The following is a 485,756-nucleotide window of genomic DNA, read 5'->3' as shown; positions in this document are numbered from 1 at the left end:
TCAACAACGAGGCGTGGCAAGTAAGTAGGCTTGCAATCTCTGCACGATCAATTAAACTATGAAAAACAAACTATTTTTAATCTCGTGGCTCTCTTTCATGGAAAATTACGAGAGTTATACAACAATTTGAAAATCTCATATTTTGACTTGAAAAGCTTTAATGTAAATTATATAAATGGAGTATTAATATTTAAAAATAGATTTAACATAACATAATCTTTACCAAATATAATTAATTCCATTTCTATTCTATATCTAGCGTAAAAAAAAAGAAGCAATAGGTGGAGCAAAGTAGTAACGTCCTGTCATTGTCAGACAATCCAAACGACTTTACCAGTAGTTACCGATCGTTATTAAACGGACGATGTTTCTAAAGCTCATTTTACATTTATTTTATTTGTATAAATTTAAATGATATCTTATTTCTTCGAAAGTCTGTTATGGTTTACAACTTTTTGTACTATTTTATTTTATTTAAAACATTTTTTTCGTGCTGTGTGTCTTAATGTAAGTATATATATCGTACATTTCGTTATATATATATATATTATTAATACTTTAATGTTTATTTGTATTTTGATTCTTCAGTTCTTTTGCGTACTGCTGATAAAATAATATAATTAAAATAATTAAAAAATTTGACAATAAAATTAGAAAAACGTTATAAAATTCTGAATTCCTAATTATAGACCATTCAAAATGGTTAACATTCAACTCATTTGGTGATTAAACAACTTCACTTTTTGTTGACCAATGATATTATCACGAAATGTTCGTATCTCACATTCAGTCACGATAAAAGAAATCGAGTAAAAATCGAGCGTGTAAAATTGCGTCGCCGTGGAAATTCTTGACTCATCGTATCTAATCCATTATTACATGTCGCAGTACGCGGAATTATCGCTCGATAGCACGCGAAATATTCAGGGAATTGCCGTCAGTATTTTGACGTGATACAATCAGTTGTTGGCCGCGCGAGTCGCACGAGGTAAAAGACCACTAGACGTCCACCTTCCACATTCGAGGTGACTCGTTCTCGCCGGCACGAGGAAAATGTCAAGGCTCCATTCCCGGAGCGAGATGCTCTTCTCCTTTGATGCGCAAACATCCGTGTATTTTGTCTCTTTTTCGTGAGTCCAAACAACAGAGTAGTCAAGAGAGAAAAGGTTCTTTTTTTTTAATTTAATTACACAAAAAAGGAATTTCCCCTCTAGAAACAAAAATTCATAGAAGTGAAACGTACAGTAGAAATATGATTCTGATAATTATAACGAACAAACCGTCAGTCATGTTACAAAGATTAGAATTTGATTTTATTAAAATCAAACGACTCGCATAATTCTTTCGCTGCGTAAAAAAGGTGTTCCGGATCGCAACGAAAGTGCCATGTTAGGCACGAATTACGTATTCATGTCGCGGCCTCATTGAATCATAATAACACACATCGGCCGCAATTCTTTATGTAAATCATATTTACGCACAAATATACGCAATTACCGTTGAAGTGTATAGTCATAGTGTATGAATCATGCAAAAAAGCGCAGGACGCGCCGCATAAACGTGCGTCTAAATGCGACGCGCGTTACCGCGCTGCTCTTTATTGGATATAAAAAAAAAAGACGAGCCGCGGCGAGTGCGCCATCCTCCCGTTTCGCGGAGATGGACAAGGCTGGTTGCGGATGACATTTATCTCTCTTTGTCCTGACATTCAAACCCGAGCTAGCGGAGAGCCTCTGGGCTTCCAGGACGTCGTAAACGGGTGAGGTGCCCGCTGCAAAAGTTATAAACAGGAAAAGAAAGGACGATATTTAGGAAATCGCGGCTTTCGCGTGTCGAGCTTTCTCTCAAAATAACATCTAATTTACGTGTCTGAAGGCGACTATCGTCAGAATTCGATTTTCAAGTCAAAATTCCATGTATGGCGCATTTAATTCCGTGTTTGCGGCGCGTTCACGCGTTGCATTCCAAGTCGACGCGAAATGCAGAATGAATGAATCGCCCCAACGTGTGTCGGCTTTTCGGCTGCGGCGAACGTCTCACACACACTCACACATACCTCACGGACGGTCCTTTTACCTCGAGAGAAGAGAAGATGCGATTTCCATCGGCGGACGAAGAACACACGCGGCCATCCTCTCCCGCTCTCTCGTCCGCGCGCGAAGATGATAAAAGCACGTCGGGCGGCGGCGGCGAGTCGTAGTCTTCCGTTCGGGATCGGGCCAGAAGGAACGTGAGGGATTTCAACGAACGACGTGAGAGACCACCAGGATGGCCTCGCGACCGATCCTCGTCCGTCTGCTGATCGCCTGCGGCGTCCTCGCCGCGACGACGTGTGAGTAAGAGTTTACCCCGCGGTGTTCTCCTCTTATCCGCGCGTTCGAGAAAGTGAAGAAACGGACAAGTCGGAAGGACCGTCGCATGCCGTGCTGTTTCCAGAAGCAGTGATGTGAGCTTCCCGAACGTTACAAGTGTGCGACGTTCTCTTGATTCTTGCGCGCATGGCCCCAAAAAAATCCCCTCGTGACATTCTCCATCATTTCCAAGCGCGACATAAATTTTGGACGTCAGTTCTTCTTCCTTTTGCCCGCTGATAATCGATCGTATCAAAAATATTCACGCGACACTTCGATTTAAACAGATCACGGTAAGAGAAAGGAAGGGTCAGAGCAGTTGATCTTTACATAACAAAAAGCATACGTAAGATTTTTGTACCGAGTTTAATTAACGCAAATTAGTTTCTAATAAACATCAAGATATTTGATTTGTAAATGATCGATTTAACTTAAGACGATTTATCAGACGCAGAATTCTACAGATTAAATTTCTATAGATTTGACATCTTACAAATGGAAATGCTAAGCAAAGGAATACCACGTGGTTTTCAATGTGTCGGTATTACGTAACATTATGTAATATTACGCAAGTAATTACGGTACGTAATACAGGGAGCTTAGCAAGGCCAGCTGAACTCCGGGACGCTTAGGAAATTTGTGTACATCCAATTTTATAAATGCAACGCGTCCTGAATAGCACAGCTCGCTGTCATATCACTATACGTATGCCGAGTCACGAGCGCATCGCGTGTGATTTGTATGCGATGCGCTCGCACGCTGTCGGGGAAATAAATTTTTAAGCTTAAAAACTTAGACGCGCGTGAATATTAAGCTTCCGCTATCGCATGCATCCGTATAGTTAGTTACTCGTAATGGCCTATACGCTAAGAGGATCCTAAAGTCAATCACCAATATTTATAATTAAAAATATTTTTAAATTGATTTTACAGAATTCCAAATCCTTTTAAATATCAAAATTTACACAGAAATGAAGACAGCAAAAGACAATCCATCTCAATATAAAGAACTTTTCTTAATTTTTAAGTGTTAAAATTAAAAAACAATTTTTTATTGACGCAAAATCACTTATTACTCTCTTCATTTTTCTGCGAACATTACGTAAAAAAATTTTCAATTCTATAAAGCCGAATCAAAGATATTTTTTTATGAAAGAGTATTTTGAAACTGTTTTGCTTTAATTTTGGGGAGAATTTTAATCTTACTTTCAATTGTACGATATTATTTGCATACGTTGTCCCTAGGGGTGTATGGTTTTACTTTGTAAATATATATCGTAAATGTATGTTAATTAAATGTAAAGTAACAGCAATTTTCGACTGTAACGTTCTAAAATAATTCTTTTTCGTTTTTTATATAAATTCGATCATTCTCTCTTACATTTTTGTTCGCTTCAATTCTATAAAAGACTTTTACAATTCTATAAAGCTAATTAAAATATTAGTCTAAATCAGGGAATCGGACGTTATAATTTAAAAGAGGAAGGGATGTTTTTGGGACTCCTTCGTTTTTGTTTCGAGAATAGCATGACGATTAAATGCACGGCGCGCATTTCAGTGTCTCTTAACCGCAGAAAGCGGTTCTTTCGACCTTCGAACAGAAGAGGGGACTCGCTGATAGGCCGGGATTAATGCTCGTCGGCCTAACGACGGATAATCGAGTTTGTAATCAGCAAAACTTTCCCTCTCATTGTTTACACGTATTACCTTGCGCAATTCCGCGAAAATGTTTTTGGAAAACCTCTCCGGAAATAAGAGCTGTCGATTTTCGAGCGCAGAATCATTGCCGTTGTCCTTCGGTGTTTCAACGTTTTCAAAGCTGACACCGGGTTTTTTTGGGGCCTCGCTCGATATCGGTTTTTGTCTCATTAATATTTGAGAAAGGATCGCATCGAAGAAAGTTTCTCGCACGATTTACTCTTGTTTGCAGCGCGATTATTTCTCACCTGTTTCTAGAAAAATTTGTTGGATTTCGTTTTGTCTCTTGATTAAGCGTCCTCATCAGGCCGCTGGCTGCGAATTGGTTACACGCGTTGCGTAAGCGATGCGCAGGTAACGTTAATGTATGCAGTATCTCTATAGAGGTCGAGTGATCGCCGAACTTTCGCCGTCGCGCGACGATAATCACGTACGTTGCGTTAACGCGACACACTGATACTCTCTGGACGGACTCGTTTGACGAGTTTCATGCGCAATATTAAATTAAAATCAGTGTCTCGGAATCGGCTTCCATTCCTCGAATTTTTGGTAGAAAAAGGCTCCCTTTATGCGCACAACACTTTACGCCCGCGCACGATCGTTCGATGAAAATATCTCGATTATTTGTGTTAAGCAACTGACAAGCTAATTTACTTTATACAATCTAATTTATGCTAATTGCTGGACATCTAAAACGCGAATATCTGCGCAATATACAATAAAAAAAAATGTACTTGAGCCAAGAATTTATTATAAGACAATTTATCGCTACCATTACAGCGCTCACTCAAAACAGCAGATTCTCGAATCAGCTGTTTGACAATCAGCTGAATCGCGGTCAATTCTCGCAACAGTACTCGCCGAAACGTGGCTCGTCTCCGTCGTGTCCGGAAAGAAACGGCCGCTACCCGATGCAGAATCAGTGCGACGGGTACATCGAGTGCATCGACGGGATCGCCGAGGAGAAGCTGTGTCCGGAGGGGTTGTTTTTCAATCCTGAAGCACGCTTCAATTATCCCTGCGGATATCCAATTGACATAGACTGCACGGGCAGGCCGAACTTGCGTGAGTCCTTTTTGCGATTATTATTAATTTTTATATTACAAATATATTTTGTCATCTCGAAAACTCTGAAGACAAAGATCTTAAATTGTTCGATTACTTTTTCATTATTTCAAAAATACGTACAATACATCTTTATAATAATTGTAATAAAGTTTTTTTGCGTTTATCTGAAGTTATTTAAAAAAATCTATATAACAAAAATGAAGAATTAATTGCATCGAAGCGCGATTGAATGGCGAAACATTGTCATTCAATTTTTTTTTTTTTTTCAGAGCCGGCAGCCCCGACCAACGATTGCCCCCATCAATACGGCTACTTCAAGATTGGCGATCATCAAAACTGCGGCCAATTCATGAACTGCGTGGACGGCAGGGGCTACGTGTTTGATTGTCCGGAGGGTCTGGCCTTCAATGCGCAGACCTATCGATGCGATTGGCCGGATCAGGTGCCGGATTGCGACGCCGAGACTTTCCTCGGCTTCCGTTGTCCGGAGGTGAAAAGCGGTTTCTTCTTGAATAACGAGATTAAGTTCTACCGTAGCCCCGCCGACTGCCACCATTTTTACATCTGCGTGAACGGCCGTCCGAGACTGCAGAATTGCGGCATCGGAAATGCCTTCAACGAGCTCATCGATGCCTGCGATGCCGCGGAAAATGTCACCGGCTGGTGAGTAATATTTTAAAAAACGTTCTTTATTTTTTGCAGAATGTACTTCTTTTATATATTATCGTTATATTGTTACAAATATACTTAAAAAAGTATCTCGAAAATATTTAAATAAGAAATAACTCATGAAAAATGAGAAATACTTTTTAATTATATAATAAATGAATTTGCTAATTATCACACACTTCAGGTATATTGTCTTTTTCTCGATATTACTTAATTTAAAAAATAAGAAAATATATTTAATTTAATTTAACTTTCTCTTTTAAGCGAACACGAAGCAATAGCGAGGACCACCCCATCATACCAACAGGCGAGGCTTTTTTAAATTCTGATACAGAATGAAACATAGATTGATAGCACAGTTCTGAAGTAATAGCGATCGGGAATTTCAGGAAGTTTCTGATATGCGGTATGACATATTTTCGACATGACAAAATTGCGTGGATGCAAATAATAATCCGCACAATGATAAAAATGCATTATGCTGGTAAGAAAAAAATAAAATTTCAATTGCCATATGTGCGTTCGATGCCATAATGTATATACTATTACTTAGAGTATATGTTTAATGTAAAACAACTGTAAAAAAAAACTTTTAATAAATAAAAGTGTAAAAATAAATATCTATCTCCAATGCTTTGCTGACGATTGTTTTTACAATTACAGCGATTACCAGTTTACTCGAGTAAATTTTATCCAATAATCAAATAAATGTGTTAACAAATTTGTTAAAAGTTTTTTTTAACGCAGAAAATTCTTATCAAAATTTTTTTTGCTAAATTTCCACGTAGCGGAACTTTAACGAAGCATTTAACAACTGCAGGTAAGAGTAAACTTGCATTTCGATCAATATTATTGCTCAACTTCATCAAAAGGTATCATTTCAAGACACATTTAGCAACTGTAGATAGTATGTCATAAGACTGGTAATTATTGTATTAGGTTGAATAATACATATATGTATTAATAAGAATTTTATATTTTTTAATTATCTATATATATATATATATATATATATATATATATGTATATAGGTAATAAAACAATATTTATATTACGCATTGTAAGAACAATAATATTAGTAAAATCACTTTAAGTATATTATTATATATTTTTTTGTGAGATTATTAATATGTGTGATTCCTATATAAACATCTTAAAAATTTGAAATTTTCGAATAATTTAAATTCAAATCATAGAGATTGAAATCAGAATCGAATCGAATTGGTTGAGATTTCATTCGTATTCGAATAGTTCGCACATTTCTAAGAGATAGCTTTAGGCAGAATAAATATATCACATGTGCATACAGAACATACAATTATTATTGACATAGTACAGTTGCTTAAAAAATATATAATAGATTTGGACATGCGTGTGTGTACACGCGCGTTGAAACGTGTACGCGCGACGTATATACACACACGCGGGAAATTATTATTAATAACGAGTTACCGGTTCATTTGGCGGCACGCGCGAGAATTTCCTATAGATTCTATCTAAACTAAATCTCTAAAGATGTACTCGAAGTGAGTTTGCAAAAAAAAAAATACATCTACACTTTGTCTACTGACTTAAAGACGCGCGCTCGTTTCCGCTCGTAATTGAAGCGCGCTAATTAGTAGTAGTAGGAAATTAAGAGCCTTTACAAGAGGTAAACGCGAATCGTCCGACCGGCATTACGTTCGGATGTGTCGCGAACGGAATGCGTGTAATAGAATATACGAATTATGCAAACTGTAAGCCGACGGTCTCTTCACCTTCGGCTTTCTCACATGTCGTTGCAACGCATCCGTTAAGTCGACTACACGTCTTGCAAGCTTCTTTACTTCGAGATATCTACATCATTTACCAAAGCTACCTTCGTATCTAAACGTTTGAGCAATTACATCTGATTGCACTTTTGATACCGCGACGTGAATTAATTCGACGAGTGCGATAAACGATGCGATTGTCTATGTGCATGCGATATTCAGTTCGACATACTCCAGTATGTACACGACAATATTAATATTATTTAAATCTGTAAAAAATATAATTTCATAGGACGCTTTATCAAAAATACCTTATACGAAATTCTAGGAAAGACTTCTCTATCAAAAATATTTTTACCACGCGCTGACGTGAGTGTAGTGAGTACAGTCGTAGATACTTTATTAAAAATATATATTCGACTTTATCTCAACAACAAATTGCTTCATTTTTTCTTCAGCTGATTCACAGACTGCTGATTTCGTTATCGCGCTGCGTACGAGCAGGGGACGCCAAGAGCACGCGGATAAACCACAGTTCCTTCGGCAATGTATTCGGCAACGTTCAGAAATTTAGCGCTTCGCGCTTCCGAACCATTCGTTCGACTGTCTTTACTTAATGTCTCTCGCGCCAACACATATTCTCGAGGATAACGTAGGAACCGATTACTTCGTTCTCTTAATTAAATGCTAGTGACAAACGCGACTTCTTTTCCTCGGGTGCACGAGACGCCACGCCGACGCGACGATGTGCCTCCTCGCTTCCCTCTCCGAGCCGACGATTGCGAGTCGATCGGAGATCGCATTGACTTTAATAAGTGTGAATCCAGCGCGAGGCGCTATGGCAATGGGCTTAGGAGAAGGAGGAAGCCCTCTTTCTTCTAACGGAATATTCTGCTGCATTAAAAAAAAAAAAAAGAAAGGAAAAAATATAAATACGCTAAAGAGTCCTAGAGGATTCACGAATTATCAAAATCAAATCGGAATCGAGGAAACACGGGATTCGGAGAAAACGAAATGGCGGAGGCTTTCACCACGAGCGGTTCCGACACTTCCGATTGCGCACTTCGTGACGACAGCTCTGCGTCAGCTCGTCGAACGCCGTGCCCTCCTCGCACACGAACCGGAAGTCCAGCACCTGTCGCGAAGTGAAACCGGGTGAGCAGTAGTGAAACAATCGGCAGTCCCTGAAATCGCCGTAGAAGCGATACATCTCTTTCTCAAGGCAATTGAAGCTCGGATGCTTCCGCGACTTCACGGGCTTCCGGCCGCTCGACCTGAGGATCGCGGCCTCCATAGACGCGACGGGATCGGCGTCGTCCGCCTTGGGCAGGATGGTTGTCAAGATCGAGACCGACGTCGCGCGTTCCGGAATCGTAGGCGCAACCGAGGGGACCGAGGACGAGATTTCCTGCTGATAGACTCTGGAGGTGGAAGCTGTCGTTGCGGTAGTCTCCGCTACTTCGTGGTACTTCTCCGTACTTGACGTGATCTCAGCGTACTCGGACGACTTTTCGGACGGCAACGTCGTCGTCGTCGAAACGCTCGTCACGAGAACGGCCTCTGTCGTTTCCTGCGGTTTGGAGTCCAACTCCGTTGTTCGTTCGGCGGAAGACGCGGGAGCGGACAGTGTGGACACGGGATAAGAAGTGAAAGTGGTCTTCGTGGTTCCCGTATCAGCGTCCTTCGAGGAGTTGGCTGGAGTACTCTGCTCGGACGAGCTCGGAAGTTGATCCTCCCTGTTATCCTCCGTCTGAGCGTTCCTCGTGGAAGGATCGAGGGACACATGTTCGTTCGCTTCCGTCAGTTTGCTCTCGAGGCCGTTCTCCTCGTTTCTGCTGGACTCCGCTGTCTCCGTAGCCGCTGTCGAAGTTGTCGCTGCCATCGTCGTCGTCGTCGTCGTCGCTGCTGTCGTAGTCGTCGCTGCCGTCGTCGTTTCTGCCGTCGCCATTACCATCGTTACAGGCTCCATCGTCATTTCCAGATTTTCCGTGTTCAATTTTTCTGTAGTAGTAGTAGTAGTAGTAGTAACAATAGTAGTAGTAGTAGTAGCTGCGGTGGTAGAAACAGGTTTTCGCGATAAAACGAGCTTCCTGATGACCGGCTTCGGCGCCAGTTCGTTATAAGTTTTAAATGGTTTTGCTGGCTTCGGGTTGAACAGACCAACTCTCGGCTTGATCACGACCGGATTCGGAGTCGTCGTAGGAGGACTGTAAGCGTAAATCCTCCTGTTCCCGGTGGGCTTGAAGAGTTTCGGTGGCGTGGAGGCACGAGGAGTCGTAGTTATCGGCCGACGGATGATGGTGCTCTTCGGGGTGGTGATGGTGGTGCTTGTCGCAATTGTCGCGTTCAATGCCGATGTGATCGACGCCGTCGTGGCCGATGCCGTTGCGGTCGACGCAGTCGTCGTGCTCAACAACGGTGTCGTGGTCACTGCTGTCGTCGACGAAATTGTAGTTAAAGTCCCAACTTCCCGGAGGTCAACCTTTGTGACACCCGTCGTTGCATACTCCGTCTGCGTTTCCGTCTCGGTACTGTCATCGATCCGTTGCGTCTCCACGTTCCCCGTACGATCGGGATCTTTCGCATCTTCCCTCTCCTCGTTTTTATTCTCCTCCTCGGAGTCGTTCGAGAGCGTCGTGGTGGCTTTCGTACCCCTGTAATTCTCCGGCTCGTAATTGTCGTCGACGTAATCGTGCGCGTCGTTATCGTCGGACGCAGAAGTCTCCGCGGACGTCTCCTCCGTCGCCTCCTCCGTCGCGTCTCCTCTGTCGTCCGACAGCGGTAGCTCGTCCGTGAATTTCAGTACACCCTCGGTACTGCCCTCGGCTTCCTCGGTCGAAGCCGCGAAGTCCTCCTGCGAATCGGTGTATTCCTCGGAAGTCGTGTAATCCGCGAGCGTGGTGGAATCCTCGGTACTCTCCGGCCCCCCGTAATCCTCTTGACTACTGCCCGCGGACAATTCCGTTGTATCTGTCGTATACTCGTTCGAATTCTCTTCGGAATTTATCTCCTCGCCGCTGAACGTCGATGAGGTTGGACTCTCTTCGTCCGAAACATCAGTGCTCGATCTCTTGCTTGCGTCCTCGTAAGACGATTCTTCTTGCTCCGAGTTGTCCTCGCGAGAACTCGTAATCTCGGTTTCTTCCTCGTTGGTAGTAGTACTCGTAGTATCACCTTCATCGTCGTTCGGAGTCTCATACTCCTTGGAAGAGGATTCCTCATCGGCAGATTTTTTCTCTTCGTAGACGCGCGTTGTGATCTCCGTCGTTTCCGCTTCTTCCGTGCTTCGCGGATTCTCGGTGAGGGTCGTGCTTTCCTCGCCAATACTCTGCGTGTTAGATTTCGTTTCACGTTTCTCTGCGAAGTCTTCCTTTGTTTTGTCGGTGCGTAGATCCGAACTTCTCATGCGATCCTCCACAATCTTAAGATCGAATGATCGCTCCAATTCCTTGTTCTTGCTGGCGTCACGACTCTTGTTGTCCTCCAAGTTGTTTGAGTACGTCGTGTCGTGTTGACCGATCGCCCTCGTATCAACTTCTTTGGAAGTTTGTGATTCCGACTCTCCGAAAATGTCGCTGTCAACTTGGTCCGCAACTGTCGTCTCAAAAGGTGCGACGGATGGAGTCACGGTTGTAGTAGCAAAAGTAGGAGTAGTAACATCAACAGCAGTAACAATAGTAGTAGTGTCAACAGTATTAGTTGTAGAAGTCGTTCTTTCCGTGTCTTCCTTCTGCTGAATTGCTTCCGTCACTTCGACGACATTTTTCGTTTTTTGCTGCCTTATTCTAGAAGATATACGTTTTCTCGAAGATCTCAAACGAGAAACCTTTCTTCTCGGGCCAGATTTTCGTTCTCCGCTTTGCTTGGTACCGTTTCGCTTCACCGTTGTCTCGCGCGGAACTATCTGTTGTCTACTCTCGTCGACAGAATCCGATCCCGATTCATTTTTTATTAAGTGTCCCGCGATTTGTCCCCTGTGCGCAACTTTCCCATCGATCTCCGATGCGTCGTGCGTGCCAGAATTCGTTTCCTCGATGGGTCCTTCGGGCTTCGCGAACGTGGTTTCCTCCTTGAAATCATTGTCGAGTATTATTACGTCTATAATGTCTCCCCGAGATTCATTTTTCTGCGAGCGAGCAGTTGTAGATTCAGTGTAAATCTCAAGTTCTAATTCTGACGTGTGCTTGGCATACTTGTCCCTATTAAGCGATTTTTCGGTATTAACTTTGACATTTAGAGACTTCTTTGAATCTTCTTCCTTATCTTCATCTTTATTTTTATTCAAATCCAAGTGTTTTGCGGCTTCTGTTTTCAAATCATCTAAGTAGTCTGCTTTTTTTATCGCATTGTATTCCACTTGCTTTACAGATGTCGTCTCGAAAGTATCATTATTTATCTCAACACGTTCGGTATTATTTTTAATTTCTTCATCAGTATCGTTACGAGGGATATTTTCGTTCGCTTCATCACTAAATAAAATGTCTCTAAATTTCATCAGACTCTCCTTAATGTCTCGAAAATCTTCAACGTTAATCTGGGTACGTGCGCTTTCTCTGGCTATCGCGTCATCTTCATTTCCACATGGCTCGTTCTTCTGTGTCACTTTGGCACCTTCATCTTGCCGACTGTCCACTCCGTAAACGAGGTGATAGGACTGCTCGAGCGATCGTTTCCCGCGCGAGACTCTCATCTTCTCCATCGCGTCCTGGCGACTTTTGCGAATTTTCGGGACGTCGCGGTAAAAGGGATCGAAGGACTCGTCGCCCTCCTTGTAGTCGTCGTAGCTGGCCGGTATAGTCGGCAGCGGCAGTGTCACCAGCTGCGTGGTGTTCAGGGGTCTGCCGGATTCGTCGCTCACGCTCGCTTTCGCCGTGACGATCACCCGGGACTGCGAGGGTAGCAAGGGCGACGGATTCTGCACGATTCTCTGGATGTCCGGCGGCGGTAGGTTTATAGTGATCTGATGGGATTTAAGCTGCGGCGATATGTGAATATGTTGAGTGACGTGAGTAACCGACGACTGCGAGGGCTTCGGCGAGGGCCTCGGCGTCGGATAGAACGATCGGACAGTCGTGGTCGGGGTCGGCAGGAAATTGCCCGATATTCTCTGTTGTTGCTGCTGCGACGTTTGGCTTGTCTTCGTCTGCACCGTTCGGGACGGCTCTTGCTGGTTTGGCACCGGAGATATTGTCAGCTTAGAAATCTAATAGATAAAGAAAGGTAAGTGAAAGATTTGAATAACATTTACATTAAAGTTGCTTGGATTTAAGGAGATTTTCCAATCTTTTCACATAACCACTGCTATTCTCACAAAATACTTTTAAGTAACGCGTTATCGTTTTTATTGCTTAAATTTAGTTCATTAATTTATTATGCTAAGAAATTTCTTCGTTGAATGATATAAATAAATAAAAATTATATAACTTAATTTTTTTTTTTACCAATTATCAAAATAATTTACTTTAGTTATCTTTAGCTGTGCTATTTTTATTATTAAGAAATTTTATGCCGTTAAATATGAAACCTTGCGCATACTTTGCCCTTATTCGCCGACTGTATTGCCTCCAGCGTCCTTATATCCTGCTCCTGATTGCCGTCGTCGCGATAGTCGGTGGTCTCGCGCGGATTGTTGCTGTGGACGGTAAACTGCTCGGTGGTGCTCGCGATCCCGTGATTGTGAAATATCGGGTTGATCAGGGCGGCCGGGCCGCCGTTCGCATTGCCGTTGAGCAGCGTCTGTATCGTCGCGGGGGATGTCGCGCCGCGGAACAGCGGCGTCACGGTGGACGGCGGCTCGCTGTGGAGGATCTGCGGTGGCGGACCTACCGTCGAGCTATACCTGATCTGATGGACCTGCGACGGGGGCGGGGGCGACGGCGTGGCACTCGTCGTCGAGCTCACGGCACCCTGGCTGCTGAACAGCTGATAGGATGTGGCCTGGTTGTTGCCCGTGCGCTCGCCGCTGCCTCCGCCGCCGCTGTGGAAGATGTACTGGTGATGGTAGCCGCCGTTCTTGTCGTCGTACAACGACTTGGACTGGCTGGTGTGCACCTGCGGGAACGGCGGCTGCGGCTGATAGTGCTGCGGATAGCCGGCCGGATGCTGATAGGAGCCGCTCGCGGCCGTGGTGGACGGTTTGCTGGGCCGGGACGTGGTGGTGCTGGTCGTGCTAGTAGTAACGGGCCGCGCCGAGGTGGTTCGCAACTGGTGTTCCTCTACCGGATCGATCGTCAGATCGTCCTCGTCCTCCCCGTTCTCGCCGTGCAAGCTGCGAGCAAGAAACGCAGGAGAACGGATGTATTAAGGGGATGCCAAAGTTGTCCCGTTTTACAGATCAATGTGATTATTCCAATTCACCGATCTTTTAAATGCCTTTACAGAATTACAAATACTTTTCCACAATTAAAGTGCAGACAGTACCACAATGCATACGTAACAATTTTATATAAAAAACAAAAAAAATTATAAATTTATAATTTTTTGTTTGATCTCCCTTAGGGGGATGTTAGATTGATAGTCAAACTTGATCGATTGGAATCGATAATGTAGAATATGTAATTAACAGGATTTTGTGTTTCTTGTCGTAGTAATACATATACTTTAATTCTGGTAACTGGACTTTATATCAAGAATGAAAAAATATCCAAATATGTAAAAAAACAAAAAAAAATACGTACAAATTCCCGTTACAAAAGTTATTGCTTAATTGGTAAAACAAACTGTCTCCCCTTAAAAGACATGTGTTAGGATAGGACGTTTTTCTTGATTATAGAGTTTTTGTATTAAGTTTACGAAACTATTAACAAATGTTACACCGGATAAATACTACGTATCGCTATTCGGTTAATTTATTAGGCTGCGATTCCGATACGACAGATCGACGAGAGTATCTTCATCCGTCTTTGCTGTCTCTGGCGAGCACGTCGCGTTCAAATTCTTGGGGAGAAAATCGTGGTCGCGCATTAGCGCGAATACTCCAGGATATCGCATTCCCGAGCGCGTCAGCGACTTGCGAGATAACCGCCCCGAGGTAACCGACCGTTAATCGTCGGACAACGCTGACGGATGATAATAACGTGTAAGGTGCAAGAGACGCGCGAGCGAGGCGAGGTCGGAGGGTCAGTCCTCCTCCCCGAGGGTGGTAAGATGAGCGGCGCGGGAAACGAGATTTACTGTCGGCCGAAAATAGAAGTCGTCTCGTTTCTCTCGGCGACTTCGCCGGCTCGCTCGTCGAACGGCGTATAAATTTCGCCCGTCGTGACAGTTAATCGTTATAATTTTCATCTGCATACACCCAGCGGCCGTGTAGAGGAGGGGGAGGGGGAAGGGAGGACACCGACATTCCTGGGGTAAAGAGTCGTTGAAATATTTATGGGTATATGTACGTGCGTGCGTGCGTACCTTTTACGTTTTGCACGACGGCTCTGAGGCACTAAGGTCTCCGAGTCTGCTGCACGCAAAATACGCACGCATCGTAGCGAACCGTAAAGCGAGGCGAGATCCGGAGGTAGGCAGGTAGGGTACATACGAGCTTGGAAACGCGAGCCCGCGAGATACCGCGCCGTTTTGTTTTCGCCGTGCGGACATTACGCGATCATATTTCCGAGAGCGTTGCCTTGAACATTGCGCAAACGGAACGAAGCCGGAAAAAAATGTGGCAATCCGCGAAATGCCAGCGAGAATTTCTGAAATGCGGCGATTTGATATTACCTCGTGTACGGGGTGTCCCGCGACGTTCGTTTCAGCGATCTTTTGGTGAGAATCTTCTCAACAAAAATTGACTTGAAATTGGGACTCCGTTCTTATGTCCCGGAAACTTTATCATTACGTCCAAGTTGGATTTTTTAAACACAAATTGAAGAAACAAATTTCATAAAACCTCTTAATTTTTTCATTCACATTCTACGGACTTCCGCTACCGATGAGTTCTATTCGATATTGTCTTTATTTATATTTACACGAAATTTCATGCGCGGAACGTAAATTACGTCGAACAGAAAAGGTATGCCCGGTATGTCTTCGGCCCTTACGAAACGTAAAAGTGAACGTCCGAGTTTGCACGTGAATTGCACGGCCGTATTCGACACCTTGTATATGACCGGCGAGGCAATCAGAGTGTGCAACAACTTCTTTTCATTCGTTAGCCAGTTTCTGCTCGCGGCGATTTGCATCGATGCGAAACCGGAAAATAGATTAGCGAGACCCGACTCGCCGTGTCATTAATGAAATTTCCAGAAGGTGGAAATTATCATTAACCCTTTGACAACCTATTTTCTTACGCCCATTAAACCACCGTGTTAATCGCTACCTTCTGTCTGCAGAAAGAAAACTGGATTACGATCGCGTTAGTAGATACAAAAAGGTAAGACGCCATTCGCGTCCCTACACTGAGAAAAGTGCCCTGATTGAATCGATGAAATGTATTTGGTGGAGTTCACGTTCTTGTAAGACTAAACAGAATTTCTAGTTATCACTAGACACAGAAAAAAATGTTTATTCTATTGCCAAGAAAAGCTATTACCCAATTGACATTTTTTCCCTTCTAATAAGTAACCGTTATCTTCAATAAAAAATATTGCCCTGATAATAGTTTTAAAACACTGATTCTAAATAAACTTATTATCATTAACAAGAAATTTTGATAGATTTAACTGAAAAGAATTGATTACATCATCTAGCAATTCCTACAATAATTCCGATTCGTTCGTTTTCCAACAGACATACTATGGTCGAGTCTAGCAGAATCCTAAATTATGCAAATTAGATTACTTTTCCCAGCGTAGAATTACCTGAGCGTCACAGCGTTGTTGCCGTAGAGCTCCAGATTCAAATTGTAGAATCGCTCGCTCTTGCTGCAGTCGACCTCGTCAACCCTCTCGCAGACTCTGGTCTCCTGGTCGAAGACGGTCCCGTTCAGACAGAGGAACTTTATGTCCATAATCTCGTCTGAAACCAAGTCTCACGGTGAAGAAGAGGGTCATTATTCGGGGATGCTCATGGGGCAGCGAGGTAGCGCAATAATTCCGTCTTCGCGCAGACGCTTCTCGCATATTTCGGAGGATACTTGCGCTCCACTCTCCGAAATTCCCGAGGAAGCCTGTTACACGCGTCTACCTCGATCCGATATAGTCCATAAAGTCTTGATTTTAACACGGGCGATTATGCAAATTGTTTTATATGTCAAGCGTTCGCGGCGAAGAAATCGGAGCCTGGTCGTTCGGGCATCCGGGATCGAGGGCCGGCGATTTGTCAGACGCGAATCCGGATTAAAGTTGAAATTAGAAGCGGTTAATTAACAGCGGCGCGAGCCTATTTAGGATCGGCACGTAAGTAGATCGTTTCGAAACGATCGAAGGCTGCCCATCGAAGGTTTTGTAATCGCTCGCGGGAGATCGCTCACGGCGAGAATGTCACGGTCGTCGAAGAACGTTTACTGACCTAAGTCGAGAGTCTAGCTTTGACTAGTCGCGAGGAATCGGCCTCCTCGTCTCGCGCGAATTCGATATGCAGAATATAATTCAATTTAATTCGTTAATTAGAATTTTCATTCGTGACTATTCTCTCGGGGGAAAAAAAAAATCAATTGAATAAAAAGCAATAAATATTGCTCTTATCATCGATCTGTTTGAAAGAATGAATCTTAATTAGCTTGCAATTTAATTAATGTCACATTAATATCATATGGGACGGCACAATTTTCAGTATGATTGAATTAACTTTCTCATTACACAATGTAATTGACTTTTTATCACTTACAATATATTATATGTTAATTTATCATTACTAAGATTTATTTCAATTAAAAAATAGTAGATACGTATTGAATTTGATTTGAAGCAACGTAATTTGTTTAAATTTGTCACGTCTCACGGTTTATTAAACAAATCTGGCGAGAATCAAGTCTTCTTAAAATTTTCTCTTGCGTTTTACGTCAGTACTTGGGAATTCCGCCTTCATAATGCAGAACTACCTTTCTGGCCGATGGTGCAGACGTGAAACATTTGACAGCCCGCCTCGACGTCCGCGTAGTATCCGCCGATCACCTTTCCTTGACACGAGAAATTCGTCTCCGGCAGGTTGTCAAAGTCCAGATACTTAAAATCAGAAATCGGCGCTTCAATGAAAAGAAAGTTCAGCTGCTCATTATATATTTGTTTAAAAAGCGTATTAATGTTTTCTATTAAATTTTCAATCAACTTTAGACACTTACGCCAGGTTCCCCCGCGCTGCATAACAAACGGCCATGACGAAAGTCGAGTATCGACACGAAAACTAAAAAAGAAGAAAAAATAAAGGAAGTAAAAAAACAGGAATTACATTTCGAATCGAATAAAATAAATAAAACAATGAAAAAAGTCTGCGGGATTAAAATGTAACTTGCGTCATTTCTATCGTCACATCTATACGGAGAAAATTTTATATCCAAAATCACTATGTACAAAAGTAGTCATGGACTATGGGAAGAAATTTCAAAAAATTATAAGTAGTGTAAATATATTATGTTTATGATATAATTTTGTAGTAAAAATGACTATAGTAAATAGTATTTTCCGTAGTAATTTTTATTATAAAATTTTCTCTTGTATCAAACAAATTCCAATTCACTGATAACTTTAAAAAAATTAAATACATTCTTAAAATTTTCTATAAAAAAAAATAACGTAATTATTCCTTCATTATTAGAAAAGTGTTTCCTTGACTTTCGCTCATACGCACGTATTTTTCAAATCGTGCATTCGACAGATACGTCGATGGGATAACGGAAGTTATCATCGCCGAAAGTTGGAAGGAAGAACAAAAAGAACATTTCTGCGGTCGCCACCAACTCATTCGGCGCATTCGGAGAGCCGTGTAATTTACGCGGAGATAATTTATGCGGTTTCACAATCGGGCCCGGGGTCCCCGGTGGACCCCGTTGCACCAGTTGCAGCTATAATTATGCACAACTATCGTCACGCACCGACGATAGGTTAATGCACCAAAGTGCTCCATAAATTCGAGTTTGCCAGTTCGATCTGCTACCGTTAATAAATACAACATAATTCGGCGTAACCGCGGTGTTACATAAACGCGGACAGAATGAAATGTCACTGAGCCAATCAGGGAGATTTAGAGAGCCGTTAGGATAAATGTTAATGAAATGAATCTAGAATTGGCACGAGAGCGTACGAAAGAAGAGGGTTGAAGAAATGGAAAATTATTCATACTTAAACGCATATTTTGCGCCTGTCAGGACGAGATGTATCTCTTGCCTCACCGAACGAAAGGCGCTTCGTGAAAAATCGGAAGGTACGATACGAAAAAGTAATGAGATATTGGAGTAGGCAACTTTCACCTCGCTTATCTAACACGTGCCAGACAGGTGTTAATTGTTACCGTCAGATTAAATTATATTCTTCGCTCCGGCTCCGTCTCGCGGTGGTTCGCGGCGGCATGCCGTAGCCCTCTGGGATTATATTCAAATTGCCAGGATCCATACTTTTTGCCGATAAAGATTTATGTAACGCGGTTGTAATTGATTTACAGTTTATCGTTTCAATGACCCGTCGACATGTTGAGATCTAATATTACAAACACGTATATATGAGCTTACATTTTTATATTCATTTATTAAGTCATACATCATACGTTCTGATAAATTGTATAAATTTTATTGTGTAATTGTATTTTATTTTTACAATGAAATTAAATGTTCAGCGATTGAATGTTAAACATCTAATATTCAAACGGCTCTATAAGCTCGCACATTTAAAATATTTAAATTCTTAAAATACCATTAGCATTCTTAGGCTTATTAATGATACGGCAATTAGTCTATTAATTACACTTCCGGCTGAGCACTTTTAGCGCTCCTTCGTGCAATTTGATTTTAGTCTCGCTATAAAACTAAATTTCAGTGCAATTAAATGCCAAACATTTAATGTATAAGCAGCTTTATAAGCCTGTACCTTTAAATCCTTAAAATACCGTCGACATTCTCGTGTTTATTGATGACATGGCAATTAGTCTATTAATTAAATTTCCGGCTTTTAGCGTCCGCTTTCATCCGTTGCATACCGCAGTTTGACCGTGAAGTGCCACCTTGCTAGCAATCGCACCTGCCCAACAATGTCGATCACGTTAACTCACAGCCGTTTCTGTAAAATGCGCGCCGAGGCTCTATCTCGAGACCTACGGACAACTTTTAATTCGCAACGCTCAAAGCCAAACGGGCCTTTCACCGCGTGTACACGTTCCACGTGTTCTCCTAGAGCGCAAGACCGCTCGCTCTCGATATATATAATTATGTAATTCCGATAAAAAGGCGAAGGAATAAACGAGAGAAAGAGAGAAAGAGAAAAAAGAGAGAGAGAGAGAGAGAGAGAGAGAGAACACGTCGAAACGACGTGGCGCAAGTCGGCGCGAAACAAAAAGCGGCGGCACGTCAGATACGCCCGTCATCGTTTTGGACGTTTCGCCGATTATTTTTTTTACATACGCTGACCTTTCGTCCGAAATGACACGGCCCGGCCGCGACGTCATGCGACGTTAGTTTCCATCAGTTTCACCGCGGGCGACGTTGTTATTAATGCTACGTAACTTTCTCGAGGTGAAAGAATATCCATCTTCATCGATTTCGTTCGGGGATACGAAAACAGATGCGGCAGATATTAAACATGACCACAATCATCTTTTGATATTATATCGATAATTAATTATTCAAAGAGAATTACCTTCATAAACAAGCTCTTTCAATTTTTACTTCACATAAACGCTCCCTTTTTGGCAGAAAAGTTAAAACAAAAAACAAAAAAAAAAAACAGTTAAAAAACTGAGTTCAAGTTACGTTAAGATTAAATTAACTCAAAGTAAAGGTTAATTTTGAAAAACATTATTTATATTAAATTAAAGTTAGATTACCAACACAATATAATATCGATGATCAAATATGTATGTTTGACGTTTTACCATATTTGTAAATTAATAAAAAATATTGTCTTTATGCAAGAATAACTACTTAAAATTAAAAATTAAATCGTTTAAATTAACTGAATTAATTTAAAAGTTACTAAGTTCATTAACTTTCAACTTTTTAATTAATTAACCTACTACCCAACCTTGCCAAAAAGTTAAACGTTCAGAAAAGAATTTCTCATCTTTAAACCGGTCATTCAATAAATGTGATAATTTATTCTGATCTAACTTTCTATCTAACAGATGTGCCGAGTAGTTTGGGTGCTTCATAGTTTCACGTCCATGAACTTGAGCAGCGATACTAAACTGCATGCAAATAATACGTGTTATAAAAGAAGGCGAAATACGATTAGGAAGGTGCGAAAGGGCTGTATGGGTCGGTGGAGCCACGTGAGCGCGTCTCGCGTACGAGTGGGTAAAAAGGGAAAGGAGGAAGAAATGGAAAGCGCGATCGTGGCATACGTCAGGATTCCGCGGTAGAAACCGAAATTTCATAAATAATTCCTCGCATACCGCGCTCGGCCGACTGTGACGAAGTTCCTTGAAACTCCTCGGCGTTCCTCTCTTGACTTTGTTCCGCGCTGATCCAGTTGCGGGACCATGGACTTTTGCCTTTATTAATCGCGGACGATTCGGTATCCCATTTTTCGCCACATGAAGCATTTCGTGGAGATTCCTCCCTTGCTCTATCCCGCATTCGAAACGCGATTCTCCAAGTTGAAATCGTTACGAGCACGTGGTTTCGTAATCGCGTTGTCGGGGAACATACGCGGGGTGTCAATTTAATGATTTATTTGAAAGAATTATGACAGAATCCGGAAGGAAAGAGACGTCGCAACCAATATTTCGATACTTTATTTACATCTCTTTTAACCTGTAAGAATCGCGGTTTGAAGTTACAAACAGTCCAGAGTTGCGAATGAACATTCATTCTATACGCGTGGGCACGTTAATCCGGCTTCAGAGTGTCAGATGTGACAGTCAAAGTAATTTGTTATGATTCATGTATGCAACACGTTATTTGCTGCATTAATTATCTACTTACTTACTTCCTCCGTCTCCTGACTCTCAACTAATTTATAACTTACATATTTTATTACAAAAGCCACTTTTTTTATTTTGTTTCCGCTGCTTTCTTTTTAGCCAAATTTTTCATTGTTTTCTTCTTTGCAGCTGGTTTCGGAGTCAAAACTCATTACCAAAATTTGTTGTTAGCCTAGTTTTAACTTCTATAAAATTTGGCTGGTTTGTACAATAAAAAAAAACATCCCCAAGTCGAAAAAAGATTCCGGCGAAAATTCGTTTAACGTTTCGAGGTCTAGGACCGACGGGACCCTCGCGATTTTCCCGGAGGTGCAAGATATCGTTGCCTCATCGGCGAACCCGGAATTCGCGGAACGTGCATTTTCGAATTCCTTCGCGCGCGGACGGGTGAAAAAATTGCAGACCCCTGCGACATGTTTATTCCGCGCCGTCTCGATCGTCGCGGTCGTTAATCATCGTCGCGATTATTTCCTGATATCGCGTCGCGCATGCACCTCTCCGGCCGGGGGAGCACGTGTCCGACGCATCATCACACGCGTTACTGCGCACGGCGCGGCGTAATGATCAATCCCTAACTTTCGTTTGTCGCAATTTTCGCTTAATGACGCGCTCGTGGGAGAGAGAGAGAGAGAGAGAGAGAGAGAGAGAGAGAGAGACGCGAGAGATTCCGCGTGTCGTGCTTTGCGTGTACGTATACTACACGCGTAACGGTCCAGATGTACACGATCGCCTCTCTTCGCGTCGCGACCGCAGAGGCGTATCCGAAGAAGAAGCCGTAGAAGCCGGTGATATAATCCCTTAACGCGTAACACCTGTGTGAATCCCGTGACATTTAGAGCTGCCAGCTCCGGCCGATCCGTCGGTCGTCTTCGCGCGCGCGCGCGCGATCTCCGATTTCGTCGATAAATTATCTCTTTTCCTCTCGGTATCGTCCTAGGTATCGTCCTGCTAAGCCCGCCTGTCCGCAGCATCCCGAACTCAATGAGTGGACCATTTCATAAGCGTGCGCGCGCGCGCGCGCGCGCGTTGTGAAAGCGTGCGGATCCTCCCACGCGGACGTCCTCGGCACGAGGCAAGATACTATCGATCTTTATGACGCTTTATTGCCGAGCGATCAGAAAGACTTACGTATAATTGGGTAATCTGTTAATTAGGCGAGATAGCGATCGTTCGAGAGTCCCGAAGACAAACGGTCGTTGGAAAAGCGGCGAGGGGGAGTTAAGTATGGGAGCGCGTCTCTTCCTTCTTCTGGTGAAAGAACGTTTTAACGTTCAACTACTATAATCTTCTCGTGAGATTTATCCTGAAAATTATAGTAATCGTGGGACAACAATGTGTCAAAAAATTCCGTATAACTTTCTCTGAAATCTATTATTAATATCCGTTACACGGTAAAATGTAAAATATGTTTGATATTATTTTTATTAAAATATCTTATTAATAAATTTCTCGATAATTTTGAGACGTGTTAAACAGTTTATGATTTTTTGTCGTTTTGAATAGATTAAATATAAGTAGCGAAAGATAATACCTTGTAAATTTTACAATGCAGCATTTTCAATTTGATTTAATTGCCGGTGATAATTCACGCTGAACAAACTAGCAAGTCGCGAAATGGCTTAATTAATATCGGTAATCGAATCGGCGAGAAATCGAAAGTAAGCGGGTAATTCGGACAATCGTTCAAAATGAAAATCGTGGTTCGATCGCGTATTGGGAAACGGTACCGCGATCGACGAGCGGACCAAACGAGCGTACCGAGGAGGAACGGCGCTTTTGTTCGCATCGATGAGTCCACGGGGACGGCAAATGGCGATTTACACTCTCTCGTTCGACCATACACGACTAATTAACTGTTAATCGCGTTAGTCCGCGAGCGAGTCCGACGATGAGAGATTCATTTCAACCCGCAGGCTTCCGCGATCCTCGAGGCAGGATAAATAATTAATTTCGCTCCCCGTCCTTTCGCGAATATTAATTGCACCTGGATGGAAACAAATCACGGATTTGCTCGGCGGCGAGCGTTGCCCAATCGGCCTTGTATACGTTAGTTTATAGGCCGTTCGCGTAAATGTTAATTGAAGTCAAAGCTCCCTTTTTTTAAACTTCTTCCACGCTTGGAGGGAGATGAAGAGGCACTTCGACTTCATCTAACTGGCGTTTCGCATGTGGACGCGCGGCCTTGCGGGAAGGAAACGATCGAATCTTACAAAGACTCGCGTGTAGACGCGGCAAAGGTAACCCGTCGCAAATTGCCCGTTTCCATTACAGTTAACAGCGACGGGCTTTTATTTTGTATCCTTTGCATAATGAAATTTTGATAGTTTTAATTTGCATTTACGTCTCTCGTCTCTTCGATTTCGCAATCGGCTCTGCCACGCTACAACTTTGTACATACTTTGCTCTCCGAATCCTCCCCCCCCCCATCCTCGCATTCCCTCTCTCTCTGTCTCTCTCTCTCTCTTTCTCTTTCTAGAACGAAGACGTCTCAAACTCCGATTATCGCAATCTAACCGTCACTACCATTACCGCGATATTACCGTTACAGTAGCGTCGCTACGACGGCGTTACTCCATCAGGCAGGAGTATTGCTCAATCGCCCCTCCGGCGGCTCATCTCGGGGAGCCAGTTTCCCCATCCTCCCCCTCGCGATCTCACGGCTGCACCATATACTTTTTACCCGCGCGAAACCCATTCTTTACGCTAATTACTGTGATCGAGAGCGAGAAGAAAATCAAATTATTGCCGGCGCGTCGAGATGCCGCGTCAATTACACGCGGCGGCGGCTATCCTGGTTCTCTTTTTATTCACGCTGTACCAGCGCAATATCGCTGTAACCTCTCGATATTACACGGGTATGATCAAGACACCTGCAAGTGGACGCCAGCTGATGTAGCCTGACTAATTAGCACCTCGCTATGATTAGTCTTAAGCATTCGGCCATCCTCGATCGTGCCGATCACGTTCCGCTCGAAATTATTGCATCATGATTCATTCAATAATATGTACTTGCAGCTTTATACATAAAGTATCCGTTTATATTATATTTCTTCGATTAAGTTAAAAACCGAGAAAAACAAGATGATGAATACACCAGCAATTTACAGAATTTTAAATAATGATAGTTGCATCTTAATTAAATAGAAAGCATAAGAATATTTATTTAATAATATATGCGTTTCAAACTTTTCACTGGTCCTGACGTAATTAATAATTAAAATTAGAGTCATCGGAACAAATAAATTATTAGGAAGAATTAGATAACAAATATTAAAATAACGAGAACTTTAAATATTATAAAACATTATTTGATAGTCATTAATAATTTATTCATTTAAATAAATTTTAAATATTAATTATGTTTAATATTTATTATACTGAAGAAAAACAAAATTCAAAATATATATTTTAATTATTAAATATTCTCGTTCTTTCCATCTAATTGAGACTCAATGTAGTTATGTTTTATCATCCTGTAAATTGTTGTATTGACCATTTTCTTACTTTGTTCGCTCTTGCCCATAGTTAGCTTATTGATTAAGCAATTAATTTTTGTACGCCAAGGAAAATTTTGTCGCCGAGGAAAGTTTTTTCTAAGCTCACAGATCGTTTGGCCATAATCTGCTCTCTCAGGTCATGGAAACGCGACAGACGATGTGTGAGCGCGTATCTGAGCGTCTTACGCGGATGGCACGTAACGAGGAAGAGCCGCGCGATACGTCTCCCACAATTTTACTATGGCCCGACAGGGCACGCCGGTGCGCATTGCGGAATCGCGTAAGAAGAGTACCTTTCACCTTCCGCGAGCTCGCATAGATCGTCTTTATGTCGATACGTCGGCGATTACCGGCGTAATTTACGACGTCCGCGGGTACTCGACGAGCATCGACGCACAAAAACAGATGTTCCCCCGTGTACACGGCGGTGAACTCCGATTGTCGAAGTTAATTAAACACCGATCGAATTCCTTGGGAGATTTACGTTAGACTTATCTTAAGATATACACATCGAGATTTACCTTGATTGAGTGAAATAGCGTTCTGCGATTTTGTCACCGAAATATTTTCTCGTCGAGAAAATTACAAACTCTCTAGAAGTTTTTGTAACCTTAATTTATTAGCATTTAATCATTTTTGAAGAATATCACAAAATACTCAATATGAATACAATTAAAGGGTTTCCTATAAAAACCAAATAAGTTAAAAAAATCAGATTTTCAGGGAACTAAAAACTATTTATCTTCATGCGCAAAAACCATTTGTTGAATAAATACAATAATAATTTTTCGCTAAACTTATAATAGTATAAGAGACATAAGAATGAACAAAGTTTAAGAATTAACAAGTTAATAAGTTTTGATTAATATTTTTATGACTTATCTAAAAGAAAAAAAAGAAAATACCTTTTAATTCTTGTTCAGTTTAAATTGAGGAAATTTATACTTACTCTATAAATATAATACTCTATAAATACCTGTTTTTATATTTTTATTTCCTGTTTTTTTGATTGGTTCTTGTCAGATTATAATTGTTTACAATAATTACATTACTGATAGAGAATGATTTATCACCATAATTTAAATTTGAAAAAATGGAACATTGTAGAAAATCTTTTAATTAAATTATGATTTTTGTTACACAGATAATTCATATTTTTAACTGATAAATCGCATTCTCTGATTTGACGTAATTTTGTTACGCCGAATCTCGGCATTAGTGTGGAACTGTTCGGCTACCTGTGCACGTTGCGATATTACGTCAATTCCATCGGTGATCCGCGATCCGCGCGATGAGCATAATCCATCACGAGAAAGTACTCTGAAAAACTAATCCGGGAAATCGGCCGATCGCAACGCGCGGATGCTACTTGAATAATTATACGCTAGAACAGCTAGTATTTACCGTGGATGAATGATCTTCCTGAAAATGATCGCCATTCGACGTGCATAATTCCGAAACACTCCAGATTTGAAAGATTATGAACATTTAGCTCGTAATACAGTAATACTTCATTTAGCTTTGTGTTCTAAATTTAGCTAAATTAGCTAAAGAAAGCGCAAGTTTTCATTAAAAATACAACATCCATGAAATATTTTGTTTAAATTAAATTAAAAATAATTTTGAAATGAAAATGCAATACATGTAACATTTTATAACGTTCTTTAGAAAATTATACTTATCTATATAAATAAAAATGTAAATGTTTGTTCGTCATCTAAGATCTCCGTAAGTTTTTCACTGATTGCTTAGAAATTTTGACACAACATTGCATGGTAAAGATAGGGAGAGACGGGGAGAGACGGGGAGAGACGGGGAGAGACCGGGAGAGACCGGGAGAGACCGGAAGAGACCGGGAGAGACGGGGAGAGACCGGGAGAGACGGGGAGAGACGGGTGAAACTGGGAGAGGTAAAGAATGTTTCTATTGTGTTTAAATTAAGGTAATAAGAAAAATAAAGATGGCTTTTATTTTATTGAAAAAAAGGAACTATTTAAAATAGTCTTTTGAATGGATTTCTATATCCATGGCAGCTTTTAGAAAAAAAAGTTAGAAGTACGTGAATAAATAAATATTAGATTTATTAAAGATAGATAAATGCTTATTCAAAAATAAAATAAAAAGAGCAACAGTAAAGCAAGGCTCTTGAAAGTTAAACAACGAAAGCAAAGAAAATTTGAAAAAAACGTAGTATAAGAATAGAGAGCCACAGCAACGCGTGGCAGGGCATAGCTAGTCAGATATAAAAATACAAGCGATGCAAATAGCGTTCTTAACCTGGATAAATTTCTGAAAATTAAACAAATCTTTTATTATTTTTTCCTTGCTGTATTTTGCATTTTTTTCTTTTAAGGTAATATTACCTTTAGTGTTTTCTACGTCAATAATTAAAAAAAATTTTTTACATTAAAAACTCTAATTAGTAAATAATAAAGCCGATAAAGTAATAAAGTCCGCTGTTATCATCATAGTAATATTTTTTAAATTTTTTGGAAAAAATAAAAGATACGAATTTTTTCCTTGATTTTATTTTTCTGAAATTAAAAACACACTAACTATAAATGATAAAAAAAATTATATTATAATGTTAGAATTCGCAATAATGCGTGCATGAAGGAAGTTCTTCGAGTCCGGAAGCTGCTGGAATTGGAAATCGCCGCGAAGGCGTTCCTAGACGAAATCGTTTATCCAATTAAGATGTTAATGAAGACTGTCAAAGATTGCTCCGTTTCCGCGTGTATTATTCATCAGCTGCCTTCCTTGTTTGCAAACCATACAGACCTTTCGCTTAAAACAAGCAATAACATGTCACATATTAAGTAAAACAAAAAATACTAAACAGAATAAATACGTATAAAAATAAAACAATTAAAGAGTTTCCTACAAAAATTAAGTCCATTTTTTAAATCTGGATTATAGCGCCAAATCATTTTCTCTCAAAATATTAATCAAGGCTTACTTTATTCTTATATTTATTATATATTCAGAGAAAAAGGATCATGTGACTAGTTTAAAGATAAATATTTTATTTCCTAAAAATATAGTTTTTCGGATTTCCCTCTTTTGTAAAAAAAAAGATGCCTACAGCTTCATTTATATTTGGCGCAAAGTAGCGCTTTGCAGGATGAGATTCATCCGCGGGTGGAATCTTTTCAGTCCGTTTGCTGAAAATGCTGTGCGAACCACGAGTCATTCACCGGGGCGTAAAAACGAGGAAAAAATACGGTAAAATTGACGAAAACGAAAGTGAAGGTGAGTAGAGCGACGATGAAGCGAACCGTTACAAAACCGAGGCGTGATAGTAAAAGGATGAGAAGGTCGCGGATCGGTTCACTTTCTAACTGTCATAACATCCTGAAATAGCATGGTAAGAGTAGTCCCAGCCAGTCCCCAAGCAGGTAGAAGACAACCCGTTGTCTTTCGTTTCTGAAATAACGAAATTCGTAATAAAGGTTGGCTCGTCGCGAAAGGTTACACAGTGCGAGAAGATATCATAAGATTATGAGGATGTGTGCGAGGTATATCCGATTTACAAAGTGATCTCTCTACCGGAGGATTCAAGGAGTATCGCCGTTTGCTTTACTCACCGAAAGAGAATTCGGGGGAATCAATGTTTTCAAAACTTTCGAATATCAAGATGAGCCTTTACTAATTGAAAAATATAACATTTTTATTATATTATTATATTTGGGAGTTAAAAAAATAAATTTCCCGAATTCAGTAGTTTTACCACGAGAAACTTAATATTAATAAAAAATTACTATTTTTTTCAAAAAAATTTTAATTTTGTTGACGTATTTGCCACAATCGTCGTATAATTTTCTTTTTCTTATAAAAAGACATCTCGTACAAATTTACTTGTACTATAAAATTTCCAAGTGTCTCTAAGTACACGTCATCGCATTGCGCCGCTTACAGTCGCCTAATGCAGCGAGGAAATGGCACGCAGGAAGAAAGACGGAGGAAGAAGAGAAGGTATAACAGTTAGTTTCTTTAGCGGGATGAACGAGCCGGTATTTAAGGTCGAAGGAAGAGAATAGCTCTTGCGCAACTGCACGTTTGTGTCAGTCAGTAGGTAGGAGGTCGCGTCCGACTGAGAAGCGATAAATAAGTTCCGTGATATAACGAGGTAGGATCGCGTCACGTGTCGTGTCTTCTCGAACTGTCGTATTTAAATTTCGAGAGACAATTATATTAAAAAGTAACAAAAAATTTTGTTATTACATATTATGATACATAACATGAAGAAAAAAGAACTTTTAATAAATAATAAGAAAATTATATTATTAAACAAAACATATGAAACTTGATAAAGTATATAAAATTAATAAAAAACTTATTTTAATATAGACTTTTAGCTTTAGGTAATTTCTCGCAATAATATTGAACTTTTTGTGTAAAACCTCATTTTTTATTGTATTACAATGCAAAAGAGCGCCGCGCTTCTCCAGCGTTTGTCCAGCCTGTACCTCCAATCTTTCTTTGCAGAATTTAAGCCTCTCGTCGCGAGAAGCAGCGACCGAGCAAACAAAGAGTAGATAGGAAGACAAGAAACGTCTCGTGTGTAAGAATTTAAATTGTTAAGCAAAGCCGTCGTCCCGCGTCGGCCGCACTCGAAATTCCCCGCGCGATCGTGATCGACGTCGCGCAAGTGACGAGCGGCGTTGCACACCAACAGAACCCAACGGTGCACGGATGCTCGAGGGTCGCGATTAACACGGTTAATCGCGATTCGCGTACTTCCGCCCCGCTGCGCCGTCTTCGCGGCCCGGCGTCGTATGACCTCCGCGCGGCTGCAAGAGAGCGCCGGGAGTATCATGTTCCCGGTGCAGACGGACAGCAGAATCGCATTACCTTATACCGTAATGTCAAGGTTCAATTATTTACAAGGCGAGCGTTAAGGCACGAATTAATAAGCCGTACCGTTGCACGCGCGCGCGGATTTATCGTCTCGGCCGCCGTACTCGAATTCGCATTAGCGCCGGATCTGGCACGCTCGCGCGTGCCGAGGCGTTCATTTATCTCGGTTGTCACGTCCTCGTTTAAAATATCATATGCCAATAGGAAAACGAGAGAAGGATACTTTTGTGACAGTTATATTATAGTTTTATTAGTAACTAGCATACAATAATTTAATTAGTGTATTCTAAAGATTAATTTAAAAAGTTGGTTTTTTTTTCGTCAGCACCCACATAGTTTTGTTATATATAATATTATATTATTATTGTAATTATATTAAAAAATTTTAATTAATAGAAAAATTATATTTAGCACCTGCTGCAGACCGAAATAACCGATCTTAACTTTAAGTTCAAAACATTGATCTATCGAATAATTAATTTACTATTATTGTATAATTTTATCGTCATAATCATAATCAGGACTTAAGAATATTATTAGAACACAGCCCTCTTTGATAATCCACAGAAATGCGCTATTAAACCGTATTTACTAAACAGTTTTAATCGCCTAAAGTGCGTTTTTATTTTCGCAATTAAAATATACAAGAAAATAGTCAGCGGGATTCCATAAGTTAATACAAGACTCCGTTAAGTGCCACTCGAGAGAAGTGCTCTCGTCGCGTTTTTAACTTGGAACGAGAATAAGACGCTATTAGCGGCGGGGAAAAGTGACGGCGTCGTAGAAACGGGTTCTCCGGACGGTGGTTTCGGGTGAATCAGCTTCTGGCATTTAGAGGAAGAATCAACTTTTACAGTTAGGAAGGGGGGGAGGGAAGAAGGAACGCGCGAACGCGAAGAGGAAAACCGGAGGTCATGGCGGTTCCAATTGGCTGCTTAAATATTTATGAGGACGTTCCCCATTCAAGACGCGAGAGCCTAAGCAGCACCACCCGAATTCTTGTCCTTTGTAAACTTTCTCCCGAACGCACTTCACGAAACGCGCTTCTTTATGCCGTCCACTTTTCTCCGTCGACGAGCAAATTAAGATGACGTCCCGAGACACATCAGTCTCGAGTGTTTCCTAAATTTTTTTATATGTGTGGGACGCATATTTAAATACACGGACGAAAATGCATTTCAAATATGTCCTAATGCCTAAGTAAAGTTGAATATTTAATACGATTGAAAGAATTCTTTCAAAAACTAAACAAGAAAACAAAAAGTTAAATTTTCAGAAAACAAAAGAATTTGTCTTCAACTTTATTGTACAAAGATAATTTTGCTCCAGATGTATAATATAAAAACAAATTTTAGACTCTAATTGATATTTTGTGAGAACCCATTAAAAAAATGTCTGCATTTGTTTCATTTTTATGAAAATTTTATATTTATTACTTTTTTATATTTTTCGTTCTCTGATTCTTGCTGGAACATAATGATTTACGATGTGATGCTACCCAGATTTAAAAAAATGGCTTTGTTTAATTATCGTGGGAAACCTTCCAATTACGTTAATATTTAATTTAATAAAACTTAAAAATTAACGATATATGAAGAACGTAATCCATTACTTAATATTAGGTAAAAAATGTTGTAAAATGCAAATTTAACAAACATGAAAGAGAGTGAATGTTAAATACATTTTAATACGTAATAAATTTTCATAAAACACGGCACGGCAACAGATATAATCCGTTACTTAATAAGAGAGTTTATCCTGCGAAAAACCAGCTGGAAGTGATTTGCATGCCGCAAGTTGCAGAATCGCATTATTTTTCCAAGACGTTCCTCTTAGATGTTCGGAGAGACGTTACGAGCAAGGAAAAAAAAACAAGTCCCAAATCACGTTCTTCTCTCTTTCAAGACATTGTCTTCTATAAATTAATAAGAGCTCGTTAGCATAATTATGCGTCCGGGCAATCAGGTTGGAATGCTCGTTGGACGCGGGGCTGCTGGCGATGTCAATCCAGGTCAAACGACGTTTATCTAGCGTAAATCTAGCGAAGAGATGAGCTTCTCCTCAAAAACGCACGTGACCACGAGGAAACGGCCACAGAGTCCTTTCCGCGCGCGGAATCGCGTAACGTCGGTTCGCAATGCGGCCGCTCGTACGCAGAGAGAAAGATTTCCCTAGATTTAATAAACAGTTTTGCTCGACTATTTTTTGGTTTTAATAAATTTTACACGGATTTCTTTAGATTTAATAAAATTTATTACACAGAAAAAAAGTAATATAGCCAATAACATATGTAATTGCGGGCTGCGAACATAAAATACTTAATACAATAATATTTGCTATTAATGCAAGTACAATGTTGATACTGCAATAGCATATATTATTGTATTGACTATATCTGTAGTTGGCAGCCCGCAACTACATATCTTATTGAATATATTACACTTTTTTCAGTGTAGAAACCAAAAAATATATACTTTGAAATAGTCGAACAAAACGACGGTTTATTAAATTCGAAGAAATCTTTCTCTCTGTGTATCGTCGATATTTTGCACAATGCACCGAGCGTACGTCCAGCGAATCGATATACGGCGGTCGGTCGCTCATTGATCTAGAATATCTAGATCCACGCGGGGATAATTAGCTCCGAGCCGCCGTAATCCATCATCCGCGGGTCTTACCTTCGTCCTTTCCCCCCCCCCCATTCCTATTGTACAATATTTCTCGCTCGACAGTCTCTACCGTCGAGGCGCGACTTCCGACTACGATTTGCAGCGAGAACCACGAGATATCGAACCTCTGAATTTCCTTTCCCCACGTACGTACAATCATCATTAGTTTCCTACGGCGGCGGCGTCGTTCGTTCGAGTCGAGCGAGGATCAATCAAGGCGAACGTGTTTACGGTAAACATTCTCACGATAAATCGCCCGCCGCGGCAATTATTTCGGGAAAGGGGGAGAGAAAAAAATCGCGGAAGGCGCGAGGGTAACCGACCGAATTGTCACGTCGCGCTCGCTCGCGGTGCGTGTCTTGCGTAAATCGAGAGAGAGAGAGAGAAAAAAAATAAAGAAGTAATAATTTTGCGATCCACAGCGAGAGGCGACGACAGGAGTCGACGTCGACCGGGAACAGGAGAGAAAAAAAAATAACGGCACTCCGCTTCCCGCTCGAGCTCGCCGAACGCCGCGGCGCGGCGGCGTATTGCACACGCCTCGCGTACATACACGTATCGTCGATTGCGCTAGTGCGAATCCTGCGTAACACTTTCTAGAGCCGACATTACACACCCGGCGATATATACCCGGACGTTATAAGAGCGCTCGAGACGTTGGAACAAATAGAACTTGCGCGAGCGCGCGCGCTCGAAATGTCCCGGCGCGGCGGTCACTCGCGCGCTACCGGCGTGTGACGGCGGCGCGGACTCGCGCGCGGTTCGTCCGGCTCTGTCACGGCGAATAGCGTATTTCCGCTATTTCCAGGTTCTATTCGTCGCGAATTAAAGCCGCGCCCATTGAGCTTTAATGATCCTCTCTCGTGGGACGCGTTATTATCGAAATTACGCATGTGCTCGAGGCATATTTCAAATTGCCTCATCTTTTGTTATTCAAAAGTTACAATGCAAAAATAATTGAACTTTCTATGAAAACCAAACAAGTGCGTATTTTTTTTTTAAGTCCAGGTGGCGCACTAAACTCTATTCCTCCTCAGTAGCATCGCCATTGCGTTTTGTTTCAGGTTAATAAATATAAAATTTCTGCAAGAATCGAAGAAGTCCATAGGTTTTTTTGTAAGTCCTGAAAATATTAATATATCAAAGTTTGTAACTGTTTCATAAATTACCTATTATATATTCAAAGAAAAATTACATTTGGTGAATGATTTAAAGATAAAAAATCATTTCGTTTCTTAAAAATTTAACTTGTTTGATTTTCGTAGGAAACTATTTAATTACTTTTTTTATAATTGGAAAAATTTGCCTCACGTTTTTATCGCCCGAGAGATTACCTTAAATGTTAGAAAAGAGACCGGATGTGTTTCGGGTTCCGCCCAAATTTCTGCGAGATGTACCGAATTTTTCGATTTGGATCCCCGATCCACGAAACGAGGCGGAATCCAGGCAGAGATCGCACGCACACGCACACGCGTAACTCTCGCGCGAGAACGCGAGAACAAAGTCATTGCTATTCGCGGGCCGCCACGGGAAACGGAAGTCCTCCATTATCCCCCGAGGCATCGGATACGCCCGTATCGCGGCATATTCCGTCTCATACGTCGGCGAGACGTCGGCGTCGAGCGCAAATTTCCCTTCTTCCGGACCTCCAAGCGAGAAACCACGTGACACACAGGCGCAAGGCACAAAGCGGCGACCGCAGCGCGAAAAACTCCTTGGAACGAATGGCTGACACAAATGACGCAAAATAATAATAATAGCCACGTAATAATAATAATAATAAATGTATGCGGAATTTCTACGTTCTCGAATCCCGCGCGGCAAATTAAATCTGATGCTAATCATTTATCTCAGACTGACCGCCAGGTGAAACAACGCTTCTTTCGCCGGTTTTGGCCGACAATATTAATGACGCACCGCCGGTTTGATTTGTTGCGCCTCCTTCAGCGGAGACAGCGGTGATTTATAATACAGTAACGCGAAAACTTTTCCGCGCCGCGACGACGAAAGGTAGATTCGCACCCTGAAGAAAAAGAGAGAGAGAGAGCGCACGCAAGAGATGAATAAGTCTCGCGGGGATGCGGCTCTCCCGAGAGAATCCATTCATCCGCTCATTCACCCGCGATAAACAATCGCGAAAATATACTCCGTATGCAAATTCCATTCGCGTCGTTCGCCGCGGCGCGGATAATCATTAATGACTGTTTTCGTTTCCTGCTGACTTTTATATGGACATCAATGATTTTTAACGGACACGATATAAACTAAAATTTACATCTCTAATATATTGGCGTTTTTTTAAGATTTTCAAGAAATAATGGCTCTAATTTCGAATTTAGAAAATCAGATTGAAAATTTACGCATTAACTGCCAACTGAAGATGGCCGAAAACAATGTGCCGATACGTCTGTACATTAAATTTATTTTTATTAAATTGTTATCGAGCAAAATCCAACCAGCTTTAGCTCTATTAGCGATTTATTTACCTTGGATATCTTTTCGTCCGAGAAAAATTCGCCCGATCGCTCGCGAGCTGGCCGCGGTCTTAATAGTGGAATCTCGAGAAGTCGCTCGGAAGTCGTTGATCGGCGACGGTAATAGGATTACGCGGCTTAGCGCCAGGCGTAATTCCGCTCAATGAGAAACGTGCTTATCGACGTCGGGGTCGCGGACAATTCGACTCGCTCGGATTAATCAGGAGCATCGGGATGAATCGTTCACGGCAACTGTTTTGGGATTGCTACAAGCTCCGAATTTCACGAGTACGCATTCTAATCCCCGGATTATGACTGTTTTGAAAAAAAGAAACAAATGTCAAATTAACATTGTTTTATATACATACGTAACAATATATAATTTTCTTAGAAGAATTTTAAAATCTTAAAGTCCAATAATATTATAGTCTTATTTCCATACTATAATTGTCACCTCAAGAATATAATACCTTTATAATTATAATCTTCGATTTGAACGTGTAGTATTTTCTATTCAACATTTTTTTCCCTTTTTATTCAAAAAAATGATTAAATAACAAGAATACCATTTTCAGGGTTAAACTATATAAAATCTTACAATAAATCTTTATTCAAGTAAATTTTTTTACTTGACACAATATAATTTTATTTCAAAATTTCCATTTTGAAAAATATTGTTAAAAATAACATTTTTTTCCTGTGTGCGCGCAAAACCTAAATTCACAGGAAAGACGAAAATACAGATCGAAATTGTTCGATAAAAAGTAAATAAAAAATAGGAATTCTTAGGTGTGCAACGTAACACAATACAAAATTAATATCTACATCATTCCCAGAGAATTGGAAAACAAGCAACTTGTGATCAGCCCTTATTTAACTTATACTGCCATAAATTATTAGTTTTAAAATATGCAACCTTCTCTTCTCTCTCCTGAACGTTTCACACATTTTCGAGTAGTACCGCCTTTCCTGGGGATGATGGAAACGGCAGGATACACGATGGACAAATCAATCCAGCATGGATCGAACTTAATAAACCAATGAGATTGAGGTTGACGAATGATCTGGCGAGCGAAATGCGCGCGAATGTCCATGGCGACGCGTGCGTTTCGCACACACGCAACTGCATGGTGCCCGATATTACCGGGCACGCGTGAAAGTCGGCGTGCGACGGCCCCTCTGTCCTCGGTCCGCTTTAATTACGAGAAGCTCGTGAAACCGATCGTTTCTGATGGCGAACGAGCCCGCGCGCGCAAAAGCCAGCCGCGACGGTTTATCGCACGGGAGGAAGTGGATTATTACAGCGGCTTACACTCACCCGGGCACTCCCTTTCGACGGAATGTCCTTCGCGTCGCGTCTGTCATTGTTCCCCGCGCTATTTCTTGACCGTTTATCTCCTCGGCCACCGCGAAACCACCGGCGGTGGTGGTAAGTACGCGCGTTGCGAGGGACCGATCGTTAAGCGCGATAGAACTGGAATTGGTAATAATGAGGAGAGGCAAGCGAACGCGAATGTTCATCCGTATCTGTTATTTCACATCATGCTTGTTTTATACTTATCTCAAATTTATTATATGTGCATTCAGAAATAAATTTATTTTTATGTGGGAGAGAGAGAGAGTTGCGGAATGCGCCCCGGTGGCCTAAAATTGCATATCATTGAGGTTTTACATTTGTACTTGATAAAAGCAACACTGAGTAACAGAAATTTTAAATAAATAAAAAATAAATATTAGATTTGCAAATTAATTCTCAGCCTCAAAATTTAATCAATGACAGCACTTATTCAAATAAAAATTTTTTCCCGTCCTGTGGTAGTTTAAAAGTACCAAGTCTAAGCTTCAAAATGCACTACAATAAATGGGAGTTCTGCTGACCTCAGAAAGCAGGTGTGAAAACGATGTCGTTCAACAAGCAGCATCTGAGGCACTGCCTTCTGTTTACCTTTCAATTGGAAAAAAATGCCGCAGAAGTTATATTTTAGTTAGGAAATGATTTGTTTGGTTTTGGGCGAAAATGCTGTTTCGTACAGTACGTGTAAAAAGTGATTCCAAAGATAGACAAAACTTTAATTAATAAGTTTCTTCTTGCTTCCTGCCTGTTAATAATAATTCAAAAATTAGGTATAACCTGCATTAATTTTTTCTTAAATTATTCAGCTAATAATAATGTAATCGTGCAATTTTATATTTTCTAGATTTTAATATTTTTATAAAAAAGGAATTCCCGTGTGGAAATTCTACCTAGGTTGTAATCAGGGCCAAGTTAGATTTCCTTACTTTTATTGAGGCCCAAGTTAGGACGCCTACCTTGGTTCAATATCGATTTGTCCCGCTTCTTAATCTAGAGCCTACATTGGTTTTCAAACTTGGACCAATATAAAAATTTAGCTTGAGCCAAACTAAAATTGTTTAGTATTATAATAAAATAAAAATTTTATTTTTACTATTTTTATTTTATTTTATTTTATTTTATTTTATTTTATTTTAATTTTAAATTAATTTAATTTAATTTAATTTAATTTTAATTTTATTTTATTTTATTTTATTTTATTTTATTTTATTTTATTTTATTTTATTTTATTTTATTTTATTTTATTTTATTTTATTTTATTTTATTTTATTTTATTTTATTTTATTTTATTTTAATGTATTTTAATTTAATTTATTTAATTTAATTCTTATTTAAAAATAATTTTATATTTATTTATAAAATTATTTTTCAAATAATTAAAAACTTGCCGCTGGTAGTTTTGAACCCGGGACCTTAGGATTACAAAACTTGTACTCTATCTACTGAGCCAATTGACTTATTGATATTGGGTACTTATTATTGTCTATATATACTTATTAGTACATTAAAATTAAAATTAGACTTTTGAGAAAAAATTGTAAGAGGCACTTTTATTGCAGATTCTTATTCGGAAAAATCATACAAACATATTAAACAAAAATTCATCTCAGAAAAAGTTGATAATTATTGTGTAAACAATGTTAATTAAAAATTAAAAAATTAAAAAATAATTAAATAAAAAATAGCTTTGTGTCAAAAGTTATGAATGTTTTGGGCTAAAATTTTCAAGACTTTTAGAGAATAGTAACCGCTACTATTTAAGCCTTATTACAAGAATTTGCCATCACTTGTCCATTTGTTATTAACAATTTAAAAAAAGGTAAATTTTGGCAGTTTTTAATTTTTTTCTCCTTAAAAAATAAACCAATTGGAACGTTCGACGGCTCATTTAATAGATATTTTTAATACCTATAAGCTTATATTTTTTGTTTTTTGCTAACAGTAATAAATTTTTTTTTATTGCCAAAAAACGAAAATTTTCACCATCTTTCATTGTTTACACAATAATTCCCAACTTTTTCGAGTTGAATTTTCGTTTAATATGTTTGTATGATTTTTCCGAATAAGAATCTGCAATAAAAGTGCCTCTTACAATTTTTTCTCGAAACAGTGGTTTCTGAGTCTAATTTCCCTGTACTGTATATGTTATAAACTGACGCAATTATATTATTTATAAAAGCAGTTAAATTTTGCAAAATATATTAAAAATAAATAGCATTAATTTATTTACCTATTAATTTCATTGTTAAATTTGTCTTTTTCCATAACCTTAATAATTTGATGGAAATTGCAATCTATTTAGCACTAATACTTTGAAGCGTTTAAATGGTTAATTATAGATGGTTAATTATATTTAAGTTGGGCTTATATATGTAAAATAAATTAGGCCAAAATTACAGGATATATCATTGCCCAATTTATTATATTTAATAAATAAATAAAAACAACAATTTTAAAATATATCAATTATTTATTATATTTTATGCATTATGTATTATACATATAATCGTATCGTTTAATCAATCGAAATAGATATCAGTATTTGTAATACAGAAATGGTATTTTTGTTTTTCTTTACAATCTATTTAAAAGCCAAACATAGAAGTTTATCATCAATCTTCCGCAATTCTTGCTATTACTCAATGTTAATAGCACAAATTTCAAGATACTACTAGAAATACATACTGTAATCTTTAATTCTGATTATGATAGGTTTGTTAAACACAAAATTTTCTTTTCCGTTTCTCTCTCCATTAACGCAGTGTAATCAGTGGGCTCACGGAAAGCGGAATTTATGACGAGATGGAATCTATTACAAGGGAATACGGTGATTTAGCGAAAGGTGAACATGCCTTTTACGGCACCCGATTCGTTCGAGAGAAAACGAGCGTATGCACACGTGGCACGGCGTACACGTGGTAGCGGGCACAATTTTCATTGTAATCCGTGCATCTTTTCTGCCTCTCCGCGCGCGGTTCGCGAACGGAGCGATGGCGACCGCGTTCCACAGATAGCCGAACCCTTCCACTGCACTAATCGCTAATGGACGCACAAATTGTTCCCGGGAAAACGGCGTGGAAAACGACGCGCCGCGGTCGACCGATGGCGAAATTTTCCTGAGATCACAATAATCGCCGCAATTAGCGTCGATCCGATGAAGTTTTCCACGCTACAGGGCGTTTCGCGATCGTGAGATAAGACGCGAAGACCGAGGAGAGGACTGTGAAAAGGAGAGCGGCTAACAATCGGCGGTTTTGAACAGGAAGCCCCCAACGTACCATTGTTTCTCTCTCTCTCTCTCTTTCGGGCGTCATGCATTAATTAGGATTGTTCCGGGCATCGGGGATATATTAATTAAGACCGTCTTCCTCCCGAGACCATCGACACGCCACGGTGGCGTACATTCCGCTCTTAATGACGCAGTATCGCGTGCACAATAAAAATTTGCATAGGATCCTATTGTTTACGCAAAACTCCCGAACGGAGTCTCACACGTGTGATTTACACTTCAGATCCGAGTGATGGATTTGTATGCATTTAGAAATCCGAGACATTTGAATACGCAAAAAAAAGACGTATTCTTGTTTTGAAAATATCTTCACTTTCGAAATGTTAATTATTAAAATGAGACTGAATATAATTTGTATGGTTTACATAATAATGTGTATGGTTTTATCAAAACAATTATATATATTGAGCTCTTTAGATGATTATTATATTGTAATATTGAAAATAATATTTTGCTAAAATATTATTAAAGTTTTTTAAAAAAGATTAAATTATTAAAAGCGAGATTATCATTCACGTGTAAGTAAGAATGCAATTTTTTTTACGTTTATATATAAAGATACATATATATGAACAATTAACTAATAGAATTATTGTTAGTTTTAATTTGATACTAATATTCTCAATACCATTTCTATATCTAAACTTGCTCATAAGAATCTTCAATCTCCTGTGGAGAAATAACATTTTTCTTGAAAGCAAAATTCATTATCGTGATAATAATAATAAATTAGAATTCTCTTACTCCAATCCTTATTCCTATCCTTTTGTTATTTACGTTTTCCCAAGCGTCGCAATCTATCGGTAAGTTAATGACGGAGTTTTCTCGAGATACAGAACGTAAAATGTAACACACATTAGTACATTACACACAGCGATCGTACTGAGTCATGAATAAGGATCGGCTAAAGGTAGAGAGAGAGATTTCCAGATCGCACGTAATAATTGAACTTTCGCGGTGATAATACGAGCGCGCCGGGGCGATTAGTCAGACGTACGAAGGAACGTTTCGGAATACCTTGCAGTGGCATAAATAACCGCCGTGGGATATTGCGAGGTGGCCGGAATGCAAAAATCACGAATTAATCTCGCGTCCGGTAAACGGCCCCGCGCAAGGACGCGTCAGGAGCAACTTTTCCCTGGGCTAACGAGAGCCCAGGAGAGACGGTAATGTTATTACGGCAAAATGGGAAAAAAAGAAGGAGGAGGAGGGAGAGCGAGAAACGGAACGTGGAAAGGAATCGCGCGCCTTTCCGTGGTCGCGCGCGTGCAAGTGCAAGTAATGATATGATGAAGTGCAATATCCGAATAGAGGGATAACGTCCCTCCCCCCTGCCCGCATTTTCCTTCTGTCCCTCTAGCCGCCGTACTTTAACTCCGGAACTCTTTGAAGTTGGATTGGCAAGAGATTTCAACGGTAACTCGTCGATAGCCCGTTTTCAAAGTGCTAAGGCGACTCAAAACTTCGCTCGATTTGAAATTTAATGACGGCGAAAGCGGAAAACTGCACGATTTGAGATGAATATATAGAAAGGATTTTAATATTTCTTTGAGTTGAAAGTTTCTTCTGTTGATTTTGTGATCGTTACGTTTTGCACGAGACGGGTGAAGCGACGAGAAATTTTAAATGAAAAGGCGGGTGAGGGAAAAGGTCGCCGTGCGAAGTTTGGAGATCTCCTCTAGTAAAAGAGGCCATTGTGTTGCCGTGTCGGAGGATATTAATTAGAATTAATGAGAGAAGACAAACGCGTTCGCGCGCGTCGTTTCCGTTTCTGCGGCTTCTTGCGCGACGCGCTCATCTCATGGATGGAAAACCGTTGAATATGATTTACTTTGGAATCTGAAAAAAAAGGTACAAACCTCCACTTTTCAATAAAAATCTTAGTTATTATAATTTCAACAATAATATATCATTTTCTTGGAAATTTCTTGAAACTCTTATTTTAGAATTTTATTCTAATGTTTTTTTGTTACAGTTTACATTGCCAGAAGAAAATTAATTAAATTATATTTATCTATATCTTTTTGCTCTGGAAAAAACTAATTTAGCAACGTTAAACATATATTTAATTTTTCACATAATTTTTAATTTTTTAAATTTTTGTGAGTAAATATTATGATAAAATATATAAGAGAATAAAAGTTTAAAGAAACTGCAGAGAAAAATCTATTTGAAATCATAAATTACCTATGTTTCGTCTTTTAATATTTGCACAAGCTGATGTAAATACCTGAAAGAAACGACAAGGCAACGATGTAACGCCAAAAATATTTTTCTCGCGAATTGAGAAACTCTCACCAAACTTCTTATCTGACAAAAGCCTAAACTTTGCTATTGCAATCTAAAAAACGCGTTTTATGTATTAACCTACATTTAAGAAAAGAAAGTACAAAAGTGTCAAGAAACATTTCGTTTATTTGTGCCTCTCACCCTCGTAACTTTGTTATGCATTCATTCATTATGTAAGACTGCTATTGATTTTTGTTCAATTATGCTTCCAGATAGTTTTCAGATATGAGTCATACAGATAAATTTTCTTCAATTATTTATAGGAATAGTTACTCCAAATAGACGGTGAGTTAGGAAAGCAAATTTTCGCGATTACTTTCCTCCCGTGAGCTTGCGAAAGTTTTCCGCACGTACGAGGAATGTTTCAACCTCGGGGAATTTCGATATTTCGTTTGGCACAACGTCCACGCGATTTCGATAGCGTGATATAACGATTACGTTAGTGCACCGCGTGATCGAAGTGCTGTTTTTCGCGAAGGCAAATACCGATTCGACTAAAACGTACACGTGCGAAACCGCAACGCGTCACTGACCTACGATACATATTTCCATCTCGCAATTTCGCGAATTTATAATAAGCAATGTTTAGTATTATATCTAGCAGATATCTCCAAAGATTATTATGTAGAAAAATATTTATCTAATAATTTATATTTGTTAACGAAACATATTTCATTCTTTTACATCAGAATTAATATTTGTTGCAAAACAATGTCATAATTTGAAAAGCTATTAATCCAATCAAAATATATATTTTGGAAAGAAATTTCTTAAATTAAGTAAAACGTCGGAAATTTTTCTGATGATTACGTTTCTTCGATATAAAATTTAATCTTTCGCACAAAGTAACATAATTATATAATAATCACTATTACGCTCTGAATCTAGATCGAACAATAAAGTATGAATTTATATCACTTTATTCCGGATGTATATTTAAATACACGCCTTGGACTTATCAATTTTCAATCTTCGAGATGTGTCTTTGCGTATCGCACTTTCGGCGAATAACAATTTCAACATCGTGATCTTGAGTATGAATTTAGGTTAACAAATTTAATGAGATTATACATAGATTTAACGAGAAGGAACAAAATTGTTGAAATCCAATTGCTCAATTGGTGATCGGCGCGGTTTGCAAATTCATTTACGTGGTATTGAGTAATCGCGTATCGTATGCGTATATATCCCAGTTAAACTCGCCGAACCGGAAGAATATAATTGCATTTCGCAAACGAACAAGACAAAATCCGCGAAGAAATGCGTTCGCGATCCCTCTCGTTTTCTGTCCTTTCGATTTTTTTTTTTTTTCAATTTCTAGACCCTGCCACGAGACAGAAAATCGCCAAAAGTGCGTGACGGCGATCGCCCGGCCACGTGAGAGTGAAATTAAGATCGTGACTGACTAATGCGCGTCTTACGTGACATCGGGAGAGAGACACGCGTCGAAAGGCGCATCCTTGTGCCGCGGTTACGCAGTTACGTAAGGAGAAAAGTAAGACACGCACGTACATATGCCAAGGAAGAGGAAGAGAAAGAAAGAGAGAGAGAGAGAAGGGAATAGAAAAGTCGAGGAAATGTGTATCGCCCGATCAAACGCCGGTAACGCTCGTATCGACTGTTATCACTCGCCGATTTTTGCAGAGCCGGTCACGAACCGGCGTCGTGTGTGTCGTTTGAAAAAGAGAAGTAGAAAGGGGAAAGAGACTGACCCGAAACGGGACTTACAACACGACTGTTATCTTCGAAACAGGCTGATCTACTCAATTTTTCAGATTTGCTCTACAGGAGAATAAAAATTGTTATAGCACGTACAAAATTTGCGATAGTTATGCAATGTATAATTAAATTTCATGGTTTATAATTAAAATTTCCTAATACCATAATGGATCTTTTTTTTTCGTGTGTTCGGTGTTTCTCCTGCGAACGATAATGACCTTTTTTCGGGTTTAACGAGACGATTGTACGACGGCCAAGAGTCCTAGAAATTATCCGCGAATTCCGCGCGAGTCATTTATCACCTGAATACGATGCTAATTCAGATACAACGAGAGTTCTGTTTGGGCCGAGCATCTGCTCGGAACAAATGTGAATTTTCTATTATCGCGCACGCGCGCAACGATCGACGCGCGCGGTCGATCGAACTCGCGGAGCGGAGTGAAAGCCAATTCGCATTGTGCACGAGATGAAAAGAGCATTGAGGATGGCGCGCGAAATTACGTAAAAGAAATTCATCTTTGCGCGTCGTCGAACTTACGAGCGCGCGGTCAGTTCGGTCCAGGGCACAGAAGCCGCAAGATTAATTGTTTTCTACCTTTTACCCAACTTCCACGCGATTGTGTAAGCGAACGAATGTTAATGAGAGGCAGCGGCCGGGTCTCCGAGAAACGCACGATCTTTTATTAAACAGCCTTTCATCGAACAATCGAGCTTTCGGTATGTCTTCAACTATGATTCCTCAGATATGTCGGTCGCTTGTGCAAAAAAGGAGTTACACCGTCAAAAATAACGTAAGAAATATCGTAAAAATAGAAGGTGAAATATTAACACTTAATGTGTTAAGGAAGTTTCTCGAAATTCCAAGAATAATTAAATTACGCTACATTTTATTTGTTTTTAAGATGAAATAGATTTTTGCTCTAGAAACTTAAAAGTATGTTTTAAAATTTTTAGAGATTTTCTGTACCACTTTCGTAAATGCACCGAGAAAAAGATTTCCTTAGATTTAATAAAATTAATTAAAAACAAAGAACTATTTCGAAATAGTCGAATACTAATTACTTAAACAAATGCAATTATTTATTAATAATATTTTTTTAATCGATAAACATAATGTTTCGTATAATACACATTATGTCATTAGAATAAAATAAATCAAGTAGATGCAAACAAATAAAAAAAGAGGTTCAAAGAAATCGTTCTCTCTGTGTAAAAAAAAAGAAATAGTCGAAAGGAAGAGGATGATACCAAAGAGACATCTCTTTTTTTTCATGATATCTTAATTATTGAAGCTGTACGGAACCTGCAAGGGTATTCCGGCAAGCTGATGGCAACATCAAAGATACAAGTCTTGCCGCGCGATGAGGACGTGGTGAATAGCGACGTAAATACCTCGCACGTTTGTCAGTTTACTCTCGCAAGTTACATGCTTCGCAGTCGCGCGCGGCGACTTTCTTCATGCTTCCCGACATCCCGACCCAGGCGTTAAACACGACGACCGGGCCGCGATGATCGATCCGCGTCCCCGACGTCTCTTCCCGGCGGCGACTCTGTTCGACTCGTCTTGATCGCGTAGCCGCGACTTTTTTATTTCCCGCGGCATCTTTCGCCGGTCGCAACTCGTGGGCCGGGAATGCGAAACGGCCTCTGCGAAACGAAACGTTTCTCGCACTTTCTTCCCCTGCCTCAGCTGTTCGCTTTTGCACGACGAGCTCTATTGCCGCGTTTATTGAGAGAAAAAAGTCGAAATATTGAGAATCAAGTAACTCTTCATCGATTATAAAAAAAATGTTATGATATACATTTCTACAAAATATATCTCATTTTTCTTATTAATTGGTTCATTCTTAGAACTATTTTTGATTTCTACACTGGAAAAAAAATTGAAGTATTTTGAACCAAATATTTCTTGTGACGTATTCTTTAATAAATATTAATAATGTAGACTCCGATTCCTTTCTATTATTTCGTTTCTTCTCTTTTATTCATTGTGTAAGTAAGAGAGTTTTTTCTTCATCGTCATTTCGTATATTTTCCAACTCAATTTTTGAATCTCATCGACGCAGTGTGTGGTTGAGACACACGAAGCGATCTTTTTGCTTCTTCCGCGGCGAAAGTTTGCATATCACAAACGCGCCGTTCTGATTACATTAGAAATTTCATTTCTTGGGTCAGTTGTAAGAGAGCTTGAGATTCACGTGGCGAACGCAAGAGTGCCGGAAGACACGCGGAAACGCGAGATCAGGCGAGGCGCGTACGTGTTAATTAAGGCAGACTTCGGATGAAAGTCACGGCTACATATAATGACGTGCTCAACTTCTGCGAATCTATCGCGTAACGCAATCGTATTACGGCGAACCGCGCGAGAGAAAGTAAACGAACAGAGTCCCTTTGCCTAAATTCCAGAAAAATTAACTTATAAATTGTATACAGGCTGTAGAATGAGATTATCTATATTTCACTGAATCTAGGAACAAGGACTGTTCAACTTTTTTGCAAAATATTTTAGCAAAAATCCATAGTAAAATCGGTATTACTTTATACAATGTTGTCAATGTTTGCCATTCTTTGAACTATACTATTGTCAATAATATCACAATAAAAATTACTTATTTTGTATCCTCAGAGATTTAATTATAATTATAATTTTACAGAGATGTATATAGAGTTTATTCTGTCTGGATTCCAGCTTGATTAAAAAGTTTGTCAGCATCGGTTAACGCAGTTTGAACTTTTTCTGTTTTCAGTCTTGATCTATGAGACCAGATCACATTCATTAAAGAAGTTACAATGGCAAATCATAATGACAGCCTTCCTGTCAATAATTTAAAGATAGACACACGAAATACAAATTCAGGGACATTTAGGAAAAAAAACGGAGGACATGCTCGAAGGCGCAAAGTTCAATTCCCGGAAAACGGGGGCTTCTGGTAAGCTTATTAAGATGCATTTTTGAGACAGATTAAAAAAGGGGGAAGGGGCGATGTGGGCCTCTCGGAAAAGAAGCGCCGCTTCTTTTATCGGCGACCGTTCAGCGGGATTAAAGCTGATTTACCGGCAAATTTGCGTGTCGGCGCGTACCTGGCGAACACGTCCTTGGCGAACGGAAGCTCGTAAAACGCGCCGAGGATAAATCCCGCGGGCGGGCGAGCCCCGCGATAAAACGCGCAAACGAGCGATGATGCTCGCGTCCCACGTGTCGCGACCGCGATGCATATTGCACGCGGCTTCTCTCGCGGATATCCCACGGAGACCGCATTCCGTGCCAATGGGCAGACGGTGCGTTGCTTTTTACATATGCGGAACGGAGTATAGAATCCGCAGATATGTCAGCCCGTACCAATGCGTCATCCGGCACCGCGCGGCGTGCGCAGTCCCGGGATCTCGATTATTATTTATTATTATTATCACGGCCCCGATTATTCGCGTCCCATATCCGCTAGCGCGAGAGATGCACGTGGGCGTGCGATTGCACCTTTTATTATATTTGTCTAGCGTCTCGAAGAGCGCCGCCGTTCGTTGCATGCAATCTTGATTGCGGCCCGTCCGGCGCGGCGCCGCCGCCGCCGCCGCCGGCTCGGTGATAAATTCAACGGCGCGAGAAATCGATAAGAATCTTCTCCCACATATATATATATATATACGATACACAGAAAACCGTACGTACGGCTAACGAATATAGGAATCCCGAAAGGAACTTCTTCCCTCACGTCAGGAAATTTCGTTCCCGCGCGCACCAACGGTGCAGATAAGCGGCTTTAAAATAACGCTCGGCAGTGTGGAAGCGCAGGACGATAAATCGCCAAGAAGAAGAACAAGAAGAAGGCGTTGCGTAAATTATCGCAAATTCAAAACACGCTTTGTTCCCTCTCTTTCTGCGCTTTCTTGAATCCTATCAATCGCTTGCGAAACCGCGCGCGGCGCAAGGCGAACCCATCATCCGGCCACCCTGTAAACGCGCCGTGCGTGTGCGTGCGTGCGTGCGAGAGAACTCGGGATTTAAATTTTATACCTCGCGAGATCGCGCAGCTGGTGGTCTGACGAGGCGCTTACGCGCGATTTGCACAGAATGCCCCGTATCGGCCTCTCTCTCTCTCGTTCCTCTCCGATTCCCGATTATCGCCGGCGACGATTACACGCACCCTGCCAGGTCGTCCTCGTCGCGCCAACGTCCGTCCGACCCTCGGTGAGATTATTTTCGCCTTTCAAGGGCCGCGCCGTAAACCGCCGCGCCGTCCGGTATCGCGCGGACTTGAAAATATATGACTTGTTGAATTTTTATCCCCTTGTCTTTGCCTCGCCAACATTGCTAATAACATCGCGGATTTTGTATCTCTCAAGTTTCATACATGCACGCTCCTCGCAATATCCCCTTTTCATTACTTGCGAATAAATTTGCCTTCCGTTAATTCGTCGGGTACGCATATATCTTATATACTTCATTTCTATTGCAAAAATAAATAATACGGATATTTTCAGGCGGAAACTTGTACCTAATAAACATTCGTCTCGCAAATTTTATTTAATATACAAAAATTTCATCTTTGTGCTTCCGAGTGTTTATTTGTGTTAAACGCCCGTGCATATATTGCAAAATGTTAAATTTGTGTACTTGTATCTGAATCTTCCCTCCCCCCCCCCCGAGTTTCCGTTTCGAGCTCTAACGCCGATTGCACCAGGCGATTCATTCGCGATTCTCGCGGCGTGTCGCGCTGCACGCTCGCGCGATTTATTTGCGATTCCTGAACCGTACCCAATCGCCACGCGCGTGTTTACATCCACGTAGGAAACACCTTGGTCTCGGCACGAAAACCCAGTTAGCGGGCGAGCTGAACCGAGCCGAGCCGAGCCGGGCGTTTCTCGAGGCCGTCCTCGAGATCTCTCTTAATCCTCGGAAACGCGAGAGGCCGGTGGAAGGGAAGGGGAGACGGGGAATTAATCGTTATCGTGGGATGCACTCTGAGTTTTATGCATCCTGCCGCGGAGGATGACCGAGGAAAAAGCGCAGCCGCGCTTGTGCATCGCACGGGGTGAGTCATTGAAACCGGGAGGCACCGCGTCTCTCCCGCGAATTAAGGATTAATGAGAGATAATTTAATTTAATTTCCTTTCCTAAGCGAAATTATTATCCCGTCGTACGATTACTTCTCGGAGTTCCATGTCCCATGAAATTTGAAGGAATACTATTATGAGAAGAGAAAGAGAGGAAAGAGCGGATCTTTCCCGTCCACCTTTCTGTTCTTCATTTCGTACTCTTCAAATTTCGTAGAAATAAAAACTCGCTCGAAAATTGCGCAAGCTTAATTTTCAATTCAGATTAAGTAGATTATAATTCAATTTACATTAATTTATATTTTATGTATAAAGTATGTAATAAATGAAGTTTCGTGCTCTGTACATATGCTTATTATATTTTCGAGTTTCAATTTGGGGACGCTCGTTACAATTTAATTAGCATATACGTTATATAAATTATACTTCGCCTGTCACTTCCAAAATAATGATCGAAATATGGAGAAACTTACCCTGCAGCAAAAATCCATGCAGCGCGAGGTTCATGGCTACGATATGATTGATTTCTTCAGCCTGAAAAAGACATCGTTGAAATCAGACGATTGTTGCAAAGCACAAACCAAATGTTAAATTTTATAATACATTAATTACATATAGTTAATTGCCTATGTAAGTCTGTATAGAATTTATTTAAATGTGTATGTGTTAATTGCCGCAAAAATACGTGCATTTTTTCCGCGGATAATAAAATTCTCACAAATGCAATTTAAAAAGCTCCTCATATATCGGAAACGCGACGTCAATGTCAAAAACGTTAATATTATTCTAACAATTTGCTTTCGGAGGATAATAACGTAATAACAAGCCACACAAATTGCTCCTAAATCGCCCGGAGGCGTAAAGGAATTAACCGAGGTAAATAAACTCGTCCCGCTGCGCCAGTCCATCGGTCTTTGTGTGCTCTTGCGAGCGGTCAGTAGCTTCAAAGAACGTGTGACATCTCTATCGTCAATGTCAATATTTGTCTGAAAGTCTCGGCACGAGAGGATGAGGAACAAACGCCGTCTAATACCACGGTGCCGCATTCAGCGCATGTCGATCTATCGAGCGCCCCGAGCAGCCAACTAATTGCCCGTCTAATTAAGCGTTAACTTGGGCAACTCCGCGAGCGAAAGTCCTTGATGTCAAGAACGCAATTTAAAGAGATTCAACCGGTATTCTGCGACTTCATAATTTCACCGCAATCCGAATGAAACATGAATTTCTTGTCACACCTTATTACCACTTTTTCTTTCTTTTCGTTTCACGTTACGCTTTTAGAATACTTCATGGACATTCATATTGCAACAAACTGTAAAGTGTTCATTGTTAATGTTAAGGACTTATAATAAAAAATAATTAATATGTAGATAATTTATTAATTCGTTAAAAATTTTTAATCCTAGTGTAAATTTAACATATGATTAGATTACTTAAATACTTTGTTAAATTGATGTTCAACATTTTTCTTAGTGTTAAAATAATACAATTTATAAGTAAACAAATAACATGGAAATAATTAAATTTTAAAATAAAATAGATAAAATGTATATATCAACATTATAAACGTTAAATTAATTTGACCAAAAAAATGTGCTTCTATAATTTGTGTCCAAATTGTCAGAGTGATACATTTTTCATTGTCAATTCTTAACATGATAATTGTAAATTACTTTCTGACATATTTATCTGGTGTTATTAAAACAAAAATTTAAGTTGACCATTTACGACATATGCAATGCGATTATGCGATACATATTAAATTTTGCAGTTGTAGAAATGAAGAATACAATAATTGTTTAAAATGATTCAGATAGCTTCAATAGAATGTACCATGTACATTCTTACTTATCTTATTGTTAGTTTGATGTCATTATCGAACCTACATGGCTGCGGCGCCACGTGTACCGATTTCGTACGTGCGAAAAATGATAAATAAGATCGCCTGTACATACGAAGAGAGGAGAGGAGAGAAGGGAAACGTTCGAAAGTCCATCGGGAACAATGACCGGACCGCGTTGCAAGCGAAAATAATTCAGGTCGTGCGAGTTAACGTTATAACGGCGTGTTCATCGACGAAGATGAACGGCCGATGAGTTTCGCGCCACCCGAATTATACTCGTCGAACGCGATAATTGCACGGTCAGAAAAATGGATCTGGTTCTGAGAAGATGAGAGAAAATTAATGTTAATCTCTGCCTCTTGGTTAGCGAAGAAAATTTACCCCTTGTTTGTAATTTCTTTTCAATGCCGAAATTTCTTAAACCCTATTAATATGTTCGTTTTTATTGTGTAACGTAACTTTCTCTTTGTTTCTCGCAATTCTTTACTTTTAAACTATCAGCAAAAGTTACTTTCATCGGGACTGTTAGACTTTGGCGTGTTGATTCAAAAGCAATAATCAATTATCGCGTAGAGATGTTTTAAACATGATTTGTTATCGTAACAGTTAATAAAATTATTTATTTAATTTCATATTTTATATTTCTCATTATTTATATTGTAGTTATTATGTCATCTTTCATCTAAGAAAAACAAAAAAGTAAAAAATAAAATAAAATAACTGTTTTATTTAAAAAAAAAATGTTATACTTATATTTTTATAAAATAATTAAAAAGTGATGTAATCATCCACTTTTTTGCGGAATAAAGTGCACGATCCAAAATTATTACATTTGATGATAATTACGCATCCGAGAATGCAGAAAGCCGAAACGGCCTAGGGGATTAGTCTGAGGAAACTCTGGTTTGCAGAACGAGCGGGGCAATATTTGGCAATCCCGGTTACAATTCGAATAGCTCCAAGGTCGCAGGTTGCACAGCTGCGGCAGCGGCTTGTGTGCACTTTATTATTGCGATGTAAAAGCGACGCGACGTTTATCGGATCTCGATTTATCATAACGAATCGTGGCTCGGCGCGCGATAAATGGCGGCGATAATAAAGCGCGCGGTCCCGCGCGCGATCGGCGGCGTTTCTTCGGTATACGTTTATGTGGCAGTTATGAATGATCAGCGCGATTCAATCATTCCCCCCATCCCCCGTATGCACGTCTTGCAACGCGCGGGGGCGTAATATCCATACGTCGCGGTATACGTCAGACCCCATCGCCGAGCCCGAGATATTCATTCCGCTGGAGGAAAAAAAAGACGAGATGGATATCTCCGCGTATTCGCGTATACACGTACGATCGTTAAGCCGAAGAGAAAAATCGTCGGAGCGATCTATCGGCGGCTCTTAACCCGACCGCGGTGGTTGCGCCCGTCACTCTGGAATGTATTTGTAAATCAACGTAACGATCATCGGGGGAGAAACGCCGTAACATACGCCGATTGACGATTTCAATAATGTACCAAGTTAATTTTAAGGTAAGTGCACAGAAGTTTATTTTAAGTAAATATTACACATTGAAAGAAACATACTTAAATTAAGTAAAGATAATTTCAAATATTTCATAAGTTCATATATATCACATATAATGAATCAGTAAATCTGTTATCAGTTTATCATCAAATTTATTCAAAACATAATCTGAAATCCTAATATAATTTAATACTTGCAGAATAAAAATTCTATTTGATTATTCTAATTTTTCTTCTATAACATCCTTTCGAAGAAGTATAAATCTTTTTTTCTTCGGTATATGATAATAAAGTTTTCTGAAATTTATGACGAGTATATTTTAAGACGGTTATCAAGAAAATAATCTTTGTTAAAGATGACCGTCACTAACTGAAAGAAAGAAACGAATTGAGTAACCGCTTTTCTTGGCAACAGGTTGATATTTTTTTTATGTGCCAGTAAATCAACTTTTATCGTGCGGTTTCTCCTCCGTCGTTTTCGTACCACGAAACCGAAATTGCTTCTGATATTCGTGTGCAAATGTTTTACTCGCGATGTTCGAGCGGTCTCGTTTCTTCAATATCCGGTATATTCATTCTCGCGAAGTGGTGTATTACGCGTGGCGACGTGCGTGCTGTTTACGTGCGCGCGATTCGCAAAGGCGTCTCCGCTCGTTTCGGCGCACTTTCCTCGCGCGCGCGTCTCTCGTGTACGGCGCTCCTATAAGAGACGATTTTCTCCTTACGTAAAACCGGCACATCGGCCCAGGCTCGTTTCCACGACGAACGACTTTCCCCCCTTCGATCCCGTAATCGCGCGCGATGCACGTACGATGCGCTTTACCGAAGACGACAGTGACCGCGCCCTGGACCGTGTCGAATATCTCGCGATCGAGCGACGGATTTTCAATCTCGCATTGATCTCCGCGAAAAGAAATGTTAGGTAAACGTCCCACCTTTATTAGAAATTGATTTCCATATCATCATTTTAACAATAAGATTTAAAAATGTTTCTCTTGTTTTTTTGTTATACTTTGTCATGATAATTGAGGTCATTAAAATCCTTCGGACGTTATTTGTAATTCGTGTATGTCTCGAGAGACAATTAGTTCGAGAGATGATAGATGAAATACATTGTAAGCGACTTCTGATGTTAGAACTGAACGCCGAGAAATCAGGAAGCCGGCTGTTTTCTCGTTTCTAATTAATAGTCTTCGACCCGTCAGCTCTAATTTTACGCGGAGGAAAGCGAATTCGAAATCGTCCGCGCCGGGGACGACGATCGCGCTCCGCATACATTAACGTCGCAGATTCCACCTTTCCTTCCGAAAGTAAGGAAATGCAAAGTTGTATGGTCAAACTGAACGACGTGTAAAAAATAAAACACCGACGATTTTTCGAATTTCCGACGAGGTTCGGAAATAAATGCAGAATAAATAATGTAATACATACAACAAGATTTCGCTAAAATATGCAAAATTAAATATATAGATCTGAAAATTTTATTAATTTATCAAAATAATTATGCACAATGTTCAAGTATAAAAAGCCATAATGCTGCAAAAAGTTTTGAAAAATTCTAGCCTCCAGCTTGTTACATAATTTATAAAATGATCCTACGAAGATTAAAAACAAGTTTAAAATTTAAATTTTCAGGAAACACATAACTTCTCAACTTCAAACTGTTCACTCTATAAATAGGAATTTTTTAATATGTAATACACTATAATAGATATCAGATTAAACTTGTGGCTTTGATTAATATTTTAAACCTATTCGACAAAAAAAAACTTCAGGACTTGTACAATCCTTATCGCACGATTTCGTCGTACTTGTATGATTAATAATCGTATAATTACATTAATTGTAGATTCTCGTGGTCGTGCACACTGCCGCATTCGCGCACCGCCATTTTTCAGAAATTTTATGTTTTCTTGAAATCACACATCCGGATTATTGAAAAATAAAACGGCTCGGATGTCACAAGATCGAGATAAATTATTTCTCACCGATTTCTCGCCGTAGCGAGGAGCTCGAGAAGCTAGAGAAATATCGAGCTCTGACGACACATATGTATGTGTGCGTGCGTATGTGCGTGGAGTCGTTCAAGCAATACTTTCTTTTTAATCTCTAATTACTGGATAGCATACAGATAGTAAACATACGTCACTTCTTTACGGTTGAATCTGGTAAACTTTCTAGGCTGAGAGAGATATTGATTTCACCGATACGTTATATTTATGACAAGCAAATTTTTGCATTGCGAACTTATCTTCCTCGTTTTGCACGTTCCGATAATTTGAGTGTGTATATATATATATATATATATATATATATATATATATATATATAACAAATATAATGATGTTCTCTAATCTCTAAAGATATATTAATGATCGCAAGATTACCAATAATTGATGGCTATGATTGTTAATTATGCTAACATGTATTTTGATTTAAAATCTTACATTTAATTACGTCTACTTGAATTTTCTAACAGGATATTTTTAATCCTTGCATTCTTTACTTCCTTAATTTATCTCGATGGAGCAGTCTAATAAAACGACTAATAAAAGCTGCTCTTCTGGATATTGAAATACGTTCTATATGATTAATAATCACTGACGTATTATCGTATTATCATATAGAACGTATTTCAATATCCAGAAGAGCAGCTTTTATTAGTCGTTTTATTAGACTGCTCCATCGAGATAAATTAAGGAAATAAAGAATGCAAGAATTAAAAAGATCCTGTTAGAAAATTCAAGTAGACGTAATTAAATGTAAAATTTTAAATCAAAATTCATGTTAGCATAATTAACTACAAGAGTTCATGCTGGTAATAAGATAAAAAGAGGAAGAACCATAGGTCTTTACATGTGTTGTAAATATCGGAATAATCTTATAATCTGCATATCGTGCAAATTACATGTTGTGATATGCAAGGCTCGCATGTAAAAGTTTCCTCAATGAGGAACGAAGTGCATTAATTCACGTCCTAATCGACGGGGCAATTGTCGTAGATCGATGCCTACTCTTCCATCAGTTCCATTATTATTATTACCCTACGATAGAGCCGCATCCTCATTACCCAGCTTCGATTGCAAGCCAAGCACGCGCGAGTCGGCCGTGCATACCTGCATACATTAGCATCTCGCGAAAAACAGTGATCGAAACTCGAACGATAATGACGATAATTCCGCGATTACATAAACGCCGCCGCGCCGCCGCCGTCGCGAGAGACAATGTGTACCTACGTACTCTCCTTTGCGATTCCGCCGTAGGATTTATTCTGGCCGTGACAGCTCGGAATTAAGACGGAGAGCTCTGAACGACCGCGGCGCGTTCGTGCGCGAGACGAATGCGAGAGAGCGAGAGAGAAAGAGAGAGAATGTGCCTCGTGAGCGCATCCTGAACTTTCTAAACCGATCCGCGGCGAATCCCCGGCGATCCGATCGTGCGACTTTGTTCTCTTTCGTGGCGGAGGAGTCACGAGCTGCCCGTTTCTTTCCTCTCGGGGAGCCCGCACGTATCGAAATAATTCGCGCGACGTCGACCCTCCGACGAGAAAATGCCGGAAAAAAGTCTCGTGCCGCCATCGTGAACGGATCGACGCGGAGGATTTGAATCTGTTAGGAATAAAGATGGTGCAGGGATGCTGCGCGCGAAAAAACTTACAATCGGAAAATTAGAGGAAAATTTAGAAAATCTTCCCCACGTACACGGTTTCGGTATCGAGCGTTTTAACTTGTCGGGCTCGATTAGATGAACTTATAGAATAAAAGTCCATCGATCTTTTACGCACATACGAATTAAACTGTTCCGGGACACGTTCCGATGAAAATGATTACATTGTCTTCTGGCGGTTCGCTCACGGGCGTCTTGACGTTACGTGGGATCGATCTCCAATTACGTCTCAGATTTCCGCGTTTCAGATAGGCCGGAAATTGATCGGTGGCTCGCGTGTTCTCGATCGTTCGGTGCCGACAATCTGGATCTCTCTGCTTCACCCCTTTCCTGAATCAGCAGGAAGTTACGAATTTCCTACGAGATAATCGAGGCTCTGGACTATATATATATATTTTTTTTTTAAGAAGCCACGTGCAGATCCCAAACAATTGTTCAAGCTCAAGTCTCAATACGAAGTATCTGCATTTAAATATGCAACTTCATATTTCACACAGATAAAATACTTTAAAATAATCAATTTAACAATATAAATTAATTTACACATTAATATTTAAATTGCCGAGCAATGTGCTAAGTAACATAATTAATGACACTCATTAACTATAATTTCCATCAATGTAGATCGACTTTGATTTAATCTCTGTTTAATTTACTCTTTTTCTTAGAACCAAAGAAAGAAAAAGAGTCAATTAAGTCGCGATCAAAGTTAATAAACGTTGAAATCAACATAAAATAATAATTCGATCGAGATAATCCCTCTCTCATTATTAAAATCCCGTTTAGTTCGGGATTAATTCGTCGTTTATTCCCATGTTGATTCACTTGTTGCGAAAGCAAGCATTTTGCGGCATTACTCGAGCCGCAACAACCGAAACTGCAGTACATAAAGTGGCCGATAAAGTACTCGCCGCGCGCGTCTTCCGCCTCCGCGGATTAATACAGAACTTTCCTACCGATCTCCTTACGTAAAGACCCAATTATCTGGACGATCGGCTCGTCAGCGTGGTTGAATAATGAGCGGCAGCGCGCGTTGGTAGGCCATGCGATCGCGTCGATAAATCACGTACGCCGAAAAACGCGCGCGTGAGATCGATACGCGACGAAATGGGAATAACATTTTCGATCTCAGTTCAGCTTCGTTTCCGCGATCACTTACTCTGCTTTTTTTTTTAACGGATCAAAGATCTTCGCGTGAGATCTACTCATGGATTCACGAATCAGTCGTGAAAATCGCAGCACAAATGAACAATCAATCCGTGGAAAATCTTTAAAGAAGAAAATCTATATTTTTATTTCACTTTTTATAATTCAATGTGTCTTTAAAAATGGTTTATTTTAATTTAATTGTATTAATCTCTAATGCAGTTTTGCATATAGATTCTTACGCAACTTTCTTTTAATACAGGATGTATACATGAATGTTTAAAAAACGTTCCCGGGATTTTTCGGTATTTTCAGGAGTTTTGTAAGTAAAATTCTATGTAAAATTAAAATTTCGAAATTAATTTATTTTGTTATTTTATTAAATTAAATTTATTTAATGTTCTTTAATCCTTTCCTTAATCGTACAAAAAATCATTCGAGTTTTGAATATTAAAGTAAATTAAATAAAATTCCAAAAATGTCTAAATTTCAATAAAATTTCATTTAAAGAAAAGAAACCTGCAGCCTTTCCCAATTTTTCCCGGTATACATCCTATAATAGTTTTTAAATAATCAGAAAATCATAATTAATAATAATTTCTTGCATTATTGCAAATAAAACAACAAAAAATCATATTCCTCAACTAGTCTCAGATAAATCTTATTCTAACAAGATTTGAATTCGCTTATAAAGACGTGTAACATCAAAGGCAGAAAAATAATTAAACTCGCGAGAAATATAATGACGAATGTTTACTCAAAATGCGTGACGAAAAGAAGGATTCCAAGTGTCGAGGCGCCACGCGAGGGGAGGGATCGTTTGCATTTCACGGTTGGCCGATCGGATCGGTTCTCCGGCGCTATGCCGCAGTGGAGCACCGGGTCAGTATATCGACAATGTACAACGATACAACGACCGCATGCGCGCGCGTTACATTACACGTAAGCTCGAGCAACGTACATTCTCTCTATCTAAACGCTCACCGTCCGGCTAACCGATTGCTATTTTGCTCCTTTTTGCGGCTTTCGCGCGCGCGGCCGCGTAACGAGCCGTGTCATTCGCCCGCTGAATGAAACCGCCCGTGTTGAAACGCGCGCGCGGTTTCGCCGGCGAAGGATATGTCACTCCTGTACGCGGCACAACGCGACGATAAACGGCGTGACATCGGTGGCATCCCTCCGCGTTGCCGCGCAGGTGCGAAACGCCGCCGCGCGTGTAACGCATCTTGAATGCACCTCGCATCTCGCGATAGCGCCTCGGGACCGGTCGAGATTGCGAAAGAGCGTATACGTCTCAATCGTTTACCGCTCGTGAACAAGCCGCAGAAAATGTCGAGAGGTCGCGTAATGGGCCCTTAATTGACAAGGTGACAGCCGATTAAAACGTACAACGTGCCCGTAAAGGCGCCCGTAATCGCATCGTCTTTTCCCTCATACGCATCGACGTATTTTTACCGGGAAGCTTTATTTACGCGACGCAAAGAGGAAATTATTCGGCAATTATTTTTGACACGATTGCGTTAATTTGACGAGTAAATTACAAGCTGTAAAGTGAAGGAGGGGGAGGGAAGAAAATGCTCTCTCAAATGTATAGGCGCGAATATACCGAGGAATGCAAGAAATCCACTTCGTTTCCATTGATATTCGAGCACTATCGTAATTCACACCACACTACCTGAAACCAGGAATGTCAATAGTTTCATTCTGCGGCTATAGCAAACGGAAGGTCAGTTTCGATATAAAATACACGTCTGTCTTTCTATCTCAACCTTTGAAACCACAAAAGAGAGAGAGAGGGACTGTTCCACCGCCGCCAAGTCGACGACGACGGTGGTTATCGTTACCAAGGTCCAATGATACTACAATATTTTAATTTGTATTTTTATTATACTTGTAAGTACCTATGTGAACTTGGCACCCGACTTTCATAAAAAAATTTTTTTAATACGCATTCGATTGTACCCGGTTTGTACTCGTTTGTACCACTTTTGTTTGGTTTGTACTTCAAAAGAGTAAAAGTTACAGGAATTTAAAAAATCATCAGCACCCTACTTTGAGATACAGTAATCTACCAAGTGCCATTCGATTAAGCATCGTTTGTACCTGTTTGTACCACTGCCGGTTTCGTTTGTACCCGTAAAGAGGTGATTGTATCGAATTTTTAAAATAGGGATTGTTTTTTTTTATTTCTGTATTTTTACGTTCGATTTTTTCTTATTATTTTTTTTTGTTTCACTTTGAATATTCCACATTGATAGATAAATCTATGGTATTTGTGACTATAATTGCATACAATAATTGTAATCAGAAATATTATTTTTATAATCAGTATTAAAATAATATTAGTAATAATAGCCATGTAATTATAGTAATCTCAGCTATGAAAAAAATGTACTACAAATTATACAGCTTTAAAATATAGCATACAGTTATTATTACTAATAATATCATAATAATAATTAATATTAACTATAAAAATGAAGACGGGGTGAGACGGGTAGAGATAGGGAAAGACGGAGAGAGACCGGGAGAGACCGGGAGAGACGGGAGAGACGGGGAGAGACGGGAGAGACCGGGAGAGACGGGAGAGACCGGGAGAGACGAGGAGAGACCGGGAGAGACGGGAGAGACCGGGAGAAACGAAGAATGTTTCTATTGTGTTTAAATTAAGGTAATAAGAAAAATAAAGATGGCTTTTATTTTATTGAAAAAAAAGGAACTTATTTAAAAGTCTTTTTGAATGAATTTCTAAATCCATGGTAGCTTTTAGAAAAAAAAGTTAGAAGTACGTGAATAAATGAATATTAGATTTGTTAAAGATATATAAATGCTTATTCAAAAATAAAATAAAAAGGGGCAACAGTAAAGCAAGGCTCTTGAAAGTTAAACAACGAAAGCAAAGAAAATTTGAAAAAAAAAACGTAGCATAAGAATAGAGAGCCACAGCAACGCGTGGCAGGGCATAGCTAGTATTAACTATAAAAATGATATTCCCGACTTATTTTACTATGCAATTATAGTCGCAAGTACATTTTTCTTTATAAATATAATAAAAGAGCAAGTAATCCGTGAAAAACTGTCAACGCGACATCGAAAATTATTACTCAAAAATTATGTTTGCTTTAAGAATTGACTGAACTCTTCGCCGCAATTGCGAAGCCTAAGCAGTTGGAGCAGTTCGGTTCAATTTTTGCGGAATAGATAAACGCGGGAAAGGCGATCTTCGCGAATCGCAGAATGCAAATGCCCTTCGCGACCGCACTTCGCAGCGATTCCGGCGAAAGGGTTGCCCGCTTCGCCTCCCCGCGAGTCCTCTTGTTACGTCATTACGCCCACGCTGTCGCGCGGGCCGTCGCGTAAGCGGCTATATCAATTTTCATTTTTCTCCCTCCTCCGTTTCTTTCTTCGCACGCTCCTCGGACTCCTTCGCTCGCGTTACTCGATTATACTCATTGGGAAATCGGCGGTGGAACAAACCTGTAATGAGGGCACGCGCGCAGGCCTCCCCTCACGTGGAAATAAAATCCGCGGACCACAAACAACGTGGGACGCGAACAAAGTGGAACGGATGAAGACGTCGCGTTATGCAAATTCCGCTAATGACGGTAATTACATTAGCGGCAATAATACGGCAATAAAATAAACTGCGCCTTTTGTGTCCGATGAATCGGCGTCGACTAATAGTCGTGCGACTAGTAGATAATCGTTGTTTCATCCCCCCCCCCCCCGAGACGAGAATCCAATTGAAAAGAAAGAGGAAAAAGCGTCTTAAGTCGACAGTGAGGATATTTCATAAATCTTCGCCGTCTTTTCAGTAGCGTCTAACATGTCGTTCAGGTAATTGAGCTGTCGGCTGGTATAATGAAGCAACGGCGGCGCTGTTATAACAAAGCTGTAATAGCACCATTTTGATGCTTTCATCCTTTCTGTTTACATCGCGCGCGCGATTATTAACGTTAATCGGATCCATCTGGCTCCACTTCGTCGACGTCGCTCGGCGAAAACGACCGGGCCATTATCCGGTAATCGGAAAGTCATCCCACGCGACGGCTCGCAGGTCGCGATCGGCCGTGAAAGTGAAAAAAAAAGAAAGAGCACGTCGTCGGCCGTCGTTTCGGCCAAGCGCAATTCGTGCGTCGCAACGGCTCGTTATCCTCATTAACCCTTGCAATTTATCGTCATCGCAAATCACCGGCGTAATTTGGGTTTCACGAGCACCGATTATTTAGCGGCCGATATTATTTTTCTGCTGATCTCTTAAGATCGGGTTCGCAATGAAAATTTATCTAATAAAGTCTACATCATTTTTATCCGAGAATAGGCACCTAGTTTTTTTTTACGTGAACGATCATCCATTTTACAACTTATTTCATATTATTATATGTATAAATATGAGAAATGAAAAAATAGATACGGATTCTCGATTAAAATTTTCTCCGTTATAGTTATATAACTTTGCTTATAAAGTTTTTCTTAAGCCTGCAGTTTTGAAATGATGTTGAGTGTAAAGCTTTGACAAGGTAAATTAGAGAAATACGTACAGCGTAGTGTATCGTATTTAAAGCTGATATAATAATACAATGGATAAAGTTACGTCGACGCGAAAGTCGAAACGTACGAAGAAAGCCTGGACGTGTTTAGCGTAGCTGTCTCCAGCATCAATAGCCGATCGACGTCTATCAGATTCGATCACGTCAATCGATCACGCGGAACGAGTGGCCTTTCGAAATTCAGTGAGAACGTTCGATCCAGGGGATACGCGTTGCGGAATTCAGCACAGTTATGTAGCCCTCAAGAGACGCGTTCCGCGATCCCTTATCTATTTGTCTAAGTCAATTGATTGGAATAAAGATCCAATCTCAAGACATTTACAGAAATGCAGCTCGATCAATCATGTCTTAATTTAATAGTGTAAATATCTTGACGTTATTAACAATTCCAAGTTTTTTAAAATTATTTTTAAACTATATTTAAATTATTAAGTTGGCAATACTGTATATTAAATTTCGGATTCTTAATTCTTTAATTTTATATAACACGTAGATATGTTTAAAAAATTAAAATCAATGAATTACAAAATTTTTAATTTTAAATCCTAATTTAAAACACAAATAAAATGTCATATACAATTGTTACAATAAAAGTTTAAGAAACCTTAAATCGTTATTAACATTATAATGCATATTTCGCAAAATTATATCCCGCAGCAATAACACCAGAGATAATAATCATCGATAGAATGAATGGTGCGTGGGTCTTGGTAACACGATACGTGTCCACTTCATGCAAATAGTGCGATAAGGCTGGATGGAGTGACAGTGGCGAGCTGGAAGGAAAATCGGAGCAGACGTCTATTCGCGCCCGACGATTTACGATGCTTCCGTAACACGACGTACTCCAGGGAAGGTTTAACAATGCATTTCGCGCGTGGGTCGTGTCGTAAAGGCGCTCTTGCGTAACGCGGTATCGATTATCGTTAGCGAGTTATCGATCGATGCACCTCGGGCGACAGAGAAACGATGATGAGGATCGGGAAAGGAGGTGAATGACGAAGAAAGAAAGGGGGAAAAAAGGAAAGCGCAAGGAACAGTCAAGTTTTTACGATCTGGAGAGATCGTCATAAGATCATTAACAAGAAAAGGATCGATCGCGAAAGAGGATTCTTTCCATTCTTGTACAATTGTTTCTTAAATTCTTCACGTTTCGACGCTGTCTTAATGCTTTTTCGTAGCTCGCTTCGTTGCAAGCGAATTGAATAGTGAAAAATAAAGTTAAAACAATAACTTAAGCGACGTTTAAAGTTCGCGATGATCGCCTTAATATTTTTCCCGCAAATCTCTGCGAACCTTTTATCGCGGGGCTTAGCGCAAAATGAGTTTTACACGCGAAATTATAAAACCGGACGTCTTGGTACGTATTACCGTCGCTTTCCCGGTACATTTTAATCGGATTCGCAATGCCGTTTCTCCGATCCTCTAAGCTTCAGCATTTTAAGCACGTATTATGTATAAGCCGCACAGAATATCGATCGATGTTATTATCTTTGAACGATGTTTGTAATCCAATCTTACACTTAAGACCAGTTTCTGATGTCAGTAGGTCTTAAGATTACATTCATTCAACAAAATAATCTACAAAAAAAAAGAGATTGGGTGATTCGACAAAGCTATAGCTTGCTGCGCGAGTTCAACTATAATTAATATTATAAAAGTTCAATAAAAAAACTGTATATGATAACAATAAATAAATTATAATTGATAATTTTATACTGTACTAAATTTTATAGCTGTACTAAAACTTTGCTATTGTATGAAGAAAAATTGGTATTCGTACATTACGATTACAGATCTACCGAATCAACAAGTTCGAACAACAAGTTATGAACAATCAATGAAGTTCATAATTGTTTTAACAAATACTTCTATTTTCTAAAAAAAAGAGAATTTGAGAAGAAAAAAAATTGAAAAAATAAATATTTATTGCGATAAGAAGACTCAGAATCTTTCGCAAGATTTGCGAGACTTTTAACTTAAAAAAAAAGGCGAAGAGAAGGATTACACTTTATATTTTTAAAGTGTAAAAGTTATTATGTAAAAATATTTAAAGAATATTTTTCAACCCTTTAAACATTTTCCCGCGTCGCTAAAAGAAAAGATTGAAAGTTAATCGGCTATGGTTAAAGGGTCAAATATCTCGTTGGAAATAGAGCGAATTAAAGTATCGGCCGGTACAAGTAGATACAACCAAAGGTGGTCAGCCGCCGCGTGGCGCAGGTCGCCGATGAAAAATCACAAGGTGATAGTCGCAACGTGCGACTGGCCGGCTTTCATTTAAGCGGTCTCTTAAAGACGCGAAGGAATTGCTCGAAAATGTTTGCCCTAATTACGCGTGGAGCCCGTTTCCCAGGAGCAAATAGAAAAATTGTTATCGCCGCTCGACCAACTGCGCCGCAAACGTGCCACTTGCGAGTCTCTCGCTGCAGAAAAAAAGTCGCGTAGGAGATGGGAAATTCATGAATGAAAGAAGAGGAATAAAAGCCTAATCGTTCTTGATGCTTTCGGTCAGTCCGACGAGAAATGTGCAAAGAAGACGAGGCGACGATTCTCACCTGTGCTTTCTAGCAATTATCACACAAGTGGATTACCGCGAGAAACTCTATCTCTGGATATCTATACACCTTTTCGACCTAGATCGTGAGACATCTATCCATGTGACACAGGAAGTCCTGTCTTTCTCCCTCTCTAAAACGCGTGCGTACACGCGGAAAAATATCTATCGCGCTAGTGTCCAGAAAAGCGCTCAATTTTATTTGTTTTCTTTTAAGTAACGGTTATCTTTACAAAAAAATATTTTTTCATTAATTAATTGTTTCAATAAACATTGCCAGTTGAGTCGGGCCTCAATAATCTAGTCTTTTGAATATTTTTTTTACTAAAAAGAAAAGGAATAAATTGGAGCAATCGTTTTTCTTAACATAATAGATTTTCCGTACCTCTCTTCGTCTGGAATCCGTCGTGGAAATTAATCGACCGGTTAACTTGACAAAGGTAGGAAGGAAAATAACAGTAACGCATAATAATAGTCTCGATCGCGATTGCACTTCAAACACAGCGCGCTTATATATTTATTTAATTTATTCCGTCCATTAATCGCATCGTTCCCGTTACAAATGCTTCCCCGCATCGCGCGTGGCTGAGATTCCTATCGTCAATGTGTCCCCCCCCCCCGTGTTCCTTTTTACTTTTTATGTAATGCGGCATTACACTTTTAGATCGCGACGCGAATATAATAAATGATTTCCCTTCTCGGAATCCGATGGCTGAAATTACACGCGCGGTTGCGCGCGGAGAGGAGATTTTCTCTATTAAAAATTCTATCGCGCGGGATCTCTCGCGCGGTGAAGTAGAAACTGCAGATGTGGCGTGCGGAGCGTGTCTTTCTTCGTGGGGCCGTATAATGCGTAGCACGTGTGCGAATGAAAGCGAGAGAGTTTCCCGCCGCGCGGCGCCTCGGGAAACGCCGGGATTCAATCAACCGTTCGACAAACGAGGCTAAAGTGAAGCGAGCGCAGAACGAGGAAGCGCGATTCTCGCGATCCCTCTCGCGCCTCTCGGCTAAAAGTTACCAAAATGAGTTTTCACGAGTCTTCAACCTATGAACAAATGCACCCGGTGCAATTACCTACGGCAAATTGAATAACTCAATCCTTTACATTACTTGATATTTCGCGTTACTCGAAGTGCCTCACGAAAGTCGCGGATATTTGTACATAACAACGAGAAAAGTATTATCAAGAAACAAATATTGAAAGCGAACAATTGCAATAATCGGCGCACGCTAATTAACAGACTTCCAAATACTAAGTTGAAATAAAAGCGAATATTAAGAATAAAATTGCGCTCAAACTTTGCGTAGCAAATATTCAAAAATAATAATAGGACAACCTGTGAAACTCGTGCATTTTCTAATGGCACACAAATTCTTAAAGTGAAAAAGGACAATTTGTATAGACATACGTACATACATTTTAACACGCGTGCATTCAAATTGAGATTCGCGTCGTTTACAGCGTCGTCGCTAAATTCCGATTGGCGTGCAACCGACTGCGGTTTCGCGAGGGACAGGTGTTGCCGGTGTCGCAAACGCGGACGCTCGTCTCGGCGAAGACGATTTTCGCGAACCGGAGCGAAAACTTCCGCGAGGAATTCACGACGGACCGCTAGGTGTTATCATTCCCGCCATTCGTTCGTGCAGTAATTGCGTGCTGCAACAAATAACACGCGAGTTTCTCGCGCCGTCGTCGATTTCCTTCCAGCTGCGACACTGAAAAAAGACCGGGCGTTTCTACCGCGGAAAATTGGCGCGCGCGCGCGAATACCGAGAAAACGGCGCGCCGCACAATGGCACGTTAATTTGCAACTTTCTTTAATCGCTCGGCCTTTTTTCAGCGGCATCCCAGACCGACTCGACTCATCGCAATCGTGGCAATTACACGGCGATTATCGTTCGTAGCGGAGTTGCACATTATTCTCTCATTGCGTTTTCTTGCTTTACGGATATTGATTAAGGTTTAATTGTTGGATTCGCGCTGTTGTGACCGCTTTCCCTCAGAAAGTACATTATTCGGTATTAACAATTAAATTAAAACCAAAAGTGATCGTCAGTTCTAACATCTGCTTCAAATAATGATTTTCAACGTGTAATTGAATAAAATTAAAGTTGTCTTCGGGTTCTTGCCTCTGGAAAAAGATGTAATTAAAGAGTTTCCTACGAAGACAAGTCTAATTTTTAAGAAACAAATTGTTTATTATATAAATATGAAATAAAAAAGGAAAAGAAAAGAAGAAAAAATATATATAAGCAAGAAATATTAATTTAAGTATAAAGTAACATTCTTTTTACTTTTACAAAATTCCGCAAAATATTTTTAACAGAAACCTTCATTATTTTTGTATAACTATGATAATTTTTCTCATACCATGTATAAGACAAACACTGATAGAGAAATATGTGATTTGCGACTATAATTACATAGTAGGAATATTATAGTCATACAAATACATTTTTCTATCGGTGAAGTTTTATAAACTTTGATTAATATTTTAAGGACTCACTAAAAGAATAAAATAGAAAATCTGTAAATTTGTTTGACGTTTTTACGGGCAATTCTTATATTTACTATCTATTTATACTTATTTATATCCTCGTTTTTAATTTGATTCTTGCAGAAACCAGATTTAAAAAATAAATTTGTTTAGTTTTTGTAGGAAACATTTCAATTGCACATCAGGAATAATATTATAAAAAGCATAGTTTTATTACATCTTTGTAAACCTAATTTTAAAAATTACTGGATAGAAGAAGCCAAAAAAATACCGAAGAGTCCCACGTACGTAAAACATAGATTGAGCGGAGAGCGAAACAACGGTAGGAAAATAAGGAAAGGATGCGAGTGAGTTTAAGTTGTTCGATCAGGAGACCTTTATATACCACGCGCAAGCATATAGTTGTATAGTGAAAGCCGGTATATCTCGAATCGGACAAAAATATCGGAGAAACTGGTTGAAATCAGTTTACGCATAGAGGCGGCAGTACAGCGATCGCGCGCATAATGTTGCATATGCAACCCGTTGTTACGTAATGTCGCGCGACAGTTAACTAAAAATATAAATTCTTCCGAGGTAAGTAAAAGCAATAAAACGAAAAAGAAAAGATTTCAATCGCCGAGACGAGTGTCAATCGAACCTTCGCGAGAGGAACGATCCGATATTTTCCGAGCTTTCCATCTGAATCTCGAACTTTCATTCTCTTCCTTCGCTTTTTCCCGAAATCAGGTCCCCACGCAATTACGCTGAAAATTCGCCAAACGCCTCCTACCGGCAGGCGAAAACTTTTACGGCACGGCCGAGATCCCGCGACAATTTCGGAGTCCTTCGGTAATCATCCAAGTCGAATGACAGAACCGGTCGGACCGCATTTCGTTAAATCCGCCGGCTTTTCCCTCCCGATACGACGATCCATTTAACTCACGCTATCCTCGGATAAGAGAAGAAATGCGCGAGAGCATGAACCAACCAAACCAACCTGTAGCTCACGTCTGCCGGCCAACAGCGGTTGTCCTCGTGATCTTCGCGGTCCACGATCTCCGTCCCTCCACGTTCGACGATCCTTGTGATCCTTTAGGGGTCTTCCCTCCCTCTCTTTTTCTCTTTTCCCGGGAACCGGACGTTATCACTTCAGGAGGATCCCACGGTACCCGCGAAAACGCGTGTCTTCGCGCATGTTAACGCACGCGGACGGTCCAAGGGTCATGCTGTCCCGCGAGGACGCGAGTCCTCTGTCATCGTCGTCGGGCGGGACGCCGATGACGGTCTATCATCGATCGGGTGTACGATCCACCGAGGGGGGAAAAAAGAAAACAACCGACGCAGAACGACGCACAGCGGTGAACTGGCACTTTCTCCCGCCGGGCAGCACACCACGCAGCACGGCACTTCGCGCCACGAAGTCGCGAATCGCACGTTTTCTTCCCTTCTACGTGAAAAACTCGAACCGCGCAACGCGGGGAATTTACTATGCAAATTCGGGGACTGTTATGTAAATTATCGCGGTACTAAAACGCCAGGGGGGGGACCAGCTACCTTCCGATCAGCCTTCGCGTTCCCGGAAACTGATTAACGATTTGCTTTTATGCCTCTCGGGGTTGTCAATTTTACAGGAGTGATTTCTATCTACATCGGCTGGTCACTCGCGTCTCGAAATTTGATTTCTCTCGAATTGAATTACGAGGCGGGAATGCCTAAAGGAATACTTTTACTTTTCACGCCAAAATTTCGGAGCACACAGTCCTTTTTTTTCTCTCTTTTTTTTTGCACCGATCACAACGCAAGGATCCAAATCACCGTGTGCTCGGACCGACGAATGATCCCGGATTAACGTCGGGCTCGGCCAACCTCGCTCCGTGGAAGCGATCGTCAGACTGAAGTCGTCGTACCGTTGGTAAGAGTACGTGCATGGGTTTCTTATCCCTTCTGTTAGCACGAGATCCCCTCTTTCTCTTTCTCCTTCGTCCGTCGGCGCCTTCTCTTGTTCTGGTACCGCTTGGAGCACCGAATCTACCGGGCAAATCGGCAATTCTCTAAAAGTGCGTGTGCACGATTCTTTATTGAAAAAAAAAAAAACAATTTAATCTCCCGATAAACAATTTGAGAAAATCAAATCTTTTCTCGAAGATAGTAACCTCGCCATAAACTTTATATGCATCTTTAAGAATTTATGTTATGTTAATTTATTTTGTTTCAATTTTTTTCTCCGTTCTATTTTCTTTTTCCGGTTCCGGAAAATTTTATTCGAGATTAGGCAAGAGCTTACTATGCCAAAAAACAATGACTTTTAATGCTGCTAATTTTTGAGAAGCTAAAACTGCACCCAAGATTGACAGATTAATTAAAGATAATTGCGATGTTTGAGAGTAAACTCTAAGGAATTTTATTTTTATGTAATTAATAATCACTTTAAAATTAGTTAGAAGATATTTTTAGTTTCTTTGTTAGCTTTAATTTATTTTTACTTTCAATATTACATATTTATATATATGTAATATTTAATAAGGCTAATAAGGCTATCAGGATTAAAACAACGTATTTCTATACATAAAAAATATATTTTATTCTTGTGAGCAATTAAAATAAAGACTTTATTCTCACTTAGTTTCAATAAATTTTTCCTCCCTCCCCCCATACACACACACATTAATAGAATTTTTAGAAAATAAAGTTAATTAAGTGGGCTTGTTCAGCTCAGGTATCTTGTTTCCCATCTTATTAATTCATTTCATTCCTCTATTCCTCATTCTCATTAAAAATCCACATGTGCACTTATAATCTCGCGTCTGACTATATTTAAGTTCTTTCCTTTCGTTATACATTATACGCTTTCTTGCGGTCGAATTATCTTTTGCTGTAACAGCATCATTGCCGGCGCCTAGAACTGCGCGAGACTTATCGGAATCGGATCTTGCACATGAACACTAAAGTTATTATTATTTATTATTATTATTATTATTATTATTATTATTACGCTCGTTACGCAACGGCAATTCTCACGCGTTTTTTCGTGAACGTTTCGTGCGCGCGTAACGCAGAACATAAATCACGAATCGTCGTTTACGAGAGCCGTCGCGGCGCGGTAATTACTCTAACGAAAGAAGACGAGGCCGCCGCGTTACATCCCGCAGTCTCCGTGGGGCAGAGTTCAGTTCACGGGGTTCGCTCGCGGGACACCGTGATTATTACGCTGTCACACTTTCGATGGATTGCCGAAATTGCGCGACTCGCTTTCGACGGTCTTAATCACCGTCCTGTCAACGCGTAGAAAAAACCCGGCACCGAGTCAGGCCGCCTAATCATTTTTTAATATCGCGGTTGCTAAATAATTCATCCGAAATACTTTCTTAAAAGGATCTTTAAGATAATCTCTCTGCCGCGCGTCTCACTATAATGTCCGCCGGCTGGATTTTCAGGAATTTTTACGTTTCGCGAGAAAGGTTCGGCTCTCCCGAGAAGGAGGATATAGTTTTCGGCCACGGCGGGCGTAATAATGACCGTGCGCGAATGCTTTTAATGTAACGTAAAAACGTGTAATGAGAAGATATGCACGTGAGCACATATTCGTAATGCTTTATTATGTTATATGGGAACCGCGCGTTGAAATTAACTGTGCCGCTTATGGGAACGGCGCGCGGTGCAGCGAGATGGAAGTGTAACAGACAGACAGACAGGCAGACGGTGTCGGGAGTAAGAGGTCCGAGAGCAAGCAGCCGAGAATCAGCCGAGAAAAGTGCGAGGGAAAAGTGAGCTGGGCGACCTTCGCGACAATTCACTCACCTACCTTCCGTCCGATCTCTCGAATCCAGTTCGTTCGCGGCAGTCGCCCGATTTTTCATGAATACTCCTTTTATGTCTGGCCCCCTCTGCGCGGGGTGAATACCTCCTGCGACCACCTGCGACCAAAAATAGCATCGTCATGTCTCATAATTGCAGATGGAAAGTCTAATTTTAAACAATAACGTTTATGTGGTATTTCTTTATCCAAATACAGAAGAGAGTTGCCGAATACGTATGAGTTATTTTTTTTTAATTATATTTCCTGTTTGATATTAATTTGTACGCGGGTAAAAATTGGAAATTGTAGCTTAATGCTGAAGTTAGCATCGCTGATTTTTTGAGTGTTAAATATAAAAACAGGCAAAAATTAAATCTGTAAAAATGAGTTTTTCATTTTTACTTCATATTTATGTTACTAAAAATGTTACTTACATTAAATAAAGATATAAAATATGGAAATACGGATTTAGGCGCGTTCGGCAACTCTTCCCTTCATAAAATAAATAAGATAACGAAGAACAGAAGAACAAAAATTTCTTTTTCCAATGTAAAATAGAGATTACTTTGAATATAATGAATTGTATTCAGAGGAGGAAGAAAGTAAGAGAAGAAATCTCACGAATATCTCTCCACCTCTAAACTTATCCATATTTGTCTTATTTAATTCATATTAAAATCATCTGTAGAGTTGTCTCCTCGTAAGATTTTCTCGCGAGTTTCCCTAATAAGAAAACGAGAAAAATCGGGTCTTCTCACATCCGCTTTCAAAGCACGTATTTATTCGAACGTTGGGTCTGGGTGGAGTGTTAACGAGAGAGAGAGAGAGAGAGACACGCGTTCACGAGTGTCTCGTGTGTCTCGGTCGCCATGCTGGCGGGATATTTCCTCCTCTTTTCTTTTCTTTTTTACTCCGCTTCTCAACGCGTACCTCTCAATAATCGCGCGTGTCCGCCGATCTTTCTCCGCGGCGGCGGCGGGCGCAGAAAATCGAGAGTGACCGCCGCATACGCGGCGGCGGTGCTCAGCGCTAAACCTGGCAGCCGCAGCTCGCAGAGAAAGGCGGCCACCCACCGGCTTACACAACTCCTTTGCTCCAGTTATTAGTATGTGACTCCTTTGCCGGTCGGGCGACCTGACGAACCGTGGCGTGCGACAGAATTGTCGGGTTCCCGTTTCTCCGTCTCTCTCTTTCTTCTTCTTTTCAGAGCGACACGCGATCGCTAAATTACGGCGGCAAAACCCCGAGACAGAACCGCGCGCGATCCTCGGCCCGGCTTTACGCGCTTTCGTAGCTCTTACGTTGCCAAGGCTGTTACGCTTACCGTCGCGCGGGCGAGCGATCGAAAGCGAGGCACTTGCATGAAACGCCGCGTCCCGTTAATTCGCCGCGAAGACAAACTCATTCTCGCGAAGTCCCATCTCGCGAATGGAACGGAAAGTAATCTGCGCCTATACAATGACGTCGCGAATCCATTACGCATTTTTCCATTTACAGCGGGGAAAAAGTGCGCGTTATATCGCGAATCCGCACGATTAATAAGCGAGCTCTCGCCGTTCCTCGCTCGGTCAAGCCCTATACAGAAAAAGAAAGTAATATAGCCAATAACATATGTGATTGCGGGCTGCCAACTATATAAAATACTCAATACAATAATATTTGCTATTAATGCGAGTACAATGTTGATATGCAATAGCATATATTATTGTATCTCTGTATATCTGTAGTTGGCAGCCCGCAATTACATATCTTATTGTATATATTACTTTTTTTTTCAGTGTATTACAAAAATATTGATCTACTGCAACTACGGTAAAAATTGTCTGTGCGAAAAAAAATTAACCGAGCTAGATAAATGATTAGCGAGTACTGTGAAATACATGGTTTACATCTAATCAATGTAACTGTCATAAAATTTACAAATTCTAGCAGATACAAAAATTTTGATTGTGCGACAGAAATTTGTCTGCCTTAACAAACATTTCTTGAGTGCACTCTTGCGTCTTCTTGGAAAAGCAACATTACGGTGACCTGGTAACACGAAACATTGGCGCAATATCGGGAAGTAATGCAAATGCAATATCCCCAATATTGGTCCAATATTGTACTCGCTTATTTAATCAATTCGTTCAAGCACTAATATCGATTCAATATTGGTTTTATACTAAATATTAATTGCATCTTAATTTGGTACCAATATTTTATGGTCAGTATTGGCGTTACATTGGCAAAACATCGGCACTCTTAATATAACCGATGTTCAGTCAATACTAGCCAATGTATTGTGTTACTAGGGGGCATTAAATAATAACGAATAGTCGATGAAGTTAACGCGCGTCACAATTTCGCTCGTTAAACTCCGATTTATCAACGATACGTATATACCGCACCGCGATACAACGAGACTGCTACTCGTCGCCCTCGCGGACCTGGAACCTGTTCCAGAAAACAATGTAAAGCGCAGCAGCGACGGATCCTTGAGCTCGACCCGCGCCCGATTGTGATCGGAATGATCTACAATGGCGCGTATTACGCCACACCACGCGTTGGCTGCCTCGCTACCGCGCGCGCGCGTTTCCGGTTAGCGCGAGATTGTCCGTCGCGCGTAACGATCTCCTTTCGAAACGACTCAATTCACCTCGTCTCGCGTCCTGTCGGCCCCGGTTGACGAGTCCGACTCTCAACTCAACGGGGATCTCTCGCGGGATCTCTGTCGATCGCGAACCGATCGCGGATTGATCGATGAGGAAGAGAGGGCTGCCGCGGAAGACGCGCGTTTACGGTGCGCGATGATCGTCGGCTCCTCTCCAGGAACTTTGCGAAATTCCGCCGGCGTTTACGGATCCTTCCATGCTCCGGGTTCGCGCGATGATCTACGACGTGAATCGCGCAACGTTGGGCAACCGACTCGCAACATATACGCTATACGCCGTATTATTACGTAAGAGCGTAATTGCTGTCTATCGTTGAGAGTGTAAAATATTGTGGGGCCGTTTTACGAGCGAATCCGAGGAAAGTCGACGGGCCCCGCGCAGGAATGTACGGAGGAAAGGAGAGAGAAAAAAAAACAAACGCCTTTCTTTGACTCCGTGAGAATCTAACGATTAATTGTCGCCAACTGCGACGAACAGCCCGACGGTTAAGCCGACGAACGTTCCACCTTTGCTGTTCAGCAGCGAATCGAAACACGAACGTTTTGCCGCGCGAGGAATAATTAGAGCACAAGGGCAGAACACTGCGCTAATTTGGCTAACTTTTTTCAGAATGTTCTCGTTTCGTACGAGCGAGAGGGGAAAAAATTTGCAGAAATTTTTTCGCGTCAAGTGTTTCAGCTTGTTACGTATGTTCCTTAATTGCACGAACCGCACGTGGAAAAATTTTTTAACGGAGGGATTAACGTCACAACCTCGCGTAACGGGTAGTCTCGGAGTTATTCATGGTCCAGCTAACAGCAGCACACGATTATCACCGAGGTCTCTTCTTCGAGCGTGGATTTCACCCGCAGATATAATATCTATGCAGGAACAGAACGCGTTCGTGTATTCTCCGTCGGGAAATTCAGGCACGCCCGAAATACGTGTTCGTACCGTTTTACGATGTGCAGTGATTGAATTCTCGCTCTCTATAAAATAATTGAGGTAAATAATTTACGCAATTAAAAAAAAATGTATTTTTCTAAATGTATTTATCTAAATTTGATGCAAATCCTAAATTTAATGCGAAAACACTGAACTTTCGATAAGCTGCAACAAATGTTAAATTTTGTACACGACGTGACATTGTGTGCAATGGCGACATCAAGTTATAATCTCTTCTTAGATAAATAATATTTGATTTTATATAATGTTTTAACGTAAACGTTCATATGTTTTAATAATTTTTAAAGTTCTTAAAAACTAATTATTAGAAATTTTGCAACTTTATATTTTAAAAAATATTTAACAGAAATTGCTGTACAAAAATAATATACTAAAATTTTCATTTATCCAAATTTGCGACAAATTAAAATGTTAGAAATTTAAAGAACTTTTATTTAAATTTATTAATTAAGTTAATTATATTTTTACTAAAATTTTGGCCAGCTTTTTTCAAGATTTCAATCACTGTTTTTTTATACATTTGTAAAACGCCTCACAAAAAAGAATGAGTGGACACTTTTGCTTCGATGTAAAAATTTAGGATTCTAAATTTAACGCATAAAAAAATTTAAGGAATGCAAGGACGTCGCGAACACAGCTTGAAGAAGGACTTCAAATTTCGTGAACAAACGGGACAAAGAATGCTGATGACAATCCGCTGATTCAAGTATACCAAATAATGGAAAAAGAAAGAACGTCTTCTCTCTCTCTCTCTCTCTCTCTCTCTCTCTCTCTCTCTCTCTCTCTCTCTCTCTCTCTCTCGTTTATTTCTAGGCACAAAAATTTAATATCAACACTCATTATCTCATATATAAGCAAGAATCTAAAATCTTTTCTAAAGAATTTAATAAACTTAAATTTCATTAAAATATTTTTATTTCCACATTATAATTCACCTGAAGAATATAATATGATTGATAATAATAATATATAATAAAATAATAAAAGATTATTTGTTATATTTTTTATCTAATATTATTTTTTCTCTCAATAAAAATTATTATTAATTACTGAGAATGTTTTTTCATAAAATTACATAAAATTCTTCAAGTGAGCAAGTTATGTCTGTTCAAGATTAACAAATTCATTAAAGAAAATTCAATATTCTTGTTTATATATAAACAATGATTGTTGAATTAAAGCTAATTTTCTTTTTGTATAAATTTTAATGAATGTATCGTTCATTTATCATATCTGCAATTTTCGTGAAACGTGTGTTTACGCTCGCGCATGTTTAGACATGTAATATCTACGTACGATCATTAGCGGAAGGAGAATTAAGGAAGACGATGAGTATCGCGCTTAAAGGATGTTAATCTTAAACGAGCGAATCGCAAAATCCATGTAATTTCGCTCGCTAATTAGTTGCATGCGACTGTTCTACGGGCGCCATCCGTTGTCTACGGATCTACGAACATTGAGCAAGTACCGCGACCATAGCTGTCCCTGATATTATCTGAATCATATATCACTGACGAAACGCCCGTCCGCCTGAGACACGTAATGACAGATACACGTAATTATCTAAACGTAGCCTCTAGGCGAAAATTGTCGAAAGGCCTTTTGGTGTGCCTCATCAAACTGCCCTCTTGCACCAGATTCCTCTTACATAAATTAGCACAAGGCCGATTTCCGAACATTCAGTTGATCTAAGGAAAGAAATGCTAAATATTTACGATAAAACATCGAGCAAGACAAAATAACTTTTCTTTTTCTAATAAAACGTGAAGAAAAGTTATCATGTTTTCTTCGTGATACTTTTTAATTTATGATATTAATTTTTTTATTCGTTATAAGAGTGTTTCAGAAATAGATACGTCGATTTTAATACTACAACAATCAAACTTGTATCCTTGGCCATGTATCATATACAGTACCGGCCAAAATTATATCACGTTTAGGTTTTTTAAGCCTAACGTGTTTTAAAGTGCACGGATCTTTACCATATCATAATATGTTTTGATAATAAGTATACCTTACTGAAGAAATAACTTTTTATCAATTCATTTGAAATCTCTGTATAAAATAAGAATTTGATCGCATCATAACAAGTACATACAAATGCTTTAAAAATAAACAAAAAATTCATAATTTATATTGTACAACTCTAGTACTTTGTAGCAAAACCTTTAGCATCGATTACAAAAATGTGCGATTTTCAGAAAATTATTGAACAATTTAGAAATCATGGTGTATTTTGTCAAACCTCATTACACTTTATGTACAAGATGCACCTGCTACTAGGTGTCTACTATAAAATTTTTAGCGTATTCGATGCACCTTGACAAAAGTTATACTTAAAAAGGGTGATATAATTCTGGTCTGTACTGCAAATTTCTTGAATCATAAATATACATATATAATTATATATAGGTAATCTTTTCTCATTTCTACTAAATTTTTTGTAAGAGAAACAATAAAGAAAAAATTGAATTAGTTTTAATTTCTTTAGTGTGACTATTATTGTTTTAACTGCAAACAACAATTTTTTAAAAATCTACTATAAAATATATATAAAATGTATATAAACATATTTCGTATATAATTATATGCATTTTTGTTCTCATATGAAAATTTACCGGATTACTCATTATATGACTTTTTCTCATCTTTACAGTGAACAGGTCTTAAACAAAGAAAAACCAATTTTTTAAATTAAATTTCTGTTAAAGTCCATGCATTCTATTCGTCCTTTATTTTACTTCCCGATTATTTCATTATAAAGTTCATTATAATGATTTCTAACTGAAGAATTAAAAGACCTCTCATCAGAAAAAATCACACACAATAAGATATTATTCCGCGAGAGAAACAGGATATATGTATACATTTATACATAAATACGTTTATATATTGTTATAATGTAAATATATTACAAATGTAAAACTCGTATGAGAACAACCTCTGTACAAACGGAATCAATTTTCTTTGATTTTGCAGACCAACAACGGTGGCAACGACGATTTACTTCAAGGTTTAGGAGGAAGAAAAAGAAACAAAAAAGAGAGAAAGAGAGAGGTAGAGAGAGAGAGAGAGCGCGCGCGCGCGCATTTACATAAGGAGAGCTCGTGATACGTCCAGAGAGACGGACTGGACAATTGGATTTGGAAATTGCGCGCACCACGCCTACGATTAATCAGGCCAGAGGGGCCACCTTGAACTCGAGCCACGTATATGATTAACGACGTAAAACCGCTCTAATTGGCCTGCACCGCTGGCGCGGCGCGGCGTTAACGACACATTTGGGACGCGCCAACCGTGTTCGCGCCTCGGCGTACAAGCGAATATTTGCGTGCGATTCGCGGTCGCGGAATGCAGCACGACGCTAAAAGTAATGAGCCGCAGTCGGTAAAGCAAAATGACGTAAGAGCGGAAGACGCGCGACCGCGAGGCGAACGCGTATTAAAACATAATTTCGTAATTAATTTAATTTTAATTTCAAACAACGAGTTACCGGCGTAACGAAATAGACCTCGAAACACAACTAATTTTGACGATATTACTTCCTGCGTTGCGTGCCGTTAACTTTTCCACTTTGTTAACTTTTAACATTTTAACTGCCCAATTATATTAGCATATTATAATTAATTTCAGTTTTAAAAAATCCATTAGTCCAGAAGTCGAGTTTTTAACCGGGAGCAGCCTTGGCAGACCTAAATATAACACGAGAACAATTACGGCTGTCGCATTCCTCAGTGACGCCCTGTGACAGGTTTCGATTGCATGGTAGCCTTCGCGCAACCGTAGGACGTCCGGGAGAAGGACAACGTAATTTTTTGCGACTCACGTTCTACCCCTCCCCCCGGGGGACGGAGGGAGGTTACCGGCGACGTCTCGTTCGCGCCCACGCCGCTTGTCATCGCGTTCCCGGCTTGTTCGCAGCAAACGCAGTAATCGCCACTTTCGGTCCACACGTCCGACAGCTGGGCTCCCCGCGAAGAGCAACAGGATGGATGATGACGATCAGCTCTGCCGACAGATCTCGGTGAAAACGGTCGATCGCGCGAATTCGCGGCTCTCTCACGCGCGACATTCCGGATATCGGATCGCGGAAGGCGGAAGTCGGCGCCGGTAGCCAATCAAATCTTGCGCCGCGCGGAAAATGTTTGTACGCCAATGCGACTTTGATTGGCTGCCGCGCGCGGTAAGCGGTTCCGCGTCCAATGAAATTTAAACGTCGAATGGACAAAGTGACATCGAAATTAACGTCACTTGACTTTGGAATTTTAAAATTGTCAAAGAAAAGAGAATTCAATACGCCTAACTAAAGAGTTAATTATACTTTTATTTCTCTACAATCAGTAGATCAAATTGTTATATCAAAACTGCATTTAAAAGTTAATCATGAAATTTTTAAGATTTCAAATATTCAAGCTGAAATTTTTTTTTATTATACTATTATTATAGCAAATGAGCGATAACTATAATTAAAAAAATGTTTTATTTTAAATGCTTCGCTTTTAATTTCAAATTTTCAAAGAAATTTATTCAAGATTCGTTTTAAAAAATGATTGACGACGTCATGGTTGGTTAAAATTACTAATTATGCCACAAAGATGTCATAAATGCAAAAATCCCGCTGTCGCAAGACGGGAACATTGGCTTCGTTATTGACTCTCGGTGTAAATTAACTTCGACGTCGTGTAATTACCTTCCGACGTTCCTTAACCATACGCGAAACGATCCGATCTGAATGCGCTCGACGGAAAGACGCGCAGCACGTTGCTGGACGTACAAATTGCTGAGTAACTTGAATGTCAACGTAATAACTCTGACCGACGAACAGCTCGTGACTCACTAAAATGGCTCACTTAACGATAGCAATCGCTGTCAATCACTTTGCATAAACCACGTCCAATCACGCGGCAGTAAATCTCTCTTCGACAATACTAAGTAAAAAAGTTAGGACACTAGAAAAAGTCGTAACGCCATGCCGATACAAGAAATTGTAACGACTGCTGTTAATTGCAATGTAGATCGGTAGTTGAGACATACTGTAACTATGCTTATATGCCATTTTTGTAAGTAATGTAAAATTTACAAAAGAAAGTTTTATTAACGATCTTAATGTTATATTAATACATTCTACTTATATAACATTTATTGCGCTTTTATAGAGCTATAAATGTAAAATCACATAATGGTATGCACTGCCAGCGTGCTTTTCTCGTCTTTAATGGACCATAGCATTATAAAATGCTCATTAAGAATTCATGCAATCTGATCACGTGTCCACTTTTGTTATCTCAGCTTCCTTATCCCTCATGTCAATAACAACCTGCGATTTTCATATGTACAACAATTATAGATACGTTTAATAAATAATTCTTTAATATACGAAATTATGTAAAGAATTTGTAAATCCTAATTCCTGCTTACTTTCCCTGGAAGTACATTTTCAGAAATGGATCGCAATGCGTCATTGACTTTGTGCATGCCGACGATCAAGGAATAAGACGGCGCGATGAGCCCTTCTTCGAGGAATTGTAGAACGTCGTCTCCTGCTTGGCTAATTTTAAAACGAGCGAAATAATAAAATGTTTACGAAGGCAAAAAAAGTTACAAATGTATACGATCGATATACCGATATACGTCAGGCTTCTTCTTTTTGTATTCCATGAGATTAAAGCCAGTGACGCTGAAGGAGCCTTTCTGAGTCTCCGAAGCACCCGTCATGGTTGTGCCAGCCACGATTACGCGCCCTTCATGACAGAGGCTACAAGTGAATGCACCGTCGAACGTTACGGGTACTTAAAAACGAAAATTATATACCTTCGCGCGACAAGTGATGCACTGCCACGGCGAAACTGTCATTGCGCAACAAGTCCCCTAACGTTGCGTCTTTGTAGATGTCGGTAAAGCTAAAAATATTACTACCGATGTACCTCCCATATCTTACTTGATCCCTGCTCATAGCTCTGAATATGTGCTAAAATTCTACTTAAATATCTGCTAAAAGTCTACTTAAAACTGACCAGCTCAACATCTTCTTGAAATGCGCTCCGTCCTCGTCCTCAAAGATGGCTTTAATGTCTCGCTCGGCCGCGATTTTCTCTATCTGCTTAATTAGCTTCTTATCTTTGTATTTGAGAGCCGCGAATGCCCCCATCTTCCGAGCTCGATCGGCCCAATCTTCTGAGGCGCAAACTCCAATGACCTTTGTAATTGCAATTACATTATATTTTCAGGATATATTATATTTAACTATACTCTTTTCACTCTTTATTTATCAATATTTTTAAAGTAAAAGATCATAATTCATTATAATATATAAATAAAAAGAATTATATTTTAAAAAATACCTGAGCTTTAAAAACATTTGTTGCAATATCCACTGCTGCCAGGCCAACGCCACTTACGCCAATGTTTATCAGAATCATGTCCTCTTCATTGAGACTGACTTTTCTTTCTAACGCAACTAGAGCAGTGATATAACTGTCTAAAGTACTCACAAGATCTGCAGAATTGGCTGATTTTGTAGAAGGTACCTTCCATATATCCTACATAAAAAAAAATTATTGTTAAAACTCTATCACATAGAGAAAAATATTATTCTAGTGCTAAAAGAAACAAATACTCAATTTATGTCTTTTTAAGTAAAAATTATCTTCACAAAGAAAATTTTCTATAATCATAATTATCTCAAAATTTAAAATAAATATTTGTTTATAATTTTTCTGTATCTATACACAAAAAAATTGAGTAATTGTTTTTTTTTTTAAGTAAAATTAATATTTTTCTTAAGCATTAAATATTTAAAAGAATCCAAATTCCAAACATATTCTACCCCAACTTCTGCCAGGCACTTCTCAGCCAAGCCTCCGTATCGTTCCTTATTAAGAGCAATAACTTTATCGCCAACCCTATAACCATTCTTCTCTGCCTCTGCACCAACCTCGATCAATTTTCCAACAACCTCATAACCGAGAATCATCGGTAATTTTGGTTTGATTGTATATAAATTCTGACTGAGAAGCGCATCAGAAATGTTCAAGGCACAATAGTGAACATCAATGAGAACCTAAAGAAATTACCCACATATCAAAATGCATTCTTCGTATATTATTGACATTTAAATGTAAGAAAGGAGAATATAGAAAAATTAATTGTAACTGTTATTGACACATATTTCTAATTTTACATAATTTTATACATAAATATTAATTCTTTGCATACATGCTTTTTTTCCACTATTTTTCACTATTTTTACACATTAAATCACAATACTTCTGAGCTATTTTTTATTATTTTTACATCTATGAAAACATTCTTCAATAACTTGTAAAAAGTATAGAATTATTCGTGTAAAATTATATGTATAGTTAATTATTAGACATTTAATTCTCTCCTACAAGACAAAATAATCAACATTAATGCCTACTTCAGTCTCCTGTGTTCTTTTAGGCGGCTCTAGATTCTCTATTACGAGAGGACTGGAGAACTCTTTTAGCAACGCGGCTTGGACTTTACCCGGCTGCGGAGCTGGAGCAGCATTCTTCTTTGCGGATTCTATGTTTTCCGCGGTGCTGCTAAACCACCTTGCGATAATAATCCGCGATGACAATCCGGTCGATCTACATTTACTTATTCTCGCGAGAATTCGGTAGCTCATCGTCAATGACATGTATGAATTTAATATTAAACTTATATATACTTTATAGATCTCATGTCTCATACACCCCTTGACAATAACATAACCTAAAAACATCCAGAATAAAACATATACAAACCATGAAACACAAACCGCGCCATCTGGCTTCAAACTTCACACGTTATCACGTTATTACGTGACTGAAATCATTCACGTGATAACGTTGCACGAAATTTAAATTTTTACGCGACATGCTTCATCGAGAGAATGCATTACCTTTATTTTCACAAATATATAAATATTTATACTTTTAAATAAATTATTATGTTTGTAACATTCTATTTTTTTATTTTGTTTCCACTAGAACATTTATACTTTTTATTAAAATACTTTTTCCTAAATTTTTTGGATCACTTTCAAAGGCAATATAAAACAATGTCTATAATATTTTTGTAATTATTTATCTTATTTTAACAATCGATGACATGACCTTAAAGAAAAAGCGAATGTTTGTTTTTTGTTAACTAAAAATTCAAAAACTCATGTTTTTTTTTCTAGCAGATTTATTGCTTATTCTACAAATACCTTTGTAACAAAATTCGCAGAATTTCTGTATGCTGTATAATCGCCAGCGTGACTTATGTAAAACTTACAAAAAAAAATAGAAAAAATACTAAACATTTTTATTTATCATTAAAAACGGTTTACTTATTTAAATGCCGCGAGTACGGATATGTACGAGATCGTCGTCGTTAGAATCTGTGAGAATCGGAAGACACGGATTAGTATTGATAATCTAAGTAACACCCAGAGGATCACATTCTGCAAAGCGCTTACCGTGGTGTAACAGGGAAAGGATAAGGTAAGGAACCTTCCTGCAGTAAGCTTGCAAGATATTCTCGTGCGCGTCACTATAATCGACAGATTAGAGTCCCGTGGGAAATGTTGCCATTCCAGATCATGCGCTATCTTTCCAATGTTTTCGCTCTTCGTCGACCGCCGCAAAAAATCGCGTTTTATGAAATCAAATTTATGTGTATTTATTAAATAGTATTAAATAATATAATACTTATTAAATTCTAAAAAATATAGAATTCTTATATTTTTTGTAATTTACCCTTTCGATGATGCATTCGCTAACATAGCAGTATATGAAAATATAGTACATGATTGTAACCATGTATAAAATACATGTAATAATACCTTGGATGTTACTGTGTTGAATGTGCTAGAACGATAAAGTTTCTTATTCGATATAACATATATTACTATATATGTCTTATTAACATTTATAACATCTTAGATATTTAATAATAAAGTTTATTAAAAAAATAAATAAAGATACATTACCAGAATAAGTTCGCGTCCGTATAAAATTAAACTGGCCCAGTATCCCAATAACTGTAAAAGAAGAAAGTCACGAAAGGACTTTTCTATGAGGTCTACGTAGCTGAAATTAATATTTAAAACTGTTGTCATCAAAGTTGAAGATGTAAAGAATTTTATATTCTACAAATAAAATAAAATAGAATAAAAAATAAAAAATTAAAATCGAAAATACTTAAAATTAGAATTGAGTAAAATCTCACAATTGAAATAAATTTAGACTTTAATTCTATGATCATTCTCCACAATATACGTGAAGTTCTCGCGGAAAAAAAATCTGTAGGAAAAATATGTATTTCTTATAAAATTACGTAGAAAAGTATAAAATATACTCAGGTTTTATAATCTTAATTTTTCTAATCTATTTCAATTTACTTTAGAATATGCACATGTCGCTTCACGATGCACACGAGACAAGCGCAATTGCGTGTGTTCTTGGCGTAATGATGCCTGATAGAACTGTCGTATCGTTTTAAGAGAGCGGCGAGTATGTCAAACTGTCCGCACACGTGGAACACGATGATGTACAGGAAGCATTCCACGGTGGCCAGTGCCGTGGCGCAAAGGAACGTCATGAGCAATTGCGCAACGTAGAGTATCTCGTAGATGGGCGATTTCTTGTTGTGAAAGGGATAAAGCCCTTCTTGAGGTAAAATCCTAGTCGTTACGTTCCAGAAACCACCGCTATACCACATATTCACAATCGGCGTTAACATAAACCCTAAAAACACAATGATTCATTTTTAAACCGAAATTTTGGAAATATTTCTTAGAAAAAATGGAAAACTAGAGTTTTCCTTTTACTTTATTTCTTTAGAAAATTAAGAACATTAATCATGTGATAAAGGAATAGATTGCTAATTATTCAAGCTTAGCAGGCTTTTGCAAATGCTGCAGCTAGATAACATGAGAAAGTTTAAAGAATCAAAGAATATATACTTATAATATAAATTAAAATATGTATATCAAGATAGATATATAAAATTAATGGAATTTTATCTCAAAACCAAAATGTAAACCATGGCTAAAGCAGACTCTGCACAGTAGATAGAATTGCAACTAGAGCTGAAATCTATATTGTAACATAAATCGCAGCTCGTCCAAGTTTAATTTTATAATAAATACTATTCGACTGTTCGTTTTTTCACCTATTAATACCAACGCCAAGAGTATGGTGCTAAGTATGCTGAACCGTCTGCCTCTTCTAGCATAGTGGACCATGATCCGTCGGTCCCGCTTTGTCAGGTAGCGATAATCCGTCCAATCGGCGGTCATCGCACAGAGAACGAGCCGGAAGTTCCTGGCCATCACCTTCATAAAAATGAATCTCGCCAGGAGCGGGATTGCCGGAACTGTTTCGAGGGCCTGGTGCATCACCTTGTCCCAATCTGTCACCGTGTACACTACGGTGTACGTTCGCAAAGCCGTGGGAAACGTGAAGAAGCCGATCAGCGCGAAGATCACGCCGCACCGTAGATCGCAGAGGAGCCGCGTGTCCTGCGGCCAAAAGCCCAGCAGCTGCATCCCGTAGCGGGTTATCGCGATAGCACGATCGAAGCTACCAGCCTCTCTCTTGTCGGGGTTGCCGATCTCATCGTTGGAGTCTGACGGTTTCGGAGTATGACGAATAGTCCGGATCATCGTTGATCTTCACAGTTGGCTTCGACCAGTAATCTCGATTGCCTTCGATAAATAATTGTGATTATTATTGATAATGAATAAATTATCATGTGTTGTTATTGACATGAAATAATATAATTATTTGGATAAATAGAATTTTTAGAATGTAAATAAAGAAAATATACTTGACAAAGCGATGCGTTACTGATTTTAAAAAAATAATATTTATATTATATCTTAGATTTAACTCTGTCATTCCTGCTAACGTACTGGCAATTTTGATTGATGTATATATACCGGCTTTTGTCGCTCGTTTTCTTGTTTGAAGAGAACTCATTGTTCATTAGCCTCTAAAGAGCTCTAATCAACCTGTAACAGAGAATCTTCTAAATTAGCTAATGTCTTAATTGTTCAGTGAATTGTCCATCGTATTTACCTATCATTTATTTAATTGTCGTTCAATCTAACTTACGATTAATAATAACTTCATAAAATGCGTGAATATTACTGTGCGGATAATCTATTGACAAGGATATTATCATTAATCACATGAACGCAGCTAAAAAATCAACTTCGACTATTAATAACGACTAATTAATCGTTGTTAATAGTCGAAAATCATTATTTCAAATATTTTAAAATGCAAATTCAACTATTATTTCTAAATCAACATTAATCATAATTATCAGCAATAATAATTTGGATTAAAAAATGGAGATGTAAATATGTATACAATTATAAAAAATTTTTTTTCCATATTTGGATTCTGGCAGGTAGCGTTGTGGGGGGAAAAAGGTTTCCCTTTCCTATTCCATGGAGGAAGTATCATCCACATGATTCACATCCAAAGAATGCTGACAGAACAGGGCAAGCAACCTAACCTGTTGGTGACTGCGTTTCAAATGTAAACAAGTTCACAATGCGTCCGCGTAAATTCAAGCTTCCATGTGATGTGGACAAGTAAGAAATTACCTGCAACAAGTAGCATTATTTTTATAAAGTTTGGCTTAAAAAATACTATCTGTTGATGTTGACTTGTTTTTTTTTTTTTTAGTTTTTCACAGCCCGACAAAAAGGTGGTGATCGTCTCGGTATTCGGCAAGTCTCAATATCGAGCGAAAGGATGCAAGACAGATATGCTGAGTTCCATACTCCAGCTGAACCTCCTGGATGAACCAGAGATAGATCAGCAATGTTGGGTAAGATATCTTCCTCAATTTTCTTTGCCATTTCCTGAACAAGTCCTGATATAATATCCTGATAAGTAACATTATTTTACATGTTTTTTTCAATAGTGCGAAATCGAGGGATATTATAATCCCAAAGAGAAGACAGTTTACCTGCACCTAAGAGGATTTCTGGATGCCCACACGCTTCTAACAGAGTATGACAAGTTCACGGAGAAGCAGAACTGCAAGGACTTTCTCAGTGTTTGGGCACATATGAAAGATAAATATGCAAGAGCACTTCTGGTGCTGTTTCACATATCTCATGTGATGGTGCTCACTCATCCAACACACACCTTTGACTATAGTTATGTGCATTTATTCCGCGCTATGGACATAGTCAGGTTAGTATTAGATTCATTTTAAGTCAAGTTAAACATCTGATTTATATCAAATAAACATAGAATTACATAAAGTTTTATATCAGATTTTTTGTCGACAAAATGATGTAATTACAATACAGTTACATTACAATAAAAAAGAATATTCTTGTTTTAAGAATGTCTTTATATTCTAATTTACTTAAATAAAGAAATTTTGTATAGTTTTATTTTTAAAAAAAGATCTTATTAGTCAACAATAATTTTCACAAGTTAAGAGGAAAAATATCGGAAGATAATATCCTCAAACCAAGAATTAGAATTTTTTATTATTATTAGAACATGTTTTTTTGGATAACAATTTATATAATTTCTTGCTTATATATATATGAAACAATGATTATTAAATAGAATATATAATTTAATTTATAATACTAATGTTTGATATTGTTCTTTTTGTGAATGCTTTTATAATAGGCAAAAGATATCTCCGCAACTTTCCGATGTGTTAAGCTGCATTCACAGTCTACCCAAGGATTGGATTTCAAACGCCAGGCCCTGCTCACCACGGGTGTTATTTTACTTCGAAACCTGTCCTGCGGTATTCAAGGATCCCGACAATGAGACGAATATCAAAAAGCTCGAACATTCCCTCGAGGATCAAATTTATCATGTGTTAAGGAAGAATAGAATTGTCACGAATATCAGGTATATAACATTAATAAAGTGATCTTTTTGAGCCAAATTCAAAACAAAATATTGAAAGCACTTTTCTTTGTAGTTCGAATTCCTTGTTTGCGATACCAGCTAATCAGGAATTTGTGTACGTGCATACCGGAAGTACAGACTCGAAGGACATGCTGGGCTACATGGCGGGAAAGTTAATACAGAGTTGCAAAGCCAGCTCGAGTGGTACAACGTCAAAAAGTCTCACCAGTATGGATTTAAGCAATATCACAATGGATGACACTGAGACTGGTAAAATTAAAATAAACAATAAAATTAAAATAAATGATAAAATAAAAGAGTATACACGTAAAATATTTTTTAGTAATTTTAGTAATTTTTGTGCATTTACAGAGACTCACTCGTTTAGATCGTTTTTGCAGCAGCATATAGATCTGGCGTTTGCAAAAGGATTCGATGATAATGTTAGTCGACACTCCATACCAGCCCATTTTGAGGTGCATAATCATGAAATATCATTATTTTAATGCCAAAGCATAATGATAAAATTTAATAATCAATGTTAAATGTTAAAAAAAAAAATAATTTCAATATTAAAGTAATTTTTCTTAAAGATGAGCAATACTTTCCAGGTACCTACTTTAAACATATTTTGCCAAGTGGCGAACAAGGTTTTCGACTATTTTATTCATGGAACAGACAAGGAATTGTCGACGCTACACAATTTATTAGATACCGACGTAAAATTCAGTAAGAGTCGATGCAGCAAGGTACTTCCGAGAGCTTTACAAGCATATCAGGAAAATTTGCCACAGCATTACACAAGGTAAAGCTATTTGAGATCACGATTTGTGTTCATGTAACATTTCAAGGAAAATGATGCTTTTTCAGAGCATATCACGAATCGAAACTAGCGCACGCAATGGCAGTCTTTGAGATGCACGCTCGCGGTCCATTATTCGAGGAATTCAGCGAAAAACTGCAAGCCGAATGCGACAAGCATTGGCGAGCCGGCAGGCAAATGTGCGAGGTGTTGTCGCTCACCGGCCATCCTTGCACGAATCCCGTTCACAGGGGAGGTAGCGAAGGCGCGGGAAGTAGAGAACAAACCGAACCCCGAGAAGACGACAGGCATGTTTTCTTTGTACATAATAGATTATCATGTATTCTTAAAAAATTATGTTTACAATGTGAATTACTTTTACTTTTATCCATAGTGAACTACCTGTCAGAGAGCATTGCAGTGGCGTGAGATATGTGTGCGCTTGCAATTGCGGCAGAGTCCAAGGATCAAGGGAAGATCCCTTCAGTCTTAGACAAGCAAACCACGACTACTTCCAGATGTTAGCGAAACAATGTGGTTGCGCGCAATTGGAGAGCATACAGTTTCCAGTGTTTCAACCTAGCACACATAACTACAGGTAAGAGTGTACTGTAAAAAATTTCTTCCTAACGAAGAAACAGATATTGATGTGTCTTCTTCGTTTTTCTACACAGAGCAGCGCAGTTATTTTCAGCAACAAAACGTCACGATTCCTTTAGTCGTAACGAATCTCCTATACCACAAGACATGCAAGAATGCAGTTTAGGAGCCGATACCTTGAATGGCAAGTAACAGCGGTAATAAGAGGAATGATCTTTACTAAGCATTTAACAATTTGGAAATATTGTAGATGAAAATACAGATTATGGTAGCGGTGGTCAATCGCAGGCAACAAACGATCCGATAGAGGGAAATATTCCAAGGCTGAGCAATAAGACGAGCCTGACGCCGAGCGATTCGCACAAAGTTGTTATAGAAGTCACTGAAAGCGACGCGGAAAACCCCAAAGGTGTGTTTTATCATTATAGAAATTTGAATCTACATATTTATATATAACGTATGCATTTTTACAGACAAATCTCTGGTCAGACAACCATCGACGACGGAATATTTACCTGGAATGTTGCATACCGAATCACCGGCCGGTTTGCTGCCGCAATTTTCCAGTTGGTCTTTAATATGTCTTGGACCGAGTAGTCTTTATTCCCACAATTTAGGACTGCAGCATCAGATTGGAGTATTTCCTACTTCTGCGTTTTTGTTGCCATGGGACGTGACTGTCAGGTAAGAAGAAAAGAAAAATCCTATATAGAAATAAAACTAATATTCTATTTATAATAATAATTGTTTCCTAATATAAACAAGAAATGATATTCTTGCTTAAAAAGCAATCATAATTTTGCTTATATATTTACTCTTTTTTAAATATAATTTGATATTTGATTCCAAAATATTGTTTTTTATTTTCTATGTGATATTTTTCCTTTCAATTTAAAATTATTGAATAATGAAAGTATATTTTTCTTCATGAAAAATTATATAAATTTTCTTTATTTAAGCAACTTATGTTTAACTATATAATCTCATTTCAATATTTAATATTTTGAGAATAAAAATATCAAAATAAGAATATTATTTTATTGTATACACGTATCGGTTATCGCTTTCAATATTTTTGAACGAAAAGAATTTCTTAAGAGAAACAAATACCTTTTTTACTTTTAAAATCCATCCCACAGATTAGAACATCAGAAGGAACGGAATCCACTATGGCCATTGATGGGCGATCACGGGGGGTATAGTTCGCGAGGAGGCAAGAATTTCCAAAACATAAACGCCATGCGCGGCCGTAAGTCGAAGGGAGGCAAAGAGTTTGTGGTGAAGATATTTGTCGGAGTAGAATACGAGTGTCCACGTGGGCACCGATTCATGGCGTCCGCGCCCGACAAGGTGCTAAAGGCGACTGGAAGCGGTATAGTGAAGGACAGCGGAAACAAAGTGACTTCCAGCACGGCCGACATGCCGCTCTACTTTTCTTGTCCCTGCAGGTTCGTAGAAAAGATTTTTTGATCAGACTCGACGAATAATTCACATGTATAAATCGATAAAAAATACTTATCTTCCTTTTTTTCATTTCTTTTAGGCAAACTAAACCTCTGATCGCGCAGTTGATGAGAATTCACGTCGTGACGCCTAAAGCGCCCGTCCACGTTACGTTAAATCCGCGAGTTCAACCTGGCCCTCCACCTTGCCCGATTTTTGTCACCGGATGTGAGGAGCCGATCAAACTTTCCCAGAGCGCATATTGGATATTAAGACTACCGTATCCTTTTCTATGTATATAGGAATAAAACTTATAGGAAAAAAAGTTAATTAAAGTTCATGTATTTTAAAATTAATTGAAGTTAAAAATTAATTTATTTAATTCAACATTAAAAATTAATTGAATAAGTTAAAAGTCAGTTTTATTTTTTAACTTTATTAAATTTGTATAATTTTTTAACTAGTTATGGCCCAAGCCTAAATGTAACGAATATGTTAATAATTATAAGTTATATGTAAACAGAGAAACAGCAAAAGAATTCTCCACTTTATTAATTGTTCGATATTTTTCCATAATTTTTCTTAACAAATCCTAAAGATATGTATACATGGGCGAGAAAGGGCCATACTTACCGCCGAAAGAACCGGTGCCACCGTCGCACGGGCGTTTGTTAGCCGGCATGTACGGCATCAGCGAGGTCGTTCCGGAGAAGAAATAAAAAGCACTGATTGAAGGAAAAAGAACTGTGATATAAAAAACAAAACTGTGAGATAAAATACCTTGTGTGACAAGTACGTGTTGTGCGTGCGTTTCGAAATAATTGTGCGCTAAGAAATAAAAGCAATTTGAAATTTGTGAATTCTCGGTTCGATTCCCCGCCAACCTCGACTCGCCGAACGCGATTGGTCGCTTTCGAAAGTTCGACGAGACATGCGGTCGTCGCGACTCGCGCCCGTGATTGGCTCACTCGAATGTGCAGAAAAACGTCAACGGCCACTACCGTTGTCGTGTACCTCGACAACCGCGAGGATCTCGTCCGTTCCAATCAAGGATAATCGTCGGAGCCCAAATTTTGCGCGGTGGTCGCGCGGACGAGAAAGAAGCTCGGGGATGAGAAGTTGAAAGGCAACACGACGGACGCACAACGCGACAGGTGGTGGCGCCATTTGCGCATTTTAAACGCCTCGACCGTTGGAGCGCGACGAAAACAACAAACATTATGAAGTGAAAAAGTACTTGTCATTGTGTGAAATTTTGAATCTACGACACACTGTGATAACCGTCGCCGAGTTGTCCTCTTGCCGCGCGAGAGAAATTTGCCGTCATCGTCGTCGTCGTCGATTAATTAATCTCCCTACGTCGTCGTGACGTTACGTGAAACTACGACAGTTGTCTATTTTTAGTGCGATTTTGTAACGTCGCTCTCCAACGAGAAGGTGCATCATATGTTCACTGTCCTCGTAATAAAGGTACTTAATCATCGTGCCGTTTCAGCATCGATTAATATTCTGTGTGCGTAATAGGGTTAGTCGTCTCCAGCGAATTTCTCTCTTTGAAAAAACTAAGAACATTCTAACTAGTAACATTTATATACAATTTTTTAAATAAACAAGCACGCAAATACTTTTTAAAGATGATAAAGTAGGTGCGCAGTTTTTTTACACTTGTAAAAGTAATTGATTGTATGTAAATAAGATACTCAAGCGAAATAAGAACAGTCGAAATAATTTTAAAATTAAAATTCACTCTTTTTTATCAGTTGTGATTAATTTTAACGTCAATTTGATTATCGTGATCTGTTTTGCTTAAGGTTAACATAATAGTTTTTTAAGTCGCTCTTCTTTCAGATTGATTAATTGAATGCAAAATGGAGTGCAAGCTTCTGTTAGTGACACTTATTCTGTCGCTCAATATTAGCGATGCCTCTATCCTGAATTGGTTAGGATGGGGAAGGAAGGTGGATGATGCAAATGTTCTGGTTGCCGATGGCGTACCCCTGATCTCAATTCCATATGAGTCGATGACTGAGGACGAGAAGTTTCTCCAGGAGGCCGCAAAGTTTATGACGGACATACAGGTCTCCTCGCCATTGGAGATATGTCAGCACAAGGTCATCATGAAGTTAAGGACCTCGTGCTCCGACATGACTGAGGAGGAGCTGGCCAAACTAAGCGTTAATCTTCTTAACTGTCAGTCTGCGGTTGAAGGCAGGAAGATGTTTCCTTGTACTGAAGAAATGGTGTGTGTGAAACAGGCCTTCTCTGCGCAAAAGACTTGTTAATTTTATTCTTTCATCTCTTTTACATTCCATTAAGGCTATTCTACAAATTTTCTTCAAACAGAATAAATATAATTGTAAATTATTGTAAGGCACAATTGTATGTCCATTTCTAACACAAATTAGCTTTTTCTAGTTTTAAAAATAAGGGAAGTCAAAATTGAAATTAATTTACATTATTGATTATACAACTGTTTACACTTGAAATTATGTTTAAACTGTTGTAGAGTGGCCTTGAATCTGATAAAGTTTATACAGAAATAATTGAATTATATCTATGAAATAGAAAGTACACTTTATTATATATTCTGCATTGTTTAATGAAAGCTCGCGGCTCTGGTATGTCTACCGACGTTTTATTTATTTAAACATCTATTTTTTATTCATGTTAATAACACAAGAGCATTAACTTACATTGTTGGTAGAACAGGATACACTATAGCGTGTCAGAACCCCTTGCAAATCAAGAGGGTAAATTCAGTGCATGTTCAAACATGCGCTTCCCCCTCCCTTTACTTTAGAGGACCTCCCCAAAGCTTCATGATTTCAGTTGCTTAGTATCGCATACGCTGTACTATCGCTCGAATTATTTTATCCGCAGATTTTTGTGCTGCATAACTTATTTTTAATTAAAAAGAATTTAAAATATATAAATAATTACTGAACAATGTAAAAAAACATGTGATCTTACGGAAATGTGTACATGTGACAAAATCACAGTCGTGTAACTTTGTTATGTAAGTATAAGAGTATGATTTCTGTCTTTTCTTTTTTAGTCTCTTAAACAATGCACAATTGACATGGATGCCGACATGTGGAATGCATATCATTTAATAAGTAACAGAGCGAGGGCGGTTTGTTACGCAGCTCGAAATACACAATTTCGTGCTCTTACAGAGTTGACTGTCAACAAGCTGATGCAATCCGCGCATTCTCAAATTGAGGCCCTCAACTCCTTGAAGGTAAGTTATACAGTGTTCGATTTTTGCTTTTTATTGTTAATATTAATTGTATTAAATATAGCAAGGCCAAGATCGTCTGGAAGAAAAAACAGAGGAAGCTGTGTCATCATTGACCGAAGGACACAAGGTACTTCTGACACAACAAGAGAACTTGAAGGACGCTCAAGTCACAGCTCAAAAACTTGTAACAACAAACCTGAGAGAGTTGTATAACGAAAAAGCATTAATACGATCTGGTCACGCTCAACTCGCTGCCATGACAGAAGAAATAAAAAATAAATTAGGTTGGTAATCTTTTTAGTTTATTATTTTTTAATATTATTATACGCAGAGATTGCGAGTACATTTAAGAATGCATATGTTATTATACAGCTAAAATATTTTTAATGTGCTTTCCAGAAAAAGCGCATTACGATCTTGAGCAACAGGCTATCGAACGTGGAGAAAATCATCAAGAGGTCCTGCAGGATTTGCTTAGCATACAAGAACAAGCGCGAATGATCTGGGAGAAAATTGAACATAGCACTAATCATATATTGGAACAACACGAGGAAACTATCCATCAATATGAACAAACAATGCAGATGCTCACCCAAATTAACGATACCATTCAGTATATTTGGAATCTTACTAATACTATGCGCGTGGAAGTCGACCAAAAATTGGGATGGATTACGGAATACATTGGCGATACCGGTACGTTCTTATATGAAAAAATATATTTGTCAAATGAGAGAACGCGATCCTATTTAATAATTGAATAAAAAGATAAATTTTATTAAATTAAGGCAATTCTTCAACAACTCTACTTTTTATTATATTATGTAATTACGTTGATTACGTTATGTCAAAGACAGATTTAGATTAATTGAGATGTTAATATACAAAATTATACTTACTATTTAGGTGAGCAGATGCAAAAAGCATATCGCATATTTTTACACATCATGTATTTATTAGTGGCGATGATAATCGCGGCGTTTTTACAAACACCGTTTTTAACCAGAGCTACCATTATGGGCGTTGTACCGGCGAATCTTTTTACGTACTTGAAACACGGCATGGAGGCCTCTCTAGATTTCACATCTGTGACGGTGTTAATATTCTTGATCACTGCAAGTGAGTATTATCACGCACATTGAAACACATAAAATATCTCTTAAAAAAATTAAAAGGCAGTAATTATGATATAAAATACGAATACTTAATGTAAAATTAATCGATTTATTTCTTTAATACAGTGCATTTTATAATGCTGGGAATACAACGTATAATTGGACCAAATACTTCAAAGGCGAAGATAGAGCTAATTAAGCTGATCCAGCAAAAAAATTTGAATGGAGTTGTTAATGACAATACAACGTTGTCGAATTCATCTGAATCCGTCCCGACAATGCAGCTACACAAGAGATTAGCAATAAAGATACAAGAACTCTATAACTCCATTGTTTCGCAAATAAATTACTACAGAGGTATTTTTCTACTTTATGATTAAAATTGTGCGAGAGAAATTGAATAACAGTCACTGTAATATCTAATAATTTTTTCAGGGAAATTGCAAATTTTGTTAGAATCAGTTTCTTCGTGGGGTGGACGCAATTTAAATGCGCACGAGGAGCTCTCTTGTTCATATCAACCGTCGAGGAAGATGCGCGAGGATATTGTTCATAACGGATTGCAGCACCCTAATTTCATGATGAAACGCTTGATAGAGTGTGATTCTTCTGATGATACACCAAAACTTATTAATGAAATGCAATACGAAGACAATTTCATAGATCATCATAATCATAACAGAACTGATTTTAACATCTCAGAGAAGTCGTTTGAGCCTGTTCGGCGCAACACGAACCTACCACGATCTAGAAGGTAAATAACTGCCACAAATCAGAAGATAAATTATTTAGTAGAAAGGGTAAATCGGGTAGAATAGCTAAGGAATACTTTTTAGCGGTACTCCCGTGTCGCTGAGATTTCCGTGTATGGGAATAACGAGAAATGGCAGGAGATGTCGAGCCCTTGTTTCACCTGGACAGAATTACTGCTATCATCATTCCACGGGCACATCTGTTAATAGTGTTCGTCTTAATTAATTGAAGAAGGATCAATAATTACGGATTAGTCATATTTATATATACATAATAATTACTCTAAAATTTACGACAGATATTTATTTTTTAGATATAATGTTTTTTAATTAGAAAATAATTCCAGAGGAATAAAAGAGCTCATAAGGGAAATAATTATTTCGGAAAGAAATCAATAATTAATTAAATGTAGTTAAATAATTTGCGAATAATTTTGTAAATATTTTCACGTTTGATAATGATACAATAATTTCAAGATATATCTTTGATCTTGATAATATTTTGAATATGTATACATATATGTTAAGTTAATTTATATATGACTTGTATTATTTGATCATTGTGATTTAAGTATATTTTTATATTAAGGCTATTAAAAACTATTAAGTATTTTTAATGTACAATTCGGATAATACGGATTTTAAGATTAAACTTTAAATGGTTCTGACCGTTCGAGCTTGAAAATGTATAAGTAATTTAATCTGTTAATTTGACTTCAAGTCTAAAAACACATTTTCTCTTTATGATAAATAATAATTTTCGCTCGAATTTCTCATAATGTTCGAATTATTCCAAGTTAAAGCTTTACAGTTAAAGCTTTGATTCAATTGAATTGATTAATCATTAGCTCCATTCGAACATTAGTATTTTTACTTTGAACTATTCGTACAATTCGATCTTATAATTTATTAAAAATCTTCTGTTTTAGCGTTAATAGAAATATACGTTTCTTCTCAATGATAAATATATATACAACACATACTTAAAAATACATATCTCTTATCGTTTCTGTAATAATGAATAATAATAATTAGTCTTGTGTTTAATGTAAGTAATATTTAATATTTATAATAAGCGGGCAGAATCTATTTTATAAGAATATATTAAAGTATATAAAGTTATGATATAAAATGATCTTGTAATTGTACGAAGCTCTGTAAATTAATTTAATATAAATATAAATTTTTATCATAAAATGTGTAAAAATCTTGTGGTTTTTCAAATGTAATTGTTCGGTTCTCACCGAAATATTACAGAAATATATATAAATTTTGGAAAATTAGCATATTCTATAAATATAATGCAATAAATGTATATACATTGTATTTATATAGTATTAAATTATTTTTTAATATTTTCAATTTTTATATATATGTATAAATATGCACAATTATATATATAATATAATAATAATATATGTATATATATAATTTACATTTATATATAAACTTTGAAATAAATTTATATAATTTATATATAAATTATGAAAAACCACAAGTAACAGTGGTGTGTCTTGTATTATCAACAGACTGCCATATTGAATTGCGTGCACACAGCATCACTTGTCAACTCCAGAAATTTTGCGTGTCTATCAAGACCTGCTCCCACTATCAAGTTGTGCAGATTGCAGTAATTTGCGCCGTAATCAAATATCATGAACCATTCGCTTGAAACAGAATCGGCCTATATATAAGTGATATTTTTGTTAGTCCAACGTTTTTTTCGGCAATTTAAACTTTAACGTTTTACATGTAATTATTGGAAAAATTTAATATCAAGTTTATCAAAGAATGCGTCGTTAAACGTTAGTGCGTGCATTTAATATACTTTTTAAATATCGTTTGTTTTATTATTTATTGCGGAATAATTTTCATGTTTAAATATAATTTTGTGGTATTGTTCTTTTCTTTAATTACTTTTTGCGGAATAATTTTCACATTTAAGTGTAATTTTGTAATATTATTTGTGTTTTTATTACATATTGCGGAATAATTTTTGTGTTTAAATGTAATTTTATAATATCGTTTATTCTTTCATTACAAATTGCAGAATAATTTTTATTTTTAAATGTAATTTTATTTTATCATTTGTGCATTTATATGCATATATGCAATCTACATATATCTATATATACATACACACATATAGCTACATATATATATATGTATATATACATACAAATATATATATCATATATATATAATAGATATATAATTTAATAAAATATAGATTCCCGAAATATGTGTTATTATTTATCTCTTACTTATTACCATCGTTAAATTCTTCAATCACCTTTTATAAGATTAAAACAAAACGGGATAAAAGTCGGGATTCAATCCGCAATTCACTGACTACAGGTCAGCTTCTTTCGCATGAAGCCACATGTATCAATCCTATTTTTATTATTTATTACAGAATCATTTTCATATTCAACTTACTTTAGCAAGACATGTATTGTTCACGTCTTGGAAGACAATTTCGATCCTCTCGAGTGAGTTCAGATTCAACGTTCTGTGCGTCGCTCTAATTACGTTATTCTCTACAGGTACATTAAGCTATAAGATCGTGAGAGTTACAAATCAGCGTTAATTAATGTAATGAGTAAAAGAAATGTTACTCTCACCGTATATAGACAAGTTCCGCTGCGACAAGCGTTCCAAGAAGACCAATTTGTTATTTGACGTTGGAATTTCTGCATTACATACGCGCAAGAATCGTCGAACTTCCTAAAATTAATGTAACTATCGTTTGAAAAAAGTGGTTATATAAGTCCATTCGATAAAAAAATATTTAAAAGTTTATAGGAAAATACATAAAAATCGCACATTATATTTTTTAGATCTAATTTTCTTATACACGATTGATTAAAATATCTTTTACTTAAAAATGTAATTACATTAAATTATTTTTGTTTATTAATCGGTGCAGTGACCCTACTTGATGTTAGCTTTAAAATATGCTCGAGAAGTGACCGAGAGTAATAAAATAACGAGCACGTCACGACGCGGCGGCGGTCTCCGTTCTCGTGGAGACGGAAAAGCGCGGATCGTATATTTTTCGGGCGGTGTCGTCTAGGCCGAAGCAAAATATACGGGCTCCACATTGCGCCGGCGATATTGAGTTTCTCTGTGTACATAACGCGTCGCGGGAGCGGTGGATACGTCGCTTCAAAAGAAACTTTTTGAAAGCTCTAGTCCTCGTAAAAACGACGCGACGATCATTCGCGTTAACTATAGCTGTAGGATGAAAGGGATCCGATCTCTCGGCGCTCGGGGGGGAAAAAAAGGAAATGATAATGGCAGCTATAGCAGAATGTGTAAATCCGTTCAAAAAGCTCTGAAATCTGTTCTATATCTTCCCTTAGAACTTTTCATACATGAATTCATATGTGACTTCTGAAATATTTTTAAGATTTTTCTTTCTATAATAAGAAAAAATATTTTTAATATTTTTAGGTTTCACAAAGATTTAAAAAGCTTGTTTAAATTTGAGAAGCGTGAATAATGAGTTACAGCTCTATTACTTTTTAAAGTAATTTGTCATTTCGATAAAGTGTTTGTGATGTCTTTATGTAATTACCATTTAACAATGCACGAAGCATGCAAGGGATATGGAAACAGCATCCCGCCGATTGCAAAACACAACAAGACTCCTAGTATCCCAGCAAGGCCGTAGGCGCAGTACTTGCATCTTCCCTTGGACGATGCAAGCGTTAAAGTTACCGAAGACTCATCGTCCGCTGTGCAAAACAATTAACAATAAACTCATCAAATGTATTATTAAAAAAAATTAAAGTACTATCTCACCAATACATAAAAGATAAACAAAGAAATTTTCAAGAAGAATATTCTCTTTTTACTAGTTTAATCTTTTATGATATAGAACAAAATTTTATTTATAAATAAATAATTTTTTATTTGAATACTAATTTATCTTGAATAATATTTTGTTTAAATCGAAATAAAATTCTATTTAAATGAAACATTATTCATGATATAAGAATATAAGTTTCATTCAAATATAATTTTATTCGTAGTAGATAAATTTGTATTCCAATAAAGAATTACTTTTAATTATAAGTAAAACTTTATTATTTATTATTTATTTCTTATTCGGAAAATTGCTCAACTCTGGACTTAAGAAAATTCAATTGAGACAAAATCTACAAAACGGCCGAGAAATATGAAGAAGAATACAATATTAATCTTTATTTGAAAACTCGATTTTGCATGAATCTTTACTCTAAAAATATTGATTGAAAAACCATTTGGCATGCATTGCGATCGAAGAGTTTTAAAGACAAGATAAACTAACCATTTTGTCCTGTGACATAATCGTCTTGCAATTTTGTCAATTTTCTGGTAGTTTGGCGAAAATAATATGGTGACGAACCGATCATCGCGTTATCTCCATGTGACGACATTTCGGTCCTCTTGACGCTCTTTGATGACCGGACCATATTACAGATCGATCATCTTTCATAAGAGGAGCGGAAAGAAAGAAAAAAACGTCCTTCTCCGAAATCTGTCCCTACACTAATGGCAGACGACTGTCGTTCCGCGTGTTTATTACTTGGATGCTATATAAATTATATTATAGTAATTACTTATAATAATTAATTAATAATATTGAAATCGACACAACAGTCTTTTTTATTATTCATTAGTTGGCCTTTATCCTGTTGTAAATAATAATATATTATTAAAAAATTAAACTATAATATATCTATATTTTGCCATCCTAATTTTCATATTAGTTGTAGTTGCTAATTATCAGAAAAACTAAAATTTCTTTTTTTTTATATATATAAATAATTTTCATAAAACTTTAATTTTTAAAATAAATTTTTACAAGTGTAATTTTAATCAGACAGGATTTTCATTTACATGTAACTTTGCAATTAAAAATGCAACAGCATATTACAACGGGATAACTAATAATAGCTCCAAACGAAAGTAGTTAACTTGTAGTCGGTAGATCTCAGATTTAATCCTGACTCTTATCCCATGTATGTCTTCGAAATATTTATCACTTATCTTATAAGACTCTATGTATAAGATCGAAGAAAGAAAATTGAGATTTTCTTAAATTGATAATCTTCTGCGTTTTTATTTTATCTGTTCATTCCTGATATTATTTGATTATATACTTGTATCACGGAGCATAATTTTAGACATTTTATTTTAATTTTAATTTTTTTAATTTTTTCAAACAAGAAAAAAATACACATGCCTTCTTATCATAGAATGGAAAAAAAAAGTTAAATCTATACATTGTATAACGTTTATAGACACACACGATACACTTTTGAAACAATGTCAACACATATTTATTTATCCGTTGGACGGTTAGAGAAATACTTTGAAAAGAGAAAAAATGTAAACACTTTTGTATGGCTCTCAAGATTTGATTGCTTTGAACGAACAGTGAAATAAACTCAGTAGATAGTATCAACTCACCCAGCAAACGAAAAACGATCGAAGTTCCGCACTCAGAAGATTTTACGAGAAGGAAATTGGAAAAAACCTACAATGGCGTTAAATTGTGTCGTTTTAGATCGTATGTATACTTATTTTGCAAGACGTATGTCATACATATTAAATATTAATTAAATCTCAAACAAAACGTTTTATAATCGTTTATTTACATAGAAATTCAAATTAATAACTTTATACATATGCACTTATATATGAGTACCTTTAAATATTAATAATTTTGTAAATCGTTCGCGTATATATGATATCATAAAAGTATTTTGATAATTTTATTTCAATTATTTATACAGTGGACAATGGAGAAACAATGACAAGTTCACACTTTATCGCCTGCCTAAAAATGATTGCTGAATGTAATGTTGCGGGACGTAAGGACGAAGGAATGCCTTCCATTATATTCACAAAATGTGATAAAGAGTCAATAAAGGTAATCGCTACTAATCTTTTTAATTATTTTACATCTTTCTCATACGCATACATACGTGTACATCTATACGCGCGTACGTGTTTATATACAATTACACACATATAAATTTATATAATTTATGTTACATATAGAGAAATTTAATTCGTGTAAGCGACAATAATGAATACAATATTATTATCGTGCGTAGCGATAAAACTTTAAATAATATTAAAGAGGCAATTAAAGAAATTGTTGATAATAGTATCTCTAATAAATTAAACGAATTGATATCAAGACTACAAGGAGAACCACCATTTACGCATTTTAAAGAGTAAAATCAGTAAACCTTTTTCCATTTATCCTGTTTATAATCTTCGAGCTTTTTTTATAATATTCACTTGTGTTCTCAGTTTTATATGTGGAATACGAAAACGGACATTCATCTTTAGTGCATGTAGCAATTCAAACAATGTTCATCATATTGTGTATTGCAAATATAAGATATTGCAAATAATGAACTGGATATACAAGCAAGAGGAAGCGACTATGATTGAGGCAAAGGACAATAAAAGCAACATTAGTTCTGCTGATGCATCAATTCACACATGCGCCCCTTCGTGTTCCAAATTCGTAGAAGAAACGGTAAAATATCTTTCACAATGAAACAAATTTCCCTGAGACTGCGTGATCGTAATCGATCCTCTTTACAGGAAAGAACCTCAATGGAGATAGAGATTCCTAAGAAATTAAGATCAAGTATTATGTTTTCCGTGGATATTGCATTAAATATAATGCGTAATGTAATACGTGAAGACGAAGTACGTACAGCAGATGTCAAGTTATCGGACAGCCACTGCAGGATACTGGCTGAAGACCTGTATTCCTCTACAAATGTGCCGTCTCGTAGAACTTCCGCTAAATATGGATATGCGGTGCTGGCCAGCGACGGGAAGGGCGTAAGGAAAGTACTACCATCTTCGGTAAGAATAACTTCAATCGGACACTGATTAACTTAAAGAGTAAACACGACTCGCGCGATTTCTCCAGCGTGGAGGAAATTATTAATTTTTCTACATTGTCTAACGCGTGACAAGGAATATTAGAGATCACGAATTGTGCGATAGAAATTTTGCAGAAGGCAATTTTGTCGATTAAATCAATTCTTGATTAAAGTTCAAGAACGCGTACAATTAATCTTCATGAGACATCACACTTTCTTTCAGTCCCCTGAAACTAGCGTTTTGACACCTGGCACATGCATGAGAATAAGAAGTGGAGCACCCATACCCGTTGGTAAGGATAACTGCAAATTACACGTATCTGGTTACGCGAAGAATTTAATTATGGGTTTTTTTTTCTGTGGTTGCAGGAGCAACGGCGGTCGTCAAACTTGAAAATACAAGGGTAACGGAAAAATACAAAAATAATGATCATAGTGATTATTTTAATAGAGATAATAAGGAATATGAGATTGAGGTCTTAACCGTCCCAGAAATAAACGAGAACATTAGGTACATGATATTACAAATAGTTTAATATTATTTGGCGTGTCTGTTAAAGGACTTGTTGTTTATGCTTTGTTCGCTGTACAAAACAATTTGTTTATTTTTCAAGAGATGCTGGATACCACATAAAGAGCAATCAGCTCGTTTTAGAAAAGTACAGCTATATTGGACCAATAGAAATGGGTATTTTAGACTTATGTAATTTCAAAACACTTCCAATGACAGCAGAACTATTGGTAGGTCTACTGTCGATCGGAGACGAGTTAAACGAATTAGAAAAACTCTACGAAAGCAGCAGTAAGATAATTCTACGTTCATTATTGGAAAAGAATTATTATGTTACAGACTACAAAATTTCGTCTTACGAGTAAGTGCAGCCGAAATTTAGTGTATCCTCTCTAATTGTAATAATTATTGCTCAGTTTGATATACAAATAATTAATCCCTTTTAATATAACGCTCATGTTCCCGCAGGTTGGAAGTTATGGTCGAGAAACTTCAGAAGGCTTTAAAAAAAATGTAATCGTGATAATAGGTCGAGTGAACGACAAAGAAATGTTGAAGACCATTTTAAAAGGACATTTTGAAGCTACCATACATTTTGGTTATTATCCTTCCTTCTTTTACAATGACTTAATCGTCAACGTGATATGCTAACGTGACACGATTTTCTTACACGACTATTTCTCTTTCTGCTTCAGGTCGCGTTAATATGAAACCAGGGAAATCGACGACGTTCGCCACGTGCATGCTCGAGGGCGAAAAGAAGTATATCCTGTGCATGTCGTCCAATCCGGCAACCGTACCCGTGGTCGCGCAAGTATTTCTTCTGCCACTTTTAAAGGAGTTACACTGTAATTTCGAAGAACCTATCAGCATAGAGACTCGCGTAAGACTCCCGTTTTCCTCTACATCCCGTAAGTGGACAGAGATGTGATCACTGACGCATTCCCGTCGTTTATCTTACAGATAAACTCGCAGCACGAGCTGCATTCGCGCCCGACATTTTCATGGGCCACCTTACATCAGACGGCAACAGGATTTTCAAAGGCTTACTGCTCGGAAAGTCAAAATCAGAACGTGATGAGAGTTGCAAAAACAAATGTGCTCCTAACGCTACCGCCACGCACGTTAAGAAAGCCGATGTTAAATGATGGAACTCTCGTACAAGCCACAGTTTCTGGCTTGAAATGATTTTCGTTAAGATATTCCTAATTTAATCAGTAAGAAGGCACGTTCATATACGACATTTGCGAGTTATTAATTTAATTATACTATATTTGATTATTATAGGACGGATGTTTAGGCTGCTTCACGATTGGCAATTTAGTGCCCATGTTATATCTATTACTTTTATATTATTGTTTAGATTCTCTATTGTTTTCTTTATTACTTATTGTTTAATCTCAGTTTATTAGAGAAAAAAAACCGAGAAAAACTTTTAGCATTACTTTTATTCTAAAATGTAATGTCTAATATATTATGTTATAAGCCTAAAACTAATTTTGGTAATTATTAATTCTGAATGTAATTGTTGAAACATATAGCAATTTTAGAGGAAAGAGATGTCTAAAATGAAATGCTTATATAATTGTAGTATTAGAGAAAATTATTTTAGTATAATTATTGTTGAAAACATTTTAAAAATTAATTAAAAAACTATTTTGTAATTATTGTAAAAACATTATAGCATAAAATTATATCATTAATATGTGTGAAACATATATACTTTAAATAAATAAGTTTACAAATTACAATAAAAAATTTCTTTGTTGCAAAATATAAGCATTTCTACAAAATATAATAATTATTGCGATAGTTTTTTATTCGGGGTATTAGTAACGCTAATTAATTTTCAAATTGGATATTTTCTTTCAGCCTATTGATGATATTGCTTTTTCAATGCGGCGGAATGTATAAAAGATTACGGAACGATATTTATTTGTTTAATAAACATATAAAATTGAATTTTACAGACTAATTATTTGTCAACCATATTATCAAATGTTTCCATTAATATATTATTTGTATTTTTAACGTAAATAAGATGTCACAAAACAGCTTTCCATGCGCTTAGATCGGTCGATCTTTTTTTCTTATCAACCTTTTTTACGATACTTCAATGACGCGCGATGGCCCTCCTTAATGAATACCCCGTTAAAACGCGTCCCATAAATGTACCGGCTTGGCTACTAGGCCTTTTTTTCATAAGTTCTCGATTCTAATTTCCTTCCCCCCGTTCGCCGCTCTCTCTTTCGATGTACGAATTATCACGCATCGACTGTGCAAAGATAATTAGTAAATTCTTAAATTATATAACAAGAATTTTAAAATAAATGTTTAATTTTAAAAATTAAGAACTCTTTCGTTACTTTTAGGACAACTGCAGATTTGATTTTTGCAGGAAGCTGTGTTTTGACTATGGCAAACTGTAACAGAAACGACGTTAGTTAGTTTAAAGCCTTACTTGTCCTGTCTCGCATGGGACACCGGCGGGGAAGACATCAGCGGTTGAGATAAGAGAAGACGACATGTCGGCCTGACAGCTGGCGGTGACGAGAGATCCGGTTCACACGACATTCCCGAATCGCCCTCCTTTCTCCCTCGTCTTCGCGAGAAGAAGCTGCGGGAGAAGCTTCGCGAAGAAACGTTGCGTTTTTCTTGCCGTTCTCCATTCTTCTTGTGCCTTTGTTTATCCGTCGCGCAAGTGCAAACAGTTACCCTCAGCTTCGAAACGCGGCTTTTTTCTCCCGCGAGAAACACTTCTGTATGCCTCTGTGTAATTGTGGCGTTCGCGGATACGAATCAGCACTGTTAATACAGTAAGAGCTGCAGAGCTAGTAAATAGAATGGAGACACTGCCTCCATTCATTCCTCTTCTTTGGTGACCCACATTCATGGAAGTATTATATGTCCTACCTCTTCTGCAGCTTTCCTTTTTCCTGTCGCGATCAGTCTTGTCATTAATCGTGTGCTCGTCACCTTTTATCATCAAGCATATTAAAACATTATTAACCATCTTATTTCTTCACTAAGCCATCAATTTTCAGTGGACTTTCAAATAAATTATTACATTATATTACGCGATAAAAAACAATAAATATAAATTAAATAAATTAAGAATCCCTTCAAAATCTTAAAATATTAGAAGAATATAATCGGCACATTGAAAGATTGCACCAGCCAAAATTTTCGAGCATTTCAATTTCAAGTGTCTTATTATTCTCTTCTTTTACTTATGTCACAAGCAGAAATATTGTATTTAATAATAGGCTGTAGACTGTAGACAATTTACAGTATGCTGTAACGTAAATTTCTGCATAACTCTTTCGCTTGCACAACTTTCGAATAAATTCCCCGTTGTCTCTCGTCGGTTCTTTCTCTCGCGAACCAATCGGCGCGCGAGTCAAGGAGGAAATAGACGATACGACGGTGACGACGAGCGACTCGACGCCTCGCGTCGACGTTAGATTCCATTTACCCTTCCGCCCGGGGGCCGTCGTCGTGGTGCTCCTTTTCGCGGCAAACCCGTCCGTCGCTCCCTCGTCCACGTGCAAGCTTGACAGCCATAAAGACGGACCGACATCTGGCCTGACGCGCGCACTTTGTAGTCTCCTACCTATGCGTAAAAGGAGTCTCACGTCATCGTCAGCCTTTGCCGACGCACGGGATTGACAGGGCGAATCGTTGACGTCCTTCCAGGAGTCCCCGCAAAAGATATACAGTGAGATCCCGAGACGTTACGCCCGCGCCGCACGGCGCTTGTCACGAGCCCTTCGACCCTGAGTTCGAGCTCGATTTTCCCCCGGGTAAGGATTTTTGCGAAACTTACTTATTGTTAGTACTTCTGGCGGAAAATTTTTCTCACGACATCTTAAAATATTTCTAAAAACTGTTAATACTTGAAATTTATAAAGATTTTTTTAAATACTAATTTATTATTTATATGTAATCAATTATTTTAAAAAACAATTAAAATTTAATTAAAGGACTCAAAAGAAATATAAAGTGAAAGAAAGCTCAAAATAGTTTTGTGAATGAACCTTTGATTTTAAAAGTCAACAAAATTTCGAAAAAAAAAACGAGCTTTTATCGATGTCATGCATGAATTTGTCTATTTCTTTATAAGGTTGAAGGACCGGTTGGCGAGAGCGGTTCTTTTGAGGTTTCCGATAAAATGGAATCAGACGCGTAGCGGAAGAAACGAAAGAAGGGATTCCCGCACACGGGACTCTCCCTAGAAATTTATAATTCGAACCGCCTGTCGGCAGCTAATTTCCTGTTCGGGGAGGCGTGTCTACGACCATAACGCTTTCTCGCAGTTAACCTGGACGGCTAAAGATGATTCGGTTGAGGGAGAAAAATGGAGAGAGGAAAGAAGCAGAGAGAGAGAGAGAGAGAGAGAGAGAGAAAGAGATGGAAAAGGAAAAGCTGTATGAACTCGAGACTTCGCCTCTCTTCTCTTCGCACTTTTTTCGGAAATGTTGGTCACAGCACTTCGTCGGTCGGAAAGCAGCTGCTCTAGCTGCTCCAAGCTGTACGAAGAAATGATAATGAAATGACGAACGTCGCCGCAGCCGTTAAGAAGAGCGGCACTTGGCGGCCCTTTTACTCTCGACTCTGCGTCCGCGCTTAACACGGCGGAGAGAAAGAACTTTAGTTAATAAAACACTTTAGTCTGATAATCAACAAAGTGCAATTAACTGAAGAAAAAAATGCTTAAAAATTTATTTATGGAATACACATTTATTTCGCTAAAATAAATCTTTATTTAATTATAGCGGGATAAAGTGTTATTCCTAGAAAAACCAATTAGCAGGAAAAATGAGGCGTAAACGAACATCCTGATGCGAGGTACAATTATAATAGGGACGTCTTAATTGAGGTACAGCCGTGATCTTTCAATTAGGTGAGAATGACACTCGCTAATTGGAGCGCGGGTTTGATAGAATTGAACATTCGGCTAGGTCAATTTATTTCACGAGCAACGCAAAAATAAACGTTCTCCACGTGGAGGAAAGGAGGTGGTCGCTCCTCTCTTCATTAACACGTACTTCATCGGCGACGCTTAATGAATCGGGCGTTCATATATCAGCTCGCAACAACTCGCGCGGTGTTTTTTCAAGAGGCTCGATTTATCTGCGTCAAAATGCGAGGGAGTTATGGAAAAAAGAGAGAGAAAGAGAGAGAACCAGTTCATGAGGGAACCATTTTCGGTATCCCAAATAGAAGGGTGTCATCCGCGACATTAACTGGCTCTCACGAGCCTTTCCGGGGAGCCAATCGCTAGTCGACGCCAGCGATAACCCTTTTTTTCCAATCAGTACCTTCCTTCTCCCACGAGGGGTGACTTTTTTCCGTGCTAGGAATCCGCAAAGAAAGAGTTTTCGACGTGCGACGTCCGTTTAGTCCCTCGCGTGCATCCCTAGCGCAAGAACGGGACTGGTCCTCTTCTTTTTCATCAGTCCAGATTCCCCTCGATCGTTCCTCTTCGGAAACGACGGATACGCAGTCGCGCACTGGGACAGGGCGGCGCGGCGTTTCGGTTGTCCAAACGAGCCGAGGATCCGTCGCCGTCATCGTCATCGTTGCGGTCCTCATACCGTACTTCCGGCGGAACGCTGAAGCGTACAATTTTTCGGAATATTTCCAACGCGTCGTAAACTGCCGGTCGTAAATTGTCTCCCCACGCGAGGGGAGCGCAGCACCCCAATTTATCCCGATCGCAAAGCGTAGCTCAATCGAGCGACATAACATTTCCAAAATCGAGACTTTTGTTTTATTAAAATGTTAGATATTATTTAAAAAAAAAATTAAACTTGTATATTAAATATATTTTTTTATCTTCTCACAATCTCTTGGAAATGATGATTTAATGAAGAAGCGATGCTCTCTTTGATACATATATTCTAAAATATTACTAAAAATTAACAGATTTTGCAATCGGAACATCTGATTTGCAAACTCACACGTAATTGCTGTATATATCTTTTTATTCGCGAGTATATTTGTCTTACGATCGCACGCGGCAATCCCGAACGAAGCTCATATTCAGCGAACGCGCGGTTCCGGTCCGTCGAGCGGGCCGATTTCTCGCGCGCTTCTCGTGTCCTTTTTGTTTCAACGAAAACGCGTGTAAGCTTTCCTTGGCACCGCCGGGCGTATCGGCGCTGACGACGGGACGCGTCGAGCGTGCCTATTAGTGGCCTTCGCGGTATCGTAAAGTAAATCCCACGGAAAAAGAAGTCGCGCGCGCGCGCTCTTTACGATCCCGTCGTTCCCATCGCGCGGCACGCCGATACGGACCGCGGATATGGCCGTGGAATTTACAGCTTCCACGTTCCGATCTATTTTAACGACACGACTTTATCCCCCTGTCATGCTCCATCCGCCAATTGGCCGGTGCGACTTGATCACAAAGTGAAAATATTTATCATTAAGTCTTGAAACGTTGGATGTAAAGAACGTCTTTGATCAATATTTTGAGCTTATTATTAAAGCTCCTCTCGATTTTTTCTGGTAAGCTTTGTCAATTTCTAAAGTTTACGTCTACAACTTACATTCAACTATAATCTATAAATCGTAAGAACATACGGATCGACGAAAGTGAAAACAATAAAAGAGCTTTATTCAGCTGGGGATCTTGGTACTAATATTTCTCGTATAATTTTATAAATATCATCACCTTATTTCAGGGATTGAATTGGCTGAGACGCCCGTTTCGGAAAATGGGGAGATTCAATTCCTATATAGGATGAGATAGCACGATATGGTTAACATCATTATATTAAATTGATTATCAATTAAATATTTCCATTCTTGTTCAACTTAGAACTGTGCCTCAATATCGCAAAATTTATTCGACTCACAGTTTAATGAACTTGAAATTGTAGGATCAAAAGCCACGACTAAAAAAAGATTCATCTTTAATTAGTTTGGGTGTGCATTTATAATTTGTATATTATGCACATCATGATATTTTAAAACTGGGCGGTTAATTAAGATAGTTCTTCGACGTAAATTGAAATGACAAGAGCGCAGGGCTGCCAAAGACTCGCGGTTGCGTTTGAGGAATTTTCATTCACGGATCGGTCGTCGGTCGGACCGGGCGGACGAGGGGCGTAACGGGGGTTGCTCGACACTTTTCTGGCAGGAAACGTAATATCCCGGGGTGGAGATGCGGGGAGATACGCTCGATTATGCGAGCTCTCTGCCGTGCCGGCGCCAGCGGGGCGAGGGCGACTCTCCTTCCCGAACGAATGCAGCTAAAATCATCCGTCGTGTGCCAAATTTCGAAAACCGAAAGGAACAGGCACCCGAGACAGTCTCTCTCGTTACACATCCGTGGCTACGGCGCATTTAGCGTGGCTGAAACAAAGTCGAAACGAGAGGCAGAAAACGGGAAACCGATGCGTTTACTTTGCGAAAGCTCGGCTTAAAATTGTATGTCCAACGCGTGATGATATGTGACATAGAAAGATCTATTTAAAAATTTTATCAAACGTAAATTTTACCGTAAGAAATGAAAACAGGGGTAGCCTAAAATCATAAAAGTATTAAAAATTTTCTTTTTATTTTTCTGTTAATTTTCTAAAATAATTATTTATATATAACTAAGAACGCGACGTAATATAATAATATAAGAAAGCAAATGTAATAGTGATAAAAAAAGCAATAATGTAAAAAATGTCGGAGCAGTTTTGCACACCTGGTTTATAGATTGCCCAAAAACTGACGTTTGTAGAGGACATTTTGGGACCGCGTGCTTCAAACATCGGCGGCAATTATAATATTCTGTATAAATTCGCACGCTCGAAGACGGAATGCGATATACGTTCGCTCGCGTCAACCGCCCTCTGTACCCCCGTTCCTATAAATTCTCGCAAATTATAATGGGCATGAGGCCACTTAGGCCGACACACGACGGCGGCCAACAGCTGTTTCGGTGTCGACGAGACGCGGCAGCCGGTAGCGCCTGTCTTCCTCGTGTGATCCTCTAGCTCTCTGTAACCCAGCCAGCGTCATGCACCAAATGTGCAAGTGCGGTGCGTGTCTCGTCGCCGGTGACACCTGCTTACAGATGTTCCAGATACCGTAAAACGATGCCGCGGCCGCCTCCCCGAACGCGGCGCGATCAACGCCGCATAATTCACGATCGTTCAGCACCTCCCCTGTAAATCTTCCTGGGCTCCATCGCCTGCCAACGCGAAAGGACGCCTTCGTGAAATATGTCATTCCCTGTAATTCAATCTGATATTACTTTGAAGTTGTACTTCAAAATATGTACTTTTTATAAATAAATAAAAATATTTTCTCACGATAAGAAAAAGTATAATAAGTTATTTACGTGTATTTTATGAAATACATCCTTTCTTATATATTATGATACTCACTTTTTAAGGATGCATGTGTCACATCAAAGCATTTTATCAAAAGTAGAAAAGTTTCAGTAAAATTTGAGAACAACGTTCTTATTAGCTTAATAGATATTTCTTATGCAAAATCGCGTTTTATAGTATTTCTTTGCATATTTGCACGTATTTGTGTATGTGTGTTAATAAATCAAACTCTCACAATTATATAATAAAAAATAGAAAGCTAGCAGCTTTTAAATTTTAATAACTTTTAATTGATGTTATATAGTTTATTAAATTTGTTTAACGTAATTATTTGGAATAAAACGCGCGTAATTCTATATAAAATGTATCGCAAAATTTTACATTTTTAAATAAACAAGAAAAAAGATGGAAGGTTCTCGAAGACACCATGGCTGAAGGCGGAGTTACAGGTAAACCGACAGGTAGGTCTGGCACCTGGCTGATCAGAATAAAGGAGGGAAGATACTAAAATGGCAGGAGTCGTCGAGCTCTCAAACGAATGAAATCCAGTCAGGTATAACTTTGGACGAATCGACAAGATTTCACCGCCATGCTTTCTCATCTCGAGATCACGATCCGAAATTTTCTTTCAACTTTTCGTTTGATCGACTATTATTACTTTTTTTTTTATTGCTCCACTTTCAGCATCCTGAAAAAGCAGAGATGAATCTTTCGTCGAGAAAAACTCCGGGATTCCTAATACGCTGGACCCGCCAGGGTTCCAGTAGCGAAAAGGGAAAAAAAAATAGGCACGCTTTCTCGTAAAACGTGGAAAAGTGTCGCGTGTCCTCCTCGCGTTCCAAGAATCCAGGATCATTTGCCGCTGGACAATTCGACCTCCGACCTGCGGGGAGCCGAAAATCCGGCTGCGCAAAGTCATCGGAGCACACACGCACGCACACCTCCAGAAAAAAAAAACCGTACATCGGTACGTCATTATCAGCTTTGAACCGTGCCGCCGATGCCTCTTCCTCCAGGCGGAGCTCGTTCAAGTTTTGAAGAACAGTTGGCGAATCTTTGCGACGACATCCGTGCCGTGATTTATGAACATCGAGATCGTGTTCGGAGGGACGACGACTGGCGAATTCGATCCCGAGCTCTGTCTCGGCACACGAGACGATATATCACGTGCTCCCTGGCACGACGTCATTTCCCTCGATCCTTAATCGCTGATGGTTCTCACGAGCTTGACATTACGCAGAGGATGTCGCGCTTCGTGAAACATCGCAAAAAGTTTCTAATCTTTCTCTACTCTTTACAACTACTTTTAGTTTTTCATTGGTATATGAGTCGTTCTGCGACGCATTCGCCCATAAACTTTTTAGTTTGTATGATCACGCGGAATTCACGTTAATAAATAATTAGCGGTTTCTTCGTTTTTGTTCCGCGCGAGATGAAACTCGGGCTCTCGCGTCGTATAGACCGCGGCCGGGGTGACGGCGAGCTTTTGGGCGCGGAGGGCTGAACCTTAGAAAAACGGGTTTGCCACACACCGAGCAGTAACGTCTATTAAGAGCCCGGCATCTTCGATCTGTTAGAGCAGAGGGCGGGCAAAAAGGGTCCCGCGGGATGTGATGCGATCCCGCCGCCATTTCTACCGTCGTGACCGCGATGGCGGGGAAGCCTCAAACACTTGAATTAACGCGTCTTCAAGGGGGTATGAGACCTACGTCAATGGGTCAGGGGGTTCCGTGGGCCGCGACGGTTACGATCGTCAACTGTTGACAAAAAAGGGGCCTCACGGGCAGTCCTATGGGCCCCATTAGACTCCCTCAGCTGGAGGTCCTATCCGCATGCGTTTCCAATCCTCCCATTTTCTCCCCCTCCCCTGTTAACTTCCATTACAAATCTTTCTTTATAGTTAAAAATTGGCGCGATAAATTCTTAATTTGCGGCCGCAAATCGAGCAGAATTTTTTCAATCGATTAGGGAAACATGTTCTAAAAATCTCATAAAATAAAATGTTATTCTAAAAGAATTTTTTATATGAAAATTGAGTTTGTATAATTTTCAAGCAATTTTTTTATTTTACGAGATTTAAAGAATACAATATAAATACAATATTATTTATTATTTAATATAATTACAACTTTATATATTATAGATTATTTTTAATATTAATCAATATTGATGTATTAGAATCTAATAATTAGATCAATCGTATAATTTTTCATACTTTATCTAAGTTTTTCTCTTGTTCCTAAAAAACGATGATCGTGTATGTGTGTGTGTATAACTATTTAATTTTAAAAGATAATTTGTAAATATTTATCGATTAATCTGTGTGTGCGATTTTGACTTTTTCTTTTTCGTTCGTCGATTTCTCTTCTTCTTTAGTTTGATTTTTCCTCGGGAAGAAACTCGTTCTGAGACGAAATATATCTGTGACCAGGTTTAAGCCGCAACATATGTTTATCTTCATCCTCTTATTATTTTTAGTTTCTAGAATTACTATTGTTCTTCCATTCTTTTTCCTAAGTCAGAACAAGTGTTGCCCGAGGGATGAAAGAAAGCAACCTGCCCATTATGTTTTTGTGCCTTTATCTGCAAATTCTAACTTTTGTAAGTTTGTTACTTATTAGATTAAAACAATTTTTTTTTACAGTAGAATTACGTTTCAAAAATTCATACGATTTGAGGAGAGATAACTTCAACAGACAGTTCAGAGGATACCGACACACCGAGAGAAACAGTATCAAATTACAACTGTCAAATTGTATTTAAAAATAATCGTTTTATGTACAAGCAAAAGAAAAGAAAAAAGATTTTATGTCATCGTCATGCGTAGAAATTTCGTTTGGTCCGTTTGATCAATTGTTTTGTGACGAATTCAATAACGACTAAAAATTTCGGCAGTTACGCTTCGTAATTCTTTATACCCCTTACAGAGCAGGATTTAATAAAATACAATTTTCTTCCCATGCACCTTCAGGAGACGCCTTCTGGCGAACACATGTCTGTCCGGATTTTATTCGATACGACAAAAACAAAGCGTAAGCTCCGCGTACGTCGTGTAACATTGGGACGATGGCGGAATCTAAACTTCTAAACGTTGCTAATCTTCCGTAGAACACGAAAGGCTGTAGAATCTTTTTAAAGACTGAGAAAACAGAGTGCTCTCCACGGAACGCGCAATAAACCAGTAAAACATATCGTGTTCTTCACGTACAACAATAAATTGACGCTAAGAATTCAATTAAGATTTTTTAGTGTAAAATAAAATAAAAATTTCTTTCAATTCGTATTCTGCAAAAAGCTGATAAAAATAATGTAAGTACATTCATGAAATTATTTATTTTTAAAATTTATGAGAGAAACTCAACTGGAAATAAAAATCCTTGCCAATGATACATTTCTATCAAAAGCAAACTGGGTTACACTGAAAAAATTCACTAATCTGTTATCAACAAAATCAGTTTGAAAGATGTTTAAATAAAATTAGGTGCAACAAAACGCCAATTCTATTTTATCTCTATCTTTGTTTTTACTTAAATCTGAAAATGTGTCTAAAGGATAAAATGGCTAAATAATATTTAAAAAAAAAATATATATATATATATAATTATAAAAACATAAGATATTGGGAGTTCATTTTCTAATAGTATGAATCAAAATCATATTTTTAATGAAATGTATTACTAGCAAAGATGTTTTACTTGAGTTTTGCCTAATAAATTATAATATTTGCATGTGTAATCTTTATAGTATTATATATTATATTACGTTATATAATATACTTATATATAATACATTAGGCCCAAATAATCAGCTGTGCGAAAATTTTATTTGCATAATCTCTGTCCGTAAATATTAATATTAACATCCGCTTTGAATGATATTTGCGAGAACGGAAGTGCGGAAAGACCGGGAGGTTCATTTGGTTCTCGAAGTTTATCTTTCCACCACCGTCATCCCTCATCATCGCCGTCACTGTCAACTCGTTCCTCGTCGTCGTGCGCGTTTATCAGGTCGAAGTACACGGTTTTCTAAGAGAGACCACCCTCGTCGCGCACATAAATATAATATTATTCGACGATATCCAGGGCAGCGTGATACTCCGAAGCCGTAAAGTCCATCGAGTCCCGAGGGAAAAGATCAAAAATAAGCTTTGTGATAACGCACAGCCGCGTGTTCTAATTTCCAAGTGATTATTTCTAGTACCGAAGAGTGTAGTGAGAAATGTTACATCAAACTGTCAATCAAATTTGGAATACAGTCACTATGAGCGAAATTTTTTACAATAAACATAAATATTTACGTAGAATTTATTTCATGTAATAAATTTTATACTCATTCATTTTTTATAGCAAAGATAAAATGTAATAATTAAGAAAGCAGTAAGTAAAAAGTATAACATAGGCAATAATAATACCTACAATTTTGAAAAAGATGAACGAAACATCGCAATGTATATGAAATAATCTAAAAGTTCTATTAATTTTTTAATATAAAAATTAACAATTTTTATAGAAAGTCTATACTAATTACCTGAGAAAAATGTTGTCACGTTTTGCATGCTACAATACGCTATTCAGAAAAATAAAAGTAAATTTATCATGTTCAGGTTGTCAGATTGTTTTAAGCAGGTTGCTATTATCATAAACCATAACAATAGCAGAAAAACATCTGGTGTACGTTTCTTTAAACAGATGTACGGCCACTGAACAATCTGGACAAAACTGGTCAGCAAATTTTTTTCGAATTTATACAATAGATAACTCGAACATATGTTTGCCATTAGGCAAACATTCCACTAAAATGTGAAAACTTTTGAAAAAATAGCTATGAATTATATTCTCGTGTATTAAAGAAATTATTATTTCGGCACACAAAGTGTATGCATTGTATTTAAGTTGCTTTTGTTCTTTTAATTTCAGGGACATCGTATTAATTGATCATGAAATATTTCTCATACCCTAAATATAAAGTCTGTTCTTGGTCGTTGCATCGCTGTACTGGTGCAATAAGTTAGAATGAGACAGATATATTTTTTCTTATTCTAACTTATTGCACCAATACAGCAATGCAGCTACTAAGAACAAACCCATATTTATCTCCGGCAAATTCGAAAAATTTGCTTTAACAAATCCCGCAAGTCTAATTCATTTCGCATTGTAGATGATTGAATTTCAGATGATTAAAATTATTTTAATACTGATTGTAATGTCACAATGATAAACATTAAGAAACCCAACGGGGCCTCCAAAATTCTAATATTCTAAATTCAAGAATTCTAATATTTTTATTTTTTATTTTATTTTTTCTATTTAATAAATCGTAAAAATCAAAAACAAAAAAAATGAATAAATTTGTAATATCATTTACCTTATATTTAAATTTAAAAAAGTGTAATATTTTTTAAATATAAATTTCCTTTTTTCTTATCTGTTCGCTTTTACCTGCAATGGCTACAGTGAATCGCTATCTTGCTATTCTTAAACGGCAAATATTATCACTAACATAAAAATATCAAATCTTATCATAATTATTTTTATTAGCTTTAGCTCTTTTAGTTTCTCCAAATCTTTTTAATTATTAATAACATCAGAAATATTAATGAACGCGTTGCAGCCACGTTTTCGAGATGGTGTAAAATGCGTAAGTAAGAAGCAAAAGTAAATTAACGATATTATTAATATTCATAATATTTTTGTAATAAAATATTATAACGTTATAAATATGTTAATTTATTTATTGTACATACAAATTATATATAATATTATTATTAAAATTTATTACTCTGATTCTTACGAGAACTTACGATTTACTTGTTATCAGAAATAATAGAAATAAAACATTTAAGAAAACGGAAACGCATCTTCTCCTCGCAAACATCTGGCCGGTGTCCGTTCACGGGCTAGTATTATTGTTGTCGTTTATGCAACATTATATAGCGAATGTTATACATCGGCTTTAGAGAGTCAGTGCGCATTATAAACGCTTCCTTTTACGAGTCGTGCTGGCAGATAGTCCCTACCTTTGCGACAAAGTATCTTCAACATATGTTGAACATCAGTTGCAATCTATTCTCGGAAGACAAAAGGAAATAGTCCATAGCGTTACAAAAGAACATTCGACCCTATCAGGTAGAGACGGCGACCACTTAGCGGCATATTTGATGAAAAAATATTGTTGAAAGTTATATTCAAAGAAGTAGGAGTCATTGTAAAATCGTTGTCTTTCGGAGTGTCGCCGCGCTGAAAATCCCGAAAATATTTCCCGCCGCTTCGAATGATTGCAAGCGGCTTCTATCTAAATAGAATTTTTTTTCTCCATTTATCGCTCACTTCATTATATTTCAATTCTTATCGCGTCGTTAAATCATTAAGAATTTTATTTCCGCGGATTTCGCTCGCCCTTTCTCCTTCGCCCCTTCGGCGATAAAATCGGAAAGTAAGTTGTTAAGAACGAGGACTTTATTCCCGCTAAACTAGCGCGTCGCTATTAACGCGAGTGCTTCCGTACGATCATTCGCTAGTGTCGATCGTCACCTTGCTGCTCGCTAACCGTGCGATAATGCCGGCCGGCACAAGGTGCACCACGTGCTCCATTCCCGGCTGGTGAATCTCTGAATTTATGAGTCAAGAATACATGCGCGTCGGTGCAACACATGTTCCCACATGTGGAACGTATGATACGAGTTACGCCATTTGGTGTAGGAAATAGGTGGTTCTCTCAAGGCCGAGTCATTGGAGGTCCGGTGGACGACCTCTTTTCTTTCCGGCGGAGCCGGAACGCAATTGATAAGCCGTATCTCCCCGTGGTCGCGACGACGGACCAGACGTATCCGCGGAAGACACGGCGTTATCTTCAAACGTCGCGGGGGGGAACGGAAGCGACAGGGACACTTGAACCTGCAACGGTGCACGACGCCCACAGGCAGAGCGCCGCTCCGCAGACGATTAAAGTTGCGCGCCGGCACGCGCAATTAAGACCACGTTAATATCGTCAAACGGTGCGTGCCCGGCGGTATCGCGAGCACGTGCGTGCGAAACGTAGCCGCGGAGAGGACTCGCGAGGATCGGGAGGTCTCCCCGTCGGGGGAGCGACCGAGTGCACCGAGAGACACAGTTAAAGTTTAACGAAAGTCGTGTTAGAAGATAAAATGTGTGCGTGATTAGAAATAGAAGGTTAATTTTAATTGTTAAATTAGAAATCTTAATTAAGGGAATCCTAAGGCCAATCGCCAACATTTTTCATTAGAAAATATCTTGGAGTTGGCTTCAGAATTTCAAATCCTTCTACATAAATTTTTTTTTACATAAAATCGCCCTTTGTTTCTTTAGCTTGAACTTTGAAAGAACCATAGATGTGTAAAAGAATAAACAAATTTCAATTCTACAAAACTGATTCAAAGATATTTTACACTGAAAAAAAAATTTACTAGATTGAAATATTTTTTCAAATAGTACCAAGCAGAAGTTTGGTATAAAAATAAATAAATATTTATTTCAAATAAGATAACATTTTCTATAATTTAAGAAATGTATAATCCATTTTATGAATGATAAAAAATATTATCTAGTAAATTTTTTTTCGGTGTATAAAAGAGTTTTTTGTGCTGCTTTGCTCTAACTTTTTGTAGGCTTTTACTCTTAGTTTCAATTTTACAATACTGTTTGTATATGTTGTCCCTAAAGCATGCTTGACCACACAGTTAAATTAAAGCTTTTGTTAGAAGCCTCCGCGATTTTCGCTTTTGATCGCCGCCGGATATTATTTTGGTGTTGTTGGCCGCGTTATTTATTGGCCCGTCTATTGGCAATCTGATTCGCGATTGGACCGTCGCCAAAACGGCAAACCTTACGGCTCTCCGACGCGGTTGTGTTTTACTATTTTCCGAGAAACGAGATCTGACGAGCGACGAATATCCATCCGCTAATACCGCTACGATACGACGATTGAGTCGTTCAAAGCTCACTATTAGTTTGGGGAAACAAATCGACCGGCTCGAAAGCCTCATTTTCCTCGCCTTCTTTTTAGCGTTTGCAAAGGTAAATCGCGTATAAAAATTAACTACCGGAAATTTGACAAGTGCAAGCCTTATTAATGTATATCCTTCCTGACTTTTTCTTTCAATTTAAAACAAAATTCTACATAACAAATTTTAATTGTAATCTTACGTGTTTAATTATAAATGTAATTTTATTATTATTCATATTTCTCACTTACTTTACATTTTGGTTACTAAATGGTTAGATTAAGTAAAACTATAAAATATTGAAAAAGCGCGATTTAGGTGACCGGCAGCATTCAGCAATTCTCCCCCCCCTATAATAATGTAATTACATGCGTAATTAATTTAAAATAGTCTGAGCATTTCGCGTATCAAATAAATTTGATCTTGATCTAATCAATCAAGATCAAAGACTATAATCGATCAAGATCAAAGACTGGCGAACAAAGACGCGCGGGCCCGTCTTCTCCCCGAAGTCACCACCTTCGTGACTAAATATTCCGTAGGCGTGGCACCGTGTCGAACGAAACGCTAAATTACGGGCGCGACGAGGGGAGGCACGCCAGAAAAGTTGGAGAAACGTCGGAATTTATAGACACACTCCAAAGGAGCTTTCGTCCGTCACAACAAACACGTCGCGGATCATCCAGCGCGGCCATCTATCACGCGCGCCTCCGAACGAGCGAGCTGTAGGATTAATTCGCATCGTGAAACCGTCGGCGCTAATTCAGCCCGCGAAAGAGAACGTCGTCGGCCCATGCGACGGGTCCACTACTGCGAGTTTAATCTCTCTCGCGGTATTTCGCGATGCGCAACCGTCAGAGTTGAATGCCAAGCGATTGAAACTCTCCCGCTGCGAAGCGAATTCCCGCGACTCGCACATTTTGGAAAAAATTAAAAAAAAAGAGGTCGCGTGCTTTTCTCTCTCTCTCTCTCTCTCTCTCGCTCATTTCGCTCTCCATGCCTCTATGCCTGTCTGCTTACCGAGGAATGTACTTTTTACCGCCGCTCGCGATGCGAGGGTTCCGCCTATTTCTGGCCGCGTCGTAACTTCGATCGCCGATTTTTCATCCTCGCCTCACGACTTCCGAGTTGCGAGGGCTCGAAAAATGTCGATACATCACGCACCCGACCAGTGCAGCGTTTTTCGTGTCGCGATTATTTTCGGCGTGTGGAATATACTTCCTTCCATGAGTTTCTTTTTAGTATTTATTTTTCCTAATATTTAAGTAGATACTTCCACTTATCGATAATTTATTTTAAATTCTTTGACTATCTTGTACAAGATGTTTCATAATTTTAACAATAAATTTGAAACATAAAAGAATAATCACTACACAGTAAAAAAACATGTTGTATTTATATTGGTCCTTGTTAAAATTTTCATGTTAAAATTTAACACATTTGCCTGTAATTTTAACATATTGCTATTGTTGTGTTATTTCAAGTAAAATGTTAAATTATTAGAATAACTGAGAAAAGTGTAAAAGTAATACAATGTGCACGTATTTTTTTATTTTACATAATAAATATGTTCCTTATTATCAGTGATAGAATTTATCTGTTAAAATTGACAGAAAAAAATATTGAATTTATTCTATTAAGAGTGACTGTTATTTCTCAACGTGATCTTGTGACGTATGTTACATTAACATATACTATAATATTGTCAGAATAACGTGTTACATGTTACTTTGACATAATTTTCTCATTAAATTGTTACATAAAAATTATGTCAAATTATAAAATTTACATTTACTTTTATGTCAAAATATAACATAATATTTATGCTACTGTTTAACATATGCTTAAAATTAATGGAAAAATTGTTATGGACCATTTTGAACATGCAATATGTGTTAAATTTAGCACAAATTTTTCAACTATATATAGATCAATTTGGCTTATTTATCGAGATATAGATAATTTAGTAGCTGTACAACAAGCGGAAAAAAAAATCAGAACTTTATAACTTTTATTAATAAATTGTATCTTATTCGGTAAATACTTACTAATAAAAGTTATAAATGTTCGATATTTTTTACCTATTACATATTAATAAAATTATAACATCAATTACATATTTTTGAGAACATATTTTTGCATACTTCTGATACGATTTAAGAGCTTGATGTATGTGTATATATTTCTTTTCCCTATGAAAACAATAAACAAAAGTTGCAACTCTCCAGATGTGTACCTGTTTGTGTCCAATATTTTCTTCTCCCTTGTCTTCTCAATTATTTATTATTAGCTTTTGTTAGATTAATGCGTTTACAACGTTTTTTTTTTCCTACGTATATCCCACTCGTATTCCTAGAAAAATAATAGGTATACGTTTCCCCCGAAACTGCTACTCTCTGTCAGTCATCAGCGTCGTCTCATTTCTTGCGCGCGCGGGATTCCCCCATCGCGCATGGAAGTCTTCCGTTTTCTCTCCCCCTGTGTATCCCTTCCCTCCGCGTCACCTGACCTATCTATTTTCTCGGCTCCGTCCTCCTCCTCTTCGTGGGTGGAGACAAAGTGATAGCCGGGGACCAGTCGTGCTCGCCTTCGAAGGCGGAGTTCCTCCGACACGATCGAGGCCTTCTTCTTCAGACGGATAGTAACATTCGGAGAAGATAGAATAAAGAGAGAGAGAGAGAGAGAGAGAGAGAGAGAGAGAGGGATGGAGAAGAAGGTGGGGGCTAGAGACGCCGCTGTTTCGACGTCGACCGCGACACAGGCAGATCTCGAGACGTTGCTCGGAAAGACACTCGACGACGTTCGAGCAGGTTCTCACCTACTCGAGATCCGGGAGTTGCCGCGCGCCCGCGAAAATTCAATTGGCAATCGAGTGATCGATTTTTCGCGCGCGCGATTTTTCGCACCCTGACACACCACACATACACATACACGCGTGCGTGAAACGTGGCATTCGCGGATTGGCGAATGGTAGACGGTGGATGGGTGCGAATATTCGTGGTGGCTCGTTGCTCTGTACCTGGCAGCGGCAGGCGGCCGGGAAGTTCGGGAACAAGCGGCAGGCGGGGACTCTCCTGTCTTCAGTACGCGCGCGGACGACGACACTCGACGACGACGACGACGACAGCCGATGCGCTGATACGAACGCGGGCGGCGGTATGCGCGGGGTGGCGACGGTACCGCAATTGGCACCGGCGCCGACGCCGGCGTCCCATTGCCTGACGGCGCAAAACTACTACATCCTCCACGCCGGGAACGGCATTCAGGGTAACAATGACGGCATCGGCGGCGGTATCGTCGCCACCGCCGTCGCGGACGGCGGCAATCCGTCGTCGATGACGCGGTACGGTCGCTTCACGCCGACCGCTTCGCCGCACCTGGTGGACCTGAGCGGGCCATCGCCGGCGGACCACCATCAACAGCAGCATCACGGCCTACCGTCCGGTTACCATCATCCGCACAGCCAGGCGGAGTACACCGAGCTGAATCATCATGTGATGTTCAAGAATCCAGAGGAGACACGGTATCATCACCATCTCCATCACGGCCAGGACGGCCATCACGCGGACACCAAGATGATGCGGGAGCTGCAATTGGCGGCCGACTACGAGCGGCGTCTCCACTCGACCGACAACTCGCCCGAGTTCCTGTCGGACTACAGTAGGGACCATGAGCAGCAGAGCCTGTGCCTGACGCCGTCCTCGCAGAGCGTGTACTCCCCCGGCTGCGGCGCCGACGAGACGACCATGGGCTCCGTCCAGTCGGTCCAGAGGGGCGCCTACCATCAGATGGCGGAGTACAAACCGGACGTGATCGAGGACGTCGGGACGTACGGTGGCTGTGAGCAGACCGCGGAGCTCGGCCACGTGGCCGAGCCTTCGTCGTCGACGACGAAGGAGTACGGGGGTGGCAGGCAGGGCGTCAATATCAGGGGCACGGGTGTCAAGAGGAAGCGGCGACACAGCGGCAACAACAACAGCAACAACAGCAACAGCAGCGGCAACAGCAGCTGTTGCAACGGCAACGGCGAGTCCGACGACGGCGAGGCGGCCACGACCGCGGCGGCCTCGTCCACGCGGGCCAAGATGCGCCGCAAGAACGACCAGGAGCTGCAGAATCAACGGGCGATGGCGAACGTCCGGGAACGCCAGCGGACGCAGAGCTTGAACGAGGCGTTCACCGCGCTCCGTAAGATCATACCGACCCTGCCGAGCGACAAGCTCAGCAAGATACAGACGCTAAGGCTTGCCACGCGCTACATAGACTTCCTCTTCCAAATGCTCAAGACCAAGGACACCGACGAGGCCGAGTGCGAGAACACAGGTAAATCTCGGCGTGTTCGGGGTGTGCGAAACGGCATAAGTAATAATCCGCGTGCAGTGTGGAGGATTTAGTAGAGCGGGGAGACTCCGAGTGTGTTAATTCTCTCGCTTCAAAACACGCCGTTGTGTTTTCATTCGGCCCGATCGTGTTTGCAAGCACAATGTCGATGCCTGTGAAACGGAGCGTCAATTATTCCCTACATAAACAAAGATATCTTACATGGTTTACAGTAGAAATAGCGGATTAAGGTAAAACGTCGATGAGCTGATGATTGGTGCATACGTTTTGCAATTCCAATCTACTACTGCTGTTGTAGACCGTGTATTAGATTTCCAAAAGATATTTTGTCTTGTCTCGAGATGCCTTGCATTTTTTCGTAAAGATATCTCATGTAATATTTTGATACATTTCTTTAGAAACGTAAGAGACATCTCTTATTCGACGAATGTATCTTTTAAGTTCTATAAAGTTATCTTCGACAAAATCTTTTTAGATATCTTCTAAAAATATCTTAAAGATTTCTTGTCACGATGTTTTCTGTGCCGTCCTCCCGCTTCTGTATGCAAATTGCAAAACGTAGAAACTATCGCGCACGTGATATTTAATGACAGGGCAATTTAGAAAGGGTGGAAGATTAAGAATGAGGAGGCCTACGTGTTAAGATGGTCGGATTGTGCTTGTTTTCTAGTGTGTAGATATCTCGCATGATTCGGGTCGCCATCTTGCACCGAAGGGAGCTTGCTGCGAGCTTGCGTTACCGACGCCGCACCGTTGTTTGGAGAGACGCTCGAAGATCGTCTCCGTCGGCGTCTCCTTCTCCGTAGGGTGGTAGGTACGTGTTTACAGCGGGTCGGGTGGCTCCCGGTTAATCAAACACAGACTACCGTGCTCTTTCTCCCTTCAAGGATTTTTCCCGTTTAATTTACGCGTAAGGTCGCGGGTCCCGTTGTCGTTACTTCAAGTGCCTCTCCGTAGGGGAGCCCGTTTTCCCGTATCACGCGTCCGCGATTCCCTATTCTCATAATATTTATGGACCGGGCAAGAGGATTGGAGTCTCTCCCAGGCCGTTTTTGATTTTTAATGTCCCGGACGATAAACAAACGCGACGTTTAACGGCCGCTCTCTCTTTTGCCGCCACCTGAACTTGTATTACAAATATTCGAATCCCCGCGATAACATTCAATGACGACATTAACGATTCGGGAATGATAAACATATATATATGTAAGATCGATGATGAACTTTTATAAAGAAGTAAAATCACCGCGATAGTGTATTTGACTTGCACTCCATAGAAATACCTAGCGTACTTCGAATCGAAGTGAGTTATAAACAAATGCGGCTGAAATTTTATACGGAAATTTTATCGCGCGATGGCACAAATCTCTTCCTTCCTCTCAATTTGTCTTTATCTCAACCAGACGACGTGAACCACCCGGTGCAGGCACGAATTCGTAACTCGGCATGACTCGGTATAGCTGATATTTTTTTCAGTAATATTTTTTTTATTAATATAAAAATTTATCAATTAAAAATACTTATAGATTATAATTTAAAAAAAGTACATAAATAATTTGTAAGAAAGACATTTTAAATAATTTAATTAATGAGATTGAATAAGTATATGTTTTGAAAACACAGTAAAGATAAAAAAATTTTCTATTAATTTTTTGTTGAGTAAAATATAACAGGAGGATGGACATATTATAAATATCTTTTTAATTATATTGAGATTTTGGATTATTAGATAATGATAATATATGTTTGAGAAATAAGAGGGGGGAGCTAAAGGTATTTATTTTTATTAATTTGTTGATCGTGTTAGTTATTTTTTTTATCAATAAATTTAATTTATGTTATTTATTGTATGAAATTAGATTAATTTCTACTTTTTAAAAAATTGTTTATTGGGGGAATAATATAAAACGATTAAGGGCATCTTATTATTTTTTGATGATATTGTATATATTAGTTATTTCTTTTCCATTATTAATTTATATTGTAGATATTATTACTGATTAACAGTTAAATTTAAATTAATAAGTATATTTATAAAAAATTATATATTTAGATTTGAAGGATATTTAATGATTTATGGTTCTTTTTTTATTAAAATACCTATATATTTATTTCATATTTGATTACCTAAGGTTCGTCGTTTGGCTCGTTGTTGGCCCGCGACACTCCAAATTTTCGCGAGACGGAAATATATACACCCCACACATTTCTTTTATTCGGCTTCTCCCCTTTCAGGACTTTCTCCTTTCGCGCGTCTCTCTCTCTCTCTCTCTCTCTCTCTCTCTCTCTCTCTCTGCGCGATACGACGACGCCGCCGCTTCCCTTTTATTTTAACGCTCGCATTATACGCGGACAGAATTATCGTGTAACGATCCCCCTTCTCTTTTCTTCTTTCCCTTCGATTTCTTTCGCCGGCCTTCTCTCTTCTCGATCCTGTTATATCTCTCTGTCGGAATAAAGCGAAGCTCGAGATTCGTCGAAAGAATAATGTAGATTTTCTCGGAAACGAGATAAATATTGAAGAAGCGTAAAAAAACACAAATTTTGTTATAGTCGAAACTGTTAAAAAGATTTATCGACCACGTTTATCAAACATATAGAATTTAATAAGACTTTCTCGATTTGAAAAGATACGTAATTAATTTTTATACGATTTTATAATTTTTATATGATTTTTATAATTGTATTTTTTTATGGGCTCCATCTCGTCTTCCTTGATCTTTCGAGCAAAGAGACGTGTATCAGAATGCAATATTATTCTATTGAACATTTAGGAATAAGCGCATATGATCGCTCACTTGGATGATATAATAGAGATATACATGATACAATATTTGTTTCAGCACTGAGAAACGCCCGGAGCGCGATTTCATCAGCTGTGAGAGACATGTCGTCAAGTATGATAGTGCATGAGAAACTGTCGTACGCGTTCAGCGTCTGGAGAATGGAGGGTGATTGGAAATCGAATCCTATGTAGAATATAGGATATAATAAGTTTAGGATAAAATTTTAATCAGGTAAGAAAAAAATGGGAACATCCTCGAATTAAATTCGAGAATATTTTGCTCATGAGAAAAAAGATGTACACACGTATACGAGAGTTGCTTGTAAAGTTTTTCAAATGAAGACTACCTTAGTATTCTCTATTTTGTGAAAAATAGGCTGTCTACATCATCAATCAGCATAAATTTTTAACAAGATGGTATTATATAAATAAAAGAGGATGCACAAAATTACAGAAATAATTGTTTCTTCTCATCGTTATCTGTGTATTCATTCGTAAAATTTTTCAAACACTCTTGTATGTCTTTTAAAACACATAAACACACCTACACATACACACAAGTAGTATAAAATAATTTGGTATAAAAATTGTATACGTGTATTAATTATAAATATATATATTTTTTTATACTAAAACAAATTAAAGATAAATTATTTTTTATTAAGAGAAAAAGGAATGTTAAAGTGGAGCATTTAACTTTAACTTAAGGTATCCTTATTATACATGAAATTAGTGAAAAATATTTTGAACAAAGATTTTACTGCATTGGGAAAAAATACATAAAGTAAAGTTTTTATAAACGTTCATTTATAAAGTGTTCATTATTTTTTAGATTCTAGTCATTCTCATAAAAGTATTAAGATATGGTTGTAATAATTTACGAAAAACATAATGAAAAAGTTGAAAGTTTTTTTAAGTTTTAAAAAATTAAGAAATATCTTACACTCTCTCTTTATTTTGTCGTATTTAGAAAATATAAAATACATCTCGTAAAGTACTCACTTTTCTACGACATAATGTATATTATATGCATTGAATAACAAGTAAACTGGCGTAGACAGTTTTTGATGTACACAAAATATATAATTGATTATTTTTAAAGATATATATAACTGTAAATTGCATATTAATTTACGTAAAGAATTTAAAATAAAATTCTCGAAAAATGAATACTTTACGAGACATTTCATGCTTCTTTCCCTAGACTTGTGTTCCAAATATTTTCTTGTTTATATTCTACACATAAAGCGGTCCTTATGCGATTAATAATATTGTACAATATTTCTCTAGACAATTCAAAACAAGTTCAATATACAGCCCTCCAAACGATCAATAATATTATGTTAATCAACAATGTTTCTTCAGAACATTCAGAAAATTCAAAAACTAATTAAATTTAATCTTTAGACAATTAATATAATAATATTATGCAATAATATCGAGACACTTACAGGGAGCCGCTTAATAGATGATTCAAATCTTCCAAGTCAAATGCTCCACTCGGCATTGCAATTGCGCGTATGATTGAAACGTCTCACTGTGGCACATTGCACTCTCGCTCAGCCTCTCTTTACGGGATTGTTTTCAGAATAGAGCAAATTCGATAGATTCGAGACACTCTGCGTGTGATTCCTGCGCACTGAAAGGCTACTTGAAAAGAAAGAAAAAAAAAAAGATAACGCTCGCTCGCACGCGCGCACGGTCGTCTGCATCAGCCGTCACTTCACCGCTCGGTTTGCAGCACGGATTTCAAAATCATAGAGAGGAGATATCGAATCGCGAGGATGCGGAGGTCACTCGCGATCAATCAGCGAGGTTACACCTCATTCCCGTCTCTCCCTGCTCGGTGAGAATAGTTCAGCAGCCTCTGCGACATTGGCTTCGTCCTTACGCAATTTGCACGTCGGACTTGTTTTCCACGAGGAAACTTTCGCTTACTCGGACGAGCGACGGCGGAGAGAGACGTCGGGATTCTCTCGCGTCCTGCGTCTTCCGTTTTGACTACCTCTCGCGAGAGACGCGTTGCAGCCCGTTAACGGCGGATTTACGAGCGTTTACCCGGTCTGTCCAAACAATCTCCGCGCGGCGATTTATCGAGTCTCATAAGCTCCGCCGGGGAGAGGGAGGGGGCGCTCGCGCGAATTCTCACCGCGCGATAAACTATACGCGTTTTATTCGGGCGCGTAAGACACTCGTTAGCACTTTAAATATGATATTCCGATGCACGCACTCGAGGTAACACGTTCCCGGGAGGAAGCGCAAACAACCTCGGATGCCGATTTCGCGTGAGAAACGGAGTATCTCGTCGATACATTCCGTTTCTTCTCGCGAAAATGTTCGAGACGATCGCCGCAGCGATGAGTTTCGTGATGAGGGAACGGGGAAAGAGCTAACGAGCATTTCGGCGCCCATCGGGCGGGCACAATATTATTTTTTTCCTCCCGAGATGACAGTCGCGTCCCCCCCCTAACCCTCCCCCGTCTGCCACCGCGCTGCACCGCACCGTGAATATTTCGAATGGCGTTAGTTATTTTAGACCGGTCAAAGCAAACTTTCGCGGCCGTGTTTTGAACCGCTTAACGAAGAAGCGAGAGAAAGAGGAATCGCGCGCGTCGCGTTAAAGAAAAAAATGTTCCCTTCTAATCGTCGGAATAACATTTACGAGAACGTAATCTTTTTTTTTTTTTTTTACTTTGAAGCCGCGCGAGGCGAATTTAATGGAGCCGTCGCGACGGACGAGAGATAATCGCGAGCAATGCAATAATGTATTAATACGCGCGAAAAAATATCACGTCCCCCCCCCCTTTTCCCCCTCGCGTTCTGCGATTAGCCGAGATCCTTCGCCGTTTCGCTAGTTACGTTAATTGGCCCGGTAAAAACATTCATCTATGTTTCGGGCGGCGACAATTCCGGAAAGCGCGCGCTTGCCTTGCTTTTTAGTCGTCGCGCAACATACGCGCCGGTGCCGACCATAAATCTCCTTGAATTCAATTAGCCAAGACAGATCCGAGACATTCGGCATCCCTCCGCCCTCGCCGTTGGTGCGGCGGGGCCCTTTTCGGGCACCCCCGTGCACGCTCTCCTCTCCTCCCTTCCTCTCGCCGCGCGCCGCAAAAACAAACCCGTCGGCGGGACGGATGCTGCCATCCGATCTGATGCCTTGTGTGTCCGGAGACCTCCGACCGATTTCTCGAGCTGACAGTTGAAAGCGTCTCGTCCCGATGAGCCAAGTACGAAATTGTCATTAACGCTCTGCGCGCGCGTCGTTCTCCGCACAGCCGAGTTAAAAGATCTTTCAATGGTGTGTTCATTAAAAAAAAAAAAAAAAAAAATTATATGAACGTCACAACTGCACAGTGTTCTTGGACAAAAAAGAAAGGATCCTTCCTTTCTTCTTTATCCAAGGAAATTTGCAGGACAATACTGCCGAATCGCGTGTACAGAGTGTTGATTTGTCGAGTGTTGAGACTGTCGGTTTTGAACTCTCTTGGGAGCGCGTTTCATCCGAGACTCTCCTTCTAGGAAATCGATCGGGCCCGATAATCTTTCGAAGCTTTCGCCGACAGGGTCTTCCCTCGGGGGAGTCACGTAGCGGCGGGAGAGAGATAAGAAAGACGTCGAGAATGACCATGACAGCTGCTTCACTTCGCGGCGAGGGCCTCAGACAACGAGCGGAGACGCGCGGATTATTCAAGGACGGATTCTCCTCTCTTTCGGTCCCTCCCTTCTCCCTTTCCTCCCATCAATCCTCCCCCCCTCCCCCGTTTCTCTCGCGTATCGGTGTATAATTGTTCCTAAAAATAAGTTTCGCATGCGAGCGAGCGGCTCGTCTGCCACGGCGCTGACAAAACGCGTCCAGCAAACGTGTATCCGACAATAATTCTTAATCGACGTCGTCGCGTCGGCGATTGCGAGGATATCCTCCCGAACTCTCACCGCGGGAAAGACGCGAGACGTGTCTCTTGCATCTTATTGTATGCGAATTTATATGTAAAAGAAAAAAAAAGAATTCTATTATATTTTAAAAAACATTTACATTATATTTTGAAAAGAAAAAAACTCGCCGCGTTATATTGCGTTTAACCGCCCCGAGGAATAGTTTAAAGAAATAAACTGCTTGTGTCAGTTTTAACTGCCTTTCCCTTGAGGAAGGTCTATATTATAGTAATTCGAATAACAGTCCCGTGTACTTTTGCTAAACCAACCGGAAGGAACCGAAGCTTTATATGAAGCAGCCCCGCTTTGTTATTTCCCGAGACTTTCCCCGCGGACTCGTTTCGTTCGAAGGTCTCGCGAGAAATAACCGCGTCGCGTGGCTACTTTGTGCAAAATGAAAAAAATCACATCCGCGTTCGTGGCAAAAGCGCATGAAACTGTTACATTTATATAACAGTATAATTTTTTTTTATATATATAGATGAATATATGTGACACAGCTACAATTTTGCGACTATTTACACGAGAGAGGCAGGAAGGAGAAACCGAATGCGCGACGGTCGCTCGCTGGACTCGACCGTATCACGCACGCAGCCCTCTGCTGTAATATATAGATATATACATTTTATTTTTGTCGCGAGACGTTACGTGTAAGCTGTTACATTTACTTTTGAAATAAGTTGCAAAATAAGAATGCTGTGAATTTTCTCATCTACGCGTTCAATACGCGTAGTTTTCGTAAAGCCAAATAAATTTTATTCTTGATTCGATGTGAAACTCACACCACGTGGCCGGATAAATGCAATAATTTATTCCCCCTCTGGTGTATATATATATATATATAAATATATTATATAAATATAATAAATGTATATGTATCAACGCGAATCTGCGAGTGCTGTGTCACGCATTATCATATTAAATTGGCGCGAAAGGTTCGTTTCTTTACCGGAAACTTTTTGAGAAGAAGGGAATTGAAAAGATTCTCTCTCACGGTTCGATTTTAATTTTGATGAAGTTTTATTTTCAACTTTATTCGACGGAAAACCTTTCGCGCCAAGTTTAATAACAAATCTTCGCCTACTCTTGTACATACGCGTTACCGTGTAACATATGTTTGTAGCTAGGAGCTCTGTAAATAATCGTGGTATTTTTTAACGGAGACTTTAAGCGAGACGACACATCTCGGCCATTCATTCCCTAGACTCAATGCTACTTGCATTTTGCTTATTTATCCGAGCAACCTTCTCGCTCGCGCATTTTTAATGTACAGTATATTTTTATACTGACGCGGTTACTGCGATACTGCATAGAAAAGAATTTAAAGGGAAGCAATTAAGTGACAATAATAATAAGAAATAATAAAAAAATTATGAACATGAACAGATGTACAAGTCTTTAATTTCCCCCACTCTTTAAATCAAATTACTTCATTATTTTACAGGTGTTTCGGAAGCGTTTATTTACGGATTACGTAAATAATTCCTTAGCAGATTACATAGCGTATCTTAAAAGAAACCGAACTTTTCAAGTAATTAAAAAATAATTTATTCAAAGTTCCAAAAATGTGTCTATTATTTGAAATATGAGTGCCATAACATAAGCTACCTTGACGAAAGGCTTTAAAGAAAAAATTTCCAAAGAAAAACCTACAGGAATTCATCTTTAAGCAAGAATTTTTAAAATGTTTACATTTTTAAAGATTTCCAGAAATTTTATTCGTTTAAATAATGCTTAAGAATATTATGATTTAAAAACTTAAAGTTTAATTTGGAAATTTTTTTTATTATCAGTCCTTCATAGCCAATTTAAATTGTCACTTGCAAAAGTTATGAGCTAGCTAAATTTCAGATTGTGCTAAAAAGCGTCACTTGGAGCGACGTTAACGCGACGTTCGAGGCGACGCAGGAAATTATAGACCTTCAGCTATCACGGTTTATCTCGTACTGTTACGGGTATGGACGCGATTACGGCGGCAAATGTCTCGCCTTGAGCGCACGCGATGCGTCGGACGTCTCGCGAAATGCATGCGGAGGATCGTAAATCCGGAGGAAAGGAGGAGTCCAACGATTGTGGGAAAAGAGATACATCTGCGGTTACGTGCGAATGAAACGGCGACGAGCGAGCAACGAGAGGAGGGAAAAGGGGGACGAGGGGGAGAGGGCGGAAGGGCCGATAAATAATTTACCGAACGCCGCTCGGCGCGGCGGCGACGGTCCTAATGGATTATAGACGTGCCAGTGCAAATATTATTGCAAGCTGACGGTAACCGTGCAGTGAAACGCCCAGCCCGGATGCCATTGGTCCGGAGCTGTGTCATCGCGATACGCCCGCGCCAATCCGGACGGGACGGGACGGGATGCTGCGCTCCTCTCGTCGCGTCGGGTTCGGCCTCGGATCCGGAGACGCTCCGAGGCGCGCGAGAATGCGAAAACCGCCAGGCGGTTTTGTAATCGTTATTCTCCAATGCGATTCCGTGCATTCTTATGCTTTTCAGGTCTGTCGAACATTGACAATTTCAAATTTCAATGATGAGATCGATTCTCAACTCTTATCTCGATATTTGACAAATTTTCATTTTTGCTTTAATGAGGAAGCCCAAGCGAATTTAGAAAATGAATTTTCGAACCTTTTCTTTATCCTTATTTAAGACGAGCGTCTTAAAATTTGTATCATATATAATATTAGATTAAATCTCTTTTGAAGCCCAGAAGAAACGATAAAATTATTGTAAAAAATAACATCTCAGGCTTCGAGCTTGCACCTTCGATTAAAGTATATTAATCTCTTTGATCTAATTGCGTATTTCGAATCTTTGATAATTCATCTTAATATTTTTAATCAACAAATTACCATGTCCTCCGGCGCGGAGTTTAGAATTATTGCTGGACGTGTACAAGATCCCACGTACACGCGTCTGCGTTTTGTACCATAACGTCATCCGGCCTGCGCGACGTGGTGTGTGTATAAACGCAATGGCAAGGTACAAAAAGCAGCAGCGTACGTAACGCGGTGACACTAAACATCGGAACTCGTAAAAGCAACTCACTCCGGTATAATCGGCCGTCTGGAGCCGCTAGAAGGATTTCCATCGGCCTCACGCGTTCGTAAATAAAGCGTCACCGGGTGCGCGGTGGGTCCGCTCTATGTTTAGTTTAGGCGGTTTCTCAGATTTCCAGGATCATCAAGAAAAACGGCGGGCAAGAGGGGGAGGAGGAGAAAAACAGTCAGGTTTTTCAATGCCGCTCCGCGATCGCAGGTTCCGATTCTCACGATTGTACTGACTGATGAACAATTAGATAAACCGCGATGAGTGTTATTTCTGTTATTTTTTAATTGAAAGTTATGGAATAATATAGAAGTAGCGTTAATAATTTCCCGAGTTTCGCTTTTTTTTAATTAATATTACATTAATTTATTTCTTTATTATGTATGTAACATTTTTAGGAGGAGTAGGATTTTTTTTAAAATAAAGTCAGATTGACCGACAACGAATTTTGAAATAAAAATAAAGATTGGATTATACGTATGCGCACATGTATGACTTTAAAAAATAAAATAATATAATATATAAATCTCTGTGTGTGGGGGGTAGCAGATAGAGAGACGTTCGACGGGGAGAGGAGAATGGCGGCCGAAGGTGTTGCGGTCGACGTCGCCCGGTACAAACATCTGTTCCCTGTCTTTCCCTACTGAATCACCACGATTTCTGTCACTCCTTTCGTTTTCCCCCCGAGATGATGAATCGCCCGTCGTTAGTGGCGGCCACGCGGTTCGCCCACCCTCCTCCGTGCGCGCGTTTCTCCGGCATATATATATATGTATTTATATCTGAATAGGACGAATTCTCTCTCTTTCTCGACGGCGAGCACTTATATTCGGTTTTATCGCCGGCAGTAAACCGTTTCGCGAACCAGATTATGGCTCTCTTTCTCTTTTCTCTACTCCATGGCTACTAGATGCCGTGGTTAACCATCGTGTGGAACCACCGTGCCATCCAGTTCCGATGCGAGAAGCGACCACGTGGATTTGAGAGACGTTGCCACGGATGGAAATAGAAGCACGCGAAGAATCCGCCACGGAAAGCTGACGTATGAAATTATTGATACAATGTATGCAAAATGTCTAGAATAAATGTACAATCAAAAAAGTATGTAATTTTAAGATATTGAAACTTCTTTTCGTTTTTTAAACAGTTAAAAGTGTTTCGGTTTTTTTTAAATGATTTAGACTTAAAACAAAAACATTTTAAAGTACACGTGCCCGTTTTATTAATTGATATTATAATAGTCAATAATTACAATTAAAATTACAATGTCAATAAAAATCGAGAAAGCTCGTCATCAAGCCGTAACGTTTTTTTACGCTCTTTGCAAGATTATTAATAATTACTTAAATATTTAAAGATATTCTCATGTTGGTCCAGCAATTTTTAAATTAATTTTGCAATTTTGTAAAAATAATAAAATTCAGACATAAATAAATATGCTTTCGCGTCTCGAAATTCCGTGTAAACGGCCGATCGCTGCTGAACAGCACGATTTCGTGCTGTGGAAAATGTATAACTGTTCGCTTTTCTTGACTAATTGTCTCGTTTTTCAAGAACGCGGCGAGACGCGTCTTGTTAAATTGACAAATCAGGTCGCGCCGGGCCTCAGCTACTGTCAAATCATTGCCACGGTACAAGCAATTTTTGCCGCGACGTTTTCCACACTCCATTCTCCCGAAACTCGAAAAAGTATCAGCGCCACGACACTGGCGGACGCGACGCGGCCACTGGCAGCTCATTAAGTCGCGTAATGAGGTCGTCCCTACAGTTAATTATCCCGAGAACGGTTTTCGAACGGCTCTCCCGTTCCCTTTCTCCATCTTTTTTTTTGGCTTTTCCGTTGCGATCCGCAGTCCCACCCACTGGGGACCGAGGGCGTAAAATGATTCTACGAACCATTCCGACCCGATTGACGACACCCTAAATCACCCTCGCGGGAGAACCTCATCTCGTCCATTTCCGGTGTATCAAACGGACCCGTGAAAGCTCGAGCTGTTATGTGTTCAAACTGGAAATCGGCCAATTACCGATTCAGCAATTCAGCGGCGATGTAAATTTCAGAAACGGCATGCACTTCGAGAGATTCCACAACATTCTCGGCACTCCCGGTCTCTCCCCGTCTCTCCCTGTCTCTCCCCGTCTCTACCCGTCTCTCCCCGTCTCTCCCAGTCTCTCCCGGTCTCTCCCCGTCTCTCCCGGTCTCTCCCCGTCTCTCCCGGTCTCTCCCCGTCTCTCCCCGTCTCTCCCGGTCTCTCCCGGTCTGCTTACTGCTCCACTGTTCTACACTGAGAAAAAAAAGTCGTGAATTTGACTAAATTTTTCAACTTGATTAAATTTATTCAATTCAACTGTTTATGTATTTCAGTCAAATATAATAAATAGTTAAATTAAAGTTCAAGTATTTTATGTATTCAAGTTAAATTGATAAATACTTGAACTGTAGAAATTTAATCAAGTTAAAAAATTTAGTCAAATTAACAACATCTTTTCCTCATTTTACTACACCACAAAGTGTAGTATTGCGCCCCTCTTTATTGCCACGCATTCTACTTCTGTTTATGTAAATATAATTGTCTTAAAATTTTTAACATAACGCTCTGTCAAACTTTTTACTCTAATACCACCATTGAAAAAAGCGGCAATAAGCGCAAGTTGCCTCACACAAAGAAAATTTTATATAAAAAATTATTACGTACGATAGCTGCAGTCACGGACCACAAAAAGAAATTTCGCCATAAGTAATATAAATGCTACGGAAATTTAATGAAAAGCAGTAGTAAAAATATTTATAACTCCTTCCTTGGTCCGCGTTTACTGGTCACCAGAGTAATTTTCGGTATCAAAATTTTCTCTGTGTATGCTTTCTGCTGGAAACCGTCGCTTTCGACCAATAAGAGCGCGTTCTATTTTGAGACGCATAATTCACAGAAAAAAAAAAAGTAATAACCACCGCATCTGTCTCCCTATATATTATTTCAATAACTTCGGCCGATCAGTTTCTCGGCTCTAGAAAATGACGGCTCTCGATAAACGCAGATAATATGTTCTATGATGCGCGCGGCACCCGACATCCTGGTCGCGGGGACATGTGCATCTTATTTACGCAGGATTCGAAGCGAGACCGAGAGTGGTGTCCTGGCGCCTCTCTCAGTGATTTACACGTCAAGGGGGACGGACGCGTTGCTGCCGACGACGCGGAAGGGTGTTCCGGCCCGAGGGTTGGAGGTTACAGATGCGGCCTCTCGACGGTTGGCCGAGTGCGCGCGAGCGACTTCCTTGTTATTACGTGGTCGAATAAATTACTATTTGCTTCTTTTGCGGGATGTTTTCTCGGATTAAAGCGGATCACGATGGCGAGATACGGTGAGACATCACGCCCTCACATGCGCCGGCCGGTTTCGCCTTTGGTGGAAGAAAGAGAGAGACAAATCAGATGTGCGGGCGTTAAATCGAAATATTAACAAAGGTATTAATAATAATATTAACAATAAAATGTTGTTAATAAGTGACATTAATAATATTAATTGTAAAATACTTAAAAATTATAAAAGACACGCCTTGCAAAAAGATTATCTAAGAAAAAAAGTATTATTAAATTGATCAAAAAAACAATCCGATTGCTCCATGTTTCAAAGGCATGTAAAAGTTGCAGCGGTTTACTAATAAAGCTCGGCACGAAAAACCGAGAGGTACACGCGCGTATATTCCGTGTAATCGTGGGCGAGTTTAAACGGAAGCTAAAACGAAAAGTTAACGTACACAGCCTCCCGGGGGCGAGAGGGAAGAAAGAGGGAGGGGGGGAACTCTGAAAGAGTTAATAAACAGTCTAACACGGAGAGGAGCGTCGTGAAAGCCCGGGATTTATCCGCGGTCCAGCCGCAATCGAGGTATAAACACGACATTCGACGAGAAGACTGCTGCGCGCGCTCGGTTCACAGGACGCGTCCTTCCTCCCGAGCGCACCCGGACAACGAGGCATTCAGCGGTCGGGATTCTAACAGTTTACCGGAACGGTAAACCGCTCGGCAACGCCGCGAGAGAATTGCCCGCTGTCTCCCCGTTCGCGTCACGGCGATAAGTCGATGGGACGGGCTTCCTTCTCGTCTTCGCGAAATGCCTTTGTAACAGGAGCACCTTTGAGCGACTCGAGGTGCGTTCTGCACCGATTCGATTTCGGATTCATATGTTCTCGCGTATTGCTAAGAGAACTATATATAAAGTTTGAAACGGCCCAATTACTGACGGTGCCCTAGATACTGAAAATTCGATCCTAACCGCTCTTTTTTATTTTACGAAACAAAATAAATACTATTTATGTAAGAATATAATTTACATACTTGAAAAAGGATTTAACATCGAATTCCAATGTTTATATAGAATATTATCATTAATCGAGTCATTTACTCGGAGAGCCGCATTCTCGAAAATTTTTGACAATTTTTTATGACAAACTGAATAAAAATTAACAAAATGGAAGCTACTATTACGACAAAAACCAAGCATTTTTTGATTACAGAAATTGTTTATATATTGCTATTTTGTTAGTTTTTATTCGGCCTATTTTGTTTTGTTTATCCAATAGCGACCTACCTGAAGATTTCTAGCTAAAAATGACTCCTCGGATCGTAAGAATTGAGATATCAGCAGACAGGAACTTGAGAGCGATCATCCCAAAGTTAGGTGTTTCGGTCAACTAGCGCCTCTATGTGCACATTGAACTATGTAGCCAATGTCCACGAATCCCGTAGGTAATGCGCACGACTTTTTGGGTCTCTTCCGTGCTATATTCATGATTATTTGGTTCTGTCCCATGCTGTGTCGTAATTCCGAATTCACGGAATGACCGCTCTCAAGCTCCTCTCTGATATTAACAAAACGAAAGAAACGATGTCAGCTATGTACATTGTATATATTAATAAAAGAATTTGTTTACGTGTGTTGGATAAATATAATAAAAATAAATTTTAAATTTTTGCACGCATATTTATCTGTCAAAAAAATTGTCAAATAAGAGTATATATATATAATTTGCGAAAAGAATCATTTTTACTGAAATCGATGTTGGTCTAAAATTTCAGTCGTGTTTGTTGCATTTTTGTATAAGTTTGGAAATATATACGTTTTCCAACTTTTATAATTCGATATGCAATTGAATTTTTGAGGCGGAGGATCGTATGGACATTGGATTGATTCGAGGCAATCTTGAAACACGCGAAATTTCTTAGATATGTAAACTATATTCCACACGTTTACAGTAATAATAATAACATGTATTTACATTACTTCGCCGTAATTATTTAATAATTACGTATATATGTTTATACATATAAGGACAGAATAGAATATGCATAAGCATAACTGTGAAATTGCCTTATAACACTTTTGAAGAAATACGCATTAAAATAAAAAATTCACCCGTAGAAATTCAGTAATCGATTATGATACAATAGTGAAGTAAATTCTGATAAAAAGTAACATTATATTAAACAATTGTCCCACCATTCGACGAAAAAATTGTTGGTAGAGATTATTGATATATCGTAAAAAAGCAAATAATTATATTTTTTCTACTTTCAATTTTCAATATGTTCAAATTATAGTTTACTTTTTGTAGGAACTACACAAAATTATTACTTTTCGTTCAATATTATAGTCATGGAAGAGCAGAAATTTACTTGAATTAATGTATTTTTTTCGAGTCAATTGAGGAAAAATGTCAATTCGAATGGAAGAAATTAACAAAAAACCAATACTATACGAACCATCTTAATTAGCACAAACAAAAAACATCGCTAAATTTTTAAGGGGAAGTCGAGATAATGTTTGATGACGCAATGAATATAGTTACATCCGCTTTTATGTAGTGGCGTAAAGACGTCTACCATCTCTATCACCTCCGTCTTTATAATATATTTACAAAATTACGGGCTCATCTCATTAACGGTATGAGTCACAGGCTGCAAAGCATTAGCTGACTTGCCGAAATTACGTTTCATTTTTCAATTTGGTTTAATTGGCACATTGCGAAGTGCAATAAATTTGTGCATTTCTATCCGAGAGATTCGCTGTAAATGGAACGGACAAATATGTACCGTAGTACACAAACTTCTCCGGATTTGAATATATACAATCGTAAAAGCGTAAAAACGAACGGAAGGATGTTGTCAGCACCGCAAAGAAGATACTTGATTTCCCCCAGTTACAAATCACAATCAGAAAAAGAGCAAATCCGACATAAACAAGCCGAGGGGAAGCCACTGCGATTATACATTGTTTCGCCTTGCGTACATTGTATCACGTACGAATAGAGAGATTCTTCTCTTCGTACGGTTAGAGCGCGTAGAGAATTTGCGAGTATAATACAGCTTGTATCTTACAACCGATCCTCGATATAAAAATCTATTAAACTATCCACAGTTTACTGGCGAAGGTTCCGAGCCGCGTGGAACCGAAATGGCGCTCGTCACTGCACTAACTCGAAAGATCGATAGGCAAATATAACAGGAGCTTAGATCTTCCTCGTAATTCCCATTTTTTTCAGGATGCAAAATTATCACGGCTTTATCTTTCTCTCTCCTTTTCACTCGATGTAGCTTGAAATACACACAGTTCGACTCCGACTTATTCCATGGCTATACTCTTCAGCACATAGTTCACTGTGTATGCAAACGCCGCGAAGCCAATGATGACAACAAGATTAGCCAAAGCGCTGTGCAACGGGCTCTGGTCCCTCTGGAACTGGTCTCGTATTAACGAGGAGACCTCGGACGCGGCAGATTGATGCCTCGCCTGCTTCTCGAGTTCCTTCCGACGTTCCAATTCCGCTCTGATCGTCTACAATATAATATAGTGTCAAATTAATAGTATATCTTAACCTATATTGGTTCCAAACTTTTTTTTCTTTGATTTTTTAGATCCATTATGTATCTTATTCTAATTCTTGTTCTAATTCTTTAAAGTTAATCTACATTGGTGCAAATTGGTCTAATGGATCTTAAATATGTACTTTGAGAAATATAAATAAAAAGATTAAAAAGATATTGTTTTGCAAATAAGAAGAGAAAGATTGAGCAAAATTAACCAACAACATGGTGTCAGTATAGGTTTCAGTACCTCGACAGTTTCAGGAAAAAGTTCACAGAACATCTTGTCCCTCAGATTATATTCTAAGCTCTGCGCAGCCAGCTGCCTCTTCTCATAATCTGTTGTATTTATACTGCCAAGCGTGGGACTCTTCTCAATCTGTAAATGGAAGATAATGATTATAGATTTCCTCAATAAGCTATATTGCAGAGATACTTTCAAGAGACTTTACCATGAAGCTCAGCAGGCCGGTGAGAATGGTAGACACGCTCCACGCTGGATTCCACGTATCTGGATGAAAGTCGGAGATGGAGAGACACAGTCTTGTGTTGACTTTAAATCGGCCATTTGGGGTGGTCATGTAAATGCTAGGTGGTTGGAACGGGAATTCCCCGGGAAATATAAGTTTTCCGTGGTAAAAGCCACCCTCGTACGGCGTCTTTTCCGGCCCTATGACCACGTAATGCCTGAAAACAAGCGAGGATGACTCAACATTAAATCACACAGATGTGCAATGATTTGACAAGGCACGTTTAACTGGAGCTTGGACTTGCCATTCCAGGATATTCGAAGGCACTGGCTCCGCGAGCACGTACGGCACTGGATCCCTCTTGAGGCGCAGATAGTCCTGTTTCAATCTGGCCGTCGCACTGTTGGTCTTTCTGTTCATCCTTACCATGTAGCACCGGTGTTGATTGCAAACGTATACACGATCGAAAATCAGTCCCTCGTCTACTACTTCGTTCAGGAAGGAATAATGAGATTCCTTGAAGAACGTTTACACCGAGGCCGGAGTGTCGCACGCACGTCGAGTTCTCTCGTCGATTCTCTTTTTTTCTCTTTCAACGTCGTCGGGTCGCGCGACTCCGGAGTTGCATCGTGGGCGTCCACGTGGAATCACTCAGACGGCCCGCGATGACGTTTGCCGGGGTCAAGACAAACGGTGCGGTGACCTACCGAGGGTAGGGTTACGTAGCGCGTGGAACGACGACCGTGGAGAACCGTGGGCGACGACGCGTGCCAGGAGTAGCCCGCACTCTCGGTCGCGCGCACGTCTCAGGTTGTCGACGGGCGTCGGACTGGGCGGCGAGATAAGCGCTCGTATGACGTATCAGTACCACGTCAGTGATGGAATGCGAACGGAGTAGCAGTAGCACGCAACCGCCGGTCGTCGAAACCACGAAATTCGTGGACACCGCGCGGCGGCGAGCTATCGCGCGAAACATCTGACTGCGAGAATTCTCTCTCGCCGAGAGAGAGAATTAATTCATCTCCCCGGGCGCAGGGTTACCACGCTACTGCGGTGCGGGAACAACCTCCCCGCGGGTCTATTGGATGAATCCGGGCCGATGCGTTGGGAGGCACGAACGCGACTATGGGATTTGCGTATTTCGCGTTTCACGCAAGATCCGCATAATAGCAATTCATTTATTCTTGATAATTGGATATTAAAAACAAAGATAAACAATGTAAAAAATGAAACACATTCTCAAGAACGATACAACTCGTTCGAAACGCACAAATATGTGACGGTAGTTTTAAATAAAATTTTAAAGTCAAACATGGCGTAGAGTAGATTCATATGTGAAATTTCTGGATAATAATGGATTTAATATGTTAAAAAGCTATTTAAAAAATAAACATTATTACTCAGATAGCTTTAAACATTTATTATAAATATGAAAATGTAGTTTTAAAAAATATATATGTAAAGTAAAATTTTTAGAATTAAAAAAAAACAGCAAAATTATTCTTCTTATACTTATTATATATAAATATATTGCACAAAAATGTTATGTTTTGTGCTGTCTCAGTAATATATTTCTTGGTAATTTAATTAATAAAACTGAAAAATTGTTTGACATAAAATTTAGAATTGAATACTTAAATCCAAAATTATAGAGGACATTTTTAAATACACAATTTATCATCTCAATCTCATTTTTCTTTCCGTAATCTCCACAAGAAATTAATCATGTTTACAACTAACTTTTAATGTAATTTTTAACATAAAAATAGCATAGGTATTGCCTCATCTTACCTTTAAAAAAAAAGTCCATTTTTACTAACATAAATTAACTTTAATTTCAGTTATTTTTTTATCTTAACCGAGATTAAGTCAATCTACATTGATAATTGGAGATGAGTGGAAATGAAATGGAGTTAATCGGAGTTTGGTTGAAATTACTCTAAACACTTTGCACGGCTGGCGTCGCCAGTCGTTGATCTCGCGACTGGTGAACAGGGCTTAATACCCGTGACAGTCGCCGCCTCTCACCATCGTCGCCTCCCATCGTCGAGAGAGTGGATCACGACGCTGCGCGATTGTTGACATTTCGCACTGCGGATGCCAATGTAAATCTAGAGGCTCGTCGCGACGCTTCGATTTGCCAGGTCTGGTAGGCGTCACCCTTCGACTCATCCTGAGCCATGAGTTCGATATCCATGAGCAATGCTGGACCATCGGCCACCGCTACTGGTATGGAGACGGTAGTGGCGGTCGCTCTGGGTGCACTCGCCGCGGTCTTTCTCGGCGCGCTTCTGGTGCTCCTTGTTATTTGCCGCAGACAACGTTGCTATTACGTGAGTAAAGTCCGATGGTGACAGAGGATGACAGACATCGACAGGGAATAAAACGATCTTGCTCGTTTTCAGAATCAGAAGGACTCCGCGGAGCTTAGCTCCGATTTGCTCGAGGGAGAGAACATCACTGGCCTGGGACTAGATGTGTGGGAGAGCGAAGAATGGCTGGCAGGTGCTGAAAGGTACAAGGAATTATAAACGAAATAAAAGTAACAGATAAATGTCACATGCAATATTTTATCTTTGATTAAGTCTGTAAATAACTTGGCATATCTATTGTCACAAGTTTAAGCTATGAAAAACAAGATGTATCAATGTTCACGTGTCTTTACTCCGTCTTTAGCTTTGTGAAAGCTAATGACGTTTAAACATCATATCACTTGTTTGAGAAATAATACTTTTGCATTAGATGGGTAGACGATGCCACTGGTTTAGCTCCGCCTTGTATAGCGGTGCTTCGATCTTGTCATGCTCTCGCCGCTAGTCTGACAACTATTGCTGGAACTGTCAACAGTAATACTGTTCCGCTAGAGATAGTAGACGTAAGTGCATCCATATTGTATATTATTATTCCGTGTCGCTTTTCTTATAGCTTGTGTTCTCATGCATAGGTTGCCCGACGTATACCACCTCGCGTGGACGACGTTGTACGCAGTCTGTATCCACCGTTGGACGCCAGATTATTGGAAGCTAGAGTAGCGGCTCTAGTGTTGGCGGTGACTCACTTAGCACTGGTGACCAAGCACGGCGTTCCTAAGAGCCAAGCCAGGAAGCTGGCGTTCATCGATCAAGCCTTGAACGACATGGATACGCATCTGTTGGTGCTGAGAAATGCAGCGCTTGCTCAGGAAGTGGCTTGCTCTATCCCGGCATCTACGCCAGTTTAAGTTTTACATCGATGATTTCGCGACGAAATCGAATCTCTCATTTACCACAGTATTTATAATTATCGGATTTAACTCTAGCTTTGCTCTCATTATGATAAAGTCGACAGCAACGGAAGCTGTATGTAATACGGTCGCTAGACATTTGTTAATGTAGCGTACACGTCGAGTACACTTCGAGCCACGTATGTGCCCGGCAAACATGCGAAAAAATGGGTCATCACTGATCTCAAGGCACAAAATGAACTAAAGTTCGAGATTACTAAAAGAGAAAAACTCGTCGGTGCTTTATGTCAATTACTATAAAAAGAGAATGCATATATATAAATATATATAAATATACTAGATATACATATGCACATGCATATGTATATATACAGCACACGTCGAGAGAATATCGTGAAGAATATATTTTAATAGTTTTTAAAACGCGATGAAAATTCGCTGATATCTCTCGACATTTTGACAATACACAGAAATATATGAAAATGACGTCTTCCAGGTTATATTATTAGTTATTTATACGTATACGAATAAAAATGTATTTTGGGACTATATAATCGATCGTACCTGCGATAATGTTTGTACACATTACAATATTTTATATTCCTGAAGATAATCAAATTGTTTTATATTAGTCACAGGAGTTTATAATAAAGATAATCGTTAAAGAGAAATAACTAAATTCTTTCGTCCTCTCTCTTTTTATATAGATATATGTACTTATTATAAATAGTTTGTCGGCGATTTATTTAATCTGTACTCTCTTGCAATATGCACAAATTTTCAAATTTCTAGATTCCTATCGTGGTTGAGTAATGCGTTACAACACAACCTGTAGGTTGTCAAGTAAAAGAATCAATTTCGATCTAATACTTCAATAAATTAACTAGTAAATAATCTGATCGATCACTGACACGCAAGGCATAGCAGCATAGTGCACAGTGCCGATTAGCATGTTACAATTTTCAGAAAAAGGATTCCTATAAATGCGAAGGCGTGGTGCACTGGAAAGAGAGAAGCGGATCGCGATCGCAGTGCTGCCTCCATTATTTTCCTCGATTCGCCAAGTCCTTCTGTCGTTTTTGGTTGTCGGACAAAACCTTGTCCTTGAGGTGTTCCTTGTAATCTAAAATGTTGCCACTCCATTTTGTAACCGCTCCATTCTCGCACACCCAGATCTCTTCAGCGACCTAAACATCAAGAATGTAGAATGTGTGTATGCCCAGAGTTTATTGGTTTACTCCAATTGAAACACAGCTATATGAAAGTACCTGATTGATCAATCTGAAGTCATGCGATACAAGAACCATGCCACCGTCAAAGTCATTGATAGCGTCAGCGAGTGCATCGATCGTTTCCATGTCCAAGTGATTGGTAGGTTCGTCGAGCAACAACAGATGAGGCACTTGCCAAGCCAGCCAGGCGAACACAACGCGACAACGTTGACCATCGGACAGTTGACGAATAGGACAAACCTAAATAGAATATAACAGCATATTAGTTTGTCTTATCAGTAACAAGTTTCATTATTTGATCGATTGCATACTTGCTGACGCCCAGTTAGTCCGTAACGGCCAATAATCTTCCGCATTTCTTCGCGCTCTTTCACTTCGGGAAAAGCCTTCAACATGTAATCGAGAGGCGATATATCCAAGTCCAGCAACTCATGCAAGTGTTGATGGTATCTACTAATTCGGAGATGGCTGTTCTTACGAATCATGCCGCTGGTCGGTACTAACTGTAACACAAGATTTTGTTAAAACAAAATATCAAATGTCACATTTATCAATAGAACATATATTCGCGCAAACGTACATCACCATACAGCAGCTTCAGTAAAGTGCTCTTTCCCGCCCCGTTTGGTCCAACCAATGCGATTCTGGTGTCTAAATCAATTCCAAATTCCAGATTCTTGTAAATCCAAGGCGCGTCTTCATTGTAACGAAAACTGACGTTCTGAACCATAATAACCGGTGGCGGAATTGTTCCGCATGAAGGAAAATAGAAATTCAGTACTTTGTCATTAACAACCTTTTCAGTTAAACCTTGTGCTACCATTTTCGCCAAAGTTTTTTCCTTCGATTGAGCCTGCCTGGCTAATTTTGCTGAGCCATGACCAAATCGCGCGATATAATTTTTCATGTGTGCGATCTGATCTTGTTCCCAGTTATATTGTTTTGCCTGATTTTCAAGTAATTCCATTCTAAAAAAGAAAAAAGACAAAGGAGTCTTACAAAACAATATAATATTATAAGAAATGATACATGTTTTTTGCAACTCACCTTGTTTTCACAAACGCCTCGTAATTACCGGTGTAGTATTTCAATTGCTTTTTATTGACATGGATGATATTGGTGCAAATACCATTCAGGAAATCTTGGGAGTGAGAGATTATAACGAGAATTCGTTTATAAGTTTTGAGTTCTTCTTCTAACCATACGCAAGCATCGAGATCGAGATGATTGGTTGGTTCGTCGAGCAACAACAAATGTGGTTTTACATATAGTGCTCTGTAAAAGAAATAAAGAAATTTAATAAAAAATTAAGAATTCCGAATGTTTCATGTTTCATAGTCTTCATCAGTGGTACTCAAAGAGATTCTAAACTGTACTTAATATTACAATAGATGGATTAATCGTTCAAATATTTTCGTGAATGTACCTATTTATATTCTTAAAAATATTCTAAATATCTCAATTGTGCTTTTTAACTGGCTTTGATCGTTTGTTATAATTTTGAATTATTATTACTTTTTTATTAAAATTATTTTTGAAAAGGCTTTATTGTGATCTGTTTATATTTTTCTTAATATATTTAATATATACCTAGCAAGAGCTATGCGCATCCGCCAACCCCCTGAGAAGTCTTTGGTAGGAGTTTTTTGCATTTTTGCAGTAAAACCCAAACCATGTAAAATATGGGCAGCACGAGCCTCTGCCGTATCGGCGGCCATATCGTCTAATCTTTCATACACATCCATAAGTTGTTCCTGTGTATACAACAAGATTGTAAGTAAAAATAATTGTATTTTTAATAAAAATTTCTTGATGAATATCAGTTTGTAGACAAACCTGAGCATCTTCCTCATCACAGTCTACTAACTCTTCGGCAAGTTTCTCTAATCGCACACGCTCCTCATCAACCTCCATTACGCATTCCAGTGCTGTTTTATTGCTCGCCGGCATTTCTCTGGTCAAATGAAAAATATCTATTTGCTCCGGGATAGGAACTTCACGATTACCTAGCACCGCCAACAACGTAGACTTCCCAGAGCCATTTAGACCTAATAAACCATAACGTCTACCACAATTCAACTCCAACATAGTGTCTTGCAGCAGTTCACAGCCATGGAAAGTAATAGAAAAGTTAGATATCTTTATGTCCCGGCTGCGCGGATGGGAGGCCAGCGAGCCTGTGCACGAACGTGCCTCTGCATTCAATCTGGCGTCTTCCTCCAATTTCAGACACAATGCCTCTGAAAACACACATCATTGCATATATGTTAATACATGTTCAATGAATCAGACAAGATATGTAATTGAGTACATAGGTATTAATTTTTTAATATTAATCTATCATAAATATGTATAATAATAAATATATTATAAAAAATTACAAAAATCACAAAGTATTATCACATTAAATTAATATACAATTTCTTAAGGCCTGTTAAAAAATTAAAACTAAATCTTTTACTCTATACTTTCAAAATCAACTTGGTTTGTGGTAAGATAGACACGTAATATTTGGAAAAATTTTAGCCTCTAGCTATCTACAATCTATTTAAAATGTCAAACCAGAAATCCTTAAGGTCAATTTTTTTAAAACGTTTAGAAATAATATAATAATTACTAATAATCTAATATTATACCACCAATATTAACAATGTCTAAGTAGTTCTAGTTTTATGAGGCCTCTGTCTAAATGTCAGTCGTAATGTGTCATTCAGAAACGATTGAGAAGTAGATCTTGCTTGGGAGCTCGCGAGGCGGGAAAAGCAACGGGCATTCTGCATTCCTCCGTTTTTACCTTCGGCGCTAATAGCCGTGCCGTTGGTGCCGTTCTGCAAGTTCTCCCCCAGCGTCGGGCTCTGCTCCTTGCCATCCTCGGCCGCCCGCGTCTGATTATTGCTCTGCGGCTTCTTGCCGGACTGCCTCGCCTTCGCGGCCTCCTTCTTCTTCTGCTGCTGCTTCTTCTTCGCGTCGGACGGCATTGCCTTTCACCTGGAATTCGACCGACGGTTGCGGTTACGGTCCTCCGTGGCGTGCGGGTAGGCGGACGAGGAACGCGGCGTTTTCGCGCGTTACGTAAGGCACATAGGTTAGGGGGATTCGCGGGCACGTGCGTGTTACTCGCCGAGGAAGGAAGCGAGTAAAAACGTAAAACGGTCGCGACGCGAAACGAGGAAATACGAGACGAGACAAGGTGGGACGAGCGACGATCGGCCGTTGCCTCGAGACTCACGCGAGAGCGAGGGACTTCGACAAGAGAACTCACCTCGGCGAACAAACGAGAAACTCTTATTATTGTCGCGACGCTTCCCGAGATTAGGAACCTCTCGTGCAACCTGTGATCCTCCACGCGCGAAATTATACCCAGGCGAATAATTATGCGTACCTAATTGTGCGCCAAAAAGTGGACGATCCGTGCGACACGCGAACCCACACGTGCGTCGGACGAATGGAGACAAACCGTCAAGCTCCTCCGTGACCGAGTTCGCCACGTCGGTGCACAGATGGCGCCACGTGTACCGAAAATATCTTTACGGAAGACTCGGTTGCACGACAGCGCGCGATCAGACCTTTCTTGTTTTTTTTTTAAATAATCAGAAGGGTAACTTGAAGGGATAGTTGCTTACGAGATGTTGCAAACTTCTTTGTCTTCTGCACTTTAATGATATCTTTAGATTTATAAAATTAAAAAAAAGTGTAATGTTATACTTGACTCGATTATATGAATCGATCTTTTACATTTTATATAATTTATAATTAGAAAAGTACGAGATATTGTATACTTGTTTACAAATTAGGCGCAACTTTTGCACATAAATATATAATTAAAATAAACGTTAATTTTTGCCCTTGTAAGTAAAGAAATAATTCAATTATTAAAATTTTGATAGTTTATTAAAAGAAAATTTAATAAAACTTTTTACATCATAGTGTTCGTTCAGTTATTTTAACTTGCAATTTATAAAGTAGCAAAAAATATTTAAAAAATTCTTAAAAGTGTGAAAGAAATGTTTAATTACATGGGTAAATTTTCACCTGAGCTAGTATTTATGTATATAGTATATAAAATATATAATATACATACTATATAATATATAGTATATAAAAATATGAGCGTTACTCTAGGATAAAATAAAAAAAATATGAGGAAAAAGGTAGGCAGACAGGTAGAAAGAAGGAAAATTCGCAAAACACAGTAGATATTTGAATACCTAAATACTGAGATAACTGTTAATTTCTAAAGTGATAAATATTACAAGTTAAAGTTCTTGAACATACACGTATATTTGCTAAGCGTGACTTTCGGAAAAAGTGTCGGAAGAAATAATGTCATTTTGTTTACAAGTTGTCTCGTGTTGTAATCTGTAGGCCAGACACACTTATATATAAATAATGTCCCAGGTGTACGCAGTTACATTATTATATCACAGGACCTTAATTATATCCTGGATACCCTTACACCATCGAGTTCACGAGTAGCAAAAGTTCCGACGTTCGTCGTAGCAACGGTTGTATTCCTACTCGAGTTACACCACGCGCCGGGGTGTCGCAACCCCTTCGGTTTATCGAGCACTTCTGGATCTCCCCGATTCGGGGCCGCGTTTGACCGAACCCCGGTCAGGCCGGTCAAGGTGTGTGTTTCTTTCTGATGAATGAACGAATGGATAAACGGCTGGCGGCGAGGGGGCCGAGGGGGAAAGGGAAGGGTGGTAAAAGAAGACACAGACTTGCGCCCCGGCAGCGGATCCGAACGTCTGTGCCGGCCGGACGACAATGGTGGTGGGAGGTGGCACCGCGGGAGTGGAGGTGGTTCCGAGCTTAATTGCGCCGCATCACAGAACGTAGTATCCCCCGTAGTACGTGCTGACGGGAGCGCCGGGGCGGGAGGGGGACGGAGCTGCGGGGGTGTAACGTGGCGGCCGCCGCCGCCGGCGCATCGACGGCGCGGCGTTTCTACGTAAGCCGCACACGTTCTACGTGTGTGTACGCGGCCGACCAGTGGCGTACCTGTTTCACTTGCGCGGTCGGCCGGTCGGCTCGCCCGCCGTCGATTTGTAATTTGACCCTTTCACACCCAACGTGATGACGTCTCGGCATGTTTGGAAAATCACATCTCTCACGAAATATTGAACAACGCGCGTTTCGATGGGACATCGCTTAAAGTCGAAACGGAAAATTTATTGTAACTTTAGGATTACGAGACGTAAAAGATTCTTTGCATAGAGATCCCACTGACCGTGAAAAAAAAGATTTGACGAATTTCGCAGCGTCATCTTTGCGTGGCGATTTAAAGAAATCTAGATATGTTATTTGCGTGTCCGAATCGCGTCGTGCGTACAAGTGAATGCGGTTTGCATGTCAGCCCGTAACCTTTCACGTGGGTTTCGTAGTGGACGAAAGTGGAAGAAAGGGGTTGGAAAAAGCTGCGTGAATGCCGTCCGTCGTTCATTCAACTGTCGCAGCGCCATATATCAGAGATTTTATGACAATTAGTTTTCTCTCGAGTCCTCGAGTCGTTGAAAGTTAAATCATAAAAGTTGAAACACAAACGTCAATTAACAGAGATGATGAAGTCGAAAGAAAAGGTATAAAAATTCCTGCTTCAGACACATATCGGCTTAAATTAATATTATTTATTAGAATATGATCGTTAATTAAATTTAAAGAAAATTGCAAAAACAGACATAAATAATATGTTAAAGTCGTTAGACGATTATAAAATACTAAGACCCAAGTCTCTAAAATAGTTTTTCAGGTCAGAAATTCAATTGCTGTTTAAAAAAAAACAATTGTATTTCAATTAATGGACGTTTAACATTATTCAATTTAGACAAATAATATATTAGTCTAATAATTGGTATCGCAGATATCAGTTTTAGCAATTATTTCTATCAATAAAATATGAGATTCAAAAAGAGAGCGAGATAAAATAATACAGGGAAAAATAGATTTTCATTTTTTCAGATATTAATCGAATGTATGTCGATCGATACAGCACACCCTAATTGGAGCGTATGTATTTTTGAAATACGATAAAAATCATCAAACTGCAAAAAATATCCCTGGTATATAATGTAAACAACGAAATCGTTGTATTAACAGATTTGAGTAAAATAAAAATAATATTAAATCTTTAATTTGTGGTAAAGCGGCCCATTCTTTGTACATTATTGTCAATGCTCAATTCAGTATTTTATATTAATGATAAATCTATATATATATATATATAAAGTATAATATGTAATACAAATAGAGTGATACGCATTACGTATATGAGAATTATCTAATTAGCGGTCCATTACTAGATTAAAATTCGCGATCTATAATGCGTGATGGATGCGTTGCAAGAGTTCGACGGCTTTATAATCCATCGTCGCGAAAATTTAATCTGTGGCCGGCCGCTATGGCTCGTCGTAAAATTTATGAGCTGACAGTCGGACTGCTGCTTCCTCGGCGAAGAATCGACGTGACGTCTTCCGTGCCGAGTGTTTTTGACACGAGGTTGTGGTCGACCCAATCGATTCCCAGGTTGGAATAGCCGAACCGGAAGTAGGACGTTTAGGCCCGTCGATAACGACAGAAGGAAAGAAGAAGAAAGAAGGAGGAGGGACCAAGCCATCCCCCAGACTTAAGTCTAGATCTCTCGAGTCGTCAGTCGCTTTAGGAGGAAGTCACTCTACTCCTTCAGCGAGAAAACATGGACTAAATGGGATATCTTTTCCATGTAACATCAAATAGCGTATAAATGTATGTTAAATAAATGACGGGGAAATTTGTTAACTAATCATTTTTACGTGCAATAATAAATTAATTTTTTTTTATAAAGGGAGCTACTTGAAATTATAATATAATTTTTTTATAAAAGAGAAAGATGTTATCGTTGAATACTTACGAAATATCGTTCAGCTTTCTCGTTAATCGGTGATAAATGATTTGGCAAGGTGTAATGAGTCGCGAAAACATACATACCTCATCAATTCGTTCGCTTTCAAATAAACAGCTTAATAATCCCGCGAATTAACCTGGTCATTCACTCCAAATAAATAATCATAATTAACCTCTTTATATTTATCGACGGTACAATTGTCTACTACGAAGTGTCGTCGAAATTATTTGGATTGTCGTCGCGTGGGCGATATTAATAAAATATGTATCGACCAGCTTTTTCTTTCAATGAAATAAACTTTGAACCTAATTATAATCGTATATCGTGTACATAATAATCATGAAGTAGTGATCGGCCGGCAGAAAAGTTTCGTCGGTCGCATTAATTGCGGCGAGAAAACCCCTCGAGGAAAAGCGGTCGTGTGACATTCGTCGGCCTTGTTCCGCGAGAATATGCACACAACTCTTGCCAGGTTGATTAGCATGTCTACCCGCCTCGCGCTCAAGTTTCGTAATGTTTTGCCGTGAAACTGATATACCCACTGAAACTCTCTAAATCGTAATCAGTGGATATTCACTGATTCGCAGTGGCATACCTATAACTATGATAATCAGTGAATATTCACTGTCCTTCAGTAATTTCCACTTCAGAATTAATGTATAATCACTGAAAGATCAGTGTATTTGTTTCACTGATTGATAATCAGTAAATGATTATAAGTATATCACTGAAAGTCGGTGTATTTTCAATGATCTCGTCGAGTTTTCACCGATTGTGATTTAGAGAGTAAGTAAGTGTCATTGATCTCTTCGACGAAACAGATGCTCGTGTTCGGCTTTGCTCTTGCTTTCGCGTCGGTTGAATTTAAATAAAATTAAATGAAATAATGCATACGCGCGCGCATTGTTTTAACGTATAAAAGTACGATTTTAAATACGCGTGTATACACGGTCTGTCTCAAAAGTCCCCGAACTAATCGCATAAAAATGCAACCAGTGACGCCACTTTCATGAAATTTCTGATAGCAATAGTTTTTCTGATAGCAATTTTTTTTCTTGTTAATTTTTTGTTACGTTTCTGTTGCGGTAGAACCGCAATTAACAAAAAATTTTATTACGATTCGCTGTTCTTTAATTGTTTGTAAATCCATTTTGCAACTGCGCGCAAAAACACGACGTACGCGAACAATCATTACGTCAAAACCACTCAACCGAGTCAAATGAAGCTTCATACACGTGTAAATAAAGATTAGAACTATTGCTATCAGAAATTTCATGAAAGTGGCGCCATTGGTTGCACTTTTATGCGATCAGTTCGGGGACTTTTGGGACAGACCGTGTATACATTAGAACGTAGAGAATAGTTGTCGAATGTGTACCACTTGAGTTTTTATTACATATCTCACTCGATATTAATTTTGCACGCAGATGAATGTTGGAAATTGTAGAACTTCAATGTTTCAAGTATTTATTATTAGTGCTGTTGGCACGTACAAAACAAGATGTAGCCTACCAAAATTTTACTCATTTTTCATTCAATTTTGTCACTAAACGTTGCCTGTATTAAATAAAGATGTAAAACATTGATGAGGTACGATTTAGGTGACCTGTGTATTCATTCGGCAACTTCCCCTTTGTGTAAACTCCTAGGTACACTGCCTGGACAAAATAATGAGGCGCCTCGCTAAATAAAATATGCAAAGGATTTATGAATTCCTCGAGCGAAGAGAGAGAAAAACAAGGGAACTATTTTCGGAATCATACATATCAATATAAATTGTGGGACCGGCCAACTTTCCGCTCATGTCGCCCGTATTGTTTTCCGCAGGAAACGTAATTTTCGGGAGTATAATATTTTATGTCATGTAACCTCCCTGGAAGTTTGAATTTTAAGCGCTAGTTTTTCTCTCTTTCTCTCTCTCTTTTTCTCGCCTTCCTTCTCTTTCGAAGGAACGTCAGTTATGGTGAAAACACCTCCACGTCGGGAGTTTGTTCGGCAGGTCTTAAAGTTTCTTTAAGCATCCATCTTAGTAGCGTCTTCTTAAGATGTTCTCAGTAATCAGTATGCAATAATCGACGCCGCGCTTTTACTGTCTTCTTGCGGAGAGAACTATGAAGATTTTAAGTCACCCTGCATGGAGGTAATACTGTTACCAAATTTCTCTCTCTGCTTGCGTCAAAGCGAACGGAATATATAGCACAATATATTATGTAAAAGAGGTAAAATTTATTTCTGTAAAATGAAGCCACCTACCGATTTCTATCTATATAAATGTTCTATTTCTTCTTTCCTGTGTTTCATATCAAAAAGAGAGAAAGAGAGTAGAATTTTGATAATTTCGCCAAAATCTAAATACAAAACGCTAAATTTGTTTTACGGATTTTTACTTTTCATCAACTATTATTTATGTTTTCTACTAATATCTAAATTATTTAGATAATTATCTAAATAAAGAAATAGTTTTTACCTATAAATCTTTAGAATAGATATTGTCATCATCTTAAATTAAAGTATTATTTTTTCATTCAAATTATTTTAGTTAACGTGAACAACAACGAATATAAAGTATTGTCATATCCCCAGTTTTAACCTTACAATTACAAGTGGTTCAAAGTGATTTGACTTTTAAAAGAAATTTCGCCAGTCATTACAATGCAAGTTATATTTCCATATTTTTCAATTTTAATTTTAATTTGTATATTGATTCAAAAGAGGAACACTTTTATGAGATTAAATTATTCAAAGAACTCTTATTTTTAAGAAATAAATTATGAGTAAAAATATGAAATACTGCTTTTAAATCCTAAATTATTTTACTCACAACATCGATATTAAATCGATCTAGTTTTTAATTTATCTAAATAAATTTAAAATTAAATAACCTTCTTCTCTCTCTTATCTAAAATACGTTTACATGTAATTTGTCTTTATCTAGATAATTTTGAATTCGCAACACACGGCTTCTCGCTAACATACAGGGAGGGGGAGAGGGGGGGAACTCTCCCTCAGCGACGCGCGAGATCGATAGGGTTTTTGGCGCAACTCGCGATCGAAGGTCCGACCGGCGTAGGGAAGAAGATCGGCGGCGTGTCCGCCGTTCTCGCATCTATATACGCTACTGCGCGCGACGACGACGACGACGAAGACTACGGCGTGGTGGTAGTCGTCGTCGTCGTCGTCGTCGCCGTCGCCGTCGCGCCCGTCGCCACCCTCACTCGTACACGTTCACTCGCCTGCGCGCTTGCGTGCGTATTCGCAGGCCCTCAACATGTCCGCGCGACGGCGACCGAGCGTATAGTCGTGGCTATGCGGCGGGGCGCGTTGCACCCCGCGAGCCGGTAGTCCTCAGTTCCCTGAACGCAGGGGTGGCTCGCAATTCCCGCGCCTCACGCGCCCCACGCGCACTCTCTCATCCCCTCGCGTCCGCGTGCGTGCGTGCGTGCGTGCGTGCGTACGAGCGTGTGTACGAGCGGGCGTGCGTGCGTGCGTGCATGCATGCTCGAACGAGCTCGTAATCACGGTCCTCGTGTCAACGCCGCCGCCGCCGCCACCGCCGACGCTGTCGTTGTCATCGTCGGAGGTGCTGTTTCGTTCGCCGACCCTCCACGAGGAGGAACAGTCCCGTTCGAGGCTCGTGCTCGAGGCGAGGGGAGAGAAAGACGGCGAAAGGACAAGGACGGACGTACACGGTGCACTGTCCGAGTGCCGGGGGTGGTAGCGGGGAAGTGAAGCGGGGGCGCCGCTCTTCAGCAACGTACGGCGGAGTGGCGCGTATACGAGAAGGGTGCGCTCGCTCGTGCGCGACGGAGAGAGGAGTGGCGAGGGCATCGCGGGACGAAGTGCGGACGGACGGTGGCCCGGAGGGTGGCCCAGCCGAAGGGTGGGTGACAGAGAGAACGTGTGTGCGGGAAAGAGGGAGCGCGAGTGAACGAGAGGGAAGAAGAGAGCGCGCGGAGGGTGGTTAGTGCGCGAGCGACAGGGGAAGAGCGAGCGAGAGAGTGAGAAAGAGAAAGCAGGAGAGAATGTGTGTGAGAGAGAGAGAGGGAGGGAAAAAGGCTCGAGGCAGGCGCGCGTATTGATTCCCGCGTGGCGTTATACGGTGAGGTGAGAAAGCTGCAACCGGAAGATTCCTCCTGCCTCCTTTCGCCGCCGCGGAAGAAGGAACGAGGAGAAAAATAGTCAAAGAAAAAAAGAGAGAGAGAGAGAGAGAGCAAGGGGGAGAGGAGAGCCGCTCGCCGGGACACACATCGCTCTCTCTCGCTCTCGTGCTTTCGCTCTCTCCGTCAGGTACGTTTACGCGCTCGCGAGAAAGGGACGACGTCCTTAACGCGTCGCGATTTATCCGCGTCTTGTGTCTCCCTTCGCGTTTTTCTTCGGCGGCGCCTTCAGGTCGCTCGTCATCTTTCTCGAGGAGAAACGAGCCAGGCAGATAGATAGACAGACAGACAGACAGACAGACAGGCAGGCAGGCGGGTGGGCAGACAGGTCGTCGGACTCTCTCTCGTGACGAGGGTGAGGCGAAGTTCACGAGCGCAAGCGAGAGATCAAGCGAAATGGATGAAAGATAGACGGAGAGTGACCGAGAGAGAGAGAGAGAGAGAGGGAAAGAGAGAGAGAGAAAGAGAAAGATAGTTAGACAGAGAGATAAGGTATATACTCTCGAAAAAAGGGTATATCGATCGGGTTGGTCCGGGACCATCGGCTGGCACGCCACCACACGATTTTCGTGGTGGCTCCGTTCTCTCTCTCTCTCTCTTCCCCTCCCTCCCTCTCTCCTCTCTTGCTTTCTCTCTGTCTCTCTTTCTCTCTCCCCTGCCTCGACCCCTCTCTCGTTCTCTCCTTGTCCAACGCACCACCGGCATCGTGTGCACATCGCGCTTTTTCCCACGCGCCGCCGGCTCGCTTTTCCTACCCGATCCCGAACCTCGAGTCGCGGCACAGGTGTCGCTCGAAAGCTCCTTGCGCGCTTCGGACGTCGACGCGCCGCGCCGGTGTCTCTTCCTCGCGGGACAAGCGCCGGTCGGTCCCCGGTGAGTCCCCGAGTCGTCGCACCACTCGATTCGACGTGTGTCGGTGTTAGTGCTCTCTCGCCGGCGACACCTCCGTCTCCGTAAGAACCGTCGTAAATTTACCCCGAATGTATTGTCTCGCCACGAGAGACTCGTCTTTAGCGCGGTGAGGGATTTTTCGTAAGTTTCTGCGAGTGTACACGCAGACCCTCGGAGATCCGACGATATCTCCACCCTCTTCGTCCGGCGCGATTTCCGCGAACACCGTTTCTGTGACGATAACGAAATATTGAAAGTGACGTTTCTCAGACGGGAGAGTGTTGTCGGCGGCTTCGCCGGGAAGAGATTGATCGCCGCCGTCGCCTCGGACAGCCCTCCCCTCCCCTCCACCCCCCCCGTCGTTTCTCGACGAAGAAGTCTCGCAGTATAACGTGCAGTTAGACTCGCGCAGGTCGTTAGTGGCGCACGGTTTATTCTCGCGTGCGTGAAAGTGGACGTTAATGGACGTTAGCGGGTAAGACGCGAGTAAAACGTCCCCGAAGAAAATTCCATCAAAAATTCGCTCTCACCTTGAGCACGTTGTATTAGTTCTCTTGTGTAACGAGATGTCTCGCGAGAAACGTCATTATTAACTCTCCTCTTTGCATCGGACGCGCGTATTAACGAACGCTTTGCGCCAGCACGTTTCTTACGTCGCGGAAAACGTGCGAGTTATTTCGATCTGTAAGGCGATCGATTAGATATCGACAGGAAATCGATCACGAGAGCAGTGGGGTATCGCGACACGAGGTGCGGGAACGGAGTAATTCCGAATTCAAATCCCGATCGGGACTCCTTCGATTTTTACTACTCGCGGCCTGATACTCCCGATACAGCCACGGGGGCGATCTCTCGCGCGTGTTCGCCGCGAGTGCGTGTCGGCGAAGAGAAGGGGAGGGAAAAAAAAAGAAAGAGAAAAAAAAAGAGCATAAATATACCCGGCGTGCACAATAAAGTAGCCCCCGTCTTCTCCCTACCCCGCCGCCCCTTCCGGCTGTCGGCCTCTCTTTCCGTCTTACACGCGCCGCGCCGCGCCGCCGGTGTGATCCCCCCCCTTTCAGCGTGTTGGCCGTGTGGATCGATATAGCGTAGGAGGATCGCCACGGCGCGAGAAAGAAATCGAAGAGCGAAGTTCAAGAACCAGTTGAATGTCGGTTATGTAAATGGTTATGCCGACGGCGTCGCGTCGCGGTGATCCGACGCGTTCGAGGCGACGACGACGACGACGACGACGACGACGACGCCGGTGACGAGTTCTCGCTTCCTCAAACGTCCGTCGTCTTATCGTTCCGTTTGCCGCTTCGTTTGCCGAAGGAAAATTATCGTACATCTGGGAAAACGTGATTTCGAGTAACCGCGGCGGAACGCGCTCACTTACCCCTCTCCGAAGTGACACTCGAGCGAAATATTTTCCATTCGGTTTCTCTTTGCGCCTTGAAAGAGGGAGAACGAAACGGCATCGTGGTTCACGGATCGCTTCAGTTTTAGGTTTTCATTTGTTTCAGAATAGTCTTATCGATTTGCCGTATTGCTAGATGTTACATATTTGACATAAATACGTACGAAACCGTTTACTCTAACTTTGAATATGCGAGACGCGCGAAGAGTGTGAGTTTTAATGCGAAATCGGAGCGAGTGCTGAAATTCCGTTGATAAAACGTCAAACGTGAAAGAATTCAATTAGATTCCCACGGCGAGCGGAATGCACCGGCATCAGACGAGCCAGAAATCAAATAGTTTCTTCTGTTGCGCGCCTCTCCCCTCCCCCTCCCCCCTCCGTGTGTATTGAAAGTTTCTCCCGTGGATGCATTAATGCCCTTTGCAACAGATGCGCTTAAACGGGCAATCGAATGTATTTTGCGAGCAAACAAATGCCGCGCCGCGCGGTTCTATCCCGGGGTTGATCCTCATTATTCTTTCACGTCGAACAATTCCGCTTTGTCGGCCTTGACGCGCGCGCGTATACACGTGATTTTTGAGTTAAACATCGCGAGCCAACAAATCGAGGGCACGTCTATTGATACCGCAAACAGCCGAGCGATTTAGATGCTTGCGCGTTCAACTAGTTATTTCCAACGGATTCCCGCGTTTGCTGCTGGATATCGGGTAAACGTCAGATCTCCGCTAATCTCTGCACGCGGCGCGTGTGTGTAACGTTACGAGGAAGGTAGCGCAAAAGATGTAGAGGGAAACAGAGTGAGAGAGAGAGAGAGAGAGAGAGGGGGGGGGGAGCAAAGAGTGGTGTTGGGACGAGCCAAAGTGTCATTTGTGAGGGAAAAAAATCGCCGGGCGCGGTTAAGTGTTAAGTGGCGTGTGTAAGGGTGTTAAGTAACCCGTGGCGTGATAGGACGTAGTTAATCTCACGTGTGTACGTAGAAACGATCGGTCCGCTTTCTTTGCGGCTTCGATACGCCATTAGCGGGGGCGCCGGGGCGCCGTTTAAACGCCGATGTTTTACTTACAGGGAAAAATTGCCGGTATTAGTCCGGCTTCCTTTCGCCCTCTTCCGCCCGTCCGGCCCTTCACGCAACTCGCCCTTCGTACCCCGCGCGTAATCGCGTTTCCCGATAACGGCGATAATTTATTAGTCGCACAGTCACGTGGCCCTCGCGACTCGCGTCGGCGAGTAAAAACAGTGGTGATCGTTTCGTGATCTTTCAGGAGGACGGAACGGGGTGAGAATCGGCGCACGGCAGAATGAGAGAGATCGCCAGTCACCGATCGAGCAGGGACCCGCCGGCCCTTCGCACGAGAGATGGTTTTTAGAAGGTATGTAAAGTGAAGGAGCCACGTATGAGAGCTCATTACAGAAAAACTGAATAGTCATATCCGGTAAAGCCACCTAATACAGTTGAAGAGCAAATTTAACAAAATAAATAAGTAAATAAGTAATGGACTTTCTACAATAAATTGTTATTATTCTAAACATAAAGGTAAAGTTAAGATTGCCTAATTCGGTCTGTAGCTAAATCTTAGTGCTGAATATAAATTTCCTATTAATTTTAATATTCCTAGCTTATAAACTGCCGGTCGAAGTTATTCATATCGCACTATAATGATAATTCAGAATGAATAATAAATTAAATATTAGACGACGATATGTGAGTAACATGAGAAATAGGAAGCGCTATTTTTCGATCGAAGCGGGGATTTTGCTGCTTAATAATATTTTCATATCGATTATTAAATATAATTTTCAGTTATAAACTGTGTGCTAGATTACTGACTTCATCATTGCCTTATGACACACTACTGACTCACTTACAACGCTAGTCTAACGGCTTATCGTAGAAAATCCATGAAAGCGCGGCGAGTTGCTGAATTATAAAGCGGATCATAAAACGAATGGAAATAGGAAGGATAATAGAAAGCCAGACGCGAAAACCAGATGAGCTGAACATTAGCAAAAAGACGAAAAAAAAAGAAAGGGAATGCAATTTCCGATTTTGCACTGTCTCGAAAATGCGGTATGGAATACGAAAGCGCGAATATTTTACGGCATCATCTCCTTCCGCGCCGTTACAACTCCGCGGCAGTTCAATTTCTTCCTCTTCGACCTTTCTTTTTTTCTCTCTCTCTCTCTCCCTCTCCCTTCCCCTTTCGCAAATCTTCTCCCCCGTCAGACGGAAATCGTATGCCTAGAGTTATTTGTTTCCGACCTACGTTGGAAATATGAATTGCATGTAACGTGTCGTGAAACTGTAATAACAGCTCTTCCACGAAATCACGTAGAGAATTGGCGATTGAGCATGACAGAAAATTCGTGCCGGTCGATGTTTCTCAGGTGAAGTGGCTGTTTCATCGTACGTACGTGTGCCGTGTTACACGGTAACCTCGAGATCTGAATACCCCCCCCAAAAAAAGAAAAAGAGAATATCTCTCTTTCTCATTGGATATAAGTTGAAACGCCGCCGCGTTTAAACGAGTACGGGCCATGCTTGCTCGCCGAGAGATATGTCGACTGTAATTTGATGACGCTAACAAATTTACTGTGACACTTATACAACATGATTCCAGCTGCCCTCCTCCCCAAAATGCCGCGATTATAGTTAAATATATCAACGGCGATGCAACCTCGACGCAATAATACGGCGCTTTTACGTCGCGATAAATTTTCGCCACTTGGCGTAATCTTGTAACGAGCCGTTACACTGGGAAAACAGTATAATACCTTCCCGCGTAATTGTTTCTTCCGCGTGGAGAAAAAAAGACGCGAAAAAAAAATCTCACTTTTCGCAAAGTCACGAGAAAACCGCCGACCGTGACGTCGCGTCGTATCGTCTTTATTTTTCGAAACAACGAAAAAAAAAAAGACACCGGTCAATTTGCCGCGCGTTCTTCTCTTTCTCCCTTTCTCGGCGTTTGCGCCGTGGATCTTCCAACGTTCCGGCACACCGTAATCAGTACGAGCCTCGAGGAGAGTGTTTAAGCTTAATCACGGGCAGCTACGGCGAGGCCCCCATAAAGCACGAACGGCGCGCGTTCCCGAAGATTTACGCGATTGCGACGAACGGGTGAGGGGAGTGGTGCAGGAGGGGGCGGAGGGATACAAAATCGGCGGCGCACGGCACCCTCGGGAGCGCGTGACGGTTTATCTTCCTCCGTTGCATGTGCATTATTATCATTATACCGTTCGTTCTTTCTCCCTCCCCCCCCCCTCGTTTCTGCGCTACGGAACGGTTATTCCTTCCCCGCGGCGCGGCGCGAAAGAATTTCGCGCGAGGGAGCGATTGGCTCGTTCACTCGCAAACTACAACGACACTCGTTTACGACTTCGCATTACGATGCACGGCGCAATAGCCGGCGGGATAAGCCGCCGCGGTGCGACCTCTTAGCGATTATGGCTTCTCCTCGGTCAGCGTTTGTTGTTCGAGTCGGGCCTCTTCGCTTGCACAGCAAATTTCGAAGGAGAGAAAGAGAGAGAGAGAGAGAGAGAGGGGGAGTGGGATAAAGAGAGAGATCGCGCTGATCCATCGTCGAGGCACGCGAGCGATAAATCGAATGGGTTAAAACGAGATAAGGGACCTCGGGGTGAGAAGGAGGGAAGAAAAGGAGGCATTGCAAAGTTCCATACAATTCACGTGTCTGCGGCTACACTAAACTAATTCACGGGACAACGGCGCACGCAACGTGTACGTTTTCTCCTTAAAACTCGCTTACCCGATGTATTTCTTTAAAAGCGCATGCACGCCAACGGCGTAACGAGCCCCGGGTGTAATAAGAAATTTCGAGCTGCGGAGAGTGATATTTTAATATAGCGACTGGATTCTCTTTTATCGAGCGCGTCTTCGCGAGTCTTTCCCTTTGTTTCCCTCTCTGGACGCGAACCAACAATGATAATGCCTCCTCCTCCATTCAACGGTTCAATTACGCGAGTGTAACGCCCAGCGACATCCGCGTCTCCTCACAATCGCACCCTGGCGTGCTCCACTTTTCCACCCTCTCGACATGTGCTCGTTTTACAAATAAGTTCTGTGAATGAAGTTCGTCTGGCTCTAATTGAATCGCGTGAATGAGTGCAGACGCGGCTGTCACCGAAACTGTCAAGGATAATAAAGTTTACCAGAAAGATAAACCCATCATATCGCGGCAGAGAAGGGGGGAGGGGATCCCCGTGGGAGGATCAAACTTCAAAAGTATCGTCGATTTATTTGCGATGCGGGCGAAGTAATACCGTATCAGGAGTTCGGACGGGAGTTTGGTCAGACGCGTCCCATATATCACGGGTATAATATATCATTGACTATTGACACGTGACAAAAACTTGCTTCTCTCGCTAATAACGCGACACTTTCGTTTATTCTTAATTCACCGCGGCGTGATATCGTTACCGCCGGAGATCAGCCGGCGTTTTAATCTGCTTTTAATTATCTCCCGGTACCTTTTGAATTTTGTCCAAGGCGGCTATTTTAAATTCTACCGCGGATGGCAGGATCTACGGTAAACCTATCTCTGCGGCAAACACAGCGCGTTAGTCTATAAGTTGCGTTTACTTAGCAGAAATTCCCTTCGCTGAATATCACAACGTTCGTTCGAAGGATAAGATTAAACAATTTTTAACGCAAATATTTCTTCTAAATCCCGCCGGTCGGTTGTCTTTCAAACGTTAGACACGGTTTTGTCGTTAATTCCACGGCAGGAAAAAATTGCAAAAACATTGTGTAAATTTTTACAAGGTAATATTATTGTAGCACAACGTTGTTCACTTCGTGGAGAATTTTCTTTGCCTTTTATTCCGAGAGAGAATTAAAGAACGATTTGGTAGAATTGACGGAGGGTTGGCGAAATCCCTCGGACTCGAACGAGAAAGGGAGGTCCTTTCTAGGGGGCGAGGTATCAATAAACGGTTAAAGATTGCGGCGCGCAGAAAAAGAAAAAGGAGAGAGAAAGAGAGAGAAAGTGAAAGAGAGCGTCCGTGTGGACGTGTGTTTCAGAATTCATTGAATCTTAATGAGCGAGTCTGACACAGAATGTCGTAGAAATAGTAATCCAGGCGGTTTCGCATAGCCGGTCGCTCATGGAATTTCTGTCATGCCATACTATGACCCCAGATCAACCGTGATCGCGTGTCGACATATACCATAGATTATCCGATCGTGTTCAATATATAGGTTGTCGGAGAAATGGGTCACCCATCTCAGGTCGCAAATATTAGAGATCCAACTGCAACAGGAGTGACACAATACAGTTTTTGTAATTCCTTTCATATAAAGGTACATTGTATAATTGAATAAATTTTCACAGGTAATTGTGATTTTGTCAGTTAATTCGAAAAAAGTTACACCGTTTAATTAATTCGATGATTAAATTATTTTCTTCTTACAATTTTAAACAGTTCGGATTTTAATTCTCTCTCGGGTCTATCTCTTTTTTCATTTTTCTCTTTCTCTTTCTCTTTCTCGTTAATTATACATTGACGCTCAATATAGTAAAATGGAAAATCGTGAATAAAACTGGTATTTAATGAAATTTTCAATGAGCAGAACCGACAAGGTTAATAAAATTTACAACTGAATCCACGGCTCGGAATAAAAAATTTCTGAGATTCTTTATATTTATGGTGCTCCGAATTATTCAATATTGTTATAAAGTCGCAAAATTAAATTCTCATTTTTTAATTGCTCCTCAGATTTTTTATTTCTCCATTAAATTTAGTAGGCTCGATAGTGAAAGATGATCGGTCTGCAATATTACAAATTTTTGTTGTTGCACTATCCCCTGAATGGAATTTCATTTTCCTTGTTTCAGTGGAAGATTCGCAGACGAAAGGCGACGTCACGTTTAATTTCAGCGACTTTCGTGTACGACGGGGATTTATTAGTACAAGTGCGTGCCGGCACGTAACAATATCGATTGTCTTGAAACGACCAAGTGATGTTTGTATTTTACCCCGAGAATCGAACGAAGCGGGTGGCGTTTAAATATTTGGCAGACGCGTTCTCTCTCTCTCTCTCCCTCTCTCTTCCCCTCCTCCTTTCTCCTCTCTCACTCTGTATCCTTTGACGAAATTGTATTTACCTCTATTCATGTTGTGCTTACTAATATCGAAATAATTATTATTAAATCCAAATGCGAAACTATTATATAAGCAATATGTCGATCCCAATTCAGCCAAAATGCTTATAATTTATACCCTAATTACGTATGCAATCGAATTACGTCGAAATTATATCGGCCGATTTGATCGTACAATTTAATATTCATTAACTTTTGTTTATATATTTTTTTTAAATTCAATAATTAAACGTTTATTTTAATCAAACGTTTCCCGATGTGACATCGGCGAGGTAAAATATTTTGTCCTCTCAGATCCTCCAATTATTCAGAGGACCTGACGTTTATTTTTAATATCTTATGCAGAATTTAAATAAAACGCAGCGTATTCGTGCCTTTTAAATAATCAAGGCGAATTTTTATCAAATTTCAACGAAGCAACCACCGATATCGTAAAATTAGGACAACGCGGACAGATCGGGTGAGGACTCATCGTCGTTTTATCGAGCGAAACCGCGCGGCACCGATGCATCTCGGGACGCGTATTTCAATTATTAATGCCGACATCACGTGTCACGGTTATTTCAGGAAGAGAAAAAAGAAGAGAGACATTTTTTCGCGTGGCCGGAGGAGAATATAATAGAAATGTAGGACGGAGATATACGAAAGAGGGAAGAGATCGGGGGAGGGGAGGAAGTGAGGAATGAGAGAAAGCAGGAGAAAGAGAGAGTACACGCGTTCTCGCGGATTTATAGAACTCGTCTGCGGAGGTAGAGGAAAAGGGGAGGGGTAGGAGGGGAATCATCTGCATGCGCGAATCGGTAATCGATCGCGCGCGGATACAGGTTGGCTGTTAATAAATTAAGATAACCGCGAATCGGAGAACGAGAGGGAAAATGGGTTAATGAGACGCGGCGGAGGAAACAAGTTTTGCAGGAGGGGACAGGAGGAGGGAACGTACGGGAAAATGAGAAGAGCGACATGTGGGGATTATTACGGGGATCCATTACAAGTTTATGATTCGTCCGCGGATAAAATATACGGACGGGCGCCTCAATATTAACTGTATATTAACGTCGCCGTAAATTAACCGTCTAAGAACGACGTTTTATTCGATACACGGGCGATTAAATGGAAAATACTCGTGCCATCAAACTCTCCGTATTCATAACCCTGCCATTACCGAGATATACGTCCCTTCTCCGTTAATGTGCGAGCAATTTTCTCTACTTGCTGTAATTTTTCATCGTTCCAAAAAACATATTATTGATTGAAATGGTACACTTTCGACTTCTTAACATGTATTTTTACTTTTCGAGCACAAGGTACGACCAAACTTTAATGCAATTATTGTTCATGCGATCAAAGTTGAAATTTTATTTGGAAAAAAAAACAACGTTTGCAAGTGTAATATAACAAGTACAATTTTAAACATAGTATTTGTATCACTTATAGCTTCCATAAATAAACTCGTTTTTTAGCTCCATTTTGTAATAATAGAATAGCTAAAATTGTTTCGAATTCTTTCGAAAACGAAGACCTTTCTATTAGGCAAACGAGAACAGAATTACCATTACTTGAAACTTTTATTCAGAATTGTGTCATGTTTAAAATATATCCTCTTTCTATCTTATTTTGTAGAATGTATTTTTATTTTTATCGATCTTTTTCCAAGTCTTCTCCGAAGGGCTCGCATATCTTGACCTGTCGTCGTGATTTCAGGAAGAGGGCATGACGCACCGAACTCATGCAGTGGCGAAAACACGTGCGCATCAAGTACGGTGGTCGAGTCGGTGTCGGTCAAGGACAGCGGGAGCGGGAGCAGCTGCAGGTGCGCGTGGTGCAGCTGCAGCGGGAAGGGGGCGCACGACTCAGCTACGTCTGTCATCAGCCTCAACTCTCGTCGACGGCTCGCCGCAGCTGCAGCGCAGCAGCCATGCTCTGCTGCGGCCGCAGGAAAGTAAGTGCAGTAGAACATCGGCATCGACATGACACACGCAAACGTGCTGCACGCGGTAGAGCGCGGTGGTAAACGGCGATAGTATCCCCGAGCTCCCTCGGGAGGGGGGGGAGATTTTGCGAGATCTTTCTGCGGGAGTAGACTGGTCTAAGACCAGTAAGACCGCTCGGAATCCGTCTCAGAGATTTTCCCAAGTCGACTCAGCAAAAATATCGGACAGGACAAGTTATCGCTGGCAACTTCGTGCAAGCTCCGGTCCAGATCCTTCCGATAAATTCGATGGATTCGAGCCAAGTCGGAAACGCGGCGCACAGTCCGTTTCTGGAAATCGACTCGGGCTCGTTCCCCGTGCGGAATTGTTAAAGATTAAAGATCGCGCATTGGAGTTGCTTCGAAACAGAGAGAGACTCTTTTAAAAGTCGTCAAGGACTCTTTCGGACCTTGATTCCGACGTATTAATTTGTATCGCGCCTGAATCACATTTCACGTTACGTTAAAGAGCACAGGTTAATCACGTTACGTTAAAGAGCACAGGTTAATCATCCGGCGTGTCTATCACGCGTTCATTCATATCGCGACCTTTTTGTCCGATACAATATTGCGCGCGCTGCCGTTGTAACGTGCGCAAGTTATTCGCGTACGAGAATACATTTAATTTTACATTCTACATACGTAGGATGCTGCCTCTCGTCGTTTCTCGTGCTCCACTTTCCGTAAGTTTATACCTCCCTCGACGGGAAAACTTGCGACTCTTGAATCTCGACGTCAAATATGTAATTGATACTATTCAACTGTTAAATCAAGTTTCCGTTAAAATAACTCGCCGCCGCTCGGAATCATCTGTAAAGAACGAGATTTTATCTATCTCCCCAAAGTTAAATCCGTCGAAAGTTTCACTTCTCGATATTAGATCTTCTACGTTCCGCGCGAGGAGCTTAATTTTGGCGAGGAACAGAGAGAGAAAACGTTCCATCTAATTTTAAATAAGTAAAATAATTCGATGAGGCATACTGCACACACACACACACATATACTGAGAAAAAAATGTGTAATAATTCCGACTATAATTGCATAATAAAATAATTATAGTCAGAAATATCATTTTTATTTATAATTATTACTATAATATTAAGTAATAATAATCATGTGTTTATAATGAATGCTTATAGTAATTGTTTTATTATATTAAAATCTCTATTTTGATTATAACAGTCATACCAAGTTGCATAAACCATTATCATTAAGGGAACATTAAACAAACCATAAGTTATATTGTTTAATACTTATAATAATACGGTCCAAAAGTTATTATAAATATGTGTGAAAGAAATTGGAAAAGAAGGAAGGGCAGTTCAAACTTGCATAATGATGAAGAAGAACGTTTAATATATATTTTTAAAAACTTCAAAAAATTAAAAGAAGCGTATTAATTGCCACTAAGCGTTTAAAGTGGCGGTGATTAAAGTTACTCTAACAATCAATCGATGTGAAGCATTCTGTCCTCTATTTTTTTTCTGAACTTACGCTTTTGAAAGATAGGACATTTTTGATGCATTATTAGAATTGAAGAAGAAAGTTTATATACGCGCGATGGACCGTCGGGATCGAAAGGATTCTAACCGAAGTCGCTTTCGGGCCGTCTTTCATCCCTCTTCAATGCTGTATATCGCGAATTGAGAAACGTTGGCGCCGAAGTCGTTCGAGCACACCGCTCTCCGTCGACGGCCGGCTTCGCATTGCCGTCCATTCAATTTGTCTCGATAAATCGTCTGGTGGGCTTCCATCGCGGGCCAGGCCGCGCGATTTTCCCTTTCACAAGACCTGTTCTCCAAATCGTCCAATAAGTACAATACGCCGCATTAACAGTAAAAAATATCACACTGCGATTCAACATACAAAATGTAATGAATTTCCTCTCTTCTACCGAAAATTATTTTTTTAAAAAGGATAAGATATCGATCTTAAGATTAACTATGAGTGTAAAGTACGCTAAACGTCACTCAGAGTTGCCGATGAGTCTCGCTTCGATGACGAAAAGAACGACGGCGATGATCTAAAAATTCTCCCGAGGAACTTGCCACTCGAAGGAAGTATATATTGTTAACGCATCGATCGCTGCTGGACGCGCGCGATTTAGTGCGGCGCCCGGATACACGCTCGGTTTCTCTAAGATAGGTCAGGTTGCCCCCTCGTCGCGCACGCTTCTCTCTCACGATCTCGATTTACCACCAGGAATCGATCGAGCGCGTCGAACGGTCCGCATAGGCGAAGTCGGGATTAATCGGGTTAATGTCACGCGCTCTCACGTGCGCGTCTCTCGTTGCCACCGACGGTCGCCACGTGCATCCGCAGACCTGATGCGGCTGGCAGGCGGATAGTGTTCCGAGGATAGCGTTGCAACTGAATTTATCACGCGGTCGCGCCGCGTAAACTTCATAAAACACGTCGTCGGGTCGTGCACGGGAGGTATCCGCATTACCATACACGCCGTCGTGGAATTAATTTCGAAAGTCTACGGAATCCGTTCACGAAAACTTTTAAGAACTTGAGAGAAGTTCTGATTTCTCTCTCTTCATAAACAGAAAAATTTATTCTCATACTAAGAAATGCATTTTCTCATTTTTGAGTTTTCTTCTTTTAAGTAACGGTTGTCTTTGCAAAAAGTAGCTCCTTTCATGAATAATCTTAAAATACATTTATCACTCACTTGAAACAAGTACACTGAGAAAAAATATTGTTAATTTGACAAAATTTTCCAGCTAAATTAAAATTTTGTCAATTCAGGAATTTATGTATTTAACTTAAATGCACAAATTTCAATTCATGTATTTATATAGTTAATTGAAATATTTAAAGACTTGAATAGACCAAATTTAATTTAGTTGGAAAATTTAGTCAAATTAACATTTTTTCTCAGTGTAAGGTTTACTTAATAAAATAAACTTCTGTCTAAAAAAATGTATACTTGAATTAAGCATCATTTATTTTAAATAATTTATAAGTTTAATATTCGCAAATCTCTTATTCCAAATATATTCTGAATCCTAGTAATTTAATATATTTTTATTAAAAATATCAAATTAAAATAAAAATTCGATTTACTGTGACTCTTCTTCAACTCAATTTTATAATATTTTTCGAGAAAGTATAAATTCATTTTGCAAGTATATAATAATAAGTTTTTCTAAAATTTGTGATAAGTATATTTTAAGACTGTTATCGAGAAAATATTTTTTATTGAACGCAACTGTTGTTTAATTAGAAGTAAAAAAGTAAATTGAGTAAACGTTTTTCTTGGCAATAGAATAAATATTTTTCTATGTGCACACGGAAAGAAGAGTTTTGGTCAAGTACTTACAAATTCAGCTAGATACAGATCTCTGAAAATAATGAAAGGGTTTCCTACAACAGCTAAACAAGTCACAAATTAAATTTTCAGGAAACAAGAAGGAGAACTTCTCATTTTCATTGTATAGATCATTTTTCTCCGGACATTTGATAGGTATAAAAAACAAAGTTTGTAAACTTTGATTAATATTTAAGACAAATTTAAAAGAACAACTTCTCTGAATTTGTTTGGCTACTGCGGGAAAATGTTTGCTACCCATTTATATGACAAATAATCGAGAATCTTGATTGATTTTTCTTGATTTTGAAGTAGTAAATCTTGTCTTGCCTTGATTTTATCAGGTACAAGAAATTAGTGTTCTTGTCTTGAAAAATTAAGATAAGACGAGACAAGATCTTGAAATTCTTGTCCATCACTAGAAAAAATGTGAATTCTCTAATAACGACTTGCGTGTCTCGTATATAATTATTTTGATGCTCCAACAAAATTATTTTTATATCTACATTCGGCTAAATTTTTTAATACTTTAGAAAAGAAAACTTTAAAAGAAACGTTTTTCTTAAAAAATTTTTTTTGAATGTTCGAAATTAGACGCAAGATGGTATTTAAGGCAGATCATTTTTACACTGAACGCACTTGCAGTTATCGCTGCAATCGCAATTATTCTGTAATTATAATGGACCATTGCACGACATGAATCGACGTAACGAGAATTTAATAATTTAATTGAATCACACAGGTTTATTCCCGAGTAAACTGTAATAAAATTTAACTATACATACATACACACACACACACACACACACACACACACACATGCACACACATATGTGCGCGCGCGCATTTACAATGATTGCACAGCACGTGCCATGGAAGCTGCAAGGAGTGAGAGTCGAGCGCGATGATTTAATAGGGGAGAACGATACGTTCCTTTCAATCGGCTTGAAAGAGGCTAACATTTTCCGATATGTCGAGGGTTAGTTCGAAAGTTCAATTCTGAATAGTGTCGCATCTCGGAATGTATGCATTGTCGGAGTCTCTGCGCCGTAGCCGCGCCGCGAGCTGCGATCATCCTAATTAAAAAACTTACATTGTGATTCGCACGACAATCCGGGCACAATGGCGCCGCGCGCTGTCGCCGAATGAAACGGGTGAGATTGCGTCTTAGAAAACGCGTAGGTATAAATACCGGTCGTTTAAAATAATGCGATCGATTCGCGAACACTAATATCAACGCCGCTTAGCTCTTAGGATCAATAAAGCTCGGCGGAGGAATTCAATTCGCCGGTGTGCGTTCCCGAGAATCTCACCGTAAATCGTCCGTTATTTCGCAACTTGGCTGCGTGGATGTGTTTGAATCGCGATTTTACGATCACGTTTCGCGGGGTTTATTTTTTCATTCTCTCCCCCCGTGGCGGGGAAAAAAGTCGAAGGGAGTACCGGCTCTCGCCGGGGAGTCACGTATTAAAATATCCAGCATTCTTGCAAAGCAGTTTAATCCCGGGGACTGTATACGCTGTACCTCCACAATTCCGCCGACTGCGCGCCTCTCAGGCGGTATATCATACAAGTGGCCGCCGGGCAAACTTATAGCGCAAAAATGTATCTTAATCTATCCCGAGATCCCGAGTCGCGAATCGATTCGAGCGACGCGAGGTTTTTAACACGGCGAGGAGAAATTCTCCTTGCTTACGGGAAAGTGGAAGAGTTTCCGGTGGCCGGCATGCCGGGGGATCCTCGGATTGATATCGTACGCGCTTGCGGCGGGGATCGAAAATACGATACCGGCGGAGTATCAGTTCGCGGTAAATCAATATGGGAGAGATACGGAACGCGGCACCGGGACGGGACGGGACGGGACGGGACGGCGCGCAGGACGAGGTGGCGCGGGGGAGGACTTTATCTGATATATTTGTCACAGTTGCGCCCGCAAATATCCGGCAGGTTGCCATTATTTTGCATTCTATCGGCGCGCCCGGAGCCCGGACGAAATAAACGCGCATACATTTTCTATCCGGGCCCCGCGCGTTCCCTTCTATCGCAGAGGGGAGGAAAGGGGAAAAGAGGGAGGAGGGTTAGGGGCATGGCCCAGCGCGTTTTCGGTTAGCGCGGCCGGAAAGTCGGCGAAAATAGCGGAGTGGCAGGAGAGAGGAATTTATTTATATACACGTACGCGCAACGTGATTGCCGTGCGCAATTAAAACACGAATGCGCGTTGCGGATTATAGTCGTTTCGCAAAAAGGGCGGAAAGGGCCAGGGAGCAGACGGATGCGCGGAAAGAGAGAGAGAGAGAGAGAGAGAGAGAGAGGGAAAGGGACTGGGGCGCGTCAAAATGCATTGGCGGGCGTCTAGTCGAGGAGAGATTGACTCTAAATTTGCATCGAAGAAGCTGACATGATCTGCATAATTTGTTCGCGCGCCCTTTACCGTCGGATTCTACGGGACAATTTTTCACGATGGTTCTCCGACGATTTCTCTCCATTTACGAGGACACCCCGCCGCAGATCAATCCTCCCTCTCACGATAAATCCCGCTCTTCGCGTGTTAATTTTTATTTTGCGTCATACGCGACAAAATTTTTTACCGTTTTTTTGCTGCCCCCCGAAAAATTGATTTTACGTCGGGTTTAGTACGGGGCCAACGTGGGACGTGTCTGCATTTTAACGCGCTTGATGCGACGAGAGGTGCAGCTTGCGAAAAATAAAAGCGACCTACGGCGTCCTACGTAGGTCTTAATAATAAGTCTGCACGAATAAAAGGACGGGGAAGCCTCCTCTCTCTCTCTCTCTCTCTCTCTCTCCCATGACACTTGATATTTAAAATCCTTCATTAACGCGATATTTTTTACCAACGACGATCCGAAGAGCTCATTACGTCGCAAGCTCTCTCGATATTCTCCATAGACGATCGCAATATATGTATATCGCGTATGTGTCGTTCAGCAAGTTGTCTCATAAAATCCAATTTCGCGTCGCACGTGCGTCGCACTCGATCCTAAGAGATTCCTTCTTTGTTTACCGCATGTGTTCTCGTTATTTAATATAACGATTCATTAGAAAGAAATTCAGTTGAGATGAAAACGAGAAAATCTTTATTTTATATATATATATATATATTTAATTCAGTAAAATTTTGTGACAAGTATGTTACAGAAGACCGAAAAGGATGATTGAATATTAAACGTTGCTCTTTGACGTCATCGATTGTTTCTTTGAAACGATTTCAATTTCTCGGCAGAAAAAGGCGGCATTTCCCTAAGGAAACTAAGGCCGCTGGAACGAAATTTTCTAGAATTCTTCGCTTCTATCTGTCACGGGCTGGTATTCGTTTAAGTATACGAATAGAAGCGGGCACGGGGGAGGGGGTGTACTCGGGGATGCCCGAGCTCGGATTATCGTGAAATATCACGGCCCCCGGCGTACGCCCCCGTCGCTTTCCGCTGACGTCTGGCCGTGGAAGCCGGGCGAGGGATCATCGGCGAGTTCTTTTGAAAGCGAACCTTGCAAGTTCAAGGGATACGAGAGAGAAGGACGGACGAGTCGCGTCGCGAAAGAAGTGCTGGGCGTTGCACGCTGCCCTTTGCGTCGCCGTGCTTTGCCAACGCTCTTTTGTTAAAACACCCCAAAGAAGCAGTGGAAAAAAAAAGACGTGTCTTCCTTTATCCGGCTGTTAGGATCAATGAACAAATACGAAATCGAACCAGTTGACGAACAAATAAAAATAACTGAAAGTAATTTTACAGTGAAAAAATATTTTTTAATCAAATATGTATGAAAATTAGATAATGCCTGTTAATTTGTAAAAGTTATTATTTTCAATATAAGTTTTAAAGAATTATTTACATATATTGATTGTTTAGCAACCGATACAGTGATCCTACGGCGATTTTTAACAAGTTATCGACAATACATCTGTATTGTCGACACTTGTATCGTAATCCTTATTTTAAAATGTAAATTTTATATGTTCTCTTTATTCTTTTGTATTATTTTTTCTATTATATATTCTGTATTTCACTATAATATGTTACACCTTTATTTTATAAATATAGCAATAATTTATTTTTGTTTAAAAAGGAAATATAGATAGAAAAAATACAATAAATTAAAAAAGAATAGGCTATTTATGTATGTAAATAAATTTTATTTTGTTAAGTTTGTGAGCTTTTTGTTAAATATGAATCGTTACCCCCCTTTGTCTTCCTCTTTTTCTTATAATCTCATGTAAAGATATCAATTTTTTTCTATAATACCATTTCTATATATATTTAATAGAGACATACTGATCTCTATATTGAAAGAAGAATAAAAGATCTATTTGTGCAAATTTTTAGTAGCAAGTATCACGGCTAATTTAGCTGCGAAACGCTTAAATCCAGCCGACCGTGTAATTACCGTTATCTCCGAGACGTTGCGTAATCTGCGGTCGTTTATTATCACCGATTCTGTTTCGCGCTCCTAAATCACTTTTATCGCCACTCTCATCAGGTGGAAGAAATCGATTTAATAATTCGCAGTTGTTGCGAATCGTTATTAAAGAAAAAGGCGATCGTGTGAATGGTGAAACTTTCTCTCGCTGAAATAAATGCCGCGATATTTTCCCACGCACGTTTCTCCCATCGTCGCTATTACAGATTTTTCGAATAACGCGAAAAAATTTCAATTATAAACAAACAAACGGAAAAATAGCATTGGACAATGAACCTGTATTTCTCGCGAGAAGTAGCCAGGTAAAAATTACACCGGCATGCAATGTGTCAACGCGGCTCAGCGAAACTTACACCGTGTCGGCCGTGAGGACGACGAGGGGGCAAGTTGACAACTTTAACTTAAATTCCACTAATGACATCATTAAAATAATAAACGACGTCGTTTAGAAAGTAGAATGCGCTCACCGGCTTGTGAGGCACGGCCCCGACGCGAGAAATCCTCGAAAATCGGAAAAGTTTTCATTCGCCGACGCGACGAATTCCGTTCCGGCCGCCGCGCGTTTCGATTATTGGTATCCAATACTCGTCGAACGCATTATAAAGACAAGGAATCAAATCGGGAGTTATACAGACGCACCCTCGGCCTGCGATCGCGCGACTACCAAATCCAGCGCGATGAATTAACGTAAAACGTATACGTGTTTCTTTCTTCGTACGGACGTTCGATCACATTCCTGGAATATATTCCCCGCTCGGGATTTCGAAATCGATTTTTCGAATATTTTTAATAAGAATATCGAGATACCAACGGTATCTGAGATACAAGTGATTAAAAAGCTTTTAAGTATTAATGTAACTTAAGTAGATTGCCTTAAATAACATAAAATTATTTAACCTTATTTAACATAAAAATATATTGAATAATAATTTTAATTTGCAGCATAAAAATATGAAAAAACTTTATCGAAAAATTATTCAGGCGAGATTCAAAAAAGTGAGTGAAAGGTCCAGAAGACTTTTATCCGTTAATTTCATCGAGCTTTTTCCTTACTAATTAAGAGTTAAAACAACTTGGTATAAAATACCGGACTTTCAGCGGCTTTCCTTATACTCGGCGTGTTTTTTCAAGGAAAACAGTTCACGGATCTCTCGGTATTTCGCAGTATTATTTACTTTCCAAGTAAGTAACCGTAGTATCCCCTGTTTTGTCGCGCCGTCCACTCTTTTACCCGACTTCCCCCTAGACAACTTCATTTCCGCCTGTTAGCCGATGCTGTTTGCGGCCACCCCTTCCCCCGGCGAAATTTGGCGCCGCGTGCTAAATGAAGCGCGATAAAATAGTAGATCTTGCCGGAAAAACCGAGGCGGATATCAGTTACGGTTCCTTTGTGTGCGCATCCCGCCTTGACGGCGCGCCAAGGAAAGGGCCTGGCGCATCGTAAAAAGTAACTTCCGATTCGATATTACCATAAGCGAGATAGGGCGAAGGGGGCGGTGTTATGTGTATAAGTTTCCGGAACTCGGCTTTACGCTCCTTCCGCGTATCACGCGTGTCGGAACGGCCGGACGGATATTTTGCATGCTTCTGCGAAAATCGTTCCCCACACGAGAAGAGAGAAAGAGAAAGATAGACAGACAGAGAGAGAGAGAGAGAGAGAAAGGGAGTGCATTACGTGCAATCGAGTCCTTCCCAGGTGCACGCAAACCGGATGTTTCGGCAAGGACGACGCGGCGAACCGCTCATGCATAACGGGTGTCACAGAAGCGACATGATTCGTTGTTACAAGAGGCTAATTTGAATTGTAATTGTATCTCGCCTTTTCTCCGCTCTCTCTCCCCCTTTCTCCCTCGGCCCCTCGGCTTCCGCGGAAACGATTATTCCACGTCAAAATCGCATCGCTGTTATTCCACAATGCTGGAAACGTTGTCTCCTTTCGGGAGGGAGGAAAAGCGTCCCGGTTGCGAGCAAAGAATGCAGAGACGTTCCCGTCGACCAGGGGAAGGATGATCGTGATATTCATCTTTAATATTCATAAATAATTGCGAGAGTGTCCCCGCTGATGATAAATTGTGCCGCGACATATTATTTAATGAAGCTCAACGTTGTCTTTTTACTTTCTCAAGAGTTCACGGGGGCTTACCCCCATGGTGGTGCACATTTCTGCCGACGGAGAAAGAGAGAGAGGCTTCATCTCGTTAATTATACACCGATTAATTATTAGTTTAACTTCTCGTACACGTACACGCCGTTAACTTTCGAGCGTTAATAATCCGCTGAATACCGGTCGTGGGAGCGACGCTCCTCCGCGGATGGAAAACGGAAACGTTTCGCCGATCTGGGATTAGCCGGCTATCGATCGCGTGTAAGAGCGCGAGAGAGCGAGCACGTTGGTTCTCGCCGGCGTAAAATTCCAAAATTCTCGGACGTTTCGTTCGGAAATACGCTTTCGAAGCGCGCTCGTAGTACAAACGGCATTTTGCAAATATAGGTGCGACCTACTGGATCGAATAAATCATTCAGCGTGACCCGAATTCGGACTGACGTAAATCGAATGCTCGACGAGAGAGGAGAGAAGAAGGGGAGAAGGGAGAGAGAGAGAGAGAGAGAGAGAGAGAGAGAGAGAGAACGCATCCGCGATTGTACATTCGCGTCAATGTACGCGAAGCTTATGTGAAGTTTAATTACGCATGAACCCGGCGCACGTATTCCCGTTCGCGGATAAAACTTTCGCGCGGAGCGACGAGTGATCATTTTCAAACTTTAATCTCACAATCCTCTTCATTAATGCACGGCTCGTTAATTAAAAAAAAAAAAAAAAACCACGAGATTAAAAAGAAATTGTAACTTTATAGTTGTAATAATCGATTGTAAGAGTTGTGAAAACATGATTTTTATATGCACACACACACACACACACACACACATATAATAGCGTTTATAAATTATTAAAGGGAAGATGAAAAATACAATTTTCTTGCTTCGCGTCAGAACGTGACAAGTTTCATGAAAATGATACATTATACATTTGCGATAGTTACGTATCAATTACTTGTCCTCAAATATCCGTGAGATTTGCGAATAAAAATACTTGTTTTTCATCGATATTAAATAATCTAATCGAAGAAGCGACCTATACGCACAGATTATTCCAGCAAGATTGCTGACACGTTCTGTGTTATGTGGGAACTTAAGTGTGATGGATTTTAAGGTATATTTAAAATCGAATCTCGATTATTAATTTATGTAAAGTATATATGTTTTTGTATTAACTAACTTCTGAGCGAATATAATCATAAAACTAACACATAAGAGAGTGGAAATTTATTTTATGCTAAAAATTAAAAGTTTTTGGTGAAAATGCGTTGATAAGAATTTTCATTTCACAATTGAGTTTTCAAAAAAAAAATCTAATATTTAATCCGTAAGAAAATTTCACGTGTCCCAACTTTGTATGCGTTTCTCATTAATAGAAATTATCAAACGGTCGAAATTTCAGTTATTGTCAAGGAAAGTTGGTTGAATCTTACAAATAAACGATCGCGCGCGGTGTAATTCGATAACGATCGAGACGTCTCGGGATTCTAAACGGATAAATATTCAGCCCGAAAATGTAATTTCTTTGCTTCTCCTTCGTCGGGAATATTTGTTACGCCTAGAATTTCCAGGATTGCTGCAGAAATGTCGACGGGAGACGAGGCGAAAGGCGAGAGCAATGCCCTTGTATTACATTTAGCAAATGCGAATATAATCGTAAGAGGAATCCCTCTTTCCGGCCGATTCGCACAGATTACGTTCAATTTAAAGTCCTTGAATATTTGATCGCGCAATTCACGAACTCTTCCTTCCTTTGACTATTATTATTAGCCGCACGCATTTCGCGTTCGCGCTTACTGCACGATCATTATTATTTTAATCAGCGCGGGCAGAACCGCAATAAACACTTATCTATTCACTTATCCCTCTCGTTCGCTTATCCGTAGAGCTATCTATCCCGCGGCTACGCCTCCGCGCGGGTGCGTAAATATTGAAATACCCTTCCGCGAACAAAGTGCAGTGCCCTATAAAATCAGCAACTTCGCACAATTTCTCGGAAGGACAGTGTAAAAGACCGTGCAAAGCTTCTTTCGCCGAAACCAGTTACAATAGCGATCGACAACCAGTTAACATCGCGGTTAACGTACCTCTTGGATGAAGATCCAAGTGAATTCGACAAATTTGAGCCTTGTAATCATCGTCGCAGGAAGGTATCTAATTGAAACTAATCACAATACTTTTGAGTGGTCTAAAAGTGATAGTCGTGTAGTAAAAAGCAGTGTAAAGCAATAGCAAGAAGATATACCTGTTATATACGACAATCTATTAATCTATATCCAGCTGCTGTAAAAAATTCAACAACGCAGCAAGAGATAGTTGGAAGGCAACAATTACTTAGCAGCACAAGTCTATAAAAATATCAGTTTAACATAATGCAAAATAAATGCTTCTCTCGATTAATTATTAACGAGGAAAAAACTTCCGATTGAGTTACCGATTGTGAGTGTGTACACACAGAAAAAAAAACCAGTATCAAACATTAGTATAAAATTACAACCAGTACATTTAACAATCGTTGTTTCATATATAAAAAAGAAATTATATTCTTATATGTATACAATACAATATCTCAACAATTTCTGTTCGTAATATTAATCGCGAAAATTATTCTTTCGTCGGCTTGCAATGCATTTTTTACAAAGCAACATTCCATTCTTATATCTCGAGAATGTGCCTTTATAAAACTTTTACAACTCTAGATCGTGTCATGGAGATGTATACGTGTAATAATTCCACGAAATCAAATAGATTCGCGGAGGAGAGAGAGGGGAGGGGGGGGACTTGATGAGAGTGGAGCGTCTGGCCCTTTCTTCTCCTGGAAGAAAGTTTGTTGTCGGCAACGTGATCGCGACAGATCACCGTCTAGATGGAACAATCGGGCGGCCTCAAAGGAAGATGAAGAAAAGGAAGGACCGAACAGAGGGAACGGTCGCGCAATATGGCCAGGAGGTCCCAGCCGCTCTTTGATTTTAATGGATCGACCAGTGAGCGACGGCACTCGTTACAACACGTTAATGAATGGCCGTTCTATCTTAGCACGCTCTAATGCAAAATCAATATTTAATTATCCCTCGCCATCTGCCTTTGGCCCTTCGATCAATCCCATGCGCGGCGGTTTATGCCGGAATCGCGTGGAAATATCACGAATATAACGGGAACGGGCGCGCGGTAATCGTCGATATTAAATACTCTACATCCCGTCGTGATATTTGGCTACGTTGCGCAAACATTGATACCCGTCGAAAGTCAGCCTGCGTGTGCGAATAAATATTTACCCTTTTTCTTAACGTAAATTAATAGGAGATGCGTAAAAATATCGTTAATTTAACATTCACGGGGGGGAGGGAGAGAAAACGAGTAATTGTACGTTTGTTATCTAATTTTTTTTCCTGCTAATTACACCCTTTATTAGCGCGCGCCGTGACGTTAACGCGATTTCGCCCAAGATACGAAATGGCGTGACGATTATGTAGCCGTCGGGGCCGCGGCCGACGTGTTAATACGTTATTAACCGGCAATCACCCTCGCGCCAGCATTCCGCGATTAAGCGTGCAATTATTAGAATTATTTATAATACCCGCGATGGAATTAGTCGCGAATATCCGCACGCGTTATGCATATATACACGTGTACGGAAGCAGAATCGTCGCCCGTGTGAGTTATATTAATCGCGCGGCAAGTGATACTCGACGAGGTTCCGCTGTAACTCGCCAAATGAGTGGCCATTAATCCTACCCCGCAGCATCGCCATTATTATCTCTCTCCTTTGTTGCCGAGGGCGTCTCTTGGCCCACGTCTCTTTATTCCGTCCACCTTGAGACGTAAAATACGGGCTCTTCGTTTGCGAGGGCCCAACGCAGCGAATTTTTTAATTTACTGCTACTTCTTTCGGAATTTTACGTGTTGATTTTCGAGCGACTTCCGAGATAGTGCGCCTCTCTCTAAATAAGTCATCGAATATCTGCCCTAGTTTGCCATTCTCTCTCTCTCTCTCTCTCTCTCTCTCTCTCTCTGTCACGTCTTTGTGCACCTCTCGCCGCCTGTGTGCCATTATATTATCCGAGATGCATTCTGGAGCCCCCGGCCGAAGCGCGAGATGCATATATGCGTCGCAGCTGCATGCGCGACGGTAGGATTAAAGTTTCCTCCCGCAACAATGCGACGTAGCCCACGATCGTGCGCTCGCTTGTTCGCATTCTTGCTCTTGCATTACCCGCGTGCCTGAACGCAGGTGTAATACAGGTAGCCCCCGTCGCATTCGCGACGGACTACTCGACAACGTCGCGCTCTCGTGCATCTCAAATTCGCGCGTAATAATTCAGAATTGGAATCACGCCAGCCCGAAGTCGTCGATGTAACGGACTGTGTTTCGCGAGGGTATTCATCGTATCATCCTGAAATCTCAATCGGATTGAGAACGGCGTCGACGGAATAAAGAAATCTGCTCGCTTAAAAGAAAGAGAGAAGAAAAAAAACAACGGAGGGAAAATTGGTTCCGGAGAATTGAGGGAATTATATGGGACTCTCTCGCACTTTTTTCCCTGTCCAAATCCATTGTCCAATCCCAAGTTGGAGGAACAATCGCGTCGTCATTAACTATTCACCGGTAAAGAAAGTCGAAGAAGAGTTGCCGCTCGATACTTGGGACGATGGGACGCCTAACGTCGATGACCCTCCATTGGCCGCCCCGCATCGAAAAGTGCATTCGATCGGGCGCACACGCGCGTGCGACATGTCCTTAAGCGGTTCTCTCTCTCTCTCTCTCTCTCTCTCTCTCTCTCTCTCTCTCTCTCTCTCTCTCTCTCTTTCGTTCTTCTCTATCTCCTCAGGCCACCCTTTCTTTCCGGGTCACGCGTTACCGCGCCGAGGGAGGTTTCATAATTGAGGACTAATTGTCGCCCTACCCGTCGGGGTTCGAACGAAGAGAGGAGCATTAAGGGAATAAAAATGAAGGGGATGACAAACGGGTGAAGAAGAGAGGAGGCGGATAGAGGGACAGACGGAGGGAAAGAGAGATACTCTCGAGAAAGCGAACGGTGAGATAGTGAGAGGAGCGCGCGATTATGTACCCACAGTTACATACATATGTACAGAAAGAGAGAGAGAAAGAGAGGATACCGTGAAGGTACCGTAAACGTCAGCTCCCTTTGAGGGTAACCGAGGTGGGAAAAATGCATCGCCGGATCCGCCTTTCCGATTTATTTCTTTCCTTTTTTTTTTACCGCCATTATCCGTTTTTTTATCTCCTTAACGCGAAGGACCCGCAGCTGGTTCCGCGATACTCATTCTGTACCCGATACAGATGTACACTCACCCTTATATTTCTGCGGCTCTCAACCGGATTCAGCACATTAATTTCGATTAAACGAGCGATAACAGTTTTCGGGCGAATTATTCGTGGCGAAAGGTTAATCGCCCAAAAATCCGTTCTCGTAATTCGTAATCGAGGATCGAGAATTCTAGGACGTACCGTGTTTAATTGCTGCCTCACGAGTCGCGATTTTCGACATAAAATGTAACGGCCAGGGCTAAGTGGAAAATTCTCTTTCTCTGCCTCCGTTCCGACCGAAGTGCCTCTCTTCTCCCGACGAGGATGACATTCGCGGATTAAAACGTGGACGTCATTCCGACAGGCGGAAAAAGTAAGCGGGGTAAGCGCGAGACGGAGTAACGTTGGACGGAGGGAGGTAGGTCCCTTTAATTTTCAGAGAGACAGACCACAATTACCCTCTCGCGCGCTGCATACTGCATCACCGGAAGTAGAGCAGGTGGATCGTTACGATGCCTCTCATCTGTGCGTCCGCTTTAGTTTTTCTCTTCTGTTTCTCTCACTTTCGCCGCGAGAACGTACTAGAGAAAAAAAGACCACCGACAAGACCGAGAAAATGCCCGTTCGCGACGTATGATCGATCCTTATTCGAAAACGAGTGCGCGCGTTGACTTGTACTACTGGAAAGCGGTGGACTCGATTATCGAGGGAGACAGCTGGGCGCCACAATTTCCACGAAGACTTCCATTACTTTTTTATATCGCCGGAAATTCATACGCGGAAGGAACGATTGTGTTTCTGAAATATCTAAAAATTTAGCTGTATAGGCTATCACAGATCTGAAAATAACTTTGTTAGACTATTAAAATAATTACGAAGGGCCTTCAAGCGCGATAAATGATGTTGAAGAAAGTTTTGACATCCTGGCAAGCAGCTTAAATTTCCTACATAATTATTTTAATGATTAACAAAGTTTTATTTCTAGATCTGTCCAGAACCAGCTACTTTTAAATACCTTAGAAAACCGTTTTTTTTCCGTATAGATCGATCTCTTTTTATTTCTCTTATCTATTCTGAATCTATGAAACAGATCGGATAATTCTATATAAGAATGTCAAATCGATATGAGAAGCGTACGAGCGAATTAATTATCGCGTTATTGCGGCTATCGCGCCTCTATAAATCAGATTCGTGCGATAATGCACGATGTGATTTGGCTAAAATCGTTAGCTATAATTCAATCTAGCCGCTATACCGCGAAGGACTCTATCGGGAATATTGGCGATAGCAATCGGGTCAATTGATAATACGTGAAGAACGAACCTCGCGTCTGCCCCTGAATTCTCCACAGAATCGCTCGTAAATCATCGAACGCGGCGTTTCGCAGGAATTTTGCGCAGGCAGCTTAATTTATTACATTATTCGATAATTGCCGCGACTTTTACAGGCGCTTTTTTCGCCGCTCTTCTCTCCCTTGCCCTCTCTCTCTTTCTCTCTCTCTCTCTCTCTCTCTGTCCTTCCAATTTCATGCCGGTCGTTTTCATAGCCCACGTGCCATTCGATCTCGGCATATTTAAATAAATTACGCTCTCCAGTTATTTCATTAATGTCGTCGCCGTTATGCCGTATCGCCGCGATGATACATCATAAACGAGACATATCGTTTATTCATCTCGATATAACGCACAATATTATAATCAGCACGAGTATTAATTATGGATTGTGATTATGCCACTTCATACGAGTTAATTACGACTAATTACGGTGATTGATGACGATTGATCGATTTAATTGTAAAAACTCGCTCGATTCACGTTATAACGAACGATTTCGAACACCGTTCGCGAGTCTAACACGAGGGTCTAAATTACGTCAAGTTTTATTGTTTTATTGTTGCGAAAAAGTTGCGCGAGTGCGTTTCTGCCGCGTGTGCGTGTGCGAATTATGTATGCATGAACGCAGAAACAATCATCACCGAAGCGGGAAATTGTTAATTCACCAGTGCACCGGCTAACGCGGCCGTTAGTCTGATTATCACAATTTATTTTCGTTATGCTAACGCACACATAACCGCATATACATAAAAATATTATTAACTTTTGTTTATTTATCGATTTGTTTTGGCCAATTAACCAGATTGGAGCGGCGACGGCGGCGATGGCCGCGGCCGCGCTAATTACGGTCCCTGATGAGGCCTGCTTCCAAAACAGGACGTGCGATACAACGATAACAATTACGACGTATAGATTGGCCGGAAGTTCCGGACATATTTGACATTTAACACAGACAGTCGCACGTAATCCAAGTACATGTCTGGCAGTCTGGGCTATCGACTTCGTGAACCGTCAATCGATCCTCTGGCAACAGTCTGTAACCTTTAGCCGAGGCATTTCGAGAGTTCACTTTACATTACTTATGAACTGGCTACATTACGTAAGGAGCATAGATAAACGCGCGGAGATCAACGAGAACTCAATAAAACGTTCGAAAAAATTGCAAGGTTGAAAAAAAAACGGGATTCGCGACCTCTTGTCTATGTAATTAAGGATCCAAATGTGTCTAGCATTAAACAAATTAAGATTTCAGAGTCAACAAAAATTCTTGATTCTAAAAGTCTCAAGTTCTCGACACTTTGAGATTACCGTTGCAAAAAGATCGAATTCCTGCAGAATGGATTACAGATGCACCAAACGCTGACATGTGCGATATTGGGGGGGGGGAGGGCGGGGGATGAAGCTCACTTTGTATGATTCATATCTAATCCGTGATAGAGAGTTTCGAATAGCATATTGATCCAAATACATAGCTGTATGTCTTAGAAAAAAATTGTTTAAAAGAAAATAGTGACTAGAAATATTTAAAAGGATCTACGAAAATATTGATTTGAAATAAGTATTTTGTGTAATGAATATAAAAAGAGCAAATGATATTTTATATTCACTTGAAATGAGATATTTATTGTACACTTCGATATTCTCGTGAATAAATAAGTTTCATCTATTTTCTATTATAACTTACTATTTTTCAACAGTTCAATAAATGAGGTAAACTTGCAGTCGCCAGTGATTTTGCCAGAAAGTCGACTTATTAACATTTATCGTTTACTATTTTTCATTTCTTATAAATAGAAAATAGTAAGACAAAAATAATATCTACTTACTTAGTAACTACTTATTAATGACAAGTGAATTGATTTTACATATTTATAGAAAAATGGATAACATTTATATATTATTCATGTATTACTTTTCATTTCACTTTTTTATCTTGAGCAATAGAACTATTTTAACTTTTCTCTTACAGTACTAACCGTACGTATCAGAACTATGTACTTGCACGCATATGTAGCACGCGACAAACGTGCTTACAAGTATTGGTACATATTATTAGTACATTGCGATTTTAATATTAAAATACATTATCAATATATATCTCATCGGTTCCGCGACGGGATGCGTTATATTAATAATAATACGCGTTTCCATGTGATAAAAAATACTATACGTATTAATAATATATATTTTCATCCTTCCCTCCCCCCCCTCCTGTGAAAAATTCACGGAACGAGGAAACGAAATACTTCGTCGCATATTTCAGTACACCGGTGTCGACGCTACTCGTAATGTTTTGCATTATTTACATAGAGAGATCGAGAGAACGATCTTTTTAAGGGAGACAGATGCGAGGAAAGTGGTTGATACAAACGACGGGAGGGGCGCGGCGTTTCCTCACGTGCGGAGGACGGTTGCCGCGCGAAATCGTTATTATGCCACCATGATTTTACAAGGATACTCGCGCCTGACCCGTATTTTCCCTTCTGTCAGCGGCAGGCTTTCCCATTTGTTATTGCGAGACCTCGCAATCGCGGGTGATACCGTTCGGAAGAGATCGGACGTCATTTACTGGGACCCAAATCGCGGATATCAAATTCGTTTCCATATTTCTTTCCTCCAACTTGCTGTATAAATCATATTATTAACAGATGTCTAAAATTGAGAAGTATTTTGATTAGATCTATTTGGAATACGTTTATATATGGTTACCACTCGGGAAAAGATGTTTCAGTATGACTATTATTTTTTTTATGTCAAACAGAAATTTTATGAAAGAAAGAAAATTAGTAAAAACATATATAAACATATTTTATATATATTTATATATATATAATATTTTTTATTTATAATAGTATAATAAATAGGTTTTATATAGAACATTTTTTCCCGAGTATGGTTAAGTTAAAAGTTACAGAAATAATTTAATGTCTTGACCCCAAAGTATAATTTTGGGTGAATCTTGATATAGCTTAAAATAACATTTAATAAGATTTTGATTATATTAAAACACTATTAGTTTAATTATTCTATTCATTCTGCAAGAAAGTAAATTTTTTAAATAATTTTATGGGCAAATTTTCACTAAGAATAGTGTTAATGTAAGAAAAATATATGACACGAAAAGAAAAATATGACAATTTTGAAATATCTGAAAGCTTATAAATACAAATTATAAATACAAATAAAAATAATTTTATTGGACTGCATCAAAATAATTATGTAGAACGATCAGATTTGCTGCTATAATTGGAAAACTTTTTACAATATTCTTATCATTTACAGCGACCTATATAATTATTTTGATGACCCGACAAAATTATTTTTAGATCATCTGTACCTAGCTAAATTTTTAAACACTTCAGCAACATCGTTTTCGTGAAAAATTTGAGTTTTCTAATTTGCACTAATTTAAAAGTTTAAAAGTTTCCTGCGCGGCTTGTGTAAACGATACAGGATATGTAAAATTCTATACGCTTTCCGAAAATCTGCTTCCCGGTGAAAAATGCGTCTATACGTGGTTGGTTCCTCGATCACAAGGTATGCTACGGATTATACTACGGTAGCGAGGAGAAGTTGATCGACAAGGAACGTCGATACTGAATGCATAATTTATAAAACGCAAAGGAGAAAGGTATCCACGTCTTGAATTTCCGTCGTTCCGATTGCACAATCTTGATCGACATTTCGCTTCTCTCCATATTGCATTTCGGAATATTTGTTCTTTGCGGTCCGAATGGATTGATTCGAAAAATACGCGGAACGCGAACGCCACTGCTGATGGCCGCGAAATAGAGTTGCGCGTTACTCACGATTAATTTATCATTGTCGTTTATTTAAAATGGTTGTTCAAACACAATAGTTTTCCAATGTGTGATTGCATTAGCCAGTTGAATAATAATTACACATTACGCACGGTACAATCGTACGAGCCTTATTCAAACAGTTTTAATGAAGTTACATATCCAAATAGTTGTTCGGCTATATACGATAGTACTTTCGAATTACACGAACATTGGAACATTATGGCGATAAGACATTTTGGTACAGTGAGAGTTTTTTTTTGTAACGCGAGCTTAAAACTGAATTCTTTAACTGCTGTCATATTAAACTTTTTAAACCGCATCGATCTTATTGGAACATTTTAAAATACGCCGCTCAATTTTCATTTCTGAATATTGGATTTTTTGTTTATAGTATTCAAACGCAACGTTCTTTCTCATCGCGCAAAGTAAACGTGACAGTCTAATATGAATTACGTTAACACGCGTTGATACTCTTCTCTACTCGATCGTCATGCGGGAGTTAGAAAGTATACGAGATGGAGACAGTACCTCTGAGCTAAAAATATGCGTGTTTTATGAATTTTAATATTTTCATTTTTTATTTAAATCACCTGCCTTTACAATGGAAACATCGCTTTGATCGACGCGCGTTTCTATGGCGTCTAGCCCATAAAATAAATCTCTTTGCTGCTCGAAGTAGAATAAATCGATCTATATGGAAGACCGATATGCCGCGTACGTATATTTTTGTCGATCCGACAGTTTCATTTACAAATATGTAGCAATATCGTTCTTAAAGAACGTCGTAAAATCATTGGCACGTAAAATTGATCGAATTTAATGTATCGCGCCTTTTTCGCTTTAACCAAGTCGGCGTTACCTCCTGCCAAACGAGAAATCGCAAAAGATTGCGATTCTTTTCCCGTTTTTTTTTTAGTCCGGAAAATGTTGAGGTAACATTTGTATCATCTAGCGTATTTCTAACTACAGTCTGTCGCGCTGTTTTTGTTCAACATCAAGGAAGAATCTCCGTTCGACGTGACCCGCCTGTTCTATAAATATGAGAAAAGACTCACTACTCAAATTTGAATATTTCCCTTTTATTGGATCCCTTTATAACGGAAAAGCCTGCGCCCTTTGAATTTCAATTCTTCGGCCGTATCTCTCTCTCTCTCTCTCTCTCTTTCTCTTTCTCTCAGTATTATAGAATAAAGCGATCTGTAACGAGCGTCGGACTAGGACAGGACGGATACTCGCATATTTGCCTTTCAATACGATTATACGTGTACTTTGCGCTTCGAGTGGCCCGGGCGCGCCCAATATAAGCTCCGCGCGCGTTTTCTCTCTTCGCTTCCACGGATAAAGCCCTACGGAGAGAGCGTTATTCGATTTCTACGGGTCTTCCGAGTGACCGACTCGATTTCGTCGTTTCTTCCTCGGATTCCTCTCGGCCTGCGCAGCAAAGCTCATTCAAAGATATATATATATATATATATATATATATATATATATATATATATGTATATATATATATATATGTGTGTGTACATCTCTTTCTATTTCTGTCGTTTCTGTCGGAAGCACCGAAATTCGCGTGCATTGTCACGAGATCGTGAAGAGGCGGACGCTGATGCACGCGACCGATCGATCCTCCCCTTACATACTTTATAAACTGCATGTAGTAAAATCCAAACAGGCGACATCGTTAGACGGATTTAAGGGGGCTGCGGCTAACTGGGAAACTATGGTTTAACTCGCGTGAGGTGAGGGTGAGAGTTCCCGCGCGCGCGGTTCCTCGTTCATATTTCACGGCCGGATTAGAAATTCATGAAACGGGACGGGGAGAGGAAGGAGGGGAGGGGGGGACACGGCTACGTAAGATTTAGGATATATTTCACTCCGCAGTTTTGTTGGAGTACAAGACGGCAAATTGGTTTTGTAACCGACGTTAATCTCGAGCCTCTCGAAACTTATCCCGGTAAGATATACTCTCCACGTCGGCTGGACCTGCGGATCCCCCGGCTTTTAGAACCGTTCGGTTTCGTATATGCACACGTTCGCATGTATGCGGCAGTGCGCGCTCACCGCTCGCTTCGTAAATTTCATTTCGCACATGATTACGAGAGAGGAAGGAAGGGGAATAAAAAAAAAAACACGCAAGAGGGGAAACTCTTTTATGGGAAACGAGATGTTCTCGAAGGATATTTGTGGCTAATGACGTCCTCGAGGATACCGGCAATCGGGGTAAACGGCGGAATTGATGAACCGCGGGGTAAATCACGGCTTTCCGTTCCTCAAGAATCCCAGGACGATGATTCTCTCGTCTGCGACGGCGATCCGTCGCGCAATAATCACGTATCGCAGGCCGCGAAAGTAGGAATCTCGTTACTTTGAAGAAGAAAGAAGCAATGTAAGAGGGAGAGAGAGAGAGAGAGAGAGAGAGAGAGAGAGAGAGAGAAGTTTTTTCCTCTTCAATTATGGCCCCGTCGTTTGGTAAAGTTGTGTCGCCGAGACGGGGCGACGATTCGCAAACTCGACCGGGCGCGTTATTAAATTATGAAACATCGTATCGCGAGAGTCGTAACGCACGCGCGCAGGTTCGGGAGGTTACCGGCAATTTACTTTGCTAATTGCAAAAGTTCGAGCCGGCCAGGTACCGTCCCGCCCCCGCTCCCTCCTCAAAGTCGTCGTCGTCGTCGTCGTCGATCCCGAAACGTCGTCGTCCACTCTCCGCGCCGCCATCGGCCTCATATACTGGAGCATAACTCGTACAACGTATACAGCGCCGTTCATTAATAACATCCCTAACGACGTCGCGCAATTAGCATCGTCCTCAACAACTTTCTATCTCTAAATTCTTCTGTGTGTCGTGAGTACCTTTGTTTGCGCGCGTGTAGCCGGGATGGAGCTAAACAACTGCCAAGTCTTACCAAGTCCAAACGTGGTTTGCAGGAGAGAAGGAGGATGCGCTTTATAAAGCCATTTTAGTTAACTTACAACACACGAGGGATCACATGCAACTGGAGTTCTGTTTGTTAATTTATATACGGGAAACGCACTTGAAAGCAAATTCCGAATCAGAATATATATGTACGCACACGTGTTAAATTTACACGTTGGCTCGTAAAATTATAAATAAGATTATTTGAGAAATTCTGATTCGCAGATTAAATCGTCTGAAATGAGCGTTTCACGTAGCTTAACACGTTTTTAATTGTTAACGTTACTGGTTAACTCCGCACGATAACTTTTCTCCTGGGCTCCTCTATAAGTAATTACTTTATAAAATAGGCATAACGTGTATTCCTTTTTATTTATGTAGTATGCGTATAAAAGCATTGTACTAATTTCAGAAAGTTAATCCGATAAAACCGAGAAGCTTCAGGTTAATTTTTTTAGCCAACTGGGTCAATCGTACACTCGTGTTTTATTCGTACGGTTAATTATTTTTTCATACCTTTTTCGCCGTAAACGTACAAAAATTCGTATTCATATGCACGTATAAATAATAGAAAGATATTATGGTGGTAAGAAGGGCTAATGTTGCCATTAATAAACCGTACTATATCCAGAGTGCATCGACCAGCGGAAAGCACAGGCAGATATATGAGAAAATGTTATAGCCTGTATCGCTGAGAATATATATAACAGATATTCAAAAATTCGTGCTGTACATTTCATTTTTTAATATCTTTAAATCACGCGAATATTTTAAACGTCGAATCGTGAGCAAAATTTAAGTTTGCTTCTAGCAAAAAAATTAACAAGATAATAATTTACAATTTGTTAACTATATAAATAATATGTATCTTAAAGTTTGTTTTTCAATTAATTATTAATACTATTTATACACATATATATATATTTTTTTTTAATTGATTGACAACTAAAAAAAAATTTTTTTCTCATACTCTTTATATGTCGCATGGACACAAATTCAAGCCTTTACGCACGTATAGGCACTGCATGCTATACCGTGCACCAACACATGTTTAGTATTCCAACAGTATTATATAAATAAAAAGTTCCTGTTACACGTGTGGGGAAAGAGTTGTTACACTCGTTGCACCCGAACGCGTAAGATTCTCCGCGCGCATCGCTACGCACGTCGCTACATTTTGCACACGGACGATTCGTACGCGCTTGCAGATAGAATAAAGTAAGAAGTATAGCACGAGAATATATTTGCAGGCTGCGGGCCCGCGGTGTGTGACTCCCGTCGACGTGCAAGGCTCACTCTGGAAACTCGCATACGTGCGGCAACGGTGAAACGTATCTCCCCCCGTGTGTGCGAGTCGAATATTACGACATGTATGATGTCGTGCGGTTGCGTCGCGGAGCGCAATATTCCTACCACCACCAACCACGCACGCACACACACGTACACGCGATACGACCGTATCATCCATGTGCCTGTGCACATATGGGACACGGCAAATATAACCGCGGCGGAAATTAGTTTGATGGAGCGGCATTTTGAAGGCTCTCCCCGAAAAATAGCCCGCCCATTGTGGAAATCGATTTTACACAGCCGCGCGATTTTATGTAAATCCCGGATGGCGACTCACATTATAAGTTCTCTCTCTAATAAAACGATTGATTATTTGCGATCTTAACTCGCGAATACGGTGGCCTGTTTTCTCTGTACGCCAATCTCGTTTGGCATTAAAATACTTTACAATCTCGCAGGGTGAGACTGTGAAAAATAGACGTGCTTTCTCTCACTGAAAGATAAGGGATGTTCTCGAGAGTATGTGAACGTTCTCTCAGGAGAGCTATATTTGGCACAGAATTCTCGTGATATCCATTTGACATTTACACTCGGTAAACATTCGACGGTTAACTATTGCCCTCAAATGGCGCAACTCCAGTATTTGCGTACTTATATATCGATTCCCGACGAATGCGGCGCCATTCATATGAGAAACACGCTAATGTACTTTCAATTTTGCCGCCTAATGACCTATATCACCGTTGCGCGATGTCACGTTGTTTTATTGGGGTAAAACAATGCGCGTTTCTATTTCCATTTAAATTCCCTTTCGGCCGCTATAAAGCCATCGCGGCGCAATAACGCGCGCATAGCGCAGGCGAGATGCATAAAAATCGATCGGTCGCTCGTCAGTTTTAATGCGACTGGCCGCGATAACCGTCACGTCGATTTCCATCCGCGTCGTATTCCCGCGTCGCGGATTTACCACTCTGTTTAGTTAGATCGTGGAAAAAAAAACGATCGCGCGAACAAATGGACTGTTCTGTCACTTACGGGTGCGCGTCTGCTTGCGCTTCATGAAAAAAAGAAAACATATTGCAATTATAATTGAAAATCTCAGAGATGTAGTTGTTTTTTCATTGAGCATTCGTTGTTTGTGATTCAATACGGACAAATGTCACATATCGCGTTTCCTGTTTGCGAAACTCGTCACTCTATATTTAACAAAAGATCGATTGCGAAAATTTAACTTCACAATTTTTGCATCTCGATACAAATTTAATAAATTCAACGTAACGTGATAGTAAGTAAAACAAGTGATGGCAACTCTTTTTTTGTGCGTCTACCGCGACACTCCAGAGGCGAGAAATAAACGGAGCATGCAAAACGCACCTGTGCATTCGCGAGGGGAGATAAAGCCTCTTTATTGCACCGATCCATCGTGTACTTTTTGTCGATCGAGTCTATCGGCGTCTTCCGCGGGAAGCTCCTTCGCGATCTTTGAAACCGGTATACGTTCTGCAATTTACATTTGTTACGGTCCCGCACAAGCTGCGCGCACCACGGGCACGTTGTTGCAATTTATGGTGACGCCGACGCTTTTTGCCCCTCTCGAATCACGCGAGCTCTCCGCTGAAATGCTCGCCACCTGACACATTTAAGTCACGTACCCCCGATGTTACACACGGAAGCTACCACAGCCGGGTGAGTGAGCTCGATTGCAACCTCGCCCCTCCTCCCCCACCCCTCCCGGGTTAACTTAATCGTGATTGAAGTCTTGGTTATCGTGTAGTCGAGCCGGACGGCCGGATAAGTCAATAGGATCGTTTGCGGGGGGCCAATTGTAACCAGGAACAATTGTAACACCGGCGATAATTGGAACCCTTAGTGGTTGTATACGTCGACGGGAGGTAGTATAGTTGAATAATCGCGTAACAAATATCACGGCCTTCCCTATAAGACGTTAGGATTGAAATATATAGCGGTCCCAAACTTTCCCTGAAATTGTTGCGATTAATCTTAGACGCCCCTTATTCGCTAATTGGGAAAGTGGATTATAAACGACAAGTATTCCAGTAATAAAGACCGGACTCCATAAACTATTACTCACGCCAAGTCTTTTAGCGATATTTTTTTATCACGTCATTAATTATTCATTGAAAGATATAATTAAAGAAACGTAAGTACTTAATGTTTGAACACAAATATTTCATAATAAATGATGCTGAATTTTATGTTTTACGAGAGAAATATTTTCTCTCTTAAAATCAAATCTTAAAATAATTTTGTACAATCTGTTAATTTTTTAATTTAATTAAGTCTCTTCAATTTATGCATTTAAATATGTAAAATATTATACTTCTAAATTTTGACTGACAATGAATAAATGCTTTTATCAAGAAATTTAATCAAATTGAAAAATTTAGTTATTAAATTAACAGCTTTTTCTCGGTGCATTAAAAATAATAATCACGTTAAAAAATGCTCAAGCTGATTGCTAGAATATCAAAACTTTTTGTAGCATTGCTCATCATGTTTGAACGTCCTTCATTATTTTGATGATCCATTAATAAAATTATTTTCTCGTGCCATTTTCTCGATGAAAATCGTTCGATCGTCAGTGGATTACGATCGATAGCAATATAGTTCTACGCGTTACACGCGGAACACGATAAAATTATTGATTCCGTCACCGTCGTTCGAGTTCGTGCGCCGAGGCAACTGTGGAGAATAGACGAGACGCGATTTCGCGAGAGACAGCGATCGGCGAGGACCATCATCCTCTCACGAACGAGGGGTGCATACACCTCCTCTCGCGGGCGCGTCTCGCGACGGAGACACATAAAACTCATACTAACTCACATCGATCTGGCCAGAGGAGGGCGCGTAAAGCTCCGGGGGGGAGGAATGGGGGAGGAGAAGGGTAGCAGTGTGTGCGGTCAAGCCGGCGGAGACGCGCGAGCGCACACGCGAATTCACTTCCAAACCCGCTCATTTCGGGACCGCAAAACGCAGGCGCATTGAACGGTTATCGTATCGCGAGATTCGAGGGGGAGGTGGCGGAGATTACCCGCCCCTCTACGACCCCTCGTCGGTCGTCGCTCCCACCCCCCTGTCGTGCATCCCGCGGGTCCTCTCATTCCCATTCCGATGTTCCCTCGTTCATCCAGTCTTTCACCCAGTCGCTCTCTTTCTCGCTCGCATTCGCTCTCTCTTCTTCCGTTTCGATCCCTCAACTCGTCCCCCAAACTCCGTCCCTCCCGGTCGGCCGCTGATACCGAACGTGCGTACGCTTGCGTACACGTCGTTACTACTTACTACTACGCTTTACTACTGACACTCGCGTACTACTACGTACAGTGGCGTATCGACGACCTTTCGCCCCGACCTTCGCCCCGCGAGCAACCGCGAGATTTCTTCCTGGGAATTTTCGGAAGGGAGGGAGGCGCGCACACCGCGACGACGCGATTTATGCACGCTATTTCCTCCCGACTTCCTCGCGAAGTTACCACTGCAGTGCGCACCGCATCTCGATTGCGAGTTGTTACGTATCTATTTTATTTATTAGCCTCCACAATCTCTCAGTTCCCTTCACTGAAATTCTATCTAACTGTCGGGTCCCCTTCTTCAAATTGAAAGCGACGGATAAAGTATTCTTCTTTTTTTGAGGGGGAGGGAAGTAATAGAAATTTAATTCAATCCTCACTAAAATTTAAAAAAAAATAGCATAAAATAATATGACACATTCTCGTGGGTATAATTGCATTTATAAAATTTGTAATTAAAAAGTTTTGCTTAAAATCAAATTTATCTCTGTGAAAGTAGGACGTACCGTTATCAAATTATCCCAGGCGTTGCAGCGTTGCGAAATTCGATGTAACATTACAAGGGGTTAAAAGCAGAAATCACTTTTTCATATATCGTAGTCTTATCTCGCGGTTTTCTATTTCTGAAAGGATTTCTGGGTTGACTAACGAAAAGTCATGGTTGAAAATATTCGTGCCAAATTGAAACGGCGACCGGGGGTAAATCGGCCACTATGGATTTGATTGGGATATATTTCTGGACCGTGTGCCAAGCTTTGCCCTCATTCCTCAATCTTAACTCCTTAAGTAAAACTTTATTTTCTGCTTGGTTGTGAGTGTGATTTTTTTCGCAATTTCCTCGCAAAAGTAATTTATTTAAGAGATATAAAGATTAATGAAGTGTATAAATTCGATAATGAGATCTTAATCGAGTTATAGTCTTTCATTCACGACGTAAGTGTATTTTCCATATTTAAGAATAAATTTGAGAATTGCAGGCAAATCATTAATTACGGTTTTTTCTCAAGAAACGTTCATCCATCACGTTAGTGACACATCGTTATTGTTTTCCGCGTGCGCTTCACGTATATTTCGATTTGCATCAAAAGTAAAGATCTTTAACTAGTCGCACTAGATGTACGCCGTGTAGGTACATCTAGCAAAACTCACGTCCACGAACTTTCCATCCCCGTAGCGGGAAACACGAAAGCGGAGCACGAATTTAGTACCCGTTGTCAAAAGTTGCACAATATCCATGCTGCCACTTTGCCAGCGAGTAACTCGACAATACGAGAGTTTGGGGCGCGCACGTTTCGGGGTTTGCCGCGTAGGTCGGGAAACATTAAATTCGAGGGACCCTTCTGCAGAGCAGATTACCGTTGACTTGTGCCCTCTCCCCCTTTCACCCCCCCCCTCCCTTCTCTCACCGTGTGGAAGACGTAAATTTGCGAGAATGGTCGGTAGGCCGCGTTTACATCGGTGTTTACAATTATATCTGGCAGGGATATTAAGAGGCGACCTAATGGGGCAAGGGCCGATGAATGATGGCCATTTGGCCATTATTCATCGCGCTTCCACCGTTATCGCGAAAGCGCAAACTGCAGAATGGAAAGACGTGATTTAATTTCACGCTGCCGAGATAAGATCGATTACTCTACGATACGGTATTAATAACGTTACTATTATGTAGTGGCCCGGATCTAAAGCCGGAATTCTAAGTTTGGATGTAAACGTTAAAGGTAAACGTAACGTTCAAATATTAAGGTTTGCGATAATTGTGAGAATTCTCATCCTAAACAAAATCCATTTTTTTCAAACGACTTTTCACAATAAATATAGACACACCGTGACAAGTGATATTCGTACAATTGAAGAACTCCCTTTAAATATAATTCATAAGTAGTACATAATTTATAATTTTCTTCACCCTAAAATATACGTATAGTAACGGCACGTATACAAGTAGTACGGAAATTCGTCGTATAAAGAAATTAATTTTTCCTCGCATTAAGAATCCGGCACATCGTGAGTTTCCGCCCACTTAATAATATAGGCGAGTGTACGAAAAGAAGAAAAAAAAGAGGAGGAGAAAAAGAGAGAGAGAGAGAGAGAGAGAGAGAGAAGGGTAGAAGCACCGAGGGTAGAAAAAACATTGCGGATTAAATTGGAGGCGGAAGGTGTGCGTGGTGCGCGGCATTAATATACCATGCATACGCCATTACAACATTCTCTGCGAGGTCCACGCGTTACAACGCGTTACTACTACTACTACTACTACTACTATTACTACTACCACCACCACCTACGTTACATTGTCACCATCGTCCATTACGCTCGCGCCGCCGTACTCCTCGCGCGTTTGGTGGGGAAGAATCCGGTCGTCCGTCCGTCCGTTCCCCTACCTCATAAATCATCGCGATGGGCATCCACGTAGGTCACTAGATACGTCGGCGAAATAGCGATGGGGGTGAGCAGAAGGGTGGCTGACCGAGAGGAGAGTTGAGAGGAGCGGGAGAAGGAGAAGAAGAGCGATCGTTCGTTTCGAGAGGTCGTGATTCTCGAAGCGGATGTACGTTCGAGAATCGCCGCGGTCCAGATTATCGTAATGACCATTAATAAATGCCCGCGGAAATAGATGGATTATATTGACGATGGAAATCGATTTCTTTCGTAGGTGGCGAGGTCTTCATACCTACCGAGGTAAATTTTCGCCCGCGGGCCTTATCGCTGCTTATTATCAGCGAAGGTTTCAGCGAGATCAACTTTCAGCTTGTGACCTTTGATGTTACCGATTACACGATATTACTTTGCTAAAAACGACGTCGTTATTGATCATTGGCCTTTTTCGCCCCTTCAAGAGACGAGGATAAAGTGAAGCAATTAACATGAAGAGAAAATATAGTTAAAAAAAGGACCTTCGAGAGAGATATTTCTCGTATTTGTCATTTTTCTATACTGAGCTACTCCCTGCACGTTCGTTTTGATACTTCGTTTCTCGATGAGAAAAACAGCGTAAGTTTGCCGTTGAATGAAAATATTATTGCACATTCGATATCGGGCGATCTTCACCCGCTCAATGCTCGCGCTTGTCGTGACGTCCTACGAAGAGGTGGCCCTCCGGCTGGAAAACGACTCGCATTATGTCAACGCGAAAGAGGACGATGATATAGACTACTTCGGAAAGTGCATTACCGGCGTTTCTCGCGTTTGTTCCTCGCCCCGGGCTTATTTATCGCTCCGGGGGCCGAGTCGCGTTGCTGGCTTCAAGTCGCAGCTGCCGTCTGTAATGGAGTTGCGTACCGACGCGACGGCGCGCCGTCGTATGTGGAGCAAGAAGTTGGACGAAGATGGTGGCAAGGGGAGGAAGGTGAGGCAGCGGAAAGCAGTAGCCGACTTGAGAACAGACGTGATGGAGGGATGAAGAACCTCGGGAAAAAGTAAATACACCGTGCACATCGAGCGTGCGGAAAGCTGCGCGGAATGGAGCGCGCAAAAAGAACGAACGCCCTTTAGGCGGCAAGAGGGCCGGGGAACGGGGAGAGAGGGTATGACTCACTCGAGAAGCACGCGAGATGACACGTGAAATGACACGAGAATATGCGATGTGCAAACTGATATCGCGCAACGGGGAAACGAGTAAGGAAAGATGCAGCGATAAAACAAGGGGGGAGAAAGCGAGTGAGTGGAGGGGAGGAGGGGGGAGAAGGGAGGAGATACACGCGGAAATAACCCGGGACATTACCGTGGTAGAAGAAACCGGACGACCGGGGCGACACTTTGATGTATGGAGGGTGAAACGCGAGGGCGCGAGTACAGATCAGAAAGAAATCCACTCTCGCGGATCGCAAAAATCCGTCGTACCGAGAGGGGGGAAAAAAAGTGCGAACGCAAGGTTGCCGCTGTCGTACGAGGTGAGAGGTCGGAGGAGAGAATCCGCGCGACCGCTGACACCCGTAAGTGGAGTGGCAGCGAGCGCAATAAGAAGTAAGCGAAACGGGGAAAATCCAATTGAGGGGAACCGGCACTGCGCGCGCGGGTAAAGACGGAACGCGAGTTCTTAGGCTAAGGGAGGAGAAAAAAAGAGAGAGAGAGAGAGAGAGAGAGAGAGAGAGAAAGTGGGCGCGAACGAAGAAGAGGAAACGGGAGCGTGAAGAAAAAAAAGGAAGAAGAAGAATTGGAAGACATGCGCGAGAGACGAGAGGAGCATGAAAAGCGCCGTTTAAGGGACACAAAGACAGACGATTGCGTACAGTAAAGAAAAATGGTGAGAAACGCGAAGATAAATAACAGAAAAGAAGGAAAAAAGGGGGCTTAGTGCACACAGAAAGAGAATTTATGCATGGAGCTACGCGTCGGTCACTTCAAAGATGAGCACCCGAAAGAAAAACGGGACGGGATAGGCTGGCGAGAGGTGACCGTGCGTAATTCAGTCCGTAAAGTAAAAAGGCGTGAACGAGATTGCCGAAACACTGGAAAATACCTTCCTGTGGAAAGAGAGATAGAGGGGGGAAGGGGGTGGAACGTACACTTTGAGGGGGACCACGAATAGCGAAGAGTCAGGAAGCACTTCCTGGTCCTCGGGGATGGACCAGAGGAAAGGGGGACAAAGACGGAGAGCTAGAAGGACAGCGCAGGTTGGAAGGACCGGAATAATGAGAAAAGAGGATGGCGTGGAAAGGAGAGGCGAGCGCGACGGAGAGAAATCGAGTGGGCACGCGGAGGATAAGGAGGCGGTGAGGGTGGCGGAGCGCCACGTTGGAGGTACGCTGCCAGGTAGTAGGAGCGCGCTCGAGCGCGTAGGATGAGGCGGAAGAGGGCGAAGTGAGACAGACCGAGCGAGGAGCGCGGTGAGATGGGGTAACGTCGGGGTGAAAAGAGAGAGCGGGGAGGGGGGGGAGGGCACGTTGAGGGAGGGTGTGAGGTGACGTCACGCCGGGTCGATACTCACTCATACTACTCCTCCGGCGTGCGGCGACACGGTAACCCCTCGGCGATGGCGCACGCGCGCCTTTTACCCCTTACTCGCACCGCCGATACTCGTACTCGCTCCTGAACGCCGCTTCCCGCCATATTAGCCACCATGGGGTAGGCGAGAATGTGCGACAGGGGTGATTCGGGGTGCTTCTTCTTCCGCAAGGTAACCCGCGCGCTTTCTCTCTTTCTCTTACTCTCTTTGTCTGTCGCTCACTTGTATCCGCTTTCTCATTATGCGTCTGTCTATTTATTATTGTCTCACTCTGTCGCACTCATTTCCTCATCGGACACCTACACCTAATCATCCTACGCGCGCCCTTTTGCACCGTTCGCCGGTCACGTGAAATCGCCGAGAAGGGACTGGTGGTCTGCACTCGAGAGAGAGACAGGTCATAAAGGAGGAAGACCTGCCGGCCGGCGTCTTCTTGAACGGTGCTGGCCGAGGAGGACTATCGCGCACGTATGGGACCGCCGCGACGGGGTAGCGCGACACGCGCGGTGGCGTTCGCCCGGCAGCCGGGTGAGACCGAGAGACGGAACGAGAAGACGGACGGAGCACGGGGGTGGTGGGCTACCGGCAGGAAGGGCGGCAAGGAGCCCCAGGAGCCGCAGCCGCCGCCGCCGCCGCCGCCGTCGACGAGCGACAGGGGCTGCAAATCGGCCGCGGCAGCGTGGATGTCCCTGCTGTCGCTCTGCGACCGGATGTGCGGCACTGCCGCGTGGCTCGTTCCGGTCACATGCCTCCGCGGGGTGCGTTTTTCCCACGGTTCACCTTTTGTGCTTGAGTTTCTTGCGCCTTTGGCGTCGCGAATCGACCGTTAAGTCACGTTGACAGGTGGAATGAGGATTTGCTCGAGGTGCGCGCGCGCAATCGGTTGAAGGCTCCATTGTTGGCTCCCGCAAAAATTTTGGTGCCCGTAAGGACCCCCCTCCCCCCCCCCCCGCCTCGTAGGTATCTCCTGGCACCACAGTTAACGACGAGTGGGCGCGAAGATTTACGGTGATTCTCGTGACGACGTTAGCGTGACAGGTGGATGAGCTCGCTCGCGGCGCGCGTGGCCCTCGATAAGGGTGCGTTTTTCTCAATAGTCTCGGTGAGGTGAGACTATTGAGAATCCACGGCCAAAATCACGGTCAACGAGCGCGAGGATTTACGGCTGGTGCTTGTACGTTGTCAAAGTGACAAATTGATGAGTTTCCGCGAGACGCCGCGCACTTCGTTAGGGGACTCTCCCCTCCCCCTCTCCCCTTGAAAAGATCTCGACGGAGCTTTACATTCACACGTCGCGTTTGTCTCGAATAAAAAGAGTGCCATTCTAGATGGTCTCTTCTGATGAATTCGGTAACTTTATTGCGGCTCATATAATCGTGCTAATTGAGATTAACGTGAGATACTCAAGAGATAGAAGCACAAGTTCAAGTGCGTGTAACTTTTGTCATTTATTTTATCAGACGTGTTTGACAGCAATTTTATCGCTCGATATTAATGATTAACGATCGGAACTTTTTTAATCTGATTTGTTCTTAGTGCAATGGATAGAAATTATTAACAAATTTTAAAAGTACTTGTTTTTGATCCGTCAAATGCATTTTGAATAAATTCAGTGTGACTACAGAAATTTTTACTTTAGAACACTATGTCGTGCTTGCCATATTTCTTTGAGAGAATTGTTTCTTTCCTTTTATAAGTCAATAAATTTTTTTGTTATATTAAATTTGTTCAATGTACAAGTAATTAATAAGATAGAATATTCCTGAATTATTTAAATAATTCTTCAATTAAAGGTAGATTTGATTTACAAAATCTTTAAAAATAAATAAATAATTAAATTATTAATACTATTAATAAAATGAGTAAATCCGTTATCAGTCACTCACCATTATCATAATTACACGACTTTTTAAAATAGTGTAGTCCTATATGACATAAGATGTGGGAACGCCAAGTTACGTAATTGCCAATGGAGTATGCGACATGTGTAGCTGACCCGCGACATATGTACTTTGGTTGCTGTGGTTATCATTGATCTAGACCCTGACTAATCCACTTTCAATAATGGGATACCACTATGGACGTTCAAATTTTCTCGAGATCGCATGTCATTGTCCGCAATCGCGTTACACTTCGACGACCGAATTTACGCGACCGTCATTTTCATTTGTCGTTTCGTTTAATAGTCACTTTAGAATTGGCCCAACTGAATGGCGAAAATAATCAGTTATTGTTTTGCAGGAGGGCCGGGGGGAAGTGACAGACATAAGCGCAAGTCCTGGGAGGCAGGCACCTGCCAACCAGTTGCGCCCCAAGGAACCACCCCCCATGGTCATTCAAGGAGACTTCAGGAAGGTAGTGGCGACACTTCATTAACTCGTTGCCGACACAATGGACGAATTTAGTGCTCGTTGTGTCGGCAAACTTCAATTGCCGGACAACACGACGATGGATTCCGACACCCGGGACCCTATTGTGTTGTTCGTGAAGCTGTCTCGGCGACTAGCAGAAACGTATTGGCGCTTGCCACGCATTGTTCACGTAATCTGATCGCTATTATATTAAACATGCCAAATTTAAATTAAATTTGACGTCCTCGATCCATCCGTGAACAAGTAAAGTGATTGTAATAAAACAGCGAGACGCCTTACCAATCTATTATTATTACAAAGGAGTAGCTAGAAATTAATTCCTATGTGTACGCTTATTTTTTAGAAGTAGAAAGATTTTATAATTAATAAAATCCTATATGTTTTAGTATTACTTAATAGATCAATGTATTATTTCTATGTTGCATTTAAAAAATGTAAAACTAATGAAAAGCATTGCTTTCATCGCCGAGACAGTTTCACCGGTCGGAAATCGCGATGACGAAACCGCGTTACGTGTTCCCTGAAACGGTGGGACCTATCGTTGCAGGTGAGCGGGATCAGTACAGAGATCTTCAAGCAGATCGAGACTGTCGAAAACGATCATGACGCATCGACAGCGGCGGCTCTCGAAGCTGTTGAGCGGAGAGGCGAGATGGTCGTGCGTGTCATCGAGCCTCGGCAAATGGGTAGACAGGCTTCCGAGGCGGCGAAAAAATTTATTGCTATGCAGGTACGTTTATCGATGGGCCGGATCTGCTACCGACAGATTGCGATTCATTTATGCGTTGGAACACGTAATACCTTGTCGTGAATTAGCACTACGCGTAATTCTTTCATTATGATTCACACATTAACACCCCCGTTTATCATATATATATATATATATATCTCTTTTCCATATAATTCAATAACAGAATATTATTGAAATTTTGCAATATTTTGTCGTTTTTGCTGTACTATTGTTCGGAAAAATGCACGAACATTTACTATATTGCTGAATTATATAGATTTAGTTTCAGAGATTCGCTAAAATCCAATATAAAACAGCATGCGTAATATTTTAACGTTAAACACGAATAAAATTAAAATTAAAATTAGACGGATTGCAATACATCTCTTAATTTAATTGTCTTTGTTACGTTTGTCGACGATTGTGAAGAAACCGTTGTCAAAACTACCGAGCAAATTATTCGGAGATCGCGAGATAATATTTTTAGCGAATTAAACTTGCCTTTTGTCACGGAGCTAGACGAGCGGAGCAAGTGTAACAATCCGCTCGCACCGCGGCCCCCGGGTCCGGGGGAGAAAATTATTTTCACGACAACGAAGCAATTTTGCGCAGCGTAATTTTCACCCGCGCACGAACGCTGTGAAATATCTCGACGAGCACGAATTAAGAAAGTTTCGCCGGCGATCTACGTTTCAGGATCCTAAGCATCCCATCCACTTCGTCGAGATAATCAAACGACCGGGACAGACCCTCGGCCTCTACATACGCGAGGGCAACGGCATCGACAGGAACGACGGAGTCTTTATCTCCAGGATAGCCCTGGAGACCGCCGTGTACAACAGCGGCTGCTTGAAAGTGAGTATTTCTCGCTCCGTCCGGCTCGTGGTGCTCGCGCGCTGTCGCGCAGGGGGACGCGACGACAGTGAGAAACCGACGACCGACGCGACGACGGAGGAAACGACGGTGCGAGAATCGAGACACTCACATCCCCCTGAATCGTCCCCTCGCCTTCCTTTTGCCAGGCGACAGCTTAATTGCCGCCAGTTCCTCGGAACGAGCTCGGAGCAGCCATTTAGGATTGGGTATCTATTTCGAGAAAAAGAAAGAGAGATAGAGAGAGAGAGAGAGAGAGAGAGAAGAGACGACGGGGGGCGGTGAGAACGCGCCGAATTAAATTTATCCTTTTGCACCTTGACATTTCGCGGGTCTCGGGCATCGATCGATCCCGTATTCGGGAGAGGGATACTTATTTATCCTTCCGTTCGCCGCCGGTTTCCTTCATTTCTCGTCTTTATCGACTCCCGTCCGTCAGTTACCATGCATTTGCACGTGCAGGTAGGTGACGAGATCCTGGCGGTGAATCTGGTCGATGTGACGCACATGAGCCTGGACGATGTCGTGATCATCATGTCGATACCAAGGCGACTCGTCCTGGCCACGAGGCACGGCCCGCATCAGCCGGTCTCCCATAGCCGCCAGAATGAGCACAAGGCGCCGCCCGTGGTAGTCATCAAGAGGGAATTGAACGAGGACGAGAATGACCACGCGACAAGTAATCACGTCAGGTATGATCTCGGAAACCGGTTTCTACGTTATCTGCTGCTCGAATTAATGATCCATCTCGCAAATTGCATTGGTTATTTCAAGACACCGCGTGGATGGCTTCATCGTTGACGTCATTGCAAACTTTTTTTTTATCTTTCTTCTTCGATCAGAACAGATGTTCATTGAGATTGTAAATTGATTGTTAACGATGAAAAGCCGGTATTTCATGGAGAACGCAATCCTCCAATTATAACAACGGTACTAACGTCACTCCCGATATTTGACATCGAGACAATTTAAGGCGTACAATCACGCGTACAATTCCTACAAAGTGAATTGGAATTGGAAATGTGTTGATACTTTTGTACTTTTATTCATACTTAAAAATTTAAAGTTATTTAAATTAATTAAATTATACACACATAAGAGCTATGCAAACGGTATTGTATTTTTATTTATTTGATATTACTAAAAATTAAATTATTTTAAGAAATAATAACAAAAATCCCATTTTTTTATACTTTAAATACTCCAAATGATTTATACAAGTCATTTTATTGCGATTCTAAGTTTATTGTTAGTTTGCGAATTTTGTTTGTTTACAGAACAACTAATTTCTAAATCATAATGACACTTTACGTGAAACATCTTGAAACACTTATACAAAAAAATTAGAATTTTATCATCAGATTTCCAAATATCATTCTTAATTTTACTTAGAATACACATTGCCACTTCCGATTGAAATAATTTTTAATCCAAGTACAAAATCGCGATCAAATTTTCAAAATATCAAGATAATAAACTCTTATTATTAGAGGCTTCGAATAATACACGGAGGTCGCTTTTTCATGTGCAGAGATGGAGCTAGCCGTAGACGAGGTGACGGGCGCGAAATGTTGCCGTCGCGATCGAGACTCGGTCTCACGGGTTTGGGATCGAGCCAGGATCTCGGATCGAGCAACGGCGATCTGTATTACAATTCACGACCGGAGGGCCACTGGTCCTACCAACCGCCACCACCGCCGGTCATCACGCACCAGCCGAAACCTTCGTCGACGCAACACTTTCAGCCGTATGAGCGCGGTTATCCGAAGACGTTGGAGAGCCTGGCCGAAAAAGTAAGTCTTGCGCGATGCCTCGAGCGCCGAAATACGGAAATCCTAACGCGGGTCGAGATCCATCAAAACGACGGAAAGTGTCGCCGAAGAGCAAATCGTTCTTCAGGAGTTTATGTTAAGAATTGAAAAATAAAACCTTTTTTTTTTTTAATTTTAGCATCAAATTAAATCAATGACTATTAATATATGATATAGATATCAGTCATTAAGTATAAAAATAATCCAATAGTATTCCTTCTTCTTGTACTGAGTTTTCAATTTCAATAAAGTGATAATTTCCCAACAATGAATAACGCAAGAAAATTATAATTTCATGTTAATTGCCGACATTAACTTTTTCGAAACAGACATCGATTATGTGTGATCTCGGCCCGATGTAGTTGACGCATAGATGTTCTAGACGATGTGGATCGAGCACCATTTCACACCTGTCTGCACCAATTCGATACTCGTTTGCCCTTCACTGTCTCCAATGAACGCTATTTTATTACTGAAGTAAAGTGGTGAACTCGTGGCAATGTCTCGGGACACTTGCTGTCGCGATCTCCGTGTCATTCGGATTGTCGGATTCGAGAAGGATAATTCGCAAAATAATTGATCGACGCGTGCGCGTTGCGCGAAACGGGAAATTAAAAAAGGAAAGAGTATATGAAAACCGCGTATCTCTCTCATTCTTTTCTCTCTTTTATAACGATCAAAATCACGTCGCTCGCATAAAATGTCGACTCTTTGCAAGTTTGCACGGTGTATCGGATTTCTGTCCCGATGATCCCGAAAGCAAACACGTCGCGAGAACGAATGTCTGACAATTTCGACGAGTGCATCTCCGAACGACGCGGAGCGTCGCCGATCCGCTCTCGCGTATCGACCACACGTGCTTCAAATGACTAATCGGTTCTATGAATGAATGCTACATTGAAATTAACCAGGATTTTACAAAGGTAAAGACAACACAAACTCTATCTTGATATCTAGACTTGTGTATGATTGCAATTTTTTGTATAATGCCTCTAATGGACGAGTAACATAAATATATTCTTCCTCCCTGTCGTGTATATTTGGCGACGAACGAATGCGCGAGTGCATCCGCCCATGCAACGCCTTCTCAGCTTCTTAAAAAATTCAAAGTACATTCTTTCATTCTTCTCGACGTTAATTTTGAAATAAGGCCGGAGATCGAACCAGTAAAATATGCATTTTTTCATTAAAAATACTAACTTTTAATGTGACAAATTATACATATCTTTTTCTTCATTAAGTACCTAATGAACAAATCGCGAAATAATTCAATGATAATTAATAAATATAATTATTCATTAATTAGGTTAACTGATTTATTCTCTCCTTTCATTATGACAATTACAAAAGAGGTTGAAACTAAATTTTTGATATTGATAAAAAATTGATAAAAAGAAAATAGATTTTGCACTCGTGATAGAATAAATTATCCGGTAATAAAATGTGTTTAAGTTAAGAGTTAATAAATGAAATGATTACGGTGAAAAGGGGAATTTAAACCGCAAATAAGTGAAATGCTCAACCATATTCTCGACGGTGTACCAGTGCATTCGTTTAACGAGTTCTGCCTAGAAAAAACGTAATGCGAATTAACGGATATTTATGTGCGTTCTTAAACCGTAGTAGTCGCGTACACCTGCCGCTGTTTGCGACGTGAACCCTAACTTTATGTTTCCTTGTTGCAAGCTTGCTGTCCGTTTGTTCTTTCGATTGCGTTTTTTGTGCCTGTATACTGGATAACGTTAATCACTGTCGTGGCTAGCGTTATCGCGTTCGATCGATTATCGATTGCCAGCAACTTTGTTCAGCATTGTTTTTTACAAAGTAGATTATAAACTTTAATAATTTATCAACGATTGAAAATTTTCATTAAATCTCATATTATATAACAAAAATTTTTTGCATACATTTAATTACACACAGATTATGATTTTCACATTTTTATAAAATATATCTATATTTGATTAAGGTTTTAGTATTTTTTTAAATATATTAATCTATTTTTAAATCAGAGTTTGTGTAGATGAAGCATATTATAAGCGTCAAACATACATGGCTATAAAAAAGTAATCGATGTCATCGATCGATCGTAGAAGATGAGATATTATCGTTGTAATTGCCGTTGACGTTATTTTTTGCAAGAAATAAAATTGCGGAAATTATAGAATACAAAAGAATTATTAAATAATAATTAAGGAATAATTATTCATTAACCAAATTGTTTCTCTTGTTATAATCGTAAATATTGCTTAAGGTTAAATTTTGGTGTTAATAAAAAATTAATAAAGGAAAAAAAATTCTCACAGTCGCAGTAGCGACAATAACATATAAATCGCAATTATTGGGGGAAAAAAAAAACGTGGAATATTTGCGAATCACGGCGATCGGCAACTTTAAGATCTATCTAAGGAACATCCACGAATTATATTCAAAGGGTTCATGCAATCATGCGATTAGGTACACCCCTTCTACACGGGGCCCATGATGTCTTCGAACGGCAGCCGACGTATGTCGACGGGTGGCGGAATGCAATCAGTCGGCGGCAGATTGTCGGGCCAAACCACGCAGTCTACCCATTACGGCTATGGCCAGCACACCGGAAGCGGAAGGATCATGCCGAGGAGTGGTTCCGACCAGCACCTACCCCGAGTCGATTACACGAGCATCACGACGCCGGCGCGACATACCCTTCTTAGATCCAGCTTGAAATCAGGTATGTAATGAGTTTACCCATCATCGAACTTACCTATCATCTATCCTCTCTCTCTCACATTTCCTCTCCCCCCTCCCCCCCTCTCTTTCGCCTCTCAAGAAATTATGAACGGAAATTTCCTTAAGTAATAATTACTGTCTACACTAGGAAAAGTGTTTTGTTGCTATAATAAATAATTGAGTTAAAACGTATAAATACAATTTCTTTATTTACATGTATTTCGCAAAAGCAACTAAATTTCTTGTTATATAAAACAAAATGTAGTTGCTATTAAAAAACCTCAAGCTTTTGCTGAAAAGAGGTACTATAAATTTTGTTTTATAACATAACAAAAAATTTAATTTTGTTTCTGCAAAATGTAAGCGTTTGTGAGGTTGATATTTTCTGCCTATGATAATGAGTGCGTTTGTTGTGTCTGCGTGTATATTCTAACTGCATTGTGTCATTATTAGGTACGTCAGCATTACGTTACAACCCGAGGTACGGACAGACTGACGTAACGTCCGCCGCGCAGAGACAAGGACAATTTGGCACCCTGACGAGGCGGCATCGACCGTCGTTGGACTATGCCTCCGACACCGAGGCTACGTGCTCCAGTTCGCCGAAATCAGCGTATTACTATTATAGGCACAATATGAGCAATCCATCTCAGAGCAGCGCCGTGTCGCATTTAGCTACCCTATCGAGATCACAAATCGGTCAGAGTTCCTCAGGTAAGCTGAGACAATTGTCAAGTTTAATTAACGCGCTTTCTTAAAAGTTATTTCAACTTAATCGCGATTGGATATTTGGTTTCTATACCTTTTTGCGAAGTCAAATCGTAAGCGTCTGATTCTTCAACTTATATAACTTAGAGAAATCTATTTTGAAAGTACAGTGCTCTAGTTAATTAATCTGGGAAATATTGAGGCAACTATGTGAGCAATAAGCACTACGAAAGTTCAAAGGGGGTCACAGAGAATTGCAACAACTTTAAATTCAAAGCCTCTAAAGGTTGCACTTCTGTTTAAATCACAAGATTTTTTCCATAGGTTTAAGATCGAATTCACTACCACGAAGCGGTCGAACGTTGCCGCAGCAACCTGGTCTCAGGTCGGGCCTCAGCACGGTCGCGTCGGGCCTGATCGATCAAGAAGACAGCGACGGCGCTCTGTCGGCGCCGGAATTGCCTTCCATCAGGCGTGACAGAGGTAAGCCTCCAGATAATATCGATATGATAACCGGCAATGCAATAGGCCGCGGAGCTGTACTTAACGCTGAAATAACCGTGCCGATAAACAGGCAGGATACCATCCTCGCCGAGTGTATTCACGTCGGACGAGTACCGCGCCTGGCTAAGCCGCACGCCGAGCACCAGCGCCCTTTACGAGCAGATCAGAGCGACCACAAGTAGACCACCTCGTTACACATACAGCGCTGAGAATATTCACGCAGCCGTCAATCAGGTAAATGCGAGATCGCGATGAGCTCGGACAATCGATCGAATGCCGCTAATTTTGTTGTTTGTCACCGCGAATAATTACAAAATGATAGAGTTTGCCTAGCTCTTCCTGTTATTCCGTTATTACAAGTTCATTAGCTTGTATTCGATAAATAACTTCGAAACCGCAAATTGCTTAGGATAAAAGCGCACAGAAATAATGTAAAGCGCAAATATATAAAATGTATTTATACGTATAAATCTCTTTTTTTCTTCTATTCTTTTTCTCTTTAGCTTCATTTTTCAAATATCCGTTTCATTGGACAGTATAAATTAAAATTCGAAATAAACAGCTTAAATGACAATTCATCGAGGTTAAAAATAAGTTGATAATCCTGATGCTAGATAATCTAAGGATTAACTTAGCTGCTTAATTTTTAGACTGTCTCGTAAATTTAAATTATTAATTATTATATTACTTTTCGTAGACTTTTATCCAAGTTATATTATAATCTCATCTCGAACTTAATATGACGAAATATTACTAAATCATGCAGCATTTATCACGAATGCATGCTAATGAAGTGCTCTGTATCTCTTTCCGGGTGATGCAGGGTGATTACGGCAGTTACGGTGGGTACCGGCCGCTCTCGACCACGCTCGATCGACTGTCGACGAGATCGGCCTCGGCCCAGCAGGTCAATCTCGCGAATCTGAGAGCGTCGACGGCGATCAGCTCGACGTCCCATCGCGGTACAACGAATCCGAGGCCAGCCTCGGTGGCTTCGAGCGCGCGCACATCGCTGGCGGCCCAGAAAGCGTCGCTGACGAGCTCCGCGAGCCAACGGGCGACGTCGGTCAGGAGGCTCAGGAACCTGTTGGATTTGGAGTCCACGAGGAGCATACCTACCCCAACGCCTACCAGAACTCAGGGTCAAATACTGCTAGATATTAATCCTGCGGGTGATTAGACAGCCTGTCGCGTGTCTAATTTCATGAAATTAAGAATACTGACAAATTTTCTTTTGCTTCGCAGAGTTCCTCAAGTATAAAATAGAGAAGCCACCGACCGTGGGGACACCGAGCTCGACGAGTTCGCTTTTGAGCTCGCTCGGGGAAGCGGCCGGCGGCGATTTGGCAAGTGGCGTTAGCGGATTGTTATCGGTACATCTTTTGGCGGGGCGTGGCCTCCGATCGACCACGACCTCATCGGCTGCCACTACACCTTCCACCCCCTCAGGCCAGCCGAATTTAGGTGCGTTAAACGAAACAATTGCGTGCCTGCGCGTCGTTTCGAGATCGTCGAATATCGATAAAACAATTTTCCACACTTGTTCTACACACATCCCGCACATCAAAACATGTCGTAACTGCCACTTTTGGATATAAAAATTCTACATTGTGTCTCTCACAATGTCTAGCACAATACATTGGCAGTATATTGGCTAATATTGGCTAAACATTGGTTATATTGGGAGCACAATATTTAGCCAATATTTTCCCAATGCTATGGCAATACTAATCATATAATATTAGTCCAAATTGCATCCAAATTAGAATGCAATCAATGTCCCATACTACCTAATATTGATTTAATATTGGTCCGATATTAATTTGCAAAAAAAAAATTGCAGGTAGTTGCGGCTTGAGAGACTTGTATTGCGTACTGGAGTGCGACAGGGTGCACAAAGCGCGCACGGTAGTGCGAACTGGCGATTTAATGTTTGATTGGGATGAAACCTTCGAGCTGGACCTCGTAGGCAATCGACAGCTGGATCTGCTCGTTTACTCTTGGGACCCACAGTACAGGCATAAACTCTGTTACAAGGGATCGGTGCATTTAGCGAGCTTGCTAAAGGAGTCGCCTGAACATCAGCTTGCCGTCAAGGTTGAGCCACGTGGCACAATCTACTTAAAACTACGATACACCGACGCCCAACAAACTTTCCGTCGAAGGGGTCTGCCGGTCATATCATTAGCTACGAGGGTAGCGCCTCTCTTCGGGGTTGATTTGGATACAGTGGTAAGCACCTCTTTTATGACAAGTTATATCAATTTTGCATTTTTTAGTAAAAGTTGTACAGATTTAATATTTTCTAGTTTGATCCGTTTAAATCTTAAGATATGTAATAATTTTTTTGTTTCTAATAAAATAGGTAAGTCGAGAAACCAAGACTGGTGGAGTTCCCGGTGGAGTTTCTACAGCATTGGCGATGGGAATTCCGAACGTTCCAATTATCGTGTGGCGTTGCGTCGAAGAGGTGGAGAGAAGAGGACTTGACATTATCGGTAAGTATAGGCAACGTCGAACAAGCAACAACAAAAAACATCTCGAGTCGAGAGTATATGGGCAATAAAAACCATGCCTTATTTCGTGCAACAGGTTTGTATAGACTCTGCGGTTCGGCGACCAAGAAAAGGATACTTAGGGAAGCTTTCGAGAGGAACGCGCGGTCCGTGAATCTGTCGCCCGACAACGTGCCGGACATCAACGTCATCACCGGTAAAATGCTACAAAATACACAAGACCGTCCTGAGAAAAATCAGCAAGACAAATCAATCGTGATCATTTCTTTCAGGTGTACTGAAGGATTATTTACGAGAACTTCCGGAACCTCTTTTCACGAAGTGCCTCTACCAGATGATGGTCGACGCACTGGCCGTCTGTTTGCCGGACGATCCGCAGGGCAACGCTAAGCTTATGTTCAGTATACTAGATTGCCTGCCTAAGGTCAACAGAGTAAGTATCCGCGAGATTTTATTTTAAATGCGCATTGGCTACAGCCAGGAAAACTAAATATGACAAGCCTTTGATTATCAAATAGAGTTTGATAATATTCATCAAATGTTCAGTGAAGTAATGTCAATTAAAAATTATTTTACTTCTTTCTATGTATATACATTAATCCAATATTAGCATTATTTTACTTAATAGTTATTACTAAATTCTTTTTCTAAGTGTAATCAGATTCTAATCACGTGTATTAATGGTTAAATAGTGCACACTGATCTACTTGCTGGATCATCTGGCGATGGTAGTATCACAGTGCAATAAAATGTCACCGGCGAGTCTCGCCGTTTGCTTCGGTCCGGTATTGATGTTACACTCGGAAGAAACCGGTCCTCCAATGGATTTCCAACAACCGATTGCCGTGCTCAAATATCTGTTGGAGATTTGGCCAGTAAAGTCAGGTAATGTACTCGTTCTTCACGAATTTGCGTAAGACCCGCTCTCTCACGGACTTAAGTGAACGATATATCTTTACTCTATATCTCTAGATTTAATTTAACTTAATTTTGTTCTAATTATCATATTCCGATAACGCGGTTCATAGAATTGAAAAATGTATTTAATAAATGATATAAAAATATTATCAAGTACAAAGATCAGCTTCAACCACAAAATGGCATTTCTTTTCATTCTATTCATTTAATTATTATATTTGGGTTTAGTTACTGACGGGCGTTAAAAAAAAATATTGGCCAAGAGCCGCGTAATTAGTAGCTAATTTCACAGACAGTTCGGAAGACTTCTTCAGTCGTTTCAACACTTCCTCGAGTTACGCCAGTAGTCGAGCGCAGCAACAGTCAGCAGCATCTGCAGCAGGCGCAGCAGCAAGTGCAGCAGCAGCTGCAGCAACATGTGCAACTGCAGGGAACATTGGGACGCACCGGGCTGCCTTGGCAGCAGCCACCCTCACTTCATCATCAACCGCCCCAAACTACGGCAGCCGCAATCCTCGGACCCTCCATTCGTCCTCCTCCACCACCGGTCAAGCCTCGACAGGTAGACTGCCAGTACATGTGCCTTCCTCGCACGATTCGAACGATTTGTTGTCGGGGGAATGTTAACTCTAAACAGTATACGAGCAAGCTCTGATCTTTTTCTTCGTTATGAATGGTTCACTGAATCACAAATGTTTACAAAATTATTTACCTATAAAGTGTCCATGAAAATTTAAACTCAGTAAATGTAGGAAAATGTTAAAGACTTTAAGGATAGGCGACTAATAATATCATTAATAATGCACTAGAGTCTGTCTCCTCGATACTTTTAAGCAAGTAATGCATTTTATACTGTTTAGGGTCAACTGCATTGATTTTTCTGGTTCCCGTGAATTTAAGTGCTTGCCTGTGAGTAATTCAAAACTTTGAAACCAGAAAAATCGATCGCCAAACATTCTGAACGTATATACTCAGTTTTTCTCCATTCTCGCTTCTTCTCGTATCTTATGCATATTGAAACGTTGTTGAACAGCATGGTAGGCAAAGTATCAATTCTACTTCTCCTTTATTCGCTTCGCAATAACCTCGATCGCGGCGCGCTTTCACGAAGCCGAATCTACGCTATCTCGTAATTATTGATTCGTCATGCTTGTATATTTTTCAATCACGATGGGATTTCAATCTAAGAACTTCCATTTATCACGAACTCGTATCAAGCATTTTGGCATATATTGTTTCGAGGAGTATATAATTTGCAAAGTTGGAATCATTTATCAACAATCTGGCACTCTCAAAGATAATTTCCAAAATTGTACATTAATCAAAGTAAAAAAATTATGATAAAAATCCAATATAAAATATCCAAGTATTTCTTTTTAATTAAATAGGAATTTGTACAAAAGATATCTTGAAAAAAAAAATTAAAAAACTTATTTTATTATTCTTAGTTCAAGACAAACTTAACTTTTATTCTGAGAAATGTACTTAGCCAAAATGGTTTGCGATAATTATTCATTGTCATTATCATGAATCATTATATCATGCGATATAAGTTTAACAGATTTATGTACATATACGTTATATATTTTATGTACATCATATATCATTATATATCATTTATGCGATATGCCTTCGTGCACGTCTCGATGTCATTTCTGTACCTTTCACGGGCATAAACTGGGTCGATATGATTTCCGTTTTGTGTATATAGTTTCTTGACGTCATTCCCATTATAATGACAATTTACGTTGTTCTTCTTTATCTTTTTTCGTTTTGGGCACGTATTCTTCAGAGCAAGCGCAAATTGCCGGCTCTACCAAATCGCTGACAGCACAGAGACGCCGCTTCTTGCACAGGTATCATCGTTAATATCGTTTTCATTATCGTGTACATCAGCCTTTAGTTGTCACATGCATGGCCCGACTCAGATATCAGAGAAACGTTCATCTCACTCATGTAAAACTCTCATTCTACCTTCATATCATCACGTTTTATACCGATCTAAATGTCGCCAACACGCCGAGTATTTTGTAAATACTTTCCGTTGATTATGTAGCACATATTTTTGCGTATGCGCACAATTGCATTCCACTTTCCACGACTCTCTGGTATCCGCGAAATTACGCAAAGCCGACATGAAAACAATCTCGAATTATTAAAAATTTTCTTTGATGATATATGTCAGATTTCCATTGTAGTATGAATCGCAATTTTTTTACAAGGTATAAATAAATATAAATTGCAATTCACAAGAGTTTTTAACGGTATAGGTCCCTACGTACAAGTATTGTATATTATATTGAGCTTACGGTTGGAAAAAGTGATCCTTCCGTAACACATGCGTTCAGAGAATGTGTATTGTTGTCAACCACGAAGTTGATCAGAAGTGTTTCGAGCATTACAAGAAATTATATTTTAGGAACGTATTCTAGACAGATGAAAAAACTACATTAATTATATAACTTGATTGTTGATAATAAACAAGTTGTGAACATTTGTTTTTATTACACGTATTCTTTGTCTTTTTTTTTCTATTTTATTAACAAAAAATTCGAAATTATCTGATTAAACTTCGTGAATTCCAAGCGTGTCCGGCGTCGAGCGCAACTAACCGACGCACCTTGACGGTGGATACACTTTTGTTCGCGCAGGTGATAGTCTCGTCTCCCGGTTCACCTAGCAGCGAGGAGTCGGAGGCCTCGCCAGAGCCAATTAACAAGGGCCTCCTGGGTAGTTTGAGTTACGAAAAGAACGACGAGACGGCGACGACGACGACGACAACATCGAGCACGTCGGGCGGTGTTAGCGTCAACAGCGGCGTCGGCGCCGGTACGGGTGTCGGCATTGAGCAGATAACGCCTACGAGCAGCGTCGACACCGAGGAGGGCAATCCCCAGCATCTCGAGGAGGGCGAGAAAGGCGTCGAGGGTGACGTCGAGGCGAGCGACGACGATCGACACCAGCACATACCCAAGACGCACTAATCAGGTGTGCGCAGTGAGTAACGGAGAGGCCACGGAGAGATGACCATTCACACGAGAACGTAGACGAATTGGGGGCTGCTTCATCGCTTCATACATGTAGTAGAAGTTAGTAGTAGTAGTGACGGACGACGAAAGACAAGTCGGAAAGAAAAATTAGACCGATTGGCTCGGAAAATAAATCAAATTTGAAGAAAGCGACTTAGTTAATTTCATTGGAATCGTTAATTTTGTAGAGTCGTTCCGTAAATATTCTCGGGCTGTCAGGGCTGATTGTTTAACTTTAAATGCAAGACAGGGTGGAAGTGTTAATTTTGCAAGGTGCTAATAATTGAATGTATCGATTCGGGAGGATCTTCGTTACGCACCCCAATTGAGAGTTACGATGGTTGATTGATTCCAGTTTATTATGTTGGATACGCTTGCTTATATATAAGAAGTTGTTAAAGTTAAATGCAAAGAGGGTAAATGCAAACTCGGTCGGACTTAGCTCGGTCAGTGTTGTTACATTATGCTGGAGTTGCTACGTAGTGAAATAAATAACTAGTAAATTTCTCCTTCGAACGTCACGTCTCGATTTATCGCCACTTCTAGTCGAAATTAAGTTTCGTAAGAAACGCGATACACCCGTTACCGTTACGCAATTAAGTATAACCGTAAAAAGGTAACGCTAATCGAGAGACGGTTCAGCGACCGAACGAAGAGACGTGGACTACTGTCGTTACTCATCGTAGGAAGATATAGATCGGGAATCGATATACTAGAGATCCCACCAGAAGCAACTGCAGCACGGGCTGAAGTGGCAGACAAGTGTCCCAAGGAGTCAAAGATGGTTTACGTTACGTTATTAGAAAATCGCTGGGAAAGCGACTTACACAATTCGAACACGTTCAATCCTCCGGAGTTTCCACGAGAACACGTAATGGCCTTTCAAGTAATGATCTCTCGAAGCAGATGTTAGATCGCAGATGAATTCATCACGCGCACTTTACCTTCGATGCCCTTTTCCGCGCCGTTAGGGAAGAAAAAAAAAGAAGGAGGAGGAGACCAACATCAACACGGTCCATATGAATAAACGACACACGAGACTCAAGCGAGCGAGCCGGTCAACGAAGAGACGCGCACGTGGTACATAATATAATCAGTTTATATGCGATATATTATATATATACATATTATATATACATACGTAGACTAGTCACGATATTACGTGTGTGCTTTTGATAAAAAACTATTACTTGTAGCGTTAGCTAGCTCTCGTATACAGAAGAAGCAAAAGGATACACGAACAAACAAACTGACAAACCAACCAACAAACAAACAGCTGAACTAGATATACATAATATATATATAAAAATGTTATACATACGTTATGGGAAAAGCGCGAGGATATGGCGGCGTTTCTACATGTCAACAATAGAACACACACACACACACACACACACACACACACACACACACACACACACACACACACAAAAGCGGATTCATTTGCGTATAGATATAGGGTATCGGGCAATCAACTGACTACTGTATCAATACCGGACGATCGATTGTCCGAGATTGGGTCGCGGATGATTAAACCTGGGAAAAAGAAGCCGCCACGCGCGCGGGAGGAACTGACCGAAAACGATAATAATTACGAATAAACAGAGAAAACGGTTAATTACCTATACTTTTAAAGAAGGAAAAACGAGTATAAAAATACCCAGTATTATTATACGTTTAAAACTGTAAAACGATGATTGAACGAGAGGCAGAGTGCGAGAATGAGCAAATGAGAGCGCGAGAGAGAAGAAAGAGAGAGAGAGAGAGAGAGAGGTGCGCAAATGGATGATAATATAAAAAATAACGAGCAATTAGGGAAGAAAGAAGGAGAGTTAAATATAGACGCAGATGTGTCGCCGCGATCGTTGGAACCGATCAAACGACAACTGAAATCTCTATCTCTCTCCCTCTCACGTTACAATTATTGCTGTAATACACACCGCGCGATTTCGCTCGTGGCTTGATTCGCGATGAAGAGAACAAGAAAAATATAAAGAGCACTGTAATCTGTATAAACACGCACGTATAGATATATATTATGTACATCCGCGTAATCACTTCTTTCCGCACAGTTAGCGTTACCGCGCGACAAGTATTTCAAAAAGGATTTGGAATGAAGGGCAGGCAGGTTGACGGAGCGCGAGGAGGATAAAGTTCTAATTGAGTAGCCGCGAAAACCGAGAGTACTAATTGTGTATAGCTGAGTGTAATGTGTACATATATACTTATACGAAACCGCCATACGCAATCCTAGCTGTATTTCCAGCCCCAGACTGCGTGACTGTCGTTCGATGAATGGTTGCGTGAGTGTGCGTGCGTGCGTGCGAGTGAATGCCGGGTACCAAGGTGTCTTCTTCCGTTTCTTTTTCCGGGGATTTAGAAATGAATTCTTTTTAAAGTAGAATCCGCAAGCCTTTCGTTCTCACAGCAGTTCTCTTTAACTAGTATTATTTGCGAGACGCTGACGTAACATTTTTCCTACAATTCTTCAATTGTAGATTACAGCTCTGATACTTCATGATACTTTGATTATCCTTCTTTTATTTTCGCAGATGTATTTTCAAATTAGATCGACTCAGATTAAGATGCTACGTAGTTCCTATCATCTCTACTCGCTCGTAGAGGAATTGAATAGTGTGACTTTAAATAAAGCAAACGCAAATCGTATTGACATTTATCGTTGTTATACGGGTTGGCGTTTTACCTTAGCACTTTTAGTGTCATAGAAAAGAAATTGTGGATATATTGTATATATTATTTCGTAAATATGGTTGAACTACTCTTGTTCGTATCCTTTATGAGAAATCTCTATACGGTGTTGCGTGCGCTTTGGAATTCGTACGTTCCATAACGCGTAAGTTTATGGGCCCACGTGAGGTCTTGGTTTTTTTCAATTGAAAATAAATTGAAAATTTTCACATGATCGACTTAGTACATTTTAAAGGACAGACACAAAGATGGTATCCAGTGTTCCTCGCCGTCCTGATTTTAGTAATAAATCGATTATATGAAAGTGGGAGAATGAGTGTGAGAGCATGATTAACATTAAATATTATACGTGAAAGCACACTGCCGCAATTTTATATAATTGACTGTTGTTATACCTATACCTATACGTACATATATATATTATATACATGATATACATACACACATTATATATATATACATATTAATCAAGACTAATGAGGCGCGATACATGTCAATCGCAAAGAGTCCAGGATATGGCCAGTGAATTAATTTAAGGTTTCTTCCGCTAACGCGGATTTTTAATTCAAGATGAATTTAATCCTTTTATGGCACGGCGGCAAAAGTCATGTTTAATTCCTTTTACAGAAATTTTGGAACGTTTTCACAGCATACGGAATATCTAAGATTTTTAGATATCTAAATAACTAAAACGGTTTCCAGATTTCTGTATCTTGTTGAAAAAAAAATACTGTCTAAGACTATCCGAAAATGTCTAACGATATTTAAGATAAATAATTATTAGATGTCTGCCTGTGTAAATTTGCGATGAAACATTACAAAGTCTTGATAAGGTGTACAATTTTTCGTAAATTTCTTCCCTTCGATGAAGGGAGAACGTGACAAATGCGGCCGGAGGACCGGCAGGATAGCGGAATTAGAGGAAATATTACTTGTCGGGATCTTCGCGCGTCCCGTGTCCGCAATAAAATGGTAATGTAATAATTTTTCGAAAATATCCCTCTGTTTGCGCGCGCCATAGACTGGATGTAACGCGAGGGGTCCTTCGTGAGTCCTCGTATCGCTCATGCAGGAGATAACCCCTTGATCAAATTGAGCTAAGCAAAGGAGATAGCCAACAGATGCAGTAAATCGTGCTCTTGATTTTCTCACACAATCCCTACACTTTATTTATTATGTTACTCCCCTTCGTATCTCTTTCTTCAATATCGAAAAAGCAAAACGACAGGAAATTAAGATACGTTCCGATCTCGCGCGATCGATTGGCCGTGTTGTACGGTCGAATCTAAATCTCTCGCTACGATTTCAAGTAATTTGCAGGATCGGATTTCAAAAGAGAACGAACACGAAGACTTAAACGGGTGGAGACGAAGAAGAATCTGAAAGTTACGCGTAATTACGTAAAATTCGCGGAGACAGAAAGAAAAATCAGTCGAGAAGACGTTCGAGAGTCATGTAAGAAATTCGTAGGATTTGCTTAATACAATTGTGCAAAAAGATGCTAGTAGCAAAATAATAATAGAACAATGAAAACAAGCAAGGGGCATAATGTCAATATACAAATATAATTTTGTAACTTGCTCGCATTACCTGATTCTCTCTTGCGTGCAATCGCGGTTTCATTAATCGACAAATTATTATTATTATTACTTACGGAGGAATTCGCGTTAAAATGGATCCAGAGACTTGTATGCTCGATTTTAGAACTCGTCTCGATTGAATGGTTTTGCACGTTTATATAAGAACTTTTATATATACATATATTAGATAGTTTTTTTATGCTAAATAATCGCGATATAAAGGGCACAGTTTTATCGACAATTGGAACATTTTTATAAAATTAGTTGTATCTCTAATATAACCAATTAAATCGTAACAAAAATATAACATTTATGGCTTCATTTTAATTTCTCAAACTAATTAATATAATTAGAGTTTATTCAGCGCCAAAAATTTTTTCTAAATGTATTTATTATTTTTAAGAAATACCTATGCCAGAATTTTTGGCTAAACAAATCGATTTTTCGCTAAGAAGGACGGGGCGCACAAGTTTAAATATTCAACTTAATAATATATACTATTGCTACTGCACATATATTGTTTATAAATTATATATGTAATTGCACGCGATATTAATAATTACATTATAAGATATTCTCGGACATTTTAATACCATGTCGTGGATACAAGTCTACTGGATCTTTGGATCTTAGCATTTACATATAAATATATATACAATGGACCATGTTTGTCATACTGAAACATTTCTAAAAAAAAAAGGAAAGATAAGGAGAGAAAGAAAAAGAGAAAGAAAGAAAAACTAAGAATTTTTTCATGATTTTTCTATAAGTTAGAGCAGAACGTAGCGGGGCGTATCGGTTTTTCTTCCGCGCTCCGACACCACAAATTTCGTACATAAATAAACTACAATTATCGAACTTTCTACAACTACTAACATTTGTACACTACACATATAGTTTTAGCTGTTTCCTAAAGCCATTAAATCGTCGCGAGGTTGACAAATGTTACATCTGCACCGGCAATCGGTCCTTTATAAAGGAAGCGAAATCATCGCGTCATTTCGCTTCTTTTGCAATCGAGTCTTTCCGATTCCTTTCAAACAAACGGAATCGTCAAATAAAGCGAATTAATGTCCATAATGATTTTATTTAAAAAATAAATTTAAGAGAAAATTCAAACGGGTGGATTAATCGCAAAAGCGGTTATTAAATAACCGACGGAAAAAAATATTTTGCAACATCATTAATCACGCGTCGTTCGTTCAGATAATGACGGTGGTATCGCCAATCATAACTTGAACCGCAAGAGTTTTTCACAATCTGAGGAAAATTCGAGAATCGCCGGTGCGTCCGACTTTATCGAGCGTTGTTCGAGCGATCGAGCGGTGCTTGAAGGAAAACCTCGAGACGATTTTTAGTATAGCTACGATTTACGTTGCTCTTCCTTCGTCCTTTCGAATGCCGGGCGATCCGCGGAGAAATACCTTCCGCGACCGTGTATCGCGGAAGAGTCGAATTCCTCGAGTCACCGATCGCGACACGATGTGTGCAGACTGTTTAGCATTGTAAATAGTTGCCGGAAAAGTGAAGCAGAAAAAAGACAAGAATAATGTACTGTCATTCCTTTTTGGTGCTCAACGACCCTAAACAGATAATAATAGCTGATAGTCGGTATATTAACGATAAGCGTAGCCATCCCGTTGACGCAATCACGTTCAGTTTTATGTCGAAGGAAATTGAGATTACGATGGTGAAAACGCAATACGCGTAAAGTATCAAATATTCATTGTTAAATGTATATTAATTATTCTCAAGCTATATTATCACAATCATAGTCTTTAAAGATTTTTATTTCACTCTCAATTCCCCATTTATAATTTTCTCTCTCTATATATATATACATATATATGTTGTTGGTTATATTTTTAGTATTAATACTGACATGTGCAAATTTAAAAATCTTTGCCAATTGGGACTAGAGAGCCAGAACGCGCAATTACGCTATGACGTGGAAAAGTATCGTTTTCACCATCTCATGCGGAAATTTCTCTCGAGCTCGAGCTGCGACGTCGAGAAGGCGACGTTCCTTTCCCCGAGAGAAGCGTTTCTCGAGAGACAAGACGCTGTACATAATAGCGATAATAATAATAATAATAATAATTTACATAATCCGCGAAGCGCAATTCTCGGGAGAATTTCGTACGCGGAAGGAGTTGAGGTTGAAACTGGACGAGGGAGGTTGAGGAGGGATGCGAAGACGCTGCTTGTAAATAATGAATTTCAGTCTCAGTTGTCACGTGAACAAGACTTGAATCGCGTATCCGCAACATGACGTTAAAGAGGAAGCGGGGCAATGCACATAGACACATACACCTACACCCAAACCCACATATATATACACGTCATGTATATGTACACCTGTATTTTCGAGCGTAGCTTTTCTCGTGTACTTATCAAAATATGTATATCATTCAAAATCGCTCTGAACACATATCCCATCCAGAATGCATCCTATTTAGGCAAACGTGTGAGTTGTAGATAACTGTGAATAATGCCGGGAAAGATTATCAAACGGTACACCGAACGTGATGGTTACTACCACGGTATCATGATATCAAAATCGTACGAAATAACGCTGATTTATATTTTTGTCTCTAAAGGCTGCAATGATATAAATAATTCAGTGATACAATTGAGGTCCAGCTTGTTCTTTTCATTTGACTAGATTTTTATAATATATACAAAGTTATATAGCAAAAATTATAAATATTATTAAATTTATATAACTGCGCTAAAAGCTATACGAAAGATATTCACACAGACACCCCTCCCTCCCCCCACACATTAAAATTTTCAGAAACTTAAAAAAAAGCAATTAATGACATAGAATCTTACTCTGTAAATTTCATAGAGCGAAAAATTGTAGTGGCAGTATTTTCATTCTACGAAATTCAGAGAGTAATTTGAATTTAAACAATATAAAACCATTCTCGTTCGAAGTAATGTTTAAGATTTTTTTCTCACGGCTGGTATGTTACAGAACAAAATTATCGAATAGGTACGCCTGGTCGTTTTCACCCTTTATCGAGCAGGGGCATCATTAGGTTATAGGGTTACCCTGAAGCTTTCATCGTCCTACATATCATAGAGAAACAAAGAGGAAAGACATGTTTTTTTTTTTTTTAAAGAAAAAAACAGGCCTATGAAGGAGAATCTGCGGGCCCTCGATATGCCGTGATTTGTATTTAGGATCGTGAGAAAACGGAGAGCGAGCGAAAGTGCGTTAGGGGTAAAACGAACAAAACAAAATAGGCCTCAATAACACTGTATTAACTGTTAGAACAGTGAATTGCGTTTCGTACGGTCGAGACGAATGAGAAACACGCTTCTAGAATTAATCTCAGCTTCGACCTAGACCCGACAATCAATCGGGAAGCATGTCTTGTACCTTGAACAAGAAAGAGTGATCCTAAAAATAGGCAAAAAATCGTCTGTTTTCTGGACTTTGAATTTCGAGCCAAATTGTGTGCTAAATAAAAAGTTTTTGATGAAATATTACTCCTAGAAAAATTTTAAGTCAATTCTACTTTTCAGTTTTGAGAAATGAATGGTTCAAGTGGGGAAAGAAAGGTTTGAAAAACGGGTGATAACAGACTAAAGTAGAAGGTACATTCATTTCGAGTCGGAGGTAAAGATATAGTGGACTTTCCAAACTAAAAACAATAGAACCAGATAACAGTGATCAAAACTAAGAAGTGAAGTTTTTAAAAACTTTTATTTAGCGCACAATTTGACTCAAAATTCAAGGTCCAGAAAACAGACGATTCTTGGGGGGCATTCTTTCTATTTTTCATTTTCTTGCTACGTAGCATCCTCTTTTTCCTGACGTACCAAACAAAGTAGCCAAGACGTAGACGTGACGTGCAAAGCTCGGCGATTTCACAGAAAGCTCCAGGAACTTTTAACAACAAAAACACTTGAATCGCCCATGTTTACTTGCAGCATTGGAATCCCGTCAATAAACCGATTTTTGCACGTCGACCGTACGATTGAAGATGTGTTTAAAATTATCCCGAGAGATCTACAGTGACGCGCAGAGATTAATGCCGCGGCTGAATTTCCACATACTCTTTGCGATGTATAATAAAATGCGAATTAGATTGGACTTGGATCGAGAGAGCCAGTACAAATGAAATTCTAAATTATGTTACTAATATTACTACCTACTCGGCGCCGATTCGTTTTTGTTTTCACGCTTCATCCAGCACGTATGTAGCTCGCACAAATCTACGGCTTCCAGTTTACGTGACGGAACCGAGCATGTAACCGTTTCGACGATCGTAAAAAAAAAATTTCTACTTCACTTACTTCTTCCAGTTTTGTAAGAAAACAAGCGTGAAAAAAAAAGTGTAGAAAAAAAAAATTAAAATTCGTTCGGCGTTCCGCCAGGCATCGTCTTCGCGCGATTGGCGACGACCCTCATTCCTCGACCGTGTCATCGCTCGCATTTTGCGAAAACGTCGCTTTATGTGGCAATCAATTACATTATCTTTCTCACATCCGCTGTGCTGTGTGAGTCGCCGCAACTCTTTAGTCGAATCCTTAAACAGATGTAAACACAGAGGCGCGTTTGTTCTCCCGTAATCACACTATATCATATGCGTGTATCATTGCGAACACTATATCATTATCGATCATAATCGCGCGAAGAGGAAAGTGGGGCGAAAGATTGATTATTCCTAGTGCTTAGGGACAAGCCTGTAAACTCTCTGTTAGTCAAACCTCGAAGATATAGTGCGAATGTGCAGCCACACACAAACACACACACACACACACAAAGTTACTAAATGTATCATACACAACTGCTGAACGGGAATATGCAAGACGTTAATTACCGTCGAAGATCTAAGATTCTATTTTCGATCGATCCTTCCTATTCGCGTACTCGTAATTCAAATTTTTCTTTCGACTCGAGTCGCGCCAAGTGTGTGACGGCAAGTAAGAAATGACCAAAAAAAAAAAAAACGAGAGAGTAGCGCATAACGATAAGTACAATAATACAATAAATAACCAGAGATATCGGGGATTACAAAATAGAATTATTTTCTATATAATTAGAAATACTCTGAAAATTAAAGAGAGATATCCCGTTTCTTATATAATTTTTTTTTCTAATAACAATAAATTATCACAGAAAGAATATACAAAACACTCAATTATATATAATTACGAAGTAAAACGAATTAATAATGTACTGCAGACGGATATAAATTCATTAAATTTAAGTAACAACGTTGTCAAATTCTTTTATACCGAATATATCAGACTGCTAATTATAATATCAGTTGTAATAATTATACGGAATACAAAGATGACATGTATGCTATCAAGATTGTATCGCGAAAAAAACGATTTGAAGTAAATCATGATAATCGGCGAGTAATCGACGTCTAAGAGACTAAGCGAACTATAGTTGTTAATGTATATTGAAAGAGCGAAAGGTAGAGAATGCATCTGACGAGAGAATGCGGAAAAGATGGCGAGTAAGAGATGGCGATCGCGAGGAAAGGGAGGGGGAAGAGAGATATAACATATAAAAAACAGAAATAAAATTGCATTACCGAGCGATTAAATCGTTCTAATGATTTGAGAATTCTAAGTCTACAAATATATTTATGACGGAGAGAGAAAAGACAGAAGCGGAGAGTGAAAGTGAAGCGAAACGGAGGAAGCGACAGTAGAAGCGACTGTAAGCAAAAAAAGTGCGAGAGATATAGATATAAATATATAAATGTAAAAGAAAAAATAATATGGAGGAAGGTATAAATATGACGAAGAATAAAAAAAACGGGGACAGGGAGAGTGAAAGTGAAACGAAAGTGAAAAGAAAAAGAAACTCGACGGGGGCACTAGAAGATGGTAGTGCAACTTATACGAGCAAGTATATCTATCAGTATTTACACAGTACTCGAAAATTATCATCGCGACTTAGATGAATATTATTGCCAGCATTTAAATAATTTTACTTGGATTCTTCTAATCGAAACTGCATTAAAAGTAAACAAAAAAGGAGCAAGAAAGGAGCAAGGGGGTAGAGACAAAGAGATAGAGAGAGAGAGAGAGAGGAGAGAGAAAAGGCGAAAATATATGTGCGCGTAAAAAGAAACGGCTGAAAAGCGAGAGCGAGTGGGGCGAACGAAGAATCGTAGTAAAAAAGAGAGAGCAAAAAGAGAACGATTACCGTTGATCGCTATATCAAGCAAGTAGATGTATATTTAAGAGTAAACGAAAAAAAAAAAAATAGTAGCGTGTCGATATATTAGCGTTATAATTGCGTCGCCGCGTCTCATGTCAGACCATTGGCCGCTTATGCGAACCGATAAATACGCGAGGAAGAAAGATGTAGAGAAAGAAAGAAAGAAAATATGAAAATTTACTATCGAAAAGATGAGAACTGATTGCGTGTGTGTATGTACGAGTACATGGAAAAAATGCGTCGATGAACGAGATATACAAATGTGTCAATTGTAAACCGTGCGTCCAGCCTTAACGTGTATTTTATAAGATTCAATTTTTTTTCTTTTAATTGATCAGATAGCTGCACGTGATTTGTGATTTGTGTATTACGATACAAGTATACGGTACAAAGTATTACGACAAAGATTTATGATATCGGAGATATCATGTTTCATAATTTTATAATCTACGCAGACAGATATTTCGTAATCATAAAAACAATTGCCGTCATCAATTTATTTCCGTTTAATTTGGAAGTTACTGGAATAAGTAACGTTTGCCTGAGTTTAAAATAAAATTTCCAGTTTAAACGATGTATTTTTCTTCAGGCTTATTTCGACGGAGAAAAAATGATTGATAAATGCAATGTCCGTAGGGAAAAACCGTTAAGGCTGAACGCATCTCAAGAAAGTGCAGTGTGCAGATACGAGTTGACTTTAACACCAAAGAAACGAAAAGAATTTCTTGCAATACGAAAATTATGCCTTTAGAGGCTCCTCTACGATAGGTTGATGATTATCTTGCGTCGAACACATTTTGACGTAACGAAAAAAACAAAAATGAGACGAGATTCGTTAAGTGTCTTGCGAATTCGCGCCAATTTGCGCTGAAGCATAGATTTCGTTTTCTAGATAGAATTTAGTGTATTAAACATTTAAATTTTTTTCGTCGTTGTTATTAGGTTTCCGTTAAGTTTGACGATTCGGAGACGATTCGCTGCGATTTCATTGCGGGAGGGAAATCGTCAAAATCGGAGAAAATTATACCGTCGCGAATGCTTGGATGACTGATTTTTTTCCTCGATTGTTAATCTGAGTGAGCTTTGTCGTGTATATCGTGTGCGACGCGATATACGATAAGAACTCCAGGTTTCGCTGTTTAAGCGACGCTTAAGTCGGTGTCGGATTCGCGCCAGGTCCAACGCGCGAGTCCAACGATACGCGAACACAAAAGCCGATTCGTTAGCCGATTATACATATATACAAATATATAAAAAGGGAAAAGAGAATCAACAGTAGATATAGTAGAGCGTGACAACTTCAAAGGGGTAATACTACCGTTGTTCCGTTGATTGTTTTCATAGATTTTATTGCATCGCGACCGCGTCGAGCCATCCGCGATCCGGGTAGCAAGCACAAAAGTATAAATCGCTCCTTAATCGCGGATACGATTAACTCATTGCCGTTCTCAATGAATAACATAACGCGCGCTGCAATACGTGTCAATGATTTCATTTGATCGTGGCCCCGGTGTTCGATCGCCCCGAGATCGAAGCCGGTCACGTTCGGCAGTAATTGACAATCGACATGATCGATAACGTTGCTTAAATTAGGCAAAAAAAAAAAACGAATTTAAAAACTCGAAAAGTACTTTCACGTTTGTTAAGTTTCAGCGCGTGACTTTCTTAGATGCGCCATCCGTAAAATAGAAAATAATTATATGTACATCAATAAAATTCGTTTTTGGTGACAAACGGAAAAAAAATGGAAGTTTAGAATTAAACGTCGATAAAATAAAGCATAAAAATCACAATATCTGTAATACCTTAATTTGTTGCGCTTGTACAATATTAATTATATTTTACGAGCGACACAATACGACGTAAAAGAGAGCGAAAGGTACATTGATTTTTCACTGGAGCTGCGCGTTTGTTTCGAAAATAAAATAAAAAAAACATGACCGCCGATCATCCATGAGTGAAATACGTCGAGGGATCGATAGAGTTCATAGATTATCACTTTGGAGGAGAATTTCCCTCTGTATTTCCCCCTCGGAAACGAGCGATCGATTGCGATCGACGGATTTAGTCAATTAGAGAATCCCTTGGAATATTTCCCATGGATGGATCTGGGTGATCGCGACGAAATCACCGAAGACTAGAAAAAAATGAAAGATATATAGATATATATAGATAAATGTATATGTAGTATATATATATATATGTCGGATGTACACAGGCATGTAACAAAGTATCGAGCGCTTTTGAAGGATCAATCGCGCGAGAGAGCGCACGCGACGCGGCCGCGGCTAGCCAGGACTATTTTTCTAAGTTGCAAAGTATAATAAATTAACGACGTGTTGCATTATCGTTACTAGAGTATATTATAATGTATATTGATATTTTAACTAGGCGAGATAAGTATGAGATAATGTTACGAGCGAGTAATATAAAAAAAAAAAAAAAACGAGACAGATATATCATAATAATTATCATGATTATCGCGCAATCCAACGATAATCGCAATTAGCAGAGGTTCGCGCGTGCGGTCGATGCGCGTGTGACGCGCGCGGCGCAAATTAATTAGCCGAATGCGAGTTAATCGCGGGGACGAATCGACCAAGTGCGCGAGACGAATACGAGAAATGCCGGTCGGCGGACCGTGCAACAGGAAGTGACGAGGGAAAGGGAGGCGTCCGCGCGACTTCGTCGATTCGCGAAAATGCGAGGGGAAGACACGAAAGAGACTGTAGCGGAATAAATGGGATAAATTAGGAGAGCGAGCGTACGTAGATGAGGTACAGGTGTACGTTTGAATATGTGCGTATGCACGTGTGTATGTGTGGGTGTGCACGTGGGCATGGATGTGAATGGGCGAGGGAGGGAGCAATGAATAAGCGTGTGTCGTTCTTCGGCCGCGGAGAGTAATAAGAGAAAAATAATGAATCGTTTTGTCAGTCACCTCACTTATATTATACAATATCATAATAATATGCTGCCATGATATAAATATATGTCTACGGTAAGGAGTATATTAATAAAACATTACAAATAAATATGTTATAAGTAAACGTCTAATACTTGTGTCTACACCCAGTCAATTTTCAGCGGAAAATTTATGCGTGCTGCGTGTGTTCGCGTTTCCTGCATTTTCAGCTGCGCATTCTGGCAAAAAGGAATGTTAATTTAAGAAACTGAGGTAAGTACACGTCGGTCCATGAGCTGAGAAGTTTTATCTTAATATTTCAACGAGTGAAAGGAAATTAATAATTCTTTAAAGAATGATAATGTAAACGTGTCAGTAACCGAACGCAGGATCAAGAATACAGAATTAATTAAGATATAAAAAATGAGAACTGTTAAAAAATATTAAAAAATTTTTTAATTATTTTAAAAGTAACAAAAACTTGTACAGAATATTTGAAGGAACCAAATCTAAATTATAGTAATATGTTCAGTCACTAGAACATTTACTTTACAGTCTCTATTTTGTTTCTATTATCTTTGCAGGTTTATTGAAAGAGTGAAAGCACTTAATGATTTTAACGATTGTTTTCACATCTGTAATCATCCAAGTTAATTGTTTTGAAAGAGTCAACTTTTACACCTGTTGCTTTAGAATGTTAAAATGTAAATGCGGAAAATTGACATGCGTATAATCGAGCACTTCATAACTTGCTTTCGATTTGCGTAGAAAGAATTCTCTATCACATTTAATTGTCAATTTGTTTAATTGCTTGTCCGTACATGGACAAATCGATCTGCTTTCTATTTCCGTCTGACGCGACGTCAGGTTTTACGCGAGAAGACACGTCGCGTATAATTTACTTCAGTGAAAGCGATGCACCGACGTTCAGCTCCGCGCACGCAGTTTCTGTCTATACTGGAAGACGGTACGACACAGTTAGTTACATCATATCAAGGCAGTCGCAGTTATTTAGCGAAAGCGTATATGTCGCGCCAATGTCGTTGAATTTTAAACCGGTTATCAATCGAGAATATATATTTATCTAGATTCGGTATATTTTTACATTCGGCACAAATCACATAAGAAATTAATTTCTGAATAAAAAGAGGGATTTTGCAAATTTAAATCATTAAATTAAATCAACACTGATGTATCCATCTTTTTATCGTTTTAAATAATATCTTTACAAAAAAAAACATAAAGATAGGAAAACATTATACGGGAGAAAATAACGTACGTAAGTGGAGAAAAGAGAAACTGAATAGATGAACAATTTCACGACAAATTTCATCGTCGATTGCAAATCCAAAGCGAACTTAGACGAATGTTGGAGCAGTCGTCAGGCTCTGGCAAGCAGAAAGTTGCGCAAAAAGAAGGCGCGCTTTCTACGGTCGGGTAGAGCCCGCTGTCCCTGTAGTGAGCCTGGTGGTAGGCAAACAAAAAGCGCGTCGTGCACAAACGCGACAGAAACGCGAAGTGTTTCGACGAGGAGAGAAGAGAAATCAAGAGAAAGAAGAAGAAGCAGCGGCAGAAGGCCGCTGGGAGAAGGTGGAGAAACGGGATGCAACGAAGGACGCAAAGTTTCGACGATTCAGTGGCAAGATGGAGTCAGTTGCTCGCGTTCTACTTGTTTTGCTGATAATTGCTGTCGCTACATCAATCACCGGAAAATTGCAGACTGGTGAGTGCGCTAATAAACTCGTGTCACATCGAAATCGTAAAGAATATGACAATCATTCGCGGAATAAAAGTCGGATATCGCGCTGGTACAAAAAGTTATTAAAGTTTTTCTTCGTTAACGTACGAAAATTAATGTAAATTTCGTGATCTTGTGCGCGTCTTAAATTTCTGCATATTTTTCCAGATGAAAAAAGGAATTCTATCGCCGAAATGTAATAACATCTCGCACAGGAAGTTCATTAAAGCGTAAAATACGCGTAATGTAAAATGCGACTCTTCGCGCTAATCGGTTAACCGCATTTATGACGGTTCGTTGACTTTAACATCGGTTGACGAGCCAGCATAATTTGCTGATACTTGTTACGTAATTGCCGCGTACGCGTACGCGTTGCTGGAAACAAAATATCTCAAATTCTTTCCGTCACGAGTGCCATTCAGAGAGACACGAGAAGAATCACACAAATCGAATGCCACGTGTGTACATACACACGTATACACTGTATGCGCACGGAGCAAACATATTCGCAGTAATTCTCACGTGAGAGATGCCGTACTTTGCACCTTAAGGTCGTATTTACATACGACATACTTTCACAAGCGCAACCATTATTATGATAAAGCTTGCGTGATGCAGTAATATGATGTTGTGATAAACTGAAAATTCAATTATCCCGAGCGTTTAGCTGTATACCATCTACCGGCGCGCAAATCATACTGAGGCTGATGCTCTGTGTACGAATGATAATTTGCGGTACTCCGGGTGAAAGTGGAGTGTAAGTGGGGCGATCAGACAAATGGAATCAACAACACGCGCCTGTACACGCGATCGAAAATGGAATCTCTGAACCTCTCCCGCTAAAATGACACATTCTTTTTCCAGTCAAACTTCTCGCGGCGCGGAATCGTGCTATGCTGAGACGGTTCGCCATCTCTCGCGAGGAAAAATCTAAAGTTTGTTACGGTAAGATAACGTAGACCTCTTGTTCAGAATAATTTCAATCCGCGTAAATTAACTGGATATAGATTTGATTTACGTTGCTATTCGTTTTCTTTCAAAATAGGTACATTTTAAAGAAATTTTTAATTATTTTCTCTTGTAAGATTTTAAATCAAATTAATAATATTCTTATTGTAAACTGTGTGACAAACACTTATTTAATTTTTCTGAATCTTAGACGAATATTTATTCCGATATCGAAAAATACGTAAATTATTTCAGATCTACTCGGCTGCTTTGCGGATCCGCCGGCGCATTTATCAATAAAACGACCGCCCGAGCATCCTAGCATAATTCAAACGAGATTCTTCCTCTACACACGTGCGGACCGACAGAACCCGGAACCCTTACAATACGGGGACGACTTAAAGTCCATCATACATTCCCGGCTCAATGTCAGCGCGCCTCTCAGGGTGTTAATACACGGTTTCAAGGGCAGTGGAAGTGACGTCGGCGTAACACTTGGCATAAATTTTCTTCTCGATGAAGTAATTTTCAGCAGTTTATTTCAATTTTAACTAAACGTCCTTTTTCTTTCAGAGAGAAAAAATTTACGATTATAAAACTCTCAAGCTAAAAGAGAAATTGCCGAAGAGAAAAGTTGTTAATTTGACTAAATTATTTAACTTGATTAAATTTCTTCAAGTATTTATGTATTTTAGTCAAACATAAAAATACCTGAATTGAAGTTTTAACTATCATATGTATTTAAGTTAAATGCATAAATACTTGAACCGAAGAAATTTAATCAAGTTGAAAAATTAACACTTTTCTTAGTGTAAGAATATCTTCGAAATTCTAATTTCGCGTATACAGGAAGACGCAAATATAATCATCTTGGACTGGACGAAGGGGGCTGGCACGACTTACACGGCCGCGGCGGCAAATAGCGAGCTGGTCGGCCGGCAATTGGCCTTGGTGCTTTTGGACGCCATCAATTTGGGAATCGATCCCGCCGACATCCACATAGTCGGCTTCAGTCTTGGCGCGCACGTGGCCGGCTGTGCCTCGGAAGTATTGAAGGGTAGGAATCTATTGCTGGGCCGCATAACAGGTCTCGACCCGGCGTCACCTTTCTTCAGGCGTCACCTGTTCAGGGAGAAGTCGAGAAAATTGGACGCCACCGACGCCCGTCTCGTCGATGTCATTCACACCGACGGCTCTCAAGACTTCATGGACGGCTTTGGCCTGCTTAAGCCGATCGGACACATCGATTTTTTCCCCAACGGCGGCAGAGAGCAGCCCGGCTGCACCGATATTAAAAATTCGGTGGTGGTCAGTCACTTGAAAGGTAAATTAACCCTAGGACAACCAAACCCGTCGAAATAACAGATTTCAAATTTCTAGATTAAATTGAAAAATCTATTTAGATTTTTGGATTAATTATTTTAATATTTAAAAAATTTAAAATAATTACAGATATGAGAAAAAGCTAAAAATAAAAAATGATAAAGATAGATATACATTTAATCCCAAATTTTAGAATAGTTTTCCTAAACAGGTTTTTTAATCTTTTTTACATGTATTATTAGCGAATTATGTTGACTAATAACGTTCAAATAAAAGGTTTTAGGCTTGCTTTAAAATATATAGATATCATAAAGTGTTTAATTCTCTTCCTATTAGAAAAAAACATGTGGTTTTATAAAATTGTAAATTGTTTCTTTCATTATTTATTTTAGAAGATTTACTGGACAAGAATATAGCATGTAGCCATTTAAGAGCTTTTCAACTCTACATAGAGAGCGTCCGCTCGCAAAATGAAAGGTGCAAATTCATCGCATGGCCTTGTCCACACGGAGGTATATCCTATACGAAAGGAACATGCTTCCCTATGGAATCAACGAATTGGAATCAGGAAATGGGTTACGCGGCTGATCATGGACCCTTAGGAGTCTATTATCTAGCGACTAGAGCTGAAACACCGTTTTGCGGTATCTAGATACAAAAAAAATTATCTTCTCATCGGAGTAAACGTATATCGAAGTAGAATATTATTGACATTAATCCTGTTTTGTTATACAAATATATTATTAGATGAATAATTTATTTTACAGATTTGTATTTATACAAGGTTATATTTTAGCAAGTAATTATGGAAAAAAATTAATGACAAAGAATTTATTATTATGGAACTTGAGAAAAATCTCGTAAATTTTTAGGTCAACCAATCAGAGCATCAGTGACGACATCCGTAGATATGCTAAAAACATCTGGTACTCTTTTCTTCAAAATCTTTCTCACTAATTCCACAACGCTCTTCAGAATTCAATGCACGTAAGTAAAATATTTTTAAATTAAAATTTTAATTTATCTAACAATCACTACAAATATTATAAACGTCCCATGAACTTTAAAGGTATTAGTCATTATGACATTAAGGTTCTATAATTTTTTTTTCCAAAAGCGGTGATGTAGTAATTTTTTTTATAATGTGCAATATAATGTGCATGCGGCATAAATATGTAATATTGTATACAATTTAATAAAAAAAAATAATAAATTTTGGAATGTGTAAGTTGTGTTGTACATGGCAAAAGCATTAATTATTTTAAATATTATTCAAGCTTGTCGAATCAGATAAACGAACAAATGACGTTCTATAATATCGCGGCAGTGGATTTTGACACGTTAACAGAAGATACTGCATCAATCACCGGCATCATCTCATATCAATCTACCGCTAATGGGACAGAGGGAGAAACTACACAACCTCCTGATTCAGACATGATACTTTTCGATAAATTAACCCTCGAGGATCGTAAGGGCCATAGGTAAATACGGCGGCACGATAATTTATTGATAAAAAATTGGTTCGCTATTAAATTTATTCGAATAGAGGTACGATTTTCTATTATGTACCACAATTAAATTTGCGCATTTGAATCAATTATAAGCAATTTATTATTTGTGTTAGAAATTCAAGAATTCTGTTTATAATTTTATATGCCCCGTGTAAAATAAAAAAATTAATTCTATAAAATAGAAAGATAATTTTTTATATAATGTAAATGTATATTTATTACATTTTACATTTAATATTAATATGTTTAATTATTGAATATACAAATATATTTTTTTTAATTTATAAATTTATATAATCATTAAACACACACACATATATATTTAATTATCTATACAATTTATATAATATATATTTTAATATACGCACGTATATGTTTAAATATGTATATAAAATTACCAAACCTTTTGTGCTGAAAACTGATGCAAATTATTTAAAAAATCCAAGTCCAAAAGTAAGCTTTAAACAATGAACATAGATTGTATGTACAGTAATAATTAATTAAAATGTTTTTTTTTTATCAGGTGGGAATATTGCAGAACGAAAACTGTAATCAATTCGTACGAGATGCACGTGGAATTGAAAAATGAAGGCTGCACGTTATAATATATACCTCTGATAGCAATTTTATAGTATATACGAATAAAAATAATGATCCGTGTATATTAGCGGCCTATTTAAAAAAAATCGCAAACTTCTATTTGTTTTATGACACCTTTTCCTCGCGCGTATGAATGAATGAATATTTACTGCTAATCAATTATTGAAAAAAAAATCAAAGAAACAATTTTTTTGTCAGAAATAGAGAAAGAATTTAATTTTAAATTTAAAGTTATCCCAAAATTCCTCGAGAAAACCACGATTTTCGAAGTTAATAAATAAAATTCCCATAAAAATTCCAGGTTTTTTCAATTTCTCTCGACACCCTGTGATCTTGATCAAATTACCGTAATTAATACAGGGCGATAATCGCAATATAACAAGCAATTCACTCACCGGCCGATGCATCGCCATTGCCCTGTTTCTCTCTACTTCCGGGTACTTCCTTCCTTCTTCTACGCATTTTTTGGTTATATTCTTGATCATCCTACAAGACGATCGTGTGGACTGAAAAATAACGATCGTCTGTCGTTAGATTCAACTCGCTCCAGATACTCATTCGCACGCGATATCTACTCGATACGTATGATAAAAGATGAAAAGACGCGAAATCGCAGAATTTCGATACGTACTCCGATCTCGTGTACTTCCATGTCTCCTGTGTCTCGCGACGACGACGAAAACGATAAGAAGTGGCTTGCAAGGCGACTACTTCGACGCACTTTTCGAGAAAATAGAAACTAGCTGCATAAAAAAACACAAGCGGGGCACTCGAACACTATTCAGATTAATGTCTAATTCAGATCTCAATTAACACGCATTGACGATTCGACGAAATGAAGAACACGAAGCTAATCGCTACTTCGGACAAGCAACGGACGGATGGACGGACACTGCAAACTGAAATGCATCGCATGTATGCCGAACGCGACGCACTTCACGGTATTAAAGATTTCAGCGTATTTCGCGATGAAAAAGACGCCTGTGATCATGAAATAAATAACGTGTACTTCCCGTACATACATGTAAATTGTAAAAATACACATCATAGAAATACGAGAATTATGCTCATCGTATTTCTGACAAAAGTACTAAGATATTTATACATTTCTCTGTAGCACGATATACTATTTAAACTAAATTTGGTTTATATAGAAAGAATCAAAATATAATTAAAAACTGTTCAACTTACAATTTATGTCTATAGCAATGCATGTCAGGCATACAATCTCATTCCATTTAAAATAATACATATATAACATTTACTCCGAGTCTCCTAACTTAAAAGTTGCAAAGTGACATGTAATAATTGTTAAAAAAGAAGTCTGAACAATTTTATAAAGATTTTTTTTTACAGGAAGTGTTTCTGGATTTGCTCGGACCAGAAACTTCTCCTACATTTTTTTTCAAACAAATAAATAATATTAAAAATCGAAACGTAATCGACATCTGATTGTTGATCTTTATCATTTCACCATTCCGATTTTACCTTTCGATATCCGTGGCATCTTACATCCTTGAAGAATTGAGATAATTCCACAACTTAATTTAACCCGAATTTAACTAACCATGTCCAATAGATCGCGTTATATATAAAACAAACTCTCCGATTGATTGTTTTTATCCACTTAACCTTACCTTACTTCTGATTTAGGACGGAAGAAAACCACGGAATCGCAATTACCTACAGAATTCGTAGACAAGCGCCTCTATGTGCACAAAATGTTCACACTAAACTACGTAGTCAAATATCTATGAATCCCGTAGGTAACGTGCATGACTTTTTGGGTCTCTTCTATGCTATGTCCACATTTATTTGGTTCTGTTTCATGCTATACCCGTAAATTTTACGATTATATGCATTCATATTTTAAATCTGTTTTATGCACATGCATTAATCATGTTCTATAAATGTGCAAACCACACATACACGATATAAATTCAATTAATTGATTTGATAAAAATTCACTCACCGATTGCTGTCGCTGCTCCTGCTGCTGATGCTACTGCTACAATTCCTTTTCCAGAATACCGAATCGCTCCATGGATGCCGCTTTCTGCTGACATCATCCTGCTATTCCCGAACCACACTTTAATAACGATCGCCCGATACTTTATTCGGCAATCCCGATATTACGGATATCACACACGAGTAAAACGTAATCCGCGCGCGAGAATTTCACTTGGCGTTACAGTTGGAAAAATATGTTAAAAGTACGGCACGTCAAGACACACTGAACAGAAGTAAATCAATTAGCTCCCAAAGTTTTGTATCTCTGATTGCGCGACGACTAGTAAAAGTTTTATTATTGGCACGATCGCCATTCTACCGAACGGAGCATTAACACTTTGCTCGAACGTGCACGCGAACACTTCACTCGAAATCAAAGGCGAACGCATGATGCCGCGCTTTACACATGAATACGACACTGTTACGGGATTTCACATGCCTCGCGGGTTGTCTATTAGCGCGACGACACTCTTAACACAATACCGTACCTGCGCACAATGAATTCTGGATACGCGAGACACGCACGGAGTCGACAGAGCGTCCGATGGTCCGACCGACCACGACCGGCGCTGGAGCGCGAAGAAACATGGCGGCAGTAACGTACGGGGCGTACGTGACCGCTGGCAGGCAGACTCGGCGGGACTCGGCGCTAGTCGGCGCCACTCGGCGTTGCTAGGCGGTTGACTCGCCGCGCCTGCGCCGCTGCCGCCATGTTGCCCCATTGCTCCGCGCTCCAGTCTCGTACGCCACTCCAGCGCCGGTCGGACGCTCTGTCAACTCCGTGCGTGTCTCGCGTGTGCCTTACGTGTGCCGTGTGCCTCGACGTGCGCATTCAAACGATTCTTGGCGCTTTTCTCAGGTTTCGTGAGATGGTGTCGGTGGTGTGCTCGGGCTCGGAATTCGGAATCACTCGGAATTGCTCGGAATGGCAGCGTAAGCAACGGGCTGTTAGAACTCTAACCTTAAAGTAGCGGGTAGTAAACAATAGAACAGTAAGCGTTATTTTTTTGTGATAAATGGCCAAATATACCCGGCAAGTTAGGCGCGTATCACATTAGCGTGTGTCCCAAAGTGCCTTCGACGATGAACCACATCGTGATCGTGCGCGCCTTCAAGCCGGGCGACGAGACCGGCTGCAAGGAGTTGATCAGAGACGGCGTGATGTCCTCCTTGAACGCTACGTTTCGCGGGATGCTGTTAAAGGAGATAACCTTTCAGCTGATAATTCTACTGGCCGCGATAATGTTCATCTTCTTCGGGATGCCGCTGACCGTCTGCCTTCTGGGTATACCTGCAGTCGTGGCACTGATGTATGTCAGTACGTGCGTCACCTTCGTCGCGAAACTGACGGAGATCAATGGGGAGATTTCCAATATTCCAAGGTATATTGCATCATGGACCTTTCGGTTTAACTTTAGAACAACAAACTCTCGTATGTCCTTTTTTATAAAGGATAATTTTTGGGCAAGCTTCATAGATTTATTTGATAAATTCAATTTTATCCTTTGTAACTTTATTGTGAAAAATTCTGTTTTAATTAGCATTTCAATGTCTAGCGCGTATACTAGTAAACAAATATTTTTGAAAACAACTGACAATTATTTCATTTTTTTAATTAAAATCATTTAATTAACATAAAATTTACGTATTAGTAGCAATATCATTCTAGGATCAACAACAGTGTCATTTGGGGGATTCAGTCTCATTTAAATATTATTGTTCACAGGCTATACATGTCAAATGCCTTCTCCTGCTTCTGGGTTGCTGAGGCATTTGAGCCTCACTTGATGACACGACATCCCAAGGAGGTTCATTATACCATAATGACAGAAGAGCAATTTAATCAAGCCAACATAGGTGCCTTCTTGCAAGCTAGAAAAATAGTAGGAACCATCGGTTTGTGTAAGAGTTATAGAGTGGATAGGAGTGCATGGATAAAGAGACTATGCGTGCATGAGCAATATCAAAGGAAAGGTATAGCATCATACCTGCTCAACGCTGCTGTACAATTTGCGATCGACACGGGATACAGCAGTGCTAATATAGTAGCTTCTGAGTACACTGAAGAGGGTAGAGAGCTGTGCCTTAAGAAAGGATTTGAGCTGAAGCAAATGTATCACAAGTCTATCTTAGGATCATACATAACGATATTAATGTATGAATTAATCTACAGGATTAAACCTACCGAGGACGATTACTCACCCGGAATAGATTTTGAAAAAGAATTTTTGAGTCCGTTTGAATAGATTTTTAGTATACGTCAATTGAGACAATGAATCTCTCTTGAAAAACAAATGAGACTGATTGACTAATATTGTGTTCTCCTTTGAACAAAATTGCTCGAACCAAATAGTGATTAACTGCATACGCTTAGAGCTTAGAGTATTAAAATATTTTAGAATATTAAAGAATCTCTAAATTTTATATTAACAAATGTGTAGAGAGAGTATTTTTTAGAAAATGTTTTTATGCTTTCAAAATATTGTTATACAATGTCATATAATTCGACAAAACGACAGAAATAAAAGTTTTTTTTCTCATATGCTCTTCTTGGTGGCTTCTCGATACATGCGGATTTCTTTACCTTCCCAGTGTTTATTCTTCACCGTCGATAAAAATCTAGAATTATATTTCAGTTTAAAAAAACAAGTTGAAAAAAGTAACGATGTGCCACAGAGAAGATTTTTCAATGAGACTCACTTTTGTTGAATTTCCTGCAACACTGTCTTTTCTTTTTCTGTAATGCCATTTTGTATTACATCCAGATTCATCTGCAGCCGTTTCATGTTTTGCATTCCCACTAAATTGGTGTCTATTGTCTCCGCATATTGGATGGAGTGCCATACCGCCAATTTGCCGAGTTCCACATCATGATCCTACATTTTTCAAATAATATTATTTCAGTAGCATTACAGACAAATAAATATATTTATCTAAATTCACTTGTCAATATACAGTTGTTGCACAATATGCTATTTTAATTGTCGTTTTCTCTATTGTTAATATACCTTGCAGTACTGTGCAGCATTTGCACATTGTTTTTTCATCTCTTCAGATGCCGGATGCCAGCTCGGTGGACCGTTATTTGTTAGAAGACCCATGCACGGTGCGGAGGCGTTAATTAGACCAACCTTGTTTTCCTATAAGACAACAATTAATAAAATTACCGTGAAGCTCGGCAAGAAGTAACGAAATTACGTACCTTGAAGAATGGAATGTACTCCAGCAAAGTATCGTCGATGAGAGTAAGCCTCGTATAACTCAGTACACAAGCAATATTTATGTTGCTCTTTTCAATGCATTCTTTCAGTATGGAGATCGGATATCCAGTTATACCTATGTGCTTGGCTTTACCGTCGGCCACATATCTCGACAGTTCCGGCAAAGTTTGGGTGATTATTAGATCTAATGAAGGTGCAAATTCAATATCGTGAACCTGTAAATTTAATCCTGGACATTCAAACGGTTCTCTTTAGACTTGCTAATTTTGACAACGTGTGACGTTTTACTTGAATAACATCGACGTAATCCACTCCTAACAGATCCAAACTCTTTTTAAAACTCTTCCGCGTTTTCTCGACGCTGAAGTCGAACATATTGTCGTAATCTAACTCGTATCTGCCAACTTTCGTCGCGATGTAGTAAGCCTTGCGTGGAATTCCTTTTAACGCCTATAATGAGTATGCAGTACAAAACAGTTGTTTTCCCTTCTCCAATCGACAGTACTCAATAATAACAGTAATAATATAATCATTGTTGTAATTTTATACTCAACGTAAATGTACTATAACGCATGCTGTACACAGCAATTATATTGTTGAGTATAAAATTGACATTGTTATGTTACTGTTAATTAGTGTTAACTGGGGTAGCATTAATGTACGTCAAGCAATTATGATATCATATTTTTATATTAAAAATAAAAATTTTTGCACACCTTGCCAAGTGTTGCCTCAGATCGACCTTGGCCGTACCACGGTGCCGTATCAATGTAATTGACGCCTCGTTTTATTGCTTGACGTACAGTTTCGATAGCGTCCGCCTCGTCATATGTGCTGCAATAACATAATTATGTAAAAAAAATTACTGCATCGTGTCGTTAAACATAACACTCGTACGAGCGACAATTTTACCCATAATGGCAGCCGAGTGGACCGGCACCAAAAGATAATTTGCTTACAAGCAGTCCTGTTTTCCCGAGCTCTTTGTATTCCATAGCTCTTACCGCTTCGGGGTCGTGAAAACCCTCGACATAGGTAGGAGGAAACATATCTCTAAAATTATTACAATGAACGCGATGAGGAAAGATTGATTTTCGAGGATTCAATTTTTGAGGTTAAAGAGTTGAATTTTTTCCCCAGTTTTTTTGCCAGACTTCTATTCAGAAGACTGATATACTTTTTTACATACTTTTTTAAACATTATTTGTGTATAAAAGTAATTGTGATGTATGATATAAAGTATAAATAAAATTTCAATGAAATAAATTATGTATATTTAGAATTTAATATTATATTATTTTAAATGCAAACTTTAATACATAGAAAGTTTATTTTATCATTATTCCAACATTTATATTTGATAAAAATCATCATAACGCTTTGTATAAGAGCAATTAATAATAATCTTTATATTTACTTTTATGTACGCTATCTTGAGAAAAAAAGGAGAAATAGAATTTTAAAAATATAAATATAAAAATCACATGGTAAACTTGTAGTAATGAGAATACAAGATAATAGTTACAGTATCTAATGCTGGGAAATAATTATATATAATCACAATTATATCAATGATGTATATTTGTACACAGCACACATACATATACACAGATACACAATTTAATGCAACCATTTAAGACAGACACAAATAAGCCGCGAGACGTTAATGTTATTATTTATTATCTTCCCACTATTTTCGAGAATATTTCCATACATATTTATTGGTTATATATATAATTTCCAGATGTAATTCGTTGATAACGGAGTTTTATTACGATGACCACACCTCACGACAGCAATAAAACCTGGACTGAGCTATTATCATCAAAGTGACCGTATTTTAATCGAGCGTTATCACGATGTTATCATCTCTTTAATGCAGAGAGTGGAATGACAGTATAAATGCATACGTGGAATCAATTCGATTCAACAATTAGTAACAGTTCTGTATGATGTGTTGCCATCTTACAATATAAGCTAGTTCGGTAATACAAATGTTACGTGGTACCATTTACTGATTAAAAGGAAATCTGCTAGAGTTCTGCTTTATCGATGATAAATTTACATAAGAATCTCTTGCTCCTCTATTTTTTCTATTTTATAAATTTAATTTATATAGAAATTAACTGTGTTATTAGCATGCATACATAAATCAAATCTGCTTTTTTTATGGATCTATAAGTCTTATTTTTATAATATTTTTTTCATTTAATCTCAACGAATTAATGATTTATGAATATACAATAAATTATAATATAAAATTATATACAATACGATAATACATATGATGATATATAATTATCATATTTGAGAATTAAAAAAAATTGTGGCTAATAATAATACTCTGATCGAATAAAAACACGTCTTATTTAAAAGTGAACGAAGGACACATTTCTCTTTTTTATCTCTTGTGATTATTTTTAATCTTCTGAACAACTTCGAGAAGCTGCGTTAAAAAATGAGACGTAATACAGATTTACTATATTTAATAATTCTATCATTTCGTTCTTAAATTTTTTTCTCTCGGCACATATTGGTATTCTATATGATGGTAAACTTGTTATCAGCATTTTGAGAGGTTCGACCCGAGATTTACAAACATTATTTTCTATTCTAAGGTTTACTTTTCATAACTAAACGCCGTTCGCTTCTCATCCTTTTTTCTTCAACGTCCGATCAATCATCCATTTCATTTCAAGCGTGAAAAGGACCTTTAGTTCAACATAATTTAGAGAGGTGCAATTTTATGATACTTATCACTAATACCATGATTTTTTTTTTCTTGAATCACAATCCAAAATATACTTGAATTCTGAATTACAAAATCGCGATTTAAAATTGCAAGTGTAGCTCAAAATTAAATTTGTAATATTCAATATTTATTCATTAATATTTATACACGGAGAAAATTTTTAATTATGCACAATTCAGGATATAACGTAAAAATCGTTATACAATATACTATTTATATCATATTCATTGCGAGGATTGCAATCGCGATGCGTAATTTTGCAAATCGCATATTCCAGTATAATTTAAAAAGTTCCAAGTCATTCCTCGCCAACTTCAGGCTCAACTTCGCGCCACCTTCGCGCGCGAAAGACGCGAGCGCCTGCAGTTGCGTCGTCTCGCTTCGCTACTATCGTGCGCGCGCGCTCGCGTTTGTTTCTTCTCTTTCGTCTCGTTGTCGCGCGCGGAGAGCCCGTAATTTCGGCGTGGCCCGGTTTTCTGGGTTAAGTTACCGGACACCTCTTCGGCTCGGCGCGATTATGTAATAAATACGAGGGCTCGGGCGGTCGGGGGCCGGTGCCCTCAGGCCCACCGAAAACCAACGGTCGAGATAGAGGCTGCCACTGGTCAGTGCACTCAGTGCACTCGCTCGTCCCTCGCGTTCAGCATCGCGCGCGATCGCCCAGGACTGTGTCATCATCTTCTCCGAAGGACCGAGGAAAGCCGGTGGCTGCAAGCTTGCTTGTGCATTTATTCGGTAAGTGACGCTCCTCTACCTATGAATTTTCCCTATCTATGACGATTGACGAAAGGTTCACGGCGGTTTCGAGAAGGTTCGTTCACGCAGGCGGGAAAAGTATATATGGAGGACTGTCCGGTCCGATGCATGACCCGCTCTTTTTTTTTCGTGGCACGCCTAACGGATTAACGGCAGGGAGGCTGTAAATCGTGTACGACAAACGTCGTACCAGTAAACAATCGACAAATACATCTATTTTGTATGTATGTACGATTTTTAACGTTCACGCTCCAAGGGGAACAGAAAAGTCGGAATTTTATGTCATTTTGACCTTTCTGTTCTTGAGACTCGCGACCGTGATTACTGCGTTCGCGGGAGAGATGGCGTTTATTTCAATTCGCTCGTGGGGACGCCGTGGAATTTGGAAATTAAACGCTCGACAAATCAGAGCCGTTATCGCGACGTAGTAAACAGCGACGCAGTCGACACGTCTGATCGTTCCACACGGAGGGGGATTTTGTTTTCCGTAAGCACGTAATAAAGCCGCAAGTAGCACCGTAGTCTTGCGTTTTCTCCGTTTATCTAAGAAACGCAACCAAGCTCGGCGAAGTCTCCACGCGCGCGGACAGTTTAATTGAGTCGTCCGTCCGAAAAGAATCGGGTCGACATTCCGGGTGTTTCAATTAAAAAGAAGGGGGGGGGGGGAATGAACGCCGTTAATCCTCGAAGAAGCGGATCGCCGAAGGGGAAACGCGTGTGCCGTGTAATTTAACGTCTTGCACGGGGGGGGGGGATTTTGGGAAATTGCATGACATCTTCGATGAGTAGCGGTATTTCCTGATAATGGCGAGAGAAGTTTTCCGGCTGCGCGGATATCGCATTGACAGTTACTGGCATTTTTCAGGGGTGGAGAGATCTACGATCCGAGGGTCCAGGAGATCTTTGCGTTTTATTCGTCACGCTCCGCTCCGCTCTGCGAGGAGGTAGCACTGTGGACGTCGTACACGGAATTCCGATGCAGCGCTGTGTACATATCGTTACTCGCGTTTAAGGCCGCGACGTTGAAAGCCTTTAATTATATCCGGTAGTGCCACAGTATACACCGGTGGGAAAGGAGGTCAGATACCGGTATGTAACATAAAATTTTCATAATGCCGGCGCGACGTACGCACGATTTTCCGCACTGTAATACCGAATATCGTGTACCGAATTTTAATAAATACTTTTTACATCATCGAGACGCGATATTGCGGAACAAATCAAATTTGCGATGTATTCCTGCGGTGCGCGCCGCACAAAAGAAATTGCGAGCGATAGGCGATTAGTTGAAGTACATAATAATACTGTTTAATTGTAGAGCTCTGAATTCATACACGCTATCTACTTGTAATGTTTTCTCGTGCAGTGCGCATTGAGAATGTATTGCGATTTGATTGATTTGACAAGATCGATATTACGTTAACATAAATAATAAAAATAACTATATTGCCAAAAGTTATGTATATATTGATAGGTACACGCATTTCCCGATATTTATACCAGTTGACTTTTATTTCAGTTATTCTATAAAACGGGAAAATGGGGTGTAATCGATATTTTTTTATACCTCGATGGAAGCTATCTGACCTCACGAGAATCATAAATTCGCATTTATCATTTTAATTATAAATTTGGGTTTAAATATACGACATAAATATCCTTCTTGCAACTTTTACACGTAACTCGACTTGGATTGGCTGTGAAATAAAAAAAAGTTACATTCAGATGGATGTATGGATTAATTATATTCCAAGATATGTTTAGGATCAGTACTTGATAACATCACAAAGCTGCAGTTGCCATATGTTCTTGTATGTATGTTCATAATACAGATGAAATAATTATTTGTTATTATGAAGAGGAAAATCCTAGGCAGCTGCAAAATAATCCCTAAGGATGAAAAGTAAACGTCAAGTTCCCTATAATTAATTTACCGAGTATGTTCGAGTTAGGCTCTCTCCCTTTTCGTCCTTTATAATTTGTCCTGACTAATATTAAATTTGCTTTAGGTTTCCACACGGGTAATTGGCGAGTATCATGCCAACGAAGAGAGGCGAGCAGTGGTACACGGATTGGATCATTGCGGCGGATGTGTGTACGGATCTATCCCGAAGTCTCCGAGAAAATAAAGACGAGGTCCTGCTCCGCTTGGACAACCTACTCCGTCAGCAAGGCACGTCAATTTATCTCTACCGAGAATAATCTGCGCGAAATTCTTTCCGTTCTACATTCACTTGGAAAATCTGACGTCAAACTGGGTATTTGACTTGGATTACTCGTTTACGTTGAACGTGCGTTCGTTATCGTAATCATTTAAAAGAGATCAAGTTTTTCGCCTTTGTTAATATTACCTTTATTAAGTTAACAGTACAACGCACATATATATTGTTTTATTTTAATATTCTATTAACATTTGAAAAGAACGGAAAACAAACAAGTTGTGTACTTTTTTGTTATTCACGAAAGAAAAGCTCTTTGCAAATTGTAAGCTAAATTTGTTAAAATTTTATACTAAACGTATTATAATTTTTTATTATTTTTTGCATCTTGAAAGATTGTGAAAAATTTAAATATTATACTTTTTTACCTGTAAAAACTAACTTATCTTTTTAATAGATTTAACGAAAGTATCTTGCTTATCGATAGTTCGTGTCATGTAAGATAGAATATCAGTTGCCACTTTGATTCGAATATTGTCAAATCAGTACGTGTTGTCTAGCCACCATTGTCACAATGTCATAAATTATTTGATGATGGGGTGACGAACGAATTGATTACATAAGCATGCTAGTAAAAGAAGTTTGTAACGTTTTTCTAGCACGCGAATCGATGGTGACTCAGCTGATTTCCTTTCGTCAGGCACGAAAAATAACGATAATACGTTGAACTTTACATGAACTTGCGTGGAGGGAAATCCTTGATCATCATAGTTAAAAATATATTAATGATTGAATCTTTAGAGATTTTGAAACAAAAGAGTAAAACATAGTCCAGTAAAATGCTACAAACAAATCATTTATATTTTATACGTTGTAAAAAATCTAATGAATTAACATAATTTAAAAATGCAATACATTGTTCGTTTGAAAAATATGCAGATGAAATTTAACTGTTAAGATATAATGGAAAAAAGCCATTTTCTTTAAATAGATGAAATTGTGATCGGTATCGAGTAACTCATGATGGTAAGGAAGTATAATTTATGGTAATTAAGTCAATTTTTAATTTACTTCCACGGTATCATGAATTACCCAATTTCGATCACATTTCGTCTATTTAAAGTAAAAAAATTTGTAAAAATTCCTGAACGTACTTTCAAATTTTCAAAGATCTTTATTTTGGAAGAAAATAAAATGTATAATTTTATTATCTTTGAAATTTCGAGAAACTTTTATGGATAAAAATCAATTGGACATGGAATACCCATAATGATACTTAGAGATTAAATTGTTTTATACTTTTTATATTATTTTATATGGAATAATACCGAGACAGTAGTTACTGTATTTCTTTGGGACTAACAATCACCTAGACAGAAAGAATAAGTAATTGAACTTAATCATTAACACATGACATACATTACGCATATACACAACGCACACATGCAAGCATGTGCGCCCGTGTGACTACAGATATCTAAAGCATGCTCACACATGGTTTCGCTTTAAACCGTACCAAGGTTCTTTCCAAATGTACTTCATGATAAAATCTGCTATCCAATAAGCCAGGGTCGTACAATAGGGTTGTAATAAAAGAAGATGCTATCGCGGGCACCGTTTATTTTCGAGTTTAAGGAAAGGGGAGAGAGAGAGAGAGAGGAGAGCAAGAAGATGAGCGAAGTGCAAAGAAAAAAGCATTTTTTTAAATAATGGTACATTGAAATATGCAAACAAGAGTGAAAGACGAAGATAATCGTAATACATTTTCTGGAAATTTGATTCATGAGGCGCGTGGGAGCCTTCAGTCTTCGCGTCGTGCGTGACAAGATTTTTTTTCGCAACCTAATGCTTATACAATATTTTTATCTCATAATCCATGCATATCACAACATCACATCACTTGTGTCTCTCGTTGAATTTTACATTAATACTACACGACGCATTTAAAGATAAATTAACAGTTTGTAATTGAGCAGCCAACACTGCGATTGATCATACTTTAACATAAAAATAACAATAAATAGTTACCGTTATTATGTCTCTTCTGTTGCTCAACTTTTTGTTAATTGACACGGCTAAAATTCCCATCAAACCAACATTAAGTAAATTTTGTTTCATTAATTTTGTTTAATTTAGTTGGAATTCTGAATTGATTAAATTTTGTTGTATAACTTTGTTACCTATTAAAAGAGAATTATACATAACGTACACATATAACATCTTTCATTCTTTAGCTTTACGCGAGAAGAAGAACATATCGCTATCTCTCTAATCGATATGTATTAAAACTCTCGATCGAGCTGCCTCCGTCACCATCCATTTGTCGAGAAAGCATTTCTCTGTACGAACTGTTTTTTTAACGATGCGCAGGTGTATTTTTTACAAACGCACACTAAAAGTTGTGCGCACTCTCATTAACATTCTATTATTCATCGTGTTGTACTTCGTGTTCTCTGCGAACAATTGGGTTTTTTTTCTAACGTATCTTATGAATAAAATAATTTTACATATATAACAAAAAATTTATACGAGCATCTGCATACTACTTAATATAATAATGATAAATTTGTTATAAATTTGAAACACTTGATGCATATCGTTTTTTTGTTATTCGCGACATGTGATGTAGTTTATCTCAAAAATAATTTGACGATGCTGAAAGCCAGGCAAATATCGCACTGATTTAGCTCGCGATCTAAGCCGCGCCACATATATGTCTACAAAGGGGCAGGATATAACGTTAATAACGTGACGATGCCGAAACGGAAAGGCGTGCTCCGTAAGTCGGGTGGCGACGCGGTGGCTTAATTTAGAAATTATCGCGATCGGGACGAAGGTCCTGATGCCAAAGGAAGGGCTTGCAACGGTTACCTCGCATGTCTGCTGCCTGATGCGATAATCAATCTCGTTTCGCCGTGGACTCACCTTAAAAATAGACGTGTACACCGTGCGCCTACATTAAGTTCGTTCAATCTGCGGGCAATGATTTACCCCGCGAAGGACTGTGATACGTCCGCTTAATCATACTGCTGCACTACTGAATTCCGGCGCCTTAGCTGGCTTGTCTTCATACTAGGCTTTAACTCTGAATCAAATAGATTGTAATTAACTTCCTGTATATATAGTGCTTAATAACGATAATAATAACAGAAAAATTTTTTTTATTGCGATAAAAAAAATATTTGAAATTGTTCTTCCTCTCTTTTCATGTAGATATTATAGCTCGTATAACTCTGTTCGTTTCTATAATCTAAGCTTTAAAGGTTTTTTAAATTTATGCACACAAACTTATAATTCGATTTCTTATATTACAGACGATGAGCTTGCAGAAATGCACACTGCAGACAGCAAGAGACATTTTGCAGCAAGAAAAAGAAGGGGCGACAGAACGCGTTATACAAAAGTGAGTAAATAGCGAATGAGAAAATTTCTTTTGCATGATAACAGCAACTAACTACTTGAAACAATACTGCGCTTACTATTTTTGCAAAAATTGTATACAAGATTTGCCATAACTATTATATTTTGGCAATGCATTCTAGATCAGTTTGATTCTTTTAGTTACAAATATGCGGCTTTAATTGCAAGTGATTCGAGTCATGTTAACCGAGGAAAGCACTTTTGAGCTTTCTTAATTTCGAATTTTCTTCACAACAAGATTACGGTTGACAACTTTTTAAGATTTTAATGCTCGTGATTTTTTTTTGTCCCCGCAGTAAATTTAATTTTCTACTTTCGTAGAGAAGGGAGTGGGGAAATTACATTTAAAACCGCGTAAATTTCGGGCAAATGAGTAATTAATTCGCCGGTGATACACGGACACTCGAGGCAACAGAATGTGCCACGAACGACAAGAAACCGAATAATCGTATATACGGTAGGGCAAGAAATTGAGACAGAGAGTAATGACATGTCCTTCAACGTCAAGTCATGATGCACGGTAGCTTGTCTCTAAGCTATGTACGTCCAAACTGCTAACTTCAGAGACATGTATAGATTAATGCAATTTTACTTTGGTGGATCGCTGTTGGCCGAATTGTTAGATACATCACGTATGCATAAAAAGTATATTTATTATAATTTTATTACATTATAATCTCATAATAATATTTTATTATATTATAATTTTACTATAATAATATGTAATCAGAAATTCATTGCAATAACAAAAATTGTCAGAAATGTAGAAGGAATAGTGCGTAAATATTTCATTTAATCGCGTCTTGTATTAAAGAGATACGTTAAGCCCTCAGGTCTAATGTGTAGTCATTGTGGGGTCAAGTAAGACAATGCTCGATAAAGATAATCTGATAATTTAATAACTAGGCTACGAGGGAAGATCGTGCGTGAAAGATACTTAGAATGTGTCAAGGGTAATGATATATTATATGATGTTACGGTTTACATTTGTGTTAATTCCATTATTGGAGGCACAGACATGCTTTACCGATTCGTCAGTTTCTTCAAAAAGCAGGATTTCCTTCCTTTGCGTTTTTTTCGCAAGAACAAGAAAATACCGTATTCGAGTGAATTAGCAATGCAAAAGTACGACTCGGAATTAAGAAATCGTTGCATAAAACCTCAAAAAGTTTTTGTCTTAATTTCTGTCCAAGTATCGATATTTCTGTTCAACCAATTAATTATCAGTAAAAATGCTCGGTGATTAATTGTAACGCGATTTATCACACGCTATCGCTCATACCTTGAAACCTTGAGGCGGCTTATCTGTCGACCTTGAATGAATGACCATTTGTTCTATGACGTCGCCATTATGTCGCTCGCTTACAAATGTCTGGCAATCAAACTGGATCTTGCGACTCCGGAAATTAAGGTTACCGCTGTATTCGATTTCTCTGTTTCCGATAATATATAATTGTATGAGTTACACACGCATGTGTACGCGTCTTCTAAGATACTACAATAAAGCATAAATAGGTAGAAATTTTTTTCTTTTTTAATGCAAACATAAGCGTAATAAATTAAACAGATATTAATTTTAATTTGTGCGTGCACGTAACTGTTTTAAATTTTAACTTTAAAACTAGAAAATCAATAAGTAATGGCAAACATTTTATTTTGTAAATTTTACCAGCTCGAAATTGAACTCGCCGTACAAATATTTATTGTATCGTTTTCATTTGCAATCGTAATTACAAAAAAAAAATTTAATTGAAAACCCTTATTAAAACACCGAAGTAGAATTGGAAAAGCGAACGTCTATCTGCGATTTGATTTTTATGAATGATGAGGTCCGTATTTTTGCATACAGATAGGCTTGAACGCAGAAGTAGGACATAGACGGATAGTCGGTTCTATTATCTTGGTGACATTTCGTACTGCTACGCGACTGGAGCACGTTTAGCGAGAAAATTCGCGGCTGTATAAACGGTTTTGTGCACGTACACACGCAAATGTAGCTGAATATAGCTGGTGAATATAGATAGGTGTAAGATATATGTACGGTAGCGGTTATGTAACGGGGGCGAATTGTGCGAGCCGACTACATCAACGAGTGAAATACAACCCTAATGTTCACAGGGCGACCCTTTCGGATCGACCGTCGTTTATTACATTACGTACGATCGCTGTAGGCATCGTCAAGCAAGCGTGTTTGTCACGTAGAGTGTGTAAATCAGCCGCAATTGAAAAGGCAAAAAACTCTTGGAGACACCTCGGTTTCTTTATCCCTCTCCTCTCCTCCCGTCTTTAAAAAGGAATTAGATATGCTCACGTTGTCCAAGCTATGCCTGTAATTTTATTCTTATTATTACAATCGCGGATTTTTACACAAAAATCTATTATTACATTTGTCGTACAATTGTAATACTAGACTAATAAATGAACATAGAGAAGATGTGTTATTAATGAAATTTCATAATGTGAGATTTAATGAAAGGCGAGAAAACGCATATTTCTTTGAAAATAAAATATTACGGATGGATATACTTTTCCTGCATACGTACGAAATAATACATCACACTTTAAGAAACCTATAGCTCTCACATCTTTCTGTAAGTCGCAGAATCAGCGATGTAAAAGTCACTTTTGTGATGAGTCACGCTTTCAGTTATTTTGAAGCAGCATTTAATTTACAAATGTATCCGAGATTTTTTAGAAACGGCTCAATCTCAATTTCTCTGCTGAGACATGTGACCCCAAGCTCTTACACAAGATGGAAAAATTGTAGTTAGTATTAAAATTTGAGTGTTTAGTCTTTTTTTACCTCGAATTTTTTTTTTTCTTTCATTACACAATGTACACGGTTCATATCGGTTGCGCTAATTTTTTGTAGATCCCCGAGTGACATGTAGCCTTTAAATTTGCAAAGCGATGCGGATGCTACTCGTTAAAACGTTCACTCAAATTGCTTCGAGTGTCTAGAGATGCAGCAATTAGTGCAGTGCACTCACAGTGCATCCACTTTCATGTCACGGCGCATCGAATATATCGTTGAAGTTATGTCAATTTTTTCTATGAATAATTCAACAGCTACAAAAATTGCCAATTTGTGAATATGAAATAATAAGAGGTGAGAGTATAATGAAGATTAAAGGAAACAATCAATAAAAAAAGTGACGTAAGTTGAAGGAGAGAAAACTCTCTCGTTCGTGCCTATCGCTTCGAATCGACTGGAACGAATCGCGTCGAGACTTTTGTAGACTGGTTTACGATAATTGAATCGGCCGGCTACGAAAAGTGTTTCTTTTGATCGCGGAATAAAGGCAGACTTTTTCCCCGTCCGTGAAAATTAAAGCTCTGAACGACGAGCGAAAAACTTTGCGAAACGATGAAAGACATTTATGCAAACTGTAACATCTTTTGAAATAACAATTGTTAACATTAAAAGATGAGATGAGAGATTTAAGTATAAAGTTTAGTATAAAGAAAAAATATGTCGTGAAAAACATTTCCGCGTTTTGATTCCGAGCGTTTGAAATTCTATATTTCGAGATTCTGAGGAAACTTTAATTGATTCCTTTCAATCGTGTCCGTGTAACAGAGAGGGGTCGTTGCCGTCCAACGGGAAGCCCTATGTCTTAGGCCGCGTCGTCGGACACCGAACCGTTAATTCTCGAACGAACTGTCGGGGCTGGTGTGCATGCAAAGACAACTTCCGGAGAGGAAGGGAGAGGGTGCAGGTAGTCGCATCTTGAAGCTGAAGTGTGGCCACGTGGAGCCACACACGGAGAGAGAGAGAAGGGAGGGGGGGCGGAGTCCAGTTCCATCGTGGAATGCGAATCGTGCCACGCGAAACGTATACGAGGCCCGACATACGTTACGGTATCAGGCAACTGGCGTGATTCACCGCGCCGCGGCACGCGAGTGCATCCTAAATACCTTCCGAAATGAAACGGACGTGATAGAGCGTTAACCGTGCGAGCCGCGCAACGCGATGGCGCGATGGCACCGATTTAATAGATGCGCGAAAGTGAGGAATCGATAGCGGGCGAGGTACGTGGAAAAATTGTTGAACAACCTCCCGAATGGGATAGGCAGCATTTTTTACGCTTTAGGATTTACGCCACAAATTTGTTTGCGGCATCCGCAAGAACAGATAAAAGATATATGAAGCAGAAGCACGCAAAATTATATTACGAATTTTCCTTGCATATACAATGGTTTTTAATTATTACGTTTATAATGGATTTCAGAAGGTGGCGCATTTTACAGCCAATTAAAGCCGGCACTTATAGCCAGGGTTTGTGCAAACAACGATTTTCGTGAGACTAACTACATTTGACGTGTAATTTGTACCCGCGAGACAAGAAAAACATTAATTAAGGCGAACGCGCAGCGATATTAATTGTTTACGTCGCGCGAATGGTGCCGTTTTGAAGAAGGAATATTGAGATGGAATTTCATAGTTGCGGTATTTATTCACATCGCGTAAACAATTTCGTAAAGAAGGGGAATCGCGAAGTGGAATTTCGTAACTGGAGTGTTATTCACGCGGCGTAACTACGATTAATAGCGCCCATTTGCAGCGTTTAATCGCGCCATAATAATTGAAGTAATAATTGCGACTAATTAACTTGTAATACAAACATCTTCCAGCATTTAATTGGACAATTTTTTTTATTTCATATTTTACGTGGTATTTGCATTACGTGATTAAGATTTCCATAAAAAAAAAAATAGAGTCGTAGTCACGGCGAAATAAAGATTAACCAATCGCGAAAATCCGGAACCATCAATTTTCCACAATACGGAGTAGTTTAATATAATTCCGTGCACGTGCTCCATTTGTGAGAGAAAACGCGCGCTATTTACCATCGATTATTTCCGTTACACAATCCAAAGGATTTTGGTCAATTAGTAGCGTTATCGGATTACAGTTTTTTTTTATATTTTTTTATTTTTTATAATACGTTTTTTAGTGCATCTCGATGAGCGAGCTTTTAACGAAGATGGGAGGAATTCTTTATTGTAATATAAAAAGAAACGTTATAATTATATAGAAGAAACAGTTTATGCATAGAAATTAAAGATGAGGCAAAACATTAAAGAGAAGTTTTGCTGGCAGAGAAACTCGCGGAAAAAGTACGGTAACCAACTACGCTATTGTATACGCGTACGTATTCCTGCGGATAAACAATCGTGACACAACGATATTCACCGTTTATTCTCCTGATGTTATCCCTGTCACGCTTTTGACGCAACATCAGTGCATTGTAACGCCTATATTATATTATACTAATGCTGTTTAATCCAGTGGCTTGCGGGCCATTACTTCCTAGCTGCTGTATGAGGTGTTTCGGTTAATATTGTTAATGTTTTATGCCGCTACATATAATCGCAATACGTTTATGATCACACTCTACATGCGTATACGTGCGCATGTAGCGCGTTTCGAACACCTCATTATCGACAACTCATTGTTTATTTGCATGAAACGTGGCAGGTCCAAACGCCGCGGCTTTTGTTGGAAAATTCAGTGATACTATAATGAAATTCTTGATTCGTTACACCGCATGCGCGTTCCTACGTACTGACCATTTATTGTTGGAAAATCTTCTCATTTATTATCTTCGATTTTTAAGTAATTAAATCACGTACAAAAATTTTCTTGCATTTAATTTTATGACGTCGAGTTCTAGGCTCATTGGCCTATAAAAAATTATTTTTCTTACCAATTATATCAGTTGTCTAAAATTTTTTTCGCAATCAAAATAATTTCTTGTTTTTTTTTTTTTTTTTTCTTACAACTAAATTGACACAAATTATCCGGCATCAAGAAAATTTACTCGTGATGTGCGTAAATCCACATTATTACGTTATGCTATTTTCGCGTTATTACGTTTCTTTATCCTCTTACATTACTCTTCCGTCTTACATTAGTCACACGTAGTATACGCGGCAAAAACTACTGCCATATTTCGCCGAAATGGTACATTAGGGGTTGCACTTCGCAGCCTTGCACGAGTTGCAAACAACCATAGTATCGCGATTCTCTGACCGTATATACCAGGCATCTCGGAACTGACGGAAGCAGAGATAGCTTCCTAGTTCCCCCCCTCTTTCCCTCGAGAAACGATTTATAACGTACGTAATATATCACTCAGGAAAGCGTTGACTGTATTTTGAGAATAAAACTTCGCGAGAAGTCACTTATTTTAGACTGATGTTTACGGAATCTGTATATATTTCCACAAACTTTTGGGTAGTAGTTATTGCAAAGAAACACGATGGTAAATAAAAGTTGTCGATGCTTTAAATAGATAGTATTTTTATTGAAAAAAAAAGAGAAATAATATTTTATTATTTAAACTGATGATTTTATTGAAAAGTAAATTATTTAATATTGACATACATATATAATTTTTTAATTTTTTGATATTTAAAATTCGTTTTAATATAAATTATAATGTTGTATGAATGAATTTTAAAAGTTTTACAATCAGATAAAATATCAGTAAAGAATAGAATAGTTATTTTTTCAACTTTAATTAATATTAGTCAATAAAGAAAACAAAAAAATTATAAGCTTTTTGTCTCTATAAAAAATGACTATCTAAAAACACGACATTCTTGTTGTAAAAATTTTAAAGTTGGGCAAAGAGGTTCGTTAAACGACTGAATGCATTTTGTAATATTACGAACGCAGACAAACCTGGAAAACTATTTGACACATTTTGGGTGGATGTTTATTAATTTATTCATTTGGTTGCATTTTAATTAATTTTGCACAATTTTCTTTTTATCTCTCAAATATTCGACCAAAGTATTAAGAGTTTTTAAAATAACGTTTACTTAACATATGCACATTAATATTTATTGCACATTATATGTATTATATTTTCCATCAAATCTTTTAATATCTCTCATTTGCATTATTCGAAGCCATTATGATGACATGCAATTTTCTTTCGGTATAATACTCGAAACTAATTTTCTTTATTAATTTTATATACATTTCATACGGTCAGAGCGTTTACTACCACAAGAAAATTAGGAGAACTAAAATTTTTAAATGTTTGAAAAATTATGTTCATTGCTACTCAGAAAATTTTTGGATTTTGACTTTTAAATAAAAATTTTCTTTTTGACAAAGTAGTTTTTAAAATCATTTTTTGTAATATAAAATATCGATAACTAATTAGTAATATTATTATGACATACACATTCACGTATTAAAATTAATAATTTTAACTTCTTATACATAGATACGTGATACATATCGTTAAATTTATGTATGTCATCTTAATTATATATACATAAATACAATTTACAATAGTCATCTTTTTATTATTTTAAATTAGCATTGTGTGTTTTACCATTTTTCTAATTCCGTATTTCCGCTAAGCTGAAGATTGTTATATGCCCATTTATATTATTTCTTTTTAGTAGTTTCTTCTACAAATGTTCAAAGTGGCTTTTCTTTGTGAGCACATTAAAAAGAGCTTATAATAAAATTAATTTATTTTAAAGCTGTATTAAAAAGTTTTCTAATCTTGCTTAGAATAAAATTCTCTAAAAAAAGAAATTTTGGGGGAACTTTTTAAAACAAAATTAGAGTAAACATTCTTTGGATTTATTTTCTATCTTCATTCTGTGATCTCTTTTAATTTTATACATCGTAAAGATAACAACGTGTACATTTTAAAAATTATGGGACTTTTTAATAGGAGATAAAATCTGTTAGGGGTTAAGAAACCTTACCTCTGGTACTCTTTAATCGTACGGTCGATAAGTTTTGCGTTGTGTACCCGAAGGGCGATACGGGCGAGCGGCTGTGTTGGGGCGAGCCAAAGGTTACTGGCGGAGGGGGTGGTTCGAGACAGTTGGCTGGCTGGTGGGGATGAGCGTGCCAGCCCGTATAAGGCTCTACCACGCGGTCGTACCGCCACAGTCAGTCTGGTCGAAAACATTCGTAGGCAAGAGAAATCGCGTGTCCGGGACGTCGTCTTGGAGGGATCTTCGATTACATGATTTCGCGGTGTTTCTTGATACCGTTATCAGCAGATATGAAAATTTGTGTTCAAAGTCGAAGTTAAAATCTCATCAAGCGGAAATGCAGAGATTTTGATTGGCGCAAGATGCGCTCGATCAATTGATTGGTCGATCGATTGGTTATTGCCGTCATACTGAATATCGATGAACTGAATACTGATCGTTTTGTGACTGGAGTAAATTATGATCGAGAGACTTGTAACTGTTGATCTCTGTGCAAGGAGATATGCTGTGGCGAATAAAACGTGATTAATTTTTCTGTGCGAAATGAACATCCACGTGGTCGACAATGTAGTGCTCGTGAGGACACCGAACGTTTCTTTAATTTCCCTTGCGAGAACGCTTCGTTCCTTTGTGACCTTTCTGTGGCCCGCGCATTCGAGTCGCGGGATTATTTCTCCATTTCACCTCGCGACGTCCCGCGAACATTTTACGCATGAGTGGCCGTAAATTCCATAATTCTCGTGATTCTGTTACCTTGGCTTCATCCGTGGGAACTCGCCGGAAAAGCATTGGTGTCACGTGACAGCGTCGTCAGCTGAGCGGCCAACGTCCTTCCTCGAGGTTGGTACTCCTTCCACATCCGTTACCGTCCATTCAGTAGCATCCCTAATTAAACTGTCACGCTAGAGCAACCGCGTCGCGCCAATTAGTCCATTATGTCGAAACAAGGCGAGGCTGAATTCACGCGTTCAATTGTAGGCGTAGAGAACCCCGCGGAGAAATTTTTTTGCTTCAATTTTCCCGTTGACTTTCGGTCCACGTGAGAGTGTCGAACACGTTCGTTGTACGATTTTACACGGCACCTTCTCTCCCTCCCCCCCGCGCGGATTTTTCAGTTTTAGTCGGCTTTAGAAATCCTTCAGACAAACATGCACGGATCATGCTGCAACCCGACTATTTGTTCAGTTTACAGTGCCGCGCGGAATCCAAATACGTTCGATAAAACCTTCGAATGATCGGCGCTACAAGCGGACGGTGTTAAAAAGTCTCGGGTAAATATTTAGAAATTCGTTGCGCAGATCTTACAGTCGATCATTTATTCGGTTCGTGCCACGCAATCGAATTTTAAAAATCGTTGAAATTCTCAATACAGACGATACCATCTGCACACAAATTGTGTTATTTTATCTCAGTAAAGTTGCACTATTTCGCATTGCGAAATTCGCATATGGAGATATTTGCTTTCATGCGAGATGATTGTGTGATAACAAAAGGTAAATTATTAAATTTTTATATTGGTTGTGTTGCGGTTTTTTTTTCCATGAAGATTTTAATTGTTCCTCTTATTTTTACTTTATAATTCCTTATAAAGTGGACAAAAGAACTCTTTTAACTTAGAGGAATTTTTTTTAAAGGATGCGTTAGTAGCAAATAATTATAAGATGTGTGTGTGTGTGTGTGTAAAGATTTTGTAGGATTTACTCTAAGACTGATTTTTTACAAATATGAAAGAAAATGCAGTTTTTAAATATTGATCTTGTACACACTTCGATCGATCATGAAGAGATTAAATATAAAAACGAACTAATAAAAATTGTAGATATTGCATGTTGTCTGAAACAATTAGACTAATTGTTGCAAGCACTAAATGAAACGAAGAATGTCATTGTCCAGAAGTATGTGTTAGAAAGAATATATATTCCTAGTTTTTCAAAGGATATTCTAAAAAAAAGAATGGATATGTTTTTATCTATTAAGAATATATATTAAGAGGGTTTGCAAAATATACAGTCCTCTTATTTCAAGAATACAATTTTTTCGGTAGTATTATAAATCGGTGTTTACATCACTAAATGAATTGCACGCTTATTTCTCGCGTTTTCCTTCGAGCGAGAGTGTACTACAATTAATCAATTAGCCTCGTGCCCTACGTTTGCCCGTTACGTACGTTACAATTAGCGTCGGGACATTAATCATTTTTATTGTCACCGAAGCGCATACCGTCTGCGTACGCGGCTGCGTTTTTCTCCCTTTCCAGTCAAATATTCTATCATCCGCCTCTCGGAAGAGGGTGCCGGACTCCATTGGCGTTATCGCAGAATAAAAAAAATAATTGAATGCTATAAGCCCTTCGCTATAAATATGGATTTCATAAATTTCCGCGGCCGCGCATATACTGCTTTTATATGAAATCATGTTAAAGCTAGCTTAAAAGACCAATGCGAACTTCTACATACCATTCCAGATATCATTTGTTTTCACATGGAAAGATTTAATATGTACTTTAAAACGATTTCACTATTATATATATAGTATTTAGAAGGAAAATGTAAAAAATTATTTTTATTGTTTATTATTGTGCGTTTTTCGCATTCTGCTTTCGACAATTAATTTTTATGTTATACTTAATTTTACGTTATTTTATTTAATATTGCTTCCATTTTTTACACCATCTTACGTATTTTAACTTTTGTATAATAATTATGTATAAAATATAAAAATTTACTCATAATTGTTCACAATTTTTCGGGCCTGCAAAATTAAAAAGTTAAAGATAAACAACAATGTAAAGAATGTATAGTGAGTAATATCTCTAATATTATTAAATGCAAGTGGATTGCGGTCGTTCAATATTCGTTTTGCATAGTTTGACGATAATATAATGCATGCTTCCGAAATTCGATAAGTAAACTTTCAAAATGACTACTCTATTTCGTACGTTCGATACATCTTTATTGAACAAATATTTTCACATTAAATAAAATCGACGATTTTATATCGTTCGGGTTTACATTGATTAAAACAAATCCCACATTTTGCAAAGTTTTTTTTTTACAAGCTACATTGTATTTATAATGCATTCATTAATTAGATTATGACGATAATTGATATAGTTTACAATAACTCCGGCTGCATATGCTTTTATATAAAATCGAGTTAAAGCTAACTTGAGAGATCAATACAAGCTCTGATGTTATTTTCACATTAAAAGATTTAATATGTTTGAACCAATTTTCTCATGCGTTATTGGAAAAAAACAGATAAGAAATTATATTAAATTATCGACGTATTATCTGAATATTTATTATATTAATTATATTATATTATTTAATTACTGTTTTTATTATATTATTATATTTTATTATTATACTATATTTATTTTATTTTTGGAAACGCAAAAAGTTTAATTACTTTATTATTATTATACTATTATTTTTGAATCTCGGAGATATTTATCTCTGCTTATTATAAATATTATTCATTACTTTCTCATGAAATAAAATGTTTTATTAATAACGAACAGTAATGAATTAAAACGCGAGAGAACGTTTCAGATAGATTCACTGTGTCTTGAATAATGAATAATTCGATCTCTTCAACAATGAAACGGACAGTAGATGAATTACCACGCGGCGAAGTCGTTGCAATAGCTATCACTGTCGCTATATATCACGCGACAAGAGAGCTCTTCGTCGGAAGAGAATCTATCTCATCCTTCGGATTCCGTAAGTACTAAATGCCGTGGATATAAACTATGCAGCCTGGAACGATGTGATAAAGGAGAATTGAAGGCTCTTGAATGCATCTGCAGTAATTGCGAATTGTGTAATGAGACCATATTAAATATACTTGAAGCAACTTTTTTCTTTTAGCCAAATTAATAACGCAAAGATATAAACGGAGTTGCTGAATAACCATCAATAAAAAACAACTGTTTTAGAATAATATTAAACCATAAGGGCCGTATATTTTAATATTTATTTTACATTTAAAATATAATAAACTGCAAATTAATAATTTTTTAGCTCTAATTTTTATACAAATTTGATTAAAATTATTTTTTATTTATTTTTTAAAATAGATGTAATTATATTTTTTTTTATTCTTTAATTAATTAAATTTCTTATGACTAAATTGTCTAGATTCGGTGATCCCATACGAATCTATCATATTATTGCAATTAATTCTGTGATATTTCACAGAAGTTTATATCTAAATTTGACAGCATTGCGATGTTTCGGGCTCGTTTTGTACGATTATACAAATAATGACATGTGTTTTTGTTACGTTTTTGGTAACAGTTACGAGTCTACATGGTACCTTCTATTTTCGTTTCGAAAATAAATGGAGCGAAATGGAATTCCGAGCCTTTATCTCTGATAAAGGACCCTTCCGCGAAGCGGAATAAAGCGGATAAAAGGCGGCAAATCGACCTAGCCAAAAATGTGTAAGATATTGCACACAAGAGATCTCGAAAGAATTTAACTTTCAAAAATTAACTTTGCTATAATTTTCAATGACGGATAATTCCGCGAGAATATTCTCGTTAAATCTTAGCCTTCTTTCTTATCTCGGCGCGTTCCCGGTTTCCTTCCCTCCGCTCCGTTTCTCGACTCCTTGATTTTATTGCCGCGGCAATTCAATTCCGAGTTAATCGACATAGGCACCGACGGAAATGAGGCTGGAGATCGGTTACGGAAGGGATAGAACTGCGGGATCGTCGGGAGAATGTCATTATAGGAATTGGCCGGAAAGGTTTTGCCAAAAATTCGCGCTACGAGACGCCGCGTAGAATTCGTTGATATCGATTTATATTTTAAGCTTGGTGTACAATCGAAAGAAACCTTAGGAACGCTTTAACTCGTGTGGAAAAGAGAAATGTGAGAAGTCTTCAATTTGAAGGTGGACAATATAGTACCGATATGTATATACATATACATCTTTTTTTTTCTTTTGTCATACAAAGAGATTGCTTATTGTGTCATATTCGGGCGACAAAGAAACATATTGCAACGCATTTTTTTTATTATGCTTCTAAGGGTATCTGCTGTGCGAGACACTTTGGCGAGCCTCTTAATACTGGAAATCCTCCCCAAATGTTACCTAAACGTCCTAAACCAATAACGCTCGTGCTTTTATATGCATAATGCTATTAATAACGTTACTGAGATCTATAACTGTACGTGTAACCAATTCGGCACACGCTGGAGACAAACGTGATTCTGAAGGGATTCCGGGTCTGTAGGCATGCAAAAGAGAATATCGAACGGATAATCGGATCGGATATTGAATCCAGGACTTTTCTTTGCTTGTTATTTTAACTATTATAGGTTGCAATTTAATATCTCTAATGGCACTGCATCTACGAAGTGAATTATAAGAGAATAATTTTTACACCCACACATATAAAATGCTTTCTTATTTTTAACGTATTAGTATTATATTTTTAAGTTATCCTATTGTAATTTATATTTCAATAAAACGGTGAATTTTACAGAAATTGTTTTAATTAAAAGAGATTATGTCATAAATATAGCGAAAGATTTTAAGAGAGCATTCAAGTTACCTCTTTTTGTTTTTTGAAAAATTAAAGCTAATCTATTCTAATACGTAACGAGAGATTGCACAATGGACAATGGACACTTGGAAATTTCCCGTATTACATTAGATTTTCCGATAATCGAATTAGGGGGGAAAGTACGGCCGTGGCGTGAGTTCGTACACACTGCAGAACCGTGGCCGGTCCGTAGTCGTGCAGATTAGCACTGCGAATCGCGATCGGTACTTTCGCCTACTTTGACGGATTAATTTTAATCCTCCCCCTTGAATAAATCACGTGCTCGGTAATCGCGGACACCGGTGAATTGCAAGCGGTATTACTTAAGCATAAGCTTGACGGCGGCGGCGAGACGTCGATGGGCGGGAACGATTTTTGGCGAGCGGCGTGTTTTTTCGGGGACGAAGTTAATTTGTTTGCCGAAACGACGCGACGGATTCAGAATTTACGACCTCCGTTTATTTCATCGTCGCGTATTTCAGCCACGCAAATCCTATTCTCGTTTTTAGTAATTTTGATTGATATATCTGCATTTTTTTAGTGCGGGGAGGGGAAGAGAAAAAGGAGGGGAAAAGCTTTAAAAAATTCATCAATAAGCAATTAAAATATAACCTTTTAGAATGAAATCTAGATTAGTTTTTATAATTGAAACATATCTTATGTATTTATACGTATTTTGATCTAATTAAATTAAAAATTGCAATAAGTAAAACGCAGGATGTTATTACATTTGTAATGCAATAACGTTCGATCGATCAAACAATTACAAGTGACAAGTAAGTGAAAGAGACATATGTGAGGGCTTCAACATCAATCTATTTGCAGATAATACCGAAATTGCACAATGTCAATTTAGCCTTCTAATGTTTTGCTTTTCTAATGTTCTAACGTAACAGGGTACTAATGACATTTTAGTTACTCTGAATTAAAAATGATTAGCAACAATACTTTGATTTTTAAAGCTGTTACTATTATCTTCTTAAACATTTTATTTTAAACAAGAAAACACTAGAAATAGATGTTTTTTTTAAACTTTAGTCTTAAACATTAAATACTGTTCTGTGAATCTTATAATATATATCACAATATATCTATTTGGAATCACAATTGCATTGGGTGGACGACAAACTTCGTGACATCGGCATAATTTGATGCCGTCGAGTTCGAGAAAAAAACCTCCATCTGTGCCCATTTCCAAAAATTGCCCCGAGACTTTGTCGTCCTCATTTTGAGAAACGACTCCTCGGGTTATATCATGAAGTGGCTTGTAGTCTATGATTATTCGCGCGGACGAGATGGACTTGACCTGAGGAATTGTTTTCGCTTTCGGGAAACTTAGTTTGGCGATTTCTCGGTCGGCGCGCCTTCGCCCGCCCGCCGATTTTCCCCTTAATCCGGCTTCATCTCGCTCCAGTAATCTGGGGTTTCGAACGGCTGAGTCGACTGCCTCGCTTTCCACCCTTTCAATCCCCTGTCTGGATTCGTTCTGGTCCAGCCGGCGAAAAACACGTTCAGGAATCTTCGTTACGCCACGTTTCGCTTTGCTCACTTTTCTTGGGAAGAGTATTTGTCACTGTTCATGACTCTCGTCGAAGATCGTCGCCCTATTTGCGATAATTGAGCACCAGTTTGGCAGAGTGCAGCGAAAGCAGTTTTTCTTTCCCTGAGAAATTAGAAGTGGAGAATGAGAGGACGCGAGTGAAAATGTTTTCAACGTAACGCTCAGCTGACGGATTCGGATTTTTCTTCTCCCTTTGATTGCCGTTAATCAATCACTTTGTCCCTACTCTGTATAACGCTCCTAGATTTTTATTTTAAACAAATTAATTTTCTGCGTTGAAAAAAGATATTTTAGACGCCATTTCCAAAATTCACGTCAATAAAATTTTTAACAACTTCGTATTCCATAACGAAACGTCATATTTTAAAGGTTTCTATCATTTTTCGCGGCACTCGGCGTTGTAAAATTTTAAAATTTTTTTCATGAAATGAAATAAAAATATAATTGAACAAAGAGTTATTTTTATGTAGAAGAAAAAGAGAAAAAATTTTATACTATTCTCTTTACAGAAACAAATTGTAAAAATCGTATGTATACTGAAATGCATGTAAAATCACATAAAGAATATTATATTTTAGTACTACGATCCTGTTATGATTATTTCTCGATCTTTTTTTTTACTTTTAATTGCGTTATACACATCACGGTCTTATTACAATTGCATTAAAATTCCCCCCTTTTATTCTTTTCTCATGTATTATACATATAATACATAAATATATATAATGCCCAGACTTCTCAATCGCACGGCAAGCGAGTAAATGCAGGTGAAAGTAATCATCTCGCTTAATGCATTGTTGTGTGACATGTCATTATACCAGCAACCCTCTTCGCAAGCTCGTTCGTCATCTCTCCCTACTTTCGGCGAATATTATCGAGTAGTTGCAGTCGCGAAGTTTGGCATATCGATCACGTCTCGGACTATGCGTGTAGAGGATGGCGCGTGTAATATCATCGATTCTCGCCGGCAATAATCTCGAACAATTAGAATTCGACGTTTCTCTCTCTTTCATGCACGCACGCGCATGATGAGCATACAATTTTAAATATAAAGATAATTGTACAATATGTCATCTGCGATGATGCAGTGACGTTACGATATTGGACGTGTCGCTTTCGTCGTGTCGGAATCTGATTTCAATGTGACATTTCGATGTGACCCGAAGCGCGCTGACTATGCTCTTTCGTAATAACTCCGGACACGGAGAGATCTCCACTCTCTTCTCTCTCCTGTCTCTCTTTCACGAGATGAAGCGTCTGTGATTTCGATATAGGAACCGAGCGCTAGGTCTTGCCGTGAGTTCCTCGCCTGCCAAATTCCGTTTCTCGGTCTGTGATCGATACTCGTACTTGTATCCCCGTCCCATGGATATTTTTCATGCCTCACGATAATCTCTCCTTCATTATTCTTGTTGGAGATTTTTGGCATCTACTTTCCTCATTGCGTTCAAGCTAAAATTTAAATTTTATTCGCGAAATTTAAATCAAATAAAAATTGAAATTGTGGATTCTCCGATATGCCTCGTATACGAGAGAAAAAATATATTATTGAGACAAAAAATGAAAATTGTGAATATTATACATTTTGTATTTTAATCATATTCTTCCAAGAAAATGTCTATGAAACTTCTATAAAGAAAATGATATAAAAACTTTTATATTTCTTCCATATAATCTACTTTGCAATCTACTTTTCGTACACTCGTGAATAACTGTGTATGTTACGTATGAATACGTATGAAAATGTGAACTGTTCTTATTGCAATGGAAGTTTTGAAATCCTGTAAACAAGAAAAAAACCGGGACGAAAGTATCGATTGGAATCGCGTGAAACGCAGGGTGACAGCACTTTGGCACTCGGGGGCAAAAATGTTGTGGATGTTCTGACGTTTATCTTGAAAACGGACGAGGGACTCTCTTTTCCAATGCTTACCCTGTCGATTGGACGTCGGCGAACATGACGACGATTACACACGCTCGAACAACATTAAAGTGGCACCGTAATACCATTACGTAGTGCATCGATAGACCTACTCGACGTCGATCAACATTACAGGCTCTTCGCTGCGTGACGACTGGTGCAAGTTCAACTGCGATCGCACATGTTAAGCAATTGCAATAATCGAAACGCAACGAAATTTGGTTTTATACTTTTGATTCATTTTTGTACGCGGAAGCGGTCCCTCCGATTTTTACGGTTTACCTCACGTATGTATAACTTATTGTTAAAAGTGTAACTTTGCGATCATATCAATATTTATTTGAATATTGAAGAACGATGTATTATCGCGAAGAAAGTTTAATATTAGGCCTGATATTTTTGATACTGGGTATCCTCAAAGAAACTTGCAAATACGCTCCGTAGTGCGTTACCGTCAAATTTTGTTTTACTGGATTAATAACTTTTTGAGATCTCCCGCGGGACTAAAATACAGCGGATATTACGATCGACACCGACGATTAATAGTCGGATTCACGCGAATATTTGGACATCCTCCCCTTCTCTCCTCCCCCGCCGTTTCGCTCTCGTGGACAACAACGTGCTTCGGGATTCGTGACCAAGTCCTAACACACCCTCTCCCAGCGCGTCTCGAAACATCATCGTTGAAAAAGTTTCATATAATCGCGTTACGAGCGCGCAGGTGCGAAGAAGTGCCTTGCCTTACGAGTACATTGCTTGAGAATCCGACGTGATAAATTTTATTTCTAGTCGTCCCGGCGACTCGCGAAGGAATCCCATTTCTTACTACCTTTTTATCTTTTACCTCTATTATAGTTAATAATACATTTATACACGTTTCGAGTATTATCTGCTATATTTAATGCACACTTACTTTGGCGTAAACTGATTGAACAGTATAATTAAATTCAATTATATCCAACGAGAGAGAGAGAGAGAGAGAGAGAGAGAGAGAGAGAGAGAGAGAGAGAGAGAGAGAGAGAGAGAAATTCAATTTCTAAGTATAATAAAATATATAATACATGCATATAATAAATATAATAAAAAATTGATTTTTAAGTTAAATTAAACATTAAAGCTATTAAAAAAGGAACAAATATAGGAAACATAGAACATTAGTGTAGGCATTTGGTATTCACACGTGGTCGTCTCTGCACAAAGTAGATATTTCACGAGCATGTTGGCTGATTGCCAGATAGAGATTCGCTTTGGGGTTGAATCCGAAACGGATGTTGCCTGGATGATTAATGTGACGGTGCGCATATTGACACTAGCTGGCCGCGCCATATTTGATGTATCTGTTATCTTCTCGATTTCGAATCCGACTGTGCTTGGAATTGCAAAAAAGAATTATTGTCGCGCATTTGCGCACTAACTTTTATCTAAATCCGAATTTAGATTTAAAGAATTTATTTAGAGAAATTATTAAAAATATAATACTCAACTTTACACAGAAAGAGAACAAAATCTTGTTTTGAGAATATTTTTATTCTTAAAATGTTAAGTAATGAAGTGAGAGCTATGTAGCGTTGAACAGACATAACTTGCTTATATGAAGGAACTTTGTACAACTTTGTATCTTATTAAGAAAAATATCTTCTTAATATTTAATAATTTTTAAGTCGAAAGGAAAAAATATCTGTATATGTAATTATATGTTTCGAATTATTGTTTGTCTTAATCGCTAGAATATCTAGAAAATTTGCAGTCGTTGCAAGAGATTTTTAGCCCGACATTATGTCCCACAATTAATCCACGAAAATCTATAGGTCAAGTCGTACGTACGGCAGTCTGCTTTTGTTTCTCTCTTCTCCGGCATGAATATTAATGAAAATCATGTTTATTTATGAGCTCTCTGCGCGCGAATAATAAAACATGAAAATTTTTCATTGGCGTGCATTTTTATTTTGCATTGACACCTTGTAACGAATTTCAAAACTGCGATTTTATTTATCCGTTCAAGATATATCATTATTTCCGATGTCGGAGATAATATTAACATTTCATTAGTCTTGTTTAAAAAATCTGAACGGATTCAATCTTAAAAACATCACTTAAAAAAACAGGGATTTTCCTGATTAATAAATGTGCTGAGAGGATTTAGGCGAATTTTAATTTTAGGAGGTTAATTGCGAAGAGTCCGGTGTAATTTACTGAAATTTGCGGAAGGAAAGTCCTCCTTTGGATAATAAGTTTTTTTAAGGCTGATTTTTGTGGAAATTGCTAGAAGGCAAAAAATTGAAAGAAATTATATTATTTATGATGATCTACTATTCTGGGTAATCTACTTTATTCTGGAGAGCGATTAGATGTTTTTTGAGGAAGGGAAATACATCCCGTTTTTTTCCTTTCGCGAGTTTTTTTCATTCCGTGATTTCTCCGTTCCTTTTACTTCTTTTTCGCGGGACATTGCGTTTGTGCGTGAAAGCGGAACAGAGATAAAATAGGAAGGAGGATTATCGACGTTCCCGCAGCAATTCAATCGCGAAATCTCGTGAGCCTATCTTTCTCCTTTCCTCGTTATTTTCAGTGTTTCGTTTCCTTTCTTTCTTTCTTTCTCCAATTCGAAATCGAATTCCTCCGACGTAGTGAGCCTCGATATTTTAAATTACGTATCGTTATCTTTGATTTGCGAGGGGAAGGAGATTGGATAATATATTCTATCGCGTTAAGTAGGTTCTTCACAATTAAATATAGTATTATAGTATCTGCAAAACGGGAGCAAACCGTTGCCTTCCGATCGACTCTTCAAACGGCGCTCTCAAAACCTCTCCCATTTGTCTTAACCTTTTTATCGCTATACGGTTAAATCGCTTTTCGTGACGCGGGCCATAAATTTCCTTTAATTCAAGATGGTCTGTACTCATTCTCACGATATGTAAGACGCGCAGTAAGAAGTTACGTGAATTGCTGTATTGATTCGAACTACTGTTTCCTTCATAATGTGTTGAAAAAACTAAACATCTTCTATAATTTTATAAATATCGTTATTGTTATTAATATTCGAGACACAGCTTACCTCAGAGTTCCATGATACATCGTGTATAGTTATCAAAGAGTCATTCTTCACGTCGGAAGCTCTTCTCTCGCCGAGATACAGACCCTAGATATTCTAATTTCGGCGTTAGCGACGATAAAACGACCGAAGAACATTCGCCAAATTGCAAGCAAGGCGGTGGAAAGCGCCTTCGGCGAAAACGACGTTATACACGTGCGACGCGCGCCGTAGTAAAACGCTTCACCTTATGCTCCGGGAGAAATGGACCATAAAGAACGGATAATAAGATCGCCGTAATGAATAACAACGTGAAACGGCGCGAGTATTTATCGTCTGATAGTCGCATCAAGCGACCGCGTCGCTTGGTGCACGTCGTCGCCCCGAATCTACGTGCTCCGTTCGCCTCGCGCGATTATCATGCGCTGCAGGAGCGTCAGCGCTGATTGCGGTGACCTATCAGATTTTAATTAAAACATTATCTTCTCAGACTGAAAAGGTAAACGTACGCTTGGAAAAGCGCACGATGAACTCTCTGCCCATGCGTCGGTCGGTTCATGCTATTTACGAAAATAAAATTTCTTACATAAGGGACAACAGGAAAAATATTAATATCAAATTGACAGTCATGTATATTGTTTCATATATATAATATAAAATCTTTAAAGAGTTTGATAATTTTATGATTGTTTTGATAATAATATTCAAAAATTTTTATTCTTAATTAAAAAATGTTATTTTTTATTTGATATTTTTTTCCTCTCTTATTCATAAAAATTATCATTAAATAAAAATGAATATGTCTTTCTTGATAAAATATAACATTGTATAAAATTTCTTCATAATATAAATAAGTTATTACGTTTTTAAGATTATCAAATTATTTAAGGATTTTATATTGTTGCATATATGAAATATTTGTTGATTTGGTACTAATTTTTTTGCTGTGTTGATCTGAAATTTAATTCGGCAGCACAGATTAGTTACAGGTAATAAAAATTACCTTTTTATTCGCTTAAATCTGAAATTAATTAACAGTGACAAGGTGTTGTCAGCATGAACAAAATAGGATGTAACCTAAGCTATTAAAATTTTTGTCTAACATGTTACTCATTTCTCATTTACTTCATATTTTTGTCACTACGCGTCAATCTTGTTCACTAAATATGTTTTGTCACTAAATATCAAGTAAAAATGTAAAATATTGAAGAGGTAGAAAAACCGGGTACGCTTTCAGCAACTCTTCCCTACTAAAAATATAAAAGCCGCGAAACGTCACTGTCATTCGTTCCTCGCATGGACCGTTCATAGATATTATAGAGACGAAATTTGATGCGGGATGCTGCTGACAAAGAGACAAGGGATGAAAGAGGGTTTTCACTAAAGACAAACGGTCTCGAGAGCAACCGCGCAGCAGTCTCGAAACCATATGTTGGCGAAAAGGGATAGAACGAATTCTCTCTCTCTCTTTCTCCCTTATTTGCTCCATTACTGCTTTATTTCGAGAAGCCTCGCGCGTGAAATTTTTTGCGTATAATCGCTAATTAATATTCGATGGCCGCGCGCGCTTGTCGCGTCGAATCCGCCGGCTCTCTCGTCCCTGAATAGCTATCAATCGGATAATGTACGTCTCCCGGCGCGCGTGTCGATGAATGATTATTGATTAGTGATTAGTCGCCGAAAATTGTGCGGAATTTTTATGCCTCGTGACCTTAATTATTATTTCATTAGCACGTTCGATATTTGAGGCGGATGCGTTTTTCGACAATAAATCTCGACAGTTTGCCCGTCACAACCTGCCGTCAAATTCTCGTTAAAGCAGCATCGACTTCGCAATTATTAAAAAAAATTATTTGGACGAAGAACGCAGAATTTTAATTAATTTGAATATTGATTACGAAAAGAATATTAAAAGGAATAAACGCGAATCGCATCAGGACGGGTAATAATCGATGTGGTTGGACAAGAGCTTTAATTAAAATCCAACGACGTTTGTCTCGGTATTTAAATAATTTTGTTTTATCGAAGCAGAGAAGACTTCAATATATACAATCTTCAATGATGCAGAAGCAAAATTGAGAGAAGGGTCTATTATGCATAATATTACGCGAAATCAATAATCAATATATCTTTGCGGAGATATCGATATCTCTATTTGATACACAGGATGATCACAAGATATCTGACTTACAAAAGTTTATTTAAACGCAATGCTACATTTTTTTAATTTACATAGCTATAAAGAACACATATAATAATACGTGTAATAATGTAAAATATATTACAATATAAAAAAGGAAATGTAATTCTTGAAACTACCGGTCAATTGAGCTTCAAATATAACGAGAACGACGTAATGTTAGAGGATAAAATGTTCTTTCGGATAATTTTTTCATACGCTAGACACTGTCGTAATAATTTTATTGCCACATCGCAATATTAAGTACAATATAAAAATTCAATTATTGCGTTTTATTATCAAATAAGACTCTTCTCTTCCTCTTTTACTGCTGCAGTAATCATTTAACGTACATAACACGCAAGTTGTTACGTAAATTGACTTTATGTTTATAACAGATGCGCAAGTCGCCTTGTATATATCGCGTATAATTTTAGGTCGCGTAGGTTAAGGATCTTAAAAAATAAATGATCTCTATGCATCCCGCGATTCTAACACTTTCTCACTTATCATGCATTCGAACGAAGCAAAGTTCAACGATATTGACAGAGTATATTGATTTCGAAATCTATCATGTGGTCGACGATCGCTGCGATTTGCGCACTTGACAAATTGCTCAACGACACATCGAGCTTGTTACAGAATCCCTCGCTTTCGTTGTTTTGATCTATTTCTTTACCTCGCCAAATGTTTTATCATGCGGCGTTTTATGTCACGTTATTTCGACGTAAAAGTAATATGTGTATAAGCATAATAATCCGGAAGTTAAAGTTTTCGCCGTGAGTAATGGTCACCGGAAGTTCTCGCGGACTCTGTCGCGCACGGTCCAAACTTTACTTGGCGGGACCATCCGAACCAGGGCTGTGCAGAAAAGGTCACCACCTACGGAGGGTCGAAACTTGCCAGCGATGTGAAAGCAGAAATTTCCCACCGTAATGATGCCGAAGCGACGACCTACTTCGCGAACTCCGGTGGGATTCGTAGAAGTCGTGTTTAAAGAGTGCGACTATTTTGTTTAATCAAGAAGCAAATCGAATCAATCTCTCTCGGCTCGCCCTGATAGGTTGCCGGAAGTACCAATTTCCTGCAAACTTTAAATAAACTTGCTACTTTTGAACTTTCGTGAAACTTGGTGTGAAAATCTTGGATACGAAAAAATTGTTAAGAGATATATTTCTACATTTTTGTGCCTCCAAGTTTTTTTTCTTCGCGCTTCATATCTTCGACAAAGTAGATTTTGCAGTATTCTTATCAGACATAACTTTTTCATCAATTTTTACAGTACACTCGAGTAACAGGAAGTAAATAAAGATCTCTATATGGTGTTGACTATTTTCGTAAAGATACCTTTCGTTTCTCATTCCTTCACTTTAGTTTCCTTTGAACCCACGCGATGAAAGGGAGGGAAACAAGAATGGAGAACAATGAATGTGGGTTGACTCAAATACTAGGTGTTTCGTTCTTTATATTTCTTGAACCATTTAACAATAATAAATATTGAGTACGATATAAAAATTTAGGTACTAGGTTTTAAATTAAATGATATAATAGAAATAATATGCAATTGAAGAAAATGCTATAATAAAACATATATGTATATTCTAACAAAGATACATAAAAAATATATATATTGAGAAACTCAATGAAACAAAAATATATATACTTGTTTTCATCGTTATTATAGAAATAAGAACAATACAAAGTTCTTATTTCTATAATAACTATAATCTCTAACAATCTCTTCGGTGAGAGAAGAATTAATAATCCACGAAAAGAATCGTGAGATCCGGTAACGATGGAAAGAATGATAATCGTCTTCGTGATCGTGGTTTCGTACATGCACATTAGGTGTGCACATGCACGATTGCAGCGTCGGTCGATGTGTCATGCCCGCGCCCAGTCGATGTGTCATGCACATGTGTCTCTTTGTGGGTCTAAGGTGGGAATGTCCCACCTCTCGCAAAGCCATCTGCCTTATAAGGGTGCCGTTGCACTTGAGACAACGTTAGATGCATAGATAGAAATTATCCGGTACGTGCATTTATTTGGCAATAGAATTAAATTAATTGATAAAATCACAAAAATCGTAAATTTTTTATACTTCATTCTCCATTTGCCAATGTTTTCCATTTTTCGTAACATTTAATGTAGCTTTTTACTTATACAGCTTATCATGCTTCAGCTTTGTGCTCGCGAAGAATGAAAAGAATCCGTATGTCGCGTCTAAGGAGATATTCTCACCTTTGATAACATTTCTGTATTCTTCTTTATGTAAGAACTTTATTTGGGAAAAATATAAAAATGATAAATTTGAAATTTATTCTGTAATATTTAAATATTCTTTACAAATTTTTTCAAACATAGAAAATATATTTTGTCAATTATTTGCAAATCTGTATGGGCATGTGAAAAAAAATATTTTACAATTGCTACGACATAAGATGCAAGATTATTTGAAATAAAAATTTAATTCTTTATATAAATATAGTTCTCGTCGGAGAGATGAGAGACTACAATCAAGTTAAAATATTGATTTTTGTAAAAACGTTAAGTGAAAAAAATTGATTTTTTTGTTTTTTCTCCCGAGACTTTATCACAGGAAAAATTGAAAAGTTGACATTTCTATTTGATTGTTCGATCGAGAGAGGAAAATATTGTGAATATTGCCTAAAAATTTTGAGTTGATCGGATTGACACTATATACTACACCTAAAAGATAAGTTATTGTAGCAACAATTAAAAAAATTATTTTAATAAAAATATGTTTAAAGTTTCGCAAACAGTTTCTACATTAATAAGAATTTTTGTAAGTTATATTTTTAATTTGCTCTTTCTCTCTATCCTCCTCAAATTGTTAAAGAATGTCATATAATAATTTTTTGAAATCCAAAAAATGAGAATATTTCCTTAATAAAGATTTTGTGGCTGCGGATATAAAATACTGTTAAGATATCTGATTAATGTAGTTGGTAGGCAAATTTCGATGGATAATAGCAATTAGGTAATATTCATGTCGTAGGAAGTTTCATCAAATCGGTAAATGTCATTGCAACATATTCTCATAGAAAATAATTGGTATTGTTGTATAATCAAGCGTGATTGCCGAGAAATAATTATATAGCAGAAAATTACTGATTAGTTTATGAATGATGAGAAACATACGATGAATTAAAAGTGACAAAGAAAATGCAATAGATAACCACAAAGAATGTAATTACTGTCAGAGTATTGATATTTTTAAGTCACAAAATAGCAGAGATCTACGAACTTTTGTATACTTGGAGTTTGAACATTTAATTTTTATTATATTTTATTATATTTAATTTTTATGTATTTTTTATTAACACTAGTGATACAATAAATACCTCTATTTAAATAGAATTTACTTTGAGATTTATTTATAAAAATACTTAACATTTTAAAATATTATAAAGGAAAATAGCATTCAATTGAATTTTTATTAGATATAAATTATTTTTACATCTCAAAAAATGCTTTAAAATAATAGATGTTTTAAATAATATTTGATATTTCATGATTTAAAAATATTGATATCCCAACAGTAATTACATTCTTTGCTATTTCCTTTTGTCATTTTTAATTTATCGTAGTTTTATTTTTTAATGTGAAAAATATTCTTGAATTTATTCAATAAGATGAAGTATATTTAGGTTAAATGCCTTCGTTTCGCGTTACCATAATTCACGCTGTCAGTTTTAGATACATACCTTAAGGAGACTTCAATTAAGGATGTCAAGGGAACCTATGTTCCGTTTAGTAAAATCGCTTTTACGACGCTCTACTTGAATAGGTATTACGTGCAAACTTGGTATTTAATTTAATTTTTTTTCTCTTTTTCTATCTCTTTTTCTGAGCATCAGTAATTTTTGCCAGAATTTTTTATGAGTTTTTTCGTGCTTTTATTCCGAACTAATAAAAATTTCTTTAAATAAAAATATTATAAAAGCCAGGTTAAAAATGTATTTATAATAGGAATTTTCCGTCGCTTGTAATATATTCAATATTCATTTCATTATATATTTATAATTATTCACCTAATATCTGATTATGTATCATGACGATACCTACATATTTAAAATATAAGATTCATATTTAATTATCGCATGCATACTTATGCAAATTCAATTAGATAAAAGTAAAAACATCTTTTGAAAAATATATTTGACTCAGTATATGTTGTAACTAAAATAGCTAAAATTTATTCATTTTGGCTACTTTGCAATTTATTTATTTTTGAGACTAGAAAGATTAAAAAGATTTGTATTGTAATTTATGAAATATCTTTTTTTGAGTTTGTTTCACATTTGTGTCTTTTGAAGCATATTACTCGAAAGACCAGTTGGAGAGAGAAAAAGAAATACATATTTCGTCTGGGGTCATTGAATATATTCGTCTCTGGCGAGAGACGAACAAAAAGAAGGACCTGTCCGTCGAGTTTCGATAAATCGGGATCACGTGCGCGCAGTTGATATACAGTCATCTTATTCGACATCACGTTCGTTCTTTGACGATCAGGTCATTGGAAAGAGAATCTGTTCTGCGTGCCAAAGAAAATCCCGAGAAATATCCTTTACCTGGACGACCTCCCAAGACGTCCTTGTGATAGACGTTTAACTCTCACATCCGATGACTAATCGAAAATCGAAATCGTATTAGTCTGAAGATTTTTTTTCACGAAATATATTTGAACAGTTATAACTATTAATCTTTATTATATTGACTAAACAATTAAATATTGATATTTTCATTGGATGAAAAGAAGCGTGCATGTTTAATATTAAATAACAACTTTCCTGAAATAATTTATCTACACTGTTAAATATTAAAGAATTAAATTTAAATTCCTTGAGTAATTCCTTAAATAACGTTTTGTTATTTTTAACATTATGTACACGATTCGATAATTTTATTCCTATGAAAAATGACAGAAAATCATGCCTCAGTCCATTAAATAAGAATGAAATTTTAATAGCTCGTCTAATTAACGTGACAGCATGCAGTGACGTTGCTGTCCATCCGAGAAGATTTCCTTCGTCCTTTTCTCGATCGACACTCACTAGTTTCGGGATGAGCTTCCGCGCTCTCAAAACCGCAACGCCCGTGGGAATTTAGCATGTCGTCAGGGACTCATTACACCATTTATTATGCGAATTACGCGGGCGCAGCGCGCGCGTTTCCCATGCAAATGCATCGCGAATAGCACGTGGAAACGAAACTTGGCGAGCTTCCTGTGCGCGCGGCGGCCACGCGCGCGCGTCTCGTCCGGCGCGGCGTAATCCGCTTACCTAGCTCGTACCGTCTCGTGCCGGTCGGTTCTCCGTTTATCTCGCGGTTTCGCGGCGAAAAAGAAGCGCGGCTCTCAACTTTCTTACGACACGAAGATACCCGGAATGCAGTTCGGCAAAACGATGCACGCGAGTGCAATCTTTCTCACTTCTTGTGTGTACAGGGCGATAAAAATAATTTTTCACGCGAACAAACTCGCGGATATAAATGGACGCGGTAACGCGAAGAAGTTCTTGCTTCTGAATGCAGGAGCAATGATGCGAGGAACGCGGATCTTGTAATCTTTCAAAATCTGTCAAAATATATGATTCAATCTCTTCATTAATTCTTAGTTAATTATAGAAAACTCACAATGACACGTGTTAGGTAGTCACGAAAAAAATTCAAGATAAAAAATTTGTTTAACACAAAATATTTTTATGTTAAATTACGAATCGTGTTATTTGAAGTTTATATCCGTCAAATTATTCTAATGCGACAGGCATCCTTTTTTATATTAATAAAACTTTTTTTATATATAAAAAGCTCTTTTGCAGTTTCGACACAGCTGTCGTGTTATTATTCAAAATTTTTCATTACTACGTATAAATACACGTAAAAAAGAAAATTAAAAATCCTAGTCTTATCGCTCTTATAATAAACAGTGCTACGACTGGATTAATGCAGCGCAAACGAGAAAAATGTATCGCGCAAAAATTATGTCGAACGGCGACGTTCTTTTGCTTTAGTTAATAAAAATATAAAGAAAACTCCAAAGAGAGAGAGAGAGACAGAGAGAAACGTAAGAGTCAGTAGATAAATAAAAGCGAGACCGCAGAGAAACCGCGCATCACATGAAGTGATTAAAGATCTGTACGGAGTTTCGCGCATCAAAGTCAAGTTTTACCATTTTCTTGCCACGCCGTGCACATCGCCGTTCTAATGGTTCGAACATTTTGTGCAAATTACCAGAAACTCTGCTCGTGATAGCGATCACCTGTCTCAGAGCACATCATGGAAATCGAGTTAGCGAGGTGTGAACGAGTAATTTATTTTCACAAGAGAGAGGAAATCGCCGCTAATTGCGGACGAAACCGGCCGCCGGTTTTCGTGGTTCCGCGGGTATATCAAAGATCCTTTTGTCGTTGGCGATAAATTCGACGCTTCATTAGAATCCCCCCCTCTCTCCCTAACAGCGACGATGTGACAATTTATTTCTTAAGATAGCGCGCGCGCGCGTTTACGCGCCTTTTATCGCGTTTTAATTGCGCGCACATTATGAAATTTCGAATGGGGACTTCAAAAGTCGGAACCCCTGGGGAATAATTTACGGTTAACCGGAAAAGTGAAATGGCCGTTTAACCACTGAATAATCCGCACAAATTATTATTGTACATTAGTATTTTGTTCGGTACGGTCGAACGCTAATGCAAGCTTAATTTGCAGAGTAGAACGATTCAACGACTAAATATATTATATATCAATTACATTATGTCCTCAGGAATCAAGGGCTAAAGCAAATATTAGAAAGCTAGTGCGCTCATAAATATTAAAAAATCCTTCATTATTTTTAAAATAATGGGGACATTATTTTCTCGTAAAACGTATTCTCTGAATTTTTTTTTTATTAAATAATCGAGGAATGTTTAATTAAACCGCGATATCGATTCGGATATTTGAATGTTCGATGTGATAGCGAAATTATCTTCGATATTTTTTCTCAAAACAACGTCGGTTTCAAGAACGCTCGCGGCTTCGATAACATTACCTTGACATGTCACTCCAAACCTCGACACTTGTCGTCTAGGCGAATTTATTTCTACTCTTTTTGCGCACAACCCAAGGTATTCGAACGCCAAGGAGAAAATTATGCGGGTACTAAACGTTATCGACTAATGTATTACTCTAATTTATTATATCTAACTTGAAAGTGTTTCTTGCCGCGATGAAACTTGTCCCCCGTAATTTTAGTAGCGTAATAATTGTTTTCCTCGATTAAAAAATATCATTATTATAACGCGCATTAATCATTTCGATGTTGTGGAAATGTTTGTTATATCGCTCTCGTACTGCACTTAAAGACGATGGACTCCACCGGAGACTTCTTAACGCGACAAAGTGCTGAAAACTTTATGAGCGCTCCTTGAAAAGTCGCGTGAAAGACGATGAAAGAGGAACTCCCTGCGAAATTTGTCGTTTCTTACAGTCGGGATACGGCGGGTTTTAAGTAGACTTTACAGGCGCTTGGAAAATTTATGGTTTCCGGCTTAGCTTCCATACCCTCCTTCCAAAGTCCGCGGTCCGTAAAATCAAACGCTTCTAATTGAATACGAAACCTTTAATTAAATACCCCTTCGAGCCTCCAGAGCTTGAAGAGGAAAAGAAGCGCGACACGTATGCGAGGTTTTAAATGCGCGCTAGCGGGCCGTAATTCGAGCTTCAATTAATTAAGGATTCCTGATATCTTGCAGGGCAAATAGGACAATTTTCCGAGCAGTTAACATAGCGCGACTGAATCAACAGTCTGCGCAAATCGCGAATTACAGCCGGGATGCTTAACTTTGGAACTTGATTTGCGATCTTCTGATTTGCCGCATCTATATGAACGATAAATTAAACGAACGATTTAGCAAGCATAGCTGCGAGGAAGAAACTACACTAAGCGTAGCTAACGTCGTAATGAGCCTCGTAGCATAAAACGCGTTTAAATGTAGTTTGAAATTTTTTTTGCTTCTCATATACAAACGGAAAAAGAAAGTCTAAAAATTTAACTGAATACAGATTCGAAAATAATTATTGGATTGTCAAGATAATTATGTAAGACGCTCAAGGAATGTAGCTAGAATGTCAAAACCTTTTACGTTCTTAATTATTACGATAATTATTTTGATGGTTCAAGAAAATGCTTTTCACATCTCTATATTTAATTTTAGATGCTTCAGTAAAATCGTTCTCTCCCTTGTATAAATATTAACATAGCATCGTTCCACTCTTTCGCTGCCGAAGAAGAGTCTCCGAGGCCCACTCTTAAACAAGCTTATCTCTTACTTTTTTTTCTCCCCCGTAACGTTCTCTTCTTTGTACCGTATCTCTGTACCTATACATTTTCAGTTGCTCGTTCGCTCGCTTCTTCTTCTTCATCATCTTTGCAAAGGGAAGGATTCTTTTACTGAGCCTGCACTTTAAGATCCACTCACGGCGTTCGCCGTAAAGATCCCGTACCAGACAGCACTGAGTCGGCAATGACTCACGGTCGTAATCGTTTTGCCAATTTCGTGTAACTATACTGCGGGTATAATTGAGCGCCACTGCGGTGTTGTGCCCCTCTCCACATCTTGTCCTCGTCGGCTTGCATTAGCTCGTTTTTCCCTCCCGCTCTCGTGCCTACTCTCTCACGTGCTTCTCCCCCCTCCCTCTCTCTTTCTTTCTCTCTCTCTCTCGCTCCACGACCAGCAGAAACCGCTTATCGAGCCTTGCCTCACCTGTCTCCTTAATTTCTTGCTTAGTCCGCCGCCGCAATTTTTGCGCTCACGCGACGAAGCGCTCAGGTCCGCGCGACCGGAAACGTGAGGAGAACGAGGAGTCGCGCAATCGGAGAAAGATCGCGCGTGTATAACGCGACGAAATATTTCACCGATAGATACCGAGCTGGCTGGGATCCGCGAGATGCGATCTCCTCGTTTGATTATCTCCCGCCCGTTTAGTGATTCGCAGATTCGATTGTCACGGAAGATCCCACGAGTTTGGGAAACAGGAAAATAAGCAACACGGGTGATGTAAATTAGTGCAAAAGTGATATTGTTCTGTTGATCTCATCGAGTGTCGCAGAAGTGATATGATTAAAGTCGATTTAATTAATTAAATTGATCTGTGAATACCGTTATCTAATCGAGGTAATTTTAGAATTCCATTTTTAAGTCAATTAAATTAACTTTAATTTAACATTGTATGAGTGAAATCGGAGATTGTGGATGTCGTCGAGTGAGATGGGCCTATGTTGATTGTAGCACTGAGAGAGAGAGAGAGATAATAGATCGAAGCGCGTTCTCTGATTACACCTTTGCCATCGGAAAATGAGATAATTCCGATAAGAATCGTCGACATCGAAGGAAACGGGAGAAGCGCGACCGAAGAAAACGCGGGACTTTCTCGCGTTTAATTTAATCCCTTGGATAATCGTGATGGCGGCCCTTACGACCCTTAGACTATTTCGGAGGGACAAGCCTTATCGGGACTGTTGATTAAAAATACAACTTTAATAGGTTCGCGTGCAATCTTTACTTAAACAAAATTTACATCGTACACTAGTTATTCGCCGCAATCAGCGCCATTAATCTTATACTCATCCTCGTTAGTTCGGAAAGCAACGTGTGAAATAGATGTGAAACGTACACACAGAGAAATATTTACTCCACTCCTAAGAAGAGCGACTACTCTATTTACCTTTTTTCTTATAATAGTAACGGTTATCTTTGATAAAGACTTTCTTTGATAACAGTCTTGAAATATATTTAGCACAAATTTTAAAAACTCATTATCATATACTTGAAAAAAGAATTTATACTTTCTCGAAGAATTGAATTACAGAATTGAATTGAAGAAAAGTCAGAACAATAAGTAAATCGCATTTTTATTTTTACTTGATATTCTTAATTGAAGTATTAAATTACTAGGATTCCGAATATATTTTGAATAAATTTGTTACTCGTGACGAACTCACGATAGATTTGCGAATATATGTATAAACTTACGAATTATTTAAAATAAGTGATACTTATTAAATCCAAGTACATATTTTTCTATGTGTGTACCCAGAGGTTTGTTTCAAGTAAATGATGAATGTATTTTAAGATTATTCATCAGGGAGATATTCTTTGCAAAGATGATCGTTACTTAAGAGGAGAAAACTGAAAATGAGAAACTGCTTTTCTTAGCATGAGTACACATTTTTCTGCGTGTACGAAAAAGAGTCCTCTCTACTTTATTGCACCGCAAATTCTACGAAGAAGTCGACTTATTCTTAAATAAAATTAGAAAGGTTGCACAGATAATGCAACGGGGGGATACAAGCGTATAAAAATCTCTTTTTCGTCATGCTAGGTGAACCCCGTTTTATCTGCGAGTCGAATGAGATCCCACGTGCAACCGTCTTTATATTTCTTTCCCATTCGATGCGCTTCGTTTGTTTATCAGCTACGTGGCGTATTATCAGTTACCAGTAATACCCGAGCCAATAATGAAGCGGCGGCACCTTCGTCAGTTGCCGAAGCGCGGCCTTATCGTCGCGTTGTCACATCATTCCGCTCCACCGATCGTCCGGGAAAAAACGAGGAACGAGAGGGAGGCCGATAATGTGGCGGGAGGAGGAGGGGGGGGGGAATAGGGAAAATCGTGAATCGCTCAAGAAACTCAAGCTCCTTCCTTGTTATCGATCGCGATGCGCGCGTGTAATGTAAATTGAATTAGTGCCAGTGGAATATTACGATGCAACTGCACACGCATGCACGGCGATAACGGACGGCCTTGGATCAGCTCGGCGTGTGCGTTCGTTATCTTGCGAAATTAGCCTCATCATAGAGCCTGGTGCCTTTAATAAAGGCTTGATTAGAGGCGGCGGAATTTACTGTGATGGAGTGAGAAAACGCGAGTGTATGACGCGAGTGCACCGCGATTTTGCATCAGGATGCTGGTAGGACAAATTCCCGGAGAAATCCTATTAGAAATCTCGCGGCTCCGTTCAATCAAAAATGCCGACGAGATTTATTATCGAGATATACGTAAATCCCGTATCGGAACGCGTATTCGTCCACACGTGTCGCCATACTAATTATTATAATCGGATTCGGGGGAGAATTATTGAGAGTATCGGTAATCGTGTATACCATAATTACGTGGATTTTATGCGGGCTTATAATCACCGAACTCCATCACCGGAGGTGTTTGTATCGTTAATAAATATAAAATTAGCGCGGATGTCATTTTCTCGCGCGATTAATCATAAAATAATGACGGTCGTATTACACTCACGTGCATAATAATAATAATAAATATAATACATAAATATGTACGCGGAGTGATTTTAATTTCGGCCGGATTTCACGGTATGAAATTTCCACAATCCGACGAGGACCGATATCAGGGTGAGAGCGTATTAGCGCGGAATATTGCTCATAAATCGCACGCGTAAATTGTCTAGAGCGACGTTTGTATCACTGATCGTCAATTGTGATTCCAGAGAAACCGATATATTAATAAAAATTGACAAGAGGAAAATCTCGCGTCGCTCCATGTGATTTTTCCCCAACGGGGTTTCATCTCATCTCGGCAGGAAAACGTCGAATTAATGAAATTGCGGTTATCCGTGCTTTCTTCACATGTCGTAAAAAACGGTTGACCAGATGGGCAGAATACAACGAGAGAGAAAGAAGTAAAGATACGGCTTTCGCGAATTGAACGGTAGTAACGCAACCGATCGAATATTGCGCTTGTCCGGGGTGTCGATAACCTTGACCAACTTTATGACGCGATCGACTTCGTATACCGCGACGATAAGTAGAAACCTTAATTGACGGAATTAGACTAGTGAAATGCGTTGGTCAACTCGTAGCGGTCGTTTGCATAAAACAACGTGAGCTACGCTGTGAATTCGTATCTCAGTAATTATTGAGGTCGAGTAACTCGGCAAATATCTCGTAAAAAGATAGGAAAATTATTGAAATTAATATAAAATATCTTTTATATTAAATTTCAAGGCATAATAAAAAATTTCATAGATTGTTCTATTATTTAGAGTATCCGTGTAAAATTTTAATAACGCAATTCTGTTATTGGTTAAAAAATTGTTTTTTTTTTCTCCTTTTGATTTTTACGTAAAATTGTTGATTAAGAAATAACATATTGAATTTTTGATATTAGTAAAATTGTAATATTTATGTAAAAGTTTAATTCAATCTATTTGTTTAAAAAATTATTTGTCTAATAGCACAACAAAATGTTCAAAATTTTTCGTTGGAATATTTATCTAAATTTTTTTATTGAGAAAGAAAAGAATAAGCCTGTAAGAAGCCTGCAGTTTTTAAATTTCGATAACTTTTAGTTGACGTTTATAATTAAAACTTTTTTAAATTTGTATAATAAATTATTACATTAACAAAGCTGCAGTAAGACGTTAACTTGTTTCTTGAAGCGATGAAATTTTTTACTTTTATGATAATCTGCATTAAAAATAATATACAATATACAAGAACTATATTGCCCGCTAAAAGATCGCGGACTGGCGAAATAGCTTTTTAAATTGAAAATAGCTTTTTATAACGCACGTATAAATTGTATCGATTTCCGCAGATGGCTGTCGAATTAATGAATTCAATCTCGCATTAATATTCACGTCGGTATGTGTGTGTGAAATTGCAGCCTGTTCCGGCGAGTCATCTCCAATTAATTCCACGAAATACTGCCCGTTAACATTTTGCCGCGTGGGCTTGCACTTTTACACGGGTATCTACAAGAAAGTGTTGAATGTCACACGCTCGATCAATTAAAATCATATTTCGCGCACGTTTGTTTTACCTCGCGAAGTTGAATTGCTTTCGTAGGTGCCATGCCGATTATTGAATTGTAAAATTGCGTTTTGATCACTCTGCTGTATATCCATCTAATCTTTATAGGCTTGGTGCACTAGAACTTGGCTCAGAAGAAATCGTTATGTAACATATAACGTGTAATTTCACGATACACGTGACACTCGCATGATAACATATTATCTCCTCTGTGTGTTTCTTGGAAACTATATATTCCCATACTTATTCATCTTCTAGAGAACTTGGCTTGTACTCGTAACAAACGTGTGAGCGGTAAACAGCTAGCAATTTTGATAGGATTACAATTGCTAAATTTTTTAAACTCGAAAACGAAAGATAAGACACGTCTTTAATCAAACGAGAAACGTAAGAGATAAGAATATAATACTGATTTATCTGCGGCATTTTAAGTCTCTCAAAATTCTGAGTAACATTCTAGTTTTATAATTTTACGTATGAAAGAAGAAATATAACAAACGCATATATGAAATAGATATTGAAGTATACATTTAAAAAAAAAACACATTATATGAAGCTTCTTATGAGCACACAGAGAAAAAGATTTCTTTAAATTTAATAAACCGTCTTATTCGATTATTCCAAAGCATCATATATTCCTTTGTTTCTAAGAAATTTTATTAAATTCAAAGAAATCTGTAAAATTTATTAAAAACCAAAGAAATATATGTGCTTTGAAATAGTCGAACAAAACTGTTTATTCAATCTAAAGAAATATTTCTTTCTGTTCATAGTTCCGAAATTGGAAACTAATCGTAGAACGTTATTGTGCTAAGGAAAGTAACGCGTACGGTAATTAAAAAAATAAGAGCCAAGATGTGTAAGCGTTATAAAATATCGCGAATGTTTCTTATAGGAATATAGGTAACGTTCGAAATTCAGCCGAATGAAGATCGCCGGATTCCCCCGGTGCGCGATCTGTGATCTCGTTGCGATTAAGCGCGGGGCCAATGTCGGCAAATATTTACCGAAGACACGGCCGCGGCTGGCACTCGAGTGCATTAAACGACGCCGGTGACGTCCTTAAGGACCCCGCTTTATTCCGGCGGCGTAATAATAATTGGCCGCCGCGCGCCGTCGCAGCCCGTTACTATCCCGTATACGTATAGCGTGTGCGTCGTGTCGTGAACCCGGCGTGCCCGGGGATAACCACCTGATAACGGAGTGCAGTCCGCGCGAGCTTATCGCGGCCCCGGGATTAACCGCGGCCTTATAATCCGTTTTCTTGGGCGATAATACCGCGACGATATTGCATATACGCGCGCGAGGCGCGCGTAAATTACGCGCTTCAGATACGGGGTTTCGAACGCGCGCCATCGCAATTCAGCCGTGATCATGCTAATGTCGGACACGGCGCGAATTATGTTTTGCGGAGTCGGACGGTATGCGGCGGAGGTGCGGGATATAATTAAGCGCTTGATCGCCGCCGCTGATTATTCTTCGGCTTCTCGCGGAAGCCGAGTACGTCTAAGGCGTACAAAAGTTTATGAAACTTGATCGGGATCTACTGACGCCACGCAGACCGAGAAATGATAATCGCAAAAAATGGGAAGTGATAAACGTCTTACGAAGTACGTTACGTCAATCGTGACTAAGAATACTAATGAATTTAATAATTTGTAATACATATAATCACTCCTAACTACATTAAAAAAATGTTTGGTAAACTTGTGAAGTGCATTTAGTAATATTGTTTGAAATACGATTGCTATAAATAAATATTATAATGATAAAATAATAAGTAATAATAACAAAACGTTTGATAATAATTATAAACATTTTATTATAATTACATTATTTTATCATAATTGTCTTACGTTTAATTGAAACTATTTTACTGAGGGTGACTTTTATCAAGATTGGATTATTATAGCCAAGCCTTTTTTTAATGTATAAAAATCATAGCAACTATAATTATTATTCTTTCATAATGTGTTGAGATACGTCGACACGTGTATAAAAAGGAAAATGAGTGAAACGTTAAAATTAGATGACACAGTTTATTCGGTGCGGAAATACAGTTCAAGGTAGCAAAACATGAGTGTGTGGTGGCGATTGTAATAACGACGCATTAATTTCGTGGGGTGTAATTGAATGTCGTTTTATCATAGCTAATGTCGTAGGAAGTTACGAAAGATAATTGGTATACTCAATATACTTATCTCAAGATGACATTTTTGGCATTAGTTCTAAGAAAAAATAGATAACAATAGGGAAAATAAAGCGAATAGACATTTCTATTGTTCTACTTATCATGGATTTTTTTAATTGAGAAGAGAAGACAATAGTTTTTCAAAGATTAACACGAGCAATCAGATTTGATATTTTACACATTAATGTAGAAACTCTTTTGCCGGGATTTCCTTTTTTTTTTTTTAATAAATTGTACAACATTTGCGATAATGTTGGAATTATTTTTTATTCAATAATATGGAGCACGCACAAACGTCGACCTTTTCTTTTATCGCGATAAGCGCCGCTTTCTGTTAGAGTAGTAAGTCTTGTTTTGGTAATTGGTCACTCGATTGGAACCAAGAGATAAATTATGAACATAATAATGATAACGAGGACGTAATAATGAAGGACAAGTCGTACAATCTTCTCTTGATAAACAGAAAAATTTTCTTACAATAGCTGTAATTTCCGTAGCAATTCTTCTACGCAACGTTATGAAACAGAACATATTTCCTTTTCTTTTCGTAAACACCGAGAAACTGGAAATCTCTCGCGATATCCTAAAACCGAGGCCACGGGGTGGGAAGTACTTTCCATTTTACAAAAGAAGCACGCGTTCTCTCAATTCCGCAATATTGCGCGCGATCGGCTAAAAATACGGTAAGGGAGCGCATTCAAAAAACCAGTAGCAGATATGAGGTCGTAAATCGGATCAACGGCTTAAAGGCGGTTAAGAAGTTCTCGCGGCGCACGATCGATTTTATCTCAACTTCCAGACTTCGCTAAATACACGGAAAGCAAAAGGGCGTGAGTCGGCACGATATTAACGATACAGTCGATATCGTTCGTGCTGCAACGATAACACGTTATCGGATAGTGATACCGTTTAATGACACAGTTTTGTCATGTATGAGTATACGTGTGTGCAAATTACAACTAACAAGACGTGTTGTGCGCGATTCTGAGAGGCGAAAAAGTAATGCCTCATCACCGAATGAAAATAAACGTATCGTCATTCGCGTCACGTGATGTGCGTGGTACCGTCGAGTGTGGCCGTCTAGGCACGATAGATCTTGGTGCGCGAGATTTGATCGGGAAAGATGACTCTGAAGAAGGAAGCGAAGAGGTCCTTGAAAAAGAACAAATCGAGCCACAAAGCAACGAATTGCAACGACGAGAGCGCGAAAATGACACAGGCGGAGCAGCAGCCCACAAAGGAATGCAAGTCAGCAAAATCGGAAGCAGGTGTGCACAGCTCTCGATATTAATCGCTCTTTGCAAAATTCTTGATACGAGAAGCATTAACGGAATCTTTGATTAACGTTGCCTTCCGTCAAATGCCGAAACTATCGGGAAAGTAATCGATCGCTTAACCGCGTTTATATATATATATTGTCGGAGATCGAATCAACGTATTATATATGGCGATGCCGTTAAAGAGCCACTAAATTATTGTGTGTATATATATATAATATAGGTATATATCGAGGAAGATAATTGAAATAACTATATCAAAATATATTTCTAAAATTTCTTTGAGAAGAATTAGAAATTAAGTCAACGATAGTTGTAATAAACGTTAAAGTGTACGCATTATATTTAGATTTTTATCTAAATTAGCAAAAATTAAATAACAAAATTACAAATAATTTAACCCTTTATGGACGAGCATGAACCGTTGATCTCTTCATAATACTTTGTTCGTTTAATGTTTATGAAACTTTATCTACACGGGGAGAATTTTCTCTTAATTTGAGGTAAAAAATAGAAAAAATTTAAATAATGCATTCAATACGACGAACAGAATTGAAAAATAATTTAATTATAAATGCTGTTTACTAGAAAAATTTTTAACATTGTTAAATAAAAACTAAGTTTTCAGTTTTATTTTATTTGAAGTTTATATCAACCGAGTGAAACGGACGTTTATAACTTATCAACTTTCAAACTTTCATTATTAGTTCTACGACACAAGTTCCTCCTTTATTAAAGGTTTATTATCTTGTTGAATTTTAATGTTTTCAAGTTAAATTCTAATTGATCCCAAAAATTTTCTAAAACCGTGTTTTATCAATTTTTTTTCTTCCACAAGCTCTCTCATAATTTTACTAGAAAGCTCCCGTTCTTAAAGGGTTAAGTAAAAATCAATACTGTTGCTTACTATCATTAAAAAATCAATATTTTATTTTGATAAAAGTAATTAGGATTATATTTTATTTAATTATAGATACGTTTGAAGTGATTTAAAATAATTTTAATGGCATTTAACAAAAATAAAGTATTATTTTTCAATCGGTAAATGTATATCGTGACTTAAATACAATACAAAGACGCGCGTTTTGAACTTTTTTTTGCAACATGTAAAATTGAAGAAGGTAATATCGTCGCATATTTCTCAAGAATCTTTCGACATCAAGAGATCGTCGTCGAAGGATGCCTCGCCGAAGGACGTGGGCAATTTGAACGGGAAGCTCGAACGGCGCACGTCGTTCCGTCGGAAATTCGGCGCTCTGTTAAGGGGGAGCGCCGAGTTACCGGCGGTGATAAACCGCGGCCTGCAGCCGATCAGACGTAGCTTGAGCTTCAGCAAGGATCTCCATCGCAGCCACGAGCCCTCGAGGCAGCCCTATAGGACCAACAGTGTACAGTGGTACAACAGTCTCAGTTCGCTGGCGGAGGATGAGGTCGATGCCGATTGCAAGAGGGCAGGCGCCTCCGAAAAGGAGGTCTTCGACGACAAGGTGGCCCAGGTCACCAGGACGCGCAGTCTGATGGAGAAGTATCCCGTAAGAATTTCTCGTTGTCCTTAAAAAAAAAAAAGAATCTGGAAGGGTATTTATTAATCCCCTAAAAGATGAAGAAACTGTACGCGAAATTACACGGAGAGAAAAAAAGTTGTTAATTTGACTAAATTTTTCAACGTGGTTAAATTCTTCAATTGAAGTATTTACGTATTTCAGTCAAATATATAAATACTTTAATTGAAGTTCAAGTGTTTTATGTATTTAAGTTAAATGCACAAATATTTGAACTGAAGAAATTTAATCAAGTTGAAAAATTTACTCAAATTAACTTTTTTTTCTTAGTGTATAAATTATACCGAGTAATTTTTTTTTCTCGTCGTTTTTCGGAATGTACATTTTAAGGAAATGCACGAGAGAGAGAGAGAGAGAGACGAACGGCTATAAACTAGTCAACATGATGGGAGGATACATACAGAACTCATCGCTGGTGAGTTTTGTACGAGAGAGTTCTTTCTCTCAAGGGTTATTCTCCAGAAGTTTCGAGGAAATACTTAATTTATGAAATTCACGAACGTCACAAATGTTGCACGCAGCTCTCGAGAGCATTTCGCGAATTCTGTCTGAAATAACTGTAATTCTTCTCCCTTGATATTTTCGTTTTATATGCCGTCTCGTCCAATTGAGAAATCACGACTAATTCGATTGTTCAAAGTGACAAAGCGAGACGCATGAAGATCTCGACGCTGTCTGGTGCATTTTGTGTACCAGCGTCGAATCGTAATTAACAATCAGACGCGCGATTCTTACCGTCTTCGAGGAACTTACGAGAGGCATTTGCTGCCCGGGACTTGGGTCTCGTTAAACTCGAAGAGATTAATGAGATTTTATTTGCCCCGTCCACCGATCTCTATTAGTATCTTGTTATCCTTGCCGCGAGCTTTTTTCCTCCCCTCTCGCTCCTCGTGTCCTGCGGAAGCTTCGTTCAATTTACCAACTTTTTATCAAACTGCAGCTCCTCGTGCCGTGGAGAATTGACTCGGCAATATTTTTATCTAATCATTAAATCAAACTTTTCACTTTTACCGAATCCCGACTTTGTACGTTGTTCTGTGTATGTCTGTTTTGTCTGTTTCTTTCTATCTCTCTCAATTTTTTTTATTCGTGACTTTTTATTCCATAGAGAATCCATTTATAAAGTTAACGTTTCGTTGCGTAGAATTTCAATGTAATTGACAGAATTCTCTCCACAAGTCAGAACTATCAGTTATATCAAAATTCTAAAAACGGGCGCTAACTTTATGGCAGGTAAGGAAAAGTTCGGCCGGAAGCCTTCAGCATGATTCCGTGCTGTGGCACGAGCGAATCGAGACTATCGATTTATGTAACGGTTAAAACGCCGATGGTAATTTACGTGATGGGGCGTCCTTGCCTGCGAAAATTATCGATTAGCTCTGACTATCAAATCATAATTCTATATGGAAATTAGCAGCGTGTCGTGAAATTAAAATTCGAGTAGTACTTCCCAGTTATAATTAACCTTGGCGGATAAATAATCTTATATTGTATTCATGGATCGATCTAGTCTAATTAAAAGTCTAATTAATCGGTAGACAGTAGGCCATTAAGTCTGATAAATTTTTCGGAAATTAGAGAGATTGGCCCAAAATTGTGGAAACATCCGCAAAATGGGAATAAACGCCGGCGGCTCTTTGAATACCGAATTCAACTATTCGAGGCTGAGAACCGTATCGCAACGTTTTAGTAAACCAGGATTTCGCGAGGAAAGCGTATCCCGGCGATATCCCCAGATTCTAACCGGCGGATCTATTGTTCTGCAGGAATCCAAACAGCTGAATCGGCGGCTTTTAGGTACAATCAGATCTAAATCTTGCACGCGAAACCGCCTAAGCGTTTAACCCATTTGCATCCGTACCAGTGTCTACGTTTAACATGATACAATCGCGCGCGGTCCTTGCACATAGTTCGCAGTGCCGACTTCCGCTGTCTTATTGACAACTTGACTTGCGGATTATCTCGGCCGGTGAACGATCTCTGTACGTGTAGCAATTACACGTTTATATGAGATAAACTTATTACTGGCTTTGCGGTCCACTAAGCGGGAGCATCTCAAGAATTCCATTAACGCGTGTAACAGCATTCCACGAGTCCGCAGTTTAATTGAACTAAAACAGTTCTATAGTTGCCTCGATTGGCAGGTTGTTCTTCATAGAGAATTAATTCTCGGAAACACCGCGTGCATCATTATGCGCGAACGATCGAGCCATATGGCCAATCTGTTCATATTCACGAATAAATCACCCATTAGTAGTACATTAGCAAACAATGAATAATTTGCGAATAGCCGCGTTAGTGGTATATTTATAGATACTTGCTATGTAAAATTAGCCAAATTGCGTCGGTGATGGCGAGATGAAAATTTAATTGTTGCGTGATTGATCGAAAAAGCGTGTACTTAACAAGATAGTGGGCGGTTTTTACGGTGTATCTGATATTATTTACGTGTAGATAGCTAATGAAAATTTACAAGCGTAATGAGACTTCAGCTTTCCCTCTTTCTCTTCATCCTTTTCTTCTCTCTCTCTCTTTCTATTTTTTCTTGCACCACGTATAGACGCTTTTTCCTCAGAAAAGTTGACACAAAACTCATACTGCTTCCACGTCAAGAATTAATGGCGACGACGACCGTTGAATAGCGCAAAAGTTTATGAATTTTTCCGCAAATTCTTCTAGATGCCACATTAGTTTTATTCTTGTTGCGCTCAGATTTATTCTTCCTTTTATTTAATATGTTTACGTGCGTATAAAATATATAATATATTAATGGATTTTGTTTTTTTATAATATAAATATGTACAGATATATATGAGTTTTTCTCATTAACATGATGCAGGTCACTGCGTGTAAATTGCAACGAGAACGATTCGCGATGGCCCGCATGGTTAAAACAAGCCACGTTTTAAAATTCATATTCTTCATAAAGCATACGGCGCAATACCTACACATACAATTCGTAATTAAAATAATATTGTACAAAATAATGTATATATATGCATGTCAAGTTTACAGTAATAAGAATGTACGTGAATAATATAATTTAATATTTTATTTAATATAGAATATCTAATTAGTTGTTAAAAATTTTAAATTAAATTGCTATTTTGTTCATATATTAACAAAATAGCAATTTAAATTTATAACCAGAATATCTATACATTTTAGGTCATATACTGTCAATATATAATTTAATTAAAATTATATTTTCTTATGCTGTGTGTGTGTTTTAATAGTATGTTTAGAAAAAAATACTATCATAATTCGTATATTATCATAATTCGTATATATAAATTTTATTACATTAGTCATATTCAGTAATGCAATTCGTGTTTGCGTAAAAAAATTTAGTGTTTAGAAAAAGGCACATTATCAATTTCGTAAATTTCTTATTGTTAGTCTTATTCAGAAATCTTCTAAAAAAAACAAGTTTTTAATTTAATAATCATTTTAGATTCTTCTTCCTAGCAGAACACAAATCTTAATCTCTGCATGGAAAAAGGCGAAAATATATTTTTACTGGGCATTTTTATTAAATATTGTTGAAATCGGTAAAATCTCACGCGCGACGACTCTTCGTCACTTTTTCAGTTACCGCCTTCTCATTATTAGTAGGATCGTTTGTAATATATCACGAACGATAAAAATACATTAATTCAAGTTAATTTGATCTTTTCTAAGTGTGTCTACATGCAATTGAGCGATTTTTTTTTTACAGAAATTAATATAAGACGTTTCCGTTCGTTTTGCAGGTCACGAATCTCAGACGGAGAGTGAACACTGTATCACATCCGTCGGCGTCTCCTTATGGTCGACACAGCGATTATTATCACTCCAATATAGGTAATTATATCATTTATTACTATTACATAATTTACATAATATATATTACATCGAATAAGTTTTAATTGAATAATTTTTACGAGTTTATAAAAAATATAAAAAAGTTCACAAAGAAATATTTGCTCGACACTCCTTTCTATTTTTTAAATATAACTTGCATTATGCTACATGCATGACGAAAAAAAATATTTTACGTTTTTTTTTACCTTGGTCATATTTACGACACGAATCCAAATTTATTTTAATTATTTTGTCAAGAATTAATTTGTCTGATTAATTTCTAGAAAGTGATTAATCGTGACGAAATATGCACGACGGGACGCAAAATTTTCTGTAGAATTTATAAAGATATAGGAATCAAATCGAATTGGTTAACTTAATTTTTCTAAATCCTTCCCAGGATTATATACCCTTTTCTTCTCTCAGACAAAATTAAGCTTACATTCTTTAGTGAAATTTATATAAGCGAGACGCAATGACCTCTTGATAAGCCTCTTTGAAAAAAAGTTTTTTTTTCGTCGTGTTTCAGATCTAAGCACTCCGCCTTATGAAGCAAGCAGTCTTCCGGCTTTGAGTCGAGTTACCGTCGACATAGATGACAATGAAACGAAATTACCGCTGTAAGTACGATTGATTGATTTCTTTGTTCTACTCATTTACACACACGCTTGTTTTTATTAATAATTAATTGTGTGATATGTTAGTAATGAATTAGTTATTGAAATACTAAATTTTTATACATGTAGGTAAGAATTGCGAAAGCTGATTACTCACAAATTTTATATTTTATTTTAAAAAATTTATTTTTTAAATATTTTTTTTATCTGCGTCTAATTTTAAGTACATTACAGATTTATTCTTGTTTATTTTATTTGCTATATCGGATTTATTCGGATCCAATCCAAAACGTGACAGTCGAAATCATAATCATTATTTATTCGACGTTTTTTTCTTTCTCGTGGCTTCTGTAATATTCTTCATGTATATCATGAGGCACGCAAGAAAAAAATTATATTGCCCGAACGATCGATTGTTCGTACAGTCGATTTTAACAATTTGTTGCTATTCCTTTCGTAAACGGAAGAAGAAAAGAATGGTCGTGAAACGCCGCTCGCTTTTCGCACGAATAAATTGTTTCGCGATCGTTTCGTCGGGGAGATAATAAATTACAGTTGAAAAGAAGAGCAGAAAGACAGAAGGAGGTCAATAAACCGCTACCTGTGATAAATCACAGCGTTGGACAGAGAGTATCTTCGGCGATGTACTCGAAGATCGAATGAAATCGAAAAAGTGATGAAAGAATTTACGTTAATTCTATTTGAACCACTCGTGAATGTTTGGATTGCATCACATATTTTACGATTTGTGATTTCTTCCGATTATTTTTAAAATTCACGCCTCGATCTTCGGAAATTCGTTTTACGGACATTACGCAGGTCTCATATTGTGGTAGATTAAGTAAATCGATTTTTCGCATGTGTATGCGCAACTACAGCTTCGGCTGTTCCTTCTTCCGCAAGTGCATCGTTCGCGTAAAATGAAATGAATAGCTTTTCTGCAGAAACATGTTTCGCAGCTGCACGTGCAACGTGGGTATCGAAACACGAGTTACGAGATCGTCGCTTGTACGCCGGTAAATCAAGTCTGCCGCTTGCTACAGCAATTTACCTAGTTTGTTCTCCTGAAACAAAAGTCCAAATCGCACGGCACATCGTACGCTATTTGTTTCGGTTCTTCCGGTGCTTTAGGCCTAAAAATGGAACAATTGTTTATTTTGATTACAAAATAGAAACATAAATTTTAAAATATGAGGATCGAGAAAAACTAACATGACATTCTATTAATAAACAGAATTGTAGTTCCAGTTATATTTTTTATAGTTTCCGAGTTCTTTATAAAAATAAAAAAAGAGTTAAGCATTCTTTGTACAAAAAAAGGGAAAAATGTGCCAAGCTAAAGTCGTGAACTTTTAAGAGATCGCTTCGATGCCAATCTTCTTTTTGCCAATTATTGAACTTTAACTCCGGACTTCAGAAATAAGAAAGCGGAACTATTTTGACAACATGGAGGGGCGGGGGATTCGAAGCTCATCTGTATTCTTCCCCTATTTTCCAGCCAACGCCTCACCTCGATTCTCAGTCATTATTCTTTGATATTCCACATGGGTGCCCCGCCGCGCCAGTACATCCGTATTTCACCGATCGTCGTATTTTGTGTCCGCTCTTGACATTTATTGCCAGTAAAATTTAGAAAAAATATATATCTTATATAGCAGCAATATAGAAAATCGATAACCGCCGAACAATTCGATTAATCATGATGGGTAAAGTAGTTTCTTACTATCGCACAAAACTAATCACACGAATACTCAATACGTTGTGACAGCTACTGTCAATAGCAATTTTCTTGTTTAAAAATTTATATTGTTAATCTAAAGAATTACATACTATTGTTGTCCATTCTCTTTACGCGAATTATTATGACATTATCTCAATTAACATTCATTTAGCAATATTAGTACATTAATTCTAACCGACCGTAATATGTTAAACATATAAATGAGTTGTAAATTGTCTAACGGTTTACATTGGATCTTAGTGACGGATATGATTTTTCTATTAAATTTAATTGTCTTAGCTTTATTTTAAACTGTGCGCCGATAGGATTCGTCAGACTTAAAGCACAATTACTAAGCTAAATTTCAATACTTAAGAGTATTTTAAAATCCCACCTTTCCCATAAAAATAGTAACTGTGTTTTAAGTCTGACGAATCTTGTCGGCGCGCAGTTTAAAATAAAGCTAAGAAAATTAAATTAATAAAAAAAATCATATTCATCACTAAGATCCGATAGACCGTTAGGCGATTTACAGCTCATTTATATATTCATTTAACAAGTTTTTTGCGATCGCAAAGAACACCGGAGGAAAGAAAGAGTGATAATCAGCATTTCTCTGAATAAATGTAAGGAAACGTGCATGACTGACAACAGAGTTCACTTTTATACCCGTGTCTCACGCATTGGCGAGCAGACTGAAAACGTGAAACATCGTGGCCGACATTTCTATTCCATCTTTTGCAAGTTGCTCTCTCTCTCTCTCTCTCTCTCTCTCTCTCTCTCTCTCTCTCTCTCTCTCTCTCTCTCTCTCTCTCTCTCTTTCTCTCTCTCTCTCTCTCTTTCTCTTTTCTCAGAATTTCTGAGCTTCACGCCTTTTCGCGAAGAAATAGCAGCTGTAAAAGGATAACTGTAGAATCCCGCCATGAAGTCTCCAAGAATAGAATGCTTCCTCGCATGCTCGTCAGTTTAAAACCCGAACGCTATTACGATTGTCTGAGTTGACACCTTCCTTTGTGAGATGAAGACCGCATTAATTACTGCGAGCTGGGCAATGTTTGCAAAGACTGAATTAAATCGCGATATTCGCGTCAGTACTTTGCAGACGAGAATATTGCGACGAGAAAGATACGACGCAGCTCTATTTGATTTTTCTTTAGTAAATACCAAAATCTCAGAAGGATAGATATTACATCAGATATATATATAATACATATTTCTGCATAATATTACAGCAATATTAAAAAGTCATAAAGAAGAATCGATCTTTTTCTTTTTACATATTTTATAAAGTATGATATCTTAAGAAGATTTTGGTGAAGTTATAAGTTTATCCAGTCAAAAGTGTAAAAATTACACAAATATGTCGGGGCGCGTGGCTGTAGGGAGATGGCTTTATAGATTATTCTCACAGATAAAGAAAGGCCTCTTTCATCTTTTGTACTCATCGTATATCAATAACCAAGCCAGAACTGTATTTGAAATTATAAACGGTCGATTTGGCAGCAGTTTTTATTTAGACGAGCAAAAACGACATAATCAAACAGCAAATCTATTAATTATAAAATATTTAATAGTATTGATATATTTTTCAATATTTTATAATAAATTTTAAATTTTTGAATAAAGGAAAGTATGGTCTTTTCAATAAAACAAACGCACTTTTTCTATCTCTTTCAGTTTTTCTGCAAAAAATTCGCAAAGTGAGACCTTGGTTTGATCTGTCTAAATATGTCTTTAAGTAAAATTTGTATTTACTTATACATAGTTGTAATAATATGTTTTACACGCATCTATGTATTTAAAATTCAAATGTATAAAGACGCTCTCTCTTGTGTCGCGAAAGGCATAAAGGAATTTGTATTGATTTTCTACGAGGCTGAAAATCTGGAGCAAACTTTATTCAAGAACGCTCAAGAATGATGAGATATAACGATACTTAACGCCAGTAACACCGAAATTAACAGAATTCGCAGTAGCACTTTCTAGAAATCGAGAATCTTTCCATACCAAAACGCGAAGCATATTCCGAATATATCTTTCGTTATTGTACGAATAGTATCGCGCTATTTTTCAAATACCTACGCAGATGATTCAAGGATTATATTAAAAAATATTTGTTATGAAATATTTAAATATCATTCTTTCTGTAATATAAAAAAGAATATTTTATAAATTTATAACAAAATATTTTATATTTGCTAATATTTATTTATTAATTATATATAGAACGATACTAAAATAAATATGTTTAATACAAAAAAGTTTTTTGATCCAAAAGTAACGAAAATTATTTTCACAAAATAAATAAGCAAAACATAAGACAAATAAAAATATGAATATTTAAACGATGTTGATAAATGTAAATTAACTAGTGCAAATACATAAATTAAGGCAAATATTTGAGTCTGTTTTTTCTCATTACAAAACTGTTTGCTATTCTGATTTACAAAATATTTCATCAAATCGTTAGGTTTTTTCTAAATTCGGAATTAAATTCAGAAAAATGCATTGTGAACTAATTCAACATATTTTTGTTTTTATAGAAAAGAGCAACAGGTCAAAAACGAACGAGGGAACTTCAGATCTAGCATCCGAAAGTTATCTCCATTGGGAAATTTCATCAAACAGCATTTGGTGAGTTTTTTTATTTTTTCGCATTAAATTATAATTATTCTGTAGATGCGCGATTTGTTTTATTTTGAAACAATATTTTGTATAATAATTTGTAGTAAAATATTGCGATAAAAACAATGTCTTAGCAAATATTGCTGGTAGAATCGATGGTTTAATAAAAACGATCAATCAGTCAGCTGTAGTCGCTATAAAGAACAACTCGTATGAGTTTATTAAGCTCGTTGTTATTAAATTTATTGAAGAAAAAAGATTTTCTCTATAAGTAACTAATCAATATTTATGTGCATAGTATATTTAAACATTGCAATACCCCCCCCCCTTTTTTTTTTTTTTTTAAGATAAATTTATAGTACCTATGATATTTGCATATTCGTTACATGTTCGGGCTGCATTTAAATCGAAAAACTTTATTTATATATATTCATGCAAATAACATATTATTGATATCTGATTTTTCTGGTAAAGAGAATATGAATCTAAAACGCCGAAAAAGATTTTTATTTTATTTATTTATTTATTTATTTTTTAAGAACATTTAATGCAAGAAAGTTTTTACATAGAATTAACATAATTTTCACACAAGCTTATCAGCGATTATTCTGTAATAATTATCCAATTATCTAGTACAAATCTCAATTATTTAATTCAAACGCGTCGAATTTTGTAATTATCAAAATTGACTTTTTGTACTCGGGATGAAAATGATGTCCTTCTAATTGAAAATAATATTCGCTTAATTAAATTGCGGTTGGCCCATTATCGGAGCAGCGGCTGATCGATTGAAATTACAAAGGTCAATTCAAAATACCGATCAGCAAAGGTCACTGATTCACGTGACCTAATCCCTTTATTTCTTTACATTTACACAAGATCCTATCTTGCCTGTGAATCCAAACGAAATATCCGAAAGCGCACGATTCAGTTGGTGTCCGGGAGATAAAGTGAAGATTTCACAGCCTCGGACTCAGAGCGATAGACGAGTGTCGCGAGATTTACTGCCGGCTGACGAGAGGTAGCAGGGAAGATCCGGCACTGCGGCGAAAGATAGGAAATAAGAATGAAACCTGCAGCGAAGAATGAGCGAGAAAGAGAGAGCAGTAGATTTACCTATAAATGTTCTGAGCAACTCGACCAAGTCGTTCCTCGAAATCTGCAATCTTATTGCTATTCACACCGTTCGTTTACGATTACTGCAATTTGCTGTCCCAACCTGAGTGGAATATTCCATATTTAGTATCTTTCCTCGAAGGAATACAGAAGCTCTACAGATCTTCGACTATTAGCTTTTAAAGCCCTCCGTGTGCTCTGAAAATCTACCACTGCGCCTCTCTCGAGGATCCGATCTGCCACCTCTCGTTTCTCCCTATCTCGGTCTGGTCTTTTCCCCCTTTTCTCTCTTTGCGCTGCCGTCCTCGCAGAGTCCGTCCGCGAGGACGGATTCCTCGCGCTTCCGCTAATAGAAGTGTCATGCGAAAATGTTTTCTATGCCCAGGCGCGTTGCAATCGTGTCCCTCCTCCCCTGTAATTTTGATTGGCTCGGCTAACCTGGCCATTCATCATCTGACTCTTCCTTTTAGGTGTTAACATTCCGCCGCTGTACGGCCCGCACGAATTATTGCGCTTCACTTAAGCCAGAATTTGTTATCTTAGCTTTCAGGCCGAGAATTCGAAAATGTCAGAAAGTAACAAGTATCTGTGAAAACGATATAAATATAACTTTATAATATAAACATTTTAGTAGTACAAGTATTTATTGTATAAAATGCTAACGTTACTCCGAAGCTATTGAAAAGTATTGAATCAAAGGGATACTAAATATTTCAGAGTTTATGATGAATACATACCGTTTTTCTGTTCGCCGTCTCGCGAGAGACATTTAATCGCGTATAGAATTTTTCTCGGTGACAGCCTGAAACAAGAGGAAAATGCGAAATAATCGACCGTAGGGGGGGGGGAAGGATGGAGGAGGAGGGAAGAAATGACGATCGGAGACTCAAACAGCACATCAATGAGCAGAACGACAGCGAGGAAAGGTGTCTGTGTGAAGTTAGCACCGCATCTTTCAAAATTGTAAGTTTTATCAAGAGTACTATTTGCACCCCAAAGAGTACTAGAGTTCCTGATAGGTATTAGCAAGAGTACCGCCGAAATATTTAGAGAAATTGCAATTTGAAAATATGAGGTGCTAACTTCCCGTGGCACCGCAACATGAAAAATATATTGTTTTAAAGATCCTATCTTAAAGTACTCGAAAAGTACTACAGTTCCTGATACATTTTAACAATAGTACCAACCGCCAAATATTATAAAAAAATTATTGAAATTTGGAGATGGCACCGCAAAATGAAAAAAATATTGTTTTAATGATCTCATCTTAAAGTACTCAAAAAGTACTAGAGTTCCTGATACATTTTAACAATAGTACCAACCGCCAAATGTTTTTAAAAAATTATTGAAATTTGGGGATGGCACCGCAAAATTAAAAAATCATTCTTTTAATGATCCTATCTTAAAGTACTCGAAAAGTACTAGAGTTCCTGATACATTTTAATAATAGTACCAACTAATAAATACTGAAAAAAAAAATTTTTTAAGATTACAGCCTATCTTTCATAAAAGTGGCCGTAACTCCTTTGCCTTTAATTTCACAGCTTTGTGCCTTAATAACTTTCGAAAGTACTCGCTGGGGTGCCAAAAGTACTCTAATCAAAACCCGGAAATTGTAAAAAAATTTTATCTCTCTAAGGGACTGACTGTATCTAAAAGTGGCCGTAACTCTTTTGCGTCAAGTTTCACAGCTTTGTGCCTTAATAACTTTTGAAAGTACTCGCTGGGGTGCCAAAAGTACTCCAATCAAAACCCGGAAATTGTAAAAAAATTTCACCTCTCTGGAGGACTGACTGTATCTAAAAGTGACCGTAACTCCTTTGCGTCAAGTTTCACAGCTTTGTGCCTTAATGACTTTCGAAAGTACTCGCTGGGGTGCCAAAAGTACTTCAATCAAAACCCGGAAATTGTAAAAAAATTTTATCTCTCTAAGGGACTGACTGTATCTAAAAGTGGCCGTAACTCCTTTGCGTCAAGTTTCACAGCTTTGTGCCTTAATAACTTTCGAAAGTACTCGCTGGGGTGCCAAAAGTACTCCAATCAAAACCCGGAAATTGTAAAAAAATTTCACCTCTTTGGAGGACTGACTGTATCTAAAAGTGGCCGTAACTCCTTTGCGTCAAGTTTCACAGCTTTGTGCCTTAATAACTTTCAAAAGTACTCGCTGGGGTGCCAAAAGTACTCCAGTCAGAACCCGGAAATTGTGAAAAAATTGTATCTCTTTCGAGGACTTAACATAATTAAAAGTGACCGTAACTTTTTTGTTTTTGATTTTATAGCTTTGTACCTCAACCTTTAAAAGGCCGGCAAATTGTACGTTATATATCAATCTATTTTTTCTAAAAACTTGTATTTATGTATATATATATATATAAATTTTTTTACAATTTCCAGGTTTTGATTAGAGTACTTTTGGCACCCCAGCGAGTACTTTCAAAAGTTATTAAGGCACAAAGCTGTGAAACTTGACGCAAAAGAGTTACGGCCACTTTTAGATACAGTCAGTCCCTTAGAGAGATAAAATTTTTTTACAATTTCCAGGTTTTGATTAGAGTACTTTTGGCACCCCAGCGAGTACTTTCGAAAGTTATTAAGGCACAAAGCTGTGAAACTTGACGCAAAGGAGTTACGGCCACTTTTAGATACAGTCAGTCCCTTAGAGAGATAAAATTTTTTTACAATTTCCGGGTTTTGATTGGAGTACTTTTGGCACCCCAGCGAGTACTTTCGAAAGTCATTAAGGCACAAAGCTGTGAAACTTGACGCAAAGGAGTTACGGTCACTTTTAGATACAGTCAGTCCCTTAGAGAGATAAAATTTTTTTACAATTTCCGGGTTTTGATTGGAGTACTTTTGGCACCCCAGCGAGTACTTTCGAAAGTTATTAAGGCACAAAGCTGTGAAATTAAAGGCAAAGGAGTTACGGCCACTTTTATGAAAGATAGGCTGTAATCTTAAAAAATTTTTTTTTCAGTATTTATTAGTTGGTACTATTATTAAAATGTATCAGGAACTCTAGTACTTTTCGAGTACTTTAAGATAGGATCATTAAAAGAATGATTTTTTAATTTTGCGGTGCCATCCCCAAATTTCAATAATTTTTTAAAAACATTTGGCGATTGGTACTATTGTTAAAATGTATCAGGAACTCTAGTACTTTTTGAGTACTTTAAGATGGGATCATTAAAACAATATTTTTTTCATTTTGCGGTGCCATCTCCAAATTTCAATAATTTTTTTATAATATTTGGCGGTTGGTACTATTGTTAAAATGTATCAGGAACTGTAGTACTTTTCGAGTACTTTAAGATAGGATCTTTAAAACAATATATTTTTCATGTTGCGGTGCCACGGGAAGTTAGCACCTCATATTTTCAAATTGCAATTTCTCTAAATATTTCGGCGGTACTCTTGCTAATACCTATCAGGAACTCTAGTACTCTTTGGGGTGCAAATAGTACTCTTGATAAAACTTACAATTTTGAAAGATGCGGTGCTAACTTCACACAGGCAGGAAAGGTCACATTGGCTCTTACGTCAATTCCTCCTCGCGGCGCTTCGCGCATCGACCGTAACCACTGCGTGTCGGTAATGGTCTTCGCGTCGACCGCGACCACTCGCGCGTCCGATCGCGGCGCGACCGCTACCACTGAACGCGATCGATCAGACCCGTGAGCTGCCGTTCAGTTTCCTCTCGGTCGATCGTTAACGTTAAACCGGTTAACGGATCACCGTGGTGGGCGGTGCAGGAAGGAAAGAAGGATTTATCGTCGTACCCGCGACTTCATCGTATCTCCTAATCCCGGTCTAATAGCGGCATAAATTCGTGCGGTAAGCATTCTTAGCGTCTCGTCCCGTTAACGTTCCTTCTTCATCCCGTGTTTCTCTTTTCGCCGAACGTTCACGCGAACGACTTTCAGTAGGAACATATCTCCTTACCGCTCGATCATTGTCATCAGTAAAGAATTAGGATAACTTCCTCCACTCTCTTTCTCCCCCGTCTCCCCGATCACGCTGCCGTACTGCGTTACAGTTTATACTCTGCCGATCGAAAACGCATACGCGCTGCAGACGCAAACAAAGACGCGGCAGAAAGGATGCATAACCTTCGTACTTAAATCCCGTTTTGTAATCGTCGATCGTTTAGAAGGTCTTAACCGCGGGCGCATAAACGTTCGCGAAAGCGTGCTTGCGTAATGCCAAGTCACAACGATTGTGCTTATGCTAAACGACTTACGTAAATTAAATGATATTACAACACCAGCATTCTCGACTCCACGCAGATTGACAATTACTGTTCCATCCTCAGCGCGCTCGCTGTCAACGCCAGAAAGGCGAAAAGGCAGTGACGGGGTCAATCGTTTAAGAACGAGAACGTTTGCATTACGTGCTTTCTTCCTCCGTTTGTATTGTGCAACACTAGCAAAATCAAATCTATTTGCTTTCTTAGAAATCTCTCCCTGACGTTTACGTCGTCGGAGGAAGGTGACATTATCTAGTTAATGAGACGTAATAATGTCAAGGAATTTCTGCGAACGATGTACATATACGTTTCCTTTACGGGTGTACAAGTATTTCTTAATCTCAACAAATATTTCGATATGCTAAATACTATAATTGCAATCACGTGTGACGTTTGAGACAACTGCAGCAAATTTGACTTTCTTTAGTTGAAAAGAAAATTTAGGTAAAACACGCCAATCACGTTTCACAGACTTATGTATTTTTGCATCTGTCAAGCGAGCTTTATTTTAATACGCTTTTAATTTAAAATTTAATTACAAGAGAGAGATGAGTGAGTGAGAGAAATTCTAGAACGTCTTACAAACAGGTGTGCATCTGTAAATATCACCGATGCAACATTACTGCAATTATTTCGGCGAGTGACAGATGTTCGATTCGCTGTCACCGCGAGCTTTGCCATTCTTTGCGGCTCGGTCACAATCATCTAAAGATGCTCACGTCGCCGTCGCTCTGGAATCGAACTGCGAACGTGGGCGAGCCCACGCTGGAATATCTTGAAAAGCATGCCGCGCAGGATTTCTCGATGAATGCACAAAATGCACGCGCTGTAAAGGCTTGGACGCATATATTGAAACAGAAAGAGGGATAAATTTGATTTGAAAGAAATATTTATATTTATAAGAAAGTTTTTGAGAGAATTACTTTTCAAAAAACGACAAGTTTTCAGTTTAGTTACTTCTGTTAATTCGTTATTATTATTCTATCGTGTCAATTTATTGTTTTTATTTATTTATTTATAATTTTATTTTAAATTATTTAATTACAATAACTAGAAATATTTTATAGTGTTACACAATAAATAAAATAATTTTTTTTTTTTAATAATGACATACAATAAATTAACAAAAGCATTGTTTTTAATTTTTGAAAAATACAAGATTTTATTGCAAATATGGATCAATAATGTGTTTGTCATTTTATAGTTTATAATTGTTTTTATTTAAAACTTTTATAACAATATAAAATATTTAATATAATTGAATGAAAAACTTCGGAATTTAGAATATTCTTATATCATAAAATTAATCTAGGCCGCCGTACGATATCAGAGAAGCGGCGTAAAGTTTATGATTATCGACATGTGCGCGAACTTTCCGTGGGGAGATAATCCCTCCCTTTCATTCAATCACAAAGAAATTTTGCACTTGGAACTGCATTCGCGAGTTTCAGTTCTACCTTTGAACTGGCTCTTTAAGACTTTAAAACTTGAGAGAGTCTTCGTCGACGAGCCACGATACCATTAGCATCGCGGGTTATTACCAGAGCTAATTATTTTAATTAAACGCATCCCACTTCCAAAAAATATTCTCTTTTAGTTAAGCGTAACACATTCAACGAAGCGACATCGATGCGAGAACGAAATGTAGGTAACGGAATAAAAAGTAACAATATCGCGACTTTTCGATTTTATCTCTTTTTTATTTTAATACAAAAATAAGAAATATATGTATGATAAGATGGAAAGTAATAATAAAAAAAGAATAAAAAATATTTGCATCGCGAATTTATTCGTATTTTTTTTTTTTATACTATCGACTTGACTATTGGATCGAATGGTCGCATCTTAAAAGCGCTATGTCGTAGGCATTTATTTCGCCGTCAAATAATCAATAGATACAAGAGCAAAGGAAAACTTTTACATAATTCTCGGCCACTCCTGCTCAGATGATAAAGACCACCATTCATCTCTTTATGCGAATTCTAACACGTGGGATTACACGCAGCCCTTGCCGGTCACTCGAATCAAGTTGCCATTCAAGCGGGGTAGAACATAATTGCATTTTGCGCTTTGCACTTCACCGTCGACATGTACAATACTTGACAATGTACGCAATAAAAGCAAATGCATATTTCCCCATGTGCAATCGTTCCGGTTGAGCAAGCGAATGCGATTTGTCGAGACTTAAGAGGATAAAAATCTCAATAAAAAAAAAATATATATATATATAAATTTTGAGATTTTTATCCTCTTACGTCTCGACAAATCGCATTCGCATATATATATATAATTTAATCGGTGCATTTGATTGCATAATTGTATTCCATCACATCGTCGAATGAAGAAATTGTAAACTTTTGTTTTCTTTTCGCCTTATTTATTATGATATGCATAAGAACATGACACGTGTCCGAATATTGAAATATTTTGTCTACTTCAAATTCACTGCTAGTTTCTAAAGGAGCGTGGTAAGCTTGGCATTTTCGCCCGTTCTATATACGTGGAATACATTGTCATGAGTTTACATAAGATTATTCAATATTATACCAGCTATTTGCGTTCAATGAAGAACACATTGTCGCGAATTTACGTAAAATTACTCGATCTTACCAACGGTCTATCTACCGGAACAAAATTATTTTCATATTTTTACTAATTTGTTTCAGATTTTAATCAAATTTATATAAGCTCTTTGCGTGTGTTTGTAATAAAATGTCGCGCTAATAATACCAGATTCGTACGAGAAATAAATCATCGAAATAGTATAAAATTATTTGCTGCTTTATTGAAAATATCGAGTATCGCATTTGTTTCAACATTTAGATAATTATCTCGATTGTACTTGCTTTCGATTTGTTTTGCAAAAATTGCCGTTAAAGCTCTTTGCCCGACACTGCCGTATTATCGTACTTGTCAAGCACAGACAAAGGATTACAACGTAGCTTCCAACGCGTATATGTTCCTAGCGTTACCACCATGGTAACGAGAATTATACGGACCGTAGACGGATAAGAGCGATACTGGTCGATGTTAACCAAAGCCACCGGTGGTGCTTTGATGTAAAATTGAGATAGTAAGAGAAACGCGCCGGGACGGTACGACATAATGTTACACGGCACATACGGTGTAACATTACGTTTTACAAAACGCGGTACTCTCCAATAATTCCTTCGACAAACGTTTTTACTTTGCGCCATCACTTTTGCTGTAATGCGGAAAAAACGAACTGAAAGAAATGATTCACGAGATATTCGCGTGAAAGAGACATTGATGGATATTAATTTCTTTAGATCTTGTTACAAAGATACCTTTTTTCAAAGGACATGTGCTTGCTGTTTTTCTCAATTACCGTTCTCGCGTTAAAACGATGAAATGTTCCCTAGGAAAAGAGTCTTGCCGCAAGTATACGAGTTACCCGCAAAATTTGATTGCAATCGAGAACGAAACCATGGAGGAAGCGCTTTATTTTTGAAATATCGGAAAAAAGTTATTGAAACGAGGCCAAAAGTAATACAAGTTGGAGGACATTGATTCGAGACAAGTTTATAATCAGATAAAGGTATCTGTTTATATCAAATCGCGAAATTTCAAGAGGTTTTCAGTAGACCTGTGAATTTAAACCAAGTCTCAGGAAATCTTTATGTCTTACTGTTTAAATTCTTCTAACTCTGATCCTTATCAAAATTTTTAGACTGTATTTGGTGTTTCGAGATAAAATAGTTGTTTTTTTTCAAAAATTTCTAGTCGATGGAATAGAATATTTGGAAAGAAATATTTAAGATTAAAAGTAGAAGTAAAAAAAGTGAGAGGTTCCTGATTTTTTATTGATAAATATTCAATAAATAATTTTATCTATCTTTGAATATCTATACAATAATTTTGAAATGTTAAAAAATGAAGAAATTTTTAATTTTATACTTCTTAATCTATTTTTTACTCTCTTTGATTTATAAGTTTTATTATAGAATTTTAATTGCAGTCTAAAATTTCAAAGATTTTAAGAGTCAAATTACATACAGATTTAAAACGCGAAAAGCGCGTAGAAAGACTTAATGGATTAATGAAATTTACGGAGACCGCGTATTAACCCTCGTGCGGGGGCAAACGGATCTTCTGTTGATTTCTCAAAATTAATGCAAAATTTTTTTTCGATATTTTGCATTTTTCGCTGGAGTTCCGTTTGCCCCTGCACGAGTTCTTTCGATGTCTCTTAGTCTCAAAGTGCTAAAGGAAAAAATTAACGTTGCGACCACTCAAAGTTTGAAAATGTCATTTTTTTTAAACTTTGAGTATACAGTATAGGTATCTCAGGAAACGAAGAGTTAAAAAATGCAAAGTGCATATAAAATGAAGAAAAAAGGGGAGCTCTGGTAGATAGATAGGCGTCCTTCCACCTATCGAGGAGTTATATTTCGATTTGCAGGGGACCTAGATCCCAGTGATAGATAGCAGATACGCGCGATGCGTTCACGCGGGGCCGCGCGGCGCGTCGTCCTTGGCGGGGCGGCTTGCACTCACGGACGTGGGGGTGAATTTTCAGCGACGCTCGCGCATCCCCTCGCCGTGGAGCCGACCGGCCGGCGGGGTAGGTGGCTGTGTTCGAAATATCGGCCGAGGAGAACCGCGCTCTCCCATCGGGTTCTCTCTTCAGTGCGACGCGCGACCTAACGCCGGCAGGACCGACGCCGCTTTCGCCCTCGTGTGAAGCTGAACGAGACGATCTGCGAAGTATCCACGAGACGAGGGAGAAAGCTCGAAAATCGGATAGGATCGAAAAATCGCGGCGGAACGCCGACCGCATAGTCGTCGAGTGAGTCGACGTGGCACACTGCAAAGCATATCCTCTTTATATATAAAGGACATGTATATTTTATAACGGAATATACAATATTAGAACGGATTTCTTACGTGTCCATTTTACTTAAGCGTGACTGGCGCAATTCTTAATGTGACATTTTATCTATGTATGACAATGTCTTTTATATAAATAGGACTGAAAATAATTATTATAGAATAGACGTTAAACCGGACATTATAAAGGATGTGGTCCGGACATTATAAAGGATGTGGTCCGTCATGTATATTAAAGCGGACGAAATAAACAAAACTATGCTGGCAACGCAATATGGCGCGAGCGGTAGCGATAGCTTTGTCGTTCACTGTTACAACAGTCTGTTAGCTTGTCTGCTTTGACGGCCGTTCTCTTCGCAGTTGTGATGAGTGTTTTTGTTGCTAATTGTTGGTGCTAGTTGTGGATGTCGATCGGCGCGGTGGCCGTCGCGGTGGGTATGCGGCATGTGATTGCGAATTTGGGTTGCTTCCCGAGGATGGTGACGCGGGTGTGTGCTCCTCTTGCGGGCATTATTCGCCTATGAGCGTGTGAGAAAAGAAGCACACGTTTGCGTTGTCATCCGCGGGAGACAACTCAAATTCGTCGCGGTCGCATGCCGTGCATTTGCCGCGGTGGTTGCCTCGTCGATCAGTGCCCGTGTTGGCACCAACGGTTAGCAATAGAGATGTTTATTGCAACTGAGGGGAGGGCAGCCGTTAGGGCGGACATTAGTCCGTTCTATTTATGAAGGACATTAAAGACAATGTCCTGCATATATAATTCCGTTTTAATTTCACACTTATCTAAAGTGGAAAAAAAGTCATTTTTTTCCATTATAGTTTCGCGGAATTTAGAGCGGATGTGTTTTGCAGTGCATCGTGGGGGAGGATCATATAAACGAAAGAATCGATCTTGTTGGAAAAGAAGGATAAATAAGGAGACAGAGTCAACAGAGAGGAAATTTGAATCGATATTCTCTGAGAAAATTGGCGCAGGGAAAATCTTTTCAGTCAAGAATTATCGGACGGTTTATTCAATCTCGATTTATACAACACGACAGAATAATCTCGGGGGCTGACGAGAAACGCGATAGAGAATTGAATCGATCGCGCGGGAAAAAAAGCCGACGCGGGGAATAAAAATTTTAAGAACAAATGATACGCGAGCGCCGTTTGGAAAATATGAAAATGCACGAATTGTTTCGAGAATAAGAATTGAAAAGTTCGGCAAAACGAGCGGAAGAAAGTCCCGTTGCGAGAGAAAATTACCGGAGGAAACGCTGCACTGCCAGAATGTCCTCGTCGGTGAAAATTGAAGGTAAATTCTCGTCTTTATGTTACGTGAGCACGCCTGATTCGCAATGTAATGGTGAAAATCAAGTCTCCTATTCAGCAAGGATAATGTTGACTAAAACAATCGATAGATGATTATTGAAAATCACATTACTCGGCATACAACATTGACATATTATAATAAATGGATATAGTAGGTGCCAGGAAAACCTTTTAATTGTGCCTCTCCAAATTTTCAAAAAATTCTGTGCACCATTAATTTTACGAAAAATTACCATTTTTATACAATTTCAATAAAAACTTATCAAAAAATTTTGTCCAAAACTGAACTTATAATGGAATATTAATATAAACATTTGTGTATACTCTACATTTTATTAGCTCAACACTTTTATAAATTTTTATAAGCGTTATTTTTGATAAAAAGTTGATATTTTCAGTTAATGTTTGCCATATCGTTTTGTAGATAATATTTATTATAAATAACTCGATAGCTATTAGAATCGATCAACGTAATAATTACGGAGTCAGTAAAAGTAATAAAAGTAGTTATTTATAGATTGAAGTTATATATCCTGATCAAAACATCCATATACATATATTAAATATTATATTTATATTTAAAAATAAAGAAACTAAAGATTTATACATAATAATAAATTTATTACTATTTAGCTTAAAAGCCAAAAATTGAACGGAGATTTATAAAAATTTGTTTTTAAAGAATATCAGAAAAGGAGAGAGAGAGAGAGAGAGTCTCTTATAAACTTATATTAAATGCTACTAATATTTTATCGCGCATGTATTGATAATTTATTCAAAGTATATTCATAAAAAGAAGTTAAAAAGATATAGGTTATTCTATTTGCAAAATACTTGTTAAATAAATAAAATATTCTACTACGTCTATTTAATACACGGAAGAAAAAACGGGGAGGAAGAGAGAGAGATTTAATCCACGTTTTCATGCATTTAACAAGAAAATAAAGCAAAAAAATTTGATAAAATGTAATCCCTCATGGCAGTCAGTATTTTAACCACGCGTGATCGCATGGTTTTCTTTTTATCCCGGGGGGGTAATAATCATAGAGGAAAAATATTTTTAGGACGCACGTTGTGTAACCCTGTAACATCCATACACGCAATCGCGAGCTCTTTGTCCGCGAAATTTGCGCGCCGAAAAGTTTAAATCGCAAAATCAATATGGCTCGCAGCGTCGACGATAATTGAATCGTTTACAAGCGGACGTTTTGTAGGCGTTGCAAATTATGAGAACGTCAAGAAAGCACCATAGCTATAATTAGAGGGAGGGAGAGGGAGATGTAACATCGATGTAAGTATAAATATAACTCTCGGAATTGCACGGCGATTTTTAATCCATAAATATTCGCTCGCGTTATACGCACATTTAGTTAGCCTTTTCTCGGTGGCGGATTACGATGTGTGAATGCGCGCGGTTGAATCCCGTTCGTTGAATTTTATTCGGAGCGGATTTTTTTTTCCGCGTCTTTTAATCACGGATGTAACGTTTCAATATGATATTCAAGCAGAATTGGAGCCCGAAATACTGTTGTGTTAATATCAATTAAACGTTTTCTACTGTAACATTACAAATAGAATTTGTTTTCCAACTTCCCCTTTCGCAACGGTTTAACATGCTTTGTTGCATCATTCAATAATGACACGCAAATATATATGTACGAGCAATTCTCGTACTATTGAAATGATTCTCGGAAACCGAATTTTCCATAAAATTCTGATTTTGTGAATGTTGCGTTATCCTTTTTCTAAACGCTTGTGCAATTTTTTAAATTTTTTATTAAAAAATTGTATTCTCAGGATAAGAGGACCGTACTTGATAAACCCTCTTCACATTTTTCAGGCTGAGAATTTTTTTTTTCTAAAATATTCTTTGAAACTAAGAATGATTTATTTTTTTAATGAACCTCTGGAGAATGCTCTTTTACGCAGACTATATTTTATTCTCTGTATTCTCTAAATTGCAATCATTGTATTTTCACTGATTTTATTGATTTTTTACTGATTGTAATTTAGAGAGTGTGTCACATTATTTTTATACTTAGATTAAATTAGTGTACAGCAGTTTTAACGTGCAGTCCAATCAAATTCGGTGTTTGATGATCTGTGGAAAACAGCATGTTCCAGTAAGGTTTAATATTTTAAAATTACATTTCTTTTTATATTTGTGGTAAAGCAGTCGTGTATTAAATAAATCTTATAAGAAAATTCTAATCTTACTTATATATCCTTATAAAAAAATAAAAATATCTGCTGTGTTGATCTATCATTAAAAGAATTTTCTCTGAAATTAAGAAATTACTTTTGGCGCCTATTTCATAAAAGATTATTATAAAAATGAAAGGGAATTTTTCTTAACCAGAGAATACAATTTTTTCGGTGTTACAAAGAAGGAGGGAGAGGTGTCAGGAACATGAAATTTACACCAAGACACGCGATGTTACATAATATCATGCGTAACTGTTATCCATCCAACTTCACGTCCGGCTCGACGGGGGGGCAACTCTCGTTGGCGGCTAAAGAAAGGGTTGCGTAGGGCAAGACTTGCTGCATAAATTAACAGTTTCCGCGGTGCAGTGAAACAACGTCGTCCCTCGCTTCGATCGAGCTCGCCATCGATCCACCTCGCTTTAACGTCGGCACGCGCGTGAGGCCGCGCGCTGACAGCTGCACACTTGGTCTCGAAATCGCTTGGTACCGCTTGGCAAAGCGATTCACTTTACCCCGCTTAGCTCTCGGTCCCGCCGACTTGACTATCAATTTCACGGCGATTTAAGCGCGCGCGGCATTACGAAGTTGCGGAATCACTCGGCGGCGACGACGACAACGGCACTTTGCCGAACGTGCACCAGCTGTCGACGCGATCGACAATTACGAGATACGATCTCCGTAATCCTCCCCCGGCCTCCTGCTCCCGGGAAGAAGCACGTCCAATGTCGCTCGTTTGTTTCCGCCTCGTTGGAAAACTGCATCGGCGTGTTCTTTCCGCGTGGAAAACTTTCCGGGGATATAGCGCGCCTCGCGTGTACCGATCGCAAATCGACGGGATCGTGAATCCACGATCTTGACGGTTGTCGTCACTGGGGAGTAAAGCGATATATCGAGTCCGCTGCACCGGCCGGGGGTTGCGTGTCAAACGTCTGTTGTCGGTACGCCGGACTATTTCTAATACGGTATTGAAATAATACGAGTTGAAGGTTTTCGCGGTTACGAAATTGGTACATTTTAAGCTTCGCGACCGTTTCATTAACTTAAGCGGCTTTAGCGGAAAACGCAAATTTCGGGAAAGTATTACTTATTTCACATTCAAAAGACTCCTTATCTAAAGAGGATGCTTCGAATAATATCGGAGATAATTACAAAATTTATAATATGTTTATAATTATTTTTTTCTGGTCTTTTAAATCTTCATGGAAATTCTATCACAAGCAGCGTTTTGCTAACGAATCGTCAACATAATGTATTAAATAGGAGATCTCGCGTAAATATTAAGTGTATCTGTAATCCGATAAGCCTTTGCGATCTAAATTATTTCTTGCAAATGAAGAGTAAATGAGGTAGATTCTGATTATGGATAAGATTGGTGAAACTAGGTATTTTACAGACATACATGTATTAATTATTAAATTTTTTAAACATTTTTAAATTTTTATTTATTGTGATATAAAATCACTTTTTCATTCATTGTTTATTTTTAGGAAAAAATAAACGAAAAATTACTGTAATAATATTTTTAAATCTCTAATAATTTCTTGAAATTATGATACTCTTTTAGTAGATTGTATTTAATAAGTTACATACAACCACGCATTAAAAATGTACATTAACATAATTTATTTATCCATTTTAATTATCTATAATTACATGAGACTTATACATAAACATTAAAAACATTTCTTTGAAATTCATCATTGCAGAGTTTATTGAATATATAAAATTATTTGTTTTTAAAATTATAATATATACTGCTCACACGCACATTGATATTAACAACTTTTCTAAATATTTAACTGTTAAATTTACACGAATTAATGAAAATCATATCATAAACTTTAACTGATGGAGACTGTTGTTTTATTTTATTTCAATTTATAAATCGACCTAGTATGAATCAAAGAATTATTTGGAGCAATTCACGGACTCTAAGAATATAGCGTGCTGATTACAGATTTGTGCGCAGATTCGACCGATTGGATAATGTGCAGGTGACCATACATATATGCAAAGTGTTTGCGTCAGGTACAATTCGGAGTATTCGACGCATCTGTCTGTCACTCAGGTGCGAAACGCGCGATTACGTGCATTCTTGCGCCTCGGTCGTCGATATATACATCGAGCGTTTCGCTTTATCGAAAACTGATTTATGTCGCCCTGAGCGCTCCGGCACTCAATCCTGCCTCCCTATTGTCCCTCCATTATCCATCGGTGCCGCGTCCAATGGTGCCGGTGGTCATTGCGTACACCGCAATTTCGATTCTCCTCTGTCGCCTCGATGATGCATGTCGCGCGCTTGCGTTGCGATGTATAGCAACGGCGATTTCAACGCGATGACGAATGTTCCGCAACTCTCGAAAGAAACCTTCGCGCGGCAGCAGATGGTGCTGCTCGCAGCAAGACGTTTGTCACGATGTGATAGCGTTGTGATATCAATTAGAACTTTGACGTAGTTGTATTGATCATCATCAATAACGAAGAAAAATATGATTCCATCGTTAACTAAGGATGTGACAAACTTCGCTATATTATAATAATGGAAAAGTTTTAGAAACATTATGACAATTTTATTGATATAATTTTGATTTGAGGATTAAGCAAAATTTTAAATAGTAAAAACATTTTGTGTTACTACAATTTAAACACTTGAGGATGTCGTCTCAAAACGGTACTTATGAATAGTATAAAAATTTTATTAATTGTTCTATTACGTCTAAGGGTCTTTGTAAAACGAGGAATTATGTATTACAAGTTAGAAGTTTTTACCTAAAATTGCAAAATATGATTATTTACACTATATATAAACTATTACCAAGCTATAATCAAACTAAATTAAATTCGTTGTGCTATTTTTTGTGTGTGGTTTCAACGCCAAAATTTGAGCATTTATGACTAAAATTTTCTGTTGCTGGAAAAACAAGAGCATAAATTTAGACTGCAATTTTTTTTATTTTGATAAATTTTACCCTGATATTGTATGGTCTTTAATTGAAGTGTTTTAATCAATTCTACTTTAATAATTGTGCTATAAATTTTCATCTTGGTTACGCTGGATGAATGAAATTTCTTCGCGTTATTTTTTTTTTTATTTTGCCGCGCGCTCCATGCGATTTGAAACCGAAATTTGACCGACATCAAACATTTGCCATTTTTTCCACAGAAAAATTACAAATGTTTTTTTTTACGAAGGTTGGCAAATATCGGTTACGCCGCCATGTCTACAGAGTGTATTATTCGCGCGATTATTTACGCGTTCCCAGAACTACTCGTATCTCTCTGCTCGAGTTTCTCTCACGGGTCACCTGTGTATATTCGCACAATTCCCGCGCGTAATGACTCACCGAACGCGCCGAGGCGTGTCGGCGCGCCAACGGATCATGCGATCGTACATTCAGCCGTATCGATTCGCGAAACGGCGCGAAACAATATTTCCGCTATCGCGAAAAATTTCCTGTTTTACAGGGTATACTTGCGCGTTCCCATTTAATACTAAGGCATCCTGCAAATGCGTTCCCCGTTTCAAAAGATTTCTTTTCTCGGATATCGTGATATTACGAAATTGTATCGTAAATACTTTCGCTGAAATGTAAGGGAGAGTTGCTGAATGCGTACCGGTCGTCTAAATTTTACCTTTTGCAATATTTTATAGTTTGGCTTAATATAAGCAACATTTAGTAACCAAAATATAAATGAGTAATAGAGACAAAAATTAATATATTATTTTATATTTTACGCGATCAAAGTTCAAGCTTCTTGGCAAGAGGACGTTGAATATAAATTTCTAAATATTTAAACTTTTTATTTGATAAGTTATAAATGAAATGAATATTAGTATCAATAATTTTTACATTAATCTTACATATTAAATTATTTTTATTCATAAATTTAATACTTTCAAAGGGAATATGTTTTAGACGACCGGTTTCCTACATCAAACTTCAAACTTCAAAATTCTCTTTCACACATTTTTTATTTTAATTTAAAAACAGCAAAACATTTTCGCTAAACATAGTAATACACGTTATATTTCCATAAGTAAGGCTTCGAAGTTACACGAAGTGTTCAGAGCAAATCAATATAAAAGTTCTAGCGAGTTTCAAAGAAGTTGTGCGAGAAACGTATGATACTTTTGTGGGCTTTCGCACGAGAAGCACCGCAGTTTAGCGTACGCTAGATTAATCGCCAATCGAGCGAAAGGGAAAAACAGCCGGTCGTTTCATGAAAATTGATCGTACAGGCGTCGAAAGTCTCGCCGAAACTTATGCACGAATTTTCCGAAAACAGGAGGGACTCGTTGAGTCTTCTCTCTTACCTCTCTACGTATTTAAATTGCTTATCAATTTTATATGAATTCTCGCGTTCTACCTGCCTGTAAATTGTGTTGGGATCGCGGATGAGTAACAAGGCTATGCAATCGAAATAGCTTCTTCAACAGATTAACGTGGCGCACGGTTTCGCATCGCTGACATGACACGGATATCTCACTTGACGCTTACGATCTGACTTTCGGATCACGCAACAACGTTCGCTGTAATGAATCGCTCTCATCCGTCATCTTTGTCCCTTTTTTTTATCGCACAACCCTCTCGCGCACCCCGCGCGTGAAATTCACCAGATAAATTACAGATTTTCAAGCGGCACAGGCGTTTTTACGGCTATCGTCAAGTCGAACAACAAACTTCCTCGTAGCATCGTAAAAAGCCACGTAAATCACAATGTAAAGGCGCTGCGAACGAAAGTTATACAACTTTTCTCGACGTTGCAGTTGAACGAACAGACCACGTAAGCATTCTACTTCCAGTATCTGCTTCCTGATTCCACGAAACGCTGCTCGCAATAACGCGAATATACCCATTTAGCATGATTTTTACCTTAATTAGCAACGAAGAAAATTTACGTCACAGCAATTTTTTTTACTGTACCCATACCTTTTCCGAGATTCTGAGAATTTGTATAACAAAAAGTAGGAGCGCGAGTTTGATAACAATTATCGTGAAGGCAAAAGTACAAATATCTATCTACATAGCATAACGAATCTAACATTTACTAATCGAATAAAGCCCCGAGACAGATTGCTGAGAGCCAAGCACGCAATCCCTCGCTAATATTTTGCATTTTGGCTACGTCATATAACAATGTTATTCCACAAGAGATCCGGAACGTACATCGCTGACCGGAAAAATTTCATTGTCGCTACCTCGTCGTGTTGCGGCTGAGATTGATAATCATCTCCCCGCGGTTATTCTATTCGACGTGACATTAATAGAGCGAGTAATCAAAGTCGACGCCGCTGTTTCGTGTCGTCGATCGAGAGGAAGCCTCAAAGGAGCGGAGCGGAGCGGAGAGCTGCACTTTAGAGCGTGAAATGGAATTTCGCCGGGTATAAAAAGTTAATTGCAAAATCAGCCTCCCTTCGTCCCCGTGAGAGAAAACTTTTCGTGCAAGTCGGGGATAGATTCGGATGGCGATGATCGATGAGGTTGACTCGGCCCTGCGAGCAAAAAGAAAAAGACCGAGAGAGAGAGAGAGAGAGAGAGAGAAGTTCGCGAATTCTCGAGAAAATCGATGGAGGCACGTATGTACGGTCGAATTACTTGTCCGTCAAGGTGAGAGGAAACTTCACAAACGACGTAAAATATACACGATAATCGCGAATTTCTGACGGTCGTCGCCGAGTAAAACTTTGGCCTCTTGAGCAACGTTACGCAATTGTAATATTTTTCGTATTAAATTTAATACAGTTTAAATTTCTCGTGCTGTAGGAGGTAAAAGTACCTATTGTGAGACACATTTTAAAAGCTTATATTTTCTCAAGTAGCGAACTTTTCTCGAACTTTTAACTTCAAACTTTCATCGCTGAAATGTATTGACGGTTTAAATGTGCCTTTTGCTTGTTATAATGATTTTTCTTAGACTTGAAATATTTGTACGTTTTAAAAAAAAGTGTTCTAATATTGGACAGTGGGTTCTTTTAATATGAAATAATTCCACATTAGAAAATTAAATGTGAAAGGAATACATTTTCAATTAAAAACCATTTTATTATACTTATGCAAATGTAACATATTGTAAATAATGTAGCACATAACATATTGACAAATTTTTTTAAGTGACGGAAACAAAATCTTTGTATGCATAGTCGTACACGTGCGCTACGCGGCTGCCGCTTTACGGTTCTCAGTTACCAACATGAAAGAGTAACATTTATAAAAAAAAAAATTCGCGTTTGTAAAATAATTGGGTCTCATATTAGGCACATATTTCATATCAGGCGTCCTTACCCTGCCAATCCGTCTTGCATGCCGTCGAGTAGCGATAAGGTGCTATTCAAATTCGCCGGTAGTCGCTTATCAGTTACGCGAGAGTTTACGGATTACATCGAGCGTCGCGATACAGTTCGCAGGGATTGGAAATTCCAGGCAGAATTAATTAAGGCGACTCTAACGAAAGTGTCGCACACCGATGACATGATCGATACATTCGTTCTTCATCGTCGTCGTACTGTGCCAGTAGTTTTCCGCCGTCCCGCCGAATCGTACCGTGCGGTTTCCTTTGTAAGCCGAGGCTCGTCGTCATTGAAGAAGAAAGGAAAAAAAAGGGAAAAAAAATAGAACCCGGAGAAAAGAATGCACCTCGGCGAGATTCGTCGCCTCCTTCTCGCCGCGAGTCTCGTTTGTAATCGATCAACGTCCTCGGCATCGTTCCTTAATGGCTGCCGTGGGCCGCCGCGTCGTAGTACGTCGGCGAATCTTGTTCATTCTCTGAAACGAGAATGTCACGTACTCCTTTCTTTCTCCCGGACGAGGCGACTTCAATGAACGGCACTCTTTTTGGGTCCGCGCGGAACGCAACCATTTCGTTTTAAATCGATTTCTTCCTCGTCCATCGAGATCTTGAGGGCTTACGATAGCTTTGAGTATCCGTAGGTTCAGGCACTAAATGATAGATGTGTGCGAGAGTATATTTTTGGAAGTACTCTCTCTCGACTCGTAACTTCTACAGTCTTTTTCCCAATAGTCGCTTTAACCCTCAACTACATCTATAAAAAGTCACTTTAATCTACTTTTTTTTTTTAGAGAAAGGGAAATATATTAATTAAGAAATAATAATTACGTTCATTGGACGTTTAATTCATTGAAATTAAAATATACTTACCATAAATCTCTCTTTGACGTACTTGATTGCTTGTCGAAATTTTTTTTTATCTACGTTGCACACCCGTGTCCCGAGGTAAATGAAATGCGAGCCGGGAAGTGAGAAACTGAAATACTCGGGTAATTTTTTTCCCCGCGCTGGGAAAAATTCAGCCCTTTCGTGTAGACACCGGGGCGGGGTGAAAACTCCTGTTGGAAGCGCGGGGTTGCATTCGCGCGCGGCAGAATGTAATTAATTCTCGTCAAGTGAATATTTAGGAGTGCGCGGCATTTCACGTGACACTTCGCCACAATGCGGCGGGGAAATGCGCTCCCGCTGGCGCCGCGGCCGGAATGCGGAATTTTAATGATCGACTTTCAATAAAAGGTTCTCTCCACTGATATTAAGATCAACATCGTCATTCTATGCATGATAGATCGCTTGAGCATAAGCGGTGTTTCGTCAATATGTGTCTCGAAGCTCAACGCTTTTATTTTCGCAATGGCAGCACAATGGAGACTCGGTCTATTCCAGAGTCTATTTATTGGCATTTTTCAAGATCTCTTTCGACGAAGAGAATTCTACTGTCATCGCTAATCTTTCTCTCTCGCTATCAGATCTCTCTAAATTACACCTATACTTTACGGGATATTTTTGAGCGGTCGCAAAGAGTTCTTCATTCATCACGATTAGGGTAAGTTAGGGTATAATGGCCATACGGAAAAGATGGCTAATGGCTATAATTTCTCCAATAATTGCTAAATAATGTATTCTCGTAATTATTTTCAAAGATAATCAATATTGTAGTTTATGTGCGTATACTATTCGAAATAACGATATTGTGGATGTCATATCACGTTTTTACTTTTGCCTGCAAAGTTTTTCACATGTTTATTAGAAATTGCCACAATGTCGAATAAATTACAGTTGTGTCGCAATGAACATTACCCACGTAACGTATGTAAATTGTAATGTGTAATTATATTTATTTTCTTTTCTATTTTTTAAATAAATATTATGATTATCTTTCTCTCACAGTTTGGGCAAGATACCCCATGACATTTCGGGATGTTTATGTATATATTTTATTAAAAAAGACAAGAATTAAGTTGTGTATCTAATATTTTAATTTGACATATCATATATGTTTTTTTTTAGTAATAACAATGAGTTAAATTAATCCTAAACTTGTGTGAACATTTAATATTAAAAATGTTTAAAAATAAAATTAAATATGTGATAATATATGTCAATAAAACTAAATATGCAAAATTATAAGTTTTTTTATTATTCTATAAATGTTAAGTACATAAAAAAGATATAGCCAACTGTTCTGTAATACTATGGCCATCTTTTCCCTAAAAGTTGTGAAAGATGGTCAATGTTCATGTTTTAATATTTTGATAATAAAAAATTTTTATGAAGTATTTTTTCTTTAATGTCGATAGTTTTACATATTTAAAGCTTCCGTGAATTAATGTACCAAACGCTATTAAAAAATAATAAAACTAAAAGTATGTTTTTTGCATTAAAAAAAACTGGCCATTTTATCCGAGTTTACCCTATGATTACACGATTCTCTCTCTCTCTCTTTCTCTCTCTCTTTCTGGAAGGAAAAACGCGCGAGGGATACTTGCAAAATTCATTGCGTCGAAAAGGCGCCATTTTTCATCACAAACGATGACTCGTGGATTTCGTGCAGAGGGGACGAAATCAAAGGATCGTCCTTGTCGCATGCAAAAAGCACCTCTTTAAGGCTACGTTTTCTTCCCTCTTCGGCCTTTAATCGCGCCTCCGCGTGACCACGGCTAATGGTACGAAAAAGCGAAACGTCACTTGTGCAAACTGGTAGAAGTGGGTTGTATCATGGGCCAATAAAAAGAGTTCGAGACCGCGCGGCTCGTTGCACGGAGTGCGTTTTCTTAACAATAATTACGTTACGCTAACGAGATAAACGTCGAGGAACGGATAAACGAATGTCCTTATCTGAAACAATGGAGGTAAACTCACTGGAGAGTTTTGTGGAATGGAGAGGTTTTGACTAGCCACGTGGCTCTCTTCCTCTCTCGCTTTTGTCATAATATTTATTTAGAAAAAGAAAATCTTTTACACGTATATTCAAGAATGAAAATCAATTTGGGTGATCTTCATAAATATATAACAATAATATCTATGGGGTATGTGTATTGCGATTTTTGTAAATATATATATCATGACTTGCAACAAATTGGACGTTTAACAGACGGGCGTGAATCGCAAATGTTAACATAATAGCTTCTCCAGACAAAATGTAAAAAAGCGTAGGATTAAAAAGGGATGAAGATGATACGAGGTTATTTAATTAAAAACCCATTTTACAGGCAAGTTTTAGTCGGCGGTCACTATTAGTGCTGACCCACTTTCTCGTCGGACCCTCGGTGAAACACTCGAGAGAGACAGGTACATGGTAAACGACAGTAGGTCCACAAGAGGTCTGCGATATTGCAGGAATTTCGCCGTTTGCGAAAGTCAGATCGCGAATTCCCGAGATTCAGCCGGGGAATCTCCCGATGCAAGTAAGCCGCGTCCCGATACTGAAATTCCATATGCATGTCAAATAGTTAATAGTTCGTCGCGGCACTCGTCTTTAGCTCGCGCGGAATCCTTTCCGCGCGTGTACGCGTGTGCGCACATCTTTTCGCGCGATTAGATGCGAACGTGCGTTCACGATGAGCGTGTTTAATTGAGCTTTCTCTCTCTCTCTCTCTCTCTCGCCCTCTCTCGCTCCATTCCCGATTAACTCTGATCGAGTCGAGACGCGTCGCAGGACTTTGAGCCGTCCTTCACAAATTCCGTGCATAGTATCGCGTAGATGAGGTAGGTAGGTGCTCACCGCATCGTGATCATAGCGGCTCTTCCGCATAAGCTGTTCTCCGGATATTCCGAAATCTGATTAATCCGAGTTAAACGAGAAATTTAAATTTCTCTTCGCCGGAAGGTACAATCAAAGACGTGAGGAATTTTCCATCCTTTCATCAGTTTAACGAAAATAAATTTTTTTATCATAAGATTCTAAGTAACAGTTTAATATGAATCAATAATTTTTTGTTGTATTTTATTGAAATTAAGCAACAGTATACCATAGATTTAGTTTCAGCGCAGTGATGAGTTTCTTAAAAACACTTATCGGAGTCGTTATTCATTTCATAGAAAATTAGAGCGAAAGAACATGATGGTTTGAAGACATAATTGTTTCCAACAGCGATATTTTAATTCTTTGATTAAATCTCATAGATATAAAAAGAGTACACCGAGAGAAAAAATAGTTACAGTAACTATAATATTATTATAATTTACAGTCATTTTTGGACTTTTATAGTTATTCATACCAACCGTACTTTTATAGTTATTCAACAACATGAATCATAGTTTGTTTAAACTATATTAAAGTTTTCGTAGTCATGACATTGGTCCAGGCAACTTATGATACCTATGGTTGCCTTAATTAAAATGGAAATTTTAATATAATAAGTAGTACTAAACAACAATCATTAGAAGCACTCACTATAAGCATACAACTATTATTACTAATATTATAATAAAAATAATATTCCTGACTGTAATTATTTTTACTATTCTAGTCGTGCAATCATAGTCGCAAATATCACACTTTTTTTCTCTTCGTGTAGATCGTTTTGGTGCAACACAGCTGCTGATTCTTCTTCGGTGACCCGAATTCAGCGCTCACACGCTCAATTAATTAGTCTCCACGAGTGGTATTCTCTCTCACAAAAGCACACACACATTTCTCCCTTCTCTTCTCTCTTAACCCTAAAGCTTATATTTTTTAGCCGTTAATACTACTCTGGATGAAAATTTATCCACATAATTAAAATTTTTTTTACATTTCAAAAATTTTTTAGATTAATTCCACGTTGTGGGTTACAGAGCATTAGAATAACTAAACTAACATTACTTTAATGTAAAAAGATTTTATTAATATTATTTTAAACAGCTATCAAAATTTTAATAATAGAACATGTATTACATTTGAATTAGCATTTGAATGAAAATTTATTCACAGTAAAACTCTAAGATTAAACATGTGTGGTAAAATCACGCATTTTAATTTAAATTTTAAATTACATCGCATTTAAAACACGTTTCGCTTCCTTTTTAATATTTTTCTTCATTGTTTTTTCGTAATTCTGTTTGTCCTCGAATTTGTAATTCTTTTGACACTGTTTTTTTTACCGCAAATGAAGAAATGAAAAAATACAGGAACAGAAAACAATTAAATAATTGTCGATCCATACACTGGAAAGTCTTGTTGAATTAATTGGAATTCTGATAGGTTTAACCAGAATCTGAAGACACATTTTTTTAAATGTAGAATCGTGTGTTATATTTTATAAAAAAACACAACATTTTGAACAATTTTGTGTTTTAGCCGATTTCTTTAACCTGGATAAAGTGAATTAGACATTAATTTCGTGCATTTCAGAATTTATAAAGAAGGATTTTCTGTATTACAGGCCTCGCATTATTCATTTAGCGATTTAATGATATTAAAATATGACGTTATACAATGTAGTCAGGTAAACGCTGCTACATTGAATATAATGAGGTGAAAATATTCATAATATTCATAGAACATGTCTTTAGTCTTACCTTTTCAAAATCCTAATAAACATTACAATAATCTTACAATAGAAGCCACAATACAAATATATCTCTATTACAATCTGAAGATTATATCTTTTATTACCTATTTGTTTTGCTTAAGATTTAAAGCTGTTTGCTATAAATTTGGATTGACAGCTTTAAATTTACAAGGGAATCGTATATAATAATAGAATATATAATCTTTTTTTATATTTGATCTCACACACACATACACACACACACACACATTAAAGGAAGATTTAAACTGTTTTTAAGTAAAGCTCCATTTTAAACTAGTTATAGAATTTGCAACCTCGAAAAAAGGTTAATTATAATCCTATCTACAATCTTACACATAAAGCTTATTATATTCTCTCTGTAATAGTTCAGCCATAGCTGTAACGCCGAGATATCGCCGTGGATTTCCTGCAAATCCTTTAATCGAATTTTGTGCTATTTGCAATTGATTCTATCGATGCCTTCAGAACATCCTTTAGATTAGAACGCTCTTCGAGATGTCCGCGAATTCTCCGCATTGTTTCACGAAAATGAAGGAATATCGATATTGCGTGGTTTATTGGCTAATTCCTACTAATTCTCCTCCCTTCTCTTCCCACTTCTCACATACGACACACACACACACACACACACACACACACACACACACACACACACACACACACACACACACTATCCTTTCACATCAATTATTTCAATAAATAACAGTATTATTAAATATTCAGAAAGTATCTAATATCTAATTTAATATGATTCATAAAATTAAGATGCACTGAACTTATGATATATCAATATAAAAGGAAAATATAAAGATAGAATATAAAAATACACAATACTGTATAATTTAATATTAACATTTTCTTACAATCGGTATAGATCTAAAATGAAAAAAAGAAAATCAGATTAGCAAGGCACGATTAAATTTCTCGCATAACGAGTGAGAATAAATCGCGCTACGCAAAGTTATGAGATGTAAAATCCCTGCGAGACTTGATTTTCCACCGTTATTGCACTTGTGCATTTACTTATGTATATCTACTTCGTCCAATGGGCGCGCTCGGCTCTATTAGTAAAGCTCCTTAATAGACATGATCGATTCGATTACGCAGATGCCAGGCATTACATCGGGCCGTCGTCGGAAATTAAAAAATACGCTCCCGTGCTTTGAGAAAAGCAGGAGGAATCGAGGAGAAGAAGGAGAAGGAGGAGAAGGAAAAGAGGTTGATCGGAGGAGAGGCGGATAATCGAGAGATATCACGCGATCATCGCGAGAAGCGAATGATAATTGCTGGCGAAACGTTCGATCGAGCTCGGCTTCGCGTCGAGAGAGCTGCCCGAAGGATCGCGGCGAGCTATTTCCCCGGTGGCAAGCCTTGAAACGACGACGAGCCGATCGATTTCTCGAAGGATAATAACACTCCGGACCTCCCGCGGTCCCCGCGAGATACGTGGAACGCGTATCCTTGGCCCGATTCGCGCCGTTAACGAGGGTCTCGAGAGGTGTTTATTTTTTTTCTTTCGCCCCGTTCCCGTTCGGAAACCCTCGCGCAAGGGTTGCAACCCCGGCTGCCAACCCGGAACGGTCCCACGCTTTCGCGTCCGACTTGTGGACTCGAGTTACCTAACGAGTACAGATCTCTTAATTCTTTTTCCGGACTATGCCAGTCCTGCGAGCTGTGGGCCGAAACTGAATTGCTCTCTTACGAAAAAATTCTAATTTAAAGTTGCAGCCGGTCGGCCGTACGTGCGATAGAATCACGTGATCGCGCGGTCAGAATCAAGAATAGCGTTAATCCAGATCTGCGCTTTCGAACTTTCGGTAGCGCCGTGCATACTAGATAATCTGCCTAAAACGGCCCGCTATCAGTGGCAGAACTCTCATTGATGTCTACATCGATTCAAGTGAATATTACCGAGATTAACGCGAAGCGAATTTACGAGGTAATAAAGCGAACAGAGATCGGCTGTCAGACAGTAATTTCCGGTATAACAATTTTGACCTTTTGAATTCGTCAACTGGAAGAGCGATCGCGACAGACGGCGTGTAACTGTGCAATAATTTGTTACATTGTTACGTTGCTGTTACGTTTCTCCAGTAACAATAACTTGTCGTTAATAAAATCGTGGATGTAATTAAACGGTAAAGAGAATAAGGAGGAAATAAGTGGAAGGAAGAATTCGCAATAATGGATGGCGGACGACGAGGCACGCTGGTGCGTGCTGAAAGGTGAATAGGAACGCGTGAGGTGTTTCCCCGAGGAGCTCGTTCGCTCGTCGATCGCGATACTTAGCGCAATCGCGCCACGTGTGAGGATCGGCCGATGTGACTCTTGGCTCGTGACGGCGCGGAAACGTACGACATCTCATAGAAACGAATATGAGAGGAGGGATACGTGCGGCGACGAACAGAAGCCGGCCGTAATCTCCGGAACGTGAACTCCGGTGAGTAAGATGGAAGAGTCTTCCGCGGAATATTTGCCCAGCGGAAATGCATTTTGATCATCAGCCAGCTCTCTTTCGCCGAGCAGGAGAAGCCGCTCGTCGTTAAAATCTCTCTTGGTGTTAAGTAGAAAGCGGAAATAATCTTCAGGGCAAAACTTTACTAACGATTGTTCTTGGAAATTTTACGCGAGCAAATCTGGAGGAGGAATGAGAATCGAAAATTTGGGATTCTTAAATAAATAACTGGACCTCGCGCATAAGAATAGGGCCCCGAAAGATCGGGGACCTCGATCTGAAGGCACATCGCGGTCCGTATCAGCAGGAAATTAAACGACTTCTTATCTTCGAGTCAACCTGTTCGTTCGGAGCTGCGACGACTGCGAATCGAATTCGTCGCGAGGCGATGCGCCATTTTAACACAATCAGCTTAATCATTATACGCTGCCACGGAAAGCGAAGCACTCGATGAATTTAACGCGGAACGTAAAAACATTGTAATTTATCATAGAAAGGGGAGTAGTAGCCAAAAAAAGGGTGTTTAAAAACTTGGCGGTCTATCGAGTGGAAACCTCGCCAGGCGAAACACAGCAATTGCGGAACTTAATCGATGCGCCACGAAGTGCAGAGGAAAATTTACGAACGGTACGAGACGCACATCAAGCAACGATATATATATATATATGTACATGTATGTATGTGTGTGTGTGTCCGCGTGCATGTTTGTGTATGTATCAGTTTCTGAATTTTTCTCGCTAGGCGAAGATTAGCGAGGATTATAAAATTTACGAGGCCAGCGCAGCGGTTGAAAATCACCACCGAGAAAAGACGCACCCGTAAAAACTGCGCGCAACGTGAAAGCACCGAGAGGGAGGAAAAATAGAAAAATTACCGCACGGCACTTGGTTCCCTCAATAAAAGGACAGTAAAGAAAAAGGGAGAGAGACAAGGAAAAGAAAAAGAGAAAGAGAGTCTCTCGATTTTTCGCACGAGAAAAGAGGCAGCTGCTGCCGGGCGACCTCGCCCCGAAACGGTGTCTAATTAAGCCAGAGAGTGGAAACGCCGGGCGAGCAGGTGAAGGAGGGCCCGACGGCGCCTAAGAGCGGCCTCATACGCGGTCTCGTACGCCGATTGAGCAGCGGCGGAACGGGGCGATCGGCTCGCTCGATTGTCGGCGGCGGCAGGTCCAAAGGTGCTGGAGGTGGTGGAGGAGACAACACGAGTCCCAGCGGTGGTTGCGTCCTTGCAGTTGGACAGCAGCCGGTGGCGGGAGCCGATAGCACCACGGTGTCCGCATCCGGGACTCCCCTTGGTGGCCGCGGTATCCCGAGCCGACGGTCCAGCCGCGATCTAAGCCCCTCGAAGAAGTCGTCGTCGACGTCGTTGGTGACCGCGGGGCAGCAGCAGGATGCGGCGACGATGGTGGTGGCCGGCAGCCACGGGGTCGGTGGTAGCGCCGATACGACCCCCGCGTCGTCATCGTCGCCCGGTGGCGGACAGGATTGGCGGAAGCTAGTCGGCAGCATAAGGCGCAAGGTGCGCCGCAAGACCCCTCAGAACAGCTCCAGCATAACCGAGGCTGCTCTGCAGGACCCGACGAATCGCAACCAGGATGACTTCCTCAAGGCCGCGATGAGGATCTTCCTGGTGGTGTCGCCGCCGATGGGGCGCATTCAGGTAAAATGCGCGCGCGCGCGCGCGCGCGTTCATCCGCCCGCGCATTTTCGTGTTGCCGCTTAATTGCATCGCGGTGTATTTGGGATGCGAATGCACTGTAAAAACGTTTTTTTTCTCGCCTGCTGCTTTTCGCTCTTCGAATCTTGATTTGAGCTGCTGCAAGCACTCTCTTCTCTTAGAGGAAGATATTACGCGTAGGGTATCTAATACCCGATACAAGTGAAATTTAAACGTTAATACACGTTTACTTTCTTTTAAATTAAGTGCATGAGATAAATCTTCTTACGTAAGGGCTGACTGAAAGCTTACGTCATCCTGTATATTGCATCCATCACGCTCAACATCTAGATATACCGCACAAATTTCTTTTCTCTGACGTAAATTGCAATCGCTACAATCTATAATATATCCGCATACTCATCTTTATTCTTCTCCTCGCCGTCTGTACTTTTCCTCGGGCTGATCGGCGAAACCGAACAAAACGTTTGATGCGCAGAATCTAGGCAGAAGAATGCTCTCTCCGCAATCATACAGCTCGGATCCAATCGGACGCTTTTATTCGATGAAAGGAGCTGATAATTGCCTTGCGGATCTGAGACTCAGATAGGATTTACTTTCCACATCCAAGGACAATCTGGTTTCTCGTGATAAAAGGAGAACCATATTCTTCGCCATTGGTCTTGTTACTCGGAATAAAAAAGCGCCTTATTATTTTCGGACTTTAATTCTTTCAGGCAAATGCATTTTGTCTGCTTACATCGCATTATACATATAATTATTATGTTTATTTACACTGATTGTATAATAAATAATATCTCCGTTTTGAACGATATACGAGCGAATGCTTGTCGTGCTAATAAAATTAAAATTTTATTAATTCCATTTGCGGCGCTAAGCAACAGCCATTTCGGCGTAGCATTTATAAAGGCGAGTGCGGAATATATCTCCGGTAAATCACGACAATTAATCTTATAACAGCCGACGCAACGAGTGGACCCGGCCATGCCATTGCAGTCGTTCTCGCAATTACGTCGACCAACGAATGCATTATTCGTCAACAGGCCGTCCGAAACGGGAACGTTCGGTCGCAGATGCGCGTAACAAACTGTCCCCGACGTAAAATATCCCATGCTTGCGGAATGCCGGGCGATTTCGCGGTGTTGTTCACTTCCGGCACATTCCTGACATCGAATGTTCTCCGGCGGGTGCAGTTGAAGCCCAAACTATTTATAGAGAAATACTTGGAATATTAAAAATATTTATTTAATTGTATACTAGATCACACAAGTGCGGGTTTAATCCACTGCCACTGGGTATGCGAGATTCTCTCTCGTCCTATATTTCGGAAATTCTGTTATAATATACCGATGGAACGATGCGTTATCTCGCTCCGCCGCTCCGTCTGCCTGTTTCCGTCTAAATTTATCAATCAATCATGCCTGAATGAGCGCCTTAGTCAATTGATCGTTCCGATTAAACAGTCGGTGCGGTCTCTAATCTATGCTTCGACTCGGTTGCTCGATTTCTCTCTTTTTTTTTTCGTTTTCTTTTTTTTTCCATTTTTCCCCTATTCTCTATTGCGGCTGGATAGACGTTGACGCGTGATATAACTCCCCCGCTAATCGATTATCGTCACTGTTTGCACCGCGACCTTTCGTCTGATGTAACAGCTACATTCGATGACCCGCTCTCCGACAATGCGCCATCGTACAATCGCGTGGATATTTGCACGCGATCGTATCGTCGCCGTAAATAGAGGTCGATTATAGAGAGTATTAATTCTTATCCAGATATATAAAACATTTCTTACATATCAAATATTCATACTTATTTTTCGTGTATTGTTACAGAATATCTTCCAATAAAAATTCCAAAATTATTTAGTGTTAAAATTTGTTAGTGTCATAGCAATCAAGAAATAATGACAAATCAAGGGAATAAAGTATAAAAATGTTTTGTTTTTTTTTTAAATATAAGGTTATAAACATAACTGTTATACGTAGTTTATTTAAGATATAAATTATTCACGTCTTTATATAAAATGAGTGTAACACATAAGTATGCAATTTTTGTCAAGTAAAGGTTTTTGCCAGTCACATGCGACACATTTATCTGCTCGTGTTATCCCAATTTATAGTTGAGATTTTGTACTGTGAGAAAAGAGATTCTTCTCCTTTGAAATGAAACACAAACGATGTACTGTTTATATTAGTATGGTGATTCGTATAAGCAGATTTGAAACATTGAGAGACTGCTTCCTAGATTAAAAAAAAGAACTGTAAGAAAATCCCGCGTACAATCCCCGTGCTTGTTACGCTACCACTTCACCTACTTTAAGGAGAGTCTCTCGTAAAATCAAACGCTATTCCACGCTCTTTGCGAAAAAGTTCACTCGTTGTTTCTCATTATAATTTCGGAGAATTATAATTCAGTGGTTTTATGAATAGAAACGTTCGCACGTGTTATCTTTAATTTCATACAAAATCGCCAGCTAGTAAAATCTGGATAACATTCTTACTATATTGATCTACTAAATTCAATTACAGTAAATTGATCAAAAATTTAGAGCGAGTAGATCTTTTCGGAAATCTGACATTTTCTGCAAGCTCTGAATGCGAGAAAAATGTTCTAAATTCTAGATGAATTAAAAAAAAATCAATTTCTTTTCCTTGACGCATTGCTTTGTTTCTTTGTCCGATCGTTTTTTCTGAGCGTTAGTAGCGACAGTAGATCAAAGATATCCGCTGACCTAGTTTTGGAAGTGTTGATCGACCCGCAGATATTGCCGTGTGATAATATCGCAGTTGATGTAACAAGATATGTACACGTACCTGCATGTGGCACGCGTTTAATGCGTTTTGGTTTATTTTTCGCGTACTGTCACGTAAAATTTTATCTTTCCGTTGCTCACGTGAATTCGCCACGTTTTATTAAACACGAAAAAACTTATAAATATATCGTCAAAATAAATTTAATATTCTAAGCTAATTATTCCAGTGAAATTATGCTTGGAGTACCTAAATTTATACAGAGCAAAATGCTTCAAACCCTGTGATTACTAAGAGTATTCAGAGAAATGTGGAGTATTTATAAAATATTGCGATTTTACTTTGATCTTCCCATTTAACATAAAATATGTGGCACGCGTGTGTGTGTGATGTAAAATTATTTTAAGATTTTTATCAGCGTTATTCTGTCGTTTTTCTACGTACAGTTGTAACAAAATTACATCTCCTAATATTAATACACGCATTTTACCGTGGCAGAGTAATGAAATGAACATTTTACGGCAAAATTATTGTCAGCGACATATTTTTTAAAAGATTTGAGAACATTATCGATGATAATATATATTCGCGATATATTTGAATAAATATCTCGTCAATCGAAGAGTAATGAAAGAGAGATGGGAGGGAAAAAAAATCATTTTTTTCGACCACATTGAAATAAATATCGCGACACGCATTTGTACACGCATTTTTACATTTTTAAAAAGACCAATAAATAATTTATTTTAAAATGTTTTATAGTTTCTCTATTTATTATAGACTAAATTTTACTTTTGTACATAAAAGAAATAATTATATTGCGAAGATAAGAAAGAGTAAATAATTCGTTGCGTGGCTTGTTTACTTTTTACATTTTTATATTTTAATTCATAGCTGCAGTTTATCGCATAGGCAAGCGAAATATAATATCTCTCCCTGCCAAAAGTAACGAGCAGTATATTACCCGGAAATCGAGGATAAACACGATTACGCAGTCGAAGCTAAATGGACCATCGTACTTTAATCAAAAATATATAACTTGACCCGCGTGCGCGTCAAAGGTTATGAAACGATAATGAAAATTCCGTTGGCTTAGCCATAGTATGAACACTAAAGAAGGAGGTACAATGGAGCAGACAAGATAGAGAGGAGAATATATCAAGCATCAAGTAGCCATCTTGTACGTTAAGGGAAGAGGTAGTGTCTTGCGAGAGATTGATGGCTAGCGGGAAATATGGGAAGGGTGTGCAAGAGGGATGCGAATCAGAAGGGTTCAGCGGGAACCGACGACTGATGACACGTCGGTGTGTACCTATGTGTATGTGTGTGTGTGTATGTTCGCGATTTCACTCACCTCGGTTATGAAGTCTCGAGAACGAATGGCAGGGATAATCTTTGGCGTGATGCCAAACTGCCAGCTGGTCTTAAACCTCAAAGGTTTTCTACTTTCCCGCGCGAGAACCTTCAGTATTATCCCTCCATCGTCATCGAATCTTATCGGCTTCGACAGTGCTTCTCAATTTCGGAAAAATATATCGACTTAAGAGGGAAAACTCACCCGTCTGCGAGCTTCGCGCGTATTCGAACCCAATTTTCCCGCCTTCCCGAGAGTTGAAATTGCTATCCATCACATGGTATCTATCGCGTACAGGGATACAATCCTCTTTTTTTTTTTGCGAATACACATACAGAGATATATTGGAATTGAAAGAAAAGATTTGCAGGTTTTACTAAAAATCTACTTTTTTAATAAAATTATAATTATATGTTTATTTAAGTTTATAGCTTAAATTTATTCTTGTATAGAATATATAGAATGTATAGAAAAAACAATTTCAAACATTTTTATCGAATTAAAACTAATGTTTTCCTTAATTTTTTTATGAGCAAGAAATGATTGAAATAATTTTGTTTATATGTAATTTAATTTTTCTTAAAGAATTGGATCATTCTAAATTTCAAAATATTTTTTTATTTTAATATTATAATAGTCATCTAAAGAACACAATATAATTGTTTTAATAATATAATATTAATATTAAAAAAATATAATTCTTTGTTTTAAAGATATTTTCAATATTTTTTCTTCTCAACTTATAAAAATTATTATTGAATAATGAGAATTTTTTTTTCTTAATAACAAGACTGTACGAAAATTCTTTATGTAAGATAATTGCAGAACAATAATTTTTTTGTGTAATTATTATGATTTAAACTAATATTTGCAAATTTTTAGAATTAATAAAAAATTACTCTGTTACTCAAAGTTTTTAAAATCTCATTGTGTGTTGCTTTGTGTGCTACAATAATTAAATAATAATTGTTACAAATGAATGCTGCATTATATCTATAGCGTGACAGTATAAGCAGCCATACGCCGAAACACTTTGTCATACGAATCCCTCATTGTTGTATAACGTTCAGGAATAATCGCAGCGGGCGTATATTCGTCTCGAAGCAATAAACGATGACAAATCGTGTCGTGGCGACGCGCGCTAATTAGTTCCTCAGAGTAATTACGATCACGCTCGAAGATACGGCGGGTAACTTAATGAAGCGCCAGTTTACGTTTTGATATACAATTTACCGATTATGCGATTAAATCTGGAGGGGGAAGGGGGAGGGGAGGCGGAAGGGCCAAATTCTCCTCCTGCCTATCTAATGGAGTTAACAAGTTTCACATGCCTTCTCTCTCTGTGCCGATGTATTTGTGCTCCCGGTAAGGCGTTGACGAAATATGGCCCCGAGCTGCTTGCCTTAAGCCTTCACTTATGCAATAGTTTGCTTTACTGCCGCGTATCGCATCGGCCCAACTTCGATAGCGCGTAAGCCGCGTAAGTATCACGTAGAGAATAAGATAAATATTACACACATTGCATAATGTTAGCTTAAATAATGTTGGCATAAATAACCTGCTGTAATGGTTTTCTCAAATATCGCGTTTCGCGGAAAATGTAGGAGCGAATAACAAAACTGTGTTTGGACTTGAGTTTTGAATATTAAATGAATTCATTTGACAGTCTACGGTCCGGTGTTATTTGCCGTTGATCAATTATTAATTAAGGTTATTTGACAATTCTCTCTGTATTTTGAAGATCCATCTTATAATTGCCAAGATTCTCTATTGAAAGCAATTACCAAGATATTTAATACTGATTGTTACAATTGTTACATTAATTAATTTAATCAACAAGACTGAAAAATTAGTTAAATTTTCCTCGATATTCGACGATCGTTTCATCTATTAACGACAGTAACGTAACGTGTATCGGGCTTATTTCAAAATTTACCGGTAGTCGCAAGACAGGCTTAATCCCCAGTTGCGTTTTTGCCCCCTGTCGCAAAATAGAAGTTACTGCGGTCGGGATGTTTTGCAGCGCGCGCCCAATTTCTAGATTTAGTACAGCTGGTGCACGAGAACCTTGAAATTACATTCCCGCTTGCGAAGCTTTCCGTGTGCGGGACGGAGCTCGATATTGTTATACCGTCGGCTTAGCGTTACCCCATTCACAGAAACGGACAGTTAAACGAGAAGCGACGGGTGACATATGAGAGCTCTCTCCGAATATTTCCTTGTACGAATCAAAATGTTAAACAATGTCTTTATTGATTAGGTGCAAATTGTAACGTTAAAGAATTATTAGCTGAGAAAAATTTTCACGTGCTTTATGAATTTCTGATAAGAATTTTTTAATTCTTTAATTTTGTTGCTTTTTCTTCTTTTTAATATTACAGCATATTCACTTAATTATTTTCAAAGAAATTGTTAAAGCTCACGAATTACAGAAAATATACGTATCAAAGAGAATTAAATCGTATACTTTTTTTGCTGAAAATACAAGACTCAAAAACATGCGCATAAGAGTACGATAAACTGAATAGCGGAGCAGCGTTTAATTATTCTTATACACGCTTAGCCTAATGTACCGAGTGAACTTATGGAGGCCTTTAGTACTCTCTGGAAGTTATTAAATTCTCAGGAACGTCTCAATAGCTTTGGTTATCGAGCTCGAAAATTTAGCACGTGAATAGGTTTGCCAGCCTATTGCGGTTTACTGAAGCATCGGACGTCCAACAATCTTGGATGATATGAACTGGGTTTATAGGTAGACTATCGGGGCGGTTAATGTTCTAGTCGTGGTCCATTATTATCGGACAATAGGCTGTCTATACATTAATAACGATGTACATTCCAGTGATATATGCGAGCAAACAGTAGAGCGCATATAAAGCGTAGATAGTTATCATTTCTGAAATTAATGTTTCATATTTTTGTACATTATTTAACGATAAGAAATTATTGACAATAGACATCCTATACGTATATGTATGCGTATTTGTCGTCTGTAATAGGTCAAAACTCGAGGCTTATATTGTCTCTTAGAGAAAAGAAAGCTTCGTTTTAACGTTCGCCAAAATGTTTATATAAAAAACGATGACACGGAATAAAACAAACACATATGAATGAAATTCACGTATCTCAGAAACGCATGTCGACCGGAAAACGTTAATTCCGTTAACCAAAATAGAATGCTTGCGCTGTAGAAATTGTTGAAGCGAAGTTGCATGGATTGCGAGGTATTACACCCACGGCGAGAATTGGAGACCTGGATAAATTTGCAATTTTAGTTTGTAATTTGTATTCACTATTTACGTAATGTGATATTGAACGGACCGGAAAGCAGCCCTGCGATTTACAGGCTACGCACAATGTCATTAGAATTACGGACTTTTATATAAATCTAAATATGAATTATGCGCAAAACTTAAACGAAGATTGAGCAACTTCAATTATAGTTTAAATTACAACTATTTACAAAATTATCAACTGTGTTTCTGAGAGTCTGTCGATTTTATCGTAACTTTACTTGTCATTGTCGCATTGTCGGTGCGATGTACAGATCGAATTATATTTAGCTCGTGGGATTTCTCGCAGTTACCACAACCACCGTGTGCCTCCTCCTCTTGCTTCAACATGCGGATGTTTTAGCAAGTTCGAGCGGATAAGCTGGAGGTTAGGAGAAAAGGGCGAAGGGTCCGCGTTCGCGATCAAACCGTAAAGTTTTATGTATTTATTCAGCTTGCCGTTCGGTACGAACGCATTTCGACCAAACGCAGACGCGACGACACGGGGTTCGGTAAGTTTGTTAAACAGAAGTTGAAGAGTAGAGCCGTAATGCGGATCCAGCCGTTTTTGCGCCCTCGCGCACTTTATAATAACTGTACGAAGATAAACGCCGAGAAAGACTTTGTTAAGTGAATTGTCAAGTGGCTCGGTGCACACAGGGCAGAAATTCCGTGTGGAGATGTTTCACTCAACTTCCGTCGTGCTCTTATATCCAACTAAAATGGATTGCACATTTTGGTGAGGAAACTTTCGACGAGACGGGAAATTGCAAAACGGATATAATAGATACAAAAGTACATATTTAAGATGAAAACATAGAATTTGCTTATCTTTTGTTATTTAAGTTGTAATAATTGATTATATGGAAAATCTAATATAACGTACTTGATAAAGTATCCTTTTTTATATTAAATTCCTGTTATTTATATTTTATTTATTAGATTAAAATTGTACTAATTGTAAGTAATTATATTTAGAATAATTATTCTTTCCCTTGCGTTTAATTTAAATAATACTTATTTAATATATATTATTTTGTTTTTATTAAAAATTCAAACACATACATATCAGGTTTCAAGAGAACGTAAGCTTATTCTTTCAATAACTAAAATGTGGTTTATTAAGTTTTAATTTGGTGGAATTCTTATAACACTATAAACTCATTTGCGAGAAACTTTACGAGGAATAATCCAACCAACTTCGAACAATACACAATTAGGCTAAGTGTGATAAATTAGCAATTATAATCACCGGGGACCATATCCTAATTACCAAGATCAACGGATGATATACTTATCGGTTATTGTACACAATAGGGCTATGAACTATTTTAGATTATGAGTAAATTTTTTACGTAGGAAAAGACAAGTTTAATGCATATTATTATACAGAAAAATAATAAATCTAGTCTACTGTATTTTTATATTTTTTTTATTTTAAAACATTAGATTGATATAATAAAATTCACACACATTATAATGTACTCAATCTCAATATGTGTTTAAAATGATTAATCAAAAATAATAAACGCGAAAGAATAAAAGCGTATACGAAGAACGTGCATATAACATATTATCATACATGAATTATAGCTTATTTTCTCAATCTTTGATAATATTTTTGGGACCCACATAACATATTTTCGCAGATTGCATCTAAGCATAAGATACAACTTTTTTGCTTGAATATATTGCTAAGATTTAACTTATATGTTATTGTTATCTAAATGTAAAGATATAATTACTTTTATTAACAAAAAATATTAGAGAAAACAAAATCTAAGCGCAATGCACGAGCAGTGATAAGATATGTTTATAATAAATGACACTTTTCTCTCTCTCTCTCTCTCTCTCTCTCTCTCTCTCTCTCTCTCTCTCTCTCTCTCTCTCTCTCTCTTTCTCTCTCTCTGTTACGTATGCGGTGACCAATCAGAATTCAAGCGCTTGCCGTGACTTGCCGGAATTCGACCTGTGCCTGGTTGCTGATTGGTCACCGCATGCGTTTACCGGAGCTCACCGCATACATGGAATTTTAGCATTAATCATATACGTGAGTATTAAAAACACAGTATCTTTTAACAAAGTACAGCAAGATACTGTAACTTTATCTTCCTCTTTATTGGTTTCTAAAACAAAAAGAAACTTTGTATCGACAGACGATATTTTTACTAAGAAAAAAAAGAAAAACATTAATTACCTTCTTTAACGCTTTTTACTTTAGAAATATACTCAAGTATGTTATAATTAAAGATGCTAAGCATACTACTGGAAATAATCTTTTAAATATTATTAATTCCATATTTTCCTTGAGAGCCCGCGTCCTTTCGAATATTCACAAATATAAATCCTATGAAATGTTTTTTTAATTTTATCTCATCCTTAAATAACTTTATTCTTGGTTTTTTGTTCTTACGTTATTAAGAATACACTCAAAGAAGGTGCAATAGAAGACTATTGATTATTTAATACTTGTATTTTTTAAATTCTTGGGAATTTACTTGAGACATACTTCTAAATCTTTATATATTAAATACAAATAAAAACAAGAAAACCTCTTGCCTCTTGCTCAGTATTTGCAACTTCTACTCTGATCTGAAAAGAATAATTTTGTACTTAAGTTTATGCTGCGTTTAGCTTATAACGTCATACGTTTCATTTTTATCTTACTTATTATCATATATTATTCCTTAAATTCTCTCTCACGTGCTGGTATATAAATATATTTTATACACGAACATGTACAATATATTTTGTATTCAACAATTTAACACTTTTTTCTGCATAGAAATGTAATAAATGTAATTTAGAATATGATTATTTTTGTTTGCGTAATATCGCTTATTAGAATTAGCATTTATGTAACAGCTAATCAATTTCTTAAGTCTTCTACAATAGTGTCTTTCAGATAAACGTAGGTTGAGTATCCCGGTATTAATCAATTTAATTGTTATTCGACTATCCTGCAGCTGTCAGAAATCTGCTGTTGACCATTTATCACTGCATACAGCTATAAAGCACGGCTTAATTTCAGTTTCATTCAAACATGTCTGTACACGATCGTTGTCCTAGTTTTTGTTGCTAAAACGCGATGCAAAGTAATCTCCGCGTTTTAACAATCGGGGCATTCATGATACTCGTTCATCGCGCAACTTTTAATTATTATATCCGGGCATAAACAAGAATGAAAATGATATTTTCAATGCACATTTAATGTTTTTTGTTTGATGCTAAAAATAACTTTTATTATTGCACACGATCTGGGAAATTATTTTACATTGTTTTACATACGTTAGATAACGTCTAATATTTTTAGATCACTACCGATTGATTAGCCGCTGTGAACATGCAAAAACACTGAAACCAATATTACACAAAGAGATAATCGGAAAAATAATTTACTTCAGAAAATAAAATATACAGAATCGTATTTTACATTCTTATATAGGTAATATATATTAAAACGTGCCGCATTTGTATATATCTTGAAATCGAAAATTAATGCTCCCAAACTATAATTTTGTTTCCTTTATTTGTACTATTTTTCAGTGCACACGCCGATAAACTAGACATATCGACGTTATTCGTATCGATGTTTTACATGCCCGTTCTATGTCGTCCGAAGATATTCTGACATGAGTATTAATATCGCGAAGCCCATTCCTCTTCTCGTTTCAGAACACAATAAGGATGCTGGCTAATGCGTTTCCTTATCAGGGCGCCGCATCGAGAAAAGCATGTTGCCACACCAATCGAAACTTTTCCCGCTATATATTGCCTGGCGCAAACTTTTCCCCTCAGCGCACCTGTTTTCTCTAAGTGATTTTCTGCAACGTAAACTTGTGCACACCGGTATGCGTACAATATATGAAAGTATATGCGATCCATGATACTAGCGAATTCGTCGACACTTTGGTGCATCGCACTCTCTTTGCTACGTGGAATGCAATTTTGCATGTTCGCAAATTTTTCGATACATTTTCGCGTGTCGAAAGTTTTTAAATATCCAAAAAATGTTTAATGAAAAATTTGCTTAAAAAATGTTTTAATACGGATAATAAATACCCTTTGTCAAAATTGGGATCTAATAATTTCAAGAATGATCGCTAAATTATTTTTTGCTCAACTGCAATTTATTAAATTTACTTATCTAATTTTAATACACATAAAATTAATTAAATTTAAAATTAAAAAACATAATGTAGTAAAGAAAGAAAGTGCAAAAAGATTATATCTAACACGTTTACTTGCTTTGCAAAAATAGTTGCAAATTCTGACATACACGAACCGCACTACAAATAGTAATTCAGCGAGTTTTGCTATAGTCGCAGATAACACGGAGAACTTCGTCTATCTTGTAATCGAGAAGTTTGGATCGAAAAGAAAATTTCAGAGAAAAATATCTTTTCGACATATATATAGCTATATAAAAGAAAAACTTACATAAAATAATTTTTTGCAGTGTGTGTGTGTATATTTTGTTATTAAAAATTACATGATAATTAAGACTTATTCAAACTTTTTTTTTAGTTTAAAATAAATATTTCTAATCATTTTTACTCTTCTATTTTCGGTGTTGCGGCAATATAAAATTTTCGTCATTCAAAAGTGATGTCGTCTAATAATTAATAAACATTATTGATCGAGGTGGGCGTGGAAATGCAGTAAAAGTTGAACTTAGTGCAATTTTCGTAAAGTTTAGGATACTGTTCCTTCAAGTTTGCCATCGAAGAAACCGAGACTATCGCGATGCAATTTATTTCATGTCGTTTCCCACAAACATGCTGACTGTACTCGTACCGTGCTACGAGTACCTTCGTCGTAGTAGTTCGTCGAGTTTCGGTATAGTCGCAGATAACGCGGAAAACTTCGTCCATCTTGTAATCGAGGAGTAGTTCAGATCAGGAAGAAAATTTCGAAGGAATATCTTCTTTCGATATAGATACATCAATCGTAGATACGTCGAAGAGTATTGAAAAAAAATGTAATATCTACCACATGTTGCGTGATGAATAATACCAATTAAATATTCGATTAAGAAGTAATAGTAATTTCAGTTCTTTTACGTTACTTAGAAGTCTAAGAAGTTTCTTTGTAACTCTCACTAAAGATTACGAACGTAAAAATTCGTACAGAATATATTTAATTGATATTATTTCACTCAGCATTTGCTATATCAATCACCAACTTTCGTGAATAAAAATCAGAATATAAGAGAGTGAACTTTCCCAAATGTTAATTTCCATATTCAATTAACAGTGCAGTCACTATCGGATATCCGATATTGGTTTTTTAATTTTTTTATGACTTTAGATTCTGGAGCTGTACAAGTTTCTGTAAATTTTTAAAACCGAAAAAGCTTTGAAAATGTCCTTACGCTTGTCTTCTAACAGCTTCTTAAAGCTTACGTTTGCGAAAACAGACAGATGTTCCGACGAACATAAATATTCAAATACTTGAGTCCCTTTAATTAATAACGTCATATTATCACAATTGACGAAAACGCGGTACTTGGAGCAATTCTTCCCTTAACAGCTTATGGCAGTACAAGACAACGTATTCCACGAAAAGCACTGCTAATAAATCCTAGTCATTCGCTGCAGGCATAGTGTGCGCAGTAATGATTTAAACTGCAACTCATCAACACGGACTTAACAATGAACGACGCGTTACTTGTTGTATTCCGCGCTATACAACAAGAATCAACAGCGACGTTTTGCCATTTCGATATGCATTTATAAATCACGTTTTACCGTGCGCGACGATTGTTCCGCGGTAATTAAATAACAATATGTAATATGGGAACAATAACGCCGTAGCGAAAATAACGCAAATTTGTGATAATTAATTAAACAGCGATTATGACTTTGTTGCCTATTATTATAAATTGAAAATTAAATCGCGAAAAGTTACGTGGAGGGGAGAACGAAATTAAAATGTAATGACGGGGCCTCTCTTGATGGCAATTTGTTAATTTCATCTCTTTAATAATTACATAATAATACAATAACGTTACACGGTGTAATGGTGACTGTAATACGGCTGAATGTAACCTAAAATCTGTAGTGCAATAATTCGATAAATATCAAGAACGCGCAGCGTCGAGAGACAGCTCTTTCTCCGATCGCGAGGGGACCCTCTCTGCGTGAAATTGCGCTCTGCCACGAATCACGGACGGACGACTCTCGTTAGCGACGCTCTCTTCGCTTAATTGACAAAAAGCTAGGAGGTCCTACGCTGAATTGACAAAAATCAGACTCTCTCACCGATGAACAAACGAACGGCCGTCCGCCAGAGAACGCGACGATAAAATTCGCGTGCAGCGCGACGCCGCGCAATTAGTTTCCTCCCCCGGCACGGCAGCCCGGGGCGAAATTCTTCTCCCGCGCGGAAAAACGGAAGTTCCGGTGGTGTGTTCGACATTTACGACGCAATAAAATCGCCCACCCGATCATCGTTTCGATTGCCGTCTGGCCAGCGCGCTGCCTCTCGATTTAATATATTATCGCGTCGGCGGATAATCTGAGATGCTTAATGGCGCGTGCGTACACATATTGGTTCCGATAATTCATCAAATCGTAACTCGTTATCCGTTATAAATTTCGCTGCAACGTTTTCAACTTTAGCATTTCCATCTCCGTCGGCGTTGGGAGGTCGTGGTGACATTGGCGCGTTTCGCGCACACGGCGATTTACATTCGCGTTTCATTTACATTTATAGCGAATTAATACGTTGTAGTCTCTCAGGATAATAATCTTGTAGCATCATACTAGTAAATATACTTCTGTATAATATACAAAATATAAAATATACAATTAAGGGAGAAAATACATTGCAGATCTTTTCGCTCAAATGCAGTCGCTCGTATAATTCGTTATACACGGAGAGAAAGATTACTTTAGATTTAATGAAATTTATTAAGAATAAAGAAAAGAACAAAACCGTTTACTTGAAGATACAAATATGATTATTTGATTATTTATTAACGCACTCTTTTCATTTTCTTTAATTACTCTACTTTTTCTTCACTTCCTAATCTAAATTTAGATTATAATAACTGCTCGCGTAAATGAGCTGTCGACGCGCGCGCCTCTGTTATAGAACTCGATTAATTCCCATTCGAGGAAGAGCATAATTCCATCTGCGACGGGCGCTTAAGTGCCTATACGTATATAGCGATTTTGCGCGATGCCACGCGCGCCAAAAAGGAAAAAAATGGAAGCGGGAATAAACGGGGCGTGCAAAGAGATATGACGGAATGAGGGAGAAAGAGGGAAGTAGGACGTCAAGAAGGACAGTTAAAGGCGTAGTACAAACCGTTAATGGTCAATTTCAACGTACGAATAGGTTTAAGTGAGCGAACGAAGTTTAAGCAACAGTCCGTCGCGACGGCGGCGGAAGTCGGCAATTAAAAGCGGGGAATGAAACGAGGAGGGTCCCGACGGTGGCTCGTGTCCGACCTTACACTCTCAAGGATCATCCTGGTCGATTAACGTCGCGGAGTGCCGTCGTATTCTTCGGAGATGGAACACGCACCGTACGACAGTCGATGACGAACCGCGACTCGAGACAATCGTTGTGGACAGTCGGAAGGGACTTGAGGGACGTACTTCGAAGGCGAGGGAGAAAAGGCTTCTCGTACAGATAATAGATTCCTCTTGTTCCTAGTATTACGGGCGCGTTGATAAGATAATGGGCTTCTCGGCTAATCACGCGACTCAGAAAGGCAAATAAGTATTGGAAACTTTTAACTGGAGGTAGGCATCTCGCTTCAAAGGAATTTTAATTTTCAGTCCTCACGTTGAGGGGGCGTCCAATTTGGAAGTTGAAAAAGTTACATTGACTTCTTAATAAAGTCTTGGCGCCACCGAACGCATTCTAGATGTAAATCAGTAAATATAAAATGTCTGTCTTGCCGTAATTACGGAACATCCCTCCAGGAATATTTTAAGAATGAACCAGTCAAGATGGAAGGAGGATGGTTCATCTGTGAAAATGTGCCGCGCGTATCGCGTAACTTCACGCAATCGAGCGTCATCGACGAATCCGCGAGTCATATGTCGTCCGAGCTTGTTGATTTAATTTCCGAGATCGCGGGCGCCGTTCATAACCGAATTTACGCGAGCGCAAAATCTCGTCGCTCACCGTCCCACTCGATCCAATTAGTTGCCGCCGTCACCGCCGACCTCATTTGCTCTATTTTAATTATAACCTTCGTTCTAGCGATTCCACCCTGATGAAGAGTATCGCTGTCGGCAAACCTGTAGTAACCGAAACTCCTTCTGGTCTTTGAATTACCACACTCGCGAGGATTTTTTTTTAACGGCCATCATTAAAATTGAAAATTAAAGTACTCTGGGAAAAAATATGGTTACAAATCCACTTTGGAGCCCACGATTAAGAAATCAAGTTATTTGGATTGCTCGTAATCCTAATTTTACGTTTATTTTTTCAAATTAACTTTGGATAACTAAAAATTAGCTATTTTATTTATTTCAAAGATTTTTTAAATTGTATTAGTCAAATCTCTCAATTAATTTCGTCGATATTTTTACTCAAGTTGCATTAATTAATCCAAATAATTTAATTACTTAATGTTGGACCTCAAAATCGGTTATAACTGTATTGTTTTCTACCAGAGTAACATGAAATATTAAAGTTATCGTTGGCAGCCAGAAGATCAATAGTAGCAGCAATTTTAAACCAGTTTTTTTTTTATTCCAGTGAATGAATAATGATTTCTGGTAAGCTTACAAGAATGTTTTTCTACTTTTTTTTAACGTTGAAAACAAAGTTTCGCTTTTCCTTGTTAGCGTAATTGAAAAATGGATTTGTTTGGTTTTTAGTCGGTAGATTTAGTCGGAAGTCATTTGGGGCTGACTGTGTAAAGGGAAATATTTAATCTACAAAAACCAAACAAGTCTATTTTTCTTAAATTTGGGTTATGACAGCAAATCATTTTCTATCAGTAGCGTCACATTGTGGACAATTTTGTTCCGGCAAGAAAGGATGTGGAAAATAGGATAATAAACATAAAATTTAGCAAGAATCAAACAAGTCTATATGCTCTTTTTTTTCAAAATATTAATTAAAGCCTACAATTTAGTTCTTGTACCGTATTCACATAATCGATTTGAAGATGAAAAGATTTTTGTTTTTCTAGAAATTTAACTTTTTAGATCTCTTCGATTTTAGTACGAAACTTTTTTTAATTGTATATTTTATTATGTTTAAAGTGTTGAGAGAAAAGTGTGTTAAATTTTTGCTGAAGACCAACCGCTCAGAGTTAGCATAAAAGCCGTAGCCGGATAAGAAGGGGGCAATCACCGTGCGGATCATGCTCATTTTTTTTGCTTTGATTACTATCAATGTCATTTACAATTTAGCACCAAACATGAGCCCTTTTTATTAAACCATTTTGGTGTAAATAATAAATTTTTTATGGGTACCTTCTACCCATTTTATTACTTCCAAAAAATTATGTAAAAAGTGTCCCAAGATTCTACAAAAAAATTTCGTAATTGTGCAAGACATTGGGACTAAAAAGAGAACATTTTTTAATCAATGTTTCTATCATTAGAAACAATATTTGGCTAAATTGTAAGTGACACTGATAGCAATCAAAGCAAAAAGAAGCATGATGCAGGGGCAGATGACCTCCTTCTTATCCGGTTACGGCCTTTTGTCGCTGCTGCCTTCAGATTTTTTTATCGCGAGATATTCACAAGAAATCACATATATTACTTTATATTCTAAAATTTAATTATAATTTATTTTGAAGGCGTTTATACCAACGATGTCTGCAATATATTGCTAACATTTGTCAACAAATCCTAACATTTCACTCCGCTCTGTAAATTTAACGCGTCAGGTAAGCTGAATTATTTCCTATTCCGTCGCTCACGTGACGAAATCAATCTCGATTTCCCTTTTCCACATGCCGCGCCGAAGATTCGATTTAACGTCCGTCATGTTTAGACGATGGATTGACGAAGATTGCGTCGCTTGCATGTGGCCGGGACCATCTGTAAATCCGCATAATCTTCGGAACAACAACCGGAAGGAAAACGCGTGACGCGCGGAAAAATCGCGAGGCTGCATCTCCCCGGTTATCGTCGATTCTTTTTGTTTGACTCGAGAGAGAGAAAGAGAGAAAAGGAAAGCAGAGGCGTGCTCGTTGCCAAGTCGCAATATTAAACTTACACGGCACATTTAACCAGCGACGCATTCTCAGCTACTCCATTAAGTGCACCGTTTTCTGGGTTAACGTTCGCCATGGTTATACGTAATACATTCGCTTTACGACTAATATCGCGGATCATTATTGGCGATGTTTCAGATATTAAGGACAAGTTTTACCGCCCTTGCGGGCGCATTTGCATTTTAACAGCCGCGTGGGCAGGCGGCGGGGGACTCGCGAAAAAAAAAAGAAAGAAAAGAAAATGTGTCGCCGCGCGGCAACGATATCGCGCCGTCGTAATCTAAAATGGATATTTCACCGTTATGAAGGTCGATAGTTCGGGGGTAGTCTGCGCGACGTTTTTAAGACGTCCCGTAAAGCGGAATTAAAAATATATATCGCGTCATAAAATAGCGACCGTAAAAAATTTATGTCCTCCGAAAGATGGATGTACGAGCTCGGGGGCACGAGGTGCTGCACAGATATGATTTGTTTCTTCCATATCTATTTTTATTTCGCGTAAGTTGTTCCTCTTCTCCCCGAGGAAAATCCGAATGTATCGAACGCGAACGTTAATACGTGTGTGTCACATTTCAAAATATTGTCAAAAATCTATAAATTTTATTTTATTCTATTATTCCGTTTGAGTATCTGTGTAAAAATTGGACAGAATTTTCTTACTGATTTGAAAGTTTTTTTATTTTCTTGATTTTTAGGTGAAATGGCAAATTTGATAAGGAAATAGCATTGTAAATTGAAATCCAATTTCGACAATTTTTAAATTAAACTTTTATTTACGAACTTTTTGTCGTTGATCAAGAAAAAAGAAAAAGCCTATAAATCTTAGACGTTTTTTAAAATTTTGTTAACTTTTTATTATAAATGCAAAACATTCTAGAATTGTTTGCGTGGTATTTCGGTATCTCGAAGGCATTAGCATCCTTTCCTTCCCACAGGAAGCCTCCTCGGCTCGCGCGCGTGCGCCCCGAAACGCGGAAATCGGAAAACGTTTCACGGCCTGAGAGAACTGCGAAATGCTACGCCGGAATCTGGAGCGATTCAATTCTCGCTGTACTAATCGATGGGGGCGGCTCGCGTTCGAGTTTCCGGGTAATTAATCGCCCGTCGAACCACGTCGAATGGCTGATTTTGGCGTATTAACGCGCGGGGCACAGCTGCGATCTTGACGCGATACCGCGTTGCCTACGCGACCACCGCGCCGTGACCTGACGAGGATTGATTAACCGTGGGGTAATTAATGAAAACTTCATTTGATCGTGGAACAATGCCAGTTTCGACCTCAGATAAGCTATCCTGGCCGCGCGCTCGTAATTGACGCCGGAATTCAGGGGCGGGAGAGTTTACGGATTTAACAAATTGATAAGGCGACAGATACAAACGAGCGGTCGGTGTTTTCCGATAAGGAAGCATATTTCTCAAACGGACAGATGTGTCGCGAATATAATTACGTGAGTTCCGTCATGGCGAGACGGAGTTCGCGTGTACCTACCTATACGTTTCGCAACGATTTCTCGCGAGAAAAGAGAAAACGCGAAAGCCCCGCAAAGCACGAGCTAAACGCAAATCCGGGAAGAAGTTCGTAGAAATGTCGAGGAGAAACTGCCGTTCACGCGCGCGCGCGCGCACTAAAATTCAGATTTCCGCGGTTGTCCCGGGAAATCAAATCGCGTACGCTCTTGCGAGTAAAACGTTTCGCGCGCTGTGCTCGTCTTCTCGAAATATACGGAAGAGATGTATCGCGTGTCGTAATGTGGAACGAAATAAAGATCGACGTGTGTCACGCGTCGACTTACGCCGCAGGACTCCGGTGCATAAAGCGAAATGGATGGAAGTGCTGTCGGTATATCGGGGGGGTGAGCGGCAGGATTCATACGTGGAACGATTTAATACGCGTTTCCACATATAACACTGTAGTAAAATAAAATACGTTACGGCCCTCGGCCACTGGAGGGTTTCGCGGAATAATATAAAATGCGCGGGATACATATATCGTTCGTCCATACGATAAATCCCACGACCGACGTCACCGTAAATCCGTAGAATGTCGGAATGAGAGAGTGCGTAAAGTCGGAGGAAAAATGCGATGTTTCGAGAAATTCCCGAGGAATTTGAGCGAAATATGTCGCGATGAAATGAAAGATTAAGTGTAAAATGGAGCGCGAAAACAGATTCGTCTAAACTGAACAAATAATGTCAGGATCGCCCTCGATGGATTGATCTCGAATCGAATAAGTTAGCTCGTACTGTTGACTTTTTTTACTCCGGTCCTGCCGTGATTGATGATTTATTTGTACGAGAAAAATTGTCGTATTTCCAAGACTCTGTATTATTGATATTATAAATGTATTTGTAAAAATGCATCAACAAATTTGCCAAATGTTATAATTTTTTAGGGAAAACTCGATTGAAAACGAAACCTTTGCCAAGGTTAGATTTCCATCAAAAACAAAGTTATATTTAAACTGAAAAAATTACTGACTTGTTATTAACAAAATCAAATTGAAAGATATACAATGGATATTTAAGTAAAATTGTAAAATGCCGATTTTATTTTATCTTTTTTTTTTTTTTTACTTAAATATAAAAATATGTACAAGACGATAAAATTGTGTCGAAATATTAACAAAATAATTTTATTACAATTATGAATTTAATTTTTTGGGCGCACAAGATATTGGAAATTTATTTTATGCCACGAAAGCATATATTTGAAAACCATTACTGGCAAGAGTTTTCACTAAAACTTACAATATTTAAAATTTGCAGTGTAAAATAATCAGTGTGTCCGAACAATGTATAGTTTCATGACTGTATTTTATTCATCCTAACTTACAGATTTCAGCAAACTCTTTTAAAGCTAATGTTTATAAATCAAGAATTATGAAAATAATGTAGAACTTTTTATTTATTTATACTCGGGGGTGGGATGTACGGCCTAGATTTTTTGTTACTTTCGCACTCTGCTGTTTTTAGTGGAAGAACTTTACAAGTCGCGCGCGGAACGTACGCGATCGGATCTCATTTATATGCACGTACGTGTTTTTCAAGCTACAATATATCGCGTATCTTGTAGACGCGGCATCCTCGAGGCGATGAGCTCGAGAAACCGTCTCCGTGGATCTGCGGTGGTCGTGTAGGAACTACCTTCAATATTTTTCGATGATCGTAGGCGGTGCATCGTTTCGGCATTATTCACAATCTCTTCTCATCTCGCGCACCGTCATTTTTGTCCCACGACGGCACCGTAGCATATGCGAGTCCCAACGGGACCGAGGGTGGAATAAGATCGAACGATCAAAGACAGCCAGGGTAAACAACATATGCGACATACATCAAAGTGTGTACAGGCGACGAAAGTATCGGCGTCCTCGATATCGTTGCGCGAGAGCGTAATTGAGTTACTCCTCGAATTTTGCGCTCCGACTTTCTCGATTATTTTTCTCTTCTTTTTTTAAGAGAGTTAGTTGTTGTTGTACCAACTCACCTTTGTCGTCGAGGAAACTAATGATAATAGTAATTAACGAGCCGATTACCGAATCTCTAGTGAATCTTTGATTGAAACCCAATAGGGATAAAATATAATAAGGAAACGTGATTCTCGAGCACGACCGTAATTCATGGCTTATTCTTGCAGCACGACGTTGTCATTTGAGCTGTTATCATTGAGCTATTATTGACAGCCTGTTCCCTAGCGCGCAAATCGCTTCGAGTGCTTTCATCAGTCAGGATAATTGTGCCTCGAGCTCCTTTGATGGCTAAAGGAGATTCGACACGACGACGCAGATCGGTGTAAATATCCTGTTTTCGCCCTAAACGCTCGAGATGGGTGTAACTCAATCTCGATCTGCCGAATGAAACCGTTGTATCGCTCGCGATAGAATGGTAATCGCGGTCACTTTAGAAATCGGATACGATTCGAGCACAATCGGGGGAGGCCTCGAGATGATAATCAAATTTATCCATTCAAGATATATTTGTGTGTGCATGTTGAATTTCAGCTTCTGCGTAATTAATGATTTTATTCTACTCTCGAGTTGCATTAAATTATTGTATGTTAATCGTTACGTATTTTTACGAAATTTCCATTTTCTACATAGATTAGACAGAAAAGAATAATTTATTTGTAACAAAGTTACAGTTACTTACACAGTTGCTTTTTTAGTTACTTTTTTTTAATAACTATAACTTAGTTATATTTTTTTAATAACTCTAGTAACTATTTTTATATGTCAAGCTTATTCGTCATGTGCGCTGCGTTCAGCAGAATGTAGTGATAAATCATCTTCAAGAATAGCTACTATTATATAAATGTTAAAGTTGAGACTTTACTTTTTAAAATAAGTCCCGGATTAATCTACTCCGGCCGGATGGTTTTATTACAAAGTTTGAATTTAGTGAACTTTTTTAAATAAAAAATATTAATCCCTTAATTTTTATGATGTATTCCAAGTAAATGTATTAATTCATTATTAATTCAATTAATAATTGCTTAAATTTTAAATGTTTGACATTTTCAGCAGTTGATGTACAATTAATATTGTTTGTTTTTGAGAGAAAAAAACCTATAACTTCTACAAAGTCATTTGTTTAATCTTGGATATTTAGTTTTATTTTTCTATACACGGATCAGACTTAATCGTTCGCATCACTATTTAATGCGTTCATTTATTTTACATCGACGTCAGAAATGGCGTGTGTATATTTTTGGAAGTCTATCCGTTAAACAACTTATTATTTATACAAAGAGATCCGGTACTTCAGGATTCCCAATACTGCCCGGGAAACAATTGAGCATTGTTGCGATGCTCGAATTATTTATAAAGGAATATGTTTATGTGAATATAGGAGCATCTCGCGCTAGTTTCGGAGAAACCGTAAAAGTTGTAAGGGAGTCTTCTCAAGAACTCATTGACCGAAAGTCTCTCGTATTGATCGAATGTATTCAGAAAGAAAATTTTCTTCAATATTGTTATAAAAACAGGTATAGTTCGTTCTTATGACAGGCGTTGAAGATATTTTAAGATTGATTAACAAAACACAGCGATTAATCTTCACTTTTGTTTTTCTTTTTTTACCAAGAATTTAATATTAAAAGAAAATATCACTTTGGATATATAGTTTCGTTAATGGAATGTATATAGCCGATGAATTCTGATCTCAATCACTTAGGAATAAGAAATTTCCGCGTGTACAGAATCAGAATAATCGCATTATACATTAAACACTGCGCGATTTACGTGATTCGTTCGTAACTAACGCGATTATTTTGAATTGGCTTTACAAATGTTATTACAACGTTATTACTTCTTCCTAACTTTAAATTAGGCAGTAACACGCTTAGCTTCTCGTTATAAAATCAACGCGCCAGTCGCGCCTTCCTCCCCCATTTCCAGCGATGTCTAAAGTTACACGTCGTTTGAAAACTACCTCGCTTAAAACCGTCGTATGCAAAATGACGAAAACTCGTTCTCCCCCGTGGCCCAGTTATTTAATTATACTCATGCGTTTTGCTCTCCGATAAGAGAGGGAGGAAGGGAAAAGGGGGAGGGGGAAGGGCAAGCAACAGAAATTCGAAGTGACGCGATAAGTTATTGCGATGGCCGAAGGGTAAAGCACACAACACGTAAATCGATAAAGACACACACGACGGGAATCTCCCGAGACGGAAGGCGGGGGAGGGAAGAGGATCGATTCCACGCATAAATCGATGGTCTGCCTCGCCCAGGGGTCTCGCGAAAGTTCCCCTGGGATTTATCTCTCAGGAAGTCGGCGTGTTTACGCGCCACAGCGTTAATGCCGGACCGACCATCCGATCCTCCGTCGATGCGTCATCCTCCGCTTCGCTCCGCTCGCTCGCCCTCCTCTCGAACGCTCCTCGCGCATACCGGTGCATTTAATTGCGGCCGCAAATTTGTATTTTTATGATTGACCGTTGACGTGCGCCCGCTATAACGCGGATCGCATTATTCGTGCTTGCGAGTCTCCGAGGCGTTCCGCTTGATCTCTGAGCGAGTAATTGGAAGATAATTGCGGGAAGGGAGGAAGAACTAAATGGAATCCGTAGGATGAGATTGTCTGCAATGATGGATGGTGAATAATTTATGAGTTCACTGTCCTAAGAGATTTTTAGAATCGCGTCGAATGACGTAATCAGAAGAGAGAAACGTTTCCTTCTTTTTTAAAAATGTTTCCTTTTTTTACGGAGCATGTTGCTAAATTGCACACGTAGCACGCGGTTCTCGTTTAATCGAAAACCGGTCGGGATATCTTTTTTTTTTTTTTGTTTCTAACGCATGAACAATTTATCGTTACAGGTACGTTCGAGGTCACTGACTCAATTGGACTCCCTGAGTGGCAGCATGTTGGACACGGGGGAGCATCATCTGGAGGGTGATCCCTCGCAGCAGCAGCCCCATCAGCTGCACCACCATCAGCAGGCCCATCAGCTGCAGCAGCATCCTCTCGGTATCGAGTGCAACCGGATTCGATTTCTCGCGCCGAACGCAACGCCCGCCGAGATCGTAAACTCCAATCGCAGGCACAAACTTTCGCGATCTCAGGTGAGCGTCTTTCTCATCGAAAAAAAAAATTTGATGAGTACCTTTTCTTGATGCGTTACGCTTATTTTTCAGCGAAATATATATCGGGGTTTCTCTTGAATTTCCTCGCTTCCTTCCTTGAATATAATAGAAAGGTTTAGAATGGAAAATTCAGTAATTTAATATAAGTAGAAGTGAATTGAATATACGATCTTTATTTGTTTTTATTGTTGATATATAGTATAAATGGCTCACAAAAAGATTTTGTATTCAATTTATTCTTATGCCTATAGTAATGAGTCGAAGTTTTTCGAGCTTTCCACACATCACAAACCTTTTTACTCCCCTTAAACTTCAACGAAGTATCGCTATGGCTTTTACAGTGCAATTTGTAACGAGACTTCTATTACAGTAACTTCTCCTTCGTGTTTTTATATCTTCTGACGTGTTGTTATATTAGCGTATCACTTTTAATTAAAAAAAGAAGAAACTTTAATTCAATATTTCTGTGAAAGTCTCAAATAAGACTTTTTCAGACTGCCGAAAGCTCAAATGCATATCACAATTTTACGAAACGCAGACAAAGTTTCGTTATTAAATAACTTGGCAATTAACTCTGGAGTACGTTAAGTTTCCGCCGAAGTAAAGTTATCTAAAGTTATTTCAAATTGTCTGTAATACTAGATTCTGTTGTTTTACTTTTAGGAAAGTTTCAAGTTATTTCTGTTCTTTCTTTTTAATCGCTCATCATTCACATTTTAATCTGCCTTGCGAAGAAAAAAAAATAATTTTGAGCTTCGAAAAACGTTGTGTAATAAACAGACATGTATGCGCGAGAGTTGTATTACTATCTCGTGTGCCACGTGAAATATTTACGCTGAAGAGGTAGAAAATATATATACATAGTAAACGAAAAGAAAGTGTCGGACCGGTAGCTTGAAAACGAGACATTGGAATTACACATGGTTTTTTTATATAATTTCTCTAAATATTCTAAAAATAAGATAAAATCAATTATCGAAAAACCAATAATTTATGAAATATTTTATGTCAAAATATGCAAGAATAAGGTATAAAATATCTTGTATTGTTCGACAAGTTTACTTTAATACCTTTTATTTGCAGAAAATTCGAAGAATTATGTGAAAAATCCCGTCACTATTGAAGAACATGGTGACGATTTTTATGATATTTAAAAATTGATTTTTTTTTTTAAATTAATTTTATTATTTGTCTCTCTCCAGACCGTACAACTTTTGTATGAAAAACTCTCAAATATCTTACTTTTGAGATATTAATTTTGTCTGTCCGACACTTCTTCCTCACCCTGTATATCCGGCATGGAAATAAAGGGATTGCACGTACGCGAGAAGTTCGATAACGAGAGAATCCCCACTTTATTCGCGGATTCCGCTTTATCCCAGCGCGACGAGCGAATAAAACGGATAAAACGAGGCTAGCTAGAGCTCTCTCGTCGTCACTGCATCGCGGGCATCTGAAAGAAACATAAATGCTCCTGTATCTTTCGCGCTGTTCGCGGGAACGCCCGAACAGGTGAAATGCGTCTTCCTTCTGCTCCGGCACAAATTTCAAAGCGACGACGACCGGGTAATACGGGGAAACGTGCGCGATGCGGGTGACCACGAAAATCATACAACCGATGAAACGCAATACTTTCACTGTCCGCCTGCATGTGCTCTCGTCCTTTCGCCACTCGCACCACACGGTAAATTTCGTATCACGATAATCGTAACGCGATATCCGCCCGCAAAACGGAACCGTATACATCCGCATCGAAATATCATCGAAACGCGCGCGGATTGTCTGCCACTCGATATGCACAGCGGATTCGCGCTGCAGCCCATTTCGTCGATGTATGCAGTGCCACTGTACGCGAATATCTACACCCGAATCGGGAAAAGGTCGATTCTTCGCGTTATCGAGAGACATCTCCGACGATCCGGAAGAGAAGAGAGAGAGGGAGAGAGAGAGAAACGTCCTTGCGTTTTCGGTAAAGCGTGTCTCGGACATGGAAATCGAACTGCAACCCCATATCCTAAATGGAGATCTCATGTCACTCGCTGAATTCGCAATGAAACCGGATTGAGTGCGCGGCAAGACAGTAATACGCAATTAAACGACGTTTCAATGGTCTACCAATATTTATTATGCGTTGAAATGCCGTTTTTATTCCGATAATACTAATAACAAATGTGTAACGGAGAATCGTTATTTCCTCTGCACCCGGCATGAAATACGCGCCAGTTATTTTGCGCCCCGCGTCGCGCTGAGTGCCGCGGCGGAACTAATTTCCTCCTCGACGATAAAAGAATGGTGTAGAAAACCGTTTACTGTAATTTAGCGTAATTTAGAGCGTTACAGGGGCCGGCCGTATCTATGTCGCGGATCAACGGCATTTTATCGCCTTAATCAACATTGTTTTATTTCTCCCGAGAGGCTATTACTGCGATTAGCATTTTTTTGTGTGTGTGAGTTTTATCGCCGGGCCGATCTCCGTAAATTAACAGGCAGATGATGCAAATGAGAGCGTTGGTATCTTTATCGACGAAGTATAAAATCCTTTTAAATAGTTAATCGTTTCCCATTTCTTCCCAAGATATTATACGCTTTATTACAAGGCATTATTTATTGAGTAAAATGTATAGTTTCACAGAAAAAATTAATCTGCTTTATTTCGATGGAGGATAACTTTTTTAAGGGAGGTATATCAGGCGATTAAAATTAAACGGCAAAAGAAAGCGATGTTTTTCAAACTTCGAAATTTAATCAAATAAAATGGGGAAAGCTCGACATTAAAAAAGGTATATTGTAGCTTGTACGAATGCAAATCTACAGTTGAAAGAAAACTTCCGCGTCACGTTTGCATTTTGTATGCTGAATCACGGTCTTGTAAACATTTCTTCCTGAATGGAATTATTTGACTCCGCAATTAGATTCCAGGATTAATAAGTGCATTAAGCCGCGCGGTTGCAATAGGAATTATGGAATACCGTTCGTTAACAAGGGGAGATAATCAAACTAACTTTAATTGCGCCAGGGAATTGTTCCGCGTCGCTGGCAGTTTCTGACATTTCATTATACCAGCCGGCCTGTTGTCATTTTCTTTGCTTGTGGTTGCTACGCATAAACGTCACCGGGTACATCCATAAAATTAATATGTCAATTCGCATAATCCTGCATCCGTGTGACAATCACGCAAGCGCGCAACGAGATTGCATGGAAAATGTGGGACAAAGCTTTCTCCTTCAAACAGCTCGTTGCTGCGTAATCGCTCGCGTCGCCGTAAAATTTTAGCCCGTCATTTCGACGAGTTTCACTCCGATGTTCTTCTGCTATTTCTTTTCAACTCTGTAAGAAAAGTTGCTTCTTGAGCGATACGAAAAAAAGGACGCCTTATCTCGTTCTCCCCAACCGGGCGCTAATTAATTTGCGCAATATTTTAAACTCCCACTCTAGGTACTTTTATCGATTCTTTTTAATTTTTCAGCGACTTTTGCAGAGTTTATCTCTTACTTTGCTTTTCTCTTCCAATTATAATATTAAATCTTAGATATTAAAATATGGAAGAATAAGAAGAAAGAAAGGCATTGTTCATATCTTAAATTATAACAGAGGAAAATATCGCTCGCGTTATTGCGTTCTTTAAACTTAATTGTTTCAAAGTTTCATTGCCTTGACGCTTCCTATATCGAGAGAATAAATAAATGTAGTACCATAGTATTACTATAGTTTATATATTAATTTTTAGAACCTACCTAATATTTATAGAGTTACTTAATATGAATTATGTTTGTTTAAACTATATTAAAGTTCTTATTATTGTAATATTAGTCTATGCAACTTAATGATATAGTTGCTATGAAATAAAGTATATTTCAATATAATAAATTATAAAACAATCATTATAAGCATCACTATGGGCATGGTTATTATTATCAATATTATTGTAATAATCACTATAAAAATAATAATCCTGGCTATAATTATTTTAGTATACAAATGTAGTCATAAATATCACATAATTTTTATCGGCGTATCTGTAGTGAAAAACGTTTATTTGAAGGAAGCAATTAATATAAGCAATTAGTGGCAAATTCTAATTGCAATCCTTGTTCTATTGTTTCGCTTTATCCTCGTGCACAACTTCGCGTACCCGCGGGCGAACATTATTCGCCATAATTTGCTCGATAATTCGAGCAGCTTTACACGGTCGGACATGTACACGTGTCACTGTTTCGTTTACATCGCACCCGTGGCACGTGAATAATTGGAACTTGGTGCAACTCGTACTTAGCGCAAGCTGCCACCAAACGATCAATCGCCGCGCGCCGTCGAGCACAGCCCCAGCTATTCAAGAGGACGGGGGTCGTCCCGTTGCGAAGGAACGGAACCTCTTTGTGTGATCCCTACGGCTGCGAGCAAGTAGTCGGAATACGAAATCCAGAGTCTGGAGAAAACTGCTGCTGCAGAGAAGCGGCGAGAAAATAGGACGAAACATGGAATCGCTATTAACCGGACTTCCAGTTTCGTAAAACTGCACGGTATCGTGTATATCGCGCCGGGCGATGGCCGGGAAATACACGCCACACTGTGTGAAACACTCGACGAAACCACCATGTAAACCACCGCCACGGTTTACTACTACAGTTTCAACGTTACATTTTAACGAAATGAAATGAGCACACATTAATTTCCAGCGTGACTTGGTTAGCGTGAAGTAACGAGCGAAGTAGAAGCTCGTTTATCAGCACAAAAATTTGCCTCTAAGTATATACAGCAAACTTTAGAAGCAGCGCGAACGCTAATCCACTCCTAAGTTATTGTCTGATGTTGCCAAGTCTCATAATACGTCGCATCAAGCTGTAACTCCCTGAAAAGGAAGCTTTTGCAATGCATGCTCGTCACGTCGTAGACAGGAGCATTGGTTAATTATATGAACATCTAATACCGACCGCGTATAATATTAACGAGGCTTAACATCGCCGAGAGAGCAGCCGGCAAAATCAAAAATGTATAAAGGAATTTCACAAGGGAATTTCAACCGACCGTATAAATCGAGCATTAATAATGATTTACGGACGCCGCTGTATATCGGGACGAGCGATATTTATGTGCTCGTTAATAACCATTGGTATTTATGTGGACGTTAATAACCAAACGCTGAGCACAATCGATAACTATCTCTGCATTTTTTATCTAATTTAGCTAATGAAATTACAGCTTTGAGTGTGCGGAAATAATCGCATAATTCTCTCTCTCTTTCTCTCTCTCTCTCTCTCTCTCTCTCTCTCTCTCTCTCTCTCTCTCTCTCTCTCTCTCATGCGATTTTAGATAACAAAATGGATTACGTGTTCTGATTTAATGAGAATACGTTGGAAATTACGTCGCGGTAACATGCTTATGTGTTTAAAATATCGTCACGCGAATAAATTTTCATAATTGTTTTGTTTTCTTTTGTTGTCAGCGCACACATATTTTGTGGCTTAAAAAATATATAAGTAAAATTTTTGTATTCTATTTTTTATCATTTTTATTTTATATTTTTGTTATCATTATTAAAGACTTTTTCATTACAAGTCTATGATTTTTATTTAATAGATATTTAAATTTATATATGTTACATACATTTATAGGAGGAATTATTTCATTTTTATTTGACCACCATCACTGTCAACGTCGTTGCAGTAATTCAGTAATTACAATGTAAAGGATATTCACAGAGGGAAGCACATGCCGTAAATTGTAGTATAGTACAAAGTAGTATAGGTCGTTTATTCATATGAAAGCGTCAGAGCTGAAGGAGCATTTCGCGTTGCAAAACTACCCGTATTTACCGGATTTATTCTCGTTGTCAGGGTCGCATCTTAATGGGCATAAAAATCTCTACGAATCACAAGAGAGTGTGAAATTACAGCAATTTTCTGGTCGACGGACAAGTGGCCGACGGAGGCTCGAGAATATAATAGCTCGTAGAAGAGAGCTTTTTCTAAAGCTCCATGGAATGAAGTCGATGGTTCTCACGCCCGCATCACCCGTCGTTTTCGGGAAATGAAATCGAATTAATAGATTTAGATCATGGTTACAAGTGAGCGTTTAACGATGCGAACGAGTGTAAAAGCTGTAATTTGCAAAGTACAGCTTTATCGGTATCTCTCATGCGGTCCTGTAAAGCTTTCGAGAAAATTAGAAGGTTTCCACATAAAAGTTACTCAATTGCGTCATTTCCACATATATTATCCTTTTTAACGTAAAACATTGGCTGGATAAAGAAATTTGTTTAAAGTTATCATTTTACAACTTTGTTTTTAATTAACAGTTGTTCGTTAATTTTAACATTAATTAAATTATGTTTTTTGCACGAATTATCCTATCATACATTCTCTTCATTGTAAAAAGTTTTATAGATTTATTCTTCAGATTTGACACTAAAAGACTATCAATTTCACTTACATAAAAGCTATCCAATTTTATTTATACTACAGTAACGGTATAAAGTTCACTATTTTCAGGAAAATTGTGTATCAAACCACAAACCGGCATGTGCAGATCGATAGGAGCTAAAGGGTAAACACTATATGAATGAGGTCTACATCTATATGTAATCTACTGAAATATAAGTGGACGTGTAGGCGTTGATTTGGACTACTTGCTGCGGCTACACCTACACGAACCGCCTATGACGTAAAAACGTGAAACGGCGATACTTGCGCGAAGTTGCTACGATAGAACGAGCATGTAATCAACCGGTTATCAAATATGAAATCGCAAGGGAAATGTGCACAGAAAATTTAACCGTCGATATTTGCAATTTGAATGAACAAGTAGATTAAAGCTCTGCACCAAAATGTTTTTGAAGCTCATTGCTCCTTTCCTCTACGCCGCGTTATAATTTTGCTGCGAAACTTAACAAAGACGTCGCATACTTTCGTTCAAAGTTGAAACACATTGTTAGTTTTATTCAAGTCACGTAATAATATTATTACGACGAGAATAGAGTTTGCCAAACTCTACAGCCCTCTGATAATTCAGCTTTCCATCTTTTAACGTCTTTTATTCTCGATGAAAATGGATTGACAGTTTTCTCACGTATGGATTATTAGATAAAAAATAAATTCGTCAGAAGGAAAAGTTTCTGAAAAATAAATTTGAGTCGTTTACGAGCATAGTCTTAAGAAAGTCACGATTAAAATTATGTAATCACATATCATAGAAAATATGGAAAAAAATATTTTCTTATACAATTAATGGTAAGGTATAAAAAACAGTCACATTATTTCGTAAAAAAATAAGTTTTATTTAATTATAAAGCACAAGAAAAGCATTAAAGCGATTGTCCAAGAAAAAAATCTACTCCCCGGTTAGTTACATACAAGAAACGCAAATATTTCTACTTTTTTTATTACACCTTATTATTTATAACCATGTTTTAAAGAAAAATGAGTATGAGAATAAATTTAAGATGTAATAAAAGACCCGTGAAAAAAGTCGTTATAAAGACAATCATCGTGAAAAATGATAAAGGATAATGTTACAGTGTCCCTCATAGAAAGCAAGACGGTGGAATTTTCTTTAAGTATCCACACGCGCGTTAGTATCATTGTCACGAACTTCCAAAGTATTTATTCTTACTTTGGAAAAGTCGGTGAATTACACGCATCCCCGAGGTACAGTAACGGAGTCCCGGATGTCCCTCGATTATCCCTTACCGAAACCCGAATTGATATTATTCAAACGTGGATCAGCAAAGTTACAATTGCCTCCGGAGCAGAGCCCTACGGAGATTTAAAAATAATCAATTTTTGTGACGACGCGATAAAGCATGCTGACGAAACGCAGGATTATCTCCTCTTCTAATTTCGTTTTTACGTAACGCGTATTTTCTTAAGAGTCACTAAAAAGAATCTACGATGAAAGATCGATGATTTATCTGAAATAAAAATTTGCGATTCTACGGCTTAGAATTATAAATTTTTATTTTACAAGAAATTTTTGTGAAATTTCTTGTTAAAAGCTTCAAATATCTTAATAATATAATCTAAAATTTATACAAAGAAAAGAAAATAAGATCTGTGAAAAATGTATAAATGTAGATTTTATTTCTAAAAGAATCACATTAAACCCTTTGTATTTAACAATAATAGTCGTGACAAAATAATGTGGCAACAAAACGCTTGTCTTTATAGATCTGTCTACCTTGATTACATGATATTTGCTAATTGCAACAGCTGTTGCTAACAGCTGTTGTGATTGTGCTTTGGTAATTACGGTAATGTTTGTTTTAAATATGTGCTGACATTTGTACAATTAGCTAGTCAACTGTGTTTCGATGCGCGGTTAGCACATAACACTCACACTTGCTAAGTCTTTATAATGAAAAGGAAAGTTCGATAATACAAAGTCCATGGAAGAACAATAAACAGGCTACAAGTTCTTATGTACAGTCTCTCTCTCTCTCTTCTCTTTCGTTTATATACTGAAAATTACATAGCCGAAGAAACACTTATGTAGCTAACATGCCTTATAACTCGCTTATGCATCCCACGTCGCAAAGTTCGCGCGCGAAATGTGTGTTACGACAGTTCAGGCGACTTCGGGATTCTCGGGGTTTCCGTTATGAGAAATCAGAACCGATGCCGTCCTTTACAGTCCAGATATGATTTATGCACATGATTTCCTTTGCACAAGCGACGCATTCGAGAAACGAAAAATGTATCCCGTCACACGGAACAGTTGTTATCTTAAATTTATTTCGAAATGTTACTATTAGAAAATACCGTCTTAAAAGTCGAGGGGCAGCCGACGAAGGCTTCTATCGTGATCCTCGCTGGGGTATCTTGATTTGATTACTTCTTTTCTTCGTCTCTCTTCGATGAATATTCTCTGCGAATCGTATGTGCGTGAATATGCGCGTGTGCGTCGTTTGTAGCCGGATCAGAGCGAGGTAAACTTAATTCACGGCGATGACAGACAACAATCCTTGCCGCGACGACGATTACTCCCGATGTGCCGCGTTTTAATATTTAATTCCGACTCTGCCAGCGGCGGCCTATCCAAGTGACTCGAATTTATGAGAGCGCCGCGTTCCTGCATTATTTATGAGGGTAAAAAAAATTGAGTTGAATGAGCGAACGTGGCGGCAATATTGAATTCAGGCGGACTGCCCGTGTTGCGGAGTAATCGCGGTAACGCGAGGGAGAGAAGACTGGCCGGGCCAATTTTCTAAGTTCTCGAGATGCGTATTAAAGATTGCACGCGGGCAAAACGTGAACGACGCGCGTTGCGCATCGACTTTCTTGCGCTATCTGCGTCAAGGATCGCCGAGACGCGCACAAATACAGGAATGTTTGCAACATGGGCGCGTGTACCATTCGTGCACCCATCATTGTCTGATTGCCAGAATAAATGTCCCAATTTGTTTGAAGCCTTGTTTATCGCGCCCTGAAATATGCAAAACTCGAGGCTGTGGTTCGATTGTAACCGTTCGAGAACATTGCGGCGGTTCTCTTTCTTCGAATTTAATGCCTCATCGCGAGCTGTGGATTTAAACGAAATTTAGATGGTTCAACTTTCGCTTTAAACGGTACATCGCAGCTTACTGGTTACGTCCGATTCTAAAGGGATTGCGATAAAGCCAAAATGTGCTCTATGTGCGGTAAAATTGTTTGGAGTTTCCTGTAGAATCCGCAGGGAGACGTTAATCAGCGAAATTAATCGTTGAGTTTTGCGTGCGTGAATTTATCAGCGTCATTTATTATTTTTTTTTTTTACACTCCAGCTGTCATTTCAAAAATATTTTATCTCGTAAACTGACGATATTTTATATTTCTGCGCGGTACATCACAAATTATTAATTCTAACAATTAGATAAAAAATCTTTATGAAATGCATATCTCCAGTTTAACTCTGTAGAAGAAGGTGGTGTTCCTTTGACTTGTTGTACCTTGACAATGTTATTCCGTGAAACTATCTATAAAATCGAATAGAAAAGGCTTCCGGATACATATCGCGTGCCGGTACAACGTTGCACCGACGTTTCCGACGTGCATACGGAAGCCCGTTCTGTTGGAAGCAACGTCAATGGTCGCGAAAATTTTATATCTAAAATATCTACTGAATATTTTATAAAATTGAAAATATGTAGCCTGCAAATTGACTATCAAAAGTGATACAAATTACAGCTGTATTAATAAGAAACTATACTGTGAGAAATTATTTATTGTTTTAGTAGTTTCAAAAGATTTCTTATAAAGTATTGCACATAAATATATTTTATCTTAAACTTGCCTATGATTGTTAATTTTTACATGTTTTACATAAAACTGTATATAATATAAAATTTAAAAATAGAAAAATATGAAAAAATATTTTTAAACTGCGTTTGTATTTTTAGCCATCAAAGTAAAACTCGTATTATTGAAAAATTTTTTAATTACTTCAAAGTATCATCTTCCTCTATTTCTTCTACGAGATTCTATCACGTACATTTTTTGCTAATTTATATGTATATTTAATGCATACAAATAACATTTTTTTAGACGTAAATATAAAATAGAAAGAGAGTTGTGACAAGAGCTGTCGTAAAATGAAAAACAAGTCTTAGCATTGATTTCTAGTTTTGAAATTATATTTTCTTCAAAATTATGCTCGATTAAATCTCATCTGCATTGATGATGAAAGCGAAACATTCGTCCGACTAGAAGTTATCTTAAACCGAGATTTTAATTACGAGAATATTAAGATCAGCTTCGCCCGAAGAAATTCAAGTTAATCGTGCTTACAGGCGTACTTCATTCTGATTTATAGGTATCCAGTAACGAATACTTCAGCGTCAGTTTCGAGGTGGGCGATGACGCCACGTGTACCTTCGACCGGGAGGAGTTTCTGCCGGCTACGCGGGGCACTTACCTGGTGTGAGTAAAAAGCATTATCGTATTCTTAATATTTCGTCCGCGTCGTCGCCGACGGCAATAGATTTTCACGTGTGTCGCGTCACGAATGGCAATGCGGCAATATTTACAGACGCGCACGGCCAAATCGCAATAAGCGCGTTCCGATCATCCATCGTAGATATTATACATTACGTCATGCTTATAGAAGAACCCAACGTTTGTCGGCACATACAATTTTCAATTTTGAAATTTGATATTTCAAATAATTAATTATTCGATTAAACTAAACTGTGATAAAAAGATCCTTTCTCTATATTTTTGTTCTGTGAAGAATTCTATGTAGTTTCGTTATAATAAGTGAAATATGAACACATTACAATGCCCAGCAAACATAAATTGGTATCGGCGGTGTAAATTACCTATACAACTTTATATTAAATTAATGAAAATATAATAGAAATAGAAATAAAGAAAATATAGAAATAAATAACCAATTGCAAAAATTAATTTCTTGTTAAAACATATCTTTTAAAGTTATTGTAATTATTGAATAGCAAAATGCTGTTACTGGAAAATTAAATGTAAATTATTTTAAACGTAGCTTGCTACACAATGTATAGAAATATTAAATATAAAGTTTGAATGTTCACACTTCTCACTGCCGCGAAATCAAGCTTGTTTTAAATATAAGTCAACATCTCTTGTCCTACATTTGATTTTATTTACCGTTTTATTATAACAAATTGTTCTTATTATTCCAAATAGATTTATTTTCGAAAGTTGAACATTAATACGAAATTTTAAAACTTATAAATTTATTTGCCTCTCTGTAAATCAAATTTTTCCCTTTCTTTATTGCAATACTTTTTTTTTCTAAAATTTTGGGAATAGTATTTGTATTATAAAAGATTGTGTAATAATACATTTCTTCATTATTTCTTTCGCCATAAACGGAACGAAATGTCAACTTGCCTCTTCTATAAACGAGTAAGAGGTCTCTCGTACGAAACCTTCTCGCCGACGCGAAAAATGCGCGCCGTCCGTGCTCGCGACATCATTGTTCCGTTATCTCTACGGCGGTCGATCCTGCAGGCGGATCACTTTCAGAATACTCGTCTCGACATCGACATCTTTCATTCCCCGTCTTGTCGTCGCGCAAGATTAAAATTCGCCCCTAATGCGAAAAATCCTCCTGTCTGCGCGATCAATAAGCGGTTCGTAATCATTACTTCTCCGTTCTATTTCTCCATAAAATTTTCACGAGGATGTAATTTCAGCTTTTGCGAGACATCTGCCGCTAGTGAAATTACAGTTGGCAAAACGATAGCGCTATTCGTCAATTATGTACAATGAACTTAAAATTTATTTCCATCATACGTGTGATATACGTAATGTTTCATTGCAACGCGGCGGTTTTCCGTGCGAGAGAGAATATTTTTCCAGAGCGCAAATCTTCGAAATCACCAATTTCGGCATGTGCATGTAACAACATTTTTGTTCAATTAATACCGTGGAGAAACATGCTTGGAATATATACCGCGTAATGCCCGTCGTTAAGGAACATTCCATTAAGTCTAGTACCATCGTCATGTATCCGACGTTGTTTAACGCCGACCGGAGATATGCCAACCGACCGCGTTACATCCAATCTCCTTTAGATTCATTCGCGAAAAAGGAGGGACGAGCCGACGATCCATTAAGGAAAGAAGGGGAGGAGAAAGGAAGGTACTTCTATTTTTGAGATCGTCAGGTCAGGCCCTTATTTCCTACGGTCGTCCGCTCTACTGGGTATACCGATTTATCACCAGTATCGACGCGAGGGAGAGCGGATTTACGGGTGCAAATAAATACGCGGAAAGAATTAACGTTTTGCTAAAGTATCTAAAAATTTAGACAGATACAGATGTGAAAAGATCTAATTTCATTAAACTATCAAAATGATTGCAAAGAACGTTCAAGCAAGACGAGCTGAATGCTGCAAAAAATTTTGACCCAGCCATCAGCCGCTTGAGCATCTCGCACAATTATTTTAATAGTTTAACAAAATTATTTTTAGATCTCTAGCCGATCAGCTGAATTTTTAGACGCCTTAGTAAAAATTTCTTTCCGCAGGCCAAGCTCGTCGCCGCGTTCGTGGTGCGTTATAACATAAATGTGACAAGGGAGGAATAAATCGCGCCACGCACCGGAAGTGCGCCTTGCCTCATAATCAAGAGCACGTCCAATTTATCTTGACGATTTATCCACAACGGGAGACCTCTTGCCCCGTTTATTTTAATCAGCGCATCAGATACACGGGACGCCATTGCTCATCCGCGAGGAGAGTTTCCTCGCGAGCGAGAAAAGAGGGAGACACGATATTAATACGAGCGAGAAAAGTTTTTCTCCGCACAGAGGAAGGATGTCATTTTGCATTGCGCGCACGCCGATTACACGGCGATCCGTCCCGCAGCTCTTTTTTTTTTTCCTTTTCGCCTCGCGCGCTTCGCGAACTTCTCGATTTTTTTTTCGAGAGCTAGTAATGAATTAGCGAGCGAAATTTTTCCCGGCGGAAAATTTCCGACGGAGGTAAGCGAAATGCACTTCAAAACGCCGCTGTCTCAGAAACGACACCGCTCCCGAACTTTCGAATAAGCCCGGCCATTTAGCGCCCAGCGATCAAGTCACTTCAATAGTCGACGCGAATATTTATAGAAAAACTTTTGGAAACTTTAGATTGATAACGAGCACAGAAGGTTGCCTTTCAAGAAAATTGTACCAGATGATGCCCTTAGTACGCTTTTACTGCCGATATAGATAACTGTTACTTATATTGAACAGGCCAGTTTTTTTTTAATTACATGCTAATTGTACATGAAAAGAAAAATTTTGCTAAAGCGTGTAACAGTTTGGACGAACACTGATCTAAAAATTATTTTTGTTAGTCCATTAAAATAATTATTTGGGGCACTTAAATTAATTGCTAAAAATGTTAGAACTTTCTACAGCATTGCTCGTAATACTTGAGCGTCCTACATAATTATTTTAATATTACAACACAATTATTTTCAGGCAAAAGTTACTGATAAATTAAACGTCGACAAATTGACCGTTTTTCGGCATCAGAAAAAATATTAGTTACAGCTACTCTAGAAACTCATCGAGGCTTTGCACTCATACTTATACTTTGAAAAAAATTGTTCTTGCCGCGTAATACATTTTCAATTTACCTTTGAAAAAACCACAAATGTCCGGTACTTGCTGTGAGCACTTCTTTTATTCTTCCAGCGTGATAAGTAGCTCAAAAAAAAAAATAAACACGCTGTATTGAACGGACAATACTACACGAGAAGACAGTAAACCGTTGCTGTGGCGCGCGAAAGCGTATTAGATCTTCAACTAGATTACTCTTAATTACCAAGCATTGTTAGGCGGTGAGCTGGGAATTGCATAAAGCCCGTGCGCACTTCGCCTTTATCCGCCTCTCTCTTTCTCTCTCTCTCTCTCTCTCTCTTTCTATATATATATATATATATATATATATATATATATATATATATGTATATGTATATTTATATGTATGTATATATAAAATCTGCCGCTCCTGCGGAAAAATTTTGATTCCGCGAACCTCGGAAGCGCGACTACGCAGTCCGTATAAAAAGCACTTCTCTATCAACACAAGATCTTTCTTGTCCCGGATCGCGCGGATTGTTTTTGCATCACTCGTAATGATCTCCCGAAGCTATACCACTTACATTACAATTAAACGCGCGTTGCGATCCCCCGCGGGAGTCCAGAAAGGGAGGAAGATTTCAATTCTTTTGATTCCGAAAGATTCAATTTGGCACTCTCTCAATACGTGATATCTTTCAGAACAAAGAAAAAGAGAGAAACGGTACACACAATATATAAATCAGACAGTGATTTGCTCTCGCTTGAATCTCTCTTCTTCATTTGAGTTTCTTTTTTCTCCTCTCGATCGAAATTTATTCTGATTTCTAAATTTAGATCCCCGAGATGAATATGCGCGTTATTAATGTACGTGTATTGATTAATTACTCGATGGACAAGAAAAGATCGCAAGCGACGGGTGTATTGGCAAGGCATCGAACGCGCTTTTCCCTCTTTTTCCTCTTCTATCCCTCGCATTCGAAAGTATCTCGCGCCAGCAGTCGAACATCGAAGAATGTATATTAACGGCAAATATCGCTGCGTCACTCACTTCGAAATGGCATACCGCCATTTAGAATGCGACGTGCGCATATACAGACGCGCACACGTGCATACCCAGTAGTTTGTGGGTGACCGTCGCATCAGCCAGTGATTTATAGCGATTTAATGCGGCCGGATACGTTCAATAAACATGAAGAAGGGGGCGCGAAAAAGGGACAGTTCTGTTCGAACGATGTGTCTCGCGATTGTATAGAAGAAAAAAATATTGTCGAATAAAGGAAGATTCTGTGCGTTGCGAAGATGTCTTTTTTCCCTCTCGTACGAAGACTAAAACTCGGTGAACATTATTTCATAGTAGTACGAACAAGTGCGCTCAAGGTAATCATCGAACTTCCTTTCATTTGCATTTCGACAAAAAACTGTCTGAAAACATCGTCATACTTAAAATTAAACAGCAAAATTATTTACACAATAGTCATACAGCAACAAATCTGTGATTTTATACCACGACTTAATGTAGTCTTTCCTATTAAAATTATTATTACGTTTATTATTTATGTTTTTGAAGAATCTTGAATTGAGCTTTTTTTAACTTTTTCAATCTACGAAATAAATTTACATTGATATTGATTGAACCTGAAGTATATGAAGACTTAGAGGATATCCGTAAACTTTATTCGCAATATTTCGACGTATATAAAATTCGATGTTGAATTAATATTCCGTTTTATTAAAAAAAAAAAAGTACTCTCCTGTTTCAAAAGGCGAAATGCTTGAAAGTTTAAAAAGCGATATTCACGAGTGCCACTCTATCCAACTGAAACGAAATCTGCAAAGCCTGTAGAACGCAAAATGTTAAAAAAAAAAAAAAATTCCGCCGAGTGAAAACAGAACCACCAAACGGAGTGACGATTCGACTTTTAAGTACTTTGAACGAGCCACGTGCGCTGCTTTCGATTTCATGGCGTTGCGTCACCGGTTTACTCCACTTGCATTGACACACGATGCTACTTGCTCCAAATTTTTAGTTCTGCGAATCTATAGCCCGACCTTGACGCGATTGCGTCATTCAGATTTTTTATTTGATATCTTTTGCTGATATTGATGAATTTTTTAACGATCTCCAACTAACTGACGTTTCATGCTTCAAACGAATGTACACACACTCGCGGAAACAATGCAGGAAGTATTCACTGTTATCTAAAAAAAATTATCTAAATAATAAAAAAAAACTTTCTTACCTTTATCTAGATTATCTAATAATAAATTTCTTCATTTCTTTACCTAGATTATTAAACAATCTAGATATTCTACATCTTAGATAAAAGAAGTGCTAATTTTTTTTTTAAAGATCAAAGCATATGAAATATATTTATTCCATCAGACAAATTAAGCGAATTATTTCGACAAGAAAGACGCGACCATTAAAAAAAAGTTTTTGTTTTAATATATATTACAGTTAACGCATTAAGAAACGAAGGGAGCACTATAAAACGTACGAAAGATTAAATAATATATTATTTGTAGGAGAAGCGGGATTTGTGTAAAGTGCGGATGAATAATTGATTTCTTATTCCCCTCCTCCGAATTCCGACGGAGTTTCTGCTGTGTCACTGTCTGCAGCGTTTATGCCTTCTTCGAGAGAGAATCTTTGTTCCTTACCCCATTATTTCATTAGCCACACCTCTTCCTTTTGAAATAGGCCGCCGGAATAACCGGAGTGATATTCCGGAAACGAGGAGGTAAACTTTAGGCTATTAGAGAGCGGTCGTTAATGTAAAATTACGATATCGCGTCCTTCCTTGAACTCGGTTAAACAAAATAAAGTGACAGTTTCAATTACGAGTCTTACCTTAATTATGGTTTAAATTTGCAAAATTAAATGTTTTACGGATATACATATGTTAATAAAATTACAGAAAATTGACTCATAATTAGAGAACTTTATATATAAACATTGTTGAATATTTTTCTAAAACTCTGTACACTCTGCATTTATTAAATATAAAATATTTTGTCTTTGAAATTATAATACGCACTATTGATATTGATATTAACTCTTTCTTAAATGTTTAAAAATTAAATTTACATGAATTAATAAAAGTTACTTTAATCTTAAATAGTCATTAGAACTGACATTTTAAATTACGAAGTATATCTTTTTATACATTAACGTACATTACTCGCGATATTTCCCAACAGTTTAGGAATATTGGCATATCATTATGATCATTAATATAATCTGTCTAACATTATTAGAGTTAATATTATTATAATCTATCTAACTTATGTCAAATGCATTAAAATATTTCGGATGCAATAAATTTTAACAATAAATTGTATACATGCTTTCAATTTGCAGTCATCTATTTGATTTGCCATCACGCATAAAACAATAATTAAATGTAAATCAATCCAATTATATTGACTGCTTTTCCTGAAATTTGTCTTGATTCTTCCATATCGTTTGCTCGTTAATTATGTAATTTCTGATTGTTTCGCAAATTAACGTATTTACAAACTTCTATGGTAAAAATAGTGAAATATTTTGGGTAATTTGCATCGTCACGAAGGGGCACGTGGCAATAATTGTGTAATTTGGCGAAGTTCTCGCGTGTTTGTGGTGTGGGGTGAATGGAAAACGAGGGCAGTAAGTTTTATCCCTTAAGACGAGGGTGTGCTTAATAATTTCTGATTCCTCGACTTGGCAACAACTTAGTCACCTCGTCTGGTTACCTAACTCTGCCCGTCTCCGAGAAAGCATCAGGGTCGATGTTACATATTCGTGTATCGCATCAAAGTGCAACCAGGTATCGTTTTCGCGATTTGTCAATATAAGTTCTTAACTTTAGCTTTCTGAGATGTATATTACGTTTCGGTGTTTCACAAAACAGCTCGCGAAAAGGAATCTTTTAAGGGGAAATAGTAAGTAGAAAAAAACCAACTTTTACATTTTTTTTTAATACTGAATATCTTGTTTTAAATGTCTTGATTATGTAAATCAAACTTTATTTAAATCCGAAAAAATAAATTACAGAATTATAATGTTGCGGGATTTCTACTGTGACATTAATACACATAGTTAGTGCTGTTAGATGTTTTAAAATTTTTTTGTCACAATACGACGTCTATTGAATAATGGATGGCTATCGTATGTCATATGTTTCGACTAACGATTAATCATTAGATAAAAGAGAAGTAACATTCATTTCAATCAATACTCTTTACGAATTTATCTTTAAAATGTGTTTTTTTCTCGAAATAGTTTTTAAAATTGTCTCAAAAACTATTCGATTGACTAAGTACATTTTTTTCATTATTTAATCTTCCACTTTTGGAATTTTTAAATAAAAATATTTTATTGACAAAAGCACAATTGTTTTTTTTTTTTTTTTTTTACAATTATAATTTATGAAAAAAGAATATTTGAAAACCTTTAGTAGATTTAAAATTGTTTAAATATTCTTAAAACATTTTTTATTTTAAAACATTCTGAATTTGGAATGCTGTAATGACCGCATTGCAAGTATGTTTTAATGAGCATCCTCCTCAATAGCTGCAACCATTATGATAAATTGGCATGAAGAAATCTTTTAATACTTATAGATAAAAGTATATTATATTTAATAAAGAAAAATCTTTTATTTGATTTTATTACTTTTTTCTTTGAAAATTTCTGAAAAATATTTTTTACCTCTTTTAAACTACTATCTCTCTCCATAACACAACAATACAACAGATTACTGTTTTTTTTAAATCATGGCAAGACCAAATTTCTTCATGGAATTGATATTTTGCTTAATATACATGAAAGCACAGAGTGGAATATCATCGAGAGGAACAATAAATACGCCGAAGTTGCATCGAGTATTTCTCTGAAACAGATCGGCCAGGAACTTTCGATTCTATCGAAACAGATTCGCAATACGTAAAACTGACGACTAAGTGTTTTGAACTAATAACAGAGTTATTTTACGAAACTTGGACAGAAAAGCATTTAGAAAAAATGACTATGAGCAATAAGAGACTATAATTTTGCTGGACGAAAAGGCGTATCATTTTAATGTCACTCATAATAAAGAAAAATAATAACTTTTCTGCGCGTTTAAGATAAAAAATTCTTTAAAACTTTTAAAAAAATTGTATAATGTATTATTAATTCCCCCCGTGCATCCTGAAATTTTTTTATTCATTAATTCTGCAAATTTTGGATGATATACGGTATATAATTCCTCTCATTAGAAATTTAAGTGCGGTATTTTGTGGTCAAATTTATTTTTAAAAGATCATACTATGCCTTCGCTCGAAGTTGAAATACTGTTAAACAGTGCGAGATATTTCTTTACAGATTTTGCGCGAGGCCTTTTTAAGGGATATTCCTTTAATCGTCGTAATCCGACTGAAAAGCGCCTGAAATTTAATTATCTGTACTTTTATTCTCAAAAGTTCAGGGATTATGCGGACGGACAGATCGTAGCGGGAAGTAAAATTCGCATTTATTCGACGAGAATTAAAATTCGTGTTTCTCGGCGAGAGCTTCGCGGCCGCTTTATAAATTATCTTGCAATCGCTGCGGTGATCGCGATGGCGATTTAAACTGAGAGCCAATTTTTCAAAAGATGTTCTTGAATTTTCCACTTTTAATTAATTCACTGATATAAGCGTTAATTTTTTTTTTTTATACGTCTGTGATACGCGGATCGATTTACCGTTGTACAGTGAATCCGGATGGCATTAAAACTCGATGCTTTGTTACGGGAATATCTCGATGTATTTTCGCCGAAAGGTAAAATCATCGACGAAAGAATATTTTTGCGTCTAATTTGTTGCGTTACGTACGTTACAGGGATGTGCTGAGCCCGGCCTGCGAGCGTCGTGGTGTCGATTTATCGCGCGTCGAAGTCCTGGACAGTTCCTCGACGCCATTATCGATACTGACGACAGACGCCTCCACTCTCGGCGGAAAACATCTGCGAGTAATCGGTAAGATTGCTTATTTTATAAATAAGATAAATTGCTAACGGACCCAATTACTGACAATGTATTTCAAAATACTGAAAATTTGATCTTGAATACTTTTTTGTGTGATTACATATAAATTCTATTATTATATTATGACGTAATTATATAAAATATATATAAATTGTATTATTACATAATTATATAATTTTAATTCTATATAGCTCTTGAATTCTTAAAGAATCTACTTTATTGATGTTATGACATTTTATTAAAAGTGAAACTTCTGTCTTGTAATTTAAAAAGAATCATTGAAGATTGACGTTTCAGTATTTGGGACATTCAAAGTAATTGGACCAATTATTTGAGATATGCAAACTTTCGAATCGAATCAGATGAGCAATAATTATCGGATCCGGATTGTTTGACATTAATTTTCACACGTGCTTTCGATATTGCCCGATACTTGGTTTCGACTACCATAATTAATTAATTATTAATGGTGCGTTGGAACGCTTTGGCTCATTTGCGGCTATGCGAATATATCGAGCACAATTAATTATTCTACGCCGAACGAGACGGTGTGGCTGATTCCCGCGGTTTATTAATCTGCAATCGCAAGACCTGGAGTCGAGTTGAACGAAGTTGAGTGACATAAATCGCGAGTGCATCATACGCGTCGAAGAAAATCCGCGTTTTCGACAGAAAGACAGTATAGACAGCTGTCGTAAATCGTTGAGGTATACGTCAAATAATGGAGTCTGTGATATTTATATCACAGAACGGATTTCAGATTAAACTTTCCCAGAGACGTTTCTCTCTTTCTCTCTCTTTCTCTCTCTCTCTCTCTCTCTCTTTCTCTCCGCTGACGATATTTTAGGAACGTACTTAGCTTCCCTTCAGGAAGGATTCCGGCGAATTTCTTTTCACTGCGCCTTTATTTAATTCGATTCTTTTTAGAATTTTCGAAGAGTACACTTTCTAGGACGTTCCCTACGACATTGAAGAGGTCTGCGAATTTTCCTCGTACACTTTTTTAAATGCTTGAAAAATACAGAGCACGATATATGGGACTCGGCTGGGTTTACCTAGTTAGGCTGTATAATCGGCTAGGGCGCAAAGTTAATCGATTAAACGTGCGAAATAATTTAGCATCTCTGAATTTGTTAAATCATCACGGATCACGCACAGACCGTTCCCTCCGCTTCGCCTGATTAATTTAATTGTCTTCCGGCGACTTGAGGCAACGAAGATATCCGCGGCGATGACAGTCGAGGATTTGAAAGAACTTAATAGATAATGAAGAGCGGACGAGTAATTAAATTCACCTCTTTCGCAGTCTAGTCAAACGAAAAATGAAAGCTGGACGGACGAAGTTGGAGGGAAAAATCCTGAGAAAATTCTCTTTTCTTGTACGTGTATTTTTTAAGTATTACGAAATACGTTTTCCTTCCAACAAATATTGCATAATTTAATTTTTGATAGATAACTAGAACAAGTTATTCCAAACAAATTCTTACTGAATATTATTTCTAGGCACGTATTATGAAACTGATCGGAATGTGAATTCTGATCGGAATTATTCCATTTCCTATAGAGAAAATACAATAGAAATCTAGAAAATAATTGAATAATTCCGATTGGAATCCAATTCGAAAAGTTTCACAATACGTGCCCTGATCGAAGATCGTGTTATCGCAGACAATTGAAAGATTTCCAACAAAAACCAAACAAATTCAAAAGTAAATTTTCAGAAAATAAAATAAACTTCTCTTGAAAATAGTTTATTATGTAAATATGATAATTTCTCTTTGATATTACAGATGTTAGAACAGAGTTGTAGAAGGTTTTGATTAATGTTTTGACGATTTATTCAAAGAAAGAACAAAGTTAAAATTTCTAGACTTAATCCTTGCAAAAATTTTATATTTACGATGTATTTGTATTTATATTTCCTGTTTTCTCTTTGATTCTTGTAGGAATAAGAGTTATACACAAGATGACGCTATTAATAAGAAATAATGAAGTGTCCAGATTTTTCTAAACATAATGTTGTTTGGTTTTTGTAGAAAATATTTCATTTGAATTCTATTCGACGTATTTAAAATACATTGGCCGTCACAATTATCTCTGCTACAATTTAATTACCATCTTTATTAACTACGTTTGGTTTCTGTATCTCTTTGTAACAGCGTTATCTTAACCCCTTCGTATACTGTCGCGCGTTAGATGCAGCTGTTCCGCAAAAAGAAAAATAAAAGAGGAAAAGATAGGGAAAACGATGCGCCCGAGGAATCTCTGGGAATTTAAACACATTTATATCTGTTCGAATGTACGTGTGAATAAACCGCGAGAGCATCCGGGCCGCTATCTCTGCTCTCTCATCCCCCTGTGTCTCTAAGATATTTGAAGTGCAATACAGCTGTGTGTGTGCGTGTGCGTGTGTGTGGGGGGGGAGGGTGTGCGCGCATGCAACAATGCATCTTAATGTAATAATTTATTGAGCCAATAAATTTTGTCGTTGATATTTTCTGCGCAATACGGAATTCTTGCACGCAGAAGACAGAGAAAAAAAGCGAAAAAGAGAAAGAGAAAAAAAGGTAGCGAAACGTGTTCGCGGACGACGTCTGCATAATCCTATCGAGACGAAAAGTGGCAAGGAGGAGCAATAGAACGGCAATAGAAGGGCTAAACGCGACTTGACGTTCTCACAGAAAATTTTCTCAGTCACTTAACGCCGCTATTTCGTTTCCATCGTGATTTCCCCGGTGAATTTGACCCTGAGAGAGGCGCGCGCGTACACACACATTGGGGAAAGGAGGAGGAAGGTCGCAGATTCCACCGAGTGATTTCGAGAGAGCAGAGCGCGGATCGTGCACCGCCACCTGATGAAAGCCTCCGCGTGGAATGGATACGAATAACGTGTACAATGTCTCGCGTTGAAATAGCATTGTACTTGCTACACAACTGTATGCCGCACGGGGGTTTAAAACCGTCGGTGTTTATATCGCGAACAAGCATCTCGCCAAGGATGTTTTGCTACAGAATCCCAACTAAAAATTATCGAAATTTGAAGCAGTGTGTGTTGTACATACAGTTTTTGCAAGATAAATTAAAATTGAAAATTAATATCCATGCTTTACGTAAACTGTGTATATATGAAAGATGTATGAATAATATATATATTTTTTATAATAGTTTTATAATTTATTTACTTGTTATTAAAAATTAAATTATTTTTTAAAATGTTTTTTTTTATAAAAACTCAATTTTTTGCAAAGTTTTATGGCGATTCTCAGCTTATTTTGTTCTGTAAATAAATAAACGAGTAAATACAAAACAATCATCTTTGATATTTAAAGGATTTATCTGAAGGATTTAGCTGAAAAAATGCAAATTTTTATCATTATTTCTTTTCTGCAGTAAAGCACATTTCTCCTTCTTATTGAAATAATTTTTGATCCAGGTTAAGAGAATTGTTTTAAATCAAATTTCTTTTTTATTTTTAGTTTCAATTTTTACATTATTATTACATTCTTATACAGAATACTGCTCAGAGAAAAAATTACAAACTTTGAAGGCATGTAACATTTATTTTATCATATTAAAAGAAAGTTTAAATAAACTAATTAATATTTATCCAAATACAGGCGATGGTGAAGATAAGAAGATACGATTCAATGCGACGAATTCGCTATGAGTGCGTTGTGCAAACCCATCAGCGTAGATTAGTTTTATGAAAGGCATGCTCTTTCTTAGACAAACAAACGTTATTGGGAATGTATGTAGAGGAGAATTTATCGGCACTTCAACGGAGCTGAACATATCTCGGAAACTTCTACTCTATTTATTAAACAATGCGTCATATGTTTGCTATGAGCGAATGCTTTATATTTAATCAATATACGTAAACCTTTACTATACAAGTCATTGAAATGGAAGGAAATTACGTAGAACGTTTGTGCTGTAGAGATAACACACAAAACTATTCCAATCTCAATAATATTGATTTTAGGAAGTTTATTAATCCTCCGTCGACAACATGTAATTTCGCTCCTTCTGTCAGCAATCTGGACCTTTGCCCAGAGGCAGTCTAAGTTTTTTTATACTGTTCCGAAATGTATAAAAATCTGAAAAGATGCTCGTATGCTTGTAAAAGTTTTAACGAGTTTTTACCGTCATAGAAGTTGGAATGTATTTTGCTTAATTTTTCAAATTCAAATCTAGATAAAAACATTGAAAAACGTAATTTTTGCTTAACAATTTATAACTTTTATATGAACATATTTTTAAAATATTGTTATACTATAATATTTGATAATATGTCAGAAAAAGATAATGTAATAATGTTGATTCAAAAAAATTAAATCATTTGGACATTTGCAAATGAAGATTTTTTTATGTGAAAAACAAAATTAAATTTTATTTAAGAAAAAAAGATAATAAAATTATTTTTATAACAGATTAATATATATTACCGAATTTATTTTATTTTTATAAAATTTACTATAAAAATAAAATATATAAGACATGTTATTCCAAAGAAAAATCTATGTATTTTTTTAACTTTAAAATTTACAATAAAAAAAGGTTCTTCAAAGATCCTGATCGGAATTGCCCGAGAAGTTTGCAAATTTTTTTTCTAGAACGTATAGGATGACTATCTTTTTGAGAATATTGTAAGCTTGGACTAAAATACGTATGCATATAAATGCAAGCAAGCGTAATTCCAGTGCGACGATACAACGGTACGCATTGACCATGTCGGAAAAATGTTCAATTTCCTCGCCGTCGGACTCGGGTAGAACGTAATCAGGATACGCTCACCCGCGATCGACAGATCGCCAATAATATTCTTTACAGCTGAAAGTCGCCGGGTTTTTTTGTAACCCTGCGCCGCCGAGATGTCGGCAACAGGCCTGGGGGAGAGGGAGAGGATCGTAATATTATTCAAGAGCGAGACGCGAACCACGCGTCGTCATGTGGCGCAAAATTAATGAGCCGAAATGAGAAAAAGAGATACGTTACCTCCGAGAAAAGGAAGGATACGCACGAATGTAACAGCTGCTTCATGAAATTGTCACGGCGTGCACGGTGCGGCGAGCAGCTGCTACATTATTTATTGCCATCATTCTCTGAGGTTTAAAAAATTCGAGTGATAAATTCATATAAATGTCGTAGTCAGAATATGTAGATATATATTAAAGTATTTATTTCTTAATGTTAATAACAAATTTAATAGCACAAACTCTACGTGAACGGCATGTTCTTCGATTGCTCCATAATCAGTAGTAGTAACTGACAATAAGTCAGACAGCCGTTACTACTTTCTCCTTGTCCTGAATATAAAATCTACTTTAAGGAATCTATAATTCACCTCAGATTTTAGAAAGAAAAAAGAGAGAGAGAGAGAGGAATTAAATTTATTTATTTATAATTTTATATGTCGTTTGTTTTCTCTGTATGCTTTAATTATTAAAATATACACATGTAAAAAATATACGACATATAAAATTATTATGAAATTCTTATAATCTTAAAAATCTTATTAAATCCGCTGTTATTCAACCCGTTTTGTGTGTTTTATAGTTTGTTTATATAATTTGATGATTCTATGTATATATAATTTATATTTAGAATAAATTTTTATTTTTATTTTTTGTGATTTGTACAATATGAAAAATATTTGAAGAATCAAAAATGTACAAATGTTACGTCATTTATATATACAATGTGTAGAATTTTATCCTAAATACAAATTACAGAATTGCCGAATTACAGATATTAATTATCCACATAAAACTACGTAACTTATAATATAAAGCACAGGCATGAATAAAATTTAAAATATAGCCGTAAGAATAAGCATAATGCGCTCTGTTTACATTAAAATCAGGATGTTATCAATATCACAGGATGAAAAAAAACATTTAACAAAATTGTAATATTATGTGCGAGAAGTTTATTAATTTCGGAAAAAATTACTGAGACGTGGTAATCCCAAGTCGGAAATATGAGGATACTACTTCTATCAAGGAAATAAAGTGCTGCAAAGAAGACTTTCATCTGCGCACGAACGGACGGAATCACATCGGAATTGCGATGGGTGACGACAGCGTAGTTTTTTTTTTTTTTTTCCGTTTAATCAGACCGGACCGAGCGAGGAGTTGTCGCGTTGCGATGAAATCAAATCGAAATTAATCTGCAGGAAGTTTCGCATGTCCGAGGAATTGCAACAGGAACACTCGATCATCGTTAGGGCCCAGATGTTGGTGCGACGGTCGTCCTGGAGGCAATATAGGAGAAACGACAACTCCCTCTCTCTCTCTCTCTCTCTCTCTCTCTCTCTCTCTCTCTCTCTCTCTCTCTCTCTCTTCAGATGATTAAAATTCGAAACTAACTAAATCCGTAACACGGCGATTGCAGACGTTACATGTAACAGACCGCAATTAAAGCGCTGCTGTATCTATATTACACCGCGAATGCATATACACGAGAGTTATGTTCTAAAATTACTTTCTACAACGTAACTGAATTTCCAGTTTGAGCGAATAATTTCATTTATAATAATTTATTCATATGAAAAAAGAAACGCGCAAAATATACACAGGAAAATGATAATTGTGATAAAATAACTCGAAACTTAAAGCTTCCATATAAAAGGGAGTAAGCTTCAGAAATGAACTTTCCACATGACTTGATTATGTTTAAATAATTGTACATGTTCCTTGCCTTTTAATTTTTATTGTCACGGAGCGGTGAGTTTTTAATATGGACAATGGACGAGTGTAAGTGGTCCACTTATTTCCGGATAATGGTAGAATTAATGCTGACAGCGATTTTCGTAATGCGTTTGATCCTTTGATCCCTTTGCGCGCGGAAAAGGCAAAGTTCTGACGCGGGCAGCGGACTATCGTAGAAAAGCTCTCAAAATGTAAAATTGGACCGCCCTCCGGGCACGTACGATTTAACAACTTTCCCGCGATTTTCTCGTGTATTACAGAAATGTTACGCGCGCCGATAGCAAAGCCGATTTGATCGCGTGCCTCGCGGATGTTTAAATATAGAGGGAATTCAATGCACGCTGAAAATAACATTTGCAGCGTCAATTGAAAGGATTTCTTACATGTTTTACGTTATATTTGCCAAGTAATATCGCTAAATTAAAATATTTATTGAAATAATCGTTAAAATTTTTACTGTGTTATAAATTTTTAGCATCTTCAAAGTGTTTATTGTGTAAATATGGAAATATTTTAAAGACTTACATAAAAAGTAAAAACAATATTTGAACTTGTTTAATTCTTATGTGATTGGTGGTTGTTGTTCATTGTTTGAATGTTTGATTGTTATTTTTGGTTTTCTGTTTGATTCTTGCCACAATAAAATAACTCTTGATCGAAAATTATCTGTCGGCATAATTCAATTTTTGAAAAAAGTGGACTTATTTGATTTATATAAAAAACCCTTCAATTACGACAATTGCCTGTCAGATCGAAAAAAAAAGTTCTTAATAATTGCAACTTTAAATATTTTTGCTTTCTCGTTTCAGTTAAGGACGAAAAACTGAATTCTCGAACGCCGAGCCAAAGAGGAAATCAGAACGTGCTGCTACGGAAAGCCAGCGGGGTAAGTAGCTCACTTCCGCCCAAGTAATACCCCAAATTAAGTTTTACGACAACAAAATGAAATTAAATAGAACGTCCCCCCGAAAATAAATCTCCAATTAACTCGGTTTCATTCGCGATGGAATCTCGCGGGATTAGAGGGGTGAATTTAATTCGCGGGGCGCCGCGTGGGTTTTGCGATGTCACATTAGCGTGAAAGGATGATGTGTTACACGTGTTGTTCGCAAAGGGGGTATCGACGTGTATCGGGGAGGGGGGAGGGCTCGACATATCATCATTCGTCAAGCGCGAACATCTTTGTGTATCTTGTCCCGATGTTTCCTCTCGACGGCTCTCTCACGAGATGAAGCGAGCGTTTTAGCATTTCGCGAACAATAATGGTTGTAGACCCTTTTGCAAGCCTTGACCCGCTGACAGGGTGGCAACAATACGGACGGGCTGACAAAGACAAATCGCAAAACGATTCGCCGAGCGCAAACAAAGCGAAGCGCGACGGCGCATCATCAGTTTAACATTGTCGATACTCGCGAAAGCGAGTACTTTCCCGCGAGAAATTGAGAATTTTAACGAGGGCACATCAAGCTTGAGGAACGCAATCACGCAATTAATAATTGAAATGTTATTTTAATTTATATATAATTACTTACACTACTCACATCTATCAAAATGTAAATAGAGTGCTATACAGAAGTGTTAAAAAATTTGTGGTAAATTTAATATGTATTTTAAATGTCAAATATTTAACATGTCTCAAACGATTCACTCAAATTTTCATGTTTAACTCATTATGAATATCTTAAAAGATGACAAATATTGTTAAAATAAACTATTATTAAAAAATAACATTTTAGCACAATGTAGGAATAGAAATGTGACATTTTCTCAGTAAAATTAACATTTATAATATGACACGTACGTTTTATTTACGTAGATACGTAGATTACGTCGTAAAATTTACATTTTAAAACTGCATTATTTTTATGTTAATTGTTTATTTCAAATTGTGCAACTTTAACACTAATTGTAAGTCAAATCAATTTGACGTGAAATATTTAAATAACACAATTATATTATGCAAAATTAATTCGGATATGTTAAAGATTCAGCGTACAAATTTTAACAAGGACCGACTTTAACATAGGTAAATATAAAGGTCCATGGATAAGAATTGAGAATACCAAATAGACCAAAATATTTTCTGTATACATCAAAAAAGGTTATTTATTCACATGATCCACAATATAAATTGTGAGATTTCTGTTGATATATTACTAATTTTTCCTGTGTAGGACATTTGCTATTGTCTTAGTCTATTGCTGTCGTGGTCGTGTCCGAGTGCTAGTATCGCGGTTACCATTGTCTTCGGCGAACGCTTCGCTATTGTCCGAGCGACAAATAGGCGCACAACTGCAAGGTAAACGCAGCTGCGCCCCATTCGTGCCGGATGCGGATTAAATCCGCTCGATCAGCAATATAATCCGTCGGATGCTCGCGCCGCGCCGAATTCAATATGGCACCGTCCAAGCACGAATAAAGCCGACGAATTTCGATCCCAACAAGTGCCAAAGACGGGCGTCAGTAGAACAAACGTATATTTGGTCGTCCGGCACACCGTCGACCGTCCATCCATTTCCCGTATGCGGTTTCCGCCACATACGATTACACGTACAATTAAATTTAGATTTTGTATTCGTAATTTTCGATTTTCTTAAAATTAAATCACGACACCGTGTGTATGTATGTGTGCGGGTTGCCTATGTATGAGATTAAATCTAATTGAATTTTAATTTAATGAAATTAAATTTCTTTAGAATTATGAGAAAAAGAGCGGTTCTAAGAAACACTTTGCATTTTGTTTTATTTTTAATTTTATTTGATTCTCGCGTCGGCGAAAATTTCAGTCCTTTCCGTAGTCGACGTCGAGCCGGGTTCGGTTTACAGATATTTTTCGGTGTGACAAATGCGGCGCGCGCATTAAAAGCACGGTAGACTGCAATAAAGATCCGTTATCGCCGTCGTTATTACGGTGTGCAGTCCCCATCGATGAAATCTGCCCGCATTTTGCGTCACGTGGAAACGAGCAGGCAAAGCGTCGATTACGCTACATTAACACGTACATACATCGTGTCGCATTTACGCCCCGGGGTGACAGAGAAGACTTTTATTGTCGTGCAGTGAATTTCTCGTCCCTTTTTCTCCCCTCTTCCCAGTTTGCAATAATAACTCGCTTGTCTTTATACCAATGGTAATAATACGATTGAAGTCATTTACATTGTTCATTCGACAATTTAAAAGTAAAAAAAGCAAGCGTGAAAGTACAATTTACTTTATGACCGCTCTTTATGAACTCGAGAATATGGGTGTTGTACGTAAATTTTACGTGCAACCCTCGCATGTTCCACTCCTTTCATCTGTCGTAATCCGCCCTTGTGAGCGCCATTTCTGCGCGCTAGACTGTGCCCGGTTATCCCACTGGTCAGCAGAAGGCCTAATAATCTTTTAGGCCTGAGACGCATGTTAAAGTTAAGAATTAAGTTATCTGTATTTATTGTGTTTTGTTATAGAAAATTTTGTATTATATTAATTGTACTAATAATTATAAAAATGGTCTATCAAACATCTAAGAAAATATATTTATTCCATATTTTGTGTTGCATTTTAATGTCTACATTTAAATTAATATAATAATTTTTTTTAAATTCTTTTACTTAGAACACTTATATCATTATTAAGAGTGGCCTCTTCCGTAACGTAAAATTCGGACGTAAAAATTTATTTAAATTAAATTGGTATTGTATATCGTTCAACAACGACACCATTCTCTAGAGTTAAGGGAAAAACGTGTAGCTCAAGTAAATTGTAGAATTGATGATAAATTGAATAATTATTCTGTTGAAAGCGCGGCTTTCCGCGTGACTCACCGGGAAGAAAGGAGAATGGAGAGAGCGAATAAGATGCTAAGTGTAAAATTGATTGGCGCCGTCGGGGAAGAATAAACGCGTAAGGCGGAATATTTTGCGTTTTCCTTCGCGTGTTACGCATGCAAGCGTAACGAGAACGATTTGTCGCGACGACGACGGCAACGCTGGCGGTGACGACGGCGGTGCAACGACGATGCAAGGATAACGTTAATAAAATGCGGGGGGTTCCTCTTAACGGGTCGGGCCCGGCGTGTGTTGGGCGCGATACATTATTCATGACGGACACCAACACATCACACACTCGATAGCGGATTACACGGCGCGATAACTCGACGAGCAATTTCTAGAATGTTGCCTTCGCACTGAGGTGCCTTCAGTACCTTGATGTACGATCGCGGCATAATCACTTGACGAAGCGGGCGAATTTCCGTTTTGAAAGTCCTAATAATTTGCGCTGATAATTTCTCGTGACAGGACAGGATGTTTCGTCGCAAATATGTAATAAAAATGTTGAAAATGTATTTAGTAGAAGCAGATAATATGAAATATGGAATGTGGAATGGCAGAATACGGAGTACCCGTTTTTGAGCCAGCATTGTCCAACATAAATATGTGTATTAAGATTAAAAATAATAATAAACTTAATGAAATTATATACTAACTAGCTATGCCCTGCCACGCGTTGCTGTGGCTCTCTATTCTTATGCTACGTTTTTTGTTTTTTTTTTCAAATTTTCTTTGCTTTCGTTGTTTAACTTTCAAGAGTTTTGCTTTATTGTTGCTCTTTTTATTTTATTTTTGAATAAGCATTTATCTATCTTTAATAAATCTAATATTCATTTATTCACGTACTTCTAACTTTTTTTTCTAAAAGCTGCCATGGATTTAGAAATCCATTCAAAAGACTGTTTTAAATAAGTTCCTTTTTTTCAATAAAATAAAAGCCATCTTTATTTTTCTTATTACCTTAATTTAAACACAATATATTCTTCGCCTCTCCCGGTCTCTCCCCGTCTCTCCCGGTCTCTACCCGTCTCTCCCGGTCTCTCCCCGTCTCTCCCAGTCTCTCCCCGTCTCTCCCTATCTCTACCCGTCTCTCCCCGTCTCAATGTGTCAAAATTTCAATAATATTAATGAAAAACTATTTTTTACACTTAAATTATGGTCATCATTTTTGACCAGTAATAAATCTAATATTCATTTATTCACGTACTTCTAACTAAATTCAATACAACGTTGTGTCAAAATTACAAAAAAATATCATTAAAAAAATATTGTTTAAAATTAAATTATGGCCATCATTTTTGAAATACCAAGTATATCCAAAATCAGACCCCATAACAACACTCACGGTTACGAATGCAACGTTGTGTCAAAATTTCAAAGCAATCGGTGAAAAACTTACGGAGATCTTAGATGACGAACAAACATTTACATTTTTATTTATATAGATTTAAGAAATGTGTTGTATTTGTGGTTATAATTGCATAATAAAGTAATTATATAGAATATCTTTTCTAGTAATTATTACTATAATATTGGTGATAATAATCATATGCTATATTTATATTTAGTATATTTTTTCGCAAATACCACATATTTTTTTATCAGTGTATGAAGAAGACTAGATTCCTTTTTATGCTTTTTTCTGCGTAAGACCTTTCAATTTTAGATTCCAATTAACTAAAGACGGACTATCTTTTCTTCGACAGAACTATCGAAGTCGAAGCGGTCGTTTCTTCAGCGTATCCACCGAGGACACGAATGTCGACCTCGAGGTCGGCGTCTGCACAACGCTCTCTTCCGGTCGGAGTTCCGCCGGAACCACGGGAGGACTCAAGGCCAGTAAACAGCGATGGAGCGGGTTCTTTACCAACACCAAAGGTATCAAAATGGACCTGTTAACCACCCAACTGGACGAGTACAATAAGCACGGCGTGCCGAAACTCGCAAACGTTCATTCGCAGTGCGACGTGACGATCAACGAGGAAGGTACGATTCCTGCGATTTCCCTTTTTCTCTTTCTCTCCTCAACGAGTGTCTCTCGAGAGACAGAGAGAGGCTCGTAAATCCTGGGAATTTCCGATGACCCGTGTTAACGTAGACACACTCTTCCCTAGGAAAACACCTTTGTCTCTACGGAAGAACGCTTTAAATTCTCTTCTCCTCTGTCGTCAACTGTCCCTCTCCCCCCAGCTCGTTAAATCGGCAAACGAAATCGGTAAAGTTTGAGGATCCCTTTAATGACCGCTTTTAGAGTAACAATTACGTTGCCTCTCGCGTCTTGTTCCTCTTTTCCCCTTAACCCTCGGAGAGACCTTTAATCCACGTTCTGTCGTTCAAGTGCGAAAGCGCCGCGATTGTTTGAGTCGGGGAGGAGATTAATTCTAAGGTACCGAGGTACAAGTAGCCGATAATGTTGTAATTTAAATTACTAATAGCGTCGCGCGCTTACAGCATCGAAAATCGATGGCGACGTGTTCTTATCTTAAATAAAATAGCTTGCTACACTATTTTCCGCAGGAAAATATAATTTAAAGGACATATTTTTTTGTTCGCTTTCCTTATGCGGTCGTCAGGAAAATCGCTTTTTATTACATATTATCCAAAAAATAAACTTCATAATTTGCCACAGTCGCAACCATATATTATTCTGCCGCTCTTTCAGCTCTCTACAATTTGGAGGGTGATTGGCGCGACATCGTCGAGAATTCGCAGATGCTCTCGGAAAAACAGGCCCAGCAGCAAACCGCGCTCTGGGAACTGGCGGAGACCGAGGTGGCTTATATTAAGACGTTAAAGGTTGTGACCGATGTAAGTACAGGACTGACATACTTTCAACGTGAAAAAACGTAGACTTATCAAGGAAGTTCTCCAGGTTAAAAAAAGTTACGTGGAATTTACTCATATATATCTTTTTTTAACGCTTTGGCATACCTTTTTTAAATTGATAAATAATGAATAAAGCTTAAGCGACAGAAACGCATAAAAGTGTATAATTTATTATTTAAAAGTTTTTTTTATAATATTAATAAATAATAATATGAAAAAATTAAAAATTGTTTATAATAATTGTTTAATCATTGATGTAACAACAAGCGATATTTTAACTAATATCATTTTTCAAGAGAATTGTACAATTCATCACATTTATATTCTTACACGAAAATGATACGGTGTAAAACTTTATTTTAATTCTAAAATAGAGTTCTCTTCAAAATTCTCTTCAAAAATTTCAAAATTGATTGACGGATAATCAATCAAAGGCTTCTTTAAGCTTTTTATTTAAAAATTCTGTTTTTTATAAATATAAGTTTTTAATATTTTTTTTTAATTTTAATTTTTTGTATTTTGTTTGCGATTAAATTAAAATTTCTTTTTTTATAACTTATTTTTAATGCTGTTTTAGAAGAAAGTTTAAAGAAAAACTATAATCAACAAATTTGTAAAATTTTAGGATATATTAATCAAACTTATTCTTAAGATTTGATCAAATTTTTATATTATGTAAAAAGACTAGAGAACTTAATCTGATCGAGATGATAAAACTGCTTGGCGTATCTATCACATATCTTGAAAGTATAACGAACGTTTGGGAGAATGAGATCTCATTAGGAAATCAGGATTCTTGATCTTTCCTCAAAGTGATGATCATCGTCTCCGTTCGCAGCTCTTCATGGCATGTCTCTGCAGCCTGCAGGCCTCGAATATCCTGATCGAGGTCGACAGACTGAAACTCTTCAACAATATACCTGATATCTACGCTGCCAATCGCTACTTCTGGACCGAGTATTTGCTTGCGATGGTGAACGCGTCGAGATCGAGCGGCCAGTCGCTCGATCCCGGTCATCTTCTGGTGGGCTTTGAAACTTTTGAGCAGATATTCGCACCTTACACGAGATACTGCGCCGAGCAGAGCAAGTGTCAGCAATATTGTAAGGATCGGCTGAATGATAATCAGCTTTTCACGGCGTATCTGGTGGTATGTACACGCTGTTAATCCCTTGCCTCCGTGGCTCGGCTTCGCGGAATCAACTATTAATCTCATCGCTAATTTCGGCTAATCGATTCCGGAATTAAAGTTAGCTTTCATGGAGTTAGCTGATTTTAATAATTAAAAAGTGATTAGGCGTTTCAAAGAATTTATCATCTAAAGCGATAAGAAATAGATAAACTCTGTGGATTTGTTTAAATGGAAAGATCTTCTGAGTTAATATTCTTTAAAGCTTATCTTATTGATGATATGTAAAATAATGATATGAAAAATACGTAAAATAATAATTTCTTGATATTTTTAACTTTTAACATTTGATCTTATAAGTTTCATAAGAAGAAAGTTAAGTAGAAAAATTGAGAAAATATAAAATGTATTAGGAATTAGGGGTAGCTACACTTCGATTGTCATTACAGTGGTGCGAAACGCAGAAGGATTGCAATCGACTGAAACTTATGGACATACTAGTGATGCCGATGCAGAGACTTACCAGATATTCGCTTTTACTCAAGGCCGTTTATAAGAACACCGAGAACGAGGAGCAACGCGCGGAATTAATACACATGGTGAATTTTACGCTTTACCTTTCTCTCAATTTCTAAATCAATTTATGAAAGGGATGCGAAGCGAAGAAGGGTGGAATGTTTATGATGAGCTCAGCTTCCTTATAAGTAGAAACTAGAGTAAATTCTGTAAGTTACGAGCTCTGTTTGCTCTTGCTTGAAAATTCTTCGTAAATAGAAATTACGAGAGAAAGAAAATACGCGCGGAAGTGAAGGTAGTTGTTTACATCTGTTCGGATTCATTTCGTGTTCAGATCAAATCCGTGGACGGTTTTGTGGCGTCCGTGAATGCGGCGCTAAGAAGAAACGAGGAGGCTGCTCAGTTGGAGCACGCGGCCTCGCGTTTGGAATGCTACGACGTCGTGGAAACCAAAGGACTTGACGAGGAAGTAGAGAAACTGATAAGATTGTACAGCAACCTCGATATTACTACGGCGCCGATGCCCGGTTGTCCGAAGGACAGCTTGAGAACTCTTCTTCGAGAGGGAGACTTGAAGCTAAGAGACGCTTCTACCAGTAAGGTAGGTCGATAATGGAATGTTAACTTACTTACTATCGGAAACTACACGAGGAATATATAGTATAATCAAATATACATGACTTTTGACAATAATTTTTTAAAAATTCCGGGAAAAAATGATTTATACACATGTAATTATATATATTTATATTATAATGATTATATATGAACTACTTTCCAGAATGATTTAAATGAATTAGAAATAATTTTGCTACACAATTTAGATTTATTTTGCGAAATAGCTGATTTAAATTTTCCTGATTTTTTATTTTTGTACTTGAAAAACAAGCAGAGACTTAATCAGATCGTTTAACTGAAACAGTTCTTAGAGAGCTAGGTACAGTTTGCTAATTGTCCTCTTTTAGATGGAGGTGCACGTACTATTGTTGACCGACATGCTGCTGATTTGTAAGCCGTCGACGAAGAAAATGTTAAAGATCATTAGGCAGCCATACGTCGTCGACCGCATACGGATACACGAGGTCAAGGAGCCGTCCAGTCTGGGATTGGTTTATCTTAACGAGTACGGAACAGTCTCGGCCGCTTTAATCCTCAGCGCCGGTGACCCGAAACTAGCTAAGGTAACTTGACAAACAGCCACCGCGAATTACGACGAGTTTCGCAGGACTGATTTCAGCGTCCCGATTTAGATTCCGTCCCGTAGTTCGTATCTCTGCCAACGACGGCATTTACTAGTTGCTTAATTAACAGCTAAATTCGCGTTCTCCACCTCTCTTCAAATCATACACGCGATACACAAAATTGGTTAAATTACAGCGGAGCGTAGTTTAATTGATAAAAGTGACACGATAATTAATCGACTTCGGCGAAATCTTAATTTAATAGATCTCAATTTAATAAAAGATCCTCGAGGGCGTAAAATCTTTATGCTTATTTAAGTGAAAATGTTATTTGTGATGAATTGTCAATTGTTAATGACACCACTGTATTTCAGTCGTGGATGGAATCCTTGAAACAGGCCCAGCAGCAATTCGTATCGATGAAAGTTCCGTCGCTCGGTGAGCCTGTGATGAATCTGGCGACTGTCAGCAGGCAGCCGAGCACATTGGGCGATGGCGATTTCGAAGTGGAGGAGTATGACAACACCTTCCCAAGAACTCCGCGCGGCAGTAGCAGGGCCTCGCATGTCAGTAGTCTCGCTCATAGTCACAGGTACGTTTATCAACATAGAAAAAAATGTACACGCTGAAAATAATGTTATTTATGTATGTGCGACATAATGAGACTTCCGTTGTCTTCAGTGGTAGCATGGAGATGGAAGGTGCTTCTCCGGGCAGCAGCAGTTTCCTACCGAGCTACAACCCTAGTAGGAACGTCAGCGTGGATACAAACGAACAACCACGAGCATCAAGCTCACTGTCGTCGGAGGAAGGCGGCGAATCTAGCTCCGGACACAATCATCGATCTGTGCACATGAGGTGAGAACATACGCATGATCGATTCAACGACCTCACGATGACTAATGTTCAATAGGCATCAATAATAGCATAACTTTAATGTTGTAATTTCGCACTTAATAATATAGATATAATATAACACATGTTGTACGTAACAATTATTGAATACGAACAATTGTTGAATGTTTACTGAGTGAACGTTAACGTTATTAAAACTAATTTGCAAACTCATCATCAGGCGCTCGCTGATGAATAAATCACCAACGCCGAATACGCTGAGCGTCCAGGTGCCATACTCAAGTCTGGGTCAATCGCTGCCTAATTTAACGCTGGCCACCTCGCCGCAAACTTCCACCGTGTCGCCGACGCCGCCAAACTCACTGCTGATCGTGCCGCAGATGACCAAGAGCAAGGACACGCTGCTTTCACCAGGACAACGAGGTAGCAATTACCGACGCGGATCTCTCCGCCCTATGTTTGTCGCGTACTTACCAAGGTCGAAGTCTTTCGACGAGGCCTCTTTCTCACGCGACGTAGTAGATGTACGCAGATTAGATCATAACGTGTAAATTATTATCACAAGTACGGATCGCCAAACGCTTCTCTATTTTCAAAACTATTTTAATACCGTTTGCTTATTAGAAATAGTGGAATTATCCATCCAAGGCGCAGGCACAAAAAAAATGTAACATTAAGGTTGTAATGTAGCTTGTAGTGTGTAGATTTTATTGAATACAAAATATCGACACGCACGATAACTCGATAGAGCTGTTTTAAATGCAGATATCATGCTTAAGAACTTCAAGCTAGTATGAATAAAAATTTATATTTTGTCTTCTTGAAAAGAGAAAGCATGAGAGAATCTTTCCTAGAATTTTGTTCAGTATCCGTCCTATATTCGCAACTTGAATTTGATGCATCTCATACATGAAATTCAAAAAATATTTACTTGTAAACACGAAAGACACGATATTTGTTAAGCGGTTATTATTTACGTATTTATCATATGTCACTAGGTATCTCCTACCCACCACCATCGCCGCCGCGAGGTGCTCTCAGGCGGGGGTTCGCACTACCGCAATCCCGAAATCCGCCTTTGATGAAAACTAGGCACGTGAACGCGTCTCTAACACAACCGACGCAAGTAACTCTGGGGAGTTCCGACACTGAAGTTATCGAGGAGAGACGAAGGAGGCTAGATCCTTCGCAAAGAGTACCGTCAACGAGCAGCATCATCGAGGAAAAGGTAATTTTTTTAAGAAATAACAATTTATCAAATATATTAGTTTCTATTGTTTTCTGTCTGAATCTGATATTTTTTTTAACGTTTGTCAATAATCAATGGATCGTTTACTTGTAGAAATGACTAGCGAATTGACCTGACAAAAGAATTTCCCGAACGTTTGGTATAGACCACACCGTCGACATGGATGTACGTGATATGTAAAGGTTCGACGTGATATGTAATAATGCTCGATGTGGATGTACGTGATATGTAATGCTCGACGAGATGCATTCTTCTCTCTATGTGTGTGAGTGCTGCATACACTTTCACGCAGGAAATTCGAGGAGCATTGAGGATTGATTGTCTCGCACTCTTTGAAAACTCTTAGAAACAAAACGAGTCAAACAATACTTTACAATCGGTAAGATCGTAAAAGAACTAACTGTAACTAATTAATTTTACAATTAACTTTTCTGTCTACTATAAAATAACACTAAGTAAGAACAAAAATGTCTATTCGTTGTTTTGCACATTTTTTAGATTGGGGCCATTTGACAACGTGTGAAGTTTGTACCACGACCGTATCACTACTTTTATCTCGTTATCTCCTTGTAATTCGTAGATGTCTCTTTGTAATAATTAAATCGAGTCCGAATTGTCCGCAATTAATATCGCATCGCAACATTGGATTACCGCGTGTGGTATTAAGTACAGACTTTGACTTGGACTTTTAAGTCGACGAACAAAAAGGCCTACTTAGAGTAATTACATTAAGATTACATAGTAAATAGTAGGGCCGCAGCTAGCATATAAGACGCCTTTGTAAAAGAGTTCATTTAGGCGCCTTACGGTAGAACAAAAATGTTTAAAGGATCGAAGAATTGAAAATTGATCTTGAGCTTGAAAACTGAGAATGCGCAAGAGTACAAGTTGGCGTCTATCCTTTCCTTTTCCCAATATCGGGCACAATGCCCACCAAACGACCAAAAAAAAGAAGATCTTGAGTACAATTGCCTTGTTCAGGCATCATGCCTTAATGAGGAATATAGGAGCATAGGAAGACATCGAAACCAAAATGACAGGTTTTAAAGTGCTGCGCGTTTATTCTAAAGAAAGGTGAATCAATTTGACGCTCGGTGCGATACGCAATCGACATCGCGCAAGTAAGACATCGAAATTATGGGAATGACCGTTCTATTTGGCTAATATATTGACTTTGCCTAAAAACTAATTTTATCCTCCGTTCAATTATTCCATTACAAAAAATGATTAACTATATAAACGAGTAACTTTATTAATGCATTTTGAACATGATCGAAGATTATGAAAGACATATCGCAAAATGTCTTCTACTCATTTTACTTTTCGTTTACTTTGCGCTATTTCCTGGTGTGTTGCTCTGTAAAATTGTTATTAAATAATAGAATAATGACGTAACGATTCATTTAATGTCATATGGCATCGTTGAAGCTTGAATTATAACAGATCTTTTACCCTTAATAAAGAAAAAAAATTAAAATACATCAATTTAAACAATTACTTTAAATATAGTTTAATTCTCTCTTACATTCGTTACATTTTTACAAATTATTTTAAAGTTTTTTCTTTGACATTTTTCCCATTTATACAGCATTCTTGCGCGGCGATCATGATAGATGTTAGAACTTATGATTTAATAGATGGGAAATAATAAACATCTCTAGAGATCTAAAAGAAAGATCGTAACAGATGACTGGACGGAATTTATTCCTACGGGGCGTAAAATAAATATAAGAGAAACTGAAATACGCGTTATATTAAGCGGATATCTCGCGAAGAGATGTATGTCAAGAGATACGCATCGTCTAAGAACAATAGCAGTGTACAACAATCAATTGCGTTTCAATCAAAATGGGAATAACAGTCGCTTTGTCCTTTCCACTTGACTAATACTCCCCTTGCCCTCTACCAATTTTACGTTCCGTTCAGCTATCTCGTTACTTCTTTGGGAAAAGATTCAATGGTTGTGTCGAGGTATTTGTGTGTCGTCAACGTATGTGGTCGAAGATTGTGAAAAGAAACGGATCATAAATATTGTGCTGACTTCCTGATAAAAACGCGCTTTAGCATTTTGGCAAGCGGGAGGACAAAGTACACAAAAAAAAATGAACACAAGAGTGAGATGTTTATTTTCAAGCACAAATTCGATTTGACGACATGTCACACTCCAGAATGAAAAATCAGTATGATTAATCACTCTGAACGAGATGTTACCAAATTGAATTTTCTACACTCAAAAAAGAACTGTTTAATTTTAAGATTTAAAATGTTTTCTATCTCCATTTTTCAAAAATAAAATGTTAGAAAATTTTGTTTTAAACGGTGTTCAGATTTAAAATATTGAAACTTTTTAAACTTTAACAGCTGTAAAGCATTTTAGCATTTTAGTATTTTAAATTTAATACAAATGTGCGATTCAAAGTTTTTTAATACCAAATCGAATTAAATTTTTATTTCTTTATTTAAATTCGAATCGAACCAAATCGGCAAAATTTTCTCCGAATTAAATTGTTAAAACTTAATTAGTAACATAATTATTAAGTTGAATATAAATACATAAAAAATATGATTTTATTATATATATATATATATATGAGTCATGTTAAAACAGTTTGTACATCTCTAAAATCTAAACATTCAAAAACTAAAACATTTTTAAGTATGTATTTCAAAATCAAAGACAAAAATATTTTAATATCTTAAAAATAAACACTCCTTTTTTAAATATATTCAGAATAAATTACCTGCCTAGAAATATATAACATTAGGTGCAATAAAAATGTCACACCTGTCTAGAGATAATATTATGTAGAAGAGAAAAATAGAGAGAAAAAGAGAAAACAGAGATACAGGGAAAGAAAAAGAGCAATGTGATTTTATATGAACTCCTGTTCGGTTCCTCTCGTTCCCTCGATTCGTATTGTTTGCTCTTATAAACATAAAGCATTAATTATCTTCTTCCATGAAAATACGAATCATATGTATGTACGATTATATTCGAAAATTAAAATATAATACATAATTTATTAATTGAGCATAGTTATTAATATCATCATCCACTTTCCACCATTTTCGCAAAGCTCTTGATTTAAGTTTTTAAGTGATACTTGGTTTATCGCATATACTGATACCATGGTCTTCTATAACTTTGCAAATTTTAAATCACAATTATCGTTCGTCAACGGAGCTAGCAGTAGTAGATTGAAAAATAAAAAAAAAATTTGCAGGTATAATTTAATTTATTATATTACATTCGATGAAAATATAGGCGCCTTTTACAGTTTAATTTGACTCACATTGACGTATATCTAAATTTAATTAATCGTCTATATCCTTATTTTAATTGTAGATATTTCTTATATCAGCAACTCTGAAATAGCTTGAAAATATGTTTATCTTCAACAACATGTGATATTTAGTTTTGCCAGTTATTCCAATTTCTCACCTGCATAAGATAAAATTATTTATATTACTATTTATATCCGTTGTTTAGCTCATAAAAATATTTCTGTCTCATATATAATTACAAAAAGATCGACGATTAAGAGGTACGACGGAACTGTACGGTTGCGATTACACGTAGATATGTCGTAACAATATTTTCTTTAGCACAAATAGATATTTTATGTATATTTTACAGATTTTTCAACATGTATAATAACATAGAAACATATAGGCTTATTATAATTATCACAATGAGATACCATTGAAAACTGGTCTGTTATGAGAGTTTATGTTGCTTAAAAAATTCGCGCTGTGTATCATAAAATATCGGAACTATAAATTGTAAAATTATAATAGTACCTTACGGATTTGAGCGTACAGATGTTTATATCAAACGATCGAACAATTAGTAATAGTAGTTTTACACACATTTATCAACATTTTCCAATTTCCTTCCGAATTGGAAACAGGCCGATTGAGAAAGATTAATAAGTCATAAAAATTCAATATTGTCTTAACAGAATTCTCAATGATATCTCATATATTAGCTAAATGCTATAATATATCACAAAACTCGAGTATAAAAGCATACGCAACAAAAAGCACAGAGATTAAAAATTCTGCAATCACATGAGTGGCCAAACTTTAGGCTAAACTTTAAAAATCGAAATAAAAAATCGTATATATTCTAGTTGCTTAGCTTTCACGTACATTTCTATCGAAATACCATTTTCTGTCATTTATATCCAAATTTCACAACATTCTGTATAAAATAAATAATATAATTGATATAACAATTGCTAATTGTACACACACGTAATAACGTACGTCATTACCGGAAGTAACATTGATATATCTACCCTGGTGAAAATTTTTCTTAAAATTCTATGTAAATTCCAAAATATTCTAAGATTTCTAAAACTGTATATCTATAGTTTCCAAAGAAAACTTGTAAAATCTGAAAAGATTTTAAAATACTTTTTTTTAGAAATCTTCATAAATTTAAAATATGAAAAATATTAGGACTTTTTCACCAGGGCACTTATGGAAAATGACCTTTGGCGCGTATCCATATCATGTCTAATGTTCTGTTATACGAAACGGACACTAGACTAATATTATACATCGACTCTCGCACAATTTTACATCATGCAACGAATATTTCTATGACATAGCTCAATGAAAGTCATCGCCGTTTCATTTAATATAAATATAATTCCTATCACGGAAATAACTTTTTAAGTCCAAGGTCTGAAAGAGCAACGACGGTGCGTCTCAACATGTTGCAACTGACGGAACAGCGACGAGTAATGGTAGACCATTGGTGTTGCCTCCTGTCATCCCCGCAACGAGACGACGTGACCGGGTGATTGGCGCTGCATGACGACGACTTGTCCTGAATAGAAACGGACGATGGAACCGTCGACAATGGCAGCAAAGTTTGTATGTCTGATGTCAGACAAGATTTAGCCGCGTGATCATGGTAACAATTACCGACGAACAGAATCGTTCGTCCTATGAGGATGAGATTCATCCGGCACAGTTCCTGAAACGAAGAAAAACTCATAAATTAACCTTTCTTGTTCAGTGTAACATTATAATAGTGTTACCCATAACTTTAAAGCTCCAAACAAAATCTAACAATATTGAGAGCAACATGAAAACTTTTTTAAGGTAATTGTATTCACCTGAAAACTGCACGGCGATGGTAAATCCCAGCTGCATGGACGACGATCTGAAGTAGAAATCCGTCAGCAATCGTTAGTCATATCCTGACACGTTCTTGCCTCGGTGCGCTCATCAGCTAAAGCATCGAGAATATCCAACAGGAGCTCACGACTTAATTGTCTTAATGTTGGAAGCCTGGCAACCTGAATAAAAGCGAAATTTTATGCATATAAATAATGTTGATATTTATATATATGTAGTATTTTTATAGAATCTATATATTTCTTTACCTTGCTAAAGTGATGAACTATCAAATTAAGAGCATACTTCTTCATGTCGGTAGCCTGCATCCTGTCGGCTGCTTCTAAAATCTGTATAACATTCTCAAAAGTGACATTCATCTCGAGATTCTGTTTGCAAAACGCCTGCAGCCGATTATTTCTGAAACCATAGAACCCTGGCGCAGTGAACAGGTACAGAGAATCCTCGGGTGGCATCGAGACGTCCGCGAAATAAATGTACCTCAGCAAAGACTGGAATGACTCTGACGACGGTATCATTTCGCCAATTTGTATCTGCGTAAAAGTTAATTCATTTTATAATTTTTATTGCATATGTAAAACTTTTATCTAAAATTTTATTAAAATATATCACTTGCAACAATTTTTTTCATTGAGAAGCACATACACTTGACGTTTCTTTTTACATAATTACACTTACGTTTACTATATTATTTTCAGGCATGTAGGATCGAAACATTGCCTCGAAGTAGCTGCATCGCGCCGCAAGGATCGCCTTATGCGCTGGTATCAACATACCGTTCAGTCTCAACGTGATGTCACAAAATTCCCGACCGACGCTCTTCAGAAACGCTTCCATGTCTTGCTCAAGGCTGGTTCCTAGCGAGCAAACTCTGCTACATAAGAGACTACTCAATGGTGCACGTGTATCACGCGCATGATACCTACCGGTGACAGATTCATATTCGTACTTGGTGAAGGTTCTGGCCTGCGGCATTTGCCGTCGCCTGATTATCTCCACCATCAGTGGCTGATCTAGAGTCTCGAACTCCTGGCTCATCACAATCAAATTGTAATTGTTTTCCTTAACGACAAAGCTAAGGCAAAACTCTTTTATAAAGTACAGCTTCAGGTGCACGGCGTTGCGCAACGCCTCCAGAACGTTCGCGTGGCTTATAGTCGCCTCGAGATAGTTGACGCACAGCTGCTCCAGGCGCTCCATATTGAACTGCACGGCAAGACGATACACATCCATCATGAGAAGTACAATGCGATTGCTCTGTGGATCCTCAACTTTGTCGTCTGGCCTCTTGGTGGGATCGATACGATCAGTGTAAATGTAGTTTAGTACCATTTTAAAGGCTTCTGGCACGGCATCTTTTAATCTCACCTGCAACAAATGATCAAATTGATAAAATAATCAACATGGTCAATAAATATATAAATAGGTTTTTACCTAGTGTATATCACTTTTTTTTATAAAGAAAGTAAGGTCATCATATAATTTTGATTTTTATTACAACTTTTAAATTATTTACCTCCAACGGCGGTAATTCGTTAGTTGGTACATTAACGTATTGTTGCTCCAAATACTTGTCCCGTTTCTCGCGAGCCTGCCGAATAAGCCCCCGGAGAAATTGCGAACGCGCTGCCACCATGGCTATATGCGCCGGGATCTTGGTCTCCAGGTCACCCACTATGAATTCCACGTCGCAGAAGAGACTCATGCTCAGCAGCCTGCCAAAATCATCATGCAACGTGCACTTCGGATACGATGAAAATTGGAAACGATACATTTCGGCGGAGCGTATATTGTTGTCCACGGTTCCCCCGAAAATGAACATCGCGTCACCGATTACAGCGGCGGCGTGGAAAAGTCGGCCAGGTGGTACCTGTGTTCGTACATAATACATTGTAAGAATGAAAATTATTTATTATATTTTTTCATAACGTGTATTATTGCGGAATCTATATCAAGCAGAGAGCAAGGAACAAATTTATTTTAATGAAAGAAAACAACATCGCGTAAATTTACATCAACAAATAATTCTATTTATTGAACCTCTTGCGACCAGTTGCATACATATTTAGAGAGTTAACAATTCGCCGAAAGACAACGGCTTGTTACACTCGTTTCCGTTCGTTATAAATAATCGGTCGTTTTCGCTAACTTGAATTTATCTTTGCAAGTCGTCCTACCTGACTATCTGTGGACGGTAAGATAACATTCCACGTTTGCGTGTCAAGATCGTAACAGTGAAGATCGTTGGACAGAGCCGAGTCGGCCGCGCCGCCGAAGACGTAAAGGTGACGATCGAAACTGACCATCGTGTGACCGTATCGTCGAGCGGGTGGTGCTGGAGCGCCACGTAATATATGTTCCGTTGATATGCGAGTCCATCTAGAAAATACAAAAGTACGATTAGAACGTGAATTAAATTCGCAGATTATAACCGTGATGTATAATACGATCGCAATGTACGTCGCACAACGCGAAATTTACCGCCTCTCCTTAAAGTGAAACTGGAAGAGACTGTTAGTTGTCCTAGCTCCGCTCTGACCGCTGAAAACGAACATCGATTCTCGGGCTACCGTGACGGGGAAATTGCAACACGTTGGTGGACGCTCGCCGAACTGAACGACCTCCTCCCACGCTTTAAAATCACCAGGCTAAATGGCACGGACATCAAGCGAGTAAAATTAAAATATTTTCGTAATAGAGAATTATACTAAGCTTGATCAGAAAGTTCTTCTTTTTCGAGAATAACATTCCGAATGCGGTATGAAATATTTAAGTACAAATCTGAACACTGTGCAATTTCATATAGTATTTTGTACATAATATTAGTATTTAATATGACATATTACATTATATATTCTTTTTCTTTTATCATCATAAATATAGGTGTTAAAAAGCGTGCTATGTTCAGAATTGTATTTATTGTGATATTACCTCTTCTAATACTTTTTCGAAATAAAATAAACCACAACTTTATAATTACACTAGAATTTTAATGTTTGATAAATAAAAATATATATTAAGAGTTCAAAATTGCAATATTGTATTCTCTTAATTTTGAAATATGTACATAAAATGCGCAAATTTCTTACCAATAATGATATCGTCCACATGTCGTTCAACCTGGCATTACCATCGTAACCCGCAAATATCCATAATTTATTATCATATACAGCAGCACCATGAGCAGACCTAGGCACAGGAGTCCTGTAAACACATCACAGTTGAATAAATTTGTTTTAAAAAATTTCTGGAATCAAAAATACAGTATTAGACATTGCATAAGAAAGATATTATAACACAGATGATACTTGCACTCCGATAAATCTCCACTCTATCCACTGGGCAGTCTGGAAGCGATACTCGAACAGATCGTTCTTGTTACTAAGATTGGAGTTAGAGTGTATGTCGCCTGTGTAACCGCCGAACACGAACATCGACGAGCCGTGGACTACGGCGGAGTGATGATAGCGTGGTGCAGGCGGAGTACCAGTCGCGAACGCCCTGCCCCAAGACTTCTCCTTCACATCGAAGCGTAGCAGATCGTTCAGCATCCTTTTGCCATTATCGCCTCCGAAAACGTAAATGGCATCCTTATATGCCACGATGGTATGTTTGCTGCGTCTGCAAGATAGAATGGACCTAATCAATTAGCTCTCACACTGTTGACAGGATCACTGCACTAGTTAACGGACAAATAAAAACAAAACTTAATATATTTTCAAGTAAAAAATAATATTTTAATCAAATCTATATGAAAATTAGAACTAAAAAATATCAATTAATTTGTAATTTATTATTTCAAAGTCTTGTTTGTATTTGTTTTGCAGTCATTTATTGATGATTGTTCAGCGACTGGTGCAGAGACTTTGTTTTTTCAAATCCACTTTCGGGAGTGCCGAAATAATTCACCTAAATATAATAAATGTTAAGTATAAATTGCATCGAGTAAATATTCGGTCGAACCGAATTGATGTGCACGTGGAGGCACGGCGAAGTGATGAATGGAGAGAGAAGCTCGCTTCGAGAGAGGCGAGCAGTGTAGGTGGACGTGCCTACCTGGCGCCGACGAACTCGTCGCATTCCGGCATGCGCTGCCACCGGTGCACCGTCTCAAACGGGCCGAAGTCCAGGGTCAGGCACTCGGCGGTCGCCACGTTGTCCATCTTCGTGCGGTCACGGACGCGTCGTTTCATTCAACTCGGCTGATGATACGGACCTTGCTTTACGGAGAGGGAAACAAAGAGAGAGAGAGACACACACCTTAACCTACGACGCTCCGTCGCGTCGGCATGTCATCCGCCTCCGCGCGCGCGGAGGAAGACGCGGTTGGGTTTCGCCGGCGAACAACGAGACTTCGCGCGCGCACCGCGAGAAAAGTTCTCACCGTCCAGGCACCGGGAAGTCTGGATGCTCAAGCCATCGCACGGTGCTCGACGCGCAAGATCGCTCCGCTTTCTCGGAGCGTGCACACGACAAACGTCAAAAACATGTGTGTGCCCCGTCCGTCCGCCGCACTAATACGCTGTGTAGATCGGAGCGGAATCAATAACCGTCGTCGATCCCTCTCTGTCGCTCCCTCCATTCGTCCCTCTCCCTCTCACTTGCTCTCTCGCCACTGTGACGTAAAAATACTACCCGCTCTCTCCCTTCCGCAGACTGCGCCACCGTGCACGTCGGCATCAATGAAAATTTGCATATAGCTACCGTGAATTATATATAAACTGCGAGAGATCATTGAGAGATTTGTGTGGGATCAAGTGTTGTGCGCGGCTCCACACAAAATCTTCGACTTTCTTTTTCCCTCTCTAAAAAATGTATTATAAAAATTATAAATAAAATTGACATAATTGATAAGTATAGTTTCCATGTTACATATTATAACTCTAGTAAAAAATTTTCTCACAATCTTTCATATAAATTTTAAAATTTTTCGAAACGTATTTGTACAATTTTATAAGTTTTTGAAAAATTTTTCGATTTTTTTAATATGAACACTTCATGTTGAGAAAATTTGCATCTTTTTTAGAGTGCTTCATGTACATGAATTCTGAAATATGCTAAGATTTCTTATTTTATAATTTTTAATAAAATCTTATAAAATCTGACGGCTTTTAACGTTTTTTTTAAATTGAAAATCTTTAAAAAAAAATCTTAAAATCATGCATAAGAGATAAGTTGCTTATGAGCGATAAATTTGACAGAAAAAAAAGAAATTACAATTTTGCAGCTTTTTAAATAAATCATATATATATATATATATATATATATATATATATATATATATTTCGTATATAATGTGCGGAACTACAAAGAATTCTTACATGTGCCAAAAGACAATGTAGTAAACACGATCAACAGATGTAAAATTATCTGTGGCATAAAAACTGTTTATTAAAAATTGCTTTCTCTCTCTCTGTATATATATTATATATGTATATATATTTATAAGTCTATTTTAGAATTATTTTTTAAATTCGATTTCGAAAAAGAGAAATGGAGAAAACCAACAGATTAGGCTTAATTATTCTTAACAAAGATTGAACATTACGAATTTACGAGTTACAAAGTAGAGCAACACTGCGTAATATACATACTACATATAAGAAAACTAGCGGCAATGTAAAAGTACGTGAGCGATATAATATTAAATAATAATGTGTATTTGTGTGTATGCTATAAATAATGTATAACGAAATGATAATGAAAATGTAACAATGGTCTCTATTTTCTTTTTTTCTTTCTTAAGTGCAATTAATTAAAAGATATATTATAAGCAATCAAGGAATCCCGTTCACACGTCATTTATATATATAGTCTGTATGTACAATGTCTTTTGAGAAATCAGATTCTCTCGCATCTAAATTTGTGGCAGTGAAGTACTCGAAGCTATTATGTGTTGCATAAATACTTGAACAAAAGATCTCTGTCTCATAGGGTCACACTATGCGATTACATATATGCATATATTTTTCGGGAGAGTGAAAGAGAGAGTCGTTTTTTCATAGCTACGTATCACAATCGCTTCAACTAGGAACTGTTGGTCTAATACGGAAAATCCAAGCTCAATCGCCGTCAGAAGATAGCTGGGACTAGGTGAAGCATATGCTACAATTTGTCACGATTAAGCGATTCAAATACCGAATGCAAAAATTCTAATCTTTGATAATACTGTGTAAACATTTAACATTGGTGTGTATTGTAATAACTAGTTTTTACACACCAATCATTATTTCACAATCACTTCACTCTTCCGATACAAACGAAGTAAATAGGTAATTGTCATGATTAACAATTCAATATAACTTTCCTTTTTATCAAACGAATTGAATTTCATAAAGTAATATAAAAAAGTATTTGGAATTCACTAGCAAAAACTCGCAAAGTCGCGTGTCCATTCGATGAATACGCCGCGTCTCGCTGTAAAAATATTTGTACACAATTCAACGTACACGCTATATAGTTCCTTCATAGGAGGAACATAAATGAAACTAATCTTTTGTACAATTTAACATGATTTTATATAAATAGTGAATTGAGATGCTATAACGCCAGCCATGGATGATGACGAATAGATTCGCGGCTTCGGTCTCCATAATCATACGTGACCTCCACGCCGACTGGTATATCCTCTTTTGCCGTAAGTACCAGATGTGGTATTGAATTGACCTCGACGATCCGTGCGATTAAATTACCAGTTCTTGAGTGGTTCACCAATCTACCGAGTTTTTCAGTTTCCGCCGTCGCATCAACACTATTAAAATATGTCACCAGCACGTTTATATATACTAGATTTTATTTTATCTATTTCAATCGAAATATATGCTTCTGCGTAAAAAACGATTGTTTCGTCATGATAATATTTTTCTTACCAATACTGCTGATTACGATGCTGAAAGTAATACATGTAGCACCCGGTATTTTGATCTTGTGCGTACACTTCCTCGCGTTCCTTTGCCTCTACCTGGTTGATCAATTCGCCAATATATTCCACCACAAACTCGCCTTTAGCGAATTCTCGTGTCGTTATAACACCGCGACCTTTACCCGGAAAGTTTCTGACCTGCAGAAAGAGATTATCATAATTTGTTTCAATTGTTTGAAGTGTAAATTAACGTTCTCCGCTAAATCTCAATTATACATTTTGGATGGACATGGATTCTTACCTCCAAACCATCTTCTACCTGGCAGAGCACTTTATTCTCTAAATCACGTTGTTTCTCCTCCAATACAATTTTTTTGCTTTTTCTTACACTACGACGTACTGGAAAGTAGTCGGTAATCGAGTGATTTGTTTCGACGCCCGTTGGCTTCGACAAACGATGACCGAGGTTCGACTGATTGGAGGCTCCTTTCTTACGTCCTCGTGGAATCGGCTGCTTCTTCGCAACTTGCAATGGGCTAAGTAATGTGATCACAGATTGCTTTTTCTTGGTAGTAATTGTAGCTCCTTCATCTAATTCTTCTGACGGCATCTTTATTCTATGTGGTGTAGAAGGCGTGTGAACTGGAACAGCTACTGGTGTCTCTAAAAAATCAGTCTCTTTGTACACCACAATTAAATTGCAGAGAAAAAAAAGCTGTCTCTGTAAGCGGAATTGCGATTATATACCATCAGTTTTGAATTGTTCTATATAGGAAGTAATCTCCTTCTTCTCTTGAATACAAGTTTGCGTATTATCAAAGAAATAATTAGCGAGCGAATTCTTCTCTTTTGCAACTTTGGCATTTGAATCCTGCAGCAAATAAAATAATGCTACAATGAGTGTGTTTACTTATATTTTTTTAGTTTATTTATTCATGTGGATGTTATTTCGTTTATTTATTTATTCATGTAAAATAAACTTAAGATACAAATTTCAACGCAAGATACTTACTTGATTAGAAGAATAAGTTATGCAAACAAGAGACTTGCATGTTTCTATCATGGGGTTTTGCGTTTTGTCTGTATCAAACTTATTTGTTATTTGTTTGGTAATATCCAGTTTGCTCTCATTTTTTACTGCTAAACTCGCATCGTTACCTTGTATAGGTAAAGATAATGTTTTTGCTACATTTTTTACCATGCCATGCTTCTGTCTTCCTGTGTATTAATTAATAATAATATTTTAGTTTCAATACTATTAAATATATGAAGAAAAAGAAATGTCATTTTTTAAGTCAAAAACAAATTTTAGTGCTTAATATTTCTATAACAATTTTTTAACGCATTTTTCAGTTCTATCTGCATTACTGGTAGTGATATTTTTGCAATAAATTTTCTACAATATTTTAAGTTGATTATTATTAAACTTCACAATTAATTTAATTCAACATATTATTTATTTCTAGCCTCAGTTTAGGATTACATTTCAAGTCTGATAATGCATAACAGTTTTAAAAACTAAAACATTTAAAATTGACATATAAATATTATTAAGCACTAAAACCTGCTTTAACAAAAAATTTCAAACAAAAATCATTTTTCCATCTTATGATGTTATTCACATATGAGTCTCTAATTTCAATTACTATATTATTGTTAAAAATATTATATTCAGTATATTACAGATTAAAAATATAGAACACGAGAATTACATGCATAATGATAAATTAATTTTGTGTAAGTTATTTAGATTTTAGAAGTATACCAAAGGCAGAAAAAGCATGACAATCCGACAAGTGGAAATGTATAAAACAACTATAAGAGTTACATAATTCTAGAGTCACAAAATATTAAAAAGCTAAACAGGAGATGTAGAAAAATTCGCAAATTGGAACTAATCTCACTGCTCTCACGCGAAATTGCCTGATAGATAACTGGCAACCCAATTATCGTACTCCATGTTAGTTTAGAGTCTAGCCCAAGGATCTAGCCCAGATTTCTGCGTGCATGACCGAGGGCCATCATCATCGGCACGGCTGCGTCGCGACGAACGTCCCGGTGGTCACCTCGCGATATTGGTGAACCGAAACGAAATTCAACGCGCCGAAATAGGCGATAAATGTCTCGCGCCCGACAAACACGGCAGCAGAGCAGACACAAGAGACAGAGAGCGAGCAGGACGAAGGAGAAGGGGGAGACCGGACAACGGTTCTGCGACAACGTTCAAGATGGAGCGAGGGAGGAAGAGAGACCCAGTGAAAACATAACCTCGGCCCCCCTCGTAGCGACCGGTGCGAGGTGTGCCTGAGAGCCTGAGTGACAGCGTCATTGCGCAGCGCGTCCTTACCTCTCGCGGCGCCGACGGCGTGATTTCCTACGCTGTGGGATGACGCGCGGGTCGTCCGGGGCATGATGAGCCGCGAAATCGGCAAGATAACCGGAACAACTGACCGTTTCAACAGCACGCTCGAGATATCGACCAATGTCGGCGTCGTGTTCAGTCGTGTTGTTCCACAGTTTTCGCGAGCGACGGTAGTCGTCCCGCACGAGACATCCGACCGCGAACGCGGTTCACAACAGTTCACAATCCCTCGCAAACGCAGATCCGACGAGCGATGCTACAACGGTCACAAACGTCACAAACAACACCAAGCAAGCGACACGTCGCCATGTTGCGTCCGCACGATAACGTTCCGTACAGAAGGAGGAGAGCGATTCCCGCCGATGTCCAATGGGAGAGCGTGCCTTCTGAGAATTTCGTTTGGAAACAAAAATGTCCCTAGGAAACAAAGCTTCTTATTGGACATTGAGCGCAACGACCCAAATGCAAAACGAAATTTAAAATGACATTCGTGGTGTTAAAGCATTCATGATGCCAAGTGTGCGATCAATAACGAGAAATTTCATGATTGCGAGAACGCGTAAATTCGAAGCTTAATTCAATTTGTCGTATGATTTATATGCACAGAATGAAGACGTTCTCTCGATTTTGTTTTTATAAACATAACAGTTATTTCTATTTTTTTATCTAAATTAACTTTAAAAAATCAACTTGCAAAGCTGATCGTATTATTTTATTTTCCTCGCGCATTTTCTGCTAAAATCTAATTTATTTAAAAATATATAATTACATTTTAATTAATAATTAATTTTTTAATTAAAAGAATTACATAATTATATTAAGGACGATTAGTTTTAAGTTTTGCAGTTGGCAACTCATAAATTTGACTATTTTTTAAATATGTATATATCAATGAATCGTAAGCTGCTGAGATTAGACTTTATTATGTTGCGGAGTTGTTATTGAAATAAATAAAACTGTTACGTAAACAATCAGATACACGGCGCGTGTACGCAAATAATTTTTTTTTCAAAAAATTAAAAATTTATTTAACGAAAAATAAATTATATATTACGTACAATCTATAACTGTTCCCGTTACTTATTAACAGCCCAAATACAATGTAATCACGACGATAAATAATGAACCGTCGTCGTATCGAGTTATCACTCGGGCGGGAACGTGCGGGGGTGGGAATGAAATTACCGCCCTAAGGCGGGATAGTTTGCGCATACGCCGCGCTGCAGCGCCACCGGCTGCCGCGCGAGCGGATCGATCGACTGCCGCACGCTCCGCGAGAGCACGAATTATTATTTTTTAGACGGATTTATCAGCAATCGCGTCGCGGGGGGCGATGCACGCGCGAATCGCACGACGCGACCGGAAATACGGTGTGACCTGCGATACGACGCGGGATCCGTGATTTGGCGGCGTTGAACGGCGTTCGCGCGCGCGATCCCAATTCGCCCGACGCAGCTTCTTTTCTTTTTAGCGCGAATACTTTAAATCGACTAACGATCAGCGCCGCACGCAGGCGGCGGCGTTGCCAAGCGTACACCCGCCGTCCCCGTGCCCCTCGCGTACGTCCGTGGACGCGCGGATACGTGACGGGCGAATGTTGCACCAGAAGGATTCGCGGTCGGTCAGGAGAGTCAAATAGTCTCAAGGATAATAGCGGAGCACCGAGTTACCGACCGCTCTCAATTGTTTGATGTAAATCTGAATGTTTAGCCTACAGCGCAGCGTTAATCTCACAATTTATTGTTATCCCGATATTTTTGAATTTATATGTATATCCGCGACGCACAAATTTACGTATTTTTGTAAAAATATCGTTTAATAGTTATCACTTGCGCCCGCTTAGATTAGCGTTTCTCATGCTGACCGCGGCAGTTTTCAAGAGGGCGCGACAGTCGCGCGAGATATGCATTCCGCGGAAATTTTCATATGATCGGCGATCTTTGACCTGTCTCGTCGTTGGTGATACGGCAGCTTCGTGGTTGTTCGCGGTGTCGTCTGGTGTCGTCGTCACAGTCGCATTGTAATCGCGTATACACGTGCTCGAACAAACAGGTCTCCGCGTTAAAAACGCCGCCAACGAAGTCTGCACTCGATCTTCGATCGTTCGACCTTTGACGAGTGGTTTCAAGTAGCGTATCACCGACGTGAGACAATACCTTACATTTTGGGATCGTCCGACTTTGAAATGGTAGGTACATCGAATAATACATTTTTAATACTTTTTTTTTTATAATAATGGCAATTGTCCAAATTGCGACGACCAAGCTTGCAGACGTAACGCAGCGGCGATTCATAGTTCCTATTTCATGCGAATATCGCTTTGAATCGATCGCTCGAAAATTCACCGCAGCGCTCGCGGGCGATCTAATTTAAAAATCATGCGGGGGGGTCACAAGAACGTTCGATCGGATTTCCTGTGACGCGACGGTGTTTTCCTCGGGATTTTTCGTAATGCATCGTTTAACGACCGTCGGCGCGAGGAAAGAAAATGAATCTCGCGCTCCCCCTCCTCGCGCCCTTGCCGGTCGCTGCCGCGCGCAGCGATCGGTCATGAAAACGCGATTTTTCGTGCGCGCTCGTGCGCCCTTCGAGTCTGCCCTTCCTCGACGATCTGGCAACAGCGCGTGTGCGCGCGCGCACCACCCGCCGGCTGCCGGTGGCGCCGCGATCAGCGGCACGGCGGTGGCGTGCAATCCAAATGAGCGCGTTGTGTTTTTGTATTCGCGCTGCGCCGCCGCCGCCGCGCTATGCGGCGAGGGGTGGATGAACAAGAGGGGGACAGGGGGACCAAGATGGCGACAGCCGTGCAGCCGAGCGAACGCACTCTCAGGCTACTGCTGTGAATCTCGTCGCGCGCGCGTTGCACACACTGACGACGACGACGACAGCTGCGTGAGATGGGCCGGCTCGTCCGTAGATCGCCAATCACATCTGTCATCCCAACCTCGCAGCTCGCACATTATCCCGCGTAACCGTCGGCGATGCTCGTTTGACGCGGCACGCACTCCTCGATTCTTTCTCGAACCGGGTCGGAGGAGAACCAAAAAAAAAAGTAGAAAAAAAATACCTTGTCGTTATTCGCGCTCGTCGCGGGCCCGCAAACATTCTGACGGAGGTATCGGAGGAACATCCCGTCGAGCGACGTTGTCCTCGTCCTCGTCGTCATCCTAGTATCGCCACGCGTCGCGACGAGGTAGCGCGCGAGGTCTCGCGGCACTCGGTTTGTCATGGTAGGTTTTTTTCACTCTATTATCAATTCCGCGAGAAAAGGATTTGGAAAGAAGAAGAGGAGGAGGGAGACGGAGATACATCTCCAGGCCCAGAGCACGCGCTTATCAATAAGGGCTAGCGCGTAATCTAGTTGTACTCGTTTCCCTCGTTCAGAGAGACGATTAACCTAGAGCATGCATGACGCCCCCTTCTTTTTGTTCTCTCATGCCGAACGGCGTGAGGGATTCGCATCCTAATAAGTCATTGTGCGATCAGGATCAGAACAAATAATCGCTCGTTTAACAATTGTAATGTGATGGATATTTTATTAGCTAGAATGTAACATGCATCTATACATTCAGATGTCGAAGATTACAGTAGTGTGCTGAGATTTTAATATAATTTTATATGTAATTCCAATATTCATTCTTTAGTTTAAATTTTGGTAAATTGTACATCATGGTTTAATCTCAAACAAGTGTTCTTGTAGATGGATCTTGTAATTTCTTATATCTTTTGTTTCTGATTTTTTTACTTTTCTTGGTGAATCTGTGATTACATATATTTTTCCAGGCTACAAAAAAGTATGATGATGGAGTGAGCGATGATACCAGTGGGAGTGATTTTGATGATGAAGAAGATCCTGATAAAATTGAAGTGCCTGGTAAATTATGAAATTGTACTTTGTATGCTGTGTTGCATATATATTTTAGACTTGTTTATACCAATGTCAATTTAAACTTGATTTACCTTGTATCTTTCTAATTTTTAGCATTAAAAAAAATTAAAACTTAATAGTAACAGTAGTAGTATGATAGCAGAAAAGACTATCTGCTTTAAACATTATAATACTAATACATAATACTAACATGAACATAATACTAATAGTACTAATAATAGATTCTTAGGCTTATGCAACTCTGATTCTTTAGACTTTAGAATCTAATATACAATATAAGATAGTCTTGGCAAAGGTAAATTTACCATTGTTGAGACAATTAAAAAATTGGCACAATTGTCACTTGCTAAAGAATAAATAAAGTTGAGTTTACAAAATTAAGGTACATTGGTGCAAATAAATCTTTTTATAATAAAGCATTCTAAGAATGATAATTTTGCATATGACAATGCAATTATTTTTTTGCATGAAATTTTAATGTTAAAAACTTTTTATTAGGTGGTGGTAAAGATCTCGCAACTGCTGCTGTAATTGGAAGTATCAAAGATGAAAAACCTGTGGATCCAGCAATTCTACCTGTGGATAAAACGCAAGGACCGTTAAATGGTAAATCATGTAACACTTAAACCAAATCCACTCTTTCTCTTCTTTAAAAAAAGAACAATTTTTTACCAAAATTATTTTTAGAATTAAATCAAAAATTTGGCAATAATATACCTGGAGGATTAGTGACAAAGACTGCGACACCAGGTTACGAAATGGTGCATGTTGGAGGCTCTCAAGGTACTCCGCCAGGAGGTTTTGTTGGCTCAGGTCAATTAAATCAACTCAATCAATTAGCGGCTGGTGGATATCCTGGTGGTTTTCCACCAGGATTAGCTCTCGCAGGATTTAATCCTGCTGCTTTCCTTCAATCAAGTATGTATCTTATCTTTTTTTATTACAATAAATTTTATATACAAATTTTTTTCACGACTTAAGCAATGTTTTTGTGTACCAAGGTGTATGTACGAGTGTTATCTGTGCACATACATCACTAATGAATTAAAAATCGATTATTATGCTTACTCACATTTAATCTTATTTGGAAGTAGGAATAACCATAAGGAGAAAATTTTTACATCTTGATTTTATATATATTTATTTATTTATATTAATAATGATAAAATTAATATGAATATATATCATAAAAATTTAAAAAACTTAAAAATGTAGCTTCCACACTTTTTTTATAGAATTAGATTAATTAGATTAATAATGGATTACAATTGCTTAATTATATTACAATAATATTAAATTAATTATTCCCTAGGCATGGACATGAATACCTTGATGGGTAGCTTTATGGGTATGCCTGGGATGAACATGAACATGAACATGGGTGTTAATCCTTTCGTTCAGTTACTTAATCAAAGTGGAATTCATCCCAATTGGTCGGGTCTTTCAGGTATTTGTGTGATATCATGTTAAAGATAGTCCAATTAAAAACCATTTCAAGAGGCAAGCTTATATTATTTGCAATTATTACAGGAAAAGCAGTATCACAAATGTGGATGAATGCAGGCGACCCTACAAAATTAATGCAGCCAAGTATTCCAGAAGAAGAAGAAGTGGACGACGAAGATATGGGTGTCGCCGAGACTTATGCCGATTACATGCCGATGAAATGTACGATCAATGTTTAGCTTAACACATTTATGTATTGCTTTGCTCTCAAACTTAAAGTTTGCGGTAATTAACAGTGAAACTTGGACGAAAGCATCCCGATCCGGTTGTGGAAACGGCGTCTTTGTCGAGCGTCGAACCGACTGATGTTTGGTATAAATTATCTATACCAGAGGAAACGATACGATCCGGTGCACTCTCTGCTCTCCAACTCGAATCCATCACATATACTTCACAACAGCATGAGCACCTTCTACCCGATGGGTCACGCGCCGGATTTCTAATCGGCGACGGCGCGGGTGTTGGTAAGGGCAGGACTATAGCTGGTATTATATTCGAGAATTACTTGAAAGGTCGAAAACGTGCCATCTGGGTGTCTGTGTCGAACGATCTCAAGTACGATGCTGAGCGCGATTTAAAGGATATAGGAGCATCGAAAATAGAAGTACGTAAAATTTATCTATATTGAATTATGTTGAATATACACTGGAATATATGTATATCGGAATATCAAAGTTTTAATTTTGGAACGAATTACACATTTTAATTTAAGTGTTTATTGAGAATAAATTGAACACAAATTGCAATGAACAAATTGGCTTGCAGGTACATGCTTTGAATAAATTTAAATACGCAAAAATCTCGTCAGCTGTGAATGGTAATGTAAAGAAAGGTGTAATCTTCAGCACGTATTCCGCATTAATTGGTGAATCGTCGCAAAGTGGCGGGAAATATAAAAGCCGATTAAAACAGTTGTTGCAATGGTGTGGCGAGGATTTCGATGGTCTGATAATTTTTGATGAGTGTCATCGAGCAAAAAATTTATGCCCTACTGGAAGTTCAAAGCCTACTAAAACAGGTTAGAACAAAATTTCATGCACAGTTTCTTTTGAAGCGTTTACTTTAAATGGCTTCAAATTTTTTTATTTGCGCAGGACTAACGGTCTTGGAATTGCAAAATAAGCTTCCAAAGGCTAGAGTTGTATATGCCAGCGCAACCGGCGCTTCTGAACCTCGCAACATGGCCTACATGGTACGACTAGGTATGTGGGGCGAAGGTACGCCTTTCCCGGAGTTTAATGGTTTTATCTCTGCTGTGGAGAAGCGCGGTGTCGGCGCGATGGAGATCGTAGCTATGGATATGAAACTCCGTGGCATGTACATTGCTCGTCAATTAAGTTTTCACGGTGTTGCCTTCAAGATCGAGGAAGTACCTCTTTCCAAAGATTTTACGAAGGTTTACGATCAATCAGTGCGTTTGGTAAGTTATCATGCAAAGTAATAAACACTTCAATATTTTACTTAGATGAATTTATAAATAATTTCATGTGATGATCTATTTCGATTTAGTGGGTGGAAGCGATGCAGAGGTTCCAGGAAGCGGCAGAACTAATAGATGCGGAGAACCGTATGAAAAAAACAATGTGGGGCCAATTCTGGTCGTCACATCAACGTTTCTTCAAGTATCTTTGTATCGCCGCGAAAGTGAAGCACGCGGTATCTGTGGCACGCGAGGCAGTCAAATGTGGCAAGTGTGTTGTGATCGGTCTACAATCAACCGGTGAGGCGCGCACTTTGGAGCAATTGGAACGTGACGATGGCGAGCTTAGCGATTTCGTTTCTACTGCAAAGTTAGTGGTGTTATATACAGTAGTGGTTTTATACATTGAAGAAATGCAAATTTGATTAATCTTGAATATAAATTTATATTTACTAATATATCTAATAATTATTTACAGAGGAGTTCTGCAGACACTAGTGGAAAAACATTTTCCAGCGCCAGATCGTAACCGCATCCAGCGTCTTCTTGGTTTAGAACCACCGAAATTTAAATTAGAGGATGACGAGGATGGTGCTGGCGGTTCTGCAGGAGGCAGCAAGAGAAAGCCAATTCGGCAAGCGGCACAGCGTGCAACGAAAAAAGTACGATCTTGGTCTTCAGAAGAGGAGATATCGGACGAGGAGAAGAACGGCGCTCATAGTTCCGGCTCTGAGTATAAATTAAGCGGCACCGAAAGCGAAGACGATCATCAGACAGACGAGGAGAGCAACGTTAGCTCCGATTTCAATCCATTTTTCAGTGATAGCGATTCTGACGTTGGTAAATGTCAATCCTGCAAAGTTTTGTTTTTTACTTATTCTGCATTTTTTAGTTGAAATTGTTACATTGTCATTAAAGAAGAATCTCTAAAACTACATTTTTCTTTGTTGTTTTTCTAGATCCCTGGGACAGACGAAAGAAAAAGGGCAAAAAGCAAAAGAAACCCGCAAAGAAACGTTTAAGCACACAGGATAAAATTCAATCAATGTTAGTGCATAAACAGTCCAACAGCAAAAATAAACGCAATGGTGACACGGCGATAAGCGGGCCTATGAGCGCCGTGGGCGGAAATATGCCTCATAATCAGGCACCGCCTAGAGACGCAATCGAAAGAGCTTGCAGCATGAAGGAGGAATTATTAACGCAAATAGAAACTCTTGGCGACCGATTACCGCCAAATACATTAGATCAATTGATAGACGAACTCGGTGGACCGGAAAATGTGGCGGAAATGACAGGAAGAAAAGGTCGCGTCGTGCAAAGAGAAGATGGTGGAATAGAATACGAGTCTCGATCAGAGGTGGATGTTCCTTTAGAAACTCTTAATTTGACAGAGAAGCAAAGGTGTGTATCGAATAAAAATTGTTACAATTTTGCATTTGCTTTTTGCGCACTAATTTTTAATAACTCGCAGATTTTATTACTGGAATACTGTTTTATATAATAATATAATAATTAAATAATACCTTTATCAGATTTATGGACGGAGAGAAGACTGTGGCGATAATTTCCGAAGCAGCCAGTAGCGGTATATCGTTACAGAGCGACAGGCGAGCTAGAAATCAAATGCGACGTGTGCATATCACGCTTGAATTGCCGTGGAGCGCGGACAGAGCGATACAACAGTTTGGACGAACGCATCGATCAAATCAGGTTAACGCGCCGGAGTACATATTTCTTATATCGGACCTGGCTGGAGAGAGGCGATTTGCTTCGATCGTCGCAAAACGACTGGAAAGTTTGGGCGCATTAACACATGGTGATCGTCGCGCAACGGAGACCCGTGATTTGTCGCAGTTCAATATTGACAACAAGTACGGTCGCACGGCTCTAGAAGCGACAATGAAGACTATAATGGGGTTTGTGTCAGCCAAAAGTATACTAAAAAATTATTTATATGGAATATAAACATTTTTAACTTATGATAATTTCAGATACGAGCCACCATTGGTACCACCGCCTCAGGATTATCACGGTGATTTCTTCAAGGATGTAGCGGATGCGCTGGTAGGCGTTGGTTTGATTTGCAACAGCGAGAGCACGCCTGGTGTGCTCACGCTCGACAAAGATTACAATAATATGTCGAAGTTCCTGAATCGCATTCTTGGGATGCCAGTCGACCTGCAAAATCGTCTGTTCAAATACTTCACCGACACGCTTAACGCCATTGTAACTCAGGCCAAGAAGACTGGTCGTTTCGACATGGGTATTCTTGATCTCGGCACATCAGGCGAGAACGTTCGCAGAGTACGACTTTATCGGTTTCTGCGAAAGCATGCAACCGGTAAAGCACCAACGGAACTACATGTTGTTCACGTTGAGCGCGGTATGAGCTGGTCTGAGGTTACGGAAAAATCCTCGGATCTGACCGGGTCCAAGGAAGGTTTTTATTTGAGCCATCAGATCCGCAATGGCAAACAGACTGCCATTCTTGCAATCATGGTAGACAGCGGCAAGAAAAAATCCGAAAGCAAGAAGGATCAATATATGGTGTACAGGTATAATCGTTTTTAAAAAATAATTGCGTATTCACGCAATTTATCACAAACATGCCCTATGAGAGTACCTTTCATTTGACGTTAGATTTGATTATCAAAATAGATCACGTGATTCAAGTTGATGTCATGTGAATTTCAAACATCAAATGGCCATTCCAAAATAGTCATTAATCATTGATAAGATTAAGTATAATATTAAGATTTATTGTATTTTTTGTTAGATATTTTTACAATGAATATTTCAATTGTTGCTTATGATCAAGCAGCATTTTATGAAAAAAAATTTTTGGATATATGAAAAATGAACGTAATAATCGTATTAATAATATTAAATGTTACACATCAATAAATTAACGTTTTCAAAATCCATTTTTATCTCTCGCCACATTGATAATACTTTTACCAGTTTTCAACTAGAAGTTGAAAAAAATTGAACTTCTCATTGTTGGCGTTGACGTTGACGGTGAAATGTAATCACGTGATCGCTAGAGATCTAGCGTCGAACGTCAGTGTGAAAAGGCACCCTAATTTTTCTTTTTATTGGAAGCTAATGATTGCTTATTGTCAGACCTAACACGGGTCTGCAGCTGCGACAAGAGACTCTAGGCGAATTAGAGAAGAAGTACAAGAAAGTGAGTGCAGAGGAGGCGGAACCACATTGGACGCAACAATATGAGGCCTCTGTAACCACGTGTTCGCATGCATATTGGAGTGGTAACTGCAAAAACACCACTGTCGGTATAGACTGCGAAGTTGGGTTAAGAAGACGTTCCTATAATGTATTATCTGGTTCAGTTCTGAGTGTTTGGAGCCGCGTGGAAACTGTGCTTGCCGCGCGATCCGGACATAACTCTAAGATGCAAGTAATACGACTGCGTACAGGTAAGGCATATGAGAATTAGAATGACATTCAACGTTTTGATCTGAAAACATTTAACAGTTTGATATTTTTATTCGTGACAGATGAAGGATTGAAGATTGTCGGGACGCTTATCCCGAAATCCTGCATGGAGTCGTTACGTCAAGCGCTGTCCTCTGACGCGGAGAAAACAGAAGAATTGACATTTTGAGCACTGAGTCTCGTGTCAAGGGTAAGAGTATTTTCCTCTTGGTAATTTCTGCGAATTAATAAAGTTATTTTATTATTACAGGTAATAATAGGACCAAGCGAGGCTCTTGATGTTACGTAAAATGCGACTGTAGGAAGATCCCTCTTTTCCTAGATTTTTCGTCCAGATGCGAGAAGAGGATGGAATTACGAACGAAGCTATGTGTGATTACATACGTATATTATTTCTCTGGAACTGTTTTGAAACGCGTCATCCAAGTAGATTCCGAATTGAATCTACTAATCAACGTGACGAAGTACGAGTAAACGCTTCCGCTTAACCAACGACAAGGCCAAGATCACACTTGCTGCTTATTTTCTTTGTCATGTCTATGCAATCTCGTTCATGAGAAATTATAGCATTCATCCGTTACATAGCAACGTAGATTTTTAAGTAGTCATTCTTTTTATTATAATATCTTACATATATAAAATATCTCCGCTGCTCTGATTATAAGCTGATTAGAGGAGGAAGTTTATTTTTTATGTCGTCGCCGTTAATCATATTTTTGCCCATGAGATTCTAAGAGATGGACGTAGCGCGTGGTACGTAGTAGAATAAATACAAATTTGAATTGTTTTGATTGTGACAGAACACAATCGCGCGTAAAAAATAACAAAGCATGTATTTTCCTTGTAAAAAAAAATATGGGTATAATCGATTAATAGTCCGTACAATTTAGAAACGTGTTCAGTTTTAAGCTAATTCAAAGCGCTAATATCCGAAGAGTATCAATCGTTGTTGTAAAAGTGCCAGTAAATTCAATTAAATGTGATGACTATCGAAGGGACGGATTAATCGAGACGATTAGCAAAACGATCGGAGCAATCGGTCCTCTTCGGGAAAAATATGCGATAGCTTTGATTTCTGTTTGATCATTAAATCGATCACAGATCGAATTAGAGAGGCGTTATATATACACATACATAAGCTACTGCTATCGTTACTACTATAGCTACCATTTATTACTATAAATTATTACTGCTACTGCTATATTAGTATTAGTGCTCTACCGTTACAAAACTATTATTAATCCCCTCGCAGTGTATGACGCATACATACATATCTTTAAAAGAAACTAATTTACTTTTTTGTAATTTCTATAAAAATAAGTATTCGAAGGTTTGTGAGATTGCTGAATCCAAATATGATATCAAAATGTGAAAATTTTAAATGGCGGATTCAATACGCCAGATGAAATTTTAAAAAGTAGTTGGATTCTTATAAAAATAGATGTTCTAAAGTTTACACACACACACACACACACACACACACAGTGCTTTTATTTTAAATTATATCGTGAAATGTTACATTATCTTGCAATATATTTTGACATTCTAATGTAAGATTCAGCAAGCTTGGAATTCTTAAAATACCAATTTTGATTTTTTTTTTCCATTTCAGTTTGTTATATTGGACCCACCATTTTGAATGTTAGCATTCCGATATTATTTTGGATTTAGTGACCTCAAAAAATTTGATACTAAAATTATATAAATCTAAGAAATCTTTTTTTTACACAGTGGTCGCACAAAAATTTTATTTTCGCTACACTGCGAAAGAGTTAATAATATTTAGATCTGGAAAGACGAGGTAGTCACACGAATATCGCAAATGTACTTTTCCAATTCTACCATAGGACTTGAGAGACGCGATGTACTATGCAAGTGCCAAGTTACACATTTTATTGCTTTCTGTTTTCTTTTATTATCATGACAGAACATTAATCGTTCAAAAAATAGCTTTTGTTAAATTTTTGTTTTTTAAGTCACTGAGTGTACAAATCACATTCTTGACAGATAACTATTCTTATTTTTTTGTACCATGTATCTTAAATATTATCGATTAATCTGTTGGTACAAAAGTAAAATAAGTATTTGTGATACGCTAAATTATGTAATACAATTTTACATGAAGCCTTTTTATTTATCTTGAACAAACGCGAGTTGTATGTATATACATTTTTTGTTTCTTTTATTTTTTTGCGTGGTTTTACGAAATTGAAACAGATATATCCGATACCTTCCTATATACCTCAACGAGATATTTTCCAAAATATTGTTCAAAACATGACGCCTCGTCTTTTGACGATCTCCACCTATAACTAATTAGCCTTAAAACAATTTAAAAAAGGAAAAAAGAATTAGATTGAAAAAAGTACATACAGCTGATATATTTATATTCAGATGCATAAACTAGCAACCAGTGCGGCCTGCAAGTATATTAGATGTGGATTGTCTGTCCGTTTGTACATCTGAACGAGATTCGAAGAGTGAGTGATATGGGCCTCGCGATCCATCATCTCTAATGATATGATAAAACTTTAAAGATGCAGATTTAGAGCGTAGAGTGTACTGTCCGTTGGATAGAATCAAGCCGTGATTAGAATCTTTACTTTAGTGATTTAATTCTTAAGAGCGTGTGCGTGATATGTCTGTGTTTGACAAAGGAACGAGAAAGAAAGAGGGGAGGAGAGAGAAATTCGTCATCACCTGTTTCCACAGTTATCTTAAAGGATCATTCCGCGGGAGTACACAATACAAATAACCGCGTGATTCTTCACGGATAACACGATAACTACATATTACATTTATAAAGAAGACCGATAGAAAAAAACATCCGATTGTAAGATATCTACGTAATTATCTGTATCCTTTTTCACTCGGAGAGAGAATGGAGAAAAGTGAGACATTAAATGTTAGAGCGAGATTTATCGTAGATTTAATTTAGCTATTGAGTATTCGTAATGCGTGATATATTAATTATTGCTACATTACTTTAGCGAAATATGGGAAGCAGGATCAGATGAAGTAGGTGTGCGATTCAAAGATAATCAGAATCTGCCATGGATTCAGGAGCAGGATTATAATGAAGTGAAGTGGTAATTTATAAAAAGAGCTCTCGTGAAGCTAGAAATGTAAATATAATATATCGAGGCTGTAGGAAAAGCGAAACTCTAGGATATATGGGATGTATGTGTTTTGTATTCGGTATTTTTTATATTTCGCTTGAGTTCCTATTTTCCAAACACGTGACTTATATAAATGTAGTATCTAGTACACGTGGAAACAGGGTGTCGCGCTTTCTAGTGAAACGACTATTCCTTTTTTCGTAACGTACTGTGTTTTCACGGATGACTCACGAATGAGCGAATGCGCTGTGTGTATATATGCACAATGTATAAATGTCTCTGTGTATGTAAAACCAATTCTTATCCAAAACGACGACGATACTCACCCTTTCCTCGCATCCGAGAGTGCTCTTTTTTTTTTAATTCTCCATCTGCGTTTTATTCGACTCAATAATTAATCACAATTTTCTTTTTGCATGACTAAAAGCCTCTAGATCAGCCATTTTACATCATTTTCTTTTCATCGTATCATCAAAATGTGTTATGTGCAAAATGCAAAATAAACTATTGGTTTATACAGATACGAAATATAATGATTTTACTGCTAAATGTGTGCAAGTCTGAATATTGTTCATCAAAACCTATTTTTCATATAAAGAAAGAAAACTATTATCACGAGAACTAAAATATGATGTAAAGAAATTGCAACGTAATCCTACCGCATTTCGAGAATAATTTGGGAAATTGAGTAAATTCATTAGTATAATTATGAACAAAGATTAAATCATATTATAACATTTATTAAGTTAACATGTGGACGTGGATGAGAGTTCCGTTTATATCATATATCTCCACGTCTAGTATTTCGGTATAAAAAAACTATACAGACGAATTTCTTTTCGTGCACATCAAACGCAAGCGATACACTCACTCAATCATCCACACGGCGCATACACACGAAATCTTGCATACTCTAAAGTACTGTTTCCTACATGTTCATTGGATTATCGCCATAATACCTCATAAACGTATATGTATATCTTTACTGTGACAAACATATTGCAAAAATTCACGATGAATAATCGCTACCTGGAGGCGCAACGGGAAGTATCTCGGTCATTATCTAATGAAAAGCGTACAGAAGCATTAAAAACGTACAGACACCAATGACGAGACCGAGTATAACGGAGTCTCTTCTTTTACGCAGATTTATCCTCTGTAGTAGACTGTTCACCGCTGGGAATCGATTGGAGAGGTCATTGAATCGGGTTCGTATACGTTTGAATGCCTGTCTCTGAGTCATCAGGTGATCCCGCGTTTCCATCGCTATGCTTATTTGGTCATTGATCAATCGGTCGGAACTGAAAAGAAGATGTAATATATATTGCCAAATATGCACTCTAAAGAATTTTTTAATATATTCAACATATTTAAGTTATTATATACACTACAGGCCAAAGTTAATCTGCATTGTATATATATTTAAAATGACATTAATAAAATATATATTTCAATTTCTTATTCATTTAGCCTGTAATAGACTAAAAATTAAAATTGAGATTGGATTGAAATTTAATCGATCAGAAAAAAAGGTTAAGTGAAGTAAATTTTACTTTTATTTCAAATTTTAATTCAATTTCAATTTCTAATCTGATAATTCGCGCATAAAAAACTAAGAACTAACTTACTTGTGAATATGTTGGTTTTCTTTGAGATACATTTCACGCCGATTTAACCCACTCGCACTTTTGTAATTACTATATAAAATAAATATGAGATTAATCTAGTTTTTGATATAAAATTTAATATACAACATAAAATTACAATAGTGAAAGACAGAATAATACGTACTCTATTTCTTTACGGACGCTACCTAAAAGATCTTCGCGATCTTTCCTGGCCGTAAAGTTATTTCTAATTTTATTGAACTCCAGCTTGTAGTCTTTCAGGATCTCCTTGTGGCGCTGCATCGTGTGCAGCATAGCTGCCCCATTTGGCTGCAACTCACTCATCCTCTCGTTTATGGAGAACAGCTGTGTTAAGTCACATCCGAATCAGTACATCCGTCTATTCACGAGAGTGAGGAAGAAGGAAAAGAGTCTACCTTGGTGAGCAGCGTCTCGATCTCTAACGCCATGTTCTCGAACACCTGCTCCTCATCCAGGAGAGGAACTTCCTCCGCGCTGACATGCCTCGTGCCTGTGTTTATGCCCAACTTGCTGAACGCCACTAGCTTTGCGTCGATCTCATTCTCCAGATGTCTCGCCTGCTTCCTGAGATCTGCAACAGTGGCTCGCGTGACTCAGCTGTACCATCTCTAACAGGCGTCAAAAATCTTGGCGAAAAAAAAACACGTTCTTATGATGTAACATCGCATCGAGTGAATCGTCAATAGTGCAACGTGATGCAATGACATGATCGTCGAGATAATGTCATTATCTAGGATGACGTGTAGAACGATCTTCGGGAAACGCTCCTCTGACAACGTAAACAATGACCGCGCAGAGCCATCCGTTTTTTTTTCCTTAAACGTCTAACGGTACCCGTGAGTCTCGCTGCGTCCTCCGCGACGGACTCGCAGTCTTACCTTCCCAGTCGACCGTGTTCAGCGAGGCAGCCATTTATCCGCGAAGATCGTAACCACACGCGTTCGTTGTGATGCGTAAAACGTCACATAACACCCTTTCCTCCGCCGCCTCCGGTTGTCCCGGTGCTCTGGTGCCAAACGTAAATCTCTCGAGATTACGAATTATGGAGTCGCGACCAGTAGCGACGCGAGGCTGCGATGCACAGAACTAACAAGCGGGGCCTGCTTTTGGGAAAGAAGAGAAAGTCACGTGTCACTTTCGCGAACCGACCAATGGGACACTTACATCTCAATCGACTCCATTTCGGCGAGCAGGTTTAAATTTTGCAACAAAAGAAAATGCGAAGTAACGCGACAAAATACTTTTATTAATCGTATTCTAGATTTTAAATATATATATGTTATTCGGTACTCTAGATTTCTTTATTCGCTCTCTGAATTTAACGCGCGAACGAGGATACGGTCGACTTTCAAATTGAGAGGGGAGGGAGGGGGAGAAAGAGAGCGATAAGAAGTGCAAAAAGTGTAATCGGAGAACAGTATCAAGTGACAGCAGCATAAGAAGCAGTCAGCATAAAATCGCGCGTGAGAATTATGTTAAAATTCGGGACTGGAGCTCGGACACTCTAACGTCTAAAGATAGCTGTTAATAACGAAACGTTTGAGAATCGATCATCGCGCGGTTATCATCGAGAGAAATTCAGCGTTGATACGTGGGGTAGAAGAACGAGGGGGGAGATGGGAGAACGATGATGAGTGCTGACATTCCTCGGTCGTAAATAAAAAGTGTCGTATTTAGCTTCGCTGAAGCGACGGGGTGACGATAGCCGATCCTGGAAGCGATATGCTCCGCTTGCTTATTTGCCGTTTAGATTCGTGAGAGCTTACGAGTGACATACTCAAGATCAAAAGTCGTGTATATGCGGATTCAAACATACATGCCGTCTAGCACCTTCTAATTTTAATTTGAACATTGAGCTCTTGTTTTTTCTTTTAATTTATAAGCAGCAATGCTTGTTTTCAAAATCAAGATATTTTTAAGATAACTAAAATGTCTTGTAATGTCTAATCTTAAGATAATTTAACTTTAATGATATTTCTAACACTATTCGCACTCTCTTATTTTTCGATACTTGCTCTGCGTTGGTTCACGATACTTTTAAATTATTTACATCATTTTTACGAGTCTAAAATATTCTTCAATGATTCTCTTACATATAATTTCATATTTTTAAAAAGTATTTGTTGTATTCAGGTTGTTAATTTAAGAAAAAAAGTATATAAATGTAATATAATTAATTACAGGACTTCTATAAATCTATAGAATATGTCTATAAAATATAAATCTAAAATATGTGTCTAAAAAGTTAATTATGTCTTATATCCCGATTTTGGACACGTGTATTGTCTGAGAAGCTTCAATTTTATAATATTTTAATATCATGAATTTGGCTTTAGAAAAAAACTACAGCGTAAATTTTTTAATAAATGATAAAAAATTCTTATTCAATATTAAAAGAGTACTTGACGCTCATAAAATTGAATTTGTAATTACACGATCAATGTGATAATTGAAATGTGATAATAAAAAAAATATATATGAAAAACAGTACAGTTTTAATCAGAGAATTTTTTTACATAAGTGAGAAAAAAATTAAATAATAAGGATTTTTCAGTCACAAGTTAAATTACTATATTTTATTAAAATTTTTAAATACACCGCCACTTAACTTTTCGAATTTCAAATTGCATTCCGAGACCCGATTCGTTCCCGACTTCAAACTTGTCAGTCGTTGACATGCGCCGTATGTTGCAAAACAAATTTGAAAACATCGCTTTACATGCAAATATATAGCAAGCAAACCAACCCTTGGCAATTATTGCACGCAGTCACGTGTACGTTTACAAATCTGTCGCGTGATCTTCGCATAACGATCTCTTATTCTAAATATTTTCACATTTTTACAACGAAACGCTTATCAGTCCACGGCTACCGAATCAAGCGCGCGCGCGCGCCGTGTCACGTGACGCGACAGATACCAACCTAAGCGAGACGAAAGACGCCAGTCTTTGAGCGTTCCTCTCTCCTTTCGAAGCCTCTCGCCTCCATTCTATCTCGCTCTCGGATCAGGGGGGTGCAGAAGGTGTAGCGGAATGCAGCGGAATCCTCGCGCGCGACTCCACGGAACTCGCAAACCGAAACTCCTTCGCGCGTCTCTCTGATAATCGGCCATCGGAAGAGTGCAGAAGGTATGCACTCGCGGTGCAGTTGCAAGGAACGAACGGAGTCTGCACATCGCCGTGGTGTGGCTGTGGGGCCATCATTACCACCACTATCACCACCACCACCACCACCACCACCACCATCATCGCGACGGCATCCCTCCACACCACGAGTCGTCGTCGCCGCCGCCGCAGCCGCCGCCGCCGCCGTGGTTCAAAACCTGTCGGTCTGCATTCCAGTGTCGCCGCCGGTGAACGCCAAGCGGCAGCGGTCAGCAGCAGCAGCTAGCGGCGGCAACGGCTGAGCAGTACAGCGGTCTCGTCGTCAAGCGCGTCCCGTTCGGTCCCCGTCCGTTTCTCCGACGCGTGCCCGTACGCGCGTCCGCCGCCGCCGCCGCTCCTTCGTTGTGACTCGAGTGAGTTGACGCGTAAGCGCGCGCGGGGCGAATCATGAGATAAATCAAGGGGAAACGGTCGGGATCGTCGGCGAGGTGGTGCGGCGGGGAAGCGCTCCCCCGTGAAGAAGGAGCTACTCTCCACAAAGGGGTACACACACACGCGCGCGCGCACGCACGCGGGGACCACCGCGCGGCGGAATTTTCCTGCGCAGCGCGTCCCGTCCCGTCTCCCGAAATTACCTCTCATCCCGCGGTATAGTGATCGGCGAGCGGCCCGCGGGGCGAGAGGAGGAGGACATCTCTCTTTCGGCGTCGGCTTCGGTCGGCGCGGCCGGATCGAGAAAAAGGGTAAGCAGCTTCTTTTTTTCTTTATTTGTTTCTCTCTCTCTCTTTCTCTCTCTCTCTCTCTCTCTCTCTCTCTCTCTCTTCCTCCCTCTTTCTTTTCCCTCTTTTTCTCCGAACGGACGGGATCTCGACGGTCCCGGTACGGATAGATCGATCGTGCGATCACGAACCCGGTCCTCCGCGACGCTCCGCGTCGGAGAGGAAGCGGCAGCCGACGCGCGCGCACCGGATCCCCACGCTCGAGGGGATTTCCGCTTCCACGGGAGAGAGAGATCGTAGATCGGGCAGACACCAGATCCGGATCTTCCCGTCGGCGTTGCGTTACCCTCTCTCTGTATTTAGAGTGCAGTTACACGGCGTGAAGGGAGAGGCGAGGAGGGAGGCTCGTTCTATTTGCATTTTCCGCGTGCGAGAGACGAGGCGTGCGACTACGGGTTGGGGGAGGGGGTGAGGAAGAGGTACATGGCTGGGGCCCGGACGTGGGCCTGGAGCGCTTTCTTCCGCGTCGATTAACTCCATCCTATTGTCTAGTTCCCCCCCTCTAGATCTTCTTGTAGAGACTGTCCTCTCCGCGCCTCCTTCGGAGAACGGACGATTTAATTGCGAGATTTATTACAGTCAATTCGTGAAGAGAAATCGGCCCTCGCGGTAGATCCATCTTACTTAACAGTTCGCCTTTGTACCCTCTTCTCGAGCTTGACTCCGGGCGAGAAAGAGAGAGAGAGAGAGAGAGAGTGAGAGTGAGAGAGTGAGATTGAGCAAAGAAGGGGAAAGAGGGAGAGAAAAAAAGAAGAGAGAAAAACAGGTGCGGAGGAAACGCGGATAGGAAGTGTGTAAAGGAGGTCCGACGAAACAAGTGTACTCGGGAGTCGTCGGAGGGCCGAAAGGGGGAGGATCAAGATATCAACGCGGGAGTAACTGAAAGGGGGACCTCTCACATTCGTTATCATCCGCTCCGAAATCCCTCCGGACGCTCTCTTCCTTTTTTTCCCTCCCGTTTTAATCTCACCTGTTCGACGAGACCCGTCGTCTCCCCTCGATTCCCCCATTAGCCGCACCGACCGTGAGACAATTGGGGGGAGGGGGGGGAAGCGACGGACGAAATTCAAAATTCGCCTTCAGTCTTATCGCGAACTCGTTCTCGGATAAAAATGTTAGACCGACACTTCCCAATCGGAGTATTAAATCCGAAGAAAGAATCGTGACGATGACTACGACGGATTGCCGCGAGATATGTGAGGTTTATTTTCTATTATATTTTCCTGCAACTGGGCTGCGCTGAAAACTTCTCTCCTCGTTCTCGCTGAATTTCAAACATATAATTATTTCACTTTGAGTGAGACCAGTTGAAAACTTGCACACTACGAGTTCAGCTACGAAAGGCAAAAAAACAGATTTACGACCTGTCCGTCTCTCAATCCTCTGTCGGGAATCTTGTGAGTATAATTTTCAATACCTTAGACTGGTAAATTTTCCTTACTTGCTTTCAAATTCCCTTTCTCACTTTCAGAATGTTTCCCTTCTGCCAACAACGGACGGAGAACCATCCGTCCTTGCCGTCCGTGCCGTAGCGATCGCGATCTCTACGATCCCATAAACGCACCACGAAGAAGAGAAAGAGAGAGAGAGACAGATAGTCCTCCGCTGGAATACTAATGACACGAATAGTCGTTTATGGCATGGCCGCGCATTCCGCGTAGAACAGGAAGGAGTCGTGGTCCTCACGTCGTCGGTCGGAGGATTTTCAGTCCGAAAAAAATTCTCGGAGTGTCGGATTTTCGGAGATTCTTGTAGGATTGAGATGGACCTCGGTCATCTCTTTCTCTCTCTTCTCATCTGTGCTTCTTACATAAATTATATTGCATTGGATATTCCCGCGCAGGCTACTCTGTTTTTCGCTGCTGTTGTTTAGTTGGACTACCTGAGCCACTCGTAGACGGTTGTGTTTTTTCAAAGTGTTTTTTTTAAGTTCTAAAAAAAGACTGAAAAAATGCAGATATATTCACGATTGTACAATTATATTATATGCTGAGTTTTATGGATGTAGTACGCCAACTTTCGAAATAATAAGAAAAAATTACTTGCTATTACATTTGAAAGTGATACAAGAAATTCGGCAGCGATTTTCTGCTTGGGTCAGAAATTATTTGAATAAAATACAAATGTGACTCTCCGGAAATGTATTAAACGACAGTAACGAAAATCCGAATTTGCTTCAAAGTATTTCAATGTGTAAATATTAAAGCACATTTGTGAAAATGCAATATTGACACGTTTATAAGAAATGTAACATTGTTTTCGGGCAATTAATTTGCACTCGATAATCGTTGGTAACGTGCTACGCAATATTTCCTCTTCCCTGTTAAATTTCGTAGACTTTTTCAACGCGTAACGACGACGTCCGGTCCGGCTGTGTAAACGCAACGCGGCGATTAAGTCGTTAATACGAAGGCGCGCATCGGACGGATTAGGTGCAATTACGGCGCCGCAGATTGTGCGTGCACGCGCCGCCGCGCCGCCGTTCTCGCCGCGTCCGGGAGGGGACAACCACTGCTTTGGAATTCGGCTTCTTTATTTTTACGAGAGGTAACATCGGAAACCAGCCTCTTTGCGGCCCTTCTCACCTGTTACATACCACCGCCATTTATGCTACCATTTAACCAGAAGTTAAGAGTCGTGCCTCATAATACATAAAACACACGGCGAAGGCTGCCGCGGTCGCGCCGATAATCCACTTGCACACACTCAAAATTGTCTCCCTCTTCCTTCTTCTCGTTACCTCTTTTTTTTCCTTGCTTCTCTCTCTTTCTCTCTCTCTCTCTCTCTCTCTCTCTCTCTCTCTTTCTCAGGTTTACTCATTCGAATGATAAATTTAAGATTGAGGTACGCTCGCTTAAAACGCTCGTTTAAAACTCTCGTTATTCCGCTTTATTCCCTTCTCTCGCATTCGTTTACTTTATGTATCTCGAGTGCCCATTTCGCTTCCTACGTGTATTAAAGTATACCCACAGGCAGAAGGCGCAATGTACAATTTTGGAAATTTTCATGAAATTACGTCACGTGGCACTGGAAAGTTATGAATATTGAAAGCTCTCCGATTATCATACTTTTAGCTACAGATCGCGCCTAAAAGGAATTCCTAAATGTGATTAATATGTTAATTATTGGAATCTCTTCTTAATTAGCACCAATTTTTCACGTATAGCTATTTACGTGGTGTAATATTAGTAAAAATTAGTATTCTGAAGTTTTTTTATTGAATTAAATTAATGGCGATGGCACATTAACATATTAATCGTTTGTTGCACTAGAGTCAATGAAGAAATTCTATTAAACAACATTCAATTCAATTAATCATCGAATGACAAGGTATTTACTATCTGGAAAGTTCTGGAAAATCTAGAATTTTTAAATAAAATTTGAGCAAACTGATTCTGATTAATTTCTTATTGAATTCTGATTAATAATAATAATAATACATTATTGTTATTGAATCAAAGAGTATTATCAATAAATAATAAAATAATCCCCCTCTTTTTTTTTCAAATAAACAGTTTGTTTTGTTAGCTTTGTTCTAAGGTATATTTTCTTCATTTTTAATAAATTTTATTAAATCTAAAAAAATCTTTTTATGTCCGTCAAACGTCCAACGCCAGCGAGGGATTAAGACGCGCGTTTCTCATTCGCCGAGCTTTTCCGCCGTCGGGAAAACGTTGACGCGATAGATCAATGCAATCTTGGAGAGGCGTGCTGCTTCGCCGTGTGGGTGCCGTAACGTAGTACGACGACGTCTCCGCGATCCGTGATGTGAATGGATATACCTACGCGCGGGCCGTGGCGGCGGCGCTATAGGCTCGACTCGACGAAAAAGAATTATTACCGTCGCTCCTCGCCATCGCCGGGCATGCTGTGCGCGCGATTATATGGCTCTCCGATGGCCTCGCGCGCGAGCGATGCACGTGGGTGTAAAACGGTTCGCGCAATGAACGGCGGCAGCTCGCGACGCCGTATATGGATATTTTCTAGACAGCCACGCGTCATCCACCTCCCCTTTTCTCGTTTATCATTACACGCGAAAGAAACAAAAAGACCCGTTACACTTTAACGCTCGTTACCACTCGTCATTGTAGGATCATTCTCTTGCCCGCGTCTTCCAGCCACTATACTTGCCTTCCTTTCTTCCCTTCTTTTCCTTTACTTTGCCAAAATGTAATTTTTTTTTTTTTTTTTAGTATGAAATTGTAAAGATTGCGACATAGATAATTATTCTTATCCACTTTTCTAATTTTCACAACGACAAACGCGTGTAAAACCTGCAATTACCGCGAGATAGACCATTGTCATTTCGTGTCTTTAATTTAGGATGACAAATGCGTTCTATTTCTCTCGTGAACTCTCGGCGTTCTAAACTTAAACGGTATGCTCGCTCGGTATTAATTTTAGTAGGCTCTTCGCCGAGACACTCCGCGAGAGAGCCACATATTTGCCTTCCCGCGTACGAAGGACCGGAAAAACAACCAGCGAGCAAATGTCTGGCTAACGTAATAATAATGGCATCGTCTTCTTTCGTGCTTGCAGAATGTGTCAAGATGACATCTATCTCCTCTTTATGTGGCATCGTCGTCATCCTGCTCTACAGTCCGATCGCGTATACATGCGGTAAGTTTCTTAGAATGATATTACGTAAATATTACTTTGAAACATTGCGAGAGAACGTCGGATAATAATAATAATAATAATAATAATAATAATAATGTCGCTTTCGATATTCGGATAACAGAGGAGGAGAAGAAGCAAACGGAGGAGTTGAATATGTCCTTCGTCCGACACCCGCAGCCTTTCGCCGCGCCTCTGAGTGATGAGATGAGCTTTGAGTGCATGCTCAACATCCCCGCGGAGAATTTCGTTTGGTATCACAGACCCCTGGACTCGAGCAAATGGATAGCGCTGCCCGAACCTTCCAACAAGCAACCGTCCAAACCGTCCAACAACAACGTCGAGCAACCCATCAAAATGTCACGGCACATCGTCACTGTCGACAACGAGACGAAAGCCGGAGACTACCGTTGCGTCGCGTATTTCGGTGAGTCATCGCGAAAATTGATATTTTACACACTTCGTTCAATCACTAATCCATTCTCTATTTCATTTGAAAATCATACAAGATAAGGATTATTTATAATAGAGTATAGCCTTGGTTCTAGAGATTTATAAGGATTTTTTTTAATCTTCTGGCAGGCACCAGCGGGATAGCGTCGGATCCAGCAAGATTATCGCTTGCGACGATAGACAAATTCTCTGACAAAAGCGATGTCTTTATCGAAGTGGAAGAGGGTAACACCGTACCTATTACGTGTCCCGTACCGTATTCCGAACCGGAGGGCATAGTACAGTTTTATAAAAATAACGTGCTCATCAAGGACACGGAGCTGGCGAACGGCAAAACCACCATGGTCCTCAACAATGTCAAATTGACAGACAGTGGATCATATCACTGTAGCGTTACGAATTACATAACGTTGGTGGTGCTTACGAGCAATCATAAGACCATTTTAAACGTGTACGCGAACTTTACCTTCCAACCGCCGTATCTCACCAAGCAACCGCAAACGCAGTATACGGTGCCGCGCGGCAAAAATGTCACATTGGAATGTTTCGGCGCCGGTTATCCCGTGCCGCAGGTCACCTGGAGTCGCTTGGGTGGTTCTCTACCGTTAAAATCCGTGAAATCACCCAACGGTTTGACATTGGTTCACGTGCAACCATCTGATCGCGGAGAATACGATTGCGCGTGGAATAACGAGGCCGGACAGATCAAGTCGGTGATCATCTTGAAAGTGGTAGAACCACCGAGGGTCACAAAACCGCCGAGACCGTGTAAGACTCTGGAGGGCGGGAAATTGCAGCTCTCGTGCGATGTAACGGGCGAACCGGCACCGAAAATGGAATGGCTTATCAATGGGGAACCCTTGATGCCCAGCAAGACGGTAGAAATGAGGGACTCCACGCTCATCATATCCGAAGTCGAAAAGAAGCACGCCGGGATCGTTCAGTGCGTCGCCAGCAATCAGTATGGATCGCATTCGGCATACAACCTGTTGCAGGTGAAACCGAAGGAGCACGTTATCGGTAGCAAGGCCGAATCGAAGCCAGACTACGGGACCGTGTCCAGACATAACAAGCATACCAGAGGTGGCGGTAGACGCAGGAATAAAGAAGGAAAGAAGAAGGGCGGTGCAGGTAAGTTATTTGCTTGTGTTATCGTCGTTTCGTACGTTTTTCTTATCATTTTATCAAACGTTTGGTTGAGATATCGCCGATATATTTCTTTAGCATGACTTTTCTTTTATAAAAAAATTTCAGAACTTTATAATTTTTGTTTAAACAGATTAAAAACAAATAAAATTAAAACTAAAAAGACATTTTCACGATTAATTTTGTTAATGTTGTGGGTTATAGTTATAGGTTGATTAATTTATATTTTTTTAGACTATCACTTTAAGAATTTCAGTTGAGTATACAGAGAAAAATTAAAAATTGGAAAATTATAATATATTTTAATTCCATGTTATTTTTATATTTAATTTTTTTCAATTGCGAATATAATTTCGAATCCAATTTCTGTATTAGATTGATAGCATTCATTGATATATTAAATATAAAACAAAAAGATTAAACTTTTTTGCGTGGGAGTCTAGGGGGCGGAGCCTCCGGCCAGAGCTCGCGAGCCTCCGAAGGCGAAAGCAGTGTGAGCAAGCAAGTTGTTTTTGTCATTTTTCTTTCGAATAATGCCTTCTTCCCTCCACTTATGGCCCACCATAGATTCAATAGTGCTTTGATGGACAGTTTTATCGCTCCAAGCTCTAATAATTTTTAATGCACAAGCAAAGAGAATTATGAAAGATTGCATAAATTTACATAATTCAAAGTATCGTTATAACTGCAAAGAGTAGTTATTTTCTTAATTTATTATATTTATATATTTTTTAAACTAATAGTTAAAATTTACATTCCATTCTGTTTTTTATACTTTAATAAGAGAGAGAGAGAGAGAGAGAGAGAGAGAGAGAGAGAGAGAAACAGAGAGAGAGAGAGAGAGAGAGAGAGAGAAGGTTAATTCTCTTTATTAAATTCATCGTTTTTCTTTTAGCAGCGGTTTTAGTACCTCCGGATCAACCTAACGTCACAAGACTGTCCGATGTCTCTGTCATGGTGCGATGGTCAGTGCCAGAGAACAAGGGTTTGCCGATACAATTTTTCAAAGTTCAGTACCGTGAGATCAGTCTGAAGATGAACGGTAAACAGGCAAAGTGGATGACCGCCAACTCCGAGATACCGAGCCACGTGCGATCCTTCGAAGTGACTGACTTGCAACCCGATCATACCTATCGATTCAGGATCGCCGCGGTGTACTCGAACAACGATAATAAACTGAGTCCGAATTCTGTACGTTTTCACCTTAATAGGGATTCCGATATCGACATCAATAAAATGCCGATACCCTTGTTGACTAACACCGAGGCACTAGGACCGGACCAGGTGTTGTTGGTGTGGCAGAATCCTGACAAGTCAGCGGAGATAGACGGATTTTACATATATCATCGAGCTTCCACTTCAGCTGGTGATTATCTGAAGACCACCGTCGAGGGAAAGAATGCCTGCAACATGACCATTTTCCATTTACTACCCGACACTACGTACGAATTCAAAGTCCAGAGCTTCTCCGTGGATGCAGCGTCAGAATTTTCTCAAATATTGCGACAGAAAACTAAAAAGCTCATCGTCCAGAATCCAGTTCAGCAAGTGGTGGCGGAAAATAAATTAAGGCCTAACGAGAATAACAAGAATGTCAGTATACATGTCATAATTGGTGGAGTATTTGGAACTTCGTGCATCCTGATCGCTCTCGCCTTCGCAGCAAGATTTTTGTACAAAAGAGTGAAGTATAAGCAGAGTCAGGAATCGCAAAGTGAAGGTATATAATCTTTGACAAATTGACAAAATTTTATTTCTTATTTTTGAATATAGATAACATTTTGTTTTCTTATCGAGCAGGTAAACCAATAACAAATGGACGAATAATGAATGGTGGAGTCACAGACTCCAAGATTAACATTACGTCCAATCCGCTTGCCGGCCTCGACACGTCCGAGGATATAAGGCAGCCTAAGGTCAGTATTTGTAAGTAACAACATCTGCACTTTTATTCCACCGGAAGAAAGTAACGGAACTGAATTTTCGATCATTCGGCATCTATCCGACGACGATAATGAGAAGGCATCAACTTTCGATCTCAAACTCGTTGTATAAAATTTTGTGTGTTTTTGATTTCTTCAAAACATACTTGCTCACCTTCGATCAGTCATTTACTTTTCTTCCGGGAATCAGTACGATTCTAGACGAGCATGGAACATGTTAGTCGCATATATAAAATTCTTTAACGATCAAAGCTATAAATTTTAGCTTCGCAATCACGAGCGAGATATTTCAGTAGGTTTGCTATTGGGCGATCTCTCACGTTTACTCGAGACATCGGCTTCCGCTCTCGTCTAACAGTGTAAATCCGACCATTAAATTGCCCGATATATTAAGGAGACTAGTCTTTTCTAGTTTTAGCATTGGTCGCGCGCTGCTCTTTAATTCTACTCGCTCTCTGCACTCTCTCTGGAGCCGCTTTTCTTTTGTTTTTCCGAACGCGACACACGCACGTTACCACTTACACGCTCTAGAATCTGAAAAAAGAAGCGAACGAACGAACGAACACGCATGTTTCTAAATCCAGAGCGGACAACAGTCGTCGATGGAAATGACGTCGTTTCTAAACGGCCAAAACAACAATGGTAGCAACAGTGGCCATAACAACGGCGACGCAGCCGGGTCTGACGTGAACGTCACGTCACATAGCGAGCCGTCGTCTCTGCGCCAAGGGCCGCTGCCTATCGAACAACGTTTGTGAGAATGATCGCAGCTATATCTGTTTTATAGACGGTAAGAACACGAGAGACCCGAAATTCGCATCCTCTCGAAGATGGACGGTGTTCACGCCGTTAATTGAGTCTACGAATCTTATTAAGCGAGAACATTGTCTCGCGGAAAGAAAAACGTAAGAGCTTGTCAACACGTTATCTCTAATAAGAAAACCTAACTTATAGACTGTATTTAACGTATTTTGCTATTATCGCAACGATGAGACTGTTGCAAGACATTTACAGGGTGTCTTAAGTAGATATGCTCAAATGTATCGCTACTGTAGATTGGGATTGATTTCGCGCACCTTACTCGGGAGAAAGATATGCGGTGTCGCAGATTTCCCAGCAAATACGATACATGGTTTTTTATATTTAATATAATTGATTAGAGTATTGTAAAGATTTCTTTCCACGTCTTCCGCTTATCAGTACGAAGATAGTATTTCATCGAAGTCAGCCGAAATAGTCCCACTTTATAGTGCATAATTAGAAAGTTAAAAAACGACCTGGTTTGCATCCTACCGACATATTCCTTATCTTTTCTCTTCTTTTCGTAAGAACGTTATTAAGACCCTTGTTCGTTAAGTAGATGTGAAATTTAATTAATGTACCTGCGAAATAACTGACTTAACTGTTACATATCTACTTAACGGTCGTAACTAGTGAGCACTGAATATAACATTGTTTTAGTAATTTTTCTATCTCCCTTTCACGTTGTACACATCACTTTCATCACTACTTTTTAAGAATTTTGTAATAAAAGCTTATGTATATCTATAAAATGCATAACGTAAGGATACACGATACGTATAGTTACATTAACTATTCGCCAGTGTTGAAGAGAAAGTAGTGTCACTTTACGAGATAGAAAGTTAATAGTAATATCTTTTTTATAAAATAATAATGAAGACGTAATGGTTGAGTCATATATTGTTAACGATTATTCTGGTGTGTATGCCTGTTATTTTTATGTGTTTTCCTAGCTGCAACAAGAGAAACAATTTATTGATCCATGACCAACGCAATACTACACGTCACGATATCTCTGACGGTGATTTGTTATCGAAATTATATACAAAATGTTTATATATTGCGAGGAGACAAAAAAATATGTGATGAAATTATATTTTGATAATTGATATTTGCGTTATGGCGCGGCAAAAGACGAAAACTGTAAATACAAGTGTATAAATATAAAATTTTTCTAAATAAATTATATTTAAACGTTTGGCTTTTGAAAATGTTGCTATTCGCAATCTGTGAGTCGACAATAGGGCAACTAGTGAAAATATATATTTGTACATAGTACGATAATACTTGAAGCGACATGAATGAACGTATGTGCCTTGCATCTTGCCTGAGGATAATATGATTACTAAAAATAACGATTATTTATATACTTCTGTATATGTATATCACCATTTTGTGTACTTAATTTTTATAAAATAAATTATATAAAAAAAAGGAATATGTGTGGAAAATATGAAAATATGTCTGTGTACGAAGTAAAGCTTTATCAAGCATTCCTTTTTTTATTTAGTGTTTTTTATTTGATTGTATACAATTATGTTGGATGTGAATATAACATGCTTTAAATATAATAATTAAGTGATAAAAATTATTGAAGTACTAAAGATCCATAACCAAATGTTCTTTTATCAAGGAAGATATTTATAGAATATGTTACGATTTTTTAGGTAATATGTATTTCACGTCATGATTCAAGATAAAATTATATTCTATTTGTGAATGTAATTATATTTTATTTTTTATTTTATATATAGAATTCTATTCATAAAATTAGTTATTTTTATGTATATGTTTTTATGTATTATTATCATGAGTCTATTTGACGTATAGTTTATTCACGTGTCTTTAGAATTTTCAAATATTTTTGGCATTACCGCGTAGAGATATAAAAATATAATTTTATCAGTTATCGGTCTATTCTCTTTGTTTAGCTAAACTGTGCGAGAAGTTCAGCTGAAAAGAATTAACGTCGAACGCTTTTAAATCGAGAGGATTGGGCCCGCCGACACCTGTGCCTCTTCCGGCAGCTGGACAGATGGCGCTCGGTGGTTCCGTGTAATTTAAAAGTAACCGTAAACCGATGTAGTGAGGATTGGTAGGTGCGTGGATGTACGCACACGTAAATAAATAAATAGATAGACAAATCGGACAGACGTCACTGAAAACGTCGTCCTTCGCGCGAGTTGTAATGTTCGCGGGATTCGTCGGACCAGGAAATCGAGCAAGGTAATCAGCCTAGCCTCAAACAATTCGGAGCCAAAAACAATTCACGAGGTTCCGCCGGGTGTGGATTAGCGTACGTCGATTTTTCCTCTTATTTTTTTCCTATTTTTTTCTTCTAGCAATCGTGGGAAATCGTAAAATACTAAAATAGTAGTGGATCTCTCGAACGGCCGGGGTGAGACGGATTTAAGATCGCCATGTGCGACTTGATAGACTTGAGCAGCCCGAACGTGAAGAGAACGATGGAACTGGTGATGCCGTCGCCGCTGATCCCAGCGCCGAAGAATGTCGAGTGCGACAGCGGAGCGGGCTCGGAGACGGAATCGGCGATGGGAAGACAGGTAGAAGGTAACGACAATCCGTTCGACCAAGTGTTGCACGAGACCGCCGAGTACGTCAGCAAGAAGGGCGATCCCTTCGAGGTAATGCTTCAACGAGCCCTGAAGTTCAAAGGCTGTAGGAACGCCCGGTCTGTAAACTTCACGGACGACTATACTCCGCGTAAGAAAGGCTATTTCAAAGCGATGAATAAGACGTCGGGTATGCTCGACGAGTCGTTGCTCGATTGTAGCAGGTTTGTCTTGTTCGAGAGCGGAAGAGACAGAAAGAGTGAAAGTGTCTCATGTGACAGCAAAGGAGTAGATCATGCGTCTGTCTTCAAGCAGGAACATAAAATATCCGGTCCAGACTCCCTTGAGTTATCCATCTTAAATCAGTCTGCGATGAACGACACACTGCTGGAAGTAATTCCCAAGGAGAATGACAGATTGTCACCATCTTTATCATCACCATTGGAGAAAGATGCGTTGTTCAAAGAGGATATCTTTTTTTCAAGTAACAATTATCTTAAGTTAAATATTCAGCGTTCATTGTCACAGGGGGCTGGAAAGTCGCCGACAGGATTGCCATATCCGTACAGAAGATCGCAGTCCGTGACAGATGGGCAAAGGAAAGCCTCGTTGGCGTCAAGTGGCACCAGCACTGTGTCGTTCTTAGACAAAGGCTTCTTGGAGAGCAGACAGAGTGATCAGTCTGTATTCTCCAGTTTGTCGAACGTCTCGTCCATAACGAAACTGACTTCTGCCTCGTTGTCGTCAGTTCTGTCGATCGATCCGATGAACCGTGCTTTCGTGGGCGACGGTTCGTCCTTGAAAAATCAAGAGAGAATGAGCATAACCGAGAATTCGGCGGATATACAGCCAAGGCGGTACGACTTGTCGGATCTGTTGGAAAAGTTTAACAAGTTGAAAGGCACTATGAATGATACGCAAAACATCTTGAATGTAACTGAGAATGACACCAGTTCCTACGAAAGTAATGATCAAACTACTGATAATAAATTGATAGATGTCGATATATTCGTTCCAGAACTAAATATAAATTTCAACAAAAGTTCGTCTTCCACTTGTTCTTCGGATTCTGTGTTCACTGTAAGATATGATTCAATATAGTATATTGCATATAGGATTTAGAATTAATTTAAAAAGAATGTTGAAATTCTTTTAGTTATTTCAATACTTAAGTATAAACAAACGATTTTACAAAATTAATTTATTTCTAAACTATTTTATATTGAAACAGAAAAAATTGATTACAGAATAATAAAGTCAATAAGTCTATACTGAAAGAGGCAAAGGTGCTTGCGAAAACTTTTGAGGAATTAAATTCTGGATGTAAGTATTTTCTATATTTATAATACTCGAAGTTAATTTAAGTTTTTTTAATAATTCATTTTTCACTGTCCTTTTTCTTTCCCAGCTAGTATAGATGATGATTTCATATCAAATAATACTTTGTGGATGTCAGAATTACTACCGGCATTTGATGAACCTGCTGTAGATAATTTGATTCATTTACCCTCGTCGCCAGAAGAATACTCAAGAGATAGAAGCAATGATAAAAAGCAATCTCCTGCAAGCATCGATAGCACGGAAAAGAACTCATTGAAGGAATTGTCATTTACTAGTGTTTCTGTTGTAAAACAAGACATAACTTTGCTATTATTAGATCTGAGAAAGTTAGTTAAACCCGAAAGTAATCCTGAAGCTAAGAAATTACTTGATAATCTGGAAGATATTTTGAATGTTAATTATAAAAATAATACGGAATTGTTGGCAGCCTGTCTTAATGCATCAAACAAATCACAAAGTCTTCAGAAAACCTCTTCGGACAGTATTGAAAAATTTGATAAATCAAGTACAGATAAAAGCTTGAAGGAAGAAAAAAATAAGATATCCCAAGAAATGATTTGTAATAATGAAAAATCATTGTCGGACGTAAATTATAAAGACTTGGAAGATACATCACAAAACATCAGCGAAAAATCATCAATTACAGCCTGTAAAAATAATGACGAAACTCGCAAGAATATTACAGATTCATCTGATTTATCAGAAGACAGCAAGTCTAAAGAGTATGAAGTTAAAGAGAGAGATAGCCAGGTGGATAAAAAGATAGCGGTAGAATTGCTGGTAAATCTTAAAAAATTATTGAGCGGTCAATTTGAGGATGACACGACGATACAGTTACTTAAAAATATAGGAAAAGTGTTGAATATCGCATTAAATAACCCTGAAAGTGGAATGCAGACTGATTGTACTAGGAAGCAGAATATCGTATTAAATAATCCTGAAAGTGAAATGGAGACTGATTGTACTAGGAAGCAGAATATTCAGCAGACTACGCCTGTAAGAGCTCGAAAATCTGATTCTAACGTGCATTCGTCTGCACTTTCGACAAAAGTAACACATAGACGAAGCTTGGAGTTAAAATCTAAAGTGAGTAATATCTTTATTACTTTTTGTCATAATTTTAATTATTTGCTTATGTATTGTATTTTCTATCTTTCGAGAAGACAGTTAGAAAAAGTATATCTGCAATCGAGTCATCGCCTAAGAGTACACAAATACGCACACGTAGGGATTCATCCAACCTGGAAAACCGCCAAAAGCGTTTTTCAAGCGATCCTGGTTTTACTAGCAATGTATCAAATAAAAAACCTGTGATTCCAGAAGCATGTAACACAAGAAAGAGTAAATTATATACAAGTATGCGCTGCACATTATTAACTTATTTGATTAGATATAAATAATTGAATTATTATTGAATCACATTATTGGAATATATTTCAGCGGAAGTTGCAAAATCTGAATGCGGAAAGGAGAAATCCATTGGTTTAAATGATGTCAAAAATAAGCTGAAAAAAAGATCAGATATAATCAATAAAAAAGGTCCTATAAGAGCGGTACATCCTGTAGATAACATGCAAAAGAACAGAGGTAAGCCTAACATCTGTTGAATAAATTCGAGAAAACTTAATTAATTAATTAATAGCATCCTCAGATATTAATATTAAATAATTAATTATTAAATAGTTAAAATAATTGATAATTTGGAATCAACAATTTTTTATAATTGATAGTTTTAAGATAAAACTTAATGTTTTATCAACTGATAACATAATTTGGTAATTTTTACAACAAAGTGTTATCTTATAGCATCAATCGGAAGAAAAATGTCTTCTCAAATTATAACACCACCAAAATCCAATAAAATTACTCCATTGGGTAACAAAATAGTCAGCAGCACTCCAACAGACAATAATTACTATATGCCTAAAAAATCCGCAAAATCCAAACCGATAGCCTCATCAACGCCAGACAGCCAAAACAACAAGAACGCACCGTTGACGGCGTCCGTAAATAAAAAACGTAACCTTTCCTGCGATATCTCACCGGTGACTACGTATGTAAACATGAGCAGCAGCGACGAGCGAAAGGACAGTCCTAGAAGGTGAGATTGAGTTAAACAACTTGAAACGAAAGAAGCAACTTGAACTTGAAGCAAAAGAAGAAGAAACATTACGATAGTATGATAACGACTAGATTTTTTTGTTTTTAGATCTACGTCTAAGTTGCCAACCCCGAAAAAGTGCACAACACCTACGCGTCAGCATACGGACGCGCTTGGTATTCCGAAGTTCCTGACCCCGCCAAGGCATTATTCGTCGTGCAATACGAATAACCATTCACGATCCCCGCGGCGCTTGAACAGGAGCGCGATCGGTCTCCAGCGATACTCCCCTGTAAGCGAAAAAAAGGATATTGGAAGGATACAGCAGAGTCCGTTGAAGGAAACTAATAGGATTAGCGCGAAAGTGAAACCGCTCAACTTGGTACGTCTGTGACGTCTTTCGTGCGAGTGTCATTTCGATCAACACGTTTTACATTTATGCGCAGATTTCCAAGATCAAGCGACACAGTATCAGCGACTTCACCGAAGAGAAGGAGAACAATTACGCTTGAGAAAGGAGCTTGAGAAGGATCGAAATGATCTACTGTTGTGATATCAATTATGTAATCGGAGATTGCCTTTACGTGTATAACACTTTACGTCTTATCGTCGTAAGAGACACAGTTTTCTTTTTATTCTTTTATTTTTGTGATATACTTGTGTTTTATAATAAAATATTCGGCGAGAAGGTATGCTATTCGACCGTTTGCGAACTATGCTATTCGACCGTTTGCGAACCCTGAAGTAGTTTTAGTAGAGCGTTACATACGAAACGTTGTGTACCTTCGAATTCGAAATTACTTATGCAATTTAACAGAAAGTTCAAAGTAATATAAAATGATGCATTAATAAAATCCCAGATTTGTGAAAAAATCAACGCAAGATTCAGAGAGAGAAAAAGAAAGAGAGGGAAAATTATATATGAAGATTCAGGATATAATTCCGATATTTTTTAAAATTTTGACAGCGTATGCCTCAAAATTTGTGTTTTTCCTATTCACTTTTGATGTAATACGTAATCTAAGATGTCGATTAGCAAATCTTCGACGGAATCAAGAACTTTAATAATAAAAAACTTTATTATGCATTTTTCTATACATGGCATTAAGAAAAATATTGATTTTGTTCGCATCGAGTCTGTGATTAAAATTTAAAATCAAAGAGGTTGCAGCCGGCTTGTGAGATTATTGCGCACTCTCTTGCAGTCTCTCTCCTTCCCCTATTATTCCGTACGTATGATGCGCGCGCAGCGTCAATCACATGATCGCCGAGACCGAAAGTGGAAGACGGCAGCGCCGCGATTTTCGAAAAGGCAACTGGATAGGGGCAGCTTGGCTCGCTTCGCGGGTATTACATTGTGGTCTTTTATAAAAATTTTTTTCTGTTGAGAAAAGCTCGGGTAAGTAGTATCGAAAAACGTCGCCAAATTCCAAATATTTCTTCGACTTTCACGTTTTGCTTCCAACGTAAACGTAATTCAAGCGGTGATCTGGACTGAATTTTGATAATAATCTTAAACGGCGATTAACTTATCGAATAACAGTGTTCTCTTTATCTGTGTAATTAACTTGTTAATAAATATTGTCAGTATTAAAATTCTTTAAGGACGTCTAAACGGTACTTTTCGACTTACATGATAAGCAAGATCATTATTTGTTCCTGTTTAAGATTATAATGTGTCATATCTGAAGGAATTGCTAAAAATATATAGGTTGTTGTTTGAGTATCTAAAATAATTTAAACAATTCTCTCGTAATGATTTAAGTTATTTTTTTAAATTCTTGATTCTTAAGTAAAAACACGTTTTGTATGTTATTTAAAAAATTTGATGAAGCAGTAACAGTACGAATTAAATTTTTTGTATATATACATATAAAAAATATATATATATATACAAAAATACTTATATTATAAACATACATATAACAATAAATAAAACGGAATGTACCCTAATTTTCGATCAAAGTTGTCAGGGATTTTCCTCCCTTTGGAATTTCGTTGTCACGCGAGATTTTTTCAAAAAGCTAAAATGCTACAAATCTTTATATATTTTTCCCCATAAAAATATCTAATCTCTTTTTTTTCAAAAAACCGCCGATAATCCATATCTGGGGGAAAATCGGCAAACCTGCAGACCACTGTCCGAGGCGGCGGCCCTGCCGCCCGGCGGCGCGAGAACTGCGCGTTGCGTGCCATCTTGGCGGTCCGTCGTATCGTGGTTCAGCCGCGACCGGCGTGCGCTCCATTTGTTTTCCATCGAAATCGACGGTGCTGGCGACGCGCGTCCGTCGGACTCCCCGCGAACGGTCCCGGAGCGATCGAAGTGCGAGACGCGGATGTCCACGGTGGCCCACGTCGTATTCCCCACAGGTACGTATCGGAATCATTTCGGGTAGGGCCCGCGATTGGGTTAACGCGCGCCATTCCTCTCGGCCGGCCGGAGAAGAGAGAAAGAGAGAAAGAGACGGAGCGCGCGCGCGCGCGTGTCCCCCGTCGGCTGACCCGAACGGCGCGCCGCAGACCATTCGAGACTTCATTCGGAGGCGCAAAGAGTCCGGCGGTCTACTCGCGCGCGTTACTTTTCCGATAAGTTAAAGCCGCGGAGAGTAGGTGCGTGCGTGACTCTTTCGGGCACGTCGCGCCGGCCGTCTTGGGAACTCGGGGAAGGAGGCGAGACGCGCGCGAGACGACGCGAAGAAAGCAGACGACACGCGCGCGACGAGAGAGAGCAGACGACGGCGACGGTGGTGGAGCGCGCGTGAAAGACGACGAGGACGAAACGGAAAGACGCACGCGTTTTCCCCCCTTCCCCGGCAAGTTCGGTAAGTTTGTTGGCGCGACACGTGCCCGATTCCGCGCGCCGATTTCCTTTCCGATCCGGACGAGCAGCCCGTACCCGGGAAAGCGCTAAAAGATTCCCGCTTCGACTCGCCCGATCGCTCCCGGCCAGTGCGAGCGGAATATGAGTCACGAGAGAGCGTCTCGAGGACCATCTCGTTGCATGTATGTGTGTGTATGTGTGACGCGTGTCATGTATGCGTGTATGTAGTTCGCACGGCGGAATACGATCGACGACCGCGGTCTCGTCGTCGATATGCGTCCCGTGTCGATGACGCTGACGACGAGGACGAGCCGTCGGAAACGTTAGGCGGAACGCCGGCATTACGCGCGAGACAGCGGCCGAGAGAGAGAAAGAGAGAGAGAGGGAGAGAGAGAACCGCGCCGGCATTACGTGTGAGCACGCACACACGCGAGACGCGATCGCGCGCGTGCGCCCCGTACGCGTGTACACACGTAGAGGCGCGCACGCATACAGCGACATCGTTCGGTAACGCGCCGTCGCCGCAGCCGCCGCGGCGGCTACCGACGTCGGCACGCTGGTATTCGCACAGTCGCCGCGGCCGTGCGACGTTCGTTGGAGGTTAGGGTGGCAGTCTTCCGGATCGTTCCTCCCGCGCGCGCCTTCCTCGCTTCTCTTCCTTTCTCAAGTGGACCACTGTCGGCCACGTTAATCGCGTCCGTAAGTCCGTTGTCGAGTCGTCACGTGGCTTACGCGCTGGTTACGCGCTCCGCGTTCGCGTTTAACGCCTCGCGGCGCGTGTGTGTGTATGTGTGTGCGGGGACTGCCGAGGCGCGGTGGTGCGCACTTACGCGCTTTTCGGCACGCAGGTAAGTACAGGCGCGCGTGGAAAAAAAAGTGTCCCCGGGCTTCGCTCTTTCTCTCTTCCTCGTGTGCGTGCGAGCGCGCGCGCGCGTGAGCCTGTATCATCTCGTGAAAAGAGGACCGCGTTACGACGATGTCGATCGGTCGCCGATCGCCGGGATCAGGGCGGCACGCGCGCGCGTTTATTACGTGCCGGCAGACCAACCAACCAACCAACCCGATCGACCAACCCGTCGGACCATTGTTTACGGTCGCGAGAATCGACTCCGAGAGATTCGGAGCGTCGCCGACCGAACCGGACGTTCGCGATCGGCGCGGGGTAGGTGCGGCGCACCGGGAGTTTCGCGCGACACCAAGGCTTTTCGTGAGTCGCTCCGGGGGGGGGAAAGGGGGAAGGGGAGAGACCGACGGGGGCGGCGCGCGGCAGCGCGAAGAGTGGTGAGGGCGGGGGGGGAGAGGGGAGGGCGATGGATCTCGGACGCGTTTTTCCCGGCATCTCCTGGTGCGAGCGGAGGGTGTGAAACGCGCGTCGCGCTCTCCGCAGTTCGATGTTCGATCCGCGGCGCGGCGCGTCGCGCCGCGCCGGCGAGAGATTATCACGCGCGCGCGTGTGTCCTCGCGCGGTGCGCCTCGCTCTTTGTTCCCTTTTTTCTTTTTCCTCCCGGCGACACGGCGCGCGTCCGCGGGACACCTCAATTGCGCGCCCGGGGAGAGGAAGGAGAGGGGTGGAGGCATGGCGATTCGGAGGAGCGATAAGGGCCGCGCGCGGCTCTCCGATTCAAAAACTTTTCTCGGAAACGTGGGCTCGATTGTGCGGGAGACTTCCTCGTACAATAGTTCGAGAGGAGAGATATCGGGGTCGGGGCGAGCGGCTGACGCGGCGCGACGCAACGCGGCGCGATATACGTCCCCGTCCGTCCGTCCGTCCGTCCGTAGTGGCAGAGCAGCACGGATGACGATCGCGGAGTACCGCGCGATCCAATCGAAGGGGTCGCTCCGGTGTGAGAGGCGTTTGGCGCGTTTCGGGTACGTGCGGTGCGACGCCATAATTCGCGCTATCGACTGCAGTCTTCCCTCGATCATCCACGACCGCGTTCCGTGGCGCGCGTTTTTCCCCGAATTCCTCCGCCCGTATCTCGCTGGTGTGTTCACGTCGGTGAGCATCGACGGACGTGAGCGCGGCCGTGCGCGGTGGCACGAGGATCGGATTTATCGCGCGGCGGCGGTGACGGCGATAGCAGCGTGCGCGCCGGACAGCGAGAGCTCGATAGAGCGCGCGCGACGGAGAGAACGAGGGTGCGCGAGAGAGACGGAGAGAGAGAGAGAAAGAGCAAGGGCGCGTGTGGATCCGCCGACCGCCGCGCAGTTCCTTCCCGCGAAGGGAAGCGCGAGGGGCTTTGTCGACGTTTCCGCGTGAAAGAATCGTTTGTCGGGACATTGGCGAAAACGTCGGGACCACGTACACGGAATTTACATTCGTGTACGGACGGACGGACGGCGCGTGACGGCGGTGGTGGTAGCGGCGACGGCGGCGGCGGCAAACCGGCGCACGCACACGCGAGAAGCACGCCGAAACGAGAGGATCGCGCGGAAACGTCCGGCGCGCTTGTGGATCGTCGTCGCGGGCGCGCGCGCAGTTTCCAAATTGTGTAAATTTGCGTTTTATTTTGCGAAGGTGTAGCGGAGCTGTGTGCGGACGCGCGATTGTTAATCCCGGTGACTCGTAGTCGTCAACGTCATCATCCCCTGCAACGAGAGGTGAGACCGCAATAAGCGACAACGGCGGCCGGGCGAATCCGGCGAGGGGGCGAGCGGACGAAGACGACGAACGCGCAGAGAGAGCGAGAGTCGCGCCCCGCGCGCGCGGCACCGACATCGCGAATGACGAAGATGCAGCAGCAGCAGCAGCCGGCGCAGGCGGCGGCGGCGGCAGCGGCGACGACGGCGCCGCAGATCGCGCACGAGGAGCACATCCTCGAGGCGATCGATCAACTCCGTCGGCGTAAAGCGCGCCCCGACGCCGACCGCATATGCAACTACCTGCTTCGCAACTATGCGGTGGACGCGCGCGACACGATCGCCGATCTTCATCAGCTGATCGAGGTCGAGAAGGTGATCCAGGTCGACTATAAGGGCAATACCAGCTACCGCAATGCGAAAAAGTGGACGCGGCTGCAGCTCTTCAAGAACCGGCCGGAGGGCTTCCTCAAGGAGAAGCTCAATTCGGGCATGGTGTCGAGCGCGGTCGCCGAGCTCGTCGTCGAGGAGCCCGACTATCTCGACCAGGGCGTCCCCGCCGGCCGGCTGATTCAACAGCTTCTCGAAGGCGTCTCGAGCCCGACGTCGCGCCGCGTGGTCGAGGAGTTTCTTGGCCGCGAGGTCGCGAGCGGCAATCTCGCGCGCCTGTCCAACGGCAATTACTCGCTGGTAGCGACGCCCGACATGACAACGGACGCGGCGACACATTCGCGACGCGCCGGTGGCGGCGGCGGCGACTCGCAGCAGCCGTCCTCCTCCGCGGCGGCAGCAGCCGCCGCCTGCGCCTTGGAGAACGGCAACGTGACACAGCGGCGTGTCGGTAAGGAGGGTGCTGCCAACGGCACCGTCATCACCAATGGTTTAACGGGGGCGAAGGCGACCAAAGCGGCTAAGGCAGCAGCAGCAGCGGCGGCGGCGGCGGCGGCCGCCGCTGCAACGACAACCACGTCTACGCCGACGGCGGAGCTCTACGAGTTCAACGAGACGGATAACCTTACCGACACTACGTCCAATACGTCGCGATCGTCCTCGCGTCAGGCCAACGATAGTCCGAAGCTGGATCAGCAGCAGCAGCAGGATTGCATCAAAAAGGAAGAATGCTACGAGGTCAAGAGCGACGTGGAGCGCGGCGGCAGCGCGTCCCCGTCAAATGTCGTCGAAGTGACGTGCAACGGTGTCGACGGTGGCCAGCCTCCAGAGGTACCGACGTCGACGTCCGAGGAGAACGGCGTCAAGGAGTCAAAGAGCAATGATGCTCAGAAGGGGACTAACCCTAAAAGAACCACCAAGGCCGAGCGTAAGCAGCGTCTATTTGCGAGAACGGATGACCGTATGGATATTGAGATTAAGTTCGAAGACTATCAGCATACCGTAAAAGAGCGGGAGAAGCGCGAGGAGACTGGGCAACGATCCAGCGAGGATCGCGAGGACGAGGACGCCGGCAGGAGCTCGTCGACGAACACATCTCCGATTCCGCCTAACGTGAACACTGGTGGATTCCGCAGCGCCAGGAGGAAGGTATCTTGGTCGTTCCATGCAGCATTAGCGTAGTGCTATGTATTTATAGAATACTATAAATATTTTGAAAGATGTTTGACACAGAGTATAGTTTTACATTAATATATATATTTTTTTTTACATGAAATTAAAATATAATGTTTCGCAAATCATATTTTTTGATGTGGCGATGCCTATTGGATGACTTTAGAGATAGTTGCTTTTATATATAAATTGTGTTGAGAGATAGCTTTATACAAAAGAAGTTTATAATTGGAAGCATAAAATGTTGAGGCATAAAACATAGTGAAGATAGTATGAAAGTTTTAAGAAAATTAAAAATTGTAGAATTTGATATGGGTCTTTCAATACTCAATTTTTTCTTCATCAATTTTTATTTGTAATGTTATAATGATTAATGTGAAGCATCTCAGATGTTTGTTCCTATTTTCAGAGAGCCAGAAAAGTGTTTGATCCTTCAGACAATAATTTAGTGAAGCGTAAACGAGGAAGACCAGTTAATAAAAATTCGTTGATACAAGACTCTCAGGAGTCTAAATCAACTGTCAAGGATGGACCGTTCAGACAATGCAGCCTTTGTGCCAAAGACAAACAAGAGTCTCTCGTAGCTTGTAGGGACTGTACCGTCCGAGGTAATTCTTGAATATATAATTAAAATAAATTTTTCGATTGGTTTTCTTTTTTTGAATTTCTTATCAACGTTTATATTCATGTATTACTTGCAGCACATCCAAGTTGCATTTACAGTCCGGAAGAACTGCTACAAAAAGCCAATAGCAATTGGCAATGCGAGCGTTGTAAAACTTGCACGGTATGCTGCGAGACTTCCGATGTTGTAAGTTTATCACATTCCATTACTTGTATGATTACACAGCTTTATTATTTTTTTACTTTTCATTTTGCTTTTTTTTCTTTCGATCTAGGGTCCACTAGTAACTTGTCATAACTGCGATGATGCTTATCACTATTTCTGTCATTCGACTCGCATCACGATAAAATCGAACTCCAGGTGGTATTGCAACGAGTGCGCGCAGAAGCAACAGACGAATGATGTAAAACGATTGACAGTCAAAAACTCAGATGTCAGAACACTCATTCAATCGGAACAAACAAACCGAACACAAGATGAACGATGCAAAACGAATGACAATCAGAACACTCATGTGGTCAATGGAACAAGCAGGCCGGACAGCCCGTCCAGTACAACTATTTTACCGCCGGTTTTAAGTCCACAGGTCTCTCCTTCGAGGGGTTCTTCCGAGCAGATGGATGACGATGGTCCCAAAGGGCCCATTGATCTCAATATTCCTGATGCAAGGAATTGGACTTCCGAGCAGGTGTATCAATATTTTGCTAGATTATTCCCCAAAGAAGCCGAAGTTTTTCGACAGCAGGTGAGAGTTTAATTGATCTCAGTGAACACACAATTTTCCTCGCATAATTGTTTTGTTATATTACGTTCGTTTGCATTTGTGTTTTTTCAGGAGATAGACGGTCACGCGCTTCTAATGATGAGTCGAAAAGATGTCGTGTGCGGACTTAACTTGCTTCTAGGTCCTGCCTTGAAGATATACCGACATGTTTTGAAACTTCAGTTTCGTAGAGATGATCCTGAGTTGTATTGGCAATAATATAGACGAATTTTTCATAAAATCGATCTCCATTATATTGTGCGCGGAATCGAAAATTTAATTTACGAAATTTATACTTTATAAATTAAATCTTATAGATCGCGACAAAGTTCTAGTTTGTAGACAATCTCCGCGTTGTACATACAAAGTGTATCGCTAAAGATCTCTGACGAGTAATAAGGATGTCCTACATGTAACGTGCTCGTTAATAACGAGGCTGCTGAATATTTGAAGCGGACTTTTGGTTTACCGTTGAATCCCGCATTAGAGGTATTAGCATATATCTCTGAAAAAGCGACGATCCCAAACTATTGGCAATAATATAGATGATATATTGCATAAGTTTTATCTTGGCGACAGTGTACATGTGATTTATACAAATTAAGCCTTTTTGTAGAATAAGAACGATTCGACTTCAAGACACGCTCCTCAGCATTGTACAGATTATGAAATATACACGAAATGTATTACTAAGACCTCCCGCGATTTGTCGCAAGCCAAACCGATGATGTACATGTAGATGTATGTACATGTACGATTGCGTAATTCAATGTACATACCCATTCCGCCTTTTTCATGCGCGGTATTTTATAGAAAAAAAGGAGCAGAGGATTTCTATCTCCAAACTGTTACTTGTTAACGTTAAATTTAAACCTGTATCGAAAGTTCTACATGCTGTTCTGACAAATAGAAAAACAATTGGACATGTAAAACGAAAAAAAAATTAACTTTTTGTGTGACGTAAATTGTTTATTTCCACAAGTTACAATCTGTAGAAGTAACATTCATTTGTAGAACGTAGTTATATAAGATACTAGTTAAGGAACACGATACTTTGGTTTTACATGTACTTTTCTATATTATGCAATAAATATTTTGATATTTATAAATACGTTGTAAGAACATTCTCTAAAGACTAATATTTAATTGCAAACTTCTGGAGATACGCACGCACAGGAATGCTCTAATTACTTTCAACAAATTACATCAAAAGGAAACGCGAAATCTTTCTATGCTATGTATCGACAACAATGAGATTTAATTCAAAGAATATAAGTCTTATAAACAGGAACTTGAACATTTACTTTTATACATATATCCTCATAGATTATATGTAAATTTAGTTTGAAACTTTCAAGGTTGCGTCCAAAATTGCGACGCTACTAAAATTGATCGCTGCATCATGAAGATTTTATCATATTCCTACATAAAACTTATTGATATCCTATAAAAAGAAAGAAAGTTAGTCATATATATATATAATTATTTACACGTGAGATTTAAAAAGTGTAATTCTTGCTCTACAAGATCAAACAGGAATTAAAAGTTTTCTAACAAATATTGCAAGTAATACATAAATATAACGCGTGTCAATACCGTAATACTATCACATCGTGTATAAAAAAAAAGATTGCTAATCGCTATTAAAATTGAAAAATGTGTTATATATATATGTAACAATATATCACTTTGTAATATGTGTATGCTATAAACAAATTCTGACATGATATAGACAATATACTGTATAAAAATCCTGAAAAGATTCGTGTGAAATGCGTGTATGCCAAAGTTTGTGTTGTGTGTGATTATATTTGTATAAACCGCAAAGGTAGTCGTAATTTTTGTTTATAAGAATACAATATTTTAATCACACCATAACGAATGTCATGCGGAAAAAACAGTATGTCGTGTTAAATAAACTACAAATGCAATTCCAGCTTACCTAGCAAAGATGCAAAATTGCACAAAGAAATCTTTGGACAAATTTGAGTCCTTTTTTTATGAAAAAAGAGGTTGTGACATAAACCTTTATATGATACAAAATATATATGTACCTTACAATATTCTCTTATAAAAAGATTTAAATATATCACGATGTGCGCAAAGCCTTCTCCATAATTTTATATATTGTACTATTTATCGTTTTGACTTTCAGATAATGGCTTGCCACGAAACAATAAGAGCAATCAAATCAAACAATATGTATCTATATTGTCGGTGAAAAAATTTTACGTCTATTTCTTCTGTGAATTTGAACTTGTTCGTTGTATGATAGTTCACATATCGGCTTATATATAATATATATACTTGTATAAATTATGTAATTGCATTCGCGAAAGACATAAAGATTTCGCAATTTTGATATTAAAAGTTTCCTCTTTGGTATATATATATATGCACACTTCAAAAACTAATAAATCAGTCTGTAATTATCAACATAAAATTCTTAGAAAAATTCGATAATTTTTATAGAGCGTAATTTGATTTAGAAATTTTATATCGCCAAATAAATTTGTCCTTGTCTTGTTAACCATTTCATGGTTATTACTTCAAGTTATATAAACTTAAATACATATATATAAATACTCTATAAAGTTACAAAAAAAAAAGAACAATTTGGTTTCTCTTTATGTTTGTAAATGCAATCTAAATTTTCAGAGCGCAAGTAAAAATCAAGAGATATATTTTATTCATTGCACTATTATATTATGCTAAGGCTTTTAAAATGCGATACAATTGTATCGCGCAATAAATCTTCATCGAAATTTCGTGAGTTTAAACAGCACAACTGGACGATTCATTGTATTTTGGCGGTGGCACTTTGTACATCACCGCTTCGTCTGGTATGAATAACGCTACATCGGACGAAGAATTGATATTTTTATAAGGCATCTTTCTATCCGAGATATCCTTCTTCGATATGAGGTACAACGTCGTTGCGGACATTATCATGGGGATGAAGATCACGTAAAGTCGTCCAAACACGAAAGACAGAATGGAGATATCCTTCGTCTGATCCATTTCTCGAAACGATTCGGATTTAGATGTGGATCCCAATTGTCTAGCTTCCCCGGAATAGTCAGAGAATAGAGTGTAATCTATGGTCTACAATTTCATCAATTACGCATGTTACATTTATATAAGAAATGTATAGTCTTCTCACTTATCATTAGTATTAAATTGTGCTTACCCTGGCATCCATTGGTATGGTTTTAACGTGTGTCTGTGGCAATTTAAATCCATCGGAATCCCACCATCTGGGGAACAGTTCCTTGCGCAATCCAGGATCGGTTAATATATCGTTCTCTGGCATGTCGGGCGACATAGATAAAATGTCCACGCTCTCCTCCATGCATACAGCGACAGTAAACAGGGACAACAGGTCTGAGACTCGTTGCTTGGCCATGAAATTACAGCCTGTGTTACAGATGTAACGATCGTTCGAATTTGTATAGGCCTCGGTACATGCTGTTGTAAACAATGCAAGGACAATTTTAAGATAGGTTTGAATTATATATTCCACGAGAAATAATGCAGAAGCAGTTTCACAAAGAAAAAGTATAAGAATATGTAATAAAATGATATTTTAGTAGGAAGCATCTTTGAAAATTGAAATAAATAGGTAAAACATAATTATGGATATCACGTACAAGCTTCGCAGGCACTCCTAGTGCCATTCAAACTGTCTTGCTCCCATCCGTAGCGCGAATCAACTAGATTGAAGAACCGGCAACCTCGTTGACAGCAAGACTTTACGTATGCGTTCTGAAAACAGGAACAAATAATCATACAAGTGGGTAGGATACGAAAGTGAATAATATCGAGAAAAGTGAATATATATTCAACATTATGCAAGGCTGACACGTACATCTGGGAAACCAATAGGAGTTTTCTCACACAGACTGGTGCAGAGATCCCGGCGACTCAACATACTGTCAAGCGTGTCCCCGAGAGTCAGTTCCGCGATAAACAGCACCAGGAACGCAGCGATTTTCATGTTCCCTGTCATCTCTGCCTTGAGTTTCAAGATTTTCTCTGCCTCTCCTCTTCTTTTGCAAGGGTCTAAAGTATTTCGACTCGAAATTGTGAAGCTTCGTTCGTGTTTACCTTAACATCATTCCGATGCCACGACGCTCCCGTTGACGATCACATCGAGGTCGTGGAAGATCCACCGCCGCCGAGCAAGCAGCAGATGAATTTTTATTTGTTTGGATTTCCACCCTCTCAGGAGCGCAGCATCACGATTTATTTATCTTCACGTCATGTAACTCGGATTTCGTGTTTTCGTCATTTATCACATCGGGGGACAATATGAGTTTTTCCAGCTGAAAGTCTTCTCTCACAATCGGAGAAAATTCTATCCGAGTTACGAGTTTTCCTCACGCTAAAAATCTTGAGAACACTACAAATTTCGACGCGCAAGAAACGCGCGATCGCGACGAGCGATGGAGTGCGCGACGCGAGTGACGGGCGGTGACGACAGAGCCAAGAAGCGCAGCTGGACGCTGATTGGCGGATGTGTTACCTCGATCGGCACGATATTTTCGATTCTCGAAATTTTAAATTTCGAGATTGCGATTCTCGAAACGTGCCATTTTCAGTTAGAGGACATGACGGGACAAGTGTGGAGGTGCGTCGCGTGCGTATGTCTCGCGTGGTCGCTTATTGCCCGAAAAGGACCTCGCAAATGCAATTAGTGATCGCGCGTGTCTTGTGAAATGTCGCGTGATTGTCGTGACGTATAAAACTAGTGAATACCATCGTCAGTCTACGCGCCAGCAACGGGATTTCAGGGAATCCTGCAGCAGTTTCTCGTCAGCTGGGAGTCCAGGTTATCACTGCATTTCTTCGTTTTCTCGCCCGAATGGATCGAGAACGCGACGGACGCTCGACTATCGCCAGGTACATTATGCATGTAATTTTGTAAAATTGACCGCGTGATCGATGAGTTGTGTCTTCGACGAGTTTCATGCCAGAGATTCATCAAGCGAATTTCGTACAATCGTAGCACCATACGCTAGCGCTCTCGCTACCAATATCGAGAAAAATAGGAAATAACTAATCAAAGACGGATGATAACGGGAAAAGTGAGAGATGATAATATGCAAATTTGTATTTTTCTTCATTTTTTAAAATAATTTGTACATTTTTCCGATAAGTTTTTTGAATATAAATTAATTGTAAGTTTATCAAACATATGTTTATCTTTTTTTTTTAATTAAATAATATAAATAATAATTATATATAGATATCTATTGGATAAAACTTTCCAATAAATTGGAACAATTAGCCCTTAATTCAAACTCAACTGTATAAAAATTCTTTAATGTCTGTTTTTACTAAAATGTAGATTAACTTTAAAGTTTAACTTATTTTTTATCTAAAGAATTAGAAAAAGATAAAAAGCAAGTTGAACAGATAATAAACTAACATTGATAAAAAAAGATGGACATTAATTAAGATATATCTTTACAAATGGTCATAAATTATACATTGCTAATTTTGAAATCGATACGCTCTCACGTCGACATTGCGATATATCGAACGTCGTTGCGTAATGTGTCACCCGAGTGTTGGGCAGTGATCCCCATGAGAATGCTTGCTCTTTCCTTTCAACCACGCGGCTGACAACCACGTTGCGGAGCTTATAAGTTGCTCGTCGCCGTTGTGGTCAGGTCATTCCAGTCTGCATCGTCTATCGGTATCCACGTTAACGTGATTGAATTTCCAACGATCCCAAGGTGAGTCTCGTTGGTCATCAGATAAGGCTATTTCATAATTTAACATGATGTAAGTTTGCTGTCAAGAAAATAGCTCCCTTTGGTCATCTGCACTTTCTTATATCGACGAGCCGCGCAAGTTCGAGCGGGTCGAGTGCAGAAAGTGCAGCTGATCTTGAACGTGATCTTGAACCCGATAAAGTGTGTGCTCGAATCTAAATTTAAATTCCACGAGACGGTCGGCAAGTCCACCGGGTGACTCCAAATGTTCTAATCTCGCAAGAAAGGAAAAATAACTCTTCTTTAACAAACCTCTTTTTTAACAAACCTCACATGACTAGAAAACAATTAAGATACGATATCTTGTAATTTGAGTTTGAAGTGCTCACACTATAATTTTATCATTATCAGAAATTTATCGTAACTTTTTAAGTCGCGTATATAACGCATCATAAGTTGTCATATGTGTATCATATAGATAGCCAAATGTCTTGATGTTGCAGTTATGTTGCCAACAATCGTGCAGCAATTAATTTAAACAAACTCGAAACAAAGTGAGACAGCTAGCATTATGTCTGTTAGGTTGAACTCATATAAATTCTATTTTTAACAATGGCAAATTGATAGTAACGTGTCAGCATTGAATAGTAACGTGTCAGCAATTAAATTGAATATCTTTTGAATATCTTCTAAATTCTTCACATTCAATCGCAATAAGAAGCATTCAAATAAATGCAAACCTTCGCATTAAAAAAGATTCACTTCTTCTGCTAATTGTTATTGGATTCAGAGGCATATAAGATTTCATGGTTTTACTCTCGATATCGCACTGAAAAGTATTAGCCACGATCCAATCCGAGATTTTTGCAAAGCAGAATTCACGATAAAATCTCGTGAATGCGAAACACTATTTTTGAATAAGACATTTTATGCAGGAAAATCTACAACAACACATGCAATGCATTAGTTGCTCAAAATGCTACATCACGCTTGGTTATCTGGGTGCTGTTTAATTCTTATCTTTTTGATAGAGAAACAAAGAAACGGATTATTAGAAATAGAAGAAATAGATTCTCAGAATTATATATTATTATTAATTAAATATTAATATATTGTTACTTTGGTGTAATTTTTTAAAATAACTTTATTAGCAAATGATATTACTATTAAAAATTAAAAGCAAACATTACTATTTATTACAATAAATTAAAAATAAATTAATTTTTTAATTATATTTTCAATATTCAATATTGATATTGCAGAAATTTTTACTGGGCAGACAATGACTTCGACCGAAAAAGGTTTTGCGACGACGGCTATCCATGCCGGACAAGATCCTGAACAATGGAGTCATGGCTCGATTGTACCCCCTTTAGTCATGTCTACCACTTTCCAACGAGACTCACCAGACCAGGAGACAGTAAATATTAAATGACTCATCAAAATCCATATATGTAGTCTGCGCCAATTTCCTCCTCTTACTCAATCAATTTATATCAATTAGAGCTAGCAGAAATTGCATTAAATTTTTGCTACTGATAGAGCTAAAGTGACATACAAGGTGTCAAAATAAATATTAAATTTACAAATAAAATATTTAATGATTTATTTTATTATTTATATTTCCTAATTGTTTTGTTATTTAAAAGAATTTAATTTTTTTAAATTGTGACATTCTAATTAATTATAAATATTACTTTTTAAATTAGACTTTTAATTTAACTTGAGTTAATTTTAACGCAATTTTTAATGTAACTAAATTAATTTTAAACTGACCTGGCATATCGAATAAACAAAGTGACCAAGATAACACGGAAAAAAATATTAAACACGCATAAATTATAGGCGCATTATAAATAAGTTTATATTATTAAATTTATATTTAAAAATTTGTTTAAAAATATTATAAACCATATATAAATTTATAATTAAAGCTAATAATTTTACGTATCTTGTAGTTTATTATAAATTATTACTGAAAATTAAATATGTTGTGATGTATTTTAAACACGGATCTATGACACAAAGAACAAACGTGCAACTTTTATGCTACGATCATCATATACATTTCTATTATAAACCGATAACTTTAACTTAATTTAGATAAAAATAAATATTAATTTGCTCAAGCTTGATATTTAATATAATTTGACAAAATGTTTTTCTTTATATCTTTATCATTAACTTAAGAAACACGCTATAAATAAACAATTCAAAAGTCAAATGACAATTTGTGACTCGATCATTTTCTTATCTTTTCTTTATTTTCTTCTGCATTACAGATAAGAAAAGAACTTCGTTTACAATTTTTAACACACTCATCTCTCTATTCAATCTATCTCTTTCACCTCGCATTTGCTTATCAAATCTTCATTTAAGGCCTATTTCTACCAACGTAGATTAATTTTAATCTTGGTTTAATTTACTTGTTATCTTATTCTAGTTCCAAAAATTAGAAAGAGATAAAGAGTAACTTAATTCAAGATTAAAGTTAATCTATGTTGGTAGAAATAGGCCTAAATAGAACTTTTTAAAGAATTGTAAAAACTTTATTCTTTTGGATACTTCATAAATATTTAAAAGTACTTTTAAATTATATTCAAGTAAGTTTGTGTAAATGTTACTACTAGAAGAAAGACTTTGGATAATGATGATATTTTAATTTTAATTGTTTCATTTAGGGCTACGTGTATGGCAGAAGCGGAAATCCTACGCGCAACGTATTGGAAACATGTCTGGCTGCTCTCGAAAACGGCAAACATGGAATCTGCTATTCTTCTGGGTTAGGTGCTCTAACTGCCATCACATCTTTGATGGAAGCGGGAGATCATATTGTCGCTGGAGATGATCTGTACGGTGGGACCAATCGTTACATCCAGAAGTGTTTGAGCAAGCAAGGCATCAAATATACCTTTGTTGACATGACTGATGTGCAAAACGTTATAGATGCTATACAGCCGAACACAAAGGTGTGTAAATTTAAAATAAAATTATTATATATTGTACTTAGAATTATTCTAGAATTTAGTGATATTTTAAACTCATTATATATCTTTTAATATTACTTTATTTTCTACATTGTAAATTGTTTCGTTATAGATGGTGTGGTTGGAAACACCGACAAATCCATTAATGAAACTCATAGACATCAAAGCTGTCGCTGATAACTTAAAATCACGTCCAGACATTGTACTAGTCGTCGATAATACATTCTTAACGTGCTACTTTCAAGTAAGTTTGGCACAATTTTGAAATTACACTGCATGCAACTGTACATATTCATTGCAGAAGAAACTATACACCATTGTTTTGTACTTTTAAAATAGAAGCCTTTGGACCTTAATGCCGACATAGTAACTTATTCTTTAACGAAGTATATGAATGGCCATTCGGATGTCATCATGGGTGCCGCGATTACACGACGGGACGATCTCGCGCAGAGATTACGATTTTTACAAAATGCCATGGGTATTGTCCCATCACCGTTTGACTGTGCCATGGTCAACCGTGGATTGAAAACGCTCGAACTTAGGATGCAACAACACATGAAGAACGGTTTAGCCATAGCTAAGTTTCTTGAATCTCACCCTTACGTCGAGCAAGTGATTCATCCGTGTACGTATAACTTTTTATTCTCCTTATCTGGTGACACTTGTTCTTAAAAACACATATAGCTATCTATCTGACTTGGCAGTCAACACGACAAGAAAACACAAGATAAAATACACGTTACGTTGTAGATCTCCCGTCCCACAAGCAATATAAGTTAGCGCTTAAGCAATCGTCAGGGCACAGTGGAATTCTCTCTTTTTATCTGAAAGGCGATTCTACGCGTTTTTTGAAAGCATTGAAAGTCTTCACTTTAGCTGAATCCTTGGGCGGTTATGAATCACTAGCCGAAGTGCCGTAAGTATTAAAATATATATTTAAAAATATATAATAAAATATATACATAAAAAAAAAATTTTTTTTATGTATCTTTTTTATTTAGATCCATAATGACGCATGCATCCGTACCGGAAGATATGCGTTTAAAATTAGGGATAACAGATCAATTGATACGACTATCTGTTGGTCTTGAAACAGAACAGGATCTCATAGCCGATATTAAAAATGCGCTGGAAGCTTGTCAATGAATTAAGATGTAACTTGACAGTCATGAAAATAACACTCGGGTATTTACGCAGGTACTCTACTATTTGTACTAATTACATATTACAATATAAATAATATCAGACTACCACACTGCCACGTTCTATAAGACACTGCTTGCAACATATTAGTAGGTATATAAATTTTATTTTTATAAAACTCTTTTATACATTCCACAGTTCTCACATTTACATTAGGAACACTTGTATAATACAATAATCAGATACTTTTTGACACATGTGATCACTCATCCCATTTTTTATCATACCTGTCAGGCATTTCTCATTGTGCAAATTCTCAACTTGTATTCTCAACTTCAGAAACAATATAAATTACACTTTACAGTTATAATGTTTTATATTACAAACTGTGAAAAGACTAATCATTCTTAACAGGTCACAAAAATTTCCTAGGGCAATCACTAAATTCAACAAACAAATAATTTCCGTTGATTGCACACTTCGTCTTAAGCCTATAAATGTTACTGTCTTGGATTTCACTGAACAGAATATTGTTGTATAAAAACTGGATACCATTTGTACTACCAATACGCAATATATTTGGTGCAGTGTGACATACGTTTCTTCCCCTTCTGTACACATCTATGTACAGAATCTTTGTAGACTAAGAAGTGGTCTTATTGCAAATTGATCTTCGACGAATATCGTAATTTCGTTCTGTTCATCCTATCGTACTCCTGTGCTCGATTGTATAGCAATACTCCCACTATGACGGAGGAAGTGCCAAGCGCTGATAATCCCGTCACAGGATTGTTAAATAATAAAACAGAAAGCCATATTAGGAAGGCTCTCTTTGCAGTATTAGCAACACTACAACATCAGTACATAATGTCTTTTAGAAACGGGAAGTGCAATTCGATCTTGCGTGCATGAAAAACAACATACGTACCTATGTGTTACGGGACTGATATAGTCCATAAGTACATAAGCGGTAATGCTTTGAAAGTGGAAGAACACTCCATTGAGAAGGAATGCTGCGAATAATTTGAAACTCAGGGAATGCTCCAGAGTAGGTAGATCAACTAACAATATTGATACCGGTACTTGTACTACAATTGATGCTAGACTGGTATAAAATTGCAATTCCGCTGGTCTGTAGAATAACAGAATAATCTTTTCTCTTTCTTTTAGTTTGCTATCTTACACATATAACTCATACTCAATGTTACTTACGTATATTTGAAATTGTCACCACTAATTAACATCTTTGAATAAACATTCTGTAAGCACTCGGTTACGTTTGTGGCCATAGCGGCGATAAATCCCCTAAGATCGAAACTAATTTCATTGATGGAACACAATGCCAAACCACCCATTACAGGTATTAAAGATAAATTTACATATAGTCCTGTATGTTCCCCTGAAAAAAAAGTTACAATCAGTTTGATTCCAATCATTTAACTGGTTACCAAAAGCTTAATGTGTCATCTATATATAAATTGTACTAAGTACAAAACATTGTAAATACTCACCTAATAAATACCTGCTGATGAGGACGGTAAAAAGAGGTGCGCTACTCTTTATGGTCTCTGTGAAACTTACAGCTACATAATTTAACGATACTAGACCTAAGACTACGGTGGCAAACCTTGTGCAGCCTACCAATGTCATATGCTTGTAAAATCCTGGTGGTCTCATTAACCTTGGACTAGCTTTGTACATACCGCAGGGAAAGTACATTTGTATCAATCCACATATCGCAGTCATCAACATTTGGCAAGCACCTGTAAATCAAAACAAGTATTTATTTAAAAAAATATTATGTACGTAATATGCGAAAAGAAAGTTATGAATCAAGCATTGACGACTGGTTCTCAGATATTCAAGATTAATGTTTTAATATCAGTATGAAGATACTCCAACAATTTTAATGATAACAATTACAAATTTTGTATCTTTATTACATACAGATATAGTTGTGATCAACGATATTGTCCTAAAGGTTTTTAAAAGAAACTCATTCACTTACCCAGGATAGTGGGATCACCCTCCATGTAGGACAGTATGTATTTGTTTAGAAATAGAGTGCATCCGCTAAAGACGTACCACAGGGTGAGAAAGAGGAGGGCTCGGGGATTGAATAGACCGCCTTTCGTGTCGCTGGTCAGGACGATCACGTCTTCCCTCTTTCTGACGTGATCCTGCTGCTTCGGCTGGGAGCCGTCATGGGATGCCGGCGACTCGTCAACATCTCCACGAGCAGTTTGCGGATAATTAATACGCACGGAATAGTTCTCCATTTCTCGTCTTTTCTGGTCCTCTCGCATAAACGCGAGACTCGCGGTGCGTTGCGAGGCGCGAGAAACATTCACATTTTTCACGCCGATCGGAGAAACTCCTTTCGCCCTTGGTGCTCTCCAGTGCTCTCGCGCGGGTTAGGTTAGATCAGGTGACGGTGCACGCCGATCAGACCGCGTCGCAGTCTCTCAACGTCGTCCTCGTTCTTGCATGACGATCGTTTCTTCTTTACCGTTTTCTTTTTTTTTTCACGAATACTTATACCTATTCCTCTCAAGATGCAACATCTCAACCTCCTTGCAATAGTTGCAATAACCTGCTTAACCTGCTTACTACATACATACGCAAGTCAACATTAGAACTAGGGTGGGCTAGGGTCACTTACTGAAAGCCGGTCTCACAATATATTTTCTTTAGGTCTCTCACTCTTCAAGTCACTTAAATTATATACATGTCGGTGTAATTGTGAAAATTAAAATTAAAATTAAAAAAAGAATCATCTTATATTTAAATAAAGATTAAAATGCAACACAAAGTATATGAGATTTTTTTTAGATTTTTTAATTTAAATCAATTTCATTAATTTAATGTGCTAATATTATACATCTTATTTTTTAAATTTACATTTTATAATGAAAATTTTACTGTAGAAATATACAATCAGTTTTTCTCAGCTAAACTTTTTGCAGTTTATCTCTTTTAACAAAGAAAAAAAGGTGAATTATATAAGTTTAGCTGAAGACAACAAATTAAAATTTACTGAGTAGATTAACAAATAAATTTCGTTTGAGTAAGATAAGAGTCGTGTGAACAAAAATAATATAAGGATATTCTTGGAATAATAAGCAATCAGTTTTATCAAATTAAAAACATTTATTTTAAAATTTTAATTATCTTTGGTTTACTTTTTGTAACTCTTTTTACATGTATCACATTTATGCTACAAAAATAATCTTATTTCTGAAAATGTTCTCAATGTAAACAAGTAAGAATATTAATAGTAAGACTAATATTACAATTCCATTCGTGTATATAATTCGTTAACGTCAGAAAATGCAGAGTTCTTTTCATTTGGTACAAAATCATGTAATTGAAGAAAGTCTTTGTATGCTAAAATGGCGACATTTCTTCCACCAATTGCACTCATTTCCATTGCACTTCCGACCCATTCAATTGCATTGACATGATATAGGCCCTCATGCAGCTTAAAATTATTGGGTTTCATATTTGTTGAGTAATGGGGATATGCTTTCCAAGCAATTTCCTTCTTTTCGACAACCTTGTAACACAAGAAAGAAAATTATTACTGATTATAAATCAAAGTAAGTCTTTTTGTATGTGTTTATGTGTAACAATTGCAATTTCGTACATGAGAGAAAATATCATGTATAAAAGTCGATTCCAAAGATTCTCTGCTAAAGACCTTCCAAATTGGCGGATCCTTCGTAACTGAGCCATCAACAGACTCCTGTTTCCCGATCGAACTGATCTTTGTCTTGTTGGGATTACAACTTAGAATACTATTCATAGGATCTTGCAAACCAAAGTACTTCAGATTCAGATTTGCTTTAACGAATGTTGCATACGTTGTCTGATACTTTCCTGGAAACACCAAATCGTGTGGAAATCCAACAAATTTTATTTGAAATTCCTGATCGCTGGTAAGTGGAGCAGCGATAATCACAATGTCGTAATTAGACGTCATTGGATCCGTGCTATCTGAAACACGATTCGCTCGTATTATTTTTGACAATTAGAACTTTCATCAGTTGGATTTTACCTATTGTACCTTTGCTTACCTTTATTTATGTAAGTCACTTCGTATCGACTTGAATTAGAAACAGTTAATAAATTACGGATCTGTATAACACGACTCGGTATTACATTTACATTTTTATTTTTATAAATGAGATGCTGTGGCACCTAAAAATTAAACTTCTACTTTATACATATTTTTTTACAAGATAGAATAAGATAAGGATAGATAATAAAAGAGTTAATAATACATTACCTCTTTGTTTCCATCCTTAACAGCCCATAAATCACCATATGCCCCAGCTACAGATATAAAACCAACAAAACTTTGAATATCGACTCCCTGATTGTAATTTACTACGATAGTGGTTTGCACCAATTCATTAATCAAAATCTCCGTGAATCCCAGATGCAAAAGATAATCTCTCGCAGACGTTCGCAGTAACTTTGGAAAATCTTTATTCATAGCTGACAACAATGCAGTGGCGTTGTCGAAGGAGTAACCAGCATCCTGCAGATCATATATTTTCGCAAAATCTTCTAACATGTTGTTTACATGGCTGCTCAAAAAGGAAATAATATTACTTTCTCTCTTCTCCTGTATTCTCTTTGTTACATAATCTGTAAATACTTTTTGAGACTAAGTAGATGATAGCCATATCTCCAAAATAACTTCAGCATCGTTTTCCAATCATTTCCTAGGAATATAAACTCATCTCCAGTCCAGATGGCATCTCTTCCATCCTCCTCATTGGAAGGTCTCTTTTCCAAACCTGTAGTGAAAACCAGTTATTAACATTTGTTACATACACTAATATAATTGAACTAAGAAAGCAAGAAGTCTATACTTACCCAAAAGTTTAACAAACCTATGCATGTACATGTTCTTGGGATGTATAATTGAACCACCAGCTTCGACTTCATCTCTGTCAATCTTGATGGTCGCCAATCGTCCGCCGATAGTCTTCGCCTCGTACAAGTCAATATGCAAAGTTCCATTTAACAACTCGGTGAGAAAATGCGAGGCGGACGCACCGCCAATGCCACCTCCTACGATGGCTGAAAAGAAAAATCACGCAAATGCATATCTGCAGGCTTAAATCTTATAGATTATTAAGCGGCGCATTAAAGGGAAAAATAACCGACTGAAAAATAACTTACCAATTCGTGGCACGTGTACTTCAACGGCTATTCCTCGTTGAAGTATCAGTACTCCAAGTACTAATAACGCTACACACTGCTTCATGATTCTTACCAATTACGCGATTGAGCCCTAATACTAAGGATTCGCATATTTAACCAGCACTTCTGTATCTTATATAGCCACTCTGTACAACCATTGATATTGTAGTTATCGCTGCAACCGATAAACCTCACAAAATGGTGATTAATTTGTTTTGTTACATTTCATACGTAGTATCTATGTCAACGTGTGCAACATTGTGTACATGCATATATACAGGGTGTCCCGAAATTTGCAAATCAAAGTATTGTGTATGTACCGAAAGTTATTGAAAAATTAAAACGTTTCTTTGTAAATTTTGTAATTTGTAAATTTATTTCAAGTAGTAGTTTTTGAGATATAAGAATTTAATTTAAGGTCAGTCGATTAAAAGTTACATTTAAATAGTCATTTGTTATACATTCAATAATCTACCGTAAACGCGAGTAATGTCCATTTCCATCGATGTGAATTAACTTTAATCTCAGTTGAATTTACTCTTTATCTTTTCTTAGAATAGAAGTTTTTTAAGAATTGAAAAAGTGAGATAAAAATTAATCAATTTAATCGTTGAAAATAATCATAAATTTTGTTTGTGATTGATCAACTCTGTTTTTCTTTTACTTTTTAAATTTTATTTAAAAAAATTAATAAGTTAGTGTTTTAAAAACAACTATATTAGTTGAAGTAACTATATTAGTTAAAATAACTATATTAGTTAAAAATTACCTCGTTTGAAATTAATTCAAGTCGAGTTAAAAATTTGTAACTTTGTTATACAACTTTTTAACTATATAGTTATTACGTAACCCTGTTTTTTTGCTAAAGTACTTCGATTTGCGAATTCTCGACATCCTGTACATAGCGATCACGTGACGTAGGGAGCTACCCTGCTATTCCGCGATGCCGCCCGCTACAATATAGCGATTGAATTCAGTATGGCTGTGCATGGCCCAGATAAACATCTGGGAGTAGTCCCAGGGAGCGTCTACGAAGGGACGTGGCTGCGCTGTGAATTCGCAACGCGTTCGTCCTCCCTCTTCTCACGATGACGGAACGATAGATCGGCAGGACAAATCCAACGAAGATATTTCGATCCTTGGGCGCGAAAGTCTTCTGTCACGAAAGCGTCCCGCGATGCGACCCAAAATCTTCTGCCCCCGCGAGAAGCCACGATAACGCGCGACCCCGGGGAGATGTGTACGCGCGATTGCACGACGTAATGACACGCCGGGGCTAGGAAGCGCGACTCGCAAGACTTGCGACGGTCCGTCTTAAAACCAAATCGGTCACGCGCGCTTCAGCAGCCGAAGGGATAAATGCCCAGCAAGAAAGTAGAGATTGCGAGCCGAGCGTTGAGCCTTACGGTAATTTATCACCCCCTTGTGCACGAACGTTCTCTCTTCATTATTAATTTTTTTTATTACATATTACAATTTTTATTCATGTTACACGTTACAATGCATCCCCTCCAAGTACACACATACAACTCTCTGTACAGCTTGGACCCAATGCTTGCACAAAATGTAGCTTAACTTTAAATTTGGTTTAACTTTTTATCTTTTTCTAATTCTAAGATTTAGGAAAAGATAGAGAGAATAAGCTAAACCGAGTTTTGAATCACGATACATTGGTGCCAATGGGTCTTAAAAGAAAACTAAACGCAAGAATTAAGTTACAAATAGCGAGTAGAAGAACATAGGTATGCCGGACGTCCCTCACTCCGTCCATCTGTGGCAGCAGTGCTGATTCGTACACACATAATACAATCTCATTTCCTCCTCAGCTCGTCTAGTCTGCGCCTGGAAGAATACCGCTTCTCTGTGATTGCACTTTGGGCATGGGTGTTCCTCGGTTCGCGGCAGCGTAGGATCCGATATCACGTCGGCGACGATATGTGTCAGCTCGCTGAAAGAGAGAAAAAATTTAATAAAGTGAGCGCACGATCCAAATGCGATTAGCGTACTTGGCAACAGATTCGAATTAATTCCTACAAGCTCTCTTTAGCTTCTTGATGAGCTTAGGGCTCGTTTGCCGCACTGAAAGCGGTATCATTTTGTATAATAAGAATTTTCGTGCACAAAATGATACATTCCTTCCCCTTTTTTCTCTTTGTACACGTTACAAACTTTAGTGGGAATCACTTTTACATTAACAACGATGTTTACATATATGTTAATTAACTTTCTTGGATCCACTTGGATCAACTCACTCTATCTCGTGCATGATTTTGTTCACGTAGATGCAATTGCTGTCCGCCAGTTGCTTAAAATCGCAATTTCTGCACTGAAAAAGAAAATAGGCAGTGTTCCCCATTATAATTCCGATTGTCGTCATTTCTCCTCCCTTTTTTCCCGTACCTCCTTTATTTTAAATGACAATAATGAAGTCCGCATACTCACCGCGTACATGAGCACTTTGTTCTCCTTGTCCTCCTTCGGATACAACATGTTATTACATTCCTGGCAAAATCTGATGCCCACGAATCCTGGGCCGTCGTCGTGCGTGTCGTAACCCGTTATTTTCGACATAATTACGCGTCCAATTGGTTCACCTCGATCGGAGTATCCGCGAAAAATTCGTCGAGATCACCGGCGAATTCGAACGTCAGCCAACGTGAAACATCAACAATAATAAACGGGGAAAGCGCATGGCGCTGTCGTCAGTCGTCATCTGCCGGTACGAGAAACTAAAGGCCACGCGATACGGAGATCTAACTTACCTACAAATGCAGCGCCGTATGAAAAGAAAAAAACTTCAAACTGGAATTATCGATGTCAAAATTGGAGTTTTAACTCCATACGATTGGAGTTTGTCAGTGGTTTCAAAATTCTCGAATGTGCGAAATATATTACAATTTTATAAATAATTATAGTCATAATTTTTTTTATATAACTATAATTTCAAATTCTTTCAGCTCTAATTGGAATTAAGCAGAAAAAAGCTTTTTTTTATTTAATAATCCATAATATTACTGGTGCAATTCATTGTTTTATATTTTCCTTGTGAATAATAAAGTTTGTAAAAATCTACTGGGTTCTAAATTTCTGTTTATCTATAAAACTAATTGCAAAACGCGCTTATTACTGATGAATAGTGATCATTGGTATTTTTAATTAGTACACTTGTCCAATCGGAAGCGCAATAATTCAAGGCCCGTGTTCAGACATTCATATATTCTATTCCCTTACGGCTAATGATCAATGATGAACAATATGGAAAAAGTGCGTTAACATTTTTATAAGAGCTTTCTGAATACAAGCACACTATCTGTTGCACTTCCTGACATCTATCGAAAAATCCGTGTAGAGAAGATTGGACAAAGGGTTTGTTCTCTGCGGAACTTTTTACACTTTTTCGTTCTTTTCTTCCTTCCCCAATGTTTAAATATACGACGTTATCCACTTCATACCGAGTGCAGAAGGTGTAACATATTGTTATAAAGAACGAATGTAAAACTCACAGCCAATCAGGAAAAATAATCTTACCAATTTCGCAATAAAATTAATTTTTGCAATGAAAAATGCAAGATTTTTGTTGCGCGATGCCTGAACGGGAGAAATCTATTATTACGTTTTTGCAGATTTCTCTTGGGTTTTTATCGCACATAAAAGTATTTCTCGCATATATATTATTCCAATTATCTCCTGAGATACATTTATACATTCAACTTTAGACTCGACTCCACTTAGGTGATCAAGAATTAGAAAAAAACAGAACGAGTCTACTGAGAACTTTAATTGGCTTAATTGCACAAATAAAATTATCCACGTTTTATGCCCGTTTTAACAAAATGAATAATTTTTTATGCAGCTTGCTGTGCAAGTTTATTTGGATAGGCCAGGACTACAAAATATAAGTTGCGTTCAACGCGGCTCTTCCCTCCCCGTCTCGCCCTTTCTCGTTCTCTCTCCCGCGGGATGAAACGAGCGCGCATTCCTGTCCATCCAAAGCGGCGAGCGAGGGAAAAAAGGAAGTAACAATGACCGAACGTAAAATAAAATTAAAAAAAAAAGAGAGAGAAAGAAAGAAAAGCGGCCTGGAAAGAACAGACCTCTCGCGCGAGTGCACAGTCGTTCGGGCGGTTTCCATGAGAGACTCGCTCGCTCGCTCGCTCGCTCGCGCGCGCGCCGGGCGTCTCGCGCGTAAAAACCGACGACTGACGACAGTAGTAAGCGAAGTGTCGCACGTCGTAGAGCGTGGGGAGTGGTGTTTATACGTCGAGCGTAATTAACGCACGGTCGGTCGTCGAACGGGGCCCTCGCCGCCGCCGTTGCGACGAACGCGCGATAAAAAGGAGTCCATCAAGGGAGAGACCCAAGAATCTCTCAGGTAGAGGAAAGGGAAGGGATCGTAGCGGTGGTAGTAGTAGTAGTAGTAGTAGTAATAATAGTAGTAGCGTTTCCGTGCCGCTCCATAGAGAATCGGCGCAAATTTCGCTGCGCGGCGACGGATGCGCGCTAGAGGCCCGTCGCGACACGCTAGCTTAATTCTAGCGACACTTTTTACGGGTTTAGTGCACCGCCGCCTGGGAACCCGGCCGTCGGCGTCGAGGCATCGGTTAACGCGAGCGGTTCGAAGCAGCCCGGCTAAGACCGTGAGTAAGTATCGATCAGCGGGGAGGGGGGAAAAAAGCGACGGGGGTCTCTTTCCCGGTCGGCTCTCCGCCGCTCTATTCGCCACCCATTCTCATTTCGGTCGACTCTCTTCCCGGATTGTCTCTGCGTCTGTCTGTCTGTCTCTCTCGCTCTCTCTCTCTCTCTCCGTTCGCTCGCTCGCTCCTCGGAATTTCTAGCGTCGGGTGTATAATAGCGTTTCTCAGGCACACACGTCAGTCGCGCTGGTGTGCCACCACCACCCTATGTACACACACGAATATGAAAAGAAGAGAGAGAGGGAGCGTGAGAGAGTGGGAGGAAGGGGGACGGAGAGCGACTAACGCGGATGTACTCCCCTCCCCTTCCCGTCCTCCCTCATCCGCCAATCTTGTCGCTCTCCTTTCCCCTCTCCCACCCGTCTCTTCGCACCTTCTCCCGTCCCCTCGAGCTCCTTCCTGTCTCTCGCAGCTCCCCTCACGGCTCACGCCAGTAGAAATCTCGACAGCGCGGAGTGTTTTCTTAAGGGATTCTTTTTCGGGGAGAACCGAGGAACATTTTCGCTCTGGATCACGCCAAAAAGGAGCGGAAGGTGTAGTCCGTGGTCACGACGAGGCTACTCCCGGCTGTTCTATTAGTGCGGTTTTCGCTTGAAATCATTAAAGGCAAGAGTGCGGCGCGTTGCGTTCTGCGTCGGTTTTACCAAACGACGAGACGAGAGACGCTCGCGGCGCGGCGTCCATCCCCCCTGGGAGAGGAGACCGCGTGAGGAAAAACGGAAGAGCGAGAAAGGGAGGGAGGGAGGGAGGGAGGAAGAGGCGAACGTACATTAACGCGAGTGTATATACGAAATCCGTACGCGGATCAACGAAACGGTGAAATTTTATAAGAGCCCATAGGCGCGTTTCTGTGGGGGGTGACGTGCGTGTATGTGCGTGCGCGCGTGTATCGCTTCTCCCGCAGAGTTCCCGTTTTTATTCTCCACGCCGCGGCGAAAGACGCGAGGAGGACCGGAGAGACGGCTCGCCGAGACCCGGCGCCGACGATTGACTCGTAGATCGATCGATCCTGTCCTCCCGTCTAGCTGTCCGTTCGCTCCAGTTCGAGGAGAGCGATATACACGTGATCGTACAGTGGGTGTTCGTTCGTTTCTACCTCCCGTTGTATCTTATACTTGCTGCATAGGCGAGAGTGAGTGTCGTGCGGAGTAGATCGCTCCGAAAACGCTCGTTCGGGCGAGAAAACTTCACGGGGAAACGTGGTAAGGCCGCGTCGCCTAACCGGCGTCTCGTCCTCGCCCTCGATTGCCGATCGATTAATTCGCCGACGCCGCGCTCGATCGCGTTTCTCGAGATTCGGGGCCCGCGTCTCCCGGTGGCCCCTCCGGGTTCCTCCGTGAAATTCAAGCGACAGCTAGAGCGTCGTCTCGTCAGGCAAGGAGTGTGTGCCTTTATTTCGTGAGATCGCATACGAGCCTAGTGCTTATACGTGTATGTCATACGTGTGTATGTGTGTATGCCATGGAATATATGTACGCGCCCATATCTCGTCCTCGCTTATGCGCCTGTATGCGTGCCTGTATGTACGTGTATATGTGCGCGCACGGATATTGTTGTTCCATTGCAGCGGCCTATGCCAGACAGCCATATTGTAAATTTTTTTTTAACCGTCGTGTCCCTCTTGTTAACCTAGCCTCGGGCCTCCCGCCGCCGCCGCCGCCACCGCCGCCGCCGCCGCCGCCGTCGTTGCCGTCGCCGTCCATCCGATCCCTTTTGTTCGCTCGCGCGCGGTGCTCGATCGGGTAAGGAAGCGCGGGCGGTCGCGGACAACGATCTCGGCACCGATTCGGAGTCGGCGGCCGCCGGGCGGGCTGGCTGGCCCCCGCGAGAGGAGATCAGCCTCTTTGTCTTTGTCTTCCGACGACGTTCCCGCGTTCCGCTGTCGCTGCCGGCGCCGCCGCCGCCGCCGCGACAGCTGAAGGCAGATTCGTTCGCTTCGGAACGAACGTCAGATTCCCGTCACTCTGTTTTTCGTTAATTACGGGCGTCCGAAAATAACTCCGCGAGCGAGAGGCCCTTTACGACGCCCCTTCCTGCCGAATTCGTTCCCTTTCCGAGCCAGTGGTGTGGCGGTGTGTGCCTTTGTCGAAAGTAAATTTTTTTCACTTTTTGTACTTTTGTTTCGCGGCTTTCCATTAGCGTGCCTCGTGTGAACGCGCCGCTTTGTTCAATTATTAATACTCCACAAGTGACGCACAAAAAATTGAGAGGCGCTTGAAGGATAAGTTTAGGTTTTTTTTCTTTTTTTTTTTGTCGTGCATATTTTCCAGAATGAGAATAATAATTATAACATCTGCAATAATTGCGCGGCGTCGTGCATTCGAAACGAAATCGACGCAGTCGTTTCTCGATAGAACAGATTAGACTGATCGGAGTGATTTTGACATCTTGTTTTTTTCTTTTTACAGGCGACTTGTCCTGCTTGCTTGAGCTACGATCATGGAATCAGGAAATAATCTGCCCAGTCCGGGCACCTATCCTGGAGGGGATCGCCAACAGTTCTGTGTCTCTTGGAATTCCCATCAGTCGAACATGCACAGTGCGTTTCCAAAGTTGCTCAGCTCGGAGCAATTTGTCGACGTGACTCTTGCCTGTGATGGGGGCTCGATAAAGTGTCACAAGGTTGTGTTGTCCGCCTGCAGCGACTACTTGGAGCGCCTACTGTTGGAAATACCATGCACCCATCCTGTCATCTTCCTGAGGGACATGAAAATGTGGGAACTTCAGGCCCTGGTCGAATTCATGTATCGCGGAGAGGTGTATGTCGAGCAACAGCAACTTGCTACGTTGATGCAAGCGGCGGAGGTTTTGCAGGTAAAATATCTTTGATTTGTCTAGATGATTTTTCTTAAGGTTTTTCAATCGGTGTTCCGCAAAGAATCTTCAAGTGTGCCACGAAATTTTGAAAGAGAATTGGAAAAATGACTTAAAAGTTAGACTTTGAAAGGTAATAAAGACAGAAGCGAAGTAAATTACTTGGATGTAAGATGCAGTTGAAGAACAAACTAAAAATGTGTTTTAAAAACTCTAAAAGTTGTAAATTATATTGTTTTAACTTTTATTCTAACCAAAATGATATCATAAATTACTTAAAATAGAAAAATAAAAAATTTATCTTTTATTTTTTAATGTTATGTTATGATATTTGATAAAAGAAATATGTGATGAAAATTGTGCATTAGAAACAAAAAAGAATAGAGTATTAACTAATTTACTTCGACAAACTCGACTCGTTATTTAGTGTGCCACAAAAAGTTGAAAAACGCTGATGTATCTATATCTATTTTACAATGTTTTTACAGATCCTGTTTCAGCATCCTGATAAAATCCTTGATTTCAGCAATATGTTATATGTTTCTTTCATTCTCTTGTACTTTTAATTCTTTTAACAGAAGTTTTATCTCAGCAAAGCTCATTAAAATAAAATTTATATGAAAAACAAAAATGTATAATTGTATAAAATATTGTACGATATTTAAAGTCAAGACACTTTTTTCGGGTTATATTCGGAAAATTGAAAGGAAAATCTCCATCTTGGTGAAACAGCTGTAAGATTCTAATTAGTTAGGGATTTATAAGCAGACAGGATAGAAATAAGAGCAATGTGTCCTAGTGGTGAGAGAGCTAGCTTGTGGAATCAAGAATCTAAAGTTCAAATCTAATGCTTCTCTAAATTTTACTGCTGTTTACAATGTTAATAATATTTCTTTTAGATTTTATAAAACAATATAAAACTATATAAGGTATCTTGAAATTTTCGCGAATCAAAATACTATAACAAGAAAGTTTTTAAAAAATAAAATAATTACTTGTAATTTTTATTTTATAGTTTTTCAAATAAAAGTTTAATTCTATTGTTATAATATTCATGAATTTCGAAACACCTTGTATAGTAATAGTACAAATTCTCGCACTGATATGCGAATAAATATTTCACAATATATTTTTTCCGCAGGTTCGTGGCTTATCCACTCAGGGAAGCGATAATTCAGTGAATGAGAGCAATATACAATCGAATGATTCGAATGCACCTGCCACCCCATCGACTCCTACTCACGACAGCAATTACAAGGCGGACACTTCGTCTAACGATGACGGAAGTACCTCTGACTTTCTTTCATGCACGCCGATGACTAGCACAACAGCAGCAGGAAACAACTCGTCCACTATCACTCCTCCTGTCTCTAACCCTAACTCCTCCAATTTCGTAAATATGGAACATAGTGAGGCGCTGCAACATCTAGAAAAGGCTCTCAGTGCTTGCGAAGCGACTCTGACCGAAACTCCAGGCATGGTAAAGATGGAGCCCGACGAGCAGTTTGTACAGCAACAGGATGTCAAACCGTATTCCATTAGTATGGTATCCAGTAATAATTGCAATCCTAGCAGCCCATTCCCTGCGATCGAAGGTGAGCTCTCGACCTGATCTTTTTGTGGCTTTACTCACTAGCGTCACTTGTACATTAATGCAAGCTGAATGTCTTGGTCATTTTTCAAGGTTATCAAAGACGACAAAGGCGTTCGGAAGAGGAACTTAAGCAAGCTTCGGACATGGTTGCACGCGGCATGACGTTTCAAGTAGCCTCGGAAAAGTACAAGATACCGATCAGCACGATCCGCTTTTACATGGTCAGAAAGGGCATTCTGCAGAGGCGAAAACGCGGTCGTGGCTCCAGCAATCTCAGTATGAACAGCCAACCAAGTAGTCCGGTCAGTCCACCGTATCAGATGATGAATTACCGTTTGCCAGAGAGCCTAAATTCCAGCCTACAGTAGTGCTGTACAGAAGAAGTAGTGAGTTTTTTTAGAATTCAGTTTTGAATCGGACAAACTTTTTATCGTCATAGTTGAGCTGTTCCAGACCGTCTCGTCGGTTTTTATACTTTTAGCTTCTTTACATCAAGTATATATTTTATTTTTCTTTTTTATTCTATTTTTCAGTTCGCATCTCATTATTCATTCGTACTCGTATCGGCGTGCTCGCGCGCGCTAGTTTACAAGACTACTATGTTCACAGCATATAACGTATTTCTGCATTTATGCCATTACCAACCCAGTGTGCAGTCTAGAAATATAATTTGTGTCTCGAACAGCTCCTCTCCACATGTATATACAAAGAAGATACCATATGTAAATGTTCGGACACAGCATTAAGTTTAAGAAACTTGCAGACGATCATGTCTTACATTATGTTTATGTTGACTTCAGTGCCCTTAGGAAGACTGCCTGTGAAATGCAGTTTTTATCTTTTTTTTTTTAAGTACAAAGATTCTGTTTCTTATTGTATCGTAGAGTATACTGACAAACGATCGTATACTTAGTGTGTATTATAATAATGCTATGTAGAGGCAGGTGCGCTGAGGTGCTTAGCTGATACGTAATTCTCGATTCGCCATTCGTATGAGATTTGCGAGTGAATGGAAACGGATTCGTTTACCAGTAGTAGGATAGTTATTCGAAGAGAAAAGATTTTAGTCAAAGAATGATAATCAATGTTAAAGAACGATAATAAAATTTTTTAACCAAAGAAAAAACAAACAAAATTCCTTAAAGATCGACTCAATTGGCAAAATTGTTATGTACTATTTCTAGGTAGTGTATTATGTAAATAAGTTGATGAATGACGAATTGAAAACTGCAATGTGAATAGGATAAAGTGTCAGTAAACGTCAAGTATCTAGGATAATGGATAAGTACAGCTTAGCGATATAGAATTATCAAGTAAAAGTGAAAGATGGACAGAGTTTGTTTTTCTATCCTTTATTCGGCACATACTACTTTCCGAGTTTTGAAGTTCGAGTAAGGTAAACGTCCCAGTGATCGAACTACTCATATCCGGGAATTACACATCTTGTTACTAATCTCTATATTAAAGAAGAGACATTATAATGAGAGTATATAGGAATGACGTTATATCCTTCTTTTAGCTTTGAATTTTCTGAATTATTTCAAACACTTATAAAAAAATCTCTTAATATCAATCTCAAATACTTTTTTATTACAATATTGAAATTTAAGATTATAATTAAATTTAAATATTATAATAAAGAAAGTATTTGAGATTGATATTAAGTTTTTGATAAGCATATAATGTCTTTTCTTTGATATTTGTGATATCTCCCAAAATTCTCAGTTTATTTGATCATTTAGATTAAATAAAGGCGTTCATTTATAAGAAATTCAACATCTTTCTCACTACTTGTTTGTAATGGACAGTACGAGCATTTGGATCATAGACAATTGAAATAAAACGCGTATATTTCTTGTATATATTTTTCGTCATTCTTCACAGGAAAGCCCAAGATTTTATAATTCTTTAATTGATTATAATAGTACTTCTTTGTAACTGTGCTTTTGATATGATGCAAACATTACATTGTCAAAGATGTCCTTGAATATGTAAGTATCAGGCACCTCACGTAATTTTGGGTCCAGCTGTGGTGAAATTCAGTGAAAAATATGCATTGGGCTCTCGTGTTCCTTGTCCCCGACGTTTTCCGACGAAAAGGGTGCCGTTGCGCCTCTTTTTCTTTTATTCGAATTGTAAAATCTTGTTTATAAAGAACGCGTCACGGATCTGTGTCAGGCGTTTAACCTTTTTAAATGTTAAGACGATTTCAAGACGTTCTATTCTTTTTTATTTTTTTAAGTGTTCAAATTTTTTTGAATAATAAATGTTTGCAAATTTTCTGCGAATTGCGAATCGAGAATCACAACTTTTTGCTAATACCACTTGCGATGTGGCATTAGTTTTAAAGGGGCAGTCTATTTTAAAGTTTTTTGAAATTTTTGAAAATATGTAATATGTAAAGTGATACAGTTTGTATGATTTATATGATTATATTCGGTTTTATGCGAAATGAATTGAATCATTTTTTATTCTAGCACTTTGTTCTTAGAAAATAGCTAAAATTTTCAAAATGGCATTATTTTAAGGTCAAATTTTTGACCCCTACTTTAAACTTATTTTTGTATAAAAGTTTTTATTTAGGTTTTTTCTATATATATATATATATATATACAAACAATTACAAATTATTATAAAACTCGAGATAATAAAGAAAGATGAAAGGAAATGGTGATAAGAGTAAAGCACGGTAATTGGTGCGCAGTAATTTACAAAAATAATTTAATAATATATAATGAAAAAATAAATTCATATTTTAAAAATAAAAAGAAACTTGTATTTTTATTATGCATTATTAAATTGTTTTTGTATTATAAGTTACTGTGAATTAATTACCACGTTTGATTTGTACCATCGTTTTTTTTATTTTTTGTTTTGGGTACGAAAATCACCTAACAGATTTCGAGTTAAGAAAAGTTGTTTTTTTTTCTTGAGATATGATTGAGGCATGTATTAATTTAAAAAATTGTAAAAACAAAAATTTTTGAGTTTTTTAAACTTTAAAATACGCTGCCTTTTTAATGTTTGTTCCCGGTACAAAAAACATTGTACGAGAACTCCATCCATCATCTATCATGAATTAATATTGAAAAATATTAATTCTATACTTATAAGTGCTTGCGTTGTAACGGCGTCATACTTATAAGGGAAATGACACTAAAGATCAAAACGAGTTAGAACGAGCGTTGAACAAATGTGTTTAAAATCTTATTATTTTGAGACTTTTTTATACGCAGGATTTGTATGTAAGCGCTCTTAATGAGACGTTTCGCTGACGAGAATACGAGTTGTATAGGATATTCATATATACATACATATATATATCTACGATAAGAATTCCTTCATGCTGTGGACGAACGCTACGCGTATGGTTAATTATCAGCCGTGTTCCGTTCTTCTACTTAGTGACGATATAGCTAGCCTATATGGATAGTGTGAGATATACGTTTTTGAATTCTGCAGTAATATCGTTCGTATAACAAGAAGGATTTTCACAGTGCAGTTAAAAAAAGAAAAGACAAAAAAACGAGAAAAAGAGAAAAAGATTGACTATGTCATATAACCGATATTTTTTTAATGACCTCGAAATGTTTTGACGGAAAGGCATTTGTAGCATAAGTTATTTTTTATTACATTATATTTATATATAATTCACATTCAGTGAAGCTCTCGTTAAGTTATCTGTGGCATCTGTACACATGTACGTATTTACTGAGTATTTATCTTTCTGTATCATTAATTGTCAGCCCCATTGAAGGGGAAAGAGATTCTTAATTACGACACGCTTTATATCCCGCACCAGATAGCGACGCTTAAAGATCAAAAATGTATACAGTTGTAGAAAGAGAGACAGAAGGGACTTGTCCATGATGATCAATTAGTCACTATGTTTAAGACTGGTAACACGTGGCTAATATAACCAGATTAAAGTCTTAGACACACAGCAATCCTCAATCTATTATATAAATATTTTTGTAGGCACTTTGTCGAGGAAGGTTTCTTCTTTCTGCCTTTATTCTATATATACCTTGATAACTTATACAGTAAGAGGAACCGGTATTTATTCAAAGTTTACCATTTAGCTTTGTTGAACATCACAAGAGATAAACGATCATGACGTATGGTAGTAATGTAAACGCTTTTTACATGCATAGTGTACAAAATAACAGCATTTGTAATTGACGATAAGAATTACCTGATGTCTGTAAAAATCGTCGAAACGCCAGTCTCTCGTCGTTTTTTACGGACACTGGTTCTGCCTTTTCAAAGAAGTTTAATTGTGTGACAACAACTGTGGCGCGCATACAATGTAATTGTACGATGTATTGCCTTTGTTAAATAGCATTTTGGATAAAGCCATATTTTTCCATGCAACGCAATAATCCAGCAAAATAAATTACAGTTAAACTGAGAAGCAGCCTAAAATAGGAAAGAGTGCCAGATACAAAACAAAAAAGAGGAATATGAACAATAACACATAGAGGATAAAGTTTATCTATCACTTAGAGTATGTAACTGCCTTTCTCTGGCCTCATACTGGATCATTAATTTATTTATATTAGACAATATACAAGATACATGTAAAGAGGGAAAAAGGAACTAATCTAACTTAGAAAGCTTGTTAGAGCTTCTATTAATTGCAGTAAGACTGCTGCCATTCGACTGATGAATACATTTTCAAGAAATTGAAGTGGAACATTTAATCGAGACATGTGTCACAGATCTTACATAATTTATTCTCATTTGTCATTTCTTTATGCGATTATTATGTATTTACACGGACGCTCGATAGTCTCTGTACATTTCACACTATATCGAGATATATCGAAAAAGTAAAAGAGAAAAAGAGGAAAAATGAACAAGAGTCGCATATTGGATATTGTGATGTTAACACATGAACCTAGAAACATGACTCACAATTGTTGCCTGTTGTAATGTCCAATGAGAGAGTTGAATTGTAATGACTTACTCGTATATAGCATTCTTTCCAACAAGGAGAATCGGTATCGTGTAAATCATTATTCTAAGAGTTCCCAGTTGACAAAGGTTTTATACGGATCTATTAAACCAGTATTTCAAACCAATGAAAAATAATTAGTTTTCTAATAATAATAATAATAATAATAATAACAATACAATTTTATGTGAATTTAGTACAGTGCTTAAGTCAGTTAATGCTCAGCGTATCTAACAGATATTTTTAGTAGAACACCGTGTCATACTCACATGTATCATAACGTCTTAAAGTATGTAACTAAACCACAATCAAAGAAGTGTGAACGATACTTAATGACTATTATCATAATAGCCACTTATGATAGCAGTAAATAGGTAGCCATTTTGAGGCAGTTTATATTATATTTAATTACACTGTATAACCCTTTGGTCTCCGTTTTTACGATGGTATTATTATTTATAGATAGCATCATAACTCTGTAGCATGATTGAACCTCAAATCATTTATTTGTAAGTCTTTTTTACAGTTACCGAATATCTAATTGATTAAATAGGCAATGCAATTAAAGCAAAAGGAAAAGAAAGAAAAAAGACACGACATACAGTATGACGGCAATTAAAACCAAGATCTGTTCGCGTATCAATGCAATCAATATGATTGTAGTAGATGTTTTCTCATTTTTTTTCTCATTTCTCATTTTTGTTAACTTTTAGATAATACAGTACGTATTTAGAACACGCTTATAACGAAGTTAGCACACTGTTGCGTCAGTCTATCTTCATCGTTTTAAACGCAAAACAAGATAGAATGATACAAAAGCGCGTCGACATCGTTTTAAATGCGTTCTGGGCATTTATTATAGAATTTTCCACGATTGGAAACGCCGATTTTGCTGACTCAAGTGTTCTACTGCGATAAGTTTTTTTAATCGAAAAGTTTCCGGTATTTCTCGAGCTAGCGAAATGACAATGTGTCACTTCCTTTGATTCTTTATTCTTTTCTTAATTTTTTTTTTAATTATTAAAATGAAGAAAAACTTTCTCGGAATATATAATCGGTAAAAAAATAAAAGAAAAACCTAAAAACACTTATGTGTACTATTATGATTATACGTTTCGATCAAAATTGTCTTTTTGTTTTAATAAATAAAGGATCAGAAGGAGTGATAATTGTCATTGCGCTAATTGGCGAAATACCAGAAACTTTGATCGATTTGGCTCCGAGTGTGCAAGCCAGTGTAGGAAAAATGGAATTATTCTGATCTATTCTGAAAGTTCTGTAATACATGTCCAAAATATAATGTGTGTGCATAATGTGTGTGCAAAATATACGTGTATATATATATATATATATATATATATATATATATCATGCACGTACATGCACATATATGTATGATTATGATGGATAATAAACTCCTTCTTAAGTAGTATCTTAAGTAGTATTTTTATATTTTGTTTCTAGTTTAAGTTTTGACTTTTAGCGTTTAAAGATAGATTATCTTATATACGTGGTAAATTTTCCGATTTAATACTCTTTCTATGCGAGACGAAGGTATTGATGGTAGTGACAACAATTTGTGAGGGGTTTATTTGAAATAAAGCGGATCTCGTTATCAAGGTAATCCGCATAGATATTTTCAACGGTTTTTGTCATTATTTCTGTATTACATCGGGAAATGTTACTCGAAACATTACATGTTAATCTGTCTCTAAATATGTCATTTATTATATTTAATTAGTCAATTGCAGTCAGTAATTTTCTTAAGAAATATGACGTAGAGTTGCTTGCCTATTTACAGAAATTATGTGCTTTGGTGTTCTGAAAATAAGTTGTGTAGCAATCATAGACGATTGACTTTTAAACGTTCAATTTTCTAACTGTAGGTTAATGAATCCAATACGATTATTATTAAGAATTTGTATGATGTATTCAGGATTATACAATGCCATATTACGCCGAATCGCCGCCGATCGCTTCAATTATTATTTTTCCGAAGTACTCAGTTTCCTTCGCAGTATTCGCGCGACACTGCGTCCCGAGCGATTCAGTATTACATTGTACATCACTTGCGAAAGCTTTCAATACTTATACCTTTAAGCATTTAGAGCCTGTAGAATATAGTCTCATTAGTCACACTTATTATTACTACACGAATGTATATTTTGCGCTGTTATTTCGAGAATGCCCGTATTCGAAAACAATATGCAAGCGGATCCGCAAGGACGAGTCGAAGATGCACAAACAAACATGAATTGAGTGTGATGTTCGCTTTTCCTTTAATGTATCGACAAGAAGTGATGATTGGCGCACATTGATGTACATCAATACACATTGAGGCAGGCTCGTTCGTTCATTTATTCGTGTTTGTTCGCGCTCTTTGTTTCGTCAGAATATTCTTGTACGCGCTAACATCTTTGCATTGAACTGTAAGTGGACCCCGAAGACAAATCCAAGATTCATAAACTGAGCGCAACGTTCGCTTTCCTTTTGACGTATCGACAAGTATTGGCAAATTTAATTAATCGTTTATGTAACTATCGCGGTATACAGAGAAGAAAAACCGCTTGTACTCGCCACGCTCATACATAATGTCGATATACATTAAAGCTTCTGGCTGCTCAGCCGAGAACTTGAAGAAAGAAGAAATAGTATGAATAAAAACTGTAAGGCGAGAAAGTGACGTGTTAAAAATCCAGTTTATTCTTGCGTGCCATTTTGTTATTATTAACTTTGTGCTAATGCTGTAACGTACACATATTTGTAAGATACTCCTAAAAATTACTGAAAACTAAAGCTTTCCGTGAGCTGGTTTTTCCCTTTGGGGTGGAGGGCGACAGGTCCCTCTTTATAAACCGATTGTTTATTAATTGTCGAAGAAAAAGGATAGTTTTTTAGATATCTTACAAATGTACTAAAGCAATCTAAAGTGTCATTAAAATATCTTTTTATTTAGAAATGGCACGCCAAAAATTCTCGCATGATATTTCTCGCCTCGACATTACAAATTCAATACGGCTGCGGCGAGTAGCCAGGAGCCTTAAGGCAGGCTCGTTCGTTCGTTCATTCGCGTTTGTTCGTTGGGATAGTGTTGTACTAACATCTTTGTAAGTGGATCCAAGGACGAAACCAAGATTTACAGACAATCATGAACTGAACGTAACGTTCGCCTTTCTTCTGACATATTAATGAGAATATTATTGAAGTGTTGATGAGAAACTTCGTTCTTATAAAAATATAATACTGATCAGTGGTCAGTATGACATTTTTATAAGAGCGATTGACAAATTTAATTATTTATGTGATCGCACGATCATGATGCAGAGAGAAGAGGAATTATTTGTACTCGCGTATTGATGTATATCAATACACATTGAGATAGGCTCGTTCGTTCGTTCGTTCGTGTTTGTTTGCGCTTTACGTTTCGTTGGGATACACTTGTACGCGCTAGCATGATAGCACTCGAATGCCAGTGGACTAAAGATAAATCTACAGTCTACAAACGAACATAAATTGAACGTAACGTTCGCCTTCCTTTTGTTGTATCGACGGGGAGCCCCGATTAGCAAATTTAATTAATCAATAAAATTATGCAACACACGGCAGAAAAAGAAGAGGAATCCTTTGCATATTGATGTATATCGAGACACATTGGGACAAGCTCGTTCGTTCGTTCATTCGCGTTTGTTCGCGTTCTTTGGTTCATTCGGGATATACTTTTATGCGCTAATATCTTCACTTTTGATTGTAATTATTTGACATTTTATCGCGTCATGCCGAATTTGATTGTACTCATTAATTAATTCCTTTGTTGCGTCTTTTTCTCGTCGGGGACCGTTAGTGCTAACACACACCATTCAGTTATCACCAAACGAATGTGTTATTGTAACGCTGTTGTAACGAGAGTTATTCGAAGGTGCTACGCAAGTCGACTCGAGAATGAATGAACATGAATTGAGCGTAACGTTCGCTTTCCCTTTAGTGTACCGACGAGCAATTGACGATTGGCAAATTTAATTGATTAATCGTTTATACGGCGCATAGAGAAGAACTTTTTGTCGTCGCATGTGTATATGGATACACACTGGGACAAGCTCGTTCGTTCGTTCGTTCGCGTTTATTCGCAATCTCCGCTTCGAGATGCACTTGTAATGAAGCAGCATCTCCGCTTTCGAACGCAACGTCATTCGATATTTCGCCACACCGCATCTAGAGTGACACTGTTCCTGTCGGTTTTTTTTATCTTTCTCTTTCTGGTCTTTCTCTTTCGTCGCATGCATTCAATTTTGCGATATAAATATATGTTTCGCGTACGACTATCGGCGTCGGGGTGATAACGTGTCTTGATTTAATAGATAATTCAATCGTCGTAAGCGCAACTTGAATACGGGTGAGAAGCGTGCAGATTCAGTGTAATACGGCAAAAATATACGTGTACGCGGGAAATACACGCAAGTACCGTGACATACCGTGAACACACACACACACTCGCACACACATATATACATACACTATACGTGAACAGAAGAGACATATATAATGGACGAGGGATAAAGCAAAGCGAACTCGTCCTGCGACTGTAATATTCACAGAATGTACCGTGCCGTTCGGTTTTTGCTAATCGCAACAAACCAGCTTTTATAATTCGTGTGTAAGGTCACCGTCAGGGTGTAAGATCTAATTAAAGTCGGTTACGGGTGTCATTATATAGTAAGACACTGCGTATACAGCAAGCGAGCGGGTAGAAAGGATGTGGGATATGAGACTAAAAAAAAGTACAGTGGAAAAAGTAGACAAAAAATGTTAAGTGTATAACTGTAAGGATGAGCGTGGACAGATCGGAGTTGCGCAAGAGAGAAAGGGTCTCTCCGGCGCGACGAAGGTGTCTTGTGAATGTATATGAGAGTACTTTTGAAAGTAGCCCATGCTTCCGAAAAAAGAAGAAAACTAAGGATGACGATAACAGATGAAAAAAGAAATTGCGTGCGTTTTCCGAGGGAGATGTACGAAATCTGCGTTTGACGCCGACGATTCACACCGGTTTGTTAGAGATAACGATTGTTATTATTTTTTCACTTTAATCGCTATCAACATCGACGTACAATTCATCATAGAACTCGTATTCGTCGACTACGTAATTTAGATTTAAAACTGTATAATTGTATATATTATGAATATATATTATATATATGTACATATATATATTTGTATATTATATACATTATATATATTATTTACATATGTATATATATGTTTATATATATATACATAATAAACCTATATCCATATATATATATATTATATGTATATGTATATGTATATTGGATGAACGTTCCAGCAATTCTTCCTGTGGTGATAATGCCTCACTTCTCTCCTCTCTCTTTCCTTCCTTCATAGCAATCGTTTGACTTTTGCGGTGTGTAAGAATTTGAATTATATGACTTTTTTTAAGAAAATTTTGCCGGATCGTCACTTGAAACGCGGCGCATATTTCGGCACAGACACACAATCCATCTGTTACAAGTGTCAAGTATTGTAAAAGCTGTATTTTAAGGGTTGTAAGTAAAAATTATGAGATAAAAGAGAAAACATCCGTTTATAATTTTAAGATTATGTAACATTTGTGTAGTGAAAAAGCATGCTTTTAGCATTAGGAACGCTATAACAATAATTATTATAAAATTATAAGCATAAGGTATTTAATAAGTAAAAAAGTATTTCCTAATAAAAAGTAATATTAAAAAGAAAACGCGTGCTTGTGTATGCCTATGCTTTCTCATCGATCTCGCGTACATTCAGGTATCGGACGGCGAACGATGACCCGCGTTTGCCCCTGGGAGTCGAGGGAACCATGCTGAAATCACGGATTTTCTTATTATGAAAGAAGATATATGTAGAGGGATCTTTCTTTGCGATTTTCTTCTCATTTGTTACGCACATCTTGTTTCGAACGTCGACCTTGTTTTCGCACTTCCCACGGCCGCGTACATTTTCAACTGTATTTTAGCTTGACATTAATCGGTGCTTGACTTGCGTATCAGTTTATTTCGCATGATTGGATTGTCCTTCGCGTAGCCCTTAAAAAATTTGCGGGACACGCGTAATTCAAATGTAATTAAACCTTTATAACATGATTTGAAAATTACCTATATATTTATATTTTTTAAGATAGTTTAATCAATGTATTTTTAATTTATCTGTTCTATAACTTTTTCGGCAAAAAAAAGAAGAAAAAATTGGATAGCTATATTCCAATGTTGATTAAGACAATTTTATTATATTATATTGTGTACGGAGAAGATTTTAAGTAAAGATCTTCGTCTTGTGTAAAGTATGGACGATGTCCATTCACTTTGCGTTTTCTGAAAAGTAAGGAGTGAGTTTTGAAGCGCGACTTTCCTCAAAGTGACGATTATTTATTTTCCTTTGAAAAATCACGCTTCTTTGTCGTTGAAATGGAAAACAGCTCTACCTTTTTTCCCCTCGTTGGCCACGGTGTCACCGTCCCGCGAATGCCCTCGGCCGCGCGCGGCTGGGAAATTCAGAGAAATCGCGGGGTTCGGTTTAATTTCGGATCGGAGGATCAGTGAACTTTCTGAAAGACGTAGTTGTAGACAACGGGACAGCGGAGTTGTTGCTCCGCTATTACATACGTATCCGGTGGATGAGAAAGGGAGGGGGATGAGGGAGGAATCTCTCTTTGTGCATGCCGTCACGTGTGCATTGCCACGTGTCGCAGATATTTACAAAGCGCATTGATTAAATGGTTATTGTTGCGCTACTCGATTATAGATAACGTTTTTCCAAACAACCTCGGAAATCCACGCCGTTTAAACTTAATGCACAATAAAAGATAGTGGCAATAAGAATAGAAAATGAAAGTTGTTCAATGTGTTAAATAAAGCAAACGTATGAAGTATTACTTATTCAACATCGAACTGTGCCTTGTATTCCGTTTTCTGCATTTCTTGCTCTGTTCATTGTGACTGAAGTTTTGAAAATTATCAATAATTCTGACTATATCCTCGGAATGTTCCGGGTATTTGGAGAAAGATGGAGTATTTGTTTGCATCGGAAGTTGTTCGAAATTAAGTAATTATTAACTACATTTTATTTTCATAATCAATAATATTCTCTCGCAAAGAGCCATTTGAATTATAACGCATTTTCGTTAATGTTACAGTGCCACTACTATTGTTTCTCGATAAACAAATTCTTTGGATGGCGCCAACCATACGTGGTGTTTCCGAAACATTGATTTAAGTTTCATTGACGTACGATTCACTCAATGAAAAACAATGTTTCCTTTTTTTTTTTCAAATGTACATAGTAAGCTGATAATGCTGATAACAATTTTTCAAGCTTAAGTTTGTGTTTGATGAACGCAGTCTTAGGTAAGTTAAATTAATATTTGGTTTTAATTAAATTAAAATGAATGACTTATAAAATTGGTTTAGCTTTGTTAAACCTGTCATGAAAAAACTAATTTAGTTAAAAGTTGCAAATTAAATTAACTTGAATTAAATTAAAAATTTATTGAACATAATTAGAATGTTGTAATTTTTTAAAAATTAGATTATTATAAATAACAAAATTAGATACATTATCAAATAAATTTAATATTTTATTTGTAAATTTATGAAATGCCAAAGAAATATGTTTTTATACAGGAAATTAATTTTTTTTATACAAGTAAATTTTTAACTTTGGAAAAATTTAGTAGTTAATGTTTATATGCGTAAAAAATAACTAATTAAAGTTAAAAGTTGACTTATTTAAAATTGACTTATGTTAAAATTGATTATCTTTTAACTTTTTGACTACTTATTCCTAGGAAAACCCGTTGCTTCACCTGATCACTTATTGCGAGATTTTTGCACATTTGCAGATTTTTGCGATGCGGGGTATGTCGCCGTTTGGTAAATATGTTTTTACCGCGCGGATTGTGCCAAGTCAGACTATAAAGTATTTTCAAAATAAATGCCCATGAGCAAGGAGCAAGGTATCTCCTCGGAGTTTCCTCCCTTGCGAGGAAGGAAGGAAGGAAGGAAGAAAGGACTTCGCGGTGCGTTTTGTCTGTCGGACGATCGGCAGGAAAAGGGGTGCGCGCGCGAAGCAAAGGGTGATTCGCGCCACGTGATAAATGAACACTTACGCGTCCTCTCGCGCGTCTACGCGCTAAAAGACAAAAATTGCGTAGCAGCCGAAAGACACATGCGCGAACTCCTGAGTGCGTACCCCTTTGTGTTATTTTCGGGCGGAGGAGTCGCGCGGCTTCGCCGGAGGCTTTAAATAGGACCGGGTCGTCCGACGAAGAAGGCAGTTCTCACGATACCGTTTCTACATGCTGGAGCACCGCACCGTCTTTGACGTAAGTAAACAATCGCGATGTAACGTCGAGTATCGACGACGACGTATGGGGTGGACGCGAGATCGTCGTCGTCGTCGTCGTCGTGCCGGATGTCGCAATCAGCAGCGAACGCCTGAAGAGAATTGATTTGAGATGTCAGAGTGACAAGTAGTCGAGTGTTCTCGCGGAGTGGGAATTTTTTTTCGATTGGTGCAAGAGTCAAGAGTAAACTACTGAAAACGTTTCAATTAATTTCTCAACTAATTTCTGCCTAGGAGTTATCTTTTTTTCGGAAACTATATTCTATAAAAAATTTAGATTGAATATTTTCTCCTTTTCTTTAAATTTTTCCCAAAGTTAATCTGTGAACTGATATATTATAGTATCATCTGTTAAATTAAAATTAGGAGGACCAAGGGAAATATAAATCGAAACGATGATTCAAATCTTTTCATTAGTAGCTCACCTGCCAACAAATTTCTTATACAATATATGTAGTATTTCGCCACTTTACGCAAAGAGATATACGCTTTGGAAATTATTTAAATAAATAAATATGGCGCTAATAATCTGATAAGAAACCGCGAAGATAATACGAATAATTGAATAATATGTTGCTATTAATTATTAGCTGGAAACTAGAAATTATTTAATGCTCGATATTTTTGATCAGCGGCTTCCGGTTCTGTAACGGAAGTCTCGTGTCATGCGACAGGTGTCAAGCCGTAATATCTGGAGCATACGTTACTTCTGTCTCGATACTTGAAGCATATCGCCAAATTGCGCGATATTATCAAGATCTTGCATCAATTCGGACTAAATGTTTACAATAGTCGGATATACGCGGCGAAAATTGGCAGTGAATATCGAGTCTTTTGCGTCGTTACCGCGCTGGTCGCGGATCGATCTTTATCTTGCGAGAAAAACTAGAATGTGTCGTGCGACACATGATTATTACCTTCGCCGTTAACGATCCAAGGGTTGCAGTCGGCCTATCATACCTCGTATAAATTTACAAAGACTTTTGTTATCATAGTAATTTCCGCGCGTTTCTTTTCAAGAATTAACGTGTTTCGAGTTAACAATTACAACTGCAATTTTTATGATACAAAACTATCTCGATTTTTAACAACCATTAACATTGAAATGACTCGACTAAACAAAATCGCAAAGGTGTAATGTTTTAAAACTAACGGACTATCTTAATTTAGATCTAATCCGACGTTATAATATCAAAATAGAGAGCGACAGGGAATTTTCCTTTAATTAAACTTAGCTATTTCATTGAGTCGAGAGAATCAGTTTTTAAATTATCAGAAATGAGTTTAGTGTTTTTTTTTTTTTTTTTAATTTGAGGGATGAAACTTGTAATTGCGCATTCACGTTGCTCTTGAGTCTTCGGAAAAAAAAAAAAAAAAAATTGCTCGGATCATCGTTACACTGAATCGTGCGATTGTTCGGGCAACAAAGTGCTAAAGAGCGGCTGCGGAGAGCGCGTTGCGCGCCAGATCTTCGCGGAGGCGCAGACTGCGTGATTCTCACTCAGTCGACGACGCCGCGGGACTTCCGGCATCATCGCCAAAATTGCGCCGTCCTCTTGGCAGGGCTTCTGGTGCTCGTGACGCGCGTCAGCGAAGTTCCCCGCTGCGGGAACGGCGATTGCATTACTCACCTATCGTCAGCCAAATCGTGTATCTCACGGAGATCGTTGCGGAGAGATCGCTACCGTCGGGGGAAAATCTTCGCGCGTCTCCGTCCTTTCACCGGCGATCACCAGCGATGTCCGGATTCTGGAATCGAGGTCTTTCTCCACTGTCCTCCCTGGGACACCCCTGTCGCAATATGAACTTTGTATAACGTACTTTCTTCGTATTTGTTGTATCTTATAAATTACAAATTCTTATATTTTACTAAAACACATAAATTCTTATATATTACAAAGATTTATATTTGCTATTATTTGTTACGAATTCTATAGTTTTTCCTATAGCGGATAGGAAAGATTATAAATTAAGAATACAGTGGAGAGACCTTGGAAATATGTATTGTTCTATGCGCGGAATTTCGTGAAGTTCCGTCTATTTTTATTGCAAAATAATCGACGCGATTCGCGTTGTTTTCTTTGCTAATTAGTTATTAAAATAAAAAGCGAAATTACGTACTATTGAAATATCTTTCCAACCGCGAGTTACAATGTGAAACGGAATTCTTATTAATCACCCTATCTTCTTGAATTACAGATTTATCGGATTTCCGTGCTCGTCGTATAAGGCAAATCAGACTCGATATTAAAGTGCGTATCAACGATTTAGATACAATATTAATAATATGCATGTCGTGCACGTGTACGTTGTCCTGTCCTCGCAGTTTTTCTTTCCGCGA

General features: G+C 38.7%; 32 protein-coding genes and 2 long non-coding RNA genes across 100 annotated transcripts in view; 17 read left to right on the top strand and 17 right to left on the bottom strand.

Annotated features, from left to right (window-relative positions):
* The first annotated feature begins 2,177 nt into the window (after positions 1–2,177).
* Positions 2,178–6,403, top strand: LOC105838788 (protein obstructor-E). The gene is made up of 4 exons (XM_012684595.2): positions 2,178–2,332; positions 4,829–5,113; positions 5,386–5,779; positions 6,050–6,403. Exons 1-4 carry the CDS (start codon positions 2,269–2,271, stop codon positions 6,105–6,107), a joined length of 801 nt encoding a protein of 266 aa, XP_012540049.1. The 5' UTR covers positions 2,178–2,268; the 3' UTR covers positions 6,108–6,403.
* A 682-nt stretch (positions 6,404–7,085) lies between these two features.
* Positions 7,086–78,826, bottom strand: LOC105838780 (serine-rich adhesin for platelets). Of its 7 annotated transcripts, XM_036292256.1 has the most exons (9): positions 78,582–78,826; positions 77,718–77,899; positions 70,299–70,410; positions 49,211–49,271; positions 17,747–17,808; positions 17,507–17,630; positions 16,326–16,482; positions 13,072–13,804; positions 7,086–12,739 (listed from the first exon to the last, which is right to left on the bottom strand). In XM_036292256.1, exons 4-9 carry the CDS (start codon positions 49,242–49,244, stop codon positions 8,564–8,566), a joined length of 5,286 nt encoding a protein of 1,761 aa, XP_036148149.1. In that variant the 5' UTR covers positions 49,245–49,271; positions 70,299–70,410; positions 77,718–77,899; positions 78,582–78,826; the 3' UTR covers positions 7,086–8,563. The 7 variants fall into 7 exon arrangements, with proteins under 7 accessions (XP_036148149.1, XP_036148152.1, XP_036148151.1 ...); XM_036292259.1 differs by lacking the exon at positions 77,718–77,899 and having other exon boundaries at positions 70,295–70,410; XM_036292258.1 differs by lacking the exon at positions 77,718–77,899.
* A 140-nt stretch (positions 78,827–78,966) lies between these two features.
* On the bottom strand, positions 78,967–81,713 carry LOC105836712 (quinone oxidoreductase-like protein 2). Of its 2 annotated transcripts, none has more exons than XM_036292261.1 (8): positions 81,312–81,713; positions 80,718–80,951; positions 80,383–80,430; positions 79,906–80,087; positions 79,703–79,791; positions 79,515–79,632; positions 79,310–79,439; positions 78,967–79,208 (listed from the first exon to the last, which is right to left on the bottom strand). In XM_036292261.1, the coding sequence occupies exons 1-8, from the start codon at positions 81,636–81,638 to the stop codon at positions 79,155–79,157; spliced, it is 1,182 nt and encodes a 393-aa protein (XP_036148154.1). In that variant the 5' UTR covers positions 81,639–81,713; the 3' UTR covers positions 78,967–79,154. The 2 variants fall into 2 exon arrangements, with proteins under 2 accessions (XP_036148154.1, XP_012536388.1); XM_012680934.3 differs by having other exon boundaries at positions 80,233–80,430; positions 81,312–81,697.
* A 353-nt stretch (positions 81,714–82,066) lies between these two features.
* On the bottom strand, positions 82,067–85,387 carry LOC105836729 (odorant receptor 22c). Of its 4 annotated transcripts, none has more exons than XR_004964686.1 (7): positions 84,798–84,888; positions 84,056–84,590; positions 83,283–83,628; positions 82,872–82,971; positions 82,725–82,749; positions 82,359–82,508; positions 82,067–82,280 (listed from the first exon to the last, which is right to left on the bottom strand). XR_004964686.1 is itself a non-coding variant. In XM_012680964.3 (7 exons), exons 3-7 carry the CDS (start codon positions 84,546–84,548, stop codon positions 82,230–82,232), a joined length of 1,329 nt encoding a protein of 442 aa, XP_012536418.1. In that variant the 5' UTR covers positions 84,549–84,590; positions 84,825–84,896; positions 85,261–85,387; the 3' UTR covers positions 82,067–82,229. The 4 variants fall into 4 exon arrangements, 3 of the variants coding, with proteins under 3 accessions (XP_012536418.1, XP_012536419.1, XP_028048988.1); XM_012680964.3 differs by adding an exon at positions 85,261–85,387 and having other exon boundaries at positions 82,067–82,508; positions 82,639–82,749; positions 84,825–84,896; XM_012680965.3 differs by having other exon boundaries at positions 82,639–82,749.
* Positions 85,361–90,482, top strand: LOC105836726 (protein SMG8). The gene is made up of 15 exons (XM_012680958.3): positions 85,361–85,487; positions 85,582–85,726; positions 85,823–86,097; positions 86,551–86,781; positions 86,855–87,051; positions 87,154–87,257; positions 87,393–87,586; positions 87,652–87,891; positions 87,978–88,181; positions 88,258–88,367; positions 88,434–88,592; positions 88,657–88,867; positions 89,323–89,631; positions 89,727–89,906; positions 90,225–90,482. Exons 1-15 carry the CDS (start codon positions 85,447–85,449, stop codon positions 90,343–90,345), a joined length of 2,721 nt encoding a protein of 906 aa, XP_012536412.1. The 5' UTR covers positions 85,361–85,446; the 3' UTR covers positions 90,346–90,482.
* Positions 90,483–90,639: 157 nt separating this feature from the next.
* On the top strand, positions 90,640–95,931 carry LOC105836728 (protein brambleberry). 4 transcript variants are annotated; one of them, XM_012680961.3, is made up of 9 exons: positions 90,640–90,780; positions 91,475–91,866; positions 92,682–92,867; positions 92,929–93,151; positions 93,267–93,563; positions 93,774–93,986; positions 94,109–94,339; positions 94,418–94,736; positions 94,819–95,931. In XM_012680961.3, exons 2-9 carry the CDS (start codon positions 91,495–91,497, stop codon positions 94,958–94,960), a joined length of 1,983 nt encoding a protein of 660 aa, XP_012536415.1. In that variant the 5' UTR covers positions 90,640–90,780; positions 91,475–91,494; the 3' UTR covers positions 94,961–95,931. The 4 variants fall into 4 exon arrangements, with proteins under 4 accessions (XP_012536415.1, XP_012536413.1, XP_012536414.1 ...); XM_012680959.3 differs by having other exon boundaries at positions 90,640–91,096; XM_012680960.3 differs by having other exon boundaries at positions 90,640–91,151.
* A 199-nt stretch (positions 95,932–96,130) lies between these two features.
* LOC105836711 lies at positions 96,131–99,325 on the bottom strand. The gene is made up of 5 exons (XM_012680933.3): positions 99,050–99,325; positions 98,315–98,474; positions 97,359–97,461; positions 97,174–97,290; positions 96,131–96,418 (listed from the first exon to the last, which is right to left on the bottom strand). Exons 1-5 carry the CDS (start codon positions 99,192–99,194, stop codon positions 96,257–96,259), a joined length of 687 nt encoding a protein of 228 aa, XP_012536387.1. The 5' UTR covers positions 99,195–99,325; the 3' UTR covers positions 96,131–96,256.
* A 274-nt stretch (positions 99,326–99,599) lies between these two features.
* Positions 99,600–104,109, top strand: LOC105836710 (gephyrin). The gene is made up of 7 exons (XM_036292502.1): positions 99,600–101,616; positions 101,860–101,929; positions 102,006–102,147; positions 102,251–102,508; positions 102,582–102,745; positions 102,843–103,030; positions 103,111–104,109. The coding sequence occupies exons 1-7, from the start codon at positions 101,242–101,244 to the stop codon at positions 103,333–103,335; spliced, it is 1,422 nt and encodes a 473-aa protein (XP_036148395.1). The 5' UTR covers positions 99,600–101,241; the 3' UTR covers positions 103,336–104,109.
* A 3,172-nt stretch (positions 104,110–107,281) lies between these two features.
* LOC118647311 lies at positions 107,282–121,015 on the bottom strand. The gene is made up of 2 exons (XR_004964626.1): positions 120,677–121,015; positions 107,282–110,379 (listed from the first exon to the last, which is right to left on the bottom strand). It is a non-coding gene; the product is annotated as an uncharacterized LOC118647311 (long non-coding RNA).
* Positions 121,016–121,152: 137 nt separating this feature from the next.
* On the top strand, positions 121,153–130,863 carry LOC105836717 (protein twist). Of its 4 annotated transcripts, XR_001139091.3 has the most exons (4): positions 121,186–122,763; positions 125,625–125,798; positions 127,155–127,412; positions 129,089–129,572. XR_001139091.3 is itself a non-coding variant. In XM_012680947.3 (3 exons), exons 1-2 carry the CDS (start codon positions 121,422–121,424, stop codon positions 125,756–125,758), a joined length of 1,476 nt encoding a protein of 491 aa, XP_012536401.1. In that variant the 5' UTR covers positions 121,184–121,421; the 3' UTR covers positions 125,759–125,798; positions 129,089–130,863. The 4 variants fall into 4 exon arrangements, 3 of the variants coding, with proteins under 3 accessions (XP_028049296.1, XP_012536401.1, XP_012536400.1); XM_012680947.3 differs by lacking the exon at positions 127,155–127,412 and having other exon boundaries at positions 121,184–122,763; positions 129,089–130,863; XM_012680946.3 differs by having other exon boundaries at positions 127,155–129,572.
* A 6,905-nt stretch (positions 130,864–137,768) lies between these two features.
* Positions 137,769–141,294, bottom strand: LOC105836724 (ubiquitin-conjugating enzyme E2 J2). Its single transcript, XM_012680956.3, has 4 exons — positions 140,189–141,294; positions 139,867–140,101; positions 139,665–139,793; positions 137,769–139,385 (listed from the first exon to the last, which is right to left on the bottom strand). The coding sequence occupies exons 1-4, from the start codon at positions 140,311–140,313 to the stop codon at positions 139,173–139,175; spliced, it is 702 nt and encodes a 233-aa protein (XP_012536410.1). The 5' UTR covers positions 140,314–141,294; the 3' UTR covers positions 137,769–139,172.
* Positions 141,295–141,473: 179 nt separating this feature from the next.
* LOC105836725 (transmembrane protein 98) lies at positions 141,474–143,778 on the top strand. The gene is made up of 4 exons (XM_012680957.3): positions 141,474–142,217; positions 142,290–142,399; positions 142,627–142,759; positions 142,829–143,778. The coding sequence occupies exons 1-4, from the start codon at positions 142,065–142,067 to the stop codon at positions 143,102–143,104; spliced, it is 672 nt and encodes a 223-aa protein (XP_012536411.1). The 5' UTR covers positions 141,474–142,064; the 3' UTR covers positions 143,105–143,778.
* On the bottom strand, positions 143,630–198,530 carry LOC105836723 (ATP-binding cassette sub-family F member 2). Of its 3 annotated transcripts, none has more exons than XM_036292317.1 (9): positions 198,450–198,530; positions 147,134–147,327; positions 146,176–146,579; positions 145,930–146,093; positions 145,387–145,614; positions 144,920–145,307; positions 144,651–144,842; positions 144,376–144,579; positions 143,630–144,294 (listed from the first exon to the last, which is right to left on the bottom strand). In XM_036292317.1, exons 2-9 carry the CDS (start codon positions 147,315–147,317, stop codon positions 144,151–144,153), a joined length of 1,908 nt encoding a protein of 635 aa, XP_036148210.1. In that variant the 5' UTR covers positions 147,318–147,327; positions 198,450–198,530; the 3' UTR covers positions 143,630–144,150. The 3 variants fall into 3 exon arrangements, with proteins under 3 accessions (XP_036148210.1, XP_012536408.1, XP_012536409.1); XM_012680954.2 differs by lacking the exon at positions 198,450–198,530 and adding an exon at positions 147,722–147,817; XM_012680955.3 differs by lacking the exon at positions 198,450–198,530 and adding an exon at positions 147,602–147,750.
* LOC105836714 (rho GTPase-activating protein 100F) lies at positions 154,466–227,551 on the top strand. 14 transcript variants are annotated; one of them, XM_036292312.1, is made up of 22 exons: positions 154,466–155,102; positions 158,932–159,039; positions 165,487–165,724; positions 200,709–200,822; positions 201,387–201,569; positions 202,266–202,424; positions 202,905–203,134; positions 203,974–204,235; positions 205,165–205,176; positions 206,711–206,966; positions 207,419–207,679; positions 207,998–208,156; positions 208,248–208,411; positions 209,001–209,349; positions 209,423–209,641; positions 210,021–210,409; positions 210,543–210,675; positions 210,770–210,889; positions 210,966–211,126; positions 211,386–211,578; positions 211,908–212,173; positions 214,263–227,551. In XM_036292312.1, exons 3-22 carry the CDS (start codon positions 165,512–165,514, stop codon positions 214,593–214,595), a joined length of 4,176 nt encoding a protein of 1,391 aa, XP_036148205.1. In that variant the 5' UTR covers positions 154,466–155,102; positions 158,932–159,039; positions 165,487–165,511; the 3' UTR covers positions 214,596–227,551. The 14 variants fall into 14 exon arrangements, with proteins under 14 accessions (XP_036148205.1, XP_012536390.1, XP_036148206.1 ...); XM_012680936.3 differs by having other exon boundaries at positions 154,466–155,509; XM_036292313.1 differs by lacking the exon at positions 154,466–155,102 and adding an exon at positions 155,775–156,252.
* A 1,847-nt stretch (positions 227,552–229,398) lies between these two features.
* LOC105836715 (pancreatic lipase-related protein 2) lies at positions 229,399–234,239 on the top strand. Its single transcript, XM_012680944.3, has 8 exons — positions 229,399–229,753; positions 230,633–230,713; positions 230,972–231,237; positions 231,566–232,040; positions 232,432–232,683; positions 232,912–233,026; positions 233,317–233,523; positions 234,077–234,239. The coding sequence occupies exons 1-8, from the start codon at positions 229,675–229,677 to the stop codon at positions 234,156–234,158; spliced, it is 1,557 nt and encodes a 518-aa protein (XP_012536398.1). The 5' UTR covers positions 229,399–229,674; the 3' UTR covers positions 234,159–234,239.
* Positions 233,852–235,906, bottom strand: LOC114255228. 2 transcript variants are annotated; one of them, XM_036292318.1, is made up of 4 exons: positions 235,642–235,906; positions 234,785–234,873; positions 234,549–234,659; positions 233,852–234,011 (listed from the first exon to the last, which is right to left on the bottom strand). In XM_036292318.1, exons 1-4 carry the CDS (start codon positions 235,658–235,660, stop codon positions 233,982–233,984), a joined length of 249 nt encoding a protein of 82 aa, XP_036148211.1. In that variant the 5' UTR covers positions 235,661–235,906; the 3' UTR covers positions 233,852–233,981. The 2 variants fall into 2 exon arrangements, 1 of the variants encoding a protein (XP_036148211.1); XR_004964705.1 differs by lacking the exon at positions 234,785–234,873 and having other exon boundaries at positions 233,855–234,011.
* A 1,005-nt stretch (positions 235,907–236,911) lies between these two features.
* Positions 236,912–238,703, top strand: LOC105829973 (N-acetyltransferase family 8 member 3-like). Its single transcript, XM_012669065.2, has 2 exons — positions 236,912–237,545; positions 237,890–238,703. Exons 1-2 carry the CDS (start codon positions 237,247–237,249, stop codon positions 238,407–238,409), a joined length of 819 nt encoding a protein of 272 aa, XP_012524519.1. The 5' UTR covers positions 236,912–237,246; the 3' UTR covers positions 238,410–238,703.
* Positions 238,613–241,751, bottom strand: LOC105829971 (L-galactose dehydrogenase). 4 transcript variants are annotated; one of them, XM_036292326.1, is made up of 8 exons: positions 240,910–241,751; positions 240,297–240,437; positions 240,101–240,218; positions 239,673–239,834; positions 239,366–239,599; positions 239,172–239,303; positions 238,864–239,039; positions 238,613–238,782 (listed from the first exon to the last, which is right to left on the bottom strand). In XM_036292326.1, exons 2-8 carry the CDS (start codon positions 240,431–240,433, stop codon positions 238,701–238,703), a joined length of 1,041 nt encoding a protein of 346 aa, XP_036148219.1. In that variant the 5' UTR covers positions 240,434–240,437; positions 240,910–241,751; the 3' UTR covers positions 238,613–238,700. The 4 variants fall into 4 exon arrangements, with proteins under 4 accessions (XP_036148219.1, XP_028049054.1, XP_012524516.1 ...); XM_028193253.2 differs by having other exon boundaries at positions 240,946–241,751; XM_012669062.2 differs by having other exon boundaries at positions 240,986–241,751.
* Positions 241,752–242,706: 955 nt separating this feature from the next.
* On the top strand, positions 242,707–392,298 carry LOC105838590 (pleckstrin homology domain-containing family G member 5). 7 transcript variants are annotated; one of them, XM_036292321.1, is made up of 23 exons: positions 242,707–242,871; positions 243,758–243,981; positions 244,902–245,065; positions 248,366–248,454; positions 292,106–292,196; positions 292,726–292,816; positions 297,077–297,167; positions 350,712–350,957; positions 361,761–361,867; positions 370,848–370,984; positions 378,513–378,589; positions 383,222–383,501; positions 384,178–384,323; positions 385,180–385,491; positions 385,920–386,069; positions 386,321–386,587; positions 386,952–387,167; positions 387,542–387,759; positions 387,849–388,025; positions 388,243–388,445; positions 389,021–389,250; positions 389,365–389,650; positions 389,770–392,298. In XM_036292321.1, the coding sequence occupies exons 3-22, from the start codon at positions 244,930–244,932 to the stop codon at positions 389,368–389,370; spliced, it is 3,270 nt and encodes a 1,089-aa protein (XP_036148214.1). In that variant the 5' UTR covers positions 242,707–242,871; positions 243,758–243,981; positions 244,902–244,929; the 3' UTR covers positions 389,371–389,650; positions 389,770–392,298. The 7 variants fall into 7 exon arrangements, with proteins under 7 accessions (XP_036148214.1, XP_028049157.1, XP_028049160.1 ...); XM_028193356.2 differs by lacking the exons at positions 242,707–242,871; positions 243,758–243,981; positions 244,902–245,065; positions 248,366–248,454 and adding exons at positions 281,132–281,453; positions 286,314–286,782; positions 287,938–288,323; XM_028193359.2 differs by lacking the exons at positions 242,707–242,871; positions 243,758–243,981; positions 244,902–245,065; ... (2 more) ...; positions 292,726–292,816; positions 297,077–297,167 and adding exons at positions 307,105–307,327; positions 308,221–308,665; positions 323,799–326,805.
* On the bottom strand, positions 247,665–250,823 carry LOC118647432. The gene is made up of 2 exons (XR_004964708.1): positions 249,754–250,823; positions 247,665–248,136 (listed from the first exon to the last, which is right to left on the bottom strand). It is a non-coding gene; the product is annotated as an uncharacterized LOC118647432 (long non-coding RNA).
* A 190-nt stretch (positions 392,299–392,488) lies between the features above and the next one.
* On the bottom strand, positions 392,489–399,318 carry LOC105838591 (leucine-zipper-like transcriptional regulator 1). 2 transcript variants are annotated; one of them, XM_036292325.1, is made up of 11 exons: positions 398,683–399,318; positions 397,735–398,043; positions 397,512–397,626; positions 396,904–397,070; positions 396,600–396,801; positions 395,939–396,292; positions 395,349–395,790; positions 395,101–395,279; positions 394,671–394,955; positions 394,401–394,583; positions 392,489–394,258 (listed from the first exon to the last, which is right to left on the bottom strand). In XM_036292325.1, exons 2-10 carry the CDS (start codon positions 397,971–397,973, stop codon positions 394,464–394,466), a joined length of 2,103 nt encoding a protein of 700 aa, XP_036148218.1. In that variant the 5' UTR covers positions 397,974–398,043; positions 398,683–399,318; the 3' UTR covers positions 392,489–394,258; positions 394,401–394,463. The 2 variants fall into 2 exon arrangements, with proteins under 2 accessions (XP_036148218.1, XP_012539725.1); XM_012684271.3 differs by having other exon boundaries at positions 398,479–399,317.
* Positions 399,319–399,933: 615 nt separating this feature from the next.
* Positions 399,934–403,980, bottom strand: LOC105838593 (histone-lysine N-methyltransferase PR-Set7). Of its 2 annotated transcripts, none has more exons than XM_012684273.3 (6): positions 403,189–403,624; positions 402,297–402,502; positions 402,032–402,155; positions 401,586–401,947; positions 401,292–401,482; positions 399,934–401,173 (listed from the first exon to the last, which is right to left on the bottom strand). In XM_012684273.3, exons 2-6 carry the CDS (start codon positions 402,483–402,485, stop codon positions 400,963–400,965), a joined length of 1,077 nt encoding a protein of 358 aa, XP_012539727.1. In that variant the 5' UTR covers positions 402,486–402,502; positions 403,189–403,624; the 3' UTR covers positions 399,934–400,962. The 2 variants fall into 2 exon arrangements, with proteins under 2 accessions (XP_012539727.1, XP_012539726.1); XM_012684272.3 differs by lacking the exon at positions 403,189–403,624 and adding an exon at positions 403,632–403,980 and having other exon boundaries at positions 400,147–401,173.
* A 1,187-nt stretch (positions 403,981–405,167) lies between these two features.
* LOC105838589 (protein strawberry notch) lies at positions 405,168–417,560 on the top strand. 2 transcript variants are annotated; one of them, XM_012684269.3, is made up of 17 exons: positions 405,168–405,834; positions 407,430–407,520; positions 408,034–408,141; positions 408,223–408,453; positions 408,848–408,982; positions 409,066–409,203; positions 409,278–409,645; positions 409,807–410,059; positions 410,136–410,461; positions 410,551–410,831; positions 410,940–411,301; positions 411,421–411,865; positions 411,997–412,380; positions 412,456–413,019; positions 413,588–413,901; positions 413,983–414,110; positions 414,171–417,560. In XM_012684269.3, the coding sequence occupies exons 1-16, from the start codon at positions 405,832–405,834 to the stop codon at positions 414,087–414,089; spliced, it is 4,110 nt and encodes a 1,369-aa protein (XP_012539723.1). In that variant the 5' UTR covers positions 405,168–405,831; the 3' UTR covers positions 414,090–414,110; positions 414,171–417,560. The 2 variants fall into 2 exon arrangements, with proteins under 2 accessions (XP_012539723.1, XP_012539722.1); XM_012684268.3 differs by lacking the exon at positions 405,168–405,834 and adding an exon at positions 405,849–406,876.
* A 198-nt stretch (positions 417,561–417,758) lies between these two features.
* LOC105838588 (Golgi SNAP receptor complex member 1) lies at positions 417,759–419,763 on the bottom strand. The gene is made up of 5 exons (XM_012684267.3): positions 419,567–419,763; positions 419,084–419,259; positions 418,831–419,012; positions 418,668–418,736; positions 417,759–418,340 (listed from the first exon to the last, which is right to left on the bottom strand). The coding sequence occupies exons 1-5, from the start codon at positions 419,598–419,600 to the stop codon at positions 418,103–418,105; spliced, it is 699 nt and encodes a 232-aa protein (XP_012539721.1). The 5' UTR covers positions 419,601–419,763; the 3' UTR covers positions 417,759–418,102.
* Positions 419,764–421,802: 2,039 nt separating this feature from the next.
* LOC105838586 (interference hedgehog) lies at positions 421,803–432,730 on the top strand. Of its 8 annotated transcripts, none has more exons than XM_012684264.3 (7): positions 421,803–422,535; positions 427,111–427,191; positions 427,313–427,615; positions 427,771–428,772; positions 429,683–430,507; positions 430,588–430,703; positions 431,315–432,730. In XM_012684264.3, exons 2-7 carry the CDS (start codon positions 427,122–427,124, stop codon positions 431,486–431,488), a joined length of 2,490 nt encoding a protein of 829 aa, XP_012539718.1. In that variant the 5' UTR covers positions 421,803–422,535; positions 427,111–427,121; the 3' UTR covers positions 431,489–432,730. The 8 variants fall into 8 exon arrangements, with proteins under 8 accessions (XP_012539718.1, XP_028049274.1, XP_036148121.1 ...); XM_028193473.2 differs by lacking the exon at positions 421,803–422,535 and adding an exon at positions 422,583–423,968; XM_036292228.1 differs by lacking the exon at positions 421,803–422,535 and adding an exon at positions 423,989–425,118.
* Positions 432,731–433,123: 393 nt separating this feature from the next.
* Positions 433,124–438,696, top strand: LOC105838594. 2 transcript variants are annotated; one of them, XM_012684275.3, is made up of 9 exons: positions 433,124–433,757; positions 433,874–435,184; positions 435,352–435,427; positions 435,513–436,531; positions 436,609–436,801; positions 436,886–437,032; positions 437,252–437,546; positions 437,655–437,928; positions 437,993–438,643. In XM_012684275.3, exons 2-9 carry the CDS (start codon positions 433,952–433,954, stop codon positions 438,056–438,058), a joined length of 3,303 nt encoding a protein of 1,100 aa, XP_012539729.1. In that variant the 5' UTR covers positions 433,124–433,757; positions 433,874–433,951; the 3' UTR covers positions 438,059–438,643. The 2 variants fall into 2 exon arrangements, with proteins under 2 accessions (XP_012539729.1, XP_036148120.1); XM_036292227.1 differs by lacking the exon at positions 433,124–433,757 and having other exon boundaries at positions 433,764–435,184; positions 437,993–438,696.
* A 1,267-nt stretch (positions 438,697–439,963) lies between these two features.
* On the top strand, positions 439,964–447,007 carry LOC105831423. Of its 2 annotated transcripts, none has more exons than XM_036292230.1 (6): positions 439,964–440,368; positions 442,886–444,486; positions 444,920–445,118; positions 445,212–445,321; positions 445,410–445,880; positions 445,971–447,007. In XM_036292230.1, exons 2-6 carry the CDS (start codon positions 443,092–443,094, stop codon positions 446,115–446,117), a joined length of 2,322 nt encoding a protein of 773 aa, XP_036148123.1. In that variant the 5' UTR covers positions 439,964–440,368; positions 442,886–443,091; the 3' UTR covers positions 446,118–447,007. The 2 variants fall into 2 exon arrangements, with proteins under 2 accessions (XP_036148123.1, XP_036148122.1); XM_036292229.1 differs by lacking the exon at positions 439,964–440,368 and adding an exon at positions 440,922–441,215.
* Positions 446,847–450,376, bottom strand: LOC105831465. Its single transcript, XM_012671606.3, has 4 exons — positions 449,767–450,376; positions 449,549–449,663; positions 449,089–449,366; positions 446,847–449,003 (listed from the first exon to the last, which is right to left on the bottom strand). The coding sequence occupies exons 1-4, from the start codon at positions 449,905–449,907 to the stop codon at positions 448,674–448,676; spliced, it is 864 nt and encodes a 287-aa protein (XP_012527060.1). The 5' UTR covers positions 449,908–450,376; the 3' UTR covers positions 446,847–448,673.
* Positions 450,377–450,612: 236 nt separating this feature from the next.
* LOC105831436 (putative cystathionine gamma-lyase 2) lies at positions 450,613–456,344 on the top strand. Of its 3 annotated transcripts, XR_001138655.2 has the most exons (8): positions 451,487–451,639; positions 452,881–453,038; positions 454,300–454,587; positions 454,718–454,849; positions 454,945–455,233; positions 455,359–455,524; positions 455,610–455,805; positions 456,166–456,344. XR_001138655.2 is itself a non-coding variant. In XM_036292231.1 (7 exons), the coding sequence occupies exons 2-7, from the start codon at positions 452,901–452,903 to the stop codon at positions 455,752–455,754; spliced, it is 1,158 nt and encodes a 385-aa protein (XP_036148124.1). In that variant the 5' UTR covers positions 450,613–450,800; positions 452,881–452,900; the 3' UTR covers positions 455,755–456,344. The 3 variants fall into 3 exon arrangements, 2 of the variants coding, with proteins under 2 accessions (XP_036148124.1, XP_012527021.1); XM_036292231.1 differs by lacking the exon at positions 451,487–451,639 and adding an exon at positions 450,613–450,800 and having other exon boundaries at positions 455,610–456,344; XM_012671567.2 differs by having other exon boundaries at positions 455,610–456,344.
* Positions 455,900–458,507, bottom strand: LOC105831446 (solute carrier family 35 member E2A). Its single transcript, XM_012671582.3, has 5 exons — positions 457,760–458,507; positions 457,263–457,514; positions 456,964–457,150; positions 456,680–456,883; positions 455,900–456,600 (listed from the first exon to the last, which is right to left on the bottom strand). The coding sequence occupies exons 1-5, from the start codon at positions 458,055–458,057 to the stop codon at positions 456,408–456,410; spliced, it is 1,134 nt and encodes a 377-aa protein (XP_012527036.1). The 5' UTR covers positions 458,058–458,507; the 3' UTR covers positions 455,900–456,407.
* A 374-nt stretch (positions 458,508–458,881) lies between these two features.
* On the bottom strand, positions 458,882–461,332 carry LOC105831429 (prenylcysteine oxidase). The gene is made up of 7 exons (XM_012671556.3): positions 460,945–461,332; positions 460,636–460,842; positions 460,415–460,556; positions 460,040–460,343; positions 459,828–459,951; positions 459,398–459,747; positions 458,882–459,307 (listed from the first exon to the last, which is right to left on the bottom strand). Exons 1-7 carry the CDS (start codon positions 461,027–461,029, stop codon positions 459,041–459,043), a joined length of 1,479 nt encoding a protein of 492 aa, XP_012527010.1. The 5' UTR covers positions 461,030–461,332; the 3' UTR covers positions 458,882–459,040.
* A 293-nt stretch (positions 461,333–461,625) lies between these two features.
* Positions 461,626–476,095, top strand: LOC105836138 (broad-complex core protein isoforms 1/2/3/4/5). Of its 9 annotated transcripts, none has more exons than XM_036292233.1 (5): positions 465,218–465,337; positions 465,523–465,606; positions 468,068–468,473; positions 469,615–470,068; positions 470,158–470,435. In XM_036292233.1, the coding sequence occupies exons 3-5, from the start codon at positions 468,099–468,101 to the stop codon at positions 470,433–470,435; spliced, it is 1,107 nt and encodes a 368-aa protein (XP_036148126.1). In that variant the 5' UTR covers positions 465,218–465,337; positions 465,523–465,606; positions 468,068–468,098. The 9 variants fall into 9 exon arrangements, with proteins under 9 accessions (XP_036148131.1, XP_036148132.1, XP_036148130.1 ...); XM_036292235.1 differs by having other exon boundaries at positions 465,523–466,265; XM_036292238.1 differs by lacking the exons at positions 465,218–465,337; positions 465,523–465,606 and adding an exon at positions 461,626–462,372.
* On the bottom strand, positions 462,406–464,954 carry LOC105831455 (DNA-directed RNA polymerase II subunit RPB9). Its single transcript, XM_012671594.3, has 3 exons — positions 463,408–464,954; positions 463,218–463,291; positions 462,406–462,913 (listed from the first exon to the last, which is right to left on the bottom strand). The coding sequence occupies exons 1-3, from the start codon at positions 463,534–463,536 to the stop codon at positions 462,724–462,726; spliced, it is 393 nt and encodes a 130-aa protein (XP_012527048.1). The 5' UTR covers positions 463,537–464,954; the 3' UTR covers positions 462,406–462,723.
* Positions 476,096–482,835: 6,740 nt separating the features above from the next.
* Positions 482,836–485,756, top strand: part of LOC105836140 (ankyrin-1) — a 6,548-nt gene continuing 3,627 nt past the window's right edge. Inside the window, exons 1-2 of one of the 4 annotated variants that reach the window (XR_001139048.2) lie at positions 483,347–483,395; positions 485,615–485,667. Coding sequence is in view for 1 of the 4 variants with exons in the window: in XM_012679969.3 (XP_012535423.1) it covers positions 485,154–485,175; positions 485,615–485,667 (75 nt within the window). In the remaining 3 variants the exon portion in view is untranslated. The other 3 variants (XM_012679969.3, XR_001139046.3, XR_001139047.3) reach the window with 3 other exon arrangements.

The sequence above is a fragment of the Monomorium pharaonis genome, chromosome 9, assembly GCF_013373865.1.
Source record: "Monomorium pharaonis isolate MP-MQ-018 chromosome 9, ASM1337386v2, whole genome shotgun sequence".
Taxonomy (NCBI): domain Eukaryota; kingdom Metazoa; phylum Arthropoda; class Insecta; order Hymenoptera; family Formicidae; genus Monomorium; species Monomorium pharaonis.
This window is presented reverse-complemented; position numbering and strand designations above follow the sequence as displayed.

Excerpts from the sequence above, each read along its gene's own strand:
- LOC105838788 (XM_012684595.2), top strand. The coding sequence starts at position 2,269 with ATGGCCTCGCGACCGATCCTCGTCCGTCTGCTGATCGCCTGCGGCGTC. Across the intron at positions 2,333-4,828 it reads CGTCCTCGCCGCGACGACGT|CGCTCACTCAAAACAGCAGA; the intron begins GTGAGTAAGAGT and ends CTACCATTACAG. Across the intron at positions 5,114-5,385 it reads CACGGGCAGGCCGAACTTGC|AGCCGGCAGCCCCGACCAAC; the intron begins GTGAGTCCTTTT and ends TTTTTTTTTCAG.
- LOC105838780 (XM_036292254.1), bottom strand. The coding sequence starts at position 17,768 with ATGCAGCGCGGGGGAACCTGGCGTAAGTGTCTAAAGTTGATTGAAAAT. Across the intron at positions 16,483-17,506 it reads CTGCACCATCGGCCAGAAAG|ACGAGATTATGGACATAAAG; the intron begins GTAGTTCTGCAT and ends ACTTGGTTTCAG. Across the intron at positions 12,740-13,071 it reads AGTCGGCGAATAAGGGCAAA|ATTTCTAAGCTGACAATATC; the intron begins GTATGCGCAAGG and ends TTTATCTATTAG.
- LOC105836712 (XM_012680934.3), bottom strand. The coding sequence starts at position 81,638 with ATGTTTTTAGGTTATGTTATTGTCAAGGGGTGTATGAGACATGAGATC. Across the intron at positions 79,633-79,702 it reads GCATCACTTGTCGCGCGAAG|GGCGCGTAATCGTGGCTGGC; the intron begins GTATATAATTTT and ends TCTGTCATGAAG. Across the intron at positions 79,440-79,514 it reads AAGAAGCCTGACGTATATCG|CCAAGCAGGAGACGACGTTC; the intron begins GTATATCGATCG and ends TTTTAAAATTAG.
- LOC105836729 (XM_012680964.3), bottom strand. The coding sequence starts at position 84,548 with ATGATCCGGACTATTCGTCATACTCCGAAACCGTCAGACTCCAACGAT. Across the intron at positions 83,629-84,055 it reads CTTGGCGTTGGTATTAATAG|GGTTTATGTTAACGCCGATT; the intron begins GTGAAAAAACGA and ends TTGTGTTTTTAG. Across the intron at positions 82,972-83,282 it reads CGACATGTGCATATTCTAAA|CTACGTAGACCTCATAGAAA; the intron begins GTAAATTGAAAT and ends TATTAATTTCAG.
- LOC105836726 (XM_012680958.3), top strand. The coding sequence starts at position 85,447 with ATGCGTCCGCGTAAATTCAAGCTTCCATGTGATGTGGACAA. Across the intron at positions 87,892-87,977 it reads GAACCCCGAGAAGACGACAG|TGAACTACCTGTCAGAGAGC; the intron begins GCATGTTTTCTT and ends TTTTATCCATAG. Across the intron at positions 88,593-88,656 it reads CGACGCGGAAAACCCCAAAG|ACAAATCTCTGGTCAGACAA; the intron begins GTGTGTTTTATC and ends GCATTTTTACAG.
- LOC105836728 (XM_012680961.3), top strand. The coding sequence starts at position 91,495 with ATGGAGTGCAAGCTTCTGTTAGTGACACTTATTCTGTCGCTCAATATT. Across the intron at positions 92,868-92,928 it reads AGGCCCTCAACTCCTTGAAG|CAAGGCCAAGATCGTCTGGA; the intron begins GTAAGTTATACA and ends TATTAAATATAG. Across the intron at positions 93,564-93,773 it reads GGAATACATTGGCGATACCG|GTGAGCAGATGCAAAAAGCA; the intron begins GTACGTTCTTAT and ends CTTACTATTTAG.
- LOC105836711 (XM_012680933.3), bottom strand. The coding sequence starts at position 99,194 with ATGGTCCGGTCATCAAAGAGCGTCAAGAGGACCGAAATGTCGTCACAT. Across the intron at positions 97,462-98,314 it reads GCTTCGTGCATTGTTAAATG|GAAGTTCGACGATTCTTGCG; the intron begins GTAATTACATAA and ends CATTAATTTTAG. Across the intron at positions 96,419-97,173 it reads ACAATACATGTCTTGCTAAA|GCCGATTCTGTTTCAAGCGA; the intron begins GTAAGTTGAATA and ends ACTTATATATAG.
- LOC105836710 (XM_036292502.1), top strand. The coding sequence starts at position 101,242 with ATGCGCCCCTTCGTGTTCCAAATTCGTAGAAGAAACGGTAAAATATCT. Across the intron at positions 102,509-102,581 it reads TACAAAATTTCGTCTTACGA|AATCCCTTTTAATATAACGC; the intron begins GTAAGTGCAGCC and ends ATACAAATAATT. Across the intron at positions 102,746-102,842 it reads TGAAGCTACCATACATTTTG|GTCGCGTTAATATGAAACCA; the intron begins GTTATTATCCTT and ends TTTCTGCTTCAG.
- LOC105836717 (XM_012680947.3), top strand. The coding sequence starts at position 121,422 with ATGGGTGCGAATATTCGTGGTGGCTCGTTGCTCTGTACCTGGCAGCGG. Across the intron at positions 122,764-125,624 it reads GGCCGAGTGCGAGAACACAG|CACTGAGAAACGCCCGGAGC; the intron begins GTAAATCTCGGC and ends TATTTGTTTCAG.
- LOC105836724 (XM_012680956.3), bottom strand. The coding sequence starts at position 140,313 with ATGGTAAGGATGAACAGAAAGACCAACAGTGCGACGGCCAGATTGAAA. Across the intron at positions 139,794-139,866 it reads CCGGCCTGCTGAGCTTCATG|ATTGAGAAGAGTCCCACGCT; the intron begins GTAAAGTCTCTT and ends TTCCATTTACAG. Across the intron at positions 139,386-139,664 it reads TTTTTCCTGAAACTGTCGAG|ACGATCAGAGCGGAATTGGA; the intron begins GTACTGAAACCT and ends ATTATATTGTAG.
- LOC105836725 (XM_012680957.3), top strand. The coding sequence starts at position 142,065 with ATGAGTTCGATATCCATGAGCAATGCTGGACCATCGGCCACCGCTACT. Across the intron at positions 142,400-142,626 it reads TGGCTGGCAGGTGCTGAAAG|ATGGGTAGACGATGCCACTG; the intron begins GTACAAGGAATT and ends CTTTTGCATTAG. Across the intron at positions 142,760-142,828 it reads TTCCGCTAGAGATAGTAGAC|GTTGCCCGACGTATACCACC; the intron begins GTAAGTGCATCC and ends TCTCATGCATAG.
- LOC105836723 (XM_036292317.1), bottom strand. The coding sequence starts at position 147,317 with ATGCCGTCCGACGCGAAGAAGAAGCAGCAGCAGAAGAAGAAGGAGGCC. Across the intron at positions 146,580-147,133 it reads CACGGCTATTAGCGCCGAAG|AGGCATTGTGTCTGAAATTG; the intron begins GTAAAAACGGAG and ends GTGTGTTTTCAG. Across the intron at positions 145,615-145,929 it reads ATGCGCATAGCTCTTGCTAG|AGCACTATATGTAAAACCAC; the intron begins GTATATATTAAA and ends TTTCTTTTACAG.
- LOC105836714 (XM_036292306.1), top strand. The coding sequence starts at position 198,938 with ATGGGACCGCCGCGACGGGGTAGCGCGACACGCGCGGTGGCGTTCGCC. Across the intron at positions 207,680-207,997 it reads AATCGGTCAGAGTTCCTCAG|GTTTAAGATCGAATTCACTA; the intron begins GTAAGCTGAGAC and ends TTTTTTCCATAG. Across the intron at positions 208,412-209,000 it reads TTCACGCAGCCGTCAATCAG|GGTGATTACGGCAGTTACGG; the intron begins GTAAATGCGAGA and ends CGGGTGATGCAG.
- LOC105836715 (XM_012680944.3), top strand. The coding sequence starts at position 229,675 with ATGGAGTCAGTTGCTCGCGTTCTACTTGTTTTGCTGATAATTGCTGTC. Across the intron at positions 229,754-230,632 it reads CACCGGAAAATTGCAGACTG|TCAAACTTCTCGCGGCGCGG; the intron begins GTGAGTGCGCTA and ends TTCTTTTTCCAG. Across the intron at positions 231,238-231,565 it reads TAAATTTTCTTCTCGATGAA|GAAGACGCAAATATAATCAT; the intron begins GTAATTTTCAGC and ends TCGCGTATACAG.
- LOC114255228 (XM_036292318.1), bottom strand. Across the intron at positions 234,660-234,784 it reads TGGAAGTACACGAGATCGGA|TCCACACGATCGTCTTGTAG; the intron begins GTACGTATCGAA and ends GTTATTTTTCAG. Across the intron at positions 234,012-234,548 it reads CAATGGCGATGCATCGGCCG|CTTACTTTTGGACTTGGATT; the intron begins GTGAGTGAATTG and ends CATTGTTTAAAG.
- LOC105829973 (XM_012669065.2), top strand. The coding sequence starts at position 237,247 with ATGAACCACATCGTGATCGTGCGCGCCTTCAAGCCGGGCGACGAGACC. Across the intron at positions 237,546-237,889 it reads GAGATTTCCAATATTCCAAG|GCTATACATGTCAAATGCCT; the intron begins GTATATTGCATC and ends TATTGTTCACAG.
- LOC105829971 (XM_012669062.2), bottom strand. The coding sequence starts at position 241,017 with ATGGTTGCATTAAATTGTGTATCTGTGTATAT. Across the intron at positions 240,438-240,985 it reads AATTGTGTATCTGTGTATAT|AGATATGTTTCCTCCTACCT; the intron begins GTATGTGTGCTG and ends TAATAATTTTAG. Across the intron at positions 238,783-238,863 it reads TTGCAGGAAATTCAACAAAA|ATTTTTATCGACGGTGAAGA; the intron begins GTGAGTCTCATT and ends ATATAATTCTAG.
- LOC105838590 (XM_028193356.2), top strand. The coding sequence starts at position 286,638 with ATGACTCTGAAGAAGGAAGCGAAGAGGTCCTTGAAAAAGAACAAATCG. Across the intron at positions 286,783-287,937 it reads GTCAGCAAAATCGGAAGCAG|AATCTTTCGACATCAAGAGA; the intron begins GTGTGCACAGCT and ends ATATTTCTCAAG. Across the intron at positions 388,026-388,242 it reads CATCGATCTGTGCACATGAG|GCGCTCGCTGATGAATAAAT; the intron begins GTGAGAACATAC and ends ACTCATCATCAG.
- LOC105838591 (XM_012684271.3), bottom strand. The coding sequence starts at position 398,615 with ATGAAACGACGCGTCCGTGACCGCACGAAGATGGACAACGTGGCGACC. Across the intron at positions 396,802-396,903 it reads TTTCACTTTAAGGAGAGGCG|ATGGACTCGCATATCAACGG; the intron begins GTAAATTTCGCG and ends TGTATTTTCTAG. Across the intron at positions 395,280-395,348 it reads CGAATATGAATCTGTCACCG|GAACCAGCCTTGAGCAAGAC; the intron begins GTAGGTATCATG and ends TTTGCTCGCTAG.
- LOC105838593 (XM_012684272.3), bottom strand. The coding sequence starts at position 403,695 with ATGCCCCGGACGACCCGCGCGTCATCCCACAGCGTAGGAAATCACGCC. Across the intron at positions 402,503-403,631 it reads CGCCGTCGGCGCCGCGAGAG|GAAGACAGAAGCATGGCATG; the intron begins GTAAGGACGCGC and ends ATTAATACACAG. Across the intron at positions 401,948-402,031 it reads AGAACAATTCAAAACTGATG|AGACACCAGTAGCTGTTCCA; the intron begins GTATATAATCGC and ends CTGATTTTTTAG.
- LOC105838589 (XM_012684269.3), top strand. Across the intron at positions 407,521-408,033 it reads TGATAAAATTGAAGTGCCTG|GTGGTGGTAAAGATCTCGCA; the intron begins GTAAATTATGAA and ends ACTTTTTATTAG. Across the intron at positions 412,381-412,455 it reads ACAATGAAGACTATAATGGG|ATACGAGCCACCATTGGTAC; the intron begins GTTTGTGTCAGC and ends TGATAATTTCAG.
- LOC105838588 (XM_012684267.3), bottom strand. The coding sequence starts at position 419,600 with ATGGCTGCCTCGCTGAACACGGTCGACTGGGAAG. Across the intron at positions 419,260-419,566 it reads GAACACGGTCGACTGGGAAG|ATCTCAGGAAGCAGGCGAGA; the intron begins GTAAGACTGCGA and ends CCACTGTTGCAG. Across the intron at positions 418,737-418,830 it reads AGCGTCCGTAAAGAAATAGA|TAATTACAAAAGTGCGAGTG; the intron begins GTACGTATTATT and ends TATTTTATATAG.
- LOC105838586 (XM_028193468.2), top strand. The coding sequence starts at position 426,903 with ATGCGTTCTATTTCTCTCGTGAACTCTCGGCGTTCTAAACTTAAACGG. Across the intron at positions 427,616-427,770 it reads CCGTTGCGTCGCGTATTTCG|GCACCAGCGGGATAGCGTCG; the intron begins GTGAGTCATCGC and ends ATCTTCTGGCAG. Across the intron at positions 430,508-430,587 it reads TCAGGAATCGCAAAGTGAAG|GTAAACCAATAACAAATGGA; the intron begins GTATATAATCTT and ends CTTATCGAGCAG.
- LOC105838594 (XM_036292227.1), top strand. The coding sequence starts at position 433,952 with ATGTGCGACTTGATAGACTTGAGCAGCCCGAACGTGAAGAGAACGATG. Across the intron at positions 435,185-435,351 it reads CTTCGGATTCTGTGTTCACT|AATAATAAAGTCAATAAGTC; the intron begins GTAAGATATGAT and ends AATTGATTACAG. Across the intron at positions 435,428-435,512 it reads TGAGGAATTAAATTCTGGAT|CTAGTATAGATGATGATTTC; the intron begins GTAAGTATTTTC and ends TTTCTTTCCCAG.
- LOC105831423 (XM_036292230.1), top strand. The coding sequence starts at position 443,092 with ATGACGAAGATGCAGCAGCAGCAGCAGCCGGCGCAGGCGGCGGCGGCG. Across the intron at positions 445,119-445,211 it reads TAGGGACTGTACCGTCCGAG|CACATCCAAGTTGCATTTAC; the intron begins GTAATTCTTGAA and ends TATTACTTGCAG. Across the intron at positions 445,322-445,409 it reads GCTGCGAGACTTCCGATGTT|GGTCCACTAGTAACTTGTCA; the intron begins GTAAGTTTATCA and ends CTTTCGATCTAG.
- LOC105831465 (XM_012671606.3), bottom strand. The coding sequence starts at position 449,907 with ATGACAGGGAACATGAAAATCGCTGCGTTCCTGGTGCTGTTTATCGCG. Across the intron at positions 449,664-449,766 it reads CTCCTATTGGTTTCCCAGAT|AACGCATACGTAAAGTCTTG; the intron begins GTACGTGTCAGC and ends TCCTGTTTTCAG. Across the intron at positions 449,367-449,548 it reads TAGGAGTGCCTGCGAAGCTT|CATGTACCGAGGCCTATACA; the intron begins GTACGTGATATC and ends TGTTTACAACAG.
- LOC105831436 (XM_036292231.1), top strand. The coding sequence starts at position 452,901 with ATGACTTCGACCGAAAAAGGTTTTGCGACGACGGCTATCCATGCCGGA. Across the intron at positions 455,234-455,358 it reads CGAGCAAGTGATTCATCCGT|ATCTCCCGTCCCACAAGCAA; the intron begins GTACGTATAACT and ends GTTACGTTGTAG. Across the intron at positions 455,525-455,609 it reads GAATCACTAGCCGAAGTGCC|ATCCATAATGACGCATGCAT; the intron begins GTAAGTATTAAA and ends TTTTTTATTTAG.
- LOC105831446 (XM_012671582.3), bottom strand. The coding sequence starts at position 458,057 with ATGCGAGAGGACCAGAAAAGACGAGAAATGGAGAACTATTCCGTGCGT. Across the intron at positions 457,515-457,759 it reads GGGTGATCCCACTATCCTGG|GTGCTTGCCAAATGTTGATG; the intron begins GTAAGTGAATGA and ends TTTGATTTACAG. Across the intron at positions 457,151-457,262 it reads CATCAGCAGGTATTTATTAG|GGGAACATACAGGACTATAT; the intron begins GTGAGTATTTAC and ends CTTTTTTTTCAG.
- LOC105831429 (XM_012671556.3), bottom strand. The coding sequence starts at position 461,029 with ATGAAGCAGTGTGTAGCGTTATTAGTACTTGGAGTACTGATACTTCAA. Across the intron at positions 460,843-460,944 it reads AGTACACGTGCCACGAATTG|CCATCGTAGGAGGTGGCATT; the intron begins GTAAGTTATTTT and ends TTTTCTTTTCAG. Across the intron at positions 460,344-460,414 it reads CATCTACTTAGTCTCAAAAA|CCATGTAAACAACATGTTAG; the intron begins GTATTTACAGAT and ends CTTTTTGAGCAG.
- LOC105831455 (XM_012671594.3), bottom strand. The coding sequence starts at position 463,536 with ATGTCGAAAATAACGGGTTACGACACGCACGACGACGGCCCAGGATTC. Across the intron at positions 463,292-463,407 it reads ACAAAGTGCTCATGTACGCG|TGCAGAAATTGCGATTTTAA; the intron begins GTGAGTATGCGG and ends TTTCTTTTTCAG. Across the intron at positions 462,914-463,217 it reads AAAATCATGCACGAGATAGA|CGAGCTGACACATATCGTCG; the intron begins GTGAGTTGATCC and ends TCTCTCTTTCAG.
- LOC105836138 (XM_036292240.1), top strand. The coding sequence starts at position 468,099 with ATGGAATCAGGAAATAATCTGCCCAGTCCGGGCACCTATCCTGGAGGG. Across the intron at positions 468,474-469,614 it reads AAGCGGCGGAGGTTTTGCAG|GTTCGTGGCTTATCCACTCA; the intron begins GTAAAATATCTT and ends TTTTTTCCGCAG. Across the intron at positions 470,069-470,157 it reads CCCATTCCCTGCGATCGAAG|GTTATCAAAGACGACAAAGG; the intron begins GTGAGCTCTCGA and ends TCATTTTTCAAG.